The following is a 576716-nucleotide window of genomic DNA, read 5'->3' on the forward strand; positions in this document are numbered from 1 at the left end:
AGTAAAAAACAAACAAACAAAAAAACCCAACACCCAAACCCAAAAAACAATGCTTACAGTGAAAAACACTGAAAACTGCTAAAAGAATGACAGCATTTAAGTGTAAGTTTAAGAACAACCATCCTGTGTTAAAGCAAGAGGCTGGCAGCCAGCCCTGCTAGCCCTTAAATATGTTCCTAGTATATGCACTGTGCTACATACCACCTTCAGACAAAAGAACTAGAAATTAGAATTAGAAATTGTTAGTCTGAGTGCTTTTATAATATAAACAAAAAATTACAATCTTGTATTAGTGTAATTGCAACAGTACTAAAACTTGTAAGTAAGCCAAATCACATAGTTTCTATTGAGAATCTTTAGTAGCACAGCACATCAATAGAGAAAGACTCCTTTATGCCGCTTCCCTGGTATTAAGTTATCACCCCTGCACTTAGTCAGAAGTCAAGGGTCTTTTTTCTCTTAGCTAGGATGATGTGATGATGTTGACATTGCAATAAGCATAATAATACATGTATCTTGTAGTTTCCCACTGATTTAGACAGAAGAGTATTCTGTTTGAGTGTTGCTGTTTCTAGATTCACATGGCATGAATTTTGAAGTAGAGGGTGTGTATAAACAGAGATTCTAAAAATGTCATCTTGGTTTTGTTTCTATCTGTCCCAAATTTGTCTAACCAAGGAAGTCATAAGCAGGCTAAATTTCTCTGTGTGCTTTAAGCCCAATTCCTCATGTTCCTTGTATATGTGAGTAGCTGCAGAGGAGCAGATTCTCTACCAACTGCTCTCTATTGTCTCTGGCAAATCACATAGACTACCTAACACCAAGGACGACGGGGAGCTGCCAACATACCTACAGCTCCTACTAACATACAGTTCATAGAGGCCTTCCCTCTCTAGCACCACCTCGTGGAAATCAGGTGAATGGCGCTAATAACCTTGGATCCAAAGTTTACTGCTGCAGGTTATGAAATATTTCTCAGCAGCCATTAAAATAGAAATAAAAATTCCTTTTTCCAGAGCTTGATAGTTATTATTCTATGATTCTATGATTCTATTTCCAACCAGTGTATGGCCTAGATCTCCTGTCTTGGGAATGACTGAAGGGGACAGCCAACCAGGTCAAGGAAAGAAAACTCCCCTCTATTTGGCATTTGCAAGGCTGTATCTGCAGTACTGTGTGAAGTTTTGGGCTTTCCAGCACATATTGGAGTAAGGCTGAGCAGGAGACAGTTAGGATGATGGAGCATGTGAGGAGGAGAGCGTAGAGCAGAAGGGTTTCGGAGACTGCAGAAAAGATGGAGCCAAGCTTTCCTAAAAGGTGAACAGCAGAGGACAACAGGTAGTTGTCACAAGCTGTAGCAAGGGAAATTTTGACTGCCTGTAAAGACGGGGGGGAAAAAAGATATGTAGGAATTGGAACAGGTTTTGTGATGGTAGTGTCCATCTTCAGATTTTTTAAAACTGAGCTGGACAAAGGCTCATCTAACACTGAAGGCATAGAGTCATAGAATTATAGAATAGTTAGGGATGAAAGGGACCTTAAGATCATCTAGTTCCAACCCCCCTGCCATGGGCAGGGACATCTCACACTAAACCATATCACCCAAGGCTTCATCCAACCTGGCCTTGAACACCGCCAGGGATGGAGCATTCACTACCTCCCTGGGCAACCCATTCCAGTGCCTCATCACCCTCACAGTAAAGAATTTCTTCCTTATATCCAATCTAAACCTCTGCTGTTTAAGTTTTAACCCATTAGCCCTTGTCCTGTCACTACAGTCCCTAATGAATAGTCCCTCCCCAGCATCCCTGTAGGCCCCCTTCAGATACTGGAAGGCTGCTATGAGGTCTCCACGCAGCCTTCTCTTCTCCAGGCTGAACAGCCCCAACTTTCTCAGCCTGTCTTCATATGGGAGGTGCTCCAGTCCCCTGATCATCCTCGTGGCCCTCTTCTGGACTTGTTCTAAGAGTTCCATGTCCTTTTTATGTTGAAGACACCAGAACTGCACACAATGCTCTAAGTGAGATCTCACAAGAGCAGAGGGGCAGGATCACCTCCTTCGACCTGTTGGTCACGCTCCTTTTGATGCAGCCCAGAATACGGTTGGCTTTCTGGGCTGCAAGCGCACACTGCTGGCTCATGTTCATTTTCTCATTGACCAACACCCCCAAGTCCTTCTCTGCAGGGCTGCTCTGAATCTCTTCTCTGCCCAACCTGTAGCTGTGCCTGGGATTGCTCCCACCCAGCTGTAGGACCTTGCACTTGGCATGGTTAAACTTCATGAGGTTGGCATCAGCCCACCTCACAAGCATATCAAGGTCCCTGTGAATGGCATTCCTTCCCTCCAGTGTATCAACAGAACCACACAGTTTGGTGTCATCGACAAACTTGCTGAGGGCACACTCAATCCCACTGTCCATGTCACTGACAAAGATGTTGAAAAAGACTGGTCCCGGCACTGATTCCTGAGGGACACCACTCGTTACTGGTCTCCAGTTGGACATTGAGCCATTGACCACAACTCTTTGTGTGTGGCCATCCAGCCAGTTTTTTATCCACCGAGTGGTCCACCTATGAAATTGATGACACTCCAATTTAGAGACAAGGATGTCATGCCTACTTTGAGCAGGTAGTTTGAGGAAATGACCTCCCAAGTTTCTTCCATGTAAATTATATTTGGATACTATGACTCTAAGGCAGCTTCAGTATCTTAGAACTTTCTGAATATTTAATCCAAAGAGCAAAAGTATTCAATACAACCTACACAAACATACAGAAGAGACACATAAAATCAAGCAAAAAAACCCCTATTGATTTGACCCCAAAGCACAATGCTTTCATGACTACATGCAGACTTGAGCCCAAGGGAAAACACATTCAGTATCAGCAAAAAATATTATAACAAGTGAAAAGCTCCCTCTTGATCTTCAGAAAACTCAAACTGAAACACACAGGCTATTTCAAAGCAGAAAACCATATAAGGAGAACGAAGGTTCATTCAGAAAACAAAAATTAATTACAGCATGATTATCAGATGAATTTTTAAGCACCCATCATTTTACCTGATTATTTCTGGTGTAGTTTTTCTTGCAATAACAATCTTCTCAATATTAGAACAATCTCAGTAAATGCAGTAACCACTGTAGTATTGAAATCTGGTCAGTTCTGTGAGGATCCCTTCCTTTTTCCCCCAGCTATTAAAGATAATGAATAAGCTACAGTTTTATTAGAGAAATCACAATGTATTTTAGGTATTCTAATAATGTTAGAAACTGGAAAATCTAATACACCCAGGTACAACTGTTACCTAAATTCCACAAGTTATGCAAATTACTACCAGAATAATTGACTCCTGTAATAAGTAGTTTTTTTTTCTCATAGACATTGAAGTTGTGTCTGACAGACATGGTATCTTCTGTAACATTAAGACTGTTCTGATAGGCACTACCAGCAAAACTGACATTTGCCCTGCTTTCTTGTAAAATTATTTAAAAAGATAAAGCAACTAGATTTTCAGTGTTCTACTCAAGCTGGTGTAGGGAGCTTCAAGCCTAACTGTTGTCAATGCAAGTAACTAAAGAGATTAGCAGACACTGAAAAAAAAATCATGTTATTTAATGCATCCTTGCTGCCAGTTTGTCAGTTAAGTGATTCTACATTGTTTCAGAGACTGAATGTGAGAAGTATCTGAAAAAGGGGGTGCAACAGTCTAGCAAAAGGGGTTGAAATTTGAAAGAAAAATATAGAGAAAGAGAACAGATAAGAACACAAGGACACAGTATGGAGAGCAGAAAGATACATGGAAAAATAGCTAAAAGGCAGAAAATCAAGAGGGATTAGAAAAAAATTAAAAATTATGCACAAAAAGAAAAGTGTGATTCTGTGTGCATTCCTTCCTTCCTATAGAAAACGAACAAATAGAAGAGTTAAGCACACTAACTCCAAGCAAAAATCCGTAGTTCTCACATAGCTAAGCAGCAGATGATGTCTTGAAATCTCCGTATGGGTCCCAAGTCCCTTTATCATAGTACCAATAGTTTCCCTAATGAGTACAAATCACAATTCAAATAAGTCATAATGGTATGTTTAAACAAATTCTTTTAAGCCTATGCTCCACTCAGGCCCCAGGTTATTCTACAATTGTACAGAGAACTAAAAATAAGACAGGCAAAGTGAAATGGTGCCCTGGGATGTATGATTGCCTGTAAGATAACAGGTACGTGTTCATACACAAGAGAAATTAAATCTATAACCGGCTGTTTGAAGCTTTAGCTCCTCAACTGCCTAGGTGGCACAGTGAATTTTTTATTATTTTTTTCCTGTTTAAAAAGGCTGAGAGGGGAAAAAATAGTAATAAAAACAGGAAAAAAAAAAAGAATATAGCTATCCATGCATGTGGTGCACTTGCATTTTGGCTATTTAGAAAGTCATATGTTCTTCATTATTTACTGCATCTTTACTACAGAATTTACAGTATTTCTCAGTCTGGTTTCAACTTCATTATTTTGACAGAAAGATGGAAAGTAGTTAATTAGTAATAAATTATGAGTTTGTTTTGTTTTCAGTCTAAGCTACTTAGAAAGCTGTTATTTAGAAATAAGGGATATATAAATCAAAGTACACTTTTAGAAGACCCATACATTCTGACCTTTGCTGGCAGCTCCACATTTTCTGTCTGAAATGCTTTCAGTATTTTCCTAGTAATTATGCAATTATCTTGAATAAGGTTACACAAAAACTAGACCGTGAGTCGTACTAATAATACATTAGAATTAAAACTAGTATTAACCACTATCATATGTTGATTAACATTATAAAGAATAAAGTCTTTCTAAAGTTAGGTAATTTTTTCTGGCAATTAAACTTTATTCTTAAAATATGCCATGAGAATATTTTATGTGCTTGACTCAAGAGTAGAGAAATTAATATTTCACCTTGTCATATTGAGGTGCTTTTGCCATTTTTTTTCCCCCAAAACCATGTAATTGAGATATTAACAACTTGCTACACTTATAAAAATCATCTGTCAAATTTCTAGAGGCAGTTCAATACCTGGACAGTACTAATTCTTCTCAATTGCCTACCATTTAAATTAGTCTAATAATTAACAGGGATAATTGCTCAGTGTTTTTTGGAACTGGAGTTTACTGTAATCTGGATGCAGCACAAAACCCAGTTCTTGCAGTAGATAAAAAGAAGAACTTTAAATAAGTTTTGTTTCTGATGATGAGATGGATCTCAAGATCAGTCATAAATTAGACAAAAAGTGATGACAATGAGTAACATGTTTGAGTTCACCCAGTTTTGAGCAACAGATCTGACTACGTTATTTCTGGAGATATCCTCCAACCTCAATTACTCTATGCTGACTGCTGGTGAAAAGGAATTTATGCCTGGAAAAATCGCTTCTGGGAGGAGCCTCATGAACATGGAAATGGGATAAAAATCCTTTAGGTAAGAATAAAACATTTGTTTATATGAAATTTTCTGTTCAGAAGGATATTGAGCTAAATCCTCAAGTACGAATCCCAGGTAGTCTCTTTGTTGGTAGATTATATTACTGTAAGAGTTTTACAGTGTCTTCTTAATTAAAAGCAATTAAAAGCAAGGGGCTTCCTCCTAAATCTGCTGTACCCACCCAGAACCGCTTTGCTGTCCTGCAGGGGACTGATGAGGAAATGCACTTGCATCAGAAACAGTCGGCTGGTGTGCTGGTACAGAAGATCTCTACTGGTGACACCAGGAAAAAGCAGCAGGTTGTAGTAGTAGGGGACTCTGCCTTGAAAGGGACAGAAGCGCTCATCTGTCAGCCTGACCCTGTCGCAAGGGAGGTGTGTTGCCTATCTGGGGCACTGATCAGGGATGTTGCGGAGAGGCTGCCTGCTCTAGTAAGTCCCATGGGCTATTACCCGCTTCTAGTGATACATGTGGGTGCTAGGGATATAGATAGTAGTAGCCTGAGGAGTATAAAGAAGGACTGCAGAGCTCTGGGAGAGGTGGTCAGGGGTTCTGGAGCTCAGATAGTCTTTTTGACAATTCTCCAAGACAAAGGGGAGGACCTTCCAAAGGCAAGGAGGATTGGACAGGTTAATAAATGGTTAAAAGGGTGGTGTCATAGTCAAGGGTTTGGGTGTCTTGGACATGGGGCCCACATTTGTAGGCCAGGCCTGCTGGGGGCTGGTGGAACTGCTCTGATAAAGAAAGGGAAGAGTGGCTTTGCTGGGAGGCTTGCCAGACTTGTCAAGGATGCTTTAAACTAGTTGTGTTGGGGGAGGGGAGCATCATTCCATCCCAACACACCCAGTCAGTTGACAGCACCTATAATAAATACTCTGAGCAATGTAGTAATATTCTAGCCGCTCCAGCCACTGAGCTGGCTTCATTTGGAGCTTGGATCAGATGCCTCTATACAAATGCCCGTAGCATGGGGAATAAACAAGAGGAATTAGAGATGTGGGCACATCGACAGGGCTATGATATAATGGGCATCACCGAAACATGGTGGGATGGCTCCTTTGACTGGAGTGTTGGAATGGAAGGTTATAGGCTTTTTAGAAAAGACAGGTCCAGTAGGAGGGGAGGGGGAGTTGCCCTTTATGTTAGGGATAGGCTAGAGAGTATGAAACTCTGTCTGGGGACAGGTGATCAGTTAACAGAAAGTTTGTGGGCCAGGAGTAAGGGGAAATCAGTGACGGGACACATTACTGTGCGGATATGTTACAGACTGCCTGATCAAGAGCAACCTGTGGATGAAGAACTCTACAGACAAATAGGAAAAGCCTCACGCTCACAGGCCCTTGTTCTCATGGGGGACTTCAACCACCCTGACATCTGTTGGGGCGATGGTACGGCCCGGCACAAGCAATCCAGGAGGTTTCTCGGTTGTGTGGAAGACAACTTCCTCCTGCAAGCAATAAAGGAGCCGACAAGGAGAGGTGCCCTGCTTGACCTCATGTTCACCAACAGGGAAGGGCTCATTGGAAATGTGACTCTCCAGGGAAGTCTTGGATGCAGTGATCACGAGATGGTAGAATTTGAGGTCCTCCAGACAGTGAGAAGAGCGTGCAGTGAGCTCACTGCCCTGGACTTCAAGAGAGCAGACTTTGGCCTCTTCAGGAACCTACTTAGCAAGGTTCCATGGGATATAGCCCTAGAGGGTAAGGGGGCTCAAGACTCTTGGTTAACATTCAAGGATCACCTGCTACAAGCTCAGGAGTGTTGCATCCTGACCAGAAGGGCCAGGAGACCTCCTTGGATGGATAAGGAGCTGCTGAGAAAAATTCACAAGAAAAAAGAGGCTTATAAACGGTGGAAACAAGGACAGGTGGCCTGGGATGAATACAGGGATGTTGTCTGGGTAGTTAGGGACCAAGTTAGGAAAGTTAAGGCCCAATTGGAGCTAAACTTGGCAAGGGATGTTAAAGATAATAGGAAGGGATTTTATAGGTATGTAGTGGCTAAAAGACAGACTAAGGACAATGTAGGCCCCCTCCGGAAGCTTTCAGGAGAACTGGCTACACAGGACTTGGAGAAGGCTGAGGTTCTGAATGATTTCTTTGCCTCGGTCTTCACTGGCAAAGGCTCTGCCCGCAGCACCTGAGTCTTGGAAGGCAGACGCAGGGACTGTGAAAACCTAGACCTTGGGCCCACTGTAGGAGAGGATCTCATTCAAGATCACCTTAAGAACCTGAATGTACACAAGTCCATGGGACCTGACGAAATCCATCCACAGGTCCTGAAGGAGCTGGTAAATGAAGTTGCAAAGCCACTGGCCATCATATTTGAAAAATCATGGCAGACAGGTGAAGTTCCTGATGACTGGGAAAAGGGAAATATAACCCCCATTTTCAAGAAGGGGAAAATGGATGACCCAGGGAATTACAGACCAGTCAGTCTCACCTCTGTGCCTGGCAAAATCTGGGAGCAGATTCTCCTGGAAGGCATGCTAGGGCACATGAAAAAGAGCAAGGTGCTTGGTGACAGCCAGCATGGCTTTACTAGGGGGAAATCCTGCCTGACCAATTTGGTGGACTTCTATGATGGGGCTACAGAAGTGATGGACAGGGGTGGAGCAGTTGAAGTCATCTACCTGGACTTCTGCAAAGTGTTCGACACTGTCCCACATGACAACCTTGTCTCTAAATTGGAGAGACATCAATTTGATAGGTGGACCACTCGGTGGGTAAAGAACTGGCTGGATGGCCACATGCAAAGAGTTGTGGTCAATAATTTAATGGCCGGCTGGAGATCAGTAACGAGTGGTGTCCCTCAGGGATCGGTGTTGGGACCGGTCTTGTTTAATATTTTGTCGCTGACATGGACAATGGGATTGAGTGTGCCCTCAGCAAGTTTGCTGATGACACCAAGCTGTGTGGTTCTGTTGATACGCTAGAGGGAAGGAATGCCATCCAGAGGGACCTTGACACGCTTGTGAGGTGGGCTGATGCCAACCTCATGAAGTTTAACCATGCCAAGTGCAAGGTCCTACAGCTGGGTGGGAGCAATCCCAGGCACAGCTACAGGTTGGGCAGAGAAGAGATTCAGAGCAGCCCTGCAGAGAAGGACTTGAGGGTGTTGGTCGATGAGAAAATGAACATGAGCCGGCCTCAGTGTGCACTCACAGCCCAAAAAGCCAACCATATCCTGGGCTGCATCAAAAGGAGCATGACCAGCAGGTCGAAGGAGATAATCCTGCCCCTCTACTCTGTTCTCGTGAGACCTCACTTGGTGTATTGTGTGCAGTTCTGGTGCCCTCAACATAGAAAGACATGGTACTGTTAGAACAAGTCCAGAGGAGGGCCACGAGGAGGATCAGGGGACTGCAGCACCTCCCATATGAAGACAGGCTGAGATAGCTGGAGCTGTTCAGCCTGGAGAAGGCTGCGTGGAGACCTCATAGCAGCCTTCCAGTATCTGAAGGGGCCTACAGGGATGCTGGGGAGGGACTATTCATTAGGGACTGTAGCATCAGGACAAGGGGTAACGGGTTGAAACTTAAACAGCAGAGGTTTAGATTGGATTTAAGAAAGAAATTCTTTACTATTAGGGTGGTGAGGTACTGGAATGGGTTGCCTAGGGAGGTAGTGAATGCTCCATCCCTGGCAGTGCTCAAGACCAGGTTGGATGAAGCCTTGGGTGATATGGTTTAGTGTGAGGTGTCCCTGCCCATGGCAGGGGGGTTGGAACTAGATGATCTTGAGGTCCTTTCCAATCCTAACTATTCTATGATTCTATGATTTCTATGTGTCCAGTGTTTTCAGTGCTGTATTATCTCCTGTTTTTACAAGTAACTGAAAAATTCTGCAGCTTTCCTCGATTCCTTAGAACACATTTAAGGTTTTGCTGGCTTTAAACTAACAATTTAGAAATACAGACACAACATAGCCTCATTATAAGCCATCTGCAAGCCTAATTGGCTGTATATTTAGCTTCATATTGAAGTGAGTGTATTTCAGGCTTCATTCCTGCAGCCTTTATGGCACAAGAGGGTCCAGTATTTTTATGAACAAAGAGGCAATCTGCAGTATACTCTTTTTGCTTTTTAGCCACCTCTTCAGTATCCAAAAGCTGGAGGGAAGGAATGCCATCCAGAGGGACCTTGACACACTTGTGAGGTGGGCTGATGCCAACCTCATGAAGTTTAACCATGACAAGTGCAAGGTCCTACAGCTGGGTGGGAGCAATCCCAGGCACAGCTACAGGTTGGGCAGAGAAGAGATTCAGAGCAGCCCTGCAGAGAAGGACTTTGGGGTGTTGGTGGATGAGAGAATTAACATGAGCCAGCTTCAGTGTGCGCTCACAGCCCAGAAAGCCAACTGTATCCTGGGCTGCAACAAAAGAAGCATGACCAGCAGGTCAAAGGAGGTGATCCTGCCCCTCTACTCTGCTCTTGTGAGACCTCACTTAGAGCATTGTGTGCAGTTCTGGTGTCCTCAACATAAAAGGGACATGGAACTCTTAGAACAAGTCCAGAAGAGGATGATCAGGGGACTGGAACACCTCCCGTATGAAGACAGGCTGAGAAAGTTGGGGCTGTTCAGTCTGGAGAAGAGAAGGCTGAGTGGAGACCTCATAGCAGCCTTCCAGTATCTGAAGGGGCCCTACAGGGATGCTGGAGAGGAAGTCTTCATTAGGGACTGTAGTGACAGGTCAAGGCGTAACGGGTCGAAGCTTAAACAGCAGAGGTTTAGATTGGATATAAGGAAGAAATTCTTTACTGTTAGGGTGATGAGGTACTGGAATGGGTTGCCCAGGGAGGTAGTGAATGCTCCATTCCTGGCAGTGTTCAAGGCCAGGCTGGACAAAGCCTTGGGTGATATGGTTTAGTATGAGGTGTCCCTGCCCATGGCAGGGGGGTTGGAACTAGATGATCTTAAGGTCCTTTCTTACACTAACTATTCTATGATTCTATGATGATGAGCTAATCGTTTTATTTATAACCTATAATTAATCTCAATATACTTCTTGATATTTTTCAGCTTCCATCAGCTAACACCCTAAATCTAGTAACATGACTTGAAGTTGACTTTCAATTTGAATTTCATAGGGGCAGGAATTTACCATGGATAGCTGAAAGTTAAGAACTACCTGTGTAAATACAGAACAACCATGTAAATGGACAGGATCAGCTCAGTCATAAAGTCTTGTGAAATTAGAGGCACAATAGACATTTAGTTTCTGGTCATTTAGCGTAGAAGAACTTTTACTCCCTATGCTTCCCCTTAAACCACATAACGCATTAAAATCCACAGGTTAGGCATAGAAATACACTGCAACCCTTATCCATTTATGCCTGCAAGCCTACTTTCTTCATCATTTATTATAGTCTCTTATCATATCTTACTTTAAATAAAAATCTAAACAAACTGTTTGAGTAATATCCCACTCAGAACTGATGTCCTAGTTCTGACTATGAAATTTTAATCAAATGACTCAAATAAATACAACGAACATATTTACTCTTTTTAATAATTCTAGTAATAGCTTTTTTTGACCCTGAATTTGAAGTAGGCTGTTGACTAGCAATTCTCCCACTCACATAGAGCTACTTTGTGAGCAATTCTGTATTAGTGCTAATGAGCAGCTATCTTTTCTCTAAAAGGTTGTTAAGAGAATCCAGAGACATATTGATGTAATTCTATTGTTAAAGACAATTATACACTTTATCACAGTGGGATATGCATTTGGGAAACAAAGAGACTATTGGCTGTACACTGAGATGTTAATTTAGAAATGGTTAATATTAAAATAATTTTATTACATGAATCTGTGTGTTACTTAATTGTCAATGAAGGCAGAAGGCTTTCTAATGAGGGCATTTTGAGGGGCGAAGAAAAGAGATCGCAATGTGAGCTATAATCTGAGATAAAACAGTGGCACTTGTGATGCTTTCTAGCTAGTCCCCTCCTCTCTGGGCTACAGCACCATGCTTTTCTGTGGTTATGATGGCTACCTTGCTGCTGTCATTTAGACATTGTCTGTGTTCAGCACCAAGGAAATAAAGATATTACCAAGGTGATTCATGGTACAGTTGTGGAAATGACTTCTATTATACTTAATGGAAGAGCTGCCATTGAGTCCTCTACATTCCACAGTAAAGTTCAGCTACATTTAGAGATGCTAAGAACAACTTTACTGCTCAATGCAGTGATACTGCCACTACAAGTTTCCTTGATTTTAAAAGTTATGCTTCAGCTTGTGTCAGAATACTAACGTTCTTCTAGAATAGGCCAAATCACCAGTTTACACTGGTGGTGCACACTGGTAATTCACAAGTACCCGAGAATTAAAAAAGAAGTATATTAATTCCTAGGCCAGATTAACAAGGGTGAGGTGGTAGAGCTGAGAAGTCGGTATTAGAAAACAGTGACTCTGAGGTTTTTTTGTTTGGAACCTGTTTGTGTTGGCAGACTCTAGAAAGGCTTTAGGGCTACTGTGAATTATGGTTTCTCAGATCTCCTAGTAACTGTTCTGCTTCTTGAACACTTGCCAGTTCAGCTGCACAATGAAGACTCTGTTTCAATCTTTTTCTGTTTGAATATGTCTTTAGCATAACAAGAGTAACTTTTCTTAAAATATGAAAATACAATCCTAAAGCCTCATATCTGGCAGAAGAAAGTCAGAGGCTGATGTAAAACCTGAAAGTAACTTAAACTCATGTTTTGAAATCAATTTATTTTGAAAATAGGTCCCTAACTGCAGTGTGATTTCATGAGCTCAAAATTTAACCTCAGAAATAAAGTGTCCTTTTCTCAGGATGCACTGTGAAAATGCTTTCTATTCTCCAATAACTTGTAAGTTCATCTAACAGATGAATCAAACATAGCTTGGGGCTGCTCCACAATGAAAGTCTAGGAAAAGATCAGCTATGCCACATCATTCCCAACTGCATGGGAAGATGATAAAAAAACCTAGATGGAAAGACCTGCCCTTTTTTACTTTGGATGCTGAAGAGATTATAACACAGACTATTTTATATTCTCATCTAGCAGTTTAGTTCCTGTACAGGAGTTGCTCATATAGTAACTATGAATCCTGCAACATACTGGTGCATTTTGAACAGTAAAAATAAGCCAGTGAAGTATATTCTACAACAAAACAGTCATTTCAGTTTGAGTATTTTATTTCCCAGTTCCACCATGGAAAATGATTGCATGTTCTTAAATTACTGTTTTTTTAAAACCTGTTCTTATATTCTGAAGTCACACCTCTTCACCAGCTCCAGACCTTTAAAACAGACGAAAGAAGGATATGTTTTGGATTATTTCCTCTCAGTTCTGCTGCAAATCAATACAAAAGGTCTATTTGTTGATCTTTCCTCCCTCAACATAGAAAAAAACCCAGTGCTGGCAAGAAATGGTATCCTTCTAGCCAATACTACCAAAAAAAAAAAAAAAAAAAAAAAAAAAAGAGGTAGAGAGAATAGAAAGAATAGGGAAAATGGGAAAATATGAAAATACAGACTAGAGAGAATAGGGAAAAAAAAAACAAAAAACAAACAAAAGAAACCCAACCCAAAACCTGAAACTCAAGAAGCAAGAATGCCAAGGAGTAAAATTACCATGAGAAAAGAGAAAACACTATTTTCTATCTGGTTTGAGTTAGCAGGACACGTGGTATGCAGTGTTTACTGTATCAGGTCTCAGGCCTGAATGCCTTCTAGCTCATAGCAGCACAATTGTTTTGCCAGCATTAATAAAATCATCAGATTGTACTTTTTAACTAAATGTATTCTATTTACAATTCCTTAATGCTTACTTTGAGAAGAAGCTATTTTGCAGGAAATGTATTTTAAACAAGCCTAAACTGGATTTCATTGAACTGATATAAAAAAAGGACGAAATAAAATGGCACTGTTTTATTCAAAATACAAAACTGGACTTCCAATGAGATAAGTTTGTAAACTATGGTCACTTTGCAGCCCATTTCAAAATGTTCTGGACTTCCAGTATAGTTAGACAACTATGGCAGGCTTGCCTGGTGCAGAGGATCCTGATACATGGCTTTCTACCTCAGTTTGTTTAAATGAGAGCATTCAACAGGGTTACATCGTGCACCTTTGAATCAACACATGTGTAACAACTTTCCTAACAGAGGCCATACCTATTGTAACAACTGTAACAAACGTATTGCTCTTCCCGATTAAAGGCGTCAGCTGACACTGTGGTTTTCTTACACAGAGGCAGTTTTCAGTTTGCATTTGTGGAATACCAGCAAACCATCTGAGCTGGACATAGAATTCATTTGGTAGTCATGTAAAAGTATAGAGACAAATCTGCATTTAAGAACAGCATCTGCTCACTTCTCACCTGTTGGCCAACCACCCCCAAACTAAAAATTAGTAAAGAGGTGAAAAAGGAGCAGTGTTTCTCCTGGAATACATGATTTTCAAGTGTTTTAATTTATCAGTTAAACAAGTTATTATTATCAGTGTGACTATAAAAAGAACTATCCAGTCATTTCTGAAATATAACTGTACTTTGAACATAACAGCAGCAAACACATTTTCATCAATAGAAGGAGTGCTCTCAAAATAGTTCAGGAATCCAGTGGAACAGCAGAAAATCACGATTGTAACAATTTAATGCGATTCTGAGCACAGCTTTTAGCCAACACAGAAGAAGATAAATTGTAGCCAGGCTTTTATTTGTTTAACAGAAAAATTTGCATAGGCATGTAGGACAAAATTCACAGGCGGAAATTGCTGACCTGCCGGATGTAAGGCTTTGCAATGGTATGTCAGCCAGAGCTACAGTCCATATACTACAGCATTAAGAAATGATACCTTAAACTACTTCATACGTAGCTCTCAGCTTGGTATATGAATTAATTTTAGATCTGTATGAGACTTATGGGCTTCCAAATTCTGCAGTAAAATAAATAAACAAGTTTAAAAGAGTTACTCAAATGCCCTTAAAGCTCTAATATTTTTTTATAAAAAAGACAGTGAAGAAACAAATCATATTAGACAGATTACCTATTGTATTCATAATACAAGATAATTAATTTTCATGCGCATGATCTTTATTCATGTTTCTGCTCATTGTGGAACTGCATCAATTATTTGATATTCTAACTTGGCTAAATTCAGAATTTTTCCACATATTTACATAGACTACTCACGAAGATTATCCAGAATTTGATTTGCTTCACTTTTAGTAAAAGATGAATAAAAAAAGACAAAGTACTTGAAGTTGCTCAAGACAAAAAAGTTAAGGAGAGGCATACTTCAAAACCCACACTTACTGTTATGTCTGTTATGACTGTTATGTCAGGTTATCTTCAGCAAAACGTTCAAAAGATTCAGAAATGCTGCACTCAGGACACTGTTTTATACTGATAGTTTTTAATTGGTAAGAAAATCAAAGGAGAAGCCCCGGAGGAGCATACCATAAAGGAAGGAACAAAAATTCAAAGGCCATCTCTGGTATTGTGCTGAAATTTTCTTACCTTTTCAGTTAATAGTTGCTCAGTTGTATGTTTTGCTGACGTTGTGACTATATCAAATGTTATAACTATTTAAGTATTCTTTGCCAAGAAAGAAAGTAAAATTATTTTACTGAAGATCTAACTCTGATTGAGTTTAGATCAGTAAGAATGATAGGAAAAATCTACTATGTACTGTGTTATTGGCATAAATTTTAATTTTCTTTTCAATTAACATTTTCTCCAAGCTTAGGAAATACTGACAATTTCTCCTTACTCCTTGAGATAGTCTCTAATATTTTCTGTTTTGCAAATCTTGTGCATTAAAAGTAATATTTCCTCATTGCTTTTCAATTTACTCTGGTAGGTGAAATATATATATATATATATAAATCACCTGTAAGAATCTCTGAATATAATCCATACAAATCTCTAATGAGAATTTGGAAACTCTTTAAATTCAGTTAAAATATCCCACACTTAAAACTGAAAACATTAGGATCAAACTGTACTTCAGAATAGAAATCAAAGGGATGAATGAATATCTTCCAACCTCATTAATTTTTATATGGTATATTCCCTTTTCCATTACATACACTGAAAAAAAAAATTGGAACTTGATGTTCACAGTTTAGTTGAAACTAAACTAGAAAATTCTAGAAAATACAGCTCTACATCCTGATCTTGAAGAGCTTACACATTTCTGGAAAAACTAGGTCCTTACAATGAACACAAAAGATAAAGAAATTTTATTTTTAGTAGTACACGAAGGTTTTGGACAAAAGCAGAACATCTAACATCTAGCAAACGAAAGGTGGAAAAAATCAGATTATTTAATTTTGGTTTACCTTGGCTGTGTGTCTCACAAGAGTCCACTGGATGGCTCCCTTACTACTCTCTGGTTTTGCATTTCCTTAAGCACCGTATTACCGTGTTTTAATTGCATGAAGTGAGGCCCACTGCCTCAGGAAACTTTGCTCAAACAGATGAAAAAACATTTCCATTTGTGGTCTGCATGTTTGCAAGTGTAACGTGTCCTCCCAAAACAATTACTTTCATTTTCCTATACAAAAGAATGGCTGATAATGTGCAAGTGCAATATGGTGGATATAACAACCATAACAACAAAAAAGCCCACAAACCCACAAAGTATACTGGGGGGGTGGGGTGTGGGAAATAATTAATTAAGTCACATTCTGGTACAATTCAACCTTTATTTTTTTGTCTTGCTTTAATACTTTATACTTACTATCTATCTGATGTGTTGAATATGTCACTCTGTGTATGTTGAATGTAATGAACATGCAAGTATGTGCACCATGATGATAAGAAAAATATACTTTTTTGTTTGTTTTAAATGAAGGATGTCACCCACAGTCTACAGAAAGCTGATAGTTTACTATCATCCTGGATATACAAATGCACAGAATGCCATCACTGCAAACCCAAATCACCATCACTTATACCAGGCTGATTAACCATCTGGAAGAACTGTCTTTCATTGTCTTTAGAAAGTGGTACCTTATTGGACTTAGGGATTTTAGGCAAGGAAAACTTCTAAGTATTCATTACAAACTGCCAGATTTTTCTAATTCCATAAGAAATTAGAAGAGCTGCCTGAATAGCCAGCTCACCTACAGAGTTAAGCTAAGCCTAGCATATAGCTCTGTCTTTAACAGAGCAGATTGGTTACAGAACTAAGTAAGCAAGTAAGATAATTGAAGATGGAAATAGAAAATCTGTGTTATTCTAACATAAACAGAGTCAAAATCATGTCTACTTGAGTAGAGTTGTGCCAATGCATACTGAACACAAATTCAGGCAATATTTTTACAGTGTCTGCACATGTACAGAACAGCTGGTGCAACAGTCACAAAAACTGATTTTTACATGAAATAAAATCCTTTACTTTACAATATGTGAAAGAGGCAGCCTGCAGAATAAAGCAGGACTAAGTTCCATATGCTCACAGGCAGAACAAAAGCAGAAGAGGTCCAAAAATAGGCCACAAGATAAGGGACCAGGAATGCAGGTATGTAGTGCCCTCTCTGCCTGGAATAATGTGCTTGTTCTAATAAGAGGCTTCCATATCTGTCTTACTGTAGGACGATGATACAATGCTTGTGCTTGTAACTTAGCTTGTAGCTGAGACATTTTTAAGTAGTGTAAGGTCAATTGAACTACACTACACCTATTCATCTACATTTCTCTAGTGCCGGGCCTGTTGTGGTTCTAGCAAAAAACACCAATTACATAAGTAACATCACATACATCTCTGAAAGTTTCATATATTTGTTTATAATCGACAGTGGATCAAAGGACAGAGACCTTGTGTGAGAGCACTCATCAGAATAACCATTAGTAAGGGTGTTTTATTTTCTCTTGTAGATTTTTTTTTAATTAATCTGTCATGGTGAGCATAGTAATAGGCTGAGAATGGAATGGAATAGAACGGGATAGGATAGGGCAGGACAGGACACAATAGAACAGAACAGACAGAATGGAATGGAACAGAACAGAATGCGATGGAACAGAGCAGAGCACAGCAGAACAGAGTGGAATGGAATGGAGTAGCATAGGATTGCACAGGACAGGATAGGATAGGATGCACTAGACTAGAATAGACTAGAAGAGAATAGTGCAGTTGGAAGGGACCTGCAACAATTGTCCAGTCCAACTGCCCAACCACTTCAGGGCTGACCAAAAGTTGAAGCATATTATTGAGAGAGTTGTACAAATGCCTTTTAAACACTGATAGGCTTGGGGCATTAATTTTCTTTCTAGGAAGCCTGTTACAGTGTTTGATCAGCCTGTTGGTAAAGTGTCTCCTAATATCTTATCTGAATCTCTCCTAATTCAGCTTTGAGCCAATACTGTTACATAGTGTCACTGTAAGTATGCAGGCAATTAAATATTTAAGACATACAATACAATTATCTTTCTATTTCAGACAAGTACAATCCCCACTTTAATTTACATGGCCACTGGAATGCTAATATAGCATGGCCTAGCAGAGGAATTTCTCTCCTCCAAGCTCTCAGTTAAAAACCTGTATACCTCAAACACAAGGTCTGCAAGTTTAACTAATACTGATACTAGTTTCAGTAACTACAAACATTAATTCATGCAGTGTTTCCTACGCTTTTCTTAGCCTGTAGTTACATTAAACTTGTGGCCTTACAGCCCACTAAAGGTGGTATGCAAATGCTTATAATAGGACACAGGCTTTGTGTTACACCAACAACGCAAGACTTCTCTGGATTTATTCTGGCCAACCTGGAGTTCTGCTTTTGTTTATTTTCTTCAATGAGCAAATATCTAACTCTTTTGGAAATTAACTAATATTAGGCAATAGGTGATTATTACCTATATTGTATTATATTTTACCTAGGTGACTACTACCTGTTATTGCATTACACTTTACCTTTTGCTTATCATTGCAATGCCATGTGTTGCAATGGCTGCTGTCATACTTGATTGTAGTCAGCCGACTGTAACAAATTGTTACCTTTTGGAACTAACAGATTGTAACAGGAAGTAATTATTTTCTTTAGAATGAAATATCTATGACCCCATAACAAAACACAGCACTGAGGGCTAGAGAAATCAGATGACAGTAGACAGCTAGGTACAGAATTATAGTGGGGTTCTCAAGCTATAAGCAACTCACTGATCTATTATTGGGTCATTAAAGCAGTACAGTCTTGGGAGCTGGGTAAAACCTGTCATAGTGGTAACAGAATGAAGAACAGGTATACAACATATGTAAACCACATCTTATAGTAAGTTTCAAACTACCCTGCAATTGAAGTCTGATGGAGAGCAATGTATAAGAAGTGAATAAGCCTATAGAAATTATTCCAAACAGATCCTTAAGTGAGGAGAAAGAAAACATTATCAGCAATATTTTACTTCTTTGAGCAAGGAAGAGGAAGAAACCCCAGCATCACTATCTTGATCCTCTCAGCGATGGATGCAAGATGCAGCCCCTGAACTGAATGTTTCATACTCAGATGATCAGTAGAAAGGTTAGCATCCAAGCAAAGAAACAGGTAGATACTAGAAAGATTGCTTGTATCAGTTTTAACTGTAGGTAGCCTGAACTATAAGTGGTGACATTTAGATGGACAACATGAATTTTTATTAATAATTTCTTGAACTATTAATATTTTACTTAGACTAACAATAGATTCTTGGCTTTGCATATAAGGTATGTTCTTTGCCTCACAAGAGCATAATTTGTGCAACTACATGAGGGAGATTCAAACTGGTCTATAGCTTGGGTACAACAAATAGATGAAAAAAGTACCTATACATGTATATACACATAGTTTCATCTTGCAAAAGATACCTTAAAAGAATGGAATTGAAACAATATCCCCTGCCATTCTAATATATATTTGATATTTTTGTTTAAAAAGTGACTATACCTTTGAAATAAATTAAATTCTTGTTCATAAAAGTCAGTTCCAGTAATTAAGCGGGAATCCAGAATTAGCTGTTTGAGTTGTTTGCATTATCTGCAAAACAGAATTTAAGATTTTCCGTATTGTTTCTGTCCTAAATCTAGACAGATACAAACTGTCCATATTGAATTTAAATAGCTCCCTACTCATCATGCTGCCTGGTTTTAGATGTCCTTCTTGGGCATCTAATTTTAGCACACGATGTTGTTAGCTTAAATGCTTCAGAGGTCTACATTAAACTCCAGAAGTGCTAGGTATTGCCTTGCTGTGAGGTTTAACCAGAAAGTTTTGTTCTGTTCAGTGACTGCAGTAAACTACTGGCGTGAGAAAGTCTTCCAACTTTCTCATAGGTCCCTGGGATAGCCACAAAGGACAAGAATGTTCTGCATTTTCTGTGTAATGAGGAACAAACGTGAAACATTTAGAAATGCACTGCACTGGCTTTGTTTGTACATAGTTTATGAATAACTTCTCTGATGGATAGTCTGGAATAGAAATATTTCTAAAAAGACAAACTCTATTGCCAATAAAAGCTACTTGATAAAATTATAAAGCTATAAAGACAGGCTGTAAGAGTTGGGCTTGTTCAGCCTTGCGAAGGTTGCAGGAGACCTTATTGTGGCTTTTCAATACCTGAAGGGGGGCCTATATGAAAGATAGGGACAAATTTTTTAGTAAGGCCTACAGTGATAGTACAAGGGGGAAAAGTTTTAAACTAAAAAGAAGGTAGATCTATACTAGATATAAGGAAGAAAATTTTCACAATGAGGGTGGTGAAACTCTGTAATGCATTGCCCAGAGAAACTGTGGCTGCCCCATCCCTGGAAGTGTTCAAGGTCAGACTGGACAGGGCCTTGAGGGACCTGATCTAGCCCCTGCTCATTGCAGTAGGGTTGGACTAAACGATCTTTAAAGTCCCCTTCCACTCCAAACCATTCTATGATTCTGCAAAAAAAACCATAAAATAATAAGCATAGTGTAATTCAACTGACTTTATCTTACTTACATAAGTAAGTAACTGCAGCACTTAGTCTTTTTTTAGAACACATCTTCATTTCAATTGTGGTTTCCTTATACTGAAACAATATACAATAGTGACAAATTGATTATGAAAGCCACCCTAGTTCTTTTGCTAACATATTTTCTGGTGCTTATGATACTGCAGAAAAAAAAAATCTGGCCTTGGAATACACTGTTCCAGCTCTGATGTACTTTTATCTCTGATGGTCAATTAATAATCTGACCACTATATAAGGACAAATACACTCTTATAAATTAATAAATTTCTGATCAAATTTAATATATTTTACTATGCAACTAAAAACCAGATGTACTTAAAAAATAAAAATTTGGCAAGCATGTACTCCCTAATGAGGACTAATTGCTTCAGCTTTCATGAGTATGTATTTTTATAATTAAGATATAATTACCTGAAATGTTTTTCCTTTTTGCACTTACCACTTTTTTAAGCTGCTAGACAAATAGGATTAAAAGTGCTTGAGTTTTCAAGTATCTGTATGCTTGTCTGCAAGTGAACTGGTAAACTGTTGAAAGCACTTTTTGAGAGGTACCAACTTTACCCTTGATTTTTGATGGGGCAAAGTAGGTCCAGAATTTTTTTTCAAAACATCACTACTTTTCAGGGGTGAAGATGTGCACTAACATAATTGCAAAACCAATCTGCAGTGCTAGGTTAACAAACACCTAAGAAGTAATTAAAGGCAGTAAAATGAAGTTAGCATGTCATTTTGGAAATAGAGTAGCAAAGGGTGATAAAGGATTCTACAGTAAAGGCCAAGCCTGCTGTGGGTGAAAGGCTAGCTCAGGCTAGAAGCTGAGTGTGCTGGACTAGGGTTTCAGGAAGGATTAGCAGCCATTGTTTTGCTAATGAAAAGACCTAGAACTAGACTGATGTGATCCATACTAACACTGGCTCTTTAAATATTTATAAATTATTGACATTATTGATAGGCTTAGGTTTATCACAATGTTTACCAAAGTGTTTATCAAAACACTTGCAGAGTTTGACATACTAGGATTATAGCTATATTAATATAGGATGAAGGTATACAATTGGTGAGCTAGTGTTAGTGCTGTCTTACTGTGAGCTGTTAGAAGACTTAGGGTTAATAGGGTTGTTTTGGCTGACCAAAGCCAGCTGATTTACAGTCATACCTGACTTGGTTTAAACATGATGCCATCATGTCAAGTTTGGAAGAGGACTGCAATTTGAAGCGCTCTAAACAGATGTGGTATGGGTATGGTGAGATCATGGGAAGCTTCAGTCCTACATTGATAACCTCATAGAGAAGTGGTGGTGTATCACGTAGTAATACTCAGGTAGAAGACTTTTGAAGGAAAAGTGGCATTTCAAATTCAAACTGGAAATGAAATAGAAGAAAATAAGAATATTGATTTTCTAGTGGGAAGTGTTTTGCTGCAAGTAGATGATGGCACTCTGGGTCAAGCTTAATTTTCTGGGTTGATCTACAATTATCTGATCCAGTTTGATGTAGCAAAGCCATCAATCATACAACTACTTTCCATATAAAATTATCTCACATGTCTTGGCAAGGCACCCACTGGTTTTATCATACACATAAAATATTTCTCTATATTATAATTATAAAACATGGAATTATTACAGGCAACACTATCGTTTTTCTGTTAAGCTAAGCATCTTCTTAGAAGGATGCATGTAGAGAATGCAATGCAATTAGATTGGACATAATATCACAGAATTTATAAATAAAAACTTGGAAGAAAATGTAATGTCTCATTACTAATTTCAGTAATGTAGGTTTTGAAACACAATGCAGTAATTGTTGATTATTGTATTGTCACTACATTTCATTAAAAAATCAATGGTTCTTAAGTGTTTTATTACATCATGTTGATACCTAAACTGAACAATATAAAATATTGTTTATAGTTAAAGAAAAAATCTCAAATAATATATAAAGAAATCTTACTATTACTTTTCACTGTAAAAAATACTGACATCTGAAATAACCAAGGATGGAAATCTTAGTAATATTAATCAGCTAGCTTTTAAAAGTCTAAAGCAGATGCTGAGGTAAATCAATTCTTAAAGTAACTTTTCCAGAATCAGCAAAATTACATGAGGAAACAACAGGGACTCTTGACTTAGCTCTGGTCGGGGAGTATTAGAATTAATAAGTAACCTTATATTAACTTATTTTTACATTTTTCACAGTAGAAATTGTATAAAATTACATAAATATATATTACATAAAGTATCATTTAAGGCTGACTTCACTGAATGTTAAGTGTATCACTCCAGGAATAGGTACAATGTATTAAAGAGACAGGCAGCATCTGCCCCAAGCTGTATGGTCCTCAGGACAGGGACTTTCCTCACTGCAAACAAAATCGGACTCTTGTTAGGGCAAAACACTCACTGCTGTCTTGCCCTGAACTCTGCTGCACAGAACCCACACTTTCTAATGCCTCAAAACCTCTGGTAGAGAAATATTTCTACATGTATATTTATTAAGGCGGAGTTGTGAGCAGTTCTGTTTCTATCACGATCAAATAAAAATTTGTTGTGACCTCCAACTGTCACAAGTTTGCTGTCTTGTGTAACTCCCCCTACACGATGGGAACAACAGCCACCTCTATGTATAGGACACTGTTTTTATGCATGCTTGCTGCATTATCTGCAGCCGCTATACTGCATTTGCTTTTGCTCATCAAGTTTAAATAAGGTTAGTTAAGTCAGACAGCTGGTTTCCTCTCCTAACATGTTTATGCTGGAATAGTCACACTGACTTCATGGGAATCAAGTGATACATTTCTACAAAGTTCCATTCATGGACAATTTCAATTTCCTTCTTCTCTTCCTCTTCCCTGAAAGGCACATCAGCACATCTGAGCACAACAGCAACAGAACATCAACACAGATTATTACATTGCCTACAAGTCATTAAAAACTCTTGAATGTAAAGCCCACTAGAAAAATAAGCCTGTAAAAAAATTTCCTGTCTTTTCCTTCTTGGCTTGCTGCTTCTCTTACATAGCTCCTCCTTGAAATTCAGTGACACACATTTCTCGCTTTGCTGGCTTCTTTCTTGTTTCCTTTACAAATATTACTCTTCCATTATTCTACCCCCTCTTCACCTGTCCTGCACATCTGTCTCATCGTCAAGCTCATCTCTGGCTTCTTCTCTGTCCCCATGACTTTATCCACATTATGCCATTCATTCAAGAGGTCTCCTACTGACAAAGCATAAAATGCGTAAGACAATCCCCAGAACTCTTAACAATTGAAATAGAATTTCAAATAGCAGAATATAATCTCAACCAAGTAATTATCTTTATTTACATGCAAAAGCAACCTACCCATACAAAATTACGAAAATGCCTACATATGCAAATGTCCCATTCAACTAGCTCTCATACTTCGTCCTACAATTTTAAACCTCTGACTATTTTATCTCACAAAAAGACCAATTTGTGTCATGGTTGGCTTTAAACCATTTCATCATAAATACACCCCACTCCCCCAACTCCAAAACAAACCTATGGTTATTTTTATGTCATTCTCAGTTTATTTCATTTTCATTTAATTTCTCATTCTTGTCCTGTAGCTTTCCTCTAAGAAAACTACCATTTTCTTACCTCCTAAAATCTTATTTAAAAATTCCTTTTCTATGCACCTTTATGCTTTTTTGGCACTAATTTCTGGTTTTGTCTCCAATTAGATCTTTGTGCTTTCCTCACTGCTCCTACATTCTACTTTTGTACTCTCAACTCCTCTCCTCCCTGTCCTGCTCATTTTAGTAATTCTTCTGCTAGCCTCACCACAGTCTATCATGCATACTATGCTGCTCAGTCAGTTTCTCCTTTAGTATTACCTAATTACCTCATCAGCATAACCATGACCAGTAGAGGACATTACTGCTTTCGACATAAATAGCTTTCTTTTCCTCTAACCTCAATATTTGCCCCTTTTTACATCCCCTTTCAGACCTCTAGTCGAGCTTTTACATACTTTTTTCTGCGCTTTTTTTTTTCCCCTTTATATTCTAGTCTCTGGTCCATACCACAAATTATGAAAGAGGCCACCTGGCCACACTGCATAGCAAAGTCCTCTTTCTAACAACTAGCTCCTGTGTCAGCAATGTGATCTGCTTTTCTGTACAATCCCAAGTAGACAGTGTATTTCCAGATATAGTATTATAACAAACTGATCCTCTTTTTTTTTCTTCATATCAAGCAGTGTCTTCTATTCTAGGAAGTCCATCCTGCACTTTCCATCAAGTCTCCCTAGAACAAACTGATGCTACTCTCCCAAATGTGATAAAAAATATCCCATTTCAGAATTCTTTCAGATCTTTTTTTCCCCATTGCAAAAGACAGACACATTTTGCTGCTTGCTTCAACAGAAAGACTGGATTCTGCAAATGGGATTATAATGAGTCTGTTCCTTTTACTATAAGGGCTGGAGTGTAACTATGATAAACTACAGATAGATTTACCTTTTTTAGTTTTTTTTTTTAATTTTTTTTTTCCAGCTGGAACTATTAAGCTACTGTATTTTTACTGTACTCCTCTGTGCTCAGTAATTGTTGAATGTTTTAGTGAACTCAAGAAGGCTGGAGCCAAAAGATTGCAAAATGTCATGTGTACTGCAGCCTTAGAGTCTGAGACTGTGTTACCACCAACAAACAAACTGAAAACCAGAACTCTGAATGTGCATAAATAGCAATTTGGTGACATGCTGTGGCAGCAGCAGTAAAGACAGTTATCACAAAAGTAGAGAGAACTAGCTTAGCAAGGGTGAGGAGGAAATAAAACAGATCTGTAGAATAACGAAGAACCTTTTTGTTCAGATGCCTTTGACATGCTTAGTACCCTAAAATAAAGCCTTAAGTAATTCTCTCAAAACAGCAGTGGGAATTCTCAGAACTGAAAGTAAAATACAGGAATCTTTGCTACCATACTGTGTCATAAAAGCCTGTGTTTGGGCAAGCGGGCTCTGTAGGTGCCTGGTGTGGATGGAGAAATAGTTACCAGACAACAGCAGAATAAAGAGAGGAAAAATAGGTTCTGGAGACAGCATCTGAAAGCCTCCTGAGAACTCATTGTGATCTTGGATCAAACCTAGAGAAGCTCAGGATACCAAGGAGGTGCTGAACCAGCCCAAGGCCTCCAGCAGAGACTGGCACTCACAACGGATCATGTAACCCACACCACATGCAAGAAAGCAGCGGTTGCCGTAGGAGGGCAGACTACAGGACAGTGGTTGTAAGCACACCTGCTGACGCAAGGGACTGTGTGTGACCTTGCACAGTGTGGGTATGAGCCCGTGCTCCTGGATGAACTGCTGGGGTTGGCCTCTCTGCTGCTGGTCCCATTAGGTGACTGCATGTGCGCTATGTGGGGAAGTAACTGCACGTGTGGTGCAAACAGTTATCTGCAGTTAATAGTAACTGTCTCATTCATATGCAGTGTTCTAATAACTGTTGGTTGTGATCCCTTTCTTCCCCTGACTCAGCATTCTACTGGTGATATTTACAACACCAGGTACAGGAAAAGCACAAAAGTACATTGATGTTATCTGGATCTTGTAAATACGTATTTTAATCCAGCTGCCACAGTTTTAGATTATAAAGCTGCTCAGAATTCCTCCAGAAGGCATTCACCATTGCATCTCATAGTTTCTAGATAGTCCTACACCAGATATGTTTTTACAGGCTGTTACCAGTATTCACGTTTACTGGTTTAGGCTGGGGTGAATTTTCTTCGTAGTAGCTGGTATGGTGCTCTTTTGGATTTGCGATTAAAACAGCATTGGTAACACAGGGATGTTTCAGCTGCTGCCAACAAGGCTCAAGGATGTTTCACACTGCCTTCCCAGACAGCAGGCTGGGGGTGTGCATGCAGGAGGCTGGGAAAGGACGTAGCTGGGACAAGCTGACCCCAGAGCGTATTACACTGTACTGGGCAATGAAAGCTGGGCAAGGAGGAAGGGTGGGGTGCTAGTGCTGGTGCTAAGTCTTCCTACGTAACCTCTACACGTGATGAAGCTCTGGTTTCCTGGAAAAGGCTAAACATTTGCTGGCTGATATGAGGTACCAAACTAGTTTCTGACTTTGCTTTGCTTGTGTGCACAGCCTTTGCTTTACCTATTAAACCGTCCATATCTTGAGCCATTGTGTCCTACTGTCCCACTGTGTCTTTTCTTTCCCATCCTTCTGTGAGGGAGTGTCCAAGCGGCAGTGCGGTGCCGTGCTCCAACTGCAGCTAGCCTACGACAGCATGACAAACCCGTATTTTCCTGCTGTTAACTTGCAGGATTACTCGATTTTGGAACATGCAGAAAGCGAAGCCCGCAGTCAGATTTGCAGGATACACGAGGCTCGCCTTTTCCTCCCCTGCCCCACGTTTCCAGCAGTGGAATGTTAACAGGCAGGGCTAAAGCTGGCTGGCTCCGGAAGCGCTGGGGCCGCTCCGCCAGCGGGCACGGCTCCCGGCTCTGTGTGTGCCCGGCCCCGTACCGCCGGCCGCCATGGAGACCTCAACGGCCGCTTCCCCCGCGCGCGCCAAACCCGCCCCGCGAGGGCCTCGCGCACCGAGCGGGAGAGGAGGCTGGGGAGGGGGAGGGGAGAAGGGGCGGGGCCGCGCGGGGCCGAACGCAGCGGGAAGGGACGTGGCACCGCCCGCGCGCCTCGCTCCCGCTGCCCCGCCCCCGCCCGGTGGTGTGGTGTCTTTGCGGCCGCGGTCGGGCGCTCTCGCGAGATTAGCGTTGGCGCCGTGACCTCCATGTGAGAGCGGCGGCGCCTGGTAAACACTCCCAGGGGTCGGAGATGGCTCCTGGTGACTCCCGTTAGAGCTGCCAGCGGCCGCTCCTGCCTGGCTCCGTCTCGCCTTGTGCTGCCTCAGGGGGCTCGCGAGGCGGGCGTTAGGGGAGCAGCGGGTGGGGGGGGGTTCGGCCCGGGTCTCCTTCCCTTTTGCGCGTCCCTGCGACCGGGGACAGCGGCCCGACGGGCGGGGGGGCAGGGGGGAGGCTTGCGTCTGTTCCGCGGGATTTGAAAATCCTGCCCCACTGAGCCGAACAAAGAGCGGGGGAAGTGCCCGGCCCCCTCCCTTTCTCCGCTGCACGCCGCAGACGCTACCGGAGAGCGGACCCCTTTTCCAGCTCCTGCCCCAGCTCTTCCTCCCTATTGCCCACGGCGGGCTGAGTGGGAGGGCACGCACCATGTGGATCCAGGTCCGCACGATAGACGGCACCCAGACCCAAACCATCGACGACCTCAGTCGCCTTACTAAGATCGAGTGTCTGCGGGAGAAGATCCAGGAGACCTTCCGCGTAAGCCCCAACCGCCAGCGCCTTTTCTACCGGGGCAAGCAGGTGAGGCGGAAACGTCCCTACCTGGGTGGCAGGGGTGGGGACGGGCGGGGGCTCCCCCCGTCTCCCGCCAGGCGCGTCAGCTCTCGGGCTCGGCTCTTTGTGTGGTCGGCCCGGAGGTCCCCATCCCCACCCATGTGTTGTCCTGCGGCTTTTGTTTACCACTGTCCCGTAAGGTGCGGGGCAGGAGGCAGCCGGGGCGTCTTGCCTCACGAGGGTCTGGCTCCCAGCGCGGGTTTACCGCGCCCTCATGCATGCCTTTTTGCCCGAGGGCGAGCGGGTGTCGGGGAGGCCCCTTTGTGTGTTTGTTTTCCCACCTGAACCGCAGGAGGCTCCTCCCCCAGCCCCTGCTTTTATCCTACCGAAGTGACAGGACGGCCCCTTTGGGGGGGTGAGGCACCCTCTGCCCTCCTAGCCATCCCCGGGGAGCGGAGCTCTTAGTCGGTTTGCCTTTGCCCTCCCTGCCGCTGCCTCGGCCGGTTTCCACGGCGGAACGTGTCCCAGCACCCGCGGGGCCACACGTGGCGGGGCGGGGAGGGCGGTGCGAACGCTGTGTCCCCTCAGTGCCGCGGCCGTGTAACGGTTTTCGGGCCCGCCAGCTGCGAGCCCCTCCCACCTCCTTGCGGGGCGGGCGCACAGCGGCCCGTTTGCGCGGGCAGAGCCGCGCGTCCCGGCGGTGGTTGCCGCAGGGCACTAAGGTGCGGGGCTGGGGGACACACGCACATGCACTCTGCCCACCCCCTCCCCGCAGCCCCCCGGGACAGGCGAGCTCTGATCAGAACGGGGTGCCTTGGGCTGTATTTCTGTTGCCGAAGGGTGTGACCTTTCCAGCTGCGTTATGTAAACTATGGGGTGTACTCCGTGTGTGAGTTGTTGAGTGAGGCGCAGCTGCTACCCGACACATAGTACCGGTGCGTGGGAGCGTGGCTTCTAGGGTTCACCGCCTTGCAGTAGATGCTCACCTAAACTGGTAAACGCCAGGCAGGGAGATTTCTGCCTGAGAAGAGATGAAGTGTGTACCTTACAAATAAGGGGAGAAAAGTGAGAGGTATTTAACTGTGACTAGCAGATAAGCGGCAGTAGATAGATGTTAAGGCTAGATTGTGAACCTTATAGCAAATTAGTAGATTCGTGTGTTTTACAGACTGCCGAGCATTGGTGGGGATGATTCTTTCAAGGCCATTTCGGACGATCTCGTGTTTCTCTGAAGGGACCAAATCAAGGAATATTGGTCTTGAAGTTGTGTAACCTGTTCAGGTTCATGTTGTGCCAGCACACCCCCTCTTTCATGTCAGAGCTTAATGTGGCACGTGGGACTCAGCCACCTGAGAAGCAGGGAAAATGAGGCTGTCCTGAGTTGAGCCTTTTCTGTCTACTCTTGTAAGTAGCTACAACAAATAGCTTGGAAATTTTAATTAAGAGATCTCTTGCTTAAGAAAGCAGAATAGTGAAATCTTAAAGTCACTGACATTATCAACATTTGTGAGTTCAGTATTTAGTTTATTCAGTATAGGACACAGTTGGGATCACTTTCAGTGAAGAGTTAAGGAGTTCCTTTTTTTAAGGCTGTGGAAGACTGTAGGGGTATTAATTGCGGGTTTTTTTTATAGCTTCACTCTCCATTTCTGTCTGTTTTCTTGCAATTAGCATAACTAATCCTGAAGTGGATTGTTTTTCTGATTCCATGGTGCTAGTAAGTAGAAAAAAGGTCAGAAGGATTGCTGTTGCACAAGTAAAATTGGATGTTGACAGATGTGAGCAAAGGAAACTGATAAACAGCTTCAGCTCTCTCAGGGCTGTGATCAAGGAAAAAAGAATAAAAAGGGCATCTCAGTTAAATGTGAGGTTGGTAGAAGGCATGTGCTGCTTTAAAACATGGAAGACCTGAAGTTTCTTGCATGCGTTGGAAAAAAATACCAGTCCAAACTCTTTTCCTGTTCTATGTGGTTAGTGCTCAGTATGGTAATTTGTGCAGTTTGCTAGTGGAGCTGTGTAATTGAGTACTGGTTACTGCAGTCTGGGAACTTCTAGAAATACTTAGAACTTTAAAGTGCTGGGTACCAGGAAACTGGCTAAATAATCTTTCTTCTAAAAATGGGAGGTTTATGAGGTTATAACTATACAGAAACCTAAATGAGTCACCGTTTATGGGCAGAATTTCAAGTTAATTTTCTTAGCTTGCAGTACAGAACAGCTTGAACTAACACTTTAAGCTAGAGCCATTATTTTGCAGGAGTGTCCATGTCCAGTTAATCCAGTTCATGTTGCAGTCTAATTTGATGTTGTCTGATCGTCAACACAAATACAGGACCCTAAGTGGGCAATGCTTCTTGTTCTGCTCTTAAGGGTTAAAATGCCCTAGAACTACTGATTAAAAACCTGGTGCTGTGACTATGTGGTGCTGGGTTTTTTTTTTTTTTCATTTTTACTCTTCCCTTTGCAAAACCAGGAAAAGCACTACTTGGTTGAACAGTCTGGTTTCTGTTTTTTAACTCTTAACTGCCAGGAGAACCTGCCATTCATACATGGTACTGACAAGGAAGAGCGTAGCATTGCCATTGGCTAGGGGGAGTTTCTTGGAGGGACACAAATATTTTCTTATGCTGGAATAAGTCATAGCTTAACCTTGCTCCACCACAGACTATTCCCAGCTAACACTTTATCTGTGGCGTTGTATGTTAACTGTGAGTAACCTTGTAAATTACAATGCACTGTGTGGAGTTTCTTTAAAATTCAGAAGGGCAAGACAATGTGTTTTCTGTCAGCATACTCTCTGTCTATCCTAACTGGAAAACCTATGTAGCATTTCTTGATGAGGATAGAAGTTCCTATTTTCATTCATGAAAGTGAAGGAGATTATTATAGTAGATAAATTCCTGGCATCTTGACCTACCAGAGCAGATTTTCAGTAGGACCAAGCTGTAGTCACTGTGGAATTTCTAGCTTTTAGTTATAACAGCAGAGAAATTGAACAGTAAAAATATGTTGAAGCTTATTTAAGTTTGAAAACTTGCCAGAAAACTTAAGGCTGTCTGGAAGACTGTAGGGGTATTAATTGCGTTTGTTTTTTTTTTAATATCTTCACTCTCCATTTCTGTCTGTTTTCTTGCAATTAGCATCCTGAAGTGGATTGTTTCTCTGATTCCATGGTGCTAGTAAGTAGAAAAAAGGTGTGCATAGTGTGCACAGTTTCCATCATGCTCTCTGCCTTGTTCAAGTTTGAATTCAGTGGAAACTTGTAAATGGATGTTACTGTTAAAGGAACCATCATCTTAAGTGGCTTTTTCACAGTGCTTCCCACAGTCAGGAAAGAAGGATGTTGTAGTGGGAAGAAACATCTGAGCTCCATTTAAGAGGCAGTGGCTGAAACTGCTTGTGCAGTTGTTAATCTTATTGGTGAGGAAGACACTCCAAACCTGTTTAATGGGACACTGAAGTCAGCAGGTGGAAGTGCAAGTTTTGAAGCCGTTGATTACTTGATGTGAAAGTCGTTGCAAATCAGGCTTACTTCACAAGAAATCCAACTCAGCTTTTATGCACAATTAAGTATGGTAGTGTGCATTGTGTTACTTAGCTGTGCAAGGTGACTGTTACATGTGGTTTGTCAGGACCAAGGGTTTGTTGTTTTTTTTTTTCTGTAAATGTAACTCAAACAGTAGAGGGTTTGGAAAAGTGGAGAAGCTTTAGTTTTGTGTGAGAGCATCCTTGTGATAAGGCAGTCTCTGTGAAATACAGTTATAAATCTGACAATAGGACATGCCTTGGTTTACCTACAGCCTTTCTTATACAAGACCTCTTAAACTTCTGCTGACCTGGGCTGGCACATGAGCAGTAGACAGAATCCTGTGTGAGTTCATTCTTCTAAGTTTCACGTTTGAAAACTGTATGTTTAAGGGCATCTTAAATACTTAAGAGTTTGGGTGAATTTCCAGAAGGATAGAAAAGCATTATTAGTGGAGTCATTCCCCAAAGAATGGGAGTGCTAAAACTATTCATAAAACAATTGAGTTTCTTAACACAATCTCTTCCCAGCTTTTTTGTTTGGAAAATTGTAAACATTTTCAGCTGAAGCTGTCCAAACCCCATCTGCTTCAGGCAGCATCTGGGTGTGAGAAATCTTCAAATGGAGCAGTTAAGTTTTGGACAAGTAGTTTGAAGAAGTCTTAGAAAGGAAATGGTTGCCATTCTTCAAAGTTGGTAGCACGTAGCTCTGTAGCTTGATGAGTCTCATCTGAAGTCTTAAGGGCAGGTATGATAAGACTGCATTCCAAAATACCCAAATGTTCATGAAGTATACTTTGAATTTCTCTGGCCATTTGGTAGACTTATTAGCAAGTTTTTTTTATATGCTTGCAGAAGTTGTTTGCTGGAATCAGCTTCTTGTTAGATTTTTAGTATAAAGTTTCTAATGCAACTTACCACTTCTTTGTACCATTATGTTTGTTATTCAAAGCGTGTAAACAAATCGGAGGAAAAGCTGAAGCATATATGAAACTGGAACACTATACTTCATATGTATGACTTCAGTATTGGGAAGTTGGAAAAAAGTATAATATAACCTGTAAGAAATTGCAACCAGCTTTAAGGCTATATTTTGTGGCACGTATATTTATTCATATAGTTGAGTTAGGATAGTTTAGTACTGGTAGCTTTGTAATTAATCTGGAAGTTCTTGGAAACTTAAGTATTTCTTTTTATATTTAAAAAACCCTCACCAACCCTTAAATGCAGAACATGCCTGATGTGTATCCTGCACGGATAACTATATGATGATTTCCAGTGATGAAATGTGATCAAATGTTGATATAATACACGTTGATAGAAGTTAGGTGATTCTCTTCTATAAAAGCCATTAACTAGATCTCTATTCCTAATATTTTAATTATTAAATTACATTATAATAAGTGCCCTGTTATGCTTGAAAATTATTTTTTTTTCTGCTGATTATGGAAAGTTGAGATAATAGCCAGTTCTTCATTACAGGTATCATTACAAGCTGCAGATAGTAATTTGCTCTCCTTGGCACGACTGTTGCTGAACTTCAGTTGCTGGTGCTATAGAAGACCATACCATTATACAGGATGGTGCTTGACCACTCTCATCTAATCAGCAGATAGATGGATGAATCTTTTCATGCTTCTAAGGATTTCAGTGCATCTTTATATGTTGACATCCTTATATATATATATGGTTATTTTTTTCCCCCCAGTATCAGGTAATCCTAAGTATCAGCCAGAAGATGCCATGAACTTTTATTTACCTAATTAGAAGACTCCTGAGAACTGCAAAAGAAGAGAAACTTTTCTGCTCTAACTTCATCCTTTAGTTAGAAGTTAATGAGCAGATGTTCCTTTAATAAGATTTAGAGTTGCATCCAAGAAGAAAATGTCATATCTAAATTAGCATTTTTTATTTTTTTTTTTAGTCTCACCCAATGATAAAGGGGGAAAATAATCTTCAAAACGTTAACTTCTTATTAGAAAGTGTACCTTGGAAGAGGTGCAGACTTGAGTCATGTGGGAGTTGTTGCTCGAGACTGAGAATTATTGCCTTCAGCTTTTTCTTTTCTTTAAGTCAGGAAGTCTTCTAGTTCTTGACTTTCAGGTGTTTTGTGTTGGCTCTAATCTTGTATCCTGATTTTTTTTCTGGATTATAGTAAGTCCAGTTTCAAAGGTAAAATGTGTTGGTACCACCTGGACATTCTACAAATAGTTTTGAAGTAATGGTGTAAAAACTACTGCTTTGCTGTAGAATGTGGCCTCAAAAATGTAGCTTCTGTACTTAATTTTAGTTACAAGACTTAAGAAAAAGTATAAATTTCTTATTAGAGAAAGCTAGTCTTGTTGATTAAGTACAAAGATGACTAATGTACATTTATCATGGTGTTTTTTCAGGAATTGATTGTTGTGTCAACAAGATTCTGTAATTTCTTCCAAGGTAGTGTGGTTTGTATAGCGTTCGAGACTTTTGCTTTGTGTGAAAAGTTGTAGCACAGCATGTTCACACTATGCTATGATCGAACTCACTGATTGGCACTATAATTGTAGAAAAGCCTTCATCAGATATTGTAAGCTTCTGTATTTTTCCTTCTGTAGGAATTCTTCTTCATGTATGCTCTCTGCTGAGTACTGTGGGAGTCTCTGCAAGGCTCTTGATGCTTATCTAATTATGATTTATTGAGAATAAGACATTTAATACCATCCAGTGTAAAGATGACCCTTTTGCCTTGAGTCCAGAGCAGATCGTTAGCAGTTGTACCAGCACACTTAAGAAGCCAAAATGAAGCATGCTCTGTTACAAGGGCTAACTCATGTCACCTTGTAGGTGTTTTTTTTGTGTCATAAGTCATGTTTTTGAATATTCTCATAGGCTGCTTTGAAATGTGACTCTTGTGGCAAAAAATGATGGAATTGGGTCTAATTTTGGACCATATTTTCTGGACACTAATAACTTGTTTGCTTACTGGTTTTTAAAATGTTGTGATCCACTTGCATTCTGTTCTGGAGGCATATGGACCTATAATCTTTCAGAACTTTCTTGTCCAGAGTTTCACCTACTTACATATTTGGTTATGACTTTATTACTCTAAAAAACATTAAGAGTGAATGGGTAAGACAGAACAAAGATTTTAAAAGGTTTTTTTTTGTGGTTTTTTTTTTTTTAGTGAGAGATTCTCTGTCTTGAAATTAAAGAATGATCTGCCATTTGTATCTTTTAATTTTTAGCAGCAAGCTATGCAAGTCCAAACTATTAAGAATAAAAAAATTAACATAAATCTTGGTGAACAGATTGTCAGTGCTAGGACTTCTAATGAAACTGCAAACTAAGGTGCTTCTAGTGGCAAGTCCTGATGGACAGGAGGATGACCATGAGCCAGCAATGTGCCCTTGTGGCCAAGAAGGCAAATGGCATCCCAGGGTGCATTAGAAAGGGTGTGGTTAGTAGGGCAAGAGAGATTCTCCTCCTCCTCTGCCTTGGTGAGGCTGCATCTGGAACATTACATCCAGTTCTGGACCCCTCCGTTCAAGAAGGACAGGGAATTGCTTGGAAGAGTCCAGCGCAGAGCCACAAAGATGGTTAAGGGAGTGGAACACCTCCCTTATGAGGAGAGGCTGAGGGAGCTGGGTCTCTTTAGCTTGGAGAAGAGGAGACTGAGGGGTGACCTCATCAGTGTTTACAGATATGTAAAGGGTGGGTGTCAGGATGATGGAGCTAGGCTTTTTTCAGTGATGTCCAGTGACAGGACAAGAGGCAGTGGGTGTAAACTGGCGCATAGGAGGTTTGATGTGAACATCAGGAAGAACTTCTTTACTGTAAGAGTGACAGAGCACTGGAACAGATTGCCCAGGGAGGTGGTGGAGTCTCCTACGTTGGAGATATTCAAGGGCCGCCTGGACAAGTTCCTGTGTGATGTACTCTAGGTTACCCTGCTCTTGCAGGGGGGTTGGACTAGATGATCTTTCGAGGTCCCTTCCAAACCTTGGGATTCTGTGATTCTGTGTTTGTCTCAGTCTGTTTCTGTTTGAGCTTTGCTTTCATTGTACTTCATTTACAGAGTGAAGAATGAAAAGCATTGGTAAGGGTGGCCTGGGGTTTCTTTGGTATTTCTGTCCAAGCAGGATTAAAGTTGTTTCCCATTTAGGAAAGTAAACCTGTATTGTAATTAGTTTTTGTATGAGACTGATAGGTATTGCTGTTTGGTTTCTTTTAGCATCTTTGCTAGAAATGTCAGCAGCAATAAGGAATGGAGTGTTGGGGAAAAACATTCGGGATTGCCAAGATGAAAACAGTATGGATAGGGTGTCCTTCTGTCTGAACAGTGTGTATACAAAAACTTAGAATGTGGGGGTAGTATAGTAAAAATTCAGAAAGTCTTCTGTAGACATATGAGAAGGAGCCAATAAACCGTGTGGATGTGCAGTCTTTGCTTAAAGATCCTTGGGTGTGATTACTTGCCTTCTTATTCTTTTACTATTATGGTTTCTCTGAGTGGAGTTTCATTGTGCAGGGTCAGAAATATCTTTTTGGACCCTAAGCAGTTACTGATACATCAGTCAATAAAAGTGACTGATGCACATGGGACAGTTCTGCTGCTAAGAAGATGGGATGTTTTAGTAGAATGATATCCAGACAAAATATTTTTTGACAGAGCAGCCTCTATTGGAGCTGTGACAAGTATTATTGAAACTAGAGTCACCTCATTGATCGCCAGGGTTGATTCGATTGATCTGGCTGTCAAGGTGGGTGTCCCCTTCCTCCCTCACTGCTCCATGTGCATCCCTCCCACAGCTGCGTGCTCGGTCGAAGAGGACGACCTTCCCCGGTACAGGTGGGTACCGTTCATCAGTCATGGGTATATGGTAGCTGCGGTCCCCAGCTAGAACCTCCAGACAAGCTCAAGGTCCAGTTGTAGGGGAATGTAGGGTAGTCAAGCTTCCAAGAGAGCGAACACATCCAAGTGAGGCGTTGCACGTGGCAGTCTGCTATTATTTTTTTCTATAGGTATGTAGCGGCTAAAAAACAGACTAAGGACAACATAGCCCCCCTCCGGAAGTTACTGAGGGAACTGGCTACACAGGATCTGGAGAAGGCTGAGGTTCTGAATGACTTCTTTGCCTCGATCTTAACTGGCAAAGGCTCTGACCACACCACCCAAGTCTTGGATGGCAAATGCAGGGACTGTGAAAATGAAGCCCTTGGGCTCAGTGTACTAAAGGGTGTGGTTCGAGACCACCTTAAAAACCTGAACGTACAGAAGTCCATGGGACCTGATGAAATCTACCTACAGGTCCTGAAGGAGCTGGCAAATGAAGTTGCTAAGCCACTGTCCATCATATTTGAAAAATCATGGCAGTCAGGTGAAGTTCCCAATGACTGGGAAATATAACCCCCATTTTCAAGAAGGGGAAAATGGATGACCCAGGGAACTACAGACCAGTCAGTCTCACCTCTGTGCCTGGCAAAATCTGGGAGCAGATTCTTTTGGAAGATATGCTAGGGCACATGAAAAAGAGCAAGGTGTTTGGTGACAGCCAGCATGGCTTTACTAGGGGAAAATCCTGCCTGACTAATTTGGTGGCCTTCTATGATGCGGCTACAAAAGTGATAGACGGGGTGGAGCAGTTGATGTCATCTACCTGGACTTCTGCAAAGTGTTCAACACTGTCCCACATGACATCCTTGTCTCTAAATTGAAGAGACATCAATTTAATAGGTGGACCACTTGGTGGATAAAGAACTGGCTGGATGGCCGCGCTCAAAGAGTTGTGATCAATGGCTCAATGTCTGGCTGGAGACCAGTAACGAGTGGTGTCCTTCAGGGGTCGGTGTTGGGACCTGTCTTTAACATTTTGTCGCTGACTGGGACAGTGGGATTGAGTGTGCCCTCAGCAAATTTGCCAATGACACCAAGCTGTGTGGTTCTGTTGATACACTGGAGGGAAGGAATGCCATCCAGAGGGACCTTGACACGCTTGTGAGGTGGGATGATGCCAACGTTATGAAGTTTATCTATGCCAAGTGCAAGGCCCTACAGCTGGGTCAGAGCAATCCCAAGCACAGCTAGCTGCTGATAGATGATGGAGAGTGGCTTAGCAAGCTCCTCTGCCAGCTCCTTCAGCATTCTTGTTTGGAACCCGTCTGACACCGTAGACTTGTGTCCATCTAAGTGGAGCAGGAGGTCTCTAACCATTTCTTCCTGAATGGCAGGGACTTCAGTCAGCTCCCTATCTGCTATCCAACTTTGGGAACTGAGTACCCTGAGGTTGATTGGTGTGACTATTAAAGACTGAGGCAAAGGCAGCATAGAATCATAGAATAATTGGGGTTGGAAAGGACCTTAAGATCATCTAGTTCCAGCCCTCCTGCCATGGGCAGGGACACCGCACACTAAACCATGCCACTTAAGGCTTTGTCCAGCCTGGCCTTGAACACTGCCAGGGATGGAGCGTTCACAACTTCCTTGGGCAACCCATTCCAGTGCCTCACCACCCTCACAGTAAAGAATTTCTTTCTTATATCCAATCTAAACTTCCCCTGTTTAAGTTTGAACCCGTTACCCCTTGTCCTATCACTATAGTCCCTAATGAAGAGTCCCTCCCCAGCATCCTTTTAGGCCCCCTTCAGATACTGGAAGGCTGCTATGAGGTCTCCACACAGCCTTTTCCTCATCCTCTGTCACTACGTTTCCCCTAGTATTCAGTAGAAGATGGAGGTTCTACTTGGTCCTCCTTTTGTTGCTAATATATTTGTACAAGTACTTTTTATTTTATGGCAGTGGCCATATTTAGTTCTGTCTATGCCTTCACCTTTCTTTCTCTCTGCATAATCTAACAGCACCCTTGTACTTCTCATGGGTGACAGTGTCTTCTTCCACATGTGATCAGTTCTCTTGTTTCTTCTGAGTTCCAGCAGTATCTCCCTGTTCAGCCAGGCTGGGTTGTCTTTTGGCCCTTAGGGGCTGCCTGCACCTGTGCCTTAAGGATTTCATTCTTGAAGAGTGTCTGGCCTTCCTGGACCCTGTGTCCTTCAGTAATGTTTCTCAAGGAATTCTGCCAACCAGCATCCTAAATAAGCCAAAGTCAGCCCTCCAGAAGTCTAAGGTGAAGGTTTTGCTGACCTTCTTCCGGACTTCTCCAGGGATTGAAAATTCAGTCATTTAGTGATGGGTTTTCCCAAGGTGGCCTCCAACCGTCTATCACATTACCCACAAGTCCTTCTCTGTAATAGCAAATCTAACCAGGCATCTCCCCTAGTTGGCTCACTAGCCAGCTGTGATAGAAAGTTAGCTTCCACACCTCCAAGAATGTCCTGGATTGTTTCTTCTCTGCTGTGTTGTGCTTCCAGCACACATCTGATAGGTTGAAGTCCCCTGTGAAAACAAGGGCAAGGGATCCTGAAACTTGTCCCAGTTGTTTGCAGTGCGCTTCATCTGTACCTTCATCCTTACTAGGTCATTTATAACAGACTCCTATGAGGACATCAGCTTGGCTGGCCTGCCCCTGATCTTCACCGGCAAATATTCAGCCTTCTCACTCACAACATTGAGTTCCAGGCATTTGATGCACTCCCTGACATACAACACAACCCCACCACCTTTTTCCTTGCTCATCCCTCCTGAAGAGCATGTCACCGTTAGCGCTCCAGTCATGTGAATCATTCTACCACGTTTCTGTGATGGTGATTATGTCATGATTTCCTTGCTGCACTATGGCTTCCAGTCTTCCTGTTTTCTGCCCATGCTGCAGGCATTGGCATAAATATGTCCTGGCATAAGTTGCCCTGTCGATCTGGACTCCCAGCTGTGGCATGCTACCCCATGGCTCATGTCTAGCGAGCTTGGTGTTATCTGTTTCAAACCTAGCTTAAAGCCCTCTCTATGGGCCCTGCTAGCTCCTGGGCTAGAATCCTTTTCCTTCTTTGGTACAGGTGTACCTCATCTGCTACCAGCAAGCCTGGTGCTGTATGGACTAGTGCATGGTCAAAACCCCAAAACTTTTGATGCTGACACCAGTCATGGAGCAAAGAAGTAATGAGATTCTTCTGATGTAAGCATTGTCATTGATTGCTACTGGCAGGAGATAAGAGAAAACTGTTTGGTCTCCTGAATCAGCCACCTGAAGGCTCTGAAGTCCTTGAGTCTGCTCAGGCTTCTTGAAGAGATTTCCTTGTTGCCCACCTGAAAGACTAATGAAGGATAGTAGTTGCCAAGCTGTACCAGATGGTCAAGTCCCTTACCTTGGCCTCAGGGAAGCAGCAGACTTCCCTGTGAAAAATTGATGTCATGTAATTCTTCATCATACTACATTAATTAAAGAGCTCTTCTGCATTATTATATTTTTTTTCATCTTTATTGCTGTATGTGGGTACTGCTGTGGTTCTTGGAAAAGAAAACCTCAGAAGATGCTCAAAGGCACACTTCTGTAAGTGATTACAGCAGAATTGATTGTCAAGCAGAAATGCTGGATTAAGGTGATCCAGAAACTTTACCTTCTTAGATCACACTTCCAGATAAAACCAGTAAGTAATGTGTTCTTACAAGAACGATTATATGCCTTTTTTTTTTTTTTTTTGGTGAGGTCTCTGCACACACTTTATAACCCAGAATGAGCTGTACTTCTGCAGAGACCTGTAGACAAGTTAATGTGATAGTAATTGGTGAGTTACTTGTTAGGCATATTTTATTTCCAAACCAGTGTAGTATCATACTGCACTCTACGTGATCGTTCATGCTCATGTAAGTGCGGTTATCTTTTAAAGTCATTTGTATCTTGTTGTAACGAGACAGATCTTCTAACTAGTAATAGTAGGTAGGTATCAATTCCAGTGTTGCATTGCTACAGCTATTGTTGTACAGTACTGTGTTGTGTTGCTCTTAACCTTGAAGTATTTAAACAGCCTTTTCTAGAATTATTTTGAAATTAGATCGTCTCTATAGCATGTGATCTGTGAAAATATAGTTGAAAGATGTACTCTGTTTTTCTACTTACGGATATTAGTATAGTGAAAGAGTGCTAGATACAGTAAATCTAGCCACTCTTCAGTATCACTTCATTCAGAATATGCTAATGAAGTCTTAATGGCTTTTGAAGCATGCCAGTCATTAAGAAGAAAAACTGAAAGTGAAATCTACTGCCAAGGAAACAAATGCTTTTTTTTTTTTTGACAGTAGGATGAGAAGGCTGACAAAATTTCACAAATGAAATTGCCTATTCAGTTATTTTTGCTTTAGTACATGTTCTAATCACCCATTTAAGAAATCATAACTGACTTGGATGAGATACAGCTTGATTATCTGATACTTGCCTGATTACTTTGTTTCTGGTTTGCATGTATAAACTTGTGAATGAAAAGTGTCCTTAAATGCTTAGTGAACAATTAAGCATGTAATGTTTCAGTCTTTCCTTTAAATACATTGTCCAGGCAAATGTATTCTCAGAGAATCTTATTAGTATCTTTGTGTAGGAGAATGTTATAAAATTGTATACATACTGAAACTGGTAACTGTTGTTAGGAGTAAGCGTACCATAAAGCTGTCTTGGGGATTGATCTGAATGTATTTTCACAGGTTGCTAGACTCTTTTTGATGAAATATTCTACTTCTCTGGGTTCAATACTTAGTTTCTATTTGGTGTTTGGATTTTTTTTTTTTTTTGTGTTGTAATTTTGGGTAAGAAATACTGTGTTCCAGAATGGATTTAAAATGCTAGTTGTCTGTACAAAGGAGGGTATTAAACTTTTTATCCTACTGCTTCTTAATATCCTGACATAACGGTAGGTCCTGAATTTTCTGCATCTGATGCTGCTTTAATAATATACTTCCAAAAGTCATGTTCCTGTCCCTGGCTAACTTGGAACTGATTAGGAGATACTACTCTATCTGGAGGGACAGGTACACTATAAAGTGTTGTGGTGCATTACTGTTTAGTTACTCTAGTATGTGAGGTTATAGACTTACTGGTGAAGATCCCATTGCTATATTAACATCAGAATAGTGTCAGCAATTCAAGAAACAACATTTTACAGTTCTTCTCTTGTGGAATGGAGTTCTTTAAGCACTCATTGCTTTACAGCTTTGTAATTCCAACAATTCCATTTGTCGATGTGGTAATGTTGGGCCTAGGTATTCTTGCAGATACATGCATTAGTTCTTGTAAGTCAAATAGCATATGAACTTGATTTTACTAGTTGAGATTTTGTGTTTCTCTGCTTTGTTCCTGGAATCAGGCAGTATTACAAAGTCATTGACTTGGTCTAAATTGATATGGTTGCTAATATTCTGGGAATGTATTTTTTGCTCATGCTATAAACAGGTGTTCTTTCTTGTCACTGCCAAACACTATATCCTGCCTCGTTTGAAGTGTGTTTAAGATTATTATTTTTCCTCTGTAACTGCAATTTCAGACTTAAGTGTGACGTCACTAGTTACAGAATAGTCTGTAGTCAAAAAATATTCCTGTGAAGAATTATGATTATTAAAACAAAGGAAAAAACTTTATGACCACTTGGACAGAGAAGAGAATGCTAATTCTTTATAAATTAATACTGTAAAGTAGACAGCTTTGTGATCACCAGTTTATTCTGCTGACCACTTAGTTCATATTCATCAAAACTGACTTTTTGATTCCTATGCAGGAATAGGTAGTATGTGCATGGTGAAGGATCTGTGCATAGTATGTGCATTATTCGAGATGGCCTCTTCTCACACAAGGCTTAACCTACCTATTTCTTGCTTACTGAGTGTGTTAAATATAACTACTGGTGGACAGATTACTTTCAAGTGTGGGCTTTTTTAATGAATTTTTTTTACTTGCCTGTTTTTCATGTGAATAGGGAGGATTCAGTTGTCAATCAAATATATAACTTATGCTGTAGTCATAACTGACATAGATCACAAGAACTAGACATAGGACATGTTTTAGTTGTTAACATTGGTTACCTTGTTGCCGCGGCCAGGTGGAGGGGAGAAAACACCGATACGATGTAGGTTCACAAAATGCTCCGTTTATTGATTACAAGGCTGCTCTTAATATACTGTCTTACACGCGATCACGCATTACTTGATTGGCTGCTTCACTTTGCCCACGAGGGGTACACGCTCCACTTTACCTCTCCTGATTGGTTTCACACCTTCGCTTCAGCTTAGCGTTACATCATGCTTCTGGCATCTTGTTATTGCGTTCCTGTTTTGCTGATCTTGACGCTTCTTCTTTTAGCCTGGGGTCAGAGGTTCACTTTCTCACAGCTTGCTGTAAGCCTGTTCAAGCGCCCATGCTCGACCCCCAATATCTCCCCCTCTTTTTTCAAATAAAGCTTTCGTCATCTGCTGCACGCGTTGCATAGTACATTGTAACAAACAAGGTCCAAAAAACAAAATTAACAACATAATTGTTATTGGTCCGCTAAACATCATGATTAAACTCCTTAGCCAACTACTTATTCCTAACGATTTTAACCAAGAGTCTATAGGATTTGTTTCTACAGTAAGTTCTTTCATATTTTCTTTAAGTTCAAACAATTTCTTGTGAATAGATTCAGAATGATCAGAAAGATTCTTAGAACACATGCCCAGAAGCATTCTAATGCAAAGGGGATGTGAAGCAGCTGCAGAAGTAAACTGTACAGTGTTAACAGTGAAGGAGTTACACTCCCCCTTTTTTTTTTTTTTTTTTTTTTTTTTTTTGATCAGACAGAAAGCCATTTATTGCAAAGCATTAACTCCTTATATACTATTGCTTACACCTACATATACTTACATACTATATACATACATACATATACTTATATACTATTGCACACACCTACAGCAATTTGGCATATCATGATTGGATACTTGTCTTGAAGACCCTTAGTGACTAACATATAATTGGTTAAGCACAGGTGTGAGAACTTGACCTTGAACACTTGCCAACAGTCCACAGTTCTCATAACTCAGTGAATTACAGCTTCTTCTTATCTTGCTTGCTTAGGCTTCCTCGGGCCCCTCATGGCCTTGCTGTATCCCTCGGAGTTATTCAGAGCTCATGTACCAAATATTCATTCTCCTGTGAGAACACTGTCTTCACATCTCCCCCTTTTTAGTTTTACTAGAAGTTTTTTACAATTTGGTTTGTCTGCTCTGTCACTGCTTGACTTGTGTAACATAACAACCCACTACTCTAGGCAGCATTATTTCAGTAAGATTAGTCTGATTTGAAGTCACTTGAAGTCACCTTTATAACATGTGGCATACCAGTGAATCCTACACACCATACAACAGGTTGGACTAATGGGGATTTAACAGATATGCTCAGTATACTTGTCCATTACCCACGGTCACAAATAATAGAACAGATATTACAAAGATTTTACACAGATTTCTATCATTGCTGTTTCTTTATGTTGTTCTGCGGCTTTATACTTTTCGCTGGCAGTCAGTATGGTCCTGTTGATAGCTGTACACAGCTGGGCCTACCCTTTTTCTCCTGTATGGCTCTCTGATAACAGTGGAGGCCATCCCTCACATCAAGGTCTGGCATGGCATGTGTCTCCACCGCTCTACACCTGCTGGGTTGCAGCCAACAGTGGAGCTAAAGGTTCTTCTTGGTGGCAGACACAGAGGCCAACCCAGTCTTGCCCTTGACTGTGGTAGCAGGCATTTGGTCAATCTCAGTCCCTGAACATTGTTGTCAATGCAGAGTTTCACCTGCTTAACCCAGTAACAAGTCACTACTACAGCAAAGCACACACAGATTTACATTAGCAGAATAACTATTGCAGAGTGCAGCAGCATGCTGAAGATGCTGATGACAGCGAGGGACTAACCAAAGAAATTTCTTACAGTGGAGTTCTCCCACCCCCTTAATTTGTTCCATTACCTGCTTTGTAACAGTACCATCATATTAGAATATTTCTAGCTTTTACCTTAGCATTTTCTAGCAGCTGCTGCAAATTTGCATGCTCTAACATCTCTTTTACAAGTGACAAATCCATACAATACAAGGTATAGTTTCTTACTAGCAACTGGCTAGTAAATACAGGTGGTTTTATATAAAAAATCACAACCTCTAATAATAGCTACTTTACAAGCATGCATATTCAAGCTGTTAATTTTCAGTTGCCCTCAAGTGATTTTTTTTTTTTTTTTTTTTTTGGATTACACATGCATATTGTCTGGAAAACAAGCTTGAAGCAATATACATCAAAACTACAGTCATTAATAACAGCTAGAATGTGTTATCATTACCCCTTTTTTTATTTTTTTCTATTTTTTTCTATTTTTTTCTTTTTTTTCTATTTTTTTTTGTTTTGTTTTGTTTTTTTTTTTAAAGTCGCTCACCCTGCTTTGCACAGCTAAAACCACCGGCCTATCGGCAACTGCACTTTTGCATTAACCTTTTCTTGCCCGAAAGGTTAAACTGCTACCTGTTAAAACAACAAAAAATATAGAGAACACTGCCCTCATTACACTCATTACAAACATACACAGACACGCATGGGATCCCACAAGCACACTCCACACAACTACAATATTTGAAACACAAAATCCAGGCAATCATTGCTCCGACTGCACAGTCCCACATACAGAACGTGGCACAAGGACCCTGTAAAGACTATAGGAAACCAGCTCCGAGAAGCATCATCACAGTGTGGGGTGGCAGGCTCAACCTTAGCGGGCGTCCCCGCAGAGGCTCTGCCTCCCTCACATCGCATGAGGCTTGGGCTTTTATACTGACCAAAATGCACACTTGTTCCGACACAGGTGGCCAGCCTATGTTGGAAGAAGTTGCCAGCAATACCTCTAAAGGTTTCCAAGGGTCGATAGAAACATGGACATACTTATATTTACCAACTTCTAGTACATGAGTATCACAGAGAGACTGTATCAAAGGAGTTGTATACGGGGTCCCAACTCCACGGTCTGACACATTCTGCCCGTTACCCCTGATAAGAGCATACAGGAGACTTTCCCACTGCGGGTTTTGAACCAGCATATACACCACAAGGAAACCGTGCAATACATCTGCATCCCCCACCCATCTCACTTCTCCCTTTACAGCTACGCATTTATCGTGAGGATATGGGGGATATAAATCAGGCTTCTTTTCCGGATGAATAGGCTCCAGGTCAAGAGCACCATCCAGGTCAGCATCGGCATTATCAGGCATCTCAGGAGCAGCAACAGCAAACTGATGAACGTGCACAGGCTCCTTCTCGGGGTCAATAGGGCTCAGGTTGAAAGGATCATCTTCATCCTCATCTTCAGTCTTCACAACCATGGCAGCAACCAGCGGAGGTTTGGGGGGGAGGGCGGGGGTGGGAGGGGGGGGGCACGCTGGTCTCCATGACTAACAAACTTTTCACAGCATCATTGCCTTTCGTGGCTGCATTCCACAGCTTAACTCCTTTCACAGCTTCATTGCCTTTCGTGGCTGCATTCCACAGCTTAACTCCTGCCGCATTCCACAGCTTAACTCCTGCCCCATTCCACAAGGACATCTCAAATCCGGTAGACTCATAAATCTCTGGGTAACATGTCTTCGACCATTTCAACATTAACTTTAGGTCTGTCTCTTTAAGGGTTGCTCCGTTCACCTTAGGAAGGACTGAAAACAGCCATAAATCAGGGGCTTCTTCCTTGGTAATTTTCTCCCAAGTCTCGAGATTAAAAGCTTCACCGACTCCCACAATTCTTCCCCTATCTTACGCCATTGATCTTTGGAGAATAACTGTCCCGTATTTTCTAACAACCCCCTTCGTCGGCACCAAAATAAAAAGTCCACAACTTCCTGTCGGGGTATCGAGTACCCTGTTTTCTTCGCTACGCATAGCACTCCTTCTATCGTAGCCTTTTCTATCGCTGATACAGCGAAACCCATCCCGAACCAGACCGCAGTCTGCCTGACTCACCGGTCAGCCGTGGCCACGTAATTTGAGCTCCTTTCCTGCCTCTCTCGGGCAGCCTGCCTCTCTCGGGCAGCCAGGATCTCCACCTTCTCTCGTCTGCAGTCTCTCTCTCTCCTGGTATCACGTCGGGGTCACCAGAATGCCGCGGCCAGGTGGAGGGGAGAAAACACCGATACGATGTAGGTTCACAAAATGCTCCGTTTATTGATTACAAGGCTGCTCTTAATATACTGTCTTACACGCGATCACGCATTACTTGATTGGCTGCTTCACTTTGCCCACGAGGGGTACACGCTCCACTTTACCTCTCCTGATTGGTTTCACACCTTCGCTTCAGCTTAGCGTTACATCATGCTTCTGGCATCTTGTTATTGCGTTCCTGTTTTGCTGATCTTGACGCTTCTTCTTTTAGCCTGGGGTCAGAGGTTCACTTTCTCACAGCTTGCTGTAAGCCTGTTCAAGCACCCATGCTCGACCCCCAACACCTTGTGGTGGTAGATCATTCAGGCTGTTCAGATTTAGGTTGTCACTGAATTGGCTTTTAACTTTATGCAGCAGTACCTCAAAGTATTTTTCTATCAGCCTGCACATAGCATGTCCTTAGAGAAGGGGAACAATGACAACATTGTGCTCAACTGTCTGTTACCTACACACCTTCAGTCTGCCAGGAGAAGAGCTATCCTTTCTCTCTGCTGCATTATCTTGCAGATTTCCTCATGCCATACTAATTTCTTCATACCAGTCCTCTAGAAGATTCTAGAAACTCTGCACAGGAACCTCTGCTACAAGTTGTCCATTTGGAACATAAAAATGGAACAGAAGTTGTCTTCAATAATACCCAATTTGTTCATTGTTTCAGAAGTGGTGTGTTTTGCAAATGTAATGCTGATTGATTGGTTGATTGATTGATTTAAAAAAACAACACGTTTTGTAGCAGAGAAATCACTTGGTGGGGAATTGAATCCTCAAAGTGGGTCTGGAGCTGAGCTCAGAAGCAGTAGCAGCTTCAGAAATGTGGATCTCCCCTCTTGCCTACCCCTGCCCATGTATTGTTGTAAGGTGATTATTTGTTTTTGGACTTTATCTGTAATTTGAATCTAAGAATAGCTGTTTTAAAACTTCTTTAATAAACTGAACACCAAAAATATGAGGAGACTGTGGTGTGAAAAGCCCCCAGATCTGGATTGTCACAGGGCTGCAAAAACACTTCTGTCCCCCGTGTTAGAGAGCTGTCAAAAGCATAGGAATGTACCATACAGCAGATGGGAAAGGAAACTTAAACTTACTTAAGTAGCTTGATACTCACTATGAAGCCCTAGCCTAAATCTATGAGGCAGTGTAGGTCGTCACCTGTAGAATAACAGTTGGTGGAGACTTGTGTTCATTTAATTGTTAATAGCATCAAAATCTTCTGTATGGTTTTATCTTCTGTGAGTAGAACTGGTTTGAAAACAGCTGAACAAAAGTAATTTCTGCAGCTGTAGACCAGGCAGCTGGGTCAGCTTCAACTGTCTGACACAAACTATGTGTACTCCTGCTTTCTACATCCCTGCTGTGGGTGTAATTGTGGGTATATTGTTGTATAGAGCAAATTTTTTATTTTTTTTTAAGCACAAATCTTAAATTAATAGAAGAGGATCTGATTCATTTCTTGAGTTATCAATTTACGTCCATATCCATCCTCTGCCTTTTAGAGTTGTTTTGAGTAAGCAGAGGGGATGAGGGAAGAAATGTACATTCTGCTTCTAACTTGAGGTCATTTGCATGTTCCAGAAAAGTGTATTAGTGGGAAGCTGGAGAACTCCTTATTTATTTCTTCTGTTCCTTCCTGCTCCCTACTTTTTCTTGTTGTATTGATACTGCCCATAAGCTTATGAAAACAGATCTGTTTGAAAAGATTCCTGGAACAGTGATGTTGAAAACAGCACCTATTCTGGAAAAAGATCAGGCAATTTTTGGATGCAGAAGTAGTTTGGAAATCGGTGGGAGATTTTTAGTCATGCATGTTTTTCTCCTACTGCAACGTGAAATAAAATGTAACTAAACAAATTTTAGCTTTAATATCCCCAAGCAATTTATTGCACTAAGTAAATGTAATCTCTGCTTCAGTGATGCTGTAGGTGTGTAAGAGTGTTAACTGCGCAAAGCAGCAGTGGTCACTACTCCCTGTGTTTCTTCTTTCCTAGCAGCACAGCATGTTGTTATATTTGGTGTTTCTCAGCTTAATTGTAGGTAAGTGAGATCATTAGGTAAAATAAAGATAGTAACAGGTATCTTAAAGCTGTGCAGACTGGTACCCAAAATAATGTTTAGGAGCTGTGTGTTATATATGATTAAAGAGTCTGCTTCTATTTATATTCTTGTGTTCTGCAGGATCTGATTGCATCTGGAATATAGCAGAGCCTGATGTACAAAGTGTGTTGAGGGAGTGCTACACAGTGCATGGTGCCTTGGTTTTAAGATAGCTTTTAATTTGACTAGCTAAAAGATTTACTTTCAGAGAATAATATTGTTTCGATTTTGGGGTAAATGGCTGAAGAATGGGGAACCTGGCTAAATCAGATACAAAAATGCCACTGGGTGCTTTCAATCTAGATTTCCTTTCATATACTGCCCAGTACATATTCTTGGAGTTGGTCCCTCTTGTACTTTGCATAGTACTTTCAGGTCTTCCAGTTTTTAAAGTAAATGCAATTTAGGTGTATGATGTGTTTTTTCTTTTTTGTTTTGTTTTGGGTTTTATTTGTTTGCTTGTGGTTTTTTGTTTTGTGGGGTGTTTTGGTTTGTTTTTGTTTGGGGTTTTGGGTTTTTTTTGTTGGGTTTTTTGAGGTTTTTTTTGTTTATATGTAGATGTTTTATTTAATAAGCAGTTTGCATTTAAGGAAGTACAAGACCTTCATAACAAAGTAAAAAAAAAGCCTTGCTTTTTGGAAAAGATTGAGAGAGCAAATTGTGAAATTATGTAACTGAAATGTGCACAACGCAGTGATTGTTAACTTAAAAATTTTCACCTCTATTTATAGTTACTGAGTATGTCATGTAAGCAGCAACATAGATCCTACCTGTTTTTTTATTAGAAAAACACTGTGTGCATTACCTTGCATTACCTTGGATGTTGATGTATGATTAAGAGGTACAAAGATACCTGTTTCTAATTTGAAGCCTTTGGGTGATTTTCAGTGGATGAAGTCATAGCTGCAGGAAACTGATGAGAGTTTGGTTTTGCATATACTCAAGACATGAGTTTTCATTTGCCTGAGATAGATGGCTTTCCTTTTCTTGTCTGTACAATTAATGTTTATAAAAGGGAGATTTGGAAACTTTCTATCCCTCAGGGTAGAATTTTACAAGTATAACTTTTCTTTTGGCAGCTAGAAGATGGACACACTTTGTTTGACTACAATGTTGGACTAAATGACATAGTTCAGCTTTTGATACGTTCTGAATCTGAAGCTCCTACCCCGGCTTCTGTGACACATCAGGATGGAGATGTCAATCCCTGTGCTGCTTCCAACTGCAAGAATAAAGTCAAAAAAACAAATAGTGGGTCACCCAGTCAGCCATCTACATCATCTCGCTCATTTCTCATTGATCCTGGCATTGGGTTATACAAGGTATGTACAAACTTTAAAATCTGGAAAGTTGCCTCACACTTGTGGGCTTAGTTTTATTGTTAAAAATATTTATTGTTTTATTATAAAAAGTATGCATTCTCATTGCTTGCTTTCATGATTTGACATAATTCTCAATTTAACGTAAGTCAGATTGACTTAATTTAAGCTAACTTTTGCAGTGTCATGAAAATGTTTCTCTGCCAGGTTCACTGGTGTTGCAGGTTTCAGGAGCATTCATAAACTCTGGTACACATTGTGTTCTCCAAAATGTGTTCTCCAAGATGCTGGAATTGCCTGTGTAACAGACACACTGTTTGTGGACAGAAGAAGCTGCTAATATAAAGTCTGTGGAAAAGTACAGCTTTTCTCCTACTCACTTTTTTCAAGCTTGCCAAATATTTGTTTAGATACTAATGTTTCAGTGCTGTATTAGAGCTAGGTAAACTGGAAATACACAATTTCTTTAAACTGTATGTGGTGTAATGATTTCTGTTGTAGTTTTTAGGAATCATGTATGTAATTGATTCTTAGGTTTGTACCTCATTGAAGTTCTTCATAGAATAGTTTGGGTTGGAAAGAACCGTAAAGGTCACTTAATTCCAACCCACTTGCCCTGGGCATGGATATTGTCATGTAGGATTACATCAGAGTAACAGGAATTTAATTTAAACAGAAGATTTAAACATATTTAAACAGAACAGTTTCCAGATTGCTAGCTCATTAGAAATTTAGTAGGATGTGTTTATATATATTTATAGAGAATGGTAGCATTTTACGTCATGTTTGGGTGCACCTTTCAGTTAAGAAATATCCGTAACATTAGTTCTTTTTCTGGAAAATGTTCAAAATTGCAGAGAGGGAAAAGGAGCTTGAGGCTAAAGCACATAAACAAGTTAATTTCACTTAGAGCAATGCTGTTGATCAAATCTGTCATCCTGATGGGAAGCTGTCTGGGTTTCATGTAGACTGTTACTGTTTCAGGTATTGAGGACAAGTGGTAAGTGACTTTAGGTTCCTGTAGCATTCTGTGCAGTGAGTTTTATTCATTTTCTGAGGAATCCGGGAATCAAAATACCAGTATCTTGAATATGTAGATATAGTCTTGTGAGTTTCCTTTTTCTGCATCTTGGTTTATTAGTGGGAAAAATTCCCCAGTTTTTAATTTCTTATGCTTAGAATTAATGAGTGTAAAAGTTAATACAAGAAGGATGAGGGGGAATACTAGAGAGATGGAAGGCCACAAAAGATCAGTTGATCTAAGGAAAATATTATTAAAATGTAGATTTTCAAGAATGCAAAAAATTATGTCAGGTAGTTTCTTAGCTGTTTCAGGATTAAAACAGAAAATAAGGCAGGGAGTGGTGATATTGGTAAACATAGTTAAGAAAACCTATTCTGTTAAGTCAGTTGGAATTTTTTGTGATCTCTGATTCGAGGGACCTGGCAATTTCTCCTTCATTACCTGTGAGTTGTTTACTTTTTCAGCCAACCATATGTTTTTAGTTTATATATAGCAAGAGAGGAAGATAAGTGCGCAGTCATTGCATTTTCTGCTACTTGTAGATGACAGTAGGAATATGTACAGAATGTCTACTTACAGAATCAGGAAGCTTGTAAGAATATATTTGTAACCAACAACGTAATTCAAAAGTAGTAAATTTGTTCATTAAGTCAATTAAAAAGGCCATAAACTGACTTATATTAGGTAGCTGAATAGATGGATGTATTTAATTATTTTCCATTTTCTTGTTTGTCAGACAGTAAGGAATTGTGTTGTTATAGTAAGGTATATAGTTAACTACAATTGTTTTCTGTCTAGTAAAGTCCTGTGCTTCACTGGATCTGCGTCTAGAGCTTGACTCTACAAGATACCTGCTGCTCCACGTTAGGAATAGTGTCGGCCCATGTGCCCTCCTTTCTGTTTCTGATTTCAGCTACTAAAAGGAAAGGTAGTCAGTATAGAACCTGTATTTAAAAAAAATAAAAAATAAAATGATGGTAGGGTTGATATTGGGAATAATAGTTAATAATAATTAAATGTTAGATGGTTAAAATAGTGATTTAAACAGAGTTCCTTTATGTAGTAACTTTATATTATGTAAATCAGAATGCTTTAGGTTGTTTTATATTCTGTTTATACTGGACAGCTGATACTTACATGGGCTCTGAAGGACTGGTGGTGGGTGGAATTTTATGTTCAACTCCTGTTCCTTGTTAGTGGTGTCTGGTTTAAGAACTTCAGTCCATTTCAAGATGGACTCAGCATATGTGAAGAACACTGACTTGCTTTAAGCAGGGCAGATTGTCAGTGCCAAAAGGAGGAATAAAAAGCAGGTTGCAAGAGAGGAGTTGCAGTAACAGTGGTTGGGCGTGCAGTAATGATGTTAGAAAAACAAAAGCTCATCCAGAAGCATGTGCATTTTTCCCCTTCTGATGCTCACACAGTCTTTATACCTTCTCATCCAAAAATCCCTGGCTGTGGTAAAGACACTTTAACTGAGAACTGTAAGTAGCTTTGAATAAAAAACACACAAACTGAATCTGTAATTAAAGCTAGTATTTGTTTTATACTGTTCACATAGAGCTATTAATAACCCAGTTCTTAAACCAGATACCACTAACATCAAATAGTTGTATGATGTTCCTCAGTGGTCTGTGGGAATAATTATTTGCCCTTACTCTTTGTAGTGGTGGGACTCTTGTAAGTGTGCACATCAAATTATGGAAGGATACATTGGAGATCAGCGATTAAGGGAGTTTGTGCTGATGTTATTTAATTTTAGGTTTTTTAGCTTTTTCTTCTGAATCTGATGATTTTTGACTGCTTCTCTGGCACTTTCATAACTGGTAGCAAGAATTAGCAGCAGATGGGGGAATCCTTAGTAGTGTGTGTCTTGCTCAACTCTGTTTTTTGATAAGACGAAGTAAAGAAGCACTTCTAGTTGCAACCAGTTCAAACAGTTAAAGCTGTGAAGGGATGCCTTCATGAGAGTTCCTTCTAGAAGTGCTAGAATCCACTGTTTATGTTTGAAGCAGATTGATAGAATTAATATGAGGTTGTCCTTCTCAGATTTGTTTTATTATATGGCTGTAGCTTTCGTCTTGGTAAAAAGCTGCACTTTACAAACACTACAGGTTTGTAAGAATAAAAATAAAAAATACATATGTTTGTATTTTACATGGGAGGAAAAATAAAGGATTCTGTTTCAGAGGTTACTTTAAGAAGGTGAAGAATAAAATACTGCTTGTTGGGATAAACTTGTTAGCTCAAACTGCTGTCAATTGCACTTTCAGATACCTAACTACTACTGTAATACTAAAAGTTACTGAGCATGCTTTTTTTGGCATGCTCCTGTGAAAATACAGTGAGATTGTTCAGTTATAGAAACTAGCCTTCGAGGTTAGTAACAGTGAGTATCTGCCACTATGCTGGTACTTGACAAAGGCTGTAGCTTAAACCACATATATAGATTAATATATGTATTTTGTACTGTTTATGATAGATGTTTTCTATGGTATAGCTGTGGAGTAGTTCTGCTGTAATAATATTTTTATACTTGGTGTACTGTTGATGAAGTGTTCTTTAAAACTTACTTTTTTTTCTCTATTATTACAGGAACATCTGCTTAATTAGCTGAAGACTTGAGAAAAGGAAACATGATTTAGAATAGTAAAGTGGTTGGTTGCTTAATACCATTATTGTTAGTAAACAAGGAAGAAATTCTGGGAGGTAGTTCCAGTTCTTAAGATTTCTTAAATCTTGAGCTTTTGGCTGACTGTGATAGCAACCCTGTTAGAATTGTTTCTTCGCCTTCTCTGCAAGTCTTGAATGGTTAAAATCTTGCAGAAAGATAGAAGGTTAAATAGTAATTCCAAATTGGAGGTTCAGGAAAGTCTTTAAACTCCTTGGCTGTGAGCTAATATTTTAACACTGTGTATGGTTATTTTGGCCATAAATAATAATTGCTGAATCAAAAGGAAAGGATAATGAGAGAGATGAGGCAAACTTTGAGGCTTGGAGGAAAAGTAAAAAAAAAAAAATAGGAGAAGAAACCTAGCCTTGCTTTTTAAAATTACATGGAGATTGAATCCATACTAGATTTTAATAAGGGAAGAAATAATAGTGAAAGTGCAGCATATTCATGACTGCATGTTACTTGAATTTGATCAAGCTCAACTAGAGTTGATTGTTTTACTGATAACAAAGTTAAGCAGTAGCATAAGTTGTCTTACGTAATCCTGATTAAGAAAAAAAATAAAATAAGTATATATTCATTATTGAATTTTCCTTTTTAGATAAACGAATTGGTGGATGCCCGTGATGTCAGCATTGGAGCCTGGTTTGAAGCTCATATAGAAAATGTTACCAGAGCAACGAAGGGACATAAGAATGGTAAAGCTCAAGGAAAGAGTGGTAACACTTACAGAAGGACTAATGGAAACTTAAGTCAAGATCATTCTAGAGAAAATGCAAATAATTTGGACAGTACACCATCCACATCTTATTCAGACTGTATGGACGCTGGTGAAGAAGCTATTTATCATATCAAATATGATGAGTAAGTGCTTCTGGTGGTATTTTGAGAGTATTGTTGAATTCATTAGAAGTGATGGTATTTTTCATGCCAAGTTTTCATTTCTTTGCCTTCATGAAACTTACAATCCATTCCTCTTATGTAAGGAAAAGAAACTATAGAACCGAATTTTTACTGTAGATTTTATTTTATTATTACTTTTTTTAACCATTCCTTGTGTAAATTCAGTTTCTTTCACTGGAGCTGGAGGACAGCTGTCATGAGAGCAAATTTTCTTAATGTATTTGGATCTATTTTATTCAAAGTAAAAAACGTTGTGCAGGAAATTGGAGGTTTGCATGTATAGTAAAGGTTTGTTATAGGTAAGTTTGTGACTGAGGGCATAAATTACTTCGAGAGAGAGAGAGAGAGAGCATTAAGGGTGGGCTGTGGGTTTTTTCTGTTTGTTTGTTTCTATAGTAAAAACAAATTCCAGGGTCTGCAACATGTGGGTAGGTTTTTTTTAAATAACATCTATTCAGGCACTAACTTAAACTTCAAAATGAATAAAACTTTAAGTTGAGGATTCTTAATTAACTGAGATTAGTAAAAATATTTTAGTTTGTGCAGTGTAGGATAGATAGAAGGATGTAAAGTATATTCAGTATTAAGTAAATGCAGATTTCAAAAATACATTTTTAGAGCAGCTATTTCAACTTCAGTTATTCTATTATGTAACTGTGAATCTGACTTGCATAGAACACTTTTGTTGCTCTCACAGCAGATAAAACTTTATGCACTCGTGAGTTCTGATTCCATATCTGCAGCTGCAAGTTTTGGTAATTGGAAATGAATGAAAATGACTTGGACAACTGGTATAGTCAGATGAAAATATCATGAAATTACATGTCTGTTGTGGTGTGATTTCAAAATGCTGGCTTTAGGATTACTTAATTTTACAACAGTACAGATATATGTAAGTTAGTCAAGGGAAAACATTTCTGAGAAAAAGCATAACTTTGTAATGAAATTATGTTCCTTTTTTTGGGGGGAGGGAGGGATTTGGTTTTTTTTGTTCCTTTTTTGGTGGATATTGTTGGTTTTGATAAGTTACAAGTACAGAAGTAGAGTTTCACAACAGGTCAGTTTTCTTTGCCATATTCATGCTAAAGAAAAAAAGAAGATTGACCTCCTTGTGGGTATTTCATGACCTAGTTGTTCCCCTTCACCAGGGGGAGATAGTCATTTTACTGTAAGATTATATATAAGGTATAGTAGCTGTATATTCTATAACAAACAAAATTAGGTACAGAAATGCAGTGATGTGAGGTAGTCATTGAAGTCACAGTTACTTGCCTGATCAGTTAAAGGTATTGGAAGTTTGAGGTTTTGGAAAGAAAAACTATTGGAAGGCTTTCTGGAAAGTGAGATTTGTACATTTATTAGTGATTGGATTTTTGATGAATGTTGCAAATCTTTGAAGGTCTGACTTGTTTCTTGTAATGTTGCTGACATGCATATTCATATGGCAGGTATGTGTGCATATACCCATAGTGGGTGGAAACTGTAATGCTAATAGCAATGTTTATATAGGAGATGCTGGAACTATGTGCAACCCCATCTCAGGACTAGGTCTTCCATCATCATAGGCTTGGTTCTTGCACCAGAGTCCTGCAGGACAGGCCTGTCTCATCCCCCTGTCTCCAGAACATACCAGCTCCATATCTTGACTTAGATGAAGACCTGAAACTGTTGTTTCCTTAGCTTTCATGGGTATTGACACTGTATTCATAGATCCAGGACTGAGTTATGAGTTATGTGACACCATCCATCTTGGAACTGTGCAGCTGGGAATTTTATCTGAAAGTGAAGATTCACCTCAGTAGTTTTCTCTAAGACTGTGCTTGTCAGAAAGTTTACCTTTAGCCTTAATTGACTTACTAATTTATACTGGAGTACACTTCTCTCTACTTTGAAATTTTTAGGGGGTGGTAAAATTCTGTCTAAGCCCGAAGAATTAAGAGTTTCTATCAAATATGTGTCCAGAAGTTGTGTGTTTATCCTCTGTCCATCAGTTTGACTAAGGAATAATACTGACCTAGCCAGTGGTTCTGTGGTCCTGTGGCTGTGCTTTGAGGAGTCTCACTCTGTACTGACTTGCTTATTATGTTCTACATCTGATTCTTTGAAAGTGGTTAGAACAGTATCAACAGATCTGATGTTCTTCTGGCTTTAGTTTTCTATCTGGAAACATTTGACAGTTCCATCAAGTGAAGAACCCCATCAGTCATTAATTGTTTTTCAATGAGGTCACTGTGTTCTCTTAAGAACAGCTGTTCTTAAAGGTTGAAGCAGGACTTGTCCTTCCCTAGGGGATAAAGCTGGCTGTGGGAGTAGGGCTGCCAGATTTACATATCACAAGTCCTGTGTGCAACTTAAACACATTGTTTTGCAGATTTGGGTTTGGTAAAACCTGCTTTCCTCTAATCTTGTGAGTTCAGATTCTGTATCTGCAACTGCAAGCTTTTTACTTAAAATATTAGAGAGTTACAAAGGTGGACATAGAAACGTAAATATTTTATTAAATATTGCAGGAAATAAATGAAAATAGCTTGGACCCTAGTTTGATTCAGGTGTCTGAATCAAGGTGCTCCCTCCTGTCTTATTGTGCTCTTCGGCACTGGCAGATCAAAAGTCCTTGATCAGGGCTACTTAGCCGTGATCAGGTGCTAATCGGCAACAACTAAAAGCATCAGTGTGTTGCATTGTTCTTAGACTAAAACTAAAACACAGCACTGCACCAGCTACTAGGAAGAAAATGAACTCTGTCCCTGCTGAAACCAGGACACTGAGTAAGAGCTTTGTTACAGTAATTTCAAGGAGGTAACTACCTTGTTAGCTAAACAGAACTTTACTGTCAGCTGTGACTGCTACAGATAGAAGGTACTGCATTACTTCTCCTTGATTTTGTAGAAAACAGGGTATTTGAATTGTTTCTGTTGTGGATTCCCTCTCCCTCCTAGCATTTAACTAAATTGGGGACTATAGCGATAGGACAAGGGGTAGTGGTTTTAAACTTAAACAGGAGAGCTTCAGGTTAGATATGAGGAAGAAGTTCTTTATTGTGAGTGTGGTGAGGCCCTGGAACAGGTTGCCCAAAGAAGTGGTAAATGCTCCATCCTAGGCAAGTGTCCAAGGCTGGGTTGGATGGAGTCTTGGGCAACATGGTCTAGTGTGAGGCATCCCTGCCTATGGCAGAGGGATTGGAACTAGATGATCTTAAGGTACTTTCCAGCCCTAACTGTGCTATGATTGCTGCAGTAGTTTTGAGACACACGTATTTCTGCAGAGACGGATCTGCAGAAAACCTGGTACCATTCACAGGAACAGAACTTGTCAGTTCAAGATTAAACTGGAGTAATCCAGTTTTAAATTTTTTAACAAAGATTTAAAAACCTTGTGGTGCTTGTTTAAGAGCTCTATCTTCATCACTGAGAAATAGACCATGTATCAGTTTTATCAGTGCTGACCTTCAGTTGCTACCAACTTGTGGCATCCAGTCACAGCTGTATAGCTTTTGCCTGATAGTCCCTCCTCTACATTCAGAAACTGAATGCAGCCTTTTCCTTGAAGGCAGCATAGCTTACAGTTGTGTTCTTCTTTCTGTCACTGTCATCTTCCCCCACTTCTGCCACTTTATTCACTTACTTCCATTTCACATTTGCATTTGTTGGTATCACAAATAGCCATTGAAGTCAAGAGTTTGTTATATACTCTTGTACAACAAGAGTGCTATTGTACATTTATTTCTTCTGCTCTGAGCAACTGACTTCTAGTACAGAAGTGATCCTGCCTTTAACAGAAGAAATCTGAGTCCTTATTTCAAAGAGCTCATGAGGAATCCAGCATGCTTAGATCCTGAAGTTAAATGGAGGTAATTGTATGTAGAGTCTCTACCACAGCATGCTTCATAACTTCTGAATCAGGAGCAGGAGACTTCAGTAGCTTAATATAGCACCATACGGACATGTCTTATAGTGCTGTGTTATATGAAAGGTTGGTCTTTCCCTTTGACTTACTGTATTTCATATTTGTTTCTTGTACAGCACTGGATACAGGCAAGTTATTTTCAGGGAGACAGTTCTCTCACTCTGTCTCGATGATTAGCTCCTTCCTGAAGTAGTGGAAAGACATAGACTTACAAACAAATACTGTCTTTTCCTTCCTTTTCCTGTGTAAGTTTCGTAATGAAGGCCTTCCACTTAAGAAGGCTCTCAGTGGTAATCATAGGATGGTTGAATGCTTCTGCAGCCTGAGAAGTGTCAGTATGCCTGCCTGTATGCAAGTATAGATTTAGTGTACTCAAGTAAGGGTAACTTTTTTTTACAGAGCCATTTTGTTTGGCTGATGATATCCCTTTCAGGTTTTAAATCCATCAACAAAAAAGTTCAAATTAAACCTTGAGATAATATCTGCATGATGGATCACGAAGTACACTCTTTGTGGTTATTTATTCTAGGGGACCAGACACTTTAGGAAGAGGGGTCATCAGAAGCATCATTTAACTATTAGATAAGTTAAATAAGATTTCATAAGATTTCTTTGGGGAACTAGTTTATATTTTGACTTCAGTTTCAACCTACTTCTGATTTTGGTTGTAATGTTAGTTTTCTTACAGCTTTTCATAAGTTGAATAGAATAGGCATCTTTGAGCTTGCTTCAGATGGCCCTTGTGTTTCCTTGTGCTACTAGATGGAAGATCAAAGGATACACCAATATTGGAGATGGTCTCAGTGAATGCTGGTAATTTGAAGATCTGTTGCAAGGCTGCTAAGGCAAATATATTAAATTGCAATATACTTTTAGCTGTGACATTATTAAAGAATGACACCATTCTGGTATCTGTAAAATATTACTGCTTATTACTTTTGTATAGAAACTATGCTGTGCTGGGGTGCAGTTCTATAAAAATTACTGTGTAATGAAGAAATTGCAAAGCCAGTCTGTCTAAACTGTGGGTGTGGGAAGCGACTGACTGTGCCTGTAAACTGATGTGTAGGTAGTTAGGAGGGGTATTTAAGAGCAACTAGTTTCTCTGAGTTACTGTTTCCATGTGCATATTCATCATTTATGGATCCTAAAGCCTGTATGATGTTGGGTTTTTGAAGCTGAGTAGAATCAACGGCTGTTTTGTGCAAACAAAGCGTTCAAATTTGAATGGGTGAACGTGGTTGCATGTGTGCTGGCAGGACAGGCATGATCTCAAATATGGCATTGACACTTGTGAGTGTGCTGATTGTCCTTGTTGCTTGTAGAGAGCTCTGTTATGTAGTTGGTCCTAGTCATGCATTTGTCTGCACTCCCTGTGCCAAAAATACATGGTGGGAGGAATGGCAAGAAGAGAATGTTTACAGATCTGTGCCTGTTACAGAGGCAATTTTGTTTATAGAATAAACCTGAGTAATGTGTTTCTAAGAAATAAAATTGCTGATGGTTAGTCCATTTCATTCTTCAGCATGAAGGATTAAGAACAGCATTAGTTTTCCTCAGTATCTAGTAAGATGTCTATTCTTACTGGTTCTGTTCCTTAAGTTGCTGATGTTGTTGTATGTTGTAGTGTTGTTGATGTACTGTATATACTTTTATTAAATATTACTGTAGTCCTCAAGAAAAAAATCACTGTTGTGCTAAACTTTGTAGAACCATTTAAGACATTCTTTACCCCAAACTGCTTTGAAGGTAGAAGCATGTAAGAATATGCCATTACCATAACTGTAAGCCTCAGTCAGCATGTGTCGCATTAACCAGTTAGTCTTTCATAAGCTGTGTATAATGCTGTAAAAATGAAAATTACTGTGGAAAAAGCCACATTAATTTTAGACCCTTGCATTGTAGGTGGAGTCCAGAAAAAGAGGAGTGCATTTGGCAGCTTGCCATTATAGGGGACTGATCTCAGTCATCTGGGACACCTGTTGGCTCCTGTGTTCTTGAGTGTAAATTGAACCAATTCAGTTGTACCTTTCTGTTAGTTGTATTTTGAGATGGGAGGCTGACTGTTTAATGTTGTTAAAATGCATTGGCCCGTCAGCTCGATACTTCTGCGTTTTCATTTCAGTTTCTGCTTCTGCCTGAGAAACGTTTGTAAGATTTGCTGTCTTATTTACCATTTTAAGCTTACTTGCTTCTGCATTTCAAGTGAGTCATGTAAGGGACATAGGTATCTAATGCTAGCTGAAAGAGACACAAAAATAAGAACTTGGGCAACTTGTAGAGCTATGCAAGATTAAAAAAACAGTTCAGGAGGAAAAAGGTTGGGAGGGATAGTACCTGGAAAACTTTTTTTTTTTTTTCACTCCTCAGATCTCATCCTGCTTAAACGGAAAATATTTATTCCTGTCTTATTTCACATTGTAGGAACTTTGAGAAGTCTTTCAGGACAGGAAGAGAAATACAGGGTAGTTCTTATTGTCAAGATTACTTTTTTTTAAATTACTTTTTTTTAAATTATTTTTATTTAGTCTTTTTCTTATACATCTGTTATTTGGAACTAATTGGAGTTACAGATAGTAAGAGAAGTTCACCTATTAAGTGCTGTGAGAAGAAACAATTCCCAATGAAGGCTAAAGATGTTACTGATCCCCCTTTTAATAAAGGGAGGAGACAAAAAATTGAACTGTAAGGCATTGTGTTAGACAAAGCTTAGCACTGTACATTGCTCTGTCCTGCCGTAGCCATTATCCTTACCAAGTTGGGATTCAACAGAATGTATCTGAGAGTTTATACAGGTGGCACTGTTGATAAATTGATTTTGGACACCAAAAGACATGGTGGGCCATTTTCAGGAGAGGTGGCCACTGCTGCTTACTTCCCAACTGCACACATCTGATAGTGAGGTTGCACTGAATTCAGTGGTTGTGTGAAGTGTTCTTGCTTCCTTGTGTATTTAATACTTAATGTTCACTCAGTGAATATTACAGGGGTTTATGTCACTTACCCAATCTAATTAATTTGGCCAGTGACTGCGTAGTGAGGGTAGAACAAGGGAAAAAAAACACTGCTTCTTTGAGGGGTAGCTGCTTTGAGCAGTATTAGTGAAAGTGTGTGATGCAAACAGTTCTGTTTTGTCTTCTGTAAAGAAATACCAATACTCAAATACGGCTTGCAGATATGTTTAACTGAAATATTTTATTTTTTTCTTAATTTTTTTTTAAAAACAGGCTTTTAAAATTGTGCATATGGGGAGGGTGTATGCTGTCAAATTCCTGGGAGTAGATGAAGTGAGGAGACTGGGGAGTGATTTGTTTTGAAGGATGGTAAGTTAGTAGCTAGAAACATGAAGAAATGTTAGGAGCCACAGACCGTATCTTCATTATGGCAGCTGTTCTGTTCATGTTGACCACATTCAAAGAGAGGAATAAGAAGGGTGTTGTATGCCCAGTAGAATCTTCTCCTAGGACAATTTTTACCTAAGGAAAACAAATCTTTCTTTTTTTTTTATCTTTAACTTTCTGTCAGTAACATACCATTTTGATAAATGATATGAATGACAACTTGGAGCACCTCTCCTAGCTGCAAAATGTTGTTTTCTGGTTTTTGTTTTCAGTGATGAATTTGTTTAGTTGTTCAGAACTTTCTCTAGTAGGGATTAATAGACAATGCTAAAACAGTAGCAGATCTGCTAGATCAAGTATGTGGCTTCATTCTTTGTCTCCATTAGAAACAGTGCCACTACAGTATGACTGTCCGGGCATATTAATTCAAAATCGGACGTATCTTGGGGGAGTAGACTGCACACTCCTGCTCTTAATTTCAAGAAGTTGATTGCTTGTCCCATTTGCAGTGGATTTTGTTACTGTATTTTATAATCTCAAAGTGCTTGCATGTATTAATCTTCAGGGTTTTGATAGTTGGCACTAACTCTATGGCTTTGATTTCTAAAGAAGGTAGACACTTTCTGCAAGCTGTAGAGGAAGCAGTTTGAAAAAATACAGGTGTTGTACATCTTCAGAAAGCATATGAAATGAAGAGAGGGAAGCACTGCTGTTCTAGTACCTGTTTTAGAGAACAACTGAAATATCAGCTCATTTTTCCTTTGAAAATGATACCTGGCTGAAAAAAATTGAGTGTTTACTGAGAATGTGATAGAACACTGTACATCTTACTTGAATTCAAGTAGCTGTAAGTGTTCTTGCAGTTACACTACTGAACACCTGTTCCTAAAAAAATAAGTCATTCAGTGGTTGCAATGCCACTTCTCATCTTGTGTGCTAGCTAGTGGGATAAACCTGGTTTTATTACATTTGTAGTGTTTGGACTCGCTGTGCAACAGTTTTGTATTAAAAATTCAAACTTACATATATTTCTTAGAGGTTATGGACTTCTGTTTTGATACTGTTATTAGTTTGTCTTCTTTCAGAGTATCCCTGTTGTCCACACATTGCAATGTTGTAGGTCTAGAAGTTAATTTTTTTTAATCCTTAATGCTAAATCACTAGGGAAGCCAGATTTCTAACAGGCTCAGTGTTTATGCTGCTTAATTCTGTAAGTATTAGTTGTCAGTTAAGGTTTTCAAGATCTTGTTTATGTTCCATGTAGCTGATTTTTATCTTTATAGATACTCGTTATTTCTTACAGTCTGTTTTTTTAAATACAGCACTTTTTTTTCTTGTAATAATAAGTTAACAGACCTGCTGGTCTCTTGAAAGTGTGAGCAAACAACTTTATCATCCCAGTGACTCTTTTTTTGTGTCATTCGTAACTGTGGCTTAGATGCCCTTCAAGTATAATTTCATTTGCTTTCTCAAAATACTACAGCAAAATCATTATTTACTCAGGTAGCAAATTCTGAGGGAGGTGAGGCAGTTTTTATTCAGGTTTACTTCCTTAGATTTGCCTCCTTTGTGAGTTCATCCCTCACTCTTTCTCCTTTTATTTGTGCCCTTCTGTTCTTCAGTTCTAGGTGTATATTGTATGACTCTTTACAAGTTGGTTGTTTAGTAAAATAATTTACACTGTCATTTTATTTACACTGGAAAAATAACAGTCTGAAAAATCGCACATTTGCAGTCACATTCCTTACCATAGTTGTATGGAGGGGGGGTGGGGAACTCTTGACTTGTGTTTCAAGTATTTTGTCTTTCTAGTTCCAGTTGTTCTGGTAACAGCTGGGAAGAATGTAAAAGGGTATGTTGCAAGTTCTCAGTAAATTGTTGCAAGTTCTCAGTAAATTGAGCAGATTTGTGTATATTCTGACATAGAGCTAATATGGTTTTTATTATTTGAGCATTTTAGAATGAGCAGATACTGATCATAGCCAAGAAACACTGGAATTTTTACTTCATGGCTAATCCTTTGCTATGGAAACTGTCTGCACAGATAGGAAATCTTCAAAAACCTTTGCTATGCTAGTGTTAGTATTTACAGTTTGAAATACTACAGGGGAAAATTAGATTACTGGAAAATACAGCTTAACGATAAACATGAGACTTATGGGTAGTATTCATTAAACTTTTATGACTATGTTTACTGTTAAGAGTGTCTGGTTTTTTTAATGTTAGGTGCCACTTGTCATGAGAAACATGGAAAACCAAGAAATTGTGTACAACTGTTTTAAGTTTTAAGGTTGAATTGTGTCATACAATCTTGATTTCAACTATACCAAACTTTAAGCTAATTATACCACTGCTGTGAAAATGTGTCTGTTCTCTCTTGAGGGTCATCCTAAGATTTTAAAACAAATTTAATAAATAAGAAAAAACTTCCAGTAAGCATTCATGTTGTAACAGTAGTCCTTTATTATAACTTGCTAAAATGGGTTTTTCGCTTCATTCTTGAGGCTTGTTAAAAGATCGTATGTGTTCCCTTAATGTTTTGGTTTATGTACCTGAGTCCATTGTCGTGGTTTAAATCAAGTCTCCCTACTCCCGGAGAGTTAGGAAGGAGAATCCAAAGAATGTAGCCCCCACGGATTGAGATAAGAACGGTTTAATAGCTAAGGCATAACACAAAACCTCTACTCCCATTTACTACTACAAATAATAATGATACAGCAAACAGCAAGTGAAAAGAATACAACACCCCACCAGCCACCGACCCATAACTCACTCCACCCTGCCCATCCGAGCACCATGTGCTCCCTCCTCCATTTTTCTCCACCACTCTCTCCCTCCAGCTTTCTCTTTCCCAGTATGCATCCTGGGCATCACGTGCTATGGTATGGAATACCTCATTGGCTAGCCTGGGTCAGGTGTCCTGTCTCTCCTTCCTCCCAGACTCCCCCTGGCTGGAAAAAACCTTGAACAAAAACACCCTCAAAACATGCTCAAACCATGACAGTCCATGTATTCCCATTTTTGTGATACTGTATTTACTTTTGCATATATAAGAAACTAGGTTTTAAGTTAATGTGTCATTTTTACAAATAGTGTGTTAAGCTTTGGGAAACAAATTTGGAGGTAGTGTTTTCTAATGTGAATGTGGTTTTTCCATACTTACATAAATTGTGGCATTCTATGCATTTGAGGACACAGGTGGATATACTGATTGTTTATTACTTAGTATACTGAGGAATAGTGATACTGTACTTAACACATGCAATTGACTGCAATTTTGAGCTGAACTCAAAAGTTTGTGACAAATGTTGTTTCTGCTGTTTTGACTGGGGTGCCAGTTACAGATAAATGTGAATGGTTAAATATCTTCTAGCATTCACCAAAGTCCATAAAGAATATTTTGATGTGTGAAGGCACAGCAGCAACACATTCAGTGTCTGCGACATGATGCAAAAGGAAGTTGAATTTGGATATGGGAAATCTTACCTGTTTATAAGCTGTCTCTTTTCTTCTAAAGCTTCCTAGCTAAGGTTTCTGACCAGCCAAGAGGAGGAAAAAGAATCTGCCTTTTCTTTCTTTGAAAAGCAGTTAATTTCTGTCTGTTTGTAAATGAGGACTCTGTGTGTGTCTTCCTGTAAGTCATCTTGTTCTTGTTCTAGTCATGCTGATAAGCAGTTGTCTTTGTTTGGGTTCTTTCAACAGATATTTCCAGGGACAGAGGTGGGGTCATTGTAAACAATGACAATCTTTGAAGTTCCTCAGCAGTACAGTAGGAAAGATTCTGTTCTGAGTGTAAATGGGTGGGAGAGAGGACAGAAATCTGAGAATTGAGAAATCTGCATTTGAGAAAACAAATATTTTAATAAGTAAAAAAATATATTTGTCCAAAGTTCTCACAGGAAAAAAAGAACCTGAAGGCATTTTAGTCATAGAATAGGATAGAATTTTGAGGTTAGAGTTCAGTTTCTGTGAATATGAACTGCTGAGTCACACTGGAACTTCTTAAATGTGTATTGGTTATTTTTAAAATCCCGCTGATCCCATATGTATTGACTTGATTATTTCACTGTATATATAAATTGTCTTTTTTATCTATAATTTCGTGATGGTTAAGCCTATTTTTGTTTCAGAGTTCAGGTAAACAGAGTTTTCATTTACTGTGTGCTAGTTGCTGTCTTCTCCAAACTTCAGGAAAGGTATTGTAAGATGATTGTAAATGACTGACTAGTAGCTCAAACATAGCTGCCAGAAGATTTCAGTAGCATGTTGTACTATAGCACAATGTGATTATTCAGGCACTCAATAAAATCGACAGTATCTCTGCAGTTGCTTTTTGCATTGTCTTGTTACCCATAGGTACATCTGTCATATGGGTTTTGTGGATTTTACAGTTACAAGCATTAATAATTATAGTAGAATTGTATAATAGTTTTTTAAGGGAAGGCAGCACCACATAAAGGTAAAAACATAAATGTTAGCTTTGCAGCACACTCAAAGTAGAAACAAAACCAAGTAAAATTTAGGAACTGTAGTGAGTTATATCATATGAGACTACCATTTGGATAATGGCTTAATCCCAGGTACCTGTCTTTGTTTGATATTTTTATAATTTTGGTCTTATAATTTTATAATTATGGTCTGAGAATGTTGGGGAAAAACACTCTTTGGACATAACTTCTGTAAGTAGTTAAGTATATGGGTTTTTTTGCTTGGCCACTGGTTTATGTAAAGGTGCAGCCACTTATGAACTGTGGTGGTTCATGTTTCTTTAAACAAACAAACAAAAATCTTGGTAAAAATGTAGGCACCCTCTAGATATCTTCACGATTAATGACAAAGAAATGCTGGAGATAGAATGCCAGGTCTAGCCTGACCTGCCTTACCTATATTAGCAAATTGGTATATTAGATTTAATGGAAGGCATAAAGCAAAGCAAAAATAACTTGTTTAAAATGTCTGCAGTTGCATTGGTGGGCTTTCAGTCACTAGGAATAGATGTCCTGATTTCAGGTTATAGACTCAGATCCTCATGCTGTTAATAGCAGTGGGTTTAGTATTTCTGTGGGTAAACCAAATATTTAAACTTAACTATCTAAGACCTCAAAATTATCTCCTTGGTTGCAGGAAGGCATGCTGGGAAGTGACAGAGCCATACTTGTCCTAGTAAGAGTACAATTTTGCCATTACGATTGAACAGTGCTGTTTGGTAAAGGTATACTAAATATAAAATGTACATGCTCTAGCTAAAGTACCGGTAATTACATGATGGAGATATAATTTCAGACATATAATCCTCAGCAATGTTTAAGAAGGAGGAATTAATACTTTTAATAGGACTTGTTTTTAGGCAGTAGACTTATTTTCATTTTCTCCATTGTGTTTTTACGGTGACCTCATCTAGTACTAGCTGAAAGATTCTGTATTTATTTATACACAGTATCAGAAAGGAGCTTCTCTGTTTTACTCTATCATCTTTCTTTTCACTTCTTGCAACAGGCCAGCCTTCCCCCCGCCCCATAAGTAGCATTTTCATCATACCATGCTGTTTCTCCAGCACATGCAAACTATACAGGCTCTGCTATCATTGAAGAATTGCGTTATACATAGGACTTAAGAAGGCAGTGGTGTTAAACTGAAAAGTTAACATTTCAAATCTTAAAAGCTTTCTTTAGTACACAGTGATTTTAGTTGTGTTGTTGAATACCCCTGTCGTAATTCTGCTAAACGAGTCTCAACTTGGAAAGGAATTGGAGCTTTTCAGAAGTTATTACTCTTTAAAGTGTGCCTGGTTGAAAAGCCTAGTTTTAATCTTTGTTATTCTGTTGTTTTAATTGTAATACTGACTTTACGTGGAGCAAACTGGGGTAGTGTGTGTGCCAAAACCTTGAGCTGTGTCACATTCTAATAAAAAAAGTTATCCAGTGCTTGTAAATTTTACACATTGTCCTGGTTTGAGCAGTAGCAGTCATTTTTTCTCCTTCTTGGTAGCTGGTGCAGTGCTGTGTTTTGACTTTCGGGCTGGGAATGGTTGCTGATAGCAAGTATGTTTTGAGTTACTGCTCAAATGTTTGGTTTGTCCAAGGCCTTTTCAGAGCCTCATGCTCTGCCAGGGAGGAGGGGAAGCTAGGAGGAAGGAGAGACAGGACACCTGACCTAGGCTAGCCAAAGAGGTATTCCATACCATAGCGCGTCATACCCAGGATGTAATGGAATGTTATCCGGAAGGGCTGGAGCTCTGGGGGGGACGGAGGAGGTATCAGTCGGTGCTCGGTCGGGCAGAGTGGGGTGAGTTATGGGTCGGTGGCTGGTGAGGTGTTTTATTCTCTTCACTTGTTATTTCCTTTATCATTATTGTTTGTAGTAGTGGTAGCAGTAGTGATTTGTCTTATGCCTTAGTTATTAAACTGTTCTTATCTCAACCCGTGGGGGCTACATTCTTTGGATTCTCCTTCCCAACTCTCCGGGAGGTGGGGGAGCAAGGGGGGGGAGTGCACAAGCTCTGTGCAGCTTGGTTGAAACTACGACACACATTTATTAATTCTGTCTTTGAGAGTGTGAGAAAACTCATGGAGGCTTTTTTTCTATCTGAGATAGTCAAATTCTTGGTCTGTGTTTAGGTGGTAACTACATTGACAAAAGGATACATGGTCAGATATTTAAACCATGTTCTTTATATGCCCAAAGCACATTTAGAAATTAATACTTTTGAAAAGTACTACCTGTGAATTGCTTCTTACTGTTACAGAAGTCTTAATCATTACTGTTGTTGGTTTTACTTTTCAAGGTACCCAGAGAATGGCATAGTAGAAATGGACACCAGTAATCTTCGACCCCGAGCAAGAACCATTCTGAAGTGGAGTGAACTGAAAGTGGGTGATGTGGTGATGGTTAACTACAATGTTGAGACTCCAGAAGAAAGAGGATTTTGGTTTGATGCAGAAATTACCTCTTTGAGAGAAATCTCAAGGACTAACAAAGAGGTTCATGCTAAAATTCTGCTGGGGTAAGATTTGTTTGGCCAACTCATAAAATCTCTGCATATTATTTAAAGTATGTTTGTTATTGTTGTTTTTTGTCTACTAATCACTAGATTAAAGTTAATGTCATACTTTGATTTCACAGCTTTCTGAGTCATAGAGTTACAGTGCATGTTTTTTTACAGTGTTCAGACTTAGCTGTGAGTCAGAGGTTTTACATTTTGTGAGATTCCTAGAGGCAATGGTAAGGTTTCGTGTATTATCTGTGACTCAAATTGATCAGAGTATGTTTTTATTTATAATCCTTTATATGCTATATATTAACACATTTCTATTCATGAATTTATGTTCAGTTCTGTTGAAAGCTGAAAAGTCTGGTTTCAGTAATTTTTGAGATAATTTGAAACCCCTAGGTCTCACTGAGTATTAGTCATCTCTGACAATTTGGGTCAGTCTCTGAACTGGCTAATTGAATTTCTAAATAATAAAATATTTCTGTGGGTATTACAGTTTCTGATAAGTAAAATGTGGGATGTGGAAATTGTGAGTTTTCATGTGGCTGAGCTCACTTGAGTATCTTTGCTTTGTCTCCTATTTAGTTTTAAAGCTTCTGTACAGTTCTGTATTGTTTTCTGCAGAAATCATGTGATAGCTTACTGTCAGTAAGCTGTGTAATTGCCTTCGTGTGTATGAACAGGTGATCAAACTTCATTGGCAGTGTTCTTGAGTGAGATTGTAACCTTCCTCCTCCTTCTCACTAATTTTCACATTCCTTTTAACATTATCCTTTTCTGACACTAAAGAACTAAAAGCAAATGGATCCTGTCTGCCTCTTCCATCCTTGCAGAAGAGTGGGGTTTATGGGAGCTTAGGAGTGAAACCAATTTTAAAATTAAACTGGAACTACAGTGAAATTTCTTTACTTCAGAAATGATTGATTTAATGTTGTCATGTCCCACATTTATTCAATGACTAGTACCATTGTTCTGGAAGTATATTCCTTGAAATTAATTGGACTATTTGAGTATTAATGTAGGTTTCTTTATCAGAAAGCAGATTGGTTTATCTGTAGGAAGACTTACAGTGTAGAATGTGGTTAGTTGGAAGAGACACATAGATGACTGTCTCTGATCAGGTGCAATTCAGTATTTTGTATTTAAAAGAAAAAAAAAGGCAATCATGGGAAATATGAAAGACATTAACTTGGCAAATCATGCAGGTAAATAAAAATCTGTTTTGTGGATGGTTTTTAAATATAGAGTAACAGAGTACTCTGTGTAGAGTTGAATTTTATTAGATAATCTCAGTGCATTTTGGTAGCCTTGTATTGTAGAGCAGTCATATAAACTGGTTTTGTAGACAAAGCAAGAAAACCCCCCAAAACCAAAACCCACCAGATGCCAAACCAACCAAACTTCAAATGTAAAGTAAGAAGAAATAGAGTAGGTAGCTTGAATTGCTAACTTGGTAGACAGAAGAGATTAAGAAATGGAAACCAGTCTAGAGAGGTGAAGATTTTAATTGTAACACATTGAATATTTGTCTGGCATTCAGTGACTCAGAGATGGTCTTCATTTCCTTCTATGAGCAGAACTGTCCAGATCTCAGTTAACATGAAGTTCAAATGTCTGTTGATAACGTTGTTTAAAACTGTTGTCTGCATGGATTCTTTCAGAAGCTTTTCCCATTTATTAACGTATTAAAATATGTTTTATATTGTCAAAAGCAAGCACCCGGTGACTAATAAAAAATCATCTTCTCTGGAAATCTGTAGGATAATCCTTTCTTAATCCAAATAAACTGATAGTTACATTTCAAATCTGAAGATGGTAACTTCAGATGTTGTGGGTACTGTAATATGTACCATGAAGTTCCCCATAGTATCAAGACAAGTATCTTGTTCTAAAGTGGTGAATTTAAGTCCAGTATTCAAGTGGAATCTTATTTCATTTAATTTTCTTAGTGCCTAAGAATTCAGGCTTTATTTACATGTTGATAGATTGTATATGTAGTAACAAACTAGTCTGCAGAAAGAAAGGTTATCTGAGCCCTGCAATATCTGAAATTTACCAAGGAATAATTCCGTATCACCTGTGTTACTTAAGTTACCCCTCTCAATTAGCACTAAAAGTACAAGATAAATCTGTTAGTATTCATAAACTTGTGTAAGGAACATGCTGCAACAAGAGTCACGTTGCATTTTAGGTATGTTGGTTTGCAAAATAAAAACCCATGTCTTACTGCTTGAATGTTTATTAATATATATTAAAATACTGATATAGCCTAAATGTATAATACATACTATATTAATATAAATTATTTTAGACATGTAATAATATGTTGTTACTTTATTACTACTTTATAATGATACAATATATGGATCTTCTACAGTATTTTATTGATATATTGTCATGCATTCTTACCATAATGTTAGTATTAGTTAATTGTTTTAAATAAAGGTGAAATCTATTTTGAACACTTTGGGTTATATAGGTGATTAACTGATTGTATGTTAATGACTAATTATTTCTGTAATTCTTCAGAAAAACCTTAGCAGGCAGTAAAGGGAAGCAGATTTCTAAGGTTTGTTTCAGATATATGTAGCTTGGACTTTTTTCCCTTTCTGCTGTTATGCCAGAGAGGCTTTGTATAAGTTTGTATGCAATAGTGGAATGTCTGATTTACCAGTCTTGATTGCTTTTGACAAAGATTTTGTGAAGCTCTTAGCACATTAACAGGAAATAACAAGAACATGAACTGGAGCTTGTAGAACATGAGGATTTCCTTCTTAGTGCATCTGTATTATGTATTTTACTTATGCCTCAGTCCTGACCAAAAGGAAATGTCCTGTATAGTCTGTCATCATCAGTTCATCTTTTGGGAAGCTGATACAGATTAGAGGGTATTATCAAAGACAGTAGTGAGACTGAGCAGGGGAGAAAGACATCATTATACAGAAGAATTGTCCACCTATTAATAATTCTGATTTGTATTGTATTTGCATTGCAGCTGAAAATTGTAATTGCAGGATGTCTAAAACCTATCCAGACAGGACTTAATGTGCCTCAAATATGAATACTAAGCGTAGAGCAGTGCTTTGGCCGTTGAATATACATGAGCCTCGGGCTATGGTCTCTCATGACTGTATGCATTTTTCCAGTTGAGAACGGTCTGTGTGTGGAATCTGTAAACTGATTTTACCTAAATTTTTAGGATATACCTCTTTTTCTTGGGGAGGAAGTATCTTCTATTTCATGATGAAAGCCGTTGTCCAGAGTAATCTTTGCAGTTTAAAGATTTGCACAAATAAAATGCCTGTTAATGGTAGGTAGTTGTGAGGGAAGCTGTTTACAATTTATTTCTCCATTTGATGTGACTGACATGCTTGAAATCACCACACCTTATCAAACCAAAGTAGTTCAAATCATGCTTTGGATTTTCTCCTTGTTAGAGTTCAAGATAGAGAAAAAAATCAGCTTTTACTTTGTCAGTCAGACTTCGAAAGTTTGAGTTTGGCAAGGACTCTGTCAATACCAAGACTTGTATTTTGTTAAAGTCTTCAGAGTTTTACAAGAATATCAGAATAATCTGTAAATTCTGCAGATTTTCTCCATGAGTAAGTGAATGTGTAATGAATTTGAGGCCTTTAGCCAAGGAGTGATAATGAAAAGTAATAGAATGAGCCTGAAAGCTTCAGTTTTGTGTGTGTCATCTTCTAGTTCTGCAGGCATTTGTGTGAGGCTTCCTGCTCACAAAAAAAATTGGTTTGTTTTCAGATCAATCTCTAATTTTTAGATAGGCTTATGATATTTTTGTGCAACCTGCGAGATCTGGGGCTTACCTTCTGCATTTAGATACGATTTCTGGGACTTCCCACCCCCCTCCTTTTTTTTTTTATTTTTTTTTTATTTTGTATGATACATTCGTTTTTATTTTCTTTTAGACTCCTTTTACTCATGTCTGTCATGTTGTTATTCTCAGAAGGCTGTATGATATTTTTACACTGCCTTTAGGCTACCACATTTAGCTGTTCCTTCTTTTGTACAAGTTTTTCCATTTATATTTTATTTCTGAGTTTTGAAGTCATACATAGTATTTGTTATTAAAGCTTTGCAGAGGTACGGAGTTTAAACACATTGCAGGATAGTAAACTGACAGTGAAGCAAGGCTTGCATGGTGTTCTGGATGATTTCAAGAAGTTTTATACTTCTGTAGTTTCCTGTCTGGCTAGTCCAAAAAAGAAAATTATTGGCAGTTGTATCTTGTTTTGACAATTAAAGAAGTAACAGTACCATGCTTCTATCCCTCTCAGTATGCATTGTGATAAATCAACATGTCACAGTTGTCATGCTTTGTAGGTGCCCAATAGTGTAGTCCTCATACAGTGTTTCTTCTTTAGGCCTGGAATTTCTCTCTATGTGGTTTATCCTTTACTGATGCTTGTATACTTTTGTGGTGTAATTTTCTACCTAAAATAACTTTACAGTTTATTTAATTTAATGTAGTATCTTTGTTTCTGGTTGAGCTGAGAAGACATTGTTTTGCTGATATGTGGAATATTGCTAAGATTTACTTGGACCGATTTTTTAAAATAGCTTTCATGAGGAAAGAATTGAAATTGTTGAAGAACTTGCCTGCAGCTTTCTTGTACAGACACAAAGACGGCAGATTTCTTCTAGGCAACATAACTTCTGAAAGGGTGAATTTGTGTCTCCTTCTTTTCTCTTCTGCTTATCACTTCATTGGAACTGGTCATCTCCTTTGAAGAAGAGACCTCCATTTGAATCAACGCAACTGTTTCAAATCAAATGTCCAGGAAGCCTGCTGGGATTTTTCATGGGGATTCTGTAGAGGTGATGCCTAGAACTTCTTAAACAGTTCTATGAACTGCTTTCCCCTAGTCACTACAGCTAGAGACAGCTCTTTTGTGGTACAGAGCCTTGGGTGATAATCTTGCAATTAACAGGAATGACCCTAACAACAGGAAGAGTACTTAGGGTCCCAGTTAATTAACCTATTAGATGAAAGAACTTATACTGGGAGGGGGAGAGGTGTGTGTGTGATAATGATCTGTTTAAACATAATGATCTCTTTGAACATAAGTAGTGAAGTTTGCTGGTAATCAAGCTGTTTGGTTTTTACTTCCAGATCAAGTTTTTTATGTCACTTCAGTAACATTCTTCAAAAAAGGGTCAAGAATTAAAATAACGATGGACATGAAGACAAACTATTATTAAAGAGACATTTTAGTATCATACAGTGCCTCTGTTATGGGTGCAAAAGGAGTCTGGGGTGCAGGACAAACTTCCCAAGAGGTATTGGAATACACTGTAAGCTACTCTGACTGGAGAAGGGTTGGTGTCCATGGCACCATTGGGCATTGGAACTGTTTGATCTTAAGGTCCTTTACACCCCTAACTATTCTATGATTCTATGTGTTGTTTCTGTTAAATGTGAGAGACAAAAAAACAATATCTGACTGAGAATAGTTCCTGACGAGAGCATGAACAGAGTGAATCCTTTAACTAGCAGCTGTGGTAATTGTCCTCTTCATGACCATGTCCAAGGTCATACATGAGATGTAGTACCTTGGTTCAGCACCTGTGAAATCAACACCAGTGAGTTTAGAAAGAACGGAAAGTACATTTTGGAGGGTAGCTGACTTGTTATTACAGATACTGTTCTCATGTTTTCTCTTTCTCCTTTGCCCTCTCTTCAGACAAAGATTTCCATTTTACACACCTTTGTAATGGCCAAATTCTACACAGATTATAGCTATTCTTGCAGACATTCTGTTTTCCTGCATGCTTTGTTTTCCTGCTTTAAAGAGGGAGGTTCCTTTGTGCAGCCAGGAGTGGCACAATTACAGTTTTAAGACTGCTTACCTGTAATTATTTCTCTTACACAGAAGAAATATTTTTGTCTCTTGATACCTCCCTCTTTCTGATTCTTCAAGAGAGCATAAACGGTAATTTTAGTTGTCCTTTGTGCCATTTACCTGCACATTACCTGTTCTTAACTGGCAGTATGGAGAAACTGATACTTGATTGGGTGTTTCAGTTTGCTTTCCCAAAATGAAGGGAATGCTAGATGCTTGTAATTCATGTTGAGTATTCTGGACTGTGAATTTACTGTTCTTTTGTCTTGACATTTTAGAATTTGAGTTGCAAACCAAGTGTACCTTACTAGAGAGAGTTACCCCTCAAGCTAAGTATGCCAGTTATGTAAGAGCTGCTGAGTCCTGCTGGTAAAAAGGTAAGACATTGGAGGACAGATCCTCCCAAAGACAGGAGCAGAAAAACCCTGTGGATCAAAGCCTGGCTAATTAAACAGCTTGTGTCAACAGGCATTTGGCTTTAAATACCATGGGGTCCATAATTTGGTTTCTGTTTGTCTCCGAAAGCCCTTGATCCTCAAGGGGGACAAGAGTATCTGTGCCAGTAGGCTGGCCAACCTTGTGAGTAAAGGTTTGAGTGATGAAAAAACATACCATAGTTAAATGTGGGGTATTGGTATGTGCATGGAAAGCAAAAAGGATACAGGGTGGTGAGAACAAGAAAGGTATTGGGATTGGTAAAAAAGGGATACCCATCTCAAGTTCATGCAGCAAATACATGCAGCCTGGAAAACAAGCAGGAGGAATTAGGTTTGCATATAGTCACAGAGTGATGATATTATTAGTATAGAGGAGACATGATGGGACAGCTCATGTGACTGGAGTTAGAAGAGATGGATGGATACAGACTTATCAGGAGAGGCAAAAGTAAGAGAGCAGGGCTTTCAGAACATGAATTTTGGGTGTGGGGAGCTCTCCAGCAGGATGACAACAGTCTGGTTGAGGGTGTAGGTGAGGATGGGAGAGGCTAAAAAGGAGGACATCAAGATGGTAGTTCATAGTGTTGTGGTAAGGAAGATGACACAGCCTTCTTTAAAAGTCTCTGAGTCACAGATGGCAGGATAACACTGTCACACAAGCAGGAAGTTCTTTGAAGGGTGTTTTAAAGGCGTTAACATAAGATTGGTGCTGGATAGGCAACAAAATGATCTACTGTTCACTACCAACAACTGCTTGGGGATCAGATGGTCAATGGTAGGCCTACTGACTGTGAAATAGTAGATACCAAGATCCTTATGGAACTGTGGAAGGAGCGTATCAGAGCACAGATGCTGGAATTTAAGAGTAGACTTCAGTTTCATTCTACGAACTGGTAGATGGGATCCTATAGGAGGCCTCTGTGAAGGGTAAAGGAGCTCAGCAGAGCTGACAGATGCTTAAGGACAACCTCTTCCAGCTGAAAAGATTGTTCATCCTGGTAAGAAACCAAAATGTATCAGGATACTGACAAGGCTGAACAGGAAATTTGTATAACTTTGCTCCATGTAAAAAATCAGTATATAGGAGTTGGAAACAGGGGCAGTGTAAAAATGAGGCATTTTGAACATACAAGGATGGTGTTAGGAGAACCAAAGCTCATCTGGAGTTGACACTTCTAAGAGACATCCAGGACAACACAGAGAGCTTTAACTGTTGCATGGGCAGTAAAAAAGTGAACAAGGAAAATACCAGTCTATTGATGAAACAGTATCAATAGTCTTCCTTGCCTCACCTTTCACTGACTTTCTCTGGGAGCTGGGCCTAGTGCTTGGAACCATTCAAGGAGAGTCCTCAGAGGTGAATGAGGACTGAGTCAAGGAGTGCTTGCTCTTCTGTGCTATATTTGAAAAGTCTTGGAGGCTGGGGAGGTCCCTGGCAGTTGGAGAAGGGCAGATGTTGCCTCCATCAAAGAAGGCCAGTCAGTGTTATTTCAGAAAACCCTGAGATAGTCCTCTTGGAAGTGCTGGCCATGTAAATATGATTTGGAATGGCCAGAGTTAGTTGATTTTTTTCTCTCTTTCTTCTTCTTTTTTTTTTTTTTTTTCCAAAAGCGAATCTTGCCTTAAAAGCCAGTCTGACTTCTATGATAAAGTTATTAACTGTGTGGCCAAGGGGAGAGCAACAGGTATAGTTTACTTCAGCTTGTAACAGCTCTTTTGTCTGTATCCCATAATATCCTATCCTAGTCAGGATGTTGTGATGCAAGCAGATGGGCAGCCAGATGGTTTTAAAAAAAGGTAAAATTGAATGGTCAAGCTCCGAGAATAGTTGTTACTAAGGTACTTGGAAAGTAATAATAACAAGCAGGGAGCTGCAGGGGTATGTGCCAGGACCTGTACTGTTCAGTATCTTCAGCCACAGCATTGCAGTGGCAGTGCAAGTGCACTGTAACAGAGATTGCAAAGAAGCTTGATGGTAGTACTGCCAAACAAAGGGAGCTGAACAGTCAGGAGAAGTGAACTGATAGATGCTTCATGAAAGTTAACAAGGATGAATGCAGGAGTTTTTTGCACCTGGGCCAAGGAAGGCCAAGCACTTTTAAACAATACCCTACTCGCCTCCCTCCCCAAAACATGCTTCTACCACCTCAGTGCAAGAGAGATACATAAACCAGAGTGAATTCAGGACAGGGCTGCTGAGGTGGTGTGGGGAGCAGGGTGATATACGGCAGGCAGGCCAGAAATGATCAACATAAATTGTGACAAGCTAGGAAGAAAATTGGCTCTTTAAGCTACCAAATGCAACTAATTTTTCCATTAATTGTAGTTAACGCATTAATTGCTTTAACAACAAAAATGTGCAAGTACCAAGTGTTAAAATTGGGAATATGTTTTGTTTCATAACCATTTCATAACTGCCATAAGATAAAAGTATTTTTTGAAGAATGGGTTGACTTGGATCTTGAGGTGTTTGTCTATGAACATAAACTGTATCTTCAGTACTTGTAACACTACCCTTTCTCTGGTAAACATGCAGACTTGGAACCACAGTATCTTTTGGCTTGCTTTCTAGAGGGTGGTTTCTTAGAAGTGTTTGGAAGGGAATTTCACGTGTTTCTGTATGTGCCTATTACCTTTTGTTCTGGCAGAGCCCTCCATACACAAGCCTTCTCCAGACTAAAGAGTACCATATCAAAGATGTTCCAGTCCCTTAATCATTTTTGTGGCCTTTATTTAGAACCACTTCTGTAACCCCATATCTGGGGAAGCCCAGACCTGGCCTCACAAGTGCTGAGTAATGAGGAATGTTCACCTTCCCTCTGCTTGCTGGCAGTGCTTCTCCTAGTGCAGTCCATGAGGCTTTTGACCTTTGCTTACAGGGGTGTGTTGCTGTTTTATGGTCGATCTGTTTATGAGTTCCTCAAGGTCTTTCTCTACGAAGCTGCTTTCCAGCAACTTGGCAGTTAGCATGTACTGCTGCATGGGGTGCACCTCACATTTCTTTTTGTTAAACATAATTCCTCTTTGTCCAACTCTCCAGGTCACTCTGAAGGGTAGCACACGCATCTGATATTGGTGGCTACTCCTGGTTTTGTATGACCTGTGAACTGGCCGAAGGTCCACTTTTGTTTCTATCACTCAGGCCATTAATTAGGATGCTTAAAAAGTACTAGCCACAGGGTCAACGCTTGGGGTGCTACTGACTTATTTCCAACTGGACTTCGTGAAACTGGTCACAGGCTTCTATTTTCAGATGGTTTTCAGTCCTTACTAACCCATATTTGGTCAGTTTATATGTGAGGATTTTATGGAGACAGTATCAAAAGCCTTTCTAAAGTGGATATGAACACCTCCTGTCATTCTGTTACCTTCCAAGTAAGTAACCTCACTGCAGAAGACTCTCAGGGTGGTTAAGCATGATTTTCCCATTATAAATCCATGCTTGCAGTTCCCAATCACCTTCCTGTCCTTTTACCTGGAAATTATTTCCAGGATTATTTGCTGCATTACATTCCTAGAGAATCAATTGAGGCTGGCCAGTCTATAAGCAGACAGAAGGAAGAGTGACAGTTGCTCTCTTCCAGTTCTCAAGGTGTCCCAGTTGTCATGACCTTTCAAAGATGACTAAGAGTAACCTTGTCCAGAAGTTAGGCAGCTCCCACAGTTTTCATGGGTACAGTTTGTTAGGCCCCATAGACTTACCTGTGTCCTGTGTATGTGATCCATAACCTGCTTCTCCACAGAGGCTGAGTGTCTCTTGCTCCAGATATTCCCTGGTTTTAAGGGCCTGAAATCCCTGAACGGTGGTCTTGCCAGTAAACACTTGAGGCAAAGAAGGATCTGAGTACCCTGGCCTTTTCTGTGTTTACTGTCAGCAGGGGTCCTGCTGTGTTTGGTAGTAGTGCCATTCTCTAGTTTTCCTGTCTGTTTTTTGTAGAATCCTTCTTTCTTCAGATCAACATGTTGGTTTTCCCAACTCCATGTGTATGCAGTTCGACTGGAACTCCATGTACCCCCTTGGTCCTCTGCCCCTACTTCCACCTATTTTTAAGTTGCGTGGTAGTCTGGGAGCAACCTGCTCATCCATGCCAGCTTCCTGTGGCTCTTTAATTTCCTGCATATGATGATGGACTCTTTTGAGCTTGGAGAAAGTGATCCTTGTATATCAAACAGCTCTCCTGGATCTTCCTTCTTTCCAGGATTGTATCCCATAGTATTTTTCCAAGCAGATTATCTGAAGAGATTATAGTATCTTGTCCTGAAATCTAGACTTGTCTTCTTGTTTTACCTGTTGCCTCCTCTGATGATCCTGAGCTCCATCACTGTAACCAAATTGCCTTGACTTTAATGTCCCATGACTTGTTCTTCCTAGTTTGTTAGTACTGTGTCTACCAGTGTACCTCTCCTTGATCATCTGTGTCAGGAAGTTATTACTGCACTCCAGAAATTTCCTAGGCTGTTTGTGTTCTGCTGTGTTGTCGTTCCTGCAGATATTGGTGTGCTTGAAGTTCCCTGTGAGAACCAGGGCCTGTATATATAAAACTTCTGATTGTCTGAAAAAAGCCTCGTATACTTATCCCTGATGAGGAAGTCTGCAGCAGGTGCATGTTATTCTGCCTGCTAATCTTGACCTGTTCTTACCTAAGAAGCAACCTGCATAAAACTCTACATAAAAATGCGTAAGAACTCATTTCAAGCTTACACATAAGACCTAGAAAGGCTGTATTACCATTATGCAATAGCCACTGGGCACCTAAATGAAGCATTTAGGATCATGCGCTAATGGAATTCGACATCATGGCACAGGTATTTGATCTGATTTATTTAAAGATAATTGGTCAGTATAAGGAATGAAGACATTCCAAGAGGAGCAACTGCTCTTCAAATACCAAATTACTTAGTTTTTTTTCTGTAGGTCACCATGTACGTTCTGACTTCATGGAATTCTTGGTGAGATGAGACTCATTCTGTTCTGAGCAGGAGCATCTGTAAATGCTAAGCTTTTTCATTACAGTAAAGTTGTCATGTGTGTTCAGGCTGTGATAAGCCATTCATTACTAACTTTCTAGGCTAAAAATGTGGGTGTTTCTATGTTTGAAAGCAGTTCTCATTTTTCTTTGGTTCTGTATGAAGCATTCTATGGAAAGTGTCTTTGTGTCTATTTAATATTTTATAGTGCAAACCTTTATATTTTTTTTTGCTGGTTTTCAAGCACCTTAAATTTATTTAATTATTCATTTAGTATTATTTTAGTCTACAGAGTACTTACCATATTTCTGAGTTTTCAAGACTTCCTTTGCTGTTTTTTTTTTCTGGAAGGCCTTTCCATCCTGACAGTAACACTGTTAGTTTTGTTGTGAAGGGGCATGTTTCTTCTCATGTCTTTGGGTTGATATTCTCAGCCTGGCTGGGTATGCAGACTGGTGTCCTGTAATTTCATGATGTGTATGTGTGCTGCATCTACTCTCAGAATTGTAACATAATATAAAACACGGATAGAAGCTTTTAACCTCTTCCTGTGAGAATCACTGATTTGAAGCTCTGCTGCTTCTTAGCACAAAAGATTATTGACCAGTCCAGACCACTGGAATGGTGTCTTGAGCTGATTCTGTGCTGTTCTGAGTCTTGCAATTCAGTCCACAAACACATAGAAAAGTGGTCTGAGCTTAGACTATGCCCTGTGATGCCAAGCACAGCTCCTTTCATATATAATAAACAAATTTTGTTTTTTTACCTCTCTTTACCTAGCTTTTATGGCTGTTCTGTCAAGTAGGTATTAACATCAACATGTTTAAACCTGGATTTGGAAACTGTGGATGCCTGTTCAGTACTGAGATAGTGCCAGCCACAGTTAAGTTCAAGAAGGGAGTAGTTTTAGCTGTAGGTCATGATGCCTCCCCTGCCCAAATCATAGATTGCATAATGGTTTGGGATGGAAGAGACCTTAGGGATCATCTAGATACAGGCCGCTGCCAATAGACCCAGGGTCTCCCCTTCACTACCGTGGAAAGGTCTGGCTGTGCCACCCTACTGCGCATGGGCAGCTCTCCTCTGAGCAGGCTGGCCAGCCTTCACTTGTGGCCTCATCCCCACTCGCTTCAGTGGATTTCATGGCATAGGGCACAGTCATGCTTCTGAGTTGCTATGGTGAAGAGATTATTAGGATCTGACAATGTGACTTAATGATTCGCACAGGCCAGTGCTTTCCCCACTTCCCAGGTACTAAGTTTGTGCTTGCTGTTGTAATGTTTATCTTATAGAATCATAGAATAGTTAGGGTTGGAAAGGACTTTAAGATCATCAAGTTCTACCCCCCCCGCCATGGGCAGGGACACCTCTCACTAAACCATATCACTCAAGGCTTCATCCAACCTGGCCTTGAACACTGCCAGGGATGGAGCATTCACAACCTCCCTTGGCAACCCATTCCAGTGCCTCACCACCCTAACAGTAAAGAATTTCTTCCTTATATCCAATCTAAACCTCTGTTGTCTAAGTTTGAACCCGTTACTCCTTGTCCTATCACTACAATCTCTAATGAATAGTTTACAGATCTTGGGCTAAGGAAAAAAAGGATGGACCTCACATCCAAATCTCTGCTTGGAGAGTCTTCACCATGAACTATATATAATATATTGCTCTGTAAATGCCCAAACATTATGCTTACTAGTGAGATTCAGAAAAAGTAATATTCTGGCTGGCTTGTGTATGTATCCACAATGTGAATTTGTAGACTGGGAGTTGAGTGTGTGTGTGTTTGGTTTGGTTTCCTTTGCTTTTAAAGGCCTTAAAAATTCATATTAGATTATGGTATTTTTCATAATAAGGTCTTCAGTATATGCTGGAAAAGAGGGTCTTTTAAAATTGTTATTTTTTTAAATCTTGGCACTATATATAGTGTAATAAAACCTTTTCAAAGTTGAAAAGTGTCTTTGACATAGTGGTTTGTGTAAAAATATAAAGTTGAATTAAAAGCATAGGTAGTGCAGTCCCATTTTGGACCTGTGCATTTTGTATATTCGGCATAAACCAATTATGTGGAGAATAGTCTGAAACAAATCTTGAAAGTTACCTTTAAATCAAGTCTGTTTAAATTCAAATCTCCAGTCATGTTTGGTGAGGATTGTAATTGTTTTATGGGTATGTTTTAGTCTTTGTTTCGTTCTGTGTAGACAACGTGCATTTGCGGATTGTTAATACTACAGTTTCCTTCTCTTACTGATGGAGCTCATCTAGCCTTGTATGGTTGTCCATCTAAGAGAAGGACACTTACAAAACCTACGACCTGCAGACTTTACTGTCACCGTCCTAGCTCGCTAGGCTGTGGCAGTTAAATCTCAGGTGTAATGGGTAGGGCCAGTTCTGCACAAGCTGTGCCTCACCTAAAAAATCCACTGTGCAGGCTGGAAGGGCTTGGCTCTCTCTTGTGGGTATGGACGGGTGAGGGTTGAATCGGTAGGTGACAAGGTGCATGGGAAGCTGCAGATCCAACCTTGCATGCAGGCGGACCAGCGCATGGGTAGCTTGAGTTTACTCAGGAGATGACAGTCCTGGTCAGACATTCCCTGACTGCCTAAGCACCCTTTTCAAACCAGATTTGCATATCCCACATGCCCTTGGTCATCATGCTTGTAGTAGGCGTGGTTAAAGCCCTCCCCCAAAATCTTCGCTCGTGAAGCCAAGCCATCAAAAAATACTACAGTTTAGCCTAAATTAACGTTTAAATGTAAACAAACCAGTAGTAATTGTTACATTGCAATGTTTTATATCAGATTGAGATATTTTCCATTTAACATTTTTGGAATACGCATGCTGTTACAAGTATTTGCTGTAATTTCAAAACATTCTTTAGGTGGATAGTGACGTAGAGTTAATACATTGACACAAACATCACAACATAGTTCTGTTTTTTGAGAATAGATTTCTGTAGATACTATCTGCTACAATAGCACATATCCTCTAGACTAATGATTTTAACATATTTGTAATTTAATATTTTTGTAACATTAATAAACAATTGTTCATTAACTCAGTTCAGGAATACAGTTTCTCTTGATTCTGAGACAAAAAAAAGTGCTCTTAAATAGTCCTGACTTTACAGAGTGTATATTGATTCAGGATGCAGTTTCATGCAGCTGTTAAATGTGAAAGTGCAGAGTGTAAAGGTGAAATTGAATGCTATTGCACAGCTATTACAACTGCTTCTAAGGGAATGATTGTTAAAGTTCTAACAAGCTTTTTGAATGGTAATACTGAAAGATTGAATATTTCTGAAGAACTTGTCCAATTCTTGTTTTGTGATGTGTGAGCAAATAGAGTTGCTGGCTGAAAGCTTTGCAAAAGCAGAATAGAAGCTGATTAATCATGAATGTGATGTAAAGAAAGTAGTGCATGTGAAAAGATACTGAAGGTGTTAGTGAATTTCGTGCTGTTTTGATTTTTATATTGTTTGTTAACTGAATTCATACATTTGGAGAGTGTAGTGAACATTATATTCTGTTAGGCTTAATTCCGATTGTGGCTGTGTCTCTGCTTACCTGGACAGTACTCTTTTAACAGTAGCCATAGAAGCTGACAAGTCGACTGTTCTGTGTGGTAGACATGACTTAATGTGAGTAAGGTTTTGCTCTTACGTGGCCAAAAGAGAAATTGTCATTAGACACATTTCCTTTTAATTGCTTTTGTGAGCATAACCTTTTGTGTGTGTTTTTTGGATGCTAAATTTTCCTGCATTTTAATTCAGTATTATATTTTGACTCCTGGTGTGTGTTGAAGTATTTTTCTTCTGATTTCAATATGGTAAATGAAGAAAACTACAAAATTCCAGACAAAGATCTGGCAGTTGTAACTGAATCTCCCAGACTGTAAGTGTGGTAATTGTTATCTAGGAATTTTTATTTTCCTGAATGTTGACCTTTGAAATACCCAGGATAATGCGTACTTGTCATACTTTTAGTCAACAAGTGTGTGTGTGTGGTGGGGGAAGTACAGTTATAAGAAAGTTAATTTGCAGGCTTCTATCTGGCTATGGCTAACCTATCTAAAAGAAGTCTTGTATTACAAATTCTATTGACGGGTCTGGCTGTGTTTTGGGATTTAATTATTTAGTGTACTTACGTGAAATACAAATGCAGTCTAATTCACTAACCACAATGTATAACTCAAGATTTTAGTATTTTTGTAATCTCATTTTTGGTATTGTAAGGGGAAGAAGTGAAGAAGGGTGGTGGTACTTGTGCATATTTGACAGAATGATAAATCCACAGATTTATTAGCCATATTTTTAAAAAAACAGATGATGTTTAGCCTGATCATTGTTAAAGCTACTGTATGTGTAATGTGGCAGAAGACTCTTAAAAGCAACTAGCTAAACAGAAATTTTTAGCATAGGTAAGGTTTAACAATTTATTACTAGCCATCATTTGTCACAATGGTAGTAGATCTTTCTCTTTACTTCTGGATGTGCAGCTGTGCATTTCTTAAAAAGTAAGAACTCTGTAAAGTTATTTGTTAGTATTTGCTTGTTACTTATTGTCGTGGTTTAAACTCTGTTGGCAAGTCAGCCATGCAGTCTAGCCCCCCATCCCCTGCTCCCGGAGGGATGGGGATGGGAATCAAAAGAACTTAACTCGCACATGTTGAGATAAGAACAGTCCAGTAACTAAGGTATAACACAAATCACCACTGCTACCACCAATAATAATAATGATAAAGGAAATAACAAGGGAAGAGAATATGATACTACCCACTGAAAACGAGCCCAACAGAGTAGAGAGTGCCTTTCTGGGTAACACCCAGTTATGTCCTGGGCATGATGTGCTGTGGTATGGAATACCTTTTTGGCTACTTTGAGTCAGGTATCGAGTCTCTGTTCTTCCCAGCTTCCCCTCCTCCCTGGCAGAGCATGAGACTCACAAAAGTCTGTGGTCAAACTAAACATCAGTGTTACCAGCTCTGTTCCCAGGATGAAAGTCAAAAACACAGTGCTGCACCAGCTACTAAGGATTAAAGATGACTGCTACTGCTAAACCCAGGACACTTACGTAACATGTAACAAAAAATGAAACTTTTCTCTTGTTCGAATACTGGATATTTTTTAAGAAAAACTTGGTCTGAAAGTCACTTTATGAGTTGCCTTTATCACAAAGGGAAAAATAGAGGAGACACCCCCCGCCCCAAAAAGGAATGTCTACCATGGCCTAATATGTAAAAATGATGAATTCTATCTATTCTATCAGTTCCATCTAGATATGGGAATAGTATTGCTTATGTCAGTAGGATTACAGTGCTGTAAGAGAAGAACATGCTTTTGCCAATTGTTATCTCTGTGCATCTGAATTTATCTTTATTTGAGAGTTCTGTATTTTCTACTATTAATTAGAGGAGTTGTTTTATGCAAGTAGTTCTATTAAGAAAGTATGTTGCAATTCAGCACTTTGAGGTTGAGATAATATACACAATTTTTTTAATAATAAAGTTGATAAAAATCCATGGTTTTGCACCAAAACGTTTTGCAGTTGTGCCTTTTGGAATACTGCCATCTTTGAACCAACTTACAAAACTTTCCGTAGTATCTTTCAAGAAAACAATAGGATAATCAAAAAGTTAAAAGTAATTTTGATAGTTTAAATTGGCATTGGTGGAATTTATTTCTCCTAGATATTCCACTGAGCTCAGTTTTGGGTTGTTTTCCAGAGATAAGGATAGTACCAACATGTGTCTGTAGAGTTGTGAGTACCTCTTTCTGATGTTTTGCCACCTTGTTGTCTGAAGACTCTATGTAGAATAGCTTGTAATGAAAAGGGGGTGTGGGGGGGGGGGAGGGAGGGATTGTGTGTGTTGTTTTTTTGTTTGCTTTAATGTACTTTCTAAATGAAGTAAAAAAAGGGGTAAATTACAGTAAAAGCTGTAAATGATAATGCAGTGTAGTGAGAGGGGAGGAAATGTTCTAAGTTTTTCCTAGGTTCAGTTGTGTTCATAATAAGGATAGTGTACTTGGACTACATGAACACTGAAAATCTGCAAGATGAAAAAATTGGGGAAAAACATGCAGAAATGTGTCTGAAATGTGCTGGAATTTTCAAATATCTCTGTATCCCATATTATAAAATCATGTTTGTAGCTGCCATATTGAGCGTATCAGTGTTGTGTCTTGGCAAAATTTTTATTTAATAAATTATGCTTCAGATTGTTTGTAAATGTACATGTAGTTGTATGCTTCCTAATATCCAACATATTCAACTTCTATGACTATTTTGACTTTTCCATACAGATCTGCTTGAAGTTTAAGGTATACTTGTTTATTTTTATCTTTTGCTTTGTAAGCATAGAGTTACGTGAACTAATATATGAATTTTTATCTGAATATAAAATTTCATGTTACTTAGGTGGAAGAAGGCTTAATGCTATATTTTGATTTTAAAATGGATCCACTATGTTGAATTATGTTAGAAGTAAGTCCTAGGGGAATCCAGTGGAATAGGTAAGTAGGCAGTGATATTGCTAAGGAAGGACCGAATATAAGTAGATTTATAACATTAAAGAGTGTCAGGAGATTTATTTTGTTTTTAACTTTAAATAATTTATGACTGCAAAGTATAGGGCAGCTAAGGGAAGATGCTCCAAGGTACAGAAATAAGCAGGAAAATCTTGATGCTAGCTCAGTCTGTATTTGTTCATTCGGTTTTCCTGCCAGGGGTTATGCTTACAATTTGTTCTTTCGTATTTGAATGTATAATGTTTTTATGACTGTGAATTAATGGCTGTGTTTTGTAGCCATTCAGAGTGTGTTTGCATGCTAATGCAGAAGAGAGAAGTTTCCACTCACCTTTCCTGCAAAGGTGTACTGGTACCCACAGTCCTTTTAGGATAGTTGTTCTTGGGAGTGCTGTTCTGTCTGTTTCAGAGACAGTTTTCTAGTTGAATAGTTAACTATAAATCAAACCTAGAAATAGTGCCTTAAATAGGGCTTCAGATTTGCTAACAGCTGGAGGAGTTTAAGTGCTGTAGCTATTCAAAGCCTGAAAGTATCTCCATAACCTTAGGCTGTCAGAGGCATATTTTGTGGTAACAGAAGCTGCCATTCAGTGTTCTAGGGGGAGTGGTTGGACCATGCAGAGGTGCAGAAAATCAGACTTACTGTGTTTGCTGCACTGTGTGGAAACCTAAGTAAAGCTGAGGGGTGCTACCCACAGTGGCCAGAACTGCTTTAAGGTAATGCCCCCTAGGGTACAAATGAAGCTTATCTTGAATACGTGATTTTTCATGGTCGAGAAAACGAAGTATTCTCTATATGATGGATGTATTTGCATTGTGTAGCATTCATATGTTCTGTTGAAATATCTAAATCTTTGAAATTGCGTAGCTTTTATTGTTTGTGCATATGACCAACAACGAGGAAAGTTTTCCTTCCAAAAACTGTAAGGAAGAAAAAGGAGCAAAATAAAACAGGTGCCAGAGTAAGCAGCTGTTGGTATATTAAAAGATAGTTACAGTGAATCAGGACACTGTTAGTAGTTCTCTCCACCATTTCCATGGAGACCTAAACACTGCAGTTCTCAGTGCCTCCAAAAAGTGGTCTGTTGCCTGTGGGTTTTTCCTTGGCTTAGTTTTTTCCTGTCTTAGTTATACTAAGCATGTAGCGGAGTCCAAGAACTGGAGTCAGCAAAAGGGAAGTGGTGGCAGCAAGCAAAGAGGTAAACTGGGGAACAACAGATCCCAGACTGAAGCCTGGTATTCCAGGAGGTGTTCTGTTACTGTAGTTACCTGTATTTTATCTGTATTTGATATGGCTCTTATATCTTGTGTCCCTCCCTGTCTAGAGTTTAATTTATTTTTGCAACCTAAACCTTTTCATAAGGATATGCTACTTGGCTCACTTTTTTCAAAAGAATTTTCAAGTTGTCTCTGTGACTGTTTCTTACAGACACCATACAAATAGGACTTAGAAAACTTGTTCACCTGATTCGGATGTATTCTCAGGCCTTTCTGTGCTCTAGATATTTGAAAGAAACGTATCATTTTAACTTGCCATTGGTTTTCACATGGAAAATAGTCTCCAGTGTGGCAGTATTTAATAAGTACAGTTACTCATTTTCATTATGTCCCTTCTTCTGAAGAGACACTTGTAGTGCACTTCAGCTTTGCTTAGCAGAGTCTTGCACATCCTCCTTCAAATACTGAACAGTAACCAATCCAACAGTTTGAGGTTTTATTCATAATAAAACCTTCAAAACCTGTAAAATCTTCACTCTTTCCTAATTTGGAATCAGGCTGTGAGCTTCTGTATTATGTCCATAATGCCTGATGGCTATATGGAAAATAGCAGGATGCTCACTGAACATTTTAACTATACGCATTATAGTCTTGGTAAATGTTAAACTTCATAATCTTAATAATACGAGCTGTGGTGTTTGTGGTGCACATTGATTTAGTTGTTTCTATAGTTTCAGATTTTGAAGTGTTTTTCTAGAACCAAAAGAGACTGCAGCAGTGCAAAAGAATTAAATTTTGAAGAGGAAAGAAGTTCAATAACCCCAAATCTCTTTCAGATTTTCATTTCTTAATGGCTGGGTCTCACCCTGTGAGAAATAAAGCTCTCCTGCTAGCAAATTCCTTTGTCTTGTGTCAGACTGCTGAATTCTGAAATCATTAGTGACATATGATTCAATGAAATCAGCAAGACTGTGTTCAGTAATTAATACTTACAATGTAGGTTATATTGAAAATTACTTTTTAGTTGTAGATTAGGTAGTAAATTAAAAACTGTGGGAGAACAGGCAGTTGAAGGCACAATATCCTGAGAAAGGAAGAAAAGGGAGTGTTTCAAAATTGCTGGTGCTTTTACAGCATTTTCTTCCTAGGTATTTTTACATTTGAATTAGACTTTCAGTAAGTACAAAGAGGAGAAGGTGAAAAGACTTATATCTTATTTAGTATTTCCTAATCCTTCTATAGTAGTTTTTTGGCATTAGTGTTGTGGAGACATGGGGAATTAGTTACTTGTCGCTGAGATGTGGTGAACAGCTTTTGCACTGAAACATGACATTAACAGGACTACTCACAGTAGATGATTAAGTATTGCACATGTCATTGTAGGACTGGTTTCTAGGTTTCCAAAACATTTAGAAGTAAGAGCAGGGCTATTGAAGCTTCCTATTGCATTTCTTACTCATTTTCCTGGTTCATTTCTGACACTCCACCTTTATAATAATGTTTGTTATGGTGTGCTCGAGAGGGTATGTTTTTGTCTGGTCTGCTGCCAGCCAAAAAAAAAAAAAAGAACATTTTTGGATTTTAGAAGTAGAATTACAGATATATGGATTGCTATCAGTAGGGACATACCCAGCTGCCAGGTAAGCCAAAGGTAATGGAGTAGTCTTTATGCAGGTTTTAAGTATGTTGTTTGGTTTCTTGGAAGTTACATTGCAAGACTGAATTTTATGTGTGAGTTGAAATGAAATATCAGCGATGAGAAAAAAATGCTAGTTAGCTTTATCTCATTTCTTAGGATTCATAAAGTACAGAATCTAGGTCTGAGGAACTAAGTTGAATGTACTTTTCATTCTTTTTTGTTTTACAGAGGCCCAGAAGACACAATAAATGATTGTAAAATCCTTTTTATAGAGGAAATGTACAAGATTGAAAAGCCAGGAGCCTATCCATTGACATTTGGGGATGGAGATTTCAAAAGTATGCTTTTTAAAGTTATTTGAATATAAGTACAAATCAAATTATGTTTATTTTAAAAAACTAAAGGATCAGCATGTAGAGGTAATAATAATTGGTATGTGTGTTCAGGAAAATAACACAGAATCCTTTTTTAGATTTCTGTTCTTAAAGTATATTTACTATGAAGTGGCTCTATTATTTGATATATTTAGAAACTGTTAACATCTTAGTGCTATCACTCATAAGCAGGGAAAAAGGAGAGCAGCTGATAACGTTCTAAATGATGGCTGCAGAATGGATCTGTAGTCTCTGTTAAGTTCCTAGACAGCTGCCCATGTCACCAAAACTGTTGTTGCAATTGAAACTTCAGTTGCACTTCTAATAAATTAATAAATGCCAAAGATAGAACCAGTCTGTAATCATGCACTTTAACCTTGTCGCTATGTCAGAATTAAGGAAAAAAGAGCTGCTTGTACTATGAAAAAAGGGATAATTATCATCTGAATTATTACTTGGCCCAGCATGACATTCTAAAAAAATAACTGTCCTACCTCTTCATCTCCCTTACAACCATAGGAATGATTTAGTGGCAGCTTATCTAAAAAGAAGTGTGCCATTTTATCGTAGGTTTAAAAGTATATGACAGTTATAACTGATGTTTGTGATAGTAACACAGTTCTACTAATAGGTATGAGATATTATTGTTTATTAGACTACTTACTCCAAGGCAGTTTTTAAAAATGTTTCTATATAGCTCTCAGTGTACAAGAATTCTTCTGCTTACTGGTTTATTTACCATCATCTGAAAAGTCAGTGTTTGTCAGAGGAGCAAGTGCCATTTGCTGTTTTAGTCTTGAGAGTAAAAATGTGGATTTCTGTAAATTTACTTCTCACAATTCATTTTTCATTATTTTTTATTTACTTTCCTCAGATTACTCAAAAGAAAATAACCATCCATTCTGTTTATTTTTTCTTTGTTATGTTAAAGGGGTTTTGAAATACCTTAAAATCATGCTTTTATTTACAAAAAAATGTATGAAAAATTGTAAAATCTGCTTTGCATTTAAATACCTACTTATTTTGCAAGTCTAATAGTTTGTGAAGCTTTTTAAAGGGCATGTGAAATTATTACAGATCATTTAGCTCCTCCCTGCAGCTACTGTGCAGTGAATTAATTTGTTAAATTATATGTGTTAAGGAAATGAATGATTTATGTATTGCTGACCATATAAAATTGTCTACAGTGGCATCATTTGACCTGACATGAGTATTTATTTATCATTGAATCATAAAATCGTTCAGGTTGGAGACGACTTTTAAGATAATCAAGTCCAACTGTTAACCCAACACTGCCTTACTTAATGTTTTCAGTCCACCACTTTATACCTATAAGCAACCACATCTACACATCTTTTAAAACTCCAGGGACTGTGACTCTGCCACTTCCCTGGGCAGTCTGTTCCAATGCCTGACAACCCTTTCGGTGAAGACATATTTTGTAATATCCAGTCTGGTGCAACTGGTGCAACTTGAGGTCATTTCTTCTGGTTCTATTGCTTATTATCTGGGAGAAGAGACTGATCCCCACCTCACTACAGCCTCCTTTCAGGTAGCTGTAGAGAGTGATGTGGTCCCTCCTGAGCCTCCTTTTCTCCAAACTAAATAACCCCAGTTCCCTCAGCCATTCCTTGTAAGAATTGTGTTCTCTAGAGCCTTCACCAGCTTTGTTGCCCTTCTTTGGACACACTCCAGCACCACAGTGTCTTTCAGTGAGGGGCCCAGAACTGAATGCAGTATTCAAGGTGTGGCCTCACCTATCTGTACTTCCTAAACTCATTACCACTTTATTGTTTCAAAGTCAGTTTCTTTATTTCACTTACAGCTCTTACAGCTATTTCCTTGTTTGTAACCTCTTTGTTTAAATTACTCTCATATTGCCGTCTGTGTAGAAATTTGCACCTCTGTGTATGTTTGTTCCATTCTGTTCCTGGTTCCATCTTTATTTGTTTCAGGATATGGTTTACAAACCTTCATAAATAAATGTAATACAGAAATGTAGTCTTTAAAGATGTAACACTGAAAACTTAATGTTTGTGGCCAGTTAGCCTTATTTGTTGTTTCGAGCTGCTCTTTTTTTCCTGAGGCAGACTTTCTCACTGTAGTGCTCTTTTCAGTTCTCTTCATGTGACTCTGATTTTTTCGTCTTGCCTTTGTTCAGTTATGCACAGTGCACATCAGTTGACCTGTATGTCATAAGCAGCACATCCTTTTACTTCTGAACTGTACTTACATCCTGATTTGTACTCTGTAATTGAAATTTTAAAATATATATGCATATATCTGTAAACACACATGGCTACCATAGCTTATATGCTGTGAAAACCTGCAGATTTTTGTTATAATAATGACGGATTAAATTCAAAGAATTAATTGGCCTTAAATACTTTAAGAGAGTGTTGTAAGCACACTCAGAAAATGCCTTTATTGTATTTTTGTCTATATCAAGCTACTACCCTTTTCAAAAGATAGAATGCCTGCTTTGGAAAAAATCTTCATCAGATAAACAATGTAGGCAGCCTCTACAGAAAAACTGTTATTCCTTGAGCATGGCTATATGTTAGTTATGTTTTGTATATGTAAATTAGATAAAAATGTGTCTGATGTGTCAATGTATATTTAGCAGTTACAGTTAAAATAAAATTGCCATTTTCAAATTACTGAATGAAAAGCCCAGGAGTAAGGTTAAAGCTATTAGAAAGTTACATTAGAAAATTGGAAAAGTAAGAGGCAACAATACTTGTAAATACATTTCAGCTATTTATATGCAAAATGGAAATAAGAACTAGATGCCAACGTGTATTACTTCCATGAGAATCAAAATCTGTGCTATGAACATAAGATAACTTCTGCAAAAGAACAGAATATGAAATGATGCATGTAACTGAACTCTACAGTGTTGGTAGGGATGAACAGACCTGTCTCCATGGAACTAGTAGTGCAGATAGATATAATCAGTGCGTTTGACTTCTAACAAAGTTAAGGCAGAAATGTGAAAAATTGAAGCGACATCACAGAAATGACAGTTTGTAGTTTGTATACTGAAGAAAGTTGAAAATTCCAGGTATTGCTTAACTGAAATATGTGGACCTTTTTGCTTTTTTCCTTTAAAAAAAACCCCCATTATTATGAACCTTCGACCTAAGAAACTGGTTTTGTAACCAACACCAGTAGATTACATAGGTCTTAACAACCTGTCGTTGTACAAAATACAGAAAAATGTGCAGTTTCTTTTTTTGCCTATTATTTATTGGGTCAGTCAGGCATGATTTGCCCTTAGTGAAGGCATGTTGGCTGTTTTAAATCACTTCCCTGTCTTCCATCTGCTTCAGGTCTTCCAGGAGTCTGTCCTATGATCTCACTGGGCACTGAGGTGAGACTGATAGTCAATAATTCCTAAGGTCCTCCTTTTTACCCTTTTGTAAAAGGGTGCAGTATTCCTTTTCCTCCAGTTACCCAGGACTTTCCCTGACTGCCATGACTTTTCAGATACAATAGTGGACTGGCAACTACATCATGCAGTTCCCTCAGCACCTTGGGATGCATCTCATAGGGTCCCATAGACTTGTGTATGTTCAGGTTCCTCCAGATGGTTTCCAGTCTGATCTTCTGTTACAGTAAGAGGAACTTCATTTCCCTAGTCGCTGTCTCAGAGTTTAAGAGCTTGAAGGATGTGAAGAGTGATTATCAGTGAAAGTGAGGCAAAAAAAACTAGGCTCAGGCTTCTTCATGTCAGCTGTCACTAGTTCTGTTTATGGGAGCAGAGAGAAGGGTAGGGAGAGTGGTAGATTTTCTTCAGTATTCTTTTTCTGACCAATGTACATGCAGGAGCCATTCTTACTATTGTGTTCATTGCTAAATTCAGATCCAGTTGTGCCTTAGTTTTCCCAATCCCATCCCTACACATCCAGGCAGTGTCCCTGTATTCTTCCCAGGACACATGTCCTTGGTTCCACTGCCTGTGCATATCTTCTTTATGTTTTAATTTGACCACTTATGCTGGTGTCCTGTACTCCTTGCCTGATTGCTAACACATGGGAATTGAGAGCTCTTGTGCTCCAAGAAAAATGTTCTTAAAGAGCTGCCAGCTCTGTTCTGCTCCTTTATCCCTAAGGGCAGTTTCTCTGGAGGTCTCATCCTGTAATTCCCTAAACAACTGGAAGTTCGCTCTCCTAAAATTCTCCTGCCCCTTATCCCTTAAGATTGTGAATTCCACCAGAGCATGATCACTGCAGCCCAGGCTGCCTTCAGTCTTGACCTCTCCGATTAGTTCACCTGATTTGGTAAGCAACGGGCCCAGTAATGCTCCTCTTCTGTTTGGGTGGTGTCTCACCTGGGTTAAGTAGTTATCCTCCATGCACCAGGGCTTCTGGACTGCTAACAGCTTGCTGTGCTGCTTTCCCAGCAGATGTAAGGGTGACTGGAGTCCTGCAGCTGGATCAAAGCTTGTGAGTGTGGTGCGCCCTGCTGTTGAATGCTTCATGAATAGGCACACCTCCATTGGGTGGTCACAGCGAACCCTAGCCATTAGGTTTCATTTCTTGGCTTGGCCTCTAATTTTCATCCACAAGCTTTCAACCTGTTAATCATTGTTTTTCAAAAACAGCTCTGTGCAGTCAGTCCATAGAGGGCATATCACTGGCCCCTTGTTCCTGCCGTGGCCCTCTGAACAGTTTATAGCCATTGATTGCAGCACTCCAGTAGGGGAAAGAGGTTTTCCTTAGCAGGAAGGGGCTGGGATTTCTGCAAACACTCGGTTGTTCCTTTTGTTCTTGGTACACCTAGGAAAAAAAAGTATCTAGAACTCCTCTGGATACATCAGTGACCCACCTCATCTCTCTTTTCAAGAATCAGCTCCTAAAAGAAATATTTACTTTGATTGCTTATGTTATCTAATAAAATTAAAACTAACTTGCAAAGAGCTGTGCAGCTCTTACAGCTTCTAGGTGAAGCAACTTAGTACTTCGTGGTGAAGAAAAATAATAAAAATAAAGCTAAGAAAAGGTGGAAGCTTGTCCTTGAATATTGTACTTTTATGCTAGTCAGAGAAACCTGTTGTAGATCTCCATGTTAGGGGTTTGACAAATTCTGTTCTTGCATAAAATTGTATCAGAAAGACAGCAGTCCTTTAGTATGAAAAAAAAAGAAATAAAAATCTGTGTTTTCCTAAGAGTGAAATGTTTCATGGGAAAGGTAGTGTTTTCTTAGATACAATTTGTGACCTTCTCCCTACGTCTAATACTGTGTCTGCTTAGCACCTATAGAAGAACCCGATATTCATACAGCCTCTGAAGGGCTATAGTGGGGTTTTTTGTTTGGAGAGGTTGTTTACTGTAATTTTTGTAGTGGGGCTGCCTTTCAGATTCCTTATTAATGAACTTTCTTGTGACATCTTGTGACTATAGTCAGTAAGGTTTTGTCCCAGAAAACCTAAGAATTATTTTTTGTCCTGATGACTTTTGAGTATCTTTGGCAAACATTATGATAGGAATAAATTTGTCTGTCCTTATCACACTATCCATTTAGGCCAACTGCCTTTTTGAGTAGAAATTATCAGACAGTTCAGATATTTCTCAGTTTGCCTATGGATTTAGAAGAAAATCTGGTACTGGCTGGTATTGCTGGTATGCCAGCTGTTTCCATTTTAAACTTCTACAGCCTGTGGTTCAGGGAAATTTGGAAGTACTTTTAGTTATTTTATTGTACTAGTTTAAGCTCAAATTCACTTCTGTGGCATTTCTAGATGACTTTTGCACAGAACATATGAATTATTTTTTAATCTTGGCATTCTTTGGGCTGTGATAAAACTATTTTCTACGTCTTTAGTCATTTCTCCGGACATTTGACTTGTTTCAAACATTTTTCCTCTGTTAGTTTTACTACAGGTATTCTCTGTTCCTTCCCTCTTTCATATATTGCTTAAGATACCACATGTTTTTTTCTTGTATAAAAACATTTTTCCCTGATTCAGGAATCAATGCCAATGATTTTGCTTCATAGTTGGAGTTCATGGGTCTAAATTTCCTACTGAGCTGAAACATAGTGTTTCTTTGTGTGTAAACTGAGTTGCTGCTGTGAAACAATTGGTGATTTTGGATTGTCTGTGGTCTCAGGCTGCTAATTCTTTTATCCACCTGTAAGTTTAAAGGGAAGAGAGCTGTTCCAAATTGTAGCTTCATCATCATTTGACTGTTATCAGTTACCTAGCTGGAATTTCTTTGTGGCTGTATTTAAGAAGGCTCCAACTAGAGATTTGCAAGGCTCCATCTATAGGGAGAACATGCAGATGGTATGTTGGGAACTGGAAGGAAGAAAATAAGAGAAGCTGCTGATTAGTAATTTTCTTTACTCCTTGTTTATACAGCAGAAGAAATCCCATTAGCCTAGATAGTCAAATACCTCATTGTAAGAAGAAAGCATTTTCAAGAGGGCACTGTTCATGTGCAGAAATATTTTTCTGTAGATACGGTAATGCACTTTTCTAAGATACATGGCATTTGACTTTTTCTTTGTTTTTGACAGGAAAAAGTGGCCCTGAATGCAAGCACTGTAGGGCTGATCCAGATAAGGAGTGCCGTTTTTGTTCATGTTATTTGTGTGGTGGAAAACAGGATGCTCACATGCAACTCCTGTGCGATGAATGTAATATGGCTTATCATATTTACTGCCTGAACCCTCCCTTAAGCAAGATACCAGAAGATGAGGACTGGTAAATATATAAGGATGATTTACTTATCTATGTTGCCATTCTGTACATGGTACCTTTTTGTTATTTGCACCTCTAGAGAGACAAGACTGAAGATTTTTTTTTTAAAAACTCCTGCTGTTTTTTTAATCCATCTACTTAATATAAACCTTATGTTTTCTGTCAAGGTAATTAGTAGCAAGTTTTAATGACCATTATGGAGTTTCAAAACTGGTATGTTTATTTTATTCTTTGTGATCAGTATGATCTTCTCTGACAGTATCATGATCTGATTGTGTCAATAGTGATTGTTCCCCAGACTTTTAATTTTGTTAAAGCTTTACTGCTAGAACAGTTCTTATGCTCACTCTTTGCTTTCCCTTCATCCTCTGTCCCTGCTGCTGCCTCTGTGCCCTTCTGTGTCTTCTCATTGCCTCTGCTCTTTTCATTTCTCTTGCTATGGGAGGACCACCACCTTGCTGCTGTCCATTTCCACTGTCTCTGGTTCTGCCAGCAGGAAAATCAGATTAACTGGCATTGTTGAATCAGGGTAATTGTATTTTGAAGTGAGTCTGCATTAACCCGTCAGCAGCGCATTATGATATCTCTGTGTGGGATCTCTGTACAATTTGTTTGTTTTTGTTAGCTATCTGCAATTTACACTGCTCATTTTTACCACTTCCCTGTTATACTCATGAGATGCTAACCTTTATATATGAATAATAAATAGAACTTTATTCTAATAAAGCCATTAGACAGACATTGGTAAGTGTCTAAGATATCTATGGATGCATTTTATGGAATCTCTTTGGACCCTGTGATTAAATTTTATGTAAAAATCTATGTTTTGGAAGTATTAACATCTCTAGAAATAAATAACTCAATCTTCTATACCATAGTGGATACCATAGTAGGTTTGTTTGTTGGTCAGTCTCTAATGGTCTGCATGGTTTCTGGGGCATTGTGTTTTTTTTCTGAATTCCTGTGTTTATGCTAATGTGTGATTTAGCAATTGAGACCATTAGCATTGATAGGTGTTTCTGAGTGTGTACATTTGTACAACAGGGATACTGTTCTTGGAAGTTGATCCCTTCCATGTGAAATTTTTGTACTGGGTAAAGGTGTGTTCACTGTTTCTCAAGCCAGTGGAACTGCTGGCTTCAAACGCTTATCTAAAAATATTTCCAGTACTTCCTAGAAATATGTATCAGTCATTGGAACTGAAAATGGCATTTATTTGAATGTTGTTGTGTGTGCCTTCTACTTCTTGCACATGTGAAATTACTGTTTATTTAGCAGTGTTCATTAAACAGAGTGTTAATCTGAACTATTTGAAGTTTTCTACTGTCAAGACAGACTGGTCTTCCATGCATGACATCTTGTTCGCTACTACTTGTCAACGTAAGTGAGTTAATGCCACATGTTGGAAGCATTTCTCAGCACACAAGTGGTTTATTATTGACTGCAGTCCATAAGCAGTATTCTTTCCAGATTACTCCTGACCTTTGGATGCAACAGCTGGGAAGTTCTTTTGACTTCCTTCAGAATATTCAATGAGACCATATGTCTGGAAGTATACATCTGCTTAGTCCATCCATTCTGAAGTTGCCTGTTACTCCTGTTCTAATCTAGTATTCCAGCAACAGTAAATCTATTTTCCAGTAGCAGTCACAGGAAAGTTTCTGATAAAGAAAGTACATGTGCTTCAAGTCAGTGCCCCCATCCCCAAATCCTTTGTTCTACACTGAAAACAATTTATTCTCCCTAGTTTCTTTCACATTCTCAAATACACAGAAGGTTTGATGGACATGTCAGGATACTGATACGGAAATCTTACAAGGCATCATTCATTGTCTCTTCAGTTTAGCTGGTGTGCCAAGATTATCTTGGCCTGCTGCATGCTTCAGATGATCTTTTAGATTAGGTATTAATGTTCTAGTCTTCAGTGGCATCAATTCTTCTTCAAAAGCTTCTTATGAAAGATTTTATGAGTTACCCTACTTCCATTTCAGAGGGCTTCAGAGAAACTGGTGAATAGAAAGTTTTCTGAGTGTAGCCATTACTGTTCAGGTCTGCCTACCCTCTTCCATTAAGTTCACTATAAATGCACTGCATAGGTCCCCAGGACTGTTATCCTCCATACAGAAGATTTAGTGCTCTGTAGGCAACCACACAAGATGTGACTGATCTTTAGAGTTCCTCAAATTGTACGTTAGATTCACTTCTGGACCCTTCTGCTTACATTTCTGGCCCAAAAAAAAATATATGTATTTACACAAGTCACCAGTAAACCTGGAAAGGCAGAGATTCTCAACACTTTCTTCACCTCTGTCTCCAGCTCTGCTGAGTCCCAGGCTTTGGGAACAAAAATCCAGGTTGATGAAAACACAGACCCACCATCAGTGAAGGAAGAGTTGGTCTGTGAACTATTACAGCAACTTGACCCCTGCAAATATATGGGCCCTGACAATATCCACTTGGAGGTGTTAAGAGAGGTGGCTGACATTGTTGTGAAGCTGCTTTCCATAATCTTTGAGAAGTTATGGGGATCAGTTGTGGGGACATCCCAGAAGACTGGAAGAAGGCAAATGCCACTGCTGTCTACAAGAAGGGCTTAAGTGGATGTAGACCATGTGTCAAATGAGCCCTGATGAAGTTTGCTGATGATACCAAACTGAGTGGGAAAGTGAATACTTTGGAAAGGAGGACCATCCTGCAGGATAATCTGGATAGGTTGGAAGAGTGGGCTAACAAGAACCATGTGAAGTTCAACAAGGACAAGAGTAAACTCTTGCACTTGAATGAGCACAATCCAAGAGTGCAACACAGGCTGATACCTACACAGCAATAGGGAAAAGGGACCTGGGCATCCTGGTGGACAAGCAGCTCAATATAACTTTATAGTGTGCTGCTGCAGATCAAGCCAACAGTTTGCTGGGTTGCATCAACAAGAGCATCACGAGAGTGACAAAGATGTTATTACCCCACTCTGCTCAGTATTTGTCAGACCACACATGGAATACTGTGTTCAATTTTGGTCCCCACTATACAAAAAAATTGATGTGAGGAGGCTGGAAGAAGGTCCAGTGAAGGTCCACAAAGATAAACACTGGATTGGGAAGCCTGGCATGTGAGGAAGGGCTGAGAAAACTGGGTTTGTTCAGCCATGGGAAAGGAAAGCTCGGAGAGATCTTACCACCATGTTCCAGTATCTAAAGGGTGACTACAAAGAAGACTGAGGCTCCCTTTCACAAGAAGTCCCATGGAAAAGACAAGGGACTACAGGTTATTCCATGCAGATTCCAGTTGGACACAAGAGGAAAATTTTTCATAATGAAAATATTCAGCCATTGGAATAATCATCCCAGGGAAGTGGAGGATTCATAGAATCACAGAATCCCAGGGGTTGGAAGGGACCTCGAAAGATCATCTAGTCCAACCCCTCTGCAAGAGCAGGGTAACCTAGAATACATCACACAGGAACTTGTCCAGGCGGGCCTTGAATATCTCCAACGTAGGAGACTCCACAACCCCCCTGGGCAACCTGTTCCAGTGCTACAGTAAAGAAGTTCTTCCTGATGTTCACATGGAACCTCCTATGCTCCAGTTTACACCCATTGTCCCTTGTCCTACCACTGGACATCACTGAAGAAAGCCTAGCTCCATCATCCTGACACCCACCCTTTACATATTTGTAAACACTGATGAGGTCACCCCTCAGTCTCCTCCAAGCTAAAGAGACCCAGCTCCCTCAGCCTCTCCTCATAAGGGAGGTGTTCCACTCCCTTAATCATCTCTGTGGCTCTGTCCTTCTTGAACGGAGGGGTCCAGAACTGGACGCAATGTTCCAATGTGCCCAACTCTCCAGCCTGTCCAGGTCTCTCTGAATGGCAACACAGCCTTCTGGTGTGTCAGCCACTCCTCTCAGTTTAGTGTCATCAGCGAACTTGCTGAGGGTACACTCATCCAAAGTCCAGGTTACTGATGAAAATATTAAATAGCACTGGTCCCAGCACCGACCCCTGAGGGACTCCACTGGTCACAGACCTCCAGCTAGATTCTGCCCAACACTGGACACTTTAAAGATTCAGCTGGACAGGGTGCTGAGCCATCTTGTCTTGGCTGTGCTTTTGCCAGGAAAAGTTGGACCAGCTGAGCCTTGAGGTCCCTTCCAGCTGGCATTCTATAAAGTAGCGGAAGCTTAATTCATATTAAATTATCTTTCAAAATGGCTGTCAAGCTTTTTAACTTTTTTCTTTCTGTATTTTTCCAGTAGTGATATGAGTCTTAAGGTTTATTCCTGCAAGTAGATAGCTGCATCTGTGGATGTAGTCACTGGGTGGGAGAGGTGCTGTTATGGCACTGTCTTGTGACAGTTAATTTTGGCATACTTTGTTATGCCAGCCATGTGCACGCTTAATGCTTGGTTGTATGTAAAAGGAGTTGCAGTGGCCAGACTGGTGTCTCCTGCCAAAAAGGTCTGTATTTTCTCCTTGTGTACTAGGAGAGTGACATGGCTGTTCGATCCTTCTTGACAGATTTCGTTTGTTTCATAAGTGGAAAAATTCCACTAAGTATTTTATAGTTTAAAATTTGGCAAACTTCCTGCATGGCTAAGCCTGCTGTTTGGCAAAGGAGGATAAGTTTCTGTTGCTGAGATTAAGCCACTATATATGCAAACCATTATTTACTATTGCATGCAAAACTCAGCATAAAAAATACTAAGGTGTTGTGGTTACCCTATGAAGAAGCAGGAGGGAATGCCATAGTGAATTCACCTTGTGAATTTGAATTATGTCATGTTCCTTCTTTTAGTTAGTAATTGCATACTCTTTAAAAAAACCCACAACCTGTAATCATTCATAGTAAGTCTTAGTGTTACACAATTTCAGCATCTTATATAATTTCTAAGTTCTTTTTATGTACATTGCTTCATTGTTTTAATTATCCAACATCTTTATTGACATAATGAAATCTGTTCATATGGACATTATTCATTAATTCTTCTATTCATATCTACATACAAAAGTTAATTAATAAATCCAAAACAGCAGTAGTTGTAGTACTAGTGGTAGTTACATAAGCTAGGTTATCAGTGTTAGTGTAGATCAGGCTTCCTCCGTTAGTGGCATATGGGCCAAACCTATCCCCTAGAGGCTAGAAACATGGACAATTGCCTTTGCATTGGCATTCCTACAGTGGGATAAAAATGTTACTATAAGCAGCAAAAGGACCAGTGTCCTCTCTTTCTCTCTCTTCGTATCCACTACATACTAGTATCTCCTGTTTCCCTACCAGGATGGCTTTGTGTTATCAGGAATGAGTCTCAGCACTATAATCCAAGTAGCTTCAGTGTTGTGGAGTGAGTGTGTGTAAGCATGTGGGTATATGTGTGTGTTTGCACCTTGGCTCTATTTGACATTCAGTTGTCTGCAGTGAATTTTATTGTACTAGCAGCAAAAAATAAGCATAGAGAGGGCAAGACATAGAAACAAATCATGAATGCTGGTTAACAGCATGCTCTCATCTCAGCTATCTTCTCCTTTACATGACCTAAATGAAAGAGGACAGAATGAAGAGAATAAAGGAGACATGGGGACCTCTCACATACCATGTGAAAAAGAATAGTTAAATATTTTGCCTCCAGCAGTCGACCTTCACAGATATTGAAATGCCCTTTTTTACAAGTTGTCAGTATTTGTTCATGTTGGGTTTATTTTTTAAGCCACAGATGTCAGCTATTTTAAGACTGGTATGTACTTGATAGCTTGAAATGTTTAGTCAAGATAAAGAAATCGACACTGCTTTGGCTACAAGAACTCTACTGCCATTACTATGAAGTAATTGAGAATTTACTAAAACCTTTTTTTAGGTATTGTCCTTCCTGCAAAAATGATTCTAATGAAGTTGTAAAGGCTGGAGAAAAACTCAAACAAAGTAAAAAGAAAGCAAAGATGCCGTCTGCCAGTACTGAAAGCCAGAGAGACTGGGGCAAGGTAGAGTGTATTTTAGAAATAGTTTTTACTTGGATTGATCATGTATGTGCTATAATTCTACTTAAATATGCAATACACCAACTTCAGTACTGGGGTGCACAGAAGTAAGACAATGTTTAAACCTGCCCACTATATGCTGGCAGTTAAAGCAGTGGAATAATTATGGAGGTAAATAGAGGGAAAAACAAAAAAACAACCCACCATCCCTCCCCCAAATCCATAAACACATTGCTTAATTAACTTCTAAAAATTATTAATATAGCTTAAAGTATGTGTTTGTTATAATGATAGATTTCTTTACATCTGCATTGAATTTGCAAATAATCTTCAATATTGTGGTACTAATTAATTTTTGAATGTCTGATGTATTTTTAGGGCATGGCCTGTGTTGGTCGCACCAAGGAATGCACAATTGTTCCTTCAAATCATTATGGACCTATACCTGGTGTTCCTGTTGGAACAACCTGGAAGTTCAGAGTTCAGGTATGTTGTTTCAGTATTAGCTGTAGCTGAAGTAATTAAGAATAATAATGAATGGGTTGCGCACTAAGATAAATTTAAATTAACAATTACCATTCCCACCAGGACTTAATAAAACAAATACATTATGGTTCTATGGAAGTGATGCTGATAGTAGTGAAAGGTTGAAATACACTGATTTTGCAATCCAACTTAATAAGAAGTCTGTTGTCATTAGGACAGACAAATTTCACATGTTAAAGTTCTTAAGTGGGATACTTAGTGAATTGTCAAGTGTTTTCTGAAGTGTACTTCACATGGACTGATTAACCCACTTAGAAGATGTAGACTGTAGATTTCGAAAACATTAGATAATATGACTGTAAATTGACTCCCTGAGTTTTTTTTTTTTGGTCATACATAATGCATGTCTTAATCTTCTTTTCGGCTGATGAACAGCTCAAACCAGTGTAAGCCTGTTGCGCTACTAAAATAAGCCATCCATTTCAGCCTTTGCTTTTTCTTGCACTGTCTCATTTCCTGTTACAAATATTTCCTAAGCTCTGTGGTAAACTAGACTGGAAGAAAAACAATACCATCTCGGGTAGGAGGGGAGCTAATTTTCCCAGTCCATTTCTCATTTTGATTATAGAAGCACAGAGCCAGTACTCATCAAGGGGCAGGAGAAAACAAAGCAGGGAGAATGGGACAGCTTCATTTTGTCCCGGTACTGATTTTTTGTGATTTCAAAGTGTCCACCAAATGCAGAATACTTCCTTTTCCCCAGCTTTAAGATAAGGTAGCACTGATTTTTGGTTTATCTTTGATAGTTTTAATTACTGCTTTTAGTCAGAGAAATACTTTATTTTCAAAATCAGTTCTTCATCTTTTGCATGTTAAGGTCCTTTCTAACCCTAACTATTCTATGATTCTATGATTCTATGACTATTTTACATCATATTTGGAAGAACAGAAATTCTGTGTTTCTTGGTTGCTTGAGGAGGTGCAAGCCAAGAATGAAAAACCTTTTCTGATTTGTTTTCTGAACTTTTCACCTGCCTTCTCCTGAGAAGAAAACATGTTTTATGATTCGGTTTGTAGAAGAGAACACTTAGGAGTCAGTTTTCCTTTGATGGTGGTGTCTTCCAGTACTGTGTGAAGAATTTTGGATTTGGAAGGCCATGCAAGTTTTAAGGCTGATAATGGTTTGGTTAGGAATTTCATTGGAACACAAAAAAATAAGAGTTTTCAGATCTTTCTAGTGCTGGAAGGAAAAAGGAACAGAGTTAGAGTTCTGCTTTTGTCTGAAAATTATGCAGAGATTGCTGATTCTTAGATATATATATATGTGGGCTAGGCATAAAAAGGCAATTAGTATTTCTACATAATAATTTTGGCTACAAATGTAATACTTTTTTTTTTTAAGATTGAAATGTTTTCACACAGAATATAAAATTACACTTTCATTTCTCATATGACTGGTATTTGTATGTGAAATGAGTTTGCCACAGCAAATCTGTAAGAATTTTGACAGTGTAGTTTTGTATGACTTAAACTTTCCTTTCCCTGGAAGGAAATTGACTAATTATTGATTCTGGTGAGAGCATCTAATGAGCGTATTTGGCCTGAATTACTTACCAGAATTCATCTTCAGGATGCGTCACCTACCAGAAACATAAATTTAGTTAACAAAAACCTGGACATAAAAGAACGGAGGAAGGAATGAATGAGAGGATGTTTGATACAGCAGGAAAGATGAGCACAATAGTGGGGCCTTTTTATTCAGCATACTCATATAATGGTCTGGAAAAGCTGGCATAGTTCATTCTGCCTCTTGGAGAGGCAGCTCTCCAAGCTTACCTTGGAGAGGCAGAATAAGAAAAGTAGCTCTCAGGTGGTCTGGTTGCAGCTTAGATGCACGTTTGTCATCAGAGAGTTACCCTGGTTGGAGAACTAACATGCAATCTGTACATTATTGTAATGGCTTCTTCTGTTTCCATAGGCAGTGTGGTAATATTTCTGCGCATTGGTCACATTTTCAGTGTGTTACCTTAATATTACCTGACAAAATGATCTTTACACAGGTAGCTGGTGTCTACCTTAGTTAAAGACTGTAAAAGATTACCAAACTGGCAGATCTCCGTCTGCTTTGGATTGTTGTAAATGACTGTCCAAGTGTTGTATGCACAGAGTATAGTCTTAAATACTGCTTATGGAACGAAACATGGAGATTTTTCCCAAAGAAGAAAGTGTACCTTTTCATCTTCCAGAATCAACTCTGTCTTACATTGTCCTTACAGTTTTTTGGGTGTCCTTACTTTTGGCTTTTCTACCTTAAAAGCTAGCGGAATGGTCACCTTTAATGACAGTCTTAAATGAACTATTTACACAGGAATCCTGTACAGTATTTTAAACAGAAAGTTGATTGCTAAAAGTGGTTGTAGATTGCTGGTTTTGTGAAAAAGTGCTAGAAACTGGCTTTTTTTTTGTTGCCAGGTGAGCGAAGCAGGTGTTCACAGACCCCATGTGGGTGGAATCCATGGACGCAGTAATGATGGAGCTTATTCACTTGTATTAGCTGGAGGATTTGAAGATGAAGTGGTAAGTCATTTATAGAAGCAACGGTTTTGCTGTTCTAATGTATCAATGTTTGTGAAGAGGGTTATGTTTGTTGTTGATCCTGAAACTAATGCTTATGCAAATAAAACCATGGAAAAAATAATTACTACTGATAACAAACTGAGTAGTTTCTAGTATTCCGGGGAGAAATATGTAAGCAAATATTTTTAAAGAACCGCAGAACATAGAATAGTTTCGATTGGAAAGGACCTTAAGATCATCTAGTTTCAACCCCCATGCCATGGGCAAGGAGACCTCCCACTAGACCATGTCACTCAAGACACTGTTATATTCAAGCCAGATATGTTAGTTACAGGTGGATTTTACATTGTTCAAAATAGTTAAATTTCAGTGTATTTTCAGACATATAAATACTTCTATATATGTGTAAGTAATTTAGTATTACTTAAAAGTCTGATACTGTAATTACATGAAAATAATACGTTTTATGTTCTGCTTTTGGTCTTGATTTTTATTGCTTTCAAGAAACATAGATGCCTCTTCCTTTGGGTTTGTTGTGTTTCTAAGTATGTTATACATGTATTTTAATGGAGCAAGAATAAAAGGTGCATATTACTTGGTTTTATGAGTATCTGAACGTCCCTGACTCCTACTGGTAAGCACTTTCAGAACTTCTTAGGAAAGTGTCAGTACCTTGTTTTATGATCCCCAAAGATGCTGGAAAAAAATTACGCTTTGATGTTAAAATTGAAGTAGAGCAATGAAAGCAATTAAGCAATTACACTGCTAAACAAAACTGTAATTGTGTCCAGCTTTCATCTCATGACCTACATTTTATTTATGAGTAGATTACTATTTTCTGCAACTAAATAATGTTTACACAGGGTGCATCCCTTCCTGCTTCATCAGGTGGAATTTTGAATGATGCATCAGGTGAAGGATAAAGCAATATAAAAATATAAAACAGATAAACAGTCTGTTTTTTTTAATAACATGTATAGCTGTGAAACACAAGGAAAAAGGCATTGGAGAAATAAGCATCTGAAGTACCATCAGAATGTAATATATTCTTTGCCAACAGCACCTATCAGCTGCAGTAGAGTATTGCCTCTGAAAGAGTCTTTGTCTTTTTTTGAACATACAACATGAGGAGTTACCTGGTGTTAGGATACATTACTACACCCTTAGAGTGAGCACCAACTCAAGCTCTAGGACCCTTAGCCAGTGGATCCCATGAACACTGATGCTCAAAAATCGTACCTGCTGTGCTGGGATGCTGCAGACTCCCTTTTTTTTTTTCTTTTGGTGGTGATACATATGTCTCCTTTTTTTCTGCTGCTGTAATTATTCACTTGAAAGTATTTAATAAACTTAATTGGATCCTTTGCATGTCTTTTCTAGTTCACCTAAGTGATTATGTGGTTTTGTGGATACCGAAGTACTGTCATAGTCCAGATGACATACATAATTTTGAAGAAGAATAGTCCGGATGAAACATTGCAGAAGATACCCTAAAAATTTGTATGAATGTTAGCTTTTTTGCAGTTCTCTAAAGTAGCATACAAGGGGGATTTTTTTTTCCCCAGGTGCATTTTTGGAATTAGTTTTTCTTTTTTTTTTTTTCATATACCAGATTTTATCTCCAAGTTTACTTCTGTTATCTCTGGGTTTATTTTTTTTTTCTTAATTTTTTAAAATATTTTTTTAGGAAGAGGTTGAAATTAAACTCTTATAAGGTTATCCACAGAAAAATCAAATTCTATGCTCACAAATATCCTAAGTACAGCATCTTCTTCCACAAATGAAACTTCTAAATAAAAGTTCAGATAAAACCCTCTGCTTATATCTAGTCACTTTATTGTATGAGAACAAGAGAGATGACTCTTACTTGAATTTCAGTGGCATGACATAGGCACTTGTATATAAGTTTTTACAGAATTGAGAAATACGTTTGGAAGACTATTACTCTATGTTTCTAAACTTTATGCACTATTTAAGCACACTGCTGCCATCTTAAAACACTTTCTGTGGGTTTAAACTAACAGTTCACTATTGGGGTAAAATAATTGTAAAAATACATTGTGGGAAATAGAATTTACTGTCTAGCTTTTGGATCATGCCATTTTTATTCTGTATCTTTGGAAACTTAAAGTTCTGCAGACCCAGATTTGTCCACAAGTTGCCCAAGTTGGGAAGTATTTGAGTGCTCAGCAATGATGAGTTCTGTCAGTATAGGATTGAAGGGGTACAGTCATAGTTTACAGAAAGAGCAATGAGTGAAATTGTTTTGCATATGAAGCTTAACCTCATTCTTAAGTACATGCATATAAATGTTTACACATTAATCTATCTCTTGAAAATATTTAACCTTGAATTATAGTGACACATGGCTTACCTATTTAAGAGAGGGTATTACAATAATTAGCTTTAGAGTCTCAAATATGATAATATTGCTGATCTCCTGGTCTTGTTCTTTATAGTAACCAAAATGGAAACATTAGCTGAAGAAATTGAGAAGTCTTTCAGGAACTGAAAATCAAAGAATTTTTTCAGAATAGACTAACATTTAAAAACTAGATATTGGGTATTAACAGTATCATTGTTCAAACGAACTGATTAACAGATCACTGATCAAAGTGATGAGTGATAAAAGTTCATTATAAAAGTATTTTAATTTGTCTGTTCATCTAATCAAGTAGCTGAAGAAATTTCACTTTTGTGTTGAAAAATTGCCTTCCTGTTTTGTGTCATTAGGTTTATGTATCAAGGTTTAAACTGCCATTCAAAAGTTTGAAGATCCATGTTTCTGCTGGATTGAGTTAGTGCTGTAAAGATGTAAACTTGTTGTGTGGTGTGCTTAGTTTAATATGAACAAAGATTGTTTCTTCTTTAAGTGTTTTTGTGTATAGGATCACACAGGAAACTAAGATTCAGAATCTCATGGAGAACAGTACCTGCTGTGATCGTTCACATCTTCTTTTAAAAGATTCAGAGAATGTAAATGAGAATAGCATCTGTAGTGACTCAAAAGGGACCCAGGCAGATAAACTCGTTTCTTAGATTCATTGATACTCTATACCAAACCATTCAGTGCCTGGAACGTAGGATTCACAAACTACATCATGAAAGAGGTTGACTGCCGTTTTAAGTATTTTCTGGTTTTGCCTTAATCTTGTGTGTGGGTAATCAGTTTCAAGGTGTCAGTGTTATTCCACTTGTTTGAAATAGTATAATTGTAAATCAACACTGTTTAGCTCACTGAATTTGTCCAAGCAAATGTTGTGGTCAGGTTAGAATGTTTCAGAACCTCTGCTTAGTGTGCATTGCACAGTGGAAGCACTTGATCAGTTGCACCACTGCCAAAGGTGCAGTGCCAGTGCTGTAGCAAGTTACATACTTAAATGCCTTTAAATCCAAATCAAGTGGGAATGGGAGCTTCATGTCTGGGTTAAAGTGGTTTATATCCAAAGACCGTTGTGACTAGCAGTTTGCCTAGATATGTGTATGACTTGCAGCTTTATTAACCAGTTTGCTAGGCTTATCTGGATCATCCGAATCCAGTGGGAGCCCTCATAGAAAAGAGATGTAGTATGCTATAAAAGTTTTCTGAATTATCATGCCATGCTGACTATGTTGCCAAGGGAACAGTTTTTCCAATTTCTTCACCTCTCTTTTATAGTACTTTTATAGTACTGAGAATCCAACATAACAAGTTAATTACAGCCATTACACTGAGAGTGTCTATTGTGAGTCACTTGGATCAACCATGTAGCTGAAAACCTGATCTTGAAGCCATGAAACTTGCTTTTTGCAAAAGCCATCACGTTTCCAGGGGCTCAGCACCCTACTGTTTTGGGACCTGCTTGGAGCTCCAGTGTAATGTGAAAAAACCCCAATATCTCACTACTCAATATCTACCAAATATCTTCAATTTCTCTTGTATGTGTTATTTGTTTACCCTTGTTACTTCCAATACTAAGGACAAAGTTGTAATTTGTAGGGCACTAGCTATAATACTTGTGTTTCAGATCTGCAGGACATCTTTTATCGTGCAACAGTCTCCTCTCCATCTTTTCTGTTACTCCATATTGTTAGCTATCAGTCTGTACAAAATGTTAATTTATACTAAAAATTACCTTTCTTGTATTATTTTCTGAAATTCATTGTCTCCTCTGTGCCTGCATTATATTCAGAATCACTTTCACACTCTGGAACACCTTATTTTGTTACAGAGTGGCTTTTTGTATTTTTTTTACTGCTAGTACTACGTCTATCAAAGTAGTCTCATCTGCCTATTCATTTGCATATTTCATTTGCAGCACTTTGCATATCCAATTGTTTCTAAAGCATTGAGAACCCATTTGACACAATGATAAAGCAGATTAGAAAGCAGAAATTAATGCTGCCAGTGCTCAGGAAAGCACTGTTCAGCTCTTTTTCTGTTTAATCTTTCCAGGAAACATTCTGTCTGGAATAGTGCCTTAGGTCAAGGACATAGGCCTTGGCTTCTGGTTGTGAATGCCTAACATACTGAAATACTTTCTTTCTGAATTTAATGCATTTTCAAGAGACTGGTCATACTGGTGCAATAAATCATCAATCTGTTCCCTTCATAAAACTCTGAACAACGAGCATAATTATTCTAATCTTTGTTGCATCATACATGAGTTTCTTGCCACACTTCATAGACTTTTCACATGAACATCTATGAAAATTGATTCCTATTATATTAAGCACTTGATTAGATGCAGGAAATGAAAGAAGGATGAAAGTAACCAATTCTAATTATATAGAGAGATAAACGAATGTAAGTGCATGTCTTCTAGACAGACAAGATTTTCCTTGCCTTGCTATAACTAGGATTATAGTTGGCTAGTTAAATTACTCATACAGATTGCAGCTTTTTTTTTTTTAATACCAGAAAAGCAATCAAGCAGCAATCTCAACGGGTTGTCAGAGATAACTGTAATTAAAAAATGTTGTCTCAAAAACTTGTTTTATTTCCTAAGTAATCTCCCAGTACAGGCAGGTGTCTTCGACCTGAAAAGGCTTTCCGTCTGTTATATCTTCAGTGAACCTGGTTTGAAGTCAGAACTGATTTTGAAAGGAGCAAAAGATAATGAATCCAGGGTAGCCTGAATTATTTACATATTAATGTTTAGTTTAAAGGTCTGGTAGTCTACCATTTTCGCACTGAACCTGGAAATGAATGAGGAAAACCTCAGGAAGTGGTTGCATGTGCAGTAGTTGTCTAGTAATTTCATTTAGAATTTATATTTCAAAATGCTGACCTAATTCTATCACCAGTTAGCCACTTTCAGCTATTTCCTGCTTTGAAGCTGGCTTTCTTACTGTTCAGAGGTTCAGATTGTCTTACACTAAAATGGTTAAATGTTTTCATCGTGGTGGAATATGCCACAATAGCGTCATGTTTTTGCTGTCGAGGGCAGTTGCAGGGAAGGCTCAGAAACATAGATCATGATATATTCAACCTTTGCACTTAATGCAAGAGGTATTTTATTGATTTATAGATTAAATATGCAATTTAGCCCTTAATTTTTAATTGGCACCTTTTACTGCAGCGCTAAACTATGAAATTATCAAAAATAAATCAGACAATTGGGCAGACAGACCAATGTTGACAGCACTTACATGCATACAAACACATGAGGTTTTAATGGAGATGAATGATGGCATGATTCAGTTTCAGGTATTCCTACTGCAAGTGAGAGAAGATAATTTCAAATATAATTGTCTCAGTATTTATCTTAGATTTAAAAATTTCATGTAAAAAGGCTTAGTATTTCCTATTTTGCTTTGTCATTTTAATCAGAATCTTCACCTTTATTTGTCGCATTTTACAAAAGTGAAACTGGTGAATTGAGAAGTTGATGAACTGATGAAATTTTGGGGTTTCTTGTATCAAAAAAGCCAGTAAGACACTATTTTTTCAAACTGAAGGTTGAAGCTCATCTAGAAAATCTGTGTTTGTAACAGCTTATTTTAATAAATGATAAATGCAATTGTTTTGTGTATATGGTGGGACCAAAGTTTGAGTATAATACCAGAGATGTTAATGTAAAGAAAAAAATAATTGAGAGCTACCTTGAAATAGCTGATATGCCAGTAACTTGAAGTAGCTGATGCCCCTGTCAGCTGCTGCGTAAAAGCAACCCATAGAAACCATGTGGTCAGAATCATGTGGAATTCGGAATTTTACTTTTGTTATTCTTCAGTGGGTGAAGTTCATTTGCTCTTTAATGTGATCAAACTTTACAAACAGGACAGTTAAGAGATAACTTTATGGAGACAACATAAGAAAGACATACAGAAGGCATTAAGAGAAGACAGAATAATGAAGGTCTTACTAGCTGTTGAAGGAAAGTTTTAGTGCAGGAAAGTTGAATTAAGCTGTGGAAAGCAGAAAAGGCAGAATTGCATACTTTAAGGTAAGAAAATGGGGGAAAGAAGAAACAGAAGAGAATATTTAATAGCTTTTTTGACAGTTATTTTGTTTGTTAAAGCAGACGTCAATAATTGATTTTGCCAAATGAATGCAGCCTGAATGCAGAATTTACAGCAGTATCCGTATCTTGAGTTCTGCATTTTGATCCCATGAAGGAAAAAATAGCTTTCCCCCTTTACCTGTCACTCACAGGCTGTCAGTTGGACATTGGTTTGGGTGGTAGGAAGATCCTACATTGTCTATAGATAAGACACAGAACTCAAAGCTGTTGCAAAATTGTTTTAATAAGTCATTATTCATCAGAAGATCTCTAATAACAAGCTGGTGAATATTCCTGGCATACTCTGCTTTCAGAGTAAAACACCATAACCCTGCTGGAAGTAGGTTCTGTAGGTCTCCCATTGGGTCTCCAGACTAATGTATCCCCATTTCAATTCTGCTTGTCATCGACTATATTCATACCTACATTTACTCCACTTTTAAGGATTCTCTGTGCATCATTTACTCTTGTCATTCTAAATGTTCTCTCTCTGCTAGAGCTTACATACTCTCCTGAGCTTTCTTCCTCTTATTGTTTAGGAGTTGCTCTCATATCAGAGGTTCAAATGTCCTCCCCATTTCTCTTCATCCAGTCCAGGTCAGTGCCCTGTATGACAAGATCTCTTATGATTTTTCTCAGATTCTAAGAACTGTGTGTCTTTGCTCCCTGTATATCTGATGTGAAATAAATGAGTGTAGTTCTTCTGGGAAGTTATGGAAGAAATGAGTCTTTCTTATGCAGGGAAATTTTAAGAGATGCCATCATCTTGTTACTTGACCTGTAATATAATTGCTATAATTACATAATTGTTGTTTGTCCCCCATTTTCTTTCCCTTGGATTTCCAGTTTCCTCCAAATCCATATACTTTTGCCTATTTATGCATAGAACAGTTGCATAATTAAAAAAAAATCAAATGTGGAATCTGTTTTAAGAGGTGAATGTTTATGCATAGGCTTTATGCTGTCTCTTCAAGCACAATGTCTTGTGGTTGCCTGTGACTAAGGACTACCACCCAGAGAATCACCCAGTCTTACTCTGAAGACATTGGAAGATTGATGTTTTTAGGCCTGTTACATTTAACCCATTTTCTAAAGAAGTGTGTTCCAGTAGGTAATTGTGAAACTGTTGCATTTATGCCTTCTTGCTGGAGTTTTTTCTGGCCTAAGTCTATAGCAGTTTCTCTTTGGTTTATGTTTGTCTGTTATACAAAAAAAAGTCTATTCAGTACTTTCTTTGGTACTGGAAGTACAGGAACGTAAATAGTTCCTGTCTTGTTGGTCTTTCATTCTTTTGAAGTTGTTTCATATATTGTCCTCATACAATGTCATTATATTTCTGTTATTTTTTAGGAATTCACTGAGCAGAGTAATTAAACTATTTTAAGAGAGGGTATACCAGAGTTTACGCATGTCTTTGTTAGGTTTGAATATTTCATTTAATATTTAATATTTCTTAGCACATGCTTGTTATTATATCTAGATATTTTTTTTTCAGGATAAATAACTCTGCAGCTGAATTTCTGTCGGTTTTCCCTACACAGAATAAAATAAACATATTTCTTATGATTATTATATGGCTTTGTTCAAACAGCATTTCTCTTTCTAACTTCCTCTTTTTCTGCTGTTGTCGTTCATGAAGTATCTGTAACAGTCTTGCACTGGATCCTAAATAGTGTCAGACTTTTAATAGTGGTAAGAAATTGGCTGAAGTTTACTACTGTGTACATGTACAAGTTTTTGCTATAAAAATTCTTATAAACATTATTTTCCTATCAAGTATTTATCTTCTACTGTTGCTTCATGATAACAGACAAAATTTGTTTCTCTGAAGAGATATCATATTAATCTATTTTTAGAGTGTGTGTATATATATGTGTGCTTATATATATATTTATAGGAATACTTGAATTTGCCAGTAGTAATATGAATTTCTGTGACATATTTCCTGAAGAAAATAGTAATACTGACTTTAGTTACATTTATGTAAATTTTGACTGGTTTTACAGTTCATGGTAAAAATTCTTATCAACCTTCCTTCAATTTAAAGAAACTCCTACATAAGAAATATACTACAGAATTATATCAGTTTACAAAATGCTAATCTAGATGAGTTTAAATTTTTACTAGTTCAGAAGAGCTGGGATTATTACTGCATTAAAACACCTGCCTTGCATGTAAGCCATAGCTATTTCTACTTATTAGCACTTAGTCCCTTGAACAGACTGCTGAAGTGGTCCCTCCAAGTTATTTATGTATTTTACAAACATGATATACATGTAAACTAAATGAAAGCTCTGGAGCAAGTAACCGCTCAGTAGGATGTGTTCTCTTCCTCGGAGTATTTTTTTTTTCCCCCCAAAAAACAGCTTTTTAAAATATTCAAAAGTCCCACTTTTTTTACGGCAAGTTTTTACTAAGAACTTTCTGTTGAATATGTTAAATCCAGACCAGTAGCTTTGTGCTGGCACAACTGCTGTAGAAGGACAGTGATGCTGAAATTGGAAACACATATTTCCATGTCTTGGAGTATAGTTTTTCTCTGTCTGAGTAAATAGAACAAATTAAGTCACATTTCCTTTTTGATTGAGTTGCTCCCAGTGTTAAAATGAAGGATAATCTTCTTGCACAGGATCGAGGAGATGAATTCACTTACACTGGGAGTGGAGGTAGAGATCTTTCTGGCAATAAAAGGATTGGAGAACATTCATTTGATCAGACATTAACACACATGAATAGGTAAGTTTTGAAGATGTAATTTAAAAGTATTCCAGAACAAAAGATCTGGGTTGTAGTGCTTTGATTAAAAACTAGTATTTTACTATATTCATTCACTCCTATATGTACTGGTTGTGTAAACAGTGGTTCCTCTTGTTGCTCAGAGTCATTTTATCGAGCATTATGTTTTGTTGATATAAAGGAACATGCACTTCAATTAAATATTGCTGTATTGATGGTGCTGCTAGTAGTTATGTCTCTGGTTAAAATTGTCCTACAACTTTCTTCAGAGGACTCTGTTTTTAATGTAATGAGATGTTTGACAGAACTCTTGGGTGAAAGTTTTATGTTCTGGGTGTTTCTTTTTAAATTTCTTCTTCAATGTCTAAAGCAATTAGGGAAATTAAGTGGGAAGAAAGCATGTTCGTTTTCCCATATTAGAAGAAATCTTCACTATTTTGCTAGCCCTTGTTTCCATCATAGTTTTTCTATGAAGAGCAAGGAATTAGGGTGTTGCTATATCAAAAAGAGGTGCTTGAGAATGAAAATATATGTAAAAAAAAATTAGAAATCTGTTTGAAATACTTTCACATCCTCTAAAAGTCTGCCTCAACAAAGAATTCTCTGACCTTTTCTGTTTCTAAGAGCATACTCTTTCATATGCAACTGACCACTTAAAACCAGTAGGGTACTGACATTGACTGAGACCTTTACTTTGCCAGATCTGCTTTTAGATAGATCTGCTGCTGTTAAGCAGAGTGTAGAAGGATTCTTTGCTTTTTGATGGTGCTTCCAGGAGAAAGGAAAGCCTGACTTGGCTGCTGAGAGGGGGGAGGTAAAGGGAGGACATGATGTGAACAAGAACAAGGACGGAAGGAAGATAGAAGTAGATTTAAGCAAAATGTTTACAAGCTTACTTAGTGAATAGAGCAAATTTGCATTGGGAAACAGACTTAAAAGCTGGACTCCAGAGTCTCAGCGTTCCTCTGCTGTTGACAAATGAGAAATCCACTGTCAAAACTTGCCTTGTGTTTTTGCAGGTATTAGTTTGCATGGAGTACAGTCAGGTTCTGCTCTCAGTTACTGATTTTGATTCAAGTTTTCAAGCATTTTGATACTAAAGATCATGATAACTCCATGTAGTTGAGTCAGTATTGGTTAATTTATTTTTCCAGATATTTTACTTCTCCTTTTTTAAGTTTTGTTTTTATGTAGGAAGCATTTTAGAGTTGGTATTGTATGCCTGTCTCTTACTGTCCTGTGTAATGTGGGTTTTATACTTTTACCATGGCTGTTCTAAAACTGTATTATATCATCTGTTCTGAGATCCATGGTTTAATTTGAATCTGATTCTGAATGGTTTTCCATCCATGATCAAATCAGGCTGTGGAAGTAGAAATACTATTCATTTCAGCAGCTTAGTCTAGTAGGTATTCATAGTGTCTTGCTCCAGATTTCTAGAAGAGGGTCTTTATGTAGTTAGTGGATAAAAAGGTTTATTGCCCTTGAGTTAACTACCATTATATAACTTCTACTCTGAGGCAAAGTATGTATTATGTGAGAGATTTCAGTTACTTAAGAGTTTTTTTGGGTGGTTACTATGTACTTTTTTCTGCATAGTGTTTTTCGCCATATTCATTACTTTTTGTACACACGTAAAGAGCCATAAAATCTGCAGCTGAATGGGATAGTGATAGAGAAAGTTTGTCTTTTGTTACAATTTTCTTTCAGTTCCCTCAGTGCTATTTAGGAAAGAATTAGTTTTAAAAATGAAGGCTATTGGATCTGAATGGATTGGCTTGTTTTATTTAGCTCTTTCAGCTGAGTTTTCATCTGAAATCTTGACAACAAAATGTTTGAGTTCCTGGTTCTTTTTTCTTACCATACATGGGAGAATGGATCTTACCGCTTTCACTACTTCTGCAGCTGTTAAAGAATGTACTGGAAAATTCTATGCTGTGTGATTAAGCATATTAGACAAGGGAAATAAATATGACTTAATTACATTAATTCGCAAGAATCTGTCGTGTGAAGCAGTCTAGTGTATGAAAATTTTAAATCTCTTTCTAGGGCATTGGCCCTTAACTGTGATGCCCCACTGGATGACAAAAATGGAGCAGAGTCTAAGAACTGGAGGGCTGGTAAGCCAGTCAGAGTAGTGCGCAGTTCAAAAGGACGGCGAATCAGCAAATATGCCCCAGAGGAAGGCAACAGATATGACGGCATTTACAAGGTATTCGTCTTTCTCCTGAGTGCAGCATAACATTTTTCATCATTTGTTTTAAAAAGTCTCATGTTACATTGCAAATTATTCATTATTACTTAAAAGAAGTAATTCTTTTTTATTTATGATAGCTTTTTAGCCTTAGCTTATTCTGCAGAGAACTAAAATAAAATTATGCAGTGCAGTGATGATAGAACATAATCCATAATAGGATGTATAAAGTTGAATATGTAACCTGCTTTATTTGTGCCTGAGTCATATTCATTGCTGGAATTAAAGTATTTCTTCAAGCCATCCAACTATATCTTAGTTCTTTGTGCATTTAATGACTTCTCAGCATCTGAAATAAAGTTGTTTACCTTTTAAGAGCACTCTATCAAAAATACAAAAATTTTGCATTGAGGGAAGAGTTGTTGTGTAATAGTAATGTATAACTTAGTCTGCTTGTTTCTTCTTGAACAATGAAACTATGAAAACATGACCATATGCATGTGTTTGGCTTGTGATAAAATAATGTCAGTAATTTCGTTTTGATCTTTAGGTGGTAAAATACTGGCCAGAAATTGGAAAATGTGGATTTTTAGTTTGGCGTTACCTTTTGAGGAGAGATGATGTTGAGCCTGCACCTTGGACTTCAGAAGGAATGGAGCGCTCAAAGAAACTGGGTCTAAGTGTACAGGTTTGAATCAGTACTTATGGAGTTGTTTTTGTTCTGAGTTCCATTAAATAAATTCCACAAATAGTTAAATTAACCCCTCTTTCTTTTTTTTGTTTTTTTCTTCACTGTGGCAGAATTTAATGTCAAAAAACACTGTAGATTATCTGACTGAAAGATCCTGTATTAGTGACCCAGCAGTGGATGAAGTGTTCTGCCTTAGCAGTGAATTGCTTTGCATATATGGATTGGAAAATTAAGAGTTTGAATACAGTTTTGTGATCATTATGATGGAAAGGATTTTATAAGAATTTTAGAATTTGTACGTAGCTGAGTCTGTCTGAGAAATTGAAAAACTTGTGAATTTTATATACTTTTCTCTCCATGTGACTGAGTGGTTTGTGTGACTGCATTTCAGGCACAGAAATCAACTGACCCATAAGGACTTTGGAATTGCAGAATACTCAAAAGATAGAAAGAACTAACATACTGTTTTTTATTCAGCAAGGCAGTGGTATATCTTGCAGCATGCCATCATCTTCAGCTTTGCCTAGCTGATTTGCATAGTTGTAAGGGCACAGATACGGGTATTGGGTTCTTTTCAATACAGTCAAGTCTAGATTAGATTCTTTGACTTGACTACACTTTCTGAGTAATAAATACTAATTTAAGCATTTTCTCCATCATGTCTGGTTTTAAAAACTTTTTTGTAGATACTTTAATATGTAGTCACAGGGTTTTGAAGTCTTTTAGATAATAGTCTTGTTGGTATTCGGGAATTCTTGTGTGCCAGTGGGTTTTGTTTTATACCTGTGCTTTTTTATTTTAGTATCCAGAAGGTTATTTGGAAGCCATGGCTAGTAAGGAGAAGAAGGATAAGGTTAAAAAGCAAACTGTGAAACAGGAGCCAACCAGGCAAAGCAATGGAAACCAGAAAAGGACAATTGATGGTATTTTTTGGTTTTATTTTTTTAGCATTCATCAGCAAATTCTGTCGTGTTACGTTTATTAGGCTGGTAGCATGAAAATTTTGTGGAAGTGTGAAGTTACTTGGAATACTAATGTAAACTGATAAGCACATTCTCTGTTATTAAGTATTAGTGTAGGGATCTTATTTATGACTCTTACAGTTCTTTCTCTTAAGCTCTGCAGAAAAATGAGCAGTCTTCTGTGTGTTTGTGTGCTGCAATCCAAAACAGTGCTGTACAGTATGTGTTGGAGCGTGGATTTGATGGCCAAATCTCAGGAGTGTTTCAGTCTTCTAGAAACATGGACTACCTTTTATTAGTTCAGACTAATGTTCTGTTCTTACTGTGTCTGATGGTCATAATCTTAAGCAGGTATAGAGGAACCTATGAGTACACCCAAAAAAGCCATGAGGATGGGAGACGGAGGGAAAGGAGAGGCTTTCCAGCTGACTCAAGAGCAGCAATGGCTGATAAGAGAAGACACAATGAACCAGAAACTGTGGGATGAAGTACTTGCTTCTCTTAAGGAAGGACCAGTATGTTTGCTGCATGCATGATTTTTAATTACCTTTTCTTTAAACTTCTAAGAGGAATCTTGAATCTTTCTTAAAACCTACTTTGCTTGTTGGACTTATGTTGAATACTGACTATATCTAGCATTCTTTTTGGGTTTAAGACTTTGATTTCGAGGAAATAATCCTCACTTGTGCAATTTGCTATTGATGGTTCATCTGACACCTGCATAATAGAGATCTTTTCTTGCTCAAAAATATTTTGAAGTTAGAAGTGGCTTTTTTTTTTCAGTTTTGCAGGGAGTGTGTTTTCACTAAAATTGTACTGTGCTGATGTGAGAAATCAGACATGAAGAAAGATGGTTCTAGTCACTACTTTTCGTTTACAGAGAAAATAATTTTATGACAGAAAATGCAGCTTGCTTGCTTTGTTTAAGAAGATGGAAGTATTGTCATCTTCAAATTTAGATAGGAAATGAAAATATTTTCATTCATATCTAGATTATTTCACTCTGTAGAAAGGAAAACTTAAGTAAGAGAACAAATATTTTCCTCCCTCTAAATGTCAAGAAAATAGCATGAATCATAGAATCATAGAATGGTTTGGGTTGGAAAGGACATTACAGATCATCTAGTTCCAACCCTGTTGCTATGGGCAGGGATGCCTCGCACTACAGTAGCTCATGATAAAGAGATTATAGACACAGGCATTCAACAAGTCAAAAAAAGAATTCCATTTGGTTGCCACTGAAGACAGTGGGAGTTACTGGTAGCTTTGGATTGCTACTGTGAAAATGTAAATATTTCTGCTTGAAACACCTGCCTTTAACTAAATATGGTTTAAGATAAGTCTGGTATTTTAAAAATTATTACAAGGAACCATATTGTGATTGCCTTTAGATTTGCTGTTTGTTACATGCCCAAGCTTCTGTTCTTGAGATACTTGGAAATCACTGACATACTGAAGATAAGCATGTTTGTGTGTGTAAAACACCTGATTACAAATGTATCTTGATGTTTCTCAGAGGTGCCCTGAGAAGATGTGAAAACCAGGGAGGTTTTCTGCAGAGAATTTGGCCTGAGGAGAGAAGAAACCATTAACCAGCCATTAATCCATAAGCACAGGAGGAGGTGCAGCAGTGGCTTTCTTAGCAGAAGTTGTTCCCTTGGCAGAGAAGCAGAGATCTTTCAGGCACATGCAAATTTCTAGCTGCAGTTACTAAACATAATTACTGAATTTTATGAGCTTAGCTAAGAATCAGGCATGAAGGGCCCTATGGGCTGTTTCATTTTGTTTATAACAATACTGATACAAACAAGTAAATATTCTTTAAAATATTAGTTTCTTGATTTGTGGAAGAGCAGGGAAATTAAGCAGTTATGGGCCTGCTTCATGATTACTTTTAGAAAGCTAGAGGTAAGGATATGGAGGACTTTAAAACTTCTGGAAGTTCATCATCTTTATATAGTAAGTTGCATTATAAGAACTGTAATAGAGCTTGGCTTTTTTTATTCTTTTGCCCTACACTAGAATTTTCTGAAGAAACTGGAACAATCCTTTATGTGTGTCTGCTGCCAGGAGCTGGTGTACCAGCCAGTGACAACAGAGTGCCTCCACAACGTCTGTAAAGTAAGAATAAATTCGATCTTGCTCTGGGCTGTTTTCTTAGTTCTGAGACACCAGTCACCAAAGTCATATGTATTCTAGGAAGACAGTAATTATTGCCTAACATTCTGAGCAGAAACATGCAACAAGTTTGCATTCAGTTATTGTTAGGTAAGCTTAATTTTATGTAATAAAATCTGGAAGTATGTTTGGTATAGTTCCTGGTAGACATGAGTGAAGTTTGGCATTGCTGTCATTCCTTTGTGATCAGTAGAACTACACTACTAATTGGTTTGGTCCAGGAGCTGGTGATGATACAGTCACAATAATTTAATTTGACATAGCTAAGGAATAAAACCAGGTTTTATTATTGTGTAACACTTATTTCAAAGGATGTAAATATATGACAATCATTTGAAGTAAGTTATGTTATCTTGTTATTCTTGACATTGTTTATGTTTGGTAGGAGGGCCACTGAAGTCAATTTATAACTCATGTATCATAAAATCTTGATCATGTGCTGAATTGTGATACTTGAGGTGTGCCTGCTGTACCCAGTATTTCTTCTGCCTAGGAGCCTCAAAAGGACTCAGACTATTATCATCCTAGTACAGTATATGATAATGCAAGTTCGCTGTTTAAGAAGATACATATTGTTTTGTAAAAATCACTATGTTATGGATGGGCTGCACACATGTAATGATTATGGCTCCTTAAAATATTAAAAGTGTTCAGATGGGGTAAATATGTAGAATTATGGATACTGGAAAACTGGAGAAAAGAAAGTTCAATGTCATCAAACTCACAAAACACAGAATTCGAAGATGTCAGTAAATATTTGCAAATGCAAAATAACATCCAGTTAAAGTTGTAAGAAATGGTTTGACAGCAAGCTGTTATTGCTGTTTGAGCACAGATCTGCCCCGATATATTTTTGCTTGTGGTAACATAGTAAGGAGGACAGGCTGATGCTGGTGTGTTAAGAGATTATGTTATTTTACATATGTCTTTAAGGTATAATTGAATCTTATCTGGTGAGGTAGATAGAGATTGTCACTTAAGACAATATAACTGATGTGTTCACCTTCTTGAAGAACTTTTCCAATTTGATTGTGAAGCTAGAAAGAAGCTGCAGACATGGCTGTGATTCACAGGAAGGCACTAGTGGAAATAAAGGGGAAATCCCAGCAGTGATTTGTTTAAATTCCTTCCCAGCTTGGTGTTTCACATCTCAGCCAAGAGCAGAGTTCCTTTGGTAGGGCATTTTGGTCATAGAGGCAGAGGTAAGCACCAGAGGGCTTCATAATGTTTTCCTTTTTCTGGTAATACAGCAAGTTGCATTTTTGGTTACTGTGATTCCTTCATTTTTTGCTGGTTAAGCTGTAAGTTTTAAACAAAATTCTCATAATTTATTTCCCTGTCTTTGTGTGACCTAGAGTTGTTTACAGCGCTCTTTCAGAGCTGAAGTTTTCACCTGCCCTGCGTGCCGCTACGACCTGGGAAAAGGCTACACCATGGTTCCCAACAAGATACTGCAGACACTACTGGACCAGTTCTTCCCTGGTTACAGTAAAGGGCGATGATGTGCTCAGATTCTTCTGTACTTCGCTCAATGACTTTATAGAGAGTAAAGGGGAATAAACATGAGAAATTCAACAGTGGACCAGCCACCTTGATGGGACTCTATATTGTCACATTTTGAAGCAGCTAACCCTCTTCCCATCATGGCCATCTTTCTGGTGTAGTGAGAACTCTAATTCTTAGCTGTCTTTTAACATCAAGGGTAGTTTTGGCCAGTTAAAAAAAATGTTTTTAGAGAAGAAGAAGAAGAAGAAAAAGAAGAAAAGCTTCAGCTCTTACTGGCCTAGCTGATGCTTAATTTATGATTTGTTTTTTTTGTAACTACCTCAGGACAGAGGAAAATACATTGTGGGGATAACAAAACTTGGTGGAGTTTTAGCTACACACTGCCTCCTCAATATTAGTTGTGCCTGGTCCATGTGGTTTGATTTACAAAAAAGAAAAAAAACAAAGCAAACAACCCAAACCAAAACAAAACCCACAAAAAAAAAAAAAGGCAAAAACTCCCATAAACAGCACTTAAGCCAGCTGGATTAAAGAACAGCAAATTCTGTGGTGTGCATAATCCTTTTTGTCTTTTTCTTCTATTATGCTGTATTTTTTTGCAAGAACAGGCTGATTTTTAGTCTATTTTTGTGAGCTTCATTGTGCTTTTCTTGTATCTTACGCAAGTTGACTACTAATGACTAATGAGAACAATATGAATGCATTGTTGCTGCATTAGTGTAAGGTGATCTGTGTTTTTTGCACTTAAAGAGGGTATTCAAGACACTCTAGTTGTGTAAAAACTAGTTCATATAAAAAGGCCACTTCTGTATTAGTTACAATGTATGCTTTTAGTAGGTCTTGTATCAGTGGCAATACATCTACATGGCATTGAAGGCAGTGCTAGCTTGGAGAGGGTTCAAATCGCTTCATATTGTGATCTGAAATTTTATATACAATATATCCCCCCCAAATATACCTTATTAAATATTTTATGATTCAGAAAAGTTGCTAATTTTGTTTTTAATACTATCCATTTACTTAAAACGTAACAGTTTACAGGTTTTTTTTTTTCAGATTAGTGGGCTGCTTGTTTTTCAGAGGTGAGGCTTTATATTCCTTAACTCATTTCTCAATGGAAAAAGTATTGTTAATTAAGGAAAAACCCCAGCCTGACATCACTATTTGTGGGCTCACACATACTCTGTAGCAGCCTTGACTGCTGAACCCAGGACAAAGGAAAAACTGAGGTAACATAGAAAAACATTATTTGTTACTGCTCAGTAAAAGTGATCATTCTAGCTCATTAAGGAAAAAAAAAAGCATCTATTTGTATTTCGCTTTGTGTAGAAGAGGTTACTGCTGTGGCAGTTCTGACAAACCAGAAATAAAGCTTCATCGTTTCATACTGCTCTGTTGGATAAACCCAGGTGAAAATGTAAAATCCAGAAGATGACAGCAGTTAAAATTCTGACCAGTTTTATTAGAGTACTAACATTGGTAGGTAAAAAAAAAAGCATGAAATATTGATACTAGCAATGCTAGTAATAATATGTGAAGTATATTAAACAATCTACTTCATCTTTTTTTACAAAATATAAACAATTACTCCCACAGTTAATATTCAGTATTATTGCCTATGCATCTGTGTATTTTCTACTTTTCTAACCATACTTTCTATGCCAGTTTGCAGTTTGGGTGTTAATTATTAAAACTTTAGCACAAAAAAGACAAAATGCTGAATTGAAGCAACTTAATATTCACCTGCTGTGGAACAATCAAATTCTGTTTACACCTAGCATATTGACTGTATTTACATTTTAACTGAGCAGTGATTCAATTAACAAACGTGGTGATTATCCAAAATATACACAGTATATAAATCCCCTGTCAGATGTGGGAGGTAAAGGCCATCCTGATGGACTCAGAAATCCAAGCAGCTGAAAAAAGTCTTAAGAAGATGCTCTCTTCTGTTCAGAAAAGGGAGATTCGTAAGCTTCCATTGGTGGGCAGGTACAAACCAGATGCTGATCTCCATATATGTCATCAATGCGAGCAATTGTAGGCCAAAACTTGCTTTCAGGCTTCACAAATGGCTAAGTACAGGAGAAAAAACAACCATTTTAATTTTTCTACCAAGGCAGTCTATGTAATTGTAGTAGATATTAGAAGTTTCAAAAATTACACTTGCTGGGAAAGCGCATTTTTCAAGTGAAGTCGTACTTGATATCTGTTTGCAGTCCCTGAAAGTTAACAAGCATGTATAAGAGAGTTAGGAGTCAAAAGAATATTTAGACTTTTAAAAAGGTGTAACCATGTCCTCTAACAAATGCTTGCAAAGAAACAACTGTTATGGGATTAAAAAAATAAATAAATAAAAAATGACCATTTGAATAACTGGCTTACAGACAGGTACTAGGGAAAAGTGGAGGAGGCTGTGCTGTTCAGTATAGTTATAGTATAGAAATCCAGGTGGCAAACTTCACAGGTGCAGTTAAAGTCTTCCTCTTTGTGCTCTGAAGAAGTCCCATGTATCCAGTTCCAATTTGATCCTTATTTGCAGCAGATTCACACCGGTGTGGCTTGTTCCATGGTGACTGTGCATCTCATCAAACCCTCATCGAAGTTCTTCAGGGCAGAGTTTTACATCTCAGAAGATGGGAGTCGGTTTTGGGAGCCCCTGGTGCAATATGTCAGATCTGAATGGGATGTTTCCAATAAGAATATCCAGTATTCAAGTGCTGGGATTTAGAAATCCAAGTTTGCATTTCGTATGTAGAGACTATGTTTTAAGGTTTTTTTTTCTTGTCTTGAAAAACAGAACCAATGGAACTACTGTAGAACTCGTACACATAAAAAAATGGGCAACAGTAAAAATGATTCTGAAGTTTTATTCTTACCAGATTATTTCATCTCCAACTGACCAAAAAACCACAGAGCAGAAAGGACATTTATTAATTACTGCACACTAGGATCCCCTTACTTACTCACCAATGGGAATGCTGCCACTTCTCTGGAATAAGGACGATCCCACTTGGAAGAAGTGACACAGTTCAGAGTATGTGGTGACATCTACAAGCAAAAGGACATGTTAGTACATGAAATTACTGAATTCAGTTCAATGTATCAGGGTGAACCCTCCTTCAAGATCACATTACTACATATAAATTATTAGTGTCTAGTTAGTCTCTTGAGAATACAATTCTTCTGGTGAAAAAAGGCAGTTTTCAAACAGGAGCAAGTCAGTATCTGGATTTTGTTTTGCCTGAAGATACTATACTACCCAAGGTTTGAATATGTTTCCAGGATTTCAGTAAATCCCCTCAGTATTTAAAGAACATTATGATGACAGCATCATGCGAGTTGAACAGAAGTTGAGCCTATAACAATTTTGTGTGGCAGTTGCTAAAATAAGTCATCAAATCTGTATTTAACTGTTAAATTTTAAGGTCATTCGATTTCCCCTCTAAAGCAGATAAAATAGCCCATTTCTCCTTTTATTACTTTGAGATTGCCTCAAAAATGATAGATCATGTGTTTCTGTAAATAACTTTCTCTGCTCTGTCAGCAAAGGGCAGATTTCTGTCTTAAAAAAGTAAAAAAACAGATTTTGGAAAAAGTTTAAGGTTTCGGAAAAAATCAAATTTCAAGAAGTTCAGAGCACGTTCATGTAGTCTCATGATAAGTCTCAAGGGTTAAGCTGATGCTGGTAACTTGCTCTACCTGCCATCTTACCTTTAGTGGGTTAATTTGGGGGTCCATCCTGCCCTCCTCTATTTCAGCAATTTCCTGACGTATATTGATCATTGCATCACAAAATCTGTCCAGCTCTGCCTTGTCTTCAGACTCTGTCGGTTCAATCATAAGTGTCCCTGCCACTGGCCAGGACATGGTCGGAGCATGAAAACCTTATAAAGAAGAAATAGTCACTGACAATAGGTTACGAGTTAATATATACATTACGTATCAATTGATTTGCAAATTCAACCGTTTATAACCTTTACAGGATTGAACTCATTGGTGGTGTTGGCAGTGTATACTGTAAAGGTAAAGCAGACTTTTTGAGTATCTTTGTTTTTAACATTGAAGGGTATTGCCATTGTATTATTTACAATTGAGCTACCACTGGTTTAATGAAGCTTGCTTTTTTTTACTTTTCATCCCAAAGTATATTTTTTCTCTCCTGTGCTGTGTCTGTTCCTGCTGCTCACTTCAGTAGAAGTGCTTTGTCACTTTACCTTCTTATGACAGGCTGAATGGCAAAGTGAGATGGGTATAGATTTCTGCACTGGTGAACAAGGTAAAAAGATCAGGTGGTCTCTCGTGGTTCCCATCATGCACTACTGCTAATTACAGCCTCATGACACTTCTCTTCTGGCTGCAGAGGATGGACTTCATGAAACTGATCCATGTAACTCACCTCCATACCTACTGAAAAGTCCATTTGAAGTGGTGCATACTATTTAAGGCCATAGCAGCCAGTTAACAAGAGCGGGATGGGTGTCACAAGTGGACTTTATATTATTTCACTGGAGAGGTATTACTGGTCAGGGTTTTAACAGTTTTGATGAATATTCATTAGCGGCACAGTTGCATAGGATCAAGCAGTTCAATGGGACCTCTTGAATGGCAGCCAAAGAGTAGCCACAGTCAGATTCTGCAGAACGTGTACAAAACTGCCTAAACTGTATCAGGATGGAAGCATTTAAATCCTATCATCCTACTTCAAAAGTATTTCTTTTTTGTTGTTGGAATCTTACTAAGCTTCTGGCTCCAACCCACTTCCACCAGTGGTTAAGTCATGCAATTGCAAATCTGAAGGGGCAGTTTATAAAACTGAGGAGGTAACTGCAGATTCTTAGTAGCTACTACAACTCGGTTGATTCCAACATCTCTCCAATATGTTAACAAACATGAGCAGACTTGAGCTGGTCGTTGACAGATTCACCATCCATAAGCATGACTTGAATGTTTCTTTAAGCTTACCATAATCTTGAAGTCTCTTCGCAAGATCTACAGCTTCAATGTTTGCCGTTTTTTTGAAAGGTCTTGTATCCAAAATGAATTCATGGGCTACATAACCTGTAAATGAAAAAGTGTACACTGTTTTTACTCACTAGGAGTATAATGGGATCTTCCTGGCAGTCTTTTCTGATTGGTTTGGTGGAGAACATGGCAAACAGACAAAAAATACCCACTTGGGAAAGAACTCCAACCTGAGAAATTGCCAGGTAAGAGATACACAACTCAGTAATTGAAGACTGGCCCTCTGAATCCATGGCACATTAAGAAAAGGCCTAATTTCCAAGATCAGAACTAGGAAAGGGTGGTTGAAGTAACTCCTCTAGTTTACAAGTACTCTGAAAATAAATGGATTTATCAGTGGCCCAATACCATTTGGGTCTTAGGCTATTCTGAATTAGCCGTGTACAAGATAGTTGCTATCATGATATGAAAGAGAAAAGCTCAAATTGGGTGTTCTAGAGAGACTAAGGGCAGAATTTATCTAAATTTTTATCCATGATCCTGGAAAACCTTGTTTACTTCATTGCTGAACCTTTCAAAATTTGCAACTTCCATTCACTTCTGTGAGGATATAGTATTTTCTCTTAAAATTCAACCTGCAAGTTTAGCCAAGGTGTACTCCAATAAATGTAAGACACATATTTTGAGGAGCATACATACTGTAGTCCAATGTCCTTTGGTGAAGAACAAGCAAAATAGCATCCTCTGACAGTTATATTATGACAGGTGATTCTTTCACCTCTTATTCATTACTTCTGTCCTTCTGCCAGACCATAGAGCCACAGTAGGGAACTAGAATTTAGATAATGTATTTTGCATTGCCAAGGCGAGTCTCCCCTGTCTCACAAGGGAGAATAAGGATGAGAAATGAAGGAAATTTGGGTGGTTTTTGTTGGTTTTTTTTTTTTTTTTTTTTTTTTTCCAGAGAAAGCATGCAAGGGAAAGTACAAGTCCAAAACCTGCTTCCAGTTCTTAAATTGCTGTGCCATTGGTTGTAGGAGATTTGGAGGTCTCAATTTAGTTGCTTCTCCTTTTTCTACTATACATTAATTTGCCACTGAACTTCAAGGAGAACAGTTTGATACCAAAGTTTACTCCATCTCTTGTCATCATTTCATCTAATTACAAACAAGCATTTATTCTTCTACTTACAGCTGTCTCAGTTTCGTTGCAGTATCTTCACAGATCATTGTGGTAGGTTATTTTTCTTGTAAACATCAAGAGAAGTCTGAGATGCAGCTGTCATGTAGCATTAAATAAGAACCATACTGCAAGCCAACTTCTACTCTAGGGAAAAAAGTCAGCTTTGTAGAAGAAAACAAATACTTGCCTCTTGCTCCTCTGAAAAGGATTTTGTAGTGCTTCTCTAGTCTCTTTGCCATGTAATTTGCATTCAGTATAGCAATCTCAGAAGCATGTTTTAGACCCTTTGCTCCCATTGTCTGAAAGAGGAATAACATGAAGAAACATACAAGAAAAAAATGCCCAAGCAATCTAATTGTGTTCTTGTGCTGGCAAGCATGACAAACAACAGCACTTTAATGCATCTGCCTAGTTTACGGCAGTCATGCTGCTATTACAGTATGCTATTACATTTTCAACACTACACTCACAGAAAAGCACTAGGCATTACTTGAGAGCAACTTTAATATACATAGCTTATGAGACTGCTCACTGCGTAAGAGGTTTTACCTAAAGTCAACAAGTGAACAACACAAACCTTTCCTCAAACTGAGAAGCTCTGAACTGAATAGAGTGAGCAGAACTCAAGAATGTAATCAGCACACTTTTAAGAACCGCACATGCTGCCTGTCACCATCCCAGGGAAAGAGTATCCATAGAGCTGCTCAAAAAGCTGTGTGTGCTGCTACGGTTACCCCAGCAACACAAACTCTGCTGGCTGATGTCATATTATGGGTGATACTGTGCATTAACAAAGACCAGAGCTAAATGAACACAGATGTGCTTACTTCTGTGTTAAAACACATAAAAGAGCAGTGCTGGTATTCAGCTGTGATTGAATTTCTTAATGTTACACAAGGAAGTCAAAGTTGGCAAAGCAGAAAGACAAAACAGCCTTAAAGGTAGTCACATTAGATGGGAGAGTGTAAACAGGTGGCACTTTGCACTGTGAAGAAACAGCTTCCCTTAAAAGATTTCCTACTGTTTAAACATTCTATAATAGGAAACAGATTACAGTCAGAAGTGATTTTTACCCACAGCTGAAATGCTACCATGGTAGCTGAACCAGCACATATTTTTGCTCATTTAAAATTCCAGAAGAGCTGGTTTCCGTGGGAGCAGAAGTTTCCATGGTAAGAGTATCAAACTAGCTGCAGGGTACTCTGAATGACATTGCCCCTAGCATTCCATTCCATGGTTCACCATTCCAAATCTTTCTCTTGCTAAAAGCTTTAAATGTTGTTCAGAGTTCCAGCACACCCTCTCCTCAAACAGAATTTGAATCTACATTAATCTCAGTTGGCTAAATAATGCCGTATTTGCAACTAAATATTTGCAGGCTTATCAGTAAACTGCAAGGCATTAAAAAATCACAATAGATCATGATCAAGTTGCTGCACATCTAAAACCAAAACTAAGTTCAGTTTTCAAATACAGTAAAATCCCCTGGAATTCAAGTTCTTACTAAACAGATTTTGGGAAATTAAATGTTACATACAGGTGAAGTATAACAATACTGCAGTGTACAACCAGAAACACTCCTGGAAGAACAGTGATTACCAAGCAGCTTTTAAACACAAATACTTTGATGTCAGAGACGATGGAGAGGCAAGCCTGATTGTAGCTTTGTGCTTTGTGCCCGTTTGTCTCAAAAACTATTACAGACAGGAGACAGAAGAATTAAGCAGTCTGCATAGATACAGTAGTTGTCCTTCATCCTTTCCTATCATTTCCTAATGGAACAGATTGTTTCATTGTCTTACAGGAAAACGGGTTCAAAGGATGTAAGTGACTTATGACTGTGCCATACACTTCAGTCTGTCCAAATCTCAGGACAGCTTGCTCTTAAACCTGTTCTGTGGCTCCAGTGGTTCTCAGAGTTGCTGAAACAGAAACAGACCCTCAGATGACAATCCTTATAAAAGTTTACACACCTTGATATACACCCAGGAGATTGGCAGTATAGCACTGGAACCCCAAGGTGCTGCACTGACAGTACCCAAAGGACATGCATCCTTATCCAGCTGTGTATTGATGACAGGGTGGGTAGGCAAGTAGGGAGCCAAATGTTTCTTCCTAAAACAACAAAAAAAATATTGATTTTAGAACTTAAATGTGTATTCCTGTGGTACAATTTCTGGCTGGTTTCAGCAATAGCTTTTCTTCACCTTCCTTCCAAACACAGTCTTTCAGGAAGTCTGGTCTATGTCTTCTTCATTTCTTATCATAACTGGTGACAATGGAGAATGACACTCAGTTTTCAACTTACCACAAGATATTCATGCAAGTATTTCATTTTTTTTTAAGACTAAGATTATTTTCATTTGAAGGATTATGATTACTCTGTATGACAGATTCACAGCACCAATGTACCACTTCTGCAGTTTGGACTATGTGCAATATCACAGCTCAAAGCCCACAGATCCCTTCTGCATTTACCCAGAAAACAGACGACTGAGGAAGGTCTACTGTATACACTAAAGACCCAACATGGAAGTCAGGATTTGAAAATACACATGAACACCACCATTCATGAGATCAGCACATGACTATCCTGGAGAAGGACCAAAGTTTACAAACAGTACACCTCTTACATTCACAGCTCTTCACGTAAGTGAACTGCCAACCAAGACACATTAAGGGATTTTAAAGGCTAATAGAGAGATACCCACACTCCAATTGGCCCCATTCCAGGTCCTCCTCCTCCATGGGGAATGCAAAATGTTTTGTGAAGATTTAAGTGAGAGACATCAGAGCCATAATCTCCAGGACGACATAGCCCCACCTGTGAAGGGAATACTCTATTTCAAAATATTCTTTACTTCTGCCATTTCAAGACCCATTACTTAAAAAAAAAAAAAAAAAGTTTAGTAGGTGTATTTGTATTTAACAAGATACATCAGAACAAGAATTGATGCAAACAGTTTTTTGCTTTAGGAATTCTTATTCATGTCTGTAAAGAATGTCTTCAACAAATATAAGGCATACTAAGCCAAATTCAGAGAACAACTCATATATCTTACAGCAAATTTCAGGGCAAAATCAGATGAAAGAGAATTGTTTTCACTATCTAATTTTTATTACTGTTCTTGGAAACCTCACCTCCTCCTCCACTTATGGTCTGAACTGTGCACTGCTGTGCTATTTTTTTCCAAGGATATGTACACTCCCAGTTGCAATAAATTTCCCTAGGAGATTTTGTACCTGGGCATTCATATTTGCTCCATCTAAGTAAACCTGTCCTCCATGCTTGTGAATCAGGTCACACACATCTCCAATCTGCTCTTCAAACACACCATTGGTGGAAGGGTATGTGATCATGATGGCTGCCAAGTTCTCTTTGTGCTTGTCCACCTGGTGGCAGGGAGAAAGAGGGGAAAAAAGGTCACTGAGGCTCTTAAAGCTTCTTAAGATTTCCACAAAAACATCAGATTAAGGTGATCAAGTATTTGACAGGTGAGAAGCAAGTCTATTGGCAGGTAGTCAAAGTATCTAATTGATATTAGATATCAATTGATAGCTAATTGATATCAAAAGATACTGGACCATTTCCTTCAGCAATACCTATGGTAGAAAAATATTTCTTAATAAATGAGAACTTCAAATGGTATTAAAACATGTATGTGAAATAGTCACTTCTGGAACATTAAGAGAAGCCAAGTGAAACATCTGGCCTTCAAGGTAATATGATTGAATGACCATTCCCCTAGTTTCAGCAATACAGTTTTATGACTGCCATAAACCCCTGCTCAAATGTGTATTTTTGGAAATGTGTCCTGCTAACCCCTTGGATTCCCAAGATTCACCTGCATGCAATCTGCTCCAAAAAAATGAAAAAAGTTGCCTAGCAACACCTTCCCCAGCAGAGGTGGGCTAGAACTTCACCATGCAAAGGATAAAGGACTGTTTCAAATGCTCCACTCATGAATATGCTTCATTCATTTCAAATACTAGATGGAGACCAAAAAGGTTTGCTATAAAAGAGCCTATTATGTAGAAAGCCTCTCTCAGCCACTCCAGCACCAAAGATCCTCGAATTAAAGGAAATCAAATGAATGTCACATGGCTAGTGTCTGAGCGAAAAAAAGGAAAGAAACATGCATTCACTATTACTGCTCTATTTTCTCTCAGAGGAAACTGATTCAGCTGCCAGTGCTATTACCTGTAGAGGAGAAGGAGTGTTCCTGCCTTGACAATTAAAGATAATGAAATACTCACCATTGCTTTTAAGTGGGAGATATCAATGCTCCCATTTTTATCCACTTCGATTGGCTGAATCTTCATCCCTGCCATTTGTGCACTTGCTGGATTTGTGCCATGAGCAGATTTAGGAATAAGGCAAACCTTAGAAAGGAAAAAAGCAAAAAAAAAGAAGCAGGGGATACAGTATAACTAGTTAAAAAATCGTAAAGCATTGTGGTCTATGCACAGCTACAGCTCATTATCAAAGTTTTCAAAAAAGGATCCTGCGGGCATGTTTCCTGACAAATTGCCACTTATCCTGAAGGTTGCATCTCAGTTTTCTTCAAAGAAAATCCATTCAGGTATCAGAATCTAAAGACTCACAAGGAATGTAGATTTTTAATACACTGCATAAATCAGATTTAGGGCTGCAGTTCCAGAACATTACTCAGATACTCACATTTAGAAACCTTTTCTCTCACACCTTTTTCATACTTTTTTTTTCTTTTCTTAATAGTCTCTTTTTAACAAAATGAAAGAAAAAAATATTCTTTCTTTATTTTCTGTAATCAGTCTTCAGACGTACAATGACTTGAAAGGAAAAACTGTAATTCCAACTTTCCACTACATCTTCAGTGATTTCCAAAGCATTTTCTTCTGTATTCTATCAAAACAAAGTGTTTCAAACAGTTGCTTACAGACTTGTTTTCCACGAGAGGGCACCAAATCTCAACGAGGTCGATTGCAAGAGTGCTGGTCTGATGCTTTACTGGTTTGATTTTGGTCTGGGCTAATCCGGCTGTTCTTACATTGTAATCATCTCACCAAAATTAAACTTGCTACCACCAACATTTCACATCTACATGTTTCAACCTATTTCACTTCCAATTAAACTTATGCCTAAATCCTGCTGGACATCTAAACTCTTCTAGGCATTATAGATTGTTCAGAAAGCACCAAAATGGACAATACCAGTTTTAGATTTTTCAGCTATAACTGCCTGCCATTAAATGAAAATGAATATTTCTTTTAAAAAAGAAAATAAAATTCTGAATTCTATTAAATGTAGTAATGATTCATTCCCCTTTGGGGTAAACTACAGTTGTATCACCTGTTAGGTTTACAAGAACCTTCTTTTGTCAGTTTAAAATGGTACAGATGACTCCTTCAGGTCAAAGTTTCAGATAGTATAGATGAGAAATCAAGCCTTTAGACTCCAGTGTTACCAACTGAAGATGTTTCTCAATGAAACAGAACTGATTTGGATTATCCATTTACAGTTTTTGTGGCCCTTGTGAAGCAAGGTTATCTCTGCATATCCTAAAGAAATGTATTTGAAAGTTTGAATGGAAAAGAACTGCATGAACTTAGACACGTCTATGAGTAGCTGCCAAAGTATATCAGTATTCAAGAGGCTTGTCTCTTTCTTGTGTCAGGAGTGGCTATACTGGAAACCAAGTGATACTATAAGCAGCCTAAATTTTCAGTAATCAGTTCCTGTTCTCTTTGTAACTAGAAAAGCTGGAAGGAGTGTCAAACTGCCTTGAAAAAGCAAAAATCTGTCACTGCTTATTTTCTTTTTAGGCATGGACATGTGGGCCAAGGTCCATCTCACTGAAGATTTGAATCAGTGTTTCACGTTTACAAGTAGCCTGTGTGGTCCACCCCTTGATCACAAGCCCATCTGTACATTTTAGGTTTCTCCCTAAATGTTCTGATATTTCATAGGCCCACTGAGCTATGAGTAACTCATCCCTAAGATCCCAGCCCATGCCTACCTGAGTCACTCCAATTCTGGCAGCCTGGTCTACCTGCCAGTTGTTTTGGTGTTCCTCAGTGGGCTTGTGGGCGTCTGTAAGACATACATCTTTACAGTAATGCTTTTTACCTTAGCAGCAATTTCTCGCTACCATTGAGCAGTCCAGATGAGTGTACTTCTGTGCTGCCAGATGGTCTCTTTCTACCAATTAAGCCATGCTCACAGGGCATTTGTCACCATCCATGAGTCAGTACTGACACAGACTACTGGCTGCTTTCTTTGTTCAGCTGGGGCTGAACAGTCTCTTGGGCCAGCTTCTGCAAACCGGCTGAACTTGCCTTCTCCCTTGACGGCTTCGACAGCTTGTTGTGTAGAACTCTACATCTCTGTGGCAGCCTTAGGGCTGGAAAGGAATATTTGCAGCCTGAAAGTTGCTCGCAGGCTCTGAAACACTCAAGCCAAGCACAGTTCATCTCCCGGTCCTGCCCAGTGTGGCAAGGATGCTGGTGGCACTGGCTGGGCACTGATAAGATGCTTCTGCACTGTCTATGGCGAAGGGGCACCAAGGAAGCCAAGGGCTCACCAGCAGCTTGGCTCCATGGCCGGTTTGCAGGCAGTGCTGCACAGCTTGACACAGGGATGAGGTCTCAGCCCCATAGCCCAATACATCCAAGCCCCTCTCCTCCAGCGCTGCCACAAGAGCAGCCCATAGTCTCTTCCTCTCAACATGACCAAACCCAAAGGGAAATTCCCAATTCCTTCCTCTCAGCAGAACCTGTTTAACCAACCTCCTGTTATCCAGCTCAGCCATGAGCCAAGCCCCAGGCTTGCTCCTCCTGCTCCACTTCCAGCCTTACTGCTTGTGTCCCCTCCATGAACCTCACTCACTCACAGCCAGGAGGGACCTTCCACTTCCAACGGTTTCCTACAACACAATAGGATCCACTAGTAAACTGATAACACCCTTTTCACCTTCTGATAACTCATCATCATGGCTGATGCGACACTGTCACTGCTGTACCATCATGGTAACAACCGGCACATGCTGCTCCTTGTCATGCAGCAACTCTTCAATGGAGAGGGCAAGAAAGTCAGACACTTGTTTAATCTTTGTGTCTGGTGTGGCTACACCAAAGGTCCACCAGTACTTCCTGATCCTTGAAACACCCTCCTCTGAGCTAGTCTATATATCAAAGATACATGGAGACTCTGGACAATACGATAGGATGCTTCTGCCATTTGTACCCTGTAAGGCTCACCTCAGCCTCCAACACAGACAACTGTTGACATCCCTCTGTCACTGCACAAAAGCAGATAGGTCCTCTCCTACCCTAATGACATTATGGTACAGTGTGTACCAAAGCCTTATACACCTGTGGATCTGATGTGCCAGGCTGTCAAATCCATACATTCCATGAAACTTTGTTATCTCTATCTTCTGCCCAGCCAGAGGCAAGGACCCTTTTCTTCTTGTTGCAATACTCACTCTGACTCCCAAGGTGTCAGACCAGAAGTGCCTTCACCAAACTTCAGCCTTTATTCTCTGTCTGGGGGACTGCTGGTTGCTTTCTACAGTCTTGGCAGCAACTGGTGTGGCAGACTTTTTGTTTGGTCCCTTCTTGGCACCTGTCTTCCCCTGCAGTTCTGGTACATTGACTCCAGCTTCAAAGTGAGTGCTCTGTCTCTCTTCCTTGTGTCTGACCTAGCCATTCAGGAAGAACCAGAGGATGCCAGGTGGTGTGCACCTGGTGCTGTTGATTCCCTGGTCCCTAGAGAGGAATTCCAGCTGCTGAGCTTCCCTGCCCTCAATTCCTGACTATCCCCTCCAGCATTCCATTTGAGCACTAGGCATCAGTATGCTTGCCTGTATGCATATCTTGGAGCTTGCTTGGATTAGGGATGGTGTGGTTTCTGCCTCTTGTATAACTTCAAGCACTTCCTCCTTACGTTTCCTTGCCAAAGATCTGGCTTCTTGGTCAGATGCTTCCTCCTCCTCCTCCCTTGCTAACTGATGGTACAGTCCTGTTGACCTCCACTGCCAGTGCTTCTTTACTATTGGGGCAATCACTGTGGTTGAGGTTTTGGTCCCTGTGTCAATCATTAGAGGTAGAAGCCCATTGCAGCTGTGACAGTGCTACACAGGCCCAAACAGGGACAGGACAAGCCACAAAACACTGCTAGGAGTTGCTGTGTCTCACTGGGGTAGTCAAGGCCCTTTTCAATCAAGTGGTGCGCCGAGTCAATGGGATTACATGCCTGTTAAGGTGAAAAATCCCAAGATATAGGAGGTGATAACAGCCCTGTCAGCTCAGCAAACTGTTTACTTTTATACCAGCTTCCAGACACCCAACAAGAAGCCAACAATGCTAGATAATAGGATCAAACTTCTTACATAAGGATACCCTCACAACAGAGCCCTGCTCTGGAGCCCATGCAACAGAGCTGGACACATCAACCCCACTGAGGAAAAGAGAGGTGTAATCCCTTGTCTCTGCAAGGTAGCTCATGCAGCACAGGAACATCCTCACAACAAGGGCCCTATGCCAGTCCAGCAGTGCAGTCACTGCTTTTGTGAACATCTTTCCAAGCACAGCAAAATACACTTATAGGCAGCACAGTAAACATCAAGAACTGAAAGCAGCCATTAAAAGCCCTGCACTCTAATGCACAGTAAAGCAAGCAAGCTTTGTGACTTGCACAGGAGCCTGCTGTTTAACAATTTAACATGCTCAGATCAAAACTGTCATTACCTCAAGCCCAGTGCTTAAAAGTACTGTAAAGTGTTGACCCAAGCCAATGGCCAAACACACACACAGCTTTCACTCACTCCCATCTCTCCTGGGACAAGGGCAAAATAGAAGTAAGGTGAGAAGACTCATGGATTGAGATAATAACAGTCTAATAGGGAAAACGAAAGCCACATATACAAACAAAGCAAGAAGAGGAATTAATTAATTGCTTCCTGCAGCCAGGCAGGTGTCCAACCACTTAGTGGAAAGCAGTGCCATAGCACATGTATATGGTTGCTTGGAAAGAAGAGTGCCATAACCATGACCTTTCCTGCTTTGTCCTCCTTTCTCTGTGCTTCAATTGCTGAACATGCCTTTATACACCATAAAACAAGCCTTTGGTCAGTTTGGATCAGCTGTCCTGGTTGTGTGTCACCCAACCTCTTGCCTACTCCCAGCCCTACTCCCTGGGGCGGGGAAAGGGTGAAAAAGGGCAGAGTGGGAAAGAGAAAGCCTTGACACTGTAAAGCAGTAGCCAAGACATCCCTTTGTTAACAACACTGCCTTAGCCGCAAATCCAAAGCACAGTACCATATGGGTTGCTATAGAGAAAGTTCATTAACTCCATTCCAGCCAGACTCACCCTTTGAGGGAGTGCCCTTCCCTCATTCCCACTGTCTGTAAAGTAAAGGAAGACTTTTCAGATTTTACCCATGATCCATGAGGGAAACAGGAAATACTGAAAGATTGTCACAGATGAGGATACACAACCTAGTTTTTCTCTAGGTGAGTCCCAGCTGCTAAATCAACTCTCTCCACTTCCCACCCAACATTCTTCCCCACTTGAGTGTTAACACTTACAGTTCTATGACGTTCTCCTTTTGCATTTAGATAAGCTTTGATTGCAGCCAAACCTGTGTACTCTCCTTGAGCTCCACTGCAAGAGGAACCCAAACCATGTTACACAAGCATATAAAACAGAAAGTACCAGCTCTCTACTGAAACTTCAAAACTCTCCAGACCTAATCCTTCTCAATGGCTTTAAGCAAGTGTCAGCAAATTAAGAGAAGCACATCCCATAGATTAAATTACAATTGGACAAGCATTAATTAACAGCTCTTGTCTCCTTTGCAAACAGTAGATGAAAAAAATTATTTAATTATATGTGCTTATGCTATGTTAAAACCTTTTGATGACTAAGTTGATCCCCATTTCTGCACCCAACTAGGGACTACATGCTCGACTGTGGGGATGCAAACTAAAGAGTGAAATGCATAGTAAACTGCATACAGTGAAACATAAGAACTCTTTCAGTGACATCTTAGATGTAGAGTAAGTCCTTGCTGCTCATTTTGTATCAAAACTACTAGCAGACATAAACAGGCTGCAGCTCTGCTTTATTTATTTCAGTGAACATGTAGATCCTAGGCATTCTTAGGGCAAACATAGTATTTCCTAGTGTATCAAATACTAGTTTCAACAATTATGTAGTTTTCAGCTTACATAAGTTAGTCCTATTTCAAAGCTTCAATTTTAGCTTACAGGAGGCTATCAGTAACATCACTATTTTAAGCAAGCAGTGGTAGAGAAACCAGCCTTCAAAGAGAAGAAAACGTGCAGGAAAAGGATTAAAGAATAGAAAAGACCAAAACATTAAACTTTAAGATGAGATGAAATAAGGTAATGCAATTTTGAAAAATTAGTTTTGTTTTCATAACCTTTCATTAAAGGCTTCTCTTTGTCAAATTTCATTTTAGAAACTTCTTCCATTTTTGCCTGACACATTTTCTTTGGAGGCAAATTTTTTTAATCATCTTAAGGAGCAAATGTTCTGAATAAAATTCCTACCTGTTTGGTTGGAAGGAGATCTTGTCATAGCCAGTTATCTCACATAGGTCCTTCTCTAAATCCTTGAAAAGCTGCTGATACCCTTGAGCTTGCTCCAGAGGCACAAAAGGGTGGATGTTGGCAAATTCCTTCCATGAAATAGGCTACGAAAGGGGAGGGGGGGGGGGAAATTAGAAACAACCATGTACTATAACAGAGAATCCTGCAGACAACTGTTTTGTTGTTAAACTCTATGCAGGAAGGAAGCTGCCCTGTGCTCTATTAAAAATCAAACATTTCTTGTGGAAGTTCCCAAGACAAGTTCCCAACCTTACTGTGGGACATGCCCTGGTTCAACAGAACGCTTTGGCTGGAACTCAGGGGGAAAAAGGAGAGTTTATGACCTTTGGAAGAAGGGACAGGCAACTCACGAGGACTACAAGGATGTTGTGAAGTTATGCAGGACGAAATTAGAAGGGCCAAAGCCAAACTAGAACTTAATCTGGCTACCACCATTGAAGACAATGAAAACGTTTATGTAAGTACATTAGCAACAAAGTAGGGCTAATGACAGTTTCTATTCTTTTTTTGGATGTCAGGGAACCATAGTGCCTTCTTTGCCTCAGTCTTTAATAACAAGTTAATAGTAAGACCACTTCTCCAGGAACCCAGATCCCTGAGCTGTAAAACAGTGATGTGAAGCAGACTGAAACCCTCATAATCCAAGGGGAAGTGGACAGTGACCTGCTATGCTCCTTAGACACAGATCTATAGGGCTGGATGGGATCAACCCAAGAGTACAGAGGGAGCTGGCAGAAGTGCTCACCAAGCCGTTTTCTACCGTTCATCAGCAGTCCTGGCTAACAGGGAGGTCCCATTTGACTGGAAGTGAGCAAATGTAATACCCAGCTGCAAGAAGGGCCAGAAGGAGGATCTGGGGAACTACAGACATGTCAGCCTGCCCAGGGTGCCAGGGAAGGTTATGGAGCAGATCAGCTTGCATGCCATCATGCAGCACATACGGAACAACCAGGTGACAGGCTCAGTCAGCATGGGTTTATGAAAGGCAGATCCTGCATGGGTAACCTGATCTGCTTCTGTGAAAAAGTGACTTAGGGGTGTTGGTCAAGAGATGGCTGAACACGAGCCAGCTTGTGCCCAGGCAGCCAAAAAGCTACCAGCATCCTGGCCCGTATCAGCAACAGTGTGGCCAGCAGGGTGATCATCCCCTGTACTGGGCAGTGGTGAGGCTGCACCTTCAAACCTGTGCTCAGTTCTGGGCCTCTTGCTACAAGAGAGACATTGAGGTGCTGGAGCATGTCCAGAGAGGGACAGTGAAGCTGGTGAAGGACCTGGAGCACAAGTCTGATGAGGAACAGCTGAGGGAAGGGGGGTGTTAAGTCTGGAGGAGAGAAGGAGAGGCCTTATTGCTCTCTACAACTGCCTGAAAGGAAGTTGTAGTGAGGTGGGTGCTGGTCTCTTCTCCTAAGTAACAAGAAAAAGGACAAGAGGAAATGGCTTCAAGTTGCACCAGAGGAGGTTTAGATTGGGTATTAGGAAAAACGACTTCACTGAAAGGGTTATCAAACACTGAAACAGGCTGCCCAGGGAAGTGTTTGAGTCACCATCCATGGAGGTATTTAAAAGACGTGTGGATGTGGCTCTTGGGGACCTTGTTTAGAGTTGGACTTGGCAGTGCTAAGTTAATGGTTGGACTCAAAGATTTTAAAGGTCCTTTCTAACCTAAACAATTCTATGATTCTGTGATTTCTAGTAATATTTTTTTAACATTCGGAAGATGCTTAAAAATCCTGTTTCTCCTTCTGTCACCTATTCTTATGCAGAGCTATAGGATCACATGGCAAACAGACAGGAGTCATGGAAGAGCACAGAACACTCAGTTTGTTTCACACAGTTTTGTTGCTATCCATTTTATTTAGAAGGGAATGTACAAGACTGAAAACAGGGAGCAGAGAGAAAATGTAGAGAAGGCAGTGAGAGAGACAAAGGAAACCTAGTGAAAGATAAAAACTGAGAAGCTAATCAAGACACAGCAGAGGAAGCTCATTCAGAATCAGAAAGTCATTTACTACCAAACAGCCTGGCTAAGGCTCTCCTTCATTTGCTGTCAGCAAGAAAAATGAAGATACCCAGGGACTCCAGCTCCTCATCTGGGGAAAAGGAGTGCTGTCCTAAGAAACAGCACACTGGCAAAGAAGCATGAATTGCCAGTTCCAGCTGACCCTCACTTCTTCTTCTGGGGAGTTTACAGATTTTACTTTGCAAGGTTTGTGAAGCAGATAGCAGTTAGGTACTGCAGTACTGCATGTGGGAACAGGGCTATGCTACCTACTTCCAAAAATTATATTTTTTTCAAAATGGAGACTTCAAAGCCATTCACTCTCCTCCTGTACTTGCACTCCTACTGTGCTTTTCAGAGCTTTTTTCCTAGCAGAAAAAGGACCTGATGACTTCAGCTACTCCTGAAACTGCCTCCTCAGCTAGAGTACTAGACCAAAACCTGCTTTTACTTCTGTACAGTGACACTGGCTAGATAGTTCGCTCATGTGGGTCTCAAGTAAGAGTATCGTTGCAACTTACTGTGAGTTCAGCTGAACTATTGAGCTTCATTGTGCAGGATCCCTAGAAATACAAAGAAATTTTTCAGTATTTATCAAAATACATAAATATGTGAGTAACTAATTTTTAATCTTTTTGGTAAATACCTACCAAAGGAATCATGCTGTGAACAAGGGAAATATCTTTGTTTTCTAATCTTTTCATGTATCGCACAATATTTGTCTCAGAGTGATAGCTGGAGAACACAAAATGTGGTGTTAAGGGAAGCAGATTAGCTATACCAGATAGTTGATCTCTGCTCTAGCATAGGAATTCCGTAAAAAAGAAATTAAGACAGAGGATAACTTTTAATGTATATGAGGCATTTCTTCCCAAATTGGTACTTTATGCTTGCTACTAGAAATGTGGATGAAAAATGGCCATTATCATTTGCTCGAAAAGGTATCATCAGTAAATATGGACTGTAAGGACTCTAGGAAGCCTGCTGATACTATGTTCTAAAATAATAGCTTGTACAATGTATCAAATTAAGTAAAAAATATAACCCCCATGTGACGATGAGTACTGCTTTGCTCATTTAAAACGAATTGCTACTAAATAGATTATTTTAATGAGTGACTGTATGAATACAGCCACGAAATCGTCCTCAATTAACTCCAGTTGAAAAGTCTGACTCATTTTCGTAAAGAGATACTTTCAGATTCCATTAAAATATCAGATATGCAGCAATTTCACAAACCTGTTGAAAACCTGATGTGTCAGGAACTTAGAAGTTCTCTTAAATGGGGTGCTAAGAATGCCTTTGGTTTCCTCGCCCATACCCTCAGCAACCAGCTCCTTTGACACAAAGAAACATGGAGTCAAGTACTTATAGAATCATAGAATAGTTAGGATTGGAAAGGACCTCAAGATCATCTAGTTCCAACCCCCCTGACATGGGCAGGGATACCTCACACTAAACCATATCACCCAAGGCTTCATCCAACCTGTTCTTGAACACTGTGAGGGATGGAGCATTCACAACCTCCATGGGTAACCCATTCCAGTACCTCATCACCCTAACAGGAAAGAACTTCTTCCTTAGATCCAATCTAAACCTCTGCTGTCTAAGCTTCAATCTGTCACCCCTTGTCCTGTCACTACAGTCCCTAACGAAGAGTCCATCCCCAGCATCCCTGTAGGCCCCCTTCAGATACCAGAAAGCTGCTATGAGGTCTCCATGCAGCCTTCTCTTCTCCAGGCTGAACAGGCCCAACTTTCTCAGCCTGTCTTCATATGGGAGGTGCTGCTGTCCCCTGATCATCCTTGTGGCCCTCTTCTGGACTTGTTCTAACAGTTCCATGTCCTTTTTATGTTGAGGACACCAGAACTGAACACAATACTCCAAGTGAGGTCTCACGAGAGCAGAGTAGAGGGGCAGGATCACCTCCTTTGACCTGCTGGTCACGCTCCTTTTGATGCAGCCCAGGATATGGTTGGCTTTCTGGGCTGCAAGCGCACACTGAAGCTGGCTCATGTTCATTTCCTCATCGACCAACACCCCCAAGTCCTTCTCTGCAGGGCTGCTCTGAATCTCTTCTCTGCCCAACCTGTAGCTGTGCCTGGGATTGCTCCCACCCAGGTGTAGGACCTTGCACTTGGCATGGTTAAACTTCATGAGGTTGGCATCATACCACCTCACAAGTGTGTCAAGGTCCCTCTGAATGGCATTCCTTCCCTCCAGTGTATCAACAGAACCACACAGCTTGGTGTCATTGACAAACTTGCTGAGGGCACACTCAATTCCATTGTCCATGTCAGCGACAGATATTAAACAAGACCGGTCCCAACACCGATCTCTGAGGGACACCACTCGTTACTGGTCTCCAGCTGGACATTGAACCATTGACCACAACTCTTTGCGTGCGACCATCCAGCCAGTTCTTTATCCACCGAGTGGTCCACCTATCAAATTGATGTCTCTCAAATTTAGAGACAAGGATGTCATGTGGGACATGGAAATTCCTTGTTTTGCAGTCAGTTGCCATCAGAACCAGCTTATACTACCACCTAACCCCCAGATTTAACCAGCTGCTTAGGTAAAAAACCTTCACTTTATTAGTATACACACCTGTATATACCTAGCATGATGATAACAGCATTATATTAAAACTGGGTACAGATGTCTTAGTAGTCCTCACTTTGGTAGTATTGCTGTTAATTACTAATGACATGCAACAAAAATTCCACTAGGAAAGAGATAACTGACCACCATGTCCTAACCCCCACAAGAAAAGTAACAGCTTAAATGGAAGGTGTCCAATCTGACAGAAAGGACTGCATCACAATAAGAAAATGACATTACTTTCTTACATAAATCATGATTTTATGCTGTCTCTTTCTTTAGACATCTGAAATTCTCTGTATTTAACAAATGGCCATCATCTAGACACCCACCGTGCCAAGAGCAGTTTTGCTTTTTGCTACATGTCTGAAGCATTCAGAAAATTAGGTCTGTGTGACCTAGTATTTACTTACAGCTGAAGACTCGCAACCAAAAATCCATAATATATCATCCAGGTCTTTTTCATTTACAGTTTCATCCAGTGATACTCCAAGCTATGGATAAAAGCAACAATAATTACCAAGAATTTTTAATTCCAGACACAGTATATTTGTTCTGGTTGAGAGAAATTACTCCAGAAACACGGGGGGGGGGGGGGGGGGGAAATGGAAAAAAAGGAAAATATCTACCTATCCAACAATATGTAAATGTCACTTTGTTTTATGCAACAGATACATAAACTAATTTTATTTACATACAATTTTCCAGTTCCTACCTTTCCCCTGCTAAACCATCCAAGCCAGATATCTCACAAGCTTCAAGACTTGTGACCTCACTTCTAACTTTTATATTTACATTTAACAGTAAAATCACCCATTTTTTTAGACATGTTAGATCTTGCCAAAAGTCCTGAGTGCCTACCAAAATGTGATTTACGTTTCAATCTGTCTTTGAACTCTGCCACAGGACTGGATTTCTGGAGGTCATCTTCATTTCATCCCTAAATTTTAGAGTCCCTCTGTTCTAGCTCTTAGTGCCATATTTAACATGAAACAATTACAGAACCTTTTAAATAAGCATGAAATAAAATAAAAATACAATAATTATTGCTGGAAATTCAGTACGTCACTGAACTTCTTCATTCTCTAAGTGATCTTTATAACTGACTGACATATCTGAGCAAATTACAAGAAATTTTAAATAACATTGTTCTGTTTAGCACATGTAATCACCAGAAACTTAATGCAGAAAAAGTAATACTACAAAATTTCTGAAAGATTTTGGGAGCTGCTTACTCTGCCATCACTGTAAATCCGAAAATTTATCTTTCTCAGACCTGCCCTCTCCAAAACCTCTTTGACTGGGCATCCACACGTGATCATCAAGGTATCAAAGAACAGATCATGATGCAGTTTATGACCAGCTCGCCTGAGACCTATAAAAACAGGAAGTTAATTCTATTACCTGCATACTGTATTGCTTAAATAGGACTTGCATATCAACACTATCAATCTCATAAGTAAATGCTTTTACATAATAAACCAAAATATTCTCCTTGTGCACAGAGCATCAAAATCACCAGATTTTTTTTGAAGTATCACTGTGTGTGCAAAGAATCTAAATCACGTTCAGACCTAATTAATAATGCAGATTGAATCCAGTGAAGATCCTTTTTATACATCACATTTGTAATATATATAGTAGCAGAATTAGTATATAAATACAATAAGGACAAAATCACAAGTCTGTAAAAAAAAAAAATTATGTAAATGGATATTAACCATTATGGAGCTTGCATAGGAAAGTTTAGAGTCCAAGTGTTTTTCACAGCAGCAAAAGTTTTTCCAGTTAAGCTGGCAAACAAAGCATGGATAATTGTGGCAATCATTCCTCAACTCCTGTATTCTGGTTCTGTGTAATTCCTTCTAACAGCACTGATAGTCATGCCAGCAAGAAGAACTATCAGACCACATAGTCCAGTTGCAATCATGATTTTCTGCTACAGGTTCTGTGTTTTTGTCAGTTATCAAACTTTGGAATTTCAGTGTTTGTAGCAGGTATGATACTCCACCCAAACCTAATGAAATGTTCCTATTTCTTTATCTAACTTACTGCTTATTTTTGCTATGATATCAATACTCTATGCAGATTTCTGTGTGTAAACTAGGATGGCCCAGTAAGCAAAGTACAGAGCTTGCAGCTGGAAAACTGCACTGAAGCTTATCATCTAAAGATTGCCTTAATCTGTTAGTTTCTCAAGGAAACAGAAGTAATGCTTGCAAGCTTATATCACATAGATACCTAATTCTTGGACATCATTACCAGAAGTACACAAAAATATTAGCTGTGAATTTTGTTTTAAAAAGTTCTCTCTAGTGTTCCGAGAATACACATTAGCTGACAAAAAGAAACTTGTAAGAAAAGGTAGTATTGAAAAATGTATAAGGATTTAAGAAGAGTTTCTGCTAACAGTACTCACCTTCAGCCAAGATTAGAGTAGCATTGTGTACCCGCATTGCAATATGCCTTAAGCCATCAGACCCATGGTATACACCAAACATGGCTGCCATGTTAGCCAGAAGAGCCTACCATCCAAATACAATTTAGAACATTGTTATTATTATTATTATTGTTACTGTCATGATTATAAAAGATTGCTTCATGTTAATTTACTGGAAATTTTCTTTAGCACCCAGGGATAGCCACATATTCTTAATTAATGTTATACTTGATTAAGTGTGGCCAAGCTAAAAGGCAGGAAAGCCAAAATACTTTCATGAAACTCTAAGCACTGATTCTAAACTCAATGCCATTTGAAATGCAACTGTGTCAGCAATTAACATGAATTTAAATTCAACCACTCTAACAAAGACATGTGAAGACTCTCAAGTAAAGGCAGTCTCGTAGGAAAATCATTGTTTAGAATTAGTATTTAATACTTATGGAATAGCTAGTGAATACTAAATAACTAAGCTCATGTTAATATTAATAATCCCTCCTCAAAATCTGGCACAACAGTAAACTCATGAGCATTGACAGAAAAAATTATTAACTTGTCTGGCTGAAGGTCTATAGAGGCGTGCTGAAGATAGCTGTTTTGGATAATTACTTAACCATGGTATTTTCGTGCGAAGATAGCTTTCTGGTGATGTTATATTTTTGCATCAAATCCCATAGATATAAATATCAGTTATGACAATTTGAAGAAGTAGGCTTAGAATTTAAGAATTGATTTTTTTTTTTTCATTCCTTGAGTGGGCAATTTCAGGTCATTATAATTCTCCTCCATTTTACTAAGAAATCTGTCTCATTCATAACAAACACAGCACTGCTCAGTAGTGTTCAACCTGTGAGACAGGTAGGCTCAGGACACTGCACAAATTCAGGGCTAAAGTCTTTATTAAAGGAAACAGACACTAATACCCTATTTTTCAATCAGGGTTCCACTTCTTAAAGGACTCAAATGCACAAAGAGCAGATGTCGTGGTTTAAATCAAGTCCACACACAGCTCGTTCATTCACTCCCCCCCTTTGCTCCTCCAACTCCCAGAGAGTTAGGAAGGAGAATCCAAAGAATGTAGCCCCCACGGATTCAGATAAGCACAGTTTAATAGCTAAGGCACAACACAAATCACTACTGCCATTACTACTACAAATAATAATGATAAAGCCAATAACAAGTGAAGAGAATACAACGCCTCACCAGCCACCGATCCATAACTCACCCCACCCTGCCCGACCGAGCACCGACCGATACCTCCTCCATCCCCCCAGACCTCCAGCCCTTCTGGGTCTCTCCCAGTTACATCCTGGGCATGACGTGCTATGGTATGGAATACCTCTTTGGCTAGCCTGGGTCAGATGTCCTGCCTCTCCTTCCTCCCGGCCTCCCCTCCTCCCTGGCAGAGCATGAGCTCAGAAAAAGGCCTTTGAACAAACCAAACACCCGAGCAGTAACTCAAAACATGCTCGGTATCAAGCAACTGTTCCCAGCCCAGAAGTCAAACCACAGCACAACACCAGCTACAAGGAGAAAAAATGACTGCTCCAGCTCAAACCAGGACAGCAGAATTTGTCAGTGTTCTTGATTTTTCTAGGAAAAACTTCCAAAAGTAAAGCTAACGCAAATTACAGTGATGTTAGGACTATAATCTTATGGTTTAACTTGACACTTCTACCACTGAAAACAAAGCATGACGCATTACCTGTGCTGTGCAGATGTTGCTGGTAGCTTTATCCCTCCTGATATGCTGCTCTCGTGTTTGCAAAGCAAGTCGGTACACTTCCTTTCCATTTGCATCTCTAAGTCACAAGTAAAAATGTTGCTTCTGTTACTTTAAAATTCCAGTAATTTAAGACATTAGACTCTATACATGCTAACCTGAAACTAGCTGTCTATCCTTAGAGACTGGAGAGAGCAAATCCTAAATCAGGACAGCTGTGTTATCAGAGAGTGAGACTAAAGCCTCTAGACTTGAATTCAGATTATGGCTGGTAAATGCATCTGGTTCAGTAGAACACACAGTGAGTTTTCTAAGCATGCAACACCAAAAGTTGATATTTGCCTTAAAATGCCGCAGACTATTGCAACCGTTTTAACTGCATAGTTATCCAGAACTTAATTTGAACAAGCACTGAAAAGGCAGCATCTTTTCTAATGGTATCAAGTAAGAGCATGGTGAATTTGTACACAAAAATAACCCGTCCAGCAAGGTTGTATAAGATAACTGAAAGGGCTCTGGCCAATCCATGCATCAAACCAGGTCCTTTTGTTGGGTTTCTAGCATGTTAAAATATGCACATAAACATGTATATGTATATATATATATATATGTGCATATGTCACATTGTGTTTCATTTTGATTTCCCCCTAAGACAGTAAAGGTGAAGGGAGCCCTTACCTTGTAACACCCACCATTCTGCCTGGCATCATTCTCACTAGATTTTCCTTGACAGCAAAGAATGCCGCATGAGGTCCCCCATAGCAAAGCGGCACACCAAACCTCTGAGAGTTACCCAGGACAACATCCACCCCAAACTCTCCAGGAGGCTTCAGAATACAGAGAGCTAGAAGATCTGTAGCACAGCAGGTGAGAGCCTGGGAACAGAAGTACACAAAGCAGTTAGCCTCTTTTCTGAAGGTATGGTGTTTGCATGGCAGCTAATTTTGAACAGGATATGGCTTCAAAGAGTTCCATATCACCAGCACAGAGCTGAAGTGCTATGGTTGTAATGGTTATCAACTGTGTGGAACTGAAGAGTAATACTTTAGACAGTATCTCACATAACTGTTTCTATGAATATGGCTGTTTGATACATCAGATTGAAATCTGTGAGACCAATAAAAGCTATTTTACCCCATTATGATGAGCTCTTTCAACAAGTTCAGAGAAGTCTTCCACCTTCCCTTCAGTGTCTGGATACTGAAACAATACTCCACTAACATCCTTTCCACTGAAATCCATTTCATGGGGTAATTTGAGCTCAGTAATAACACCTGTGTAACTGGAAAACAAAAACATGCAGAAGACAACATGTTCAAACAACTTCCTACCTTGGAGTGATACTTAATATGACTTTTTCGTGGACTTACGTACAATTTTTTCTTTAGCATACAAAGAGCTGAACCTGCTTTGCAGCACTAAGCACTGAGAAATTTTCATGTCATAGTATATAGTACTAAAGAACAATTGCATTTGGTATCATGAGAAATATGGAGCAAAGCAGAGCAGAGGATGCATAAGCTACTGGCTATCAACATTTCAGTGCTCTAGCATGTTTAGCTTTGAAAATCAAGTAATATTTTTAGAAGATGGTTACTTTAATCTGTAAACTTAAATTGGATTAAGCTTTCATTAAAAGAGAAATTTTGCTATCTAGGGTAACTGATTTCCTAGTTAAAAAATTACAAGACTGAATTCAATAATCAAATATTTTCTTTTGATCACATGTTTAGTCTCTTTTAAAATATCTTTACATCTTTGCAGTTGCATTTGAATGTAAAAGTAGAACAAACACCAAATTTTGACAGATTTTTCACTTCTGTTTTGCAAAGAAAACAGAACTCTACATTCTAAAAATATTAGGTGTATAGTAAAGAGGCACAGATGACAAAAGATTTCATGTAAGTGAAGATATACAGTGGAAAATGGAGAAAACATTACTTTGCTCTAGTTTGGACCACTGCTATGGTTTGAGGGTGGCATCGGGTATCTACATAGAACTTCCTTCTTTTGTTGTGCCTGTTAAAAAGGGGGGAAAAAAAGTGTTACATACCAAAAATTTATTGTTTTGTGTGGAAATAAAGTTAATTCATTTTCTAAAAGTGAGTTTTCGTAAGTTAAGAGACAGTTGTTAATAGTAGCTATCATAACCAAATTACATGTATGATTGAATGAAGTTTCTGGTCCATTTAAAATAGTAAGTTTCATTTCAGACACTGAAATGAGATTTGTTATGTGACGAAAATGAACAGACTATGAAACAGAACAAAGAGCCAGCTTATGAAGCCTGTAGGAATGCCTCCACATACACATCCTCATTTAAAGGAATATGACTGTGATTTTCAGTGTTGCCCTGGATGATGAAACGTGAGCCATCAAAGTTTCAAGATGGAAACTAAGACAATTGCCTAGTTTTGTCTGGTAAACATGATTTTATGTCAGACTGATGCTTTGGACAACTGAATAGTTACAACATAGTCTCTGCTGAGCAAACTCCTTCCTGATATACATCCTAAAGTGACCTTCAATCATATCTCAGCTTTCACCTGATTTTCAGATCTTCTTCATATGCTGCTGCAATACAGATCCCTGATAGTAAATTTGGATATAACAGGAGCAGCTTCTAAGCTAACTTGCTTTTAGCAACTTACGACTGACATACCTCGTCAGTTTTTAAAGGTCCTTTTAACCACTGATGGGAAAAACAATTCACATCTTCAGTGTTTATGGACACAGAAGATTCATTCCACAAACCATTAGGTTATGCTCCTCTGCACCCCCACAGCGAGGCAATGGCAGATGGGGACCCAAATAACCCCCTGCTCCTGCAGCTGCCCGGTCTATCACGGGAGAGACATCAACTGACAAAGACCCATCCCCACAAGCATAGGGAAGAACAGAGGCCCCAAGGCAGGTTTGAACTCTAATTAATTAATCCAAACAGACACACTTTCTAGGCATCTCCCTGGGGGAAAGACATTATAGGATGCAGGAGAAATGTGTTTTGGAATTACAAGGCCTTATTATGAGACGTTCAGGGGAATAGAGATACAGTGAGGAACAAGTCTAGGAAAACAGAGGGGGTAAACAGACACAGTCATATATAAATAGTTGCTGCACTTGCACCCATCTGGTGCAGTCTGTCCTCTCTTGTTAAATTCCTTTCTGATTTTTGTCATGGGTGAGGGGACTCTGCATTCTGTGAGTGAGTGTGGGTGTATATGGCTGTCTGGGTGCCAGCAACTGGAGTCAGACCACAGAAGATCCATGATCTGGGTGCAGCACTGGGGTAACTGGAGTGAGTAGCTGTTGGTGCCAGCAACTGGAGCAGCACCTCTACCACAGGGGCCCGTGTGTGTGGTGGTGGCAGCTGAGGCAGGTGTGGGTATCAGCAGCTGGGCTGGTCCCACAGGCAGAATAACTACATTCTCTCCAGTAGGTCCATGTGTCTTGAGCAGCAAAACCCAGACCTGGACACAGTACTCCAGATGTGGCCTCACCAGTGCGGAGGTGAGGACAAGGATCACCTCCCTTGATCTGCTGGCAACACTCCTAATGCAGTCCAAGGTAACATTCACCACCTTTTCCACCAAAGCACATTGCTGGCTTATGTTTGACTTGGTGTTCCTGAAGACCCCCAAAAGGCCTTTTCTGCAAAGCTGCTTCGCAGCCTGCCAACCCTCAGCATGTACCCCATATACCTGAGGTTACTCCTCCCCAGATGCAGGACTTTGCACTTTGAGCTTCACGAGGCTCCTGTTCCTCCATTTTGCCAGCCTGTCAAGGCCCCTCTGGATGTCAGCACAACTCTCTGGTGTATTAGTTGCTTCTCACAGTCTTGCATTATCAGCAAGCCTACTGTGGATACTCTTCCCTATTATCAAGATCATTACTTGGACCCAGTGCTGCTCCCAGGATACACCACTAATAACTGGCCTCCAGCTACACTTGATGTCACTGAGCACCACCCTCTACACCCAGCCATTCAGACAGTTTTCAACGCACTTCTCTCTCGCCTCATCCAGCCCATACTTCTTCAGCTGCTCTGTAAGGAGTTAAGGGACACCAACAGGGTAGGTAATATCCACTGCTCTCCCACCATCTACCCAGCCAGCTGTTTAATTGTATGAAATTAGTAGGATAGTCACACATAGCATAACTTCCCCTGTGTGAATCCATGCTGGTGACTCCTGATCCCCTTCTTGTCCTTCATGTGTGCCTAGAAATGGTTTCCAGGACCAGCAGTTTTTCTATTAACTCAGAGGGATTGAAGTGAGGTTATGTGGCTGATAGGTCCCTGCACACTCCTACTTTCTTGATGACAGAATTGATGTTTGCTTTCCTCCAGTACTGAGGCACAACTCCCACTCTCCATGACCATTCAGAGACAACAGTGGCCTCAGAATGACATCAGGCAGCTCCCTCAGCATGCAGGGGTGCAGCATGTCAGCACCCACAGCATTGTGTGTGTCCAGTTTGCTTAAATATTCTCTAGCCTGACCTTATTCTATGAGGAGTAAGTCTTCCTTGCTCTAGACTTACCCCTGATCTCTAGGTCCCTAGGTTTCTTAAAACCTTAGATGTCTGAGTTAAACATTCACATCAGCACTGGGAAGTTCTTTTAGGCTTAACAACATGGGCTATAGTTCTTCAGTGATCTGCTCACGCTGAAAAGGCTACATTCCACTTCAATCCACTCACCTATCTACGCCTACACTGAAGTCTGAAATTCCTCCCTGCTGTAATTTAACCACACATTTAAACAGTACCTGTGACATAATTGCATGGCTTCTGCAGCAGCTGTCCCCTCATCCAGCAAAGATGCATTAGCTACATTCATTCCTGTGATGTCGCACACCATAGTCTGGTAATTTAGCAGACTCTCCAGCCTGCCCTGGGAGACCTCAGGTTGGTAAGGAGTATACTGGGTAACCCTGTAAGAAAAGAAGTCTGAGTTTGGTCTAGGAAGATAATGTGTAACAGAATTATGGTGATATGTAAGTGAACTGTGTCATAAGAAAAATAGATTATAAAACATAATTCAGTAACACGGAAGTTTGTTATAAAATGGTTATTTTTAGATGGATGTAATTTTTTACTGGCCTGGAACCCTGAGAATATTTTTTCTTCTGGTATTGAGTTGGCTTTTTACAGGAGAAATCTATTTTTCCGTTTTGAGAAATTACTTTTTAAACAAAGGCATGAGTGCATCTTGGTGGGGGGGAGAGGGCAAGTGGGTGCTGAGTGTGGGAGAGTAGAGTCATGTCGCATGAGAATACTTAGTACAATCATATCTAGGTATTGCCATTATTTTTCAATACTGCTTCTGAAGCCTTTTACTTGCCAAGTTTTCTCAGCTGTTATGTGAGGAAAGGCACTTGGCATTTCACAGGATCAGGCTCAGAAATATACAGCTTCTTGTGAAATGAGAGTTCCCTCATGTGTTAGTGAAGGGAAGTGAAGCTGGTGTGAGTCTTATCTCTTGTCATTTGCAGGACAAAACAGTAGAGGCAATATAAGCAATTCCTTTAAAAAAGCAGCATTCTAGGGGAAACAATTAATTGTGACAGTCCAGAAATACAAACCAGCAGGGATGCAGGGATGAAAGGCAAGAACAGAGATCAGAGTCTCCTCTCCCTGCTGGAAATTTGTGTACGGGATTTAATGGTGGTTAAGGACAGAGTTTACACAAGTTTCATCTCAGAGCAGCAGCCGGAAACAAGTGGTAAGTGGGAACACTCATGGCCTTTGTTTTCTAGCAATAGAAGAAAATAACAGTTGGTTTCCTGAAAGGGCAGTAGCAAGCTCTAGACTTTTGAAAAATGCTTATGGATGAATGTATAGTCTTTAAAGAGAGACTGAAGTATTCGGAAGCTCAACACATGTTAAGTCAATAAATGAGCAGCAAGGATTTTTTAAGAACAAGTTGCAGAACCTGTGGTATAAAGTGAGATAAGAGGAGCAATAAGATAGTAATGCAAAAGAGAAAGAACGATAAAAGTCTTGGAGAATGGAAGAGCTAGAAAGAAGAACATAAGAAGTGACCTCATTGTGTAACATGATGATAATGAATTTACTGTCAATTCAAATGATATGCTTACTCAAATTTCTCAGGTTTACTATTCAGTACAGAGACAGAAGGCAATAACTTTATATTAAATAAGGTAAATATTGATGATTTTCCCAGATATTGAAGGTTTTTCCTGCTTCTTAGCCAAGTCTAACACTAAACTACTTATCCTCATATTCTTGACTGCATAGTTCACAAATGAGACCATATCCTGGGCTGCATGCGATGTTGCTCACCTGAAAAGTAACCTTTTTTTTTTTTTTTTCTAGGAATAAAATTAACTCTATCCCAGCCAAAACCAGGACACATGCAAAAATTCCGGAAACTCCATTATCAAGCAATATTCAATGAACTAGTTCTTGATGAGTATTTGTAGGTGTACAGTCAATAATACCTATGACTAAGCCTAATTTATTTCTTAATACAAAACAGGTGGGTTTTTTTCAGAAGTAAAACTGAAGTTTTAGCAAACAAAATCTGTCTTCCTCAGCGATTTTTGCTATACTTTGACTGAAACTCTTGAATGTTAATGTATTCATAATCAACACAATATTTTTGTCTTGTTGTAAATTACGTTTTGCAGTTTTAGACATCTGCAAGACTCATCTCCTGCAATGGCAGAGCTAGAATTGACTTGGATTTTCAGTTATACAGTGTTCTTTTTGAGACCTGACAATTAATAAGATGAAATTAACCTAAAGTAGGACAGACTGCAAGCAGAACTTAAAATGAGTGTACACAAGCCAGAAAAAAAATTCATACATCTGACAACACTGGAAAACTGTTAAGGCCAAAATGGAAACAAAACATAAGAAAAAAAAGGTGCATTTAATTTAAATACGCACATATATAAATAGTGCAGTGTAGAAAGATACTAGAGTAAAGCTGTGTAATGAGGGCCATCCAACTGCAAGCAGCTCCATCTAGCCTGTGAAATTCCCAAACGACATACTGTATGTAGAGTTCCAGATGCATCACTTGGCAATTTATGCACCTTTGAAGAGCAGTTATAAGTGTTTTCCTAAAATAGGAGCTTACCCATGGGTTTGACAAAGCTGAATAGTCTTATGACAGGGCATGAAGACATGCCAGTTTCAACTCAAAGCATAAACACTGAATTTACTGCCAATTTGGCATGCTTTACAGCTGCTAGTACAGCTTTCTGTACCCATTCTGTATCCATGTAGAAACCAGCTGCATAATGTTTATATCAGCTTTTTGCATACTGTGCATAATTTTCAGAACATGGGATAAGAGCTGGTTGCTACTAAGTTTAACAAGTTATAATACCTGTGTAAAGATTGCAGGTGTCCTTGGCACAAGTACTTTGTTCTTACATATTTAATGTCTGGGGCAAAGGAATCAAGTGAGCTGTACTTTGGAGACCTCCACATCATTCTCTGCTGTATGGTATTAGTGTGACTTCAAAGGCTGCCTTGATTTTTAAGGCCTGATAGTTATTTTTATCCATTTAAGCCCCCAAACTAAATACTGCTTGGACATACATGTTAATAAGACGACTATATGTAAGCTGATTTTTGAAACCCCAACTCTTCACATCTTCATTTATACTGTCAGGGCACAGAATTAATTTGGTATGCTAGAAGGAAAAGAGTTCAGCACACTGGAAGTGAAAATAAATTAATGAATATGTTAATATGCGGCACAGCAGAATAAGGACTATGCATCCGTTCCAGCAGACAGATGACAGGTATTCATACACTTCAGGACTCTCTGCTGAAGATCACATAATTGGTGGTATGCCCCGAAATAAATTCTTCTGCAGCATCTTAGAGTTGGTATGTTCTAATGATAAAGCAAGTTACACATTGGCCTGCTATTTATTTCTTTGGGAAAACCAGGCTGGTATTTTTTCTAATATCAGCTAAGTGGTGTATGAAAAATACTTGTAAGACTTCCACCGCATGTCAGCATGGAATTACTAGGCACACATTTGCTAGGAACAAGAAATTGTTAGCAACCGGAGACCAAGACCAAAAGGAAATCAAGTGTCAAAAGTAAAGGATACTTATCCTCTACCTTCTGTAACTAAGTCACATCCCTGGAATTTTAACTGCAGCATTTCAGGTCCACAACAGAAATTTCTCTGCTTGTTCTCTAAATTTCATTCAAGGTATTTTTTAAAAAAAAAATTATCTGAATAATTCTAGCAAGTCTTTTTGAAATAGCTTCTTCCATAAATACAGAAGTAATTACACTGGGATTCAGACTTAAAAGAAAAGTATGCCTATTCTTTTCTATAGCTGCCAGTACAAGAAATTCCTGAATGCTGACTTCCTAGGCACTTAGTAGTGGCATTTTGGTCACAGTTTTATCACATAGTAATTAAGCTATTCAGCTTTTACTGTGAACAAAGATATTACAGATCATTGTCCAAATGTTTTAGGAGTTTTGAAACACCACCAGTGCTGAGCATTTTTTTTTATTTTTTTTTTTTTTTTTTTCAGAATCTGAGATTTGGGAAGACTTCTGTGATAATCTACAGAAAGCAGTGTGGGTCAGTAGTCTCACTTTCAGCTGAAAATAATTTTTGTTCTCAACAGTTTTCTCTTGAAATCCACCCCTTTGCTGTTCTCCCAATGAAGTCGAAGTGTCCTAAATACTATGAAGTCCTTTACTCTCATTTTCACAGACTTGCACAATCAATCTTTTATAAAGTTACATTGTATACCAGTAGAAGCCTTGCTCTAAGGAATGCCATGCAATGAGAAACTAAGAGCCATGTGAGAGAGACAGAACAGATCAGAAACAACAAGCCCTTGGAGCTCCCTTGGAGCTGCAATGTGAAATGTGCTAGCATGAAAAGTGTCACACGCTCAGTATAGGTTGGATTTCCTAAACAAACAGCTTCCCTAAAGTCTGGAAAATTGATTTTGCACACATGTACACCCTCTTCAAGCAAATAGTTTAGCCTTCACTTTAGCCATGTAAAATTTTAGGTTTTGGCCATCTAGTTTGGCTATACCGGACACTGCAAGAATAGATTTATGGACAGACTCTCCCACTTGTTTCATTAACACTATGTAATTTTTTAGGATTTAAAAAGACACAGTTAATTTTAGTCTGCTTACTTTTTAACTGTTCCTATTTTTGCCTCTTGCAAAAGAGCATTTGGGTTTTTTGTGGCACTGTTGTGAAATACTTTGATTCCATATGTTGCAAAAAGTGGGTGGGGATAAGGCCAAATAAAACTTTGCATAGACCTACTGCGTATGTTCCTTCAGTCCAAACAGTGCATCTTTTTCAAGGGTTCAAAATTTTGAAATGCAAATGCAGCAGACAAGTCTAAAAATAGACCTGAAGGTCTACAGATACACAGACCTACTTAGGCAAACCAAATTGCAAAAAATACAGCACCTAAGTAACGATGGCTTTTTACAGTGATTAATATGACTCGTTGGCTGGTTGGTGATTTTTATACATATATATATAAATCCTGTTTTTATTAAAATAAAATAAAAATAATAATACAGGTGACAGTTATTATTTTAATATGGTACGTAAGAAAGGATGTTACAGGCTAGAGATGAGGGAACTTCTAAACCAAATGAGACAATGCAGGGTATCAAGAGGCCCTCAGTTTGTTGGAATGCGAGATTCCACATTAAATTTAGTTCTTCTGTTGTGTCATTTCTGAATCACTGTTCTTTAGGGAAATGTCAATGCTAAATGAGTATTTATAACCAAGCCTTAGTGACTTTGTCTGGAGGAGTCCATAAAGAGATAATACACAATTGTTGCTTAGATTAATGCTGTTTATAAATTATGAATCAATGCATAAGCTATGAATCAATGCATTAAAATATTTTCCTTTTTAAGTAGTAAAACCAAACCAAACAAAACCAACCACAACCAAACAAAAAAGAACCCCACTGCCAAACTGATAACATTCAAATTCAATTCTGTCAGAAATGCCATTCTTTTGCTTGTCGCAAGAACCTGCAATGTCAGGTGGGTGATGAAAAGAATATCCTCAGCATTTTCATAAATGAATTATGAAGTACTGCTGTATATATATTTTCAAGCACCAGAAAATCATTTGTTCAGAGGAGAATATCCTTTATAGATACACATGTGAACTCCTAAAGGCTTCTAGTTTCAAAAAAAAAATTAAATTAAATCAAGAAATACCAAGAGAAAAGCCTTTAAAATTTTCAAGGCTTCTTACTTCTTCCTAAGAAAACCATAATCAAAGTACTCCATAGTATTTAACTACTTTCACCCAGAACTGCAGAGACCAACAGAGGAGTTAGGCATTTTAAATTTTGGCAGCAGTTAGGAAAGAATTACTCTGGTTTAGGAGCTAGATCTGTATACTTCCTTAAAGCAAAAAAAATACTCTATTTCTAGTTTATAATAAATGGGAGCTGTGAATAGAAATCACAAAAATTAATTCAATATTTTACAGAAAATACACCTTTTGAAGTCAAAAGTCTTCTTTTTCCTCTTTAGCTTGAACATGAGCAACACAGTTCCTACACAGGAACACAGTTGATACACACCAGTATCAAATACATGAAAGTCCTAGTAAAAAGAAAAGGTTTGGGGTATTTTTTAATATGGTCATTCACAAGATAAACTTCAATTGTATATTTATACAGATACATTTAAATGTATATTCATACAAATACATTTAAGCAGAAAATGTGGTACATTACCATCCTGCATTCTCCAACAAATTCCGTGCAATGGGCTGAGGCACTGAGCAGTTGTAATAACCCATGCCTATATAGGACCTCCATATCTTGTTTTTGCTTGCAATATTGTATAGAGTTTCAAGGACTTCATTTTCACCTAATTGAAAAGAAATTACTTCAGAAAATTACAGCATTTAACTAAATGCCATGCACCCCTGTGTAACAAACAAACAAAAAAAAATCCAACACTGGTGAGGCAAGTATAAACAGTAGCAGAATAAAGGAGGTGATCCTGCCCCTCTACTGTGCTCTCGTGAGACCTCACTTGGAGTATTGTGTTCAGTTCTGGTGTCCTCAACATAAAAAGGACATGGAACTGTTGGAACAAGTCCAGAGGAGGGCCACGAGGATGATCGGGGACTGGAGCACCTCCCATATGAGGACAGGCTGAGAAAGTTGGGGCTGTTTGGCCTGGAGAAGAGAAGCTGCGTGGAGACCTCATAGCAGCCTTCCAGTATCTGAAGGGGGCCTATAGGGATGCTGGGGAGGGACTCTTCATTAGGAACTGTAGTGATAGGACAAGGGGTAACGGGTTAAAACTTAAACAGGGGAAGTTTAGGTTGGATATAAGGAAGAAATTCTTTACTGTTAGGGTGGTGAGGTACTGGAATGGGTTGCCCAGGGAAGTTGTGAATGCTCCATCCCTGACGGTGTTCAAGGCCAGGTTGGACGAAGCCTTGCATGACACGGTTTAGTGTGAGGTGTCCCTGCCCATGGCAGGAGGTTGGAACTAGATGATCTTAAGGTTCTTTCCAACCCTAACTATTTTACGATTCTATGATTCAAAGCACAAACCAAGAAAAGTAGAGATCAAATAACAAGCTGGTAAAATATTTCAGGAAAGTTAAATTCTTCCAAAATTCTGGAAAATGCAACAACTGAATAATAACAGGGTTTCAGCCAATATGGAAACAAAATTGAGAGAAACAGTGGTAGACAAATGGCTTATGGAGCCCTTTTTGTGCTAATGCCATATACAATTTGGTCTTTGCACATGCATTAAAATATATCTCAGAAGGCACTCTTTTATTAGTTAGACTTTGCAGAATCATCACTGAATGAAGCCACAGCAACCCACAGCTATGATTCAGCGTTTCTAACAAAGCCATATTTGCACAGAATGGGCTCAAACCAAGCACTCAGGAGTAATTTCTTAGTATTAAAGAACTGCATTTTCTCGCATCTTCCCTAAGGAGCTGATAAAAGAGAGCAGTTCTTTTAGCTCAATTTCAGTATGCCTCACCTGTTAAAAAGATACAGTATTTCTAGCTTAAGAAATTCCATTTAAGATTAATTTTTAAATGAGTCTGCCAGTTTAGTTTAGAATGATTACAACAATGTTTTTGAAGTTACAACAGAATGCTTTTTGAAGTGTTCAGACAGAAAACATTTGCACTCCCTCCCCAGTTGTTAATTTAGTCTTTGGACATACTTCCGCATAATTCTCAGTGTAAGTTTCACAAAAATCACATTCAGTCAACCTGTTCCTAGTAGTCAAAGGATAAAGTTACCCAGTATTTGCCAAAGGGAAAGATTTACCAAGTATTTTAGTATCTGCAGATGCAGAAAGACAGTCAGTTAGCTGCCTGAGATTACACAGGGAGATACATCTGCCCAGCACAACAGTGCCAAAGCACTCAGGTAGGGGAAGTGTGACTTTCTTCATTCCCCCTCACCAAAGTCTGACTGGGGAAACTGCTGTACTGGGGCAGCTGCACCAAGTTCTGTTCATTCTGCACTGCAGCTGGAAAAGCAGACTTGGGAATGTAAGGCTAGAGATCACCAGTGCAGAATAGCTTGGGTCTCAACACTTAATTCTCCCCACAAGTTACTCCAACAAGATAGATCAAGTTGAAACAGTTAATGCTGTGGAATCTGGTAGCAAATAATTATCTAGGTAGAGAATTTTGATTCTCTGGAATTTGAATTTCTTCTGCAGCCATAAACAAGGATATTGCAACTTCAGCTCTATTTTCAAAACTGATCTCTCCTCTTCCTTTTACCTGAAGTGCTTTTATTGTGTTCCATGTATAGATTAATTAAAAAGAAAAATCTGGTTTTCAATTGATGTCTTCCATAGTTATATTATACCCTCCACAAAGTTATTTTTCTACTGATCTTCAGTTCTCACTTCAAAGTTCATTTCTCCTCTGCCTTTACTCAGTATTACTGTTAGATCTAATGTATAAAGATTAATTTGTTGTTGTCAGTAAATGGCAACTTTTTCTGAAGGCTCAAGAGTCATGTGTTTATTATATTTCAACTCAGCACTGTCCAGGGCAAAGTTTCATAAACTGGTGGCCAGCTCTGGTTTCCAGTATTCCTCCCACACAATTTCTTCCAGGTGCACTTGTTTCTTTATTTTAAGTAAGAGTTTTAACACTGAGGAGATCTTCCTCTACCACTTGCAATCCAAAGGTTTCATGAAGGACAGTTTGGGTGCAGTCTGAGAAAGGGATGGCTTTATTCTTGCAGAATTCAAACATCAGTGCTCTTTGAAAATGGTAACAAATTTGCTTAACTCCAAATTCAGTTGAAAGCACACTAGCCCAATGTCACACACAAAAATGCATTAGAAATGTGATTTCTGAAGTAAACACATACCACAAATACTGTACTATGTGCCAGATAGCATTTCCTTTGCTTGAGTGGATGGTTCTTCTACAGAGCAATTTTTCAGCTAACATAGCTAATAAACTACGACATGAAGAACTTGTGCTGATATTTTCTCTGAAATAAACCAGTTTCTAAACTGATTAAAGACACAAAGAAAAAAGGCTAGTGGGACTGTAGGCAGCTTAGATAGCAACTAAGCTTAAGAGCTGAACCACATCCCACCTGGAAGACCTGTGCTGATAGATCCCAACACTGAATATATTAGTATTATTACATACAATATGGGTAGCTACCTGTGATGACAGTTACAGTACTAGTTTCAATGAGGATGGTGAAATGCTGGAGGGCACACTACTTACTTACACTCCTGCTTCTCCTCACCCTCCTTTGGTTACTAGGAATGCAACAGCAGCAGCATAGCTCAAATACACACCTCTGCATTTGGCATGTCTCTTTGAAGAGACTTGGGATGAAGGCTCCTTTCCTAATGTTTTATACTGCCTAGTAGTTCATCACAGCTTGCCTTTAGGAAGACAACCCATAAAGAGCTGCATTCCTGAGTAATGGAAATTAATAGCCCCTGATTTGCTCTATAGCCTGGCTTAAGACCAAGCAGAAGTTTTTACACATATTTTATAAACTAATGATTATAAATTCTAAAATTTGAGAATGTAACTGGGAATATTTGGGGGGGGGGGGGGGGGGGGAGAGGGGATATGTAGAAATGGCAGAGCTTGTAAGCTAATTTTTAAATTTAAATCCTGAATTAAAAAAAAAATATTTCTGCTTTCTGGAAAAAAAAGAAGTATAAGTATGTACAAAGCCTACCTATTAAGTAAAGGTGGACATGACATACAGTAGCAGTATTGAAGGGGCAACTGCGACTGAGGTAGACAGTAGCTTTGCAGGGATAAAAGAAAGAGGATTACTCTTATATAAGATGATCTGTTCTCGTACTTCAAGTGGGTCAATCGCTACAAACATGCTAAAGCACCTTCAATACCTAAAGAAAAGCTGATTGTGCTGGTTTACTTACTGTGACAGTGGGAAAAAAGCTCCGTAGTAGCAGTTGATCACAGTTAAGTACCAAACAGATGCCTAGCCTTGTTGTAAATAGTAACTGAGCAGAAATTACATGCCAAAACAACATTTCCCCTTAACTGTATCTGCAGAAAAAGCTGAATGTAAAAGAAGTCCCCTTCCAGAATCAGTGAGGTACAGGACTGCAACTTACTGTTAGGGAAAACTGGACATTTTGCTGTTTTACCCCTACTGGTGTTCAATGGCATGTTCATTTGGCTTTACAACACTGTCAGTGGGCTCATGGCAGCAGGCATTTTTCAAATGTCTTTTTTTTTAGGTCAGGAAAGGAACACAGATACTTCTGCCATATTACATATCGAAAGAAGCAACTCAACTCAGAAACTTTTTAGCACAAACTACACTCTTCTCCTCCGTCATTGACTATGTCTGTACAAGAAGAGACTTACCAATACAGGAACACTAATAACTATTGAAAAAACATTTCTAGTGTAGATGCACTTGTACCAGCAAAGCTTACCATTTATCAGAATGGCTTTTTCATTCATACCTAAGCAAAACAAATGTCCAGTTAAGGCTAGAGGCCTTCTCTTTCCATATATTATTATTATTGTATTATTCTCCTTCAGGGGAGTAACAAAGCTCAATTCTTCCATTGAAGAGTAGGGCTATGCTAAAACATCTAGGAAAAACAAAACATGTACAAAAAGATTGTGCTTCTACTGTAATGAGAGGTTTTATTTATGAATAATGGAATATGCAATATGATTTAAAACAGCTCTTAAATATAAGCTGCATCCATAGGAGGGTTTTTTTGGTTTTTTTACAGCTATTCAGCTATTGCATACACACAGCCATTGTTTTTCTGTCTTTCAGACAACTTGTACATTACAAGGGAAAACAAGCTTTCTTACTGCCACACTAAAATTTGAAGATAAACACCAAATGTACACACCAGAGATGAAGCCTAAAGCTATAAAAGTTTAAAATAACCCAAAAATATAGTTGCTGACACCTATGACAGTCACCCAGATGTATGGTCTGTTCAGGGGTTTTGGGTATGCATATCTAATTGTAACTGTAATCATTGACTTCAGTGGGACTACAATACAAACTCAACTGTGTTTCCTAATACAAAGGAATATCTTGAGCACAGCTGATTCATTCAACTGCTCTCTGGAGTTACTGTGATCATGTTTTTTAAATGAAGTTATACAGGAAAGTGGAAGTGTATATTTAAGCCACTAGGAGATACTATATTAGAAATTTTGTGAATGCATAGGTTGAACAACATGTTTTGAACTGCCTTGCCCTGTTCTTTCATTGCATGTAGGAGTTTGGGGGATAGTGTGAGCAAAATTGTCTTCATACAAATAAAAATAACTTGTTGAGAATATCATTCTCATGAAATTTCCCTAGTTTTGATATTTCCCTTTAATAGAAGGGGTATGACAGAGAAATCATATATCATACTCACATAAGAAATCCCAGACTGGTGATCAGAAGAAAGACAGTGTTCTCTCCAACGATACATTAGCAAGGAAGCAAGTTTTACTCAGAGAACAGTGTCCTAGGTACACGATGTTCAAAGTGAAGTTACACAGCTTTAAGCTGAGGCTTTTAACTTTTATAAGCTGTGGAATTTTCTGCTATCAATGCAGTGGAGAACTAGTGGCAAAAATCTACACATTAAATTTCAAAAGACAATTCATCACATTGTCTGCAGAAGAAAATACAGCATTGTGCAGAAAAGGGTTTTCTATACCTCATGCAAGCATCCTTTGAAAACTCCCTGTTGCGTGCCATGCAATATGAGACTGCATCACAGTCACATTCTTTCACAGTTTACTCTAGGGGAACAAGAACAGCATAGCAAGTGGAGCAAAATGCCAGTGAGTTAAATATACTGTTAGTTAATGAGGTCCTGTTGCACTGTGAGAACCTCCATACAACAGAACATGAACGGATGCACAGCAATGTAGGAGACATCCACTTCAAAATTGCTATGAAAATCAGCATGAGAACACATAAACTGCATCAGGATTTTGACTTAGGTTGACATCACCAGTTTAGTTTTCAATAATGTGCAAGTATTTCAGTGCCCAACAGTACTATATCACTTTTATGTGTTTTCTTATTAATGTAAAGCTTCACAAAACTATCATCTACTTTAAAAAACCCACAAAAAATAGAACAAAACAACAATAAAAAATTGAAAGGTTTTTAAAAAGTAATTAGTGAAAATCTACATTTAACCCCTCTTACACACCTAAAGTTACAATAATCTTAAAATATTTTTTCTCTGAGGATGAATGAAAATCATGCATCAGTCTGAGAGTACCTTGATTAAAATACATTAACTGTAGGAAAACATTCCAAGCAATACTTTCATCAGTTATACAGGAAGAAAGCAGTGATTGAATTCCACTTCACCACCCCCGTCTCCATTTTAATAGGATGGGGATTTACCAAGAAATAAAATACCACTGTACCAATAACATATGTTGGAAGTAGAAACTTCCAGTCAACACTGCATCCCCCCTGGCTACAATCTGTATTTCCAGGCTCTAGTTTTCCTGGCTGTTCACTGTGGCGCTGCCTCTCATCCGTGATGTCATCTCGGAGTAACCAGATTGAACTGGCCGGGAGCCTCACCGGAGCTGCGGGCCTGCAGCTCACACTCACATTACAGCGCATGGATGAGCAATGAAAAGAAAGCCAGCAAGAAAGGTCAACCTTCCAGCAAACAGGGCACAGACTCCTGACGCAAATATGAAGTTAATATCGATGCAATTGACTGCATCACCTGAACGGCCCCAGGGCTTTGTTAGTTTCAGTGGAACTGTTTAGCTACGGTGCATGTTAAGCATTTCTTTCACTCACAGGTTTTCCAGCATCATGTTCACAGATGCTTACCAACATCCCAGTTATGCAGACAGAAGTTTCGTGCTGTGATTGCTGACTTTTAAAGATGCTAATATCTAAAACCTCATCAAATCATTTGAAGTTTTCCGCAGCGTTTTGCTGAAGTACTGTACTGCCAAAATTGCTGGCTCAGTTTTGTGTTCCTGCAGGTTTATGCATCTCCCTCAATCAGACAGATTCTAAACGCTATCCGTTACTCTACTGTGTATCCATTATACGGAGACACAGGTTTTGAATGTTATTAAAAAGTGCGCATTTGGGGGTGAGCAGGAGGAGGAAGACACTACACGAACTTAACAACAGAAAACAAAGAAATCCTGCAAAAAAGCCCACAAAAGGCAGTGGCCCATTTGAAGCTACAGTTCACACCAAGGGGACGATTTTTAGCCACACTTTTTCCTTTCATATCAAACTCCTGAGATAAAGTGTAAGCACTATAGCAGTTGAGCTCAAAAGCAGATTTTGAGTAGCTCCGCTCTGCCACACACGTTTTCCTACCGATTTCCGACACGAACGCAAGAAGCGCAGCAGCTGAACTACTAACAAGTTAGTCTGTGAAAGCTGAAGTGTCGGTGGTGGTACTGCTACGCTTACTTAAGACTTACCCCGCACTTCACTTGTGCGGGGAAATCTGTCCACTACACGTCTCAGCGGGGACACTCCTGGGAGTGCAGCCCAAATCCCTCCAGCGAGCGCGGGAGGCCGGAAGGCGCCGCGGGAGGCAGCGGGGGAAGGGGTCCGAGAGTACTCGGGACTATGCGGTTACTTACAGACGTGATCGTCCATCCTCAGCGGCCTCCGAAGTCGGATGCTGGCCGGGATGGTTTTATCCATCAGCTCCTCGACGCTCTGCAAAGAGCAGACCGTACTCCGTAGTTACTTCCAGAGCCGGGAACGACCGCCCGCCCCGCACGGTGCTGTGCGGGCACCTACCTGCACCCCGATGGCTCGCATCATCTCCTGCTTTTCCCTCTCCCGCGGCCCGATGTGCCGCAGGGAGAAGTCATCGTGCCGCGGCAGGAGCTGCTCGATGCACCGCGCCGCCTCGCCGCCACCCCAGCGCAGCGGAGCCCCCCCCGCCGCCGCCCGCAGGTGCCGCGGCGCCCCTCGGGCCGCCAGCCGCCCCAACCAGCGCCCGCAGCTCTGCATGGCTCCGCCAACACCGCCGCTGCCGGGCAGCCCGGCTTTGTGCGCGGGGGGCGGCGCGGAGCGGCCCCCCACCGCCGGCTCCAATGGGGACCGGGGGCGGCGCCGTGCGCGCCCCGCCTCGACACCACCTGCCCGCCCGCCCCCCCGGGCTACCCCGCGCGGCCCTGACCCCATTCATCCGTCCATCCCCTCCATCCACTCACCCATACATCCGTGTATGCATCCATCCCTCCATCCGGCACGGCGCGGCGGTGCTGGCAGGGAGCGGTGGTGCTCTCAGCTCAGCTGGCAAAGCCTGGTGGGATTTTTCCGGGAAAGGGGTTTTTCTGCCACAAAAGCTGTACTGGGATGGAGAAAACAAAAAGGTTTCTGTATTTCTGCAGTAGAGCATGGACTTGCTTTCAAGTTACTTGCTTTAGGAGGCATAATACATGCCACTTTCTATTGCAGCCGGGACCGGTGTCTGTATGTGTATGTGCACATTCTCCCTGCTTTAGCTTCTGGCCACATGAAGGTAGATTTAAATTAGACACTAGGAATAATTTCTTCACTATGAGGGTGGTGAGACACTGGCTGAGGTTGCCCGGAGAAGCTGTGGCTGCCCCATCCTTGGCAGTGTTTGAGGCAAGGCTGGACAGGACCTGGAGTAGCCTGGTCTAGTGGGATGAGTTTCTGACCATGGCAGCAGGTTGGAACTAGATGATCTTTAAGTTCCCTTCCAGCCAAAATGATTCTATGATTCTCTATGGATCTTGGGGAGCAGAAAGCTTAACTGGAACCTATTTTTCTCTGTCTTTCGGTTCTGAGGATAGTATCAGCATAGTTACAAATTTGTACTTTTACTGGTATTAAAAGAACAAAGTGCAGCAACATTGAGGACATGTATTTGCATCAACATTTAAATAGAGTAACAATGAAAGATAAAAATATATTTCTCAGATACACATTGATTTAATCTCCATTGTATAACAGATTTACTGCCTGTCTTCTGAATTTAATGAGGTAATTTATCACTTCTGCCAAACCTAAAAAAAAAAGTCTAATTTGCACCAAAGATCACTGATGATTGCAACGATTGTATATTTCTGCAGTAAACGTGGAACTACTCCCCTCACACAATCGCAGTTATCTGAACTACTCTGTTATGCTGGAATAGGCACCAGTGTGTATTTGGAGTAGAGACTTAAGTCCCTGGTTTCAGAATGAGAGAGACAAAGATTACACACTAAGCTGCCTCCTGAAAACTGTATTATGGCCTTAACAAGCAAAACAGGAGTCCTGAACAAGTAGAAAATGAAGCTTGATGTCAAACATAAATAATGTTTGATATCAAATCAACAAAACCTAGCTAATAACAATCATAGAATCAACCAGGTTGAAAAAGAATTTGAGATCATCAAGTCCAAACTGGGTGTGTTGGGACTCATCCCTTTGGGTAAGCCATGCTTTTACTTTTCTGATACATTTCATCCCTTAATCATCTTGTAGGTTCAAATAAATCTACCACTTCAAAGTATGTAGACAACAAAACCAGCTGTTTTCTGAATGTACATAAGCAAAAAGAAGGAGATTTCCTGGAAGAGGACAGGATTGCAAACCCATGTCTTGCTATTAAAGCTATTTGTTCAAACCTCAGAAATGTGCATGTCTTGGGCTAAGGCACTGGTACAGGATGAGCTGCTATGCAGCTGCTAGGGATGTCAGTTTTGTTAGATGAAACACAAAGCCCTTAAGAGGAATGCCCTATATAATTCAAATTGAAGTGACATGACTTATGTACTCCACTGATATTTTTTAGCTTTATTTGAATGACAAAATAAGGACAAAAAACCTCGAACCTGCCTAAAGTCCAGTCATAATTTTGTTAAAAACTCTCTTGCAGTTCTACCACTACAAAGATTATGGGTTGTGTTAGAGCTACCATTTTTTTCTCAAGTTATGAATTATCACAATAAGAAAATTTTGTCATATTATTTTAAGATTCACCTCAGTTCCCTCCTATGACCCAAATCTGTAAGTCTGTTCCAGCTGATATGCTTCTGCATTGCTGTAACACCGAACATAAAGACTGGGTCAGACTACAGTGTTATGTGTAACAATAGCCTGCTCCTGACACTGGCCAATTACAGCTATCTAAGGATGCATACAGGACTAGGACAAAAAGATTAATTGATAACACTCTCCAGTATTTCTACAGTCAGTCAGCATCCTCGGATTTCTGCCCTTATGAGCTCTCAATGTGCTTTTTTCCCCAGTTTGTTCAGCTCCCTACTGAAACCACACAAACTGTTAGTGTGATAAAAATAACAGCATATTATTCAAAACCAGTCATTTCATAATCCTTTATTTCTCAATCTACTATTCCTTAAAGCAATGAAAAGCACTCACAATGTTAATGACATCCCAACAAGTAAAACGAAACAAATCATGCAGGTGTCAGTACAGACTGACCCCAACACACGCTGGCTTCCCATAGAAATTCCTCAACAGAAGGAAAGGTTTCAGCAGCTTAACTAACCACCTCTGGTGCCCTTTTCCAGGAAATTATTAACCACCATTACAGTTTTCAAAAATTTCTAGCAGATCAGGTGAGGAATGCCTACCAAATGGTCTCTTAATGACCAGGCTTATTTTAAGTGTCAATCCAGATAGAAGACATTCCGACTAACACTTTAACTTTCTTATCATTAAATAATCTGAAAATGCAGGGGCACAAGAGGTGCAGGGTGTCTCATTCAGTTTAGCTGTATCTATCTAATTCAATGCTGAAGTTCATCTGAATTTCTGCTGATAGCGGTCTGGAGGGTTTTCTGTGTATACACATGTATCATTTCCCACCACCTTAAATATGTAAGTGAAAACAGATTGCAAACATACTTCTATGCATATTTTATACATACACTTGTTAACCGGTAAGATATGTTATTCCTTATAGAATAAAAGTTAAAATACGCGGTTGTTCCTGCTTCTGGGTTTGTACTGTAAACATTGCAACCTTTTGAGACATTTTTATTGCAGGTTTTGTCTCTTCATGAAAGGTTTAACCTGTAACATTATTCTTTGCTTGAAGTAAGATTTGAAAAGTACTATGGTTGTCATTACATAAAGATTAATACAGATGCTTACCTAGTTTATTAAGCCAGGAATTATCTAATTTTGGTCCTAAGCTTACTATTTAAGTGAGGTACCCATACATCATATTTTCAAAAGCAACTGCCAATTGCTGCTAGTGGGAGAAAATTAATCCTCATGAGTGCATTTGCATATGCCAGTATTTCTTGAGTGAGGGCTCAATTGCCACTCCCCCTTTTTGGGGGGGGGGTGGGAGCAGGGTTTTGATCCCTTTATACCACCATAATTTAAGATTACACTGGTATCCACGAACTGCATGCAATATATACCCCGGTAACAGTTTTCGTATCCTTAAACATAATAGACTAAATTAATGACATGTTCTTTTGATACCCAGGCATCAGAATATGCAGTAAGAGAGACAATGTTGTGTTAAGGGTGAATAACCAACCAGCTACGCGTTCCTGAATCCATAATAGCCCTCAAGATCTTAATGTTGCTGCTATTGCCAAAGGGCCAGGAGCCATTTCTATAGTCTTTACTCACTACTGTTTTTCTCATTGACGAAGAATCAGCCGGATCATAAAATAAAATACACATGAGTACATAAGATAACACAATTTACCTGGTGGATTTCTCATGGGTTATAATGGTTTGAGTTTAGGGCTGCCATCGTCCACAAGAGACTGGATAACATTACACACCAGATAATACACTGTCATGTTGCTTCTTTAGGAGCCACTGTCAAGCTTCCTCAGTGAGATGTTCACTTTTTTATTCTGAACTCAGAAGTATCTGTGCACCTTGATTAGAGAGGACACTTCCCATAATTTCAAATCTTGTTTATTTTCAGTTATTTGATAAACTGGAACTACAATGAAACTGAACTCGCACATCCATACCTTCAACATCTTCACGGTGCAGCTTTCATTTTAGTTGGGACTTTGGAAATATAATCCTTAATATAATCCTGCTATGATCCACACTTGCTAAGACAATAGAAGATACTTAGAATATTCTACAAATCCATATTGCAAATCTCAAAGTGCATTTAATATCTCAAAGTAATAATAATTAAATATTGATCCAACTAATTGTGTGAAATCATATGCATTTTTCCTCTTCAAAATGAATGTAGCAAGCAAAACTATTTCGACTGTCTCTATATTTTTAGATATACATGTACAGATGCCGGTGCATATATAATCTACTACCCTACTACTTTCCTATTGATGTTTAAATATTCAAATATAGATGTATTTTCCTTAAAAAAAAACCGACCACAAAAACAACAGCAAACCCTAATATGATACTGTAAACAACGGAGAATGACACAGAGAGGTCTGATAAGGAATTACAGAAATGTGAAGAAACGAAGTAATGGAGAAGGAAAAGAAGTTAAAAATCCATCATACTTCAGAAGAAGAGACGTATGGAAGATACAAACATCTTGAATATTAACCTTGGAACAAAGTCACAGAATCACAGAATCACAGAATATTTGAGGTTGGAAGGCACCACCGTATATCATCTAGTCCAACCTCCCAGCTGAGGCAGGGTCACCTGGAGCACATTGCACCGGGTTGTGTCCAGATGGCTCTTGAGTATCTCCAGGGAAGGAGACTCCACAACCTCTCTGGGCAATGTATTCCAATGCTCAGACACCCTCACAGTAAAGAAGTTCTTCCTCATGTTCAAAGGAGAACTTCCTGTGCTTTAGTTTACGTTTGTTGCTTCTTGTCCTATTGTCTGGCACCACAGAGAAGAGTCTGGACTCATCCTCTTGACACCCTCCCTTCAGGCACTTATATAAATTGACCAGACTCCCCCTGAGCCTTTTCTTCTTTGGGCTGAACAGGCCTATCAGCCTTTCCTCATATGAGAGGTGCTCCAGACCCTTAGTCATTCTAGTATCCCTTTGCTGGACTTGCTCTAGGAGCTCCATGTCTCTCTTGTACCGGGGAACTCAAAACTGGACACAGTTCTCCAGGTGAGGCCTCGCCGGAGCTGAGCAGAGAGGGAGGGTTGCCTCCCTTGAGCTGCTGGCAATGCTCTTCATGATGCAGCCCAGGATACCATTGGCCTTCTTGGCCACAAGGAGACATTGCATGCTCATGGAGAACTAGTTGTCCACCAGGACCCCCAGCTACTTCCCAGCAGGTCGGCCCCCAGCCTGTACTGGTGCATGGGGTTTATTCCTGCCCAGGTGCAGGAGCCTGCACTTGCATGTGTTGAATTTCCAAAGGTTTCTCCCTGCTCATCTCTCCAGCCTGTCCAGATCCTTCTGAATGACAGTGCAGCACTCTGGGGTGTGAGCCTCTCTTCCCACATTTGTATCACCAGCAAACTTGGTGAAGAGGCTCTACCTCTTCACCCAAGTCACTAATGAATAAACTGAACAATACTGGACCTCGTATTGACTCTTGGAGGGGCACCTCTAGTTACAGGTTTCCAGCTAGACTCTGTGCTACTGATCACCATCTTCCGAGACCTGCCATTCAGCCAGTTATCAATCTACCTCACTATTATCACAGCAGTCTTAGCATAAAATCATAGAATAGTTAGGGTTGGAAAGGACCTTAAGTTCATCTAGTTCCAACCCCCCTGCCACGGGCAGGGACACCTCACACTAAACCGTGTCACCCAAGACTCATCCAGTCTGCACTTCCTGAGCTTTCCTATGAGGATGTGATTGGGAGCAATGTTGAATGCTTCGCAAAAATCCTTCCAGCCCCGTTTCTTGTGTGGGCAAATGGCTGAAGAAGGCAAGTGTCTGAAAGTTTAAAAGGTACTGGGTGCTGGTGTGTTTTCTTCATTTGCCCTGTAAGGGAGCAGGAAAGGCCTCTGGGTTTGGGACTAAAGGGTGACTTAATAGCAGGTAGAGTTGTTTCTGGCAAGATATTGTCCCACAGGGTCTGATCACAGAAGGGTGAGACAGGTGCTGGTAGCAGAATCCATTGACAGACTCAGGGAAGTGAAGAACCAGGTCCACCCAGGCAGGAACAAAAGGAGACAAGACCAGAAATAAGACTAAGGAGAAGTTTTCAGATTGAATATTAAATTCATTCAGCAGACAGGGTTAGAAACAATGGACATTTGAGTGAGGCTAGTCAGGGCCAGTAGGTCCTACAGCTGCATCCAGGACCCTGACTTTCTCCTGTGACAGCCATAAAAAACATTATTAAGTAGGAGCTCTCTGTAGGCTTTGCCTAAAGATTTTTAGCCTATTTTAAAAGCTCCTGAATGATTCCAGTTTTCTGGCTAATAGTCTTATCCTTCAGCACAAGTTAGACCTTTCTCCTACTCCGCCTCCTTTTGTGTTTGGATTTGGGATATCCAGCATATAGATAAGGAAAACTAATTCCCAACACCACTGGTTTGTTCTCCATCTGTCACCTTGCTCCCTCATGCTGTGACTAACTGAACTGCCAGACATCTCTGTGACACACGGCCAAGCAGGGTAGCTTGGCAAACAGCTAAAAACTGTAGGATTACAATCGAATACATTTGTTTTTGTTTATGTTGTTACTGTTTTGATGGTGGTAGTGATGGTATTACTTTTGTTTTGTTTTTCTTGTTATCACTGCTATTTCTAACAAATGTATTTGCCAAAATCTGCTGTCAGTCCTTACAAATGTCAACCACTATCCACTGTAAACTTTCCAGAGGAGAAGTCTAGGAGGATTTACGCTGTATTTCTGACAAAGACAGAATTATTTGCTGCTGAGTGGATGATTTTCTTAGTCTTTCTTTCTGTCACTTGCTCTTTTTTTAACTTGATTCAAAGGTAAACTTGATTGACCTTGAATGCAAATTCAGTTACTTAATACTGAATACATTAAACGTCTTTTCATGTTACCTGTGTCCATTGGCTTTTAAATCCTGAAAATGTCTATATGATTAGAGCATTGCCTATACAAACACTCTGTATCGGTAGATGTTATCTGTTACGAATACCTATGTAATAGACATTGCATTGCAAGAATTTCACTTGCTCAATCTAGTTTTTTTAGGCAATAAAAAAGTTCTCTCTGGCACAGAAAGGAGTGTATACTGCTGACACTAACAGATGTATGATGACGACAAGGTACTGAGATATTCTTTGGGAAATAAAGACCTGTCCTCACTTATTCTTATATAGGAGTTAAAGCTATTATGCAACAGAGCATGCAGATTTTGAAAATTCAGGAAGTCTAAAAGGTTGTTTTTCAGAACACTCAGTTTTGCATATGTATGGTGGCATATTTTGTACTAGAGATGGAATTATAACCTCTATTTATACTCCAGATACTACACCTATACAAACCACTGAGATAGCAGCTTCAGGAAAAACTTGCCTTTTTTTTCAAAACCAAAAAAAACCAACCCAAACAAAAAAAAAAAAAAAACAACAAAAAAATCTCAGGTGTCTCTGGGTTTTCAGTTCAACACATGATTGAAAGAAATTTAATAAAAATTTTCTTCCCTTTGCAAATCAGCTCACAGCTCCTCATCTTTCAATTTTTGTCTTTTCCAGAGTTTAACAAGATTACTCAACAACAGCAAATCAATAACAAAGTAATTTTCCTCTGCTCTGTTTGAGGTAAAGGTTTATGATGTCCTCTTTATTTTATCCCAGAAGGTCCAGCTAAAGCTTAACTCTCTTGCTTTGCAGCTCAAAGCAAAACCTCTGGGAAGCAGGAATCCTGTAGTTCCTTACACTGCAAAGCTTCTATGGGAATTTCTAATTCCTCATCTGCTTAAAGAGGGCTGCTGCTTTCAGAGCTGTAATGTTTTATGATTTTAAGAGACTGCTTAGACCAGTTCCGCAAACGAAATAGGTGATTCCAGCAAAACATAGTTTCTATCAGGCTGTAGGTGGCCTATAATAAGCTATGGCATTTGCTTGATCATAGTCTGACTATACCTACCTATACATGGATTTGACCATATAACTGCAGATGAAGTTTATTTCTCTGATTGAATCAATCTATGATTTTATTATACTAAGTCCATTGTAAACAGGGCAGTTATTTTTGGCTAAGTTTAGCTGGCCCACTAAAGTATCACAGAAGACGGATATTACAGTCAGTACAAGGACTGTGCAACCAGAATAGGGGAGTGAAAGAAATGGAACTGATTCTTCTGATAACCAAACAGCAGCTGCCAGGGTTGGTTCAGCTATCTTCTTGATTACATTTGCAATCAATTAAAGTATCTGATATTTTACAAGCTCCTAATTCCTAACAAACACAGCTTTTGTAAGTTCATAAACACAGACCAATACTGAATCAGCACTGAAGAACCTGGCTTTGAAATCAAATTGAATAAATACTCTCATGTTACATAATAACTTAGTTAACATATAACTTAAAAAAAGCTTAAAATGTTGCAATGGACTAGTTGTGGCATTAGATATCTTTTTGCTGCTTCTGTTAAAAAAAATGGGAAGTTTGGTAAAACTACTAAATATGGCTAAGATACAAGCTTTTCAAAGGATCAGTTCACCTACACTTTGCCAGAGGTGTGTGTCTCAGCTATACCTTCTCTAAACATCCCAGTTGCAGTAACCATGTTTTTCCTTGGGTTGGCATGATTTGACCATGACTTTCCATTCACTTCTGCTCTCTGAATCCCTCATGATTGCGCATGATTTGTACAGCCATGATCCTGCAGCTCTGGCCAAAGTACCATGCAATTATGCTGGTAAAGCACAATGCTCCATGAACATACTTTTTCCTTTAGCAGAACTCTTTAACATAACAATGAGCCTCAGCTATTTCAGGAATTTGTTATTTACCGTGGTATGGTGAGGCAAAATCCTGAGTCAGGTGGAGAAGGAGCAATGCTCAGACTTTCAGAGCAACTGGAAAGGCAGACTGCAGCAACAAGCTAAAAAATGCATCATGGGCTACCTACTTTACAAACCACAGTCAACAGGAAATGTGAGTCACTGTCAGTATGGTTTATATGGAAGGAGTGTGATAGAATAAGAAACTAGTGAGAACAGATCAAGACAGGACTGACCAGAGATGAAGAGTAAGAGAAATGAACTGAGGGGGAGTTAGGAATAATAGTATGTGTAGTACTGGAAAAAAAAACCAAACCAAAAAAACAATAAAAATCAAATAACTATCTGCTAAATGAGACATGTGTCCTAGGGAAAAAACAGTGACTTTAAACATTCTAAAAATATGCTCTAATGCATGTGTCTAGAGACTAGATTAAACCTACAAAGGAAATCCTAACTCTTCATTTCATAATTTTTAGTGTTTCATTTTCTTTGGATGTAAAATAGACCAGAAAGGTCAGAATCTGTAACTAAAATAACATAGTAGTATACAGTGATGGGGAAGCTGAGAAATCCAAGATGCTACTAAAAATTTGCTGTATTTTAATGTAATGATGACATAGAAAAGACCCACCATCTCACAGAATATTCTCATTACAGCCATTCCCCCAGAGAATTACATGGCAAAATGTTAATGGGTGAACAGAGGGACTTGGAATTTCCATAGTACTAGCATCTGAAAATTATATAGCTTTGTTATTACACCTGCTCTTATAAAACACTATACTTGTTACCCATGGATTAATGTGAAATGTGTATCTTAACTTTCCAATGAAAGTAGTAAGAGCAGTCTGTTAACTGACTTAATTAAGAGCAGTATGTTGATTTATTACTGTAGCAATGAGGACATTAGAGCTCACCATTGGCACACAGTGCCAGTATATTAGCCTGCCTATGTGCAAATATTTAAAATGTATCTCTGCTGTGCTTACGTTTACCAATTGCAAAATGTCATTATGCAACTCTGTCTCTGGCAATCCTTTAAAAAAGCTGAAATAAATAATTGGATCAACTCACCCTCACTTTTTACTTGATTCAGGTTAACATAAACCAGAAACAAGGTCTCTGAAAATTTTGCAGAGGGCAAGAGCACCATCACACTTCCTCATCTGAATGACGGCATTTATAAAACAGGGTACCACCACAGTAACCTCTGCCACATGATCATAAAGAGCTTCCAGAAACAAAACCCCATGATCCTCCTTGCTGCTGCAACAGAACGCTTGCTCCCTGTTGATAAACATCAACTCTATGATAAAATTAAAAGACAGAAATTGGTTTTTCCAAAGAAACAGTATGGGCTCATTTATAGGGAAAACACTGAGCAAGGAGCATTGACTAATACTGTACAATCTGTACATTCTTGCTTAAGCAATTTTAATCAAGGTAAGCAGTATGGACTGTTAAATGGGACTGGGTACTCAGAAGCTCCTAGATTAATAAAATGCAATAGTGGCAACAAAATACAATGAATATATTCTTTCTGCTTTCCTTATAATATCACATTGTCATATACAAAATAACCAAAGAATTAAACTCAGATCATCCATTATTAAGAAGCAGATAGGAGAACCTACAAAGTGTTGATCTTCCATTTCCGTAAGGTCCAGGAATTGCTCATGATAGCACACAATTTGAACAGCCACGATCCTGCTGATCAGTACCAAGTAATATATGTCATATTTTTTTAAGAAGCAATCCAGGAGGTTTCTCGACTGTGTGTCTCGACACAACTTCCTTCTGCAAGCAATAAAGGAGCCGACGAGGAGAGGTGCCCTGCTTGACCTCGTGTTCACCAACAGGGAAGGGCTCATTGGAAATGTGACTCTCCAGGGAAGTCCTGGATGCAGTGATCACGAGATGGTCGAATTTGAGGTCCTCAGGACAGTGAGAAGAGCGTGCAGTAAGCTCACTGCCCTGGACTTCAAGAGAGCAGACTTTGGCCTCTTCAGGAACCTGCTTAGCAAGGTTCCATGGGATATAGCCCTAGAGGGTAAGGGGGCTCAAGACTCTTGGTTAACATTCAAGGATCACATGCTACAAGCTCAGGAGTGTTGCATCCTGACCAGAGGGAAGTGCAGCAGGAGGGCCAGGAGACCTCCTTGGATGGATAAGGAGCTGTTGAGGAAAATCCACAGGAACAAAGAGGCTTATAAAAGGTGGAAACAAGGACAGGTGGCCTGGGATGAATACAGGCATGTTGTCAGGGTAGTTAGAGACCAAGTTAGGAAAGTTAAGGCCCAATTGGAGCTAAACTTGGCAAGGGATGTTAAAGATAATAGGAAGGGATTTTATAGGTATGTAGCGGCTAAAAAACAGACTAAGGACAATGTAGGGCCCCTCCGGAAGCTTTCGGGAGAACTGGCTACACAGGACTTGGAGAAGGCTGAGGTTCTGAATGGCTTCTTTGCCACAGTCTTCACTGGCAAAGGCTCTGACCACAGCACCCAAGTCTTGGAAGGCAGACGCAGGGACTGTGAAAACCTAGACCTTGGGCCCGATGTAGGAGAGGATCTGGTTAGAGACCATCTTAAGAACCTGAATGTGCACAAGTCCATGGGACCTGATGAAATCCATCCGCGGGTCCTGAAGGAGCTGGTAAATGAAGTTGCAAAGCCACTGCCATCATATTTGAAAAATCATGGCAGACAGGTGAAGTTCCTGATGACTGGGAAAAGGGAAATATAACCCCCATTTTCAAGAAGGGGAAAATGGATGACCTGGGGAATTACAGACCAGTCAGTCTCACCTCTGTGCCTGGCAAAATCTGGGAGCATATTCTCCTGGAAGGCATGCTAAGGCACATGAAAAACAACAAGGTGCTTGGTGACAGCCAGCATGGCTTTACTAGGGGGAAATCCTGCCTGACCAATTTGGTGGCCTTCTATGACAGGGCTACAGAAGTGATGGACAGGGGTGGAGCAGCTGATGTCATCTACCTGGACTTGTGCAAAGCGTTCGACACTGTCCCACATGACAACCTTGTCTCTAAATTGGAGAGACATCAATTTGATAGGTGGACCACTCGGTGGTTAAAGAACTGGCTGGATGGTCGCACTCAGTGTTGGGACTGGTCTTGTTTGATATCTTTGTCGCTGACATGGACAATGGAATTGAGTGTGCCCTCAGCAAGTTTGCCGATGACACCAAGCTGTGTGGTTCTGTTGATACACTGAAGGGAAGGAATGCCATTCAGAGGGACCTTGACACGCTTGTGAGGTGGGCTGATGCCAACCTCATGAAGTTTAACCATGCCAAGTGCAAGGTCCTACAGCTGGGTGGGAGCAATCCCAGGCACAGCTACAGGTTGGGCAAAAAGGAAATTCATGGTAGTCCTGCAGAGAAGGACTTGGGGGTGTTAGTCAATGAGAAAATGAACATGAGCCAGCAGTGTGCACTCACAGCCCAGAAAGCCAACCGTATCCTGGGCTGCATCAAAAGGAGTGTGACCAGCAGGTCGAAGGAGGTGATCCTGCCCCTCTACTCTGCTCTCCTGAGACCTCACTTTGGAGCATTGTGTGCAGTTCTGGTGTCCTCAACATAAAAAGGACATGGAACTGTTAGAACAAGTCCAGAAGAGGGCCACGAGGATGATCAGGGGACTGGAGCACCTCCCATATGAAGACAAGCTGAGAAAGTTGGGGCTGTTCAGCCTGGAGAAGAGAAGGCTGCGTGGAGACCTCATAGCAGCCTTCCAGTATCTGAAGGGGGCCTATAGGGATGCTGGGGAGGGACTCTTCATTAGGAACTGTAGTGATAGGACAAGGGGTAATGGGTTAAAACTTAAACAGGGGAAGTTTAGGTTGGATATAAGGAAGAAATTCTTTACTGTTAGGGTGGTGAGGCACTGGAATGGGTTGCCCAGGGAGGTTGTGAATGCTCCATCCCTCGCAGTGTTCAAGAACAGGTTGGATAAAGCCTTGGGTGATATGGTTTAGTGTGAGGTGTCCCTGCCCATGGCAGGGGGGTTGGAACTAGATGATCTTGAGGTCCTTTCCAATCCTAACTATTCTATGATTAAGGACTTCTGTTTATAAACTAGCCTGAACATTTCAGCAATTATTACACAGAAAATAATAGGAGAAATCAAATAGACAATAGATGAAATAATTGCATGGAGCTAGAGATTTTAAAGCAGTATAATGATCTGAAAATAAAGAGTAATTGATCTATGAAAACATATATGAATAGCAAAATTTATTAACAGAATAATTAAATATTCAATAAAATAGATTATTGTCCAGTGAAAAATGGAGAATTTACAACAACCTGCTTAACTAAATAAAATTTGAGAGTTACATCTTCAAGGATTCTGTTTCCTTGTAAGACAATTTTACTCATCTGATGTTTTAGTCCCATGCAGAAGTCAGTTCAGACACATCCTTTATAAGAACACAAAACATTTCACGACTCTCTCTGTGGATACCTGCATAAACTTATTTGCTGACCTATAAAATGTGAAGTAAACTATTTACTAGCAAATAATCTAAACTTGATTATTTCTTTTTCCAGTTCACAAGAATAAGGTTCTTCATAATCTTTTTGCTTAAGACCCAATAGAGGCCAACATACTGTCAGTCGTGCAAGTGTACTTAACAGAGAACACAAAACACTTCGCAAGAAGTAAAAAGTTAATGTAAAATTCAATCTCCCTTGTGTCCCCCAATCCAAGTCCTCCTATGTTCGTGTCTGTCCCTCCTCCCTGATGATCCAGTCATATTTCAGTGCATGCTTGTCTGCCTTGCAGAATTTGGTGAACTTTTGATAGCAGATTTAGAAGCAGAACATTTAGATTGTAAACTACTTCTTGTACACTTGTTAGAGGTTGAATAAATCCTAACTCTCTTCATGATCCTTGCCTTGAGATGCATCCCAGGATTCTCCTTTGCTGGTTTTAGAGGGCTTCAGGGACCTAACAGGCCACAGAAAGGCCATTGGCATGGAGTGAGGGAGGGCTTTTAGTGGGAGGGGATCTGCCAGTTTCTTTGGAAAGTAAATATTATCAGCATGCATTTGGGCTTGTGAAAGTACAGAGTGTAAAATCTGAGTGTCATTGCATTGAGTCAGAGATATATACAAATAGTTCACAGAGCTGTAATGGATACCATGCCAGTTTTAAAAATTATGATAAGCAGTGAGTGAGACATTTGTTTCACAGAATAGAAATAACAATGAAAAGCATGATTTTAATGTTGACCTTATTTCAGACTTGGTCCCTTTTGTTCTGAATTGTGACTAATATTTTGTGCTTTAGTTTATCCAGAACTGTTGAATGACCTCAAATTTTAGTTTAACAGGTTCAGAATTGGCATTTAGTAGGGGGTACAATTATTCCTATTTATTAGTGAAGTGTTTTTTACCTCTTTACTCCACAAATATCTCTGAAAATAAAATCATAACCATCTTATCCTACATAGCTCCGATGCTTTTTCTAATAACTCATATTTTATTTTAAGTCATTTCACTCCCATACAAATAGAGTACACACTACCACTAGTTTTTACTTTATATGAAATAGAATATTCTCTTTGTAGATAGTTGCCAACATATTCTCCCTGCTTCCTCCCAGTAACAAAAAATTAGCTGAGTGTCTCCCTTCCCATGATGATCTACATGACAAGTGCAATTTGTTTTCCATGCTTTTATACCTTTATATTATTTTGTAATGGACATGGTTATATTGTTCTACCTCTTTTTAGCCATCTAGATCAGTTAAGCAGTCCAAGTGCTGGTGTCAGAGCCCAATGAAACAAATGTGTTTCAGCTTCTCACAACTCAAGAGAGGTTTATCAGAGTGTACAGTTGTCTAACTATGCAAGATCGAGACTTTTCCTTTGGGGTGAATTTTCTTCTACCAGTGATCATGACTTTTGGTAAAACACATGTACCTATGAAACAGACTTGAATGTACTTTGAAGTTTGCTGAGCTTCAGAGGACAAAAAAACAGCCAGAAAAAATAGTAAAAATTGCCATGTGATAAAAACAGATACTGTGGAGAGGTGAAGAGTCAGCTAGGAAAGAAAGGGATTTAATATTTGTACATTTCTACTCAAGATAACGGGAAGGATACTGAAAAAAAATCAAATCCTTTTTCTTTCTGGAATAAATTCTGCCAAAATGGGAAAATGGCAAACTTTTCCTATAATTAGTGCTTTTGTGCAGGGATACCAGATTGGTGCTCCAAGCTCTGTTCAGGCTTGCAATCAGCAGCTACACCACATGGCAGCAGGCAGGAACCCAGAAATCAGATGATTTCACAAACTTGCCTTCCATCCTTGAGCTGGTAAAATGAATGTATTGGTGTGTTTCAGAGAGCCTAGCTTCTAGAAAATGTAATTATCCTTTTCTTAATTCTGTTATTTTTACCCTTATACCTTTCATTTTTCCTCTTCATTTCTCCATTCTGCCCTGCTGTCCTATTTTCCTTTAGTTTTCTTCAAAGTTTCCTTTTAGAGTGGCTTTCCCCTTGCTCTGTTATTTCCTTTGCTTAACGACATCTATCTTCTTTCCTCCTTCTTATAGGTAGAAATGCCAGTCTGACACCCTAATGAGCACAACTGTGCACTCTTTGTTTACATTTCATCTTTTGTTTTTATATATCTTCACATATAAGCTACTCTCTGGCTCCCATTTTATTTTTTAAATTCTGTGCATCAAAATAATGGCACTGATTGAGCCACCTTTTTTTCTTCAAAACCATAGGCATGAATTTTAATGCACATGGGTCTCTCTTTGCATTTAAAAACTCCTTATATAATAAGCAATACCTAGCAAGAGTAGTTATGATTGCTACCTTCCTATTCTGTTAGGGGTGGTATTACATTTCACTAGTACCCTATTATTTGAGAAAAACAGACTTACTGTCCTACTGTACTATAATATTGTACTGATACATCAGCATGGCTTTTTTTAAAGTTATCTGTAAGTCATCTGTTGTTAAGACATTAATAACCTTATCTTTAGCACTGCACTATGTCACTGTTGTCACGAAAGAGAAAGCTTTCCTCCATTTTTTTCCATCTCTTTTTCTCCTGTTTTCCTTTGTGGATTTCCTCTGCGTTCCTTAAATGATGAACCATTTCATCTTGCTAATCATGCAGAGAACACTCTTTCTTGTTCTGCACTGGTTTTCTGTTTACTTAATGAGCTTGATCAATTAACAAGGAAGTCTAGTAAATGGTGAGAGTGCCTCAAAGTGAAGAAGTGGGAAGCAACAAGTCATTAGATCCACAAATGTTACCTATTGAAACTGCAGTCTTAGTGTTACAATTTCAATTACTAAAAAAAATTGTATAGTTTAGTCACCTGAACAGACACCTGAAGTGTCTTTCAATAGTTTTGTCTGGAGTGGGGAAAACGGACTTCATTTTACAGGAGTTTTTATTTTGCCAGAGTCAGGTCCACAATCACTTGATTTTCATTCTTTGCAAAACCATCAACCTGGAAAAATTTACATAAAAGACAGATGAAAATATGTACAAGTCACTCAAGATTTCTTTCTTTCTTTGCTTGTTAATCTATTTTACTTATTTTTTTTTTTTACACTATTCCTATCCCAAAAGGAAGGTAAATATATAAGGCAGGTTCATGCCAATACACTGGAGCAGACAGTTTCACAGCTTCATAAAATGTAAACCACAGTTTCACTAGCTTTTACACTGCCAATTAGTGTAGTAGGATGATCACTGTGGATCTGATGAGTGTCCAATAGTGACACTCCCAAGAGCTGGTTGCCACAGCTTTCAGACCTAACCTGTATTTTATTTTGCAATGGAATAGGTGAATGTAGCTCCTCCTGGAAATGCTGGGGCAAGGTCCTGGAATAATTTGAGTAAGTTTTATGAGTTACCACTGCCTTGCCAGTGTTCCGTCTGATTCTAAACTTGATTTCCTTTCTTTTTCTGTCTTCCTCCTCCATTTTTCCCCTCTGTTTTACCAGGTTTCTTGTGTGTCTGCAATTGCAAATAAGCAGCTATTTTGCAGGGTACAGTAACTGTTATTACAGAGGACTGTTCACAGCAATTAACAGAGAAGAATGCTGGTGTTGTAGGATGCTAGAGAAGATGGGAAGCTCACAGCAGCCCTTTTAATTTCTGTATAGATTCAAAGCATATCCATGTGATATCTTTCTCAGCAAGAACATCAAAAAAAAGGAAGAGAAAAAAAAAGTATTTCTACAGCTGGATACAGATAGCAGTGCTTTTTCTAAAGAATATGGAACTTCCCAAAATGCATTTTAAACTGGAAAGCAGAGAAGTAGTCTTCAAGTACGACAGGACTTAGCTTCCTTTTATTCAGTTGTGGTTGCAGGGTGTGAGACTTTTCATTAATCATATTTCTTAAGAATATCTCCCATATTGGTCAGGCAGTCTAACTGCTTTAATTTGAAGTAAAAATGATTCAGAAAAGTGTTATTTCAAATTTATTTTTGAACTTTGTAAAAAGAGTTTAAGAAACAAGAAAATGAAAAGTTGTACTAATAAAAGGATGCATGCAAGAACTGATGCATAGTGAGAACTACCTAAGCAGTGATGGCTTGAACTGATCAACATTGAAAATGAGAGATCTCACATACTCTTCTGTTCATACCAGGTGCCTAGTGCTTTTGTGACATCTCTGTGCACTGAAAGGCTCCTCCTATGTACTGATTCAATCTCCTAATTTGTCAGAAAATGATTCTTTTTTTTTATCATGTGATTAATAAGCTGATAGTGCTCAGATAGGGGGTTAGTCTAGTAAATTCCAAAAAGCTCATGCAAGGTAAGTAATAGAAGCAAGTCTGTGGGGTTGTGAGCATGTAAAAGAAATGTGATCTCATCTCAGTAGGAGCAAACTGTGAATTGACCTAAGCTGTGCTAGAAGAAATAGCCTGTATTCAACAGAACACCAGTCACTGCCCATAGCATTTAGGAGCAGACAGCAAACGATGGCATTGTACACTGTCAAAAGGCACAGCCTCTGTTTGATTATGCCTTTGAAATGCATAGAACATCATGTTTTGTTATCAAGCTTCATGGCTTGCATTTGTGTTTTAGTAATCTTAGTGTTGTATCCCAATCGTGTTACTTCACCAGTGCTATGATTAAGTTAGGCACACAGTTCACCCCCCATCTTCTTCCCCAAGGTAAATACTTTTCATAGTGCTAGTCTGGGGCTGAAAGAGTACTTTAGAATGTTTACTGTGATACCATGTACCGTTTCCTAATCTGTCACCCTACTTACATTGTTGGCTCCTCTGTCACTGTTTCCTTCCTGGTTTTTGTTACACTAAAATTACATTCGAGCATCTATTTGGAGCACATACTCTTCTGTACCTGCTGTAGCTGTCTGATACAGCTTTATTTCTAATATTGGTAAAGACTTTGTAAAAATGTGGGTATATTTTTCCTTTTTGTTATTCGTTTCAGTATCAATGAAGCCAATTAATTGCATGGATGTCATGCCAAAGAACAGTTTGGCTCAGTGCCTCTGACTTCTAGCTGTTAAGAACCATTCTTTCTTTAAGCCATGATGATCAGACCAAAAGAAAGTAATTGCACAGAAGCCATCAGAAATTGAAAAATGGGGATTATCTGGCGCCACAGCTCACAAAAGAATTAACAGACAACATTGCATGACCCAAACCATTTCACCATCTGTACTTTGCAACACATGGAAGAGCACACTGAAGTGATAAAAGAGATACAAAGAAAAAGGAATAAAAGACATGTTAGCTGAGGCTCAGCTGGAAAAGATTATTGCTTGTAGCAAAAGGCTCCGAGCATAAATTATGAATTTGCTTCTTCCAAAAATCAAATTAAAGGTGTGAGCACAGTAACGCTAACACAGCAGTGTGTGCTTTCCAGATTCTGCATAGCCAGCTGGCTTACTCCTTTAATTGAAGATCAAATTTGAGATTCTCGTCCTATAATTAATTCTATGATGTCCTATGATTTTGATCTGGTTAAAAAATTGGAAGCTATGCCAGCTGTGCAAGTCCCAGAAAAATGGGTTTGTCCCAAAACTAAAACCAACCAACCAACCAAACAAAAAAATTCCACTTTCTGCATTCTTGTTTCACTATTCATCTTCATCTTGTCATTATCCTGGGACTGTTTTTTCACATATAAAACTCTCAAATCTCAGTGAAGTCACATGGGTCTGCAGAGAAAATGGGCAGATACTGTGCTTAAATCTCTTCTCAGAGGGTAATTCCAGAAGTAATCGAAAATTTTGTCAGGATTTTTATTTCTATCCATGATAGAGGGACTGACTTCTGCTTTGAATAAATCTCACTGAGGAACAAATTGAAATTTAGAACTAAACTGGTACTCTGCTACATTTTGCACATTTGGTCGAAAAGGTAGAAGTGCAAGAGAACTAAGCTGATGAATGACTTCAATTTTTTGTGGAACTTCTGATTCTTTCTTATCTTTCCTTGGATGACCTCTAGATTGGAACTGTCGCTGATGTCATTCAAGTAAAAAACCTTGGACTATTGCCTCTGGAAATGTCATCATAACTGTGGACAGATATTTGAAAGCCCCTTTATGTCTTAAGCAGAAAAATAAAATAAAATTAAGAACTTGCTCTTTGGAAATGTTACATGTTGATATATGTCAGGTCAAAATCCAGAAGGCGAATATATATATATATATTCCACCACTGCAGTGGGGGATAAGACAACAAAACCCTTCAAATTTCACTCCCCCGTCCAAAATAATTGTTTTTGCAGAAACCTGTCCTACTGCAGTACTAACCTGGCACAGGAGGGTTTAAAATCTCTAAAGAGGATTGGGAGTTCACACAGGAAGGAAGAGTAATGTGACTGAAAATAAGATATGCAATGGGTATACACAAAAGGAGTTATAAAAAGCAAACAACATAAGAAGCTGTTTTTTTTTTAAATGCTATGAGAATAAAAATACCAGAAAAAAGATTTTCAGGAGTGTTCATATACTCCTTTTTAAAAAACATTCACAATATACTCACCGAGTGCATGTGTTTCCCTTTATAACGTGTGAATCATCTGTATCAGCCTGCAACTAGTATGTATTCCATGACTGCATTTAGTTTTTTCCATTTAACAAAGTCACCTGATAAAGTCAAAATGCTCAAGATGAGAGTAATACTCTACACGTCAGAAACTTTATTGGTTTAATCTTTGTTTGATTCCAGTGCAGCAAAAGCTACTCTTCACTGTTTTACACATTAAAAAAAACCAACATAAAAGCCTCTCAGTCAAGTATCAGATGATGTTAGTAAGAATATTTCCTGACTCCCTCAGCTACTCTGATGTTGTAGGTATCATTATAGCACTATGAATGGGATGGATACCTGAGTTTAAAGACAACAAAGTCTACATGACCCATCACACGGGAGGCCAAAACCATACTAATCTTTAAGAGCTGCTTGGCTGATACATTTCAAATCTTCAAGGGCTCTGAATTCATGTTGCTTCTCAGAGCTGTGACAGCACCAGTGCTTTGAATTTCATTAAAGCAAATAATAACAAAAAAAAGAACTGTGCAGATTTCTATGCTGACAATAAAGCAATTAAATTATAAAGTACCCAGCTAAAGTAAAAATTTACTTCAGTGTTTAGTTATATTAACACTCAAAATGACTGATATTTAAAACTTCAAGTGTAACAAGATTTATTAATTTAATGTTCAGTCTGACTACTTAGACATCACAACTTATATACTAAAGGATTCTGCATATAGAAGCTGAAGTTAGCTTAAAGTTTTACTGTTGAAACTTGTCATGGGTTCAGCCGTGGCAGTCATTTTTCTCCTTCTTGTAGCTGGTGCAGGGCTGTGTTTTGACTTCTGGGCTGGGAACAGTTGCTTGATAGCGAGCATGTTTTGAGGGTGTTTTTGTTCAGGGCCTTTGTTTTTGTTCAAGGCACGTGTTCTGCCGGGGAGGAGGGGAGGCCGGGAGGAAGGAGAGACAGGACACCTGACCCAGATTAGCCAATGAGGTATTCCATACCATAGCACGTCATGCCCAGGATGCATACTGGGAGAGAGAGAGCAGGAGGGGTGGAGCTCTGGAGGAAAATGGAGGAGGGAGCATGCGGTGCTCGGCCAGGCAGGGTGGAGTGAGTTATGGGTCGGTGGCTGGTGGGTTTTGTATTCTTTTCGCTTGTTATGGGCTGTATCATTACTATTGTGTTATGCCTTAGCTATTAAACCGTTCTTATCTCAATCCGTGGGGGCTACATTCTTTGGATTTTCCTTCCTAACTCTCCGGGAGTAGGGGGACTTGGTTTAAACCACGACATTTTTTGGTGCCCAACGTGGGGCTCGAGGGTTTGAGATAAGAACAGATCTGAGCGGATTTATGGTCTCTTGTCACAATGCTGATTTATTGGCTCCTTGAGGTTTTTTTCTGAATCTCGCGGTTTCGGGATTTTGCCTGGTACTTTGTGTATGGATTGGATGTGTTTGTGTTTGTCGATCATGGGGCTTGGGCTAAAGCTTTTGTTTCACTGTACTTTGTGTCGGAGGCTTGTAATACAGTGGGGCTCTGGCAGCAGGGGGGGATGGATGTGGCCGTGGCTACGGACTTGTACCAGGCCGTCCCCCTGCTCTTCACCGTCCTTGTCCTTATCCTCGTCGTCGTCTGCGTGGAGCTGCATGAAGCCAGGAAGGAGCGGCCCTGGGAGCTGCCGGCAGCTGAGGCTGCCAGGGAGAGCGGCACGGGGAGCCAAACGGCTGTGACAGAGCAGCGGGAGCAGGTGGGGGAGGAGCGAAGCAGGGTGGTAGCTGAGCAGTGGGACCAGGCAGCGGGGGAGGTGAGTCCCGCGGCCGTTCCCAACCCCCCAACGGCCGAGAGTGTCCCCCGGAAGTCACCCGCCGAGTCCCAGCAGGATGCAGGAGACCACGCAGCATTTCCCAGCAAGGCAGAGAAGGAAGATCCGGACTCAGGAGAAGAGAAGCTGGTGGTGGAAGAGAAGAACTGGCAAGCAGGGCAGCTACATCAGCCCCAATCACAAAAGTTAAGCAGAGTCAGGTTTGGGACTTGTCTAAGGTTAGACAAGTACATAGGAGCACCAGGAGACTGTCCCCAAGGCTGGACAGTCATGAGTGGCAGGACATGTGGGACAGTATGGCCAAGTATCTGATCCACTGGGCCCCTCCAGTGCTTTGGAAGCATTGGAAGTGGAAGGCAGCTGTATGGAGTCCCCAGCAGCAAGCTGTAGAACTGCTGAAGGGGATGGTGAATGATTTTGAGCCTGGTGGGCCCAGATACTTCAGGCCATCAGTCCAGAGATGCAACATAGAGATGTCTCATGATTGAGGGGTGGACTTAAGAGTGATGGTGTATTGAAAATGTGGGATCTGGGCATGACGTGAATGGTATGGAATAAGGGGTGGATAATGTCATGGGTTCAGCCGTGGCAGTCATTTTTCTCCTTCTTGTAGCTGGTGCAGGGCTGTGTTTTGACTTCTGGGCTGGGAACAGTTGCTTGATAGCGAGCATGTTTTGAGGGTGTTTTTGTTCAGGGCCTTTGTTTTTGTTCAAGGCACGTGTTCTGCCGGGGAGGAGGGGAGGCCGGGAGGAAGGAGAGACAGGACACCTGACCCAGATTAGCCAATGAGGTATTCCATACCATAGCACGTCATGCCCAGGATGCATACTGGGAGAGAGAGAGCAGGAGGGGTGGAGCTCTGGAGGAAAATGGAGGAGGGAGCACGCGGTGCTGCTGGGCAGGGTGGAGTGAGTTATGGGTCGGTGGCTGGTGGGGTGTTGTATTCTTTTCGCTTGTTATGGGCTGTATCATTATTATTTGTGTTATGCCTTAGCTATTAAACCGTTCTTATCTCAATCCGTGGGGGCTACATTCTTTGGATTTTCCTTCCTAACTCTCCGGGAGTAGGGGGACTTGGTTTAAACCATGACAAAACTGAATTATTTTACGTTTGAATCAAGATCTCAAAGGCATAAATGAGAATTCTGGCTCTGTATTCCTTTCTTCTACAAATGCCAGCCTTTTATGTGTCCCTGTAAGATGCTACAATTTAGATTTTTTTGTGAACAAACAGAAGTGTGCAACTCCTAGTTTTTACAAATTGCATTCTATTTCCATTTTCTCAAGAATTTTAAACCCAGTGCAAACCCTTATGATCATAGAAGCACTAGACTTTCCCTTCAAGTTGGCTTTTCTCAGTGAACTTGAGGCAGTCAGATCCATCGTACACTAGGACTCTCTTCCCTTGAATAAGGTAAGTTTGATGACTGTTCCCTGCACTAGGCCAACAGACATCTTTTGATTCGAAAAGGTTGCTAAAGTGTTAGTTTCTTCACTGCTTTTTGAAAAAAAAATACAGTAGTTAATACAAACCAATTTATCATCATGGTTTCAAATCACTTAAATAAATCTCACACGCTAAAATAGACTGCTAATCCCTTCATGATATCCTGCAGTCAGTACTTGCCCAGTTAGTGTTTAGTGTTTCTTCTTGGCTCCTCTGCTGCCTTTCATAAGCAGAGAAATACACTTCGAGACAACAGCAAAAAACCCTCTCTTATTTACCCTCTCAGTTAAAAAGGATAGAGTGCATCTCTGAATGAGGCTTTATAAAGGAATCTAATCCATTTTTCTCAGTTCAGCTCTCCCATCAGCTGTGAAAAAGGACAGTGAAGTTAAACAGCATTTGTTTGCAGGCTTATGTTTTCCACAGTCTGAGTGGGTTCAGTGGATAGTCTACAGAGGGTAAGTTTATGTTTCCAATGCAAGCAGTTAGATTGCTTACAGAGCCAATCTTTACTGTCTTTCCGTTAGTCTTAGTCGTTCTTTGTGCGGAAGACGCGCAAAAGCTCATGGACAAAACAAACAGAAGATATAGACTGCCACCTATCGCGTCCTGAGATAAAATACGGTTTCTGAGTACAGCAAAAGAACATGCTGGCAATCTAGTGACAGAACAAAAGGTAACAGGGCAGAACTTGCTCTACTAAGCACTGTTTAATGCACTCCATTAGAGTTCTGGCTGGCTTCAATTCAGTGCTCCAGCCACCTCTGTCACTTTCCCAATAAAAAGGCTTTATTTTCCTCCAACATACAACTTTCTAACTGTGACATGCCTTGACTCTATGCCTAATATATAACTAGAAAAAGTTTTCAGTGGATACTGGCATCAACAAATCAAACTCATAGCAGGTATAGAGTACCTGAATGCCATATTTAATTATAAGACGTATTTGCATTCTTTTTAGGGTAAGCTAACTCACATAATTATTTCATTTATTTACAGTAGAGGGTAAGAAAAAAATTCTGCTTTCTTTGTCTTGTTAGAATATTCATATTCACCTTGTAATTATCCCAGGATTGTCCATTATGCATATTAAACTTAAAACTCAGTGAGATCACATAGATGTTACTGACAAAATGGTCAGATATCATAGAAGTTGTGACCTAAAATGCTACTAAAAATAGGTCAAACAACTAGCTGTACTGAAAGCAATACAACTTCACTGACACAGAGGTGAGACAAGGTGACCTGATTATGTATTGTTAATTTCTTATTCGGGTCACACAACAGTACAATCACGATCCTTGTCCACCTGCCTCATACTAGTGGAAATTAGCATTACATTTCTCATAAAACTGAAAGCAAGAACATGCCCAAAGAAAAATCTAGTGTAACCAAATAATGCAATGTTATTTAACGTTTGCTCTTAGATACTAATGAACCCTTGACTGCTCTTCAACTGAGCTGAGCTGGCTGGGAGATCAGAATCTGGCCTCTGAGATCTGACGTCTTGGTAGACTTGCAGTGCAGTATTCCAGCAGTATTGTCCTGCATGGCCCAAGGGTATCCTTTAGCCAATATGCCTAGCATTTCTATGGTATCCTGACAGTTTTCAAGTGAAAAAGAATATTGGCTGAAACACTATCTGAACTGGTAAGCTTTTTAATTAAAGTGATCAGTATTAAATACAAGAAGGTTTCCTTTGCATTTAACATAAAGCATGCCATGGTTTAATCCCAGTAGGCAGTTAAGCACCACACCCCAGTGAGATGGCAGGGAGAATTGGAAAAGCAAAAGTGAGAACACTCATGGACTGAAATAAAGACAGTTTAAGAGGTAAAGTAAAAACCACAAGTGTAAGCAAGGCAAACCAAGGAATTAATTCCCTACTTCCCATTGGCAGGCATGTTCAGCCCTCTCCAGGAAATCAGTGCTCCTTTGTGTCTAGCAGTGCTTCTTGCTCCCTTGGGAAGACAAACACCATCATTCCTAATGCCCCCCCCCCCCCCCTTCTTTTTCTTCCCCCTGGTCTATATTCTGAGCATGACAACATACAGTGTGGAATATCTCTTTGATCAGTGTCAGCTGTCCTGCCTGTGTCACCTCCCAACTTCTCATGCACCCCCAGCCTACTTGCTGGTGGGGTGGGAGGCAGAACAGACCTTGATGTTGTGTAAGCACTGCTCAGCCATAACAAAAACATCCCTGTGGGATCAATGCTGCTTCCAGCACAAGTCCAAAACATAGCCCCATGCTACTATGAAGACAATTTATTCCATCCAGCCAAAACCAGCACAGATGTCTAAAACAAATGCAGCAAAAATAAATACTCATTGTGAATTCTCAAGTCAGAAGTTGTATTTATGTCTGGCCTTTGCAACAGGGCAGAGATATTCTGGCAATTCTACCTCAAGCCAATAACTTCTGAGCCAGACCACCTGAGATATATTTTGGCTGGAATAAAAGGACCTTAATGGAAGGAGGCTGCCTACCGACTATACCCTTCGGTAATTTGTATTGTTACTGTTTTTGTTGTACATTATTCCCAGTTAAAATATGCCTAACTTCATGTTCATGCCACTGAAATGTTTAGCAGCTACAAAGTTTGTAAGTGAATGAACTTCTAGAAAACTAAGTGATACAAGCTTACATACTGCTATTAACATGTTTAATATGAAAACATGATAAAAAAAAGTAAAATTGACAAAAGATACATAGTTTAAAACACCTCTGCTTCCTCTGGTACCTAACATTACTAAACTGAACACTATTAATTAAACATACAGGTTACAGAAAGTTTTAGTCTGGAATACATACAACACTTAGGTCCTGATTTGTAGCTCAATGCAGTATAACGGAAATCACAGCGACCTGCACAGTCTAGAGAGTAGTATCAGGAACACGGCAAAATCATTGCCAGCAGCTTGTCTTTGCTTCTGGTGTTTGCTGCCATCTCATGGGCTTTGAACAGCATTGCAGTGGAATTCTGCAAGAACTTCTGCCTCCAAAGTGACCTTACTTTTTAGGTAGCTATGCTACTGTCATGTTAAGCAAACACATCGCTAAATTCTGACAAGATTTCTTAAATCACTGCTACACAATATGAAACCTGACGGCATAGAATCATAGAATAGTTAAGGTTGGAAAGGACCTCAAGATCATCTAGTTCCAACCCCCCTGCCATGGGCAGGGACACCTCACACTAAACCATATCACCCAAGGCTTCATCCAACCTGGCCTTGAACACTGCCAGGGATGGAGCATTCACAACCTCCCTGGAAAACCCATTCCAGTGCCTCACTGTCAACGCAGGAGTCCCGGACAATGCGGAGACGATCAATGTGATCAAGCGATTGCCAAAGTTTATTCTGATACAGTGCTCCTTTTATACCCTTACACCCTTAGGTTTCTTACGTAACAGCCTTGGTTAGTCTAGAGGTTACTACTGTTTAGAAAGCTAATGTTTACAATTTGTTATAATTGTGATTAAATACCTTACTTTAAAAACACTGTGGGAAACTACAACCTTGGCAGAGATCATTCTCTGCACGTTTTCAGTGGAAAATTACAGAGGCCTAACAAGACAATTGACCTTGCTTATGCCTGCCAAAAATCTTCTTACTTTACAGTAAGAAGGCTCAGGGTATCGGGATTGCTCACTACGTGGCCTTGGTTCTTTAAGAATTCCCACACCTCACCACCCTAACAGTAAAGAATTTCTTCCTTATATCAGGTCTAAACCTCTGCTGTTTAAGTTTCAACCCATTACTCCTTGTCCTATCACTACAGTCCCTAATGAAGAGTCCCTCACCAGCATTCCTGTAGGCCCCCTTCAGATACTGGAAGGCTGCTATGAGGTCTCCATGCAGCCTTCTCTTCTCCAGGCTGAACAGCCCCAACTTTCTTAGCCTGTCTTCATATGGGAGGTGCTCCAGTCCCCTGATCATCCTCGTGGCCCTCCTCTGGACTTGTTCCAACAATAGCCCAAAACATGAAAGGCAAGAAGACAGCGCAGAAAATCTGACTGAAACCTCAATAAGAAAATATTTCCTTATGCCACCTAGAACATGTCAGCAGATTCACAGATGCTTTGAGTGGAAACCCAGTAATGTAATGAAGGTGATTAGCAACTACTGAAAGCACACAGGCAGAACAATTTAGTAGAGTATGTTAGTCTGCTGTACATACATAGCTACATAACCATCTTGAGGAAGGTGAGTGTCCCTACTTCCACCTAGCAAGATAGAGGTGTTAAGCTACTGTTTCTGAAAAATTACATCAAGTCATAGTTTTCCATAGCTGCAGCATGATGAGTGTTCATACTTTCAGGCTGCTCACCTGCACTCAGTCCATCACTTGGAAGCACTGAACTGGTGACACTGAGAGATGTCTGCTTTGGTGACACTGTAACACACCCTGGGCATTTAATGAACTTACAGAGATTTTACCAACACCACCAAGCTGTGTGGTGCAGTTGACACACTGGAGGGAAGGGATGTCATCCAGAGGGACCTGGACAGGCTGAAGAGGTGGGACAGTGCAAACCTCATGAAGTTCAACAAGGCCAAGTGCAAGGTCCTGCACCAGGGTCAGGGCAATCCCAGGCACAACTATGGGCTGGGCAGAGACTGGATTCAGAGCATCCCTGAGGAGAAGGACTTGGCGTATTCATCGATGAGAAGCTCAACATGACCCTGCAGTGTGCTTGAGCCCACAAACCAACCATATGCTGGGCCCCATCAAAAGGAACATGACCAGCAGGTTGAGGGAGGTGATCCTGCCCCTCTGCTCTGCTCTCATGAGACCCCACCTTGCAGTGCTGCATCCAGCTCTGGGGCCCCCAACACAAGAGGGATGTGGACCTGCTTGAGTGAGTCCAGAGGAGGCCACAAAGAAGATCAGAGGGCTGGGGCATTTCTGCTATGGAGACAGGCTGTGAGAGTTGGGCTTGCTCAGCCTGGACGAGTGAAGGCTCAGGAGAGACCTTGAAGCAGCTTCCAGTGCCTAAAGGGGACCTAGGAGAAATGTGGAGAGGAACTTCTTATAAGAGCGAGCAGTGACAGGACAAGGGAGAATAGTTTTAAACCGAAAGAGAGGAGATTTAGATTAGATATTAGGAAGAAATTCTTCACTAAGAGGGTGGTGAGGCACATGGCCCACATTGCCCGGAGAAGCCACGGCTGCCCCATCCCTGGCAGTGCTCAAGGCCAGGTTAGCCAGGGCTTGGAACAACCTGGTCTAGTGGAAGGTGTCCCTGCCCATGGCAGGGGGTTGGAACTGGATGATCTCTAAGATCTCTTCCAACCCAGACCATTCTGTGACACTATGGGTTTATGACTTGTAAGCTGAGAGACCAGATGGGGAGAGGGGCTGACTCAGTAGTTAGAAGAGTCACTAATATACTTTCTCTTCAACAAGTACTCAGCATGAGTACTCGAGATCATATTAAAAAACAAGTCATTTATCTTCTGTGTTTCATAACTGGATCAATGAGTAGGGAAAAAACCTGAATGAGGAACTGCATTCTACCACACTCTTTTCCCATAAGTGTTAAACAAACATTTTCTTCACCACCCGAAAGGCTTGAGTAAGAAAGCAAACTACTCCCTCATCTTCTTATGTATCAGTGAAACAATTCCTTTCTTTAGGCAGATGAGGATGACTCATTTTAGAAACTACTGGACATTATGGTGCTGTACAGTGATATTTGAAGATAACAGTTGCACGAATTTTCTTGGGACTGAAGGTAGAGCACACAGAACACTCGTAAACTAGTATCTTTTAAAGCACAGTACTCTGTTCAAATGACAATATGAAAGTCTCTGAGCACAGAAAAGTTACAGCATTATATATGTGCTTTAAAAAAACTAATAAATCCTTTATTTTCCATTAGTACTGAAAAAAGTCTTTGGCACTTAAAGATCAATTCAAGTGTAAAGTAAGACTTAACATAATAGGTATGGTTCCAGCAGTACACGTGAGAAGGACCCGTCCTTTGCGATTTGGTCAACGTCCACCATTTCCGCGAACGCACCAGCACCCTGACCGCCGACAGCGCCACCTGCCGCCCGCCGGCGGGTAACGCATCTCGGGCTGGCCCCGCCCAGCGCCGCGCCAGGCGACCACCCTCCGGCCACGAGCGCCCCCACGTGACCACAGCGTGATTTGCGGCCCCGCCCGCAGCGCCGCGTTCCGCACGGAAGCGCCGGCGGCACCGCCCTCTCGTGGCACGTGACGCGGACGCTACTTCTCCGTCACGTGGTCTCCGCCCACCCAAACCACCCCCCTCCCATTCTCCCCCCTTCCCCCCCCCGGCAGCCTCTCGGCTGTGCGTGCTGGGGCCGTTCTTGCTATGGCCGCGCGCATGCGCAGGCAGCAGCTGTCATCCGCTCGCGGAGCGGGGCGTCTCAACGGCGCGGCGGGGAAAGGCAGGCGGGACCTGAGACGCGCCGGCCGGAGCGGCGCGGGCGAGCCGAGCGCAGCAAGCCGCACTGCCGCCGTTCCCGTTCCGTCTCGCTTTCCCTCTGCTTGCGACCGCCCGCTTAACCCTCTCCCGGACAGGTGCGGGGCGAGCTCAGAGCGGTAGCGAGCTTGCGGGGGGAAGAGGCGTGGGGCAGCCTGCCGGATCGGAGCGGGGGCGCGGGGTGTGTGTGGGCCGGGGGCCAGCGGGAAAACCGGGGCGGGGGGGGTGATGGCGGTGAGGCAGATCACGGTGAGTCAGGGGTATCGGCGTCGGGCCGGTCGAAGCGCGGTGGGTCCCGGCAGCGGGGCAATGTATTGCCGGCTGTCGCGCCTAGGCGGGCCTCAGGGGTCAGGTGCGAAGGCGGAGCGGCCGCTGTGGAGCCGGACAGCCCCCGTTGGGGTGCATGAGGGGTCAGGACTTTCGGCAGACGGGTGGGAATCGGTGCGGGGACTGCACGTTGCGGGAAAGGGGATGGTGGCTGGGACGGAGCTGAGGAAATGAAACTGGCAGGTGTCGGAAAATTACGTCTCGTATTCCCGCATGTGGGCAGCGATGCTGGGTCGGGGCGGGCAGGGGGAAGCTCTCCGACGGATCAAGCAACTACCCCGGGTGCTCGAAATGGGTGGTCAGAGCGAAATACGGCGTTGCCTCTCTCCGTGTTTTTGTGGGCTGTGATGAAATCCTGTGGACTTTCCAAACAACCTTCCTCTCTTACAAAATACAGTCGCGGTGATACAGCTCCGTCGTTTCTGCTTATCTGAGGTGTTCCTCAAGTTAACGGTGGAAAGTGTTAGGAAAAGACTTTAAAGCCGTCGTCTCAGTCACACACTTCCCAAGCGCTGGTACCACACCTGATTGTGGTTATAGTGTTCCACACTTTCGGAGCTAGTTTCAGGGTTAGCGCATTTTGCCATGTTACAGCCCTTTTCTATTAATGAGCCTTCTCTCTTCTGTGCTTGATTTTAACTGGCAATCTGAAATGAGAAGTGTATACTGATACAAGGAGGCACAAAATTTAATCAGTTCTAAGTAATGATAAGTTTGATGGCTTTGTGATGGAAAGTAACCGTTTTGCCTGAAGGTAGTTGACATAGTTGTAGGTCCTCAGAACCTTAGTACAAAAGGTGTGAGAAAAGCAGAATGGAAAACGGGACCTGGGGGTGGGGAGTGTCTGGGACTAGCTGATGGCCAGGATGGGAGCACTTAAACTAGATGATAAGTAGAAGAACAGGATGATTGCTATGTCTGCAAGGTTAATTAAGCTGGGAAAAGTAAACGACCCTTAAAGACCACATCACATTTTTGTATGAGTGCGGGAAACTTTCTGGAAATGATGTAATATGCTCAATGACCATGTAAGGATGGCCTGTAGAGCAATACGGGGAGACACGTTAGGAGGAGCTATCCCCTGTGTCTCCCGGCGCCGCAATAAAGAATACCTGCTTGTCAGCTTTAAAACTTTGTTGGCGAGTTTGTTCACGGAGTTTTCTCCTAATCAATACTAAATACCTTTTTTCTTTCCGCCCCCTCCCCTCCCCCCCCCCCCCCAGTTAACTGTGTTAGGAAAAATACTGGTGTCAGTGTTTTTCGAGGATCTGTACCAGCTTATACTACTTATATAAAGCTTATATTTATTATCTTTATTATTAAACTGCAGCTGTATAATTCTTTGAAATCTTGTCTGGGATAGTGACAGCAGCAATAGAAGTTACCTGGTGGCTACTAAATCAGAGGTTTTTAAACTGAAATGTTTCTTACAAGAAAGAAACCACCTGGCACCCCAGTGCAGTCTCTTTTTTTTTTTTGTCACTGTACTGTGGTGTTTTTTCTTTTTTTCCCCTCACATTTTCAATGATTAAAGCATGTGAAAATTACTATGGTATAAAATTTGTCTTGGGCTTTACCCTTATTTTTCCTTGAACTGTGATAACTAGCAGATGGTATTACCTCACAGAAGTACCTTCCAAACACAAGACAACATAAAATACAGGCATGATTTCCTTTTCAGTAATTGAAATGAGAGTAAACTGAGTTACTGGTAATCACACATATCTTGCTATCAGCTTCGGTTTGGAGTATTGTTATTTGACTGCTGGCAACTGATGATTTTCTTTTAGCTATCTGCACATGGGATGTATATGAGAGCAGTTTGCTTTCTAGGGACTAACCCAGGAAACAATCTTTCATTTAAAGAGGTAGGTATGATTAAACAGCCACCCCCCTTTTATTTTTTTAAGTGGTAAATATGTTGAAATAGTCTAGTCCTGTAATTCTTAGTCCTGAATTTTTGATGAGTATTGAGTACAGAATTTTGCATCTCTTGTTCTGATTTCTAAACAAAACAGTTCTGCACCAAATCTAAATGCACGGTTGCTACAGTAATACATTAAAATCAGAAAAATGTTGTCAAGTGCTAATTATTTGAATCTTTCTAAGATGATGAGCAAGCACAACAATAATAAAAAAATTGTGATGTCTTACCTATTGAAAATTATTTGATTGAGTTTAGGACTTCCTCAATTTAAACAGTGCTCAATTGGTCTATTAAGTACTACAGTTTATTGACTTCGAGATCTTCAGTTTACAGACTTCTACAGAAGTTAGTATGCTCAATAACCTGTATAACAGATTTGGAATTCCTGGGAAACAGGATCTTTTTCTAAGCCAGATACATAAACTAGGTAGGCATAATTTGCATGTACATTTTCTATTAGTAAAGGAACAATTCAAACGTAAGTATTCAAAACCAAATTACATTAAGAATTAACTATTTGCATGCTCAGGAATAGTTGGACATGCAAACGATGCTTTTATGATTCCAGTTAACTGAAAGTAATTCCTGTAGCTAATTATTGACTGTGCACTGTTGCAGTATCTTGTATCTGAATTTGCTTCGGCAAACAATATTGGGAGTTGAATAGTACCTACGTACAGATTGTGCTAAAAACTGTTTAAAAATTGTTCAGGAAAATGCAGAAGTGAATCTGCCCATCTCTGTGGTAAGAATAAGATGAGCTTAAGGAGTTTTTGTTTATGTTGTAAATTAAATTGCAGTTTAGAGTATTGCAGAGTAAGACTTCTTTATCTGCAGTTTGTTTCCATATCTGAAGGAGCTGACTGTACAAATGCCTTTCCTTTTTTTTTCTGCAAATAAGTATTAGGGGAAATAAGGTTTTCCTCAAGTTTTGCCAATAAAGTGTTTTTATTGAGTGATTCCTTAAAAAATGGTGGCTAGTACTTCATAATGTGATTGCTGTGTCTTGTGTTTTTTTTTTTAAATTGAAAATGTGTATCTGAAAACTTCGTTAAAATACATTATTTTGTGCTTTCTTTCAGATCAGCCTCATGCTGTGGCTTTTTGTGCATGCCTTTCTCTGAAGTTTAGTTTCTTATTGTTAGTTATTTGAACAAGTTTTTTCAGGATGAATTAATTCTCCCTCAGATGTTTATTGTCCCATAGCATGGGTAAAAAATTCAAGAAAAGGATAAGGGCAGATTGTGTATTTGAATTAACTTACCTGCAAGAAGTGGTGACTTTCGTAGTTTTTTTTTATTTCCCATCTTCCTTCTTTTTCTCATTTACTGGAACTTGCTTTATGTAATTTGTTTAATTTGTGTTGTTGGGAAAAGGTTCTTGATATTGCTATTTTTCTTATAGTTATTAAGCACTTTTCCATGCTAGCTTATAATTTTGTGTATAGCAAAGCAGAGGTAGCAGTGTCATGGTTTAACCCTAGCTGGCAGCTGAGTATCATGCAGCTGCTTCCTCCCCCCTTCCCCTCCCTGCTCAGTGGCTTGAGGAGGATAATTGGAAAAAGGTAGCACCCACAGGTTAAGATAAGAATAATTTGATAATGAAATACAATAGTAACAATAATAATACTATGAAAAATGGAGAGAAAGGCGGGAGGAATAAAACTCAAGAAACAGAAGTAATGCAGACTACAATTGCTCACCACTCCACTGACTGATCCCCATCCCACCCCTGAGCAGTGATCGGTGGCTCCCAGCCAGGTTCGCCTAGTGTTGAGCAGGATGTTCTGTGGTACGGAATGCTTCTTTGGCTAGTGCAAGTCGGATGTCCTGTCCCTGTTCTTTCCAGTATCTTGCACACCTGGTCACAGGCAGAGTATGGGAAAATGAAAAGTCATTTATTTGGAGCAAGCACTGTCAAGCAACAGCTAAAACATCTTTGTTATCAACACGTAAGTATAAATTGATAGAAGTGCTAAATAGAAATCCAAATCACAGATCTGTACCAGCTACTAAGAAAAAAAAAAACCCAACTTTATGCTAGCTGAAAGGAGGACAAGCAGACTGTGTTTTGGTTTTCTTCTTTCTTGTTCAGCAGTACTTTCAGTGCAGGGGGCAAAATGGGCACCATTTGGCAAACAAGTTGATTCCCAAAAGCATCTTTGGAAGAACAATTATGTCAGGTCTTGTGTGGTTTAAAGCCAGATAGTTTTGGTTCCCTGCTGATGAGGGGTGGAACTCTACTAGTTAATGTACAGTAGAAGCAAAAAGAAGTTAATAGCCTTCGGGGGACATCTGACAGTTTAGTGTTAAGGTGGAAAGGCTGTCCTGTAATACTGAAAGTTCGTTTTGTGTAATGAAGACTGCAGGTTTTTGTGTGTTTTAACCAACAGCAGATTAACTTGCTTTTTTTCTGCTGTGTTTCAGTCTGTTTTAATAGAGTATTTTCTAGTTATGTAAATAAGTCTCTTGCTTGTAATTTGAGTAAACAAAATTGGTAGTTTGGATTTCTATATTATGTATCAAATAAATGAAACTTGAAAGATGTTTTTCAGTTGTGGGAATTTTTTGTTCTTGGTATGGAGGATTTTGCATGGAAGAATGGCGTTTAATAGATAATTCTCCCACCAATAAATTATATTTAGCATCCTCATAGCTTTAACAATATGGTAAGGTGTAGATGTTACAAAAAGCAGTCCACTGTTTTGACACTGTTTTGTTTGAGGCTGAAAATCATAGCTGCCTGGTACTGATTTTTATAGTTAAGATTCAGTTTGCTGTGGTGAGGTATAGAGGTCCTTTTCTTAGTATATAGAAGATATAATCCTGTAGATTCTGCATTTGCTAAGCAGTCATACAGAATAAAGTGTGTTCAAGCATGTAATATGTTAAAACTTCTGTTATGTAGATGTCGGTAATGAATTCTTCCCATGTTCAGCTTTAGTTACTAATGTTAAAGCACGCAGAAAGATACTCTTTTCTTTCTTCTTGTCTGTTGTGTCTCCCACCCACTTGTTTTTTGGCAGTCCCCTAGTCTTACAGTCTTTTATCAGGTTTTTGTAATGGTCATTAATGTATACATTAAAGGGTCAAGTTTGTTAGGTTTGTACAGGCTATACAGTTTAAATATTAGAAGATTTGTTTAAAAAGCACTTGCCTGTCATTATAACTGGTGAAATGAGTTTGCATCTTGAACATGTAAATACTGGTAACATTAATGAGATTTCATCTTGCTGTGAATTGAGTATATGAGCTTTTCTAGTGCTGTACTTTGACATTTTGATTTAGGTTAATTAGGTATTTTGGGCCACATACTGACATAGGCATGGATGATTAGATTTTGCTGACCTCATATGACTTCTGTTGTATTAAGAGAAATGTAGCATTAACGTGCTCTTGGCTGATGATTTGAAGATCTTTTGACAAGGCCTGACAATGGGTATAAACTCCTAAAAAGGCTAATCAGATTCTTTAACCCAGCTATTGGCTCTTTACCTGGCAAGTTTGGACAAGCTACATGCTTGCATTTTATCTAATTTTTGTGCTGTGTAATCAAGCACGTTTCAAGATATTGGCACATTACTTGATCACCAAGAAATTCAAGATTTATGGGCAGGTTTGCAGTTCATTGGATTAGGCTCATAGCTGGAGCTTGTTTAACTAAAGCCTTCCTCTGACTAGTAAAAAACTTTTTTCAGTGTTACGTGAGGTATTAATGTGTGCTAATTTTAGTGGAGAATGTCTTCTCATCTATTCACATTACCATCTGCTTTTCTATATGGTTATGGTCAGTCTTGTCTATATTTAATATTGTCTTGCAAGGGGAACAGAAAATGGATGATTACAATGTTGATATTAGGGATTTAAAATAACTCTAACCAGTAGTATATATATGTTACTGGTCTTTCTATTTTATGATGTGCAGCCTAAGTGAGTATAACTGCCTTTGTTTCTGTAAGTTTTTGTGTTTACTAATGTCTTGCAAATTTTCATTGTGTAGTAGTAAATAAAACCTCTGGAAGTTTTATTTCTCAACAGGTACAGCTTTGTGATATCACAAAACAGTTACGTATACACCTATGTAGAACAGTTAAGTAGTAGTATGATTGCGTGGATTTTACTTTAGAATGGTATCTTAGTATTTATGTTCTTGTCTGCAAAAGAACCTCTGGAGGCTTCTTCTTCTTATATTGAACTACATTTTCTGTTTGTTTTAATGACTTGGTAGTGTATAAATTAATTTTTTTATGAGAGAGCAGAAGTAGGAATTTGGTGGGAGGGAGTATGCAGAACTCTTGAATTCCACAATGTCCTTGAGAAAATGACATAGAGAATTGGAAGGCAAACATTTCCGGTTGATTTGCAGCATAGCTTTGTTTCTGTGGTAAATTTAAACCATATAAATCAGTCTTGGTACTTTCTGTTTTAGACTGACATTTGTAATGAACATTACTGCAATAATTGTGAAATGAGATTAAGAAGTCTCAACTGATAGGTCACAGCTATACAGTTTTTAAATTATTAAGAAATCAAAAAGTGAATAGCATTTCTATTGAGAAGTCTGTGGACTTCTAGTGTAGGAAATACTGTGCAGTCTTTATGATCTTTCTACTTCCTCAGCTATAGAGGTTACATAGCATTACTCTGCTCGGGGAGCGTTTTTACCAACATTGTGCTTATCAGAGAGCTGCTTACCCAGTAAATGAATGGAAAGAAGTCTTTTACTGAGGAGGAAGGGTAGTGTAGGTGCATGGATCTGACAGTATATTTCCACCAAAAATGACATAGCTGGCTGCTTTCTGTGGTCACTGGAGAGGGAACAGGACCCTAAGATGCATGGAAGCAGGTAGGAAAAAAAGATCCCGTGTTAAAAAAAAAAATGTCTTTTTTGCACTTCAGTTAAGCTGGTCAGTCATCCTGCCTTTTTGATGCTACACGTCTTCATGATTAGTTAGAAGTTATTAATTCTGCTTATGATACAGATTTGGGTTCATTACAGTACAGTTCAGTTATATGCTTGAGCCTTATTCTAATTCCAGAGATGTAAAAAAAGAATAAGCTAGTTAGTATCTTTACTTTGGTATGTTTTGCAAACAGGATTTTAGAAATCAAGCAGCAGGCAAACACGGTGGCATGTATGATTGTGGAAGTTAGATTGACAATTGCTGTTTAACAGTCCTTAAATTAACTAACTTCTTCATTGTGGCTAAGTGCTAGGGTATATTTAGTTCATTTGGTACATTGTTACTTTTAAAGCAGCTCAGCTGTTAAAACCAATGTGTTTTGTTGAGATGTCTTCGTTGAGAGGATTTTTTTATCATGGTTATTTGTGTGATAATTAGTCTGTTGTGCCTGGTAGTTGAAATCAGATACTAGCTGAAATCATCTGAGCTTTTCTCATAGCTGAAATGCTTGGATATAGCTTTTACATGTCTCTACCCATTTTCATAAGGAGTGTAGGAAATAATTTATCTTTGAGACTTACACTTCTTCAGCTAAAGCAAGTTTAATCCCAAAAATTTATGTAAGATTGAGCCTCAGGTTTGTAGAAACACATACAGACACTGTGCCTGTGTGTGTTTTTTGCCCATAGACAAAACTAGGATAAAAAGGTTGTTTAGCTGTGCAGATGCAGTGTTTAACTTAGAGCAGTAAATAGGTGTTTAACTTAGAGCTCAAAATTAGAGAACTGGGGAGGTTGGAAGGGACCTCTGGAGATAGTCCAGTTTCCCTGCACAAAACAGGCTCCACTACATAGGATGGCTCAGGCAGTGTTGAGCTGGCTTTTGAATATCTCCAAGGATAGACACTCCACAGCCTCTCTGGGCAGCCTGTACCAGTATTCGATCACCCCATGCTAATTTTTTTACTATGCTTAAACTGAATTTAATGTATTTGGTTTGTGCCTATTGCCAGTTATATACTGTGTCTGGCCTCCACTGGGGAGAGTCTTGCTCTTTATAGCTAGCTATGTGAGGGTAAGATCACAGAATCACAGACTCACTGAGGCTGGAGGTGACTTCTTGAGAACATGTAGCCCAACACCACTGCTCAAGAAGGATAAACTAGAGCAGGTTGACCAGCACTGTGTCCATTTGGGCTTTGAGTATCTCTAAAGATGGAGAACCTCTCTCTTCCAGTGTTTGACCATGCTTACAGTGAAAAATTGTTTCCCCGATGTTCAGGAAGAACCTCCTTTGTTTCAGCCAGTGCCCATTGTCTCCAGTCCTGTCATGGCACTGCTGATAAAAGCCTGGATCCCTCCCTGTTGCACCCTCCTGCAGGTATTTATATATTTTGATATGGTTCCCCCATTCCTTGTCTCCCCTATTCTGAACCCTCCTACCTCCCTTAGAGTGATGCTCCAGTCCCTTCAGTATCTTACTGGCCCACTTGACTGGCTAGTGGCATTCCTCCAAATCTAGCTGAGGACACCTTTAGGCACCTTTGCTGCATGGGCACATTGCTGGCTGTGTTTCCCAAACCCGTTAAAGGTGTTTTCTGTGAAGCGAGCCTGCCAGCCCTTAGCATGTACCTCCATACCTGAGGTTGCTTCTCCCCACTTTGCGCTTCCCCTTGTTGAACTTTACGAGGTTCCTGTTGGCCTGTTTTTCCAGCCTATCCGGGCCTCTCTAGATGTCAGCACAACCCTCTGGTGTATCAGCCGATCTTCCCATTTTTGTATTGTCTACAAATATCACATTGAATTAAGTGGAAATAGTTGCTGTGATTAGTCTTGGATAAAGTAACGTGTCTGAGAGATGTTGAAGTAATGAGACAGCAGTTCAGTTACTAGTTGGCTGAACCAATTCCAGCTACTGCTTGTTGCAGCATGTCCCTCTGCCCCCACCAATCTGTTAGTGTTTTAGGAATGCTTGACTTGGTTTGGGGACACTGAGCTTAGTACTAGCTAAAGCATACTTTCAAGAAGTTCATCTATCCACTAAAGGAAAGAATATTAGTGATGTAAAAGACAAAATTCACAAGTGGATACTGTCCTGGATTCAGCAGTAGCAGTCATTTTTCTCCTTCTTGGTAGCTGGTGCAGTGCTGTGTTTTGACTTTCGGGCTGAGAATGGTTACTGACAGCAAGTATGTTTTGAGTTACTGCTCAAATGTTTGGTTTGTCCAAGGCCTTTTCTGAGCTCATGTTCTGCCAGGGAGGAGGGGAGGCCAGGAGGAAGGAGAGACAGGACACCTGACCCAGGCTAGCCAAAGAGGTATTCCATACCATAGCACGTCATACCCAGGATGTAACCGGGAGAGAGCCGGAAGGGCTGGAGCTGTGGGGGGATGGAGGAGGTATCGGTCGGTGCTCGGTCGGGCAGGGTGGGGTGAGTTATGGGTTGGTGGCTGGTGAGGTGTTGTATTCTCTTCACCTGTTATTGGCTTTATCATTATTATTTGTAGTAGTAATAGCATTAGTGATTTGTGTTATGCCTTAGTTATTAAACTGTTCTTATCTCAACCTGTGGGGGCTACATTCTTTGGATTCTCCTTCCTAACTCTCCGGGAGTTGGGTGAGCAAGGGGGGGAGTGAGTGAATGAGCTGTGTGGACTTGGTTTAAACCACGACAGATACTGAAGTAATTTTCTTTAAAAAAAAAAACAAAACTCACAAAAACCAAACCAATCAAAGAATAAGTAACACTCCTCCTCTCTGCCCTCTCTGCCTCCCTAGAAAGCCCCCCAAAACTGCACTGAAAATGTTGGGTAATACTGGAAGAGTTGAGGGAAGGATGTTAATCTGTATGCTGTAATAACTGCTCACTGCTGGGTATCATCTTTCATATAGTCAGTGGCATGGATTGAAAACTGTAAAATTATGAATAATGAAGGACTATTAATTTTTTTTCCCAGTGGAGAAATAGCAGAGGATTTTATTTATTTCTTTTTTTAGAGGTGGGGAGTGTCTTTATGTTTGTGTGTGTATTTCACTGATTTATATTCTTATTTAATACATATAAAAGTGAAAGCCTAAAAACTGATTTTGTACAGAGAAATAAAATACCCTGTTTGATTATATTTCTAGTGTCACTTTACTGCCAGTAAAACATTATAAGTAGTAGACACTGTCTACTGTACTTCTCGCACTGAAGGAAAGCATAGCTTCATCTTTGGTCATAAATCTGAGTTTCATTTTCCTGGGACTTGTCATAGGAGCAAGATTGTACATGGAACTTTAATGGATGGGAATATACGAAGGGTACATTATATATGAGCTCAGTGTTTACTGCTGAGGGAAGTTAATCCACTTATACATGTTGAGGTGTGTTTTCCTCTATGGACTTGATAACTTAAATGCAAAAATACTTCAAAATTAAAGTGGTACTGATTTTCAGAATGTGCAAGTTGTAGAAATTTGGTAAATTTAATGTTGAACAGGGTTGAAAGTAGTGTAAGGTGGAGAATAGTATGTTATTGAAGGTAGGAGTGTAGAAGAAGTCTAATCAAGTACTAACTAGAGAGTGGTGTGCTGGGTGAAGTGGGGAAGTAAAAAGAAGAAAAATGAGGACACAAAAAGCAGACTAAATGCTGAACTACCTTTTGGAGGATGAAACACAGAAAGACATAAAGACATCCTCCATGTAGAAATGGAAGTCACAGAGAACGCTGTAAGTCTTTATGCGTATCGCTTGCATGCTTTGTTTCTTTTAGATTTCAGAGAATGAGGGCTAATAATACTCCAGTTGTTAAACTGGATACAAGATACAAGAGCTGATACAAGAGTTAGGAAATTGAGGAGCTCTTTCTCTACGTTTGTAGTGTGACTGGGAAGTGAGTAGTTGGTTTTCTCCATACACTAAATGGGAGTGTTTTATCAAATGCATAGCATTGTTACCTTAGATTGTGTCCGTGTAATGTAAATCTCTAGAGAGAAAAAGGCAGCAACTTGCAACTGGATCACCACAGGAAGATGCTACTGTGATATTAAAGGTTAACTAGAGGAAACATGCCATAAAAATAGAGGTATGGACCAGATTGTCGTGATAGTGTTTGTGCTGGATAAGGGCCAGATATTCTTGAAGGAGTAAGGAGGAAAAGTATACATGTGTGCCTTTTATGGCAGCATGAGCAGAGGATTTTGAAAGCTTTTTTCCTGTTTGAAACATGTATGTCAAATCTCAGAATTTGTTTTACTGATTATTCTTTTCAGTGTATTTATTTTATTTTATTTTTGCTTTTTTTCCCTTAAAAGCTGGATTGAAAGAAACTGCAATGTCTGCTGTCATCTCAGATAGTCCTCCAAACCCAAGCTGCAAAATCATGACTTTTAGGCCTTCGATGGATGAATTCAGGGAGTTCAACAAATACTTAGTGTACATGGAATCACAAGGTGCTCATAGGGCTGGAGTTGCAAAGGTAAACTTCTATAATGTAGAAGGAAAATGGTTCCTAATACTTGTTTTTTTCCACTATTTGTATTTTGCTGATTGCAAAACTGATAATTTCAGTATGTAGCTTTTTTTTTTTTTTTTTTTTTTAAAAATTATTTTCAATTAATAGGTTCTGAACTGTTTTAAGAAAGACCTTTTTTGGTATCTCTAATGTTTCATGCAAATTAATGAAGACAATGTATACTGTTTTCTCTCTAAAAATCAACTGTTCCCATGTTTATAACAGCAAAAGAGGATTTCTTCTTAAAGGCAGGTTTAAACTAGTTTTTGTCAAATCAGAACAAAATAGGGAGTTTGTAGTATAAATCGGAAAATGCAGATCTACCAGGTGTTGCACTTGGTGTTTTAGGGTTGTGTGTAACTTTACTGGAGCGAATAATCCAACTATTGTTAATGGGTGTATGCACGAAGATAGTGTTTGAATGGAAATAGTTTTCTTTTTAATTGTAATAGTCTTATGTTAATGAGAATTGGAGGTGTACTATCATTGCATTGCCTTTGCAACCAGGAGTAGAAATGTGATAAATAGGCAACAGTGGGAACCTTAGCTGAGCTTTTCCCAAATTCAGTTATATAATGGAACCTACTTATTTGTGGGGGGATGAACTATTGCAGTCCTCTCATCTTGAACAGTAAACAGCAAATTCATAGTAGTGACTTCTGCTAACAGATTTACACCATTAATGTGTATGTAAGCAGGAGATTCTAGCTATGTATTATTCTGTGGATTAAGTACGTGGATCCAACTTGAAAAAAATATTCTTGTTTTCATATTGTTTATAAGAATAGCTTTATTTCAGCTGTTCATAGTTTTTAATCCTGTTTCATGGGGATCTAGCAAAAAAAGCAGAAAGTGCCTTATGACCAACTGGGGAGATGATACTGATTATCTTCTATTTCAATTTGTTCATATTTAATGTGCTTGCTTCTTTGGCATATTGTGTATAAAACCAGGACAGGTATGGATAAATTGTACTCTTTACTTTCTCTGGCTATATGATGCTATTACATGAACCAGGGTTAGTCTGTAAGATGAAAAAAAACCCAAATAAAAATAAAAAAATGAACTAGTTTCTTTTATAAAAAAAAATATGTGTGATATGTTTTTTATTATGGCCATGCCTGTTGTAGACCACAGCTAGTCTTTTCACTGAATAGCATTTAAAGCTAGAATCTTCTTAAAGAAAAAAAGTACCTTGCATTTCACTTTCCTTTAAAAACTGTGTATCTGTTTACCTCTGGCAATTCTGAGGAGGTGTATCATCTAATATGATACTGTAATCCTTAAAAAGTACATGCAAACTTCTGTTCTTATTTCTGAGACATTCATAACAAATAAGAGCTTCAATTACTCTCCATCAGCGTTTTTTGTGCTTATTTTCTTCTTTTCTGGGAATGCTGGTTAGTGGCTTCCTGATGCATGGTGCTAAATGCTCTTTTGAGGCTGCTGGTATACTAAAGTTGTGGGACTAAAGTATGTCATGGTTTGAGCCAGGTGTGCTAGTCTTTTATGTGTGTGAACTTTAGCATATTTGGAAAGGGAGACTTCTTCATGTCTTGGCATTCTTGCTTGCAAAATTTCAGCCAGAAGTGTAAAAAGATAATGAATTTGCCTTACTGGAAATATTCTTTAGATTTATTTGACTTATGAGTATGGCTTCTGTTGTCACTCTGTTTTGGTCCCTTATCTTGGTTCTGGTTCATTTCCTGCTACCCAGCAATTAAATTTCCATGTGTACCCAGTGTAGGAGAAAAAAGCAGAGCCATTGAGTATGTCCTGAGAAGAGCAATGGACATAGTATCATTAGGAAAGAATATGGAAAAAAAAAAGTGGAACAGTTTTACTTCCATTGTATAATTTTAAATTTCTGTAATATTGCTGTTGCCTTCATGTCCTCAGTGTTCTCTACCCTCCCTTCCCCCATTAACTCTTTAAGGAGATTATCTTTGTGAAGATTTGGATTAGATGTAGCTTTCTGCAGTAACCAAGCAAGAGATTAATTCTTGCATATAGGAAATGGGTATGATTTGAATATTCACATGTAACTGAAGGCAGAAATGGCATAATACCAATAAAATATACTAATGCTGTAATTTTAAAATTAGTAAACTTATGATGAAGAATGCAAGCTTTGTTTCCTGTAAACTCTGTTTTGAAGTTGAAACACTAAAAATTATTATAGTGGGCCAAAGTAGCAGTTACTCTTGTAAGTTCGGCACATGTATATGTGAAACTGACTTTTTTAAAGGTTAGATGCCCCTGTGATATCTACCAGGTGTTTCAGTGTTTTAAAGTATAATGCTGATGTTGGCTGTGGAGTGGATGCAGGCATATCCTGTTTAGTTTAATTTTCTTTAACACTGTAAAACAGTGATCATGTTAACAGAAGAACAGAGGTTAGGCTCTGGTCTTCTTCACCTTAGTATGCTGCAAGATGTAGATGAGAATCCCATAACTGAGTTGAAAAAGTGTGGGTAGCCCATTGTAGTAATTTAAGTGACAATCAAAGAGATATGACAGCTTTCAGGATAAGTATGAGAACTGAATAGTATGTTTTAGATACATGTCCCTAGTTAACACTGAGTAACTTGTATTTTTAGTTTTTAAGCTTTTTTTTTTAATTTAATTAAATACAAATTAAAACCACTTTCTTTGCGCCTGAAATCATGAGCAGCTTCCTTAAGAATGAACCTTTCAGTGTTGCCGTTATCAAACTGTAGCTGTTTATTTTGTAGTTTTATCTGGACTATATAGGTACCATATAAGAAATGTTTATGGTATATTTTTGGTTGTTCTCATTAACCATCTCTCAAGGAGATTATTATTAGAACTCTTTATCAGATAGTAGGGATGGAAAAAATTGGCTAAAAACTACTGTTCCCTCAAATTGTACACATACATGCAATTAAGAGAAACTGGAAATTAGCAGTCTTAAAAGTAATTCCAAAATTCGATTTACAGAAATTGCCACTACACTCATAGCACTTGTAGTTCTATATCGTCTCTGTTGAAATCACTAAAGCTGAACATAGCTGACAAGGCTGGAATTTGGCCCTGTAGTCAGGGATTTGTGGTATTTTGCATAGTGTAATTTGTCTTGTTTGAAGTGAATGTCCTTGTGCTTATATGATTGAGAATGTGTATGTCTCCATTTTTTGGCCATACACCTAGGATTTAATTCCTGTGCCATCTATCACATTTCAAAACTATGTGTTGAAGCTCTTCTCCATGTACAGATTGTTAAAATTGGAGTCCCAAGAGCACCGAAAAATATTTGTATATATCTGTATTTATATGCATGTGGGGTATCTGCTGAAACCCTGGAATAATGTATGGAAAAAAGCATAATAAAACCTTTTAAAACCGATTAATTACATTACTCATGTTTCAGTTGTCATGTGATTCAGAAGGGTGCTTCTAACCACAGTGTGCAAGTCTGCTTTCCTCATCTGCTTGATACTAGAACAGCAGTTAAAGCACCTTTGGTTATTTTCAGCATGCTACATACTACTCAGTTTTCTAGAGACTTTCTATATTCTGATTTTCACTTTTTTTTGCTATATTTCAAAATTACATATAAAACCCAAGTATTTCTTGAAAAAATCTTACCAAGACAGTAATTCATACAGCAAAAACATAAGGGGCATTTTCTGAGTTTTGGTCATTGGATTTAAAATAACAAAAATATAGTAATATAAAATGAACTTATAAAGGACCTAATTTATATTAAGTCTAGGAGGTATGGACTGAAGTATGAATGCAGACTACCAGAGGAGCTATCTGCTTATGCAGAAACAGTAACTTAAGCTTTAAACAGAGATCATAATCAGAGTAGGTATACCCAACACCTTAGGTTAAATGTGAAAGTGTGTAGGGGAGAAGACCTGTCAAACATGTGGAAGAACGGTTGTAAGTAAACGTCTGTAGGTCTTGCATGTGGTGTGTGTGTGAATACAGTGTTGTTTTTTTTGTGTTGGTTTTTTTTTTGTTTGTTTGTTTTTAAAAGAAGTTCCTAATATTAAACCATTTATTTCCAGAGTGGAAAACATGCTGTGGCACCCCTGGAGCAAATTGGCTGAAATATTTGGGTTTTGGAAGTATGGAATGAGCTTTAGGAATAGACAATGTATTTTAGTCTTACCGTTACAGAGGATCGTATACTTAAAAAGGAAAACAGGGACGGGAGGTAACAGAACAAATGAAAATTAGGGAGTACTGCTAGATTAGTTGCTTTTATTTGAATGAGAAGTATTTTGGAACTGCATTTAGACAGAGCAAAGTAGTAAAATTAATTTGCAGTTGCATTGGCAACTAGTAAAGTAATTTTGGAATGTGATACTGAATATGTGGCAACAAGAAGAAAACATTTTTCAGAAGAGCAGGGGTAGAAGTAGCTACATAGAAGTAGTAGCCAGTGCTGTTCAGAACCAAATGCAGAACCAAATGCAGAACAGGAGATTAGCAGTATGTGAAAGATGATTGAACAGAAATTATTGTTGGTAGCACTCTGAAATAACCTCAGTTGTATTAATGTGCAGCCTTAATGAAGGAGACAGTGTTGTAACTAAGATGTCCCTACTTAAACTATATTTCATGCTGAATAACACTAGACAGTGTTAATATGTGTAGGATGTTTGAGATGTATATCCATCTATATATCTATCTATAGATATATAAATGAGAAATCCTTGCCGTAGGTTTTTTCCCTTTTTATATTTGAGCTTTGCTGATTAATTCAATTTAGTTTGCTTCTGTGGAATAAATCTAACTTGCCTGACTTTGAATAGGTTGTTTTTACTAAAGGGAATGTGAAGAGGCTTCAGTGGGACAGGTCAGTGGTAAAAACTCAGAGATCTTGCCATTATTCCCAACTCTGATACTGTGTAGCTGTATGTCACTTTGGGCACAATATTTTTAAGGTGTTACAAATTTTTTTCTTTTTTTTTTTTTAATGATGCTTAATACATCAGTCCACAGAGGATTAATTTCTCTAATCAGTGCTCTGGTTACAACAGTAATAAACATGCTCTTTTTAGCGTAAGGGGATATTTTGAACCTGTATTCACAGAAATATTTTTATTGTTTGAAACATACTGACCTTGAATTATATGACATAATGCAAATTTTGCTTTTCAGTATTCATATATTTGAGCCAAACCTACAAATTCATGCTTTATAATAATAGTGAAAATGGAAATCTTTGTGCATGTATTTGATTTCTATGCATATATTCTGAATGCATTACTTTTCTGCTTCCAAACAAACTTTTTGTGTTTTGTTGATGTGCATATAATTTTTGTGTGAAAGAAGAACCACAAGGTGGTTCAATTAATTTATTTTATATTTTTTCCTAAAAGCAAACAGCACTAAAACTTGCTAGATAGTCCCTGTACAACTGAAATCCCATGGAAGCTGAGAAGCAAAGAAGAAAAAGAGGGAATTGCATCTGTGTAAAAACTGGATAAAAATGCCTGTTTATGTTTAAAATAAAAACATTAGGTATGGAAGTATGTTACTACCTGGTAACTTTTCTTCAGCTTGACATGTGTGCTTGCTACCATGATTGGATTGGTCTTGATTGGATTTCTTTGGTGAATGGACTGTTTGAGTGCATTAGTAAATCACAATTTGTGATTATTTTCCAAAGGTAGTAAATGATCTCAGGATCTATTTGTACTATTTTTTCAGAATTTTTTACTTTCTCAGAGTGATGTAATAACAAACTCTCTAATGGACAATATTGTGTGGAATTGTGAAATGCTTGTTGGAGGGATAGCCTAGCTAGCCTTGTGTAAAAGCTACCTCTAAGATGTGACTTACTCAAATAACATAATTCATGTGTGGTAGATGTATGCTTATGAAAGCCATCCTACTTTGTTGTATGCTGATCTAAAAGTTTCTAAGTCAGTGCTTGTGAAAATTTGATTTGAATGCCACAGAAAAGAATGAATATTAAGTGGATCAAAGGATGCATTATTGAGCCTTTGGGCAAGTAAAAGTTCAAAACCAGACCAACCTCAAAAATATATATAAAAAATGTCTGTTGTGTTTTAAAGCTGTTACAATTTCACATCTAGAGAGTTTTCTATTTTCAGATAATATATGCAAGGAATGTTAAAAATTACATAGCCTGTTAAAGAACTGGCATTACTACTGTCTTCTTAGAAATTCCTAATGACTTTATTGCTAACACTTTCTGCTGAGGAGTTTTTGTAGACATTGGTCAGTTCTGTGGTATTTGATATAAAAGCGTTAACTTTACAATTGATTAATCTGCTCATAGCTTTAATCTTTAATTATAATGTTTAAACCATGTTAATAGATAAAACAAGTTTTGTAAGTTAGCGCAAGCATACTGTAATGGAGTTGTACCCTACAGTTTTGTGATGGGGAGTAAGTTAAGCAGATGCTACAATACAAAGCTCTCTAAAATAGCTGTATTTTTTTTTTATTTTTTCAGTAAGAAATAGTTATTTATACTCTTTGCACCAAATAGCATTTAGACAGGGAACTTTCAATTGTTTAGTTTTTTTTTTAATGATAACAGTTTTATATCATGGAGTATGAAGTGTTTGTGAATCTTTCTGATAATAAAATATTCTGTTACTATACATGTGCATGTTTGCACAGTTGCACGTGATTGAATTGCTGTAGATCAGCAAGTCACCGGTTGTTAACTGAGGTAATACTATGACCATTTTGAATTGGTTTCTGCATTATCTGGGAGCACTTACATGATCAGTTAGTTATAGTGAAAACAGCAGGTAAGCAAATACTTGTTTGATCAATGGGCATATGACTGGTTTCTTTGATTTTTTTTCCGAATATTTTGAACTGGTATTGCAACTGTTGATGTCCTGTTTTTTGATTTCTGAATTTAAAGGTTATCCCACCAAAAGAGTGGAAGCCAAGAAAGCATTATGATGATATTGAAGATTTGGTGATTCCTGCTCCAATTCAGCAGATGGTCACTGGCCAGTCGGGGCTATTCACACAGTATAACATTCAGAAAAAGCCAATGACAGTAAAGGAGTTCAGGCAACTGGCCAACAGTACCAAGTATGTATATGGGGGGGTGTCTAGGCAGTTGATGATTTTTTTTCCACTCAGTAGAGGTTTTTCTGTCTCCTGGGTTAAAGGTACCACAACATAAATCTTGTTTAGATTTCTGTTGTTGAAAACGTGACATTAAGAAAGCATCTGAAAAACTGGAGACAGTGCTTTCTCTCTACTTTTTTTTCGTTCTGTTCTAACAAATGCTTATAAAGAAAATAATGAACATGATACAGACAGAATTTGAATTTGAGTACAACTATTGATGTTTAATTATTTTTTCTGCTTAGATATTGGACTGACCTGTCATCATGTAATTCTGAAAAAAACCCAGCCCTAAAACCCAACATGTTTTTTAACTCGCCCATAAGTTTTTGCATTAATCTAAAATACCTGCGCTGCATTTTGTGAATGTCTGTGTTCTGACTATGGCAAGATGGCCACATAAAGAATAAATTCTACTTAGTATTTTCCCAAAACTGGTTGGAAGTAGTTTCTGGAAGATGAATCAAAAGATCCTGTAGAGGAAGGATACTTGAATGTGATGAAGGAAGGTAACACTGCCCTAGTTTAAAGGAAAGTTTCTCTCATGATTTAAGTAACTTAATTGGTAAGAAGAGAAGCTGTTACCAAGATCAGGAAAAACTAGGACATGAATTCCTTTTAAAGAGGCTCCTCAGCAAATGTTTAATAATATCCATGTCCTAGTAAAAGTGCAAAACTGATCTCCTTTTTTCAGTTAAAAAGGATTGGTATGTTTCTGCCCCTATATTCCTTATGAAAACTTGAGGTTATCATGCTTACAGTTTTCTTCCTCTGGTAAGTAGGAATGGGACCCTATTTTATAATTCTTAGAATTACTTGTTCAGTAATCATATAAAACCTGTCTGGTATCTGATATAATTCTCTGATACCTACTAATATATGCTTAAAGTTTCCATTTGATTAATCCATGAGAAACACTAATTTCTTAAAATAGTTTGATAATGCAAAAATGCTGTGAAGGTTTTAATATGTATCATCACATTAGTTAAGTTCATTATATTATCATTATTTTGGAAGTGTTTCTGTGTTTTTTGTTTTTTGTTTGTTTTTTTTTTCAGAAAGATTTCATTTTTTTGCTGAAATCAGTTTACAACTTCATTTCATCGGTGAATTTAAGAACAATCGGGAGGGCTTTTATCTATTACTAGCTGTATGTCTTTCTAAATATTAATCTGTTCTCAAGAAAATATCATGCAACCTCTTGTGACACTCTTAATGCAGTCTATATTTCTTAAAACTGTTAGGTAGCTGAAAGCCCCTATTTTACCATACAAATGATTTTGTTCCTTAATGCAGAAGATTATTCCTCAGTGTTGTGATAATATTCATATTCTTTTGGAAAGAGAAAGACCATGAACATCTAAGTTAAATCATAGTTGCCTTTAAAAGGATTGTGTATGCTTAGTCTGATGCATTGCATCTTTTAATTTATGCGTTTACTTTGTTGCATTTGCAGTTCAGCATTGAACCAAGGTACTTCTTCACCTTGACCTCTGGAAAATATGGGCATACCTGCATCCTGTAATCAAGCTACTTCTGTTACGATACTGAGTTTATGTATTCATATTACTCGGTACCAAAACCTGTTTTCTGGAGCCTCATGATAAATTATTGAAACAGCTCTATTGCTGAGATCGCTTTACTTAAGATATTTTGCTAACTTGCTTGTATGTTCTGTGTCGCTTCATGATATAAGTGTGCATGGTGTACTTAATTCTTGCATGTATGGTGTATTTTTTCCCAGTAGTTGAGGTGTATGTAGTAAGTTGTCAGTGCTAATGTGAAACTATACTTCACAGAGTTGCAGTAATGGAGGAGCAGATTTTGTTTTCTCAAAACCTAGATACGGGGGAATAGAGCCCTGACAAAGGATCCTAAGGCAAAAGCTATTTGATGGACGTTTTCTGTGGTACTGTGCTTGTGTTGTATTCCCACAAGTTTGTACAAGAGGCTCGAGTAACCTTCCAAAAGTATATACATAATTGTATTTATGCTATTAAAAGTATGGTGCCCAATGATGGACAGAATTAGCACACTTAAGTTGTTCAAAAGTAGGCTTGTGCAGGACCTATTACTGTGTTTGCAGAGTTGGTAGTGAGGCAAGTAAATAATAAGTACTTGTCAATGAAGTGGCTTTTCCATGTGTGCCTTTTTCGTGGAAGAGAAACAAAAGGGAAAGCCTCAGCCTGAGCAGAGTCTGTAGATGTGCTGTTAGCTGTTTGAGGCTAAAGGAAATATTTCATGAGTAAGTGTATGACTTCAGGTACTGTAGGTGTCAGGTTATATATATTTGTCATGAGGTTACATGCTATGGTGAATAATGAAACTAAGAATTCAGGACAACTACCAGTTCCTCTGTTTATATGTATGTATATAATATATATGAAATACATATTATATATAAAATATAAATTATTTATATAAAGCAGTTTCTTAGAATTCAGTTTGCAGTATCAGAAGCATAGTCCTTTGTGAAGGTGGTTGTTGGAAGAATATGCTGAACCTTTACCTATCTCTTCCTCTGCAGATACTGCACCCCAAGATACGTAGATTATGAAGATCTGGAGCGTAAATACTGGAGGAACTTGACTTTTGTGGCACCAATTTATGGAGCAGATATCAATGGGAGCATTTATGATGAAGTATGCTTAGCTTTTTATGAAGTTTATCTCTTCCAGCCCTTTCTTAAGGGGTACTGTACTTAAAGGATACATTCTTGCTTTGTGACAGAGAATCTCTATTTCCTTTAAAATCTTTATGTTACTCGCTTTAAAGACTCCAAGCAAGGTTGAAATTAACTCTACCTCTGCAGGAGTCAAGCAGTTCTGTCCTTAGTAGGATATTGCTGGTGTTACTGATCATATGATTCCCCAATTATAATATTCTTCCCTTTCTTCGCTTTGAACTCTCCAGAACTTTGAGATTCCTTCTTATTTATTTGTTTATTAACATTTTAGTATGCTTGTTGTTTACCTCTGTAGAAATTGTATCATATTTTAAGTAACTTCTAATTTAAAATTAAAATATGAAATACTTAATTTATCTCTTTCACGAAGAAAGATTGTTTGCTGTGCTTTCTACATACTTAGAATGCCACCAGTTTCCTGGAAATGTGTTCTGGATTAAAATAGATGGAATGGAAACTTCCTAAGTAAATTTTTTTTGCTTTTTATGTGCCAAGATCTCCATAAATAAGAAGTGATTCTTAACACAGATCTATGTTATCCATTGAATTTGAGAATATCCATTGATACCAATTAGGCTACATAAGCAGCTATGGGAACTAAATTTTGAAAGGATTATTTAAGTAATGAGATCAACAGAAGAAATGTTGGGATTTAAAAAATGATTTGTATTTTTAAAAAATACAGGGCAAAATTTTCTGCAGAATAATCTAACATGGAGTTCTTGAGTTATTTCCTGTTTTATGTAACTGCCTTCTCCAGTCATTAAAAAAAAAAAAAAAAGGGCAGAATTTCACTGTAGCAGATGGTCTGGGGCTTGGCTAATGTTTCATATTTCTTCACAGAAAATAAAATACTTGAAGACTCTGTCCAAAGATAAGTGGTCAGCCAGTATGGCTTAAGGCAGTTTAGTTTTTGCACTATGTTATGTGGTCATTGAAAGATAGCTATGGATGTCCAGTTGTCTATTGTTAGAGAAAGCAGGAAGTCCTAATTCTGTTGTGTGTCCAAATAGCTGTATAAAAATCATATGGGAAATAACAAGATTTTGATTTGGAGTGCTGCGATGAAGAGACATTTCGGTGTTGCTTTGTGGAGATCAGAAATGGGGCACAGGAAAAGCAGGTTTTTTTTGTTTTTGGTTTTTTTTTGTTTGTTTGTTTTTTTCCCCCAAGGAATAGAAGTTGCCTTTTTTCTTCTCTAATACTTTTTTTTTTATTTAATGTTGGCAGATAATGCCTTCTGGTGTAGCATTTTAGAAATGTATACTTTGTTTTGATTGTGTTTTCTTTGGCTTTTAGTTTCTTAAGGTTACTGTTCCATGAGCAACAATTTCAATTAACAGAGAGTGCAGTAATATCCAATTTTGAAGTGTTGACTGGTCAAAGAGAAGGTCAGAGATTTCCTCCTCATGGGATTGGTCTGCCATTAGATTGGGAGGCTGAGGAAGCAGCAAGTGAAGCGAGAAGAGCAGCATTCAGTAAGCCTAAATCAGGTGTTATGTGTATAGGAAGGGGAAACAAAGGAAGTACTGAAAGTTGCAGGGAGTGGGAAATAAAGTAGTGGGTGAGAAAAAGGTAACAGGTAGAATAAAGAACCCCCGAATACCTATGATTGGGTATTATTTAAAAATAAACAACAAAGGAGAAATATCAGTGAAAGGAATAGACACTGAGGAAAGCGTGTAAACAGACTGCCCGGTTAGAGGAACAGCCCAGTGGGGTTCAGAGGAAAAAAAGGGAAAAATCCCCGGTAACAAACTGTTGAGAATGCTGCTGATGGAAATGTTTTCTCTTTGAATATTTTTGCCGAAGTTAATTTTTGGCCAGCAGATGGTGCGCTTGCACAACCAATACTTTCCATGTCTTCACGCTTAAAGATTGTGCTAAGAAAAGATGTTTTTGTAGTACTGTTTCGAGTTAGAGGTTGTTCTTAGGTCTGTATTCGGTTACCTTAAGGATTGCCATTATTCTGAGACAGGAGATGAGCACAATTAACTGACGTTTTGGGCAACATACACCAGAAAGGGCATGGTGGGATTAATTTGTTGTCACAGCCTATTTGTGATAAAATCAAATGGTTGTTTTTTCTCCAAGAGGCATTTGATAGAAAATAGTGTGTTACAGATGTTGCACTTAATACAGAAAGGGAAATACCTAGCAGAACTCCATGTAGAAAACCAGCAGGAACTTAGTGAAACTGTGTTGTGTACATTACTTGGGCTATCAAAATTAGTGAGAAATGCTGCTGTGCTGCAAGTCCTTATGCTTTCAGTTAAAAGTTTAGCAAGTATATATTCTTTCCCACATGGTGACGTTAATTTTGCATTGAGGCATCTGTGTCTGAAGCATGATGAAGCCTTATATTTTACTATTTATATTGTTTAAGAAACAAAATTATTACTTGTGGAATCCAGCACAGTGGCATTGTGCTAAAGAAATCACTGGTCATGTAGCAGTGTTTGTTTTTTTAGATAAGAGTATGACATGCTGGAGGTTTGGAATATGGGACAAAGTTATGGTCTAATATCATATAGAACAGCAAAAAAGAAAAAAAAAACCCACCAACCCAAAACCCAAACAACAACAGCAACAAAACCCATGAAGTTAAATAGGTGCTTTTAACCTTGACAACTACTATCAGTGATTTAGAAGTTCAGCCTCATCATATTTGGATTATTCCAGAATTTCTGTTGTGTATTTAGAATGTATTTATGGTTATTTGACAGTTTTGAACATGGATGAAATCTTTATGAATAAGGAAATAATTTATCAGAACAAATGTTCTGTAGACTGTATAGAGCTTTATAGAAAATAAATCTGAGATAGTTGAATGTTTGCTTGAAATATTACTCAGTGCTCTATGTATTTTAATTGCTGTTACATTTAATTACAGTGCTTAGTAGGAGAATGACAAGGTAGGTGACTCGAGAAAAAGCAGTGAACTAAGGAACAGATTTGAAGGATCATTATTTATATTACAATTATAAACATTATTAGATATACGTTCAAGGTTATAGCTTTTTGTTGCTATAAGGTCATGTAGACTTGAGTGAAAATTAACATTCCTGAAAGAGTTTATAATGTCAATAATAAAGCACTGGTCTCATTAGCTAGAGTTTAAAAACTGACTCATGAATGGATTTTTAACACATAATAGTTATGATTGTTGAGTAAGCTTAATGAGAAATAATCATTTTTTTTGGTTATGTAGTTTCAAGACAGGTGTCTTTGTGAGTTAGCATCAATGTAATGCCATCTTGAGCCACCTTAGACTGTAAATGACTAGCCTGTGGAATGGCTGTGAAAAAGAATTACCACTCCTGTGGGGAAGGGGAAGGAAGAATGTTATTTTGTTTCTGATATAATAACTTTATTAACTCTTTATTAATTTATCTGTCAGTTGTACCTGTGAGTAAATTTAAGAGTGTGATTCATCTGCTTCTGTGGAGTCTCTGTTCTGGTGAACTACTGTTAGTCCTTCCACTTGCATGGCATTCCCAGCTGTTTATCAAATTGAGCCACCAATTACCAAAGCCACAAATTAAGTTGTTCCCTTGTATGAGATACAAGGAGCTCAATTTAACTTTTTGGTTCCCTGCCTCTCCTTATCTTTTTTCTTTTTTTTGCTATGTCCTGGGTTCAGCTGTAAGAGTAACCATGACACTCTGTTTAGTGTTGTTTTTTTGTTGTTGTTGTTTTTTTTTGTTTTGGTTTTGTTTGTTTGTTTGTTTTTAAATTGGTTTGAAATTTTGTTTTTATGAACAGATGGGAAAGATGTTTGAAACCCCTGCCTGGACTGATCTAGCAGCTGGGGAATGGAGAAAATCTTCCTGGTTTCAAATGAAGTTCCAAAGAAAAGTAACTGATCTGATGTTTTATGACCTAATGGTCATAAAACACATTTGACTTTAGTGCTGTCAAATGCATTTGCTATTCAGTAGAGAAAAGCTAAAGTTGAAAAACTTCCCCAAAGGGAAGGGAGGAGAATCAAAAGAACGTGACTCCCATGGGGGTTGGGATAAGAACTGTCCGGTAACTCAGGTATAACACAAATCACTACTGCTACCACCAATAATAAGAGAAATAACAAGGGAAGAGAATATAAAACTAAAAAGGGAAGGGAAAAAACAATAAACACAAGTGATGCACAATACAGTTGCTCACCATCTGCCAACCAATACCCAGCCTTACCCGAGCAGCAGTCTGGGCCTTCTGGGTAACTCCCCCCAGTTTATATACTGGGCATGAAGTGCTGTGGTATGGAATACCCCTTTGGCTAGTTTGGGTCGGGTGTTCTGTCTCTGCTTTCTCCTGGCTTCCAATGCCCATCCTCACTGGCAGAACATGAGAAACTGAAAAGTCCTCGATTGGGGTAAGAACTACTGAGCAACAACTAAAACATCAGTGTGTTACCAGTATTGTTCTCTGGCTAAAGTCGGAAATGCAACACTACACCAGCTACTAAGGAGGAGAAAAATGACTACTACAGCTGAACCGAGGACAAGGATGTACAGATGTACATAGCTTAATGAAGGGACATGAACTCTATTTATTTCCCTTTTTTTTTTAATGTAGGAAGTTCTGCATGGATGAGGGAAAGGCAGTGGATGTTGTCTACCTAGGCTTTAGTAAAGCCCTTGGCATGATTTTTCACAGCATTTTCCTGGAAAAACGGGCTGCTCATGGCTTGGATGGGGCTGTTCTTTGCTGGGTAAAAATCTGGCTATACGTCTGAGCCCAACGTGTGGTGGTGAATTGAGTTAAATCCAGTTGGTGGCTGGTTCCAAGTGGCGTTTCTGAGCTGTAGGGCTCAGAACTGGGGCCAGGTCTCATTAATATTGTTACTAGTGATCTGGACAAGGGGATTGAGTGTTTGCATATGACAGCAATTTGGGTTGGAGTGTTGATCACCTGAAAGATAAGAAAGCACTGCAGAGGGATCCAGACAGGTTGGATCGATGGGCTGTGGTCAGTGGTATGAGGTTCAACAAGGCAAAATGCTGGGTCCTGCACTTGGACCACTACAACCCCATGCAACGCTCCAGGCTGGAGGAATAGTGGCTGGAAAGCTGCTTGGTGGAAAAGAACCTGGGGATGCTGACTGACAGATACGGTCAAGGATTGGAACAGGCTGCCCAGGGAAGTGGTTGAGTCACCATCTCTGGGCGTATTTAAAAGACGTGTAGATGTGACACATAGGCACCTGATGTAGTGGTGGACTTGGCAGTGCTAGGTTAACGGTTGGCCTCAGTGATCTTAGAGCTTTTTTTCCAAACTGAATGATTCTATGATTGTGTGTTTCTATGTGAGATGTCCTTTCCCTATGATCTTCTCATGGTTGATATCAGTGTGAGCATTCCTTCACTTACATGTTTGGTTCTAGTGTGCATTTCCAAAGAGAATGTAATTGTTTTTGTCTTTCTCTGTACCCTACAAAAGCTGCTGCATAGCAGTGGTTATATCTGAAAGGATGCTGAAAAGAATAAAACAGATCAAATGAGGGTAATAGTTTGTATCTCTTAATCTGTGTGTTTATGGTGCAGGGGTTTTGTTCATAGCATTTTTCTGTCTGTGTTTTATGCACTTTGAAGATGCAATAAAAACCTGCAAATGTTTTTATTAGAACAAAAACAAAGGCCTTGAACAAAAACACCCCCAAAACATGCTCACTATCAAGCAACTATTCCCAGCCCAGAAGTCAAAACACAGCCCTGCACCAGCTACAAGAAGGAGAAAAATGACTGCCACGGCTGAACCCATGACACCAAGCACAACTTTCTGTCTATGTTTCTCCTACTCCTTTTCACTGTCTCTTGACTTTTTTTTTTTAACTCCTCTTTATTATTTGTGTTGTTACAGTCAGCCATATGGGCTTTTTGATCCTAGTTGTAGAACAGATGTCTTGTTTGCCAGGTTAATATTGAAATGAGTCCATGAGATAATCACAGGAAAAATTAAACACTGAAAAAGTATTGTGTATACTAATGAATATGCACAGAAATCATGATTATAAATACAGAATACGCTCCACCGAAGGCCTGTTTATAAAGTGCAAGGGATCATATTGTGTCAGTATTGCAAGTATTTTAGTGAAAGGAAATTACTAAAAAGTAATTTTATTTAGAGCCTATTTTATTCTGATCTGCCAAGATGTCCCTGCTTAAACCTTGAGCTTTACTTTTTACCAGTATACTGAAGGCTACATTTTTCCTTGTGTCTTCATGAAGAATGGGTCAGCTTCTAAACTGTGCACTTGTTCAGATATTTGATTGTGGCTTGTGAAGTGTCTCAGTTTATCTCCACATTGCATTAAAAGCTTGTTCAAAGTTAAAAAAAAGTATTGATAGTAATTTACAGTAAGTTTGAGTCACCTACAGTATTCGTGAAGATTTGAATAGTGGTTTTCTTTATAAACTACAATGTTTCTCTGAAGAAATATTAAATATATTATTAAATACATAATATATTAATATATAATAATATACATTATATGTAAACATTAACATATAATATCTTAAATATATTAATATAATACATGAAATATAACATATTCTGCTAAGATGTACTTGGATTTTGAAAAGTATTGTTATATATTGACCTGTTAAACTGATCTTTTACAGTTCCTGTGGTCTTTTTAGTGTGCATTGTAACTGTAAGGTTTAAAAACAGTTGTATAACTATTGGAAAAATTGGAATCGCTATTTTATTTTAAAATTAATGTAAGAATTTTACTTAATGTTTTGGAATACCCACATGGTTGTGAAAGTAACAGCTTTAGTACTGATTTGTAATAATTACTTTTAACAGTTTAGGCATGAATACAAAGCTGATTGGTTTTGTTTGTGTGTTTTTTGGGGTTTCTTTTTGTTTGTTTTTATGCTCAGGGATTGACTACTTGGACTACTTGTCCAAAATAGCCTTTAGGAAATGGAAATAGGTTCCGCATCTAGAGTGTAGAGGTTGTGGTTTGTGTATTTGTTATGCTTGGTATTGCAAAGCCATTTTCTCCTAGGATTATTCTGCATGGGAGAATTTACTTTTGGTTCAGGGACAAACCACTGGCAGTTTGCTTGGTGACTAGTTGTGACTTGACTCACAGAATGTGAAAAGGTGAGATGTGGTGTTTTAAAAAAGAAAAAGTCACTTAATTTTTATTAAGAGAAGAGTAAAATTTCAGGATGTTACAATTGCTAAAAGTTTACATGGATTAAAGGTGGTGACTGGATGAATAAATTGGAAAAAATCCCCCAGGGTTATGTAAAGTAGAAGGATAACACCTCTGTCTGGAGAAACCTTCAGTCTGTAAATTGCTGCAGGCTGGAAGGGTATTCTGGGAGAGTATTGCTCTGCTTATATCTTTTATGGGCTTACTCACTGTCCAAGAGTGTGCTGCCTAGATTATTAATTTGAATCTGTTGTATTGTTGTCTTCTAACACTGAATGTACATCTATGCCTACAGGGTTGAATAATTCCTTCTATTTTGCTGTATTAATTTGTTTCTCCAAATTGACTGCACTATTTGTGAGCAAAGATAAATATTATGTGATTTAAAAAAAATGAAATCTGCAAATTATTTTGAGGAATAATTAGTTAAAATTGGGTACTCAAATTTTATATTTTTTTAGGTCTGCTTTCTTGCTAATGATTAGGATTTTCAGATTTGAAAGGTGTAAGTTTTACCAGCATCTAGTACTTGAGTTTATTTCAGTGTTTAGGGTTTTTCTGTGATAATGATCATCATATTCAATTTCTTCCATTTAAATAAAAGAACAAAAATTGCAGTTAGGAATAAACTTAATTCTGTAAAAGTCGTTCATTCCTTTCTAAAAGTCATGGATAATTTACAGGTAGTTTTTCTTAGCAAGTGGAGTAATCATAGCAGGCAGTCAGAAATGCATGTTCAATGAGAAGGTTGAACTTTATACAGAAGTTATGATTTTGTATATTGATTCCAGTTGCTGCATACATGAAAATCAAAACCAGGGAAAATAAAAACTGAGAGTAATAAATGTTCATTACTTCTTGCTTTAACCTATATTTTTAATTCACTACTGGCCCAACTATTGAATGTCACCATGTTTCTTAATCAGCTGCATCAAGATTGCAGTCTGCCATCTATTCTCAAAGTTGAATAAGATTCCCAGAACTGCAGAGAGTCCAGTGATGGGGGTGTGGAGCAGATCAGAGTTAAGGACATGTTTAAGGGCTGTCTTCCTGATAAAGAAAATTCTCTGCATTGATTTTGTAACAGTTTAGATAATATTTCTTTTTTGTCTGACCTCTGGCGCACCAGCTAATGTCTTCCCTGGAGGTACTAATAATTGCTATTGTAATGAATTCTCATCTTTTTCTCTTCAGTTTTGTAGCTTTGATCTTTGTTATATTGACTCTTACATGTTGTATTACCTGAAATAGAATTGCACTCTGTGGATGAATATGAAATACAACAAAACCTACAACTATGGCTTTCTGAATGGCTTTTAATATACAAATTTATGGGCAATAATGTAAGAAAACAGCTGAAATTCCATGAAATAAGTAGGTTTCTTCTGTGGTGTATTTCTTCTGCAGTATATAATTATGGTTAGTAATACCTCTGAAGTGATATAATGGTTTTAGGTTCTATACTTTTCAGATAAATGGTGAATTTATGCATGTTAATTAAATTGTAAAATAATTTTTCATGCTATTTAGTATTACTTTGTAAGTAATTAAAAAGCATAGATAAGACCAGTGGAATTTGGTGGCTTCCAGCTGTCAATTCATCAAAGTTTTTTGTCTGCAGCTATTACTTCTATTGTGTATGCTGTTTCAATCGATGTTAGGTTTGATCTATTAAGTGTTAAGCAGCTATGAACTCCTTTATGTTCTCTGCTCTGAATATCGCTTAGAACTTGTAAATCTTACTAAGGACAAGAGAATTTTTTTCTGGTAACTTCAGCAGTCTTCTAATATGCTTATAGATTTGTATTAATATACAGTCTTTTCAAGAGCTAGTTCAGGTGTATCTTTATACAACAGTCTCGGTGAAGAATTGCATTGCTTATTGATTTATTAATACATTTATTATTTACCTTTCTCAGGGTATTGAGGAATGGAATATTGCCCATCTTAACACAATATTGGATGTTGTAGAAGAAGAATGTGGAATTTCTATTGAGGGTGTAAATACACCATATCTTTATTTTGGCATGTGGAAAACAACATTTGCGTGGCACACGGAAGACATGGATCTCTACAGTATTAATTACCTCCATTTCGGGGAGCCCAAGTCATGGCAAGTAAAAATTATTAAGAAACATTATTTCATTTATCTGTTTGTTTCAGCTGCCTAAACAAAACAGATGTGGTACAATTGCTTCACAACAATAAGCTTTACTGAAAAACTAAGTATTTTTTTTCTTTTTTTTTCAAGCTAAAATGCCTTGAAATATGTGAGATTTGTGATTAAAGAACATCACAGTAACACATTATTTTATTTTAAAGAAAAAGACTAAAAAAGTACATAAGGCTTATTTGAATAAAACAGAAGATGATTGCAATGATTCACTATGAGAGGTTTAATGAGTTGGGAACACAAAGATAATTTGAAGGAACTACTGTAAGGCTTCTTTGAAATCAATTTGTTTGGTTCACTTGTCCTTTGGGAATGCCTGACATGCTTTGTATTAAACATGCACTTAATTGATTTTTTGCATCAGAGCCATTTCTCTAGTATTAACTCGGTATGCCTAGTTGGAGATAAGATTGTGTTAAAGGTGATTCCTAAATATGTAGCTTCTGCTATCCTTTCTCTATAATGTTAGATTTTTGATCAAACACCTCTTAACAGATAAGGAAGTTTAATGTTACACACAGAATCATAGAATAATAGAATAGTCAGGATTGGAAAGGACCTTAAGATCATCTAGTTCCAACCCCCCTGCCACAGGCAGGGACACCTCACACTAAACCATATCACCCAAGGCTTCATCCAACCTGGTCTTGAACACTGCCAGGGATGGAGCATTCACAACCTTCCTGGGCAACCCATTCCAGTGCCTCACCACTCTCATGGTAAAGAGCTTCTTCCTTATATCCAATCTAAACTTCCCCTGCTTAAGTTTGAACCCGTTACCCCTTGTCCTGTCACTGCAGTCCCTAAAGAACAGTACATCCCCAGCATCCCGATAGCCACCCCTTGAGACACTGGAAGGCTGCTATGAGGTCTCCACGCAGCCTTCTCCAGGCTGAACAGACCCAACTTTCTCAGCCTGTCTTCATACGGGAGGTGCTCCAGTCCCCTGATCATCCTCATGGCCCTCCTCTGGACTTGTTTCAACAGTTCCATGTCCTTTTTATGCTGAGGGCACCAGAACTGCACACAATGCTCCAAGTGAGGTCTCAGGAGAGCAGAGTAGAGGGGCAGGATCACCTCCTTCAACCTGCTGGTCATGTTCCTTTTGACGCAGCCCAGAATACGGTTGGCTTTCTGGGCTGTAAGTGCACACTGCTGGCTCATGTTCATTTTCTCATTGACTAACACCCCCAAGTCCTTCTCCGCAGGACTACCATGAATTTCCTTTTTGCCCAACCTGTAGCTGTGCCTGGGATTGCTCCCACCCAGCTGTAGGACCTTGCACTTGTCATGGTTAAACTTCATGAGGTTGGCATCAGCCCACCTCACAAGCGTGTCAAGGTCCCTCTGAATGGCATTCCTTCCCTCCAGTGTATCAACAGAACCACACAGCTTGGTGTCATCGGCAAACTTGCTGAGGGCACACTCAATTCCATTGTCCATGTCAGCGACAAAGATATCAAACAAGACCAGTCCCAACACTGAGTGCGACCATCCAGCCAGTTCTTTAACCACCGAGTGGTCCACCTATCAAATTGATGTCTCTCCAATTTAGAGACAAGGTTGTCATGTGGGACAGTGTCGAACGCTTTGCACAAGTCCAGGTAGATGACATCAGCTGCTCCACCCCTGTCCATCACTTCTGTAGCCCCGTCATAGAAGGCCACCAAATTGGTCAGGCAGGATTTCCCCCTAGTAAAGCCATGCTGGCTGTCACCAAACACCTTGCTCTTTTTCATGTGCCTTAGCATGCCTTCCAGGAGAATCTGCTCCCAGATTTTGCCAGGCACAGAGGTGAGACTGACTGGTCTGTAATTCCCCAGGTCTTCCATTTTCCCCTTCTTGAAAATGGGGGTTATATTTCCCTTTTTCCAGTCATCAGGAACTTTACCTGACTGCCATGATTTTTCAAATATGATGGCCAGTGGCTTTGCAACTTCATTTGCCAGCTCCTTCAGGAGCCATGGATGGATTTCATCAGGTCCCATGGACTTGTGTACATTCAGGTTCTTAAGATGGTCTTGAACCAGATCCTCCCGTACAGTGGGCCCAAGGCCTAAGTTTTCACAGTCCCTGTGTCTGCCTTCCAAGACTTGGGTGGTGCAGTCAGAGCCTTTGCCAGTGAAGACCGAGGCAAAGAAGTCATTCAGATCTTTAGCCTTCTCCAAGTCGTGTGTAGCCAGTTCTCCCGAAAGCTTCTGGAGGGGGCCTACATTGTCCTTAGTCTGTTTTTTAGCTGCTACATACCTATAAAATCCCTTCCTGTTATTTTTAACATCCCTTGCCAAGTTTGGCTCCAATTGGGCCTTAGCTTTCCTAACCCAGTCCCTAACATCCCAGACAACGTGCCTGTATTCATCCCAGGCCACCTGTCCTTGCTTCCACCTTTTATAAGCCTCTTTTTTCCCGTGAAATTTTCTTAGCAGCTCCTTATCCATCCATTAGGAGGTCTCCTGGCCCTCCTGCTGCACTTCCTTCTGGTCAGGATGCAACACTCCTGAGCTTGTAGCAGGTGATCCTTGAATGTTAACCAAGAGTCTTTGGCCCCCTTGCCCTCTAGGGCTATATCCCATGGAACCTTGCTAAGCAGGTTCCTGAAGAGGCCAAAGTCTGCTCTCTTGAAGTCCAGGGCAGTGAGCTTACTGCACGCTCCTCTCACTGTCTTGAGGACCTCAAATTCGACCATCTCGTGATCACTGCATCCAGGACTTCCCTGGAGAGTCACATTTCCAATGAGCCCTTCCCTGTTGGTGAACATGAGGTCAAGCAGGGCACCTCTCCTTGTCGGCTCCTTTATTGCTTGCAGAAGGAAGTTGTCTTCCACACAATCGAGAAACCTCCTGGATTGCTTGTGCCGGGCCGTACCGTCGCCCCAACAGATGTCAGGATGGTTGAAGTCCCCCATGAGAACAAGGGCCTGCGAGTGTGAGGCTTTTCCTATTTGTCTGTAGAGTTCTTCATCCACAGGTTGCTCTTGATCAGGCAGTCTGTAACATATCCCCACAGTAATGTGTCCCATCACCGATTTCCCCTTAACCCTGACCCACAAACTTTCTGTTAACTGATCACCTGTCCCCAGACAGAGTTCCATACTCTCCAGCCTATCCCTAACATAAAGGGCAACTCCCCCTCCCCTCCTACCAGGCCTGTCTTTTCTAAAGAGCCTGTATACCTTCCATTCCAACACTCCAGTCAAAGGAGCCATCCCACCATGTTTCAGTGATGCCTATTATATCATAGCCCTGTAGATGTGCCCACATCTCTAATTCCTCTTGTTTATTCCCCATTCTACGGGCATTTGTATAGAGGCATCTGATCCAAGCTCCAAATGAAGCCGACTCAATGGCTGGAGCAGATGGAATATCACTACATTGCTCCAAGCATTTATTATAGGTGCTGGCAACTGACTGGGTGTGTTGGGATGGAATGATGCTCCCCTCCCCCAAGACAACTAGTTTAAAGCATCGTTGACCAGTTTGGCAAGCCTCCCAGCAAAGCCACTCTTCCCTTTCTTTATCAGAGCAGTTCCACCAGCCCCCAGCAGGCCTGGCCTACAAATGTCGGCCCCATGTTCAAGACACCCAAACCCTTGACTATGACACCACCCTTTTAACCATTTATTAACCTGTCCAATCCTCCTTGCCTTTGGAAGGTCCTCCCCTGTGTCTTGGAGAATTGTCAAAAAGACTATCTGAGCTCCAGAACCCCTGACCACCTCTCCCAGAGCTCTGCAGTGTTTCTTTATACTCCTCAGGCTACTACTATCTATATCCGTAGCCATCCACATGTATCACCAGAAGCGGGTAATAGTCCGTGGGACTTACTAGAGCAGGCAGCCTCTCCGTAACATCCCTGATCCGTGCCCCAGGTAGGCAACACACCTCCCTTGCGACCGGGTCAGGGTGACAGATGAGCGCTTCTGTCCCTTTCAAGGCAGAGTCCCCTACTACTACAACCCGCCGGTTTTTCCTGGCGGCACCAGTAAATATCTTCTGTACCAGCGCACTAGCCGACTATTTTTGATGCAAGTGCATTTCCTCATCAGTCCCCTGCAGGACAGGAAAGCGGTTCTGGGTGGGTACAGCAGATTTAGGAAGAAGCCCCTTGCTTTTAATTGCTCTCTTCCTCCTTTTGTTGTTTTTCTTTGTTACTAATTCCCACCTTCCTGGGTTAACAGCCTTCTTTCCTCCATGAGCTAGAGGGGAATCTTGAGGCCCCTGCACAGTTTGGTCCTGGAGCAAGCAGTCCTGCTTCGTCTCAGCTTCCCTGACATCTTACAGCTTACTGAAAGCATCCCGTAGCTCAGCCACCTGCTGGAGGAGGACCTCCATCAGGGAGCATCGAGTGTAGACCTGCCCATTCTGCACCTTTCCCTTACCAGACCAGTGCAGGCACTCTCTACACTCCAAGCTCTGCGCCGCAACCTCCCCACTTACCGGCTCTGTCTGGGTGCGTACGCTGGCCACCACTGGGACGGCCAGGGCAGAGCTCCCAGACTGGACCCTGGTCGTACGGTGAGTGCTCACCATCCCGTTCGCCTGCCTGCGCAAAATGCCCGCAAACTGCCCGCAAACTGCCTTGACCCGCTCTGTTTGCTTGCTCTGTTCGCCCACTCTGTTCACCACGCTCCTGGTCGCCGTGCTCCCTGGGTAGATTTTTAACCACTCACAGCTGGTGCCACTCCTCCTGTCTCCACCCTGGTGAGTCACCTCCTCGCGGTAGCTGAGCTCTTGGGCAAGTCCTGTCGAGGACTTGAGGCTCCCTCCTCAGTGGCTCTTGTCGCTCTGTGGTGAGGCTTCTGGACGCTGATCTCCCCTGGCTCCACTCCAGTGTTACAGGCGTCCTTTCTCAAGCTACTCCCCTCAGCAAATCTAGATGTGATATAAGTGTATCTTAAAGTATATGAGAAAAATGTTTTCTTTTTGATCGTAAAATCTTACTTTTTAAAAAATACCTGTGAAGAGAACATAAAATAATTAGAAAGTTGTATAAAAGATATTTTATATGTAGCTTGGTTTGGCAGTTTCTAATCATCCAAACCTACATGGAACAGTTTGTAGCTCGTAATTCCATAAAACATAAATGGTAATTTTGTATCCATACAAAAGAGCTATGGAACATAATGTATTTAAATTGAGAAGCTTGTAAACTGGTCAGCTGCTGGTTCTTAAGTAATTTCTTTGTTTATCTGCTTTTCTTGTGCAGTGATCACTTACATTCAGGCAGAGAAGGTACTGCTATTGTAGTAATACAAATCTATGTTTTGATTAGTTTTATATATATTTTTTAAAGTGCTGCTTTGTTAGACTTAGATGCACCAAGAAAGTCTTCTCAGCTGTAAGAATGGAATCTTTGTTGGAGTAAAGATAGGTAATTCCAAAACGTTCTAAGATGATAGGAGACATTTAACTAAAACAACAATTACATTAAAATATTTTGGTTTCTTATGAATTTTCAAAGTGCTATTTATAGAAAACCTTACTGCATGTTATAAAATTCCAGGCAGTAGAGACATTACTTGAATCCTGAAGGTCTTGGACACAATGCTTAAAAGCTAAGAAAAGTTTTTTAAAGTATTTTAAAGGAAGTGTGAGTTGATAATATAAAAAATGCTTTTCTAGTTTGCAGATACTTGTTTACTCTTCAAAATGAAAAAAAAAATAAAATCATTAAACAATGACCTCTTCATCTTTTGAAGAAATAGCAGTGGATAGGAGTTTACTTTCTGGAACACATTGGCCCATTTATTTTGAAATGCAGCCCTAAAAGAAGTTGAATTCAAGACAGTGAAAGATGTATTTGTTGTTGTACATGTTCCTTTACTGGAGGAAGGCTGCAGTAATTTATGCTAATGCTGTTTCTATATTAGTAAAATGTATGTTGGGTTAATGTGACATTAGTATAATATTTTCTTCAAAAAAGTGGAGGATGAATGGAATCTTAGGATACAGATAGCAAAGATCTTGTCTGCTTTTAAAAAAGCTTAAACTGAGTTGACAAGTGCTTTGTTAGTGAAACCAAATACCCTGGCATGTAACACATTTTTTAATTTTGCTGGATGTATTACCCATATTGGTTTTATGGAGAACAAAAAATAGTTTATGCAGAAACATAGTGTGTTTTCTCTAAAAGAGAAGATGACTACTTCCATCTGATTGCTGTGATGAGAACTTGTAGGCAGCAGCTCAGTCTGACTGCTGTGGCAGTCTTTATGAAGCTGGCCATTCTCCTCTATTTAGGTGTAAGATTAAATTTCATTTCTTACACGCTATGCAGTTCCGCTTTCAAGAGGTACACAAGGAAGTTTATATATAATTTTATATTATGGATACAGGTGCCTGCGTACTCAGACTAAGACTAATGTATGATTTAAGAACAGCTATGATGATACAGTAACTGAGTTAAAAGAGGCTCAGCTAGGTCCTAACAGGGTTTTCTGGGGCAGTATTAACAGAACAGCAGCTGACAAGAGACTGGTCAAAATCTGTCTGGGTGGTGCAGAGTTCAGCATGAATGGAAGAGTCTTGCTACCTTTGCACAAGTGATGCTGACATTTTCCTATTCTGTATCTAGGAGAAATAACAGATACAGAAAATTAAAAGTGCAGTCTTTTAGTGTGAAAAATTGGAGTAATGTCTAAAACTTACATGATAGCTGGGGGGAGAGAGTTATACTCAATGCAGAAGAGGATTAGCTGCACTTACTGCTGAAAATGATCAGGAAAGTTAGAAATAAGAGTATCAGGAGTCACAGAGATTACTATAATCAAATAGGGATTCTATTTGTAAAAATGTAACAATAATTAAACAGTACAGTGGTGTCATGGTTTAAACCAAGTCCCCCAACTCCTGGAGAGTTAGGAAGGAAAATCCAAAGAATGTAGCCCCCACGGATTGAGATAAGAATGGTTTAATTGCTAAGGCATAACATAAATCACCACTGCCATTACTACTACAAATAATAATGATACAGCAAACAACAAGTGAAGAGAATACAACACCCCACCAGCCACCGACCCATAACTCACTCCACCCTGCCCGGCTGAGCACCGCGTGCTCCTTCCTCCATTTTCCTCCAGAGCTCCACCCTTCCAGCTCTCTCTCCCAGTATGCATCCTGGGCATCACGTGCTATGGTATGGAATACCTCATTGGCTAGCCTGGGTCAGGTGTCCTGTCTTTCCTTCCTCCCGGCCTCCTCTCCTCCACCTGGCTGGAGCACATGCTCAGAAAAGGCCCTGAACAAAAACACCCTCAAAACATGCTCGCTATCAAGCAACTGTTCCCAGCCCAGAAGTCAAAACACAGCCCTGCACCAGCTACAAGAAGGAGAAAAATGACTGCCACGGCTGAACCCATGACAAGTGGTTTGACAGCAGTCTGAAGGGGTTATCACTGTGCTTGAAAGCAAGCCATCATTTGGTATTTAGAATATTCTCCATAAAGTGAGAGAACTTTGGTGAGATGTTTTTGTTTTTGCTTTTTTTGTGTAGATTTTTTTATGTTCACCCTGTAGAAGTGGGTTTTTATATATACTAGGTTTATATCATCCTGTAGAAGTGGGTTTTGTTCCTTGAAATAGTAAGTAGGAAAACTGTTTAGGAGGTGATTTACCTTGAAATTTCCCTTATCAAAATGGTATGTTTTAACTTCCTAAATTAAGTTTGAGACTTCTATTTGCTTATATTTCTAAAATCTATTTATAATCTTTATATATATTAAATAAATATATTTATTTTATTTATTTACCCACCTAAATATATAGTAGAGCAATTAAATGTTGCTTATAGATGGTGGCATGGAATTCTCAACGCAGTGTTTGGAATTAAATAACATTATTTTGATGTAAGGTGGAGGTTGCATATCACATGTTATGAACTGTGAAAGCAATGAATTATGTTCATTATGAAAAAATGCTGTTGTTAGTTTATTTTTAACATTTTATGGGTTTGCAGCTTTGGAATTTTTAGAACACTGATTCTAAATGCTAGTATTTTTAGAATACTGATTCTGAATCCCGATAGCAGGAAAAAATTATCAGCTGTTGTTCCCATGTGAAGATATAGGCTTCAGAAAAGTAGTTTGGTTAAGTATTTAGGATCACATTGAAATTAGCTTGCAGCTGTTCATGTTATCCAATATCTGTGCATGTTCCTGACTTAGGAAGAATGGAAATCAGTGTTTCACATTCTGTTTCTTGTCACTGTGATGAGAATAATTGGGTGTTTGTCTAAGAGGCTGCTTGTCTGATGACCGTCTTGCTTAACTAGGTACATTTTGCACAGTAAAGCAATGATTCTTTGTTTTGGTTGCCTTTTTATGTGCATGTTTTGAATAATACTGTTTTAGAAGTTGCCTGATCTATAAAACATGCCACTTAGCTGAACACCTAACAAGGATCAGGAGTTTCACTTTCATCTACAGTCATCACAATACTGTGCATGTGTTAAAAGGAAGTGGATTCAAATTCAGTTTTGAATTTATCTATTGCCTGCTGTTAGAAAATTGATTGATGGCTTGGCTTCACGAGCGAAGATTTTGGGGGAGGGCTTTAACCACGCTTACTTCAAGCATAGTGACCAAGGGCATGTGGGATATGCAAATCTGTTTTGAAAAGGGTGCTTAGGCAATCAGGGAGTGTTTGACCAGGACTGTCATCTCCTGAGTAATCTCGAGCTACCCATGCGCTGGTCCGCCCACATGCAAGGTTGGATCTGCAACTTCCCATGCACCTTGTCACCTACCCATTCGACCCTCACCCGTCCATACCCACAAGAGAGAGCCAAGCCCTTCCAGCCTGCACAGTGGATTTTTTAGGTGAGGCACAGCTTGTGCAGAACTGGCCCCACCCTTTACACCTGAGGTTTAACTGCCACAGCCTAGCAAGCTAGGATGGTGACAGCAAAGACTGCAGGTCATGTACTGCAGTACTGAATAACCAGTTACTCTCTTGCACAAAAAGCAGTAAAAATGACACAACAATCCAACCCACTTCTTTTATTTGGAAGGTGCAATTTATAAAATCAAATGCAGCATTGAAGAGTAGAGTCTGTGGTGTCACCAGGAAGGAAGAAAAAGATAATACCCACTAATGCACTAATCCATTGAATTTTCTGTGTTAGGATTTCCATTCATTTTATTAATGATGTTAAGTCTCAGTCAGGATGGACTCTGTTCTTCAAGATCTTTGGCTATGAGGTAGTATGAATTTAGTTTTTTGTTGTTTCAAAAAAACCCACCCAAGAAACCAACACCATATGCTTATTTTCTGTATTTAGAATAATAATAGATGTTGGGACTTGAATAGTCTATTTTGACTACCTCATTGCTAAGTGTGGATAATGTGAATGCATGTATTGTATGTATTCATTCCTTCTGAAATGCATGATATTGTTCTGTATCTTACTCTGTATATATTTCTATATACTTTTTCTCTCTCCTGTCTCCATTGCTGCCCATAATGGGGTTTGGTGGTGAAGTAGCTGTGGAGGCTTTTCTTTGAGGAAGTATCATGCTTATTTAGTACTTCTTTTCGTTAAAGCCCAGATGTCTAGCACCTCTGAAAATGTTACTTCTGGTATTTTTCCACATACGTGGGACACTTCCTGAGAACTTTCTGGATTGTCAGGACTCTTTGTTTTTAGTGTGGAATATTGATTTTCTGTTCCCATCAGAATTAGGAATATGGATTAGCATAAGAGTATTCTTTTGCAAAATGTAAGAAGTCTGTAGACAAAGTAAGGGGAGAGGTGTTTTTTTTCAGGCCTTATGGGCAAATTACTAATGCAGATAAGAGCAAAATGTTGTATGAGCTGATTCATGTGTATAACTATTGACTTAAAAATTTTTCTGTAAAAGTTGTATTTCTGATATGTGGTCTGGGTTGTAATCTGTGGTGTTGGGAGATTATAGAGCCACAAGAGATGCCCTGACATAACAAAGGAAAGGTAGCAGTACTCAAAGCTTGCAACAAAGGGACCTTTTGGCCTGACAGAAGGAAAAAATCATTCACAATGACATTGTAACAGGTCGCTTAGGGAAGCTGCTGAGTCTTCATCTTTGGAAATTTTCAGAGATTGAAAGGCACATGAAAAACAAGGAGGTGTTTGGTGACAGCCAGGATGGTTTCACTAATGGGGAATCCTGCCTGACCAATTTGGTGGCCTTCTACAATGGGGCTACAGAACTGATGGACAGGGGTAGAGCAGCTGATGTCATCTACCTGTACTTGTGCAAAGCGTTCGACACTGTCCCACATGACATCCTTGTCTCTAAATTGGAGAGTCGTCAATTTGATAGGTGGATAAAGAACTGGCTGGGTGGCAGCACACAAAGAGTTGTGTTGAAGGTGATCCTGCCCCTCTGCTCTGCTTTCATGAGACCGCGCATGGAGTATTGTGTGCAGTTCTGGTGTCCTCAACATAAAAAGGACATGGAACTGTTGGAACAAGTCCAGAGGAGGGCCATGAGGATGATCAGGAGACTGGAGCACCTCCTGTATGAAGACAGGTTGAGAAAGTTGGGGCTGTTCAGCCTGGAGAAAAGAAGGCTGCGTGGAGACCTCCTAGCAGCCTTCCAGTATCTGAAGGGGGTCTATATGGATGATGGGGATGGGCTATTCGTTAGGGACCGTAGTGACACGATAAGGGGTAATGGGTTAAAACTTAAATGGGAGAAGTTTAGATTGCATATAAGGAAGAAGTTATTTGCTGTAAGAGTGGTGAGACACTGGAATGGGTTGCCCAAGGAAGTTGTGAATTCTCCATTCCTGGCAGTGTTCAAGGCCAGGTTGGATGTAGCCTTGGGTGGCATGGTTTAGTTCAGCGTGTTCCTGCCCACGGCAGGGAGGTTAGAACTTTACGATCTTAAGGTCCTTTCCAACCCTAACGATTGTATGATTCTATGATTCTATATGTTGTTATATGCAAACTGATCTCGCTTTGAAGTTAGCCATAGGTTGATTAGGAGGCTGCATTAGATGATATTCAGGTCTCTTTCAACTTATTTTTTCTGTCGTTCTTTGATGCTGAATTTTAAAGAAGGTGGTACTCTTAACATGCTTTGCTCTGATGTATGGGTTGAGTTGGTAATAAATTCCGAATCAACACTACTGTTCTGCAGAATTCTAAACCTGTGAGTAAAGTTGCTTGCACTCATTTTTGCAACCATTTATGATGCTAATTCTTTCTAGTTTCTATCTGCGTACCTGTTTTTAGCCAGTGTTTTTCTTTATCTGCAGTCCCATATGAAGACAGGCTGAGAAAGTTGGGGCTGTTCAGCCTGGAGAAGAGAAGGCTGCATGGAGACCTCATAGCAGCCTTCCAGTGTCTCAAGGGGTGGCTGTTTGGGATGCTGGGAATGGACTGTTCATTAGGGCCTGGAGTGACAGGACAAGGGGTAACGGGTTCAAACTTAAGCAGGGGAAGTTTAGATTGGATATAAGGAAGAAGTTCTTTACTGTTAGGGTGGTGAGGTGCTGGAATGGGTTGCCCAGGGAGGTTGTGAATGCTCCATCCCTGGCAGTGTTCAAGACCAGGTTGGATGAAGCCTTGGGTGATATGGTTTAGTGTGAGGTGTCCCTGCCTGTGGCAGGGGGGTTGGAACTAGATGATCTTAAGGTCCTTTCCAACTCCAACTATTCTATGATTCTAAATATTAAGCCCTTAGAAATACAGGATTGTACAAAAATGTATACCTTCCCTCTCTCCATTCACAAAACAAATGCAGTAACAAAGAAAATAACAGTTTGATAAGCAGCTTTCAACTGTCACTTTGCAGGTCAAGAAGAAGCCATGGTTCTTGTCTTTGACCAGATGTTTCTTGGTTGTTTTGCACAAAGTTTTGCACTGCTAGAGTTGTTAGCGACCATTTATGTATTGAATGAAGTTAACAATTTATTTTGCATACTAACTTATTTTGTATAAGCTGTAAGTGTACACTATATGTGACCATTTGTTTTCTAACTGTGTAGCGTATATCTTAGAGAAGGAAATTTTCAAAAAATAATGAACAATCTTCTGAACTACATTGTGTGCTGATCTGTGGGTTCTGATGTTTTCGGTAATGCAAGGACCAAGCCACTCTGTATTTCAGCTTTGCATTTTCAGTAGACCTACCAAAGTAAGGATTCTGTAGTACAAAATGTGACTTTGTCTTTGATGTCTAGAGTGATGTTTTTCATGTGGCATAGAGTCTTCTAATTACTTGCTGAGGCATACATAGAAAGTTCACTAGAAAAATAGGAGTATAAGACTTTAGTCTTAAATTTTATACTTTTTTACTAGTCTTTTATACACCTATTTTGCTTCTTGTTCTGGTAGTGTTATAACTATATTTTTTGTGTTGTTTTAATACATTTTACAGTGCAAGCTTGATGATTTTGGTTTTGCATTCATCCATACCTTTAAATTTATTTTAATTTTATTAAAATTTGTTTTTAAAATTTATTTGTAACTGTGTTTTGCAGGTCAAAAAAACCCCCATCTGTTTAACTTCATGAGCTTTTTTTTCCCTTGTCTTTTTTCATCCTGGACATTAGAGGACTGCAAAGCAGATCAGCTGTGAAAGAGTATGACTGACAGTTCATAGAATTTTGTGCTGACTCATAAAGCCTTGTATTGACTTGTAGGAAATCTTTTTTATTAGTTAACCTGATATTTTTTATTTTTTTTTTAAATAACAGTGCAGGTTTTATTTTCTGTTATTGTGAACTAGGGACTTGTCATCACATAGTCAATCATTCTAGGATCCTGATAAGGCCTGCATTTTTCATCTTGGGAATGATGTTAAGGGGTCCTTGGTAAAAGAAACCCAATTCTGAAATCTTCTTATTTGTGTATCCATTATTGTAATTTAGCTCCACTGCTTTTCTTGCTGTGAAAGTAAATTTCATTTCTATGGAAACATGCAGACTAAACTAGGAGACTCATTCTAATGGGATATCCTTGGTTGTTTTACAATGACAGCTGTGCAATTCACAAAGCGTGTTGCAGCTATTTGATTTTTGGCATTCTTTGCAGTCAATGAAGACAAATTGTACTTTTTCCTTTTTCTAACGTAGTTTTCCTGAGTGAGGAGTTTGATTTGATTTCCATCTTGAATATGTCCTTAAACCAGGATTTTCATATTGGAACAAACTTGGTGATGGAAGCTTTTTTTCCAGGACTAGAATGCATGCTGATGGTTGAATAATACTTAATTTTTATAGTTTGTATAGGTCTTGGTGAAAACTTTTTAAACTCTGAAGAAATTCTGCTTGAAACTGTATTAGGAAGAATGTTGGCTAAGGTTTTCTGGTTATTTTCTAAAAAAATTATCTAACCCTATTTATGCTAAGTGGGTATTAGTCATGGCCAGCATGAAGTCTTGTTTCTCGATTTAATTAAAGGCAGAATAGAGAGAATCAGAAGTACACATTGTATCTGTGCCATGAATTAAAGAGAAATGAAAGGCTTACTTCAGATACAGATAAAAATGCTGTTTAGTTTTAGCAACAGCATCAGATTATGTAGGATGCTTTTAAAGATTATATATTAAATTTTGTTTCAGAAAGCACAACTGTAATACTTAACGTTATACTGCACTTAATGTTTCTAAATAAATATTCTTGTATCAGTATTTTAAGGACAAGGCAGTTCTTTAATTTGAAGTTAGAAAATTCAGTGCTGAATTATCAAAGTTTGGATTGAATTAATATATTCCATTAAAAATGCCAACAATTTTCAGTGTATTGTTAGTCTGTCAGTTGACATTCGCAATAATGTGAAAACATTTTAACTAAATACAGTTGTATTTGTTTGGTTTTACTAACATTATAGTTTAGATTATTCTACTGTGAACTTATTGTTGAAATCCTGATTTGTTTGTGACATGTTTTCTGGCTACTTGGCTATTTTTCTTGTTAAAGCCCAAATGAACGTTTCATGAGAGAGGAACAAAAAACCAGATGAGATCTTCTTCTGTGGTCTTTCCGGCATTTCACTGTGATAAAAGTGCAAATGTTTGTTACATTATTTTTGAACAAATTTCAACTCAGGGCTGAAAGTGTTTTATTTTTCAATTCTATCTTTGTAAGAAGGTTTGTCTACTTTTAATATAAAAATTCTCATTTATCTTTTTTTTTAATTTTAATTGTTTTTCTGATCTTTCAGAAATTAGAGCTGATCCATTTGATGATGTGGCACTGCTTTGTTTTTTATTATTAGATGCTGAAGAAGATACTGTGAAGTAATGTTATAATTGCGTAAATAGTATGTTCATTATAAATTGAGAAGCAACTGTAGATCAGTAGGAGGTACCTGTTCTATGAAAACCTGTCTCAGCAAAGAACCTAAAATGATGATTTGTGATTACAAATTTGTGATCCTAGGAAGTATTTCACAGCCCTGAATTAAGCTGTAAGGTTTTGCATACTATAGATGGAAGGAACTAGATGCTTCGTAATGGAGTAAGCATTTTGAATGGGCAACTGTCAAATCTAGACCTCCAGTGAAGACAATGATGAGAATTACCACCTTGCATTGAATTAGCTAGCACCTTGCATTAGATTAGCTAAATAAATAGTTATAGCCCGTTAAATCCTGGCCTGTCTTATCTTTCCAAAGATTACTGAGAGCTCAGTTGACCAGTTTTGCATTTCTGTAATATTGATCAGTAAAGAAAGTTTATTTCTTAAATGATTTTTTAAACTCTAATTGTAATGATTTCATGAGGACAAATAACCCTTTTATGTCTTGTAAAGCACAGCAAAATTCAAAGAGATTAAACTTCTATAAATTAGACTTATTTTGTGTGTTTTTGTTTAATTTGGAAAAAAGAAAGTGTATGTATATATTTTAACTGGAGTAGCGTAATCTTATCAAATATTGTCAATATACGTTATTTTAAATAGTGGAAATAAACTCCTTTATCTACATAGTATAATGTTAAATTTTTTTTTCCAAAAAAAATCCTCATTTTTTCCTCAGAAACTGGTATCTTTTTTGTGTATAATTTTTCAGTCCTTAATCTCTTTGGCTTCTGTATTTTTAGATAGTTATTATACATGAGATGAGGCTTTTGTAGTAATTATATCTTTAAGCATTTAATCCTTTTCTTCATATGAATTTTAGGTATGCTGTTCCTCCAGAGCATGGGAAGCGGCTTGAAAGACTAGCTCAAGGTAATATTTTCAATATCTCTGTATGTAAAATGTTTGAAGGACAAACCTCCGGTGAAGTGAAAAACAGTGTCCTTGACTCACCTACCGTGTTTTGTTACTTAATGTTGTGTGACTTTTATCTGTCTGTGACATGATTCCAAACACGAATACGTTCTAGTACTCTGAGGAATTCTTAAGAAACAAAATAATCTTATTTTTCCTCTTAGAACTTTATTTTGTACTGTCATTTTCAGTTTGGCGAAGCTTGGAAAAATGAGGCATAGTGTTTTATTGTCCAATAGATTCTCATTGCTAGCATCTTCATCTCTTCTGTGCCCTTGCTTTTTCTTGTCATACCTTCTTTTCCTCAGTAACTTTTGAATCTTCAGTTCTTACCCAGATTTGATGCAAAGGTAGAAATGTTGAAGTCTTGGATGTTTCTTGAAAGCTAATGGCTGGGTAGAGGAATGGAAACCTGGTTAGTACCTCTGGGGAGGAGGAAGGACAGAAAATGTACCAATGTTAAATCTGATTTGGTAGCAGCATGCTGGCCAGCGGGCAGGCATCTAAATCTACTTTAGCCAAAGCATGTGGTGGCTCTTGCCCTCCATATGTGTAAGAAATATCTGCAGAGAAGGAGCAGAGGATATTTTTGTAAGGTTGAGATCTAGAGGATAAAAATCACTAGCCTATAGAAGAATTCTTCTCACACAGTAATTACTTTTCAGTAGCACTACAACTCTCTTTTCATTGCTAGATGAAGAGTGCGGTTTATGAACATAGGAATAAATAAGCATGTTTCTGGGCCTGGCAGCCCATGTTTTATAGCTTGAGATGAACCATATTGTATAAGAAATGCTACTGAAAATTGATAATTAAATATTCTATATAAGGACCAAATTGTGATTATTTTTTTCTACATTTCTTTTTATATCTATGTTCTCTGCATAGGATTGCATGACTTTTTCTGAGCTACTTTTAAATTATTGCTGAGAACAGTAAGATGGCATGTTTCAGTGAGATGTGAAAGTAAAGACCTGTGGACTTGCAGTCTTAAAAGCATGTCTCAGACACATTTCAGCCTGGATGATTACACTTACTATTCCTAATTTTTCCCATAGTTTCATTTGGGAATGTTGTCACTAATTTTTTTTTGCTTTCCAGATAATTTTCCCAACTTGCAAAGTATAGAACTCTTCATACACCTACCTTGAAGCTTTTGGCTTTCACTGACTGATAACATAGTAGACTGGGCAAGTGACACTGACTTGTGAGAAGATAATTCAATAATTATTTTTAAGATTTACAGGAAATGAGCAAAGTGTAAAAGGAATAGAAAATTGGAAAAGGTTTAGACAGGGATACCAGGACAGCTGAAAAATTTGCCTTTTAGTAATTGTTCGTAATTTCTAACTTTTAAATCTGAAAGAGTGTCAAATAAAAGGAAGAGGATATGATAAAGACCTGTGATGACTGGCATGGAAAAGTTGATTAAATACTTGTTATTCACTCTGTTGTTAATTTCTGGTACAGCTAGAAGCTCTATGAATGAAGAGTCTTAGCTGGATCAACACAAACAGAATACGATGGTTTCTGTCACAGTGTGAATTCGACAGTGGGTTGTAAAATTTTTCATATATTAAGGGGGAGATGGGTTAACACTGGCAAAGAAATCTTTTAGGAGCGCATAGGAACTGCATCTAGCTTTGGAAGTCTTGGAGCACCAGTTCGTTGGTACTAGATTACTCTGAGGAAGCAAAGATTGATTACATGCTGTATTTGAACACTTCTCTGTATGTCCACTTTTGACATTTTCTGAAAACAAGGCCTTTGGATAGATAGACTTTTTATTTCACATGGTTGCTCTGTCATTTATTATAGGTTTCATATTGATTTATTATAGCTGTGCAGTATTTCAAAACTATTGAGGTTAAAAATGTTCTATAATGAGTGTATCAAACCATTTTTTTTTTTTTGTGAGAGGGAAGGAAGAGAATGGGCAGTTTCAGCAACTCTTGTTTACTCATTTCTATAAATTAAGTGGCTTTGAGACATGGCACTGCTGCAGGCTAAAAAATACCTGCAGATTTTTCTTTGCGTAACCAAATTTCCACAGATATTGGAGTAACCTGACAAACTCAGGAAGTGGGTAACTTTTGGAGATACATGCTTTGCTAAATAGGAGCTTTTCAAGACACTTAGTGTAAATTTATATAGTTTAAGACATTCTTATGTTAGAAAACTGGCCTGAATGTGCTCAGGCCTCTTCGCACTTATAATGGTGGCCTAATACAATAAGAGGAATAAAGCATCAAGCATGGGAAGAAGTGGAGATCTCCAAAATCACTGTTTCTCAGAAGCCAGCATACTGGGGGCACAGTGTCTTAATATCCAAATGCCAGAGTCAGAATTGGACAACAGACAAAATGGGACTTACAACTTCAGTCTCACCCAGCATAACAGTTCTTAGGTCCAGAAATGCTGTAAGAAGGTAGGAGGGAAAGAAATCTGGCTTCAGGTACACTGGCACAGATTTACGTCATTTTCCTTGATCCTTACTGATTGCTGTATTTGAAGAAGCTGCCCAGGCATGCCACTCTGCCTTGGTGTGTACACATCTGCATGGAAGTGAGTTGTCTGGTACTGCCATTAATTAAATGTTAGTAGAAGTTATAAAGATCTAATTGTTCCATTCTGTTCAGTTAATAAAACTGCATTTCTGGGGAATAACTAAAATGTTCACACAGATATATTTACTGTAATAGCAAAATAAGGTAGGTGAGTTAGTTTCACAGGCAACACTCACTGACATTTCCTAAGATTTTAGTATTTGACTTTAACGTCTTTTGTGATGTTTTTCTGTGAGTAGGTTCTTTTTATGATATTTTTGGTTCACCTGATAGCTTAGAATGGAGTGTGGAAGATGATGCTGTAATTCTTAAGAATGAAGATGGTAGACTTAATTTGACTTAATTAATTTTTTTTTTAAAATGGGAAACTACCATTTCTGAGTATTTCCATGAGGTTAACTGTTGCCTGTTAAAATACAGTCTGAACATTATAGTAAGGTATCTTAAAAAGTTGAAAAAGTGAAGTAAACTGCATTACTGCAAGTCACTTAATAGTGAACATTAATACAGCATAGTGTAAATGAGGCCATTGTACTTAATGAGATTTGTATTGAAGATATTCTTGCATAAGGATAACACTGAAGAAAAAGAAGTAGTTTATTTCAGGAAGGTTACTTCTGAGCAGGTTCTTATGGAATTAATTGAATGCTCCTGAATAATTAAGAAAATAAAATAAGTGCATAAGATGGGACAGGTTGTCTAACTCAGGGCAGCAGCTGATACATAAAATTAAAGGAAAGCCAGAATATTTTCCATTATCTTGTCTGCGTATCACAATTACCACACATGCCTTTTGTGCATGAATGCTTTTATTTTTCTTTCCATTGAAATCTTGATTGACTGTGGCACCTACAAATACTTAAACTGAAAGACATTAGACTTGCATCTAATAAAGACAACAGTTTGATTTTGCCCTTCAGCTACTTTCTCATTTATGTAGATTTTTTCAATTTTATGTATACATAAATGTAATAAAATCTCAAGTGAGCTGTTAACTGCAATTTTTATACTTGTTATGTAAATCTGAAATATCATGGTATTCTTAAGGATTTTTTCTTTCACAAAATGGGTTAGAAAATAAAGAGAATTGAAGCAAAGTGGCAAATTGGAAGTGACAGTTTGAAGGATTTTCAAGATCCTTTAATAGATCATTTAATTGCAGAAACTGTTTTAGAGAGAAGACATCTATCTGTGGTGTTCAATTATGTTAAAAGAGAAACTAAAGTTTAATATATTGTAAGTATGTAGGGGTGTTATAAAAAGCTTTGTATAGTTTATACTATTAATTAATTCTATGCAGAAGTCATTACCTGCGATATATGAAAACACAGATAGTTGTTGAAATGAAATTTGACATAAAACTTGCATAACTTCTAAGGGTTTAAAATATAAAAACTTGAACAGCTTTTTCTCAATTAATAGTTACAAGTAAAGTTAGAAAAATCGTCTAAGAGATATTAAACTTAAGGCTGTAACTTATTCATCTGAGCATAACAACACTCATATTTCACAGCACTTGGTGCTTTTGTGGCTTTTTTACTCTTTTTTGACTATTTTTTGCTCTGCTTTGTATAGCATACAAATTGCCATTGCTTCTTTGTGAGAATTGTTCTCTTGCAGACTCATCCTCCTTATTTTTTTTTATAACAGAAAGTTAAATCAGTTCAAATGACTGCAAATTAATTTAAATTAGTTATATGAAGTTTGTATTCATACCTACTGAAAGAAAATCTAAAAAGAAAATGACTAGAAAACTCAGTTCTCCTTTCATCTCTGCGTATGTGCCAAGAGTACTGATCATTGAGTTCTGATTAATATTTCGTATGTTTTAAGTTGTTTAAATCAAGATCTGCATGAATAAAAATTTCTGTAACTTTGACCTTTATTACTTTCTCTGGGACTATTTTTAATTACATTAAAGTTAAGGTACATTAAATTTAAATTTAGGGTGCTCTCTTATGTTCTTAGTTTTATATCTGTAGTTTCATATTTTAATATTTTCAATAGACATTAATAAAATAGAAATACAACAACTTTACTGTAGAATTTCAGGTGAAGACCTGAGTATGGAAGTATAGAAAAATGTAGGAAATCTAGCCTCATTCATTGGCATGTCAGAATTTGATTTTAAAGTTTCCTAAGAATATGATTTTATGTGTGTGTGTATGTGCTTAAATAATGACTTTATTATTGGCCAGATTGTGATGTTGTGGATCATAGAATGATCTCCTATTCAAGTACATGGAGTTGTGGAATTAGTCTTTCAGTAATAATACTGTGATTTGTCAGTGTGTGATTGTTGCTTAAACAGTTGTCATGGTTTAAGCCCATCTGATAACTCAGACCCACGCAGCCAGTCACTCACTACCCCCTTTCTTCCTCCCTCTGCTCTGGGTGGGATGGAGAGGAAATTTGAAAGAATGTAACTCCCATGGGCTGAGATAAGAACAGTCCAGTAACTAAGGTATAACACAAACCACTACTGCTACCACCAGTAATAATAATAATAAGGGGAGAGAAAATTGCTCACCATCTGCTGACTGATACTCAGCCTGACTCGAGCAGCGATGTGGGCTTTCCTGGTAACCCCTCCCCCCCGGTTTATATACTGGGCATGATGTGCTGTGGTATGGAATACCTCTTTGGGTAGTTTGGGTCAGGTGTCCTATCTCTGCTTCCTCCTGGCTTTCCCTCCTCCCTGACAGAGCATGAGACTCACAAAATCCTTTGTCAGAGTAAGCATTACCTAGCAACAACTAAAAACATGGGTATTATCAGCCCTGTTCCCAGGCTGAAAGTCAAAACCACAGCACTGCACCAGCTACTAAGAAGGAGAAAAATGACTGTTACTGCTGAACCCAGGGCAGTTTAATTAGAAACAGTATGGACACATTCTTGGTACCATAAATAAGCTCTCCAGATATCCTGAAGAAGGTAATCAACCAGGGAATAGAAACCAATCCACTTCAGTTTGTGTGAATGATAGCTGTGATTTCACTTGGTCATCTAATCTGAGCTGTGTATCATATGTAGAAGTGTTGCTCACAGGGTGAAAAAAAATGAGCTTTTCAGGTAGTAATGTCACTGTTCCTCAATAATGTATAGAATTGAACTAACTTTAAAATGTTCTTTGTCCCTGAACAATTTAATGTGCACTTTAAGGAGATTCTGTGCAGCAGTATTCTGTTTGTGTGAATCCTGTTTTCCTCAGACACAGTTAGGAATCTGCTTCATGCCCAGTGCTGTAAACTTCCCCCAGTGATGAGAAGGCTTTAACTGTATCTAGAGTCTGGATCAGAAAGCTAGAAATTGTATGTTAGTGTCACTGTCTACTGAGGTGGAGTAGCATTGACAAAGGTGTGTCTTCACCAGCCCAGTGGTAAGAGTGTAAATCAATAAATAGTTCTATTTTGTTAGTACAAATAGCCTTGGTTATTTTGTGTAAAATCATCTGATTTTGGGCTGTGTTAGCTGTCAGACTGTGTATCTGTCTGACACCTAACGTAGGGTCTTCTGAGAGCATATTTTTGATTGCAAATACAGTCTCTTGTCTGTTTTCATGGATTCTTATTGTTGCATATATTAACTAGATAAGATTTTACAAAAAGCCTGAGTGGCACTTTCAGTTTGGTGGATAAATGTACTCTGCCTGTAGTTTATGTGCTCATACCCAAACATTTAGCTACGGGGTGCTGAATTTGCCTCACAGAACAGAATTAGTACAGTCTAAATCTTGAGAATGTCAGTGTTTCTTTAAATCACGATTAGAGAATTTTCAGCTGGATTATCTTTTTCTCATGGACTTATATCAGTGAGTATCCTGTGTTTTACCATGATCTTTGATCATTGGTTCCTATGATGTAATTGTTTTGAATTGTTGTTTTGTGTTCAAGAAGATACTTAGGGTACAGGTGGCAAACCTCTCCTGCACTTCTTCTCAATACTTATGTTTAGCCACATCTCAAGGAGATGAGAAACCATCTGAGAAACTAGAATTGCATCCAGATTCCTACAAAATACCTGCTTTTGTAGAACTGATTCAGAATTAATGGATTAGTGTTAATGGATTAGTGTTAATGGATTAAATTAAGATTCCATGTGTCTCATAAGAGCATGAATGTACTACAGAACTTGAACGGTAGTTGCATTTTACATAGATTTTGTTTTTTTATTTTTTTAATTCTATTTTTGGATGTGGGATTTCACTAAATATCCAGAATTAAGCGGTAATCCTGTAAATTGGTGAATTTAACAATAGTTTACCATTTGGGAATGGTTCTGGTGTGTTGCAGACATATCTTGAACTGGCTTGCATTTAACGTGTTTGTAATGACCTTGTGATGTTTCTAATGCAACATCCTCTTCTCAGTGTGCTACTAGGTATTTTTTACACTTGCTAACAAATTCTCCCATTAGGATTTTCTTTCCTGAAAGAAGAGCTTGTGTAACCTTAGCTTTAGCCGGGGCAGAGCAAAAGACCTTCTGATAAACAGTCTTGTAATGAGGAAATACTACCTCCCTTTCTTGTCTTGCTCATTGAAGGGAAGCGCTTTTAAAAAAAATTAGTTGAATGAGATGGGAAACTTGGAGTGTATAAGTATAGACCTTGACAGTCAAAAGATAGTTTATAGTGGTACAGAATGTGTAGGCTGCGCTTTAATTTCACTCTAAGGACTCTGTAACCACAGCAGATGTTCTGTAAATTTCTCTTAATGGATTTTGAGCAGGTTGTGTTCTGCTGTTCTGTGCTCTTTGCAACTATCTTAGAATTCAACAACAAACATGCCTTCTGGTTGGAGTTGTCAAAACTATTTCTGGTCTCTTGGAGATGTAACGATATAACAAGTTTTGGGTATCGGCCCATCGTTTGCTTTTTATTGTCATGTTTTGAGCCAATTAAGCATATTGCAGTAGTAGAATTAAGTACAAAATTTGTGTTCTCAGGGAAACAACTCAGTCAAGCTTCCGCTGCCTTTAGAAATCAAGGTTTTTACTACTTTTCGTACCAGTAATTTCCTTAATCTCAAATATCACTTTCAGTTTTTTCACAGTGTGTTCCAGTATATTTCTGTTATTATGCTGCTCAGGATTGAGTTTTCTTGAAGCTCATGTGCTATAGATTCCAAGTTATGATTGTTATCATTATATTATAGGCATTAGTTGTGCCAGAATATTTGAAATTTATTTGCTGGAGCCCACTAGTTCTGCTGTAGTTTCTTTTAACTGTCTTCTAGTCAGTGAAGCCAAACACATACAATAAACTGGACCTACAGACTATTATGTTTTGAAACTTAGGATGTCGTTTGCAATTCCAAAAAAGAGTAAAGAATTCTGTAGGGAGAAAAAAGAATGATAAATCTGAATAGAATTTGATCCACATCTCTGCAGACATCCTAGTACATTGATCAGCCTGACTGTAGATTACACCTTTGCTTCTGAAGTGCTGCTTCATATCTGAGAAATCATTGAAAAATTGTTCTCCCAGAATTGGGGAGTATGTTAGAAAATAATGTACAAAGAATATAACAATTATAACATGATTACGTAACTGTCATCACTTAAATATAAAACTCATCAGAGAGAAGAAATCAATTCTGACATTACAGAGAAGGATATACATTTATGGCGTATTGTTGTTCATATTTTATTTCCCAATTCATTAAAAATATTTAGGGTGGGCTTTTTTTTGTTTGTTTGGTTTTATTTTTGTCTTTTTTTCAATGGAGTAGCAAGCTTGTTGCTTCAAGAATGGAAGTGCATCTGTTAATGAGAAAGTAACATTTATGTGAGAGGGATACAGCGACTTGTTCAAACAGTAAGGAGATGATGGAAAGCTCTTCTTTTAGTAGTTAAATGTCTTGTGGCTAATTTTGTGCCCACTAAACAAGTTTTTTTATGTCATTTGTCTAGTCATGTTTGTTTGTCCCGTATTTTTCTTGGGTGACCTTTTATTGCTGATTTCATACAATTACCAGGTGTTTACAGCAAAACACTTACTATTCAGTTTGGATAATAATTGAGTGGTGTCTATGGTTAATTTATTGTGAATAAACACACCTTCAGTAATCCTAGGTAATTCATGCAGTCTGTAAATCTGGATCTCAGTCAAAGATCTTTTGTGTTCTTCAGGCATAAAGTATAATGCATAAATGAATCAAAAGTGTATTTCCCTGAATCAGTATTAATACTGTCATTAAAGAGAGTGTTACCTTCTTTCTGGAATCAAGTTAGAAAGGAGGTCAGGAAGGAATAAACTAGTCATGTTGTGGAGACCTTCCCCTCTCTCTCCTCCCCTGTTGTAGAGACTTTCCCCTCTCTTCTCACTTCTGCCTTGTATCTTCTAACAGTGGTTTTAAGTTAAGTGGTTTTAGCTTTTTAAGTTAAAGAACTTAATATTTCCATTTTAGAGAGGGAAAGATGAGGTAACTTATTTGAATGGTAGCTGAAGTGCTGTTCACGTTCTGGTTAGAGTGTCAGATACCAGATTTTAATAACACTGAAGCCTTGTCTTAATGAGAGGGAAAAGTGAAAAATTAGTCTTTGTATTTTTATCAACTGGATTATATAATTATGTAATGAACTAAGGAGGGCTTGTGGAGTAGTGCATGAATAATCATCAAAGTTTAAACATGGGAATTCTTTGTTCATAGAAGTTAAAACAAGATAAAAAGAAGCAAAAAACCCAAACCCATCTGTTTTTACTTCACCAGATAAAAGTCGCCATACTTTCTAGCATTTCCTAGATAGAAAATTGTATTCGTTTACCATATAGATAGCTTGTAAGTATTAGATAAATCTGGTCATTGTGAAATCCTTTTAAATTTATATACTACAGTTGATTTTTGTGTGTGCAGGGGTTGTAGAATGAATGTTAATGTAAAAAAAAACCCACACATCCCAACAATAAAATACTTCTGTCAAAGGTAAGAAAAGTATACCTAATTTACATGTCCAAATTTATTTAAAATTATTTTACTGCATAATCAAAAACTGAAAAAACCCAAAGCACTGCAGTTCCTCCCCTTGAAAATAAGTTGAAAATCTTAGGAGGAACATTTGATTTTTATGCAGATTTCTCAGAACCTAGCAACTACACAGTAAAATATTCTATGAGTTTATAGAATAATGAGTTTAAGTGGTATTATGTATTGTCAAATATAACAACATTTTTCTACCTTCTTTAATTAAAAGATACCCATTTTTGCTTGCCTTGCTGTACTAGGGTTCTTCCCCAGCAGCTCTTATGGATGCGATGCTTTTCTTCGCCACAAGATGACTCTGATTTCTCCATCAATATTGAAGGAGTATGGAATTCCTTTTGACAAGGTACATTAGTGTTTATTTTTAAACAGTGCATTCATCCATTGAATTAGATTGTGTTTACTATAAGGATTTTTTATAGTAAAGGTGATGCAAAATAATATTTTTTTTTTTTTAGGCATTGACTCCATGAAAAGATGAAAACAAATGCTTGTAGTATTAGGATTTTTACATGTTTTAGCTTGGAATTTTTTAGCAGAAAACACTTGTAGCCATCACAATCTTTATGCTAGAAGTTTTTGTTAAAATCTTATATTCCCATTTTATTTCCATGCAAGCTGTTGACTGAAACACTTCTTAAAATAATGAATAAACCCAAATTTAATTTTTTTTTTAATTTATTTTTTTATGGTGTAGCATATTAGAAAAATAGTGGTTATCTTGTGCTGTTAGGTAGTGGCAGAGTAGACAATTGATAAGAACATTATATAAAGTGTGAAGAATAACTGGCTTTCTTTTTGCAGATGAATTTTACACATAGCTATTTTCAAAAACATCTGAAGTATTCAATTTCTTCTCCTTTCCTACATTTTCTAGCTTACTGTTTTCCATGTAGAACTTTCTGTAGGTGCCAGCTAATAAGAATGGTTTTACTGCATTACTTTTTCTTTAAATATATTTATTCAATATCTTCAGTGTTTTGCAAATTCTGAACTTCTAAATTTAAGAGGTTTGTAATTCTACTCAGAATAGTACAGCTTGGTTCCCTTTCCTGAACATCTGTTTATGTTATACAGATGTTTTTAAAAGTCTTCACCAGCAAGGGTTTATGATTCTGGGTTTCCCACAGTGCAGACTGTTTAAAGATGTTCAGAAGAACCAGGCAATAGATACTTTTTTTTCTCACTATTCCTGCTACAATATAGTCCTGTAAACTGTCACTACTTTCTGTAATTTCTTTTGGCCTCAGCACATTTGCCGCAGTCCTGCTTTATTTTTGTGGTTACTGTTTTAATGTATGTGGTGTTTGTTGATACTATGTGGATCTGTGTATACAGACTTAGTGGATTATGTTCCCTGCTTAGAATATAGCATAATGCAGTGCTTTCTGTCTGTTTTAATTGACATTTTTATAACAGTCTGAAACATAGAAATAATGTTTAAGTGAATGATTTCGTGTATAGTGTTGTTGTAGTTTAACCCAGTAGACAGCCAAGAACCACACACCCTCACTTCCTCCTGGTGATACAGGGGGGAGAATCACAAATGTAAGAGTGAGAAAACTTGTGGATTGAGATAGTTCACATGAGTGAAACAAAGCAAGGAATTAATTCAGTATTGCCCATTGGCAGGCATATTCAGCCATCTCCAGGAAGGCAGTACTTCATCACACATAATGGTTACTTGGGAAGATTAACGCCATTACTCTGAATGTCCCCCCCATTCCTGCTTCTACCCCAGCTCTGTATGCTGAGCATGGCACCATATTGTCTGGAATATCCCTTGGATCAGCTGGGTCAGCTGTTCTACCTCTGTCCTCTCCGAGTTTATTGTGTACCCCCAGCCTGGTCCCTGGTGGGGTGGGAGGCAGAAAAGGCCTTGATGCTGTGCAAGCGCTGCTCAGCAGTGACTGAAATATCCCTGTGTTATCAACACTGTTTGCAGCACAGGTGGGATGAAGGCACTGATTTGTTGTATGCCTTTTGGAATTAGCTTAACTTTCCATGCTTAAATCAGCCTATGTATAAAATTGAAGAAATGTAGGCATTTAGAAAGATATTACCTGCTGTGGAAAACAAACTTTTTTGACTGTATTACTCATATAAGAAGTAGTTTGTTTTCTGAATGATATAATATGGAAATGTAGTTGCTGAGTTCAGTTTTTGTAATATATAGGTAAATGTTAATTCCCTTCATAGCCTTGTGCTTCATCATGAAGTGTCAGGTGAAACCTTCCAAACTGGAGGGTTTTATAACTAGATTTATAGTTTTGGATTTACAGAATGTTATTCTGAACAGTATAATTTTCAGTGGTTGGAGTTAAAATAGTGTATTGCAGAATGCCAGCATATTTGTTTTCAGTGCCACACATTTCAAGTGGGTAGGGAAGTTGATGTTCTTATTTCAGTGTCTTGATTATTGTTATATTCTAATTTGAGAATAAAAAATAAAGTGCTAGAAATAGTTAAATATTGAAGTTTTATTCTTTCACCTAGTCTGGTGAGGAAGCAGACTGTACCTAAGTGTAATTGTAATTAATGGGATTCAGTGAGAAAGCGAATAATAGATAGAACCAGGCTGTGATCTCTCATGGCTCAAAGTGATAGAAGTGGAAATGTGCTGAATGCTGATAAGTCAGCCTACGCCTACCAGGTGGCAGCTGAACTGCTGCTTGTTGCAATAGAACACCTGCTAAACTGTCAGCAGTAGGAGGGTGTATTGAGATAAATTTTAGGATTGTTAGCATTGAGAATTATCTTTCTTAAACATTCCCACAGCGATTGTTGGAGTGCTACAGCAGCAGTTATAATATATGCACCTGTATGTGTATTTGCATGTATATGCTAAATATGAACCCACAAAAAGTTAACCTTGCTAAATGTAAGATCCAGTTCATTGTTTAGCTTTGATGGCTGACTCTCTTTTCCTTGTTTTCCTTTCGTTCCTTCATCCCATAACACAATCAGAAATTTACATCTTGAAGTGCTATCCCTGTGCATTTTTTCTTTCATTGAGCAACAACAACAAAAAAAGGACAGTTTATAAAACTGTAAGGTGAGATTTTCAAAAGAGAAGAAAGAGGAGATTCCAAAAGCAGAAACTGAATGTAAGACAACCATGTCAGCAAAAAGCTGAGATTTAAGACGTGACATGTTAATAAGAAAAATGTTTGGAGGTCTTTCAATTTTGGCAGTGTTTAAAATTACTCTCCCTTTTTGTGATTTCAAATTGTAAGTCTATTTCCCTAAAAGGTTGTGTTTGTCTTTCCAATTTTTCCTTCTCTATTGCTTATGCAAAACATTATCACACAATAAAAATGGCTTGTTTAATCTGTGAGAAGTCTTATTTTCTTATGATTGGCAAATGCATCATGTTGAACAGTCATCAGTCATTGCTCAGATACTTGCTTCATTTAAATGGGTTTTTGCTGGGCCTGTTCTCTGGTGTGTGTTTCGTGTAAAAAGACACATCAGACTGTATGGGGAATCTTTTAACCCTTCCACATACTTTATTTATTAACTCTTTATCAGGTAGTACAGAAAACAGCATGCCATTTCTAGTCTCTGACTAGCTTGTCCTTGATACAGGCTTTGGTGGTCTGACTTCAAGAGATTAGATCTGTCTGTGAGTGGGGAGGGTATTAGTGACTGACAAGAAGTGCCATGTTGTTTTCTTCATGTCCAGAGGAGCAGTGGTTCATTCAGGTATAGGAAGATGAGATTTCTTTCTTGAAAGAAAATATCGTGGCCAGTGCTTCTTTCTTTGTGTGTGGGGTGGGATGTTTTTAAGGTTTTTCTTCTTTCTGTGATTTCTTGTGGCCTTGGCACTCTTTTTTGTTTACTTTTTTCACTGTATGTGTAAAGAACAGAGCAGTCTTTTGGAACTACTTTTGCTCGTTCTCTAAAGCAGTATTAAAGCTTAACTGTAGTCAAGCCTTGCCTCTTTGAGATCTCCTTTGGGCCACTTGTCCCTTAGGTATTTTGGAATTCTTGTTATCAATAGTACCATAGTCCTTCTGCTCTCTTAAGCTGTGCTTTAAAGAGAGAGGGGGGAAGGGCAGGGGCAGATTAAAAGAAATTTTAATGTAAGTTGTGTCTAATGGCTTTATGTTGAGACATTCTGCATGGCATTTGCAATGCACAGTTCCCCTTGGTGTCAGTAGCCGTTGTGGAGAAGGATGCGCTTCATTTGCAAGAGAGAAGCAACAGCACAAAGTTCAGTGGTAAATGTGACAGTGACATCGAATCTAACAAGATTTGATGGCAAGGTGTACTTGAGTATTTACTGCAGAGAGGACAGGGTCAGACAAAACTGTCAGGGAGACCCTCCCATTGGTTCATGAGGTTCAGAGAGGACTCCCTTGCATTCTAAACTCCTTCTCTGAGGGAGGTTTAGGTGCAGCTGGATGTAGACTTAGTCCCAGATTTAATCAACAGTTTGTGTCAAAGGGGTTATATGTGCTCAGTCTTTTACGTCACTTAGCTAAGGTTGCAGTTTCAGTGTGCTTATTCCTAATTCATGTACAGACTACCTCAGCCTCAAGGAGTAACCTTGAGAGGTGTCCCTACTCAAGGGAGAACCTGGCATGCAGCCTGTGGCGGTGCAGGAGATCTCAGTGGGCCTTGAGTTGTCTGCTCTTTATGGAATAAGGTGATGGACTTAGTCATGTTTGCCTGCCAGTGGATGTCTTGATAACTGTGCAGGACAGCTCTTGGCTACTGTGTTGCCATCCTCCTCCCCAGAGGACACCGAGTTAGGCACTGCCAGAGCTGTAAGGGTGAAGAATTTGTGCAGGGCAATTGCCATTAATTCTTTTTCCTTTCCTATCAAAAATGATTTAACAATCTTACCTGTGGGCATCCAAATGTATCCAATGCGTTCCTTTGGGGCAGACAGCATTGTTCTCTTTAACTGCTAAGGCTCATAAACTTAGAGCTTCTTTTACTTTATGCTTGAACATCAGTAATAAGTCGTTCAAAAGGCAAATCAGGTCTGCTGTCACAGGTCTTCAAATCATAGGTTTTGAATGGGTGAGTATGGGAGAGAAGGGTCTCTCTGCAGTCTTTCCAAGAGAAACGCCTTCATGGTGGTGAATGGAATAATTTCATCAGCAGTTAATTCATACTAGTATTTAGGGATGACAGTTGGGCATTTTGGTCCCGACTGTCTTTGCTTCCTCTCAGTCATGAATATTGATATATTTATTCTTTGCACTGTTTTTTCTAGTTTGCTGTACTTTCAGGTTTTATTACTAGTGAACCTGTGTTCCAAGATTAGCTTTTTGACAGTATTTTTTAAATTTGTAAAGTAACACCAGTATTTGTCTCAAGTATACTATTCCTTCTTGCATTACATTGCAGTTGCATGAAAAAAAAATCTTTCTAGGTAATTGCAAAGTCAAGTATAGTTTTCATTGCTTTAGGAACAGAAATGACTTTGTAATGTGGTTCACCTGGAGGATTTTTTTGTTTGTTTTGTGCTATAGGTTACACAAGAGGCAGGAGAATTTATGATCACTTTCCCATATGGATACCATGCAGGATTTAACCATGGTTTTAACTGTGCAGAGTCAACAAACTTTGCCACCTTCAGATGGATTGATTATGGAAAAGCAGCAAAATTGGTAAGTCATATTGCAGAAAATTGACATGCCAGGGGATCTTTCCTGTGGGTATTTCTTCGTGACAATCTATCAAAGCCGATGAAAGGGAGAACTTTTAGATCAGGTAATGCTTTATATTGCCATTGAAATGTTATTTATAGTTGCTTTTTTTTATAGTGGGTGTTATACTTCCACCAGTGTATATTCCTCGCACTAGTGAGTTTTGTTTCCAGCTTTATGTATATATTGCTGTTGAAACCCATATCTATTTATGGATATTTTTAGGTTGAAACTACATATACTGAGGTTAGCATATGTGAAGACCACTGACATCCGCTTTTAAACCTAGATTAAAATTTTGTTACGTGGCATGCTCTTTTTTGCTTCTTTTTGTATACATCATGGGGGTACATACACAAATCAAGAAAGTGTGCTGTTTTTTCAGCAGAAGTTTGTTATGTTTTTCTGTATTTTGTGATTTTTCTCAGTGTTACAGCTTATATAAGTTTTGGTTAGTATGCTTCCCAGAATGTTAAAGTCAGAGACATTCTTTGCATTGACTTGTTTGTTACTGAACAAAAGAAACCCTTTTCAATAGTGATTTGCTTAATATATTAGGAATAAGATGTCATGGAATAAAACGCAAAATTAGATGTGCAGGTTTAAGAAGTGATAGTAATGTGCTCTCATTAAGAGCTTGGTATTGGAAGACCGTAAGAAAGTTCTTAACAGAAATTTATGATTCACGGCATTTCTGATTATTATTGTGAGGCTGAATATGCTTAAAAGGGGAGGAGTCATCTGCCTCTGTATGCATACACTGACAATGCTGAAAGTATTGAAAACATAAGTATGCATCTAACGTGTTCACTTTGGTCTTTACCTTTAATGGGAAAATTGTATTTTAATAGGCAACAGATAAGGTGTTGACTGTAAATTTAATGACTGTAAATTTAATGACTGTTCTGCAACTCTGCTAATTGATTAGCTGAACTTCAAGAATGGCAAACTTTATCTTCAGATGTAGCAAAAAGCATAGTGGTGACTACAGCTACATCCTTTCAGTGTACAATTTCTAATATTTTAAAAATATGGTCTACCATTTGGCCCCAGTACAAACTATTAAATTTTTTATGCCTCCAGTGTGCCTCTCAGTTATTGTATTACACTGTAAACTTTGTCACATTTAAACTCACTGGAGTTAGAAGTTCCTTTTTTAAAGCTAATGACATTTTATTCCTTTACACCGCTTCAAAGGTCCTTCTGAAGTTCTGAATTTTTAGCTAAGAGGTCTTGGCATATGCACTCCAAATACCAATTTATTTAGTCAAGATTCTTTAACGTATGGTTAAAACTTTCATCTTGGGACACTGGATTCTGTGCTGTGTGGTTATTGCACATAAAAGCATAGTTGTGCATAAATAGCAAAAGAAGTTAAAGTGGGTCTTTGGTGTCTGCTGCTGAATTTAAACATCAGAAAATTTCGAAATGGCATCTGAAATAATAATGACTGTCTTCCTCTATAGAGAAATCGTAGATACCACTGTCAAATGTGAACCCCAATTTCTTTGGCAAGTGTTCAGAGTGCTTAATGACTCTTACTTATTTTTCTATTACTTACTACTGCAAGAATGAGGATTTAAGTTTATTTTTCTTCTCTTTTTAAATGACAAAAAATATGCTAGGGAGTGCTAATAGTCGGAATTTATTTATTTATTTATAATTAAGAAATATGTAAGAAAAGAAGCAATGGGAAGGTGATGAAATAATTATTCATAATACTTTTTATGGTGTATTAATAGGGTAAAAAAGTCAAAGAAAGATTATGGTTATCTGTTGTTAAATTGCAATTATATGACACTTTGAAAGGGCACACAAGTTATGGAATTACTGCAGATTTGGTGCGGTTTCTTAATTATAGTGTCACTCCAGAGGAGCATGAGGATAGCTATGAGGATAGTTTTATTGTAACCTCAGGAAACTTCCTGAAAGTATGAAATAGGTAAGAGGACTCTGTGTTTAAAGAATACTGATATTTTAGCAGGTTTTTTTCCTCAGCTTTGGTAGTTTCACATAAAAAAAAAAGGGGAAACCAAACCACCACAGGCTTGCATTCCCATTTGTCAGAGTACTGATGTCATGCTTGACTTGTCTATTTCTTTATGTGGTATGTACAAGAATTGAAAAAGTTATTTTGAATTCCCTAGTCCCCTGTATTGTACTGCAGAAATTGCCTGTGTCAGCATAATACAGCAATATCTAGGTTTGTTGCTGTATTCTCCTTAGAGAATATGGTATACCAATGACTGATTGATTGTCTTCCTACAGGAACACTTTTATTTTTGGAGATTAGTTTCTAATTGCTGGATTTGTGCCTTAGAAGAAGAAAAAATCCTAAGGTACAGTCAATATTCAATCTTCATGAACTTCAGAAAAAAAAATCCAGCAAAGATTTCCATTAAAGTTGTAGTAAACGTTTAGGCTGTGTGATGATACCGCTTTCCTTCATGAAATGAGATGGTGTTAAAGATTCTGTCAAATTGATTGCAAATGTTGACTCAGAGACACTCACTATTGGAAACTTTGGTTAAGCAGAGACTGTGGATGCAATTTTAAAAAATTATTTTCTGCCTTTAACAATGTTAAACTTATGATCTTGATTATACTATGTGTATCCTAACTACCTGTGGTAATTGAACAGTGGGAGCAGAGATACATCCTCCAGCTTGTTTTATAGAGCTTATGTAACACTTCCTTTCTGGGAAGAAAGAGTAACAGTAGATTTCTGTGTGGATTTTGCTGCCTTTTGCAACTGGGAAGACCACACAGGAAGATAAGTCGGAGATGCTGGTGAAAGGAGCAAACTAGCCATGTTCTGCTGAAGATAACTGACAAATGGATGTGGTGAACAGGAATGCTGGTGAAGTGCTGATACTGAATAATGGCAGGACTTAATGAATCAGAAGTAGGTAGTGCTCAGCTCACAATTACTTTAGTTGTGTCTGTTATATCCTGTGAGGATGAGAGGTACTCTGAACTTTAGATAAGGTCATAGAGTCATAGGGTAGTTAAGGTTGGAAAGGACCCTAAGATCAAGTTCCAACCCCCATGCCATGGGCAGGGACACCTCACACTAGATAGCCATCATCACACTGTAACTTTCATTAGCTGAATGCTATTTTTTTTTTGGGAAAAAAAAGGTATAAAATAGGGGCAGATAGGATATTTCTTCAGGCTTCATCTGCCATTTTTCCTAATGGAGCCCACACTTATTTCAGTAGGGTGGAAATGTGTAGCTTCATGAAGTGTGTTTTGAGTTTCCTTACTCCAGTGGATTTTGTTACTTTGGTAAGGCAGGTGAGCCAGTAGCAAGTAGCTTGTACGTGTTGTAAGTATCTACTATGATTTGTGTTGAGCAGGTAACTCGTGAATAAAGGGTGATGTTCAGTTCTCAGAATTGTGAACAGAAATATTTGCACATAATTCTTTTATGTTGAATGACATAAAAATCCTTCTGAAGCAATTGGATAAAAGACACTTCTCTAGTTTGAGAATAATCTTGTATTCCTATGTTCATTAGCTGCAGGACAGGATGCTCTGTGCCCCAACAGCAAATCTGTGGATCATCTATGTTTATTAGTTTTTTTTTTATAATTGTTATTTCTAAAGAGTGCAAATGTTGCCTTCATACAAGGTATCAGTGCAAGACCTCTCACTTTACAGGTGTCAAAACTGGTGTTCTGTCCTGATTTTCACCTGTCCAAGTTTTAGCTTTGATAGATAGGACCATTATGCACTCAAATTTCATACTGAGAATTGGAAACATTTAGAATTTTAATAATTTTTTGTGTCATTGTGTAAAGGCATGTTTGGTTTTTTTTTAGTTTTTTTTTTTCTTTTTAGTTTTTTTGGTTTTTATTTTTTTCCCTTTTCTGTCTTAGAATTCTTGTTTTTTCCTTGCTGCTGGTTTACATATGTTTGCAAAGCTTACATGTTGGCAAATCAGTTCCTAATTACAGGGAATTCCTCCAAAACCCACATCTCTTTTCACCTTATGTAGAGTTTCTGGACTGCATATTCCCACGTAAGGCTGATAGGAGAAGTAGTCCATAGAACAGAGAACTGGGTTGAGGTAGAGGTCCTGTGTAGGAAATGTAGAGGAGATTGGTTATGTGAGCAGGTTTCATTAGGGCTCTGTAATTCTTTATGCAGTGGTGATTATTTTAGTTTCTGTTCTCCTATTTTCATATTGTTATTGTTTAAATCCCCAAATGTCCCTGTCCATTACTTTTACAAATCCTTGTCTCAGGTTCTCTCACAACTCTTCATCACTCCTTGCAAAATGGATACCTATACTTCCAACAGCTTTTAGAGGAAGCACTGGCAGTTTTGAACACTGCTGTCATTGCTCACTCTGTTTTGTGGCACCAGTTGGTGACTTTCACTCAGTATAAATGTATGTAAATTTTACTGCCTTCTATCAGGGATAGAGTCACACTAGGTGATTTTACTAGTCATTATAATGATTTTTTTGTATTGAAGCTTCTTTTAGGACGTGATTTGTTTTCAGATGTTGGAAAGCTTTTTTTTTTTTTTGTTTAGCTGGGATGTAGAACCTGGGAAGTCTACCGACCTTTTCTATGTGAAACTTGAGCTACTTTAATATTATTGCTCTCTGTCATAAAATTAAGTTGGTAATTACTCATGCATTTTGCAGTGGTAGCTGCTTAGCAGCATATTTTCTGTGGATAGGTTAGATCAAAGTGCTGGACTGCAGGTTGTATTTTTCCCTTTGGTGGGATGAAGTGCAGTTGTTTTGATGTTAGGTTTGATGGATTTGTTTGCCACTGCATTCATTAGCTTCACATCAAAAAACTGACAGGCTGTTAAATGAAACTTTGGCTTAGATTTTCAGCTTGACTGTTTTGAGACCTTTGTGAAGATATTTTGTTTTTGTGCTGCAGCAGCCTCAAGCAGTTACGACTGTTTCAAAGGGAAGAAAAATTATTTAGTATCCTGATTCTTCTGAGTAAAAGAAGAGTCATTGTCTTGAAGATAACCATGTCCAGCTTATGCTATCCAAAAAATGTATTTTATTATAAAATGTATATTTAGAGACAGTATGTATCACTTAAATAATTTTGTCAGAAAAGAAATTATACTTACCACACAAAAGCACTTTTCTATCTCAGAATTTATTGAGGTAATAATTTTTCCAAGGAGGATTATCTTTAGGTTGTTTTTGTACAATACAATATTATTTGTCAGTTTAAAACTCACTTGTACCATCATTATCATTTTTTTTTTAAATGTGGGTGAGTGATTTAAAGGCCTGGACTTGAAAAGTAGCTTTCTACTCCGCAGCAGTGTTTTAGTACTGAATGTTGGAAATAGCTGTGTACATAAGCTCATGAGTGATTCTTATATCAGCTTAATTTATTGGTTTGAAGTGGGTACTGCTGTCAAGGAAACATCTTTTTGTATTGTTGTTAGTATTATTTTTTTTCCCAAACATCACATGTTGATGACATTTGATACTGGTCTGCAGTGATAGCAGCTTTATTCAAGATGTACAAATGAATGTTTTTACTTGCTGGAAATACTAGTTAGTCCCCTTATATCGTTGACTTGGCTGCTGATGGCATCTTGCAAAGATCCAGAACCAGACATGCTTTCCATTTGTGGTCCTGGTATTAGTACACCACTTCAAAGAAAATCCTTTGCATTCACATTTCACTTCATTATCAGCTGCCACTCTCATCTCTGTAGTTGTCATGGAATGTTAGCTTTTATTTTTTCTGTATGTTTAGTTCTTTAATCTTGATCTGTTCCTTAGCTTTTATTTTTGTCTGTTTTACTACTGCCATCATCTACTGCTCATGCTTGGTTCTTACACCCCAAACTCAGCATTTCTTGAGAATAGCAGCAGATTGTCAGTCTCCTAGTGGGCAATAACTTGTGGACTTCTCGCACTGTGGCATCTTGAATTTGGAACTCTTAAGGGTTTGGGATTAGAAAGGAATAGCGATAATCAGGATATTTTTGCCTGTAAATGCAAAAGAGAATTATGTTCTATTGTCTTTTTTTGTACCTTCCCATTTCCCAACCAGTACCAGAGCAACTGGTTGTAAGTTTTCATAATCCAAAAAGTCATATGATTGTGCTTTTATGTTTTCACAGTCTGTGCTACTCTGTGTGCAAGTACTGTTGTTATCTTGAGTAATCTGTGGTTCTAAAGGTCAGTGTGGATTCTCATGAATCTTTTCCATCTGTACCTAGCTGAACTTCTTTTTCTGTGTGCTGCTACAGTGCATGTGACAAAGGTTATGCATGGATGTTTCTGGCTCAGGTAAATGTCACAGGTGCCAGAAAGTGATTCAGGTGTCAGTGCATGTCCAGGCAGTTAAGTGAGCCATCTGTCATTGTATTCTCTTACTTATACCATTTTCATAAGTAAAACTAGTCTTAAAAAAACTTAACTCATTCTCTTACTCTCAGAGGATGTCAGTTCTCCAGCCTTGCCAGAATAACTTTCTGTTTTGACACTGGGAGGCAACCTCATCTGATATGCAAAAATATAACTTAAGTATTAGGGCTCAGTTCCCTTAAAACCACCACCCTCAACCTTCCTTCTCATAAACCAAGCTCTCCCCCAACTTCACTGTTGTTGTTGTTACTATTATTAGTAATCATTTTGCAACCATTTGACCCTTGAGTTCGAACCATTAGAAATTTCATATCATCACACCTATAAGAGGTAATTCTATTCCTAGATGTTGCAATGTACTCCATTAGGACTAGTATTGGAAGAGTGAGAAATGCTTTCGTTTCATGGGTTTCATGTAATTTGGTGCCACCAGAAGGAAGTGTGGTCTTAGGATACTGGAAACAATTGTGCTGATATTTCTTCCTTGCAGTTTGCGTTGTTCTCTGACGTTGTCTCTAACTCAGATGTACTTGTTCCCTACCCCCATCTCTTTCCTTCTTCTGCATGTAGAAGTAAAGTTTTGCAAGATGATTTTCACTCAGTTAACCTATGTATCTTCTACTGGGACCTTCTACAAGATTCACCCCTACTGGAGATGAATCAGTCCTACAGTTGGTACTGGAATCACAGTTTTGGCTCAGGCCAAGCATACTGTGGAGATGAAAAACTTGAAGTTTTCTCTCTTGTTTTTCTGTGACTGTGTGGAATACTACGTAAAAATGAAGAATAAATGTTGATAGGTTTGAAACATGCATGGCCTGTTCATTTTAAACAAAAAACACTGTAAATGAAATATATAAACAATATATAAATATATATATTTATGCATATAAATATATGTATATAAACAATATATAAGCAATTCAAAATCCTCGACTTAGTATGAGCAGTACAGAATGCTTGTTTGAATGAAGAAGACTAAATGATGTACCCCCATCCTGAGATAACTATACCAGGATAAATAAAGTGTAGGTGCTACTTTTAGTACATATGAGCTGTGTAGCTACCAGATATATGAAAAAGGAGATGAACATACAGGATGCCTCAGCTGCAGCTTTAGTGTCCCCACTCTGCTTGTTAATCACTTGGGTGATTAGGTCTTGCTTGTTTGTTACTAGTTAAAAGGTTTTGAGGTTTAAAATTCTTGAAAAGGATCTTAAATGGCCTGTATAACTTGGCCTGGTTTGGTTTTAGATAAACCTGACAATAAAACATACTGTTAGGCTTTACAAAAAGGAGGTTACTGAGGTGTATCTTGAAATAATTTGCTGAAAGTTAAATTAAGACCTTGGTGCTAGTGTGTCTGTATTCAGTTTTTAAGGTTTATCCTTCTGCCTGAAGGATTAACCACTTTCAGGTTGTTGTCAGAAAAGGTAGAATCAATCACCTTGAAGGTGTCATCTTTCTCTGAGGATATATATAGTCACCTCATAACGTAGTTACAGCATTAACACTGAAGAAAAAGGTGTATTGATGTTGTAGATAAAGTGCACTACTGCATGGTTCATTGCAAGACCCTGTGTACATTCTTACAGTGAAGTAAGTTATTTCATTCTTTTCAAAGTTTAATACCAATATAACCAGATAAATTCAGTGAAGACTTCGTTCTCTGTAGCTAATTTAGACTCGACCGCATCATCTCAATTGCTAACTTCTAAATCTTAACAACAAAATCACCTGGTTTTTACTTTTGCCACATGACCTTCCACATGCTTGGGGTCCTGAGGGAATGTTTTTCACCTGAAGTTTGTTGCTAATATATATCTACGTATATGTATAAAGAAAGATGGATTGCTTTATGGAGTTACAGTATCTGCTTCTATGGGGCAGTCCAATTTGAAATACTCAGCTAAAATCTGAATGAAAAAAACACACTTATTCTATTGATGTCACTGTGCTTGTGTCTGGATTTGCCAGCCTATTCCAGTTAAATTATTTTGGTTCTTCTGAATACATTAATACACGTCAGTAGGTGCTGTGTTTTGGTGGTCTTTTCAAATGCTGAGAACAATCACAGTGTGTAAAGAAGACAGAGAGGTCTGAGTGTTTTGATGCATTATTATAAGTGCTGTGGGGATAAATCTGTAATATACATAGAGGAGAAATGTAGTTCAGATACAGTAATTTTGTTTCTTTTTCATGCCTGTTTTTCTGATTCCAATGAATCAAGAGAGAAACTGTAAAAAATTACTCAAAAATGGGAAAGATACCATCAAGAAAACCAAAATCCCATATAGAGGAGCTGCTTCTAAGACAGTATTAAGCTGCTTGGTATGACTAACATAATAAATCTATAACATAGTAATTATCTCCAACTCAACTTCAGACATTCTGCTAGCCAAAATAGAATTGTTTGTGGAAAATATGCAGGAAGACTTGTGAAATGGAGATGGAAGGAACAATGAAATAAAAATGCACATATGTTGCTGAGGCTCTTAAAATGTGGCCCTTTAGAAAACTGATGGCTTTAAGAGACTGAGATAGAAAGACAATTTTTGTGCTTTTTGTTATTTGATTATGGTTGACTACAAGGGGTTAATATTTTTCACTTGTGTGCAAAAAAGCTAATATCAAAGCCTGCATGATGAATTTAATCTCCTACAAGGAATTGTCTCAAGTGTTGTTTAATACTCCTCACAAAAAGAAGTAGTCTTAAAAGTGAAATAGTTTAATTGGTGCAAAAATTTGAAGGATTTAGTTGGAAAAATATGGAAAAGAATAATATGGTTAAGTTTTAGACTTGTCTTCAGTATAACAACATTGTATTGTACATTGGACATTTTTTCAGTGGAGAAAGTACAGTGAGAATTTGAGGTGGTTATACCTTTAAACTCTGCCTGTGTTGTTTTTGTTTACAGAGCTGGAGAGGAAAATTCTTGAGGTCTTCTCTAAAGCTGTAGCATGCACATTTAAATTAAAATTCTCACTGAGTTTGGTAAGAAAAGAGGAACTAGTTCGTCAGTCAAGCCACCCTCAGTCTTGTTAGTAAAGGTCTGTATTCTGCATAATTAAATAAAATGTAATTGCTGGTGCCTTAATAAAGCAGTAGTTGTATATGGAAAACAAAACCAGGGTCTGTGAGAATAAAAAGATGCAAGCTCGTTGATAATATTTGCCAGTTTCTGATGGCTGAATCACTCCCTCATAGTAAAGAATTTCTTCCTAAAACCTATTCTTACTCTCCCCTCTGTCAGTTTAAAGCCACTCCCCTTTGTCTTGTCACTACATGCCCTTTTAAAATGCCCTTTTAAAATGCCCTTTTAAACTGCAGGTTTCCTATAGGTCCCCTTTAGGCACTGAAAGCTGTTCTAAGGTATCCCTGGAGCCTTCTCCAGGCTGAATGCACCCAAGTCTCTCAGCCTGTCTTCAGAAGAGAGGTGCTTCATACTTAAAAATGAGTAAGCTCTTATGTGAGCTCTAATCATGAGCTTAGAAACATAGAATCATAGAATAGTTAGGGTTGGAAAGGACCTTAAGATCATCTAGCTCCAAACCCCCTGCCATGGGCAGGGACACCTCACACTAAGCCATGTCACCCAAGGCTCTGTCCAGCCTGGCCTTGAACACTGCCAGGGATGGAGCATTCACAACTTCCCTGGGCAACCCATTCCAGTGCCCTCACCACCCTAACAGTAAAGAATTTCTTCCTTATATCCAATCTAAACTTCCCTTGTTTAAGTTTTAACCCATTAACCCTTGTCCTATCACTACAGTCCCTAATGAAGAGTCCCTCACCAGCATTCCTGTAGGCCCCCTTCAGATACTGGAAGGCTGCTATGAGGTCTCCACACAGCCTTCTCTTCTCCAGGCTGAACAGCCCCAGCTTTCTTAGCTTGTCTTCATATGGGAGGTGCTGCAGTCCCCTGATCATCCTTGTGGCACTCCTCTGGACTTGTTCTAACCATACCATGTCCTTTTTATGTTGAGGACACCAGAACTGCACACAATGCTCCAAGTGAGGTCTCACGAGAGAAGAGTAGAGGGGCAGGATCACCTCCTGTGACCTGCTGGTCATGCTTCTTTTAATGCAGCCCAGAAAAAGGTTGGCTTTCTGGGCTGTAAGTGCACACTGAAGCCAGCTCATGTTCATTTCCTCATCGACCAACATCCCCAAGTCCTTCTCCACAGGACTGCTCCCAATTTCTTCTCTGCCCGACCTTGTAGCTGTGCCTGGGATTGCTCTGACCCAGGTGTAGGACCTTGCACTTGGCATGGTTAAACTTCATGAGGTTGGCATCAGCCCACCTCACAAGTGTGTCAAGGTCCCTCTGGATGGCATTCCTTCCCTCCAGTGTATCAACAGAACCACACAGCTTGGTGTCATCGGCAAATTTGATCAGGGCGCATTCAATCCCACTATGTCACTGACAAAGATGTTAAACAAGACCGGTCCCAACACCGATCCCTGAGGGACACTACTCATTACTGCTCTCCAGCCAGACATTGAACCGTTGTCCACAACTCTTTGAGTGTGACCATCCAGCCAGTTCTTTACCCACCGAGTGGTCCACCTATCAAATTGATGTCTCTCCAATTTAGAGACAAGGATGTCATGCGGAGAGTGTCGAATGCTTAGCACAAGTCCAGGTAGATTACGTCAACTGCTCCACCCCTGTCCATCACTTTTGTATCCCTGTCATAGAAGGCCACCAAATTGGTCAGGCAGGATTTTCCCCTAGTAAAGCCATGCTGGCTGTCACCAAGCACCTTGTTGTTTTTCATGTGCCCTAGCATGTTTTCCAGGAGAATCTGCTCCCAGATTTTGCCAGGCACAGAGGTGAGACTGACAGGTCTGTAGTTTTCCATGTCTTCCATTTTCCCCTTCTTGAAAATGGGGGTTATATTTCCCATTTTCCAGTCATCAGGAACTTCACCTGACTCATATCAGAAAGGACTTCATAATTTTTTTTTAACTTTTGGTATGTGTTAAACCGTGGAGCATTTTGTCATTGATGACATAGTGAGTTCCAAGATGTGTATTATTTTGTCTTTACTTGTCATCTTAGATTAACATTGAGTACATTCTTCAGAATATGTCAGTCTTCTCTTAAATCTTCATTATTTCTTCCTTATTATAGGGCCTTCTGCCAAGAAAGGTGTAGAGTCTGGCATGGTCGTTGTCATGGTTTGAGCATGTTTTGAGGGTGTTTTTGTTCAAGGTTTTTTCCAGCCAGGTGGAGGAGGGGAGGCCGGGAGGAAGGAGAGACAGGACACTTGACCCAGGCTAGTCAATGAGGTATTCCATACCATAGCACGTGATGCCCAGAATGGATACTGGGAACGAGAAGATCTGGAGGGGTGAGATCTCTAGAGGAAAATGGAGGAAGGAGCACGCGGTGCTCAGCCGGGCAGGGTGGAGTGAGTTATGGGTCGGTGGCTGGTGGGGTGTTGTATTCTCTTCACTTGTTGTTTGCTGTATCATTATTATTTGTAGTGGTAATGGCAGTGGTGATTCTGTGTTATGCCTTAGCTATTAAACCATTTTTATCTCAATCCGTGGGGGCTACATTCTTTGGATTCTCCTTCCTAACTCTCCAGGAGTTGGGGGACTTGGTTTAAACCACGACAGTCGTCTTGTGGCTGTGGCTGAAACAATCTCTGCACTACTTCAGAAGGCCTTTCCCCTCTTCCATTTGTAGCATTGACAGACTGTTTATTAGTTGCTTCGTCTTGCAGACCTACTCTGCCAGACATCTTTAAAGAAACTGCCCCTCCATGTTATAAATTTTGTAGTTATTGGATCTGATACCGAAAATTATGAGTTCTTTGTTTTAGCTGGAGTACAATTAGAATTCATTCAGAGGGGTTTTATTCAGATGAAGAAAACTTGAAAATGTGTCATGCTCTTGAATTTCATGTGTTTGTCTGGCTAGAATATGGAAGTTAATACCAGAAAATGTATTCTTACAACATTTTTGACCTGTATAAATTAAATGCTTATTTTGTAATGAAAGAATGTCTTTTTATTTATTTAAGGTACCTTGGCATAAATCCATTTTGACAGGCTTCTAAATCTAAGCAAACGTATTTATTTCTGACTTTTGAAAGCTGCTGAGCACAGCATCTAGTTACTAGTGTAATTCAGCATCTCTAAAAACAAAGCAAGTTTTTGTTTAATTTCAGGCAGAATTTTAGTATAAACGATTACCAATGGGTCCTGCATCTTTTTGGCTCTTCAACTTTGAGGAGAAGTGCTACATCTGTTTTTGTAGGCAGATTCACATTTTCTGTGAGAGAGCTCTTCTGCTGTGTACTCTCCCAGGGTTAGTCTTGCAGGAGAAAAGAGGCGAGAAGTTCGATAAACCAGTTACTATTTGTAACATGAGTTGCTGTAATCAAAAGTGGAATGGTATTGTAGTGCATTTGTACAGAATCACCTGGGAGAGTGGATTTTTCTTCATTTGGCTTTGTTGCTAAACTGCAGCGTGTGACAGAGTCAGTATTTTGAGTCATAAAAGTGATGTGTCTAGCACATTATGGTTTATTTAAAATAATGTGAAGTTTTATTGACTGCTGTGCTGCTTATAGAATTGTTACAAAACAGTTTGGTTTGGAAAAGCTTTGAATCCAAAGAGAATAAATTTAATGTGAATGCTTTTAACTAAATTATGCTTAATTTAAATAATGTAACTTGTATTGATTATGCTGCTACAATTTATTTGGATTTTTATTTTTAATTAAGATTCAGTAATCTTATGTTACCTTCCAGAGCTGTTCATAAATGACTGCAAAGAAAATATGTGTTGATTAGATTAATGCTTAGATACATTATTTAAAGCAAAATCAGAACATAATTTATTTCTTTTTTTTTTCTTTGTGAAGGTATGTTATACTTAATAATATTTCTAAGAAACAATACAGTCCAATTTTATTTGTTTTTTTTTCTTCCTAAGCAAATTAGTGCTTTTATAATCCTGAAATGATATAGGTGCTTCTTTTGCTCCAGCTACCTCAAAGGCTGCCAGCACTACGTTCTGAAGCTGCTATGATGATTGCTAAAGTGCAGTGTAATCCTGCTAATTCCTTGTGCATCCTGTAACTTGCTCTGTGGCTTCTCCCTGCAGGCTGGTGTCTGTGCAGCACTGGAACGTGTTCTCAAACTTGGATGACCTCTTAATAATTTTCTGGCAAGGAGTTTGCCAGCTGATAATATTGAATACCTTGAAACCAATCCAGAATTAAACACTTCCTGTATTAACTTACACCGTGGTGTCTTAAGGCTTAACTGCGATTACTTGATTTTCCTCTCTCCACCCCCCCATCTTTGTTAGTATTATTAGCAATTTGAAAAGAGAGTTTAAGATTATCACTTGCCTTGTCTCAAAATATACATTTATTTATAAGTATGCAGCAATAAAAGTGCAATTTATTTCTGCATCTGTGCATGTGAAAGAGTCGTTACATAAAGGGAAGGTTACTGAAATTTTGAAGGTCAGAGAAGCTTAGCAGAAAGCAGGGCTGTAGAGCTTATGTCTCGGCAAATACCTGTACCTTAACACAAGACTGGAAAGCTGAAGACACAGAACTAGCTGAGTTCACAGAAGTCTTTGCAAATATTTGTGCAAGACAGAAACATTTTAAGTGATAGCTTCAAGTACCAGGTTTTGAACTTTGATTAACACTTAGTTTACCTAAATTCAATCAGGAAGATTGAACTCCTGTTGAGTCACTAGAAGTCTGTTTTTCTTAGAAATAATTGCTTCAGATACTGTTAACATAGTAGTGCTGTGTTAATTCTGTCATACATTCTGTCATGGGGGGACCTTACTGCTCTCTACAGCTACCTGAAAGGAGGTTGTAGCGAGGTGGGTGTTGATCTCTTCTTCCGAATAGCAATTGATATAGCAATTGATAGGACGAGAGAATATGGCTTCAAGTTGTACCAAGGGAGGTTTAGATTGGATATTGGAAAAAATATCTTTACCAAAAGGGATATCAAGCCTTGGAGCAGGCTGCCCAGAAGTTGTGGAGTCACCATCTCTGGAGGTGTGTAGATGTGACACTTAGGGACCTGGTTTAGTGATGGACTTGGCAGTGTTTTGTTAATGGTTGGACATGATCTTATGTCTTTTCAACCTTAATGGTTCTATGATTCTGTACCAGAGCAGGAGGTTAAAAACACTGAGTTAATGAGACCTTAGTGTTACAGCTGGAATCAAAATTTTATGGGATGTTGGTGAACTAGACAGACATCTGCAACAGTTTGTGTCCTGAGGTGAATGTGCTTTCTGGGGTCTCTCATTTCTTGTCATTGTATTTTCTGAGTTTGTTTGCAGTTGATTGACTGACAGGTTTCATTTTTCTTCATGATGAAATCCTAACAGCAAGCAGCACTGTGAACTGTCCCATCCGCTCTTTCTGCTGTTGTGATGATTCCTATGTGTATGCAAAGGTTGGAAGGATATTTGGCAGTAAATGAATAGAATCACAGAATCAACTAGGCTGGAAAAGACCTTTAATATCATCAAGTCCAGCCGTTACCCCAGGACTGCCAAGACCATATCACTGAAACCCTCGTCTACATTTTTTTAATGGAATTTTCCTTTCCAAATTGTATCCTCTGTGCCTTTGTGTGTGGGTGCACATTTGTGTGTTTTGCCTAGCCTGTGGTTATGTGATTATGTGATTATGTGATGGTATGACCAGCAGAGGCTCTTTATAAGGCAAATTCTAAACATAATCTGAATTCTTTTTCTGAAATTCTGAAAACACTTTTAAATTTCCTATGTAGGTGCGCAGTGTAGACCTCCAGTCTTCCTTCCTTGAGCTCTTACATTTTGTGCCGAGTTTATTCTCTGAACATTCAATCTCTTCAAGTATTTTTCTGGCAGACTTAGGTTTTTAGCACTATACATGAGTGTAGATGACAGAAAAGATTTGGAGCTTCCTAACCATTTGTAATTCTTCATTTAGTGGGAAAACAAATAGAGAAAAAATTCTAGTTCCAAGTCCAGGAAATACCTAATTTACAATTTTACAGCATTGTGTATTTTGTTAAGGTTACCATCCAAGAAACAATATTCAAAGTGGGTGGTTTGCAATAATGAAGACAAGTGAGATGGTAATTCTAATAAGCAACAGGTGAAATTGAGAAAACCTGGCCAATTGCTTTAATGCAAGTTCAAAGATGAGAGAAGTTCAGCGAGCAATTGCTTCATTTGATCTTAGAGGATTATTAGTTTATCATGCCAATTTTGGGCTTCTTGTGTAGTTTCTCAGACGGTTTTAAAATAAAGATTGCTTCAATTTCCAGTTATTTCCTTTGCATCTCCTTTGGGTTTAGAACTTCTTTTGTAATCACATCGGTTCTCTGATCATTTCAATTTAACAGAATAACCCGTTTTTAAGGCTTCTATTTCTAAACCTATCAAAGTAGTCTTTCCTTTCAGGGTTCCTCCTTCCCCTCCCCCCCACCCCCCAAGTCCATCTTGACTTTTTAGGTCTTTAGACTGAGCATTTCTGAGTCAGAATGTCGTGCTTGCTTTTCATAAGATCCATAAAAAAATTTGAATTATTTATCTGGTCACTTCAGAATGACCAGGAACCACACTATAAACATTAATTTTTTTTTCTACCTGAGGGCAATTTTTTTGTTTTTGAGTGAATATCTTAAGACCTACCAAAGTACCCTCTAAAGATGTCCTATGCTGGGGTTTACGGGTGGTGGTTGAAGCAATATTTGCTTTGAAAACTAGAAAATACTGTATAATTCTAGGAAGTCTCTTCTCAGGCAATATGAGTGTATGTAGTGCTGCTTTAATGCAGCTTGACATGGTTTAGATGTGTGGCTTCAAGTGTCCTCCCCCAGAAGAGTTAGGATGTTACTTACAGGAACGCTGACTTGATGAGTCTGGAAGACCATATATGATTAGGAAAGATGGAGAGCTTCCATCTTCTGGGAAGTTTCATCTTCATGTCTTTTATGAATCCTGAAACAAGCAGCCTCTACATGGTCAAATGTCTACATTTCTTTTTGTAGTTTGTTGGTTTTTGGTTTGTTTTTTTTTTTTTTTCTCCCCTTGGTGAAATACGTGAATGAAAACGGCTGCAGTCTTTCACTTAGACATCAGTCTTGCTAGGTATGCATGGAGAATATTCTTACTACACGTGTTCTGGTGATGATAATACCTATTCTGAAAATCCTAGTTTGGCTTGGATATTGAGCTATTTACCTTTCCCAAGACAGAAGTGCTGAGGTACTGCATAAGCAGTAAAACTATAGGCAACCTGGGAGCTCCAATTGCAAATATACAAGTATCTGGGGCCTTAAGGCATGTGTCTGAAGACTTGTGCATTGAATCACTGGGATAAGGTGAAAAAGATTGTTCCTGTAGAAACTTGTGAGAATTTATGTGTGAGGCTGGGTTATTTTTTTGTTGTTGTTGTTTTTGTGTGGGTTTTTTGTTTGTTTCTTGTTTGTTTATGAGGTGTTTTTTTGTTTTTTATTTTTCCCCCTTATTTTGATATCTGCGTCTCATTTTGGGTCTTGTCACTGTAGTGGAGTGTCAACAATGGATGTTTGAAGAGTACATGTGAGCTGGAGTTTGCTGCTCTACTTCTGTATCAGGATAGCTGCTTATTGGTGTAATAATTAAGTGCTTTGTACTCCTGATAATGCTCAGGATCCTCACAAAAAATACAGAATAGAAAATAATATACATTTTTTTCTTTTTTCATAGAAGCACATCAGAAGTGCATTGATACATATCGTGAAAAAATTAGAATCTAAGCAATGAGTCTGGGAGGTAAATGAAGATTATATGAAGAGGTACACAAGGAAGAATGTGGGTTATGAGAACCAAGTGTGCCATTGTTCTAGTGAGGCCATAATGGACAAAAGTTCTCAATGACTGTAAGAGAAAACTGGGTTGCATTTATACTCATACATATTGTAGAAGCTGAAGCTGCACCCTAAAAAGAATGAGTTGTGCTCCGAAGTTTCATCTATGTAGTTTAGGATCTTAATAGGTTATTATTTGTATTTAGAATATATTGAGAAATATTTATTTATTTATCTCATTATTATGAAATTAGATAAATCTATGCTGCCTTTCCCCTGAAAGGCTGAACCAGATGGTGTTTTGAGGTTCTTCCAACTTGTGTGACTGTGATTCTATGAAGTGTAAGGCTGTTTTATGAAAAAATCCTACTTTTAGGACCAGCCTTGAAATGATTGAACTTTAGGATAGATGTTAAGATGTTGGGATTTTTTGTTTTGTTTTGAAAAAGCAATAGAGGTCACCAATATAGAAATGAAATAAAAAGAAGTTGTTTCACTTTGTGTGGCAATACCTTTATTCTCTTACACTGATTGCTGCTTTACTCCTATTCCTATTTACAGCTTTGAAATGTCTCCTTTTTTTTTTTTTTTTTTTTTTTTTTTGGAACTAGTGGGTGCTAGGAGATTTTCAAGGACTCTTTCTTGGAAGTACAAACCATTTTGTCTCCTTTAGAGGTATGGGAAGTAGATGAAGCAAGAGACCTCCTTAGTTTAACTGTGAGCTTCTGTCCAAAACTGAGAGAAGCATATCAGAGATGGAAAAGCAGACAATCTGTTGAGAACTACATGGTCATTGCCAGGGTGTGTAGAGATGCAGCTGGAAAAGCAAAAGCTCTGCTCAAATTGAAATTGGCCACAGATGTGAGAAACTCCAGGAAAGGTTCTTCAGGCGCATAAACATCAAGCAGAAACAGAAGGAAAATACTGGCTTGAGAAAGGGGAATTAGTCACTAACAGTGCTGAAAAGGCAGAGGTTCTCAATAGTTTCTTTACCTCTGTCCTTACCAGTACTGCTGAGGGCTTGGGAACAAAAATCCAGGTTGATGCAAACACAGACCCACCATCAGTGAAGGAAGAGTTGGTCTGTGAACTATTACAGCAGCTTGACCCCTGCAAATCGATGAGCCCTAACGATATCCACTGGAGGGTGTTCAGAGAGGTGGCTGACATTATTATGAGGCTACTTTCCATAATCTTTGGGAAATCTTGGGGATCAGGGGACATCCCAGGACACTGGAAGAAGGATAACATCACCATCTGCAAGAAAGGCTTTAAAGCAGGATCCAGGTAATTTTAGGCCCATCAGACTTCGTGAAGTCCTTGGGAAGGTTATGGAGCCAATCATCCTGGGGGCTACCACAAGTCAAATGGATCCCATGATCAGAAAAAGCCAGCATGGATTCACCAGGGGAAGAATCGTGCTTGACAAACTTGATTGCCTTCTACGATAAAGTAACCTGCTTGGTTGATAGTGGGTGAGCCGTGGACATTGTCAACCTGGGTTACTCCAAAGTTTTTGATACAGTTTCCCACAGCCTTCTAGAGAAACTGATGCTTCAGGATCTTGATAAGTGGTCCATGTGGTGGGTGGGAACTGGCTGACCTGCCGCATGCAGAAGGTTGTAGTAAATAGCTCCTGTTCCAGCTGGTGGGCTGTCACTATTGGGGTTGAGAGGGATCAGTATTTGCCCAGTGCTGTAAAGTAACTTCATAAGTGAATGTGGGACATGGATCAAGTGTGCCCTGATGAAGTTTGCTGATGATACCAAGCTGAGTGGGAAAGTGGGTAGTTCAGAAAGGAAAGCCACCCTGCAGGAAAGCCTGGATAGGCTGGAAGAGTGGGCTAGCAAAAACCATGTCAACTTCACCAAAGACAGATGTAAGGTCCTGCACCTGGGTGAGCATAATCCAAGAGTGCAGCACAGCCTGGGGAGCAGGTCTGTGGAAGGGGACTAGGGCATCCTGGTGGACAACAAGCTTAATATAAGTGAACAGTGCGCTTGTGGCAAAGCACGTCAACAGAATGCTGGGTTACATCAACAAAGGCATCACCAGCAGAGATAAAGTTCAGTTTTGGTTCATCCTATACAGAGTGATGTGGACGGCTGGAGAGGGTCCAGAGAAGGACCACAAAGGTGATCAAAGGACTGGAAAGCCTAGCATGTGAGGAGGGGCTGAGAGAACTGGGTTTATTCAGCCTAGACAAAAGAAGGCATAGGGGAGACCTTATCACCATATTCCAGTATTTAAAAGGTAACTATGAAGAAGATGGAGACTCTCTTTTGACAAGGAGTCCCATGGAGAAGATGAGGGGTAATGGGCACAGATTACTCCTGGGGAGATTCCAGATGGATACAAGACGATTTTTTTTTTTTTTTTTTTTTCCACAATGAGAACAAACACTGGAATAAGCTCCACAGGAAGGTGGTGGAATTCCCAACATTGGACACTTCAGAGATTCAGCTGAACAGGGTGCTGGGTCATCTCATCTAGACTTTGCTTTTGTCAGGAAAGGTTATACTGGATGATCCTTGAGGTCCCATCCAGCTGGTATTCTGTGATTCTTTTTTGACAGCTGAATGTTTCAGTTTAATGACACCACTGTGTGTTAGTTGGTTAATTAACTGCTACTTACAAAAGTCCAGGAAGCATTAGTATTTTGTTATGGTTCCTATTATATTATATCCTTTTCAAACAGTTCTTGTTGTTACCTTGTAGTGTGTATGAATATTATAAATAAAATATATGTTGTTAATATATGAAGACATTTTATACCATTCTTGTATAGGCAAGATGATAATTGTAGAAAATCGTAACTTAGTGTTCTCTTTTCTGTTGCCTTGAATTTTAGTGAAAGTGGCTTTTAAAAAAAAAGAATGAAGAAAAGTTGATGTTAAGATAAGCACAGCTCCCTTTTATTTAGAATATATTGTAAGTAGTATTTCCTATTGTTTACCCATTTTTTCTCAGGCCTGAACTCTCTTCTGGTTTAAACAAGACCAAAAAGGCATTATGGAAACATCCTATTGAAAAAATGCAAGATCATGACTTATATGCTGGGGCAGCATACTTCCTTGTTTCCAAGGTGATATTGTAGTATGTGTGCTGCTAATTGTATTTTAAGAAGACTGTAAGAAAATCAGAGGTAGATAAGGGCTTAAATATGTGCGGTGAGATGAAATTAACTAGCATGATCTAATTAACACATCAAAAAGCGCAGTTAAGGTAAAGCATCTCTGCTTTAACATATGCAGGACCAAGTTAAAGGCTGGAAGGGAATTTACACTGTAATTTGATGTACTTGAGCCTTTCAGAGTGTATTCAACTGTGTCTGCACTGCTGCTGTTTACTTGAACTGGTTGTACTGAAGATCCTGGTCTAGACAAGGGTAAATCTAAAATGAGCAACGCTTTATTTAAATTATTCCAACTTGAGGTTCTGTGTGAAGTGGCTCTCACAGTTCTCCCTCACTCCAGCATGTGTTAATAACACATTGGCATTGCCAGCAGTAAGATATAGTGTTCCCTAAGAAATAATTGAAAGGCAACTAGAATTTCTTCTAACTATTGATTAACATACGTATAAATGTAAATACATCGTTTAGCCAAGACACAAGACCTGGAAGGGTGCATAAGAGCATACCATTAGATTTGTCATCCATGTAAGTGTATGTTCATCATCGAGCAGTCTCTATAGACTGAATATAAGGTTCTTTCCTAGCCTGTCCTATACAGTTTCTTTAAAAGAAATTCCTTTGAACATCAGTGGAGTAAATTGTTTTGCTTATTGCTAAATGGGATTTCATATGAATTTAAAGGGAAAAAAATGGTATTATCAATATGCAACATAAACAAACGCTTCATGCGATAACTTAAAGTGAGACCATGCATGTAACTTTATCTTAGGGTAAGCAGAATTAGCAACATTTATTTTCTAACCCTTGGAGCAGAAAAAGCCTAAACCAGCATGTTTTCTTTTCTTTAGATCTATTTTGTATTGCTCTGCTTTTTCTGAAAATTCTTTGAAAAACAGAAATGATATTTGAGGTCTGTGGAATTATAGAAAATGAAATATATGAATTTCAGTAACATACATTATTCAAAGTGTTTCTTGAATCATGAGCCTCTGGTTTTATGTCCAATTTTAGCTGTTTGTCAGCAGAGGGCAATATAACTTCATACATTTGCTTGGAAGGATTTAATTTGTTGATCTTTATATTTCTGATTTTAACTAAAGAAGCACCTACTTGTAAATACTGAGAAAATATGTGAACTCATGATGAAAAAGCAATGAGATGTGTATTAGTATTCCTTATGCACTTTCAGAAGGCTGTATAAACTTCCTAGTAGTTGTACCCTATGGGAGGTGTTCTCTAAGTTCATAAGCAGACAGAAAATGTCCGGACTTCATTGTCAAGATGGCAAAACATACTACTACTTTTTAACTGTATGCACCCTTTGAGTGTTTTGGTTTGTTGATTGTTGCTCTTCCCTGGCCACCGTTTGTTTTTTTCTTTTTCTCCGTGGGATAGGGACTTGAAAAGATTGGGAGGCTTTCTGTCATTTCTTTTTACATCTGTTTCGGTTTTACTCTGGAATTAAATCCCTTTTGAAGAATTTGGTGTACTTTACAGACTGTGAGTACACATATTGTAAGTTAAGTGTAGTGAGAAGCTGTGCTGTGATACTTAGGAAAAATTAGTTTCAGGTCTCCATTACAACCGATTCATTCTGTATGTTATGACAAGAAGAGTTTTGGTTTATGGCTGTGGTAGTAAAATAAGCTTTTAGAGTCCTTAGGAAGCGTGTGTACCATAATTTTTCGTGTACATCATGTTAGTATTAATGTGTTGTGATAGTTCTTTAATTTTTACGTTGCTGTTCAGTTTTCATTCAGGTCTTTCAGAACACATGAGGAATCCTAAAATGGATATTCATGTGTGGCAATTTTTTTTTTCAAAAATGTGCTTTCATATTTCTGATGCTCTTGAGGCATATTCAGAAAGATTTCAGACATATGGTTTCTTGTTTTTCATCTTCTCCTTTGGGCATCACACATTCAAAGAGTCTACTTCACTGTCAGAACATAAAAACAATTCCTGCTAACAGCCTGGGACAGGCAGCATTTACCAGTGTTAAAACATGAGGCTAGGATTAAAAGATTTTGAGTTGTAGATGCAGCTCTGCCCTTGGCTTCCTGAATGACCTTAGCCAGTTGCATCCATCACTTTATTTCTGTTTCAGATGCATTGGGTAATGCTGGTCTTCCTCTATTACCAAAATTGCTTTGAAGATTAACTTGCCACTGTTTAAGCTGTAATATTTATAATGCAAATAACAATAGAACTCTAAGTACTGCATCCACTCAAAAATGGCAAAACAGATCATGAAGAATGTAAGTATTTGGTATAATGTAGCTTTCGCAAGAAAGTTGGGAAACTTGTAATGAGCAAATGTATCTGTAGCATCTCACTCTGATTGTCTATTTGAACCTACATTTAAACCAGAATATTGATGAGACAAGCTTGTTGTCATTCTATTTTGATCTGGTGCTTTCATAGTATTTGTTTTAGCTCTATTAAAATAGTTCCATTTAAATTACGAAAAGATGTGGATTGCTTTTTTTTTGTTTTTAACTTTGTTTCAAACTCCATTTAACTATTTATTTAATGATACTTGCATTTATGCAATTTTAGTGTAAGAGAAAGAAAAAGTACTGCCATAAGTGTGAGTTTTTTTCTGTTTTGTCTGTATGTGTTTTTGTTGTGGTCCATCCTCCCCGGCAACTGCAATTAGAAATAAATGCAATGTAGTCGTTTCTGGGACTTGAGATAATACTGCAGCTGTATAGTAAATATCCCTGCTTCTATTCTGTGTGGTGATGAGATGGCATAGATTATTATTATAATAAAACCATTCATTCCTAACATTTAGTGTGTTTGTGTATAGAAATGGCAGGTAGTAAAGAAAATAGCAGAGATTCTGTTTCTGTGTTGTTATTGTTTGTCTCTCCTCCTGCCTCCCTTTCTTTTTCTCTTCTTATACCCTATGTTTTGTTGAATTTCTTGAGAACAGGATTGGGTTTTTTTTTTTATTGTTGTTTTTTTTTAAGGAGTAATGAGGGTATTTTTAATTAACTTAATCTCCATTAGTTTTCTGATCTCAGAACTACTGAATCTATTTTTACTGTCTTGATGATGCAAGACAAAAGGCTGTACATTAGGAATAGGGCTTATCTAGGTGACAACAATTGGACACCCACCTGTTACCAACTGGTTGCTGTTTGAACTTAACACTTAGGCAGCTATGCTCTTGGACACTGAAATGAGAAGATAAAAATTCCAGTGCACTTTGCCAGGTGCAGAATATACATTTTGAGATACACATTTTTCTAGATGTGGTGAAGTGCTTGAATACTTTCCGTCAGTTATCATCCCACATGATATTCCCCTCCCCTTGAAAGAAGCCAGGAAATGAATTAATCTTAAATCAAATTAACATTTCCTTCTCACATGACTGACTTATTTGCATCGCCTCGTGCTTGCTTTGCATTTCTTTACACTTGCAATAGTGTTTTCATTTCCACATCGGTGCTCCTTTAGTACTTTACTGAAATTATATGCAAACTGAGACATACTACATTTATGACATATTTGTAGAAGATTTCACTGTCCTAGTGATTCTGCATAAAATCTTTCCTTAAAGGAAGCTGAAACAGAGGAGAATATAGAGTGCTGAGGAGGAAGGGAAGTGGGAAAAAAATGTCTGTTCACATCAGGCTGAGCACAAAGCACCTTTCCCTATGTTCTGCAGAGAGAATGGTTGTTTGGGCCTTAAGTATCCATTCTACAGCACCTTGATCTTGGGGATGTTCAGCCAAAAGTCTGTATTTTCTGCATGGTGTGCTGTTGGATAACTATTACATTCTGTTGTCCCTGTTGCTGGTTTCAGGTGTGGTATGCAGATACTAACTTGGTATATGGGTTTTTGACATAGACTTGATAAGAATGAAAGGCTGGCCCAGAGCTATGTATCTGTATTTCACAGATTCCCAGAAAGAGGCATTATGGTGATTGATGAGAGGAATACAGCAGTCCATTACCAGTTTCATGTCAGTTTGCAGTACCAGCGTGTTGTGATATGAATAGGGATGCATACTCCAGAAATGCCTTCTAAAAATGAAATGAAACCTTATGCCTCACATGAGGACGACCATTAAGTCCTGTAAAAAATCAGTTTAAATAGATTTGGTATGTTGTAGTACCAAAGCAGTGAAGACACAATATGTCTTTTGTAGTGAGATTTCATGTTTGTGTTTCCACCAAGGTTTCTGCCTGCTCTGCAGTGTTATTGGCCTACCAGTTTTCAAAGTAGGGCTTCTGCTGGATTTTAGTGGTTTGTTTTTTTTTTTTTTTAATAGGTTTTATATGTTGACTTTTCTTCCATATTCTGTTGGAACACAATTGTTCAACATGTTTCAGGCTTTATTGCCTGTTACTGAAGGTGATGGAAATTGCCAGATAAAATTGAATCTGAAGTTATGTTTCTTCATGTTTCTGATTATATGATTATTTAAAATATGTTCTGTTTATCCTAATATAATTTAAGTGTTTGCTGACTATTAGTTTGGTATTATTTCAGATTTAAGCTTAAAAAGGATTAGGTTGTATCATGTTTGTACTATTTTCTCATTTTAATGATGTCCATGTTTTGTGACAGCTGATAATTAGTTTCCAAATAGAATTCTTTTCTCTGCCAGAATCTATTAGAGCATGTTAAGGAAATGCTATTTGGTCCATGTTTCTCTGAGGCTATAGTTGTATGTTGTCTCTTTTTTTTCCTTCAGTTTTACTGTCTTAAAGGAAGTAATCTCAGCATTGCTGGGTTACTTGGCAGCTTTTAATCAAATCTTTGCTTTTACAAAGCAAGCAGGTACTTGGCAGGAAATGGATCGTCTTTTATTTTGTTGTGATAATACACAGGTGAGGCCTACTAGTGAATTTGTTAGAAGCAAAAAAAAAAGGCTTTGGAAAAAAAATCTAAACAAACTTTCACATTCCTTGAAACCGTGCTACTTTGTTATTAAGTCATGATAACTTATGTTATTTTAAAACATTGTTCTTACAGCAAGGGAATGCTTTTATGGCTGTTTAAAAAATTTCACTGTAGTGCCTTTCAACTTGCTAATTTTAAAGTAAAAGGAGATACCATAGAATCCTGTATTTCTGCTTTTATGTGGGAACTTATTATGTATCAGTTACATATAGTTTCAAATTTCTATTATATACCTGTGGTTGTTCCTTTAATTCAAAATAAAGTAGTGAACGATGTAGTAATAGTAGTGAAAGAGTTCACTAGGTAGAAACTACCTGTACCATTTGATTACAGTCTTGCTGGAGGTAAGGTTGTTTTAAGAACAAGTGGAGTGAGAATGTAAGACCATCCATAAATGTTTCCCCCCCGCTCCAAATGAAAATGATGATTACTTTTCAGAAATCATTCTGGGAGTATTGTTAATCCCACAGTGCATGTCCTAAGCTGCAGAAGAATGGTGTTGATGATTTGCTCTTCATCTTTGAATTTCAAGTGAAGTGATGATTTCGCATCAACAACTTTTCTTGTTGTGAAAGACATCGTGTTGTCCTTCATTTAACCAACTGGATATAGCTATAAACAGATAAGACCATGTGTCTTTTAAGAGGAGAATAATGCTCTTGATTATTTTTCTTTTAGCCATCTAAATTCCATATTCCTGAGCTTAAAATAACTAACAGGATTAGCATTGGAAATATATGTATGCAGCATAAATGTGCATAAAATACACTGCAATTTTCAAGCGTGTGAAATGAAATGAAATAATGAGCGTAAAGATAAAATGAACATTTCTGAAATACTTACTCTAGTATTACGGTATAGGAATAAAAATTAGGTTCAGATTTATAATGGAGTAGCTTTCCTGAAAACTAAAGGTAGTAAATGAAAATGACATTTTAAAAATCCTTAAACCTTGTATAACACATACCATGTTTTCTAGAATAATAACCTAATAATTTCAAAACTAATATAAAACAAAATGATAGGTGACTGTTAATTTTGCTTTCATAATTGTAGTTAATATAATTGTAATGGTTTAAGCCCAGCCAGTAACTTGGAAATCATCAGTAAACAAGGCATGTTTTTCACTTTGACAGTTTATGATGTGGAGCCTCTTCAGCACGCATCACCTCCTTCTCTGGTGACATTCCAAAATCTTTGCCCTCTGGCCAGTCCATGATTTCTCTGTCTCTGGTATGACCAGGATGACAACACATCCCATTTAAGTGTTTTACTAATTTTTCTGGATTTTGCACTTGCTCAGTGGTGAAGTTCCAAAGCACTGGAGGGGCCCACTGGCCTAGGCACTTGCCCATACTAACACACACACCCTGCCACTCATGACTGTCCAGCCTTGGGAAAATCTCTTTGTCCTCCTATATCGTCATGTAACCTTAGACAAGACCCAAACCCAACTCTGCTTAACTTTCGAGATCAGATGAAATTGTTGTGGGTAAAACACACTCTGTATGCATGCAGGCAGATCTCAAGGGTACTCAAAGGCCATTCAAAACCTTCAAAACTCAAATGATGCTGTAAATAGTCTGATGGGGGAGCTGGGAAGGTAAGGGAATGTTGCCTTCATAGGTTGATCACCCAAGGATTTAAAAAAGATGTGTAATTGTTAAACATGTCTGTTACATACCTCCCAAAGTATAGAGGTGGTGACCACACTGGGAATGCAAGCCAGATCAGTTTCATGATTGATGAGTCTATTGTATTACAAGTTATTACCATAAAGTACAGTGAAACAAGAACCTTAGCCCAAGCTCCCCGGCAGATAAACACTAACACAGCAAATACTGGCTGTAAGTAAGGTACAACATGCTGAAACTCTGAGATCAAAAGCAACAACTTTGAGAGCCAGTAACTCAGCGTTGTGAATGACTATTAATCTGAAACAAAGAATGCTTATCACAGATACAGTTAGACACACTTTGGTCAGATCTCTCAACCCTTTGTGACCCACATTGGGTGCCAAAAAGAACTGTCATGGTTTAAGGCCAGCTACTAACTTAGAACCACTCAGCCACTTGCTCCCTCCCCTTCCTTCTTCCCCCCCACCCCTGCCCCGCTCCCAGAGGGATGGGGAGGAAAATCGAAAGAATGTAACTTCCATCGGCTGAGATAACAAGTCCAGTAACTAAGTTATAACACAAATCACTGCTGTTACCACCAATAATAATGATAACGAAAATAAGGGAAGAGAATACAACTGCTAACCACCCATCAACTCATACCCAGCCAGACCTGAACAGTGATCTAGCCCTTCTGGGTAACTGCCCCCAGTTCTGCATCCTGGGCATGACATGCTGTGATATGGAATACCTCTTTGGCTAGTTTGGGCCAGGTGTCCTGTCTCTGCTTCCTCCCGACTTCCCCTCCTCCCTGGCAGAGCATGAGACTCAGAAAAGTCCTTGGTCAGAGTAAACATTACTGAGCAACAACTAAAAACATTGGAGTTATCAGCCCTGTTCTCAGGCCGAAAGTCAGAACCCCTGGAGGGATGGGGGGAGAATTGAAAGAATGTAACTCCCATGGGCTGAGAAAAGAACAGTCCAGTAACTAAGGTATAACACAAAACTCTGCTGCTACCACCAGTAATAATAATGGTAAGGGAAATAACAAAGGAAGAAAATACAATACCACCTGCCGAAACGAGCCCAACACAGAACAGCGAGCCCTTCCGGGTAACTCACAGTTACCTCCCTGAGCATGACGTGCTGTGGTATGGAATACCTCTTTGGTTAGTTTGGGTCAGGTGTCCTGTCTCTGCTTCCTCCTGGCCTCCCCTCCTCCCTGGCAGAGCATGAGACTCAGAAAGTCCTTGGTCAGAGTAAACATTACTTAGCAACAACTAAAAACATCAGTGTTATCAGCTATGATCCCAGGCTGAAAGTCAAAACACAGCGCTGTACCAGCTGCTAAGAAGGAGAAAAACTGACTGGTACTGCTAAACCCAGAACATCATGTTTACTCTTTTTTGGGATGGGGTGTGATGATTCTGGTAATGGAAACATCCAGATATTTTTGGGTACATATTCTGTTAATTTCCATATAAAACATTATATGCATTCATGTGCAAAGTGGAAGGATTTGGCTTGATACTTTGTGCCAGTATAGTTTATATTTTCGATTTTTGGTGTTTAGGTAAAGCTCATCTGTGAAGTCTTTACAATATAGTGAAATCATGCTAGAGTTCAGTCAGTTCTGTATGATTTGTGTCTTGACCTGTTAAATGTTTTATTTTAGAATTTCTCTCAAATAGACTAGCTATGATTAGATAATATACTTAGGAATGACTTTGAGACACAGAGTAGTTTTTTGTAATTTTATATAATAAATGAAATTAAATTTGCTACTAAATCTTACTGATTTCCCAAGGTCTCTCTAAACCACAATGTACTGCTTTGAGATATAGAGTTAGCTAATATACATGAAATTTTTAGCCTTTGGATATTATAAATAAAGCACATGTTTTTGTTGTTGTTTACTGCTTAAGTTATGGAAACTGTATTTTAATACCCTATCTCTAAACATGTCCTGCATTTATTCCAATATAAGCTCACAAAGGGAGCGGGAGGAGGGAGGGGAAGGTAGGTGATGCAATCTACTTTGCCTCTGAATCAACTGAATGCACTTTCTCTCTTTTCTGACTAAGGCAAATGATGCCCATGTCACAGCTTGTACCAAGTGTATTCATAAACACCTAACACCTCTATGAGAATAGCAGAAATACTGAATAAAAGCAGTATTCTGCATTTCTTTGGCATAGTGGTTTCATTAATTAAGCTTAATTTTCTTTTTTGTGTCCCCTGCACAACTCTAGCAGCTTCTTTTGACAGCAACAATTTGGTTTACATGTCTGTGTGATTTCCACACATCACTGTCGTCTTTGCTTTCTGATGTGTTATTTCCAAGTTCATGCAACCTTTTGTTGTTTTCTTATGGAATGTGAGCCTGTGAAAAGCTTCACTGAGGGTTTTGCTAGGAATGTTTAATCCTATGAGCTCCTGTGGTTTAAGCAGTGTCCTTGTTTGGCTTGCAGCCTGATGGAGATGAGAGTGGGGAAGGAAGCTGGTTCTTATTATAGCTGGTAGTATGCTATAATGAGCACACTCCACAATAGGTGGCAGACAAGATAGTACAGAATTTGGGTGTGTGTATCCATGTGGCTGTAGGATATGTTGTTTTCAGCCAAGCTGGGAGTTGTATGAAAACATAGCTTGTCTTGTAAAGTGCCCATCCAGTATGATGGCCTGATGTGGTTGAGAAATAGCAGTCAGTGGATACTCAACTTTGTGCATGCTGCTGTATGGAGACTGCCTGTTTGTTTCAGAAATTGCTGGGGCATTATGTGCCTTCTTTTCTTTGCAATGTACCTTCAGCAGCAGTAGGAAGAAATGGACAAAAAAAAAAGAGTATAAGAATTAGAAAATCTTATAAGGAAAAGGTAGGGAAGAAGAGATAACGATAAATATGTGGGAAATACGATAAATATTGGAAAAGTGACAACAGGGAAGAGGTGGTCTGGATAGAATCCATTCTTTTAAAGTACATACTCTTGTGAGAGGTAGTTCAGATTTTTATATATTTTTGTGGCATAGGTGTTTATATGCAGCGGTATCTTCAATTCTAATAAATACTTAATCGAATTTGCATGGTCTGTTTAAATAGCAGCAGTGACACTGGCTTTGCTCTGCAGAGTAAAGCTGCAGGCTTTACTCTGTCCATTTTGCCATTTATACTGCATAATACTGAGTGTGCTCATATTCACTGCGTAGTTGCTTGCTCTTTTGTTTTCTCCGTGACTCCTCTTTGAGTGTAAGGAAACGCATATCTCGGTGAACATTATAAAACATTTTTTTTTTTTTTTTATTTTCTGGCATTGTGTTCTTTCCTTTTTATTGCCCTGCTTAGTCTTATTTTCATCTGTCAGTCATGAGTCTCCTCTCAGCTTTTGAGGGCCCTTTCATTGTCATCAAGCAGTGAGGTCTGGATTCTATTTAAAATTTGCCAAATTGGTTATTATCATAGCTAAAAAAACTTAGTATTTATTTTAGATCCAAATAGTTATTTTGTTTCTATTGCTTAAAGAGAAAAATCAGTTTCTTAGGTAAATATCCAGTGAAGACTAGAAAATTTCTCTTAAGTTAAAACCAGTGAGAAAATACTGCCTCTCTGTTATTGACATTTAATAAATTAGTCTTAAAAAATAAACTCACTGTCTAGTTGCTATGTGTATAAAAACCTAAAAAGACCAAATGAATAATACTTACTTTATGAGGGCTTAATGTTTTAATCTGAAGTATCATGTGTACTGAGAAGATATATTGGCTTTGTTTACTATGAGCTTACTGGTATAAAAAGTTTTTGTGGAAAAGATTTTTCACTGAATCATGAAGCAACTATTAAAATGTAGGGACTGCATGTTCTTGTCTGAATTTACACAAAGCAATTTTAAGAGCTGTCATTTCCACACAAGGAGCTCTATACTGGTAAAAACAAAAAAAGGGAAGAGGGAGGAGGGGAAGAGAGGGGGACAGTGGCATGTTTGCTGACTAGTTGATAGGAAATCTTATTGAATGAGATGTTTTGTAAAGAAGTCTCACAAAGATGAGGTTGTGGACATGGTCTAGTGGTAGTTTGGTAATGAAAATGTTGGTTTGATGAATTATGGTACAGCAACCAAGAAGGGAGGTGTGAAAAAGTACTGGAAGGCAAACAAAATTAAAAATGATGCTGAGATGACGAAAGAAGTGGAAAATGAATATCTTTCCCACATTATATTTTTAATTAATTACTGGGATGTAATACATTAACAGAAAGGACTTAGTCAACAGATGGAACCAATGGCAGGGACCTAACAGTGATAATAATAGGAATGTAAAGTGTATCTTCAGTGAATTTTTTATTATTTTTTCCCAGAAAGGATGACATTAGCTTTCTGTCAGACCAAGAATAATGTTCACCAGAAGTGAATACAAATATTAGTGGTAAAGGGAAGTTAAGATATCAACCATATTTGACCAAAAAATATTAGATGCAGTCAATATGGGTTCATTTGGAATAGTAGATTTCTTGGATTTGTTTTTGCTTCATTCAATTGCTATTGTAATAGTAAAAAATACATGTAAAGTGTTTCACTAATACTTCAGAAGACATTTATTTTTAAAAGAATTTGGTACTTAAGTTTGAGCAAAGTTATACTGAAATCCATATGCTGTTTTTGGCTTCCCAGGTTCTAGGAAAGACATTGGCAATTCTTTCTACTTTTATTTGTAAGCAAAAGTGCTATTATCTTGCAGCTTCATTTCAAACAACTTTCAGGTATGAAAAAGTAGCAGTATCTGACTACTTAATCTATTTAGTTTTATTTTTATCATTTTGTTTTGGTGATACATGCAATCAGGGAAAGCAGACTTAGGCAGAATGTATTCTGTTTAACAGTGTTAAATACATTATGTTGCATAAAAGAAAAGAAAAATTAAAATCAGGGGTCTTTTGATGTTTATAATTGTTAACAATAATTCTTTTCTTGCAGTAACTTGCTAATAGTATTAAACATTGGATTTACATTAATTTAATGGAAATAATTTGTATAAAAATATAACAGGAGTAAGTTCACTATGCATTTTTAAAGAAGTTTTATTGTTATCATCAGAGTGCTAAAGAAAAATGTGCTTGAGGGCTTGTAGGAAGGGAAAAATCATCCTTCCTGTAAGTGTTAGAAATTTCTTGGTGGTATTTTTAACATTATCAGTGTGTCTTTCGCAGATGCCTTAGGGAAGCCAGTGTTTACTTCTTCTAAAGCTCTGATATGGTAATCCGCAGTCATCTTTCAAATAACTACTGGCTTTTGCTGTGCAAAGAAAATGCAGTCTCTTTTATTATGGGAAAAGATATTTATTGATGGGGTGGGGAGGTCTTTCTTTGGCCAATGACAGCAGAGAGCTTTTGTAAATTAGGCTTCTGTGTTCTTGTACAAACTCCAGTACATACCCATCTGCATCTTTATGTTTGTCAGTACTTTTAAAAATAAATCTTCAGGAAAATTTATACTTCAGATTGAACATTCAGATTTAAATATCTGTGTTTCCTGTATTTTAACCATTCCAATTGCTAAAAATGCTTAAATATGAGAAAAAAATTATTTGGAAACAAAGATATTACCTCTCTTCTTTAACATTAAATTGAATCTGAAAATTAGTTCAGCTTTCCTACTGCCATACTTGTAAGAGAAATGCCTGATTTAATATAGGGAATTCTCTACAGGAATGGTAGAATCTCTTGAGAGAAGTTGAAACTATTTAGATACAAAAATTTTCAATTCAGTTACCTAAATGAGATATGTAGAGCAGATAAAGTTTGTGGGGCAGAGGAGGGCTTTTTTGTGGTAACTGGGCTACATGGTTAACGATATTTGAAACTATTTCTTTATAGTAAAATTTCTAACACTAGTTCTGTGTAATCTTGAGAAAAAAAAATTAAAATTTTGGCACAGCTTTTTCCTCAATGTATGATTTATTAGCTACTTTGATAGTCCTGTCCTTAGAAATGAATAGAGAATTACAGTTGAATTTAAGATCAGATAACCTCCTGAAGCCTAAGCTGTCCTAATTTATGATATTTTTTCAAGGGAGTTTACTTTTTCTGTCATAGATTACTCAGGCAGTACATATCCTTGCTGCTCTAGCTGACTATCTAGAAGCCAGAAACAGATATGGTGTGTCACATGCATTATACCACGTCAGAGAAATATAGCCAAGTGCAATGTGTTGATAAGTGATTTTTATTTTTTTTTGTGGTTTTTTGTATTGTTTGTGGGCATAAACACTTCTTCTAGCACATGTCTGAGCTGCTTTGCTTCTGAGAGCCAGTGATGTTACAGCTTTGGAGATTTTCCTGGAAGTAGATTTGTCATCTTTAACACAGTCTCCCCTATGTCTTGGTTTTCCGTTCAAATGTTTTATCCAGGTAGACTCAGAATCTTCCAGAAAGCTTCAAAATTAATATGCAGGAGCTGCAAAATTCTGTTGTGGAAATCTGACATGATGTGAAGGTGTCACATACGCTGTGCATATGCCTGTGGCTCAGCTGTCAGTGATCCCGGTGAGCTTAATGTTCACTGCCCACATACTACATGTGCATACATTTCTGTTTAAGAAATGGCAATTAGAAATGTAAAATCCCCCCCTCCCCCCCTTTTTACAACACACTAAAATTAAAAAGTCTTGAAATCATTCAGGAGAGTAAAATACTGCTTGGTGTCAACTCAGTAGGTCCTTTTCAGTCAGTGGTAACTACATCTGTAAGCAGCTTGGTAGTTACAGATGCTTTTAAAAATAGTTGCTTACACAAATGATTAAATTTCTTTTAAAATTCACTGCTAACAGATCCAAAAGTGTTGACTATCTTTCAAAATACTTATTTTTTGGTAAATGTAGCACAGTTCAGCAATTGTAAACTCTTTGTTTTACTTTTCATTGAGGTGATTTACTGCAAGATTAACAGGTCTTATTCTAGTTGTTTCAGTAAGTAGGTCTTTTCATAAAGAATGTATCATCTTGATAAAAACTAATCAAATACACTGTAACAGTGTTTCACAGACAGGTGCTTGTAAAATGTCAGCCTGAGATTTTTACACAGTTCATGAATTTTGACTTGTATGCACAGAAGCAAGATGTTCTGTACTTTTTGTTATCTCGAGAAGACTCGAACAGTTAATGTCTTAGTAGGTCATTCTAAAACTGATAAACTCTGCAAAAAGAACAGCAATGTTAGAAAATCAGGAATTTAAAAATTACTCTGTCAAAAGTAAGGGTTTGGTTCAACTTTAATTCACTCTCTTATATTAATGCGTAATCTTTAATTTTATGATCAGCTGCATACTTTTCCACAGGACCTTGGTCCATTAACAAGATTCACTTATTCAGTATTACTTTATCAGAGCATATAATGTGCAGTCATGGTGTTCGTTATTCAAACTGGGCAACAAAAAGAAAAAAACCTCTTTCTAGATGTTTTTGTAATACTTTAATTGTTGCAGCTGTAAACTCCATAAAAATTAATTTAACATCGCAATAGTGCTGTAGCTCATTACTATTATCTGCATTTTGCAGCTGGGAAACTTTAAGCTCAAAAGGTAAAACGGCTGAAATATTTTTTTGTTTCAGGTGTCCAATAGGAGATTCCAATGACTTGCATTTTAATTTTTAGCATTTTCTTGTAGTGCTTTAAACCACAGTTTAATTGACTTAAACTGCAGTTATACTAGCTCATCCCTTTTGCAGCTTCCTTTTGTAATATCGTATTGGCTGCTGCTCATGAAAAAATGGATTTTGTGGTTAGTCTGACATCACACAGGAACTCCATGGCTGAGTAAAGGAAAGAATCAATTTCTTCAAGTGGGTGTGCTCTTTCATTTTAAAGTAAGATTTACCATTCCCAGGAGTGGTGGTGTTTACTGCACTCTCCTTACATCTACCAGTGTCTGAAAAGACATGCAACACTGGCAGTTAAAAAATTCTTATTCTGTCCCAGGTTGTATTTATCCTTAACATGTAGTGAAAAATATGCATTTAGAAAGAAGTGTGGTCATTTGATTAAAAAACATACAATAATAGACAGAAATAAAGGAATGGATTAGAGGCATTTATTAAATTTGACCCTATTGTTTCCTATGTAAGAATTCTGAACTTTGCAATATTTGTTCTCTTAGTAATTTATTTAAGATTCAATTTGGACTTTTTTTAATGTGTGATGAGCAATGAGACTTGAACTTTTACGTCATCAGTACCTATCTTTTCTGTTTGAGCTAACACAGTGATTAGTACCTGTTGCAGGTTTCACTCTGAATGTCAGTCACTAGGAGAAAGGGTAAGGCATCAGCTCTGCCTATGCATTAGGTTTTTTTCCTGGCAGAAGGAAGATGTCGATTCTGGATGTTCTTTTCTGAGGTCCAGGGGAAACTGTACTCCAGTGGTTACACACCAGCTGTCACTGGCCACCTCTCTCTGTGTGCTGTCATGTATCCTGCCTCACCCAGCTTACATCTCGTTCGTCATCTGCATCTTTGTCCATTCTAGCTTGATAGAGGTCTTTTCTTCTTTTATTTGGTCTTTTGTTCCCATTTCCCTTCCTATTTATTCCTCCAATGCAGACTTTCCCCCTTTCTCTCTGCCATTATCCAAATCTTTTTTCTGGATGGTTCTTCTTCCTTCAGGGTTTAAGAACTTTTTTTCGTGCAGTAGCATGCTTCTATACCTGTTGCATTCTTCTGTCCCCTCCAACTATCTCTTCTATCCAGATGGCTTTACCCTCTTCAGCTGTGCCGTTGTTTCTGGCAGTGTCTGAAATTATGCAACCATTTTGTCTAGTATAAATCTTGAGGAGTAGTTCTGTGCAATACATGCTGTGTATTATTATGTGTTGTTGGTAGCAGAAGCTTTGAAAGCAGTAGGAAATCTTTACATTAAAAAGGTAAGGAATATAAAGAAAAGTAATTGGTAGAAATAGTGAAAATTCAAGCGTTTTTGCAGATTACATTTCCTGCCAAGTCTTCTAAAAATAATAAAATTCTTACCAGGATCCTTTTATTGCATTCTACCATAATGATGTAGCTTTGTTCAGCAAAAAGCTGAACTTTTTGCACTAGTTTCTATTTTGCTTCCTTTGTGGAAGTTCCCACAATCCTGGTGGGTCCTCAATTTATACAAAATTCCACCTATCCCCTTAAAATTCTTTCTATTAGGACTGTGCTGAGACCTTTTCAAACAGAACTGGAATACTACTCCCTTTGGAGCCAGTTACAGAAGTGTTGAGAGCCTTGTGCCTCACAGGAGTTGGTTTTGAAGTCTATGCACATCCCCATTGCACAGCTTGCTGTGACTAATTATACTTTCTGGGGCACTTTTTCCCCTCTAGTAGTTTGAGGAGTGAAAGACTAAATTTGAAACTGAAGTCCTTTAGCTGATTTTCGCTTTGTCTACAAAACAAGTTTAGTGGTGCTTCAAGCCCAGAACAGAGATGGTGTTTTCTTTACCCTCGTTGTGATTCTCTTTGATAAGCCTAGGTTAAAATATCACTTGAGCAGAGAGATGAATCAAAGTAGAATTTGCTGATATGTTATTCAAAACAGAATCTAGCAACATCAAAAATCTGGAAATGAACTGGGTGTGCCAAATGGCAAATGGCCTATTCTGTGTATGTGTAGTACTCAGATGGTTGTTTCCAGTGCTATAAACAAAAGTAGATGTTAAATAATTGTTTTTCATCTCTTCCTCATGATAGAAAAGCTCAGTGCAACTCTGTAGGAGGGCAGGGTGATATTTAGAAATTTTAAACAGAATTGGTTTTATTCCCATGCATTTCTGTTTAGATTTCACTCACTTTCTTACACTCACTGTCTCCTGTTGTCCTATTAAGTCACTCCTGATGTGTCCCCAACAGACTGGCTAGGATTAGTTGTTGAGGTACGGTAGACCAGGGAACACTGACTTACGAGTGCTCATTGTGGGTTATGTTTTGTCCTTGGCCAATGATGTTTCTCTGATTTCTCAGACTCTGTACTCAGACTAGGTGAAGTTCTGTGGTGCCGTTCTGATTCTGAGCTGTCACCTTAGCTTTAGCGTAGCCTGGTTGCAGTCAGAACTCCACCCAACATCTGTCTGTTTCTTGCTTCACTGGGATTCTTCCATGGATTTACAGCTGCTCTATTATGACTTGCTCCATATACACCATTCTTTTAAAGCCTCATCTCTCTTTTGTCTGGTGCATTTATATGCTCATGCTATTATTTGCACTGCATGCATAGCAGTGTAGTATTGCCTCTAGTTAGCTCAATACAGTGTCCAGATTAAAAGACTGAGTGTTAAATAAGAGACAACTACGTAAGTACTTAGGAAAGAAGGTGTACTTATGGTTTATAAGGTAAGATGTATGTCCTAAAACAGAAGTGAAGGAAACTTCAAGGATATTTATTTTCAAGCAAGAATTTTTCTTTTAATAAAGCCACTTATTAGTGTTCTTAGAAAATACGAGTGATTTCCTTTACTTTGTCAAGTTACTGTATGAAGAGCAGGCATTGATCTTGCAAAGAATTTATTAATTCACCTGAGGAGGAAAGACATATATTTGGATGCATAAATTTATTTTTAAAATTGCATTTTATTTATGTCTGAAGTGTTTGTTAATTGCTTTCTCTCATTACACAACTCTGCAAACAGCAATATTTTAATGAAGTCTGAGTAATTTCACTGTCTCTGCCTCTACTAAGTTTCTATCTGAATTATATCAAAAATCCAGGACGTGCCTGTGGTGTCCATATGCTGACATCAGACACATTATATTTTTTAGTCACCTTAAATGTTGGAATGTATTGTAATATCCACACAGGATGTCTTTAAGGTGGCAAGTGACAGGGTTAAATGTTGAATGGTGCCTACTGTATTTGGCTTGTAAAAAGACTTTTTACAGCTGTGATTTAAGAAAATGCTTAATATTTTTCATATTTATAATTTAATATCAGAGGATAGATCTCAATGTTAGAGGTACCAGAAAAATGTGTTTTCTACCTAAATTAAAAATTGATGGAATTCCCTTGTAACTTTAGTAGTCGTTAAAAAATTAATGACTTTAACTAAAAAGTCTTTAAAAATATTATTTTTTTTGGCAAAAATAAGGATATGAATTAAATAATCACTTCTAAAATTGAGATGCAAATAATAAATATTTTTTAAAGTGCACTGCTGTGTTTAATGAAATTTCTGATGTTAGTAAAAACATCTTGTGGATGTATCTGATATTTCAGTAGAAGTTATTACACAGCTGTGTTACGTAAAGACAGAGCATTGTGACAGAATGAAAAGACAGTGATCAGCTAGCCAAAGATTCATGAATTAAAATTTTTTGTTCGAAAGACAATTATGTAAGTTCTTCTCCTGTGATAAAGTATCACATATTTTTTAAACGTCAGTAAAAATAATTAGTAAGTAAATATATTAGTTAGCAAGACAGGTAAATCAGTGCTAAGTATTTAGTTTAGTATTCTCACTTGAGATTCTTGCGGAAGGAATTTTAATTTAAGGCATGTGAGATCACATATGTATGTATGATGGGTTAAGCTCTTCAAGAAGGTATAGTAAGCAGAAGTTCCCAATGTCATAAAAAATTCATTGTACAGGCTGCATAGTATTGTGAAACTATGCTTTAAAAGTGAGTTTATAATCTTTTACAGTGAAATGTTAAAGAACTTCTGAAATTTTCCTTTTGTTATCTTAAAAAGCAGCTACAGATGATTATGAGGATATACATTATATTTATGGTATCAATGCCAATTCTGATCTTGGTGAGGAAGGATGAGTAGAAAATCTGTTCTTGCAGCATCTCTGGTTAGTAAATCGGGTACTCATTGCAGGTAATAATGATGATTCTTAGGTCTTGCCTAACAAGACAAGATTTTTGTCTAACATTTTAAAAGAGAAAACTGATCAGAACAAAAGCTGAAACCTTTTCATGCCTATCAGCAGCCAGGGAGAGAGCGATCTTTGGTCATTTAGCAAAGCAGCTTTTGAAGTATATAGGAATAACAGTGGATAGACTATGTGAAATTAAAAGTTGCAATGTTGTTTTTCAGTAATGGCATTTGGGGGAATAGGGTATGATTTGCATACTAATGTTGAAAAGTGGCATCAGCTTTTCACTAGAACATTTTAAAATGCTTCAATTGTGTGATTTTCTTGCTTATGATTAAGCTGCATCTTTTTGCATTCTTATACACAGTGTACTTCTAGTTGGATATAATTTTGTTTGTGATGTCTCTTCTAAGAATCAGCAGTATATAAAAATTCTTTTGCCATGTGAGCTTTCCCTGAGAACAAGCAGAACTCTAAAATTTTTAGCAGTCTTTATCCTGAGTAATTTTAGAGGTATGCTATAAAAACTCTTACTTTCTGGCACATTTTTCTGCCTTGGTTTTCATCAGTAGAGCTACATCTCTGAATCAGAAAGATTCATAGTATAATATAAATGTAGTTAATAAAATAGTATCATATTTGTAGTAAATAAAATTTCTGTGCATAAATAGAAATATTTTTGTTCGAGGTAAATAACTTCCAAGATTTAAAATTGACCCAGTAAGTTAACAGTATTAGCAGACAAAGCCTGCTGTAGTCTGAGATAAAGGCTATACGTAATATTTTATTCCCCCTAGCTTTTCTCTTGCGGTGTTTCATTACGGATGCCTTATACCCGTGCCATGAGTAAACCCCAGTGCTGTTCTCCTATATAGAATCAACTCTTAATTACTCCACTGTGTGATAGGGCTCATTATAAGATATGAGAACTGGCTGGATAAGAGAGGATTTCTTCAGTCTGTGTTGGGACTTATACCCACTGGAGACAGATTTATACTCTGTGGCTATGTTTGCTTTTAGAAAATGAGACAATCGTAATCATGATTGTAAACAGAGTAGCTCAGCTGGGGTTTACTTCTGAAAATCATTTCTAGGTCAGATGTTTAGTTCAGGCAGCCTTTAAATATCTGTTTCTAAGTAGTGAGTTTTGAAAAGTTTACAAATGCATTTCTTACAGCTAAGAGAAGAAAAAGCTTTTCTTCCTTCTGATTTAGTTTTTAGAAAACACTCAATGGTCTTTTTTAGAAACATATTTGAATTATGGCTCCATTATTTTGCTGATTTGATTCCTGCTCACAAGGTGACCTTCTTATGTCTATAAGTTTACACTTTCTACAGTTCTGCACTTCCTGAAGAAAACTGGAGTAGAATGTTTCTGTTTTCTAGAGAAGAATCACAAAAAGAGAGGATTAGAAACTTGTTTTAATTTTTGCGTAGCAGACCTTGAACTCCATGTTACAGGTTTTTGTTTACAAGTCTCCAGGCATTGTTCTCTTTCCTTTTGAGGATTTAGGCTGTTTACAGAAATTGTTTCAGAATAGAACAGTCCTGGAAAGAAAGGGAGTGAGATTTCAGCAGGATTACCTCTATTTTATTGAGACATCAGCTGTCCTGCTTTATTGAGACATGATCGCGATTTGTGCTGACAGTGCTGTCTCCTTCTCACTCAAGACAAGAGTGCTTGAAGCTGTCCCCTTGTTTTCCTTTCATAGCATATGAAAGACTGGAAGATAAAGTTAAAACATGCATCTGTACTTTGACTTCAAAATCATGTGCCATGTCAAGAGAAGAACATACTTCTTGGGTCTGCATGCAAGAGAACCTGATTATGTTGCAAAGGAATGTGCTGGGAAGGCATCCCTCCTACCATAACCACTAGGAAATTAATGAAATACCGTGTATGTGTAGGTGCTTGGATTTCTTGCCCTTACTCTGTCAGCACTCCTCATGCTGTTCCCTTGAATTTGGGGGTTATAGAAGTACCTTTTATAATTCCACGTAACTTCAGTGTCTTTCCTGGATGTCACAGCTCCATGGAAAATTCTCCTAAGTTCCAAAGTTTTATTTGGTTTCTTCTGAAAGGGGAAGAACTGACTCACAGTACAGAATACTTACAAAGTTAAAAGTTTTGCAGATTATCCTCTTGTGGCAGTTTCTTTAATGTAAAGCATTATAGTGTATTCTTTCTTTCGAGGTATTGTCATAATATATGAATTTCTTAGGATTTTTTTTTGCATTCAGAACATCAGATTTCTAAAGCTTTTCATTAACTGCAGATTTTTTCCTTTGTTCATGGATTTTTGTTATCACATTAATCTGAGATACAGTGGTGTGACTGTGTTTGGAACTTCCAGCTATATTAATAAAGCATTTTTCCTGTATAGGAATGAGACTCAGATAACTTTAATCTTAAAGACTGTGTTGTCTTCCTTTGAGGAGTAAGTGTGTTTATATTTTTTATAGCTCAGCTATATAAAGCATCACAGCAGTGATAAGGTTAGCACTGCAAAAGAAAGCCTTTATCTAAGGTTCTGGGTTTTTTTGAGCTTTTCTGATTAACAGTGTAGGACACTTCCTTAAACTCAGTTCTGTTACTACATATTGCCAAACAGTGTTTAACCTGTTTAAACATATTTGAATGTTACAGTACAATTTAAAATGCTAGTAGCAGGGACAGTTATAGTCCTAGTGTTTTTAGTGGATAATAGTGTTATATTTGCAATTGACTGTCAATTTAGTTAATTAATTATTGTTACACAACCTTTAACGTGGCTTCTGGCAATCCTACTTTTGCCTTATTTTAATGTTACCATTCTAAAATACAGCTGTAATTGTCTTTTAAATGTCTCCAAGTACTCTTAAACAATGTGCTTTTTATTACTAAAAGGAAGATTTGTTGAAGAAAATTATTAAACCAAATGTGATTTTACATTTATTATCCAAAGAAAAATTCAGTGTGACGTGGCAGTAATGAATGACAGAAATGTTACTATTCATGTGCAATGCATTAAATAGAGATTTTTTTATTTTTGTTGTTTTCTGGTATATAAATAGAAAAGATATGTTTGGGGTTTTGTGTTTGTTGTTGTGTTGTTTGGTTTTTTTTTACAGCATTAATTTATGTAGCTTTTATTTTATAAGGGATGCATTTAAATATTTGAGGAAGACAATTGAATAAGATATTTTAAATTGGATCCCGCTAGTGGTTATTTGTTAGCTTTTAGGCATTGTCACTTCTAACAACAGGCTTAGTTTGAGTAGCAACATTCTACCTCTTCCTTACCCAAAAGAAGCTAAAACCCACATCTGTTTCTGTCCATCAACTAATCTAAAGAAATACTGAGGCTTTGCTATCTTTATGTTGTTCTTTCAAAACATGCTTTTGTCAGTGTTCATGTAGAACTTGTAAAAATACATGTATCTTGGGAAGCTGTATTCAGAGATTTATGTCTGTATGAACATAGTTTGAGCTCAGATGTGCCAGTGCACCAAGAAACTCAAAAGGAACATGAAGTCATTCAGCACGTTCTGGAGTTGTTGAGAATTTAGCAGGATCAAACTCTAATTGCATTTTAATGTTCTTTGTCTAACAGTCTTATACATCACTGTTGGATGTTCCAGCAGTGTGATCTGGAAATTAAATGGTTGTCTTTAAGCTTGTACAAGCTGCTTTATTAGCTACTAAAACTAAGCTACTTTGAAAGTAATTTAAACTAGTTATTGGAGCTGAACTTCATCTTGGAAGGTGGTTACTTTAGTGTTTTGGACGTGTTTATGTGCTTATTTGAAAACAGTAGTTAAAATGGTATATAGTTAAAAATAAAACTATTAAATGTGAATAGTTTTGAGTAGTGTGTTCATTCATATCTAGAAGTTATGATTTCTTTTTTTTCCCTTTATTGAGTGAACATTACAGCTTCTGGGTTTCTTCCAGATCTCATAGGCTTGAGTAGTACCAGGAGCAGATGATGTATCAGTGTTAGTGGTATCCATAAGCAGCTAGACTGCTGGAGTCAATCCTGAAGATGGATACAGCTTTAGAGGACACAGTATATATTGGTGACAGGCAGTGGAGCTTTTAAAGACTTTGGAATGATGCAAAAACAAAAGCCACAGAAAATGTATATTCTTAAGTTATCTCTAACCAGCTTTGAACTTCCCTTCTTGAAATATTTCTGTAGATAAAACGATACCATCATAGTAACTGTTCCCAAGCGTTCTTTGTTTTCCTTAGTTTTGAAAACTCTTTAAATTTTTTTCCTCCCAAATTGTCTCAATTTCTAGATGGAAAAGTTTAAAAGATGTGATGATATAATGCTATCTCCATATTTAAAAAATATCCATTCTTAAAATTAGGATAGTGGTTCATATCCTGAAACTCCCATGTTTCATCCAATTTACCCATATTAGAAGGAAGCTTGGGAGACTTCTCCAGTTGGAGGTTTTTTGCATAAAAGAGTGCTTGGATGATGTGGAGCCACTGCAGTACACTGGTGATTCTGTGTTTCACCCTCATTAATACGCATGTGGCAAGGGACCAGAGACTCAATTTCGGAGGTTCCTACTGGTGTACAGCTCTCTGAAGCTGTGTTGTAATAGAAAGAAAACCAGCCAGGAGGGTATTTCATATTACTCTGCAGCTGGCCTCCAGCTAGAGACGAAAGAAAGGGAAACACATAGGAAACAGTGATAATTGGAAACCACTTAGTGTCCTCATTTCCTCTGAATTTTTCGACCACATAGTAGAATCTGGGCCAGTGCATTAGCACTACTTTATATGTACCTGCATAATGTTTCATGATTATCTGATTTTTTTCCAACTTAACTGTTTCATGTTATAATAAGCAAAGAATATATCTTCTGCATCTTACTGGAAAAAATACTAAATGATCTTGCACCAGTTTCTAAGGACACAGGAATTTATGGGAGTTGTAAGCAAATTATGATGGAGACCAGTTACCTTTTAAAAAGTCATTTTCTTGCTGGAAGCCTATCTGCATGAAATAGCATTATTAGATATTTTGGAGAGCTTATGTAGTGCCTAGTACAGCACTGAGAATGTTTCTCAGTGCAGAATAATCTGAAGTTCCCCAGCTATGATATATTTACTACTCTTGTGTGTGAGCCACTTCTCTGTGACGCCTTTACTGAAGCAGATGCATGTAACAGCTGAACACATTCTATCTGTGTGTAACCTGGTGGTGAGTAAATACTGCTGGATCTATTTGTCCTTCAGAAATTTATTTCCAAGAGGTTAAGAGTGATAGAACCAGGAATTTGTGTGAAATTTGGAAAACCTCTTCATATATGTATGCGTGTACTCTAATTGAATGTCTATATGGGAAATTTGTGATCCTGATAGCAGGTAAAGGTTTTTAGTATACGTATCGTTAGCTTTTGGCGAAGGACTGCTGTAGTAGTTTAGGTGTTCTGCAAGCCTCCGTTACAAACATCGCATTTTCTTCACCACCTTGGACTACCACTTAATTTCCCTTCAGTTTTTCCTATATTGTTTTTTTTTTCCTTCCTTGTGACAAGAATCTTGCAGCAGTTTTCTAAGATTAATGAAAGTTGCAAAATACCTGTATAGCTTTTGTGGGAAGTTACAGGTTTGGAAAATTATATTATAGACTGTTGGTGGCAAAGTTTGTAAGACTTTTCAATTCTGTATGAGGTGACTCTAAGAAAGTTAGAATCCTCTTAATTCATAGGACATTTATCAGATTCTGTTTTTGCCATAGTTTAAGAATTTCAACTTTATTTTTGCTTGAATTTATCTCTCGTTTTCTTTTAGGTACTAAAACTCAACAATGCACGCAATGATTGTTTGTATCAAGGTCCTCCTTTTTGGCAAAAAAAACTTGGTAAAATTTCATATTAGGATTAATATTCCTTTGTTACCTCATCTTAACAAGCTTGGGTAAAATATCTCAGCTATGATAAAACAAAACATTGCCAGCTACCTTTATATGTTAATTTCAGAGATGGAAATATGGACATTGTAGGATACAAGAAATGAGCTAAAAATCTGAGTTTAGCATTGCAAGAAAATCTCAGCCCTAACTATATCTGTTCCCGTGTTAAGAAGAACAAGTTGCAGAAGAAAGCATTTTGTGAATTAGTGAAGAGCATCTAGATAGACTATATCATACTCAGGTCTGGTTTAAACAGGAGTACCAGGGAAGTCAAGGAATATAGCTGTGAAAAGGTTGTATATGGCTCTTTTTCTGTACTGGCAGAGAACAGTCTTCTATTCTTTTAGTAAATAGGATTAATTGGCATCTTTAAATTCTATGTAATATTTAAAAAACCTTAACAACTTCCCTTTGTTAAGTAGCTCAAGCTGTGTGTTTTAGTGCTTTCTCTTTAACTCAGCAATTTTTGAGGAGAAAATGCATTTCTATTATGAAGTATATTAAAAACCTCTTTTTCATGGGAAGATGGAAATCGGAGTTAGGCAACTTAATTTGATGACCTTCACGTCTTTGTTTATTTCTTAGTTTTTGTGTATTAAATAATAGTGATTTTAGGCTATATAAATTATTTATTTACTTATGCTGAAAATGTTTTAATTAATATATTGCAGACTGGTTTAGTCTCTGCTCTTACCTTATCAATGGATTACTGTAATCATTTCCTTTCAATACCAAGGGGAGTATTTGCAATAGTTACTCCATCCATTATTCTAAAATTTAAATTCTATCCTTTGGCTATAAATAGATTCATGTTGGTATCTTCCTTATTTAAAAAAATAAAGTATATTGCTGCATGGAGTTGAAGAGATAATCAGGAACTGAATTTTAACAGAAAATGCTGTTGCTACAAATTCTTGTTGCCTCCTGCAGTTTGACAATGGAAATAGTATTTTAACTGTGCAATGTTGGTTTCAATGTTATGCATCAACACATGCAATATTTAACAAGTTAACTCTTAATGGTGAGAAAATCCAGAATACTTGGATCTGGTCAAACCTTGTTTTCTACTTATGCTAGTAACTTCTATCTATAACACAAGCTTACCATCTTTCCTTCTTCTCTGCTTTGCTTTTATAATTTTGTTCTCTCTTTGTCCTTATAAGACTAAAGCATATCTAAGATTCTGCTTGCGAAACATCCTCAGATTTCTCATTCTTCTCTTCTTTTTAAATCTGTGTTTCACGTTAGTTTCCTCAATCAAATTTCATTTGTCTTCTCCCTCTGTTTTTCTTATAGTCATTTTTGGGCTTATTATTTTGACTGGCTAATGCTGTAATATAGCTGGACTGACTTTAACCATGTTTAAGCAAGGCATGAATTGTATGTTAAATTCCATCAACTGTATTGACAAATTTGCCACTAGCTTCAAACATAGTTTAGAGGGACCATACTAAGCACAGGAATTTACGTTTAGTCTAAAGATTGTTGTTCCATGACTTTTATGATTCATGACATGTCGTGAAATACATATGCCTGAAAATGTTTTGTTTGCTCTTGTGGAAGATTCAAGAAATATTAACTTGTCATCAAGAAACATTTTTGCAGGATTACCACAGGTAGATATCTGAGTATCATTTAGGACACTTGTCAGAAACTACCAGATTTTAGTCTTGTGTTTTTATAGTAAGGCTTTTTTTCACATCTTATGTACTGATATAAACCATTCCTGGTTTTCTCTATTACCTGTGTTACCTCTGATATACTTGCTAAAGCCTTTTTTCAGGTGTTAGTGTTACCTTCCAGTGTATTCATGTTCTTTCCTCCATATTCAGACTTCTGTGGTCTCTAAGATTGCTGAACACTTGCTGAGAATCCAGCTTGGCTTTCATTGTTGTAGGAAGACCAAACAAATTGGTGTGTGAAGATAATCTGTTATAGCGCATTTTCTAACCCTGATTCTTGAAAGAGAGACTGGTGCACAGTAAATGTCAGCATTGATTAAAAGCTTTAAAACTTTCTTTACTGTGTTTCAAGAACTCTACATATGTTGTCTTGTTGGGTTTTTTTGGTTGTTGTTTTTTTTATTATTTTTTTTTTACTTAGTAGATACAGAGTGGATTCCCATCTGTTTCCGTTTGTCATGGCCAAATGTACAGAAATATGTTTGAACTGATACTCACTCATCTGGACTAAACTGAGTGAAACATTCCATTTATGAATTACAGTGCATAAAATGATATAATTTCCCAATATTGTTTGGGAGGCTTATTGAAATGTATGGTTGGTAGGTGCTGAAAGGTTACCCACTTGCTGCACACATTTTATTAGATGAATTACTGTTAGGCAAAGATTACTAGTCAAATTATTTTTTTTTCCAATACTAGGCAACAGGTCTGTTTTTCTGCTCTTCTGCCTTACATCAGTGACAATTAGCATGAACAGTAACTGCATGTGCCTGTTATTCTTTAGCTCAGGCTTTTTAGGAAAGGGGGGATAATGACTTCAGCACTTATTCTTTCTTTTTAATGCTTTGAAAACACATGTGTGAAAGCTGCCTGGCACATAATTGCTTGGGAGCATGGTACCCTCTCTCATGCATTCAAGAGTTTCTTTGTAGGTGTGACTACAAAACTATTACTGCTCTTTATGGCACATCCAGCCCACTGTGTTTTCTTTTTTCATTTATCTCATGATTTTGCCAAAAGCTCATTTTGTATTTTCCCTTTGGAGTCTTTTCTGTGCTAGTGTGTTTACTCTAAAATTTCCAACCAGTGTAATCACTAGTTCAGCTGTACAGCTGGCAGGAGCAGTGAGAGCTGCAGCATATGTAAAGTGCTGAAAGCTCTTGGCAGCTTCACATTTTTGCTTTCTAAATCTGCTATGAGCAAAGTTCATACAACGCAAATTTGCCTTTGTCATTGCTTACATTGCTTCATCCTCTGGTCATTACAGGGTGGTAGGTAATGATAATATTTAATTAAATGTTGGTGTAAAAATAACCTGGGTTTTCTGCATACCTCTTGGGAGCCCATTGACAATCCTTCTGTGGCCTATGTCATGGTTGTCAAGGAATATTGGATATGGCTTCTTTCATAGCTTTTGGCAATGCTCTTGTCAACAGTGCTTAATTGGATGAGGAGATAGTTGAAGAGTCAAGTGAGTCAGTGCCTCTCAAAAAAGATATGAGCTGAGTTCTGTTGAGCAAGTTTACTATTATGTTTAAGAAAAAGACGGTAGTCTTTTAAAGAGTACTTAAAGTGATAAGCCGTAAAGCTTTGCCTAATAACATGATATCTCTTGGGAGAGGAAATCTTTTAGAATTATCACAAATGTAATGATCATCAGAAAATTATTCATTTTACAGAAACACAAAGCAAACAAACCTTGATATTCTAGCTTTTTAGGATGTGTAAGTGATTGTAGTTGCGGAAAACTAGAGCTGGTACGCACTCAGGTTGACTCAAGAATTAAAAAAGTGAAGTCCATTTAAGATGTAGATATTTTACAAATTTAAAACAATGAATCCAAATAACCAGACAAGAGATAACAACAAGGGGCCAAAGCATTTAATAAGGGAACAATAGCAGTGCTAAAAGTACAGTGCAAGATGACCAAATTTCCTAGCAATATGAATTTAACCACAACAGAGAACATATGATTTATGAATTAAAACTGAGATTTGTTTAGGATAAATCCTTTTGCCTCGAGTCAGCTGTGTACAGACTTTAGTACCTCTTTTACCAATTAAACAGATTTCTGCATGGCATGCTTTGTCTTCAGTATGTGTAGTATATCGTATAATTAATACATGTCATATTAGCAATATGCCAATGTGTTTTTGAAACAGTCCCTCAAAAATGTACTTTGCATTTGCAGGATAAAATGGTCAATGGCACCTTAAAAAGTTTTTGCTGTTCTCCGGGCAGCCTGTTCCAGTGTTTTCCCACCCTCATTGCAAAGAATTTCTTCCTCACATCCATCCTGAATCTCCCCTTTTTTAGTTTAAAACCATCACCCTCCATCCCATTGCAACAAGCCCTGCTAAAAGTCTCTCTCATCTTTCCTATAGGCTCCTTTAAGGTCTCTGTGGAGTCGTCTTTTCTCCAGGCTGAACAACCCCAGCCTTTCCTCTTAAGAGAGGTGCTCCAGCCCTCTGGTCATTTCTGTGGCCCTTCTCTGGACCCTCTTCAGCAGGTCCATATCTTTCCTGTGCTGAGGACTCCAGATCTGGACACAGCCCTCCAGGAGGGGTCTCACCAGAGCACATCAGAGGGGCAGAATCACCTCCCTTGACCTGTTGCCACACTCCTTTGGATGCAGTCCAGGCTACAGTTGGCTTTCTGGGCTGCAAGTACACACTGCTGGGTCATGTTCATTTTCTCATTGACTAACACCCCCAAGTCCTTCTCCTCAGGGGTACCCTCAATCCCTTCGTCCCTCAGCTGGTATTGATACCAGGGGCTGCCCTGGCCCAGGTGTAGGAGCCTGCACTTAGCCCTGTTAAACCTAGTGATGTTTGCATGAGCCCACTTCTCAAGCCTGTCCAAGTACCCATGCCAAGATGGCATCCCCACCCTCGGGAATGTCAACAGCACTACTCAGCTTGTGTCATCTGCACACATGCTGACTGCACACTCAATCCCACTGTCTGTGTCACTGATGAAGATATTAAACAGCACTGGTCTTAGTACAGACCCCTGAGAGATGCCACCTGTAACTGGTGTCCATCCAGACATTGAGCCATTGACCATCCAGCCAATTCCTCATCCACCAAAGTGGCCACACATCAAATCCATATCTCTCCAGGTTAGAGAGACAGATACGCGGGGGACTGTGTTGAAGGCTTTATAGAAGTCCATATAAATGATACCATTAGCTCTTCCCTTGCCTAATGATATAGTAAATCCATCATAGAAGGCCACTAGGTTGGTCAGGCAGGACTTGCTTTTGGTGAAGCCATGCAGGCTCTCTTGTCTTCCATGTGCATAGATCATAAGAGGATATGTTCCATGATCTTCCCAGGCACAGAGGTGAGGCTGACAGGTCAGTAGTTCCCAGAGTCTTTCTTTCTACCTTTTTTAAAAATGGGTCTGATATTGCTCTTTTTCAGTCACCAGGGACCTCACCTGACTGGTGACACATACCGTTTAATGTGGTATATATCTAGTTGCTGTAATGCTTCAAAGTCCACGCATCTGTGATTTGGACTTTTGCTGTACTGCGGTGCTGTGGAGACTCAGATAAGCCTGAACCCTTGGAGGATTCACTTGTATTTGAATTATATATATAGTGGCTTTGCTAATCTCTCTGCTGTATTTCATTTTGGAATCTGTCTTCTCTTAAATGCCTCAGTCACATTTACATATGCTGCTTTTGGCTTTGTGTCTTATTATGCTTGGATTTTGAGATACGCCTTTCTGTCCATGGGGACAAATCCAGTATAACTGCAATTCTCTGGATACCATTGCTGATTATTAAGGTGTAGCACATTCTGTGGGAAAAACAGTGTCGCTTCATGGATTGACTTTTCTTTAGCAGGGTTTGAGGTTTAGAGTGCATTAAATTGCACATTCACAGCATCGGCTTGTAGCACACATCAAACTGCAAACTGAAAGTTAATCTTAGCCTGTGCTAGCACATGTATACTTATTTAAGTGACACTGTGTTTCTGTAATTTTAACATGTCTGAGAAGTGGGAGTATTTGTTTTCTGGTAACTGTGTATAGCTGAGCTCATTTCTAACTAGTGTCACCCTCCCCCTTTTTCGTTTTTAACCTGTGCTTGTGCATGAAGGTTAGTACAGGTGTGTTAACATAATCTGCCGTTGTACCTTATTTTTCCTGTATAATAACACAAAGGTTTCTGGTTTATATTATAAAAAATCTTTTTAGTGCAAATGGTGTTTTGGTATTAATTGCAATCCTGGGCAGCACCTTTTGTGAGTTATTTCCAGGTGAGCTGTTTTTAGATTTGGTGGTAAGGGGGAAAAACAGTAAAACAGTAATTTCTAATTATTACTCTGTTCTCCAAGTCTATTTGGTTTGGCTGTCAAAATCACTGTATACTGACAAATATACATGAATGCTGTGCATAAAGTTCCTGTTATTGAGGTCACTGTGCCACAGAAAAAAATATTAAAGCTATTTTTTTCTGTATATTTGGCTGCTAAACATTAACGGAGTCTGTGATTTCCATGTGAAATATGTCTTACTTTACATAAGGGATGGTCATATTCAGACCCCATGCTTTTTAGAAAGATACAGTGAATTGTTAGGTGTGAGAAGTCTGGTTTATGGTAGTTGTTTATTTCCAAGAAACTCATTCATCAAATTTTGTGAAGCTGGAGCCAAAAAAAAGTGCTATGTACAAAGGTCTGCCTTTATTATTGTAAATTTTATTTATTTATTTATTTAGATACATGCAGAACTCATCCCTTGTTCTCATTTGCACTTAAAGCAAACTTCTGATTCAACCAGTTGCAACAAATGGCTCATTGGGCCTTGTGTCATCCTTGCAGGGCTGCAGAATACATTCGAAACATCCCTTTTCTCAGTATGCATCTGTAGGTGCAGTTAAGATGGTGCTGCTTTAGTTCTGTCATGATGATCAAAGTCCTATGCATGAGTAAATTTGCTGAGGTTAGTTGGGCTACTGGAGAGGATTGCAAGTTGCCTGGAGGTCTGTGCAACCTCTCTACCGATATCTAGGCTATTTTGGGGCCTCTTTAGCCCAGCACATTGCAGAGAGGTAAGCAGTAGCTTTCTACTGTGTCTTTTTGCTGGCTTCTTTTTACCATTGTTTTTCCCTCAGCTGCAGTTGCATTCTTACCCTAATTTGTTTCTTTCCGTTCACAGACTAATGTATTTGTGTCCAGGCAATCTGTAAAAAGAGCATCTGCTATGCTGTCCCTGACAACATGCTGCTGCCTTGTTGCTGAGGCCTCACGGTAACTCAGAAGTACAGTATGCCATACAGGCAGTCACCAGCTGACGCGGTTTGTTCAGATGTCCATGGGAGCAGGCATATAACCCTATCAGAAGTTGTGCATAATGGATCACCGAATTATTCACCCCCTCATGGATTTTTTTTATCTGAATGTGGATGCTATTAATGATGGCTCTTTTCTTCAAACAATCTGTTTTTTTCTATTAAAAAAAGTTTTTTTTTTAAGAACTAAGGGGCTGCATAGCTCTAAGTAGTCATGAAGTCCAGCAAGGAATAAGAAAGCTTAAATACATCAAAGAAAACTATTTTATCAAAAGGCATCCTGAGTACAGTACATGACTAAAGATCTAATTTGAATATAGAGTATAAGACTAAATAGGCATTACAAATGTGAGCAAATCATAATTGCACTAATATTTTCATGTCTTCATTTTTCATATGCAATAGAAGTCTATATAGCAGAAAATATCATATGTCTTTGCACTCTAGTTTACTGTAACTTCACTCAAATGCATTTTTAAACAGTTACATTTAAGCAGTTGAAATTTCCTTCTGTTCAGCACTGATAGGTTTTTAATTAGTTCAGAAAAAGTCTCAGTCCTGTTGCTGAGAGGTCAAGTAGAAGTGTGTTTTAACTAGGCTTGCTGGGCTGTCTTGTTTTGCGTGTTTGTTTGTTGTTGTGAGTTTTTTATTTTTTAATATTTTTTGTGATCTGGCATTTTGTGAGTGTTGTGGGAAAAGTATTTCCCACTTCCCCCTCCCAGAAGAATATGCAGCTCTTCAAGGTTGTGCATTTCTTAAGCACTCATTCTTGGATATTGCCTCTGAATAGTACCAATCTTGTTGTCCTCTGCTGCTAACTAGTAGCATTTTAAAAATCAAATGCCTATCATAACTGAAGAGTTTCAAAATTCACTATACATACTCACTGATGCAGATGATTTAAACCTTGTGGAAATTATCTTTCTTAGTGTATGTTTATTGTTCTGAAGCATTGATATAAGCCTGACATGCAAAGATTTGTAGATGAAGTTGTCAACTACTTTTTATGTTTCATAGAATCCACTGCCAGGCTGTCCTCCTGGGGAAAAGATTTCTCCTTAGCTCCAGTTTGCATCTCCTGTGTTTCAGTAAATGCCCAATGTCTCTCACTCTCCTGTGATCCACCATTCTGGCTCTCTTCTGGTAACCTCTCAGGTATCGCAGAGCTGCTGTTAGTTCCTCCTGAAGCCATCTCAGCAGTTCTCAGGCTAAATAAGGTCATCTTGTTCAGCCACCTCATCCTCTTTACCATGACTGCCTTGATGAACCTCGGCTGAACTTACTCCTTTTTATGTAGATACTTCAGAAAGGGAATCAGCTGGGCATAGTAGCTAGGTGTGGTCTGGTGAGTTCTCAGCAGAACATGATAGTGACTTTCGTTAACCTGCTGGCTACCCTTCTGCTCATATAAGTCAAGATGCTGGTGGCCCTCGTTGATGCCAGGGTGTCCTTCTTGAACTGAGGGGCCCAGAACTGGATGCAATATTCCAGATGCGGCCTCACCAAGCAGAGTAGAGGGGGAAGAGAACCTCTCTTGCCCTCCTAACCACACCCTTTCTAATGCACCCTAGGATGCCATTTGCCTTCTTGGCCACAAGGGCACATTGCTAGCTCATGGTCATCCTCCTGTCCACCAGGACCCCCAGGTCCCTTTCCCCTTCATTCCTTTCCAGCAGGTCAACCCCCAACCTGTACTGGTACATGGGATTGTTCTTCCCCAGATGCAAGACTCTACACTTGGCCTTGTTGAATTTCGTCAAGTTTCTCCCTGCCCAACTCTCCAGCCTGTCCAGGTCTCACTGAATGGCAACACAGCCTTCTGGTGTGTCAGTCACTCCTGCCAGTTTAGTGTCATCAGCGAACTTGCTGAGGGTACACTCAGTTCCCTCATCCAGGTCACTGATGAAAATATTAAACAGCACTGGTCCTAGCACCGACCCCTGAGAGACTCCACTGCTCACAGACCTCCAGCTAGATTCTGTGCCATTGACCACAACTCTCTGCCTTCTTCCTTTCAACCAGCTCTTGGTCCACCTCACTACCTGATCATCAAGCCCACACTTCCTTAGCTTATCTATGAGAATGCTGTGGGAGACAGTATCAAATGCCTAACTGAAATCAAGAAAAAACATGTCTACCACTCTACTATCATCCCTCCACCTAGTCACTTCCTCACAGAAGGCTATAAGGTTGGTCAAACATGACTTCCCCCTTGGTAAAACCATGTTGGCTGTTCTTAATGACCTCCCTCATCCTTGATATGTCTAGAGGTGGTGTCAAGAATAAGTTGTTCCATCACCTTTCCAGGGATGGAGGTAAGGCTGACCGGTCTATAATTACCCGGGTCCTCCTTCTTGCCCTTCTTACAGTGCATGTTGATAACCCTACCTCTATTTATTGTCAGTATTTCATAGAATATGCACAAACTAGGTTAATGTACACTAAGTGATATTAGGAAAAATGGCATTCTTCCTTGTTTTAGTATGTGACCAACTTTTATTATATATGCAATATTGCCAGCTTATTTTACCTTATGACAGAGCTACATATACCGTTAGGAGTGATTAAAAAAATAATTGTATTCTCTGTGTGTCACTTTCACTGTATAAGTAAGATGACATGTTCCTCGGTCAAACTGAACAGGAAGCTAGTTTGTAATTTCTGTGTGTTTAGTTTCATTTGGGTGATGGCCCAGTAAAAGGCCCGATAAGCAGTGATTATTTCTTGAAAGAGACAATACTGTCTGGAAGTTTGTAACTGACTTTATGTTAAGTCTGAGCATTCAAAGGTGGAATGAAGTACAAATGTCTTTGGTCACTGCTTTTTAATCAGTCTTCCAGAAATATCTGCAATGAGAATTTGGCTGTGGACTGGTACCTTTTTTTTTTTTTTTTGTAATTGTTTCTGAGCTACTGTAAAAAAAAAAGCTGAATTGAGTGTGACTGAATTGCAGTTTCCCTTTTATGTTGTGTTTCAGTAGAAATTACATAGTCTCAAGCTTTTCTATACCATAGATGACTTGTCTGATCCACAGTGATTCTCAGTAGTATTGAACCTCTTGGTCCAAGTTACCTGAATTCTGTCATTTTCTTCTATAAATAGTACCCTGGATTAAAGTAATGTGGTACTGTAGCTGAAGTTTTAAAAAAGTATATTGGTTCTGGTATATTGGAATGCATTGTCATCATTTTAATCTGGTAACAGCATGTGTAAACTAGAAAGGCCATTCTTGACAGACAGAACACATCACCTTTACTCACTGGTTTTAGTTTTTCTTCTGATCTTGGTGAGATTTCCAAATTGCCATCAAAGACCTGTGGAGACAATTAATTGATCTGTGGAGGATTTACTATTTTACATTAGAATTACAGAAACTAACTGATGGTGTTGAAAAGCATGTTGTAAAATACAAAAAAAAAACATTCCAGACCTGGAAACAAGGTAAACATTAAAGTCTTCCCATCACCTGTACTGGTAACTTTCATAATGTCTATCACCTGGTTAATGGTAGTGCTGTATATCATAGAAATATAGAATAGTTAGGGATGGAAAGGATCCTAAGATCATCTAGTTCCAACCCCTCTGCCATGGGCAGGGACACCTCACACTAAACGATATCACCCAAGGCTCTGTCCAACCTGGCCTTGGACGCTGCCAGGAATGGAACATTTACCAGTTCTCTGGGCAGCCTGTTCCAGTGCCTCACCACCCTTTCATTGAAGAACTTCCTTCTTATATCCTTATATATTCTGATATCCTGATATCCTTTTTTAATAGCCTGAACTTCCCCTGTTTTAGTTTGAACTCATTACTCCTTTTCCTAATCCTGATGTCCCCATGTGTTCTACACCTATATCTTGCTGTGCTTTTTGAATGAGGAGAGAAGAAAGCATTTTGAAACAGCCATATGGTTTGGAAGTAGGAGAGGCTTTAGTCTGTGTTTGAATCAAGACCTGTAAAACCTGCAGAGCAGCTTAGTACCAGTGTATGAGACATGGTCTTACATCAAGGAGAAGATTTCTCTGTGACTGTGTTGGAAATGTGCTGCACACACAATATTGTAATTCAATAGCAAGTCTGTTACAGAAGCTACTATGAGGCTATTGTTATGGCTAAATAACTAAATCTCCCAGTTGTCAGGGTAAGAAACAATGCACATATTTATAATGCAGACAGCATTACTTTCAAGCCTAGTTTATAATGATGCATTTGCTTGTAATGGCCTGGAGGGGTTAATTCAGACAGTTAAAATGGTTAAAAAAACATTATTGTCTGGAACATGTTTGAGGATTATTTGCAGAAAACCAGGCAGATGTAGGGATTGAGACTACATGCATGATCTGATTGTTTAAACATTATTTTTTCATTCAGAGTTATCTGTTCCTTGAAGATTAAAACCTTTGTTTTTAAGAGCTGTTAAAAGCTGTGTTAATTACTGGTCACAGTTTCTGAAACAAAGATTTTCAGGCAGGCTGACTTGTTGTAGTGCATAGTTTGAGTCCTATTACAGATCTAAGCATTGTCTCCCCTGGTGGCTGTGAGAATTGTGAACTTTCAGGATGCATCAGAGAAAGAGCCCTGTTAAGTAAAGCAGAAAAATCTGAGACAGATTCCTTTTCTCGTAATTACTACAGATCCACTCTGTTTATCATTTTAGTCAAATGTAAAATAGTTGCCACTTTTCCAAGTTTGGAGAAACCTTTATTTCCGAGAAATCTGGAAATGCTACTTGAGCAAAGGAAACTTCTTGAGAAACAGGATTGCAGACAAACCATAAGCACAAGTATTAAAGCTGTGAATTAAATCTGGGTCTAAGAGGGTGTGGAGTGGTGGTAGTGCCTTACAGATAATATTTTGCTGTTTGACAGCATGGCTGTTTTAAAATTATTATTATATTGTGTTAGATGAAGAAATTGATCACTGCTGATTTTGAATGCTGAAACTGTAGTCCTTTACCTGACAGTGTGGGTGAGAGGCTTTTTACTTTATTTTTTTCTGTGCAGTGCTGTCTCACTCCTAGTGTTTATACCATCTCCGATGTGGAGAAAAACATCTCTTAGTCTGAAGTGACATTGCAGAAGTAGGAAAGTGCTGTGACACAGCTTTTGATGGACATGTGCTAGCCACCACTGTATCAAATTTTTCTATTTTGTTCACTTGTTGAGTAGTTTAAGGAAATAACTCTCTAGGGTAAAAGTAGCAGGAATGGCTGCTGGCAGCACTTAGAAATGATAAAGTACCACCAAGACCTTCAGTCTACTTAGATGATAACTGTGAGAACCCTGCAGGATGTTGAATGAATAGAAGAAATGCAATTGTAAATAGTATCAGTAACAACTTCTTTTTGTTGTTGTTTCTGTACTAGGGATACAAAATTGTCACTGCCACAGTAGAAGACCATAGTAATACTCATCTGAAAGACTGTGCAATTCTTATCACTTACATCCAAGAAAAGTTAATTCAAAAAGCTGTTGGAAATCTAGAAACCTTGGTTTATTGACTCAGATCAGAGCTGAAGAAATAGCACAGGCATAGAAGCAGGATTGAGAAGCAAGCTAAGATTTTATGTGTAACTGCATTTTAGCTTTTTGGTTTTCTCCTTGTATGCATAATTTTAATGTCTGTTGGATGGGTCCAGGACACCAGACTGTACTTAAGTAGGCTTAGAAACATTATCCTTGAAGTATTAAAGTGTTCACTCCAGTACAAATATAAACGAATCGCATTGGCAACATATGAGTAGTTAGGCTGGTATCACAATGAAATTTTTATGCTTGGTAGAAGTGAAGTTCTGTATTGGGATCCTGTAAAAACAGTTTAGAAAGGTGTAACAAAATACATTCTCTTCTTAATATTGGATCAGGCAACCTGGTAGGTCAGCTGGGGAGAAAGATAGGTGTAGGTGTAATTCTGTGGACATAAACTAGAACTGCAAAAGTACATGAGAGGAATGAATTAGGCTTATTTTTTTCAAGAGATGAATGCTGAGTTCCAGAGCAGGAGGACAAGAAAGGGAAGAAAAAACCCAGCAACAAACCTTTTGCTTCTTGTGCAATACACAGCCATTCTGCTTTCATTTTGTTATTAGCAGCCACTTGCTTTACTTCCTTTAAACTAAAATACTGCTTGTTACAGTCCCCAGAAATGAAGAAGTAACGAAATCTCAACCTGCTTAAAAGCTGTTTTATTTATTTATTTATTTATTTATTTATTTTATTTTTCCATTTTCTGTATGGTTACCCTGAAAGAAGTAAACATCAGAAGCAATATAACCCTTATGATAGCAACCATATTTGGTAGGTACCTAGCAAAACAGGTTAGTTGTGGATATTTCTATGGTAATTGCAGGCCTTTTGTTAGGTAATTTGTTTCATTCCACTTGAGAAACTTAACATAAGCTGTCAGTGTGCGCTCGCAGCCCAGAAAGCCAACCGTATTCTGGGCTGAATCAAAAGGAGCATGACCAGCAGGTCAAAGGAGGTGATCCTGCCCCTCTACTCTGCTCTCGTGAAACCTCACTTGGAGTACTGTGTGCAGTTCTGGTGTCCTCAATATAAAAAGGACATGGAACTGTTAGAACAAGTCCAGAGGAGGGCCACGAGGATGATCAGGGGACTGGAGCACCTCCCATATGAAGACAGGCTGAGAAAGTTGGGGCCTGTTCAGCCTGGAGAAGAGAAGTCTGCGTGGAGACCTCATAGCAGCCTTCCAGTATCTAAAGGGGGCCTATAGGGATACTGGGGAGAGACTCTTCATTAGGGACTGTAATGATAGGACAAGGGGTAATGGGTTGAAACTTAAACAGCAGAGGTTTAGATTGGATAAGGAAGAAATTCTTTACTGTGAGGGTGATGAGGCACTGCAATGGGTTGCTCTGGGAAGTTGTGAATGCTCCATCCCTGGCAGTGTTGAAGGCCAGGCTGGACAGAGCTTTGGGTGACACGGCTTAGTGTGAGGTGTCCCTGCCCATGGCAGGGGTTGGAACTAGATGATCTTAAGGTCTTTTCCAACCCTAACTATTCTATGATTCTATGATTGTCTATATGAAGAATGTGAACATTTGGAAGAGCATTTTAGCAGTTCTTGTTACTATGTTCGTTAGGAATGTTATCCTTGAGGAAGAAGACATAACATATAATAAACCTATCACATTTCCTTCTGTATTTCTTCAGTTGTGAAGAAGTTGCTTTTTTAGAGTATACAGGGTAGAAGTTGTGGTATTTTCCAAGTTAATGTTTCACAGGAAAATGGTTTTTAAGATGATGTTTGTGTTGTGTTAAGAAAGATTGTCTTGATGCTGTTCTTTCCTGTAACACAAGCATTTCAGATGTATTTGTGTTGAATTTGGATAAAAAACATTTCTGATCAGGGTTGCAATCTTTCCTTTTAGTTTCTTTTAGCTTAAATTTTCTTCTGATTGTTTCTGTCTTGAATCCAGTTTTACTTTCACCTTAAGCTACTTATATTCACTGAGCTTCTGATTCTGCAAGGCATGGTGCATACTTAGGATCTGTTGAAGTCAACAGAAGCTGAAGAAACTTTGCATTTTCTCAGAAAATATGTAAGCTTAAAGAGAGTTTACAAAAGAATATAGTTGGTAGTCCCCCTATCTTCCCTGTTGTGATTTCATGATTGTACAAGTCCAGATGTTAAGTTACCTGTTCATTTCCAGTAGAATTGGTTACACTTGAAAAAAACATGAAGTAATGTTTCTCTTTTTGCGTCACATCCTTCCCAGCGGCAAGTCTAGTGTTCACTACATGTGTCTATTAAGCATTAATTCTTTAACTGTATTTTAGTGAGAGTGCAATATGGTATGTTCCAGTGCAAGAATCTTAATTCCTACACAAACATATGGCATAGAATTATCTACTTAAAAGATGGAACAATCTGGTAATAATTTGGTAGAGTGACATCTGCACAATAAAATAAGATGCTGATCACACTGGAAAAGTAAATGCAAAAGTTTTATACTAACTATTCTGACATCATCAGAAAGCCATTACCATTCCTCCATGGAATGTAAAAATTTAATGACCTAATTTTGTCTTATCACATGCAATATAAATAAAAAATAACCTCGCTGAGTATTCAGAGACCCATGCTGAATGCAAAACTTTTAAGTACTATTTTCTTGAATTTGGACTTCAAGCACTTGCATATGTTTAACAGAGAGTAGGGAAAAAATACTAGCAGAAAAATAAAAATTCTGTAGTAATTTCCATCCTTCACTGAAGATGCTTGCATATTATGTTCTATTCTCTGTATAGTTTAATATCTTCTCATGGTCTTGCCATCAAGATACGTAATTTAACACCAGTCTTTACTTTTGGGAAAAAAAAACATGTTTGCACTAGGACGTAATTACAGCTTTTGCCTGAATCTAATGAGAATGGTGATTCTTTGAGGGCAATTTGAAGTGTATTCATGTTAGAATGCTAGATATCAACTTGGAGAGAAATCTCCTGCAAATCAAAACCCAAATTCATGAAGGTCTGCAAGGAAGCATCATGAAAGAAGCATCACTTTATTTTTGAATGCACGTGAGAAAATACCAAGATGGTAGCTCTTCTGTTTCAGGCATCACAATGGAGCATTTTACCTCCATCATGAGTTCTTCAAAATGGAATGGAAATACTCAAAAATTTAGATACTGCATTGAAATTGAACTCAATTCTATTCATCGAGTTGGGATTCTTTCATTAGAACTGTTACAGATGTGAGCTATTGTTTTCTTTAACTGAAATATTGGTAGCTTTTTAATATGCAGCAAGCAAGGAAAAGATCTATTAAAACTATGGAAATGTGTAACAAATTCCGATTCTCCTGCTTTAAGCTAGTGCCTGCATTAAAGTAGTTCTCTATTATCTATCTGATTATATAAAGAGAAAACTTTACTTTTTTAGTGTGTTTTAAGGACGGAGTAGGGCATGAGTTGATCACAGTATTTCAGTATTGCAATACTTAGTTTATACGAAACGTATTTAATGTAGAATTACAACAGTTAATGTTATTTCATATTGATCTTTTTATCTCCTTTTAAATCTAGTTTTGCCACTTCAATTTGCTGTGTCAAACAGCTGGGAAAAATGGCTTTTGCATTTCTCTGGAAAGCTACTGCTGTTCAAACTTTACTTTTTTTTTTTAAGAACGTATTTATGAATGTAGAGCATATTTATGTAGCTTTTCTTCATGACAGTTAATAGATCACAGTAGTGTTTTTCAAGGCATAAGTGAAAGAACTGCATATAGTGATTTCCTTTGACAAATCTATATTTACAGCCTCTTTTCTTGGTGTTGCTGTATAAAACATAGAGATTTGGGCTTTTTTTTAATTGAGAAATACTGGCTTAAATGAGGTTGAATTACCTTAGGTTGGTCTTCACTGTCAGCCAGCCTGTGGAACTGATACCAACTCTCTTTTGATAGATTTCAGGCTAGCTGCAGGTGGAGATATAAAATTTCATAGAAATGTATGGAACTGTTGAAAGTTTAATATAGAGTTGATGCAGAAATCACTTTTACTCTTTGGGCATGTTCTGTCTGATTAATAGACTTTTCACAGATTAAAAAGCAGCTGGGATATCATACAGGACCATTTGTTTGGTCTTATCAATTCTCTTTGTCAAATACAAACCTCCAGTAAAGGGTTCTCAGAGCAAATAGCATATAACACAATATTCTTTTGCAGGAAGTGCAAACAAGATATTTCTATGACTTTAAAGCCCTTAAATTTCAATTGCAGTTTTATTTATTTCAGGTGTAATAAATGTATTTTTTTTAAATAGACTGAAAATCAGTGAATGAATACATTTCATGGTTTGAAAAAAAGACAGTAATGTGAATTCCATGCATAAAGTCTTGTGCCTTTCTGATTAAACCAGATATTTTAAAGGCTATGACAGCATCAGAAATGTAGTATTAAAGTTTTTATTCTCACCCAGATAATTAAAAATGTTCATATTTAATATCCTGGATGAGCTGATTATGAGGTGGTAAATCTGATTACCTCATTGTCTGGAAAATGTTAAACAGCTATTCTCAGTAAACTATTTATCCTAAATTTTGGGCCCAATCCACGGGAAGCTAACCACATTTGTGTTCTGCCTATAGAAACATTGTTACTTTCATTAGATTTTATGACTACAGAATTTTTATGTCCCTGCGGTGTTGTGGGAAAATATCTCCAATTTATTTGACAGAAAAATTCAATAAGCAGCATGTCATATTGTCACTCTTTCACAAGCAGAATCCTGATCTTTTGTCAAAATACAATTAACAATTGGCTGATAGCAATTCTAATTACTTTAGAGTAATTATTGAAAGAAGGCATATAGATCTTAAATTATTCTTTTTATCTTTTACAGCCACCCAAAATAAGTAATGATAAAATGACACATATTCTTTATTGTGTTCTAATGCAAAAAGAACTAACCTAAGCATACTGTTCTATAAGAACAAGGTCCTGGTCTTAACTTTGTGATGCTTTTTGAGTCTACTTGCTACAAATGATCAGCATTTGGAAACATTTTTGGCAAGCTCTTCTCACTTCATCATAACCCTTGGCAGAGATGTTTGTAAGCCTTTTGTGTTCACTTACATAGCCTTTTGCCCTACCCATATGCCAGAAATGTGTTTTAAAAGTTTGCCAGTTAGCACACATGTTTAATTGTGTGCAGATCTAAAAATATTAAAGCGTAGTAAAGAGGTCTGGAGCACACTTGGCATGTCAAGAATCACCCATGACTACTTGTTGATAAAGACAAAATTGTTTTGAACACACTTTTTAATAACCTCTTGATGCCAAGGAGTTGTGGTATTGTATGATAAAAGTTGGTATGAACAGGTCAGTAGTTCAGTAACCTAGTCAAGAAACTGATACCTTTTGTGCTTTGCAAACATAGAGATATCTGCTCATACTACCTTCCCAGCTTTAGAGGAGGATGGCTGGAGGATCTTGTGGATGTATGAGTGTGGGAGAAAGACCATGAACGTATGTAGCGGTCTGTTCTTTCACACAGCTGTACAGGTCTTGGTTCTGAAGTTCTTTTAGTGTTCAGTACATGATAGCAATGCTCTGCAATATCTTTTTTTTTTTTGTTCTGTGTTTTCTGAGTGTCAGTGCAGCAAAAGGTAAAATCTCAGAATAAAATTACAAAAATTGTATTTTTCAGAAGTGTTTATTTTTTTTTTTCATTTTCTGTGCAATCTTTGATGCTACCAAACACTTTTTGTCTTGATAAGTTAACCATCAAGCCTACTTTTTAACAGGTTAATGGCAAGTGAATACTTTTATTCCAAGAAATGCCGATACTTAGAGATATTAGTTACACTAGTCTTTTGTAAGGCAAAGAGCTAAAGGATTGAGAGCATTCCTGTTGGGTCTTCGATTCAATATTTTTTATTAAACTAGTCTGTGACAAGTAATGCTTATGCCTTTGTAAATGATTTTCCATTTCCTATCTAATAATAATCATGCAAACTTCACACTGTATACGAGTTTCATACTCATTCTTACCTGTTGTAACATGTGATATTTAGTTCTCTCTAACTCCAATTCTCTTTTATGGGGCAATGAACATACAATTATATATATATTTCTTATACAGCTGCATATATAGCTGCAGAGTTGGTGTTTTGTTTTTTTTTTGGTTTTTTTTTCTATTGTTCTGTGAAAAGCTTGACCACCACTAGAAGAGAATTCTTAGTTCTTTTCTGGTAAAGTTCATGCTTTATATCTGTAGTTTTTAGCTTAGGAACCATAGGAAGTCTTGGATGCAGTGATCACGAGATGGTCGAATTTGAGGTCCTCAAGACAGTGAGAGGAGCGTGCAGTAAGCTCACTGCCCTGGACTTCAAGAGAGCAGACTTTGGCCTCTTCAGGAACCTGCTTAGCAAGGTTCCATGGGATATAGCCCTAGAGGGCAAGGGGGCCAAAGACTCTTGGTTTACATTCAAGGATCACCTGCTACAAGCTCAGGAGTGTTGCATCCCGACCAGAAGGAAGTGCAGCAGGAGGGCCAGGAGACCTCCTTGGATGGATAAGGAGCTGCTGAGAAAAATTCACGGGAAAAAAGGGGCTTATAAAAGGTGGAAGCAAGGACAGGTGGCCTGGGATGAATACAGGGATGTTGTCCGGGTAGTTAGGGACCAAGTTAGGAAAGCTAAGGCCCAGTTGGAGCCAAACTTGGCAAGGAATATTAAAGATAATAGGAAGGGATCTTATAGGTATGTAGTGGCTAAAAGACAGACTAAGGACAATGTAGGCTCCCTCCGGAAGCTTTCGGGAGAACTGGCTACACAGGACTTGGAGAAGGCTGAGGTTCTGAATGGCTTCTTTGCCTCGGTCTTCACTGGCAAAGGCTCTGACCGTAGCACCCAAGTCTTGGAAGGCAGATACAGGGACTGTGAAAACCTAAACCTTGGGCCCACTGTACGGGAGGATCTGGTTCAAGACCATCTTAAGAACCTGAATGTACACAAGTCCATGGGACCTGACGAAATCCATCCACAGGTCCTGAAGGAGCTGGCAAATGAAGTTGCAAAGCCACTGGCCATCATATTTGAAAAATCATGGCAGACAGGTGAAGTTCCTGATGACTGGAAAAAGGGAAATATAACCCCCATTTTCAAGAAGGGTAAAATGGAAGACCTGGGGAATTACAGACCAGTCAGTCTCACTTCTGTGCCTGGCAAAATCTGGGAGCAGATTCTCCTGGAAGGCATGCTAAGGCACATGAAAAAGAGCAAGGTGCTTGGTGACAGCCAGCATGGCTTTACTAGGGGGAAGTCCTGCCTGACCAATTTGGTGGCCTTCTATGACGGGGCTACAAAGTGATGGACAGGGGTGGAGCAGTTGACATCATCTACCTGCACTTGTGCAAGGCGTTCGACACTGTCCCACATGACATCCTTGTCTGTAAATTGGAGAGACATCAATTTGATAGGTGGACCACTCAGTGGATAAAGAACTGGCTGGATAGTCGCACTCAAAGGGTTGTGGTCAATGGTTCAGTGTCTGGCTGGAGAGCAGTAGTGAGTGGTGTCCCTCAGGGATCGGTGTTGGGACCGGTCTTGTTTAATATCTTTGTCAGCAACATGGACAGTGGGATTGAGTGTGCCCTCAGCAAGTTTGCTGATGACACCAAGCTGTGTGGTTCTGTTGATACGCTAGAGGGAAGGAATGCCATGCAGAGGGACCTTGACACGCTTGTGAGGTGGGCTGACGCCAACCTCATGAAGTTTAACCATGACAAGTGCAAGGCCCTACAGCTGGGTGGGAGCAATCCCAGGCACAGCTACAGGCTGGGCAGAGAAGAGATTCAGAGCAGCCCTGCGGAGAAGGACTTGGGGGTGTTGGTCAATGAGAAAATGAACATGAGCCAGCAGTGTGCGCTCACAGTCCAGAAAGCCAACCGTATTCTGGGCTGCATCAAAAGGAGCGTGACCAGCAGGTCAAAGGAGGTGATCCTGCCCCTCTACTCTGCTCTTGTGCGACCCCACTTGGAGCATTGTGTGCAGTTCTGGTGTCCTCAACATAAAAAGGACATGGAACTTTTGGAACAAGTCCAGAGGAGGGCCACGAGGATGATCAGGGTACTGCAGCACCTCCCATATGAAGACAGGCTAAGAAAGTTGGGGCTGTTCAGCCTGGAGAAGAGAAGTCTGCGTGGAGACCTCATAGCAGCCTTCCAGTATCTAAAGGGGGCCTATAGGGATACTGGGGAGAGACTCTTCATTAGGGACTGTAATGATAGGACAAGGGGTAATGGGTTGAAACTTAAAGAGCAGAGGTTTAGATTGGATATAAGGAAGAAATTCTTTCCTGTTAGGGTGGTGAGGTACTGGAATGGGTTGCCCAGGGAGGTAGTGAATGCTCCATCCCTGGCAGTGTTGAAGGCCAGGCTGGAGAGAGCCTTGGGTGATATGGTTTAGTGTGAGGTGTCTCTGTCCATGACAGGGGGGTTGGACCTAGATGATCTTAAGGTCCTTTCCAACCCTAACTATTCTATGATTCTGTGGTCACTGCTGCAGTTTAACCACTTGAAAGAAAAGTGAAGTAATGTCTATATTTTCAACAGTAGGGCATGGTAAATTATCTGAGGTAAGAGGAATGCTGGTCATCATCTTCTGTCAAGTCCTTCATTTGATTATCATTCTTTTAAAAACCATGAGCCTGAAAGTCTTGTGTTGTCAACATCATTGTTCATTTCTTTCTTCATTTGAGTGGAAGGAAATTCTGTTGCTTTGAACCGTCTGTCATTTTTTTTCATTATGAGTTTAAATTTAATACAATTTCTGTTTACACTGACCCTTTCTGTTTGTCTATCATTTGTTAGCTGGAAACTCATATTTTCTAGGAATGGGTTCAATTTTCCATGACTATTGGCAGATGTTTCTCTAGGATCTTCAGTGACAGTGATGTATTTGTTGATAACCCAGTGCTTGCTAGAAGGGACTTTTCTTCGCATCAGTAAGCCTGCTTTTTTGTATGAGAGCTTTAGACAACAGAAATATATTCAATTTCTTCCAAAAATGTCTAGAGGTTGTTTTCATCCTATTTTGAATGCATACTTCATGCAATTAATTTTCCTTTGGTTCAGCTACTGTTTTTTTGCAGAAGCTGAAATACATAATGCCCTGGTTCTGTTCTTTTGATTCATATTTTTGCAAGTTATGTATTTGAGTAATTTTTATAGTGGAGTCCAGTGTTCCAAGATACTACCTGAAAAAGCTGGGTTGTGAGCTCATTTCATTCTTTTAGTGTTGTTACTGTTTTCATACTCAACTTGCCACTTCTGTTCCGTGGTAGGAACATTTGAGATGGTTGGTTTGTAGGCCCGCAAGATGGCTTATAGGAAGTATGTCAGTGTCTGGACAGGAAAACTTTTGATGTGTTTTCTTTACAGGTTTTATTTATTAGAGAAAAAAGTCATAGAGGATTCTGCAGTTTCTGTCTTACTGACATTTTTTCCTGCTTTCTCATTCTCTCATTATCTCAAGTCCCAGACATAGATAACCTGTGTTACAAAGCCTATCTTCTCAACATGGCAACACAGGATTACTCTTGGCCACATGGTTTACTTAACATTGACAGAAAATCTTCCTTTTGATGATTGTTCTAATTGGGTGCTTTTTCTTTCCTTTTTTTTCTATTTTTTGAGGGTTGGAGGTGATTTTATTTTAAATTGATTTTTTTTTATATCACAGTGCTCCCTTGCTTACTTAATTTGGATTTAAATGGTGAAAGAATGTTGCATAGCTACAGTTTCTTTCCATCTTTACTTGAAAAGGGCAAGATATATAAGTAAGTAGATGTAGATCAATTGCAATTTCTGTTTTTTTTTTTTTTTTTATCTTTTAAAATACATAGTAGGGCCATATTATTTTTTCTTTGATGTTTTTTCTGCCCTCTTTTTTTTAATATCATCCCCCCCTCCCCCCTTAGCAGAATCGAAATAGTTGGAGAGGCTTTTTTAAAAAAGAAAAAGATAAGTAATTTTAAAGAACTGGGAAAATTACTCTCTTTTCCTCTGTTTAGTTTAGAAATAAAGTCAACATCTGGAGCAGGGAAGTGAAAATCAGATACATTCTAGTCTCAGTTCAGACTGTGGCTTGTCATATGGCCTTCCCAAACAAGACTTTCTGTGGTCTGGTTTCTTCTCTGTTATCAGGAAGAAACATTAGTGTTTGCAAAGTGTTCTAAAACTCCTGGCATGAAGGTGCATAGAGGTACAGGTTTTTTCATCCTCTCTTGGAAGGTATATAGGTTTTCTAAACATTGTTCTGCTTTGCAATGCTGAGCAAGAGTATGAATGGAGTATTTTTGGGAGACATAAACTCTATCTATTAAGGTCACGTTGGCCAAAATATGATTCAGTAGATTGCCAATCTAGAAGAAATGAGGTGTTAACTTTTGTAGTTCTTACGCGCTGTGAATTTTTAGTTAAGAATCACATTTAACAAATAGAACAGTGAAGTTATTAATGTATAAGGAAAGTGGTATTTGATTCAGCCCGCTGAGTGCTATTTGTGCATTTTCAGAATCTACAAGATGTACCTAAATGATGAAATTTGGACATTTGGAAAAAACTGAGCTGAGCTTTTGCAAGAATTTTTCATATGCCTTAAGAGAAACTTACTGAATATGGTGGTGCTTTAAACAACCCTTACATGAGACTTGACCATAGCTTTCCATCTGATTGGAATTTCACTGCTTTCTTTCCCCCAGGCAGAAGCCATTACGTACTGTGATTTACCATTGGTAACATTAATTTGCTGCTTTTAACATCCCTTAATGCAATGTCTTAGATGCTGAAAGGTGAAACTTGAGAAAAATGTGTCGTGACATTTTAGAACATCTTCAGAATGTTTAGAAAAAAATATTTCCTGAACTTTAAAAAGTGATTAATCATTTTATTAATAGAAGGGCAAGTCAATACTCTGTTTCCTATGCTGTGCTTCAGAAGCAACTATGAGGAATGCTCATCAGATCTAAGGCTATAGAAGGTTTTTATTAGTATTTAGTTTTTAATGTGATCTGTCTGTGAACATTATCACATGTAAATACAACTGATTTTTAATAGTGGCAGCTAGGTTTGGTGCTCTGTAAAATAAGACTTTTGGAAAAAAGATATTTCTATACTCATCTGGTTATATTACCATGAATCTTCAATTATTGTTAAATGTGAACCTGAATTTAAAAAAAGAATCTGAAATCCTGGCAATAACTTGAGTTGCTGGAAAAACATTAGTAGTGATACATTGATGCCTTAATTGTGCCAGAAAATGGTCTTAAATAAGCCAGTGGAGGATGATCAGGGGTCTGGAGCACCTCCCATATAAAGACAGGCTGAGAAAGTTGGGGCTGTTCAGGCTGGAGAAGAGAAGGCTGCATGGACACCTCCTAGCAGCCTTCCAGTATCTGAAGGAGGCCTACAAAGATGCTGGGAGGCACTCTTCATTAGGGACTGTAGTGACAGGACATGGGGTAACAGGTTCAAACTTAAACAGGGGAACTTTAGATTGGATATAAGGAAGAAGTCCTTTACTGTAAGGGTGGTGAGGCACTGAAATGGGTTGCCCAGGGAGGTAGTGAATGCTCCATCCCTGGTGGTGTTTGAGGGCAGGTTGGACAGAGTGTTGGGTGGCAAGGTTTGGTGTGAGGTGTTCCTGCCCATGGCAGGGGGATTGGAGCTAGATGATCTTAAGGCTGTTTCCAACACTGATTATTCTATGATTCTATGAGTGAAAGAAGAGTAAAATTTGGGCTAGAATTGCAGAATAAAATCAGATTGAAGAGAAGAAAGCTAATAGCTAGCAATAAAATCTTCAAAGAAGTAAGAGAAGTACCAGGAAAGATACTGGTGAAAGATTTATGGTAATAGGACACAGAAAAGTAGTATAGTTGTGGAAATGCGAGAAATTGTTTTCAAGACATGTTAAAAAACAAAACATAACTCAAAAAACAACCCATGAAAAAACCCCACAACCCAAGCAAAACCCAGGCCCCCTAAATCTTCAAACAACCCCCAAACCAGCAGTAAACCTTAACTAGTTGTCTCACAGACATACATTTTTAACTATTTTCTTTGCACTCAAAAGGGTTGAGCTTGTTGGTGAAGATAGTTTTCACTCCATCAAATGTGGTAGCATGTATTACAATAATCATACCTTTCCCCTCCTTTCCGAGAGATATGGGCACATCTACGGGGCTATGATATAATAGGCATCACCGAAACATGGTGGGATGGCTCCTTTGACTGGAGTGTTGGAATGGAAGGTATACAGGCTCTTTAGAAAAGACAGGCCTGGTAGGAGGGGAGGGGGAGTTGCCCTTTATGTTAGGGATAGGCTGGAGAGTATGGAACTCTGTCTGGGGACAGGTGATCAGTTAACAGAAAGTTTGTGGGTCAGGGTTAAGGGGAAATCGGTGATGGGACACATTACTGTGGGGATATGTTACAGACTGCCTGATCAAGAGCAACCTGTGGATGAAGAACTCTACAGACAAATAGGAAAAGCCTCACACTCGCAGGCCCTTGTTCTCATGGGGGACTTCAACCACCCTGACATCTGTTGGGGCGACGGTACGGCCCGGCACAAGCAATCCAGGAGGTTTCTCGATTGTGTGGAAGACAACTTCCTTCTGCAGGCAATAAAGGAGCCGATGAGGAGAGGTGCCCTGCTTGACCTCGTGCTCACCAACAGGGAAGGGCTCATTGGAAATGTGACTCTCCAGGGAAGTCTTGGATGCACTGATCATGAGGAGGATCAGCAGGAGGGCCAGGAGACCTCCTTGGATGGATAAGGAGCTGCTGAGAAAAATTCACAGGAAAAAAGAGGCTTATAAAGGGTGGAAACAAGGACAGGTGGCCTGGGATGAATACAGGCATGTTGTCTGGGACGTTAGGGACCGGGTTAGGAAAGCTAAGGCCCAATTCAAGCTAAACTTGGCAAGGGATGTTAAAGATAATAGGAAGGGATTTTATAGGTATGTAGCGGCTAAAAAACAGACTAAGGACAATGTAGGACCCCTCCGGAAACTTTTGGGAGAACTGGCTACACAGGACTTGGAGAAGGCTGAGGTTCTGAATGGCTTCTTTGCCTTGGTCTTCACTGGCAAAGGCTCTGACCGCAGCAACCGAGTCTTGGAAGGCAGACGCAGGGACTGTGAAAACTTAGGCCTTGGGCCCACTGTAGGAGAGGATCTGGTTCGAGACCACCTTAAGAACCTGAATGTACACAAGTCCATGGGACCTGATGAAATCCATCTGTGGGTCCTGAAGGAGCTGGCAAATGAAGTTACAAAGCCACTGGCCATCATATTTGAAAAATCATGGCAGTCAAGTGAAGTTCCTGATGACTGGAAAAAGGGAAATATAACCCCCATTTTCAAGAAGGGGAAAATGGATGACCCAGGGAATTACAGACCAGTCAGTCTCACTTCTGTGCCTGGCAAAATCTGGGAGCAGATTCTCCTGGAAGGCATGCCAAGGCACATGAAAAAGAGCAAGGTGCTTGGTGACAGCCAGCATGGCTTTACTAGGGGAAAATCCTGCCTGACCAATTTGGTGGCCTTCTATGACGGGGCTACAAAGTGATGGACAGGGGTGGAGCAGTTGACATCATCTACCTGGACTTGTGCAAAGTGTTCGACACTGTCCCACATGACATCCTTGTCTCTAAATTGGAGTGTCATCAATTTGATAGGTGGACCACTCAGTGGATAAAGAACTGGCTGGATGGTCGCACTCAAAGGGTTGTGGTCAACGGTTCAATGTCTGGCTGGAGAGCAGTAGTGAGTGGTGTCCCTCAGGGATTGGTGTTGGGACCGGTCTTGTTTAATATCTTTGTCAGCAACATGGACAGTGGGATTGAGTGTGCCCTCAGCAAGTTTGCCGATGACACCAAGCTGTGTGGTTCTGTTGATACACTGGAGGGAAGGAATGCCATGCAGAGGGACCTTGACACGCTTGTGAGGTGGGCTGATGCCAACCTCATGAAGTTTAACCATGCCAAGTGCAAGGTCCTACAGCTGGGTGGGAGCAATCCCAGGCACAGCTACAGGTTGGGCAAAAATGAAATTCATGGTAGTCCTGCGGAGAAGGACTTGGGGGTGTTGGTCAATGAGAAAATGAACATGAGCCAGCAGTGTGCGCTCACAGTCCAGAAAGCCAACTGTATTCTGGGCTGCATCAGAAGGAGCGTGACCAGCAGGTCAAAGGAGGTGATCCTGCCCCTCTACTCTGCTCTTGTGAGACCTCACTTGGCATATTGTGTGCAGTTCTGGTGTCCTCAACATAAAAAGGACGTGGAACTGTTAGAACAAGTCCAGAGGAGGGCCACAAGGATGATCAGGGGACTGGAGCACCTCCCATATGAAGACAGGCTAAGAAAGTTGGGGCTGTTCAGCCTGGAGAAGAGAAGTCTGCGTGGAGACCTCATAGCAGCCTTCCAGTATCTGAAGGGGGCCTATAGGGATACTGGGGAGAGACTCTTCATTAGGGACTGTAATGATAGGACAAGGGGTAATGGGTTGAAACTTAAAGAGCAGAGGTTTAGATTGGATATAAGGAAGAAATTCTTTCCTGTTAGGGTGGTGAGGTACTGGAATGGGTTGCCCAAGGAGGTAGTGAATGCTCCATCCCTGGCAGTGTTGAAGGCCAGGCTGGAGAGAGCCTTGGGTGATATGGTTTAGTGTGAGGTGTCTCTGTCCATGACAGGGGGGTTGGAACTAGATGATCTTGAGGTCCTTTCCAGTCCTAACTATTCTATGATTCTATGAAAATTAGTGGATAGGTGTTGAAACTTTGCAAATGAAAATGCTTTCCTGTGTGTTAATCTTGTTACTTAGAATGACAACTGGATTTAGAGTTCACAACAACCTGTAAAATTACCGAGGGTAAAGCCTCTTTTCTCACTGTATATTGTAGTATTTTCTGCTCTCATATTTACCTGTCTCCAGCAAGTTCCTTGGATCATAGACAGATGCCTAACTTCCATTTTGAAATTCATCAGTTTTCTCATCTGTACGCCTTACTCATATTTAATTCAGTGGTTTCTGGATCACGTAAAGGAAGAAAGTATAATCAAAAAGGCGTAACAGGCAGATAAGATAGAGAGAAAGGAGGGTTGGGAGGTGGAATGTTTTTAAAAAAGGATGGGGTTCTTTCAACTGTGTCCTGTCACACTGTTTCTGTTGCTGGGTTTCAAAGGAATGGCAAGAAAACAGCCACATTTTTTCAATAGCATGTGATGCTGGTGGAATCAGTTCTGCATAATATAAATCGAGTCTTTTTTGTAGGAATGTGTAGGTAGCATTATGTGTAAGTGTAATATAAATAGGAAATAGGAATAAAGTTAAAACAATTTTTTTCTGTTTTACAGTATTTAAATACTGGACTATTTTTAAAATATTGTATAGTATTTGCATATGCATATATGAATACAAATAATGAATTTATGAGAAATATTTTATTCTGTTATTTACTCCAAACATCTTAGAATATGTATAAAAAGAACCCCGGGGGACTAGTGTTTGAATTTGTATTTTTGTTGTGTGTGACTGGATGTGTCAGGGAAAAGCGAGTGTATGCTGCATGGCTTGCCAAAGGATGGCTTGCTTTACTGAAGCTTGCATGGATGGCTAACTGGTATCAAAAGATTTCTGCAACACTGCCTACAAGTTGCCAGAAGGTCAGTGAGAAAATATATCACTGCATGATTCTATAGCAAAGAACAGTTACTGCTACTAGGGTTTATTAAATCCTCTCCTCATAACAAGCTGTACCTATCAAGCGCTTCTATAGCTAGTCCACAGGTAGCAGTTCCAGTTGCATCAGCTTCAAAAAGTTGTGTATCAAAACACATTTTTTACACTGTTTGAACATGATTTATTTGCAGTATTACGTGAAGAGTTGAATATAGTGAGTCAAGTAGTCTGTTAAGTGCAGTTGAAGGTAAGCTGGTAAGAAGAATCTGAATTACTTAAAATGTCTCCCTCAATAAATGCATCATTGCAACTGCACCATGAAGAAAGCTTTAATCATTATGAGTGGTTAGGAAGGTGAAAAATATCAGTGAAAAATAGCTTGACTAGATAATTTTTAGAGTATGCTTTTTAGATTGGGACTTAGGTAGTATATAAAGAAGGTTACCAGCCTAATACTTGTCTCATTCTGCTAATTTGTGTGTTTGTTATATGTTTTGTAAAAATCCGTTCTCTCTTTACAAAGAAGATAACTTTTTGTGGTTTCTCTAGACTGTTCTCACACATGCTGTTCCACAGGTGTATAAAAAAAAAGAGTTTATGTATGCTGTGCAGTTGAAATGTAAATTAAGTGCTTCTTTTGTCATGAAATGATTTTCCTGAGTCAGAGTCCAAAATGGGAAGAATTTAACACTGTTTTTTTGGGGAGTTGGTTTTGTTGTTTTTTTTTTTTTTTTTTCCGGGGTGGGAGAAGGGGGTGTGTGTAGAACAAAATATTTTTTTTTTTCATTCACAAATGTCAAGTATTTGAGAAAATTAATTTTGCTGAGTACATCTCTCCTAGGTAATTTTCTTGTATTACAAATATATCTTACCATTTAATTATATCAAATAGTTAAAATTACTGAGTCGTTATTTTTCCAATTCATTGCTAAAAAAGGTTTGCAACTACTAATAAATGCCATTTGAAGTGCTCAACTCCAAGCTTTATGATATGATAAATAGTATTAATAACAATAATAATACTATTAATAATGCTGACATTGATGATGGTGGTAGTAACAATTTAATACTAAGAACTGTGAGAGAGTTGTTCCCTTAAGTATTCTGATTGTCTGCTAATCTTTGGTTGAGGAATATGTATCAGACTAGCAGTACTTCATATAGAAAATGATTCTTTTCATTGCAAAGGTGATGTTTATCTGTGGCACATCAGTTGTATTTTACATGGTGATCCATCAGCTTCAATTTTACATTTACTTTGAAGAATATTAAAACTGCTTCCAAATTATAGTGATCCATGGAAGCATCACTGTATTTTAGTAGACTGTTGCATGTATCTGTCCATAGAGGCTTCTTCAACAGATTGGCATTCTGTTTTGCTTTAGAGAGAATCTTTCATTCACTTTTTTGTCTTGGGAGCAGAAAGCTATAGAACTGTCAGCTACAAGTCAGTCAAATGGGAAATGAAGAAAAAACATTAAAATCCATTACCACCACCATCACCAAGAACAAAAAAAGTCCTCCCAATTATTTATTTATCAAAGCATCAAGTTTTTTGTAGTGTGGGTGCACGGATCTTTTCTTGTTGAATTTTTTGGGTGTTTGTTTGTTTGCTTGTTTTGTTTTGTTTTTTTTCCTTAGGCTCCTTTTAGGGAGTATGAGTAGAAATTGTTTCAAGAACATATCTGCTGCCAGTCTGACACGATACTTCCAAATATTTCGCCTCTTCAGTGCGTAGGAGCCTGCTTTGTATTTTCAGGCAAGCAGTGATACTGTTGAGTATGATGTTCCTCCATAAGTCTTTATGCACAAATACATGTTTTTAAAAGTTTTAACACTTCTAAAGAATTCTGTGATAGTCTTAATGCCTGCTTGTTATTAAAAATAATTTACAGTAGTTGCATTAAAATATAGTGGAAACTGATCAAGGATTACTAAAAGAAATTATGTGCCTCATTTAGACATAATTTGCATCTGTTCATGTATTGTTATCATCATTTGATAATAGAATATATTTTATTTCTTGTTTTCTTTCCTTCTTTGATACTTCAAGGCTGACTCAAGCAATTATTTTCTTCCAAACCACTAGAGGTCTTATTGTCTAACAGCAAAACCAGTAATCCTCTAAATCTTTGCTGAAACAACCATTTCTGTATGTAGCAGCATGGCTTAAATATGAAAGGATTTTGTGTGTAAGTGGAGAGAAAACTCAGTGCTGATCGTCTTTGTGCTACAAATTTCATTTTTAAAAGTTAAAAATAATGCAGTGGACCATCTGTGCGCCTTTCCAGTATACAGTAGTATATTCATAGCTTTTCTATTACTATGTATTGTGAATGATCAAGAACTCTCTCGGTGAGACACACTGTTTAAATAAGGTTAAGTCTCTTACAGAATGTGTGCATAGCTGCATACATGCATGTTGTTTGAAAATAAGGAAAATTCTGATAATGGTTTGGGTAAAAACTACCATTGAAGGCAGCTGCATCAAATTACTATTTCTGTGTTGAATTTCTTTTCCTGTTTCCATTCCATCTTGTGTTAGAGGGCAGTGTTGTGAGCATACAGCATGTTGATGTTGACATATTGGAAGGAAAGCAACCATTTTAATACATCTTGGATGCCTGCTTTTCATTATGCAGCTTGTGATTTTTCAAGAGGAAAAAGTTGGATTAAAAATGGAAGTAGCAGTTAGAGAAATTTGCATCTAGCACATAGAAAACTAGCTAGTAGAAAAGTTGCATTCAGTCCCTTCTGTGTTTCACCTTTTCTATGATTAAACACTCTCCTGGCTTAAAAAATGGTGATACACCCAGTTGTAGCAAACTTAGAAAGCCAGATCTCGCATTTGCCAGTTTTTAATATATCTGTTTACTGAAGAAAAATACTGTCTCAGTTTTGCCCTTTAGCAGAGTCATTTAGCTGTAGTGCTAAAAGTTTGTCCATTAGAGACTATATGTTTTAAACTGTATGTTTTTAATCTATATGTTTGGCTTTTAATTGGAATAGTTACTGAATAATGTACTGGATTTATATCGCAAAGTTTTTGTAGTATAGGGTGGCTTCTGTGAGAAGAGATCAGGAGCTTACAGTATGTTGAACAGAGCCAGTTCCAGCTGGTTCCAAAATGAACCTGCTGCTGCCCAGAGCTGAGCCTGTCAGTGGCTCTGGTGGCATCCCTGTGCTAGCATTTTTGAGAAAGGATAAAAAACCTGTGCAGCAGCTGTGAGAGAGACAGGTAAGGAAAATGTGAGTGAAACAGCCCTGCAGACACCATAGGTCAGGATGGAAATGCAGCTTGGGGAAAATGGAATGTGAGGGATGCTGGTTTTGGGTTTGTTTTTCTTATTTCTCACTATCCTGATCTGTTATTAATTGGCAATAAATAGATTTAATTTCCTCAAGCTGAGTCTGCAGTTGTAGTTGGTCCTTATCTCAGTCCACAAGCTTTTTCATTCTTATTTTTCCCTGCTGAGGAGGGGGACTGAGAAAGCAGGTTTGTGGGCACCTAGCAGCCAGGCAAGGTTAAACCACCACAGCAGTTTATGCTGTGGGCATGGTGATTTACTTATTGCAGTCTCCAGATATTAAATATTATGGAGTATTAGGTACAATAACTTTAGTCTGATAATTGTCTCAGCATCTACAGTATTCCAAGTGAAGACTGCATTTTTGTGATCACCATTAAGAGTTTATTCAGGTAAGCCTAAAATACTCCACTCATATACTTAATTTGTAAAGAAAAGCAATGTGGATATTCTTTGGAGGACTAAAGTCAGGGACTAGAGGAAGGTTGATTAAGAAGGGACTGCATGAGATTTTAGGGTTTGCATTGCACGGGTCAGATTACATGTTTATAACACACCCTTCTAGACCTTAAGTGAAACACTCCCCTTGCTTATTTCTTCCTCTTTGTAGTAAAAACTGGGTAAAACTGTAGCTTGATATGTACTTGTATGCATTTTCTTTTGATGAGTTAAAAGCTAGGACCGTAAGCCTGTAAAGACTTTGGACCAGGTAGATGCTACATGAGTTAGTTTTAAAGATAAAATTGTGATGCCACTGATGATATGTGCAGTCTCTGGATTCAACAACACATTCTGCTGAAAACTATCAAGAACAGCTAACAGAGCAAAAAGACTTGCTGTAATTTCTTTCTGGTCTTAGCCTTTAGGAGTTAATCAAACAATCCAGTGTCCCAAAGTACCTTTGTGGAATCCTAGTGTGTATTCTTGGTGTGCATTTATTCAGATAGTATATTCTTTTGAACTATCCTTACCCCTGAAGAAGTGAGAAAGAGGGAAAAAGGAACATTTTGATTAAAGAAGAGCTGGTTTTCACATGCGGGATTTTTGATTTGAACTTTCTTTACTGCAAACTGGATCATATTTTCTTACTTGTCATTTACATACATGTGTACATATACCTGTCTTCTCTTGCAGTGCACTTGTAGGAGGGACATGGTGAAAATATCTATGGACGTCTTTGTGAGGAAGTTTCAACCAGACAGATACCAGCTGTGGAAACAAGGCAAGGATATATACACTATTGATCACACAAAACCAACTCCTGAATCAACACCTGAAGTGAACACCTGGTTACAAAGAAAGAAAATAAAGAAATTTCGCAAGAGGTATTTCTATTTATCCTCCATGTAATTGATGTCAGTTTCTTTTTTGTTTCAGTTTTGACACTTTTGCTAAGTGTCTTTTTCTTAAGTCTTTTTTGAAATTCTTTCACCTAAACAAAGTTTGTTTTTCGGTTTTCTATGTTAACACAAACTTGGGAGAAGCAAGAGTGACTGTAAAAAATTAATTCAATTTACATGTTGTGTATATAGTTGAAGTTGATGAGTATGAGGAGCATCAAAATTCATGCTAGTGTGGTATTTAGAATTCTTCTTCCGTAGAGATTATTCCATTAAAATTTTCAAGGTGTGGATGGTTGCCATTGTTTATAGTGTTATCTGCAACTGAAAGACAAGGAAGATGTCTCCTAAGAGTTGAGGAAAAAGTTGAATTGGAAAAAAAAATCATGAAGCTGTGGCAGAATCCAAACAGTTGTGTGAAGTCTCTAGCAATAGTCTTAGCCCTCACTTCCATCATCTCCAAGGAGGTAGCACTGCCTTTTTGTCACACTCTCAGAGTGCTGCAGCCCAAACCTCTCTGTGTTTACCACAGGTCTATCACAGATCATAATTTGTCATAATGAAGGCCCAGATCTCAGTGGCTGGTGCTGACACCACTAAGAAAATCAGGAGGCAAACGACAGCTTGTCACTGAAGCTGTCAAGTTGATGTCTTTAATAGGTCAAATTTGACCTGTTAAAGCAGTTTTGCAGCTGGATCTATTTTTTGGTGTGCATCATGTTTTTTCTTTGCATTGTAGAAAATTTTTTTGTACACTAATGTTTTTCTGTCTTAACAGGATCTTTATGGTTTTTTTTCTTCATTATCTAATGAAGTTTTATTTGCTTCTCGTGGAGTGCAGTTTGCTGGATTAAAGATAATACTGAATTTTTAAGACCTTTTTCGTCCTTCAAATCATCTTACAATATAGTTATGTTTAAAACTTGCTCTTAAGCTGAATTTCTTAATTTTCTTTGTCAGTTAATGTGTGTATGATTTCCTGAGGTAAATGATAGGAAAGTCAGACAGGTAAAGAAGAGGATGAACTGCACAAGAAGAGGACGAACTGCTACTGTATTTATTTATAAATTAAATATTTATAAATATTTATTTATTTATTAAATATTGTATGTATTTACCCTGATTTTCTATTTCTTCTAAAGGCACTTCAGCATTTAAAAATCAAGGGAAGATAAGCATAAGACTATAAAATACAAAATACTTCCCATTATATTGCAAAATAGCAATGAAAACTTTTCCAGGTATAAAGTAGGGCCTGATTTTAAAGTCTTTGGGTGTGTGTACCACTCCTGAGTACGAACACAGAGACAGCAACCAGGCAGTGTGTCAGCGTAACAGGCTCCTGATCAGGAGCAAGTTTGGGAAACTTTGGCATGCATTCTCTGAACTGTGTTTATTTTAACTGACTTAAGTTCATCTTAGGGACCTTAAAACTCCATTTTTAAGGAGACTACAAATGGGCAAGTAAGAGGACAACTGAAAGGCACCTTCTTTGTCTCTGTTATAAACTGTCAGTGATGCAAATGAGCCTGTTAGAAAGAAAGGATTAGTATTTGAATGATGGAGTAGGCTTCCACATTACCTTTGAGGCCTGGAACAAGAATTTGAACAGAGCAGGACTCCTCTGCAATATGTTGAGAATATCCAGACCTTAGCAGTGACAAGGCAAGGCTAATTAGAGTCACCAAGAAAACCAGATCTCTCTTCATAATGAGCACTTACAGGTCACTGACTCCTAAACAAAAGAATGAATAAACAGTTACAAGAATTCCAAAGACTTTCAACAGTTTCTGAACATATGCAGCGTCCTACTACAAACAATATTATACTGGACTATTATGGTTGAGAAGTACAACACTGTGTTTGTTCTGGATAAGAACAGTTTGTGGGGTAGAATCAGTTCTTGAAGGCAACCAGTGAATCAGCTGGAGAGCATATTTATTAATATGTGTATAATATTAACCCAGGCAGAGAGGGAAGAATTCTATTGTTTAGTTGAATGCTATTTTGCCTGTAGTATGTTTCATTGTATCCAATGTAAAACGTATCACATTTGGACCAGTAGTGATTATTTTGGTAGTCTCTTACAGCTAATCAGTTTTGACTAAAAGCAAAGACTTTATAACAATTTTGTTGGAAGTTTTATCATATGATCACATGGTCTGATTTCTTGCACTTAGCTAAGCTAAAAAACACAATTCCAATGCTTTTTAATTCTTGAGTTGGCTTTTGTTCAGGCACTATAACTGTGTATTGAAAAGAGAGGATGAAATGTTTATTCACTTTCATTTGTAGTGTAATGTGTCGTTTGCAATTGTCATCATTTTGATTATGGGAATAATACAAGTTACAGCAGAGTGAAATACAAATGCCATCCATGGAAATCTTCATGAATATAGTGACAGGGAGAGCTTAACTCTGACATTAGTGGCTGAAATACTTTGCAACAATGGAACATCTTGAACTGCATATAAACAGTAATAATACTTGCTGTTATATTATACTGTGAAGTGGTGGGCATCTCAGACAAATTTTCTGGAAATTACTGTTTTATAGAGGATGTTGAAAGGTACACATTGATCAACATAGGATAAAATGTAAGGGGTAGCAAAATGTTTCTCTGGAGATGTCTATAGTCTGAGATGCAAGACCTTTATAACCATTATTTGCCTGCCACTGTTGGGCTTTTATAACTAGTGTGTTACAAGTTCTGAAATCTGATGTGTGATGAAGCACATAAAAATCACCTCCTGTGTCACATAGTTGAATTTGAACCTGTACTTACCTCCTGTTACTTTTATCCCAAACACATAATTTCCAAAGCAGTTTCTGACAGAGGGTACCATTTCTCTGGCTTTAACGTTTCTCTTCTAGCTCTGAATGTGCAAAAACATATGGAAGCTTTAATTTGTGGGGTTTTTACACAGCATTATGGTATATATTGTTTGCTGTAGCCATTCAAATTATTTCGTTTTCAGAATTTTTCCTGAAAATGCATTTTAAAATTTAAATATTGAAGCAGGTCCTATTTTATAATGATGTTCAGAGTAGTGTTTTATTAGCATTTGAGTTTGCAATGCAATCTGATTTTAGTGCAGCTGAGAATGTTTTGTCTACATTACTTTTATAAGGGGTATTCTCTTTCAGGTTCAAAATAATGATTTATTAAAAAGCTACTTTGAATGCTTGTTAAGTAATAGTTACATGAGGTTATTTTACTTTTACAGTTTAATAACTTTGCCATACAGTGGTGATAAAAGATTGGAAGGTTAGATCCAATCAATTGTTAATCTGTCACTTAATAAATTGTAAACACTATCTCAACACAAAAAGATGAAAAATTGTCAGTTTTTTACCACTTTAAGCAGGTGAAAGGGACATATATATTGGTAGATGTTTTATCTTATCCAAGACAGACATTCTACTCTGACAGCAATATCTCTTATAACAGCTTCCCTCACACCAAATCTCGATCTAAAAAGCTTAAAACTCCAGAGGACAAGAGAGTATCTGCTATGGTAGCTGGTGCAGAAATCACAGCAAGTGAAGCAGCTACTGATGGCTTCAAGGTCAGTGAAGAACCTGGGGAAAAAGAGAGACTTGTAAACACAGAAGTGCCTTCTGGGGGAGAAGACGACAGTAGTAGAATGCAGCTGGATCAACATTTGTTGGATAATGTCAAGGTTGCAGGTGAGATAAGGACTGGTTATGTTTCACATGAAAGTTGTAGGCTCTAATACCACAGATCAGTGGGTGATAAAGCATAGTATTATCCTAAGTAGCATATTAAAATGCTTATGTAGTTATGCAGAGAAGATTGATATTCAGTAAGAATGAAAATATGTCAAAATTAATATTCTGAGCTGAGAGTAATATCACCTAAACTGTTAGTGAAGTGGTTTTTAAGGGGCAAAAATGATTAGGTTTCGTAAATTATATTTCTTCAATAGACTGATAATGTTTAACAGCAATTTTTTTTTTTAATAGAGAAATGATACAGAATGTCTTAACACAGAAACAGTAGAGAACATATATGCTGATAGTAAGCTATGTGTGTTTACATGAAGAATGCTGCATATCAGAAGTTGTTTATACTTGTGCACAAAAATGCTCTATTTTGAGGCTGCAGATTGCTTGTCACTTCCAGCTGGCTGACAATGCAAGTTGTAAAGGCAAAGGTGGTCCTTTTTTCCCCACAAAACTATTTTATACTAGCATACTTGGTCTGTTCTGGACTTTATTTCTTCTGTTTCACATTTCTGTGTAGTTCAGGTGCAGTTTCACATTGCTGTTCAGAAAGGCAAACTAAACTGAACTTCAAGTTTGTGAGCAGTCCCGTTTGGGTTTATATTGATACTGAAAATTGACTTGCAAATTGCGTATAGGCAGTATTTCCCAGTTTGTGAATATTAGTGATTCTGTTAATGGTTATTTAGAAGTGGTAAACACTAGGATTGATCCACATAAAGATAACAAAGTCAGTATTCCAATATGGAGGCTTAGGAATTCCTGCATACAAATTAGTTGGTGCTCTATCAAACTTTTCCAGGTCTGTTCTAATAATATCTTTTCTTTTCTTTTTCTTAAAAAAAAAAGGATGGTTCTATTGCTTTACAGCCCTGCCTGACTTTTAGTAGAGGTTTGGCATGTTCATGACCTCTAGGAAACTGGTATTTAGTTAACGTCCACTCTGGGTTTGTTGACAAAGGAAGGAAAACAGAGAAGAGTGGAGATCTGTCCTTTTACCTTTGTGCTAAAAAGAGTGGTGCCAGGACCTTCATAAGGAAAATGACTTTTTTAGATACAATGGTAGAAACTCCAGTACTCACATTGGAGTTGATCATTTGTCCTGTGTTATCTCTAGCTAGTATGTCAGTTTTGCACAGTCAAGGCAGTACTCTTCATACACAGAGATTAAGTTTTAGTTTTGGCTTTGTATTACCAAATTTTGTATTCATTTGATGGAAAAAAGAAATTTTTCAGATAAAACAAGTTCAAACAGCCATTGTAAAAATATGAGAAGTGTTGTTTTCTTTGATGCTTTGGGTGTGCTGCTGAATCAGAATACACTGGTGTGTGCCACTGAGATCTTCAGGAACATGTTTTTGGGGTGACCTCTCTAATTCACTGTTCTGTCTGTTCCGTGCAAGCATCTGCATCTTCCATGCAAGTATTTTATATTTTGATAGAGGAAAATCCACACAATTTCACCCTTTAGAGTCACTGAAATATAAAATTATGCTAATTGCTTTTCATTATTACACCAGCGCTGTTGTTTGCAAAATATTCTTGGCATCTATTTAAAATAGATTTTCCAAATTGTAAACCAATAGTATTTCTTAATTTTTAAAACAGGCATAATAGGTACAAATGCAGGGTATAAAGTTCAATGTATATAAATGCAAGTATACAAACTTTTTTTCAATTTTTTCCAACTAGTCAAAAAAATTGTTGACTGTGAGGATAAGCAATCTACATGAATATTGATTATTTTGAACGACATGAAGATCTGTTGTAATTCAAATACAAAATACCGATTAAGTGATTAAAGTTGTAGTTCATACACCAAACTCTAAAACATTCACGTTTAATTTATTCTTTGATCAAACCACAAAAGGTTTATGTCCTCTTACCAGCTGATTTTCTGTATGATTTCTAAATGAGGAACTGTTCTTTAAATTTGAGTAACTCAGATTGTTGTGAAATAAAATGCAGTAATATAAAGTGAGATTTATTAACAAATAATATTCTTCATCTGTAGGAAGCATCCATTCAGACTCATTTTTGAGACCTGTTCCTGCACTAGAGAAAACAAAAATGGAAGATGAGAACAGGACAGATTCCAGTCATCCTCTTGCATTTGAAGTTTCTGTCGCTTGCATGTCAACTTCAGCTAGCTGTAGAGAAGAAGTGAGTTTGGCATCTCAGTATCAGTCTGTTTCACCCATCCCATGCCGTAAGTCAGAGGGACAAGCTTCTGAAGCTGAAAACCCAGATAAAGAGGAAAAAGTCTTGGTAGAGGATGATGTCAACGACCGAGAAAGCTGTGGAAGTACGTTGGAACATGAAGAAGTTCCTGTTGTAAAGAACGATGAGAAAGATGGCATGGAAACATCCAGTGTATGTGAAGCAAATTACATCATTATAGTATTATATTCCTGATTTCATGAAATGTGAATGAACATTTTTCTAATGAGACTTGATATCCGTATTAAAAAATTTAAGAATATGCATGATTTTATTTAGATGATAATTTGAACATGTTTTGAAATGTTCAGGCAAGAATGGGAATTTGGATCCAAAAGCATAATGTTTCAGGAGCTTGCTGATTTGATGTATTTTCCCTCTGATTTTAATTACCTAGTAATTTCACTTTATATCTGTGAATCCAAACTGTGAGCAGCTATTCTCAAACTATTCCCATGTTCGCTGCCTGCCAGTAGGAGCAAGGCTATCAGCTTTAGTTATTGCTATTGACATGAAATTGAAAGTATAAGAGATGGGTATTGTGTTTGTGTTTCAAAAAAGGGGTGTTTTGACTGAGTCTTAAGGAGATTTAAGAGTATGCCCATAAAATGTCAGCAGAATAGGTTGCTTCTGAGCCTTACTGTCCATGGACAGAACATATCAATGTGGGAGCACATGGTAATTTATTTTTGGACTGATGCCCTTTTCAAATGAAGAAGTGGAGAAAGAAAATACATGGAGCATCTCTGCATGAGGGTTAGGTGGAAACAGTTTGCTTTCATTTTATTACATTGCTTTCCGAGTTGTGAGTTCAGTGCCAGTTGGGCAGAGAGTGGTCAGGAAATCCACTTGCAGATTGCCAGACTTAGTGGGAAATACATTTTAGAAGCCAAAGTAAAATCTTGCTGACCCTTTCACAGACATGAACTGTGCAGTACTGATTTTATTTGCAATGTTGTGAGTTTTAATAATCTTGGCTCCAGCCTTTCCACTGTAGTAGAAAGGAACACTGTAAACATCTCAGTGTTTTAATCACCATGTATTAGAGATTATATTTATCTCTTTCTCTGCCTTTCAGCTATCTATATATAAGTTTTCAGATATTCTCCAGTATAACTGCATTCCTTCTTTCTCTTTTAAGAAGAAATGTGTTGTACATATGTAATTAAAAAGTCTGATCTTTTTTTCCCTTTTTATTTGCTTGGTAACTTTCTAGATCCTAAACCTGTCCTATGCTTTAACCGCATTCTTCCTACCTCTGCTTATCACTGTAAATATGTTGTTTCATATTTTTCTTCCCATTGTATAGTAGTAGTTTTCAACCCTCAAATTAGTCCAGGGGAATGTGTGTAACCTGCTAGGTTAGATTTAGGGTGTTGAGGAACAGAATGCTGTGGTCTATAGGGATCATATGAGACTGTCCTTCCCATCCTTCTGCTAGTTCAGCTCCTGAACCTTCAGATACCATAAAGAGTTGGTTTACGTCATGATTCCCCCACTGGCACTCAAGTCTGGAGTTTTGAAAGCTGGACTTCCAGAGCTTGTAGCATTGGCTTTAGTTTTTTAACCTTGTGTAACTTCAAGCTGAATGTGTACTTCAAAGCTTGAGAGAAGAAGGAATTTCCTCATGTTGCAAATTAAGATGTTAATTGCATTCAGTGCTCTTAATTTCTGGTCTCAGCTCAAGGTCATTTTTGTACTTCAGAAATTTTGTACTTTTTTACAAATGAAGTCAATGTGTTTCTGCCTCATTTTCCCAGGCACAGTTAGTGGTTCTATTGTGCTTCTGTTCTTCCTCTTAAACATCACCTGAGCAAACCAGGATATATGCTGTGTAATTTGGGAAGGGCTGCCATAAGTTATATGTCAAACTATTTGTGTTTGACAAGGATTGTTCTTTTCAAGTGAAACTGTATATTCTGAATTAGAGACAAATGTTTTATTAGTATGTTAAGTAGTATTTACAGAATTGTCATCTCTACAGAAGAATATTTTCATCAAAACTTACTTTGCAGAATTACATACTAAATTAGTTCTGTTTTAAACTTTTCAGTCAGTGGAAGCTGAAAGAATGAAAATATCTAAGAGTTGGCGTCATCCACTAAATAAACCCCCAACTAGATCTCCAATGACTTTGGTTAAACAGCAAGCAACTATTGACGAAGGTGAGTGTGCTATTTGATATATTTTTTGATGATCTTTTTCTGTATTGTACATATAGGTGTCCTGGTTTCAGCTGGGATAGAGATAATTTTCTTCCTAGTAGCTGGTACAGTGCTGTGTTTTGGCTTTAGTTTGAGAATAATGTTGAGAACACACTGATGTTTGTTTTCTCTGGTTCTTCTCTCAAGACGTGGGGGAAAGTGAGTGAGCAGCTCCATGGTACTTAGTTACCCGCTGGGATTAAACCACAACTATAGGCATTTGTAATAACAACCAAAATGAAATAATTTCTTTCTCTTTGGGAAATGTATCGGTGAGGCCTCTGAATCCACTGAAAGGTCATGCATTTTTTGCTTGTTTCCATCCAAATTCTTCTAAAAACATTAGATTTGCCAGTGCAAAAAAAAAATAGCATGTCATTTAAAATTAGTATATTCACCAGACATTCGTTATTAGAACTCATAACAGTTGTCTTTAAGAACAAGTTTTTAATTTTGTAAACATAGACAAAAGTGACATAAGAATCCTTTGAATATGAATCTTATGTATAAGCTATAGTTCCCTTTACTGCAGTAAAGCTACCTTTTACTTGTCTGGTTTTTTGGTACATACTGGGTGTTTGAGAATCTTCTCATTCAAGAAAAAGACTACAGACTTCTGGGTATCATCAAAAGTTTTTTGTGAGTCTTCACATACACCTTTATTTCCAGGCTTTTGCTTAGTTTCATGTGGAAAGAATGAATATCTCTCTCCCTGTAGTTTTGGTAAATAAATTTTACTCAATTGATTTAAAATAAAAATAAAGCAGGTTTACAAGTAGTGAATAGTGTGAAAGACTTTAAAAGCAAATACCATGTTTTCACAAGCATAAAATGAGGTGGAAAAACATAGTTCTGTTTTCGGACGTGATGAAAACAATCTTTGTGTATTAGAAAACAGCAAAAGATCTTTCTATTTCCATAGCTGAACAATTACTGAGAACGTTCTTAGTGTAGTTTTCTGCTTAATTTTATATGGCACAAAGCAGGCCTTCGCAGGAATGTGTAAGACTGGGCTTCTGATGTGGCATTTAGGTACTTGTAAGTAATTAAAAAAAAAGAAAAAAAATCTTAATGCTGAGTAGTGACCAAGAAATTACATTGTTTAATTTAATTGGATAAATAGGAAGTGTAATGTTAAGCCGTAATTTTTAGCACGTTTGCCCAAATCTTCACTATGGATTGCAGACGTTACTGTATGATGTCCGTGTCTTCAGAAGGAATTAAGAAAGAGGCACGCCCATAAATAATCATGATAAATGACAGTGATCTCTAAGCAGAGTTCCATACAAAAGAAGTAAATAATTTTACAGGCATGAAATTTGGTTCTTTTTAACTAGATATCTTTTTAACTAGTGATCAAAACAGTTAAAACAACTTCTCAGCTTTTTGTGAGCTTCCTTGAGTGCTTTAACTTTAGAGAGCCACTGTGTTGTGCGGATGGCTACAAGAGCTAAGAAATTTACACACGATAGGGATTTGCTTCTCTGAAGTAAGTAGAAAAAGTAAATGTGCTTTATCCAGCAATCACATATACAGCCAGCCAAAGTTGATGAATAAAGCTACTTTAATCTATCAAACATGGCTTGTGAAGCTTATCGAGCTATGCATCAAAACCATCCATCAAAATGGAAAACAAACACATTCCTTTTTCATATTGCCTTACCATTTTAGTTCTGCAACACACAGAGTTTCCCGGTACTATTCTTCAGAATCTCTTCAGTTTGCAAAACTGGAGATTGGTCCCCACTCTCCCTTAAACACTTTGACACTCAGTGTAGCGTAGTACAGAATGGAGCTGATACCATGTCTATGACTGCAGCTCTGATTCCAGCATTGCTGTATGCTTTAGTGTTTACCTACACTTTGCACCTGCATTTTGCTTACATCTCTTATTTTGTACTCTAAGGGTAGGAGTCTTGCTGGACTCCTGATTTTTGCCACTCTGGTTATACCTTTAGTCAACAGTAGGTATTGCTTTCAGCTACAGACAAACTTTCTTGATTTTAGAGAGAGGCAGCATGACTGTTAATAGATTCTTCTTCATGTAACTAAGGAATATTATGCAACTAAGGAATATTATGCTTTCGTTTAGCAAGAATTCAGGTATTGTTAAGCTCAGTGCTGTAATTTTAACTTCTCCCTCAGCAGTACATCTCCCTTCTTGTTCCTAGGCTGAAGTCATTGACTTGGGTCTTCCATATCACTAGTTTGGGAAAACCATACTCTCTTTTTTATCTGAGTGGCAGTTTTGCCAGGCATGGTACTTCAATTAGCCGTTAAGCATCTTTCTGAAAATTAGACACAGCTTAGGTCCATGATCTTTATCATAAATGGATATGGATATCTTGAGGGCTAGACAGAGCATATTTCAGAAAGCGTTCTGGTAATTTACACAGAAAAGATGATATTAACAGTAAGATTCATCTAGTAAAGTAATTAAAGATTTAAATATGTGGTAGGTTGCAGTTAAATTGCTATTTTTTAATTAGAGATTATGTTCCTTTTGCTTGCTGATCCTTTTTCAATGTTATAGTTAAAACAGAGTGTAAAATGTCTAATGCATGGATTTAAGCATGGATGTGTATGATATAATTTGGCTAGATGATGATGTGATGACACTGGTTTGTTCATATTAAGGATTCTGCTCTTTGTCTGCTATCTTGTCCGGTAGTTTGTCAGCTTTTCAGTGTCTTAATTTTACATGAAAGTAGCAGCATCCCAACAAGAAGTCATATACCTTCCAGTCTTTCCTCCTTATGTGATGATTCTCCTTCTGGTAGATAAGGGTATATTTTTTGTGAGAAAAAGAAAATGTTGCCTTAGAATCATTTCAAGCAGCTATTAAGCACCTGTCTGCTCATTGATTGAAGGAAGTAATTAACAGTTTTATTGGACATGGCAGTAATTGGTGTTTCCTAGCTGCAACTGGAATTTTATTTTATTTTCATGTGACTTTTTTTCATTGCGATCTAATTTATCAGCATGTGTTTGTGACAACATTAGAAGAGAAACAATAGACTTTGGATGAGCAGAATGTTTACATCCAAAACACAGACTGAAGAACTGCTGAGGGAGATGGGCAAACTGATGCCTCATTAGCTTTCCTGGCAGATGCTGGTGTGCGTGTTAAAGGTCCATGGCTAGATGAATGCCACTCAAAGGAGATTATTCTGACCATGTTCAGGAATGTTTGTTGTCAGGTATAAGGGGAATAATCAGTATTAAATGTACTAATGACTGTGTTCTTTATGAAGATGCTTCATCCTTATTCTGGAGTTACCAGAAATACAATTCAGCATGCATACTTACCCATTTTTTTGTTATCTGTGTTTTTTTGAACAAAAATAATGCTGGTAATGTCTATGATACTGTAGTTCCTCTGTAATTTTTGGGTTCATCTATCCCTCTTACAAGGAGCATTTGTGCACTGATACATTACTTTATATTTTAGTTTATCTGAGTCTGGTAAAATTGTAAATGTAAACAAAATGGAGGAAGAAGATACGGGCTCGTGCTACTGTCGTGGTTTAAATCAAGTCCACACACAGCTTGTTCATTCACTCCCCCCCTTCGCTCCCCCAACTTCCGGAGAGTTAGGAAGGAGAACCCAAAGAATGTAGCCCCCACGGGTTGAGATAAGAACGGTTTAATAGCTAAGCCACAACACAAATCACTACTGCTACTACTACTACAAATAATAATGATAAAGCCAATAACAGGTGAAGAGAATACAACACCTCACCAGCGACCGACCCATAACTTACTCCACCCTGCCCGACCGAGCACCGACCGATACCTCCTCATCCCCCCAGAGCTCCATCCCTTCTGGTTCTCTCCCGGTTACATCCTGGGTATGACGTGCTATGGTATGAATACCTCTTTGGCTAGCCTGGGTCAGGTGTCCTGTCTCTCCTTCCTCCCGGCCTCCCCTCCTCCCTGGCAGAGCATGAGCTCAGAAAAGTCCTTGGCCAGAGTAAGCATTTGAGCAGTAACTCAAAACATGCTCGCTATCAGCAATCATTCTCAGCCCGAAAGTCAAAACACAGCACTGCACCAGCTACCAAGAAGGAGAAAAATGACTGCTACTGCTCAAACCAGGACAGCTATTATGAAAAACTAAGAAATCGGGGCTTTGTAGTTCATGTGCAAATCATGTCACTTCCCACAATTTGGATAGTGTGTAGCCATTTCTAATACAGGTAATTTATATTCAAATTAATGTATTTGAACTCCTTCAAATACTAAGGTTCTATTAGGAAGTTTCTGTGAATAGAGATGATTGGAGTCTGTTATTAGTATGAAGGCAGCATTCTTTGACACTGTCAGGCATTTCAGAATCCTAATTTGGCAACCAGAATACTATCGTATTTGACAGCATACTTAAATTTTAGCAGAGAATTTCTGGATTGTCTATTAATACAGAGTCCTTTGCAGAAATTAATTTCCTTTTCATTGGATCGCTTGGATATTGACTTCTGTGTTTTCTTTTTGTCACTGCATATACTCTTTTATGTGTATGTTTCTACATGATCTGAATGTTTCCCTTACAGAAAAATGACTGGATTAATTGTTTCTTTGTGGTCTATTGGTGCTCTTTTGTTTTGTTTTGGGTTAGTTGTTTTTTTTTCTGCACTCTCCCTGAAACCTTCCCCTATATAAATCTTGATTTCTGAGGCTTCCTTATTATGATCATTTTTGTGTAATTAATGTCTAAAGGACTGAGCAATGAGAAATGCTGGGGGCTGGGGAATCAATCCCAGAAATTATAGCTCAGGCTGCCAGTTTAGAAAAATAAGTGTGGCAGTACAGTGTGACTGTATGTCACACTCACAATACTAATAATTTTTATGTAATGAACCTTGGTGTATGCTCAATGTGGTATATTAGCTTGTGGTAATATTATTCTTTTGTATTTAATGCAGTTATATTTCTGCTCACTTAAGCAATAAAAAAAGCAAATTCAGCAGAAGGAGCAAGCATACTGACTTTGGATGCACATTGGTTGGTCCCAGGGATTTCTTTCAAGCAATATTTGGCCATGCAACATTAGAAACTGTTTTTAGATTCAAGCTGACTAAAATTTCCCATTGCCCTAAATGATATAATAATGATGTACAGATTGAATTCAGTATGGGTTTCTTTGTATGTGGTTTTTAGTGTTTTAAATATGATTCAGAAGTTCAAAGTAATTTTGTCTTTGTTACTTTGTAAGAAAAGGAATTTGAGAAAACTATAGTGAGTGGAAAACGTGGCTTATATAAGAGTTTGATTAGTGAAAATTGTTACTTCTACAGCTGTAGTTTTCCTTCTGCTATGACATAGCACACTTAGTATCCTGTGGGATGTGCTTGATTTGATATGAGTAGTCGAGCCATATAAGGTAATGTCATAGAATCACAGAATCATAGAGTGGTTAGGACTGGAAAGGACTCATCTTGTTCCAACCCCCCTGCCTGGGGAGGGATGTCTTCACTAGACCAGGTTGTTCCAAGCCCCGTCCAACCTGGCCTTGAACACTGCCAGGGATTGGGCAGCCACAGCTTCTCTGGGCAACCTGTGCCAGTGCTTCAGCACCCTCATAGCGAAGAATTTCTTCCTAATAGCCAATCTGAATATCTTCACTTTCAGTTTACAGCCATTCCCCCTTGTGCTGTCACTACATGCCCTTGTAAAAAGTCCCTCTACAGCTTTCCTGTCAGCCCGTTTAGGTATTAGAAAGAAAAAAAAAAAAGCATGCTGAAATAGGGGAATGTGATTATTTTGATTCAGGGCTTAGAATGCCAGATTTTTCTTGAAGATTCTTCCTTATTTAAGAAAGAAATGTTAAGTGTGTTACTTAGGAGGTAGAGAAAAATTTGTTAACCAATTGATAGAAGCATTTATTTTTGCCATATAAGTATTATAATTTGCAGTATTGCTTTCACTCCCTACTGTATTGATCTGTTTTTTGAGTGGAGTTTTACTTCCTTAAGAATAATTTGCTCTTGTGTAAGCATGAGTTAGTCAAGTACAGAATTGGCATTTCTTATGCTTCATCGTCTAGCATTTGAATAGACCAGTACTATCTACTACTTGGAGCAGTATCGCTATGCTAGGAAAATGTTTTCTCTGCTTTCCTCTGGTACCTACATTACTTCTGATTTCTTTAAGTTAAATTTTCAAGCTTTGATTACCATAATTAATAAAAAGTACTTATATGGTATGTGGTATCCTGAAGACTCAAAAAACTCCTATAAAATTATGGTAGAATCTTTGTAGGCATTTAAGAAAGGAAGGTTTTGAAAGATCAAATGTTAACATTATCTGAATGTCCAGTACTGTTTGTCAGCCTTGTGGGCTAGCAGCTGATCTGCAGAAATGGCAAGAACTGACGACTTTGATTATCACTGGTGCCTTTGGTCTCCTGACATCTTTCGTGACCAGTGCTTAACTGCCTTAGAGTGGACACCTACAAATGTTAGGATCCAAGAGCAGCCATTTTGAATCAAGAAGGGAATACAGACCAGTTCTTCTAACATTTATGCCTTATTTGCTGCTCATTGATCATTAAGACTCATTGTCCTCTGGCTGAAACTTACAGTTCTAATTGCTCAGCCTTTTTAGCTTATAATATTTTACCTCTTAAAGGGGTGCATATAACTGCAGTCTTAGATACAAAGGCATGTGTAATTTCTCATTATCAAGCATGCCAAAATGAAAATGTATTTCTGGCTGCATTAGTACAACCTTCAATAACCTTCTCAAGGGTAGCTATGGAGCCAGTAGGCAAACTGGATGTGATGTTTGCCAGTGAGACAGATGTCTCTTCTGTAACGTTATCTTCTAGAGCTGAACTTCCATTCCTATAATAATGGTTTGAAGAGAAACACAGAAAACTTATGACTTGCTTTTAACGAGGATTAGTTCCCTGAAGTATTCATACAGAGGATTGCCTAATAAATTACCCTAGTTCCAAGATACCATAGTAGTCTTTTTTTTTTCAAATTAATATAAAATCCAGCCTATAAAGTTGTCATTGCTTTTGTCAAAATGTGAAGCTCTTTTGCAGATCGTCAGTATTGGAAGTGACTTGATTTTAATGCCAGTGGGGTTTTGCTAAATGCAATTTCTAGGCTGAGAAATGCGTTATATATTTTTTTTTAAATGTGCAAAATAATTACACTTAAGAAATAGGTCCTTGAGGGAGTTTATATGCAATTGTTGTCTAGTATATGGAGTGTTTATGGGACATTTGTTTTAGTGATCTATGCAGGAACTGTAGCCTGAAGCTATTAATTTATAATTCCAATTTGGGCATTGATTTGTCATGTGAATTTGGACCTGTGATTGTATTTTTTTGGTTTGCATCTTCCATACTTAATTTATGAAGATAAGTTGCTATTAGGGGCCTCTGGTTTCAGTGAAGAGCTTCATAACAATCTTAACTGTAAGCATTCAAGTAACCTGATTCCTCAAAATTCTGCTTGTGTTTTGCCCAGACATCTAACCTGACATTGACATAGGTTAGATTTGTGCTGCCTAAGAGATAAAAAATAACAACAAAATATGTTTTCCCTATGTGGTACTGCTTCTTGTCTTGTCAACACAATAATCCTGTAAAATTAGATTTACAGATGATGTAAATGTAAACCTAATCTCTATGCCATGAGTCCTTAGAGCTTTCTCAAAGTTGGTTAGTTTATCAGCAGCATAGCAATGTAAATTAAATACATTTTAGTTATTTTGCCATTTGTCAGGTGGAAGAGCTGTGGTCCGATATAGTCATAGAATCATAGAATCATAGAATAGTTAGGATTGGAAAGGACCTCAAGATCATCTAGTTCCAACCCCCCTGCCATGGGCAGGGACACCCCACACTAAACCATATCACCCAAGGCTTCATCCAACCTGGCCTTGAACACTGCCAGGGATGGAGCATTCACAACCTCCCTGGGCAACCCATTCCAGTACCTCACCACCCTAACAGGAAAGAATTTCTCCCTTATATCCATTCTAAACCTCTGCTGTCTAAGTTTCAAGCCGTTACCCCTGGTCCTATCACTACGGTCCCTAATGAATAGTCCCTCCCCAGCATCCCTGTAGGCCCCCTTCAGATAGGGGAAGGCTGCTAGGAGGTCTCCACGGAGCCTTCTCTTCTCCAGGCTGAACAGCCCCAACTTTCTTAGCCTGTCTTCATATGGGAAGTGCTCCAGTCCCCTGATCATCCTCGTGGCCCTCCTCTGGACTTGTTCCAAAAGTTCCATGTCCTTTTTATGTTGAGGGCACCAGAACTGCACACAATACGCCAAGTGAGGTCTCCCGAGAGCAGAGTAGAGGGGCAGGATCACCTCCTTTGACCTGCTGGTCACGTTCCTTTTGATGCAGCCCAGAAAACGGTTGGCTTTCTGGACTGTGAGCGCACACTGCTGGCTCATGTTTATTTTCTCATTGACTAACACCCCCAAGTCCTTCTCCGCAGGACTACCATGAATTTCCTTTTTGCTCAACCTTAGCTGTGCCTGGGATTGCTCCCACCCAGGTATAGGACCTTGCACTTGTCATGGTTAAACTTCATGAGGTTGGCATCAGCCCACCTCACAGGCATGTCAAGGTCCCTCTGGATGGCATTCCTTCCCTCCAGTGTATCAACCGAACCCCACAGCTTGGTGTCATCGTCAAAGTTCAGTTAGATATTTCATGTATGGAAAATACACTGCATAATATAAAATTCACTTATTTGAAATCACTTTATGTTACATGGGACTTTGATTGAGCAGAGTGATAACAGCGTGCACACAAATCGCAGTACAGGTACAAACTATGTTTTCGCGAGTAACAATTGTGATACATAGTTCAGTCATAATCATAGAATGATAGAATGATTTGGATTGGAAGGGATATTAAAGATGATCTAGTTCTACCACCCACTGCCATGGGTAGGAACACCGTCCACTAGATGAGGTTGCTCATAGTCCTCTCCAACCTGGTGTTTTCCAGGCTGAGCTAGCGCAACTCTCTCAACCTGTCTCCATAGCAGAGGTGCTTCAACCCTCTCATCATCTTTTTGGTGTCTTCTAGACTTGCTTAAGCAGGTCAACATCCCTCTTGTGTTGGGGACCCCAGAGCTGGATGCAGTACTGCTGGTGCGGTCTTAGAAGAGCAGAGTCCCTTGACCTGCTGGCCATGCTCCTTTTGATGCAGCCCAGCATACGGTTTGATTTCTAGGCTTCATCTGCACACCCTGTTGGCTCATGTTGAACTTCTCAGCAACCAGCACCCCTATGTCTTTCTCGGGGCTGCCATCACCCCATTTTCCACCCAGCCTGTAGCTGTGCCTGAGATTGTCCCGACCTAAGTGCAGGACCTTGCACTTTGCCTTGCTGAACTTCATAAGGTTGGCATTGGCCCACCTCTCAAGCATGTCAAGGTCCCTCTGGATGGCATCCGTTCCCTCCAGCATGTTAACCACATGACACAGCTTGGTGTCATTGGCAAACTTGCGGAAGGCGCACTCAACCCCACTGTCCATGTTGCTGACAGAGATGTTAAACAAGACCATTCCCAATATACTGACCCTTGAGGAATGCCACTTATCACCAGTTTCCTGTTAGACATTGAGCCGTTGACCACAACTGGCTGAGTGCAACTGTCCAGCCAATTCGTTATGCACTGAGTGGTCCATCTGTCAAATCCGTGCCTCTCCAGTTTAGAGACAAGGATGCCATGTGGGACCGTCAAAGTCCAGGTAGGTGACATCAGTCACTCTTCCTTTATCCACGAGCGCTGTGGCCCATAGAAGGGTCCCATTTGGTGACCCATCATAGAAGGCTACCAGATTTGTCAGGCACTTTTTACCCATAGTAAAGCCATGTTGGCATTCACCAATCACCCCTTGTTGTCCATGTGCCTTAACATAGTTTCCATTAGGATCTGCTCCATGATCTTGCCAGGCACTGAGGTGAGACTGCCTGGCCTGTAGTTCCCTGGGTTTTCTTTTTTTTTTCCCCCTTTTTAAAATGGTTATATTTCCCCTTTTCCAGTCAGGAGGAGCTTCATTTAACAGCTCTGATTTCTTAAATATGATGGATAATTGCTTGGTAACTTCATCTGCTAGTTGAAGCAGGACCTGCAGATGCATCTTCTCAGGCTTTGTGCACCTTCATGTTCCTTACATGATCTTGAACCTGATCTTCTACAGCAGGTGGTTCTTCATTCTCCCTGCCCCTGCCTTTACATTTTGCTTCTTGTGCAGTGTGGCTGGAGCTCTTGCTGGTAAAGACCTAGTAAAAATGTTGAGTACCTCAGTCTTCCCCATGTCCTGGATAACCAGGTCTCCTGTTTCCTTCTAGAGGGGGCCCACAATTTCCAGGCTACACATCCTTGCTTCTGCTCTCTGTAGGTCTCTTTTTATGCTGGAATTTGTCCAGGGTCTCCTTGTTCATCCACGCAGGCCTCCTGGTGTTCTTGTCCAACTTCCTCTTTGTTGGGATACAAAGCTCCTGAACATGGAAGAGGTGATCCTTGAATATTAACCAGCTTTCTTGGGTCAGTCTTCCCTCCAGGGCTTTATCTCATGGCATTCCACCAAGAAGATTCCTCAAGAGGCCAGAGTTCGCTCTACTGAAGTCCAGGGCAGCAAACTTAGTGCACACCCTCCTCACTGCCCTGGGTCTCCTCTCAAGCTCCACCATTTCAAATGCAAATTTTAAATACAAATATGAATTTCATTACTGGTGTCTAATAATATGCTCACTGTCGCAATGCTGGATGTTTCCATCCTCTGGAAGTAGCATGCAGGTTGTGACTGAAGCAGGCCCATTACTTCTTTGTTTGCTGTGGGAGCAAATATTTTCATAATACTTTCTTCTTACATGTCACCTGAGTCATCACTGTGAAAAGGATCATTATCAAACCAGATATCTCTTGACCATTCATTGTTCTTGGTATACATGGTGGCCATCACTTTAATGAGGTCTGTTGCGGTAGACCACAGCAAATGATCCCTAAATGTAAGGGCATCATGTATGATTTAAGACTGCAACTTTGAGGCTAAAAACTTGATTCTCTGTGTGTATTTGGTATGTATTGTGTTATCTTTATGACTGTTTCTTTTTGTTGTTTTAGCATGCTGTGTGTCATTTCTTCTCTGCTAACTTCTGCACTGCTGCTCACAAGCAACCTTTGAAGCTCCATTTTCTCTTTTTTTTTTCAGCTTCTTAGAACCTTTCAACTTTCACAGTCATCCTAAATATCAGTGGGATCAGTGCTTTGTCCATGACAAGTCCTGGTTATGGTTTTCTCTCTTTTTCAATGTTACTGATGAGATTTTTTCAGCCTGTGCTAGTATTTATAGTAATTCTATCTCTTTTAAATAGTAGTGGTCTTGTCTGTGGCCAGTCTTATCACTACCTGTTCTTAATCACAATGAACGTTTTCTCTACTAGGTTCTTATTTGTAACTAATACCAAGTCAGAAAGGATATTTTTGCTGAAGTAATCATCAGTGTTTAAGGAGCACTGCTAACCCTCAGGAATATCCTGCTGACTATGCCAGTTAATGTCAGAGTATTATACACTCTGACTAGGTTCTTTTAGATAGTTTGGATATGTAGAGTTTAATGAAAAACGGATTTTTTTCTTATTTGAAGTTACTCGAAGTTACATGGGATTTCAATTTAGCAGAATGATACAGCAATGCACTTAAATCACAGTGAAAGTGCAAATTATGCTTAGCAGAGTATAGCAATTGTAATATACAGTTCAATCACAGTACAAGTACAAATTACATTTAGCAAACCATAGCAGTTACAATGCACAGTTCAATCACATAACAAATATGAATTTCATTGCAGGACTCTAATGATATGCTCAAGAAAAATCATACTGTCCTAGTTATCTAAATGCTTTCAATTCTGTCAAATTGTCACTTTTACAATTTTTTGAGCCCTGATTTTTTTTTGACCTCTCAAATCGTTTTGAGATCTGCAACAATTGATGTATTATACATTTTTGGTACTTCACTTTTTTAAATAAAGCACTTCGTTAGTATCTTTTGTGACCTAAACCTTATCTAATCTGTTTAATCTTAGGCTTAGCCTCTGGAGCTCTGATTTAGAATGGCTATCTTTGCACACAGTTTTTATGAGAACTGAAAAATGATAATTGAGAATTCAGTTGATAATTCAGCAATTAGACTCTCTAACCAAAAAATGTATACGTTATTTATAGCACTGTTGCTGTACAGTACCATACTGGAAATCAGCTTCCTTGTACAGTACAATAAATAAAAAAGTTTGTATTTTCATGTTTTGACACAGAATCTATGGCTTTCATTACTGACAAACAGAAACATAATTTGTGAAACTGAGTTTGCTGATATACTGCAGAAACAGTGAAGTTTTGAAGTTGCAACTCTTTTTCTCTGACTGCCTTTTTTTAAAAAAAATTATTATTTCCTCTAGGACATTTAAAACTATAAATAATGCCTCCCAGGGCTGAGATTATACTCAACTACCTGAAAAATAACAGATGCTGCTGTGCTCTTCATAGCAGAGAATGCTGCTGTACAAAGCCAGGAAACATCCGTGGAACATAACTCCAAGCAGCAAAATCATTGTTGAGATTGGCAAAAGCAAATTGTACTGTATTAGTGTCTATGGCTTTTCACATCTGCTGGGTAAAATCAGCAAATACTGGCAGCAGCCCATTCTGCAAATGGCCCAAATGTTTTCTGTCTGAGAATCTGAGTTTAACTTAGTAAGCAAAAACCGTTCACAGTAATAATACTGAGTGCTGGAGCAACTTTGACACAAACTATTAGACCAATAACATTTGTGAAAACATTTATTTCTTTCACTTACCTCCTTGGAAGGTGTCATGGTTGAAGCCCAGCCAGCAGCCCAGAACCACACAGCCACTTGCTCACTCCCCTCCTTCCTCCCACTGCTCTGGGTGGGATGGAGAGGACATTTGAAAGAATGTAACCCCCATGGGCTGAGATTGGAACAGTCCAGTAACTAAGGTATAACACAAACCACTGCTGCTACCACCAATAATAATGACAATGATAAGGGAAATAACAAGGGAAGAGAATACAAATGCTCACCTCCCGCCAAATGATACCCACACTGACCGAGCAGTGATCTAACCCTTCCAGATAACTGCCCCAGTTTACATAGTGGGCATGATGTGCTATGGTATGGAATACCTCTTTGGTTAGTTTGGATCAGGTGTCCTGTCTCTGGTTCCTCCTGGCTTCCCCTCCTCCCTGACAGAGCATGAGCCTCACAAAGTCCTTGGTCAGAGTAAACATTACTGAGCAACAACTAAAAACATCAGTGTTATCAGTGCTGTTCCCAGTCCGAAGGTCAAAACCACAGCACTGCACCAGCTACTAAGAAGGAGAAAAACACAGGACAGTATCCAACCCTTATTCCATACCATTCATGTAATCTTTCAGTAGACCATCACTCTTGTCTCATAAATGTATATATATTTATATATATACACAAAGAGACAGATACTATTCTTTAGTCCATGGACCAGTCCCTATAAAGCTGCTGAGTTCATCCCATCCATGATGTCAGGCTCTATTGCTTGTAACAGTCTTTCAGAGCAGGCGAGGCTGTGTGCAATGTTGGATTGTTGCCTGCTGATGATACCACAGAACTTGTCTGGTTTCATCAAAGTTCATTCTCTGTTGGGATGATGGTCGGAGGGAAGTCAGGGCCAGTGGCTGGTGTCCTGAAGACATTTAGTTGGTGGGCTACCAAAGTGCGACATAGCAGGCAACAGCATACAATTGGGTTCATTGGCTGTTTTCCCCTAAAATCAAATCTCCTTGAGGTACACATTGGAATTCCCCATCTTGCCACATTACTCACCAAGTATATCCGGGTACCTGAGCAAAAGCAGTCCCATGAGTGGGTTTGCCTTTACCTGGAGCAGGAATAACCCAGACTGTCTTCCCTAGCAAATTCTTCAAGTGCACCACAGGAACTTTATCCCCTTCTACAGTACATAAAAGTTCTGACTGGGCTGGGCCAGCCCTGTTAGCAGATCCTCTGGTGTTGACCAACCAGGTGGCTTCTGGTAAATGTGCATCCCAGTGTTTGAAAGTTCCCCTACCCATTGCTCTCAGTGTAGTTTTTAACAGCCTATTGTACCGTTCGATTTTCCCAGAGGCTGGTGCATGGTAGGGGATGTGATATACCCACTCAATGCCATGCTCTTTGGCCCAAGCGTCTATCAGATTGTTCCAGAAATGAGTCCCATTGTCTGACTCAGTTCTCTCTGGGGTGCCGTGTCACCACAAAATCTGTTTCTTGAGGCCCAGGATAGTGTTCCAGGCAGTGACGTGGGGCACAGCGTATGTTTCCAGCCATCTGGTTGTTGCTTCCACCATGTCAAGGACATGGCTCTTGCCTTGGTGGGTTGGTGGGAGTGGGGTATAATATTTGTACTTCAGCCATTGTCTTCCATAACAAAGAGGCTTTAACTGCTTGGTTTGCTTAATTGTAGCACATATTTCATGGCTTTCACCATGAAATGGTGATGGCTTTCACCTCAGCAAACTGACTTGATTCACCCTCTCCTTCAGCAGTTTCTGCAACTTGTTGCAGGGGACTCCATACGGCTGCCTTCCATCTCTGATGCTTTCCCACAATGCGGCAGGTCCCATCAGTAAACAAGGCATACTGCTTTTCGCCTTCTGACAGTTTATTTTATGCTGGGGCCTCTTCAGCACGCATCAGCTCCTCCTCTGGTGACATTCCAAAATCCTTGCCCTCTGGCCAGTCCATGATGACTTCTAGAATGCCTGGACAACTGTGATTTCCTGTTGGAGCTTGTTGTGTAATTAGTGCAGCCCATTTACTCCATGTAGCATCAGTTGCATGATGTGTAGAGGAGACCCTGCCTTTAAACATTCAGCCCATCACGGGCAACCAGGGTGCCAGGAGGAGCTGTGCTTCAGAGCCAATCACTTCCAAAGCAACTCGAACCCCTTCATAGGCTGCCGTTATCTCTTTCTCTGTTGAGGTATAGCTGACCTCAGATCCTTCGTATCCCTGACTCCAAAAGCTGAGGGGTTGACCTTGAGTCTCCCCTGGAATTTTCTGCCAGAGGCTTCAGGTAGGACCATTCTCCCCAGCTGTGGTGTACAGTACATTTTTTACATCTGTCCTGGTCTGGACTGATCCAAGGGCTCCTGCATGAACTATCTCTCGTTTAATTTGCTCAAAGGCTTGTTGTTGCTCAGGGCTCACAATCAAACTGTAATTTGGGATGTGCATCCTCCAGAACCCCACAGCACCCAAGAAAGCTTGTGTTTCTTTCTTATTAGTTGGTGGAGACGTTGCTGTTGTTGATCACATTTGTGGGGATCTGGCACAGTAACTGTAAGTGTATTGTTTTAAAAGGAATTTCCTTCATAGCAAAGCATATTCTGGGCTATAATTTTCTTTTTGTCTACACAGTTTGTTTAAGTGAATTGTTTTATTAAATATGTAAAGCGATACAGATGCATATAAGTAATTTCATTCATGAGAACTAGTGTATACAAAATTACATGGATTAATGAATTTTGCATGAATAGTCTTTTCAGGTAAAAAACACGAACTGGTATGGAGTTTGCCATTGTTAATTACCTTGTAGTATAAGTACCACTGTGGCTGAATTATTTTATCCTACAGTAAGGTTTATAACAACTGCTAGGCATTTATTTAAAGTCCTTGATTGGCCCATCAAATGTTTCTGCTTTTTTTTTTTTTTTGAATAAAGAGCACTTGCTCTATCTCCTTAGGAAATAAAATATTTAACCTCATTATAAATTATATTTGGTAAAGTAATATTATAACAAATCATTATTTTTGAAGTGAAGTAAAAATGCCTTGGTGGCTCATGGAGAATTGAGATCTGTGTTAGGGATGGCAGTAAAGAAATGTTTTATATTAAATATGATATAAAATTTACAGGAAAATAATTGATTTTACATGGAACTTTGCATTAGCTAAGTGATACAGCAATAGGAATATCCTGCTTTATGTCACTGGGGGGGAATTGGTATTAGTCCGTTTTAGAATTCAGCACAAATATGTGAGTCAGTTGCAGCCAGAAACATAACAGAAGTTAAAAGAAACAGGCTTCATTCATATATAAATATATATATATATGTATTTTTTTAAATGTGGGTACTAACAAACATGCATGATAAGCTGTCCTTGGGAGGCTACAAGAGGCAGAAATGTCACTCTCATTGTGTGAAGGCCGCTGCACATCACAGTTAATGTCAAAGCATACCAAAATAAGGAATATGTTTAATGATGTATTTATAAGCTATTTGAATCCAAATAGGATATATTGTCAGAATGTATCTAGTAAAGGGTCTTTGAACTTGACTAAAACATACTGCTCCAACTTTAAAGGTTTAAGTCTTATCCAGGAAATATCTGTCTGGTTTAAACTATAATGCCCAATACTATAGCAGAACTCAAGTCAGTCTTTTGCTTGTAAACACTACTTATATGCCAATGCTAAAGAACTGAATTCTGTGTTCCTTGTTCAAAAGTCTCTCTGAGCAGTTTCTCACAGATGTCCCACACAATACTTACTTAATATTTAATATCAAATTTGCTGGAAAATAATTGATGTTACATGGGACTTTGCATTAGCTAAGTGATACAGCCATGTACTGAAATCATAATACAAGTACAAAATGGCAATTGCAATATACAGTTGGATCATAGTATGAATATGATTCTTATTACTGGTCTGTTCATAGAATAGAATCATAGAATAGTTAGGGTTGGAAAGGACCTTAAGATCATCTAGTTCCAAACCCCCTGCCATTGGCAACTATTCATGCTCACTTTCACAGTGCTGAGTGCCACTGCTTGATGGGAAGGAAAATGTGGGTTGAAGTCAGCTCAAACCTGTTGGTCTCTTCAAAATTCATTTTAGTCAATGCTCAACTTTTAACACTCTGTGATGGACTGAAGCCTTGGGTGATATGGTTTAGTGTGAGGTGTCCCTGCCCATGGCAGGGGGGTTGGAACTAGATGATCTTGAGGTCCTTTCCAATCCTAACTATTCTATGATTCTATGTTGTGGTCTGACTGGCTCAGGACGACATTTGCCATCTTCTGATTAAATATTTATAGAACCAGCTGGTCCACCCAGCTAATGCAGCCATTAATCTAAAACAAAGGCCACACTCTGTTCCTATTTATGTTGAGATAAATTTGGCTTCCTTTGCAACAGCTGTGGGCAGACAGTCCACAGATTCTCAAAGTCTAGATGGACACCAGTGACAAGTTGCATTACAATGTGGTCCTTACTTGGACCAGTACTGTTTAGTAACTTCATCAGTGACATAGACAGTGGGATTGAGTGCACAGTCAGCAAGTCTGCAGATGACACAAGCTGAGTGGTGGAGCTGACACGCTCAAGGGTTGGAATGCCATCCAGAGGGACGTGAACAGGCTTGAGAGGTGGGTCCATGCAAACCTCAGGAGGTTCAACAAGCCCAAGTGTGCCTGGGTTGGGGCAGCTGCTGGTATCAATATAGGCTGCGGGATGAAGGGGTTGAGGGCACCACTGAGGAGAAGGACTTGGGGAGACTGGTGTGTGAAGGACTGGACATAATCAGGCAGTGTGCGTGCATGAAGGCCAGAAGGCAAATTGTATCCTGGGCTGCATGAAAAGGAGAGTGGCAGCAGGTCAAGGAAGGTGATTCTGCCCCTCTGCTCTGGTAAGACACCACCTGAAGTGCTGTGACCAGTTCTGGCGTCCTCAGAACAGAAAAGACATGGACATGTTGGAGAGGGTCCGGAGAAGGGCCACAGAAGTGATCAGAGGGCTGAAGTGCCTCTCCTATGAGGAAGGCTGGGAGAGTTGGGGTTGTTCAGCCTGGAGAAGAGAGGACTCTGGGGAGACCTTATTGTGGCCTTTCAGTTCTGAAAAGGAGCCTATAGGAAAAATGGGGAGAGACTTTTTAGCAGGGGCTGTTGTGGCAGGACAAGGGGTGGTGGTTTTAAACTAAGAGTTGAGATTCAGGCTGGTTGTGAAGAAGAAATTCTTTACAATGAGAGTGGTAAAACACTGCACAGGTTGCCCAGAGAGGTGGTGGATGTGGTTCTGGGCAACCTGATCTAGTTGAACATGTCCCTTCTCATTGCAAATGGGTTGAAGTAGATGGCTTTTGAAGGTCCCTTCCAATCCAGATACTCTGTGAAAGATAAGATCATCTTGGGGGTGTTTTTGTTTCTTTCTGTGGCATCTGGGAATTCTGGAAACTCTGAATGACAATTCCACATTTTTTTCCACCAAGTGACATCCTTGTTAAGGAGCCAAATCTTAGAAGGTCCTTATGGCTCTTATTCATTACACAAGGGTGATATGAACTTTTTACAGCTGCAAAGGTAGAAGCTGGCTTGATTCATAGAACTGTAGAATGGTTAGGGGATTAGAGTTTATTTTATAATGTCCATAGTCATGTTTTGAACTTTGTAAGGAAAATATTCTTTACTGTGATGATGGTGAGGCAGTGGAACAGGTTGCCCAGAGAAGTGATAAGTGCTCCATCCGTGGCAGTGTGCAAGGCCAGGTTGGACAGAGCCTTGGGTGACAGAGTTTAGTGTGAGGTGTCCCTGCCTGTGATATTTAATTTTATTTCCTAGCTGTGATTGAATTGCTATGAGTTTTTGGGGGTTATGCTTATTTTAGATATTTCCAATGATGCAAGTACAAGTCTTTTTCTTTCTTCAAGTCCTATTTTTTTAATCTTTTTAAAAATTTAGTTTAATTTAATTTTTATGTGGTGCAAGATATTGTGTAGACAGACCTTTTTAATGTAAAAATGGTTTATTTTAGTGTGGGTTATTTAATTTTTATTTAATATAACTCCTCAAGCATGTCACATTCCAGATAGTAAAAGCTTAAGGAGATAAGCAGAGGATTTTCATTTTTGCCGTTAAGAGTAAAGAAGCCGTCTACTGTGTATTTATAATTACAGAATTTTAATGCATCCTTACAAAGTGTGCTGGATGGTTCTCGTATTTTCACTCGAAGTAGGGAGTTACCACACACACCTTTGTATAATCAGTGTTTGAGGATGGTGTCTTATCTACTGAAGTTCGCCGGAGAAAAATGGTTTCAAGAAAAGAGTGAGCTTGCCTGTAATAAAGTGAATTGATAATTATAGTTCTGTTGCATTGTTAAGGAATTCTGAATTCCAGAAACCTATATTTCAGGTTAAGCAAAACATTTACAGTTGAACATGGTGTTGCGTGAGAAGGTGTTCTCTTAAAGAGATGTTTATTTTTGTAGTTGATGTGATGGCCTCGCATGCTATGGGAATAATTACTGGAACTATAATGTTGTGATTCACATAGAGATTAAACAATGGAATAGATCAGCTAAACACTCTAAGGATGGTTCTGTGAGTATTTGTCTGTGTGCCTATGTGTTATTCATGAGAGTCTGCAGTCTCTTGAACAGTGCTGTCAATTGAGCTGCAAATCTATATTGAGTTTCCTTGTCATGGCTAGCAGGTCCAATTCCTGTATTTTCTTTTATTCCCTCTGACAGCAAGTTGATTTGATGTTTCTTTACTGACGAATACAAAGAATTTATTATTCTCTTTTGTCTTGATTAATTATTAATTTGGAATGTAAGTTTCATGCTGAAAAACTATAAAAAGTAAATGTCACATCGGAGTTCTCACCAGGGAATTCTGCTACACATGTGTGCAGAGTCCTGTTCATGTGCATACTGGAAATGAACTGTGAGGAAGTGTCAGTAATTTTATCCAGGTTACAATAGATAAGGAAGTCAGGATAGATTTCCTAGCTCCATTTCATGTGTTGTACAAAGAAAATGCTCTCCATAGGTATATATTGTGTTTCATACCACTCCATTGGCTGACCTGGGTCTTATGGCTTGTCTGCCTTGAACCACTGGTAGCTGCTCTTAGAGGCCAGTTTATTGCAAAGAAGGCTATACTGAATGACACATATTGTAGAGCAGTGCTGTTTGGCAACACTGCATAAATGACTGTTCATCAAAACTTGCTATACCAGAACTGAGACAATCTTACAGGCTCTTTAGAAGAATTCTAATATACAAGATCTTTAGTGAAACATCATGTTCAGAGTGCTTCTTGAAACACGTTATAGTGGTCTTGTAAAGTAGATGTGTGATTTTTTGAGGGCAGTGTTTGAGTCTCTTTCACTGTGGGAAATAATGTTTCCACCAAGCTTTTTGCATGTCTTGAGTGCTTCAAAATTGTACTGGTACATAATTGAGGTAGCAGTTATGCCTGCTTATGTCAGTAGAGACTCCACAAATTGTTCTCCATTCTTTTAGAATCCTCAGTTAAGGTGGGTTTTGAATGGAGGCAACTGGAGGTTGTGGTTGCCTTGTGTCCCTTACACCATTGCATAAAAGCATACAAAGATGCTGGGTACTTCCATATTTCTAACAGACATACCTGGTCAAAAAACATTAAGCTCACATGAAGCACCTGAATGACTACCCTGAAACCACATGTAGCAATATGAATCAGAAAGTAGATTTATTAAAGGCTAAGTTGCTGATTCCTATTCAGTTATGTAGTTAATAATGAAAGGAGTCATTAAAGAGAGTAAGAGGAAGTGAAAAGTACTAGATAAATAGCAAAAATCTCTTTTAAAAGCCTCCTAAAATCCCCTCATGTTTTCCACGTTCTTCTGGGACATGACTAAGTATTTTTGAGTTATCAAATGGACAAGCGAAGAAAGGCAATAAACTGTGCCAAGACAGCAGCGTTTGTTAACATCAAGTGATTATATACTCTCTGCTTTCTCTCTGATAGTTGGAGATCTGTTTTTTATTTCCTTGTCTGTTTTGGATAACTAGATTCTCAGTTTTCATTCATGGTGTAAAACTTACTTGACTTCATGGAAACCAGGAAGGTTCCTGTACTACCTGAGAAGCTGACATGGAAATTCTTCCTATGGATGATACTAGTATACCTTGGAAAAAGCACACAAAGTGAAACTGCCCAAGTTCTACTGATGTATAACATTTACATAGGAGACTGCATATTCTAGCTGTTGAGAAAGTTGTTGAAATCAACATTGTTGTCCTTTTCTGTAATGGGTGTTATGTACTTTGCAACTCTTTTTTTTTAATATCAGTTTCTTTTGGCATTTTATGATTTCAGTGTGTGGATGAATATTGTTATATTTCTGAAGCCCTTAAAGATGCTAAATTAAGCTCGAGGTTGCCTAGGAAATTCTTGAAGAGAACTAAAATTCACAAACCATACAGTAGTGGCAACAGAGCATCAAAGTTTATATTCCTTAAAAACATCTATTCTGTCTATTCCTAATTTTGTGTACTGTTAGTCTGGCATTCCTTTAAGAAGTACTGGGTTAGCTAGTTTCCTTCTGAAAGAAGAAGGGATATTTTTACTTTCCTGGCTGTGGTTCTGGGATTGTTATGGTGGAGAAAGGTGACATACTGCAGGGTGTAATATGCAGAAGGATCACATCAGAGAGTCTGGGTGCCATAGTTCATGCAAAGAGACTAAGAAACTGCAGTAATGGTTGAGAAGACAGTCATACCTCTAGGAAGGTAGAATGCATAACTGGAGATGTTGGAGATCAGAGACAAATGAGAAGAGTTTACTTCTGGTCAGTAAGTAACTGGATGTAAATGTAATGTAAAAAAGAAAATAAATTTATGAAAATATTGTTAGTTTGGGGTTTTTTTAAGTTGCGGAAGATACAGTCCAATGCATCTGCATGTGACACTTTGCCCGTGGCTTCATTTAGAATGAGGTTTGAAAATAAACACAAAACTCTAGAAAGCCACAAATTGTTGTTAAGTATGCTGCCAGATTTTTTTCCTGGATCATGCACTCTTTTCAGTCCATCAGTCTGGAAGGGAATTGTAAAGACCACACAAGGAGAACTGAAAATGTGGTGTTTGTATGTATTTAAAGTATAAATATTGTTCCCATCAAAAGCAGAACCAATATGGTCATGAACTCAGCAATATGCTGAAGGCAGTAGGAGCCACAGCACTATGTGAGAGAACTAGAGCTATCACACTGAAACAGATTCTAGGACTGGAAATCCGAAGACAGGTTTCTGATGAAAGAGTGGCATAATAGGCTGATGTTCAGGGTGAAAACTTTAACACTCATGGTAGAATTATTTAGCAGTGGTAAGGAGTGCTGCAATGAAAGGATGTAAGTTTCAAAGTGGATAATAGATATGGAAGATGTAAGTTCACAACAAATTTTGTGTTCCTCTTTGTAGTCTTCATAACACACAACCACAACCAAGCCCTGAATTCTCTGTAAGGTCACAGCTATAATGAAGATATTTAAAATAATGGCAGTATAAGCTCCTGAAAGAAAGCAGTGTCAATGAAAGAATTCAGAAAATAAGTTACAAAAGATGAAGCCACTTGTGAGACTGTTCTGTAAAGGAAAATTTAAACAAATAGAAAAGGAACTAGAGACATAGATTTCAGAGCTATTTATTTTACAGTTCTGTAAAATTGGAGGCAATAGAAAAAAATATGATTGGATAGAATGTTTTTTAACTAAAAGCTTAGTTAAGGTTTTAACTTTAAGAAATTCAGAAAGCTATAAAGGTGATGCTGGCATTTATATTTTAGTCTCTTCCTTGGTTTCAGCTATTTACTCATTGCTATTCTATTACAGCTATGTTATTCGCCATAAAATTCTGCTGCTGAATAATGACTTGGTGACAGCTTTTATGCAGATGTTTTGTATTTTTCCTTCTACCTGGATTATTGGCAAATGCTTATTGAATTGATATTAAGTCCTCTCGAGGGACTATAAAGAATGAAATAAAATTCACATGCAAAATATATTGAATAATTTTTTTAAAACATTTGGCTTGGTTTTAGACAAATATTTTAATCATATTTCATTCAACATCGATAAAGACGCTATCAACTTTATAGTGCTTTTGTAGCAATGTGTGACAATTTATTATATGAGGAGACCCATAAAGTCTCCACTTTTTTGTAAAGTGGATGAAGGCAGTCATGGGCTGAAAGAATGTGATGATTCAGCTTACTGTACTTCATTAAATATTTCTCTGTTGTAAGAATCTTACTCATTTGAAATGAACAATTTTTCTTAAATACATCATTAGAAAAGGACTGTATGCTATAGACCTTTTTTTGTTAGCTGAAAGTTCTATTCAGTAGCTTTCCACATTTTCCTTCCCACATTCATATTATTTTAATTATTCTAATTGACACCTACATGTCTTCCCATTGATTATGAAAGACTTAATAGACACTGCCCACTTAAATGAACAGAACCACAGACCTCATCGTTAATCAGAGCAGCATATAAAGACACAATTCAGAAGAACATACTTAACATCTCCTATCAGTAATGCATTAATTTCTAGAATGAAAAGACATTTCCTCCTAATTATCTGTATGTTTCACAGGTGGTAAAGTCACTAGATTGCCTGTGAGGATATCTGGAGGTTTCCAACCAGCTCAGACATGTGCCTAGGTTTAAACTCTGGTGTAAACAAATAGATCATTAATAATTATGCTGTTGATTCCACTGTGGCAAGGGTTTTATATTCAGTTTCTTTTTCACAGCTTTCCCTTTTCCACATTTTTCTCAAGAGCCAATGACTCATTTCTAGATTATAGCTATTGAATGATCTATTTCTCAGTTTCAATCTGATTTTAATTCCCACCTTCTCTAGAGCTTTTAATGTCATCAAGTCAGCTTTATGTAGTCCTTCATCAATACAACAACCTTTTACAACATCCAGAACAGATCACGGATGCTACCAAATAATTATTCCTGTTATGGGATCCAGCATGCATGTTGAGCTACATGGTAGATCTAATTGTTCTCTGTTGCTCACTGGCTATAAAATTTGTCTCTTTTTCCCTTTGGAAAATGAGTGTCAATTTCCATAAAGAGTTGAGAGGTGCCATTTTGGGTGAATGGAGTTGTTCATTTGGTGCTGCTTGTCAGCATGTAACATGTTTACATTAGGACAGAGTACATGGAGGGAAACGTAAAGAAACGTGAAAGTGAGATGTAACATTGAGATTGAATGCAGACTGTAAGCTGTAGAGCTAGTGGCATACTTTCTTATGCTCTGTGTGCAGCAATCAGCTCATAATGCAGAAAGTCATGAATGATGCATCAGGAGAAGTGTGCAGAAAAGTAGTTTATAATTCTTTTAGACTTCTTCATTTGCATTCACATAGACTTCTTAAAGCATTGTTTTATCTTCATTGTTAGCAAACCATTATTGTTCATCTTTATTCCAGGTCTACAATGTAATTAATTATTTGTTTTCTTTAAGAATTGCCTGAGACTACCTTAATTGAAGAGAAAGTTCAAGAGACAGAAATATGGGCCAGGCCTCTGGTCTACCTTTGGCAGACAGGGGTACCCAATTTCAATGCTGAAAAAGAATACAATGCAGCTTGTGCAAAAAAGGAACCCCACTGTGCCATTTGCACTCTTCTCATGCCATACTATAGGGTAAGCAAGATCCTAACAGCTCCATCTCCAGGTGAAGTGTGAAATAGCTGCCCAGTTATCTAATTTTCATTAAAATAGAAATAAGCTTATGCAGCTGATTTTTATGAGATAGCTATTGTTAAAATTAGAACTGAGACACTGTTCACCTCCATTTATCCTTGTTTGCTGACAGTGTGCTTTTAGCTATTTCCTTATGTCTATCTTCAGATATTTTTTTATTGGAGCCTTTTCTATGTCTCCTTCTTGCAGTGCTAAAGAAATAAGTGTGTTCACAGTACTGAGGCCTTCTCAGGAATAATATTCCCACAGAAAAGTCTAATGCAGGGGACCATTTGATAGTGGCTTGCGGAATTCCCATGTCAAATGTCAGCTAAAAACGCTGCCGTAGTACTATGGTCCTAGTTCTGAAGCTGTTAAACTGGAATCCCTTATCATGGGGATTAGGAAGAAAGTTTTTATTTGCAGTAGACCTAGTTAAAGGGTTCAGAAGGGCACAGAGATACAGAATCATTGAACACTGCTTTAATGACACTAGTTTGTAGATTGAGTGCTGTTCTAGATTTCAAAGTTACTTGAACAGTCAAGGAACTACAGAATGACTGTGATAAATACCTAGAAGCAGTTAATATTCTCATGAAACTGTTACATTCTTAGTGCAAAAGTTAGGAGGGAAGAAGTCATTTTGTCATTGTCAAAAGGAAAAGTAAGTAAGACTTTCCTTTCTTTTACTTAAATATAAATTTTGCTTATTTTCTAGCCAGACAGTCATGATGAAGAAAGCCCTACTTTCAGGGAAGCAAATTCAGCAGAAACACTGATGACTGAAAATGAGAAGACCAAACCTCTTATTCCAGAGATGTGTTTTATTTATAGTGAGGAAAACACTGAAAACTATCCATCAAATGCCTTTATTGAAGAAGATGGAACAAGTCTTCTGATTTGCTGTGCAAAGTGTTGTGTACGGGTTCATGCAAGTAAATACACTAATTGTTCAGTTGCCAGAAATGTAATTTCAAATTTTGTGTTATTGATAAATAATAGTTAACTAGGCTTCTAGTATGCCTATAAAATACTTGAAGAACATTTCCACATGTAATGCTTCAATCACTGGCCAAATATTTTAAAAACTATGTTAACTTTTCTGTAGACTTCTGATTCTTGTTTCAATTCTGAGCAATTAAATTCCTCTTCTGCTTCTCATATTTGAAACCACTGTCCTTAATATGTCCTTATTAAGTAGTCAGGGTGAAATCCTGCTGGGTTTGAGGACTTGTGAATATTGCTGTTGACTTTAGGTATATAGTAATATCCGTCACCTTGCATTCTTTTTTATTTCAAGAGTGACTGATGAATGCATGGATTTTCTGCATTATCTTCTACACAGTAGGGCCTCAATAGTTATCTCAGAGAAGTCCATGTGAAATTTTTACATGGAAGTGGAGTATAATTGCATAGAATAAATGTTAGTACACTAATTCAGATTGTACATTTTTGTTGCAGGGAGAATTGGAGATTTGCTATTCAATAAAACATAAGAAAAATAATTTTTTTCTTATTTTCAAACCCAGAAAAGAAATTCTCTAGGGTTTGTTTATTTGGGGTGTTTGGTTTTTGGTTTTGTGTTTTTTTTTTTTTCATATTGTTTTGATTTTTGATTTGGTGTTTCTTTTATTTTTTTATCTTTTTTTAGTTTTGGGTGGGTTGTCTGTGTGTCTAATTATATATTTCATAGACCGTAGAATGAGCAGTAAGTGTAGATTACAAAGGTTTCCATGGTCACAGGACATGTATTTTACTAGTATTTATACATAATTGAATTGTATGACATAATAGATAGGCAGAATATATTACTCAATCCAGCTCTCTTATTGTAGGTTGTTATGGTGTTCCTTCTCATGAAATCCATAATGAATGGTTATGTTCTCGATGCAGAAAAGAAGCCTGGACAGCCGTAAGTTTCATACATTGCTTAGTTATCTAGCACATTAGAGATATAAAAGATTTAAGGTGCATGTGGCATGTAGCCTGTGTAGTTTTTCTGATCACATACTTGCTAGGGAAAAATTATTTGTAAAATAGTATTAGATTTTGTTGTAGAATGTAATAGCATTTTGACAGACAAACTTAGAGGAAGTTTGTATGCTCTTGAAAAGAATTGGCCAACACGATATAGTTGTGTGTAAAATATTTTTCAAGGAAACAACTGAAAATTTAAATGCACATGAGAGAGAAAAAATAAGATTTCCTCTAAATATTTTTGACTTTTGGTAAGTACATTTAGGTAGCTGGAGAACACAGATAAGGGAAAGAGAATAATAAATTAGTTAAAATGGAATTCTTCTACACCATTTAAGGTTTACTGTACTGCATAAGCAGTAAAAGGTTTCACTTGTGAAGCTCCTAAATGCCTATGTTTTTATTTAAAAAAAGGGGAAAAATAGTTTTAAACTGGAAGGATTAAATGAACACACACAGAGTCCTTAAACATATACTAATTTAAAAAAAAAAACCACAACAGTTTAAAATTTTACATTTTACCAATCTCTCATTTGCCCCCTAAGTCATCTAATATTTGTTTTCCCTAAAACAGGAAATGTAATAATCGGTTTTGATGGCAACATAGTTTTTCTTCATTCACTTGTTGAATTGTTTCAGTGGCATTCAAAATTTAAATCGTTAAATGACATCATAAAAATTTTAGGTATGTTGGAAGAGAGAATTCAAGCTACTGGAAAATACAATATCGCTTTGTCGAACATCACTTCTTGCAATTAGGAATGTTGCCTGTAGGAAATCTGCAGTTGTAGCATTAGCAAACTGGAGGTAGCAATAAATATAAACACTTTTATTTTCTTTTTGTGCACTGTCAACATTTTAAGGTTCCTTTGTGGATGCCTTGAGTTACAGAAACAAAAGAGGAACTGGTACTTTTAATCCACATATTACCTTAACTGTGGGGGCAGGAAGGGAGGAAAAAGGCAAAAGTGACTTAAAACTGCTCATTACAAAAATATGGTCCATCTGTAATGTTTAGTTCTGTGTTCTCCCAATGAATAGCTATTAAAATATTTATTGAATCAATTTCTCTTTCTGTAATGTATTTTCATTTTAGTAGGAAAGGCATTCTTCCTAGGTAAAATCCAATTTTCATCTTTCATTGGTAACCCGAAACCTTCCTCATCAGACAGTCGTGAGTTTCAGGATCTCCTGAACTACTTTTGTAAGTTGTTCTAGAGTCAGGGGAAGGTTAAGCCAAAATGCATAAGTCTGTTCTAACAAGTGACAGGTTGCTATTAACTCAAAATCAATAATGCAGAAAGCCCCTGATGTGTTAATTTCTTTTCAGAGCTATGACATGCAAGTATAGGAATTCAAAGGAAAACTTTCTTATTCATGAAATACCATGTATTGACAGCAATAAGACTGATTCAGATATTTTTGTTAAAAACACTGAAAAATTTTAGAACATTTAAAAAATGGTTTTAGAACATGAAGACCCTTGGAATCTGAAAATAACTGCAATATAACAGTAATAAATTTGAGGGTAAATTTGTACAAATGTTTGGGTTTTGACTATTTTTAAAATCAAAAGTCACTGAGAAATATTAAAATTCTTAAAAGCCTTACAATTTGTAAGTGCTGTGCTGTAGAAATGATTCTAAAATTGTTCTGATGTTTTAAGGTTATTTTACAAATATTCTTGAAGAAGATATCTAGGTAGTGTTGCAGGAGGTGAAAGATAACAGAAATAGTGAGATAATGACACTTATGTTCACTGCACAGCAATAAAGGTAAAACTGGATTGTAATAAAAGGTTAAACTGGGTAATATGATAAAAGAAGGTAAATGCTGGGGAGAAGATTAAGGCTTGACTTGGCCAGGATTTTTGTTTGTCAAGTTTCTAGGGGAAAAAATCACACCCAAGGAGAGCATTATTTTATGAAAAATTATACACATTTTACTGAATAGGTTTAGTTTTATTCTGTTGTGATGCATGTGAGTTTCTGAAAATAAGGAAGATCGAGTTTTTGGGAAAATACTTTTTGGCCAAATTATTTGAGGAGGTGCGATGAAGTAGTAGAAGAGATATTAAAACCATACAGAAAATAAGCTTTGGCTATTATATATTTAATCAAATTGTTATGATTTTGTATGTGTATTGATTACTGCATAGCTAAATTATTGGTGCTGACTACTTCATCTTTCTATCGCTTTGATTTGGTGATGTGAGTGAAAATGAACTTATGCCCCAGAGAGGTCTTCGTTCAGATATGCTTGTAGTAAAAAATTCACAGTCTTAATGTCATGAATTGTTGTTTAGTTGGGAAGTATTAATGAAATTTTGAAGATTGAATAGATCTCACTAGTATTAAATTTGCTTCAAACTTGTCATTCATAGTCCGCTATCTTGTATTCTTGGTTATTACATGTTGTTCATATCAATGTGAACTGTTCATTGTCAGCTGAAAGGTGTAGGCGTAATAGATAGTAGGCATCTGCTACCCAAGTTAAATAGCAAAAATCCGAAATTTTCAAGGATGTGAATAACACTGTTATTTACACATACTTGAATCATGCCCAGTTCACTTTTTTAATAGTAGGATCTTTCAGAACTCTTGAGATGCTGAAGCAATCTCAGAATTGTTAGTGATTATCTCTGAGAGTTGCAGAGCTTAGATGAGGTGCCAGCAGCATGGAAAATTTAATGTTGCTTTTAAAAAAAGGTGGGAAATGGGTAACCCAAAGAATTATGTGGCAGTCAATTTACCTTGTATTTTGAGAGAACAAAACAAATGACATACTTCTAAACACTTAGCTAGTAATGGAGTTCATAGAGGTATGTATTTAAGAATAAACCAACTGATTTTTGGCTGTGACAGGTCACAGCAAAAGGAATAAACAATAAGCAAAAGATTTCATGCACTGTAACTTTCAGATGCTTTAGGTAGATAGTGTTTTAAATTCTGATATTAAGGTGACAGAAGAGATAGGAGGCAAATCAATAGTTGCCAAACTTATAGGAATATGGATTTGCTTTCAACCCTCAGTATCTCGGCCCTCCAGCCATCGCTCTCATCAGCCTCTTCACTAAGAATGATAAAGTTCTGTGCATCATTTGCTGATTAATTTTCCTGTCCTTATGTGACATATCTAGACTATGCTTCATGTCATTTAAGATGATTGCCTAGGTGATGTGGGAGAATACTTCACGTGAAGCTACCAAGGTGTTAAACTTACAGAATATGTCAAAGGATTTTTTGTAACTGTCAGGTGCATTTCAGGTATTATTCAAAATACTATCTTCCTCAGTTACTTCAATATTTCAGTGAAGTGAAAGGATTAATAGGAAGCATTCCTGATGCATTTTCTGTAAATACCAAGGACCTTGGGCATTTTGTAGGCTGAGGTTTACTAATTTGGGTTAGGATTACTGTTTTGGTTTGGATCCAATAACTGTTTTGGCTTGTGTCCTACTATTTTATAAGATAATAATATTATCACTATATTGAAGAAATGCTGTAAAATAAATCATATGGAATTCAACAGAGGTAGGTACAATACTTAGAGAGGAGTTATCATTTATGCACTTCTAAGATGGGATTCCATAACTAAGCAGTAGCTCCTGCTTCTAGCTGCAGTTGTGACCAATCTGGTCACAGACTGAAGTCTTAAGCTGTATAGAGCCTGAAATGTCACAGTGGGAGGCTTAAGCCTTATACTGGAATTAGTGTCTGAAAAACACATGGAACAATCTTTCTTCTCTCTTCAGCTTTAATAAGAGCTAAGCTGAAGAAATGTGTCTTGAGAGTGAATGTGGTTCATGCTACCACGTGGTTTAAAAAAACATTACCTGAATGGGATGGAAGAAAACAAGAGGTGCAATTGAAATTAGAAAATAAAAACAAACAACAAAACCCAAACAGAAGATTCTTTTAGTCATTCCTGATACACCTCAATCATTCCAAATGGGAGTGTTGTAAAGAATTAATCTTCTTAGTATAGTCAGAGGAAGACAGAAAGGAAGTAAGTAGCATTCTCTCATGTAAGTTATGTGTGTATGACAAAGACGAATATGATCTGTTGCAATTTTGTTATTTTAGGGAGAAGATGACTTGTAGCAGCTGTAAACTGCATCAGCAGACATTTGCGTTAGTACAAGAAAATTAGGTGAATTTTTATTTCTTAAAATAGTGAACTACTAGAATAGGATATGTAGAGATATTTGTAGAATATACTCCATGATTTTTAAAATCAACTTAGACAAACATTTGTCAGAAATAGTTGAAGAAGACTTGGTTGTGTCTTGAGGCTGAAGGATAAAATAGACACTAAGGGTTTTCTTTACTTAAGCTTCTCTTTTGCCTGTTTGAAAAGTATTATTAATTGCAAAACAATGTGACTATAGTTCTCTTCTGAAAAAAAAAAAAAAAGTTCTCAGTTTAATATACATGTTGTATATATTAGTGTATTTTTGCTTGAATGTAACCTCATTGCCAACATCAGCATGATTAAGTATTGCTGATACTTATTTGGGTCCTGTTTGTCATATAGGATCATGTTTCTGTCTCTTCAGAGTTTGGACAATAACCTTAGATTATTCTAGTGGCTTTCACTTCAAAATAGCACAATAAGATTATACTTAAATAAATATACTTGAATAAAAATACTTAAATATGTTTCTCTTTTAACCAGTCTTCTGTACCTATATAAAAAGACAACTTAATTGAATATACTGCTGCCCAAAGTACTACTTTCCATTTTAAAAGTCTGTAGTTTATTAGTTATGCCAACCTGCAGCTGAAATAAATATTTCTTTTATGAATATTTTTAAATGGTATAAATTTTTCTATATCTGTTTTTATGCGTATGATATTTTAGTTATATTTTAAATTGCTATGTAGTGCTGTAAGTCTCTCTGGAGAGGGAGATGTAATTAAAGAAAATTACTTATTTGCATGACCTTTTTTTTTGCTGTAGGGAATATAAAGTGAATGTTTTTTGTGTTCCAGGTAACAAGGTTCAGACTTGTTTCTAAATGAAACATATGAAGCAAAATCATATTAATCTAAATTCTTACTCAAGATAAGCATTCCTGAAAAATACAGCTATTGCAGAGCTAGAGTTACCAAGTTGTGAAACTAAGGTTTAATTCACTGTGGGAATCATATGTCCACATTGCTTCAAAAATTCAATTCTTACATTAGAAAAGTGCACAAAATGAGAAGATGTAATTATAAGAAAATACTGTTCCCTGAGCCCCTGGCTTCCTGAATGTCTGAAAGTGTTTTCCTTCCTCTTCACATTGATTCCTAGAAGGAGGAGATATAGCTGAGGAAGACCTGTCTGAGGTCTTAAATCCTGAAGGGAAGGTTGATTGAAAATCAAAGAGAAAGAAAAGTTTTGTGCAGTGGAGAACAGGAGGGTGGTTGTGAAACATTGATACAAACCTTGGTTCAAAGTTCATAAGCCATTTCTTAGGAGGGAAAATTCCTTCTTATTTCTGTGCTTAAACACTTAAGTGTTGGTTTTAGTTCTGTTAAATGATACTTTCTTAAACTCCTGGCAGTGCACTAACTTTATAGAAAATTTGGTCCCTAACAGGTTTTTGTGTATCTGTATGATTTTGCAAAACAAGAAGTATGAGACCACTATAGCATATTAATATTATATAGCTAAATGAATATATTAATAGCTAAATGAAATTCTGCTATGTGTGAATCCCAACTATAAACATCATTAAAATATGGAAATAGAAAAATGCCTAAGTGAACTCAGATTTACAAAGCCAGACTTTTTTTTTGGTGGAAATTCCATTTTATGTTGTCAGAGGAAACTGCTTTTGAGATTCAGAAGTATACTGTTTTCTTGCAGTTCCAGTGTCTCTAAGTAGTATGCTTTATAATATTTTCTGTCAAATTTTCATCTTCCAGGATGCACTTGGATTCATGATAACATAACAGGCAGTAAGTAGGTCCCGAAGAGCGATACTGAATTTGTCTAAACTAATAGACAAAAAAATAGCCATAAATCAACCCTCCCAAACAATTAAAAATAATATTAAATAAATCATCTGCATGGCTTCTGAAAGTGTAACTGTATTGATACAAACTGCCTTGATTGAGAGCAAACGCCTCATTAATCTTAAATGCTTCAGCTAAAGAAAGCTAGTGAAGTCAGGAAGAATGATGACTGGCATTATAGAGAATGCAGCGTACTGTACAATGTGCAAGGATGTGGTCATCTAGTAGCTATTGTACATAAAAGTAAGTACTTTTATTATTTAGAGGACAAAAGAATTTGGGACAAGGAAAGAAAGAAGAGCGAGTAAGGAAACAGATTTAGTGCCTTACGTCATAGTAAACTAACTGTTAGAAAGGCTACTATGGAAGCTGCATGACTTTTTACATGTTAGTCCTACTCTGTTCTGCATAGCACCACAGAAATAGTTCAGCACCTAATCTGGTCAGTTGGCACTGATTTTGAGAACAGATGTGATGTTGAATAGCAAATGTTTCACAGCTTAGCAGATTTTTTTGTTTTTTTTTTTTTTTTTTCTGTAAATCAGCTTTTTCATGCTTTATATTTTACAATATTCAGATTTTTGATTCAGTTGTATTTTGTGGTTAGAGTAGCCCATTACATCAGTTGAAGGATTTTTTTGTTTCCTTTTTCTTTTTCCCCCAAGGCACCAGAAAAGTGGCACGTAAGAGCTTTCTGCATTCCTGATCAGAAACTGCTATGTTTCACCCTACAGAAAATAATAATTTTGAGCTATCTTTATATAGTGGTGCCCTTCTCACTGATACTGTATCAGCATTTACATTATAAACTCCTGTTTTCAGAGCCTGATAACTGCTGAAATTAAGTCACTATATGTGAATTGGTATACAGTGTCTTAATTTTCAGGCTAGTTCTGTTACCAAGCTTTAAAACCATATGAATATTGTTAATATCCGTATTAATTTTCAGACTAGTTCTGCTAACAAGCTTTAAAAGCATATGAATATTGTTAGTAAAAAGAAATTATTTGGCATGAAAATCTGGCTGTAGCAGGAAGGGTTAAAACCTTAAACTTTCTGTGTTTTTTCTCTTATTAGAACAAAAAAAAAAAGGCCCAGCTCTTTTATCATCTATCTATCTATCTATCTATCTATCTATCTATCTATCTTAAAATCTGTATTTGCCCAAGCCTTTGCTGCCAAAAGGTGATTTGCAAGGAGAATTACATATAAATCTGTTCATAGTAATGATGTGTAGATTCAGAAGTGGGGAGCATATTTCCTTCTGGTTTGGGTATTAGTGTAGTAACAGGATATATATTGCTTGTAGAAACCAGTGTTTGACACAACGTTTGTTGGCAGGTTTGTACATACTGAGATTCCCTTACGCTGTCACAGAAACAAAATTGCAGGCAGTTAAACCTGGGAAATATATTTTTAACCTGATTGCCATAGTCCTCAGACCCAAAGTCCATTTTGACCTTGAATTTCTTTCATTGCAGTTCGCCAAATCAAACTTTACCACTGATACCACTGATACCAAAGCTTAAGAGCTTTGGGCACCTCCAAGTTTCTGGGTATTCTCATCTTACAAAGGACAGGTTGTCCATTCCCTACAGGGTGAAGTAGGATTTCAGTCAGATGCAGCTTTGAATCTATCCTTGGTGCTGGAATTGGACCGGAGAACCTCCACCAGCCTCTTCTAATCTAAAATTGTACTCAGAGACCGTATCTGATCTGCAGGAGTACCGCTGCAAAATCATTGAGGGATAAAAAACCGCTGGAAATAGCCAGTAGCAGAATATCCTGTCCTGCACAGCTGGTGCTGTGCTGCTTTCTTGAAGGTACAGATTATCATCTAAAAATGTTTAGGTTAAAATCTAATGTGTACTGTCAGATGGGTGGGTCAGTTGCTCTTTCTTCTGTAAATGTTTTCTTAAACTGAGTGACTGGTAATGACTATTGCAGAAAGTATTTCATATTCAGTGATATAACAGCCTCCATTTTATATTTTATATATGGCTTTTATTTCAGAGATGCACATTGTGGTGAAAGGACATCTATGTCCCTCTGCCAAGTGTGGGAGTTATTTTTACTCCAGTTACCTGTAATGAGAGTTTCGATTCTTACTTCAGTCTCAGCCCCGCCAGTCCCCCTTCCTTGTCTGACTGCAGAACCCTTTCCGTACTCCCATTCCATGTCTCCTCCCTGTCCTGTCCTTTTCCAGGCCTTATTAGCTAGGCAACTTTCTCCTGCTTTTTTTGCATTCTTGCAGATCACTGTTCCCAGTAATGCTGTGTCATGGACAGCACAGCAAGACTCCTTGCTCTCTAGTGCCTGGGCCTGCCATGACATGGGATCTGCAATTGCAGAGAAATTTCAAGTCGATTTCTGAATCAAAGGCAGGCCAAGATGAATGTTTGCAGGATTAGGCTGCTGAAATTTGGGATTCAGTAACTGATGATCCTACAGGGATGCTGGGGAGGGACTATTCATTAGGGACCGTAGTGACAGGACCAGGGGTAACGGGTTGAAACTTAAACAGCAGAGGTTTAGACTGGATGTAAGGAAGAAATTCTTTACTGTTAGGGTGGTGAGGTACTGGAATGGGTTGCCCAGGGAGGTTGTGAATGCTCCATCCGTGGCAGTGTTCAAGACCAGGTTGGATGAAGCTTTGGGTGATATGGTTTAGTGTGAGGTGTCCCTGCCCATGGCAGGGGGGTTGGAACTAGATGATCTTGAGGTCCTTTCCAATCCTATCTATTCTATGATTCTATGATTTGCAAACTTGAAATTCCCAAAGGTGGATATCTTCAACAGGTTTGAAAGCATCTGAAAAAGTAAAATGCTTATCCATAGCAGAAGTGTGACCATCTTCAATTTTCAAGAACCTTCTTTAACCTTGCAGCTGAAGATGTGTCTACATGTTAAATAAATATTAACCCATGGTGGATTTCTGTTTTATGGGAGTACTCAGCCTCCTCTATCACTTTGAACTTTAAGTATGTACAAAATGCTAAAAGAATTGGTAATAGCTTATTCTTTTGGACAGAGTAAGATTTTTCTATAACATTTTCTGGAAAAAGTGGAAATTCTTTTCTCAAAATTCTTATCAATAATAAAAATTAATGGCATTGTTCATTGTTGAGGCAGATGGTGGAAGTTTGGCAGTGATTATATACAAATGAAGGTTGCGACTTACAATGGTAGCATCTATCAACTCTGTTAAGAAACGGTTCTCCTAGATGAAAAAGTAGATCCTTTTACTAGGCAACCCTCAATTTGTCTGTTAATTTTAGGAATATTTTGTCCTTAAAAAATTGTCTCTGCAAAGCTAATTTTAAAGTAATAACTTGAAATTGGTACAGTAACAGTCTCTGAATTGAAATTAAATAATCTCAAATTCTATTTCTGAGTGGAAATGATTCCCCTGGTATGAAAAGATTAAAATATTCATTAGTGGATCATTGCTGAAAATGACATTTTGAGATGTTTTGAAAGAAACACCAACCCTTCTCTTTACACAGGCATAAATATAGACAGAAATATAAATAAGCTGGGAAACCAGTAGCTGAAAAGGCAGCAATGCCATATACAAATGTACAGCTGTGTTAATACTATTAGGAAGTGTAACCTTGGACATTTGGAGAGAAGATGGAAGACTTAAGAGTATCTATTTTCATTTCAAAGGTTCCTCTCTAAAAAAACCACCAGAGTTGTTTGAAGAAAACAAAATATATTTATTAGCCTTAGCCATACAATTTGTATCTATTTGACTTGGCTCTGGCATAGTTCAAGATTAGATGTCTGTTTTAATTAGCTAGTTTGAAATGAGACTAGTAAATCAGCATTATTGTGAGTCAGCTTTTTAGCAGTTAACTCTTAAAATTGAAATGAACTGTTGCCTCTTATTAAAAATATTTGGGAAACAGCTGTGTCCTAATGGCTTTTCATAGATTTTTGAGTGCTTTTAGAGACAAGTCAGAGTCAGCACCACACAGGTCAAATAGTTGTTAACAATATATTTCCACTTTTTTTTTTTTTAATCTGTATAGTGTCCTGCTTAGTGCTGATGCCATGGGCATAAAGGCTTTAAGCTGAAAGAGGGTAGGTTTAGATGGGATATAAGGACAAAATATTTCACTATGAGAATGGGGAGACACCAGTTGCCTAGAAAAGTTGTGGCTGCCCAGTCCCTGGAAGTGTTCAAGGTCATGCTGGATGGGGCTTTGAGCAACCTGATTGGAAGGTGTTTGTGCCCATGGCAGATGTTTTGCAGGTGGTTCCTTCCAGCCCAAAGCGTTCTGTCATTCTGTTATCAACACTGCAAGGCTTCAGACCACTAGCCAAAATATATACTTACTTGAAATGATTCATTCTGGTATCACTGCTAAATGAATATTTGATAATAATCTTATCACAATAAGATAATAATAAGAAGAATATATTATATAAATAGGAGTGCATTGTGTTTGCTTTTCAGAATCATAAACCTAACATATACATGAAAATGTGTTTGTGTATTATATATTATATATAATGTACATAGCAGTGTAAACTTAGCGGTGCTAAGCAATGGTATTTTCCTAATACCTAGATATCTTTTCTAAAATATTTGAAAATACATTTTGTAAAACTTTAAAATGGCAGGTTACATACACTAGTAAGATCTGCCATAATGAATTAAACCGAAGTTTGCTTTAGCCTGTTATCCTCTTCCTAGCACAGCTGGAAATGCATACCTGGGGAAGAATATAAGTCTTGGGCAAACATTCCCTACTGCTTTCTCACTCTTCTACAATATGCAAATAATAAATTGCCTTAGCCAAAGGCAGATGAAGGCAGTAGGTGAAAAAGTTGCAGTTGTGTGACTAAGGGGCTGTAGATGGAAAATGGCAAAAAGGAAAGGAATAACCTGATTATCCTCTTTATGTTTAAGTTAAAAAAAAGGCTTAAGTTACCTTGTGTTCATCCACTGACATAGAATCATAGAATAGAATAATAGAATAGTTAGGGTTGGAAAGGACCTTAAGATCATCTAGTTCCAACCCCCCTGCCATGGGCAGGGACACCTCACACTAAACCATGTCACCCAAAGCTTCATCCAACCTGGTCTTGAACACTGCCACGGATGGAGCATTCACAACCTCCTTGGGCAACCCATTCCAGTACCTCACCACCCTAACAGTAAAGAATTTCTTCCTTACATCCAGTCTAAACCCCTGCTGTTTAAGTTTCAACCCGTTACCCCTGGTCCTATCACTACGGTCCCTAATGAATAGTCCCTCCCCAGCATCCCTGTAGGCTCCCTTCAGATACTGGAAGGGTGCTATGAGGTCTCCACGCAGCCTTCTCTTCTCCAGGCTGAACAGCCCCAACTTTCTTAGCCTGTCTTCATATGGGAGGTGCTGCAGTCCCCTGATCATCCTCGTGGCCCTCCTCTGGACTTGTTACAACAGTTCCATGTCCTTTTTATGTTGAGGACATCACAACGGCACACAATGCTCCAAGTGAGGTCTCAGGAGAGCAGAGTAGAGGGGCAGGATCACCTCCTTTGACCTGCTAGTCAGGCTCCTTTTGATGCAGCCCAAGATGCAGTTGGCTTTCTGGGCTGCAAGAACACCCTGAAGCCGGCTCATGTTCATTTTCTCATTAACCAACACCCCCAAGTCCTTCTCCGCAGGGCTGCTCTGAATCTATTCTCTGTCCAACCTGTAGCTGTGCCTGGGATTGCTCCCACCCAGCTGTAGGACCTTGCACTTGTCATGGTTAAACTTCAAAAGGTTGGCATCAGCCCACCTCACAGGCATGTCAAGGTCCCTCTGGATGGCAGTCCTTCCCTCCAACGTATCAACAGAACCACACAGCTTGGTGTCATCAGAAACTTGCTGAGGGCGCACTCAATCCCACTGTCTGTGCCAGCGACAAAGATATTAAACAAGACGGGTCCCAACCCCAATCCTTGCGGGCACCACTCATTACTGATCTCCAGCTGGACATTGAGCCGTTGACCACAACTCTTTGAGTGCGACCATCCAGCCAGTTCTTTATCCACCTAGTGGTCCACCTATCAAATTGATGTCTCTCCAATTTAGAGACAAGGATGTCATGTGGGACAGTGTTGAACACTTTGCAGAAGTCCAGGTAGATGACATCAGCTGCTCCACCCCTGTCCATCACTTTTGTATCCCTGTCGTAGAAGGCCATCAAATTGGTCAGGCAGGATTTTCCCCTAGTAAAGCCATGCTGGCTGTCACCAAGCACCTTGTTGTTTTTCATGTGCCCTAGCATGCCTTCCAAGAGAATCTGCTCCCAGATTTTGCCAGGCACAGAGGTGAGACTGACTGGTCTGTAATTCCCCAGGTCTTCCATTTTCCCCTTCTTGAAAATGGGGGTTATATTTCCCTTTTTCCAGTCATCAGGAACTTTACCTGACTGCCATGATTTTTCAAATATGATGGCCAGTGGCTTTGTAACTTCATTTGCCAGCTCCTTCAGGAGCCATGGATGGATTTCATCAGGTCCCATGGACTTGTGTACATTCAGGTTCTTAAGATGGTCTTGAACCAGATCCTCTCCTACAGTGGGCCCAAGGCCTAAGTTTTCACAGTCCCTGTGTCTGCCTTCCAAGACTTGGGTGGTGCAGTCAGAGCCTTTGCCAGTGAAGACCGAGGCAAAGAAGTCATTCAGATCTTTAGCCTTCTCCAAGTCGTGTGTAGCCAGTTCTCCCGAAAGCTTCTGGAGGGGGCCTACATTGTCCTTAGTCTGTTTTTTAGCTGCTACATACCTATAAAATCCCTTCCTGTTATTTTTAACATCCCTTGCCAAGTTTGGCTCCAATTGGGCCTTAGCTTTCCTAACCCAGTCCCTAACATCCCAGACAACGTGCCTGTATTCATCCCAGGCCACCTGTCCTTGCTTCCACCTTTTATAAGCCCCTTTTTTCCCGTGAAATTTTCTTAGCAGCTCCTTATCCATCCATTAGGAGGTCTCCTGGCCCTCCTGCTGCACTTCCTTCTGGTCAGGATGCAACACTCCTGAGCTTGTAGCAGGTGATCCTTGAATGTTAACCAAGAGTCTTTGGCCCCCTTGCCCTCTAGGGCTATATCCCATGGAACCTTGCTAAGTAGGTTCCTGAAGAGGCCAAAGTCTGCTCTCTTGAAGTCCAGGGCAGTGAGCTTACTGCACGCTCCTCTCACTGTCTTGAGGACCTCAAATTCGACCATCTCGTGATCACTGCATCCAGGACTTCCCTGGAGAGTCACATTTCCAATGAGCCCTTCCCTGTTGGTGAACATGAGGTCAAGCAGGGCACCTCTCCTTGTCGGCTCCTTTATTGCTTGCAGAAGGAAGTTGTCTTCCACACAATCGAGAAACCTCCTGGATTGCTTGTGCCGGGCCGTACCGTCGCCCCAACAGATGTCAGGGTGGTTGAAGTCCCCCATGAGAACAAGGGCCTGCGAGTGTGAGGCTTTTCCTATTTGTCTGTAGAGTTCTTCATCCACAGGTTGCTCTTGATCAGGCAGTCTGTAACATATCCCCACAGTAATGTGTCCCATCACCGATTTCCCCTTAACCCTGACCCACAAACTTTCTGTTAACTGATCACCTGTCCCCAGACAGAGTTCCATACTCTCCAGCCTATCCCTAACATAAAGGGCAACTCCCCCTCCCCTCCTACCAGGCCTGTCTTTTCTAAAGAGCCTGTATACCTTCCATTCCAACACTCCAGTCAAAGGAGCCATCCCACCATGTTTCAGTGATGCCTATTATATCATAGCCCTGTAGATGTGCCCACATCTCTAATTCCTCTTGTTTATTCCCCATTCTACGGGCATTTGTATAGAGGCATCTGATCCAAGCTCCAAATGAAGCCGACTCAATGGCTGGAGCAGATGGAATATCACTACATTGCTCCAAGCATTTATTATAGGTGCTGGCAACTGACTGGGTGTGTTGGGATGGAATGATGCTCCCCTCCCCCAAGACAACTAGTTTAAAGCATCGTTGACCAGTTTGGCAAGCCTCCCAGCAAAGCCACTCTTCCCTTTCTTTATCAGAGCAGTTCCACCAGCCCCCAGCAGGCCTGGCCTACAAATGTGGGCCCCATGTTCAAGACACCCAAACCCTTGACTATGACACCACCCTTTTAACCATTTATTAACCTGTCCAATCCTCCTTGCCTTTGGAAGGTCCTCCCCTGTGTCTTGGAGAATTGTCAAAAAGACTATCTGAGCTCCAGAACCCCTGACCACCTCTCCCAGAGCTCTGCAGTGTTTCTTTATACTCCTCAGGCTACTACTATCTATATCCGTAGCCATCCACATGTATCACCAGAAGCGGGTAATAGTCCGTGGGACTTACTAGAGCAGGCAGCCTCTCCGTAACATCCCTGATCCGTGCCCCAGGTAGGCAACACACCTCCCTTGCGACCGGGTCAGGGTGACAGATGAGCGCTTCTGTCCCTTTCAAGGCAGAGTCCCCTACTACTACAACCCGCCGGTTTTTCCTGGCGGCACCAGTAAATATCTTCTGTACCAGCGCATTAGCCGACTATTTTTGATGCAAGTGCATTTCCTCATCAGCCCCCTGCAGGACAGGAAAGCGGTTCTGGGTGGGTACAGCAGATTTAGGAGGAAGCCCCTTGCTTTTAATTGCTCTCTTCCTCCTTTTGTTGTTTTTCTTTGTTACCAATTCCCAGGTTCCCTGATCAACAGCCTCCTTCTTTCCTCCATGAGCTAGAGGGGAATCTTGAGGCCCCTGCACAGTTTGGTCCTGGAGCAAGCAGTCCTGCTTCCTCTCAGCTTCCCTGACATCTTACAGCTTACTGAAAGCATCCCGTAGCTCAGCCACCTGCTGGAGGAGGACCTCCATCAGGGAGCATCGAGTGTAGACCTGCCCATTCTGCACCTTTCCCTCACCAGACCAGTGCAGGCACTCTCTACACTCCGAGCTCTGCACTGCAGCCTCCCCTAACTTACATATTTCATTTAACAGGATAAATATAATTCTTCAGAGATGCCATTGTAATTTACAGGATCTTAGAGGAAAAGAGAAATAGCAATTTATCAAAAAGGGGATCATGTGGAACATGTTCATAGTTGCCCATAAGAATGACGATTATATGACTTACTATATATCCTTCTGCTATGGCTTTTCTGAACATTGTTGCTTTGCTGTGTCAGACAGCTTCCTGTCTCATGCAGCATGCTATTTTTTGATGAAGTAAGTATGGTAATATGGAACTGTGAAAACTGCTTTTTTATAAGTACTGTCTATATGACTGAATTTTGGCAGAGTGTAAAAAATGCTCAGAGACGACCAAATTCATTAATTTTAAAATATAAATGAGAGTGAACAGGCATGTGTTCTGTGTGGTATTTATCCATGCAACAATAATCAATATGCAGCTATGCCTGACTAGTGACATACCATTCCAAAAAAGGTGATCCATCTTTTGGATGTATGTACCAAAGGATGCATAGTTAATTTGCATTCACCAGGCTTTTGCTCCAGCTTCTAGCAGTGTTTGTAACAGAGAAATGAAAAATAAACTGTATTCGGAATGCTGGTTGCAAAATTCAGTTTCAGTATAAATAAGGGGAAGTGTTTATTCCAGAAACTCTGGATATGATCTGTATTGCTTTGAAAAAAATGCTTGGTCTTCACTAAAAAGCTAAAAGATGAAGTGAATGTTAGTGTGCTAAAGCTTGTGAATTATGTCGAAATTTTTTACTTTATATAGATACTAAAAGGGTTTCCTTTGGCATTCTAGAATGTTATGGAGATCTTTTAAGGAGATGAGCAATTTAAAATGGTTGAAGATTTAATTTAGATAAGTGTAAATTAATATGCTTAAGAAATTATCATTTAATGCAAATACAAATGACAATTACTTGTTTAAAGGGTTTGCAAAGTAATAGCGATCAGATACTGGATATGTTTCAAGGTGATAGTCTATAATGAAGTCTGTTCCTATCCTGACTTTTACATGAAGGCTGATAGTAGGCATACAAGGAAGCACAAACACTTTCTTTCCTTCTCTTTGAGAACATGAGTAACAGTTGCTTACATACATGTGAATTCACTGTCATTCATGGCAGGTATACCTGTATTAGGAATGTTAGTTTTTCTAAATATTGGGTCCCCTGCATTTTATCTGCTTGCAGCATGTTGAACTGGAGGTAGAGTAATAACCATATTGCATGGATATAGGAGAATGTATTGCAAGGCAAGGATAATTAACAAAGTGGATATAATGGGCTTTTAATTGATATGAATGCTGGTGAAATTTTTTAGTTCTTATGGATCTAAGTTGCTGTAGCCTATATCCATCAGACGTGAACAGTTATCATGCACAGCTTGGTCACTAGAGATTTGTATGAGTATTTTTTCAAAAGTGATTAAATTTGTTTCCTATAGATCCTGCATAAGAAAAATCTTTTGAGATGGTAATGAGGATATTTACAGCTACCTCTTTTCTCTGGGCTCAATATACAAACCAGTCAGTCTCATCTTGCACAAGTCCATGGGACCTCACAAAATACATCTGTGGATCCTGAGGCAAATGGTGGATGTACTGCCAAGCCATTATCTGTCATATTTGAAGAACTGATGGCAGTCTGGTGCAGTGACTGCTGACTGAAAAAGGGGAAACATTACTCTCATTTTTAAAATGGAAAACAAGGAAGACCCAAGGAAGGCCAGTCAGTTTCACCTTGGTCTCTGGTATGGACCAGATCCTACTGGAAACTATGCTAAGGCACATAGATCATAAGGATGTGACTGGTGACAGCCAGCATGGCTTCACTATGGTCAAACTGTGCCTGACAAATTTGGTGGCCTTCTATGATAAGGCCACAGTGCTGGTGGATAAGGGAATAGTAACTGAAATCATCTACCTGGACTTCTGCAAAGCATTTGACACTGTCCTCCAGGGCATCCTTGTCTCTGAACTGGAGAGGCATGGATTTGACAGATAGACCACTCAGTTGATAAGGTATTGTCTGGATGGTCTCACTCAGAGACTTGTGGTCAACAGCTCAATGTCCAAGTGGAGACTGGTGATGAGCAGGGGTCAGTATTGGGACCAGTGCTGTTCCACATCTTTGTCGACAACATGACAGTGAGACTGTTGCACCCTCAGCAAATTTGCGAATGACACCAAGCCGTGTGGTGTGGTTGACATGCTTTTTATAAGCATTCAGTTAGATTTCTGGCAGACATGACCTCTTCATTATTGGAAGCTTTAAGATGAAGTCAGGCTGGAGTGTTACATAACAGGTCTTTGTTATTTTTAATCTGTTGGTTTGGGTTTGGGTTTGTTTTTGACCTGTAAAGGGAACTTAAATTTAGAGGTTTGGAAGACAAGTGCTCTTTATGACTACAGGTATATAGGCATAGGATATCTTGAGTTAGTTTTGTGCATTTGGCTCTTTGTAGAGACCAGAGAAATGAGGTCAGAAAGAAAAGTAGCTAACATTGGAAATACTTTCTTACTTGTTCATGTGAAGCGACATGGAAAAAAAGAAAACTGGGGAAAGGGTAGATTCAGAAAAGGAGGAGACTGTTGAGAGAGAGAAGGGTTGAAAAGAAGAAAAGCCTGTGTATATGTTCAAAGACACAATTTTAAGTAGAGGTAAGAAAAGCCCTGTTTGGTGTATTGTCAAGGAAACACTGAAATATACCTTGCTGAGTGCCCTGAAAGCAGATAGAGTTGTGCTAAAGATCAAGGAAGTGAAGGTCTACTGCAGCAAAGGGAATTTTTGGGAAAGAAAAAAGAAAGAAAAGAAAGAAAAAGAGTTGGATCAATAGCTTGTGAGTCAGTTTCTTAGTAACTTCTATTAAACTAGTTATGTGTAATTTTACTTTGATTTACCTTAATAATCTGTATTGAAGTTCCAGCGTTTCTATGGTGTCATGGCAGTAATGATGAATGCTTTTTTATTTAATATCACTTTCAAAATGATTCTGTTACTGTGTTTATGAGTAATACTTAAAATTCTTTTCTTTAGCTCATATGACTTGTTTCTCTTTTTGCTGCTCGATTCTTGTATTTTTTTTCTCTAAGGAAATGCAGTGCTTGTAAGTGGCAGTTTGTAACCCTGTGATTAATTACATCAGCAATTTGCATTTCCTTAAGATTAGCTCAATAAAAACTTATTTCTAACCAGTCAATAAAGCTCACTTTTTTCCCACACTATTTTTATTTTTAGGAATGTTGTCTCTGCAATTTGAGAGGTGGGGCATTAAAGCAAACTACTGACAAGAAGTAAGTATAATATTGCTCAGGACTGTGTGTGCTTGTTTTAAGCTTTATTCCCAACCCATTCCCAAGTAGAAAGTGTTTGTAAACCTAATTACTTGACAGTGTCCCTTTAAGCTGAATCCCTGCAGAATTAAAATTACTAGTGCCACTGGCATTTTGTGAAATAGTTAGGTGCTAAAATGTACATTTCTTTTAGTATTTGCACACACCAACTTGTTCCAGATATTATTCTGATGGCCTTTGTATAAGATAATAAATGGGAGCTCATTTGTCACTGTTCGCATAGGCAAGTCTTATCAAACAGCGAAATGCATTTTCTTCTTCTGTCCAGGAAATTTGTGATTACAGAATTTAATGCAGTATCTTTAAACTTCTGGAAACAGTACATACAATTAATCAATTTGAATAATATTGAAATAATTTTATATTTTGAAGTGCTTTTAATACACACTTCTATCATGCAGTGTCAAAATAGTATTGTTGCTGATATCATGCTATTAACAGCATCGGTATTTTTCTCTGTATTTGGATGATGTAACACCATAGCAAGTAACCTGAACATATAAAATGGAAAGTCCTGCAGCTTAATGTCTTTTTCAACTCTAGTAGTGGAACAGTTTTTATGTTTTTGAATCTTCTTATAATTACTTAAATTATTTTAGTAGCTTAGCAATATGATGTAGATACCTTTCTTTAACCCTTTGGAATGGAGTGGTAAGAAATGATCTAGCTGCAACATTCTTTTCCACTTGCCAGGCAAAAAATTCTGTATTGGTGATTTGCAATTGCTTGCATTACCCTTGTAAATTGTTCAGTTAGGAGAAGGTTTATCGGAAACTCAGAGGACAAATCTTACCTTCAGAAAACATTAATATTGTTAACCAACACATGAAGATTCTCAGCTGCAGAACTGTCATCTCAGTAGAATTTATCATGCCCTTTTGATATTTGTGATAGATGGCATGTTGCATCTTTGAGAATATGTATATCTTTTCTGTAAATCAATTCAAATGTTTTAAAAATGTTTCATAAGATTTATTCATAGAAAAAATCTGCAGAGGTTTGCAGGAAGTTAGTTTCTCTACATAACTATATCTAAAGTCTTTGGCTTTGCATGACATATCTCTGTGGGTTACAGTTACAGGTTTATGAAATGAGAGTTCTGTGAAAGTAGTTCAATTTTTGTTTTCCTGTTTCCATAACACCTTAGAGTGCTACACATGTTGAGTCTTTCATCTATCTTTCAGCATCAGGTACCATTCCAGTTTTTGGAAGATTATGTTCCAATTATGTCTTCTTTCTTTTTTTTTTTCCAACAAGTATAAAATCCAACATGTGCATTCCCTTTGCTCATTCTTTCCCTTTCAAGTAATGATTAGAGATACAGGATGAGCATTACTTAGATTTAAAGCTAATGAGTTAAACAGGGTGTGTGTGTAACAAATTGCCATTATGGAGAGCTGAGATTCTTTTCAACAGAGCACAGCAATTGTTTAGAGTATGTTACGTTGAGAGATGTCAGAGTATAAAGGTTTGGGTGAAGATTTATTGAAGAGACATTTAATTTATAATATTTCTGTACCATAAAGCTTGGATAGTTAGACAGTGTAGTTCTGCAGATGGAGAGGCAGCAAAGAAAAAGGTGCTAATAAAAGTTAAAAAGTCTCAAAGCAAGTTGTTTGGTTTTTTTTTTCTATAAATCAGAAGTTAAACAATACTGTGTCCTGGGTTCACCATAATAAAATGATAACTCTACAAGCTTAATCAGCTTTTATTTGGGCTAAACTGTATAACTTGCTAATTGATATTGTCATCTTTACCTATAGTACTTATTTGACACTTAGGCCAATACAACTTCAATGTTATGTGACAGCAGTTTAGTTTTATCCTTGTATGTCATATTATACTTTTCCATATATTTTTGTCAAAGATGAGTTACTGAAATAACATCATTCTCATGCAGGAAGGAGAAATTATTTCTGCTCTGTTGCATCACCAACCTGCATTCGTGTTAATCTGCTAAGATGTTCATATAATGTGTGTCTCTGGAAATTCACAGAAAGTGGAGTGAGGCCACCATTCAGGGCTTACAATAAAAGAGGAAATGGGGTAATGATACAAGGTGTACAATGAATGACAGGGAATAAAGCAAATAGGAATCAAGGAACAGAAATATTTCCTTTTCTTCAGATTTACTAGTTGACAACCCCCAAAAAAGATTTTAAAAGCAGTCTCAAAAGGCTACTCTTGATTAACATCATTAGCTTCTCTCTCTTTGTATAATATGCACACACTGTCATTATAGGTGCTTCCACTGCTCAAAGAGATCCAGTTAGTGCTGGGAATTACAGTAACAGTCTGATCAGTTTGCTGCTTCTATGCATTTTTGTCTGTAAACGGAAGGTCTTGATAGTATGCTTTGTTTTGCTCTTGGATAGACTGTGATTGTGGTCATGTTTTGTTGCCTAAGTTACTCAGGTCTGAGTAATGTTAATCCAAAACGCTTCAGGTGATAAAACTGCACGCAAATCAGTGCGGTCTTTACATATGCACCTGAGTAGCACAACTACAAAACCTTTAATCTTAATGAATTGCACATGAAGGATGCTCAAAAAAAAGGTTGCAATAAAACCTCAGTCTGAAAATATATTTACATGAAGTGGTAGTGTTGTCTTGTTAAATATGTTTCGAAGAAACTTAGGAGATCCTAGTAAGGAAGGATCTGGGGATGGTTGCCTAAAAAAAAAAAACAAACAACAAACATACCAAAACCCCACACAATAAGTAATGAAACATCTTAAATACTTGTATTTCTGTAGGGTTTTTTTTTTGGTGGTATTGTTGACTTGCCACTTTCCGCAGGTGGGCACATGTAATATGTGCAGTTGCCATCCCAGAAGTCAGATTTGGTAATGTGACAGAACGTACTCCGATAGACACTAGCAGAGTACCTTTGCAAAGATTAAAATTGGTGAGTAGTATATTCATATATGCTTCATATATTCTTTGCTATTAGGGTGTTTCAATATTTCAGATCTATTAAAAATTTGACTTGTGATGATTATTACAAAGTACACAAGCAGTAAACTATCTTTAAGGTAAGGAATAAATAACCAGGGTTTTATCAGGATGGGCTTTTTTTGACATATAATGGCAACTGATTAACACTGTTAAGAGCATTTGGTATTTTATCAAAAGGAGTTTGAACCTGCCCTCCCTCAAAAAGAAAAATAACAAACTTGACCAGTGTCAGCTATGTAAGTTTCAGTTTTGGAACTGTATTGGCAGGGAAAGTATTGAAACCCAAACAGGCTGTGAATATCTCACAGTCCATATTTGTGAGGTCTTTTTATTATGTATTTTTGCCTCAAGGAACTATTTATGAAGATAAATGGATGTATGATCTGCTTGATGCATGATATCTCTACCATCTGTGGCGGAGAAATGCACAAAACAGATCACACATTATAATGGATGGAAAAAACTGTTTCCTGAGAAATTTCAAAAGCTGCTGGAAAACCTAAATGAAAGTGCATCAGCTACTAGCAGTTGCATCCTGTGTTACATCTAGAATAACTGTCATTCAAGAAGGCTGATGTACACAAGCAGTGTAAATACTCTGCTATGTGCAATATATATGACTATACTCCTTGCTGTTTGGATCAGTTTTCTGGATCTGCCCCACACTATTTCCAAAGTGGTTCTTGGTCTACCTAACCTTGTACTTGCTCATTTTGAACTATGAATCTTTGCCTTACATTTTCATTTAATTATTTTTTGTACTTGTGTGTGTTTTGTAGTTGTATTTCTAAATGTGGAGTACAAGTGTAGGGTGTTTAAATTGATAGCCTTCTCTTCAAATGACAATCCATCCTACATTTCTGTTCAAAGTCTTAACACTTGTTTTCTCACATCCTTTAAAAAATGCTTGAATTAATTCTAAATAATTGATTATGAAAGTACGTAGCCAAATGTGTGAAGTTACGTGATTTACGATTTCTAAGTCATTTCTGCTAAACATGAAGCATTATGTTATTCAGTTATTTATAATTGAGAGTTTTTTCTTCTGTTCTTTCCTTCATGTGATAGAAGATTGCTTATAGTCCTTAGTGATTTTTAAGTTCTTAAAGACTCCTTCAATATAAAATTACATTGAAGCACTAAGGATTGTATTAAGCTCTATATACTCTTTTGGTCTCCTGTGAGTCCCTGAATGTTTAGAAATGTAGTATTTACTTTCCATAAGTCTGTTTTTTTAAAGTAAAAGGGTTTATATTTTTAAACTGAATTAATATTGTGCAGAAGGAACTCGACTAAATACAATAAAAATGTGAGAAAATGTACTTTATAAAAGCCATAAATGTAGTATTGCTGCAGGTAGTGGACAGTCTTACTGTGAGTAAAGGAAGCAGTTTAATCCTGGTTTGGCTCATTAAACCTTATTTTCCCAAGAGTTAGTTCCTGACGTTGAATTTATAATGAAATAGCTAGACATGTACTAATTTAAGGAAAGGAAGCAGTATGACCATTTTGAAAGGCTCTATAATGTTTTAATGTCAATACACCAATAAAATAGTACTCCTTGGATAAAGGAGCTTTTGCTCTAGAAACACGAGAAGTCTGTCTGCTTTTAAATTCTGGCTTTTGTTGCAAATAATTTGCTGTATCTGATGGTTTTACTCTGTTTTGTTTCACAGTGAATATGCTAGCTAAACTGTCTCCTGAATAACATTGTGATATTCTGTATTAAAAAGAAATGTTTAAGGAATATCTGTTGGATGGAATTGCGTGGATACTGCATATTTTATCTAAAGCCCTGTGTATTAGATGCTTTCTGTAAATTATTTAACTTGTTTCCTGAAACTCGGGGTTCCTACTTCCCTAAAGGTTGCTGTCAATAATCTTGTGTATACATGCCACATCATTTACAAATCAAATGTAATCCTTACTTTAGTCTTGAGTCCTGGTACTACAGAATAGCAGCTATGCTCTCATGCGGAGTGACAGTGGGTTCTCTGCCTTGGGGAACCCTAGGAGTTATGTACAGATTAATTCTGTTCTCTATCTGGGAATTCCCATGTCTTCTTCCCCCCAGTTGGCCCCACTTACATTCTTACAGAATCATAGAATCAGCTAGGTTGGAAAAGACCTTCAAAATCATCAAGTCCAACCATCGCCATAATACTGCTAAGACCACCACTGAGCCATGTCACTAATGACCCAGTACCGTTGTCAGATTTGTGCTCTAGGCTCTTCACTAGCTTCGTTGAAGCTAGATTGTCTTTCATTCCTCCCTGTTATCATATACTCCATAATTTGGAGTGGACAGCTGATGCCATGTGACCTGCTGTTAGCTTCTTTCACATCCTGAGTGTTTCAGTCTTTGACATTAGCGCTAGGAATCTGTGAGCAATTGATTTGGGCCAGTTTTCCTGTTGGAAATCGTAGGAATTGCCAGTTCTGTCCTTTAGTAGCCAATTCCTCCTTCACAGCTATCCTATGTGTTAGGTTAGGGACATCTTTGTCTCCATTAGAACATCATCAGTCTCCATTATTCAGAGTTACAGAGTGTGCACTGTGTAAGCAAAGGCAAAGTTTTTTACATTCTTTGTTGATACTGAGCCTTCATAAGCAATAATTTTTAATAAAAAATATATGCATTTTATGTTAAAGCATGGGGTAGCTAATAAATGTGAGGTCCTTACTATACCATCCTTCCTTTACAAAATTGGGTTGGGATGGGTTTTGTTGATTTTTTTTCCAAGAGAAGGAAACAACGAAAAACAAATATAAAAGGATAGATTACATTCTACATAAAGCCATATCAGAACTAGATCTTACAATGCAGGAGCTATTAGTTCTAGTAGTTTTAAACCTTTTCTTTCTATTCCCTCTCTCCCTCTACCCGTTCTTTCCTCTGCCCTTTCCTTCACATCCCTCTCTCTGAAATAGTAAGAAACCAGTATAAGCAGAATGTGTACTGTTTTTGAAATCTGTAGAGGCAGAGCTGACATCTTCTTAAATGTAGCATCTACAAAGGAATATCAAAGAAGTCAGTGTTTTATTTTTTACAACTAACATCGGTGCAAGCATGAACATATCAGTAGGCTGTTTTTTATAGCTTACCTAGTATGTATACTGATTGCCGTTAAATAGTTCTAATTCACTGCACAGTTTGGGTTGAAATCAGTGTGTTTCCTGTCGCTCCTCCATTATTCCTGTCTTCTTCCATTATCAGATATTCAGCATATACTCATTTCTTCCAGAATCAAGGCTTGTATTATGCTTATGGTAGTTCGTAGCTTTAAAATTATATTGTGCAACTGTTTCATGTCTGTAAGTTGCTGGGTTTTTATAGAATGCCAGAATATTTTCATATTTCTCAAACTTTTTCCAGTGTGTTACATGTACACCCATGATACTGATGGACAGTAGACATTTTATGTGTGAGCAAAAGGCCTCTCACGCAACCTCATTGTAAAGAGAGTATCCCTCAAAGACGCTAGAACATACAGATTCTCAACTTTACCTCTCCATGACTATACCTTTTCCCTTTTACTTGAAACTTATGTAACTGGAAAAAAGAGATTGTCCTGGTCTCTTTTGTCAGGGAGTCAGGCTTTCTTCCTTTATTTTAAATTCAGCCTGAACTTGCACTTGTCATGAATAAACTTCATGAGGTTGGCATCAGCCCACCTCACAAGCATTCAAGGTCCCTCTGGATGGCATTCCTTCCCTCCAGCATATCAACTGAACCACACAGGTTGGTGTCATTGGCAAACTTGCTGAGGGCGCACTCAATCCCACTGTCTATGTCAGCAACAAAGATGTTGAACAAGACCGGTCCCAACACTGATCCCTGAGGGACACCACTCATTACTGGTCTCTAGCCGGACATTGAACTGTTGACCACAACATTGTGTGCCGCCATCCAGCCAGTTCTTTATCCACCGGTGGGTGGTGAGGTACTGGAATGGGTTGCCCAAGAAGGTTGTGAATGCTCCATCCCTGGCAGTGTTCAAGGCCAGGTTGGATGAAGCCTTGGGTGGCATGGTTTAGTGTGAGGTGCCCCTGCCCATGGCAGGGGGGTTGGAACTAGATGATCTTAAGGTCCTTTCCAACCCTAACTATTCTATGATTCTATAACAGTCACATCCATCAGACACTTTGAGTTCCAGTAGCCATGTGCAATGACAATCTGTGTTTATCTAGCCAGGAAACAAGTATGTTGAATTCAGATGTTTATGCACAGATTCTGAAATTAATAATCTGGAGAGACATACCTTGTAACATCACACATTTTAAAACAATATCTTACATAAACTACAGTATTCTGCTGCTTTGCAGATACTTAGTTCTTCCAAATTTAGCATGACATGAACAAGCATGAAAAGGTGGAAAATACAGAAGTGCCAATTTAGATACTGTTTAATCACAGTGAAGATATTAGAGAAGATAAAAAGCAGGCAAAGTTGTAAAGAAGTGATGGTGTGGAGGAGGGCACAGGAAAGTTGTCCAAACGTATATGCAGAATTTCAGCTGCTGACAATTTGAAATAAATGTGTGATTTGGAGAAGAGTTTATGCCATTGTGAGTGTGGTGCGAGCTTCTATCTCAACAGTTTAACAGCAGCTAACAGTAACTAACAATTTCCCCAAAGTAGTTAAAGCTTAGGTTTCTAGCTGAGTTTAGCCATATTAATTTTATTTTTGCCTTATTCTGTATGTCCTTAAAGTCTCCAAAGAGAAACCTGTCTGTAAATAGCTTTTGAAAACCTATTTACCTTGACCGTTTATATGTATGAGGCTTTGGATCACAGAAAACAGACTGTGGATTCCTGCATGTGTAAAAGTCAGTGATAAAACTCCATTTTACTTTGGGAAGGGAAAAGGTTTTCCTTGAGTACCTAGACAGTCTCTCCTTTCAAAAGAGTTTAATTACTCAGCTCTAATTATAAATATGAAGTACAGCTGCATGAAAGTCTCTGGAGGTGAAAAAGCCAGACTGACATCTCAAACATAAACTTAGCCTTTAAAAGAAAGAATAAGTACTCTCTTGTCTGACATTTTCTTTTAATAAAAAAAATAGGACTTAAAAATAGAATTAACTGAAAACACTGTTATATGGCCAAGGAATCCAAGTCAATAAAATTATTGAGCCTACTGTCATTTACCCTTGTCAGACACGTGATTTGCAATGAACAGTAGACATTGTAAATGAGAGTGTTTAAATGTTTCATCTGTTACAAAAGAAACATTTAAATAGGATCATTAGCATCTGTTCCTAAACCTGGATATTTAAGATTGCAACTCTAAATCATGTTTTGGATAGAATACATATTAACACAATAGGAAAATATATTATCTGCTTGTGATGTTTGTTTTAAAATGCTTGGGTATTTGATTGTCTTTACAGGCAGACACTGCAATGGTGTACTGAAACATGTATATAAGATGCCTTTATTCCTTTATCAGTAGAGTTTCCTATTATTTTTACATTTGAAATCCTATTTCTCCAACAAAATAGAGGTAGAAAATGAGTTTTGGAATAGCTGAAGTTGCCCTGAAGCTTTTGATGACCTCAAATTTGTATTTGACAAGTGAACCGAGTATAAGCACAAGTGTACTCTGAGTGAGGAACATTATTTTGAAAAGAAATCTACACTGTGATGATGACTGATCTACAAACCTTTCAGTATCTGGCTGAAGCCATAAAGTTCTTTTTAGAAGCCTATACACTTTAAAATTTTCACCTGAAGGCAAATAATAGTGAGCTTGAAAGCCAAAGATTATAGTATTGAAAGGTACATCAATTCTGAAAATACAGAGGTTTCTCTGTGGTATGCCACTGAAGAATGGAATCAAAGCGAAAAATGTGTATGAGCTTTTAAAAGAATGAACATATATTGTCCTGCCTGTCATTCCATTTTAATGATGTATGAAACCCAAAAAAAAAAAGGATTAAAGACATTTGAGGTCACTGCTCATCTTCTGTGTTCTAATATGTAATGAAATTTGTTTGTTAAACTACAGTGGGGTAGCAAAACTATTACTGCAACTGTGTTTGTGAAACAGTAAAGAAATACTTGCAGGGATGTGTATCAGTGTTGCTATGCATTTCTGGTAATACCAAGAGGTATTGATTACTTTTCAACATTTACAAAATATTGCTGGAAGGGCAGCTGGGGAAAATCAATATACCATACATACATTCACACATTAACTAACTCGTTGCACACATTCACAGGCAATAGGAGCAAAACCAACAGGAATCTTGAGACATTTAAAAATATTTCTGGATAATTTTAAAATTGTTAATGAAATACTTTAAATAGCATACTATATAAAAGTGTGCTATCTAAACTGAAAATTATGTGATAGTTCATTACTGCAGTATATAATTCATTAAAAATGTGGTGACTCATTGCAATCATGTATCAAATACAGTTTAGTGTACGTGCTGTAGTCAGTGTTCAGAAGATTTTTAATAAGTATGTTAGAAGAATGTACACTGCTGGCTAAATAGTACTTACTGTCAGAATAATTTGCTACAATGAGCAGATCCTATTGCAAACTGTAAAATTTGTATCTTGCAGCAGTACCAGACTACTAAGTCTTATGAGAAATGTGGAAAACATTAGATATGTGTGACTATAAATAATGTCTGAAGTCACAGACATTTTGTAAGAATGAAGGCAGTGTTTAAAATGTTAAGGAGTCCTCTGTATTTTTTTTATTTTCAGAGAGGACTTTATGATCAAGAAAATGGATTTTTCCTATAAAAATCCTCTGAATTTTTTAAAGATTTGAGTGGATAGTAGTCCATAATAAGATGTGTAGGTCTGATAGAATCAGGTCTGTGTTTTGAAGTTCATCTCTGTCGATACAATGTGTATTTGCATATACGTGAAAAATCTCTTGTCTATAAAATACGTATTTGTGTATAGGTGAGATAATGTATGTGGTTTTTTTGTGTCCGCATGCAAATGGACAATAATGCAACAAGTGCATGCACAATAATGCAACAGGTGCATGAGAAAGATAACTCACAAGTTAAACAGGTAGATGTCCACAGGTGAATGTCATTGAAAAGCTAAATTAAATGCTGAGTTTTGAATTGAATGAGAAGGTTGAGAGTGAATAATCATTTTGTTTTGTAGATAATATTCTACATTGTCAAGCACGGAATTAACTCCCTGAGCTCTAATTATTTGATGACAGGAAAGGAGCAACTGGTTTGCAGGAGGATTGTGTGTTATCTAAATGCTTTTACTTTGCATCAGTAAAAAAAAAGTAAATTTATAATATTCTGATTTTTTTTTAATTTATAAACCTGCTGAATTTATTTACCTTTATTTTGGCTTACTTTATTTACATTTTCTGATAAAGCTTTCAAGAAGGGTTTACATGCTTTAAAGTTCAGAGCCCACTTCCAATTATGATTTGAGTATTTGTAAACAGTAATACCAAAAAAGCAAAAGTACTTGTGGCTGTATTTCATAGCAAAGCTCAATTTTTTGCTGTTACTCATTTGAAAGGTGTTCTAATTGTATCAGCAAGGTAGCAGATCCTATCAAGATCTCGTACCATAGTTATTGATTTGAACTTTGCAGATATTTAATATTGGGTAAGTCACTTTGTGCCTTAGCTTACCTTTCTGTTTGTTGATACTAGTGTCACTAGTTTCTGAGAAGAGTACTATCTGAAACCTACGTAAGATTTTACCAATGCAGTGTTGCTAAGTGTTACTTTATGTCCCCAGGAATATTAATCATGGGTGCTGGTGGAAATTGGATTTATTTATAAATTAAATATTTAGATTGCAGGTTCTTTGAACCTTAGTTTTCTGTTTTAATTGCACATTGCTAACACATGGGAATTGAGAGCTCTTGTGCTCCAAGAAAAATGTTCTTAAAGAGCTGCCAGCTCTGTTCTGCTCCTTTATCCCTAAGGGCAGTTTCTCTGGAGGTCTCATCCTGTAATTCCCTAAACAACTGGAAGTTCGCTCTCCTAAAATTCGAGCTCTTCACCTGGCCCTTATCCCTTTAGATTGTGAATTCCACCAGGGCATGATACTGCAGCCCGGGCTGCCTTCAGTCTTGACCTCTCCGATTAGTTCATCTGGTTTGGTAAGCAATGGGCCCAGTAATGGTTGGGTGGTGTCTCACCTGGGTTAAGTAGTTATCCTCCATGCACCAGGGCTTCTGGACTGCTAACAGCTTGCTGTGCTGCTTTCCCAGCAGATGTAAGGATGACTGGAGTCCTGCAGCTGGATCAAAGCCTGTGAGTGTGGTGCTCCCTGCTGTTGAATGCTTCATCAACAGGGTCCTTTTGATTAGGTGGCAAGTAGTAAGCACTAACAATGAGGTTTCCTTTCTTGGCTTGGCCCCTGATTTTCACCCACAAGCTCTCAACCTGATCACTGCTGTTTTTCAAAGACAACACTCTGCAGTCAATTAATTTATTTATTTTTACATAGAAGGCAAACACCCCACTTCTCCTTTCTTACCTGTCCCTTCTGAACAGTTTATAGCCACTGGTTGCAGCTCTCCAGCCATGTAATTTCCCCTACCAAGTTTCAGTGATAGCTATTAGATCATAGCTTTCCAGCTGTGCAGTCACTTTCTACTCTTTCTGCTTACTTGTGCTGCATGGTGTCTAAAGATTTGGTGTGCCTTAAGGATAGAATGATGAATAATTGCTACATTAATTATTTGGACATAATTGGAAATAGTTGGAAACTCAGTTCAATGAGAATGATTAGCTTTCAGAGGTTAAGTTTGGCTTTTTAGTACTTCAAGGCACTTTTTTCTTGTCATTTTCAAAGTTCTGTGCCACAAGGCAGTGCTGTGGTGGTTCTTGGAATGTTATTGTCAGAGCTGTTGCCTGAAGTGAAGAAGGTGCAATTCAGGTTATAAGCTTAAGAACCTGTCTACCAGGTTCATATTAGTTGTCCTTTATGATGCTGACTGCTATTTGAAATAACATTTGTAAGGAGCTTCTGCAGAAAGTAGTAACTTGAGTTAAGCATCAAATTCTGGGGATTTGAAGTAACTCAAGTTAATGTTAATTGTAAACAGCAAGGAATGATTGCTGAACTGTTGCCAGGGATTGCCTTTTTCCAGGATTTAAAGTAGCTCTCTGTGAGCTTTCTTTGCATACAGTTTCCAAGAAAATTGATAAGGTATCTCTTTTAGGTAAGTTTTATTACTGGAAAAAAATGGCACATTCATTTAGAGACTAGTGATTCATCCTCCTTTTGTTACCCCACTTTATTTACAATGGGGTGCTTTTAAGAGTCACTTATTTTATCCTGCTGTTTTATTTTGCATCCCATTGTTATCAGAAGAAGCTATGGTCTCTTAGATAGCCACAGCTTAAACTATAGGTGAGTGAAATTACCCCAAATGACAGAACATTTTGTTTCTGGAGGATTGGCATATTTTCTGCTATATACATAGTGATATGAGGTCATTTGGTAGGCACATCCGGTATGTTTAACTGTGTGGTCTTCAGGAACAGATGTATGTTGTTTTCATTACCGGCAAGCATTACATCTGTCTTGTCAGCTCTGAACTTAAGCAGCTTACTTATTCCTTGCACCTTATCACAGCAGGGCACTTGGCAAGCTGAGAGACTACACTGTCCAAGTCTGACAAATGTAAGTCATAAAGCGATGTCAACATCGTAATGATGGCACTGCAGCCTACATCATCTTCCAAATTCTCCAGTAGCCTATGTGTTATAGAGTGACACTGTATGACAGAAAGTTCTCTTTGTGGACAGTCAATGTTGCTGTCTGTTTTTTTTCAGCAAAGAAGATGTCCAAAAGTGCCATAACAAAGTCATACCAGAATTGGTGTAAAGTTCATAAAATGAGCAATGAATATGTTAACTTCCTATTGCATAAAATTTAACTTTATGAAGCTGGGCAGATACAAGGGTATATTAATACAACTAGAGACTCTGGAAAATATCTTAAACTGGGTTTGAAAAATGACATATTCCTTTGCTTTTTGGACATCAGAGCAGTAGCAGATGAGTTCTTGTGCAAGTGTATTTACAGTGTTTGTAAGTCAGTTGCAGAGGCAGGCAGCTCCGGACCTGGGTCCATATGCAGTGGAGTGGCATATGTTGGCACAGAGCAGGGTTTCCTGAGGCAGGGAAATGCCAGGGCAGCAGAAGGACCCATCAGCTTTTGCAAGAGACACTGACGAGGCCTGGACCTTGCCAGAACTGCAGCCACTGGCGTACTTACACAAAGCATCCTAGGGAGCACAACAACCAGGGCATGGCACTGCAGTTTGTGCAGCAGAAGGGCATACAGGAAGGGTGTCATCACCCTATCAGCTCAAAAGGCGAGTTCAGTTGGTGGTCATCATGCTCCTAGGAAGAGTTTAGTTATAGTATCCACCTGGGAGAAAGCTGTGCCCTCTGCACTCAGTGATGTGGCTATCCAGACAGAGCTCCCACCTATGGAAACTGCTGCTGCCCAGGACTTAGATTGCAGGGCATAACAGGGCCTTTCACTTGTAATTGATGGCAGTAGTGAAAACAGCTGTGTCAGGTGTGACCAAGCACTGGCTAGTGGCAAAGCTATGTGAGGAAGCAGAAAGGTTTGAGGAGCATCAATGAATCTGAGAAAGAGAGACTGGCGATATATGAGACAGAAACAGGAACAGCCACCAGACACAAAACCATAGGATCAGAGGGATCCTGCATCCTCCCCCCACCAGGCAGAAGGCAGTAGCTTAAAGGGTTAATGCAGGCAAATCCATGCCTTTCCTACAACAGGTATGATGCTCTGGATGTGGAAGCTCAGTCAGCTGATGATGTGGATGGTGGTCCGTTTATACCAGAGGTGTTGTTGCTAAAGTAAAAGACTACCCTGCTGTATCAAGACCACCTCCACAAGGAAGAAAAGGCAGGTTATAGTTGATTCCCTTTTGAGGGAAACAAAGGGTGCGATATGCTGGATAGACCCTCATTTTAGAGAAGTCTGCTGGCTCCTTGAGGAGGAGGAAAAACTTAGGAGAGAAACTAAGGGAGAAAACCTTAGGAGGCTTTCCCATGACTAGGAAACCTAGCTTAGTACAGCCCTTGGGTGATTACCCATTACTGCTCTGGTGTTTTGCTGGAGCTCATGTAGTTTGTGAAAGTGATCATGTTATTCTGATTCCTTCTCAGAATGAAGAACTGGGCTCAAAAACTTGGGTAGTTGCTTTCCACCCTGTTTTTAATTCAGAGCATTAATTAAAACTGACCCTTCCTGTAGTTTCAGTTTTGATCATAAAAAAATCCATTGAAAAATGTTGTTTATGTTTTCCTAAAGCATTTGTGCCACTCTGAATTTCTGAACAAATTGTAAAGTACTCCTTGAATCTATCCATCTGCTTTCTGTATTCCGCAAGTCTAATGTAGTTTTATTGACAATGACTACTTTTTGCTTTTCAGCCTTCATTTAAATAGGATATCAGATTGTAGTGTAGGAGGTTGACAGTTACCATTCAACTTTTTGGTGATTATTTTTAATAAAAGGAATGTTGGATTTCTGGATACAGTGCAATTTTAATGAAATAATGAGCTTCCTGACTACAGCAGACTGAGGTTTGTGTGATTTCTGCAGTGATGAATTGACTGTGTCAAACTTTCCAATCTAGCCTAGTGAAATATTTTACTATGAAAGTTTAATTTTCATTCTTTATTTATGAAAGCAGTAGTACTGTCACAATGTGTTATCATGCAAGTGCCATTTTGTGTGATTTATTTTAATGAGTGTCACTTGTTGATATGTTTAGTGATTTTTGACCCATATTTAATGCCAAAACCTCTGAATGTTCAGAAATAATGAGACCGCCATTGTTTTTTTTTCTTAAATCAACACATAACACTTATGCAATTGTGTCTTATCTCAAAAGCTGCAGTTGTAGTTTGTTAGATAGGGTGGGGCAAAAGAGTTTTACCCTGCTTTTTGTGAATCTTTTTTCTGGAGAGACCTCACACTTAATAAAAGCAACTATAACAATTTTTAAAATAGTCATTTGTGTAACTTTTCTAAAGAAGCTATGAAAATGCTTCTTCTCTAAGAAACTGTATTAACTCATACTCATTTGGGACTGGAGGATATACGGAACATTGCTTCTTTACAGAAAGTGTAGCCTTTTAGGCGGTGTCTATACTTGAAGTTCAGGAAATTTAAAGGTGTATATGTACAGCTGACTAAAAGTAAAACTGAGTGTTTGACAGTCTTCTGAGACGTTTAGTTAGGTTAATATTATAGACTATGTACTTCAAGCCAGTGATTAAAAAAAAGAAAAACAAACTGAAAAGTGTACCACAAATGGCATATATGCACTATATTTTTATTTCAATACAAATTTTTTGATTTAGCAAATAAAATGACAAAAAATTATCAGTAAAAAACTTCTGTTTTATACATTTCTTTCACTGTCTTGAAAGCTGGTATCATTATGCTATTCTGTCTCCTCAGACTGATACAAGGCTAAATATAAAGTATTATTACAATTTGTTATTCATATATGTCTATCTATGCATAAATTATGATTATTGTTCTAATAAATGAGGATTGATGTTTGCTAATATTTCAGTTTTGTACAGCAGTTTTCCCAGATTTGTAAGGTTCTGCAATCCTTAAAATTCCACTCATAAAAAAAAGAGAGAACCTTCTGTGAGTAACATACAACATTTAGTAGCAAAACAATAAAAATATGCAGAGGTCAGACAACCTAGGCTGAAGGAGGCCCCCACAAAAGATGTATAGGTGTATAGTTCCTTCGCACTGTGTTTATCTAAAGTTCAGCTATTGCCTCTTTCTGCTCCACTATAATAATCTGCATCACTGAAGGCAGAATCTATTCAAAACTTCTTAGAGCTATAAAAAAGTAAACAGTGATGCCAGGCAGCAGTCACGTTCAGCCTATTACTCCAGTAAAATACTTCTTCTGATATGTAACATACAGTTATGGTACAGATTGTTATTGTCACTGAATAAATATGCAGTTCTGTGTGTTTGAGATGTCTGGGAAACTCTCATAAATCTTCAAAAGCTTGATGATACTTAATAATTTGGTAGAATAATAGTTGTGTTGCCTTTGCTGAGAATGAAGAAAGTGATACTTAGGTATTGCATACCTTTTGTCTAGAAAAATAAACTATCCTTGTTGATATAAATCAATACTGGTACAACTGGAATTCTTACAAATGCAAACTGACAATCCCTCACAGATAATCAGGAAATGGAATGTGGTGTGTAGTATAGCTGTTTTGGCTTTACAAGAATCATTGCAGAATGTTTCTAACCCACTTCTCTATATTTTTATCATCTTCATGATAATGCTAAAATGTAGGATGTTTTACCACATTTGCTTCTTTTAATTGTGTGAAATTCTGAATTTGAGTATTGCTCAACTTTCTTGTTTTTACCATGGAACTGGATATGCAGTTTGCAGAAATAACGCAGAAAAATTTTATAACTTCAACAATCTGTGCAACCTTACTGAACTATGACGGAAAACTGTTACCGCTTCAGATAACTCTTATACTTTAGAGCTTGTAATTCCACAAGGGAATTAGTGTGTTATGCTTCAATTAGCAGATGAGGACAAAAGGCTTAATTGACTCCTGTACAGGTGGGGCTGCTGACTTCTGACTTCTTGAAACTCAGGTACTAGATTTGCAAGATGTTCTTTATTCCATTTAAAAAAAATATTTGTTACTTATTAAGAAAAATAAGATTTGCTGTTTGTTCTGTTTTCAAATAAAACATTTAGTCTGATGTGGACTGTATTCCTGCAATGGAACGGCATTTTAATGACAGTCACAGAAATGTGTTTTACACTTCATTATTACAGCACAGTAGTGGAATTTCCTTATTTGTACAGTGTTACAATTTTTACAAAGTTGTTAATACAATTATTTATATTTGTAAAGTAAACCAAAAGAATTGAAGGAAAACAAGGAAGAATATCAAATAAGAAAGAACAAACAAACCATGGGTAGAACAAAAGAAGATATATCAATATTGGTGTCACTGAAAATAGTACCCAGAGCATTCCCCTTCAAAATGCTACACAAAATACATCTTGTAACACTCTGGCCTCTGAGCATTACCAAAAGTATTCTGAAAAAGTTACCTTGAAGGAATATTTTGTTTCCAAGAATTTGTCTTTGCTTCAGTTGGGAATAGCCTTTTTAAATCTTAACCTTGTAAGAGATCAGATTCTTAGCTTGTAGGCCTCTTCATGATGAGCATACAAGACCTGCACACCCTGGAAGACAAAAGCTAGGTGGATGCAAACAAAGCATAGTGCTGAAAAACCTTTTCAGAGTCTTATTTCCTCTGTAGAGTTAAAAAGCCTGGATGAGCACTAGCATTAGCTGATCATCAGGAATTGCAGTTACTGAACAATAGAGTCTAGATGTTCTCTAGGAAAGGCTTATCTGCCATATCCTGGGGTGGAAGGCATAAAGGAAAATGACTCATTTAAACTTCTATGAATTTCTCATACTTTTGGTATTACAGTACAAACTAGGAATCCCGCCAGACTGACACAAAGGCAGCAGGAAACTTCATAATGTATTGCCAGAAGAGTCTTGCAGAACCAAGTTACAATGGCCTGCATCCCACAGTCCAGACACTCACAGCTGGATTCTGGAGCATACAAGCTGCCAGTCCCTGAATATAGCATATTCATAACTTCTAAATGTTTCCTGACCATTTTTTTAATAGTATTTTAAAGATGAATGATTTCAATATTAAATTGCAGGTACTCAATTTCAATATTTATTTTCCATTAGTTTCACTAGCACCAATATCAATATATTCTGTGTTTTATCTGTGGCTCCTTCCCTCCCTCCGTCCCTCCTTCCTTCTGTTCTATTTGCTGTTGTCTTCTATTCACCCTATATTGCATTTATTCCATTTACACAGTATCACATCTTGTTTCTTCCCTTTCAGAGTTGCCCAGTCACTATTTCTTTATGCAGATAGTACAAACTCACTATCTTACATTTGTAGGAGCCCTGGTATTTGAAACAATAGCAGTTAACACTTCAGAGATCATGAGCCCCATTATATATGTTTTATATTCCACTCACACACTTACTGGATTTTTATTGTGCTGTTGTTCCTAACAGTTGCTATTGAGCTTTTTTTCAAAACTGTCTATAGTGAAATGCTTCCTTTATTTTAAGAAGCTTTTGAATTTCACATTTGTGGTAAGAAAACAGTAGATTGTTTTTTCAAGTCATCAATACACCTATCCTTAAAGAAAAGATTATTGATAGATAAATTTGCTTTTGCTCATTATCACAGTGTTACTGGAAATATATCTCTCTTTTAGCTTATTTAAAGTATGTTAATTAGGGTCTTGGACACAAAGTCAAACTCACTTGTAATAAAAACTACCTTGCTTAATAAATCTGAGATCTCTTAAGCCATACAGATTTAATGTCTTATGAGGTGTTATGTTAGCCTGATTTTAGAATGGAGTTAAGGTACTGATTTTAAAGTTAGAACTGTGGGAAAACACCTCTGTAGTTCTCTAGGAATTGTATGTCTGTGTAAGTTAAATATATTTCATGTAGTTTATGATGATAATACTAAAACAGAAAAATCCTTTGGCTTAGCCTATTGCACAAATTCTTGGGAATAGCTTTGTGCTGCTATTTGAAAAATAAACTTAAGTTATGGGGAGACACAATGGCACAAAAGTCTCCTTTCCTCAGATTCACATTGCAAGTCCATAGCAATATTTTAAATCACTGAACAGCCAATTTTAAATAATACTGCTTTTCAAATTGAAGCACATTCAAACAGGGGAGTAATTTGCATTATATCAGACATCTGTTATGTCAGTATCACCTTATGTTGTGGCTCATATTTAATGCCTCTTGCAAATTATAACTTACAGTAGGTATATTTTCTCTTTCATCTTTTGGAGGAAAAAAAAAAAGAGAAGGGGAGGATTCAGTATAGAAGCAGGAAGGGAGTTCTTCTGCAATAGCTTTTCATAGGGTGGGAATACCGATCTCTTGTCTCCCAGGGGTGACTAGAATAAGTTTATCCTAGCTCTAATATTGAAATCAAAGCTGAAGTAGCTGACTCTAAATGTGAAGGGTGAATATTAAATTTGTTTGACTTCAAGCCAACAACCCAACCAAAGTAGTCTGTAAATTAGGACTTGGGTATTGGCATCTATTTATGATTATAAGCAGGGTCTAGTTGGCTCAGTTTTAGACTCTACTGCCCCAGGTTTTTTGTGGACTTTCCTGTAACTTGTCTAGCTGCATCCTTGAACACAAATCTCTTTTCCCTTGGCTTTGTCTTATATTATCTAAGAATGGCAGAAGCAGTGGACTGAGCCCCACCTTACTAAGAAAGCTAGGGGAAGTAAGTTTTGGCAAAGGTTACTGCAGGGATACATCCAGGATTTTGCAAGCCTAATGTGCAGAAAGCATTTTAAAATAGTAAACTAGCTTCCCTGTAACATAATCACTTAAAGCTCCCTTCATTGGTAGCAACTAGAGTGTTCTCATCCCAGCATCTCCTTGGTCGCATGCTGACTACAGTGCTGAGGAGCCCATCCTGTCTTTTTCTGTCTAGTGTCATGTGCTAAACTCTGCTGACTCATTTCAGTTCTTTTGGTGGGATGCATTTTTTTGGCCCTTTGCCTATTCTCCATAGGTAGCGAACCCCAGGTAAGTATTAACTTCTTCTGCTGTGTAGCTTTTTGCTGATATGCTTGCTGGTGGCAGGAAATGCCCTAATCCTAGCAGAGTTGAAGCATATAGAGAACTCAAATATTACTTAGGAATTCACTCTCTCATGGGACAATTATTCCCTGCTTAACCTAGGCACCTTCCCCTTTTTTGTCTGACCAAGCTAAATGCTACACCAGATCAACAGGTAAGAGTAATCTAGTATTATTCCCCTACTGATATTCTGAGCAGTTTTGAAAAAAGCTTTCTTTTCCAAGCATTGACCCTTGAATTGATGTGGAAAAACGACGGGAGACAAGCTCATCCGATGATGATCAACAAGTCTCATTTATTGCCAGGGTTTACAGTGTTTATATACCTTTTTTCTACTGCCTTACATCATTCTTTGGCATAGTAAGAATCATTCTTTGGTTAAGAGTGTCTGTGTCTGCTTACAATAGCTTAGTATATTATACTTTGATACATACACAATAAATGGCTGTATTAATATTGGATACATAATCAATAGCTTGCTGTATTAGTGGATACATGTACCGCAGCATGCAGCAACTAAGATACTATTAGTTACATTAAGCGGATGAGAACCTAGTCTCCAAAACTCACTAACAGTTCACTATTGTGTCTTAACACATCCCAGTTTCCTTTCATCTTGCTTGCACTGCCACTTTTGCTTCTCCACAAATTGACACACTGTTTATCTATGAATATGTAGCTATTATGTATGTGGTTAGATTTGTTGGTGGCTAGTGAGGGCTAAGATACTTCTTTATCTTTGCAAAGCACAACTGAAGGTTTTCTAGGTTATTACTCATAACCATAGAATCATTGGAAAGGACCTTAAGCTCATCTAATTCCAGCCCCCATTCCATGGGCAGGGACACCTTCCACTAGCCAAGGTTGCTGAAGGCCCCATCCAACCTGGCCTTGAACAGCACCAGGGATGGAGCATTCACAGCTTCCTTAGGCAGCCTGTTCCACTGGTTCCCCACCCTCACAGTTGCTTTTTGTGTTAATTGCTTTAGCTAGAAATAGTAGCATGTAGTATTCTTCACTAATAAATGGTGTGTTCTTTCATTGTTGTATATCCTCTGGAAAGGAATATGAAGGAATTCTCTTGATTTCTGGTCTGAGGAATAGTAAAACTTCATATTCCATAACAAGCAGTCTTGATGTAGTCTTAATCACACTATAAAGGCAGCAGTTCTTCTAGGAAAAAAAAGTGGAGATACATGAATTGTCACTGTTAGGTATGTCACAGATAGCTAATGCCCAGCTAACACTAACAACAGTTACCACATGACTGTGTAGGTGTAGTAAGACCCAACACAAGCTTCATTTATTTCTAATGAATGGAGAGATTTCACAAAGTATGAAACATCTTTTGGGACAGTTACGCTCACTGACTTGGGTGTTGTAAATTCTTTTCCTATTCTTGGATATGCAAAAAGGAATATGGCTGTACCTGAAGCAGGCTTTTTGCTTTTCTAAAGCTTTATAATTTATATAAGTCATCCCAGAATAAAACACTAGAGGCCTTACCTATTTACTCAGCTGTTAATGAATATTAAAAGTTTCTTATGTGGATATCTGCACACCTGCCTTTTTAAATTGTTGATGAGATAAAAGGGTAATTTTTGGATTTTAATTTGTATTGTAAAATGATTTCTGGTTATTGGGAAAAATTGTTATTGAGAAAAATTGTGTTCAAGCTTCTATAAATGAGCCTTGAATTGTCACAGATTGTGTCTAAACCTGAGAATAGCCACATCCTTCCAAACTCAATGTCCAGGTGTGCTCTGCACCTTCTTCTGGAACAAAACTGGGTATGTAGAGCCTTCCTTCCTCCTTTGTTTTGGAAGGACCTGTGTACACATGGACTGTAACAGGACTTGTGATATCCACTGTATACACGCTCACATATGAAATCATTAGGAAAACAGGGTCTAGGGTGAGTTGTCACATACTTTTTTTCCCCCAAAAAATAGCTACACCATCTTTTTAAAATACAGTTAACAGTTCATTTCTGTGATACTGCATCCTGTTTGAGTAAGCTATGTCTGTCAGTCAGTGAAATCGTTCAGTTGCTGTCCTTTACCAATGTAAATTTCTGTACCAATATAAATTCTGTACAACAGAAAATGTACAGAACTTGTATCTAGAAAAATGGGCTGATTAACTGAATGTGGGAACTTTTTTATTCTCTTCTTTGATTTTCAGTGGAAATGTACAGGGACATTTAATCAAAGTTTGAAAATATTTTTGTAATATGGAAAAGTAAAATGGCTATGAAATTTGCATTCATTAATGAAGAAAACAAATTAAGAGAATAATATGAAAACACATAATAGTAACTTTTAAATATTCTCAGTCTTGCTAAAGCAAAAGCAGCATGCTTTTATTTCAATATTCTGTTCAAAGCATTCCGTTTTCACAAAAAACTTTTTCTAGAAATTCACTGTGGCAGAAAATGGCATTATTTATATGAGCAGATGCAGTGGCTCACTGCTTGAAAAATGGGCACCTGGGGTCTTGCAGTAGACTTGCAGAGAACATGGAAATATTGCAGATGAAACTGGATAGGTAGAAAGCAGGTGATTGTGCAGTTTCAAATTCTGTAATTAACAGACTTTTGGTGATAAGAGTATGTGGAGATTCTTTTTGTTTCAATGCCCAGCTCTGTAGCGACCTGATAAATGAATTTTTACTGTAGAGGTCTTCCTGAAGACTAAAGACTGCTGATAACAAGCATCTGTGAGGAATGTGACATAGTTCTTAATTTTAATCTGAAATTTGTCTTATCTTTCAATATCTGTCATTTTGTCCTGCCTTAAAGCCACAGGTAAGGTTATTATTTACCTTACTCACTGTCATGTTCATCATCAGTTATATTGTTGTTTCTGCATATTGACAATCACTTGTAAGTAATAATTATGGTTGCTCTTGTTTAGTGCTCTACAATTCAGACAAGCTTGTGGTGGTTTTCTGTGTGGATTTTTTTTTAAATCTTTTATCCTGCTATGTGATTTAAAGCCAACATTGGTAAAATCAAGTGGTTTCAGATTGTGCATGCTGATTACATGATGGTCCAAATAATTTGCCTTACAAATTAATAAGTTATTAGTGCTGAGATAGTGTCAGTATGAGCAAAAGAAACCTCATGAGATCTTAGAGTGAAAAAATTTATATTGTGGTTGACACTCTGCCCTGGTGAGGATCCTTGCATTGTGCCAAACTCAAGTGTCCTGGGTCAGGTTTCAGATGTGTTGGGTTAATCTTTGAACAACTTGCACTGGAAAAGTCAGGAGGCAATGCAGATGTGCAAAGCCATGTTTCAAGACTCACAGTTCACATACCTACTCTGACACTTGCCCAGGCTGCTAAAAGGCAGCTGCTGCTTTGTTGCTTGTCATCCAGGCAGGGTACCTGTGCTGTGTACTTTGCCTGAGATGGAGCCAGTATGCAACTAGTAACTCTCCAAGTTGCATTTAGGAACTTCTTTCTACTGAATATTCCAAAAGTATTTGGTAAGACTTATGCCTTTTCTTTCACTCTTCTGCCAAGCTGCCACTCTGATTGTATTGCAATAAATGTCTGTGAGTGCTAAACTAGGTATGAAGAGTTTCTTTATACTGAGTGAAAATTCAGTGCTGTGTAATTCGGTGTACTTCCTTCCTTCCAAAATGTATTTAATATTGGTCGTGTTGATTACTTCTGTTTTTTTTGCAGTGAGAAAGGCTTCTGTCTTAATATCTGCTGTAAAATTTATATGCAGTTGCACTTGACATATTTGATGCATGTTGGTTTTTCATCACATTTGCTGAATTGAAAAACAGGCAAAAATTAATGTGCAGAAATTATACCTAATAATGGAAAAGGAGTATCATTTGTCTCCAGGATACATCAAGGAACAGAAATATTGCCCAGCCAATGCATGACAAACCATATTTACTCTCAAGTTTGCATTTCTACAGTATTTAAATTTAAATTGCTTTAGTGGGAGCACTGAAACACATACTGTCTTTTTTTCACTAATAGGAGCAAGAATAATATCTTTATTACACTGTTTGAGTATCTGCTGGTACTGCAAAATCCACATTGCTTGGGAAGACTATTAGACTTATGAACTAACTTGACCATGCATACAAATTACCTAAACAATGAGAACAGACTGGAAACTGACTTTAATTAAATTACACAGAACTTTGCATAAACAAACACAGAGCATAAATATATACTCCCAATATTTTCCAACTACCAACTGTTTCTTGTACTAAACAGACTTTTTTTGCTTGCTTTTGGTATACCACATGGTATACCAGTTTAAATGAGAATACGTGATTGGATATTTAGAACTACTTTAGTAGTCTTGGTGTTCGTCATTGAGTACAGAGCTTCTGTAAGTTATACTTTTACACACTCTTATTATGCATCTTACCATCTTTTGTGAGGTTGCAGGGAGTATATTTGAAAGAAATAAATAAGTTATTAAAAAATACAGCTAAGGGCAAAGAAGTTGCTCAGACTTACCTTTCACATGAACAGGACAGAGAAAAGATTTCTGCTCATATGCGACCATATTTTTAAACTTCATATTGACAAATGAGAGGACCATGTTGCTTGTTTAAAAATATTATTATGTAACATTGAAAAATACCACCGATCTTGAATTAAAGCATTCCTGGAGGTGTTTTACTTAGGTCTTCATTTCTTCTTCAACCCATTATTGTGAGGTTTGTATGTCTCTCAAATTTCAGAAGTCATTAAGTCAAAAGAAGCCTATTACTAGTTTTCCTCATATTGCTGTTGATAGTTGATGGAAAAGTAATGGTCAAGAGAGGAATCTTCAATGAAAGCAAAGATCTTAGCAAGGTTAAAAGATGTTACGCCTGTTCTCATAGGCAGAAGTGAAGAAGGTTCAAGCTGAGATGACCTCAGGTAATGAAAATAGTAGATTATGATAAAAATTAGCTAAGGAACATCTCTGGAAAAGATCACAGTGAACATCTTGACCATAAATTTGTTCTTTCAGAAGTATGTTAAAGAAAATGAAAGATGCTAGTGAGTCTCTGGAACTCAATTCAAACCACTTTGTAAACTCCATAAGTTCAAGGTGCAAATTCTACTGTAGTAAATGTATCTAAGTAGCATGTGAGAATGCGCCCCTTTCTTTTGTCCATTTTCAGTGCAGTAAAACAAAACTAATAAAAACTGATAGCAGACTAATCTCACAAAGTCTCATAGAGTTCATGAAAGATAACTCATGATAGTTCATGCAGAGTCATGATTTGTGGCAGTGGAGGAGCAGAGACAGCTGTGGTGGTAGTGGTTTCAAGAAGTCTCAACTGTTTTTGTGCTGTGTTTGTCCATGATCCCAGATGCACTTTATAGGACTCCACTAAAATGTTCAGTGATTTTGTTCAAACCAGATGTTTGCCTGATTGCTAATAACTAAACTCATCACTGCTCAGTTGTCATTCATTTTCAGCTCTAGGTCACACAGTGCTGTATATCCACTATCTTCAGGGTAAAAGGATGTAAATTGAGAAGAGTTTCAACTTCTACTGAGCATTTGCACCAGATAACATAGGATTACGATTCTAAAGAGTGAATGAAGATGGATAGAATAAAATTAGTAAAAAATTCAGGAGATAATAGTTTTCCTTTTTACATTGTTTGTATTCTTAGCCTTTTTCTGTCTTACTGATAAGTATCTCTCAGAGCTTATTGTGATCCTCCACTGTCTGTTTCTCCCGGCAAACTTTCTCAGAGCTGAAAATCTAGTTGCTAATAGTAAGTAAAAATGAGTAATGAAGTAAAAGGAGTGAAGCATTAAAAGCAAAAAAACATACACTTTGAATTGTAAATATGACAAAGTTTCTGCATCCTAGCTCTTTTTTCAGCTTCTTTCCTTTCGTCTGCTAGAAACAGTTCTATAAAAAGTTAAACCCAATTTTTTTTAGTATGATTTACTAATGTGGCCCTCCTCACTGCTGAAGCTGCTGTTTGTAACGAGGTTATAAATGAAAGGTGAAACATCCTTACAGAGATTTATGTGTACCCAATCAGTGTGGCATGGAGAAGTAACAGTTACGCCACCTACTTGCTTGACTGTTCTCTAGGAATTCCCAGGAATCAGACAGGCTCTCTTCACTTTTGCTTCCAGTGTCTTTTTTTTTCCTTTCCATGGGACACAGGTGCTCAGTGTTGCCTCCTCTATGATCCCAGGCTATGGCAAGCTGTCTTGGAAAGGGACAGGATGCTGTCCTAAGGATGCTGAGCTAAGTATAGTGTATGGGAAGCGTTGTACTATGTGTGCCCCCACCAGTCAGAAATTGCAGGGGTTTATTAGTCTTCGTGTAGCAAAGACCTGTGCAAATAAGTATATTAATGATTCACAGCTACCCAGAAAAGTTGGACAGCATGAGTGCCTCCATATTACTGTGTTAGCTGTGCTGTACTATGGGACTTCAGAGATTCCAGTACCCATGTCATTCTTTTCTGTGGTGCTGAGACACTATGCTAAGGTTTAAACCCAGCCATCAGCTAAGTTACACCGCTGCTCACTCACCCTCCTTTCCCCCCCACGCTATCCAGGTGGGATGGAGAGGAGAACTGGAAAAATGTAAAACCTGTAGGTTGAGATAAGAACCATTTAATAACAAAACACAGTGATAATAGAAATAACACCAACAATAACAATACTGATGGTAATAATAGGGAATAACAACAACAACAGAAGAGAAATGTGAAAACGCCAGTGATGCACAATACAGTTGCTCACCACCTGCCATCTGATACTGAGCTCAACCCAGGCAGTGATCTGGGCCTTCTGGGTAACTCCCCCCGGTTTATATACTCAGCATGACATGCTGTGGTATGGAATACCCCTTTGGCTAGTTAGGGTCAGGTGTCCTGTCTCTGCTTCCTGCTGGCTTTATTCCTGCTGTGCTCCTCCTCACTGACAGAGCATGAGCGATTGAAAAGTCCTTGATCAGGGCAAGTGCTACTTAGCAACTACTAAAACATTGGTGTGTTATCAGTATGTTCCTATACTGAAGCCAAAACACAGCACTGCACCAGCTACCAGGAAGAAAGTTAACTCTACCCCAGCTGAAATCAGGACAATACTAAGTTGTGTATTGCAAAAGGACAATGTATGAGGTGAGGGAATCTTTTGTGAGCTGCCTCAGTTCCTGCATAAGCATTTAGAGATTGTTAGAGACCACACATAGTTCTACTTGGTAATTAAAAGGTTATTTAGGAGGTAAAGCAATGAAGTTATGCTTTGAAATGTTATATCTGTTTGTTTGAATAATATGTCAAGATGCTTAGACATATGAATGACATGTTCAAATCAGAAGTTCAAGTCAGATTATAGTTTAATAAATGGCTTAATTGAATTCTGAACAAGTTTTGAAAAATCTTGTCTATGATAGAGAAGTTTTAAAAAAATTGCCCATTACTTGAAAGTGCTGTATTAGCAAATTGTTGTTATATTTCTGTCTGGGAATATCAGCTATGGCCTTTTGTATGACATGTCTTTAGATTGAGAGCTATAATTCCTTCCTTCACCTGACTTTTATAATGTATTATGCCATTAAGACACAATGAAGCATCTTTTAGTGGTCCATTAGCACAAGAGTTAGATGCACTGTGTGGAGAGAAATATTTTCAGAACTCTAACTGGTTAAAAAGAAGTTTTGAAAATTGGTATCAGAAGTCAAACTAGGTGTTCTTCCTACTCTGTGACGTTTTAAATATTAATTTTTTTCTATATATTATTGCTGATACAGCATTTCATAGGGACCTTAAAAATTGCCTTTGAAATTAAATCAGTATTTAGCAGTTTGTTTTCCTGTGAATAGAATCCCACATTAAAGAAACAGTTTGTGATAAAAAAACAAAACAAAACAAAAAAAACAGACAAAAACAAACTCTGAAAATTATAACATGGAAAACTGTACGCATGGTCCCATAGGCCAAGGTGTCGTAATTTCATTAAATTCTGTTTACAGTGAGAGATGATTTTGGGGAAAAACTATGCAGCCAGATGGCAGAGATGCTGAAAATTATATTTTAAATTGGAACAAAATAGTTTGCATGCAAAATGGGTCCACTTAGACCAAATTGATGGGTCAGTCTACATACTGGGCAGGTAAAATAGACTTAAAAAATCTGGGTTTGTAATAGTTTTTATTGGACTGAGCAGTACAGCAAAAGAGAGTACAGCTTGCACTTCAATAGCAGTCCTTGCTAAGTGCTAACACTAAACAAATCAATGACTTGTCCATCAAGGATGCGAAGCATTTCCCAGAGCGGGAAATTAGAAAATGAAAAATGTCAAAGATAAAGACGTGAGGAAAAGTCCAGCTAAGCCTAATCACTGTGCCTGAAAAGCTGGGTAAAGAGAAAGACATTCTGAATAAATGAAAACAGAAAAATTATTCATATATATATTTCCATATGGAGCAAAATTTAAGTTACATACAGGAAATAGCTGTAAAAAAAATCAAATATCAGTAGATGGTAGGTCTAATGAAAATAATTAAGGCATGCATTTCTTTTTATCCAGATTCTTTTTGAACTGCATTGTTTCAATTTTCCATTTGCTTTCAGAATAACTTATATTCCAATACATAAATAGGATTCAAAGCCTCCATATATATGGAATTAGAACTAATACTGCAAAGACAATCACTAATTGCAGTCCTTTGTAATAATTGCTTATTATTCTGATGTAAAAAAAAAAAAATCTGTGTTCTTGTGCAAATTTACATATTCTGTGGTTTGTGGCAAGATTCCTGTTGTTATGAAAGTTTATTGTGTACATGTCAGCTGTATTTGGTTCTCATATGTTTCATGCAGTACTAAGCTGCTTTTCTAGGGGTAACCATAAAATGATCTAAGTTCGAAACAGGAGGAGGAAACCTGTATCTCTTTAAGTTTGTCAGAATCATATTCTTAGGAGTCATTCAAATCTTGGGATCAAAATTAGTCTGACTTGCAGTACATTATTCTGTCTTTTGAGCCATCTCCCTTGCTATGTCCTGGACTCCAATAATATTCATGACAATAAGACCCTGCATTAACTAAATACTTAATCTGTTGTATTCTTCATCTTGGAAGTTTATGGCATAATTTCTGACATATGAGAGAATTACGCCTCATGTTTGAAAAATACCTGAGTCCTTAAGACAAAACCGTTTAAATCTGCATGTGTTTAATGCAGTAATAAGAATTAGTGTTTATTTTCTCAGAGCTGTGAAGATAGAGTCAAAACCAGTTAAAACATCTGCTACTTTAGCTAGCATTTAGTGCATGTATTCTAATGAACAAAATATGCACTGTATGCGAGCTCTAGCTTAAGTTGTAATAATTTATATAAAAAGGTGTTGTCTTGCCCTTTTCCAGCCTTTCCTCTCCTTTCTCTCCCTTTCCTCTTTCCACTTTTCTGCATTCTCACCTTTTCCTACTTTTACCCTCTTTTCCCATTTTCCTTCCTTTCTTCCCCTTTATTACCCACTCTTACCTCTGCCTTTTCCCCCTTCTACCCTTCCCCCATCTCTTTCTTTCTCTCCCTCTGCTTTTTTCTATAAACGTGAAAAATTCTCAGTCTCTTCCCATGTCTGAGCAAGATAAATGAACTAATTTAAAATATTTTCCATGCCTCATCTGTCCACTCCACAAGCTGTCAATGAGCTTGGATTGGAAGCTTTCATGCCAATAGTCCACAGTGAGCAGTTGTATTATTTTGAAATAAGAATGTTGTTTCCATGGCAAGCTTGGAATGCTTTGCAACTGTGCTGACATCCACATACTTTTGGTTTTATGCAACAAAGATGATACTTAATGAGATTTTATTAAGCAAAAGGTCATTTGCCTACCTGCAAAAGATAAAAAAGATAAAAAAAATAAAGTCATCATATTATTCTTTCATATTTGTATCTTTTGAGAGAAAGCAACAGGGAAAAAATAAAAGATGGGGGAAAAAACAGCTCATTTTAAACACACTGTAATTTCAGTTTTTGCTTCTGCATTTTTTTCCAGCAACTGTTTTAACCAGTAAGTATATCAATAGCCACTATGTTTCAATTTAGAGAGAGCAGTAGTTTTGTAAATTTTTGTCATGGCTAATCACTCCAAGATGCTGCTCACAATCATTTGCAGTGGCATCAGATTATTCTAAATATTTACTTAGTAAAGTTAGCACATGACTTAGAAATGAGGGAAACATTCAGTAATAACTTATTGGTTTTGAGATATTATAAATTGATGCATTTTAGATTGTATAGGTTTTTAAACTTTTTATACTTAATACATTCTAATATGTCTTAAAGAATATCATAACTTTTCTGTACTTTTTCATCACTTTTGCCTGTTAAAATCCACTATTTTCTGGTTGAGTATAATGTTAATATCAACTCTGCTGAAAAATAGGTTTTGTCTTTTGGCTGAAAGCTTCAGAAGTAATCTTTTCTTTGTAAGCTATGCATTCCCCCAAGCTTTCCAGAACTGAAAACCCCCCAATTTTTTTTGTGATGCAGAGCATGTCTAAATTCTGTATTTCTTGATTCCTTCCCCAAATTAAAAAAAAAAAAAAAAAAACAAATAAACAAACAACTTCAAAACAAACAAAATTTATAGCCCTCTACCCTGGAACAGCCCTTTATTTCCAGTTTAGACTTGTTCAGTTTTTTGTACGCTCATTAGCACCTGGAAGTAGCATAACTCACGTTTGCTCAATTTACTGTATAGGTGCCATGTAGTTCTTGGCCAGTGGCATAACCACACTACAAGGTTTTATTTGTTCTTTTTTTCTGATAGTGTATTCTGTACACAATAGCTTCCCTTCAACAGAGAACAACTTGACAAGCAGCTGTGTCCTCATTCAGAGTACAGCACACTATTTTCTTTCCCACAGGCAAAGTGCATTCACCTACATAATTGGCCATGACCCCTTCTTACCCAGAGGACATTATACTGAAGTCCATTCCCATTTTCTAATCTTTTAAAACACAAAGCAGCACATTACTGTCATGCTAGTAGGTAGATGAAATTTTGATATGTGTGCTTGTATTGTCATCAGAGGTTTCTGTCTGAGCTTGACAAGATTCTTGTTTCTAAATATTTGAACATGCATGTCCTAAATGTTATATGATTGTTGCTTTAGTAATTTTGTTTTTCTGTGTGTGTGTATGTGGAAATACCTGTTTCATTTATTGGTATCACTTTACCGATTAACAATTCTCAGAAGGTTTCAGAGACTTCTCAGAGAGTTTTTTTAGATAAAAGATGGTGGTACCTTTATTTTGATAGACTGTCTTTGCATTTTTTATTTCAGTAAATTGCTTTTGGGATATTGCTAAGAATATAATCCTTTCAATGTTGCATCTCCATGTTCTAATTTTAATTGCTGTCTTATTAAAATGTTAAATTCTGTCTATGTGTTTGAAGGTATTCATATGAAGTAGTATAAAACAATTATTATAAAATATAGAAATAATACAGAAGCAGTGATCTTCTCTGTGCTAAGTATAAATAATGGCGTTAGTTTTTCAGAGCAATGTTTTGCATTAAATGACAACTCATGAAGCAGTGAAGCCTGAAGTGGCCATACAGTCTTAAACTTCTCTAATTATTGTTTGTTAAGGACTTTTCTGAGTTAGGAAGTTCTGGACGACTTCTCTAGCTACGCTGTGTAGTAATGCTCTGGTTTTGTTTGGGGTCTGTCTCTTTTGAATTCTCAATAATATAAAGTCTGCCACTGGACTTTATCTTGGTTGGAATTGCTGAAAAGAACCTGAGGATCATGGTCTAGAAGTTAAACATGAATCAGCAGCATACCCTTGCAGCAAAGAGGGCCAGCTGCATCCTGGGCTTTATTTGTAAAGCAGTAGCTGACCAGCTCAGGAAATTGATCCACTCTTCCCTTTTATCTGGTATTTGTAAGACTGCACCTGATCTCCCCGTTATTGACATACAAGAACAAGTCCAATAAAAGCACACTGAGATGGTCAAGGCTGGAGCACAGGAAGTATATGGAGAGACCGAAGAAAGTGGGTCTGTTCAGCCTAGGGAAGAGACACCTTTTTTGCAGAGATTTTACTGCTATTTGTAACTAGGTAATCAGAGGATAAAGGAAAGATGGAAACACATGACTTCTGAAAGGTGCATGATGATAACCTGAGAGGTAAAGAACACAAACCAGAACTTGGTAAATTCCAGTGTGGTCTAAAGAAAGGGTTTTCTTACTATGAAAGCTGGTGGTTTAAAATTTGAACAGCTGCCCATCAAAGTTGAGGGATCTTTGTCCTTGGAAATATTCAAAACTGAGCTGGACAGGCCTTGTACACCTGATTTAGGTCTGCTTTGGCAAGGTGTTGGACTGCAGACCTCTGTAGGTCTCATTCAACCTGTTATTCTTTGATTCTCTGGAAGTAATTGGTATCTCATTTTGCATTTTTTTTTTTGTCTCTTGGATTTGGAAATAATGTGTTTATGACTGGATAACCGGAGTGCAGAAAAAAATCTGAAGATGGCTGTTGCTTTTGATTTCCAGTAATGAATCATCCAGGAAGAGTGCAGTTACAATATAATACTGGGGCCCCTAGCCATCATATTTCATGGAGGCTGCAGCAGTGGGGCAGTGAGTTGATGCCTCATCACCATTTCAGCCTAAATAGCCTTTCACAGCTTGTCAGGTGTTTAGCCTTTGTCTAGATGGCAAATCTGTTCAAACTGGACTATGCAAATCTAAAGCAAAGTCTTAATAAAAATGCTTTCTTCTTGGACAACAAAGAAAGAGAGAATGCTTCCAGCCTCCTGTATTTATCTTTCTGGAGTTTTTCTCTTATTACCAGCATCAAGCATTTCTTCTTAATTTCAGCTTGCCTGAAAGGTACATTGAATATAGGCATGAAGCTTATATAAAATTACACTTTTTAATGCTGTGTCTGAGATTGTTTGTATCATAGAATCATAGAACAGCTTGGGTAGGAAGGGACCTTAAAGATCATCTAGTTCCAGCAACCTGCCATGGGCACTGACACCTGCCACTGAAGGTGGAAAGTCCCATCCAACCTGGCCTTGAACACTTCCACAGCTTCTCTGGGCAACCTAATTTACAATCCAAAAGGTGAAAATTATGAGGGGAGGTATCAGTGCCAATAGATGATGGTCCATGGTGAAACACACAAAAATAGAACTGTATTGTTTGGCATGGGATGTGGGAAAATACCCTTGAAAACAGGGGAGTTAACACCGCAAAAGGGAGTCTCATACCTGTTGCAAGACTCATGAGATAATGGTTTGTGGTGGCTCCTCCCTGAAAATCCCCTAAAAGTCCCACAGTCCACTTTGGAAATCCCCGAACAGAGACCCTTTTGTACTAACTGTGCAGTCATAGCAAATAGCCATAACTGGCCACTCCTTTCGATGTAGGCTGGCCCCACTGTGTCAGAATGAGTGCGCCCTTTTGCTATCATAAAAGCCAGAGCCTCATGCAGTGTGGAGGGGCAGACCCTCATACCACCAAGGTCAATGTTGACTCTGCAGGGATGCCTGCTAAGGCTAAGGCTGCCACCTCTCACTGTGATTGTGTCTCTTGGAGCTGGTTTCCTGATTGTCATCACATGGTCTTTGGGTTGGTAAGATAAAGAGTCACCAAAAATATCCATCACTGTTGCTTTTACCCTCTGCCAGCTCTTCCTCCCTATCTTTCTTTATAGTAATAAATTAGTCGGTTTTTTATCCAGTGTGTCTCACCTCTCTGTCAACCTGGCATCCTCAAACTCTGGAACAGGGGGAAAAAAAACCCAGAACCAAAAGAAGGCATGTAACATTTCAAACCTACAGAGGAAGAGACATAATCAAGCAAAGGAATTTGGTTTGTTCTGTAAGAAAAAAACAGTTGAAAAACTATATATGAATACATAAAAACTAGAGTTTAGATAAAAACTAAAATAGTCTTCTTATAAAGTGAAGTTTCACAGTCACATTAATATTTTAGAAAAGAGGTAGATAGAGTGAGGATGACTAAATTCTCAAAGTGTCACCTGCTGTGTATGATTCTGAAAGGAAAGGGAGGTATCATTGTGTTATATATAGTCAGTAACTATGTGTTAGCAGCATATTCATCATATATATAGTGATTCTTCATTTTAAAAGAGATGTTGGTGATTGAGTATTTTCCTTTTAGTATTTATAAATAATAGACTTTGGAGATATGTGTATATGGCACTGTCATCATTAGATCTCTAGGGTAGGATTAGAGGCCTCTTGAGTACTTCCTGCGTATCTCCGACAGTACAGAACACTAAAGGTACTGCTGTAGTCTGGAAAAAGAGTAGGGACTAAACTGCAGTACTTGGCTTGAAGTCTAATTACAAGTACTGAGTCCTCAAGAATACTAAAAATAAATACACAACAGTTCACTTACACAGATTTTGCATAGTTGTCAGTATTGTGGTGGTGAATACCACTGTGCCGCAATTGTTGGAGCTCTAACAAGGTCTTTTGCTTTGTTTTGCTCACCACACTCACCTTTTACTAGTTAAGGAGATTATGTAGTGTATCACAGGAACATAAACCTTTTCAGTCACTTTCTAAAATAAGAATCTCTTCACAAAGTGTTTTGTTTTCTTTGATTATTTTTCTTTCTCTTTTAACTTACAGTGTAAGGACTTTTTCATTACAGTCACACAATCTGTGCTTCAGAAGAGCCAAGTTTTTTTGTTGTTTTTTATTTTTTATTTTATTTTTGAACTCTACACTGTGTGTATGTCCTTCCTTTCTTATAAATTAAAAAATTTGGTACCTTTAAAATAGTAGATGTATACTGTAGTTATTCATAATTTTGGCAAGTCCTGATAATGTCTTATCTTAAAATTGTGTATTTGAACAATATGTATATTTGTTGATGTTTCAAGATCTTTTCATGTTTAATTAAAAGTTGAACAACATGACATGCAAGTTTGCTCATTGAAAGGAGACCCAAAACTACATTATTTCAGAGTTGTTAGAAAATAAGATACTGTTTCTAATAGCTGCCGATGCATAAGTGTTATGTTTACTTCTCTGCTGGAATATATCACTAGCAGAATTTCACCTACATCACCTACACACAGACATAAAGATGTCTGCCATCTTTAATTTGCTGTAGCCTCATGTCTACGATAGGCAGACTTACTGAGTAGTAGAAAATTGCAAATAATTTTCTACAGGCATTGTCTTTTTTTTTTTTTTTTTCCTCTGAGGTACTGGTCATTATGTTTGAAATACTAGAGGGATGCAAAATAGTCTCTTTTAACAATATTCTTAGTTAATTTTATATAATTATCTAAACACGCTAAACAAAGAAGTGGACTAGATGATTCAATAAACTTTTTTCTTCACATTTTCTAAGTTCTTTCAATTTAATAGCTGAACTACTCAGATTGGTTTGGTTTAATCAGGAATAAAAAGAAACATATAATGAAAAAAAGTAATGAGCTTGTTTCCATAGAAACACACTATGCTCCCTGCCAAAATTAAGTGCTGACTTTGTATTCTGAAAGATGGTTGTACAGACAACATGTGCTCACTGATCTGCAGATAATGTGTCAAATGTCTTCATAGTATGCATCTTTTGATTGTGTTGTGCATCATTAACAAATCTGTGTGCCAGTACTTTGCTACCAACTCCTGCAGTATGACTCAACTATAATCTTTTCTCACTTCTAATCCGTGTTACAGCTTTGGACTGGAGATAAAAAAGATTAGTTTCATTGTGCATTATATACTGTATGTCTGAAGTTATAACAGTTGGTAAGCTGGTGAAGCTCCTTCTGTCAATATTCTCTGTAAAATCTTTGCTCTATTAAAATCTGTAAGTATTTTATTACTCATTACAGTAGGACCAATATTTCATATCTAGTATTTGATCATACACAACAGCAGTATTGCTTGTCTGATGATATAAATTCCAAAGCAAAGCAGATACACTACAAAATGCAAAGGCTCTAAGGCAGATCTGAAGGAGAAAAAAAATATCCATGATTTTTCATTAATTTCCTAAACTTTACAATGGTGTCTTTGTGCTAGTGTATATTTCTGATGATATCTTGAGGGTCAGAAATGACAAATATATAACAGAGGATGAGACTATACAGTTCAGTTAATGACTAGTTAATAACCATCTGCAGCAGTAGAAGAGCTCTTATGGGTTGATTTTTAGTAGTATTTGGAATTCTAATAATTTTCAGAGGCTCTCTAGAAATAGTTTCTTTTTCCAAAATTTATTGCCTTACTATAGTGAGTTTCTTCACATAAGTCATTCTTCTTAACAAGGCCTGAAAATATTTTTGAGAGAATTCATTACTCCAGATTATTTCTTAAAATCCAGTCCCAGATTTCTACTACAATCTCACTTGTGTTTATTTTCTTAAATCCTTGCATCAGAAAGCAGTGGTAATGTGTTTAATTCATGATCCTGTTACGGACTGGAATTTTGTTTTGTAAATATTACTTTTCTAAGGGAAGCAACATCAACTTATATTAGGATTCATAAAAATAATTATGAAAGCTGTCAATGGTCTTTCTTCTGCAAAATACTGGCATCCATTTTTTTCAGACTTGTTCCTTAAAATCCATTCTGTTTATGTATTTGCAACTTACTAATATTAAAGAGCTATTTCATGATTGTGAAGTCCATTTGCAGCGTAATATTCTTCACTTTAGGAGCGAAAAGAGGTCATTTCACCATCTAGAAAATTGCAGTACGTTGTTCTGTCCTATATTCTTAATCTCCGGTTATATAAACAATTCTATTTATTCTCCATTTTGCATCTGAATATCTCTGATTAAAATTGATACTCAGCTACATCCCCCATTGTCTCTGCTTTTCACTACTATCTAGCAAGCAGTAAGTCAAAATGACATTCTTCATAGCTATCTAGGATATTGAATTTGCTTTAGTTGTTAGAAACAGCTGTAGTTTCAGGCTGCTGAAAAACTCAGTTGGGCATTGAAGTAGCTTGACTGTATATTAGTAAGTATGCCAAGCTTTCAGATTTCACAAATAGCAAGTAACATACCTAAACATGAGGCTCACCCAAACAGAGTGTTTAGATTCTTCCCACTGCAGGAATGATTCAAGATTAGTTCCTCTTGTCAGACTTCAGGGAAGAGTAGGAAGGAGAGTGAATCCTCCGTCTTCACAACTGATGATTCCCTTTCTTCACTCATCATATTGGTCGTTTATCCTGTGATTACTTTCAGTGTTTTGGGTTTGTTTTGTTTTTTATTTTTTGCTGTTGTTTTTGTTGTTGATTTTTTTTTCTTTTTTTTTTACTTTCTTTTTCCTCCACATTTGTCAGGATCCCATGATAAAAATCATGGAATCATAGAATAGTTTGGGTTTGAAGGCACCTTCAAAGGGCATCTAGTCCAGCTCCCTGCAATGAGCAGAGACATTTTCCACTAGCTGAGGTTGCTCAGAACCACATCCAGCCTGTCTTGAATGTTGATTCCACCACAACCTGTGCCGATGTTTTACTGCTCTCATTGTAAAAATTTCTTCCTCATGTCCAGCCTGAATCTTCTCTCTTTTCATTTAAAGCCATTACTCCTTGTCCTTTGCAGCAGACCCTGCTAAAAAAAACTCTCCTCATCTTCCTTATAGGCCCTTTAAAATATTAATAATATTAATTGATTATTAATTAATAGTAATTCTATGCTAATATTATTAACATTGGGGAAAAAAAAGGTGAAAAAGGTAATTTCAATTCATATACTGTGAAGCCCCAAATGAGAGTTTGACAATTACATCATTAGTTAGAAGCTAGAAAGGGGAAGGAAAGAAATGCCAGTATGGGTCAGACACAGTTTGTTACTTACAGCTAATATACAGCTTGGTATGCAGCTCTGCTAATGTTCCAAAAGTCCATGCAAAGTAAATTTTTAGTTTGCTGGGGTTTTATTCTATCTTTTCTGATGGTAGGTTAACTACTGTTTGACTTAAATGGTGACAAGATGAAGGAGCTTTTTTCTCATATCTCTGAATGGGAGCCATGCTGTCTGATACAGTTATGCAAGCTTGGAATTTACCTGAACATGTTTTATTTGTGCATGTATGTACTTTTCAAAATTAATGCCTAAATTTAAGAAACATTGTAAAGCTGAGGTTAATCTGCATCAGCTCTTTCAGTGTCGCACTTTTCCAAAGGACTACAAATAACAGGAAACCTATTTCACTGTCAACCTTGATTCTTTTTGTGCATTCTAAAGAAGACTGATGCTCAGGATTTTTCTGGTATTCCATAAGATCAGGGAGAAATAGGATTTATTTCTCCCCTCCCCCCCCCCCCATGTACAATAATATTCATGGTCTTAGACTTTCTCATACCTAAAGAGTGTACAAGTATAGCACAAAACATTAATGTGCATTTGGAGTTAACCAATGGAACGGCTACTTTCCTTGTATTTGGCAGTGAGATGGATTCATCTTATGGTTAAAACATGGGAAGTATTTTCACTTTCTCCATGGGACTTGAAGTCTGCATTCACATAATTACATATGGCCAATCAGTATTCCTTTTATACCGGAGTAAATCTGAAGTAATTTAACTTTTCATCAATATTACAGTAATTTTACACCAGTACAGAAATGAGTATGATCAACAGTAATTTGACAGCTTTTTTTAAAAAAATATATATTATTTTTTCAGTACTTTCAAGCTGCAACTCTGAAAAGTACTGAAGAATGATTATTCTTACAATATAGCAGTTTGTCTCATAAGTTCTTAAGTAAACCTATGCAGAAGAGAATAGAGGAGTTTGTCTCTTTTACAGAAAGGGATGAAGTTTTGCCCTAACTTCTGTGGATTTGGCCGTCCCACTTAATGTGTTACATTTTCAGTTTTCCTGACAGCACTTACAGCTTCCCTTCCAACATCTCTAACTGTCCTCATGATGCTTTTATTTTTCTCTGCTTTTCCACTTCTGGAAGGTGATAAGCCTTAAAGTGTTAAAATGGAAGAATAACTGTACAAATATATAGTTCTAAGTGTGTCGTTTTCTGAACTATTACGCATTTAATGTAATGGTTTAGATTTCTGTGTCTCCCAAGATTTTATGATACCTTAGTAAGACGCTGAAGAAACAGCTACATTGTAATATTTGCATGTTTGCTGCCTTGTGCAAGTGCAGTCCATAATTTAAGGAGATCAGAATTTTCTGCTGTAGCAAGCTTCCTCCGGTTACTGCTAATTCAGCTGCAGTTTACTTTTTCAATGCTCTACCCTATTCTTTCTTCTTTTGTTGAGTGGACTGGTGAATTTGTGTGTAAGCATTCAAAAAGAGCTGTGTATTTGCATGTAAGCATTCGAAAAGAGCTGTGTATTTGCATGAACTTGATGTCTAGACTTTACACACAATAGGTTTCAATTTTGTTTTCTTACTGAAATTCCTATTGTCCTTAATTCTGAATGTATGTATTTTGACTTACCTGAAAATGGCTTAATACACATGAATATAAATGAGATATCAGCATATAAGTGAAGTGTCAGGAATATTTCTTTAGATGGCAAAATTATCTTCTTAGTAGTCTTTCAGATCTAATGCTACTACAGCAGACTGAGCTGAATTCTGGTCCTTTTGGTGAATGATAGGTAAAATTTTTAACCAAGTTCCAGATGCCACATGCTGCTCTTGTGTCTGCTTCTGCAAAGCTGTGTATGGTATTAACTTTCAGAGTGTGGATACGAGGCAGAGTTTTTCATGTTCACAATGACGTGTGAACTAGAACTCAGCATGACTGATGAGCTTAACAGGGGTAGAACTTACAAAAAAAACATTATTTCAGTCACAAACTGAGTGTTAGAAGTCATTGAAACTATCTTAGTGCTGAATTATATTTATATATATAATTATATATATATATATACCTGCAGATTTTCTTCAGAATGTGGAAATTAATGGACAATAGAACAGAATTCTATGGTAACCTGATAGGAAGAATTTGACATGAGTTAATTTTAAATACTTTGGATTATTAAACATATAGTAAAAATAAATAAAAATTACACTTACTTATATTCCTAGCATAGCAGACAAGAGGATGCTTAAAAAAATCAGTGATTAGCAAATTTAGAACAAATAGAAGTAATCACTACTTCAGCAGTATGTTTTCAAATTATTAAATTCACTGTTATGTTTTATTAAATAAAATGTCTTCATTTTAGAATAGCTGAATCTTATGAATATCAGTAACAGTTACATTTTTGTTAGCCATGATGAGAGCTACCAGAGGAAAGTTCCTGTATGCGATACAAGACAGTTGTTACAAAGCTTACCTTATAATTCATAAATATTGTTTCTTTTGTCATGCATATTGCATGATATAAGATGTAATTATTGAAGCATAAATAACATTTCAGTCCTTGAGGTACTTGCAGAAGTCACCAGACTTGGTGTAGTATGATAAATACTCTGTTTATTTTGCTTCTACAGAAATGTATCTTGTGCAGACAAAGAATTAAGAAAACCTCTGGTGCCTGCATTCAGTGTTCATATGGATGCTGTCCAGCGTCCTTCCATGTTACCTGTGCCCATGCTGCAGGCATGCTGATGGAACCTGATGACTGGCCATATGTTGTCTATATCACATGTTTCAGGCACAAGATCAACCAAAATGTGGTAAGGAATTTGTTTCCTTGTTTGTTAAAAAATGCAATTGCAGAATTAAACTGTGTTTCTGTAGAACATGGAAGAAGGGATCTATGTGATCTAATATCTGCATCTATCATATTTCCATACATAACAAACCATTACACCTTGAAGATTGTTCCTTCTACCGTTACCTGGGAGAAATGGTACTTAATATGCCTAACACTTTTTGCAAACACAACCAGGATCTGGTTTTACCTAGTTTTGACAGTGGACAGTGAACCAGTTCTGTTTAAAACAGTGAAACAGCCCTATTTTTACTTGTTTAAACAGTAAAACTCTTTTCTCTATGTTGTGGCCACTTTCTTAGCCACTTAAGTTTTCCACCTTCCTCCAATATATGTCTCTTGATACTGGAGTCCCCTTATGCTGTTAAACAATGCACATGATTTTCTTCATTTTATCGTCTTTTATGCTAAATGGTAAATGTGCTGAAGTTTTGGATTTTTTTATTCTATATTGATACAGCTCTTAATATAGTGGTATATCTCTCCTAGAGAGACTTTTTTTTCCCTAGCATTTTTGTATTCATATTAATTATTAATAGAAAAACCTACAAAATGCTAATGAAAAGCAGTAGGTTGTTTAAATTCAGAATTTCAATCTGAAATAGAATCATACTTTCAACCTAATGTAAAACTGCAGACTTTCTTAGTGTACACTTTAACTGGAATAGAAAAGAAGCCATTATTATTTTGAATGGTAAGAAACAAAACACATAGCTGAAAAAAACACATTAGTAATACAGTAATATAGAATCCAATCAAATCCTCTTTTTCTTACTGGCTTTCTTCTTCCCATATTAAGTAGTGTCAAAGACAAAAACACCAGCCACTAACTAGGGAGAAAAAGGACTTTGTGTGGCTACTGTTTTAGAGGTTGTGTGAAGGATGTTCAAAGTAGCTTGAATGAGCACATACTTCCCTGAAACTCAGCACCAACCTTTTTGAAAATCTGTGGTATCAACATTTTCATATGGCTCAAATAAAATTTGGATTTGGAGAAGAGAAAGAAAAAACATGCTTTTGTACTCCTCATTGGGCCAAAAATTGGAAAGATCAGATATTTTGTTAAAGAATCTTTTTCTGGGATATTCTTCTGGGACATGTGAGATTGCCCTATGTTTGTATATGCTCGGTTTTATACTCTGTCTTTTGGATAAAGAATCTAATCATATCTTTAAGCCTTTGGAAGTTTTTTTGCCATTGGTTTTCTTGTAATGCATTTCTCTTCTATTAGCTATTTCTTCATGGAGAAATTACATTGCACTTCACCATTAGACATCTTACTTGTAATGAACTTTTTTAGTTTCTGTTTTAACTTCCTTGCTTGAATGCAGAACAGGGGAATTGTGCAGAATGAAATATTTTCGTAACCTTACAAATTTTTACAGGAATCAGATTTTCTTGTCAGCAAAAAAGAAAAAAAAATCTCTTCTGTTTTTTTTAGCAATTGAAAGCATTGTACATAAAGCAAGGACACTTACTTCACCTCATTTCAAGGAAGCAAAATTAAATTATCTGGTTTTCCACTAATACAGCCTCTAGATAGTGTGCCTAAATGCTCAGTGAATACCTGGGATTGCTGCATTCTTCAAGTTTAAAAAAAAAATATCTAGCAACCCAAAACTCAGCAACCAAAGGATGGCTTCTGCGCACTAGGAAAAATTACAACATATATCTATAGTGGTATTGTAATATGTAAATCAATGAGGATGCTCAATAAAAAAGGTACAAATAAATGTGTATTGTTACTACTATTAGAATCATAGAATAGTTATCATCTAGTTCCAACCTCACTGCCATGGGCCAGGACACTTTCCAGGGCCTTAAAACACTTTTAAGTATGGGGCATCCACAGTTCCTCTGAGCAACCTGTTTCAGTGTCTCACCACCCTCATTGCGAAGAACTTCTTCCTAATGTCCAATCTAAATCAACACTCAGTTTAAAGCCATTACCCCTTGTCCTGTCATTACTTTCATTACAAGTGTATCGCTTTACATTAGGCAAGGGTTTATTACAATGATGAGGTGAAGCATGCATCCAAATTATTTAGGGCTGTCATCTCAAGCAAACTGTGTTCAAATTACTGAGCAGTATACTTTTGCAAGTGCATTGCTGAATATATTTTTCACTTAGGATCAGATTCTGTATTGTCTTTTGGATTGTTTCCTAAACTATCTTTTAACTTCAACCATGGAAAACACTGGCAGGTCTTCTGATTTAAAAAATCATGAAAAAGGCAATCAAAAAGGAAAGCATAATCCTTGCATCCATATAGTGCTGCCAAAGGAAGTAAATGTACAAGTACCAAGAACTGGACTTTTTAGATGTTGATACTACTTTTCAAAAATAGGTTCTTTACAGGTCCACAGGCTCAAAACTAAGCATGACTCTTGTATTTGCTGAAGGCACAGCTTTAGAAATAACACAAAAATCTGCTAGCAGAATAGTTATTTTGTACAGAATGTTTTTGATTATTCCTGTCATGACCTATGTTAATTTGTTATGTAAACTGGAGTGTCAATATGCAAGGAAAGCTCTGTGATTTACTACTTCCAGGCAGTAGGTTGTTTTGATTTTTTTATTTTTTCTCTTTGACTGTGCTTGTCTCTAGGCATGAAACATATCCCTCACACCTTTAGGTGCTGCAGATGAATATGTTTTGATTAAAAAAAATCTCTTTTGTACACAAGGAAATAAGAAAAAATAAGAAAAAGAAGTTATATGAATTTATACTGACAGGAAAGAAAAATCCCCATAGGATCCATACAAGATTAGCAAAGACAGCACTGAGGGTCAGAGAAAGCCAGCTGGAGGCAAACATGCACTCAGGTGATGTGTCATTTGGAAAGTGTGATCAGAAAAGGCCACCTAGGCAGCCCCAGTTACATGCATTTTGAAGACTGTCTTTAGAAGGGGCAAAGATAGTTGTAAAAACCCAGTGGATAGGAGTTGCAGAAACCTGCTGTTGCTGCCTTTTGAGCTATTTCAAATTATCTTCTTCTGTTATTGGCCATTTCTTAGCACTGTTGCACAGGGAACAAAGCAATGATTTCAAATGAAAGCTGCAGATCCTTTTTCTGCTGAACACCTGAGTAATGGAATGAGTGTCATTGCTTGCCACTGTCTGATACCTACTGCCCTTAACATTTCTGCTAACTACTGTCTCTTAACATTTCAGTGAGACTAAGGCATGCCTTAGGAAGGACATATTACCCAAAAATCATAAGCCAACATAGTTTTGAATTGTCATGCATAATTTCTATGCCAAAATTGAGTTCTGAGAAGTAAGCTTAAAATGATGATGAGAGTTATGTTCCTTTATAAAGTAGGTTTCAGAATTCTGAGGATCCTTCATTAAAAATTCTAGTGAGAAAGTTGCTATATATTTAGATATACATCAGATACCTATTTCACGGTGGTTATTACTATTTCATATACCATAGTTTATAGGGTTTATTTTAGGCAGTGTTCAAGGCCAGGTTGGACGGAGTCTTTAGTGATGTGGTTTAGTGTGTGGTGTTCCTGACGATAGCAAAGAGGTTGCAAGTAGATGATCATAAGGTCCTTTCCAACCCTAACTATTATAGAATGGCTATATGATTCCCTATATTTTATTTAATATTTAACAAGATTTTTGTGTCCTGTCATACAGAAAATGAAGGAGGAAGATTTTCCCTCTTATCTTATTGACTTTTGCACACAGAAGGGGAGGTTAGCTATTTTTCTTTGTATCTTGTTGGTTTTTTATTTCTGCCATTATACTCCTTCATCCTTGTCTTCCTCTGCTGTTAAACGAAAATCATGCTTTTTAAACCACAGCTTTCTCAACAAGCTGATGACTACCAGAGCTGTTTCTTTAATCTGATAGACTCCCTGACGTAACAACTGTCCTTACTGATAAAAAATTACATTCTTAACATCAATAAATTCTTCAGATTTTCTGGCAGGAAATGTTTTCTGGGACATGCAATCAGTTACAGAGTCTACCTGTCAATATTTTTGTGAGAAATAAATCAAGAGTCCTACCGAGATAACAGAAAAAAATAATCTCCTTGAACTAGGTTGCATTTCTGTTCTTTATTATTTCTTCTAATGAGCAATGGCACTTCTCTGAGAATTTTATCATTAAATAAGCCTGTATTGTCTCTTAAAGTATATTTTGCCTTCCACCATCTCTGAAGAGACATTTAAGCCTTGTAATAGAACTACTTCTCCTTCATCTTCTGTAATATATATTTTTTCTTTATTATCTCATATAGGTAAATTAGTTCATACTCTCCAGTTTTCTTCTTATCCCTCCTTCCCTTTCTGCCCAAATAACAGAATAGACTGAAGTAAATAATGGAAAGTTAAATTAACATGCATACTGATATTTGTTTCAAGATTGTGTAGAAAGTTCTATACTCCTATGATAATATCAGTAAAGTGTTATTTACATAGTTAATTATATTACTCAGTCTAACTCTAGAGAAGTGAAAAGAAGAAGAAACAATTTTGTTGTACATATAAATGGTTAAATAATTTCTGAGTATGCTCAGAACATTATTTCTACCTAGATTTGAGGATGTTTTAGGAGCATCACTGGGTTTTACTATCTGAGGTGACCTCAGCTAAATCCTCCAAATGCGTATGTCAGGCAGAGCTCTGACACACAGAGATTTAGCGCACTGCCTCCAGAAATGGTACAGAATATTTGTACTTTGCCCTTAGTTTGAGGGAGCAAAGAGGTTTAAAAACTCTAAATCCCAGAAACTGGTCAAAGAAAGATACACAGTAGTGACTAAAACCAGAAGTGTTCAAGTTTAGGATGTTTTTTCTCTGCCGCAGAAGCATTGACATTACTATTAATGCTTGGAACCTTAATAAAAGCTGTCATTGTTTCTTCCTTTGATATTAATGCTAAAAATTATACAACTAGCATTTGCCAGCTTTTCACAGATGCTTTTTAAGATCACTATATTGATTGAAGAATTTACTGCCTATTGAGGTTTGAAGCAGTGCTAATTGAGTAATTACTTTGGCATATGTAGTGAAGTATTTCATGATGTTTATATATAAAATAAATATAAATTTAGAAATATGTAAATGTTTAGATTATTTTTTTATTCATTATATTAATTTATTCTAAATTAAAAAAAATGCTTAATATATGCTAGTGTAGTTGACCCTCTTAGTAGCATTAAAAGTTCAACGGATCAGATCTCACCAAACCCACAATAACTCACTTTTCAATAAACAAATGGACATATGTGAGGTAATAAGTAGACAGCCAGGATCATAAGAAAGAAGTGCTTTCCTTGTGTTACTAGGATGAGAAGCTCTTGATGTTATTTTTCCTGGTGAAGAAGGCTGCTTTTTAATTCCCTTGGGGGTACATTAGCTGGGAGCTGAGATTTAACATTCATCAGCTGCAAAAATATTTTTGAGTGCTGTGATTTGCTGATCTTCAAATGCCATTTGTTTTCTCATAAAATGGAGAAACTCTCCATGTAAAACAAATTTGTGTGATCACAATTGGAAGGAATTTGCATTTGGAAGGAAAATGCAGTTTTGCATTTCAAGTTTTTACATTGAGTAGTGTTATAAATTCTGTTTTGACACTGATAAATTTCAGATGAATAACCTCATATTTAAAAATTACTTTTTCTTTTAAATTCTTCATTTTTTTTTCAAGAGAGCTAAAGCATGTGAGAAAGGCATTAGAGTTGGGCAGACAGTCATCACGAAACACAGGAATACAAGATACTATAGTTGCAGAGTCAAAAGAGTGACATCTCAACTTTTCTATGAAGTGATGTTTGATGATGGCTCTTTCAGTCTGGATACTTTTCCCGAAGACATTGTAGTAAGTACTTTTGCCAGATACATGTTCTTTTGTTGTTGGTGTGGGGTTTTTTTTGTTGTTGGTCTTTGGGGCTTTATTTTGCCTTTTTTTGTTTGGTTGGTTTTTTTGGTTGGTTGTTTTTTAATGTTGTCTTTTTTTTTTTAAAGTAGAGAGTTGAAATTTCTTTTGACCTGGAAGAGATAATGCCCTAATATTCAGTTCATGTTTGTTACTTTAGCTGCTGAGAATGATTATTTTCTAATGGGCTTCCAAATCTTGGTTGTTCTAATCAGTCTTTGCCATTTTACCAGATGAATAAAAAATAATCTTAGATAATCTTTTAATTAAATAAGAAATATGTATTTCATAAAGGATATGAGAGAGGGAATTCCATATATCCTTCTCTGTCTCTCAGAGATAATTTGTAAAAACTCCTTGCAGAGTAGAAAAGTCCTGCTGCAATGGGAAGAATAACTCTCAAGTATCTAACAACTTGTTTACGCTTTCTGATATTTAGTTTGTAAAATTACATTATTAATGATAAAAATCATCAGGGAGACAAATGTGTAGTTTATTGCATATCCAAAAAGAAATTGAGATTTTGATTTCCCTTATGCACTTACATTAACTACCATGTTTCTCAGAACTCAGAACTGTTAAAGGACCATGTGCCCTTAGCACATAAGAAAATTCCCAGACAACTGGGGAAGATTTTGTTTCCCTTCACATTTGCAAGGAATACATTGGATGTTAACCTTCCTTGTGTTCATCAAGTACCGCTTGACTTCTTCCTCACAATAACTCTAATCCTTGTTTACTTCCTGAGTCTCTGAGTCTTTCTGCTGAATTAATATTTTTTCTGCATCTCATACAAAAATTCTCTAAAAGTTAAAGTATTCAGTGGACACTGGTATGCAAAAGTGCTGTTTGTTGCATGACCACTTTTCACATAGTCCCATGGCCTGTTCTGTATGTTGTGGGGAAGAGCCTGGTATATGAAGTGGTGAGGAAGGATATACGCTTTTGTCATGGTTTAAACTCAGACAGTAACTAAGTTCCATGCAGCTGCTTGCAGACCTTTCTCTTCCCCTCTCCCTGGGTGAGATAGGGAGGAGAATCAAAGGAATATAAAACCCATGCATTGAGATAGGAACAGTTTAATAACTAAAGAATAATATGCTACTACTAATAATAATGATAATTGTAAGGGAAATAACAAGGGAAGAAAATATAAGACCAAAAGGAGAAAAGAGAAGAAACAACTGTAAACACAAATCATGCACAATACAATTGCTCACCACCTGCCAACCAATATCCAGTCCAACCCAAGCAGTTTTCTGCTCTTCTGGGTAACGCCCCTGTTTATATACGGGGCATGACATGCTGTGGTGTGGAATAATCCCTTGCTAATTTGAGTCGGGTGTCCTGTCTCTGGTCCCTCCCAGCTTCCTGTGACCCTCCTCACTGGCAGAGCAGAAAGCTGAAAAGTCCTTGATCGGAGTAGGTGCGACTGAGCAGCAACTAAAGCATTGGTGTGTTATCAATATTGTTCTCAGACTAAAGCCAAAACACAGCACTGCACCAGCTAGTAGGAAGAAAATTAACTCTATCCCAGCTGAAACTGGGACAGCTTTGCAGCTCAAGTGACGCAACTATAGGAGTACTACGTAGTTTTCTCCCATGAAAGCCTTTGAGCTGTTCTATTTTCTGCAGTCCTAATATTTTCCTGGAAGTAGCATTAGCTGACATATACATCAATGGAAATGGTACTGTCGTTCTTAAAGTCTTCTTAGTTATTGAAAAATCTGACGCCTTTTGAAAATACAGTATTAGAAAGGGTACATTTCAGAGCAGTGTATGGGAATTGAGCTGTTTACTTTCTACTGTTCTGAATAAAAGACAATCAGCAAATCCCTCTTACATGTTTTTGAAAATTTATCCTTTAATTTGAAACACTCCAAAAGGCTTCATTAATCATAGGATCAGAAAGATACTCTGATTTAGGATGATCAAGATATTAAACAAATGTGGCTGTATTGTTATTAGAAACCCTCTTTTGTATATGCTTGCACTGAGGTTCTAGGAAGGCAGAGATGAGAAACTGCTTGCTGCCCTAGTGGGGTAGTCTGATCTGAAGCTAAGAATAAATGTAATCAGGTCTAGATATGCCTCAGTGCTTCTCAGATAGTGGATGAACAACATATAATTGTTTGATGAAAACACCAAACAAATGTCACATTCCTTAGAGAAATCTTGCGTTTTCATTAGATAATATACCTGCAGCAGTTACTGGAAGGAAAAAAAAAAATAGTGTTTTTTCTTCTGCCTGGACTAAAATTTGCTAATCCATGCAATGTGCGTATCAGGTGTTAGTGCCGCCGGGAGGACTTATTCATCAAATCTGGTGTGAAAGCAATGTTGCTGCCTATTGAAGAACTTATTTTTTCTAATCTGTTTTCACTTTTCAACTAGCTCACAAAGATAGCAGCAGCTTTCCGCTTTTCAACTATGTGCTGAATCTATGACATAATTTCAGTTCAGCTCACAATAGACCACAATTCCAATGTTCAGATACAGTGATTTATTTTTAAGGGGAAAAATAAAGAGCAAGGAAATTTCTGTCTCGAAGCCTCATGAAACTCTGATTGAGTGTAAGCATTCAATAACTACCAAAGCAGCATATACATATGTGTTTCTCATATGTGTTTTTCTTAGTTTGTGTTAGCATTTGTCAAATAGGTGGTTTGGGTTTTATTTTAAAGTCTAGATGTGAGATAGAGACATAGCTATATAGATATTTTTATTTCAAGCTATTGCTTGGGTACTGTACAGGATTTCTACTTTGTCAGAATTTCTTAGAATAATTGCACCTCAATTACAATGTTTAAACCCATTACGTAGCTTGTTGATGTGCTAACCTCTCAAGTGTAAGAGGGTGCAAAGAAGTATATAGGTATGGGTTTTTGCAGGAAGAAACAGCAGGACAGGTTCCTCTGTGAGTCATGGAAAGACTGCATTGGGGGGTAGTCCATGGTATCTTAAAGGAGGTGAGATGACTGCTTCAACAGTTGCAGGCATGTAAGTGAGGAATGCATATGCTGTAGTGCTGAGAAACTGCTACCAATAGACATCATGTATGTGTGCCAGTTGCCACTTCTTGGAGAGTTAATGTCACACAGCCCCCAGATCAGCATCTGGAGGAATACTGTCTTGCACAACAGGCAGTTAGGTTATGCATTAGAAATTACCTCCTCATCTGGGAGGCCTGCTCATTTAGGAGGGTATAAATATACCTTTAAAAGGTACTACAGTACCTTTTTTTTTTATTTATTTTTTTCCATTGTTCATACCTGATGGACATATCACTACTGGTATGTCTTGTACTTGTGTTTCTTTATATGCTGTGTTTGTCAGTAATGCCTTAACAGCAAATATATACATATGTATGTCATCTGGAATTAGAGCTAAGGATGAAGTTGTTCCCATGTTACCTTACTAAAATTCCAGGTAAACAGGGAAGCCTTGCAGTATACTTGTTCAGGAACAGAAATATCCCACCAAATTGTACTGATTGCAAGAAAGAGAGGAGGAAAAAGGAATAAAATTGAAGAGTTGGGCATGCTTTGGTTCTGTGGGGAGGTCTGATTACAGGAGAGCTGAGCACGTCTCTCCTGAATTGTCCATCCTTCCAGGCCACTTGCCCAGTGAATGTCCTGGTCCTCCAGTAGCCAGTTTGCATGGAATTCTTTGGTGTTGTGGTTTCACTTTGTGGTTATCAAGCAAAATAGGTGAACAAAAATGAGTGTGCTTACTCTTGCTGCCATCACGTACCCACAGTTTGGTTTAGTTTTCTATTCAGTGTATAAATGTCAGGATTCTCCATTGAGAAAGTAAACTGATCTGTGGGTTGTCGTGCCCACAATACAAATGGACTTTACCTATTGAAATGTATAAATTGAATACTATCCTAAGCAGCATTGTAACTTACAGAACGCTGCAGTAAATATTCCTTACAAGCTAGAGTGTCTTAAGAGTTGAAAGAGTGAGGTGTGTCAGGAAGGACACTTGGATGCTATGTTCAGAAGATGCTATATTTGATTTGCAGAACCCCAGTATGGTAATTTTCTGAGGTCCTGATTAAATCCAAAAAGCATACTTTTGAAAAAGTCTGCTTTGCTTCAGTTTAAGACATTCAGATTGCAGCTTTCAAAAGCATGAGCAAGGGTTTGCCTGTGTCAAATTGGTCCACCCAACATCTTGCTGCTTTTTTTTTTTTTGGTCTGCCATTGTGTTTTGAAATGGAGGCCATCTTACCTGAAAAATTCAAGCACCAAAAAAAACCCACCAAGTAGTGGATTTATTAACATACCAACACTGATACCTGGAATCTGTAACAGAATTATTATGCTGATGCAAGTACATTCTTTCAGTAGTGGACCCAAGAGAGCCTTCAGTGTGAAGAGGATGGAGGAATTTAAGCTCTGTCTTTGTGTCTATCAATACTTTAAATTTACCACTGGCAGGAGAGAGAGTAGCAGGCCTGTTGAGAACTCTGACAGCCAAAGTACTTCACTGAAATTATCTTGAGGGCTACAACTTACAGTGTTCACTTAAATTTCACAACATCCAAAATTATTATCCTCTTCTTTATTTGAAATAAAATTGGGCACATTTTAGTTGCCAGTATTTGAAGAAAAATCCTGCTAGTATGATAGCAATGTAATTTGTAAAGCTATTTAAAAACCTCCAACGACCATATCCCACTTTTCTCAGCGAGGAACCTTCTTTGTAATCCTCTACCTCTGTCCCAGCCCACAAATGTTCACTTTACACCCTACAGAATTATGAAAGATTCAACATCTCATGACCGACACTACCATATACATGTACGGTGTGCATACTTGCTAAGTACCTTAGGTTTCTTGAGGATTGTCGACTCTCAGATTCAGAATGATCCTTCATAGTCTAAGTATCAAGCATGGGGTTGAAGCTGCATAGGCGTTTGAAATCTTGGAAGTCACTAAAGGCAATTGCTGTAAAGTACAGTCAAAAGGGTTAGGCTGAATCCAGATTATCCCAAAGATAGTCTTATTAAAGTAGTGAGAGACAGAATGTATTTACTTCATCTTCCTTTCAGATGTAGAACAAATGGGATTTAACTGGATGGTTCTCCAAAAATAATTTCCTCTACAGGCTATCTAAAGGGAACACTGGTTTAAAACCATAATGTGCCATTTTATAGGTGGGAGGTTTTGCATGTGCAGGTTAGAAAAGGTAGCTCACTTTTTGGGGTTGTAAGTGTTGGTGTTGAGAATGTAGCTTCAAGAACAGTCTTGCTACTTTACAAGAACTTTTTCCTAATGACTTTGCCTGTGACTACTGACTTTCACTATTGCAATAAATAGGCGTCTGCTTATGTCTATGTGGATGCTTAATCAGCTTCTCAATTTCTCTATATGTTAATATTTTTGCTACAGCTTTTGAAAACCCATACTGCTTGAACGGTAGACATTCAGAGACACTAGGCTACAATGTCAATCTTGATAGTCCATTAATGTCCACCTTGATATAAAAAATAACAGATTGATTCTAACCCTAGCAATTCCCAAAGGAGGCTGTGTTTTTTTGAAAATCTGTCCTACAAACCAGACATATGCAACTTTTCCTCCATCAAGCTTGTCTATCTTTTTTAAATGACTAAACTCACTAGTTTCTAGAATTTTTTTTCCAGTGGTTTCTCTTCTGTTTGCCTTTCTCTCTTTATCTCTTCTGGCAACTTTTTTCTGCTTGTCTGCCTGTTCAAATCAAAATGTTAAACAGTAGTGCTTACCTGCCTCCTTGTATGTGTGAAAGATCCATTAGACTTACGACAGACAATAATAGCTTATTCAGTTTTATTATACTGGCATGTATATCTATAAAGAATGGCTAAAGAAACTATAACTGTTGAATTTGCACTCTTTCTGGGCAATCTGTATATACTTTGGATGCACTCCAGTATCACCATCACCAGCCATTTCTGAGAATGTGAAACAGAAAAGCAAACAATGCAGTTCTCAAGGTAACAAAAGGGTAGATTATATTTGGTATAAACTTAGTCAAAAAGTCCTCAGAAGTATTTGTGTGATGTGGGAAAAGAGACCTAATGAATTATAATAAGTTTAGCAATCTTTGGTTTATTTCTTAACAGAGACAACATCGAATCTCAGAGCTGAATGATACATTACTCACGTTGTGTTACTCATAATGCATTACTGTGCCGGCAATTTCGTTTGCAGCATTATAAAATCATCTGCTCTGTAATTGAACTTACTAATCAGAAATTTGTATGCTATGACCATTGACAGACAATTCTGCAAAATTTGGGAAATCAAGTTTGAGGTCAGCATGACATATCCCTGAGGAGAAAACTTGGGTTTCTTTTCCTGATTAGATAGATTTATAAAAATTACATAATGTTTTATGATTGTTTTTTGGTGTTTTTTTTTGTTGAATACTCCAAATTGTTAAATGTGTATATACATTTTGAAGAATTAAATTAAATATTGTGTGAGCTAAGAAATTTTTAATGTTTCTTTGTGACTGTGAACTTTCGCATTGGATTTGCAAGTGCTGATACAGACAATGCTCTGCTTTGCACATGCAAAACATTGTTTGCATCTCCTGAATATTAACACAATTGGATTCCTGTTTTTAAAACTGTGATCTTACTAAATTAAAGTAACACATTTTCAGAAGAAAAGACCAACTTCTAAGGCTTCAGACTGAAGGCTTTTATTCCATCATTTAACTCCTGAAGCTGCAAGACATCAAAAGATGCAATAATCTGATTCTAATCTGAAGCTTGTTGTACAGTACTATAACCGTATCGATTTAAGTGAGTTACTTTCACTTTGCTCCATTATGGAGAGCAGAAGTGATTTTTCTGTGGCTCTTCTTTTTCCTTTGTTTTCTGTTACAGTAGAAAGACAGGCAACTTAACAGATAAGCATAAAAAATGAATATAGGATAGATTAAAGGCAAATTAAAGCTTCAAGTGTAAGTATTATCTTTACACAGTTTTCTGTGTATAATATTCTTTCCACTTTATAATAGAATGCTTTCTGGATCCTTATCAATAATGATTTTAGATAAGTTGAAGGTAATGCCCCCACAGCTCGGCAGAAGAAACAAAATGGAAGATAATCCATTACTTTGCAGTTTACAATAAGATGGCTGACTTTGCAGTGAAGCAGGTGAGAGACAGAAATATATTACAGTGCTTCCTATGTTTGCAAAGTGCGTGTGTGTCTATGTCTGGGGCTGTGATTGCCATGATGAGCATATGCAGCACAGTGAAATCCCTGCAATTGCACAGGATCCTCTGGGATGAGATGGCACTGCTGGCAGCAGGGAGGAGCATTATTTCCCCTCAGCATTTTTTCTGAAGTAACTCAGGAATTGCAGGGTGGTAATTTACCCTATTTGTTGTGTGCTGCAGAATTACATTATTTCCAGAATTGCCATGTGGGTTTGGGGAGGGGGCTCTGAGGGTGGCAGAAAAAAGAGCATTTCCCTTGGTGTGTGTTAGGTCTGGAGGCAGGCACAGAACATGAACTGCTCTTTGTGCTTGTCTGACTGCAACTGATTTACGGAGAACTTTAACCTTTAGGTTTTCACCAATATATAGGTGGGCAGGTTATGAGGTAGTACTGTAGGACTGAAGAGTCTCCCCTAGTTTTCATGTAAGCATAAGCAAGGGTTCTCTACTGTACTAAGGAACTTTGCAGGAGCCCTGACTTCAGTCAGGGTCAGCAAGTCAGACATCCTGGTGTCCTTGCCAGCTTAATCTTCCTACCAATGACATTGAGTTTTGTCACATAACAGTATATTGTACCCCAGATTAAGCTTCCTCAGTGTCCTCTCTGCTTGTACCTTATTGTGATGCCCAGTACCATCCTGGATGTCCTAAGTCACATTCTGCAGTGTGGCCTTGAATTGTGGCCTTCTGGGTGATTCTGCATCTGTCAATTAGTGTTATGTTTCTATTTGTGTTACTAATACTTTGCTGAAATGCGATGTACTGGTTGAAATAGCATCTTTCTAAGCTGAATAGAAAGCAAATAAAATTAGATGTATTCAGGAAAGTATGATCCAATAGTTCTTCCAGTTTCAGTAGCATTTTAAGGTCAATATATTATACACAAATTTATAATATTTTTAGACTATGCATTCTATGATCCAAGGATAAATTTGTTGAATTACAGTAACTATTCTGTTAATCTGGTGATTTCACTAAATTTATACCAATTCAAAATCAGAATTGCACTCCTGGGAATCAGGGCTGCTCTTTCAAATGCTAATGCACTGTGGAAATTGCTGTTCCTGTTTAGATAAAATTCCGACTGTGGCAAATTAGCTACTCTCCTTTTCATTCAAATTGTCCTGGAAAGTATGAAACCTAATTTTGTGTTTCAAAAATTTGCGTTAACTCCTGTGTACTATCAGCTTCCAAAAGAAAAACATGGTTTGACAGCCTGTTGAGATCAGTGTTTTTTTTCCACAGTTTCCATAATTTGCTCCTCCACTTCCATTTTAATGGTGTTGGTAGATATATTCACTGTTTGCAGCTGCAGTATGCCATTTGTCGCTATGACAAGCTTTTCTAAATAGGAGGTGTTAGTTGTAATCACATTAGTTGTACTTCTTATGAAACAATTACAGGTGAGCATGACTGTGGAAGCTTAATCACTAGCACTCATGTTGCAAGTTAATGTTAGCTGAAGTAATGTAGGCAGAGCAGAAAACTTGCATTTAAGTGTCTTTTTAGAATGGCCTTGGGGACATGGAAGGTCTATCCTCAAGACTGTTCAAAGACTGCTCTCCCATGGGAGCTTTTTTTTTCCTATATCTGTTCAGCAAGAGCTAACTCTTCCTGACAGCATGGTCACCCGGTGCTTAGTTCTGCATGCCTTCCCTTTCAAACCATCCTCAGCTGATTTATGTCAGTACAGGGAGCACTGTCTCATTGCTAGCCTAGTAGGAATGAAGTAGGATAGTAAATTTAACTCAAGTCCTTATTTAAGGGGAAAATTTAGAAATTACTTCTGTGATTCAACTAGAGTGACCAAGTGGACTGTTTCTGTACAAAAATCAGATCTAGACTTTTCTTAGTTGTGAATCTTGGGACTAGAAACCCATTTGAAGTCTTATCAGTGAAAATCAGATGTAGTTAGTGTGTTTTGTCTGTGTTGTAAGAAGTAGCTATTAATTTTGTGATTAATACCAGAATGCTTGTTTGCTATAAATTGAAATGAATTTGCTATGAATTGAAGTTGCTGTGAAATGAATTTCAGTTTCTCCAAAATAAAAGGATAGAGGTGCTGGTTATTCAGTTTTGGAGACTGCATGAATTATAAGTTATAAAAGCCCCAGTGAGTCAGTATTATGGCTTGCTTCATGCTAATTGTGATTTGATAGATTAATACTGAGGTCTGAGCTGTTCTTACAGATTTAAGCAATGCAGCAGACAACAGAAAATGGACAGTCTCTGTTTCAAAGTTAGATTTTAACAATATAAACTCATGAACAGACACACGATGAGTGAAAGTAAAAATATGTAGGTATGCAGGATTGGAAGGCCAGGTTTATAGCAATTACAGTCTGATTTAGCTCTAGTTTGTCTTTTCAGTATCTCTTTCTCTTTGATCTTTAAAGCCTCAGGGCTAGGTTATCAGTTTTCAGTCTGCTAGGAGAAGAATTACAATATTGTGTCATGGCCCTTGTGCATGGAGATGGAACAATACTGAAAGTATTATCACCAGGCATGTTGTGGGGCTGAAGCCAGGCTGTTGCTTACCTCTGCCTTTTTTGCCATTCCTTCTCACCAAGTTGCGTGACAGCTGCATAGTGGGATTCACCAGAACCCTCTGATACAGAAAGCCGTAGCAGCACAACAAAATGTATTTGTAAATTCCCACAAGACAGATGCTGATTGTTTGGAATATGTCTTCCTAGAGGTTTTTTTATGTGATGTGGTACAGAAATAATGAGTAACTTCAAAGGATGAAAAATAAGTTGAGCTAAACTAATTGTTACAAAAACTAGTTTTGAGCTAAGACTTAAACTTTTGTTAAATTCATAGCATCTCAGGAAGAATACTGCCAGTCAGATTCAGTGTATATTTATTCTATTCCTTTACCATTATGTAACAGAATTTATACAGTTGCTGTATTTTTTATTCTTTTGCATCAGAGCCCTATAGAAAAAATAGGATTAGAAGTATATGCTAGCTCACAAAATGTGTTGCAAGAGCCGCACTTAACCGCTTTAGCACTGTATTGTTTATGTCTATGATACCATTAATGGTATTTGACAATAATTTTAATAAACAATGAGGCATTTTGTGCTTTGTTTTGGAAACAAAGCAAATCAACAAGTGTCAAGGAGATGCAAAAATTTTTGCTAAGGGACATTGAGAAAAATTTGAATACAGTTTAAACAAACAAAAATTATTTTGAATACAGTCTAAACCATAGTGACTTGAAAAATAGCAGAGCTCAGCACTGTGTCTGCCAGTTAAAGAGATAAATAATTCTGTTACTATTGAGAAAAATAAAATAGGAGTTTCTGAGATTGCAATAAGGGCTGTTAGACACTCTCCTGAAGAAAGAGATGCCAGCCTGATTATGTTTACTATCTTGGCTAATGTTTGATAACAGTTTGATGATTCATGCTATAGATTTTATAGAGATACCCTCATAGGAAATGGATAAAAGAAAGTTATGGATGTGGTAGATGTGAAAATTATTATGTCATGGTTTAAGCCCAGCTGATACCTCAGTACCATACAGCAGCCTGCTCAGCCTCTTTTCCCCACTGCAGGTGGGATGAGGAGGAGAATTGGAAGAATGTAAAACCCACAGGTTGAGATAAGAACGTTTTAATAATTAAAGTAAAATATAGTGACAATAAAAATAATACCAACAATAACAATACTGATGATAATAATAGGGACCAACAAAAACAGCAAAAAAGGAAAAATGAAAAGTCAGAAAACCCAAGTGATATACAATACAATTCCTCACTACCTGCCAACTGATACCCTGCCCAACCTGAGTAGTGATGTGGGCCTTCCAGGTAACACCCCCCAGTTTATATACTGACTACGACATGCTGTGGTATTGAATATCCCTTTGGCTAGTTTGGGTCAGGTGTCCTTTCTCTGCTTATTCACAGCTTCTTGTGCCCCTCCTCACTGCCAGAGCATGAAAGACTGAAAAGTCCTTGATCAGGGTAAGCATTACTTAGCAACAACTGAAACATCGGTGTGTTATCAGCATGTTCTCAACCTAAAGCCAAACCACAGCACTCTACCAAATACTAGGAAGAAAATTAACTCTGTTATAGCTGAAACCAGGGTAATTTAAGAAGTTCCAGAAAAATTGAATGATTCAGAAAAGGATGAGGTTACTCTGTATTCCTAACACATTACTTTAAATTATGTCAATTTATGAATGTAAACCTCCATTTTATAAAAGAGTGCAGCTATCAGGGAAAACATTATGCTTAATCAGATATGTTACTGGTGAGTAAGAGTAAACTTAAAGAACGAACCACTTGCAGGCAATATTCTCACTTAGTACTGTATACCAAAGATCGATATTTCTTCAATATTCTTTTTGAGATTTTGGCCTTATTTTTTTGTACATGGAAAAAGAAATCTCAATCTTCATTATATATTTTGTATGTGTCTAAATATATGTATATTTTATATTTATGTACACACACACACAAAATGCATTTTCCTATGTGTGTAAATATACATATATGAAAATGTTTTAGGGCTATGTTCAGGGAAAACTGGTCTACAGTGGTATTCATCAACTTTTGAGGAGGGTCTTCAGACTATTACTTATGGCTTCAGACTATTATTTAGGCTTCTACAGGTATGTTTCTAACAAAAGACAGACTAGGGATAATGTGGGCCGTCTCTGAAATGAAACAGGAGAACTGACTATTCTGGATTTGGAGAAGGCTGAGGTTTCCTCAGTCTTCACTGTCAAATGCTCTGACCGTGCCGGACAAGTCTTGGAAAGCAGATGCAGGGACTGTGAGAATGAAGCCCTTGGGCCCACTGTAAGAGAGGATCGGGTTCAAGATCATCTTAGGATACTGAATGTGCACAAATACATGGACCTGATGAAATCCATCCACGGGTCCTGAAGGAGCTGGCAAATGAAGTTGCTGAGCCACTGTCCATCATATTTGAAAAATCATGGCAGTCAGATGAAGTTCCCGATGACTGGAAAAAGGGAAATATAACCCCCATTTTCAAGAAGGGGAAAATGGATGACCCAGGGGATTACAGACCAGTCAGTCTCACCTCTGTGCCTGGCAAAATCTGGGAGCAGATTCTCCTGGAAGGCATGCTAAGGCACATGAAAAAGAGCAAGGTGCTTGGTGACAGCCAGCATGGCTTTACTAGGGGAAAATCCTGCCTGACCAATTTGATGGCCTTCTATGATGGGGCTGCAGAAGTGATGGACAGGGGTGGAGCAGTTGACGTCATCTACCTGGACTTGTGCAAAGTGTTCGACACTGTCCCACATGACATCCTTGTCTGTAAATTGGAGAGACATCAATTTGATAGGTGGACCACTCAGTGGATAAAGAACTGGCTGGATGGTCGCACTCAAAGTGTTGTGGTCAACGGCTCAATGTCCAGATGGAGACCAGTAATGAGTGGTGTCCTTCAGGCGTTGGTGTAGGAACCGGTCTTGTTCAATATCTTTGTCAGTAACACAGACAGTGGGATTGAGTGTGCCCTCAGCAAGTTTGCCAATGACACAAAGCTGTGGGGTTCGGATGACATGCTGAAGGGAAGGAATGCCATCCAGAAGGACCATGACACTTGACAATTCACAGCTTGACAAGTGGGCCAGTGACAACTTTAGGAGGTTCAACCAAGTCAAGTACAAGGTCCTACACCTGGGTCAGAGCAATCCCAGGCACAGCTACAGGTTGGGCAGAGAAGAGATTCAGACCAGCTCTGCAGAGAAGGACTTGGGGGTGTTGGTCAGTAAGAAACTTAACATGGGTCAGCTTCAGTGTGCTTGCAGCTTAGAAACTAACCATATCCTGGGCTGCATCAAAAGAGTAGTAGGTTGAAGGAGGCGATCCTGCCCCTCTACTCTGCTCTTCTGAGATTTCACTTGGAATATTGTCCACAGTTCTGGTGTCCTCAACATAAGAAGGACATAGTGCCCCCAGAGGAAGGCAATAAGGATGATCAGGGGCCTGGAGCACTTCCCATATGAAGACAGGCTGAGAAAGTTGGGGCTGTTCAGCCTGGAGAAAAGAAGGCTGCATGGACACCTCCTAGCAGCCTTCCAGTATCTGAAGGGGGCTTATATGGATGCTAGGGACAGACTCTTCATTAGGGACCGTAGTGGTAGGACAAGGGGTAATGGGTTCTAACTTAAACACGGAAGTTTGGATTGGATATAAGGAAGAAATTCTTTACTGTTAGAGTGGTGAGGCACTGCAATGGGTTTCCTGGGGAGGCTGTGAATGCTCCATCCCTGACGGTGTTCAAGGCCAGGTTGGATGAAGTCTTGGGTAGTGATATGGTTTAGTGTGAGGTGTCCCTGCCCATGGCAGGGGGGTTGGAACTAGACGATCTTAAGGTTGTTTCCAACCCTAACTATTCTGTGATCCTATGATTTTGAAGACTGCAAATGCCTTTTAACTTGCAGCACTGAATTCTCTTTTTCTCTGTTAAACCCACTATAGGAGCACAACTGTGAGAACTGAGTTTAGTAATCTCCCACAGAAAATATTCTGATCTGATTAAAATGGAGATTGATTTTCTTTCTCGTAGTAGAAGTTCCACAGAATGCTCATGAGAAAGTACAGTGGGAGGCAAAAGCAGTTTCTGAAACAAGACATACTAGCCTGTTAAGTGGCAGGATTGAATAGGGAACCTTCATCATCAGAACTCTTCTATATCTCTTTAGTCAGGGTAGGATCACATCTTCAAAGCAATTAACAACTGTGTGATCTGACAGAGTTGCTCCCTTTTTTGGTTAGACAAATATTCACATTTTTCTATTTGATTGTAATTGCTTTCTAACAAAAAATTTAAATATGCAGCTACTGTTGGGTTTATACCTCATCTAAAAGAAGACATATGGGCCTCATTTGTTGGTTTGTTTTTTGTACAATGACCAATGTTAGTGCTGTGAATATTACATTCAATATTAAATCTTATGACCATAACTTTTAAGTTAAAAGAGTTAATTCACGATCACACTAGGCATTCACCAGAGACCAAATCAGGTTTGGACAGATACGATTCTGTTTAAGCATCTGAAATATCAAATGTTGAGCTTTAAGCTGACTGTTGAAAGCCAAACCATTGTACAAGCTAATGAAAACATTTACTGCTGCTAGATTCAGAGTAATGAAGTGGTGGGGAGTTTGTGAGTTCAGAATATTCAGACATGTTTTTGAGAGCTTTTGGCTTGTTGGGGAGGTTTTTTGGTTTTTTTTAAATGTTACTAAATAAATTGTGGCATCTAGATTTTTTTTTGTTTTTGTTCAACTGCTGCCTTCCTCACTGGGGAAAAATGCTTCAAACCAAAAGCTTCTTGTTTTTCAGTAACATATTCTACTTTGAGCATGCAAATATTTTCCTTCGTAAGATGTCCTCTCTATCTAACTTTCTGTCAGACCAGAGACTCTGTAAATTAACATTGGCTGATATTTGTAGCCGCAGAGTAATTTCATCCTTTCCCACTACAATCTTGACATGAAAGCTGCAGTAGACTTTCTGCTATCAGTTTAACTTGCAGGCTTCTTTTCACCAGTGGCTGAAGATATGAGCTTATTTAGCCATGTTGACTTCAAGGATTGCACCACAGAGTTTTCAATTTCCTCTGAATTAACTAAAGATATTTGGTTTTAGTATGGCTTCTTTGGATCAAACACAGAAGACAAAGGCTCTTATAACTTTGAAAATAACTATTGTATTTGAAATAGCTGAATTAATAACATAATTGCCAGGCAAAACACTGTCAAAAAGGAGCATCTGTTTCTGGCAGTTTTGGAGAATAGTCTCAATGGTTCATAAATTCATCCTAGACAAGAATATCTATAATTTCTAACCTTAATTTAGGAAAGCATTTGAACATATTTTCCGTAAATGTTTTAAAAAATTAAAGTATTTTCTTCATGTGTCAGTAGCTATAATCACATTTGTTGTGGTTTAAACCAAATCCACACACAGCTCGTTCACTCACTCCCCCCCCTCCCCCTTTGCTCTCCCAACTCCCGTAGAGTTAGGAAGGAGAATCCAAAGAATGTAGCCCCCACGGATTCAGATAAGCACAGTTTAATAGCTGAGGCACAACACAAATCACTACTGCCATTACTACTACTACAAATAATAATGATACAGCCAATAGCAAGTGAAGAGAATACAACACCTCACCAGCCACTGACCCATAACTCACTCCACTCTGCCCAACCGAGCACTGACCGATACCTCCTCCATCCCCCCACAGCTCCAGCCCTTCCGGCTCTCTCCCGGTTACATCCTGGGTATGATGTGCTATGGTATGGAATACCTCTTTGGCTAGCCTGGGTCAGGTGTCCTGTCTCTCCTTCCTCCCGGCCTCCCCTCCTCCCTGGCAGAGCATGAGCTCAGAAAAGGCCTTGGACAAACCAAACATTTGAGCAGTAACTCAAAACATACTTGCTATCAGCAACCATTCTCAGCCCAAAAATCAAAACACAGCACTGCACCAGCTACCAAGAAGGAGAAAAATAACTGGTACTGCTCAAACCAGGACAACATTATAGGAATTTTGCGACATTTCACAGTTCTTAGATTCAAGTGCAAGCCTCAGGTGCAGACTTCCTTTTTTTTTCCTTAGCATGGCTCCACATTTGTTCCTATTGTATGTCAGCCATCACCACTCTGCCATGCAACTGGACTTGTTACTTTCAGATGCTCTGTCCAGCCTTAAAGAACCAAAGTATTGCTAAGCCTCTTAGCAATATGGTTTGTTCTGTGGTTAAAAACAAAGGAATATGAGAACAGAAAACCAGCAAAACCATCACCATTGTCTGTAGTGCTGTACACAAGAATTCCTAAGTGATAGAAGAGAAACCCAGTATTTCAGCATATTTTTCAAACATCTCTTTTGAATGGATTGCTAACTATTTTAGTTCAATGCATATAATGAACCCCAGAATTTATGTTTCTAAAACCAGAAAGTACCACCTGTTACAATAAACAAGAAGAGATTTAGAATTACTGTTATTTGCAATTTTTTGTTCTTCAATAAACTTTTTGCATGGCTGTAAACCTAGCACTGGTGAGACCATATCTGGAGTCCCTTGTCCAGTTATGACTCACTTTTACAAGAAGGACCTGGACATAACAGGAGCAAATACATGCAGAGTGACATGTATGAATGACAATGGATAGCAACTGACATACAGGAAATGCCTTCACATGAAATTTTTCTCGTATGAGGCTTTTTCACTATGTGAATTGTCAAATGTTGGACTAGTTTCCCAGAGAGGTGGTAAAGTGTTCATTCTTGGAGATACTCAAGTGCAACTGGACATGTCCCTGCGCAACATTCTGTAGCTCATCATGCTCAGACATAGGGCTCTGAGCTGTGCAACATCTGGAATGTGATGGTAGACACTTAAGTGAATCTGCTTTTCAGTAGAGGTAGGCACAGTTTTTTCCATTTGTGCAAAGAAGAAAATATATGAAGTTAATCATATGGCAAATGTATATGTTTTACAAACTGGATATAGATTTACAAGTGGTGTACAGAAATGTTGAAGGATTACCATATCTTGATGTTTGACTTTTCAGTATATGACTGAGAAAAGTGAGGTTGCATTTTTGCAGTTTTGTCAGTCTACAAAACGAGTCTGATCATTCCCCAGAAGATAATGGTGGGAATTATTTTTGCAGTAAAAAGAGACTCTCTGAAATGGTTATGCAATGTGAAAATAAAAGGTAGCAAGGAGCTCTAGTAGAAACAGCAAAAACTATTTATTACAGGTTTCCCAAACATTGTTCCATAGACTGAGACATTTGGATGATACATGAAGAATGAGATTGTTATTTGTCTAGTTATTTGCATGAGAACTCTAATTTTCCATATGAGCAGTTCCATTAGCTATCCTAGAGAAGCTATGAGATTTTTTTTCTTGTGCAAGGTGCAAAGGGAGTAATTCATGCTGGGCTTTTGTTCTTGGAAAATTAATGTTTGGTTTGACATTGTTAATAGGAAATTTCCTATCTTCCGTGATGCATTCTGAAAGTTTGGTTCAAGATACTAAGCCAAGACTCCTTTTTGCACTTTAGCAAGAAATAGAGGAAGAAATACAAAAATGAAAATAATCATCCTGACAGTCATCACTGAGGAGAGAGAGCATTGGAAATGTTTAGCAGTCCCTGTTCCCCAGGAAGTCATAATTATTCCACTGTTGGAAAATAGGCAGCAGCCATTCTTTTCCCCCATCTCCCTGCCTCTCTGGGAAATACCATGAAGGGTAATACAGTAATGGCACCTACTACCCAAATATATGGTGAAGTTGAAAGGATGTATCTTTCTGTGTCTGTCACAGCAACCTTTGCCAGGCAAACATGCAGGGTGTATGTTAGAGCTGTCCTCTTGACACAAACACCTGAGAGTTGACAGAAACATTTAAAGTTCTTTCTCATGATGATTGTTGGCCTCTGTTAGAAGTGGACTGTATAAAAATACAGTATTTTTATAAATTGCTTTATGAGACTTTGCAAATGGTTATAGTATTGCATTAACAGGATGTAGTATCAGGTCCTATAGGGTGTTATCACTGAGTACTTGTACCTGAGTCCTTAGCTTTATCTGTTCTCTTCCCAGTCTACACCTCTTAGCAGTGACCTCAGATAACATGGTCACCAGTAAGTTCTCTCACACCTAGGAGAATACCACTATATTATTACTAATTTACATGACAGGTCATGTGATGTAGTCTGTCTGAAATATAGATGCCTTTGCGGGAATGAGTATTTGGCAGAGAGAGCTTCCAAAGAACTGGTGAGTGCAGATCTGAAGTGATCTTTTTCTGGTCCTTCATGTATTTGCTCATATGGACAGCTGTTGTTATGGTTGTATGGTCAGTGTGCTCTGTAAATGAGTAATTAGGTCATACTAAGCCATATGGGCAAAGGAAACCCTGGCCAGGATGTATTGCAACTAGCATAAACTGTGCTGCTCTGACATGCTCAGCAAGTCAGACACAGAATTTGGCCAAAGTACAAGAAAAAAAAACTGCTCTTCTGGGGAAAAAAAATAATAGTCCTACTTAATTCTTTTTTGTAAGCATTTGGATTCTTTCATTATTTCTCCATCAGCTAAACAAAGAATCCATTGGCATTCTCACCATTTATAGTTTGATCCATCAGGTTATGTTTCAGTCAGCAGTTAGCATCTAGCAAAAAAAAATGTGCTGTGGTTAACAAAACATGAGTTACTTGAATATGTAAGCAATTGCAATTTAGTGATCTTTATTTTCAGTTTGTGATGGAAATTAATTTTGAGGGAAATCTATCACAGTTGCTCATAGCTATCTGGTTTATGCATATGTTGCCTTGCCAATGCAGCATCAAGCGGTAAAGAAAATGTTTCTTTGGTCAGTGTTTCATTTTCGTAAAGACTAACAGTGTCTCTGTTAGCCCATTAGCAGGAATATAAAACTTGAAACACACATGGTAATGAATCTCCTCCGATTAAGGAGTTGTAAAAAGCAGCTTACTGATAATTTCAATGAGATGGCTCTGTCACTGATTTGAAAATCTATCCTTCTTTGTAAACAGAGCAGAGATTGCCTAAGGCTGGGCCCACCTGCAGAGGGAGAGGTTGTCCAAGTGAAATGGCCTGATGGAAAACTGTATGGTGCGAAGTATGTGGGAACAAACACAATTTACATGTATCAGGTGAGTGTCTATTATCATGTACTTGTTTTTCAGATGTCTTTATTGCAAATTGCTCATTCGGATCTAGCGTTACAGTGGCCAGCCACATCTTCAAAGCTGAAAAAAGCTGGAATGTGACCTCTTACTGCAACTGCTAATGCATTTAAACTAATGAATAAAGCTGCCTAAACCATTAACAAGTGCTGCGTATTCTTCAGAAGTTGAGGTTTTACCTGTCCTTATAAAATTAAGAAAAAGGCTTATTTAATATGAATTCAGGTAAACAGGTGGGATATTAAGATTGAAAAATAATGTGTTATTTTCTCTAGGTTATTTACTTTCATTTGGTGTCAGGTAATTATATAATAAATGATATAAAATTAAGTATTGGTGAATGACTACAATGAACCTTAGGCCTTTGCTAAAAAGATGGAAGGGAGGATAGTAAAAACAGGAGCATAAATAGCCTCACTTTTCGTTTGTCTGAGGCATTTTTGAATTAATTAACACAATCTAAGGGGCGTTTTGTCTTTAGCAAAGGCAAAAGGGAGCTGAGTGTTGAGAGCAAGGCTAAAAAGCTGACTTCTGATTTCAAAGACACAATAATTATTTTTTTTATGTGCTTGCCTTTGAGAAAAATCAGTCAGCAGCTTTGAGTACCCAAGTGAATGCTAGAAACTGCAATAAAACAATCACAATAATAATGGCACTTCTGAAAGAATGAGAATCTAGGTACATTTCATTTATATGTATTATCATTTTCACTCATGTAACTCTTTTCATCTAAGGGCCTCACATTACAAAAATGGCAAATTTACTATTGTATCTGTAGAGAGATTAAAGCATAGGGAGGCTAAATGACTTGCTGCATTGACCTTCTCACTTTGCCAATGACTTGCAATCGAACTCAAATCCTCAAATGCCTGATCCCCTGAGCTAGTCTCTAAATCTTACCTCTTCTATTTAGCAGCTGTATTACATTGTGAAGTTGAAAAGTTCTTTATGAAATAAAAATATTATTATTCTGTAGTAGCATTCTATAGTAACATTAATCTTCAAATCATTTAATCTTCTGAACAGCTGGTCTCCTGAGGAATACTCTGAGGTAAATTAGAGGAATGTTGTCATCTTTCATATTTGAAGGAATCTGACATAGTCAAAACAAGCTTTGTCTTATTTTAGAGCTCTTGGACAACATAATGAAACCAGGTTAGTTGAAGGAAAATGGATTGGCATGCAGAGGTTCAGTAAAGTTTGGAGTTCATCAGCATAACAGTCGTGGGAGATTACTATAAGCTGCCTAGTAACAAACTCTGTCACAGGGGAAACAGCAAAGGTTAAAGATTAAAGTGAGTCCAGATTGCACTAGGTAGGATTTTGGAGACAAATAATTATTTCAACCTGTAGGATGGGAGGAGCACTGCCACAACATGGCCACAGGTTAAAGAAAGTCTGTGACATGGAGGGTATAAGGCTAACTTAGAATCATAGGATCACAGAATAGTTAGGGTTGGAAAGGACCTTAAGATATCTAGTTCCAACCCCCCTGCCATGGGCAGGGACACCTCACACAAAAACCATGTCACCCAAGGCTCTGTCCAGCCTGGCCTTCAACACTGCCAGGGATGGAGCATTCACAACTTCCTTGGGCAGCCTATTCCAGTGCCTCACCACCCTCACAGCAAAGAACTTCCTTATATCCAATCTGAACTTCCCCTGTTTAAGTTTTAACCCATTACCCCTTGTCCTATCACTACAGTCCCTAATGAAGAGTCCCTCCCCAGCATCCATATAGGCGACCTTCAGATACTGGAAGGCTGCTATGAGGTCTCCACGCAGCCTTCTCTTCCCAGGCTGAACAGCCCCAACTTCCTCATCCTGTCTTCATATGGGAGGTGCTCCAGTCCCCTGATCATCCTTGTGGCCCTCCTCTGGACTTGTTTCAACAGTTCCATGTCTTTTTTATGTTGAGGACACCAGAACTGTGCACAATACTCCAAATGAGGTCTCATAGAGGGGCAGGATCACCTTCTTCGACCTACTACTCATGTTCCTTTTGATGCAGCCCAGGATATGGTTGGCTTTTTGGGCTGTGATCACACACTGAAGCCGGCTCATGTTCATTTCCTCATCGACCAACACCCCCAAGTCCTTCTCTGCAGAGCTGGTCTGAATCTCTTCTCTGCCCAACCTGTAGCTGTGCCTGGGATTGCTCTGACCCAGGTGTAGGACCTTGTACTTGACTTGGTTGAACCTCCTAAAGTTGTCACTGGCCCACTTGTCAAGCTGTGAATTGTCAAGTGTCATGGTCCTTCTGGATGGCATTCCTTCCCTTCAGCATGTCATCCGAACCATACAGCTTTGGCTGAGGGCACACTCAATCCCACTGTCCATGTTGCTGACAAAGATATTGAACAAGACCTGTTCCTACACCAATCTGGACATTGAGCCGTTGACCACAACTCTTTGAGTGCGACCATCCAGCCAGTTCTTTATCCACTGAGTGGTCCACCTATCAAATTGATGTCTCTCCAATTTAGAGACAAGGATGTCATGTGGGACAGTGTCGAACACTTTGCACAAGTCCAGGTAGATGACGTCAACTGCTCCACCCTTGTCCATCACTTCTGTAGCCCCATCATAGAAGGCCATCAAATTGGTCAGGCAGGATTTTCCCCTAGTAAAGCCATGCTGGCTGTCACCAAGCACCTTGCTGTTTTTCATGTGCCTTGGCATGCCTTCCAAGAGAATCTGCTCCCAGATTTTGCCAGGCACAGAGGTGAGACTGACTGGTCTGTAATTCCCTGGGTCATCCATTTTCCCCTTCTTGAAAATGGGGTTATATTTCCCTTTTTCCAGTCATCGGGAACTTCATCTGACTGCCATTATTTTTCAGATATGATGGAGGAACGTCAGCACACATTGCTAGTTCTTCCTTCAGTCTTCCTGCACAGCCCATCTGAAAGTTTCAAGTATCTGTGCATACGTATACTCAATTCTTCTGGCTTGTGAGATCTCTCTTTCACCTTTGAGATTGTCTTGCCAAGCCTTTTGTGTGATCTCTTAGATGGTACAACAAAAGGAGAGACTGAAAAGGACTCTCTGAAATGGGTATTACGATCTAATAAGGCAAATCTGTTTTACTTGGATAAATCTGTGAATTTTCCTCATGTTCATGAGACATTTGTATTGAATGCAACTGTACTAGTGCATGCAGGAGGTATGACACAATGCACCAGAATTTGTTTCAGCAGTTTGACATTTGCCACCCAGGATCCTCTACAATCCCTAAGCAGTATTATACCTACCAAACGAAGCAGGTATTTAAGTGAAATTGTTAATGTGATCTGTGTTTTATTTCTTCATGTTTTTTTATACTGACATTCACTATAACTTTTTGAGTTCAGTTGAGATTCTTGAATTACCCATTCACTTTATTGCTACCTAGTAATGTCAGCTGACCTTTTAATTTATGATGTCCTGATAAAAGCTCATGGAGATAACACACTACACAAACAAGGTGCAGTAACAGAAGTTCAGATAAAATAACTTGCTGGGTAAAATGGATGATTTGAAATATAGGATCTGGAGTCTGAATTAAATTGGAACTATTAGAGGTATTAGGTTTATATTTTGTATGAATCATGATACTGTTTGAAGTCTTAGAGGAGCTCTTATGTTTGCATTTAATGGTAGGCAATTAATTTCCAGTGTGGTATGCTGAATTATAGCTGAAGAACTTCCAGTTGCTCTTCATCGTAAATATTCAATATATTTCATAATGCAGGTGTACCTGATCCTGTGGTATGAAGCAGTTACTCCTGCTGCACACTGAAAATAAAACCATTGCCCATTCAGGAGGTGATTTTCTGATCACATGGAGCTGGCAGAGTTAATTTCCTGCCTGACTCTTTCACCAGTGATGCAAAAAACATTATTGCCACCTTTATCATGCAAGAACATATTACCAAATGTATTGTACAGTAAAGCAGAAGAATAGCAGGAAGACTGCTCCTGTATCCTGGTGAGGAATACCTGTATTGTCATAATTCTATTAAATAAGCTTTAGCCAAATTGACCTTTAAATTCCTCTAGCATACTGCTAACAGACTAGGCTTATGGAGTTAGTAAGAGGAGCAAAGACCAGCAAATATGACTTTTGTGACTTTGTTATCCATCTGTGTTCTGTGGATTTGAAAGGCATTCCAGATTTTTGCTTCCTATTAATTGCTGTTAAAAAATTGCTTTTAAAGAAGTTAGTAGTTCATAGATCTGTACCCTGGCTTTTGAGAATAAATATACGATCTCAGATTTTTCATCTGTTAACAATTAATCTGACATACTCAGTCATGGCAAAGTTTTAATTTGAACCTTCAAACCAGTGTATTTACAAGTTCAAATACGTATTTTTTTTTCAGTTTTATCTATAATAATACTTCTGATAAGTTGGTATTTTCCTATGTTTGAATTTGGGCTTATTCTTCCCCCCTAAGTCTGTTGTCATTCATGTGTTTTCATTAAGTCACCTGCGATTTGAAATGGGACTTCTTTTAGTTTTTTACTGAACTTTATACTTAAGTACAATTTCTGTGGGAGCTAAAACTGCAGTCATAGATAATAGCTGAAATTCACAATTGTTAGATGAAGTATTAAAAAAGAAAAAGCAGCAACTGAAAAGTTTTAAATGTTTCAAAACCCAAGCATTTTAACATTTCCCATGCCTAGTTACATTTCCTTTCTCATTTTCTGCTAACAGGGTTCATGTTGGATTAAATCTAAACCTAAGCATGATAAAGCTTTTCATCTTCTCAACAGAGCATTTTAAAGAAATTCCATCAAATTCAATAGAATTCTGTTAACTGGTATTTCCTTAGTTGTCACTCATACTTTCTTTCTCTTGATACGGTCTTCCTCAACCTTGAATCACAGAATGTTAAAATTAATTATTTATTTGTTAGAAGCAAGTAAAAAAAAATCAGAGGTGAGTACAAATGACATGAAGACATTTCAATATGTCATTCCCACAAAATGGTGTCTGTATTGTTACTGCTCAGCATTCCTAATCTAATAAATTTTACTTTGTTGTGTATGTGTCAGTGATGATTTTGAAGTCTCTGCTTAGAAACCAGTTTAAACATCTGCATGTGTTGAATTTCCTAAGAAATAACTTTTTTTTTAATGTTTTAACCTCATTTTAGCTTCCTGAAATAAATAGCAAAATATAAATCTTTTGTATTTGCACATATATTTTTGTCTGGAGACATTCCCAGAAACTTCCTTCAAGAGATAAATTATGATTTTATATTCAAATATGCATTTTTCCAATTAGGTTGAGTTTGAAGATGGCTCTCAAATAGTAATGAAGAGAGAGGAGATCTACACACTAGATGAAGAGCTCCCTAAGAGAGTAAAAGCACGTTTCGTGAGTATTGGCTCATAGTATGTATATGCTTGAAATGCCAGTAACATTTTTTCTTGGCTATATTCTAGATTTTCAGTTTAAATTGGACAAATGTTTTCTGAAGCCTGTACTAACATGACTCTCTTAGTCAACACAACAATTAGCACAAGTTCTAGTGGTTAGTTGTTCTTCTAGTACAAGCAAATGCTGTTGTCCGACATAATTCTTTTCCCCTAAACGTGACATCTCGTTCGATCAGCTGTCAGAGCATGAATTATCACAGTAGTAAATATTTAAATTGACAATCTGTTCTTTCAGTATGCTTGTAACATGTATAGTTTTTAAAAAACTTCCCAAGTTTTCAGAGCTTTTTAATGCAATGCTTTTAAAGGCCTTGAATTTAATAAAAATGCAATTAACTTGTTCTAAAAAACAAAGTGCCTGATCAGAACTCATCAGTGTCACTGGATTTGTTTCCTGCAGTTTCAAAGAATATCCACAAGCTAATCATTTGTATGCCTGCCATGTGGAAAAGTGTTGAGGTTCATAGAAGCAGAACACTAAAAGACTGAAAAGGGAAAGGTCTCCCATACAGTTGTTGGGGGAGACAGGACAACTGCTGCCCTTGTCATAATGCTAAATGTTGTGCAGTTCAATCCATTATCAAGCCTATTCAGAAGAGCAACATGTTCTTCTCATGTCCATGTTCTGTTTAGAGCTGTTTGTTCAAAACTGAGTTGCTTCACTGCAATGAAGCTTTAAAAAGGAGAGCAGTGTACAGTATATTTTTCATTGCTGCAGGGAGGTGGACTCATACACAGTGCCTGTTCACACTTTCATTATGTGACATTAATTAGCTGATTCTTGAAAGCTGGTTGTAAGGAGTTGCAGGGGAATGATGTGCAAAGTTGATTTCTGCAGGCATCTGTCAGATTGTATGGTGTAATACATAACATTAGACACTGAGGTAGCTGAAGAAGGTTTCACACTGACTTTCCCTTTCTGTGCTTCTTGCCATGTGCAGCTGCCATCATTATTATCATAATTTCCTTTCATCCAGTTCTCAACAGCCAATCAAAAAATAGATGCCTTATATTTCAGAATCTATGAGTTTATCAAAGCAAAGGATTAGCATCATTTATGAAAGGGGAAGTAAAGCTGGGAAAGACAGACAGAGAAATGAGGCTGTCAGCCTGCTGAGGGAGTGTTTACTGCAGGATACCCTGTTTTACTGAAGGAGTAGAATATGATTAGGACAGCTCTTTCTAATTGGAAGTATAGTGGTCAAATATTCTTGGCTAAAATACCTTTTTGTCAGTGTATTTGGCATTAACGCACACATCTTTCAGTGTTCTGACCATCTAGGGTTAAGAGAGATGTCTTGGAAAGTGTTAAATAAACCGTCTGGTTGGTTATATTCAATTGGATTTTTCATTGTACTTGGAAAGTATTCCACTAACTTTTTTTTTAGAGACTATGTGTAAAAAGCATTTATAATTAATCACACATTCTGTAGAATGCAAACTTGCAGTTCACTAAGGATAACAATACAAATACAGTTGGGTTTATGCTACTCTTTTTAATATGGAGTTTTTATAGACATGATGTATTTTTTTTTTTTGCATTTGACACAATTGGCTTCACTGGAGGATTAAGTACAGGTTGAAAACATTGAATTTGGTCAACTAAATAAAACAAGCCACAGCCTGTGCTCAGACCTTTGCATGGTTTTCTGCTATTGCCTCAAATGCTATAAATGTGGAGCTTGAACTTATTGGCTATGGCCAGCAGCTCCTTCCCTCCTAATGCTGAAAACTGTGCAAGTTAAAGACAGCTTGTGATACTGTTCCCATGTCTTGAAATAAATGACCAATTAATTATAAATGATGCTATTCCCAGTCATGGGAGTTTTACCATGACTCAGTAGTGGAAGTTGGTCCAGAAATTTATGCAGCTGCTTTTTCCCAACTGGCTTGCTGTTTGCTGTCCTGCTGCTTGGTTTCAGTTGATTCCCAAATAGTTTACGTTTACTGTCAGACAACCAAACCTGTGACTCTGATTCTTTGCAAATTCGGCAGAGTGAAAGTTTCTTTTCAGAGGGTCTGTGCTGTATTACCTTGTGTTTCAAACTTTTCTGAATTAACACAAAGCGGTAGAAAATACAGTGAGGATCGAACCTGCCCAACAATTACATTACTTCCATGTTGCTGGTTTTCACCTTGAGTTAGAGTGATTGTATGACCTCTGGATGAAATCAAGACAAGTAGTGTTAGTCAGATGTTTCTAAGGAACACTGAAGACCTAGAGAATTAGATGGTCAGTAGTACATGCAAAATACAGAAAAGTAAAAAATATGTTTTAAATCTACATTTAAAATATATATTTAATATTTAGACATCTTGCTGAAAACAGTTGTAACTGCATAGTAGCAATCTAGCTATCTTCATATGGTCTATCCAAATGTATCTACGTTTCCATGTAACTTGTCAGAATATGATGGTCTGTATGAAGTTGTATGTGTAATTTATGTCTGGTTTTAGTCTACAGCCTCTGACATGAGATTTGAAGACACATTCTATGGTGCAGACATTATCTTGGGAGAGAAGAAGAGGCAGAGAGTATTGAGTTCCCGCTTTAGGAATGAATATGTGAATGATCCGGGATACCGCACTTTCTTAAAAAGCTCATTCCAGAAGGAATGCCAGAAGGGGCTATAAAGAAAGCAAGAGGGGGTGAGGAATGTTGGTTACAAAGCATGCAGCATTATTTGCAATTAGTTTTGGTTTAATTGAACACTGTTTTACAATGACCTAATCTGTAGATCAACCTCGTAAACTGAAGTTCTTGAGTTCCGATTTCTTCAGCTAATGTATTAAAATTTTATAGTGTTTTGGTTATGAAACCAAGGGGGAAACCAAGTGAGAGTAAGAGGGATTACCCAGTGGTATGCGGAAAAAAACATTCACTCCTTTTCGCATTGAAATACATGGTAAAATTCCTTTTGAATTGTGAGAGAAAATTCACATTCAAAAAAGGAGACATTTTAGTAAGCAGAGATAGTATCAGTAGTTCATTTTTTTTCTGCAGGCAGGAAAGGATGTTAAGTTCAGTAACAGCAGTTTTCATAAAACATTTACAACAAATATGAGTGTGTACAGTATTAAGACAAAAGCTGTACTTACTTTGTACAGTGCTTATACACTTTTATGTCACTACTGCTTTCAGTAGGGTTTGACATGGACTCAGCTGTTGATTTAGATATTTTTGGCTATTAAAGAAGATACCTTCAGCACAGCAAGGGTGTTTTGTATATTTAAAGAGGCAGATTTTGGCAGTTATTTCTCAACATGTTTTTCATAAGATCTGTTAAAATAGCTATTTGTAAAATACAAGTTTCTTTCATTTTGTGTTTGAAAAATTAAAATTTAAATCTATATGTTTAACAGACTAGTTTTGAATGAATATATTATGGCCTTCCTTTGAAATTAATGTTCTATCAATGTAGTAATGTTTTAAACTAAACAAATAAATACTGTCTTTTACTTGCAGCATTTTGTCTGTTGATGTGATTTTCAATCCTATTATTTTATATTTATAGGAATCAAGGGACTTCACTACATACAATATGCATGTAGTTTCCTAAACACAGCAGAATATATACACGCTCACAGGCTTGATGTTAAAATGCAAACTTGATAAATACTGTGCTAGCATTTCCTCTCTATTTCCCTGCATTCTTTTGGATCTTGATCTTTTTGGATGTTTCACAGAAATCATAAAGTCTGAATTTGTCTTAAAACTTGGGTATGTGAAACTAGAGGAATGCTTTATCAAAATGACATCATCTCTTTCTTGTAAATTGGACCGTCAGCAGGATTTCCGACTGCCTGCCACAGGAAAAAGAGGCATCTCAAAATCCAGTTTAAATCTGAGCACTGCTGTTTTGAGGTTCTGCTTACAAAAAAAAACCCCATAATATATGGACCCAGAGGATTTTTCCTTACAAGCCCAGACCTCTACATGCTGAGGCACACAGGTCTTTGGTTTACTGTATCCATTGCATGATCATTATTTTTGAAGTGGACAGTGAAATCTTTTAATTTACTATGTGACACCTCAATTGACAATTTAAATTTTCTGTTACATTAAATATCTTTTCCTGCATCATGAAATTGCTCAGAATCCTTTTAGTCTAAGAAATTGCTTAGCTTTAATAATTGGAATATATTTCTAATTGACAACACTTTCTTTAGAGTAGTGTATTGTGGTGGGTACTGTCTGGCATATTTCAGAATATCAGAACCCTTTCTGGTATTGTAAAGCAAAAATAAAACATAATGAGACATTTGCCATGTGTAAGATTGCTGCTGCCTTCTAGAGGTAAATGCATCTGATAACCTAACTTCTGATGCTTACTTTCAAAGTACTTTTGTAGGATAAGAGTGCTTTTATGATTCACCATGAAGGTTCAAAACACCTATGATGTTACTAATTGGTTAAAGACATATAAATATTTTTTGTAATTAAATGGATGATGCTATGCAGTACTGCAGAGGCTAGAAATCAAATGTATGTTCTTTGCCCAGGTCTGATATGACCTGTTATCACACCATGAATAAACTGCCTCATCTCTATAAAATGGATCCAGCAGTTTTCTCTTCAAGTTCCTTGAAATTTGCTGATTAAAGTACTGCAAAATTTTTTTAAAACACGCATGCAAAAACCATCATTTGGCTTGCTTGCCCTTCTATCTTTCAGCAGAAAGAGCCCTCACTTTAGCAGTTCTGCAAAGATTTGAAATTATTTCTGACCTTTATAAGGTGCTATAAAATACCTGATATGTAAATGAAAAGCATAGTCATTTTCATGGTGTCAGTTTCATGTGTCCTGTCTCAAGACCTCATGGCTTTTACAAACTGGATTAACTGGCCTAGAAAGAGCTTTTCTGTTCCTTTACAACTCCTGGAAAGCCACATTTTTCAGTTCCACATTAGGTATTGATATGGACCTTTCAGGTATGTGAGTAAGCAGATTCACGTGCAGTGTGTGGTGTGCTGTGCTCTGGAAACCAGGAGCTTGCAACTATCTGAATCAGGTAGGTGGACTCTGTCATTTGCTGTTTGTTGTTTGTGTAGGCAATTCTCAATAGCCAGGTTCTTGCTTCAGTAAAAACTTTACAGGTTATTTTGTCCTGATGTTAGGGCTGGATATATCTTTTCTAATGAAAAAAACATGCTGACATTCATAAGGATTTCCCTTACAGTGCCTCTGTGAGGAAGAGTGAAGGGTTACTTTTAAAGACAGGCTAACTGAATCAGTGGTGGTTTTCCTGGGATAAAAATAAATGGAATTGAATGTGTGTAGCAAGAGAGTGGTGCATACCTCAGGACAGGAGGAGCCATGTTCTTTCTGTTATCTTATGCATACAGGAGGAAAGCAATTGTTCTGTATATTCAAAAATCCTTAAGGCTATAGGTGTGCTTGTGAGTGTACACACACAAAGTGGTAAGCTTAATCAGGATACATTTTTGCCTTCTTTTTTCCCCTTTTTATTCATACTGATCTAAAAAATATCAAGGAAGTGTCTGAAGTACTTGAATTTATGCTGGCTTGTGAAGTAGAATGCTTTAGCACTACAACTGTGATTTCCACAGCTATAGCTAACATCTGATAAAATCAAATTACTAGAATTAGATAAAAATTAGATTACTTCTCTGGAATCCTATTTGCTCGCATATTACTCTAGCAAAGCAATTTTGTTGATGCTTAATAGGAGCTCTACAGTATATTGTGCTATGCTACAGCAGTTAAAAATTTTCAGTTAAGAAAGGTAATAGATAAATTCCCACAAAACATTTTTGCTTTAAAGCTTGTTTATACTTGCCCTCTGTGATGTAAGTGAACAGCAATTTTTTGTAACAGCAAAACTAATATAATAACCTGATAGTTATAAACAAGGGGCAGGATAAAGCTGCTCCTGTTTATGCAGTTCCACTCTTTATGATTTTGTGAAATATTTTCCAGTGTAAGAGACATAACAAAAATTTACTGGTAAACTAAATACTGCTTGAATTATCATCTGGCTAAATAACAAATAGTTGTATCTGCTACCTGTTCTGGTTGATTTAGCCATCTCTATTTAGTGCCACAATCACAAATGTTAAAAAAAGATGAAGGCAAAATGGTAATTTTGCTTGCTGTTATGAAATGCTGCATTTTCTTTAGTTTTTAAATTTTGTAATGGTATTTCTTGTTAACCAACCAAAATATTTCATGCCCAGGGTTTAGTATTAGCAGGAGAGGAAGTTTATGTCTGGTGGGCAAGAGGAATCTTTCCTGCACATGGGCATATCTGTATTTCTTAAAAATTGTGGAACCATCTGATAAAATTATCACACACCTTTGAACTTCGAAAGCTGTCTCTGAAGCTTCTAGTCATGAATTCCAAATGCCTTAGATAGCATTCTTCTCTGACACATCTAGGAAAAAGAAAATGAGTGGTGTTGTGGTAGGGCATAAAGGTTTTACTTGATTTCGTCTGAGCTGTTGTATGTATTGTCTACTTGGTTATGGCCTTGCTGTTACTATCAGACTGAATTGTCCTGCAGCCATGCTGCTAAGAGATTGTTCTCAATACTTTAATGTATTTCCTCTATACCTAGACTTGTAGGCAGGGCTTGTAGCTGCCATAACTTTCTTCTGGAAGAACCTGCTTTGAGTCACTGAAAACTTTGGCAATTCAGATACCTTACAATTTGAAAAATTTATGTGTCAGTTTATGCTTGAAAAAAGTCAGAGAACACCAAGCAGTTTTTACTGTGGAACAGGGACTTTCTGGTGGATGGGAAAGCGTATTTCCTAGAATCAGGGAACAAACCCTATCAGAAATATGTTGTTAATGTTTCAAGAGATGTGCTGTCATTTTGATTGAGCTATTATAAGCTAACTGGTGTGTGAGGGGGTCTCTGAGATAATGTCTTGGGGGAGCCTGGACCACTTGCAGTGCTTGCCCCACCCCAGGGCCCTTCTGCAGGGATAAGAGGGGACTGTGCAGGTATTGTCACCATAGACAGCTCAGTACAGACCTTGTCAGTCTTGAAGACTGGGAGGGTCTTTTCTTATTCAGTCTAGTTACTTAAATGGAGCAGAGACAAGCTCTCTGATGTTTTCAGTGCCCTGCTAATGTTGCTGCAGTAGGATAGAAAAGTGGGATTAAAAAAGACTGACCTCAGTACAAAGGTGTAGAGTTGAATGCAGATAAGAAGGATTCAAGGAGGTGGGGAAGTTGCAAGGAGGTGGAAGAGGAAGAAATAGGGGGACTATATTCCAAAGAAGGGATTTGTTCGCAGTCCCCTGCAGAACACATGATGCCTGAAGCTCAAATTTCTTCTGGTATAAGCAAATGGCTGTGAAATGTACCAGCAAATTACTGGCTGGTTGCCTCTAGGAACAGCTATTCCTGATGCCAACAACTGCACAAACTCAAGGAACACTCATCTTTGTTCTCCCAAGAATTTGGTCCTGCTGTACAGATTGAAAGTCCGATATGTGGGATGAGTTGAAATATATTTATTTATTTATTTATTTTTCAGATTGGTCATTAAAAACATCTGTGTGTGTGCATTTAAATTGCTACACTAGAGTTAAGGTTGCAAAATTAGGTATACAGCCAATGCCAGAATTTTCCCAGAAGAATCATAATACTTAAAGCTTCTTTATATGTTTCTTACAGATCTAGTCATTAGAGAAACTGGGAAAGAATCACTGTAATGGCTGTCTGGGATGCACAGTAGTTAAAGCAAGGAAGAATAGAGAAGAGGCTCTGCATTCCCAAGGGGCATTTTTTGACACAGTGCTAACAGTTGATGGCAATGTCATGCTGCATTATTGAGGAGAAAAGGCTCAGAGAACAGTGTTACAGAACAAAATTATCTTGGAAAAGTTTCCGTGTCTAAAAGTAGTTCACTGCAATCCATGTCTATCCCTTTCTCTGTGAGCATGTGCAGTGGACATAAGTAATAAACAAAGCTGTTACGTCAGTCCAGTCCAGTCAACCAAAGCTGACTTGCATGACCCTGTGGTTTTCCTTAGGGCCCTATTAAGTGAGTAAAAGCAGGAACAGGAGAAATTGATTTTTATTTATTTACTTACTGTTTTAGTTTGAAAGAATGAGCAGAAAACAAGGTGTTATTTTTCCTTTGCCTGTTGACTTACTGAAATAGAAATACTATTTCTGTACTGAATACCTCTTCTGTTCATCATTTAAGGTGTTAAGTCCCCTCAGAGGAATGGCTGCAGACATTCTGTTCTCTGCCTATACATTTTTGTAGCTTCCACTTCAGAGTCTCCCACCAGAATGCAGAATAAAACGAGCTAAAATTTTTCTTCCAACCCCATGTACAGAAGTAGGCTAAAGAACATCTTCCTCTCTTCCTTTGGCAATTGTGTGGAGCTAAGACACAAAGAGAAGCTGTTCAAAATCTTGAGTTCTGTGTATAACTTTTGCATTCATAAAGGTCCTTGCCTGGTGGGTGTTAGTTTAGTATGTATATCTGACTGAGTGTCCATGTGCCGAAAGCCACTCTCTTGCTCTGTAGTTTGATCAAGTAGGTAGTTATTCACAAGCTCCAGATTTTAAGTTCTCTGCTGAAAACATCTTTTGTGACTGAAGCAGCCTTGCCAGTAACATCTAGTTTGAAATCCCAGTTCTACTGAAAACAGAAGTTCCCCCTTGATCATGGATATTCAATTTGTGATCTTAATTTAAGTGCAATATTTGCAGTTGCAAAAACTAGAAGACAAATATATTTTAACTTTAATGAAACAGTATATTCCTGAACAGAAAATAGTAAACACCAGAAATTAATAAATGTCAGCATGTATTTGTATCGTGGTTTAAACCAAGCTGCATAGAGCTCGTGCACTCACTCCCCCCCTTGCTCCACCAACTCCCGGAAAGCTGGGAAGGAGAATTGCTGCGGAAAGGACTCAGTGAATCCAAAGAATGTAGCTCCCACAGGTTGAGATAAGAACTCAGTTTAATAACTAAGGTATAACAGAAATCACTACTGCTACTACTACTACAAATAATAATAATGATAAAAGAAATAACAAGTGAAGAGAATACAACACCTCACCAGTGACTGACCCATAACTCGCTCCACCCTGCCCAACCAAGCACCAACCGATACCTCCTCCATCCCCCCAGAGCTCCAGCCCTTCCAGGTAACTCTCCGGTACATCCTGGGTATGATGTGCTATGGTGTGGAATACCTCTTCGGCTAGTTTGGGTCGGGTGTCCTGTCTCTCCTTCCTCCCGGCCTCCCCTCCTCCCTGGCAGAGCATGAGCTCAGAAAGTCCTTGGCCAGAGTAAGCATTTGAGCAGTAACTCAAAACATTGCTGCTATCAGCACCGTTCCCAGCCCGAAAGTCAAACCACAGCACTGCACCAGCTACCAAGAAGGAGAAAAAATGACTGCTACTGCTGAACCCAGGACAATTTGATAGCAACATACTTGACTTCATTGATTTGTTGAAAAAAAAAGGGGGAAATGGAATTTTACATTTGTTAATGATTAATAATTTTTTAAAATATAATTTATGCAAAAAAAAAAGTCATTTCATTAAAGAGAAGACCCAAAAAAAAGTTGATTTGGGAATGTCATGGGGTAAATAATACAAATTAGATTTTCAGGGAAATTATTATGAGGACCTACGCTGTGTACAAAGTTCTAGCAGCAGTATGAGATGCATAGGCTTATTTTCACAGAACGGGCATCCCAGGCCCTGCAACCAAAAAGCCATAGTTCCACGTCCTATGGGAATGCAGTGCCTCCCCTCTATTCTTCCTGCTCTGTCTACTGTGTACCTCAGAAAAAACATGTGATGACTCTTTCCCAAGATTTATCTAGTGTTTAGAACTCTTGTATAGTGTGTCTTTGTAACAGAGAAAACACATAAATGGAAGAGTATTTGCCAGCTCTTTGCCTGGGCTTCCATAGCTGGGGATGGTGACAAGTGCTGTAGGGGTGCACATAGACCACAACCCCTACCCATAAACATGCAGTCAGTATGCATTGCTCTTGAGTTTGAGCCCGTAGTTTAGTGACACTCCTTCAAGGCAGTGTGGTAATAAGTACTTTATAAAAAAACAGAAAATGCTATTTGTGACAGTATCATGAAGCATCTATCAAGTTGACTGCTGGGATAGTAGTGCGAAAGTTAACATCAATTAGCAATGTTTTTAAAAGACACAGGAAACCAATTGAAAAACCCCAGGAGGGTAATCACTTGCCATCAGAAGTATGAATTTGATGATGTGTTTTAAAAGGACACAGTAGCCACTGAGAGAGGCCCTGGGGGAAAACAGTACCGGTATGTCAGCACAACTGATTTCTCGGTGATTAAAAGCAACTTTTAATCTTCATGACAAGTTTACAAGTGTCCAGCTGAAAAGGAGATATTACCTCTGTGCCAGTGGAGAGTCTTACATTGCTATGATTGCAGGGGAAAGAATGATAGAAAGGGTTGCTACACCTTACCAGATGTTCTGGGGTATGTCACAACTTCTCTGGCTTGTCTTCTCCCTTTCTTGCCTAAGCCGTATCTTAGCAATCAAGGATGAAGAGACAGTTCAGGCCTGAGACATGTACATCTACTTCTCTCACAGTGCTATAGTGAAAAAGCAGGTCTGACAATAGTGAATATTATTGCAGAAATTTGTTTGATGTGTGTATTTTAAATGAGAGGGAGCCAGAGTTTCCATATAGGGCAGCACCAGATTTTTCAATGCAGAATGGGGGCTCAAATCCCCTGTGAAACACCATATAGTACTAATGTAAGAGCTGGCTGAGTAAAAGCTGCAAGTTTTGGCTCACTGAAAGTTGGAACAATATAGCTATTATAGCTTAGTTCTCAGTTACAGATTGTTCTTATAGGACTGCTATAAGAATAGTCTCTGGCATCCCCTTACTGCTGTCAGGCCATGTAATCCATTTTCTCTAGTGAATTTTGTGGTATTCCCTATGGCAGAAACACTGCTTTGCATTTTGCTGTGTTTCTTTTTATCTGGCTTTTGTGTTTTATGCTTTGCATATAGCCCTTAGCCAATACAATTTCCTTACTATCATCTCTCCCTTTCTGTTTGGTGCTTCCTTCTCCAGCAATTTTTAACATGTGAAGGCCAGGTATTATGGAATACTGAAAACATTCTTCTATACAGTTCTGTATGTGCTCCTGTACTGACAGTGACAGACTAATGCTTAGTTTCCATGGTGAGCTTGATTTTTGCCTGTCTTGATGCAGAGTGAGTTAAGATTTTTAAGTGTACATTTAATGCTGTATTCTTTGCTCTGAATATTTTGGAATTCATTAGGGTGAAGTTCTGGGGTTGAAACTTAAGGCAGAGTGGAAATATCTCAGGAATCTTTGCTAAATCAGTAGACTACATTAATATCTTTCTTGTCATACTTTTAGATTTTCTGTGGTAGTATATTGCAGAAATGTTGATCCATAGCTGCATTATAACTGTTTGTTCATTTTTGTAATGTTTCTGAAAGATTTTGTAATTTTTTTTACCATGGAGTTTTCCAGCTTGATAAAAAATATATCCAGAAAAAGCTTTTCCTTAGTACCACCATGCTTCATGAACTGAATCTTACTAAATTTATTCCCACATATCCGTATAAGGACCCCATTAGAAAACATAATTTTGGTAAGAGAAGAGTGACAGAAGAAAGCCCAAGTTCTGTATCTGGACATTTGTAGCAGCAGTCTTGGAGCATAAAATACACTTCTAAGTGTGTATTTTTAGTTCAATCTTGGACATCAGAAACTCATCAGTAGTGCAATCTTTTAGATGGAAGTCTTTTAGCGGCTTCCCCAGCAAGCTAATGAAAAGCTGTGGTGGCATTCTATTTGATAGTGATTATATCGTTAGCAGTCCTTAAAGATAAGGTGTTATGTTTAGCAAAAAATGGTCACTTTATTGTAGAGATGGAGCAGCAATTTAACTATGATTTCTAATTTGTCTGTTGCCTACATGTGAAATGCAGTAAATTAAGATGTTTGATCTGTGACTCAGCATCTGATGTAGTTGAATTTTTAATCAGATGTATTCTGTAATGTAACACACATCCTCCAACACAAAGACACATACTTCTCTAAAAAAGGTAAGTCAACTGTCTGAGTATTGTTTGGTTTTTTTGGGGGGGATGGGGAAGGGAGAGTTGTTCGTGTTTGTCTTTTTTTGGGGAGGAGGGGGATGCTTGCTTTGTTTTGTTTTCTTTTCAGTAAAGAAGTTGCTGGCTCCTGCAGGAAGTAAGGAAACTATTTGGAGATAAAATATGATGGATTTCTGTGAAAAAGGGTATTTACTTTTGCTCCTAAGCTCTAAAACCAGTTGAAATAGGAAAGCAGGAGGTGAGGTTATGGCACAGCACAGGTTCTACTCAAGCATACATTCCTGAAGAAATTAAATAGTGGAGAGAGATCAGAGAATGGAACCAAAGTATTCAGAATGTATATTCACTGGATTTTACTTGGAATTTATGGACTCATAAAAGCCTCTCTGCTCTGCAGCAAAATTAATCCTGATTATCTGCTTTTGAACCAAAGTAAAGTAAGGTAATACACATACTCCTTAAGCCTATCTTTTTGAACCATGTGTTTATGGGGTACAATGGGGCATTTTAAGTGAATAAATGCAAAGTATTTTTTTTTCTTAAATTGCCAAAAATATACATTCCAGGAAAGAAAGGACAAGAAAAAGTAATTCTAAATGGTTCTGTCCTTTCAGATTAGCTGTCAGATACAATCATCAATCTAACCATGTAAGTTCAGTCTAAAAAAATTATAAATAAGAAAATTACAGTAATCTCAATTAAGGCCTACAGACCAAAAGAATGTATTTAAACCATCTACTTAGAAAAAAAACCCAAAAACTTGCAAAAAGTTGTCTTTTGATTGCTAGATCAACATACATCTAAATTACAATTTTGAGTGAAAGCCCATTCTTGTTTTCTTTTTTGAGACATATGTTAATATATATATTATAAACAAATTATTTAAATTATTTGTTTCTTCAGATGAAATGTTGACAATACATTTAATCAGAATAGAATGAAAATATCCCATTAAAACTCTAGAGGAGAAAGTTAAACCTGCTTCCTCCTCAAAGGGTTTAAGGCTTAAGATGTGGTGGCTGGTACAGGTGATCAGTTAGAAGGTGGCTTCCCTCCAGTGCCCTGTTGTCAGTCTGCTCTCTGTTCTTGTGACTTGATTGTTAATTGTTTGCTGACATGAGCAAGATATCCTCTTAATCTCATTGGGTTTAATAAGATTGGATGTATTCAATTAAGTACAAGAAGCATAGTCTTATATGAAAGTTTTTATAATTAAAAAAAAAGAAAAAGTATTTATAAACCTATTTTTTAGCTTAAATAGTCATTGAGGAAAAAATTTCTTCCTCCCTCCCAGCCTTTCAGGCACAACTTTTCTGTTTGGTAGGAAAAAACAAAGCCCTGCTCAACAGTTAATTCTGTGATTACTGTTAATGTTTTTTATAGTTTCTTTGGTTTATTAGCATTTTGGCATCAAGTGAAACTTCTACTATGCAACAAAATGCCACTTTCCACATAGAATAGAAAGGTACCTCAAAGATACTGGTGAAAGAGGGAGCAATATTCACTGATGGAGAAAAGTCTGAATTTTTCTTCCAAACCCAGTTAGTACTTGTTCTGTGGGTGAACAGAAAGCCCATGCAGTTACAAATAGTGTGATTCGAATCATAGAATCTTAGAATGGTTAGGGTTGGAAAGGACCTTAACATCATATAATTCCAATCATTTCCAAGAAAAGTCTTGCTCAAGCCAGCCTAGCTGGATGTTAATTTCTGTGGCTTGGGTTTGCTGGCAGTCCACATGCTAAAAACAGTAACAACACAAAGATTTGTAAAATGCACAGTGAAGTTCTCTACAGTGACACCAACAAGGATGGAAATTATTTTAAGTGAAATTGTGGAGATTACCAAGACAAGCTGGTAATTAATGACCTACAGAAATGCACAGCTTTAGTTCCTTATTTTTCTTGCCAGTTGATGGGGAGCTCTGTTAAGAGGAAAGTGCTGCTGAGGAAAGTTAACTGAAATCTGTGTTGCTGAAGGTCTTTAAGAACAGCTTAGAACAACATCTGTCTAAAATAGCTCAGGGATAGCAAGACCTGCTTTGAGGAATAAGATAAGGCTAGTGAAGTGTAAGCTTTCATTATCCTAGAAGGTAGGTAATCTATGTTTTCTGTGGTCAGTCGAGGGAAATATCCACTATAATAACAATAAGGAGACATTTAGCAGGAAGTTCCTTTTTTTGGGAACACAAAGTCATCCATTTTATCTTCAAATTAAATCTATTTATGGTAAGACTAATTAAAAACATAGAATCATAGAACAGTTTGGGTTGGAAGGGACTTTCAAAGGCCATCTAGTCCAACCACCCTGCAATGGGCAGGGACATCTTCAACTAGATCAGGTTGCCCAGAACCACATCCAGCCTGGCACTGAACTGGTGTGTCCACCACCTGTCTGGGAAACCTGTTCCAGTGTTTCACCACCCTAATTGTAAAGAATTTCTCTCTCACAAATAGTCTGAATCTCCCCTGTTTCACTTTAAAACCATCACCCTTTGTCCTGTCACAACAGGCCCTGCTAAAAAGTCTCTCCCCATCTTACAGGCCCCTTTTAAGAACTGAAAGGCCACAGTAAGGTCTCCCCAGAGTCCTCTCTTCTCCAGGCTGAACAACCCCTATTTTCTCAGCCTTTCCTGTTAGGAGAGGTGCTCCAGCCCTCTGATCATTTCCGTGGCTCTTCTCTGGATCCTCTCCAACAGGTCCATGTCTTTCCTGTGCTGAGGACTCCAGAGCTGGACACAGCCCTCCAGGTGGAGTCTCACCAGAGCAGAGCAGAGGGGCAGAATCACCTTCCTTGACCTCCTGACTTGCTCCTTTGGATGCAGCCGAGGATACAATTGGCTTTCTGGGCTGCAAGCACACACTGGAACTGGGGTTGCCCTGACACAAAGCTTGCACTTGGCCTTGTTAAGCCTCATGAATTTTGCATAGACCCACCTCTTGAGCCTGTCCAAGTCCCTCTAAGATGGCATCCCCACCCCTGAGAATGTCAACAGCACTACTCAGTGTCATCTGCACGTGTGCACTCAATCCCACTGTCTATGTCACTGATGAAGATATTAAACAGCACTGGTCCTAGTACAGACCCCTGAGAGATGCCACCTGTAACTGGTGTCCATCCAGACATTGAGCCATTGACCATCCAGCCAATTCCTCATCCACCAAAGTGGCCACATATCAAATCCATATCTCTCCAGGTTAGAGAAAAAGGTTTTGCAGAGGACTATGTTAATGACTTTACGGAAGTCCAGATAGACAACATTCATAGCCCTTCCTTTGTCCATTGATGTGGTAACTCCATCATAGAAGACCAATCTTTTTTGTAAAATTCCATTGTCCTACTAAATAAGATGCCTGTATCTTAATTCCATGTGAAGAAAACTTTATTTTGTCAGAGGAAAACAATTGGGAAGGATTATATTTCATCTTTAATATGGCTGTGCTACAACAATACTACTATTTTGAATTTCAGATTAGTTTAATTGAGCTCTAATGAACAAAATCGGTTGTCCTAGTGTAATTAGGATTTCAACTGAATGGTTTAGCAAATGAATACAATGGTAATTATAGCTGACCTGATCTTTCTGCAGCCTGAGTTTCTCAGCTGCTTCTTTCTTTTTCATTCTCCCTGTGTATAAGGTTGCCAGTGATCCCAGAGAGCTCTTTAAGGCTGCTTACTGAAGCAGTCTCACTGCAGGACAAATTGCAAAGTTAGTGAAATGAAAAACTGGAGAAACTAGCCTGTTAGTGGAGACAGGTTGGAGAAAAGTCAAAGTTAGTAATTGTACAATGCTGAATACCTCTTCTCTTCACACTATAAATAAAGGCAGTGGCAATATGATTCAGTGGCAAAAGTATAATTTGCTACTTTGGGAAGTGAACCTTCACAACACTGGCTGTGAAATAAATGTATGAGCGCAGAGAAAAGTCCTGGTCATCTTTGTGAAGATTAACTTTGTAAAGACTATCTTTGTAATTTAGTCTTCACATAAAATCATAGAATGGTTTGGATTCATGGGATCTTTTGAAGGTCACCTTGTCCAACCTGTCTGAAGATGACCAGGGACATCTTCAACTAGATAAGATTGCTAAAAGCCCCATCCAACCTTGGTCTTGGATGTTTCAAGGGATGGGGCAACTGCAGCCCCTCTGGGCAACCTGTTCCACTGCTTCACTACCCTCATCATGACATGATTTAGATTTTCCAGACTACTTGTAACAGTGTAACAATTACTTTCTTTTTCCTTCTTTAGGGGCATGAACTCAGTCACATTTAGTAAAGATGGGTCTTGGAAATATGAATAGGTATTTGGTGACATATGGTTTCTAAGTTTTCAAATGTTACCTTCTCATTATTTAATAATTACAAACAGGAAGGAAAAGCCTTTCCCTTCCCTCCCCCCCCCCCCCTCCCCCCATCTTGCAAATCTGAGTAATACATGGGAGAGCTATCTAGAGGAAAACATAAAGGGAAAGGTACTTTTGAACTCTGCTGTAAGTCTCCTTTCACTTTCTATTTCTATTTTGGTACATCATACACCCTCTGTACCTTTTTCCTTATTTATCTGATCCTTTTTCTAATCAGCCTCCAACAAGAGCATTTCTATGCAAGTGGGTGTCCTGCCTCATACTCGTTTGATCTTTGATTTCCTGGCAACCAGAGAGTTTTACTCTATTCTACACATACAGTGAGAGCTCTTCATTAACCCTCCTTACCAATTCATTGGAGGGATATATGGCAGCTGCCAGGGGCTACCTGGAGCTCTATAGTAGCAGCCAGAAAGTTTTCCAATTTAAATCTCAAGAAAGTCGGACCTCTAAAAGTTGTATATATCAAACAGAGGACAGATTCAAGAGGGAATTCCTAAACACACACTGTCTGTCAGAATAGAATAAAGAGAATGAAGTAATACTCTTCCTTTTGTTGGATATACAGTATCAATGAACATGCTTGGGAGAAATAACAAAGAATTTTTGCAATTAAGTAATGCTTGTGAAAGGCAAGCCATTAGCCTTCTATACTTTCTTGTCTTTCACAGCTGAATTTCCTGGTGTACATATAACCTCTAGCTGTGCTGGCTTGTTTATTTTAGATGGAAGTAACTAAGTCTTTTTGCAATGACACACCTTGCTAGCTATGGGGAGCACAACGCTGCTCCCTTAGAGAAAACTTACTCTCATTGTTACTTCATTTATTGTTGTTGTCACTATAGCTACTGTCATTCTCCCTAGAAAATAGATTTGTATGAAATGGAAGGGTCTGACTGCTCTTTGTGCATGGTATATCTAAGTAACATGGTGTGTTGTTTTGCCCCACCCCATAATGGGATTTTGCAGAATATTGGAAAATACGGCTGTTGTGGTTTAAGCCCAGCCACGCAGCCCTCACTCACTCCGCTCCCTTCCTCCTGCCATTCCCAGAGGAATGGGGAGAAGAGAAAAAATGTAACTCCCAGGGGCTGAGATATGTACAGTCTAGTAAATAAGGTACAGCACAAACCACTACTCCTACCACCAATAATAATAATAATAATGATAAGGGAAATAACAAGGGAAGAGAATACAACCACTCAACACCCACTGACCAATACCCAGCCCGAATGAGCAGTGATCTAGCCCTTCTGGGTAACTGCCTCCAGTTTATATAGTGGTCATGACATGCTGTGGTATGGAATACCCCTTTGGTTAGTTTGGGTCTGGTGTCCTGTCTCTGCTTCCTCCAGGCTTCCCCTCCTCCCCGGCAGAGCATGAGACTGAATAGTCCTTGGTCAGAGTAAACATTACTGAGCAGCAACTAGAAACATCAATGTTGTCAGCAGTGTTCCCAGGCCAGCACTACACCAGCTACTAAGAGGGAGAAAAATGACTGCTACTACTGAACCCAGGACAATAGCTTAATCAAACACAGATAAGCCCATAGGTTTCATGTGGTTTTGTCTATGTTTTTGATTCATTGGTATTGATCTGTGTTTAAAGTCTCAAAGAATGTGTTTTGTAGATTATCACTTTTACCTTATTAAGTTTACTTATCAGTAGAGCAGAGAAACAAAAAAGATGAAAGAGCTTCATGTGCTCTTTAATTTTGTAAACTCATCAATAGAAGGGTATGAAAAACATGCACAGACAGCATTAATACGATAAACAAACAAACAAAAATATTGTCTTCCATATAGTGGCATGGATTTCCCTTTAACCCTGATGAATCTTCACATGCCTTCCTTTGACTGCAGCATCACATCCTCTCAGAAGATATACCACTGGTATGGTCTGTGCACTACTGGTTACACTTCAGAACCAGTTATTAAATGAAGTGTTAAAAAAGTAAGCATGCAATAATAGTAGGTTGTCCTCCTTTCAGCTGTTTCTTTTTTTACAGCTTTCTAGTGTTTAGCCAGTGCACTGAGGTTTTTTGTTATTTTTTCTTTTCTATTTGTGTATCTGATTTTATGACTATTTGTCATGCCTGCTGTTTCTTACACTAAACCAGATGAAGAACTGCCATGTGTTGTCTTCAGGCAGGAAAGCCACTCACTTTTTCCTCTTAAGCTATATGTGAAACTGGAATGGAGAAGACAAAGCAAATCAGTTGGGATTCTTGAACCTGTCTGGGAAGAAATAGGGAACACACATATTCTTGTCCTGTGATGATGCTACAGCATGGAGACCGGTATCTGTAGCATAACCAGGTAATATGATGGGAGCCATCCAGACTCTATGAAACCTAAGCAGCAAATACAGACAAAAAGGAGGAAAGGCTCTCTCCCATCCTAGCTGCTTTCTGGTGCTCAAAGGTGTGGCACAGAATCAAGGAACGTGGCATGAAGCCAATCTGCCATGAAATACCTGTATGCAGAGGGGTAAAAATCAAAGAAAATGGAAATGTAGAGATATTCAAGCCACTCCAGCCAATGAGCAGGCTTCATTTGGAGCTCAGCTCAGATACCTCTCTACAAATGCCTGTAGTATGGGGAGCAAACAAGAGGAATTAGAGATGTGTGCATGTCTACGGGGATATGATATAATAGGCATCACAGAAACATGGTGGGATGGCTCCTTTGACTGGAGTGTTGGAATGGAAGGTTACAAGCTCTTTAGAAAAGACAGGCCTGGCAGGCAGGGAGGGGGAGTTGCTATTTATGTTGGGGATAGGCTGGAGAGTATGGAACTCTGTCTGGGGACAGCTGGGCAGTCAACAGAGAGTTTGTGGGTGAGGGTTAAAGGGAGAACAGCTACAGGGGACATTGTTGTGAGGATCTGTTGCAGACCGCCTGATCAAGAGGACTCTGTGCAGAAGCACTCTACAGACAAATAGGAACAGCCTCACACTTGCAGGCCCTTGTTCTCACGGGGGACTTCAACCACCCTGACATCTGTTGGAGCGACTGTACAGACCAGCACAAGCAACCCAGAAGGTTCCTCGATTGTGTGGAAGACAACTTCCTTCTGCAAGCAATAGAGGAGCCAACAAGGAGAGGTGCGGTGCTTGACCTCGTGCTCACCAACAGGGAAGGGCTGGCTGGAAATGTGATGCTCCAGGGCAGCCTTGGTTGTAGCAATCATGAGATGGTCGAATTTGAGATCCTCAGGACAGTGAGAAGAGCATGCAGTAAGCTCACTGCCCTGGACTTCAAGAGAGCAGACTTTGGCCTCTTCAGGAACCTGCTTAGTAAGATTCCATGGGATATAGCCCTAGAGGGTAGGGAGACCCAAGACTGTTGGTTGGTATTCAAAGATAACCTGCTATAAGCTCAAGAATGTTGCATCCCAACTAGAAGGAAGTACAGCAGGAGGGACAGGAGACCTCCTTGGATGGATAAGGAGCTGTTGAGGAAACTTCGAGGGAAAAAAGAGGCTTATAAAAGGTGGACGCAAGGACAGGCGGCCTGGGAAGAATACATGGATGTTGTCCAGGAAGCTAGGAACCAGGTTAGGAAAGCTAAGGCCCAGTTAGAATTAAACTTGGCTAGAAATGCTAAGGATAACAGGAAGGGATTCTGCAGGTACGTAGCAAATAAAAGACAGGCTAGGAACAACGTGGAACCTCTCCAGAAACTATCAGGAGAACTGGCTACACAGGATTTGGAGAAGGCTGGGGTCCTTAATGACTTCTTTGCCTCAGTTTTCAATGGCAAATGCTCTGACCACACCACCCAAGTCTTGGAAGGCAGATGCAGGGACTGTGAGAATGAAGACCTTGGGCCCACTGCAGGAGAAGATCTGGTTCAAGACCATCTTAAAAACCTGAATGTACACAAGTCCATGGGACCTGATGAAATCCATCTGCGGGTCCTGCAACTTCATTTGCAAATGAAGTTGCAAAGCCACTGGCCATCATATTTGAAAAATCATGGCAGACAGGTGAAGTTCCCAATGGCTGGAAAAAGGGAAATATAACCCTCATTTTCAAGAAGGGGAAAATGGATGACCCAGGGAATTACAGACCAGTCAGTCTCACCTCTGTGCCTGGCAAAATCTGGGAGCAGATTCTCTTGGAAGACATGCTAGGGCACATGAAAACCAACAAGGTGCTTGGTGACAGCCAGCATGGCTTTACTAGGGGAAAATCCTGCCTGACCAATTTGGTGGCCTTCTATGATGGGGCTACAGAAGTGATGGACAAGGGTGGAGCAGTTGACGTCATCTACCTGCACTTGTGCAAAGCGTCCGTCACTGTCCCACACGACATCCTTGTCTCTAAATTGGAGTGTCATCAGTTTGATAGGTGAACCACTCGGTGGATAAAGAACTGGCTGGATGGCCACACGCAGAGTTGTGGTCAATGAGTCAATGTCCAGCTGGAGACCAGGAACAAGAGCTGTTCCTCAGGGATCGGTGTTGGGACCGGTCTTGTTCAACATCTTTGTCAGCAACATGGACAGTGGGATTGAGTGTGCCCTCAGCAAGTTTGCCGATGACATCAAGCTGTGTGGTTCTGTTGATACGCTAGAAGGAAGGAATGCCATCCAGAGGGACCTTGACATACTTGTGATGTGGGCTGATGCCAACCTCATGAAGTTTAACCATGCCAAGTGCAAGGTCCTGCACCTGGTTTGGAGCAATCCCAGGCACAGCTACAGGTTGGGCAAAAAGGAAATTCATGGTAGTCCTGCGGAGAAGGACTTGGGGATGTTGGTTGATGAGAAAATGAACATGAGCCGGCTTCAGTGTTCACTCACAGGCCAGAAAGCCAACCGTATTCCGGGCTGCATCAAGAGGAGCATGACCAGCAGGTCAAAGGAGGTGATCCTGCCCCTCTACGCTGCTCTCGTGAGACCTCACTTGCAGTATTGTGTGCAGTTCTGGTGTCCTCAACATAAAATGGACATGGAAGTGTTGGAACAATTCCAGAGGAGGGCCTCGAGGATGATCGGTGCCCTGGAGCACCTCCTGTGTGAAGACAGGCTGAGAAAGTTGGGAGAAGAGAAGGCTGTGTGGAGACCTCACAGCAGCCTTCCAGCATCTGAGGGATGCTGGGGAGGCACTCTTCATTAGGGACTACAGTGATAAGACAAGGGTTAATGGGTTAAAACTTAAACAGGGAAAGTTTAGATTGGATATAAGGAAAAAATTCTTTACTGTAAGGTTGGTGAGACACTGGAATGGGTTGCCCAAGGAAGTTGTGAATGCTCAATCCCTGGTGGTGTTGAAGGTGTCATGGTTTCAGCCGTGGCAGTCATTTTTCTCCTTCTTGTAGCTGGTGCAGTGCTGTGTTTTGACTTCTGGGCTGGGAATAGTTGCTTGATAGTGAGCATGTTTTGAGGGTGTTTTTGTTCAAGGCCTTTGTTTTTGTTCAAGTGCCTTTTGTTCAAGGCACATGTTCTGCCGGGGAGGAGGGGAAGGAGGGAGGAGGAAGGAGAGACAGTACACCTGACCCAGGCTAGCCAATGAGGTACTCCATACCATAGCACGTGATGCCCAGGATGCATACGGGGGGAGAGAGAGCAGGAGGGGTAGAGCTCTGGAGGAAAATGGAGGAGGGAGGACTCGGTGCTCAGCCGGGCAGGGTGGAGTGAGTTATGGGTCGGTGGCTGGTGGGGTGTTGTATTCTTTTCGCTTCTTATTGGCTGTATCATTATTATTTGTAGTAGTAAATGGCGGTAGTGATTTTGTGTTATGCCTTAGCTATTAAACCGTTCTTATCTCAACCCGTGGGGGCTACATTCTTTGGATTCTCCTTCCTAACTCTCCAGGAGTTGGGGGACTTGGTTTAAACCACGACAGAAGGCCAGGTTGGACAGAGCCTTGGGTGATATGGTTTAGTGTGAAGTGTCCCTGCCCATGCAAGGGGTTGGTACTAGATGATCTTAAGTTCCTTTCCAACCCTCACTATTCTATGATTCTATGAAAATAATACTGATTAATTTTTGAGCATCTGTTTCCTGCAGTAGGTATGCATAAACAGAATATGGATGCAAGTGAAAAAGAAATACTATGGATCCAAATTTCCCTAAGACAGATCTATTCTGTAGACAGAGAACTGAAGGTAAGTCTTTTGTTGGAATAGGTTGCATGCTTTGTCAAAGTTGACAGAGAGGAGTTGATAGTGTCCTGATGCCTGGATGTCTCTTCTCTCTCTCTTGTCCATACTTAGTCTTCAGGGAGATTATGAAGCACTGTCAAGAAGATGCTCCATTCTGGCTATAGGTCTGCTCATTTCTATGTTCATTCTGTCACTGAGTTTCATTTACTGCTAGAAGAATTTGCTCTGTGATGAGAACAGAAAAAGTCAGACATGAAAAGCAGAAAAAAGGCCTTTACAGGTGGGATCTGCTGTGACTACCAGGGTAAAATGGCCTTTGATTCAGCACCCAGAATTTGGGGCCCAAAACCCCTGGGTAAATAATAACCACTTGCCATCCATCTAAATCTCAGAGTGTCTGTAAGCACAGAAAGGTTTAGATAGGCACCCCACACAAGGCTGATGTGGTTTCATCTGAGCTCCCAGTCTGGCAGCCTGTATGGTTCTTAAGAAAAAAAGTACCCTTCTTACCAGCGGCTCCTAGTAGTGGGGAAGCAGTGTTACTTACAAAGAGTGTCAAGGTAATTAATCACTACAACAATACCAAGCATATTTTTAGTTTCTCTTGCATTCTGAATGGGACATTCTGCAAGAACCCAAATCACATGTGGGAGTTTTTCTTTATTTTCTGTGAAATTTGAACGCTTGCACTCTGAAAGTTCAGTAAATCCTCTGAAGCAGTTTGCATTGAATTGCTGTGATACAATGCTTCACAAACCAATCCTACTTATGGACTTGATCAAATGTACGTTTCAATAGTTCCATTGATTTTCATTGGCTCTGGATCTCTCCTGTTATAATTAAGCATAACTACAAATTATACTTTGTTCTGGAATTAAACAGGATTTTGCTCTTTTTTCCTGAGACAGATCAATTGCATCTCTTTGTTTGGAGAAATGGCACACTTGCAGTTTGTGGAAAGTAAAATTCCTGCTTGAGAAATTTAACTCTGCCAGTTAGCAATAATCTACAAGTTTGTTAACCTATCCATCTCTGCCATTCTTGGCAGGAAAAAGGTTCACTTGTTTTCAGAAGTGGATTTATCATGACAGAGGTTTCATGCAATCAGTAGTATTTACTTTCATAATGCTGGCAACTTGTCACCACGGACATAGGCTGGTGTTATCTTTTTTGCGCATGGACATGAAGTTAGGACATATTCCCAAAAGTCTGAAAGCTGAATGTTTTGATAAAACCACATCATTAAAGTTCATGTAGTGCCACCAATGTAATGGGAAGGAGTATATCTGTCTGTGTATGAGTTAGGTAGGTTAAATTTTCTAAGAAAGGAACTACAGGATCCCATAGCTTATTTAAAAAAAAGAATAGCTTATTCACTCTCTGTCAGAAAAAATCCACATATAGTATGTCAGTGCTTTAAAGAACCACCTAAGAATATGAAGGGTAGCATGCTGAGCAAATGGCTCAGTTTAGACCTGAAGTTCATTGTTATTGTCTTAGCTTTTTCATGTAATGAGTAAGGGAAAAAAAGCAAGTTTTATCTTTATGTGTCATACTGAATTTGACTGAGAAAGCTACCTGAATTGCCTGAAATTAGTCACGTTTACAAGATATTTCACTTTTCTATGCACCCAAAGGGACCATACTGCTTAAACTACAGATGGTGTACTAAGACAATACATTTCATTTCTATCAGTGCATTAGAAAGCTCTTCTCCCTCTTGTAAGCCAGGTCTCATGAAAAGTGCTATTACCACTGCATTCTAACATGACCTGTGCTTTCTTTAAAGGGTCAGCTGTCCTTTTACTTTTGAACTTTATCTGTGATTCAGAGCAGGAACTCTGCAACTAGAATGGCTGCAAATGTGGAAGAAGAAATCAATTTGATGTTCACATACTCCTCATATTAATTTTACTAGATTCTTTCTTGCTAGTCATGGTAGTCAGGGGAAAGAAGGGGGTAATGTGGAAAGAACAGTTCAATTAGAGGTGTCATTTATGAGCCCCAAATCAAAATTCATATCAAACTTGTAGCAAAATTTTATGCCTACAGCTCACAAGCTCTCCCAGGGTGCTGCCTTCAGGTGCTGGCAAAAGCTGTAAAGTGACTTGTAGTTTAGATTTATGAAAAATTTTGTTCTTCAGGAAATTTCTGTAGTTATTGTCTCAAGGGTGAGGTTTCTGTATTACCATTGGTCATATTGCTGGCAGCATGATGTGCTGTTATCTCTGTCAGGCACTTTGCAGCCTGTCCTCTTTTGAGGGATTGCCTTCAGTCTCTTGATACCATACACCATTTGTCGTGGTTTAAACCAAGTCCGCACAGCTCATTCACTCACTCCCACCCCTTGTTCCACCAAGTCTTGGAGAGTTAGGAAGGAGAATCCAAAGAATGTAGCCCCCACAGGTTGAGATAAGAACAGTTTAATAGCTCAGGTATAACACAAATCACTACTGCTACTACTACTACAAACAATAATAAAGCCAATAACAAATGAAGAGAATACAACACCTCACCAGCCAGCGACCCATAACTCACCCCACCCTGCCCGACTGAGCACTGACCGATACCTCCTCCATCCCCCCACAGCTCCAGCCCTTCCGGCTCTCTCCCGGTTACATCCTGGGTATGACATGCTATGGTATGGAATACCTCTTTGGCTAGCCTGGGTCAGGTGTCCTGTCTCTCCTTCCTCCCGGCCTCCCCTCCTCCCTGGCAGAGCAAGAGGCTCAGAAAAGGCCTTGGACAAACCAAACATTTGAGCAGTAACTCAAAACATACTTGCTATCAGCAACTGTTCCCAGCCAGAAAGTCAAAACACAGCACTGCACCAACTACCAAGAAGGAGAAAAATGACTGCTACTGCTCAAACCAGGACACCATTGTATTTGTATTTTTGATATTTTGTAATATCAGATCAGTTTATGACACTATTTAACTTGTATTTCAGTGCTGGTTAGGTATACCTTAGCATACACTTTTTTTTTTTTTTTTTTCCATTTTGAAAATTACCATACAGGATTGGTATGTGCTCGTTTCTTATTCTCTGTATTTTTTGTGCATGCTGTAACATTTGCTCCTGTCAAAAAGTGTTATGTGTGTGCAACAGGACAAGATTATTCCTCTTGGATGTTGCATTTAACTCTGTACATTATCAGGTGTTTTCTGCTGTATATGTTGAGTTGTACACCCTTGTACAAAATCTCATGTTTTTGAAACCTTTGGCCTTGGACCTCAGTTTTTATTGTTTTCTGTAACTCTGCCTCCAAACCAAAAGGAAAAAGACAAGAAATGATTTATATCTCATCCAATATTTTGGCCCTATGGCTGAAGGTATGGGAAAATCAGTGCAATTCACTAAAGAAGTCTATTTTCAGTACTGTTCTAATGCTGAAAAAGTACTGTCAAGGATGCTAGTGAGCAAATAAAATAAGATTTCAAATCCAATTATTACTTAGACTTACATAACTTTAATATCTTTGAAAACAAATTAAATTGGTAATCATATTTTTTAAAAAGGTTTGAAACAATTTAAAATTGTTGGACAGAATTATATCAGGGACAATATAAAACATTGTTGAATTCTATTTTTTTTTTTAAGTAAGAAAGGCAAGGAAAGATGGGAGAGAGGTACAATATCTTTTTAAAAAGCTTGAAGGCAGGTAAAGACATAAATGGGAAACAATTTAAAGGCACTGTTCTTGAGTTTCTGAGTCTTACTAACTTCCAAAATGAGATGAGATTTTCCTTAAGTAGTAATTGCAGCTAATTTTACTTTGTTAAGTATTTAAAAAGAAGACTGACTAAAAAGAGCAACCCTTGCAAAGTTCCATAAGTACTCTAAAAGAAAAATTAGTGTATCTCAAATTCTGAGCTTTTATTATTAAAGAAAATCTCCTGGAGTCTTTCATCAAAAGGCATTTCTTAATAGCAAAAATAGATTATCAGATATTGAGCATTAATGGGATTATTATTACTGTGCAGTCTGAATATTTTATATAGATAAAAAATAGTTGACTTGTATTGTACCCTTAATGACATTTGTATATTGGGGAAAAAGAATTAAAATAGAGGAAAAGAGCAGCCTGAAAGAGAGAACTTACATTCAGGGAAATGTAGAGGTTTTGCAAGAAGCAGCAAAAAGCTCTCTCCTAATAAACACTCTACTGGCAGTAATATTCCTTCCTAAAAAAGGGATACTAGGACATTCATTCTGAAAGAGAATGCACTCAAAAAATTGCCATTTGCAATCTGAATTTACAGTTCAGAACCAGATGTAAATAGAAAGGTTGCTCAAAGTCTGGTTCTACCAAATTCTACATTGCCCCTGCCCTTGGGGAGGAAGGCTGCTTCCATGGGTTCAGAGTAAATCCCTTGTGAAGGGCTGCTTGCATGCTTTTAAAGACAGCTCTGCTCCCAGCTCTTAATAATCTTACTCCTCTGAATATTAGATTTCAGATTTTGAGCTGTATTGTGCAACTGGCACTAGAGGAAATATGCCCCTGTTAGCCTTGGATTAGAATTTGTTAGACAGGGTTTTTTTACCAAAGGAGATTTGGAAGAAAAGTGAAATCCATAAATAGTGGGAACAAAATAGTAACCTCTTTTAGAGCTAGGGGTTCCTGGTTATCTAAGGTTTACACCGCTGATTGATTAGCTAGGCAGATGTGTGTGTGGTGACAAATAGCTTTAAAATAATTGAGCCCTCAGTACTAAATTTGTCTTTGTATGTGGATCTTGCCCCTTTTCAGTCTGGTGTTGGCACCTGCTTGAACAATGCACTGGTTGAAATATACTGGGGTATGTAGAAGGAAACATGAACAATGACATTGGGTTAACCGCACAGCAGTTTCCTGCTATGATCATAGAGTCATAGAATGGTGAGGGTTGGAAGGGACCTTAAATATCACCTAGTTCCAAGCCCCCTGTGATGGGCAGGGACAAATGATCTTTCACAGTTTCTGGGTATGCCTTTCTGTAAATTAAATTCCAGATTTGAGCATCTTTCTGAAAACCCAAACATGCCTTCTCAATAATTCTTTTCTCTGTAATTGGTCTATAAATACCCAGAGAGCATTATCTGTTCTTTTCACAGTAGGCTAGGCAGGAGGTATCTTTTCAGTTACTGTATGAAATGTTTGTACTGATCCTTTAAAACCATGCTGATGCTACAGCTTGATAACTTGGGCATTACTTTTGGGCTGTAGTCATTTTCATATTTGTCAAGTCTGCTTGACAGGATTCAGAAAGTTGCTTAAAGCTGAGAACCATTTAGAGAAATGTACCAGAAGGGAGATGCATGGCTGCCAATCTGTAGATGGACTGAGGAACTTCTTGGTGTGCATTATTAACACTGCTTTGGATTTCTCCTGCATCTAAACCCACAGATTAAATAGCAGCAACATACTACTACTGTCATGGGAACTGAATTACTTCTCTGCCTTCTTTGATACACTGGCTAAAAAACAGTTTTCAGAACTGGGGAATACACATTTAAATGTTGACTTGCATTGAGAGTTAATTTCAAATGCGTGATCAATCTGTGTATTAACCTAAAAGAGGTAATAGGTTTAAAATCTGTTCCCCAGTAGGTGTCTTAAACTAAGAAACAATAAATTAAATATGTGCTTGTTTCTACAGACAGTTTTTGCCAGATATTCACTGAATTGCTACTTTGCATCTGTGGAACAGAGTCCAAAATGCAGTGTTACAAGCCTGTAGATTACTCTTCCTCGTAAAGAATTATTTTCCCTTGGAAAGCAAATGTGCAACTGAAGACATATTTTTGTATCCCATGTGCATTAAAAAGCACCTATTAAACTATGGTTCATAACTGTTATGCTGTAACTATCTGGAGAAATATTTTAAAATTATCCATCATATATCAAAACAAGTCAAGAAAAATTTGGAGCAGGTTGTAAACACCTGCTGTAGAATCTTTGTGCTTAATAGATTCTTTACAATCATACCAGTCAGAAAGGACCAAACATTTAATGTAAGTGTCACGTTGGCTTTGTCCCAGTGCACGCATTGGGAGCCCACAAAAAGGAAGTTTTATGTATGCATTTTTCTGTTAACTGTTATTTATTGTTAAGATGGAACTGAAGCTTATAAGAAGGGAATTAATTTAATATGAACTGTAGAAAATGTGAGATATTTTTGGCTATGTCTATTACTTCAAAGCAGTGGTGAAGAATGATCTGTGTTCAAAAGATCTGTTGTTTTAATAGCATTCTATTCTCTTTGACTAGAAGCATGTGTAACATTACGATTTCAGGGTAAGAATTTGTGAAAAGAATTAACAAAATCTGATTCTGCATATGATAATATTTTGAATAGTTCTTGTTAGTTTTAACCATGATACCATAATATAACCCTCATTTTTTTTTAAGTGATGCAGATCTTTCTTTTTTTTTAAGTGATGTGCCAGACCTAGAAATATTAAAATTTAGCAAAACATCCAATTCTGTCTATGGCAAAAGAAAAGGGAGTTTAAGAATATTGAACAGTTTTGCAATCAGTAATTCTATCTTAGTGTCATTTTATCTTCTTTTTATAATAAATACTATTTTTAAAATAGTATCTTATTTTTGTAATGATCAAGTTTCCTTTCACCTGAAAGTATTTTTATTCCTTTCAGAAGAAGACTATTTCACTACTACTTAGTCTCTTACAAAGCACTCCAGTGTGTTTACTTACTGTATTTCATATTGCATGCTTTCCAAAAAGCAAGACTATTGTCATGGCAGAAATGGATGCAGTTTATATGGACACAGGTAGTAACAAAGTGAGAAATTAAATTTGTATCCCATTAGAAAAAATATAGATCTAGTTGACTTGTGCTGGGCTGCTGCCCAAATTTTGCTTGATTAAAAAGATAATTTTATCTATTTAAATATCTATTATTATATCTATTTTATCCACCTGTTCTAGCAAGGTGGCTCTGAAGTTATTGGTTCACAGACTAACCACTGTAACAAACACTAAAAAAATGACTGTGACTCAAGTTCTAGTTGTATTTCGTTTGGGTAGTAGTTTGCATTAAAAGGCCATCTTGCTTTGTCATTTGCTTCCTGCCACATCCAAGATTTAATCTGACCTGTTGTTTACTTGCAGCCTTTGTGCTGAACTGAGAAAACTAACTGCAGCTGTTGGCAAAAGCTGGTTTGGCTTTCATAGCTGCTAGTATGTTTGATGACACCAGTGTTTGTACATCTTTCAAATCTAGTGTTTTTTCAGCTGTGCTGGAAAACTGCTCATTGATACCAAGTGACAGGAGACAGAAAACTGCCTTCAACTATAGAAAAATGAAATAAAACCTTATTTTTTATTGCTCATTACCAGGTGGTTCATTAGCCCAGTGAATATTTGGTTCTGTGTGATGGAAGATTTAAATGGCTTGATCAAAAGAAATTCACCATTGTTTCTGACATTTTGATGGTATTCATGTGCTGATGGATTGCCAGAACAGTTTTTATTCTCTAACCTATCTATTCTTTCAGAAAACTGACATAAGAACCCATTTCTCCATTGCATAGATTATAAAACTGAAAAATGGAGAGACAGATCATAAAGGGTATGAGCAGCTATCTGCTGCTTTGGTTGTCTAAATAAAAAAAAATGCAATTGGTAGCTGCTGTTTAATTGTGGAGCTTCATAAAGTATGTGGGGAGATAATTCCTAAATTGCCAGGAAAAATCTTGTGGAACTTAATGAGAGAAATGAATGAAAATAATGAAAAAATCCACACTGGTGCTTAGCTAATGACTTTAAGTTAGGCTATTTTGTGCATTGTGTGCTGAAGTTTCTTGTGAGAAAAAGGAAGTATATAGAAATACTCACTTGTGGGATGCACTGCTAGAATTAGAAGCAAGGAGTAGGTTGGATGCCTGGATGTATAAGAAATCAGAAATATTCTCCAACTTCTCTGTCTTATAAGGGTGTAGAACTTCATTCCTCACTGCTCCACTGCTCAGATTGCTCAAACTTGAGAATGGAGACAAAGGTCTGCCTAGAGAGTGTCTTCTTTTTGTAGATTTGCAATAACAAATCTCAACAATGTGGCCCTTCCTCTTAATATATGAAGTTAAATGGAGTCATAGCCAACTTACAGGCCAAAGAATAGCCAACCTGGTGTCATAATGCAGTTTGACTATTGCATCTCTTGTGTATCAACCAACAGAGTCAGTCTTTTTACAAATCTTACGAGCATGCTTTGCTTCAGACATCTTCGTTAACAGCTTTTTACCTTCCTGCTGAAACAGTTCTACCTTATGACCAAGGAAAAAACCTGTTGGACTATCCATTGTGCCATTTCTGCATCTTATTGCTTACTCAAAAGAAGGAAAGAGGCAGAATTTGGCAAAAGCCCAGTGAGGCGTTTCATTATAGTTTTTTTTTTTATTAGAATCCATGTAGTTTTGTCCACAGGGGCAGAGAGTCCAGCAAAGGGAAATGTAGTAAGACAGAAAAGAAGTTTGATGTTGCCAGGAAATATGAAGGAAACCAGTAGCTACATAGACTAATATCAGAACATATTAAAAGTGGTCACAGCCACAGAAGGACCAGGAACAATTGCTTTTTCTTTCATAAAGCCATCTTTCTCTAGGAAGACACACTGAGTTCCTGTTATGTCCAATTTAAAAAAAAATCTAAAATGTCATCCCCCCTGTGCAGCTTGCATATTTCTAAAGATTGTTGAGCAGATATGATGTACTGTCTATGCCAATGCCTCTCATTCTTATTTCTCTGATAAGTGTGAGCTCTCCAGGGCAATGAAGCAAACCACAAAACACCAATCTAATTTTGGAGACTGAAGCTGATTAGCAGGATAAAACTAAGAAATTATTGGTTCCAAATATTAATCATCTAAAATTGCAAGTAGAGTTTAAGATGAGCCTGCAACTAGCACAGTATATTTTCATATATGGCATGGTAACGTTAGGGTACATTTTACATGCAATTTTACATGACCCAGAGACAGTAACTCTCTGAACATGCTTTAAAATCATATGGGATTTATCTTCTATAAATTGTTGTGCTGTGTGTGTATGAAGAGGGACTCAGGTTTTAAAATTAGTTGCACATGCTTCTAAGTTTACTAAATATATATCATGAGTTAGGCATCTGTAATTATTTTTGTGTCTAAATAGTAATTTTCAATAACAGTTCAAACAGATTTCCGTGTCAATTGTTGTGGTATAAATGTGGTGCCACTTCAAAAAATATCCATCTAACATAAGAGGAAAATCCTGACTTGGATTTTGATGGATGTTTTGGCTTGTTAATCCTCATAGTGGTCCTCAGTTTTGTGTCATACCCAGTTTTGTACAAATACTGTTAATTGAGTTACTTTGCATATAAAGCACAAAAAATTGAATTTGGAGAAATAGATGTGGCAACAGCCATGGCAATGCCTGTCAGCTATTAAAAAGCCATAGCAAAACCTGAAAATTTCTATGTAGCTTTTAGGAATCGTTTGATTTAATTTTTCATCTCCCCTCTCTGCTACAAGCTGGGGAAATATAAATACAAAATGTAATTGGTGTGATAAGAAAAAATGCTGCACTTTTTTTCTGAAACATATTTAAACCAAACCTTCTCAAGCCAAATGGGAAAACATGGGTAATATATAGAAGTTTTAACAGTTATTTTGGAATAGCCAGTCTGAAAAAGAATAATATGCAGATTGATCTCAAAATTGGAAAAGCTGCAAACAGGAACAGGAAAATTAAATTAGTTTTTCAAAGAGATGTATGCAGGCACACACAGAAAAGCAAAACTCATGAAAGGCTAACACATATAATATGGGGGCTTATGACTGTTCCCACCCTCCACACCAAACAGAAAAGTGTCTGGGGTCTGTACTCATTTATTTTTTTATTTACTATAACAGAAGCTCTGCAGCTCTATTATGGTATGAATGGATTCAATATCTGTTCAATGATGTGTTCAAAATGAAAGCAACATCATTAAATGTCAAAGATGTTATCAGCACATTTTACTTCTTACTGGAATAAACCAGGAATTATCTCACCAGGTGCTTGCAAGACTTACTTGCCATTCCCTGTCTTTAGGTGGTGGTGACTTAGCCCAGAAGGCAACATGCAGCACATGTAATGTGCATGGCAGTGAGGACCCGGGTGAGGAACTCACACAGACAGAGCTACAGCAATGTGCTCAGATTTCACTGCTGCTGCTGCAGACCTGGGATAGCAGTTGTTAATGCTGGGATCCTGCTGGCTGACTTATTTAAACCCACATTCTGTGCTGCTTCTGGATTGCAGACCATTAGTTTTTCGAGCCTTTCTTTCCCTTTTTCTGCTGGTATAATAAGGGAGTGAATGTAAGGGCCTGTTAGCAGAGCAAGAGTGCTGAGTTGTAGCCCTGTAACCATATTAAACAAGGGAATATTCTAACCTTCATCTCCTGGAACTCTCCTATCTGTTATATGCTTGGAGCTATTACCCACTAAAGGACTTCACATTTTTGAATACTTAAACTGAAAGAAACAGATATGGGAGAAACTACATAAATCCATTATTACAGCAGGAATATCTTTCTGCTTCAGGCAGAGAAGATAAATTGCCAACAAAGTGATACAAAGTTGGTTTGATTATTTCATTGGATCAAATATATCATGCTGTCTTAAAATCTTTTGCTTTCAAGTCAAAATTAAAGAATTTTACCATAACCATATTAGACATTATCATTTGCATATTTTTCATCTCAAAAGAGACTTCTGAAGTTATGTAATTCTTAAGTATTTAATTGTTCTTCACATCATTGAAATATCAAATTATATCCAGAAACAGAGAGGATTTTCTTGTTAGATAGCAGTGATGATTGACTCTCTATCTGACAAGAACAGAATTCTTGTCAAGGAAAGAAGCATTATTAAAGAAGTAACTCAAAGAGGACCAGCTCTTATTTTGTTCAACGCTAGGATTTGGGGATTCTTTCTCTTTGGAACTAAGAATTCCAGCATTTTACACTTGCACAACAACCACTAAGCCAATAGTAATTTAGTCTGTAAAAACACAACTGTGCTGTATTTGTTCAAAAAAAAAGGGAAAAGCTTGCTTCTGCATGGACTTTTTTTTTTTTTTTTGCATAGTTTATCAGTGATCATCTCCATTTAATTGCAAATGCAGATCAAGTAATTGGCAACCTTTCACAGCCTGAGGCTATGGGGAAAGTGTGGAATATTTGTAAATTAAACTCTTCCTACTAAATTTGCCAAGTGCAGTTTTGAGTTTGTTTTAACCATGAAGGATTTCTGCTTTCCAGAACATTTTTTTTTTCAGCTTAATTTTTCTCTTCCTTCCTCGGTTTAGTTTATGCAGACCTGCTACAACCCAGCAATCAGAAACTGTAGCTGTTTCGTTTGCAGTTAATTCAGCATTTTCTAGACATTTTGACACTGGTGTTATAGATGAGATTGTATATTTTGGTTCCAGGATCTGTGTGAGAGGCAGGTACAAAGAAGATGTTATCTGATACCACTGTGTTGGGAAGAGTTAAATCTTTTTGATAATTCAATGATTCCCTTTGGGTTAGCACAAATGGCACCTGTTGTTGAAGTCAATAGAGCTTACAATTTAATTTCATCTGCCTGCAAACAATCTCTCTCATTAGGGGGTGAAATGATGATAGAATTCACTGAGGCATGCAGTTTCACTTTCTACAGGGCAATACGTAAGTACAGTCATCATTTTCAGTGAAGGGAGGCACAATTATCTTGGAAACTGATTGTAAAGAAGAAGTAAGAAAAAAATTATCCAGGAAAAAGCATCATAAAAAGTCAGTCTCACTACATTTTTCCACTGATGCCAATTTACAATCTAATTATTATGTTTAACACAATTTGAAAATGTAGTAGTAAAAAAAAAAAATTGACTAGTAATATACTTTTCCATCAATTTCAAAATTAACTCACCAGTTTTGGACAACAGAAACATGTAAATAAATATCTCAGTGGGGATCAGGGGTTAATACACACCAAAATTAATCTATTTGTGATGAAAATATCTGCTTATACTTGCTGCAGCTCTTTAGGTGCATTTAACTGGCCACATAATGTATTTCCTACATTTTAGTGCAAAGGGTGTGAACTTGACAGCATAGTAAGTTAATGGGGTCTAACGTTCCCTTGGACACATCTCTTCTTCACATTAAATTGAGCAACTTTCAACTGGTATCCCACAGTGCTTTGCATCCTGCTTGGACTAACTGATCAATCTGTCAATGTGTCTCAATTGCTTTTGTGCCAGGCTGTTGTATGTCAACTCCTTGTTCAAATGTTTGGCTGTAGCAAAACTTGAGTCATTCTCCTGTAGCACTGTGTTGCAGGATAGTACATGCTCACTCATGTCCACTTTACATGCACCTACCTGGTGCAGTGCTAAAACCCTTTGCTAAGGTAGTACTCTTAAGGATATATCAGAAAGTGAATAGATACAAAAATATCATAAAAGGAACTGGTGAAGATGTTGAAATCCCAGCTGCAAAGCAGTCAAAAGCAAGAAGCTGGAATCAGTTTAGAAGTAATCAAGCAGATCTGTGGCTCCTATGACAGAGCTTGTGTCACCTACCTTTAAGCAGGATTTTGTTCTGTGATGCCATTCTCCAGATGCCACAGATAAAACACAGCATGGCTCTGGTAAGTTAGAGCTTTTGTTTGAAAGCCTGACTCACATGATGCTGCACAACACAAAAATCTGGCTTGGGCTGTGGAGACCGTGGTGGAAGGAGATGGAAGCACCCACACTGACTAAACTTCTTGCCTTTAAGTATGGCTTCTAGAAATGGAATATAAATTTAACATGTTAGTCAATTTCTACCGAAGTTATAACTGTTATCATTACCACGAAACTTTATGTTATTGCATTGTGCTTTCCCACAACTAATAGATATTTCCAGTATTTCAACAGTTTTCCTTAAGACAGAACTTCAGAAAATAAAAAGAAACAAATTCTGGCATTTTATGTCTCAGAACTGGCTTGCTTTAACATGCTTATTATGTAAGTGGCAGTATTTATTTCTTTGTAAATATACCATTTTATCATTATGGAGCATAATTATTAACCAAGATAATTAGCTATTGATTACTAACAATTGTTGCTGATAATTACTAACATTGGTGCTGAATTTCCCAACTGTGGCAATTTTTTTCATCAGAATTGGTTGTGTTTGAACAGACATGCTCCAGCTCATACAGTAACTAATTCTATGCCTTGTGTTCTCTTCTGGCCATGTTCTATGAAACTGCAGGAAATCTTGGTGTCACCTATGAATGTGCATTTCATTTTTAGTTTGCTTCATGGAAAAAGACAGCAAGAGAGTGTTTTTCCCAGAATTGCCATGTTGCTGTGGTACTATGGGTGATTTGCCACTGTGGAAGGAAGCATAACTACCTCAGTGGCTTTTCTGGCTTGGCTTCTTGAATGGAGAAACAATGCTGGGCAAAGAAGAGTCTAAATCAGTGTGGACTTTGTACTTTTATTTACATGTTTTAGCATGGAATTTAGGATTAAACTCTAGACAACAGTTATTTAAAAAAACAATAATAAATAACACTTCAGACAATATTTCTTTAGTTCTAAACAAATCTGTCCGCAAGCATATCAAAGTCCCTCTAGAGATGATAAACAAGAGCTCGAAACTAAGGCTTCAGGACACATAAATGAAAGGACAGCACATAAAACTGAAAGTCATGAGTGGATTTTACTTAATCTTTCTGTTCCTTGCTTTAGAGAAAGAGAAAAAAAATTTAATTGTAGTTTATATAATAAAAGCTCCAAATATATCTAGGCTCAGTGTGCTGTCTTTAAAGAACAGCCTACAGACTTAACCCCATCTCTACCCTGATATATATGCAGCCTAAAGAGATATGGTAGGTTAAGCCCTAGGGACCGGGATAATGATAAAGCAAGCCAAGTTAAATGGCAGATTTTGTAGAACTGAGAACAGAATTAAGCCTCTAGACACTCCAGGCATGGGAAAATGCTCAGGAGCATAGATGTTACCATGCTTTAATGAATTACCACCCATCAACTGAGGTACAATATCTCTGTGCTATATACTCTTCACACTCATTGTACGTAAGACATGATGCATAAATTGTTTGCTCATGGTGAGTTTCTATTCACATAAAGTGATTAGGTGGTTAAGGCTTTTTAAAAAGGTGAGATCCATGGGTAAAAGTGACACCTAATTGGCAAAGCTCTGTTCTTTTGTCTTTATTTTTTTGCCTTCTCCCCCCACTGTTCTAAGATTACTGACATTTGTAGATGTCATGTACTGAAAGCAGCAGGGATCTGCATTGCAGATAGGCACTCCTGCTGTGCTAATCTGGGAGCAAGATTTCCTCCAGTGTCATTACCAACCATCCACGCATTACTAAGAAAGCAGAAAAATAGCATGAGGTGAGAGATGCTCAAGTTCGCTACTGATCTTAAGGAATATAAGGAAGGAAAGGGCACTGTGAGAATCTTCCCTGGAGGATCATATTTACTAATTGTTTGTAGTGCATTAAACTTGATGGTTTGTAAACTTTGCATTTATTGTACTTAATGTCTAGAGAAGAGTAGTGCACACAGTCTAACTTTAATAACTATATTAGTAGTTATATTAGATCCATCCCTACTCTGACTAAAGTACAGTATTTTTACCCCACCTATCCTTGGAGTACTTTGCTAGCTACAAAATTAGTGCAGACAGCAGGTGGCTTTAAGAAATTGCAGAACAACAGCTGATTCAAGTCAGAGCAGACTGTGGATCCCTGCAATGGAACAGGTGATACAGGCTTTATTATACTGCTTGCTCAGTCAGGAGCCTCCCCCATCAGCACTTGGATCCACCCCTCAATAGCAGAAGGCTTCTCAGATCTAACTCAGTGCACATAACTGAGGTTACTTTAACTCCTTCGTTGCTCTCTTTGCTTAAAGATTGACAAGTTTTTGAGGGCTGGTGTTATACATTATGGGATTGACACCTTGCTATTAATGTTAATGGCCTTTGTTGACAAAAAGACGGTTTTTGTGGGTAGACTGTACAGAGCTGATGTGTGTTTGATACTGAATGTTGGCAGGACTGTCTTCAGGGAAGCTGTAAGAGGACTGCTCCTACTTCAGCTGGAAACCCTGAGTAAAATACAGTTGACTGAAACAGCAGAAAAAGCCCCACCTGAAGAAGGTGCTTATTTGTGCTGGTTATCAGGGACAGTACAACTGGAGGGACTTTTCTTTGAAAGGCCAGTTTGGCCAAAGCTGGCAATTTGTTTCATCATCTTCATAGCAGCCTTAGCAAAATGGAAATGATCCCAAGGAAAAGAAAGTAGGGGATTCTTTTCACTATCAGAAGCTGAGGTTAGCTTGAGATGTAGGAGGATGTAGTACAAGACAGGATGTGACTAAGGGATAGTACCAAGAAGGAAAATTCTGATATGGTTTTGGGGACAGCTGGACCTTGTAAAAGGGACAAAGAACCTCAAATCCAAATTTGCTTTTGAAAAACACAGTATGTAAAAACAGTCCATGTGGGAATGTTGTATTTCCCTGAGTAAAGGGCAAATAGAGTATTCTGCACTTAACACACTCAAAACCAGTCATACCCATTTTGTATTGTACATAAAATCTGCATTGCATGACACTTTGACCCTAGTTTGTCAGTCTATATACCATTTGCCTATGCCCTAAATTGAAGAGCTGAGAGTATTTGAATGGCAGTGGGTGTAAACAGTCCAGCTGATCTGGGAATCAAGCAAAGCCTAGTTTCTAGGTATGTTCACAGAACAAGATCATGGCATCTACAGGTGTATCTTACCTAATGCATCTGGTGAAGCTGAATAGTGATAGCAATGATCACAGACTGCTTTGCAAAAGCCATCCTGAAGACCTTTGCCCTGTGACAACTTTCCTGTTGGTCTGGGAGCTTGTTCAAGTGTATTCAGACATGAGGTAGCTGTGTTTTCTCAAAATGCTCTAAATGTACACTGCCATATCAAGTGCACGAGTCCAACACATTCAGCATGCATTCAGAAGCAGAACTGCAAAGTTGTTTATTCTGATGCAACAGTTTGTAGTTAGGCATGATCTTGCAGTGCGATTCTTCACTGTGAGGCTGATGAAACATTGGAACAGGATGACAGAGAAACTGTGAATGCCCCATTCCTGGTGGCATTAAAGCCTGGTTGGACAGGGCTTTGAGCAACCTGGTCTACTAGAAAGTGTCCCTGTCCAGGGCAGTGGGGTTGAAACTAGATGAACTTTAAGGTCCCTTCTAAACTGAACCATTCTGTGACTCTGATTCTATAATCTAATTATGCTTAGTAAAACGTGTGATAGTTTGACTTCAGATACTAGTAATATAACGCCTTCAAATACGAAATATTTGTGATTTTGGCATGCCATAAATTCACAGCTTCATTATGCTGTCTTGGATACGTTTGGTGTTCTTGCATCAAAATCTCAAAAATGTAGACATCACAAAATAACAAATTGTCCACTGTAAGTGTACAGACATTGAAGTAAAGCAACACATGCTGTGTGGCAAGCATTGTCAAGTTAAATTAACAATTTCCACATTTCCATAGCTTTTTGAAAATATTTTAAAAATATTCAGCAAAGAACTTACTAGCTTTAATTTGCCACATTTCTTGAAAAGCAAGCTACCTGAATATCCCACATCACTTTTCTACAAATCTGTCCGATTTAGGATCAAAGTTTGATCCAACATTATATTATATGTATTTAAAAAAAACAGCAGAATATATTCCAAGTCACTTAGTTTATGTTTTATCCATTTTAGGTAAGGTTGCGAATGTGGAAGGCAACATGTAGGTGGAATGTGGAAGTGGAATCCCTGACAAGAAACTGATGCACAGGCACTGCTGGTATGCAGCATATTGTTTATACTGGAGTGAATATATTTGAGTCAACGTAATTTTATTTTAGCTGTTTCAGTAGAAGAGGAGGATTGAGTGTCTGTGTTTGCATCCTCATCTAATGATACTTTTATTCCCTTCAAACTCAAGTAATGTGGTTTGAGGTGAGGTTTGGTTAGGTAAAAGTACTTCTCTGATTGTGGTAAATGAAGTACCATATATATCTATATCTATATATCTATATATCTATATCTACATATATATGTATAGAGAGAGAGATAAATAGTACAGGTAGAGCCTAGACCTTTGAAGCTGCCTACCAGCTTTGTTTCTAAAGGAATGAGATGCTGCATTTTCTTGAGAATCATAGCCACTGCACATTATGAAGATTATGTTAGTGCTATTAAAAGTCAGGATCTACTTTGCAGAGCTAAAAGTAACCACGATATGTAATGGACTTTAGCTAGACTGCAGAAAATCATATCTCCTCAGATGCTCATTTCTTAAACTTCAGGCCAGGCTGGAAAATGCCTGTTTAACAGTCAGCATGTATGAAATACCAAAAATCTTGTCTGTTTCAGTCAACTAAACTTTTAAATGTGCAACTCTTTCATGCTCTTTATTCACCCATATTCTACTGGATCATGCCTAAGGTATTCTTCATCACCTTAATATTTATGTGTTAATGATCAGGATAAATACTGGTAGAAGACACTGACTTCAAAAAGCATGCTATTTAATCAGACTTACCCCTTCTCAGCCATATAATTGCAGCATTAAATATTTCCTGGGATGGCTAAAAAGGACATTCATTCTTCTCCTGTTTCAGAGACAGCTTCTGTGAAGTTTCCGGTGAAACCTGCTGCAGAAAATCTTAGTTCATAAAGTGTTAACAAAACTTTGTACATCTAGATGTGGCATTTGGGGCAAGCTAGGTTCATGAAGCAGCTGTGTACTGGGAATAGAAAATAGCTGAATTTACTAACTGCCTAATGGAAATATTTTTTTAGTAAGTTGTTGAAACTCCTAGAAAGAAGGTTGTCTAATCTATTAAGAACACACTGTACCTACGGTTTGCAAAATTAGAATGAGACATAGCTGTATTAGATTGTGCTGCTGCTGCTTCCTAAAGAGTCTGTTTCAGTCAGTGTCTTGGAGGGCAACTTTTCTGAAAGGGAAATAAAGTTGCCATAAATTCTACCAATTAGGGAACTGCAGTGCCTTCCTCTTGAGTCCTGGATAATTGGACAGGTGAAAGCAGTGTGGTGCCATCAAATGAAGGCACATCTGAGTCATCTCGAGCCTTTGTTCACCAACTCTCATGGGATAGTATCACAACACAATCGCTTTAAAGATTGACTCAATTTTCAATAATCCTACATTTGTTAAGGGGAAAGAATCTCTGTGGGCTAAAAAGTTGTAACAGCTACCAAACTGTGGTAAATAATGTGAATTAGAACTGGAGAATTTTAAGGAGGCTGAGTGAGATTGCTTTTTTTCCTGAGGATGAAGGTTACCCTCCTCAATCATAGGTGGTAGGTTCTCTTTCTCTTTTATCTCAGTTCCTACAAGTTATGATAGCTGAGAAATAACTGTGAAAAATATTTTCTATCTTTTCTACCTTCTTTTTCTACAGTTAGGTTATAGGTAAGTTTTCAGATTTCTAATGTTTTCCACAGTTTTGTTTCTCTTGTTCAGGATTGCAGACCAGCTGCAGTGTGTTTACAGCTGTGTACACACATACTGAAATTTACAGAAGTTTTAATCTCTTATTTTTTTTTTTTTTCACAAATACAGTGTTCATTGCAAAATAGACTTCACTTTCTTGTCCAAATGTAGATTTTTTTTTTGATTTGTGCATTGTATCATCTCACTTAAATGTTTCTAGAGCAATGATCTGTTTGTATCTTTACTGAATTATTTCAACAGCAAGACAAACTGCTTATTCCACAAAACCCAAGTTCAGCAGGCTGAATATCCTACTTGGCAGTCAATTCAGAGCTGTTATTTCTCTGATAGCTTTCCTTATGGCTACACAAATCTTATTAGCTTTCAGTAGTGCTCTTTCAGAAACCCAGGATCTCTCCACCTTAAACTTGAAATATATTGGTTGGAAATAACATGTCTATGTAAGGAAACACATCGAGGAAATATAAAACAAAACTTCCTTCAATCAAGATGTTTTCCCTCGGAATGTAATAGATTTTGCACAATTATGCAAACTTCCCCTATTTTCATGTGCATTTCCCTTATTTTTGTGTATCAAACAAAGCTGAATTCTCAATATCCTGAAATCACACCCGGGTACAAAGCCAGCTCCAGTGTTTACATTTTTAACTTTTCAATGTGTTTTTCAGTCTAACATTATCTATGACTACACTCTTCCAGATCCTGCCGGCTTCAACTTGGCTGCTTTGGTTGAATATTCTGCTGGTGTGATAAACAGGCATTTTTCGTCTTAGATCACTGTGCTTCTTTTATGCTGAAATTGCTGAGAAATAACCTCTAGTACAGCTGTTGCTCAGGGTGATTCAAAAGGGGTTTAAAAAATATAAAGGAAAAGTTTAATATATTTTTTTGCTTTACATCTAATGAGTATTTTCTATCTAATGAACAAAGACAACTGAAACATAAAATTAAATAATCTGTTCTATTTTATTTTGAAAAAAAAAAAAAAAAACACCAGTGCACAAATGCTTTTTCCCCTATATTTCTTGCAAATCTTTTTGGAGAAATGAAGGAAGTACTCTCTCAGCCTTTTAAGGAGATAAATGCTTCTGCAATATTGAGTCATGTCAATAAAACCATATCACAAATCAAGGAGCTAGTCTGCTTAAGAACTGCTTCTTCTCCCTGTGTGTGGGATTTGTTTTGGCATTTGAGATAAAAATTACAAGAGCTGTTTATGTAAATGGGATCTGAGGATACTATAGGGGTGTGACACATATAATGATAATGTAATTTCTCCTACTAAATGGCTCTCTTTATTACTGTAAATAAACCAAGTCACCTTGCAAATTAAGTTTTTTGACCAAAGGCTGACAATATTCTTAAAACCTGTTATTGATATCAGTGAAATTCCAGTCCTTCCTTCCTTCCTTCCTTCCTTCCGTTCCTTCTTTGCCTTCCTTCCTTCCTTTTGAAAGTTGCTCAGTGCTATCTAGGAAATACATGATCAAATTAATATATTTCAAGGGACTGAAGAGACATTCATTGTGCAATATGCTTAAATAAGATGTTCTCAATCCTTTGTTTAGATGGGGTTTCAGTAATTAAAGAACATAAGAATTTTATTTGGATCCAGTATTCTCCATTTTTAATTATCCTCTTGAAATCCCTTTGTAATTATTCTTTCTTTATGATCTTTTACATTTGCATATTCAATCTAAATTATTTAATTAGATGACAGTTTACTCAAATTACAGATGCATAAGTTTTCTATATAACAGTCAAAAAAAGAGCTTTTGAGTTTGTGATATGCTAAGAAGAGAAAAAAGTATTGTTCTGTTGCTAACTGCTAATTCAAATTTACTCTTTTTAAGTCCCTATGCTATTTACTCTGAGTAGAAACGAATTCTCTGCTATTATTTAGCTGAATCCTTGGTACAATGGGATTTCATCTTTAAAGTATATAGCTATGAAGCCATACACAATTCATATTCCTTGAGTCAGGGTGAACGCACTGGAAAAGCTTAGTGTAATACAGAGACATAATGCATGCATATCTGCAGAAAAGAAAAGAAATCTCTCACACTTGTCCCTCTTTCAGGTTATCAGTCTTCAGGATGATCTAGAGCTGTCTGAAAAGCATAAAGATGACTTCAGCAACCAAGACTGATTTCATGACTTGTGATTTTTGTAATTATTCTTCTTGGCAGCCAGTCAAATTCTCACCCTGAAATAAGCCAAATGCTAACGTGTGATTTGGTTAATACCCTGCCAATTGTGCAACAAGTAGTTGTTAGACAATACAGAAATTTTCAAAGGATAAATGATAAATTATATTCAAAGGATTAAGCAGAGAAGCTTTTGTTTTCACAAGGAAATCACTGACTTAACTATTACCATTTGAGAGTTACTGATAACACTGAAAACTGCTATGTAATCTTAGCAATGAAGTAAGCAACATCTTTCTGTTAGTTGCCATCTCTGAACCCTGTCAACCATAAAACAGGTCAGTGAAAAATACCACGAAAAGCTGTTTGACGAAAGTTAACATATTGCTATGAAATACTGCAGATCTCAATAGCAAAATAGTAATATAAGACACAGTTCAGCAGGCAATATGATCCTTGTTACAGCCTTCTGGAAGATCTCTATTCTTGCAATGTGTTGACCTTGATCTGTGGTGTGCACTACACAGCCTCTTGCTTATTTCCCCCATCTTGGTGGCATAGGGAAGAAAACAGAATGTTTAGCTTCTTACTGGAAAACAAATGCCATAACCACTAATGTGTGCAGGTCCTGCTCCTTTTCCCCACCTCTTATTAATGACCATAATGTCACATGGTACAGAATATTACTTTGGTCAGTCTCGGTTAACTTTGGCTGCTTGTCCTCGCAGCTTCTTGCCTACCCCCAGCCTGGTCACCAGAGGTGGCAGAGTACAAAAAAAGAGAAAAGCTCAATGCTGTTCAAATATGGTTCAGCAGCAAGCAAAATACTGCTGTGTTATCAACGCTATTTTAATCACAAATCCAAAACACAGCAGCATTCCTATGAAATTCCTATGAAGAATATCAGCTCCATCCCAGCCAGACTCAGTCAGCTGCTAATGATTTTGGAGAGTGCAAATTAGTTACTTAGTTTGAATCACAATACTTTAAGGACAATTTATGAGTTTTCTACTATGTGATGCTACTAACGAGAAGTCCTGGCTGCTCACCAGCATTCGAGAGTTGACACCTAATCAAATGAGCTGGGTAAGTGGAAGATACGTAAAATACTAATGTGAAACTTTCTATATCCCATTATATACTAGGATAGTAGCAAGACAACTTCCAAAAGGCTAGTTGCAAGGGTTTGTACATGAATCTTTAAAAGAACAATATCATTGCAATAGACGTTTTGTTTAGGTCTAAGGAAAATCGCTTTCTGTTACAGTGAAGCAAAACACCTCATATAGCAATCAGCTGTTGCTTATTACCACAGAACTGCTGGGTGAAAACAAGATGAGGACTGAAATCCTCAGGTGAATGCCCAGAAAGGAAGTAGCTCAAATCTTCTTGGACTGCAATGTAATAGTTTAAGCCCAGCTGATAGCTCAGAACCACACAACCGCTTGTTCACTCCCCCTCCTTCTTCTCCCAGCTCCCAGAGGAATGGCAAGGGTATTTATAAGCATGTAACTCCCACGGGTGGAAATAAGAACAGTCCAGTAACTCAGGTACAACATAAACCACTGCTGCTGCCACCAATAATAATAATAATGATAAAGGAAATAATAAGTGGAGAGAATATTAAACTAAAAAGGGAAAAGGAAAACAAAACAAAAACCCCAAGTGATGCACAATACAATTGCACACCACATGCCGACCAGTACCCAGCCCAACCTGAGAAAAGATCTGGTGTGTGAAATCCTTCATACTCCACTATCTTTCCTTTTTCCTGCCCTATTATGAACAGAAGAGGTTTTGTTGCATTGTGAGCTATATGCTGTGGAACACTTTGTGCTATTCCTTTCTCTTGAGCTTAGTCTTCTTCTTTTGCTTTGCCAGAGATGAAGTATAAGTAAAAATACATATTAAGAAAGTAAATAATGGCAGTGTTTGGTATATTATCTCTGCTGTTGGTAGCAAATTTGGTTAGCTTACTCTCAATCAAGAGGCAAGAACAACATCTTAATGGTCTATGTCTTTATTTAAGATATATTTGGTACACAAGGAGGGAACATTATAGCAAAAGAAGCAGCACTGGTGCATGGACTTCATGTTTTACTCAGTATAGTGTTCTAGTTGAGTAGTGTGCTCCTCAAAGCAGAGACAGGGTACTTGCAAACATCCTTACTTTGTCTACAGGCAAATGCTCCTTAGGATTTTCACTGATCTGGATTTTTGGATTTGGATCCACTGATTTGGATTTTTCTCACAGGCAGAAGGAGTTTTAAAAAATGCTCTTTGGTGCATCAGCCTTAATTTTCCCAGGGGGTTCAAAACTGGAAGTACACGCTTCCCATCTGAGAAAAATGGGGTTGGAATTAACTAAATGTTTATAAAGCACACTGAGCATGAAAGTAAATATGAAATTTTCTGTATGTGACTTAGTTTAACCTGTGTTCATTCCTAGCTAGACTTTTCATGAGAGGTTGAAAAAAAAGAATCAAAAGTAAGGCTGAAGTGAGCCATCTGCAAATAATGTTTTTCAAATATGCATGTGATATTAAATACCCCTGTTCTTCTGTCTACATTCTGCAAGATAAATATTATAAATACAATGCATACAGATGGTCAAGAATTATTACTCTGTTCAGATAATGAAATACATTAAATGTGTACTGCACTAATATATATATATAACCTACTCTAATGTGAGAAAATTTTCTTACAGTTTTCATAGAAACCTAATGCACAGTTCATTCTTAACTGTAGGGAATCCCTCTCAGAACCATTAAATAAGCAGCTCAGGAATTAAATTAGCCCCCAGCTATGGTAAGCAAATAACCTACATGGGAAATTGTGTTATCTAGCTGGCCAGTTGATGCTTTGCTTTTTCCAGCTTTAAGAAAGAAATTAAATGGTATGGCACTGTATTACTCTTACTTCCAATCCTCTGGAGCAGATAAACATTATCATGAAACTGGCCAAGGATGAAATTTAAGTAAGTATTGATTGGAGGGGATGACAGGAAGAGTTTCCAACTTGCAAAAACTGACAAATTAGTTTAATTAACTGCAAATTTGGAGTACAAAGATACACGGGAATTATTCATTTTGATGTCTAAGGCATACTCAATATTTCTGTAAACAGATTAGGATATAGAAACCCTGCCACACAATTATTCAAAAAAGAATAAAAAAGGCTAGAGCCATCTACATATGTTCCTCCTTTTAAGTCACTGTCACTTAACAGTTCCAATGTGGATTACAGATTCATTCAGTTTCATCTGAGTTCTCTAAAAACCCAAACTGCTTCTCCAGTGCACCTTTAAATAGCCATACAGCATAATTGTGAAGGTCTTTTAAGCACCCTAGATGATCATCATGGATATGAGATTATGAGTCTCATATCACGATCATACTCTTACAGTGTTAATTTCCTTCTGAAATGTCTGTGTTGTTAAAACATAATCTGCTCTCTAAATACAGTACTGAGGGAAGGAAACAGGTTATATGCAGCATATAAAAAAAAAAGAAAGTTGAATCTGCTTTTGCATCTGCTTGGACTGCAAAACTTTCTGGTCTGAGGTTCTTTGACCTCTCTACAGCTGCAAAAAATGCTCCTGAGGAAAGCAGGTATAGCCACAAATGCAGTCAAATCACCCACTTGACATTGGTTCTTTTAATTTTTTACAATCATAATGCTCTTATTGTTGTGACATTTTGTGGGTTTAGGGTATGGAAATAAGTTAATCTGGAATTTAAGGAGTATATGGGGATGGAGTAGCAAATGAAGCATACGTCTCAACTGAAGTTTGCAAACACTATCCCCAAACTTTAGTTTTGTGCCCTTGGATAATTAACTTGCACTTTCTCCATTTGTGTAACGTAAATGCCTCACACGGACAGCATAGTGTCAGCCAACTTTTTGGCTGGTCACTGTTTCTCTGCAATGACATTCTTACTGCAACTCTGGTCTCTAGTTCCAGTGCATTTAATATAATCATAACTGATTTCTTGTTGGCTAGACTTAGGTTTGACAGGTGAAAAATAAAAACTCAGTTCTCAAAATGTGGCATAAAATGTCAGGGAAAGTTGATCTTTGTACATGTGCTATTGAGGCAAATGATGTACAAGACAGTAATACTGAAGAGTGGAAGAAAATATATGTATATTTTGTTTTTCTCTTCTAGGTATTATTGTGCATTTAGCACAAATGCTTTAATAGAAAGCATAAATTTTAATTATGATGTTCTTTTTCCCAAACTGAAAAGTTTAGGTGTGACATTCTCAACTGTGAGAAACAGCAACATCATTATCAGCACAGCTCCACGGTGATAGGGGGATATGACTAGGATTACAGTGTAATGGAGCTCTGCATTTAAGACGCGTGTACTGGCAATTTTAACTGTGAGAAGCCACAGTAGTAGCTGCTTTTATTTCACCCTTGACATTTTATGTTATGTCCGGTTTTCTGTGCTCTGGAATCATTCTCCTCATGGATTCTGGTTTTTCTACTTCTGTAATGATTTTAGAGGTGAAGATTCATTTACATTTCGAAACGAAGTTTAAGAAGTAGTGCTTTTTTTAAAGTTTCTGTGCTTGTTTTTTTGATTATTTGTATATGTGTGTGGTATGTAGGTTTCATGGTTTGGTTGTTTTGTTGTTTTTTTTTTGGTGGGTTTTTTTCAGATCCTTAAAGATTTTGAACAAATTTACCCTGAAGTACCACAGCAGAAGCCACCTCACAAAAGGTCACAGATGTTTGGTTTTGCCTGGGTCAGCCTCTGGGCTTGGCTTTCAGCCCATCTGTCATGTTAGCTTTTGCAAAGAAGGTGAGTGCCTGTCAAAAGCAGAGGTAGTATTGGGTAAGGTAGCCCAGTGGCTTTAATAAGATATTCCTTTGGGCTGAACGGCTACTTGTAGGGCATGGAAATGTTTTGTGCTTTTCTTCTACAGGTAAGTCACCCAGGACAAGAAAATATATAACAGTGAAGTGAATCTGAAGTGAAAGACTAGCTGCCTTTTAATCTTTGAATTTAGCCAGTTTCATTAGCTCCAGATGACACTGTCAACCAGACAGGTTTTGGTCATTGAATGAGACAAAGGGACAGACTGGGGACTGTTTTGTCATGAGCACCACCCAAGAAACATATGCTTTAGTCCTGCACCAGCAAAGGAATGGTAAGCCCTGGCTTACGTTGCAGAGCTGCTTGGTAAGTTGAATTGGCTAAATGGAGAGAAAACATAGGCTGAAACAGGAAAGCTTACCCCTCTTCAACGTGAGTGCACGTTAACACTGAACACTCCCTACTGAATTGGTTCTCTGTTTCTTCTATTGTATCTCAGGGAGGACAGGCAAATAGAGTGCCTCGAAGCATGAAGAGCCAGGAGATGTGCCATTAGTAGTCCCCTTAATGAATACTACTTACTCCTGATAGGTGACTGAGCACCACACAGCCACTTCCTCATTCCCCAGTCCCCTTCCCCCCCAGCAGGTTACGGAAAGAGGAAAGGAAGAGTAAAAGCAAAAAAAAACCCTTGTGGGTTGAGGTAAAAAAAAAAAATATTTAATAAACTAAGGAGATGGAGGAAGAGAGAAAAAAACAGAACAAAACAAATGACGCAAAGGCAATCACTCAACACCTCCCATGGGTAGACTTACGCCTAGGCATGCACCGACTCAGGAACTGTAAGTTTTTGCTCCAAAGCAATGCACATAAATGTGGAGTAAGCTGAAAAAAAAAGCAAAACATTGAGGAGACCTTTTGGTTCAAAAATATGAAAATATTTTACTTTGTAGTGCTACCGGTATGTGCTTACCAAAGACATGTGAACAGAGAGGACAGATTTTAACAATAAAAAAAAAGAAAAAAGTTGAAAGATTAGGTCTCTTGAAAAGCAGCAGCAGTAATATTATATGGGTTCGTATTACAATCCTTATTTTGGAACAGAGCTTCCCATACATATCAAGGTTTACAGTCAGTTAGTTTATTTGGCTTACTAAGGGAGAACATACTGTCAGCCAAGGTGAGATTCCGAACTTCTGCCATATCCATGTGAGTTTCAGTAAAATTTGTTTTTGACACCTGCTGAGTGCTGAAGCTGCAGATATAGTAGAGTTACTCAGAGCAAACATATTCTATGATGTCTACTTACAAATTCTAAATTATTAAAATTCTAGGATACTTGAAAAGGTCACAAGATACTCAGCAGTAAATTCAGCCTTCTCTGTTTATTCCTGAGACTCTCATTCTTTCATCTCTACTGATCTATGTATGAAACACAAGTGAGAACATTAAGCTTCAGATTGCTTTTTAGTCCTCAATATTGTATGTTCCAAGCCCCTTTGCAAGTATACATCCTTAGCTCTAAGAACAGAGAACAAAGAAGGATGTACTTGAGTGAAAGTGTGGACATTGATGAAAAGGCATATGCTTGGGAGCACTGACTTACTGAACTGCTTAGTTGCTTCCTCTCTTCTTCAGGAACAAGTTGACAGCTGCACAGCAACATCCTCATTATTATGACATCCATTCCTATGAATTTATAGCTATCTACCTGGTGCTTATAATCTATTCTTACACACCTGAGCTAGTTGCAGTTAAAATTCTGCCTTCCCGATTGGCAGCCAGTAATTCAGGCTGCAGAACTGTAGCTCAGAGACCTGCATTTAGTCAATATAGGGCCTAATTTTATACCAAAAATGGGAGTTACAAAGCATTTTGAAAATCAACCGTGAAAAGAATACTTAGTGTGTGCACATCCTACACATGGTCATTAGGTATGTTTTGTTTATTCTTTTAAACCATAATGATGTGTCATGAAAATAATAGTGTCAGTCTGAGTATTATGAAAAAAACCCAAACAACTCAACACTGGCTAAAGCAATAGGAAATTATTAAAGCTGCTGATATGCTGCATGCATCTAACATACTCCCTGTGTGTAATTAAGAGCTTATAAGGGAAACCCTTGGTTTTTAAGTATCAAATACCACCGCTATGACTTGACTATAGCTCTGCATTAATGTTTTCATCTAACACCATGCAAAGTTTTTTATGTGGGCTTCAATGCTATCCAAAGACAAAAGCATTCTTAGGCAAATTCAGTGAAAAGCACCATTTAACACTTTCAGAATCCTTTCACTTCTAGAGTGTTTTGTTTACCTAAGATTACAAGTGTGAAAGAAATAAAGGTAGAACAAGCAGGTTTAAAGGCTCATAATCTTAAAAGCTGATCTTCAGAAGATATCTGTGGGCTGTTGAACAAGTAACATTTGAAACAGCAGTAGAAGTGCCGAGACCTAAATTGAGTTATATTGTCTGGGAAAGTTGAAAGTGAAATAAGTTTATCACTAAAATAATTTCTATGTTTCACTTCCTGTGCACAGTTTAATTTCTGCAGAGTGATGTGAAGCCATGCAATAAACCTGCAGTCTGCTTGGCTGATGTCGCAGGTTTCAGTTTATGTCAGCTTTGATGGGTGCACTTAAAACATTTTGATAACATGACATTCCCCAATGTCCAAATACAGCTGAAGCAGAGAGCACCAGCTGTTGCTTTGACTGGTGATCAAGAATCTCCCAGATAAAGGCAATCTTATGTAAATCTGCCATGAAAATGAAAATCCTCTCATTTGAAGCTATATTTTTCCAATTACACTGCAATGTAGAGGAAAGTCAAAAAAGCAAACCTGGAAACACACATGAATGAGAGAATTTCTGAAACTGAAAAAAACCCCACCAGTGTCTTAATCAGGATGGGGTCCTATCCTTCTTTTTTAATTGTTCTGCCAGCTAAATCATCAAGAATTTCAAGAATAGGCTTGCGTCTTCATGTATTAGTAGAGAGTCTGATGATATGTGGGGGGGAAATTATTTTCTCTCACCTTCCCTTGACTCCTTGGTTGCATAAAGTTCATGTGGGCAGATGTTCCCAGAATTCCCTGCATGGGAATTCTCTCTGCATGGGACCTCTTTACAACCCCAGCAGGCAGCCAGATTTTGCAGTGCAACCCAAACATCGACACTTAAACTGCAAGCAATCTGTTACACTCTAGCTAAGGAAATAAAAGTTCTGCAGCTGTCAAGGAGAGATGTATAAGTTTGGCCATGCCTAAAATACTCTGGGAGCTTTTCTGAAAATAAACATGCCAATCTCTCCCTGAGTCCTGTTGTATGGGGAGATTTGAAAATGTATGGTTTTCGTTTCCAAATTTAATGAAGCAACAGATAGGACCAATTCAAAAGGACTTCTTTTTTTTCTAAAGGGCTGGGGAGTTCATTAGAAATAATTGCACATATACTCTACTGGAGTTAACAAATGCTCAGCAAGCTATTAGAGTGTGTAACAGCAGCCTATAGTAATTTAGGGGTTCTGAGAAGCCCTAAGATTAACCACATTCATTGATCTTGAATTTAAAAATTTCTCTCTGCTCTTTAAGATATTCCTGGATAAATTGCCATTTAGACTGAGCCATTTGGCTCTACATACGTTTCTTTGTATTGTTGGATGAGCCAAAACAGGGCACCAGTTTGGATCAGCCTGGTCATTCCATCCCCCTGAACAATATATCCACTTCCTTTCTGGCAAAAGGAGAAAATCCACGTTTTAGACATGTAAACTGTCTTGTAGTCAGTAAGAAGAATGGGAACAAGTTAGGACATCATTTTGATCTCAAGATTGTTTTCAGTCTCTGACTTGGCTCAGTTCTGTATCCCTGACCAAGGATCATTCTAACTGAGGATCATAACTAAGGATCATTCAGGACAGCATGAGTGAAAGGTCATGACTGTAGAAGTAAGGTCTCACTGACACAGGCAAGATACCAGCTGCTTCTGTAACTGGAAAGCAGAGAAAGACTCGGCTCTCAGTCATTTGCAGTTCTGTCAATGCTTGGTAGGTGTCCTTTCTCCACTAACACACAAACAATAAATATACTGATCAAAAGCTTTTGGCAATCTGAGCCACTGAAAGATATTGTAATACAGAATTCTTATTCTTCAGGCATGATACAAATATTCTCCTTTGGTAAGCTTATTGCTGCTGATTTCTCTGCCCCTAGTGACCAGCTCTCACCTATCACAGGCTTTTAATTTATAGCAGCCAGGGATTTGTGGTTTCTTAGAAATTTCTCCATGCAAAATTATACATCTCAGCACAGTGACAGTCCTTTCTCTCAGTAGGTATATTTCCTTTATTTTCCCATTCCCCTTCCCTTCTGCATTGCTTGATCAGATGCAAGGGTGCTCTTTTTGCTTGCTTCTGTAGTTTTCTTGCCAGTGTTCTTCACCTCATTGTTTAGATTCTCATTCTCTATTTTTTGTTTTTTAAAAAAATTACTCACAGAAATGGACTCTGATCATCTTTCATAAGCCTAATGTCAGTTTGTTTTCAATGATTTGTGAATTTTACAGGATTTTGTAGTTAAGATTAGTCTTTGTCATAAAACCAATATATTTAAAATAACTCCTTGCTGGTTGCTAGGAATAATGACATCAGGAAAATGACATCACAGGTTCTTTTACACTAGTCAGTTGCATCCTTACTCTGCAGCTGCAACAAAGCCTCCCTTCCTCTGAAAAAAAGGGTTATTAGTCTGGTAAACTGCTATGTTAAACCTCTGTTTAGTGCAAGAAAAGGACAAAAGCTTTTCAGGAAAATGCTACTCAGAAAATCTTTGCCTCATCTTTTTCCTAAAAAAAAAAAAATCCTTAGCTTTTCATAAAGCTTTTATTTTCTCTTTTTTGTGACCTTTTCCTGTATTTCTGAGGATTTTTTTCTTTGTTTCAGCCAGCTAAGGTTTCTTCTTTAAGTTATAGAGCTGTTGTTTGCAACTGCAGCATGCTTCCTAGCATATTTCTTCTAATTTCCATTCTCTTAAAGGAAAATCAGATGCAACACATTTCTTCACCTAGTGCTTTGTCTGGAAAGAAGGCAGTTTCCTCTATTGTTTTACTATCATATTTTAAAATAATTTTCATAATGAAAACAGTAATGTGAGCAGATATTTTATAGAATGTATCCCTGTTTTAAAGATACACTGAAGTTTTTCAAAACCCATTCATAGCTTTCAGAATCATTAGAATTCCCTTTTACATGTGTCCATTTGAACTAATTTATTTAGAGATTATAATTGTATTCTATGGCACTTTGTGTGGTAATTTTTCTTAGAAACTGGATTAGTATCTTAAACGTTGGCCCCATCCTTACTGTGAAGCTTTCAGTGGGAAGGCAGTCTTATATAGTAAGTAAAGCCTGTGAAGAACTGTGGTAGCTGGACATATAAAATACTCCACTTTCCATAATAATTTTGTTACTTGTTCCCTGCTGAGTGGCCATAGATTATATCATGCCCAGACCAAAGTGTCCTACCAAAAAAATGGAAAACTTCTTCTAGCACCTTGTCTCACCATTCCTTATGCTTACTTTAGATTCCACATTGAATATCACTGAAACTGTGCTTTTCCCATGAGGACTGGCCACTCCACTATTAGCCAAAATAGAAACCTAAACTTCAAGAAAAGAGATAAAGCAGCAGCCAATCTGTATCATATCCATTTAGTTGTTCCCATTTGTGAAAATACTCAACAATGTTCTAATGGGAGATATGTGTTTGCAAGCTGGTTTATCACATCAGTGTTGTGTTGTTTTGTGAGTTTGTGTCAGCATGTTAATGGATGTTGCCAGTAGCACTTAAAGCTACTTGGCACAGATGATACTCCAAATCACTGCTTGTAATATGACACATCTCAAAGGACTTTTTAAGTGTTTGTTTGGAGACAGCTGGCTAGGTTTGGTTGACTCACTGAACTTTTTTATCTCTGAAAGGTTCTTGAAGGATTAGCAGAAGCTGTATGCTAGTGTTATCTTTCAAACATCATAGGACATGGATGTCTCGGTAACTTTGAATGTGGCTGCCCAGAATACACTGTCAGGTAACAGCAGTCTTGAACTACCAACTAGCAGAAATAGTCACTGATGAAGTATTCATTCTCTTCTCTGCAGGTCCAAAGCAGTATTGGTTATATCCTTCTCCAACATAGCTTTTTTGAAAATGTTTGACTCCAACTTACTTGTCAGTTACCAACATTGCAAGTCCTGTGTTCATTTCTAGCCACAGTTAGATGTCTGCTTGTGTTAGATGAGATGACAGGTATGTTTCCCATTTAAAATTATAGATGGAAATGTCATGCTATGAGCCACTACTGTTAGAGAAAGTACTGCAGCAGAGAGTACTACATGAGACAGTTTCTCATGGATAGCTATAAACAGACAGGCCAATTTGGTTTTGTTTAGGAGTGCTATGCTAATTACAGGCACGTCACATTGTCACTTTACATGACAGACTTTTCATGTTTCCAATTGCCATATTGACAATTAAGCTGTGGTTCTATTCTGCTCAAAATTTGCCAGACATTGCAATCTTGATTTTTCACTGTAATGCACAGTCTTTAGCCATTAGTTTGCCTTAAAGCCACCATCAAAACAACAGCAACAAAAATACATAGATCTACAACTGGCTAAGAAACATACCCTGGTTGCAAGTCTACACAACAACTTTGTTCTAGGCTACTGCAGCAGACCCTGTCTCTGAATTAGACCCTGGGATGTCAGAAGTGGACACTGATGCATTCATTGATGTGATTTGTTTGGTTACAGACTTGTTTTGAACTGTTTCATGCATCAGTCAGTGCTAGCCATCACATTGCTTATGAAGCATTAAGCTCCTTTTTATGAAGTCATTGTAGATTTCACCACAACTCACACCAAAAATAAAAATGAGTGCTATTCAAACTTCACAAAGTGGAGAGTGAAATGGAACTTACTTATTTATGTATGGATAGGGTCTTATATGAGAGAAAATAGAGAAGGTGGCAATGCAAGGGGGGAGCATGAGCAGTAAGATAAACAACCAAGGAAAACATACATGTTGTTACATCAACAGGAATTCTTAAGTGTGTTGTGTATTGGCTGGAAAAATGTTTGAAATTGTGCTTGAAGTAAGCAAATCCCGTTGCTCAATTCCTTCTGTGTTCACAGAAACAGGATTTTGTGTTCTTTGCAGACAACTGTGATTGTTGCTCAGTAGCAAGAAGCATCATTTCTACTTTCCACTGCTTCCTAGTCATGGAATTCCACCTTTGACCAGCTATATAGGTCAATAGAGTTAGCATCAAACATCTCAAATTGAAAGCTTGCTATATTGATCACTGTGTGTAAGCAAGAAACACAGACTTCACTGTTAATCTGATCTTCCAGGTTAGGCAAGCATTTTGTTGAATTTGTGCACTGTGTTGTCATACAGCAGTAGAATCTATGAAGTTATTTGTTGTGCAGATTTCTTTTCACTTTCTCTAGGCTAGGTCTAGTTTTTAATTCCATCTTGCTTGGTACATAGAAGACTTTTCCTTGTGTCATTCATATTGCTCAACAAATTTAAAAGTTTTTACAAGTAGTTTATTATCTTGCATTGACCTTACCACTGTTATAAATTCAATCTCCAAAAATTTCCAACAGGAAGCATATTTACGAATAATCCATAGCCTATTCAAGTTATTTTGCAGAGTGATAGAACATCTATTTGGGAGAAAAAATGTCAAGAGTTCTACAGCCTGATGCTTGCAGCACTCCCTTAGGATGTAATATATGCCTGAATTCCTCATGTTGGGATGCTCTGTCCCAGGCTTCCCAGAGCCTGTGGTCAGAAGGACTGTGATGTATGTATTCATTCAACGGTGTTTTTTAACAGGAAAGGCACTATGCTCTAAAAGAGGAGAAATGCTGACAATTCATCAGTTCAATGTACTGATGTATCCCAAAATGTATGTGCTTATTTACTACTGAAGTGGAGTAGACAAAACATCACAGATTTGAGAGATGCCAAGAAAGGGAGTTTCCTTCTTACATATATATTTTTTTATTCTAACCTGTATATATTTTTTTATTCTAACCTGTTTGGAAACTGCTTGTGGAGGGTCATGGAAACAGAAACCAAGATACAAGGAAGGAGAAGGGCCTCATGAGTTTTAGAGGTCAAATAAAGTTTTGCTTCACTCTTTGAGTAATAGTTTGGTGTGGTTCTTTTTCTATTGAAATTATAGCATTCCTTCCACTGTAGGTATTTCTGGCATCAGCTAGGCTTTGTGTATTTTAATTGTCTCTCTTCCCCTGAACTAGGTCTAGTTATATATATTGCTATCTTTACTCCCTATGAAAATGTGGTATTTTCTCCAGCTTTATCAGTATGGAGCAACATTTGATATGGTGTAATACTTTAAATTACCAAATCTGTTTTGCATTCATTGGCCACTAAATAAACCTAGACAAAGGCCATCTATACCAGAGTTGGACCATTTGGGATCATTAATCAAAGTGTGTTTTTTTTACTGTTTTAGTGCCTAAACCTACTATTGACTTGTCATAGATCGGTTGTTTTTATGTTTTCACACACTGTGTGATGGATTAAACTAGTTAGCTGGCTAGATAGATTATATGCAGTAACACTTAGCAGCTTTGCTCAAGTACTGGGCAAAGCACAAGGCTTGCCTTATGCAAAGCTTTAAAGGATCTGATTTGCCATGTTTTGTGCTGTGTTAATTCTTTTCTCTAGCCATGGCTAAACGATGGAAACAATGGCACTTCTGAACTGAAACACCTGATTGTATCTTCTTACTGAAATTTAAAGGACAATATTGCTGAGTTCCTCTTTTTCCACTAGCCATATTCTTATTTTTTAATAAAATTATGCATAAATTCCTGAAACAATGTAACTCATTTCAGGTTCAGTTTTCTGCTCTTCATTCTCTTCAGAAGGTTGCCAGCCTCTTCACTATTAAGGTTATTAATTGTGCTACCTCAAAATGCATTGCTTAATTCACCATCATCCTGTGAGGTCATGAATGTCTAAAATTTATAACCCTAGGTCCTTTACAGACCTCAAGCGTGGACGATTCCACAAGTAACCAATCACATGTACATCTGTTGTGGTTCAAGCCCAGCTGGTAACTCACAACCATGCAGCCGCTTGCTCACTTCCCGCTTCTCCTCCCTCCAGGCAGGATGGGGAGAATAGAAAGAATGTAAACCCCATGGGTCAAGACAAGAGCAGTCCAGTAACTAAAGTATCATACAAAACTGCTACTACTAATAACAGTAAGGGAAATAACAGGGGGAGAGAATATAAAACCAAAAAGGGAAAGAAAACCAGTAAAATACAAGTGCTGCACAATACAATTTGCTTACCACGTAGCCCAACTGAAGCAGTGATCTGCCCTTCCAGATAACTGCCCCCTGCTTATATGCTAGGCATGATGTGCTCTGGTATGGAAATGCCTTTGGCTGGTTTGGGTCAGGTGACCTGTCTCTGCTTCCTCCTGGCTTCTTACCGGCAGAGCATGAGAGATTGAAAAGTCCTTGATCGGGGTAAGCACAACTTAGCAACAACTAAAACAATGACGCGTTATCACCATGTTATCAGACTAAGCCAAAACACAGCACTGAACCAGCTTTAGTAATAGGAAGGAAAAATACAACTACTACAGCTGGACCCAGGACAGCATTTCTAGCTGTCTTTATCCTACCCCAGGTTTATGAGTTTGATTTAAATGTTTGGTTTGCACTCATGTTCATCCAGTGATGCTTTCTCTGCTTGGGAGTATTTCCTGTACTTTGGTTTGTGGCAGCAGACATCCTTTCCATGGTTTCAAGCCTGACATCTGGGTGCTTTTCTGGGTGCTGCCTCTATGCTCCCTATCTTTCTCAGGAATGGTGGGATGTTAGGGGTGTTCTCACCAGACATCATGTTGTGTAGTACAAAAACTGTAAGTATGCTCCCATCAGACATGTACAACTATGTGCACTGATTAAGCTTCATTGGTTGTAATGTTGGTGGTTATCAAGTGTTTACAACTGGGGCACCCTGTGGTATTTAGATTTAACAGGTAGTTCAAAAGAGTAGATGGCCAGACCTAGTAAGTAGAATCAGCAACAAATTAAATGAAAAATATAATTTCATCTGAAAAATGAAAATACGATACTTACGAAAGTGGCTATGCAGTACGGCATGGTAGGGTAATTAGCTCTGCTTATTTATTTCTGAGGGGTGGCACCAGCATGACTGATTTTTTTTTGTAATCTAAACATTTTAAAGGGAGCTCCAGCTGTGCTATCATTTATGTGCAGCTTCATTTGGTTGTTACACAGCTGTATGCCAGCAGCTGGACATTTGTGTGATTCTCCCTGGGGCTACTAGTACCATCTCATTCCCTGGGCTTTCCACACGTGTGCCAGACTGTGCCCTGAGGGGATCCTCCTGTATCTCTGACAGGTCGTTCCTATAGATAGACTTAGTCTCAGGTAACTTGGGCTTTACAGAATTGGGCTTGAAAATGTCTATGAATGTGCTTATTTATAAAGACACATGTAATATTTTGTAACTTCTTGAGGTTAAAAGCAATACAATAACAACTGTGTTCTTGGAACAGGCTACAGCTTAGTTCCTTCCAGGTTCTAACAACCCTGTGCAATCCCTGAACTGTATTTGTTGTTGTACTTCAGGATGAGTGATGGAGTACTCTTAGAACAATTGCGTAATGATTTCTCAGCATAAATCCCAAACTGAACAACACTTATTTCATACTTGTGATGAAAAAGGGTCAGGAAGGGCTCCTTGACAGGTGGAAGTATTTGAAGCACATATGTGAAGATCAGATTGTACATCATTTGAGTGAATGAAACCAGGTGGGTGAAATAAACAGAAATGGAACATGTTCGGAGAGAGTAAAAAGCATCAGTAAGCTCATATTTCATTATGGTAAAAGAGATTGTGGGTATCACGGAAGTGCTGAGTTTTAAAGATGGATAGATACAGCAGTTTCCTGTGCTGAAAAAGCAACATGAGAAGGAGGTAGTGGAAAATCTGACAGATAGCTAGTCAGTGTGATGACAGTCCCCAGTTAGACATTGGAGCCAATAGTTTGATGATGTATCTTATGAGCCTAGTAGGGTGAACATGGTTAATAATATTTGAAGACAGTAATTGCTGACTGATGTTATGAACAAAGGAGAAAAAGGATGACGGAGGGCAATTGTAAAGTTACAATGACACATAAAAAAGGACATGTTCAACTTTCCAGGAGACCATCAACACAACGATTTAAAAAATTATCCACAAAAGCCAGCCTGTGACATATGGAGGACATATGGAAGAGGTTTGGCTGTGATGAGACACACATAAAAACCAGTCTTGGGTGTCCTGTATCATAAAACATGGTATAGTAAAACACAGATGCGAATATCTGGAAGAAAACCCAGATCCCAAGTGGTGCAAAAATTGCAAGACTAGTGGTGTGATTATGAGTCTGTCCACTGATCATGATGGATGTGCATTAACATAACTGCTGTCTTAGTGTTCATTGTGCACATTTTGTGATGTACTGGTAGTCACTACTGAGGGTCATAGCATAATAAAGAAACACAGTAATATGAACTTTGGATTTTGCTCCTAAAGCTTACAAAAGTGTTGAATGTAGTTTTAAAAGGAACTAGATAAAATGGGATTTAGAGTTTGGAGAAATAATATTTTTCCTTTTAAAAATAACTATAGCTAAATACAGACATTCTACTGGTTAAATCATAGAACCACGAAATGGCTCGGGTTGGAAGACACCTTAAAGATCATCTAGTTCCAATCCCTCTGCCATGGGCAGGGACACCTTCCACTAGACCAGGTTTCTTAAAGCCCCATCCAACCTGGCCTTGAACATTTCTGAGGATGGGGCAGCCACAGCTTCTCTGGGCAACCTGTGCCAGTGTCTTAGCACCCTCATAATGAAGAATTTTTTCCTAATGTCTTCTATAAATCTCTCTGTCAGCTTAAAGCCATTCCACCTTGTCCTGTTACTACAGGCCCTAGCAAGAAGTCCCTTTCCAGACTTCTTGTAGGCCCCCTTTAAGCACTACAACAACTCTAAGGTCTCCCCAGAGCCTTCTCTAGACTGAACAAGCCTAGCTCTCTCAGCCTGTCTCCATAGCAGAGATGCTCCAGCCCTCTGATCACCTTTGTAGCCTCCTCTACACTTGCTCAAGCAGGTCCATGTCCCTCTTGTGTTGGGGCCCCCACAACTGGAAGCAGCACTGCAGGTGGGGTCTCACAAGAGCAGAGTGGAGGCGCAAGATCACCTGCTTTGATCTGCTGGTCACTATCCCTTTTTCAGTCAGCAGTAACTTCACTGGACCACCATGACTTCTTGAATATGATGAATAATAACTTGGCCACGTAATCTGTCAATTCCATCAGGATGCATCTTTTCAGGTCCCATGGCCTTGTGCCCCTTCATGTTCCTTACATGATCTTGAACCTGATCTCTCCTATAGCAGGTAGCTTTTCATTCTTCCAATCCCTGCCTTTGCCTTCTGCAACTTGGGCAGTGTTTCTGAAGGTATTGGTGGTGAATACTGAGGCAAAAAAATCATTGAATACCTTGGTCTTCTCCATGTCCCGGGTAACCAGGTTATCCCATTTCCTTCCAGAAGGGGCCCACATTTTTCTTAGTCTTCCTTTTATCCCTTCTATACCTATAAAAGTTTTTCTGGTTGCCCTGAAAGCCCTTTGCCAGGTTGAGTTCTGTCAGATCTTTAGCTTTTCTAAGCCAAGCCCTGGCTGCTCTGACTATTTCTCTGTATTCTTTCCAGGATACATAGCCTTGCTTCTGCTCTCTGTAAGCCTCCTTTTTATGCTGGAATCTGTCCAGCAGCTTGGAAGAGGTGATCTTTGAATATTGAACAGCTTTCTTGGGCCCCTCTTCCCTCCATGGCTTTATGCCACGGCATTCCACCAAGCAGATCCTTCAAGAGGACAAAGTCTGCTTTCTTAAATCCATGGCAGTGAGCTTACTGCACATCCCCCTCATTGCCCAGAGGATCTCAAACTCCACCATTTCATGGTCACTGCAGCTAAAGCTGCTCTGCAGCTTCACACTTTCCACAAAACCTTCCCTGTTTGTCAGGAGGAGGTCCAGCACAGCCTCCCTCCTCATTGGTTCCTCTATGCTTGGAGGTGGCAGTTATCATCAACAGGAATCTCCTGGGTTGCTTGTGCCCTGTTGTGTTGTCCCTCCTACAGATATTGTGGTGGCTGAAGTCCCGCATGAGCACCAGGTCTTGTGAATGTGAGGTCACACCTATCTGTCTACAGAGGGCCTCATCCACTCAGTCTTCTTGGTTGGGTGGCCTGCAGCAGATTCCCACTATAATGTCCTGTCCCTGCTCTCCCTTTAATCCTGACCCATAAACCCTTGGTTGGCTCCTCATTCATCCCCAGGCAGAACTCTGGGCAATCCAGCTGGTCATTGACATAAAGGGCAACACCCCTTCCTTGTCTCCCCAGCCTGTCTTTGCTGGAGAACCTGTATCCTTCCACCAAAACACTCCAGTAACAGGAGGTGTCCCATCACATCCCCATGGTGCCAATGAGGTCATAGCTCTCCAGATGTGTGCACAGCTCTTGCTTGTTCCCATGTTATATGCATTGGCATAGAGGCATTTCAGTTGGGCCCCTGATGATGCTGGATTATTGGCTGGAGTGGCTGGAAGTCCTTTGTGCTTCCCTTCAGCTGCTCCCTTGCTGACCTGTGATCCCTCTTCAGACTCTGGGCATCTGCTGTTGGCACCAGGATTTAGAAATGCATTTCTAAATCCAAATTTGTGGTACCGTAACAGATTACAACCTGTTAAAGGAAAATTATTCAAATCAGAAGTCTTATAACAGGAATAATTCCTGTTGTAAGGAATTTTACATTATTCCTGAGAGATGGAAATTGTTTTGGTTTAGGAATAATATTGCAAAGTAGTAACGCATAAAATAGCCATCAAGTTTGTGTTTGGCTTTGTTCCATTTCCCTCCCATTAGGGTTTGGGTTTTGTTTGCTTTTTTATTTTTTTCTTTAAGGGATGCTTTTAGAAATGAGTAAAATAAAAAGGTAATATTTTCCCAGTACTTTCTCATAAGTGAGAGCTACCTAAAAAGAAAAGGTTTAAACCCTAGACTCTTGTTTGGGCTGTTCAGTCTTTTCAAGGGCATAATGTGATGTGACAGCTACCTTTCATCTTTTGAGAAGTTATTTGGTCTTGTCACTTTGGAGGAAGCTGGGATCTTCACTCAGTCATTCCCTTATTAGAGCTGGGGCTAGGAAATGGATAAGGATGAGGAAATGCTCTCTCAACAGCCACTTTTCTATTGATCTTTGCAGTAGAACCACTTTTGAAGGTATAAGTGTGGAATTGAGCACTCTTAGGCTAGCAGTAACTTATCATCCCCTGGGAGCAAGAAGGAAGCAGAGGAGAAATTTGTTTCCAGCAGGATCCTCAGGTGCATAACATCTCTGGGAGACTATAGCTCTAATATTATGCTGCTGTAGGCTGTGTCTCTGTCCTTGTTGTTACAAGTAGTTCTTGTTTCTGTGTATGTACATAAATTTCAGAATATTCCCCTTTAAAATTCTATTATCACTTTTAGAGGCAAGTATGTGAATGAAGATGAATATCTAGTAACAGTGCCTGGAGTAAGAGATATTGACATTGAAGAGTGCAAACTCTGTGTGGAAAGAACCCAGTGATTCCTGTCCAGCACCACCCTCAGAACTCACTAGTTTCAGATTATCTTTTGAAGAGTGTATAACTGCTCTGACAAACTACCTGATGGCTCTGTGGTGTGTATTAATGTCCACTGGAGGCTAGGGTGGGATCACTGAATCTGTGTTCACTTGTTCAGAAAGCCGAAAATTCTAGCTCACTGTGCCTGAACTGAAAGGTCTGGGTGACTTAATGTTTTAACCCACTGCAGTGCAAATATCCTTTTTTTTGGGATGTTTTATGCTGTTCTTATGCTTTTATTTGGGATTTTTATGCTTTTTCCTGAAGTCAAATACTGCCATAATGACTGCCACCTCCTCAGCAATGCAGGGAGAATGAAAGCATGGAAGCAGCAAAGCATTAAACAGTTGAGCACTGTAACCTACCTGATGATGTTAATGAATGTATTGTTATTAATATGGCATGCTTCTGTCATGCTCTTTCTCTAAATTTCTGTTTGAATCCTTTGCTATAAGGCTCAAGTCACTTAAAATATTAATTAAAATAAACTAGATGGGTTATGAAGGAAAAGAAAATCCAAATGGTTTTACCCCATATATATGGAAAAGAGGATTATGCTAACGCAACTGTGGAGCATGGACACTTGTGCTTATCTTGTCTTAAACAGCCTGAATGAATTAGCTTCGCTTTTACTACATGTACATGATTCAGATGGGTGAAATGTTTATATTGCTAGTCCCTCAACTCAGCTGTGGACTGCTGTTTAGGGTGTGTCAAGGCTTTCTGATGTTCAGCCAGGAAACACAGTGTTCATTTAAGCATTTAAATCCCTTTTACAGAACTTTGTGTAAAGTACATTGTGAAAGACACAAATTTAATTTATAGAAACTAACTTTCAGAGTGGATCAGAAAAGCATCTTTGTAACTTCACAGTCCAGGATCTTGCATGTTAAACTCCCAGGCCTTCAGATTAACATTACCATTAGCAGTCATGGGGGTATAGAGCTTCAGCAGTGCTAGGGAGATGCATCAGGACCTGCAGATGCTTTTCAACTTACAGCACTAGCCCATGTCCCACATAGGCAATTTGGTGTCCAACACTGAATTAATACCCTTGAAAATGGTAACAATAGCCCTTGACTGCTGAATGGAATTTGTACACGTTCCTGTCCTTTGTAAGTGTGCTATGGTGAGCTGACCTTGGCTGGATACCAGGTATCGACCAAACTGTTCTGTCACCCTGGCTCCTCAAACTGGACAGGAGGAGAAAACACAACAAAAGGCTTGTGGGTCAAGATAAGGACCAAAGGATCACTCAATATTTACTGTCTTGGGCAAAACAGACTTGGGGAAATTAATTTAATTTATTGGGAGAATGAGTTCAATTTATTGCCAGTCAAATCAGAATAGGGTAATGAGAAATCAAAACTAAACTTGAAACAACTTCCCCTCTCCCCTTCCTTCTTCCGAGCTCAACTTCGCTCCAGATTCTCTACTCCTCCCTCTGAGCAGTGCAAGGGGATGGGGAACGGGGGTTGTGTTTAGCTTATTATATGCAAAGTCCACCTCTCGTCCTTCCTCTCATTCTTTCTCTGCTCCAGTGTGGGGTCCCACCTCTGTGAGACAATCCTCCTTGAGCTTCTCCAACGTGGATCCTTTGTTAGGGCTGACACTCTTCATGAACTGCTCCAGTGTGGGTCCCTTCCATGGGGTGCAGTCCTCACTTTGGCCGCTGTTGCTCAGCAGTTTTTGACCCTTAAATATAAACCCAGTGGTGCTATCACTGTTGCTAGTGGACTCAGACTTGGCCAGTGGAGGTTTTTAAGATGGCTGGAATGGTCTCTGCCTGACACAGGGGAAGCTTTCAGCATCCTCTCACAGAAGCCACCCCTGCAGCCACTCCAGTAATATCGCATGTTGTAGTGTGGTTTTGGCATTTTAAACTGCATTTATAGCATTTGAACTATAGACTCATTTGTACTAGGTGTTAGACCCAAAAATATAGGGAAGCCTTTAAAAATTTCTTACAAATTGAAAACATATTAAGAATTTTCAGCAGCATTTTCTACCTCCTTCTATGAAAATTGCAAGTGTTTGAAAGCAGGATTTTGAAACAGATGTGCTACTTCAGCTATATTGTGCTGTAACTCACATGGGATGTCAGTAATATTATGGATTTTTACAAGGCAATTAATCCTAAAATTTATTTTCTCTTCTTTGTTTTCAGTCAGGCTTATGGAAGCTGAAGTACTGTTTAATCATGACCTTCTTTTCCAATATCTCATATCCAAAGCAAATTTCATATATATATACTGGAGCGGCCATCTGAATATGACATGTTTAGGCCTATCAAAGTACTGACTTTTTGGAAGTATTAATTAGCCCATGAACTACACAATATTTTGAAGGAATTTCAGTGATTCAAGGTTATAGAGGGGAATAGTTGATGCAGACATTTTTCCTCCCTTATTATAATTGGGTTTTTTTAGTAACAGTGTACTAACCTCCAGTTGAAAGTACCTTGAAGACTATTTAAAATATGGGCACTCTTCATTAAACACATTATGCTGTTTCTCCCCTTGGTAAGTGTTAGCAAGGAGGATGGCTGAGATATTTAAAACAATATGGAGGCTATGCTGGAATGATTACTAATTTTTTAAATGGTTTAATAAAATACAAGATGCAGTGGAAGACGAAGTTACTGCCAACTGTGGGGGACATTCTATTGAGCTGGTTCTAAGGAGAAGCTGGAATTTAAAACACCATGATTAGGAAAGCTATCTCTTTATTCATTGACAAAAAAGGTATTGGATTTCAAGGTCTTTTCTATATTTAGTGTTCTTTAAAAGAAGCCAGAGAGCAGATGCCTTCTCACTGGGTAGCCTTTCCTCTTTTGACTGTGGTGAGATGTACTGTTTGAGATCATGGACATTTTATTTTGTCTCTTTCTGAGCCAGTAGTCCGTATTCACTGACTATTCAGTCCTGATTAAGTCCTTATTACCAAGCATTCTGACATTGCTCGAGAGATCTCTAAATCAAGACTCGGATGTCTTTATAAAGCAAATGTTGCAACTGAAGCAGAAATTATGAGGTTGATGGGGGAATTACTGGGTGATATTTATGATTTCTACTATTCAGGAGGTCAGATGTTCATAATTCTTTGAAGTCTATGAGTTTCTCCTCTCTTAGGAAATACACTACTCCCGCCATGTGATTAAAGACTACATTCTATTGCTACCCAGTGATGTTCCTTGGTAAGATCACATGAATAAGGAATGTCAGATTATCTAGTTTGCCACAGTGTGTAGAGCTGCATTTTTGCGTGCATGCAGTCTCAGAGCAGAAAGAAAAAAAATATCTAAAGGGAAACAGAAAGGCTCAGAAGACTCCTTTTGAGATTTCACTTGAAAGAAATTTTTTTTAATTTTCTTCTCTGTTCCCACCAGAAAACACCTGGGAAACCCCTTGCTTTTGTTCAGAGCATGCTGCTGTTAAAGCACATGGGATTAATGAAATGCAAGCTGTGGTTGAAAAATACACAACAATAAATGTGTAATGCAGAACCTCTAGGCATGGAGGCCCAGGCTCTGAACTGGGTGAACCCTGAACCCACCTTCTACTTTGCAATCTTCAATAATTCATTAATTGCATTAGCAAAAGGTATCTTTCTTTAACTTTGAACATCCATTAAATACGAATAAGAAATAAAATCTCACTTCAGGATACAAATTCTGATTAGACATACATTTGTGCATTTTTTCCTCCTGTCAGCTGTATCTGTCAGCATATTCTTTTGTGCCAGGGTAAAAAGCCAGGACCTTGTTTGCTAGCGCCGTAGCTGACACTGCAAAGGACATTGTGTTTATTATATGTCTAGTACCTTTGCATGTGTGATTGTGTTTTAGTGGTCCTGAGATCTTTTTCATAAAACTTATAATGTAATTTTAATAGAGACAAAAATGTGTAGCTAAGATTTCGTATCTGCTTAATATCATGCTTGTAATATGAAAGCTTAATGTCATGTTTATATGTATTGTCTGTAAATTTCCCTGCTCTCCTGTGTAATGTGGTTCTGAGAATTTATAGCTTATTTCTTTCATAATATATGATACAAGTTTAATCTTCATTAATTTTAGTTCCCCATGCCACTTTGGAGTATTGAAATTCTGTTACTGGGAAATCTGCATACATATCAATAAATAGGTGAAGCCACTGCCAAAGCAAACTACATGCATATCCTGAAAAGTATGAAGAGTGAATGCTTTTCAGCAGAAAACAGACTTGGCAAAAGGATTGATACAACATTTACCTCTTTGAACTGAGATCAGTGATAAGAAGTCACAGCACAAGCGATTTCTTGTCTTGTGCTCTGATTTCTTGTTCTGTGACTTCTTTAGACCTTTCAATTCCTATTAATTTAATGCTCATAAATTAGGGAAAGGATATTATGAAATTTGGGAAGCTATCAAGTAGACATTGAATCCAAGTCCATAATCTTCATGGTATTAATAAATCAGAATTACATGCCAGTGCATCCAATCTGTCATGAAAACTGTTACTTACTTGAATTTTATTGTAAATACAGAAATATGTTTTTCCTGAAAAGTTTTCAAAAACTTGCACATTAGGTACAACAGTGGTACACACAAAACATGCAGAAACAAATATCGCCTTGTTTTTCCTCAAAGTTGTTAGGTGTTATGTTTCCAGTTACTAGAATCAAACTGTTGTTAGCAGGGGCATAAGATTCGTCAAGCTTGTGGCCTCCATGCTATCAAAAGGGAGCAAACTGCTAAAGGAACAAAAAACCTGTGACTTGATTCTGACATTTCTTTCACTGGTACCAACACCACTGGCTTCTGAGAGCCTACATTTTTACTGGTGAAATACAGAGAGGAATTTGGCCTTCCAGCTTTTTGTTTCATTCACAAGAAATGCTGAGGGCAAAATCTGAAAGTTTTAATGTTGGTTCCTAAATATAACACATTAACTTTCAGACAGTACACATACTTCCTTCTGTAGACAATCCACTTGATTTCATATCTCACTTGCACAGATTTTTTTTTTTTTTTTAGGCACCTAAGTGTAGATTTCAGTTCTTAATTCCAGCATACAAAGGAGATAGATGATTCTAATTTCCAGGTATTCATAACCAGTTATCTGTATACAGCAAGACAGATAATCTTATGTGCACAGTGCAACCATGCAAATTTATGGACAATGTTTATATATAGCTTTTTCAAAAATTGTGATTTTTTTTTTCCATTTTACAAGACAAAGACAATGAGCACATCAAACTTCATAGTTTAATCATACATTCAATAGAGTGGTAGGAAGAAAACCTTAATCTCAACATTGAAGTGGCCTCAAGCACTTAATTTGTACCTCTGGCTGAGAGAAAATAGCAGCCTGTCTATTGTGTTCTGCTGTTCACACTGAGACTAAACCCCACTGTAAGGCTTTTTCACAGTGAGGAATCTCTTGGATGCAGTTATTTTAAGTTTTGTTCACATGTCAAATGAATGACCCCAGTGGAAATGCTTTTCTTACGTGGTCACTGATGTATACATTATTTTCAAAGTCAAGTAAAGCAGTGTTGCAAAATAAAGCACAAGGAGTTCAGATTTCCATTTAAATAACAGTCTAGAATGTACCTATATACAATTGTAAAATTAATTACTGGTTTTATGTTATCTGCTGATCAAAAAGAAAATAAAAAAATAACATGTGTTCAACTATTGATGCATTAATGCCTCTAATTACGCATGTAGGGACTCCTCCTGTAAGGCCTTTCAGGTAACTAACTTACTTGTATGTTAAAATATCGTTGGGTACAGGTTCCCCTGTTGATTTTTCAAAAGTATTACCCTAAGTTCCTTTAAACACTTTCGTACAAATATCTGCATCTTTAACAAATGCTGATAACAAAGTCTCACTGCATTTTTAACAAGATGCAGGTCTTCAGAATAGGAGATGTTAATTTGAATAAGTATCTTTCGAGGTAACAGGTAAAAATCATCACAAATTAATTAAAATGTCTTCTTTTGTTTGGAATGATTAATAATATATAAGGAAACCAGGTTTTACATAATTCATCAACCTGACTCAAACTGGCACTGTCCAGTTATACCAAGTGGAAACCAGCTACTTTGTGACACTAAAGAAGCAGCTCTGAATTGATACACTGCATCCTTCTGCTACAGGACTTAAAGTCCTATGGATCCAGTGTGTCACATACTAACAAAGTTTCTAGGACTGATGTAGTTAAAATAATTACAAAAAAAAAAAAAACAACCAAAAACAAACCCAAACAAAAAAAAAAAAAACCAACAGATACAAAAATCAAACCGACCAAACAAAAAAACCTGTGGAGAGTTTAAAAGAGGGTTTTTTTTCCTAAGTACTGAAGTGACAAAACCTATAAGTAATACACTAGCAACTGAGGATGGAGAAGGATTCAGGTAAGATAATGTAGCCTGTGCTCATACGACTAACGGATTATTTCCTAAGGAACTTAAAATTTCTAAGTATGTTGTTCACAAGTCAATCTCTCATCAAGCATGTATAGCAAGCTTCAAGCTGAAGGAAAAGGGTAGCAACACTGGGAATGAATCAAAGTGGCAGGAGATCTTCCTCCTTTCCAGAGATGCATGGTCATAACAGGGAGCCTTTTCCAGTAAAAGACAGGCAGTGAAATACTTCCTTAGCAGCATTTGTCTTCTCTGCTTGGACAGACTTTGCTGGAGAGTCTAAAAGGAACAAAGAAAACTGTGTTGAGCTCCTTTCAGTTCCTAGCCTTGATCAAACTGTGTACTTCTACCTTCTTTAATCTTATTTTGTTACCCTCTTAACCCACTGCCCGAGCACGTGGCACTTGTAAATCTTTTTTTTCCCCAAAATCTTTGGCTCCTTCACATTTTTCCTTCTTTTTCACATTGAAACAGAGTATGAGGAAAAGCTCCTAAAAGTCTGTCTTCTGTGCCTGTGTTGGTCTTTCTTTAAGGCAGAGACTTACTTAACATTAATGTTACTTATATTTAAGTACTACATCAAAAATCAACAGCAGATTCTATTTGAGTATGGACTCAAGTCCCACCTTTGAAAAAAGAGGTTGCTTACATGAGCACCTCTTCTTTTTCCTTTATTTAGTAAGTTCTCCACATAGCTGTAGCTGGATCATTTATGGAAGCTCATATGCATTCATTTTCTGCATGGCATTTTATTTGTTATTACAGTTTGACCAGAAATGTTTTTTCTTGCAAAAGGCAGATGTTAAGAAACTTAGCTAATTGAAACATCATTTTAAGCCTCCTGTTACTTAAAAGATTGTGTTTTTATTGTGTGGTACAATTAGAATTTCATTTGTGAAATTATTTTTCATGCACTCTTTCCTAGTCAATAGCTTTTCTCTAGGATGCTAGTTATAACAGAAGTATTGCTGGATTACAAAACACAGTACGATTAGGATAACATTAAAAAACACCTCTGAAACACGTGCTCTATTCTTCTTCAGCTGCAACCATGGAACAAAACTTAACTGTATATAACCCAGACTCTTGGAGCTGCTACAACAAAATACAACATTATGGCCAGACAGCCAAGAGCTACACTGTTATGATGGTAAATACCTGTGCAAAACACATGGCAATTGTCAGTGAGATGCAAATCTATTGATGAACATTCCTTTTTTTTCCGTTGGCATTTTTGTTTAAAACAGAGAAATGCACTTCAAATTCCTGTAGTTATTTTCATCTCACAATATCATTCCCTGCTTTTCTCACACAGAAAAGATAACAGAATGGTGCTGTAAACTTTGGAACACCTTGAATAAGTTCTTTGTTTTCCAAATGCCTGTTGGTCTGTGGAAAGACTCAAAACATATGGAGCACAGTTATTAATAAACAGATTCAATTTTGACATCCATCTACATATTCAATCCATCTGAAACTGTTCTGAAAACACAACAGTTTCCAAGTTGACAAGAAAATTGGATATTTTTTCTTCTTTTCATTTTTAAGAGAGTAGAGATTGTTCTTAGAGTGTTTTAAACTCCTGTATTTACGTTTTTCACATAGTGCCTTCCACTTAACTTCTGAAGGGATGTTGTCTTTATATAAGACTTTTTGCAATAAAAATTCAATTATGTGCCTTAAGGATATCCTACGGCAATTTTGGAAAAACAAGCCTGCTGTATCAAAGAGCTGGAAGTTGAAACAAGTTCACCTGCTCCTTAAACAGATAACCATTACTAGATTTCTAAGTGAAAAAGAAAAATCTTTCATTGACCTTCATTCATGTTAGAGGATGAGCTCATGCATAGACTTGAATAATTTATTTTTTATTTCTGAAAGAATTAGAATGTCTCCTGTTTATTGCTCCTATCACTTCTCTTCCAGAGAATACTTGTCATGCATGATACATCTTAACATAAAAATTCTCTGAATAGTAAAAGACTTTTAAGAAAAAAGGTCTGAAATCAGGTTAAAATTTGCTAAAATTTAGCTTTTTAATTTACGTTGATTTAGCCCCATGTTGATGGTGGCTTTTCTCTTCTGTAAATGCAAAATGATGAAGTTGGAAGACCTCCCAGGATAAAGGTGTAACTTGATCTATAGAAAGCTGTAGCAACTTCAGCTGACACTTACCGAAGCTGAGCACTTTTTCCCCCTTTTCTTTGATTTTAGTTCCAACAGACAGTGTCAGAATACAGAATACGAAGCTTATTGCACTTCTTAGATTAGAGTGGCAGAAACTGTTTCTAATCCTCCATCATCCTCAAATTGACTACTGTCTGACATTGTCAGACCTGAGCACTGCATGTACCTGCAAACGCTTGGGATTGAAAAATATTTCATTCTAATCCAAAAGAAATGTAACTGGAACTACATAGGCATTGCCTGTATCTTCTCAGAAAAGATACAGAGAATGGAAAATTATCTAAAAATCTATAGCTGATTGAAAAGGGGTAGAGTTTGGAGAATGTTTTGCTGTGATATAAATTTCTGAGCCAATATTTTACGTGACAAGGGTAGTATATATATTTTATACTATTCTGCAGTAGAAATGTGTATTTGTTAAACAGGCAGCATATGCATATTCAAAGTAAAAAAAGATGGGTCCAAGCCAGGACTCTGGATCCAAACAGATGGCACGTAACAAAGGCTAGTTCAGACAAGAATGTTGATAGCAAAAAACAAAGGCTTTACTGACAAGGTGATACATTAAATATTTCCGATTTTACTGGGTTTCATTACAAAAGAAGAGATTCTGCCTATCAGCCTCCACTTAAGCTGCCAAATCCTGCCCTGAGGAGCTATCTATTGCAGTACTTTATTTTATCAACCCCAACTTCTCACAATTTGCAAAAGAACAAAACACCAAAACCTCTCTGAAAATAACAGATATCTGGAAAACCTTTTAAAGCACAGATTTCCCCATCTGTTTTACCAGACAATAACCACCTATATTCCCAGTGTGTAATGCCTTAATCTTACAAAAAGTTCCTAGAAAGCCTAACCAGTGTTGATCCAGGACTTCTTTGATTTAAACTATGCCTTGACTAATACAATATTGTAAATAATTGGTGCTCCAATTCTCTGGTGAAAAAAAAAAAAAACAGAAAAAAAACCGGGGGGGGGGGGGAGAAACAAACAAGGAAAAAACAACCAAACAAACCCCAGCAAAATATCTGTCACAAAAGTGGCTTTCACATCCATCTTCTAGATGCTCTGCTATCAGAAGAAAATTTAGGAGTGAGGAAGCTGCAAGAACAAAATAGCATCAACCAGAGACATAGATTTCATTTTCTAAATACTACAGACAATAACAAGTAATCAGCAGTTGTATCTTTACATTAGAAATTACAAGAGGGGGTTAACTTAACGGTTGTTTGTGAAATTGCTAACTGAATAAAAAGAGAAAGCTGTTACTTTATTATTATTTAACTGCTATTACACATGTTCTCTGCTAGTCTTCAAGGCATTACATGTTTCAGACATGGCAACAAATTAGGCTAGCGACTTCTCTAGTAATGCTGTAGTTTGGATAGTTCAACAAGATGACTGGAGAAGGAGAAACATTAATAATAACAAATGCAGAAAAAAGATGATCTTATCATTCCCCCTCTGAAAAATAACCTATCTACTGCTGACATTAGTCCTCCAGATAACCAGCCAATAAATAGTTGTTGCTGACTGTATGCTTGATTTCTAAATTAGATAAAAGATTCTGCAGCTCTACAGATTAAGACTAGTTACAGCTTAATTTGCAGAGATGTCTCCTGCATTTCAGTCTTGGGGACATATTTAGCACTATACCAGAGGCAAGTTATCTAACCCTGCATTACTCTCTCATTGCTTGGCAGTCTTTCCATAGACATTAGAAAAGGTAGCAAGGGAATTCATGGCAGGTTTCAGACACAGGAAAATGTGCAGACTGTAAGGTTTATGAGACAGAGACTGTAACTCCTGCTCTGCTTCAGATATACCCATGGCTAGTGATGATTCACAAAGTCATCTGAAATGAGCTAATGGGATTCTTCTTCAATAGGTGCTTGCAAAAATTACAGCACAAATGCCACCTCAACCTTGACTCTCCAGGAAAGAGGTATTAAAAAAAAAGGGGATTACACTAGGTCTGAGTGAGAAATCCAAATACCTGTTTCATACTATCTCTGCAATTCTAGTCCTTTACAGGCAGGAAATGATAGCTTTTTTCTTAGTTTGGGGTTTTGGAGACAAAAGAAATCTTAGTGAAAAAACAGCCTTATCAAAATCAAAATCACTGCAGCACATGATCAGGCTGTGCTTTAAAAAAGAGAGATCTAGGAATACAGGAAATGGAAATTGTAACTCTACTGGTGTCACTAGATCATTTACACTGGGCAGTGAAACAACTGCTGAAACACACATGCACAAATGGCAAAATAAACAAACAAGCAGATAAATGAAAGTCAGGACTTTCAGTAAATATCAGATTTTGAAAAAAAAATCACATGAATACTGCTCTCCAAAAGAAGCCACCCTCACTGAAAAGTACACGTTTCTGTTCAACTCCAGCTTTTAAAGACAAAACGCATTATCAATACTTCAGTGTTTTACTCTTCAATAAGATTTGCTCAGACAAAACCTGAAGTATTAATAGCAGCACAAATTACAAATAAAGCAAACAACTGTGTCCTAAATCCATCACTAATCTCAGTTCAAAGAGGTAAATATACTGATTCTTTTGCCATGTCTGTTTTCTTCTGAAAAACATCTACATTTCAGAGCATCTAGTAACCATATTTTTGTGTAACATGCAAGACTATACTTTCTTGAACAAACATATGACATACTGTTCACATCAAACCCACTGTCTCTCCGTTTATCTCCCCAATTGTATGCTGCACCATAGTAGCATGGTTGCCCTAGGTTACTACAGATACTGAGTATGCATCATAGGATACAATAATGTATGATGAGGTTTGACCCAATGTGATGTATACAAATTAAGCCCTGTAAATGAAGACGAATTTATAAGAAGCAGATTTTCTACATTTCTAAATAAGCATTGTTTTCTAAATGGACTGGAGAAGTGTTAACTTAAACATTAATATAATTTACATTAGTATTCCCAGCTGTGTTCTGCTGGGAGAAACAAGTAACAACGTCTAGCTAAACTTCAAACTTATTTTATGCATGTAAAAATCTTCTTTAATTATGCTCCCAGTTGTTCTAAGATCACAATTAGGAAGAAATCTATTTATTTGTGTATTTATTTATTTAGTAAAACATGCAAAAATCTCACACTTTCTCTAACCAAAGATTTCCCTTTAAGATTAACTGTCAATCACCTGCATGCCCCAGCTGACATACTGTGAATATATAAGTACGGAATTTTAGAACACTGCCTGTTCGTCCTCTTTACATGAAAAATGCTGGCCACATTTGAAATTGCATAGAGCCAGGTGGCAACTGGGAACGTATTCTGGGGAAGCTCACTGTGATCTTTCTCTCTTATTCTAGTCTTTCTCAAAGTATTTAACAACATTGTCAGAGACAGGATTCTAGACTAGAAGGAACTTTCATCTGATTCAGAGTGACTAAGTCTGATCATAGTCACTGTCAAGGGAGAGTACAGTTGTATACATTTTTGTGTCTGACTGTCATGTTTTCGGGAAATTTCAGAGCAGTTGTTATATACTAATTTAATTATTTCATGTAAATGCTTACTAATAAAATGACAGTTTACAGCACAAAGAAGATTTCTTCAAGGCTTATTTGTTATTATTTATCTTCTCTTACAGTTGTCTTCCAAAGTTTGCCACATTGTCCTTGTAGCTAAAAACTGGCTAAAAGGTGTCGTGTTGAAATAGTGATATCACCAGTGCCTTCTAGAGAGGCAGAGAAGCAGTCAAACCTCAACCTGCTGCCATCTGACATTCTATCTTTCCCATACAGGAGTATTTTTAGTCTATTTTGTGAAGTGCTGTAGGGAGTGTTTATGATGAAGTGGCTATCTGTGAGGACATAAGAGCACTCCCGGAGTCACATCTCCTGGATGATTTCTCACATTTTTTCTCATTCTGTTCTTGTGCTGTCGTGTGTCATAGACAATTCTCCTCCAGGTACTTGGTGAGTGGGTCTGACATATGTGTTAAAGATCATACGTTGATGTGAGGTTTTCCCCAGTCACAAGGAAAAACCTATGGTTCATGGTCTTCTTCCACTATGATGTAAAATGCCAACTGAAATCTTGAGCATATGTGGCCTGATCTTTTCCCTACTGTTAGGGACACTTCAAGCATAAGTAGCACACTGGCTTCTTTTAATTGCCTTGAGGTACAGAACTAAAATCTGAAACAATCAGGAATGTTTTAACATAATCAAACACTTTGGTCCTGATATAGTGAAATTCAACTGTACCTGTATTACCTGTAATTAAACAATTTCAGACAATATGGTCTGATTATTTCAGGTATGAAGCTATGTTTTAGCTTATCAAAATAACTTAATCACTTTACATAGAAAAAAAAGGAAATGATCTTAAAATATCAAATATTGAAACATAGCTGCTCATTTCTTCCCAAGCTCCATGTTCTTTGTATGCTGATTTGATTTTGACTCCTTAACCAAACATTCTTAAACTTCTTTGTTTTTTTTTCAAACCTTGTATTCAGAATCTGTATCTCATCTGGTCTTTATCTCACAGCTGTGACAAAGCAAAAAAAGATCATGTTAATGATTTTAATTGAGGATTATGTTTTCTGAATAATTTTGAGATAAAGATTGCATAGCAAATGCTCTTTTGATCTATTCAGAGAAACAGCATGCTCTGTAGTTTGCTGTCAAGAAGATTTAAATAAACAACAGAAAAGCTTTGAGAGATACTAGAAACAAAAAGATCCCAAGAAAAATGGGTCTAAAGTGGAGCACATGTGGCTTAAGTACACAGAAAAGTCTGTTTCTGGATCATTCTGGCTACACCAGGCCACACCTGGGGTACTGCATCCAGTTCTGGGCTCACCGGAACAAGAGAGATATTAGCATAATGGAGAGAGCTCAGCAAAGTGCCACACAGATGATTGAGGGATGGGGCATCTCTAACATGAGGAAAAGGTAACAGCTGGGAGTAATAAATCTGAAGAAGAGAAAGCTCAGGAGGGATCTTGTCAAAATTTTATAGTGTGAGGGGGACTTAGCTCTGGCACAGATTAGCCAGAGTGGTTGTGAGTTACCACTGTTAGAGATACCCAAAAGTCCTCTGAACACAGCTCCGGACAACCATCTCTAGGTGGCCCAGTTTGAACAGGTTTCGGAGGAGATGCTCTCTAGAGGTCCAATTCAGCCTCTACCTTTCTCTGACCATGTGTGGTCTTTTTTTGAGACTAATTTGCCATTTTTAAGATCAAGAGCTACAAGTGTTTCACATTTTTTTAGGGCAGCATTTTAAGCCATTAGTGCCTGAGTGTGAAATACGTATCAGTGGCCCGAATTAATGCATTTTTATTTGATTTCTGTCTTATTTCCTGTTTTATAAAAGACACATTAAGGGTAATTTTCAGCTGTTCTGGTTCATGATCTTGCTGAAACAACATGTCCTCCTTCTCTTGCTTTCTTTGGGAGTTCTGTAGAGATACTGTCCTCTAACTTTGCTGCCATTTATCTGCCTTTGACTTTTCTTTAAAATCTCATAGCTTTTGAGTATCAAATTTCACACAGTATTTGGCCACTGATCCCTGGTTGTCCAAGTGTCAGTGTCACCATATGTAAACAATTCCTTCCCTTAGAACAAATCCGTATCAGATATATTTTACTCTAGCTTGACCAAGCTTTTATTTGACAAATATATTTTCTTGCCAATTCTGCAGTGACTCTGACTAGTGTCATTCCTGATAAGCACATATGCAACATATATAGCGTGGAAATTAATCTTACTAATAGCTAAGTGAAGAAGAAAAAGTACTTTATACTAACCAGAATGCCAGACTGGAAGCAGAAAGATAATAAAAATGATAATAATAAAAAAATAGTCTGAACTCATTTAGGTCATCCACTTGACTAAAGACAAAAAGTTTTATACTAGTAGGGTTAAAATTAAAGGCCTTAACAAATGCCTGAATTGTAGGGAGAAAAAATGAAATCACCTTGGGAAACAAGGTTGATCATAAATAATACACTAAAACTATTCAAACAATCTTTGGCAGGGGTAAAAAGAGACTCAGAGGAGTTGAGATTATAAATTGGTTAATGCTGAGCATTAGGGAGAGCATATCTGGAACCTACATGTTCAATTCTAGGAGCCATATTTTCGGAAAGAAATTATGGAGCATGAAAGGTCTGAAGCTGAAAGATCAACATGAATCAGAGTTTTAGAGATCTTAATTATAAAAATCACTCAAGTGTGGCCTTTGATATACAGACTCAAATAAAAGGAAATTGGAAACCATCTTCTAGACATATTTTATGGAGGATCTCAAAGACAGCAACTGCTGCCAGGCGGTTTTAAGGTAGTTTCTGCTGTGGGCCAGCCCACACTGAAAAACTGTTGCTTCCTCACAATTCTCCCTTCTTTGCTACCTTGGAAGGGGTTCCAAATATTTCTTAGGATTAACAGAATTGACTTCCTGGTGAAAAACATGATATTATTAATAATTAAATGTTTTATCTTACAAGCTAAGTTGACAAATTCTCTTTTCTTTCGGAAGCCTAAATAGACTCAAATAAAGGTTGAGTGGAAAAGGAAAAATACTGTCAGAACAGATTATTTTCTTTGAGTACTTTGTTTGTTCAGCAGTATGCTCACCTGCTCATGAACAGCAGTGGCTGAAAACAATGAACAAGCTTTATGTCCTTTCCAAAATGTTCATCTCAAATATCGTGTCTGCCTTCAAAGATGTTGCTGTGCATAAAATGATTGGCCAAAGAAACAAAGGCAGAAAACAAGCTCTTCTAGTGTAAAACTTCTTCCCTGCAGAGTAAAGCATCACAAAATACTATTCTTCACCTACTAAGGTAAAAAACTTCTCCCTTACAGATTCATAATGGTACAGCCCATGCCTGCCACTGTAATAACATTAATAAGTGGGCAAAGGCCATGCCAAAATTACCTTGCAGACTGTCATCAGGTTAAATAGTAAACTAGTTGGCAATTGTGTCAATTGGCTATTTCAAAAGAGGTTTGCAAATACAGTTTTCATCCTCAACTAGTCTGAATTTCTGTATTCTTTGTTAACTGTGTTACTGAAAAAAAATTAAGAAAAAATGAAATGCTGAGGAGGTCTTTGGTGTTCCTTCGCCACTGCTTTTCTTCCCAATGTGAAGTACCTCAGAAGTCAAAACTGAATGTTTGTATGTCCCTAGAAAACATATGCAAGCCTTCCTGTAAGGACTCTGAGGTCAGAAGACTTCCTTTAATGTGTCCATATCATCTCTATTTCATGACAGAATGTGTACTCAAAACCCAAGGGGTCCACTTATCTCAAAAGTTAATTTTCTCAGAAAAGGGAGAAGACAAATCTTTTTTGCTTTCTTCTCAGCTGATTTCCTTAAAAAAAGTTTAAAGTGTTGATGACCATGTGGATAAATGAAGACAATCTTTCTGTGTGTAGCTGTGATGAACTGGACTGTATAGGAATAGGTCAGTGTGGTTTATTTTTTTCAGTGTTAAGTGTGGAAAAGTGAATATCCTGGCACTGTAACTGTCCCCTTCTGGAAAAAGAAGCAAGTTAATTTTTTAAGAGTGTCATGTTTAAGCATGAAGGTCACATTTACTGCAGTTTAAGTCATGGTTGCCTATTGCAACTGAGCATAAAAGGAGAAAACAATTAATATTTGTGTCCTTTAATCTTCATCTTAGTCCTGCTAAGAGCTATCTCTTGTCTGCCTCATTGTTAAGTCACCTGTCAATGTAAGTTAATTCTGACCTCTTGCAGTCTCAGGTAGATATTGGTAGGGAGGTGATTAGTCATGATTTCTCAAGGAAATCACCAAGAAAATGGTTTATTTTGGGTTTACTCTTATACTTACAATAGGATGCAGAGAAAAGGCTGGAGACTTTCTGTAGGAATGAAAGATATGGAAAAAAATAAAAGTCAAATACTTGTTATATTCCTTTGACTATGTTCATATTGATAGGCTTTATGGTTTTTGTGAATTTTAGCACCAATCATCATAATTTATAAACAGAGAAACTGAAATAAAATTGAAGTGTTGCTGAGTCTCAGAGAAGTTCCTTAGATATCTGTTAGAAATTAGCCAATTCCTGACTTTCTTCAACAAAGAACCCAATAAGTAGCCTGTCCTAGACTGAGGAATGAAAGAAAAGCAGTCTGTGTAGCAGAGACCTTTCCAGCTGATTTCCAGAATTGTCACCAAAAGGAAGAGAACAGCAATATGGAGCAGAAGAAGGAACTATGCTAAGGTACCACATAATAAATTACAAAGGAAACAATAACAGAGCAACATAAATGCCTCTTCTTCAGACATCTTGTTAATGTTTTAGAATGCCACCATTTTGAACTACTTTGAAAATATTAATGTTTAGGAGCCTTCTAGGCAGCTGAGGCTGTTTCCATGCACGCACATGATAATGTATGCAGGAGACTGAACAGCAGAGTGATGAAAACCAGGCAAGAAAGGCTGCATAGAAAAATGTATGTGGGCAGCCTCAATTATAAGCTGAATATATGTGCCTAGCACCATCCACTGAAAAACAGAAATATACCATTAACTAGTTATTGATCAGAAGCCATAATTCCCATGCCTAAATTTTAATAATAATGTATTACAAGTAAACATATAAAAATTACATAAGATGAATTATGTTCTTTCTTGTAGAAAAGCAATTTAAGTATTTTTGAGTATGCTATTAATATTTCCATTACTCCATGTTGGAAAAAAAAAAAAGACAATAAATTAACATTTTGGGTTGTTTTTTTTCTACACTGCAGTGGGATTTAATTAATTGGCTGAATTTGTATCTGAGTCTATCTGAGGAAACTGGAGGTCAGTTTCACAATAAAAAATGTGAAAGAAAATTGCACAAATACATAAGGTTAGGAAACTGCATTGTCTGTGGGTAGCATCCATTCTCCACAGTTTCCTTCTCTAGCCCTAGTGCATTCATGTTTTACTTTCCTATGAAAGTGTATAAAAGGCATAAAGTGTGCTTATTGCACATACTATTTTCTGCTGTTTTGTAGTTGTTTTCTAGTGCTGACCTGCAAAATGCCTCACTGAGCTTGATCTCTTCTTTAGAACTGAACATGATAGTGTGCTTAGTGTTCAACTCCCTGTCTTCACAGTTGAGATGACAGCACTTCTGCATTACAGTAGAAATAGACTTTTGAGATTTTCTGCTTCTGAAGTGTAAGGACTCCAGATAATGCTCACTTCCTTCTACTCTCTATTGAAGACCAATGTTATCAGTCAGTTGCCTGTGATTTGATTTACAACTTACTCCCACCTGTACTTACTCCCATCCATCTCCACAACCACAGAATAGTTTTGGCTTTGAACATGGTGGTACCTATTCATTCATAATCAGGGAACTGGTAGGTATAAACATAATGAAACACAGCAGCCTTATACTTAATAATAAATAAAATTCATTAGGAGTTGATAATTTTTAGACTTTGTAGAAGAAAAAAATCTTTTCCCTTCCCCCACCCCTATTAATAACAAGAACTCTATTGCAAATGTATGATGTGGTAGTAAAAGTTCTCAAGATAGGTACAAATGGTACATAGGGGAAGTTTGGGTCACCAGGAAAATCTCTGTACTTTATGAAATGAGGGGACTAGTCTTGGTGTGAAATCTTTCTTATTCACCAGAGATGGCTGCCACTACATTACCCTAGCTAGCCAAACTGCTTCCATGCTGGTAGAGAAACCAGACCTCACCTTTCATTTCATGGAGTTGCAGAATGCAATTTGTCTCATTGTCTTGCTACTCTGCAGCCTTGGAAAAGAAACTTCCCTTCCGCTAGCCCTAAATAGTTGTCACATTATTCAGGTTTTAGATAATGTACCCTGGGGGAAAAAGCTCACAATTCATCCTTCTTCTATACTAGCATTAGATTTATAACAGATGAACAATTTAAGTTACCATTTTTACACTTTTTTTTTCCCATGTAAAATTACCCTATGTTATGTACAAAAGCTTGCACAAAGAACTCCTTTCATGTTGAAAACCCATGTAATTTCCTACAGATAACTTTCCTCTGTGTGTCTTACAATGTCAGTGTTCTTTTAGGTGAAATTTAATGATTACTGTTTGACATTGATTTGTTAGGGCTGGGGGGAATCCTACTCTGTTCCTAGATCCTGTGGCATATATAAGTTGTAGGATTTACTAACTTAAGTCTCTCTCTGTTATAGGTCTTCCCCTCACTTTCTCCTCCTCCATGTACACTGTTATAACTCTTCCTCATGAGTCTTATCAGTATTTCTTCAGATCCTTTTTGTCCCTCTTTTTTGCTTCCAGCATTAATTTTCATGGTTGTGCTATGATAAATTTTCTGCTTCTTATATTTATTCACCTCCACTCCCCCTCTTTTCTCTCTTCAGCAGAAAGACATGGCCAGTTTTATTCTGCATTGAAATTTGCTTTCCTTGTTGACAGCCATGTCTCTGGTTGAATGTGAACATGGCTTATCTTTTTGTTGAAAACTGCCACAGTATCTTTTTACCTCACTTGTCCATATAAGCAGGAATAACAAATCTGATTTTTCAATTTATGATACATGTTAGATTTCAGTTTTAAAGTTCAAATGTAATGTTTTTCCTCAAGTATTCCTTTCCTCCCTCTGCTTTAGTTTGGATTTTGCCAGCTCTCCTGAAGTCTGGATATAGGTCTTGTCAGCATGATGGAGGGGGAATTCCAATTTCATTGGGCCAAGCAATGGTTGCTCCACTAAGTGTTATAGGTCTACAAGGAGCCAGATACATGTTTCACATGGTGACGACTAGTGTTGTGCTTCCTAATGCTGGATATAGGTAAGGATCAGTTGCAAAACCTAACCTGAAAAGCAAAGTGGAGGTTTGCACCAGCAGAATGCACAAGACTGGCAACAGTAGTTAGCCAGGATTTCAGCTGAGGGCCATTAGCAGTGCTGAGGTTAAATCATTGGAGCAGGAATTAACCTGAAAATATAGTCAATTTATTTACCTTAACAAATAACATCTGTTTTTTGAATGCTGGATGACCATGCAAGATTCAAAAAGAGCAGAAGGAAAATTTTGATTTTTATTTTGCTTTGAGTATTTGTCCTGTGCTTATTTTGAAGAACACAAATAGGACGTAGGAGAACTGAGCAGCTATTTTTATGGTTTCCACTGGGATATGTCTAGATGCAGTTCATAGGACCACATACTTGTGGAGGAATAGCTTGACTCTATGACCTCAGATGCTCCAAATTAGAGAATTAACTCATGTTGTGGTTCTAAAGTCTAACACTGGCTCACTTATTGCCAAAGCAATTTAGAGTTTGATTTGGTAATTGTCTGCTTTTTCTTTTAGCCAGCACTGAAGTCAAATCTTGTCAAGGAGTAGGAAATGAAAGAGAGTAGTACTGTGCCCAATCAGCTGCAAATCCCAAACCTTTCTACCTGATGTCATTAAAGATCTTTTGGCAGTAGTCAGTGTGGGGATGGCAAAGCCACCACCTTGGGCACATGCCAGTTTGAATCACTCTTCTGCCTGTCAGTTACCTATTTAATTTTTTGTGGCTACTGAGTGTATCTTTATTTATGAGATTACTGTATGCTGTGAAACACATGCTAAGATCCAGTCAACATCTGATGGCAAAGAAACCCTTGCAAAATCTGTTGTCAAATACCTAAGTTTTTAGGTTTTCAGGTAAAATGTCCTGTTGTAGGTGTTGAATCTTCCTGTAAAGATCAAATTTTCCAAGCAATGTGGTTTTTAACCATTAACCAGTTTACAGAGTGAGCTCTGAGAAGGGATCTGCTCTAACCACATAGAAAAAAGATAGTGTCAGTGCTTAGAACTGTGCCATTTAAGGTGTTCTTAGGGCTTTCTGAAGTGTTGGTCATGTTGACAGGATTATTTGCAGAACAGTAATATTTGTCATAAAAACAAAAGATGTGATTGTAATAAAGCAGACTGCCTGTCAGACATATGTTTACAAATATGTAAAGGGTAGGTGTCAGGATGATGGAGCTAGGTTTTTTTCAGTGATATCCAGTGATAAGACAAGGGACAATGGGTGGAAACTGGAGCATAGGAGGTTCCACGTTAACATCAGGAAGAACTTCTTTACTGTGAGAGTGACGGAGCACTGGAACAGGTTGCTCAGGGGGGTTGTGGAGTCCCCTACATTGGAGATATTCAAGGCCCACCTGGAGAAGTTCCTGTGTGATGTACTCTAGGTTACCCTGCTCTTGCAGGGGGGTTGGACCAGATGATCTTTAGAGATCCCTTCCAACCCTTGGGATTCTGTGATTTTGTGTGTCTTATGACTTGCTAAACACACGCATGGCTCACTTTGACTGCAATATTGCATAGAAAGCTATGCTTACGCAGGTGGGTTGCGGGCAGATGCATTACCCACTTCCTTGAGATCTGAACTAGCTGCACATCAGACATCTCTAATGGAGAAGCCATATAATTTTATTAGAGAAGTTCCTTGCTTGGCAGATAATGAGACCCACTCAGAACAGGATGAATTACTCTGATTACAGTATCAAGTTTAGGCAGGGATACACTTCTGGACTCGGGGGGCCTTAGTCAGCCCAGGTGGGCAGGCAAAGGAGCTCTGAGCCATCTTCATTTCCCTGTGTACTCCTAAACACCTTAAGTCTGTATAGATAGGCCAAGGCAGTATATGTCAAATTCTGACTCAGGTACTTCCAAAGATCCTGAAATCTTTATTTACCTGTATAGCCCCAGTTTAGTGCTCAGGAAGAAAAGCTGTTTGACTAGTCACAGATGGGAAAGTTACTTTTTTTATACTGATAGACAAATTTAAATTTAAACATAATGATGTACACCTTGGCAAAATTCTATTCTTGAGAGATTTTTTTTGCATGCTTTGTCATTTAATGTCAAAACCAGACACTAAATGTACATTTTTTAGCATAACAGAACTAACAAAAGTACCCTTTATTTTGACATGAGATTTCACAGCTTCATATTACTTTTATAATATTGTGCCATTAGTGCACTAAAGTCACAGCATTGAACTAATCTGAAGTTAAATGCACAGAAGTTTGTATTAAGTATTTTGGAAGTATGTCTAACTTTCTCAATTAGAAAATATACAAAATCCCCCTCTCAAACTCATCCAAAATCCTTTTTTAAAAAAATCTATATATTTTTTTTTTTACTCCACAAGCTTTCAGGTAGTACAGACCCAATAAAAACAATGAAACATCTACCAAACACAGATATCATTACTTGTTTAACTCTCTCCCCTGAACACACAGAAATTAAGTTCACAGGAAAAAGTCTATTTAGAAATCGAATGTTCCTGTCCCTTGTGGTTAAAGTCAGAAAGCATGACTCTTTTTTTCCAAAGAGCTGCAAGCAAGTGCAACTGGGGCATCTGAGCTGTCTCCTCTTCTTCTGTATGAATTGTTTCCTTTTGGAATAGGAGTCTGGGCTAGAGGACTTCTAGCTCAAGATTATATGTTCCACATCTATTAAAAAAAACAACAACAAAAAAGATTATTTACTGTTGCAGTCTTGGGCACTTTTGTCAAAATGTAGTAAGAGGAAACCTTTGCTTTAGATGACTTGAATGAGTATTTTAATGCATTTAGTCTTTGTCTAAACAAGAACCTGAAAAGACCATCTCTTTGAAAAACAGTGTAAATCTGCTTTGGATGTTGTTTTTATAAGTCACCACATTTTCAATGTAGAAATGATGCCATTAATAAAAGTAGTATATAATGTTATAATGTTAAACAACAAACACTACTGGACATGAGGCTCAGAGGCATCACCTGATAGACCTTAGGACTGCTGCAGACACAATCATGTACAAGTAGTGATCCTTGTGTTTAAAAGAGGATGTTTTTCAGCCTCCAAAGGCTATGAGGTATTACCATAGAGGAGGCACTGACAGAAGAGGTAACAGAGAAGCATGAAATAAAAAATGCTTTGGCAAAGGGATGATAGCTCAGAGGAGGTTGAAGGATGACTGTTTTGTTTTCAGCAACTTTTCAGTGCTTTCGGTCAGTTTTAGTTTATGAACAGGGGCTAACCCAAGACTTAAATATTTTTTTTTCCTATAAAGTGCTGTGCTGAGAAGTTTGTCTTTTGACTGAAAAGGTTGTGGTTTCTGTTTTAGTGGTCTCTTACTCTTTCTTTCTTTAGCTGAAAGATGCGTTGAAATAATAATGCCTCCGTAAAATGTTGCCGCTTCCATGAAATACTCATTTTAATGAAAACATATTTATCTATAAATGTTCCAGTGAACTCTAATGGGAAAGACATAAAGCATTTCTGAATTGGTGAGACCATTAGCTTGCTCTGAGCCTGATGATCTTTCCTCCTTTATTTTTACATTCATGTTTCTAAGATTCGGCATTAACTGTATTTTCTCCCACAGTGAGACCTTAAGTGGCATGTTTTAGCCTAGCTTTCACTCTCTAAATTCAGGACTTTATCTTCTCTATTTTGGTATATTGAAGCTTTGTTTGCCTGGAGCTTTTCTTTTCAGTGTTGTGTACTGCTTTTCCTTTTTTCTTGATAGCTTTGACATCTTAGCTGCTGAATTTGCCTTGCTTCCTCTGGTAAGACAGAAATTAATTAATCTACTTTCCTAATTGCATAATCAAAATAAATGGTGTCCGCAAATTAGAAAGCACAGAAATAGTATGTGCATTTTGGATGCCTAGATAATGTCCAACAATAAATTATTTTCATATAAATTGCATGCTTAATTAATTGCTTTAAAATGTCTACATATTTTTGTGCAAATATCTCTATGCTTGCAACTCATAAAAAGGAAAGGCAAATTAAATTGCCCCCCATGAATGAAAATGTAGCCTTTGTTGTATCCTGGCCGTGCTTGGTCATCTGCTTTTTCCTCAGCCATGGTGATAAATTTGGATAAGATCCTTGCACTCTGAATTGCCACCAGGAATTCAGCAGATTTCATTTTTCATGGAATTACTGTTATGTGAGGTTGTGTTGTTTGGTTAACTCAAACACATCGTAATACGACTGATACATAAATATCTTCTGGCTTTGAAGGAAATTTGTCTTAACAAAAAGTAAAGAATAAAATAAAAAGGCTACAGAGGGAATGAGAAAATTTTATTTGTGGATTTTGATTTGACAGCCTGTTTGAGTAAATTAATGATTTGAATTATCCATTGGTGGTTAAACTCTACAATAGTGTAATCCACAAATATCCCTAAAGCAAGATTACACATTAATCTGTCTCAATAGAGAGAAATTAGTTTTAAGGATGACCATGAAGAAAATGTTTTTTAATTAAATGAATAAAATCAGTAGGTCAGCTGATACAAAATCTCCTTCTAACATAGTCATTGGCTTTGACTTTGCTTCCTGATAAAAGTGGGCTGAAACTGGAAACAATACTACAACTCATTTTGAAATGAGGAATCTTCTTGTTAACCCCAAGCTTCTTTTGTTATTGTTTTGGGTTGGGTTTTGTTTTTTTCTTTTTTGGTGCGTGTGTTCTTTTAAAAATAAATGCATGTAGTCTGAAGGAACTGAAGGATAATAGTACTTCAGTAGTTCTACAAATGTGATCAGCAAACCTTCCAGACTGCTTAAATTTATGGATTTACTTGGCAGTCTTTCGTTTAGGAAGACGAAGAATATGTCTGAAGATGGCACGCTTAAAATTGCCTAATCTTGCTGGATGATGTGTGTAACTCAGTGTAGAGAATTATGTTTACTCATCTCAGAAAAGGAAACACAATCTGGACTCTTCATTTAGAAGTAAGCTCTAAGAAGATCAATGGATTTAGGCTACATAGTCATGTAGAGCATGGAATATGTCTTGAGATTTTCAAGTGATTTCTTTCCCATGCCCTTTATATTAGTTTTCCATACCCCTACTCATATATATCACTAAACAGGAAAAGGATCAGCTTCCAGAGTTTTGCTAAAACAACTTTTGCAGCTTGACTGTCTCTTTCCATATCTATCACTTATGCAGCTGCTGCTAAATAAGCAGCTGTTGCCTTTACATGCTCTGCTGCTGAAGCTGCACCTCAAGCCTTGCTGGCAACTTGGATGGTTGCACAACTCCTTAGCATGTCAGAGGGCTCATGATCGTGCCTCTTTCTGAAATGGTTTCACAAAAGGTTACCAGAGACCTATTTGGAACAGGGACTTCTGAGGACAGTGGCCTGGTAGGTTTTGGGCACAGAAATGTGCTCTGAAGCACTGCAAGTGCTGGCAAAGAGAGAAGGTAGAAGGATGTGAGAAGAAAGTTTGCCAAGCCACTCTCCATCATCTATCAGCAGTCCTGATCTACTGGGCAGGTCTCAGAAGATTGAAGGTTGGCCAATGTGAGGCCTCTGTACAAAAAGGACAGGAAGAAGGACCTCAGAAACCACAGGTCTATCAGCCTGAGTTCAGTGCTGGGGAAGGTCATGGAGCAGATGACCCTAAGTGAGATAAAATCATAGAATCAACTAGGTTGAAAAAGACCTTTAATATCATCAAGTCCAACCTTTACTGCAGGACTGCCAAAACCACTACAAAATCATGTCACTGAGGGCTTCATCTACACTTACTTTGAACACTTCCAGGACAGAGATTCCACCACTGACCTGAGAACCTGCAGGAAAACAGAGGGATAAGGCCCAGTTGCATGGGTTCATGCAGGGCAGGTCCTGCTTTATCAACTTCATCTCCTTCTACAATAAAGTGACACGCCTGGTTGATGACGAAAAGACTGGACATTGTGTACTTGGACCTTCAAAAAGCATTTGACACCATCTCCCACAGCACTTTCCTGGAGAAACTGGCTGGTTATTATCTGGATAGGTGGATTCTTCACTAGGTAAAAGACTGGCTGGGCGGCAGAGCCTAAAGAGTGGTGGTAAATGGTATCACAACTAGTTGGTGAAAGCTCACTAGAGGTGTCCCCAGGGTTCTTTTTCTGTTGGGGCCAGTGATGTTTAATATCTTTATTGAAGACCTGGGGGTGCTGACTGATGGAGCTGAACATGATCCAGCTTGTGCCCAGGCAGCCACAAAGCAAACAGCATACTGGCCTGTATGAGTAATAGTGTGGCCAGCAGGGAAAGGCAGTGATCATCCCCCTGTACTCAGCAGTGGCGAGGCTGCACCTTGAATGCTGTGTCCAGAAGACATTTAGTTCATGTATTTGGAGGATGTTCTGAGATGTCAAGTGAAGTGTTGCAAGTAAGGAACAACCTGCAGTCTTTCCACAGAAGCATTCCTGATTTGAACTAAGATGCTAATGGAGATGCACTATTAGCTGTTATTCACCTTTTGGTATCAATGCAAATGATTTCATTGCCAGCTGTATACCTGAAACAGGTAATTCCCACTTTGAGAGTACTCTTTGGAGACCAGTTAGGAAATCTACTCAAATGGCTGGCTGATATGTTATAGTCATTCCTCCCCACATTCCCATTTCCCTTTAACCCTAACATTAAATTGAGTTTAAACATTCCAATGCAATTTAAAAAAAAAGGACTGCTTTTTTTATCTTTGAGGTTATAATGACAAATGACAGTGAAGATAACAATTTCTTTGGCTTAATCATGCACATCCTAACCCATAAAACTGAATATATGTGAAGCATTATAAGCAAGGTTATCTAACTTCCAGCTTTTCTGGGAGCTTGAGGAGCTACTTTCAGACAATGTCAAGTGTTTTCCTTGCTAGAGCTGTTTCATAAGCCCATAGCTGAGCATTTGCTGGAGTTAAAAAGAGTTACAGTCCTCACAGTTACAATTTATTCCTTATACTATAAAAATCTGGAAGCAAAAGTTATTCCTTGGATTTGATTCTTTAGGGTGGGATAAATACAATTCTTAAGGCTTCATCCATATCCAGAAAGCCAGTACTGGGTTCGAAAAATTGAATTAGGATTTTTTTGTGTTATACAACATCACCAGTATTGGTGGTCAGGAGCCGATACTTCTAATGATGAAGTTAAGATGTTGCATTTTGATGGATATTTTTGGACTGGTACCTAAGAAGTAGATCATGAGTTGTTCAGACCTTCTTGCCAGGTGTGGTGATACTTGTTGGCTCAGTATTGACACTCCATGCAACACTAAGCAGAAAAGGTATCAGTAAATGCTACTGTTCTGCCTTCAGTTTTGGGGACAGTGATTTTATTGATCACTGCTCGTTGGAGCTTGCCATCCTTAGCAAAATATATTGAGTAGGTTGATCAGTTTGTCTTGTAATCACCATTTCAATAGCTTTTTAGGTGAGTTCTCCAGCATACACAGTAGTACATGTTGCCATGGCTGTGCTGCAGGCAGTACCTATGCTCTCTACTTAAGAACTAGTTTAATTCACCTCCTGCAAGTTCAGTGTTTGCAGCATATAGCCTGGTACTTTGCGTCTGAATTTTCCTTCTGCTATCAGAGCTCGGCCACAGTGCATGCCCTGTGCTGTTTAAATGGCTCTTCACTTATGAAAAACCCCAGACTTTTTGGCAGCTGTCTGTGCTTGTTAATGAGAATGTTTATTTTTTAATTAGAGTTATCACCAGGTCTAAATTCACAGGTACAACAGGGAATCATGCTAAAGAATGTGTGGTTAAATGCTTGTGTTTTTACTTTCCCAAAGGGGAAAAAGAATAATCTGTATTTTGTTTAACCAGTTAATAAGGTTATGTAGGCTCAAGTTGTAAACAATCTGCAATTAGTAAATTCTCTTTTTTGCTTTGCTTTTCCATGCATAAAAAATTCTTTCAAATTAGACTAGATTCAGGCTAGTATAGCCAAATCTCTGTAACTTGTCTTCTATAGTAACCTACCTAATTTTAAGAGTGATCCAGTTAGGGTGTTTATGGGAGGAGTCTTTCTTTTCCAGAACTGCTGACAACAAGGATCAATTTTTTTCATATTCCCCTTTGTTGCAATCTATTGGAAGTCAGAGGTTTAAAGCAGTCTCAGAAAAGTATAGGCATGTTGACTTCCAAATGAATCTGCTAGTTTGCTTATACTAATGCAGTTACTCAGATAGTAATTTAAGACTCACATTGCCAATAGAATAAGAAATTTGCATAGCTTCATATGGGGAAAAACAATCACTGTGGTCTTGAAATATGTATGCCTCTCTGAGAGTTTATGTCATTTTGACTTCAGTGGGACTAAGCCCTTACACAACATTGAACGTGCTGCATAAATGTTGCCAAATACAGATGTCTATTTTCTCTTCTAGAAGAGCAGGAGGGTCCCCAAAGTAGAAAAAAAGTGAGAGGAGGAGGAGGAGAGGGAAAATCAACAGTTTTGGGTTTGACATATTTTATTACAATACATAAGTTTTCAGTAAAAAGACTTATCAAAAGTGTTACTGTCGTGGTTTAAAACCAGCCACGCAGCTCATTAACTCACTCCTCCCCTTGCTCCCTCAACTCCTGGAGAGCTAGGAAGGAGAATCCAAAGAATGCAGCCCCCGTGGATTGAGATAAGAACAGTTTAATAACTAAGGTATAACACAAATCACTACTGCTACCACTAATGATAGTAATAATGATAAAGCAAATAACAAGTGAAGAGAATACAACACCTCACCAGTCCCCGACCCATAACTCACCCCACCCTGCCTGACTGAGCACCGGCCGATACCTCCTCCATCCCCCAGAGTCCCAGCCCTTCCGGATAACATTCCGTTACATCCTGGGTATGACGTGCTGTGGTATGGAATACCTCTTTGGCTAGCCGGGGTCAGGTGTCCTGTCTCCATCTTCCTCCCAGCCTCCCCTCCTTCCCTGGCAGAGCATGAGCTCAGAAAAGGCCTTGGACAAACCAAATATTTGAGCAGTAACTCAAAACATACTTGCTATCAGCAACCATTCCCAGCCCGAAAGTCAAAACACAGCACTGCACCAGCTACCAAGAAGGAGAAAAAATGACTGCTACTGCTGAACCCAGTTACTTTCCCTGTTGAAAATCTTTCTTAGTCATAGAGTCCAGCCTTCTGGCACTGCAGGCAAACCTGCTATGCAATCCTCTTCCTTGACTTAGCCTTTGCCTGCCAATCTTAGCCTTTCCCACCATTTTGGAGAGTTCTTTCTTTGCTCTCACAGATAGAAATCCTTTTCAAAAGACTATCTAAGTATTTGGCCTCCTTGAAGTCAGACTACCAGGTCTGCTGTTGTCTGAATTATTTAGTATTCTTCCATTCTAAATTCTGCTCCCTTAAAAAAAAAAAAAAAAAAAAAAAGAAGAATCATAAGAAAAAACTTTGAAGTAGAAGGAAAAGAGGCTGGAAAATTTTAACAAAGGTTTTACATAAAATCATGTAGTCTTGATACAGTAGTCACTCATACTATCTCAACATCTTCAATGGCTACAACAGAAGTGCTGAGAGACACCTCCTTACTTACTCCCTTTACTCTGTCCTTAAATGTGCTGTCCATGACTGGGTTTGCCATCCTTCTGAACGGGCTGTTATATCTCTTTCTGCCTCCTTCTTTGACCACGAGTTCTAGAGGTTTACTGCTCATTGTGAAAAGTGTATTCCGTTATCAGTTCTATCCTGTTTTACTACTGATGTTGTTAAGTGCCTCTCATGTTTTCTTTCTTAATAAGTTTATGAAGGATTACACAGACTTGAAAGAAGAGGTAGTACTGCAATGAAACAGCTAGAAAATCAAGGGGAAATGCTTCTGAGATGTACCTATATGGAAACTAACTTCTTTGAAATTTTTAGAGATTTCTAGGGAGCTTGCCCTCTAGTTTTTCTCTGGCACATTCAGCTTCTTCACTGTCAGTTTTATCTATATGCATACACAAATCAAACATGTGGTGAGCACCAGGGCTGTTTGGTTTTGAAGTCTTGTTAACAATTTCTGTTATCACCCTGGTGATAACACCCTGAAAAGATTATATTTAAAAAAAAAACCAAAACAACTTACCAAAAACTGAATTGACTTTTCGTGCTTCTTTTTGTAACAGCATAATATTACATTGGCATGCAAAGTCAGACAGAAAAAAAGATCTGTTATGAGATACCGAGCATTTCTTCCTTCCTTTCTTTTTGCATCTTCTCTTAAAAAAAAAATCTATTCTGGAGGATAACATAGTGTTTAGGAGTCAGGATTATTAAGAGAAAGATACAATATGAAAACAGTAATAGAAACAAAATGTAAAAGGGATTCAGCACAAACATATTTTCTTTTCATTATTATCTCTTCTGAATTTAGTGAGAATCAGTTTTACACAGGTTTGTAAAAGGATGGCCTGGAGACAAAAACAAAGGATGAATTTATTTAGATAGCAATATAAATTATGTTTACATTGATACTTTCTGGGTTTGTTGTAAAAAAACTAAGAACTGGAAGGCATTTGGGCAAATCAAACACCATAGGGAGTTCAAGGAAAATAATTCTAATTTATTCTTCCTTTTTAACAAGGAAAAATTAGAAACAGTAACAGAAGCTCAAGGTTTCTCTTTTTAAGTCTATGCAGCCGCCAAAACCTGGTGGGTCTAGAACTCAGAGAATGCAAGAATAAAAGGAAATGACCTTGTATCAATTCAAGACTTTCTATGAAGTGAGACACCCCATTGTGTGCTTTTGGAAAGTGAGGGTAGGTGGAGGTCACTAGGTTTGTGTCTTGGTAAGTCAAAGAAGTTTTACACTTGTCTCTGCTATGTAAGTATTTGCTTTGCTCAACAATGAAAAACGGCTTTGGGGAAAAATAGCCTCAGGTATGCTTAGTTCTACAAAAAGCCTGGAAAACATTACCACAGCTTTAGGAAACAGCTCTACATTATGCCTAAACACACTTCCCACAACAGAGAATCCCCACCCCTACCTTTTCCTTTTCAGATTCTCCTCAGTAGATTTCGGTTTGTCTTATGCTTAATAATGATACCACTGTATCTTCACAGAAGACAATAAATACATCAAATGCCTGGTTTTAACCTTCTATTTAGTTTTCAAGGTAAAACTTCCATCTTCTGGGAGCTTTTCACAGGTTTGGCTAATGCATCTGTCAATCCCACAGTTTCTTCTCTGTCAGGTCTGTAACTGTTTTCTTTTTAAGAGGACACTGGTTGTATTTATATGTCAGGAAATCTGAGAAAGAACAAACTGAAGATGACTGCAGCACACCAAAAAATGTGGCTTTTAGTAAAGCATGACCAAAAAATAAAACAATCACAATAAAACACTGTGATTTCAGTGTTATAAAAATATTTCACTGTGGATAAACAAGACTGTTAATAATTCACATTAGAATGTTTTTTTTTCCCTGCTTTTTTTTTGTTTATTTTTATTTAACATCTTTTTAAATTATTATTTTTTGTTTTGCTTTGCTTAGTGCCTTTCTTCAAAGAAATGTCTCTCCCATATGTGTAGTATTTCTTCCTTACAGAATTATTGTGGTTAAAGGCAGCCCTGTTAAGTTACTGTCCAACACAGTGAAAAAGCCCTTACAAACCACTTTCTGGATCAGATAAAATGTCTTCAACTCATAGATCTCTCAGTCACTGGCAAATGTGCTTCTTTTTGGTCTAAGCTCTTTTGGAACCTTTTTTTTTAACCTTCTGAATATAAGTTAAAAATTAATATCCTTTCTTGTGTCGTGTTTCATGGTTGTGTTTGAACTGTGACTGCCCCATCATCCCCACAAATTAATTTTGTGGCCTTTCTTTCCCTTCAAACTCTTTCTTAAAAGCTAATTTTATTTATTTCCGTATAAAAAGTTGTAGATTGATTAATCTGCCTAATGACTGCAGATAGTTTAAAATTCTGAAGTAAATTGCCTTTCTTAATTTGGAGGAGGGGATGAAAAAAACAGAATAATTAAAAAAAAAAAGAGAATCCAGTTAATTACTTTGAAATCCAGAGTTTTCAATTGGTGTGTTTAAATTCTGTGCTGTCCTTAGCCTGTATATTTGCAGTTTTTGCACTGGGCTTGAGCATAGAGCCTATGCCAGTAAGCCTTTAAAAAGACCCTATCTGAAACCCCACATTTAAAGGATTTTTATGAAGACCTCATTTAAATAAAAAATAAGAAATACATTTGTTACACTTTTGAAATGGTTACGGTTATATACAAACACCAGTCACAGCTGTAATATGTATATTAATTTTTTAACAGAGAGGCATGAACATACCTGATAACTTGTATTGATTAAGACATAAGTTACAATCCAATTGTGTTTGCACTTCTGTAAAAAGAAGAGTAATTATTTACATTGCTCTAGATGAGATGTGCTTTGACAACTAAGGTTTGCCTTTTGACATACACTCCCTAATGAAAGATATGCTACCTGATAGCCCACATTGATTCCAAGAGAAACCCTGCAGTATATTAAGAAAATAATGTAAGCTTTAATGAGCTAACATGCTCTCTGAACTAAAAAAATGAAAGAGAATTAAGAGATGGCAATCACAGACATGGAAAAGGCAGATGTTTGAGAAGATCAGAGGTAATAAGCTTATCTCAACAATTATTCTCAAAATAATCAAAGTGGAGATAATTCCTTGTTCTGTAACATGCTGACCCAGATCTTCAACTGCCATCAATTGTTTTAGCCTGGATAGTTTCAAGGAGCTGTCCTTACAGCTTAGCAGAGATTTACAGCAGCTGGCTGAGTTCCAAGCACTCATTTGCATCTCATTTTATTATAGCATATTATTATGGACAATTCAATCACAACAGCTGACTTTTATGTGTAGAAATTTCATGGTCAGGTAACATGAGAAGCAACTGAATATGTCCAGCGTGGTTCCAGTCAGCAGCAACTTGGAACTGCCCACTTGCAACTTCTCTCCTCTTTTTTGAAATACTAGCAGTGAAAGAGTTAAGGTGCTTCAGAATAGTACATCCTCTGTGAAACAGTATTTTGTAACAGGCATACTATTCTCTTCTGCCAGCCCATGTGCTGAGTAATTTAACTGAGGTAAAATACTACTTATCTATTCTACCTGTCTTACAAAACAGAATGCTTTAACTCCTGCCAGCTTGTTACACTCAAAATCCTTTTACAAGAAATAGGCACCCACCTTACACAAAAAGCTATTAATATATTGTTGGTCTAATTAGGATTTTAACAGTTAAATTGAAGAATTTTAGTAATGATACTAACATGATACCAATGTTGCAGATCAAATGACATACAGTAATGATACATCTAATATTTTCTCTAATGATGTGCTCAGCCTTGCACTACCCTTCTGAGCCCTAAGGTTGTTGGTAGCTTCACTACAAGGACTGCGGGGTACGGCCCATCACCAGTAGCCTGAGCCATTTGCTGAGGAAAAAAAGATGAAGTTGAAGTTCATGTTATCTTCCTTTTCCACCTTCGACATACCAGTGGCAAACCATATAAGGTGTGTTTTTCCCTTGTTTGGATCCTTCCTTTTTGTTTTTTTATTACGACCAAGGGTAGTTTTACCCAGCTCCCAGGACTGTGCTTCTTCTGTGACCAGGAATCATAGAATCAGCTAGGTTAGAAAATACCTTTAAGATCATCAAGTCCAACTTTTATCCCACAACTAAACAATGTCACTAAGGGCCTTGCCTACACGTACTTTGAACACTTCCTGCAGCAATGATTCTGCCACTTCCCTGGGAAGCCTGTTCCAATGCCTGATGATTCTTTTGGTGAAGAAATTTTTCCTAATACCCAATCTAAACCTCCTCTGGTGCAGCTTGAAGCTGTTACCTCTTGTCCTATGATTTGTTACTTGAGATCAGCCATTTTGTCTCTCCATCCTACTTTAAGGTAGTTGTAGAGAGCAATAAGGTGCCCCCTGAGCCTTCTCTTCTCCAGACTAAACAACCCCAGTTCCCTCAGCCACTCTGCATCAGACCTGTGCTCCAGACCTTTCACCAGCTTTGTGGCACTTCTCTGGACCCACTCCAGCACCTCAATGTCCCTCTTGCAGTGAGGAGCACAGAACTGAACACGGCGTTCGACTTTCAGCCTCACCAGTACCAAGTACAGGGGGATGATTGCTGCCTTGGTCTTGCTGGTCACACTATTGCTGATACAGGCCAGGATGCTGCTGCCCTTCTTCACTGCCTGGGTACAAGCTGGATCATGTTCAGCTCTGTCAATCAGCATCCCCAGGTCATTTTTCACCAAACAGCTTTCCTAGCCATTCTTCCCCCAGCCTGTAGTGTTGCATGGGGTTGTAGCCCAATGGCTGGTTAGCTGCTGGTAACCTATGGCCATTGTTTTGCTCTGTTTTGGGACTTTGAAGGTCCTTGCTGCTATCTGCTTATCCACGCTGCACTTCTTTCTAAGTCACAGCTATCTCATTCCACATAGACTAACTACTTGCTATTGCTGCTTTTTAGCTACTAAATGTGTATCTCTGTATACAGATAATTGAACTACTTTAATACAATTTACTTTCAAAGCTGAACAAAACATAAGCCAAAAGTTACCTGGTCATTAGGCAATTGCTGTTACTGTTAAATGAAACAAATCTCCATGGACACCAAGTGAAATCCAGACAAAACTTGTCAGGTACTAACCCCTGAACTGTCAGCTTAAAGCAAAGCCTGCAGCCAGTTATTTATGGGCAGTGGTAACACCATCATCGTGGAATTACAAGGCTACAAGGATTTACCCTGTAAAATGTTAATGAACAGAGTGATAAATTTCATTCAGCAGCTATACTAACATTCTGAAAACTCTTCCCGAATATATATTTTCATGTACTAGCATCTATGTTTATTGCAAGTATGAAGTCTTTCTCATTTAACCCAAATTCAACTCTGAAGCTATTTAGCTTAAAAGGTCTAGTTGCTTTATCACCAAAAAATCTTATAACAGATACCTTTGCACTGAGATTAAGGGTGCATTTTTGTAGATACTGGTAGACATCCCAGTCAGTGATCCAAACATCTCTGTGCTGGCTGCTCTATTAAGTATGATGAAAAGACATTCTTTTGCCTAAATAATTTAGAATCCATATGCTATGGTTGAGAATCCCACTGAAACTTTCTCTGCTTTAGTCACTCGATAGCTATCTTCTATAAAGCCTCCTTTTAGTTCCTAAGGAAAGTTTTTGTGCAATTGTTCAACTTTACACCTCTGTGAATACGTAACCATGGTTGCATCCTTTCCAGAAGCTGACCCTGATAATGTGAGCATGTTCATATGGTTAAGATTAATTAATCAATTATTTTAACACAAGCTATCCATCACGTAAGCTGTTTTCCTTGACTTGATTATTTTAATTAGAAAAAGTGTTCAGTTCTCTTTTTTATTTATGTTCTTGTGTAAATCAGGTACAATTATTAGTAAGACTTTGGTGGATGAGCTACTTAACTGAAAATACGATACTTAAAGCAGAGTGTTTGAAGAAGTTTATTGTTTTGTTTTGTTTTTTAACTGAAGACTTCTAAGCACATTTCCATTGTTTCCACTGTGGACAAGATGGATTGCCACTTAAAATATAGATACAGCCAAATCAATGCTTAAGATCTAAAAATTAATTCTGTATTTTTTTTCTGGAGAAAAATATTACCAGTTACACTTCACACTTACACCTCAACCGTAAACTAATCCTGCCAAATTAAAATCTTGCTGACTCACTTAGATGACAAATCTTGAACTTACTAAGTGCCACGAGCTTCACTGAGTTATACAGTGTTACATGGATTTCCAACTTTAAGAAAGAGCTAGGATCTTGGCATTTGTCAAATTTAAAATTAAGGTTTGGACCGCAGCACACTGGCATTAGACTGCTTATTGTCTGGGCTCATGTCACTCACTCCAGCAATGCTGGAACCTTATTTATGAGTAGTTAATTAAGTCAATAATTTCATTAATTTAAGTGCTTAATATCATTCAGTCACCAGGTGGCACCATTACTTTGAAGTGTTTAATTTCAAAGACAGCTGTTAAACCTTGGGAAAATATTTATTAACTCTGTTATGCACCTTTCTAGATTATGAACAAATCACTAATAGACCCTCTTTTCCCAGATCTCTTCTATGTGGCTTTAGTCTTGAGACATTTCTGAATGCTTCTGCTTCTTAAAGGTTGCAAAGATGAGAAGAGTAAAACTTGTTGCCCAAATTCACATAGTAAAAAGTTTCTGGTTTAGACACTGTGATGCAGCCCCTCTGAAAACCATACTGACAGAGTACAGTGAGGACATACAATGAGAATGCCTCATAGTTGGTCATAGTTGGTTCTGTGAATGCTCAAATCTCAGCTCCTGTGAACATTGTGGCTCTCTAGGTCTGTATATCATCAGATCTAACATAAGAACTGCTACTAAAATGTACGTCACCCAGCTCATGTTGAAATACAGTGAACAGTTAGGCTATGTATTGCTCAGCTTCTTGGAGCTATGGTGATTTAACAGTGACTATTCAGTAGATGTTGTAGGTCTCAAATTTGTGAGACTTCATTACTCAAAATTTCATAATAAAGAGCCCAAACTGTACCTTTAACTACAATGTTACTGATAAAACTAAAATAATGGGTAAGTGGCAGCATAACTGTTATTCAATTGCAACATTTAATCCAGAAAAGGAAAAGAGGTTTAAAGTGAGATAAGTCTTAGGTGGTTTTGTAAGAGGTGCACAAGGTAAAACCAGTAGGTAATTTTGCTTTAGATTGATTGTATAGTTACATGTTAGGGTTTAGCTTTAACCACACTTCATCACACAAATAGTTAGCAATTTACACAACTCCTACCATCTTAAACTATGGTTAAAAGAAAAGTCCCAATCACACATTTATGCTGTAGCTATATTAAGGAAAACAGAACCCTCAAGATAAACGGTGTATTATGTCCTGCTTAACTGCATATCAATATCAAGGATACACTTTCCTCTTACAGAAAATTCAGAAAATCAGTTGAGATAATACAAACAGACTAAGACATGCTAATGCGTATAACCTTGTTTTGTTCTTTTCTTTCAAAATGCTGTGGTTTTCAGAATTGGATCTTTCCCTTATTTCCAATTATTCTTTCTCCCTTCCCTTTACTCCCCTCCCTTCCCCTTCTCTTCCCTCTTTTAAAAATGCTGTTATATATAAAAAACTGCATAGGAGCATAAACAGAATGTATAAATACTTTTATTTAATTACAATCTGGCTGAATCCGTGGGAGTTGAGTCAAAAATCAGATTCTCAACTTATATATATCAAATTAGATTAATTAAACAGTAGCAAGTGACTTCAGTTATGTTCTTTATTTGTTTATAATTAGTGTTACACTGTTAGGATGCCCTAAAAAGAACTTGCATACTGGAAAATAACATATGTAAACCAACAGTTTGCCTAACTCCCTTTATATGAGAATGGTTAACTAGAACCAGCTGATGCCAGTGTAAGCCTAGTATTATGTGTTTCCACTTCAAAAAGGCCAAACATAAGAGTTAATTAGTCAACACATATTCTGAAACTGAGTAATTCTGGGCATAGACTTCATATTCCAAGAAAAAAGTGTGAATGGAAGCAGGCTAAAGGCTTGCACCTGGAGAAAACAGTGCTCCTGTTGTTCTGATAAGTTATTTGTGGGTGTTTGTTGGGTTTTTTTCTTGCTTTTTCTAATTTTTTGTTGGAAGCTATGTTTCAGTACAAAATATATAATCAGCTCCAGTGGAATTCAGTTGCTGACCTGTCATGCTTTGTTTTGTGGTGGGTTTTTTTTTCATCTCAGGAGCATGTATGCTGTCTTTGGTTCAATTTGCCATAAATAGGCTGTTACACTTTAGTTCATACGTACTGGATTTAGTTGTAAATGCGTTGAAGTTTTAAAAGTAACACTCATATGAATTACTCAAGCAGTCCCTTGATTCAACTTGAGTTTTGCTGGTGGCTGGTTTATAGAGCTCAGTTCTCATGGCAGGCATTTTAAGGCAGCAGTTTACTGAGCATCAGGAGTACCACAGAGGCTGAAATAAGAGCTAACAAGGACAAGCTGATATTCAGAGCACTGAATCTGTTTCTGGATATTCTCTTAAATGTGTATGTGCAGCAAATGTCACTGAGTGCAGTCAAACACGCAGCTTTCTCCTCCTCCAGCTCTTGCCCCTTCAGTAATAAAAGTCGAAGAGTTACAACAAAGAAGACAGCCTAAAATATACTATATCCTTCTGGTTAGGTTTTTAGTGCTATTGGGAAATCCTTATAGATTAAGAACCAGAGAAGATGATTGTCTGTGTTTATGAAACAAGTGACTACAGATACCCAGTTATGATTATGATGGTGGAAGTGGTTACTGATAGCTGCCCATCAATATAGAAAACCTATTCAAGTGAGGCACACTGGGAGTCTATTGTGGTGGAAGGCCTGTTCATTTCATCAACCTTTTAAATGAAAAACAGATGATGGGCTAGACAGCATTTGTCTGAAGTTTGTAGTGGCACTAAGCTGGAAGAAGTTTCAAGAACTGTGAAGAAAAACCACCAGAACACTCTGCAGTGCAAGAATTTCAATAAATAAAATTATAAATCATCAGATCGTCATGATCAGAATGTATTGGTGAAGACTTGTAAAGACAATCAGTACAAAATTGCTGACCTATGAACTGTGGTGTACAACTTGCTGTTTAAAATGACCCTGAGATGAAAAGGGTCAAATTTGGCAAATTTGAAGCTGGTTCTTAGGAAGGGATCCACAGCATTCACTAAAAAACTGGGAAAGTGAATAGATATATAGACAAGAAAAAGTGTTTGCTGATAATATAAAATTATTCACATCAGTTAAAAGATGATTGCAAAGTGCTGCAGGAGGATGTTATAATACTGAGTGATTTGGCAATAAAGTGAAAGATAACTTCAATGCTGTGAAAGTAATGCTGGGAAAAAACACTAATCTGTATGTACACATTTTGTATATATACCCAGTATTGGTCTCTAAATGAACTATTACTATTTGTAAGGAAGGTAGTAGAAACATTCTGTCTCTTTCTATGAAAACATCAGCTTAATATCCAGAGAAAGTTATAAAGAAAAATCAACTTTTAGGAATCACTATGAAAGAAAATTAGAGCAAACCAGAAAACATTATTATGCCCCAAGTCCAAGATGTGTTTGTATCATTAACACTAAGCACAGCTCTCATTACAGTATCTCAAAAAAGACACAATAAAACTAGAAAGAGAGAAAGATGACAACTATGTTCCATTCATTTCCACATGAGGATAGATTAAACAGACTAGGCTTCTTCAGGCTGGGAGGAAAAATGACTGGAAGTACTAGATAAATCCAAGAATGATGAGATGAAATTGAACAGGGACTGATTAGTCACACTTTCCTGCAATAGAATGAAGATGGAGAAAATGACATTATTTGGCAGTATGTTTAAAACAAACAAGGTTTTCTTTTCCCCACACAATACATAATGACACTACAGGATTTATTTTCAGGAGTCATGTGGTCAGAAGGAAACTAAAAATGTTCAGTGTGCTGGACCTTGTACTAACAAACCAGGAGGAGCTGGCTGAAGATGTAAAGGCAGGGAGCAGCCTTGGGTGTAGCAATCATGAGATGGTGAAACTCAGCTCCTGTGTGGGGGAAGCAAAACAATAAGCGGGACTAGAACCCTAAACTTCTGAAGAGCTAACTCTCTTCAAAGACGTAATTAGAGGAGTTCCATGGGATAAGGTTCTAGAAAACAAGGGAGAACAAGAGAGATGGTCAATATTTAAGCACCATTTCCTCCAAATTCAGGAACAGGGTATTCCTGTGATGAAGAAATCAGGCAAAGGGGGCAAGAGATCTGCATCGATGAGCAGGGAGCACCTAGTAAATCCCAAATGCAAGACAGAAATTTATGGGTTGTGTTAAAAAGGACAGGCCAAGTTGGATGACTATAGGAACATCATCAGGGTATGCAGGGATGTGTCAAGGAAAGCCATGGCCCATTTAGGATTGAGTCTGGCAAAGAGCATCAAGAACAACAAGAAGGGCTTCCACAGGTGAATCAGTAGCAAAGAGAAGATTAGGGAAAATGTAGGGCTGCTGCTGAATCAGATGTGTGTCCAGGTAACTGAAGACACAGAGAGGGTAGAATTATTGAGTGTGTTATTTGCCTCAGTCTTTACTGCAAAGAACAACTCTCAGGAGTCCTAGGCCTTGGAGGTAAGAGAAGGCAGCTGGAAAAAGCAAGACTTCCCCCAGGTTATAGAGGGTTGGGTTAGAGATAGGCAAGACAGACTTAACACCCATAAATCACTGGGCCCTGATGGGGTGCACCCAAGGGTGCTGAGAGACCTGGCAGGTGTTGCTCTGCCGCTCTTCATCACCTTTGAAAAATCATGGAGAGGACCTGAGAAACTACTATCCAATCAGTCTCACCACCATCCCTTGAAAAGTGATGGAACAGATTTTTCTGGATGTTATCACCAAGCATGTAGAAAAGAAGTAGGTCATCGGGAGTAGTCAGAATGAATTCACCAAGGGTAAATCTTGCTTGATCAATCTGATAGCCTCCTGTGATGACATGGCAGGATGGATCTGTGAAGGTAGAGCAGCTGACATTATCTGCCTTGACTTCAGGAAGGCTTTTGACACTGTCTCCCACAACATCCTCGTATGTAAGCTTAGAAAATGTTAGAATTAGGACAGTGAGGTGAATCAAAAATGGGCCGAACAGTAGAGTTCAGAGAGTCATGATCAATGGCACAGAATCCAGCTGGAGGCCTGTAGTCAGTGGCATTCCCTGAGAATCAATACTGGGTCCAGTCTTATTCAATTTGTTTTAAAACAACCTGGATGAAGGGCTAGAGTGTACCCTCAGCAAGTTTGCTGATGACACGAGGCTGTGGGCAGTGGCTGATAAACCTGAAGGCTGTGCTGCCATTCAGCAGGACCTTGATATGCTGGAGAATTGGGTAGAGGGAAACCTAATGAGGTTCAACAAGGGCAAGTGTAGAGTACTGCACCTGGGGAAGAAGAACCCCAAGGACCAGTACAGGTTGGGGTCTCACCCACTAAAGAGCAGTTCTGCTGAGAACAGCCTGGGTGTATTGGTGGATAAGTTGGCTATGAGCTGGCAACGTGACCTTGCAGCCAGGAGGAACAATATTATACTGGAGTATATTGGGAGGAGTGTGTCCAGCAGGTCAAGGGAGGTGAACCTCCCCCTCTGCTTGACCCTGGTGAGGCCACATCTGAAGACCTCTGTCCAGTTCTGGGCTCTTCAGTTCAAGAAAGACAAGGAGCCACTGAAGAGGGTCCAATGGAGATCACAAAGATGATGGTCTGAAACATCTCTATTCTGAGCTGGGCTTGCGAGAGGGGATCTCATTAATGCATGTGAATATCTCATGGGTGGGTGCCAAGAGGATGGTGTTAGGCTCTTTTCAGTGGTGCTCTGTGACAGAATGAGGAGTAATGGCCATAAACTTAACCAGAAGATATATCACCTCAACATAAGGAAGAGGTGGCAGAGGGTGGCAAAGCTCTGGAACAAGCTGCTCAGGGAGGTTGTGGAGTCTCCTTCTCTGGAGACATTCAAAATCCGCCCAGACGAGTTTCTGTGTAGGTGGCCCTGCTTTCACTGGCAGGTTGGACTGGATGATCTCCAGAGATCCCTTCTAACTCTATCAATTCTATCATTCTGTGATTCTGTGAAATCTCTAGGTTCCGGTGTTCATTCATATTAATTTATGTATTTTTTTGAGAGTCCTTTATGCTTCTAAAGGAGAATGAAAATGAAAATTTGGCTTCTGGCTTGCCAAGAGTCCTGAAATGCATAAATTTCATTTTACTTAACAGAGGCAATCTTGAATGTATAGATTTAAAAAACAACTCCTCTGAGTAACCTCCCCCATTATATCTTTATAACAGTATTGTAGACTAAAAAAATGCCTAAGTCTTTTTTCTGATGGTATGACTGTTTAGAAAACATCTCAAATCAGTATTAAGACTCAATATTTAAAGAAGATGATATTTCTGTCTATCATTTTATGCATTCAGTAACAATGACAATTTAAAACCTGATAAAACTGGTTTGTTACAAAGGAGTTAGTTACCAGTAGAGAAACTAAAAAATCCATAATTAGTTGCAATTTTGCTATTCAAATAAGTTAATTTATTTTTGTTGGGATAAGGTATGAGAGATTATGATGTAGAAGTGACCTAAAGCATATGAGGGCCTACATTGCTGATGTTACTCAAATGACATGGTCAGTATTTGTCATGAAACACAGCATTTTCCCAAGTATGTGAAGTATATATTAGGAGAGGGTTGCTTAATTTTAAAGTTAGCTGGAGTCTGTTTGAATATGTATTCCAGATTTGTGAACATTTGCTCATTTGTTAGTAGATAAGTCTACAGTGGAGCCAGATGCTTAGTTATAGGGGACACTCTGAGCAGCATTTGCTGAGACACATTCACCTCCAGCAAGAAACAAGATTTGTAAATAGCTATCTTGAGTCAGGGACCAAGTTGTTTTGGAAGTCTAGTAAGTCTAAAGAATTTGCTTTCTTCATTTGATTTGCTCAGTAAATCCCTTTTTAGCCTTTATATTATTTCAGAATCAATTTTGATACATACATGGAACTCTCTGTTTTAACTCAGACATTCTTCTTACAGTATGGCTCCAGGTGCTTTAGATGTTCTTTGGGGTTACATGGGTGTTAGCTCTTGTTTTTCTGTATCACACAATAAAAATAAAGAGAGGATGAGAATACTGGGTTGAGAGGAAGTTCTGGAGAACCTTTAGGCAGAAGATATGAGCGCTATTCCATGTTCACAAACTAAATATATAGAGCTGTATCAAAGTAATAAAATAAGTGCTATTCAGAATACAAGGTTATTTATATAAAAATCCGATCAAAGAAATGTCAATAGAGATAATGAACTTATGAAGTTGTCACCCCAGCTGTGGGAGCTGAGCCCTTGAAAACCTGCTCCTAGAAGTCAAGAATATACAGATCAAAACATATCAATCTGTTTCCCCAAATAGTATTTCCCTGAAAACAAAATGATCTGATTGCATATCTCAATGAGTCACATGGATGCTGCAGCTACCTCTGCAAACCTTTAATTAAGGTTGTGAATGAAAACAATATAGGTTGAAGCCTTAAATTCTGTAACTCCTTTAGACTGAGAGTGATTGCAGAGCACTGCTGTCATAAAACTCAGGTGCAAATCGACATGGAAAAAAAGTGGTTGGAGCCTCAGCTTCTTTGTGTACCAGTATTTGATTTATTTCTCATATGTGTGAACTTTGATTACTCTTGGGTCTTTAACTATTTTTTTGCAATGAAATTTCTTGTTATTTCTTCTTAGTTTCATACACTGGCTTTTATGCATTAACATGTTGCTGCCATTGCACAGGACTGCTAGGTTTATGTTTCTTCCTGGAAATTAGATGTTGGTTTGGGTCTTTAATGCTGTGCTGACCTTTGAGTTTCATAGCTCAAATCAGCATTTCAGTTTCTGTGGTTCACGGTTTATTAATTGGGAATGATAAAGAGCCAGAAAAGCTGGGATTTGTACCACGACACTGTGGAGAAATGCTCAAAATCAGAAATATCGCCTATTTGAAATGGAATACTAATACTTACATTTTTGTCAAAATTCAGGAGATCATAACTTTGGGACTATGATTACAGTGGCTAGACACCTATATGTGGAGCTTTCTTTTTTAAAACACTGCAAATGTGTGAACTGGCTTTTCCTACAGTTCTGCTTTCCAATGTTGCCTTGAAATTAAATGGTCACAGTAAAACAAGCTTTCAAAAGATGAAACCTCCAACAGGACAAGGTTTGGTTTTCTGTTTGAATGAGAGTTTCTTGTGATTGACTCCCATCCTTTGGAAGAGGTTTGCAGCAGCTGCTGTGCACTACAATAATAAAAACTATTCTTACCTAATTTTCCTAAAGCTCCTTTAAAGTCTTTTTCCAATTAGTCTGCAACCGTTATAGGGATTTTTAATCTAAATTAAAAAAAAAAAGTAATCAAGGCAGTATGACTCTGCTCAGGCCTTAGGGAAGATTATCCATATTCAACCCCTTCTAATGGCCTATTGCAACCTGATATATTGGCAGTCATCCAGCCTGTGCAGCAGTGTTAACATAGGCTCAGGACTTGAACCCTCAGAAGAACTTTCCTTTAAAATAAAACAGCCTGGTTTGCTTGACATATTTAATTTTTTTCTTTACTTTTTTTTTTTTTCTTATGTCCTTACTTGGAGTGATTTTTACCCTGAGCCTTTAAAAGGACTTTTGTATTAAATTAACCAGCATGTTTTGTTTGACACGTTCCTTTTCTTTAATTTTTTTTTTAAAATCCTTACTTGGAGTTGCTTTTACCTTGCTGTGACTTCTGACAAAACCCATCCTGAGAATCCTGTCAGGTGAAAGGGAGATATTCAGCAGTGTTACAACCAGTGTAAGCACCTTTGTAGCAAATGTCCCCTGATTTTCTTCATTCCATCTTGTTAACATCAGTGCCCAGTGTATAAATTGCAGGAAGTCCAGGAAGTGTAGATGACTAGGAATAATCACTGTTGTGTACGTAGTGACTAATACATGTTGTATCCAGAGATATGTCACTGATACAAGAAGAGAAACTAGAAAGGTGTAGCAAGGCAGTATGTGGCCATCGTGGATAATACCATGGCTTCAGACCTTTAGGTACATCATTCTGGTGGGAACTGTGGGGAGTTATCATGTTTCTGGCAGATAAAGATTCCTCAGAGTGATTTCAGCTATTCCTGTAAAGTCAATTTTCTTGCCTATGTATAGGAGTCTTCAACTTTTCTGAGAAAGTAAATAATGCTGTGGGAATTAAAGTTTCTCATTCTCTCATGAATCCACAGAAGGAATTACTGTGTTGGTTTTAAACAGCACAAGAAAGGGCTATCTCCTTCTACTGCTGGGGGGTTTGGGGCAGTCGGGCTCCTGAAGGGTAGGAAATAAATTAAGCATATGTAGACAAGGTTTATTGATTAGGCTTTTGAGACTTTTGTCTGCACAGCTCTGGCCAGATTTGCAGCTCTCCTAGGAAGGCTAGCAGACTAGCTTAAGTAACATTGAGAAAAAGACATCAGTGGATTCAGGAAATGTAACTGTCTGCTCTCTGCTCACACATATTTGCATACAGGGCGAGAATCCACCCCTCTGTCATATTTCAGATTCTGGGTTTGTGACAACTCTTCATGTTTGTCTGCTTACTGTGGGGTTATCAAATCATCACTGTCGTTATTTGGGGCAATAATTATATGCACATTTACTCTCATCTCTCTTCTGGGCTTCAGAACATTTCATTCACCCCTGCATTTGTTTCATGGAAGCAATGCTCATACAGACACCAGAATAATGCTGACAGAATTCACCCTCTGTCATTCTTTGCACATCACTGCTCTTAAAGAGAGACTGATTCTGAAAAATGATCATGATCTGGTTAGTCCATGGTGCTGTTTGCAGCTAAATTGGATGCATTTACTTTTTCTTTTGTTCTCATGCTGCATTTCGTAATTATGCAAGTGAGATACTCTCCACAAACTCTGCATCAGAGCAGCAGTAGGCAATAATACACTGTGCTCAGAAAAGGAAAGGAAACAAAGGACTGGTTCAATGAAACTTCAAATGAAGTACATGCATTTATTCCCTGGCCTGGGGAGATAAGTGTTTGTGTACTGATGGAATTTCTGATTATTTTCTTATCTGATTATTTTTCTGCATATTTCAGAAAATGGTTCATTTGTCTAGCTAGTGCCCATTAAGTGAAGCAGATAATATGGGTAGGATTTGTCTTGATTAAACTTAGTATGTACACCCAAGCCAACAATAATACAACTTTCCTAAAAATATACATTTTTCTCGTATGTCATCAGTGCTTGGAATGCCAGGAAAATGTGATTCATATGCAAGTATAATAAAGTGAAAAAATCATCAGTGTTCTTGTAAGTCTTTCTGGTTTTCCTCACTTCCTAAAGATTCCAGCAATTTCTAAAAATGTGCACTGCCTTTGCGATTTTGCTGCCAAAAAAAAAAATCTAGTTCATTTTATAACATAACCCTGCCTTATATTCAGCTTTTCTATTACTCAATACTGTTTGAAGTGTTTCCAAGGTGACATCTACCTCACCCTGGCTTAGTAAAGTATTTAATTAGTATAATGGGTAGCCAGGATGATGAGGGGAAAAATTCTCTCTGGGTCAAGTCAGGAGACAAACTTACCCTGAACTACAACTGAAGTGTTTTAAACAAACTGCTCTCTTATTTGAGGCACTGTTTTCTATCATTATTACTTGACCATTTTCTGTCTCTTGATTTTTTTGTTTTCCTTATTTTCTAAAGAAAAAAATATTTGAAGATAGATTTTTTAGGGAGACATCATTTCTTATTAGAATGTGTTAGGTTTTTTCTTTTTCTCTGAACACATAACAGTCTCAGAAACATTGTGCTTTTGTTTTATGTGGATGCATCATAAGAAATGGCATGTAAGCATTTGTTTCCTCTATAGAAGATGACAAATATTGCTAGGGACTCAATAGGTGGCACTCTTACCTCTGAGCTGGACTCATGTAATATTGTTATGCTGAAAGAGAGACAATAGAAAGAAACTCCAAACCAAAAAAAGAGGTAGATACGAAAAAGTGAATATGTAGAGCAGGGCTGATCCAATTCTGAAATTATCTTCTGTTTTTTTGTTTGTGACACTCTCTTATCTCTCTTGAAAGATGTTATTTGGTGACCATTTTATAACTGAGAAGCCAGCATAAAACATGAATACATATATGACTAACAATATGAATAATGCTCTTTCTTTGTACCAAAAAGCAATACAGAGGAAAGCATCTCTCATGGCCTGTGGCCTCCCAGAGGAGCAACTACCTACCCATGGCACCCAGAGTGGAAATGGCCATGCCAGGTGGGAGAACACAGGTGCTCTTGAGAACTTGATTATTTTGCTCTGACTAGTGCTTAGAAAAGTGATTCCAAAACCCTGCAAGAGAGACAATTATTACATTATTTTCTGGCAGTATGGCAGGAAGTGGCAAAACCTATTCCCATTTTGTAACACTGAGGTTGACTAAGGCTCAGGAAAATCTTCAGACTTCAGTGTGTTTATTCTAGTAGAAAAATTCCCATTAACATTAATGCATTTTGGATCACGCTCTAGCTTTCTGGTTGTTATACGATATCTCAGGAGAGATTTCGTAAGGTTTGGAAGTCAGCAAACTGCCTAGCCATTGGCAATGCTCTATGTTAATATTTAGAACTAGGAATCAGGAGATCTGCTTTCTCCTGAGTACATAATAGAGGCTTGGCAATTTATTCAACTTCCCTATTTTGGTATCTACATTAAGAAAATAAGGGTAATGACTGTATTGCCATCTCCTGTTCTCACTACCTTGCTAAGGTGCTGTGACAATTAACTTATTTTTGAAGTGCTTAGAGACTCAGAGACTGCTGTGTGAGTGCAAAGCCTTGTTTTATTTTATTATTCAGTGTGTTCCATCTAAGGCTCAGGAGACATTTGGTTTACATTTTAGAACTTGCCATACAAGGAATTATTACGGAGAGCTTCAGAAGACTATTAAATCATACAGGAAAAAGAAAAAGACCAAAAAAAAAAAAAAACCAAAAAACCCCACAAACCTCTTGAACCTAAACCTTCAATCTAAACAGAATATATTTGTACTTTTTACTTCTGCAAAAAAAGCCCACAGACACCTTTACTGAAATTTATGCACAAAAATCATCAGAGAGATCCCTATTTCATATAACAGGTCTCTGGGATTCAATAATTTTTACTGCATTTTGGAATTGGTTTTCTTTAATATAGTGCAAGGGTTAGTAGTCCTGTTAGGAGATATGAGCCAATGCTTTCACTTGTAAGTTGCACATCATGGATGAACTATCTCATGGTATGTTTAAATAAACCTGCCTGTGATTTCATGGCATTTGACATAGTGCACTTTGTCTTCTAGCAGATTTTTTTTTAATATTTCTTACATTTCAAATACTTATTAAATGTCAACTGCTACATACAACATACTACACACACTTTTTTCAGTGCTAATCCCCATATAAGCTGGGGAAGAAGGAACACTATGCAATTCCCAGGAGACTGTAGTGCACTACACACTTGTTTTGCCAATTTCTTGTAGTGGATGGTTTTCTAAAACCTTTGAACTACAACTTCATTCTAACAAGAGGGAAAATATCCTGTTTAATCAATAAGACATGGCAGAGTGTGAATAAGTACATATTTATGATCAAAGCTGCTTGTCCTAAATGAATATCCTCTAGTACAATTCAAACAGTGGAATGTCTGAATAGAAGAATGCAATTTGATTATGAAATATTACTTTTTGTAAAAAAATTTGCATAATCTTAATTAAATGAACAGGCTAATAAGCTCTGAGTGGTGAATTCTACTGTTTTACACTCTAGCCAATTAGATCATTCAGTTTTTCAGGCATTTGCTATTGTTCAGAATAACAGTCTGTATAATTTTAGATTGATTTATTTTTTTTTTTCGTTTTAGCAAAAAACCAGAACTAGCAGAAAACAGAAAATTAAATAATTGCATAAAAAATTATTTGCTTGCCAACCCTAATAATTAAAACAGCAACAAAATAGTTGGATTATATGATGGAAGAAAAACTGCCCAAACAGGAAATTTTGCTGCTAATGAAAAAGACTTTTTTCTGCACGCCTGACAGATATTTAAGCCCTGATAGATATTTGGATGTCCTTGAATGTGATATCAACTGCTAAATGCTCAGGCAGAAATCTACAGAAGTGGTATCTTCCTTTTCTGCATTAGGGCTCTTGAGATGTGTTTCTCTGTGTGTGCTCACGTGCTTATCTTCCATAGCTGTATAGCAAATCTCTCCTAGTAAACCCAGAACAGGACTGAAGATTACTACTGAGAGCCATCTTCAACTTTCTGGTAAAGTTTAGGAGTTGGAAAAGGGCAATTAGATATGAGCAAAGATAGAACTGGGATCCCATCAGTTCCTCTCTTGGAAAAATTATTTAGGAGTGAAAGCTGAAAGTGTACTATGTACTACTCAAGAGTACTGAGAGTGCACTGTGAAATTTTTGTATTTAGAAACTATTGTTTAGAAATATTTTGTGTTTGGGGGTGGAAGTTCTTCATTCATGTATGAAAAAATTACAGAAATGCAGGTATTTTCTGAATCCAAAAAGAAAAAACAAGGGTGCACCATAAAACAGACCATATGAAACCCAGTAACTGAGCAACATTTATGATATGACAGCTCTGATCTACTGCAAGTATCTAAAGGAGAAGTTCCTTGTTTTGCTTAAGACTGCTTTTCCACACGGTTAAAGGATACAACTCATGCTTTAATTAGGCAATGTAATATACTTTTGTCTGTGGCTATGCTCTGAGGATGCACATCTGAAGAAGGTAACTGTGCTTTTTCAGCATTCCCAAATGTTAGTAACAAAAATGATGTGTCTGGGGCATGGATATGAGTGAATCAGTTGAGAGGAGTTTAAAAAAGCTCTGGAGAGTTGATCCTCTGCAGCTCTAAAGTAAAATTATCCCTTCTTAACTTACCTTTCACAATGAATGGCTGATCTGTAAAGCCACAAAAACTTTTTTTGGCAGCCTCTCATCTTCATTACAGCCCAAGCATACTTATGCCTAGTGAAAAAACAGAGACTTCACCAGCATGAAGGAGGATTCTTATTCTACTTGACTCATTAAAAAAAAAAGAGAGTTTTCAAAGAATACATTCCTACTATTTATAAAATATGCTGTTTTGTTGAAATCTCTTTCACTTCATAAGTAATTTTTTCATTTAAATTCTCACCATTGGCACTTATCATCTGAGCCGCAGACAATGAAAATAAGAATATGAAAGTCAGTCCTTGAGTAGGAAAAGGTAATCCATCCCTCATGGGGGATTTTTTTTTTTAATTAAATTTACTAGATAAAATGTTTTGCAGAAGAACAATACTCGTGAAGAAAACCCAATGGATGTGCACAAGAGCCTCTCAGGATACCTAAGAAATTCTGTGCCCATTGAACAGGAACTGTGATGACTTCTCACATTATAGTCCTTTTATCATGCCTGCTTCTTGGTGCCTTTACTTTTTTGTGTGTTTGTTGCAGGCACATATACCCAAAGACAAGATGCAGCTTTGTGACTATTTTAAACGTAACTTCCAACCCTTTTCACAACCGCTCAACTCCTTCCACCATTCTATGAGAGAAGAGGTTAAAAAATACTGTTTTTACTGTCTCACCATGATGGTCTTTCACCAAGAAGTTATCTTTTTATTTTTGGCATGTAAATGTGGTATTCTTACTTTCAACAGTCACAGAGAAGGCCATTGTACACTTCAGGATTGTTTTCTGCAGACCTTCTTAAGCCTACTGTATTGATTAACATACTTCTGTTTGATATTGCACTACTTCCTTATTACTTGTCCTTACTATCATGTCAAGTTGTATATTTGTTGAGCACTTCCCCATAAAAATGGTATTTTTTGAAATACCATCTGTAAAATCATTTTTTAACAGTATTTATATTTTTTCCAGGTCTTTTTTCTTCTGGATATATCAGTCACTAATATATAGTATCACTTCCGGTCCATGCACACACATGTATTCATTCAGACACTTTAATGCTGTGGCAGCTTGAGATCTATTGGTGTTTCTGTCTTCCAGAATACACATGTTTATGGGCTAGTCAAATGAAAGGCAGAATCTCCTTGTATTTATGACTATATTTTAGTCAGGATCACATAAATTGTTTTAAGAGGCCTTTGGCTTCAACAGGTGCTCTTCAATTAGGCACTACATTGTTGCAGCAACCTCCTGTAGGCACTAATTTTTGGAAAGCAGTGTTTGAATGCAAAACTATTTGATTCTACACGCCTTGACCTATGTATTGCCTTTTTTGAAATGAGCCAGTTGTGTAATCCATTAAAAGAGAAACATACCATAACAATGGCAGTGAAGTTTCAGTCATGTTTTGAAAAGAGTACAGTACTAAAGCGCTAGGTCCTGGGGTAGGATTAAGAATCATTTGTAGAATCAAGCTAAAATCACTTGAACAATTGTTTCTTTTGAAGAGTGTGCTGTTCTTGTATAATGGTAATTGGCCACTGGATGATAAAGTGAAGTCACTATGATTATCACAAGGTGGTGGTGGTGGTGTATGGCAGATGAGGTCCTTGTTTTTATTTGGTCTTTAGCCTGTCGAGTTCAATTTCTGTGCATATTCCTTTAGGAAAGAAAGAAAGAAAGAAAGAAAGAAAGAAAGAAAGAAAGAAAGAAAGAAAGAAAGAAAGAAAGAAAGAAAGAAAGAAAGAAAGAAAGAAAGAAAGAAAGAAAGAAAGAAAGAAAGAAAGAAAGAAAGAAAGAAAGAAAGAAAGAAAGAAAGAAAGAAAGAAAGAAAGAAAGAAAGAAAGAAAGAAAGAAAGAAAGAAAGAAAGAAAGAAAGAAAGAAAGAAAGAAAGAAAGAAAGAAAGAGAAAGAAAGAAAGAAAGAAAGAAAGAAAGAAAGAAAGAAAGAAAGAAAGAAAGAAAGAAAGAAAGAAAGAAAGAGAAAAGCTCCTTTTATAATATCCTCATGATATGAGGCAGCAACCAGCCTTTCAGCTGTGTAATTATCTCATTCCTTACTGTTATCTGTAATGCACCATCACTGGCATTCTGGATAGTTTCACTGCTCATTAGCATGTACCTGTTTCCATTTTATTACACTTCCAGTTGAGATTTTTGTTTCTGTTTTCCAAGCATTTCAGAAAGCATATAAAATCAAATAAATGCTACAGGTTATTTCCTCACCTTTGCCTGCAGTTAGGGTATTTAAAATGCATTTAGAAGCATTTGAAATGAGAAAGAGCTCAATCCGCAATTTACTGATAACAATTCAAAACCAAATGTGCACCATGAAAGGAAGCTGAACCCTTGAATGCTTTTACTTTTAAGTTTCACTGATATTTTATTTGTGTTCTTAAAGCAGAAAAAAAATGGAATGTGTTTTACTGCTTTGGAATAAAACAGCTTTTAAAATACACAGGATCATCACTCTTTTGGGAACATATTATTACGATAGGCATTTTTTTTCCATCTTTCTGCAATGCATGTCAAAGAATTCAGGCAAGAAAAGCATGTATGAAAAATTTTAGTTTCAGTGGCTGCTCCAAGTAATCAGCTGGTGGTAGCTGCTTCCTTGTTATTTGTTTTGTGTTGTTTTATAATCCAGAACATTACTTACTGTACATGCTCAGGTATCTTTACATAAGATTGCAGAAGATTTCTTTGACATATTGACTCCTGCACTGAAATCCTTTGATGTGAAGGTATCTGTTGTCTTGACACTATGCTAATGAAGAACACTGAGCTTACAAAAGACAACTCAGAAGACAAGTTGTTCATCCAAGATTATTAGCCCTGACACTCCAATTTCCTGACATGACTGAAATCTTTAGTTTTTGTGCTTGCTGTTTCCATACTTTACAGCTGTTTTGATCACTGTCATTTTGAACTTCTGTCTTCTCTAAGAAGAGTTGCTGGTTGTTGTGGATCTTTTCTTGCTATCCTTTCCTGTCTCATATTCTGCAGTTTATCAGTTTATCACTTCATATGTTTCCTGTTGGAAAGGTATTAGATTTTCTACAGCATTCCATTCTACACATTCAGATGTGTAACATAAGTTTAAAGTTATGTCTACGCCTGTATATGAATTTCAACTACATGTTTCTAACCTTCATGTATTTGTATTGCAAATATAACAAAGCTATACCAAAGTGAATTCTAAATTCTATGACCTTTTTTCCCCACCATCCAGACTGCCACATTTAAGTGTTACAGTGGTTCACAGTCTGCCTCTAGTGATAATCAGCTTAAGCAAGGTGACCAAGCTCCTGAGCAACCTCATCTCCTTAGACCTGCTTTCTGCAGGAGGGTGGTCTAGATGACCACTGGAGCTCCCTTTGAATGTAAACTATTCTATTATTCACAGTGAAAGGGTGTGTTACGTGAAAACAACAGATTTCTACCTTTTTAGTTGCCTTCTAGAAATAAAGCAGCAAGAAATTAAGTTTATTGAACTAGTATTTCATAGAATCACAGAATATCAGATTCAAAGGGAACTTATGGGATCATCTGGTCTGACACTTCTTGGCAAAAGCACAGTCTAGTCAAAATGTTCCAAGACCCTGTCCAGCTGAATGTTAAAAGTATCCAGTGTTGGGGAATCCTCCACTTCCCTGTGGAGATTATTCCAGTGGCTGAATATTTTCATTATGAAAATTTTTCCTCTTTTATCCAAACACTGTTTGTCAAGCACTATTTTGCCCCTGGTGAATCCATGCTGGCTTTTCTTGATCATGGGCTTCATTTGACCTGTGGTAGCTCCAGAAGGATTGGCTCCATAATCTTATCAGGGACTGAAGGAAGGTTGATGGATCCTCCTTTAAGCTTTCTTATAGATGGTGGTGATGTCATACTTCTTCCAGTGTCCTGGGACATCCCCTGATCCCAGTGATTTCCCAAGGATTATGGAAAGCAGCTTCACAACAATGTCAGCCACCTCTCTTAGAATCATAGAATCATGGAATAGTTGGGGTTGGAAAGGACCTTAAGATCATCTAGTTCCAACCCCACTGCCATGGGCAGGGACACCTCATACTAGACCATATCACCCAACGCTATGTTCAACATGGTCTTGAACACCGCCAGGGATGGAGTATTCACAACTTCCCTGGGCAACCCATTCCAGTGCCTCACCACCCTTACAGTAAAGAACTTCTTCCTTATATCCAATCTAAATTTCCCCTGTGTAAGTTTTAACCCATTACCCTTTGTCTTATCACTACAGTGACTAATGAAGAGTCCCTCCCCAGCATCCTTATAGACCCCCTGAGGATATATATCCTCTATATCTCCCTCCCTTAACACCTTCAAGTGGATAATGCCAGGGCCAATAAATTTGCAGGGGTCAAGCTACTGTAATAGTTCACAGACCAACTCTTGCTTCACTGATGGTGGGTCTGTGTTTGCATCAACCTGGATTTTTGTTCCCAAGGCCTGGGGCTCAGCAGTTCCGGACAAAGACAGAGGTGAAAAAAGTGTTGAGAACCTCTGACTTCTCAGCACTCTTGGTGACTGATTCCCCTCTCCTGCTTAATATCAGTCCAATATCTTTCTTCTGTTTCTGCCTGATGTTTATGTAACTGAAGAAAAATTCTTGAGTTTTTGACATTTCTGCCCAATTTCAATTTGACCCTTTGCTTTTCCAACTGTATCTCTGCACACCCAGGGAATGGCCTTGTAGCTCTCATTGGGTATTACTCCTCTTTTCTACCTCTGGTGTGCTTCTCTTGATTTTGAGCAGATCCAGAAGCTCACAATTAAACCAAGGGGGTCTCTTGCTTTGCTTACTTACCATACCTCTAAAGGAGATGAACTGGTTTGGGCTTCCAGGAGAGAGTTCTTGAAAATCTCCTAGCCCTCACTAGATCTTTTATCCTCCATGGAAGTTTTCCAGGAAATCCCTCCCAGCTGAGCTGTGATTCCTTAAAACCTTTGTCTTAGTACTAGCATTCAACATGCTCAGCTGAATCCCAAGCTCCACCATATTGTGATCACTGCTCCAACTCTATTAATAACCGAGACAGTACAGAGCAGGTTTTCCTGGTTTGTGTGTAGTAAGTCCAGCAGTGCCTTATTCCTGGTTGGCACGTCTAACATTTGTATGAGGAAGCAGTCCTCTGCTCATTCCAGGAACTTGACGGATGATGTGAGCTGCTCTACTGCTCTCCCAGTAAATGGGTAGTTGAAGTCACCCATAAGAATCTGGTTCTGCTGACATGAATCTTGCTAAGTGATACAAATACTGTTTCACTGGCATTATGGTCTTGATTTTGAGATCAGTAGCAGATGTCTATTGTACTATTCTACTTGGAGATGACCCCTCTGATACTGACCCAGAGGCATTTGATAGGTGTTCACAATCACTGTTGGTGACTTCTGTACATTCAAGGTTCTCTTTAAGACAGAGTGCAACTCCTCCTCCTCTTCTTCCTTGCCTATCTGTATGAAACTGCCTAAAGGCAACCATTGTGATCCTCCAGTCATGTGAGTTTTCTCCATGAGTTATTCCTGTACCATAACTTTCTGATGGGGTGTAAAATTCCACTTCTTTTTGCTTACTCCTCAGGCTGTGTACACTGATATACCTGCACTTTAGGTGGCTGTATTTAGAAAAGGGTAGATCTAGAAATATAGCAACTAAGTTGTGGTATATCTTACATTGTGGAACACACAGTGCAGACACAGCTGAGCTGAAACTGACCTGACCTAGCATGTTCAGTCTACAAGGTACAGTTCAATGCAGTGAAAAGATCACAGTCATTGAAATGGTCATTTTGTGTTAGTGTATCTTTTTTTTTGTGTTAGCTGGTATCTTACCAGCCTGCTGATAAGACTGCTTTTGCCTTATGATCTGTCTTGCAGTGTAGATAGCTCTTAGAATTTATGTAGCACCTGAAGTTTTCTTACAACAGAAGCTTAGAGGTTAGCTTTACACATCACAATGAAATTTGCTTGGGATTTGCTGTGTTAGGAGTTGAACGCCTCTGAGAATGCTGCTTTGATAGGCATCTTCAGGCTGCACCTTTCATAAAGTAGGTGTTGCCAAGTTAATCACAAAACAGAACAGCCACTGCATTTTCGTACAAAACTAGAAAAGGATTTCATACCTGCACATAAACCAAATGGCTAAACTATTTCCTCTACAGGCTAAATACTGAGATCCTGTATGTAGTCCTCAAAAGAAAAAGGGGTTCTCATTCACAGTTCACTGGAGAGTTTCCTAAACATGCAGCTCCTGGAAGGACTGGGCTAGTGCTTTCTAGCCTTCTTCAGCTGTAGGCAGAAGTACAATACCAGCAGGTAAGAATGAGCAGGATGGAAGATCCAGTGGTGAAGATAAATACTTTGGAAGATGGAGATCAGGAAAGCAGACCTTTTTTTTCAGTGTTAAGGAGGCTACAATGGAAGAGTTACTGGAGGGAAAGAAAGCTGTTAGATACACACTGTGCCTAAATTCTTTTTTTTTTTTTTTTCCTCAGATATTAGATTAACAGAACTTTTTCTCTCAAAATGTAATTCAAATCTTGGAAGATCTT

General features: G+C 38.2%; 3 protein-coding genes across 8 annotated transcripts; 2 read left to right on the plus strand and 1 right to left on the minus strand.

The window, feature by feature from the left end:
* Positions 1-27435: 27435 nt before the first annotated feature.
* Positions 27436-122621, plus strand: UHRF2 (ubiquitin like with PHD and ring finger domains 2). Of its 2 annotated transcripts, none has more exons than XM_005154996.3 (16): positions 27436-27768; positions 49521-49763; positions 54060-54322; positions 68393-68611; positions 89482-89591; positions 96150-96336; positions 102185-102308; positions 102684-102791; positions 105264-105368; positions 114483-114589; positions 116639-116801; positions 117334-117471; positions 118277-118397; positions 118785-118951; positions 120459-120557; positions 121970-122621. In XM_005154996.3, the coding sequence occupies exons 1-16, from the start codon at positions 27616-27618 to the stop codon at positions 122114-122116; spliced, it is 2454 nt and encodes an 817-aa protein (XP_005155053.1). In that variant the 5' UTR covers positions 27436-27615; the 3' UTR covers positions 122117-122621. The 2 variants fall into 2 exon arrangements, with proteins under 2 accessions (XP_005155053.1, XP_005155054.1); XM_005154997.3 differs by having other exon boundaries at positions 118788-118951.
* A 944-nt stretch (positions 122622-123565) lies between these two features.
* GLDC (glycine decarboxylase) lies at positions 123566-166171 on the minus strand. The gene is made up of 26 exons (XM_034072717.1): positions 165954-166171; positions 165791-165869; positions 158400-158535; positions 152420-152584; positions 149612-149669; positions 149468-149469; positions 148785-148932; positions 148329-148525; positions 147633-147729; positions 145907-146012; positions 144723-144862; positions 143901-143981; positions 142123-142220; positions 141534-141618; positions 141405-141446; positions 138825-138967; positions 137838-137913; positions 132525-132650; positions 131511-131660; positions 130979-131091; positions 130241-130382; positions 128455-128566; positions 127086-127181; positions 125835-126007; positions 125091-125171; positions 123566-124195 (listed from the first exon to the last, which is right to left on the minus strand). The coding sequence occupies exons 1-26, from the start codon at positions 166167-166169 to the stop codon at positions 124052-124054; spliced, it is 3006 nt and encodes a 1001-aa protein (XP_033928608.1). The 5' UTR covers positions 166170-166171; the 3' UTR covers positions 123566-124051.
* A 29570-nt stretch (positions 166172-195741) lies between these two features.
* Positions 195742-461592, plus strand: KDM4C (lysine demethylase 4C). 5 transcript variants are annotated; one of them, XM_034073180.1, is made up of 22 exons: positions 195742-195873; positions 207228-207391; positions 214311-214486; positions 217053-217167; positions 226296-226489; positions 241658-241707; positions 251539-251642; positions 256783-256920; positions 334233-334423; positions 337890-338128; positions 340200-340558; positions 342459-342570; positions 366953-367134; positions 367892-368108; positions 369009-369085; positions 387350-387405; positions 390265-390373; positions 427629-427814; positions 433525-433695; positions 452546-452665; positions 457974-458066; positions 460586-461592. In XM_034073180.1, the coding sequence occupies exons 2-22, from the start codon at positions 207248-207250 to the stop codon at positions 460760-460762; spliced, it is 3210 nt and encodes a 1069-aa protein (XP_033929071.1). In that variant the 5' UTR covers positions 195742-195873; positions 207228-207247; the 3' UTR covers positions 460763-461592. The 5 variants fall into 5 exon arrangements, with proteins under 5 accessions (XP_033929071.1, XP_033929072.1, XP_033929073.1 ...); XM_034073181.1 differs by lacking the exon at positions 433525-433695; XM_034073182.1 differs by lacking the exons at positions 366953-367134; positions 367892-368108; positions 369009-369085; ... (3 more) ...; positions 457974-458066; positions 460586-461592.
* The last annotated feature ends 115124 nt before the right edge of the window (positions 461593-576716 follow it).

Source organism: Melopsittacus undulatus, chromosome Z (assembly GCF_012275295.1).
Source record: "Melopsittacus undulatus isolate bMelUnd1 chromosome Z, bMelUnd1.mat.Z, whole genome shotgun sequence".
NCBI lineage: Eukaryota > Metazoa > Chordata > Aves > Psittaciformes > Psittaculidae > Melopsittacus > Melopsittacus undulatus.

Bases quoted from the DNA above. Each gene is read 5' to 3' on its own strand.
- UHRF2 (XM_005154996.3), top strand. From the start codon at position 27,616: ATGTGGATCCAGGTCCGCACGATAGACGGCACCCAGACCCAAACCATC. The intron at 68,612-89,481 runs GTAAGATTTGTT...TTTGTTTTACAG, and splicing joins CATGCTAAAATTCTGCTGGG to AGGCCCAGAAGACACAATAA. The intron at 114,590-116,638 runs GTAAGTTTTGAA...ATCTCTTTCTAG, and splicing joins ACATTAACACACATGAATAG to GGCATTGGCCCTTAACTGTG.
- GLDC (XM_034072717.1), bottom strand. From the start codon at position 166,169: ATGCAGAGCTGCGGGCGCTGGTTGGGGCGGCTGGCGGCCCGAGGGGCG. The intron at 158,536-165,790 runs GTAAGTAACCGC...CTTTTCAATTAG, and splicing joins GAGGATGGACGATCACGTCT to GTGAAAATGAAGTCCTTGAA. The intron at 124,196-125,090 runs GTGAGTAAGTAA...TCCTGTACTTAG, and splicing joins AAGTGGCAGCATTCCCATTG to CCATTTGTGAAGCCTGAAAG.
- KDM4C (XM_034073180.1), top strand. From the start codon at position 207,248: ATGTCTGCTGTCATCTCAGATAGTCCTCCAAACCCAAGCTGCAAAATC. The intron at 207,392-214,310 runs GTAAACTTCTAT...CTGAATTTAAAG, and splicing joins ATAGGGCTGGAGTTGCAAAG to GTTATCCCACCAAAAGAGTG. The intron at 458,067-460,585 runs GTGAGTATTGGC...GTCTGGTTTTAG, and splicing joins AGAGAGTAAAAGCACGTTTC to TCTACAGCCTCTGACATGAG.